Genomic DNA, 576,716 nt, shown 5'->3' on the forward strand with positions numbered 1-576,716 from the left:
CAGTAGGTGCTGTACATTTAAATAGTTCAAGATACTTCAGTGACAGTAGATGCTGTACACTTAAATAGTTCAAGATACTTCAGTGACAGTAGGTGCTGTACATTTAAATAGTTCAAGATACTTTAGTGACAGTAGATGCTGTACACTTAAATAGTTCAAGATACTTAGGGTGATGAAGGGTCTGGATCGCCACCTTCTTCGAATGGACACCAACATTTCATTCCACAGTTCTTAAAATGAAGAAGATGACAGTGAAGTAGGTGAGTAGGCTAATGATCAAGTATTTAACATTGTATGACGTGTATCCGGGTATGCATTTCTTTACTCTCGTGTGCTTAGTAAGAATCTAAATTTGTGAAAAAGTAGTGCCCCTCCGCCAGTTCCCCTCAGCAGCCGCTGCTGATATACAGTATGGATAGATTTTTACCAAAGAGACGGCATGATGACGTCAGAATGGATGAATTTTGACTATGAACTGCGGCATACCATAACGTGCTTCTTATTGAATGTTGAGAAATCTATTGAAAAGGGCAGGCAAAACAATATGACTACGACAGGCATATCAAGACGAGTTATCTGAGCTATTTATAACGAATGCTGCGGAGCAGTATGGGTCTTCTAGTCTTTTATTAAAGATTATTGACGTCCAAGAGGGTATATTCTGCTCTTATTATTGTAAGGATACATTGCATATCACTGTGTATTTCTTTCTGAACGTACCGTAAGCTTTACGATTAATTTATGGTCTTCAATATTATAACCGTCCGTGGGTCGATTCAATTAAAGGTTCGAAGATAGTGTAAGTACGCCTCAGCTGGTGTCAACGGAGTTACATGTCTCCACTCAGGGACATGGGCATTCGACGAACACCGGTTACAGTTCATTTCTACTTGATATTAGGCTCTTATTACTATAGCAAGAATTCATTACACTTAACTATGTAAGGCCATTATAATTCTTAATTTAACGAAATAAAAATATCGAGAATTGTAGTTTCTTGGAAGGATATTCCAATTTAATCAAACGTAAAAGGAAATAGAATAACAATAATATTTACATTACAACATGATTGTAAAATAAGAATAGAATCGACATTACATGCTTTGTTGGTTTATTAATCACATGTTGGTAATAAACTAATTTAATTTCAAATCTTGGCTTGTAACAAATCCAACATGAAACTTTCTGAAGGCTTATTGATCACATCACATTAAATTATTTTACTATCTTTCAATTGTCCGCCACTCATAAAATCAAAATAAGAAATTTTAGTTATTTCACTCGTATTTGTCACTCATTAGTCCAAGATTTTATATTTCTGTATTCCTTCAATATTATGACTCATCGCATGAATTTTTTTGCTAGTGGCTTTACGTCGCAACGACACAGATAGGTCTTATGGCGACGATAGGATAGGAAAGGCCTAGGAGTTGGAAGGAAGTGCCCGTGGCTTAATTAAGGTATATCCACAGCATTTGCTTGGTCTGAAAATGGGAAACCATGGAAAACTATCTTCAGGGCTGCCGACAGTCGGATTCGAACCCACTATCTCCCGGATGCAAGTTCACCGCCTTGCGCCCCTAACTGCATGGCCAACTCGCCCGGTCATCTCATGCATTAACTATTTATCTAACAACTTGAGTATTCCATAATACCCTATATTCAACGCTGTGGCTTGTTAATAACGTAATCACATACTATTCAGAGACATTGCAACTAATTCTAACAAGTAAATTCAATCAAAACAGGAACAGCATCTCCTGGATTCTCATATCCGCCGCACCTAAAATACACAACATCTAGCCGATAACATCATTAATAAATAAGAAGACTTGGAAACGATCCAACAGCATCTGGCTTCACCGAGATTATCCTCCTGAAAATTATGAAGGTCTACTACTGTCTACAAAAATCCATACTACAAAGCATCTACTTAAATAAATGCTAGCCATACACTGTTTCAGGCGACAACAAAATCACTTAAGTATGGGACATCTCATTACCTTCATAAAATGTCGTCTACTATCGAAGATCCTACATCAATGATTATCCGCTCGAATATGTGACATCCGTGCCATAAATTAATATTTTGATGACCATACACATGTTTCAATACTCATAATATTCGGAATATTATGCAAAACACTATCATCAAATCCTATCGCTTGTCTATTTCCGGTGCCACTTCAATTTCGCATGATGAACTCTTATTTAATCATTCTCAACCTTAAATTCATTAAAATACTCGAAGACCACACAATACTTCCGTAATGCTTATTTTCAACAAATTATATATCACCGCAACCTCATCGTATTAACATTCTATCGACGACCCTATCATTTACAATTCATATGATACAACGCAACGAAAAAGTTTATCTACTCGCAAAACACACACAACGAACGTTCCACTCAGCGATATCCCACTTCTTTATACCGATTTTCTTCGTACTATCCGCCAGAAAACGTACGATCGATGATCAAATGACAACGGCCGTTTCCTTCCAACTCCTCTCATGAGAACTATGAAACATAATTCGTTGCCGTAGTTTTGAAATGGTGGACAATTTCTTATGTTCAGCACCCAATGGAAAGAAGTACACGCGAAATAATAGTCCCACTAACTACTTTTTTACGGTTTTCGGAGAAGCCTAAGTGCCGTAATTTAGTCCCACAAGAGTTATTTTACGTGCCAGTAAATCTTTCGGCGTGAGGCTGACGTATTTCAGCACCTTCAAATACCACCGGACTTAGCCAGATTCGAACCTGCCAGCTTGGGTTCAGAAGGCCAGCGCCTTAACCGTCTGAGCCACTCAGGCCAAGTACACCGGAAATGATTATGTTAACCCAATGAACAGCCCTGGTAATGCTAACATAATGTTGAGATGTGGCATAGCAGCACTTCACACAATGATGGTAACCCTAGTAATGAAACGATCAGACACTAAAGATATAATAGGTTTTTACCCATTAAAGAATATGAGTGCAAAAACTTAACTGACTATAAACATTGATATGTAACCACATGGACGAGCTTCAGTTCGGTGCAGTCTGCTTGATAACATAACCACAGCATGAATCGGAAGGTATTGGTAGTGTAAAACACTGCGTTACAAACCCATCTAATCCCTCCAAGTCACTATTTCTTCTGTGTAACAGTATACAGATTGGTCCATCTGTCACACCTATAAGTTTTGTTACATTTCTAGATCCAGCCAAACATTTCCGAAGGCTAGTACAGATTATTGTAAAATGCACTTGCATCCTAATCTCTAGACACTTTGAAGCACATAGACACTGATAGAATATCACAATATCCGTTATATTCTATCTAAATTAATATTTTTCGAGGAACACGAATAGTTTCACCGTTTGGAATTAGAGAAAAGCCTTCCCTAACCTGACGTATTCTCAAAATAATGTATGCACATTACAGTTTTGTCATTGACTTTAAAATAATTACGATGTATATTCCTAATCCATTTCTATCTTAATGATTTATTCCGTAGAAAACTTAAGACTAGTTGTATGAAAGGCATTGATTACCGTAGTTAGACTTAAACCCGGTTCACAACACGATCGAAACAAACACATTCTCACATTACTGGGTATAATTAGAGATTCTATGTATCCACTGACTCATATAAATACACTCGCACACTAACATTTATCGTCAACTTTCATAAAATTACACCGACTACATACGATAACAACAAACCAAAACAAACCCACATTTCCAATAATTCCGGCTACTCGATTCGCCCGATCAAGAGTAGCATTAAGGTCTGTGGATTGGAGTCGGTCTTGGTCTGATATTGATATTGATATTGATACGATCAACTGGGAATCTACAGCCGAGGATAGGCCCAAATGGCGTAGCATTGTATACAATGGAGTTGAACATCTAGAAAAAGATAGGAGAAGATTAGAAGCTGAGAGGAGGAACCGCAGGAAAGAACGAGCGAATGCGAGGGATGGCATTCTTGCACAACCATCTGCTACAACTACTAGTGTGTGCTGTCACTGCAATAAAATCTGTGCATCCAGAATCGGACTGTTCAGCCATCTGAGACGACACAGTTAATATGTCCAAATGACATTGTATTTATATACTACATATTCGTTGACGAATAAATGCCTATGATGATGATGATGATGATGATGATGATGATGATGGTCTGAGGATTGGAGTCGGTCTTGTCTTGACGTGTACAATCGATTGTTTCATCAACGCCTTCTTGTTCTTGATCACTGAACTTGCATCGTTCAAACCATGGCCTCCGCCGTATATGCTATTGATGGACCTGAATGTCACATATAAAACTTGCTTTATTCTCTCGCTGACATGTGACATGTTTTCCGCTTAGGTATGCACTAGATGATGTTTTACCGAAGATGACCACAGGGTTTTGAGCTTATGAATTTACACATTCGTCCTATTTCCATCGACATTTCCTATTCAAATGAGCGAGTTATCTCGGCCGACAAACACAGTTGGACGTATAATGGCTGGACGTATACTTCCATGTAATTTCCATTGGCTTCTTCTTTACCATAACCTTCAATGGCTCTATGACTGATCTGGAGACCATTGGAAGGGTGTAATATATTAAAAGGCCAGATGGACGAATACTTATGCGAGTGGCTGTATAGAATAACAGAAACATGGAGAGGAGCATATAATAGTATACAAGGGCGCCCATACCCGGGGGCAGGGTGGGGCCGCGCACCGCCCCCCCCCCAACTAGCTCTCAGGGAAAGGCAAAAATCTAGTCTAGTCAAGCGTTTTCCTTTCAAGAAAATGATTTAAAAGTCATTATTACGTATAATTGGTAGTACCGTTCCCCACCAACAGGCAGGGAACACTGTGAGTTATTCTACCACAGAATACAAGTCGCCAATTATCTTCCAAAATATTAAAAATACTACTTACTCCCAGGTCTGCCCCCCTCCCCCCTACAAACTGTCATATGGGCGCTGATGATAGGATAAACACTTTGACAGGTCAACATCGGAACTGTAAGCTATAGAAAAGAAGACAAGTACAAACTTGGTAACACAGCAAAAGGACGAGGATAAGAGTTACATGTTCATACACTGCCGTCTTCAAATAGAGAAGGTAGATCCTCATCAGTTCTTTGTCTACATCCCTATCTTCTCAACCTCCAACGAGCTCATCTCTCTTTCCGAACTTCATCAGGAGGGCGAGCCTCAACACTCAATGAGGGGTCATCTCGATCTTGTTTCGATGTGGGAGGGTGCGAGATAAAAACACCACGTGCGCTTATTTGCAGGTACTGTACTTACGCACAAAACACAATTTGCAGGTATTGTTACTATACCTAACTTAACGGTAAGGGGCTGCCTGGCCAAGACGGTAAAGGCGTGCTCGGTTTGCTCGGAAGGACGTGGGTTCGAATCCTCGTCAGGAAGTCGTAAAATTTAAGAAACGCGATTTCCACTTCCGGAGGTGCATATGGTCCTGAGGTTCACTCAGCCTACCAGGTTAATTCCTGCGGGCAAAGGCGGCCGGGCGTAGAGCTAACCACTCTACCACATCACGTGCCGAGGTTAACAATGGTGGAAGCCTTTACTTTGCTTTGCTTTTTTAACTAAACGGTTCAATTAGGTCGATGCAGTAGATTCAGGCTATTATTAGATGGGACTGGAGAAATGTTTTATTTGTTCGAACTTATATGAGCAACGTTGGTACCGTACTTGGCAGTGGCGGCGATTATGAATTAAAAGCGGGCCGGGAGCATACATACAGTATTTATAGATAAGAAAATGTACCAGGAGTCTGAGGGTATAGGAGGGGAGTAGACAACAATTTAAAAAAAAATAGCTACAACATGGAAAGTTTTTATGCTCTCTGAGTAAATTTGACAGATAAGGTGGACGTTTTCCAACTTAATTGCGGTAATAATAGTTTTATGATATTTTGATTAATACCATACAATACAACTTTCACAGAAAGAACAATTGCACATTACAATTGAATACAAATTATTTAAAAATTCACAAATGGCCAGTAATAATTTCATTAAAAAATAAACATGTCCGCCTCTGTGGTGTAGTGGTTAGCGTGATTAGCTGCCACCCCCGGAGGCCCGGGTTCGATTCCCGGCTCTGCCACGAAATTTGAAAAGTGGTATGAGGGGTGGAACGGGGTGCACTCAGCCTCGGGAGGTCAACTGAGTAGAGGTGGGTTCGATTCCCACCTCAGCCATCCTGGAAGTGGTTTTCCGTGGTTTTCCACTTCTCCTCCAGGCGAATGCCGGGATGGTACCTAACATAAGGCCACGGCCGCTTCCTTCCCTCTTCCTTGCCTATCCCTTCCAATCTTCCCATCCCTCCACAAGGCCCCTGTTCAGCATAGCAGGTGAGGCCGCCTGGGCGAGGTACTGGTCATTCTCCCCAGTTGTATCCCCGACCAAGAGTCTGAAGCTCCAGGACACTGCCCTTGAGGTGGTAGAGGTGGGATCCCTCGCTGTGTCCGAGGGAAAAGCCGACCCTGGAGGGTAAACAGATGATGATGATGATGATGATGAAAAAATAAACATAAAAGTGATAATTTGCTGAAGTCCAACCAGTAACAAATTACATTAAGTATGTAGTCTTTTATAATATATCGTTTTGGGTGGGTAAAATGAAAGGAAAATGTATTTTTCCCCTACAAAGTGAGGCCGACACCCTCTCCCCTTAATCGCTGCCTCTGGTGCATAGATTCAGGCTGTTATATAGGACGGGAGAATTGTTTTATTAGTTTAAATCTGTATGATGGGGCGACATTGGAACTTGGTCCATGTAAGGATCACGCAGCATTACCAAGCATACCGAAAAAAAAAAAAATCTCATCATGTGCAGCTACGACAATGAACATTCCTATCTTTTTCCGCCACTTTTCCCATAACCTGGTGAAAACTGTATCGCACATGCAGACTAGTCCCTGATTTACAGCCGGATACCCTTCCTGACGACAACCCCATATGGAGGGATGTATTCATTATTGCGTGTTTCTGCGGTGGTTGGTAGTGTGTGGTGTGTGTGTGTATGTATGAAGAGGAGTGTATTGGGACAAACACAAACAACCAGTCCCAGGCGGAATTAAAATCCTAACCCGGTCGTGAATAGAACTCAAGACCATGTGAAGCGAAGACCTCGACGTTGGCCATTCATCCAAGGAGTATTAAGAAACTGCAGTTCAGCTAGGTACATCAAGCCAGAATGCTGTAAAAGAAACAAGTGTCTCTAAAGATGCAAGGCAAGACTGGCAAAGATTTGTCATTGGTTTGAAAACCTCAAGTTGAGAAAGAAACAAGATGTTAGGCGTAGATCTAAGCGCATACTTAAGCAAACATCATCCGTCTACAGAACTAATGTCCACAGAGTTAAACGCAGATATACAGAATCGGTTTGAGGAAAAATAATAACAACAACAACAATGCAAACGCCCGCAAAAGTGACAAACCGCTGTAACCCTTCATCAGCTGTTCGAAAGATCCAAGAAACAGGAAAGAGTGAAAGCAGTCCTAGAGAAGACAGTGGAGATTGTCAAAATAACTGCCCTGTCTGCTACACATCAGAACGGACTATGACAAAATACATTGCAATTTTAAGAATGAGGAGCAGGAGTTGAAGGGGAGGAGCTGGTTAAAAGACCGAGCGAATTGGCCGCGCGGTTAGGGTCGCACAACTGTGAGCTTGTATTCGGGAGATAGAGGGTTCGAACCGCACTGTCGGTGGCCCTGAAGATGGTTTTCCGTGTTTTCGCATTTTCACATCAGGCAAATGCTGAGGCTATATCTACCTTAATTAGGCCTAAGGCCACGGTCGCTTACTTTCCATTCCTAGTCCTCTCCTATTCCATTTTCGCCACACGACCTATCTATGTCAGTGCGACGTAAGGCCAACTGAAAAAGAAAACACACTTTTCTCTGAATGATGTCACTTCTATATTACATTCATCACTATTTGTATTGTTAGTATTAACATCCTTTAGTAATATTTCTGTTTATAATATCTTAATACGACGTCGGTTCCGTTATTTGTTTCCCATTGTTTGTTTATTTTGACCAAAATGTTTTATAACAAACATGTTTACATTTCAAGTTCTGACAAACTTTCAGTGTTATATTGTATAGGACATAGGTAAGTTTAAAGTATTTTCAATAAAGTATCAATATCGTATTATATATACATACTAACTTAAAAAAACACAATAAGGTACAGCATATAATAATACGTGCCGCCTCTGTGGTGTAGTGGTTAGCGTGATTAGCTGCCACCCCCGGAGGTCCGGGTTCGATTCCCGGCTCTGCCACGAAATTTGAAAAGTGGTACGAGGGCTGGAACGGGGTCCACTCAGCCTCGGGAGGTCAACTGAGTAGAGGTGGGTTCGATTCCCACCTCAGCCATCCTGGAAGTGGTTTTCCGTGGTTTCCCACTTCTCCTCCAGGCGAATGCCGGGATGGTACCTAACTTAAGGCCACGGCCGCTTCCTTCCCTCTTCCTTGCCTATCCCATCCAGTCTTCCCATCCCTCCCCAAGGCCCCTGTTCAGCATAGCAGGTGAGGCCGCCTGGGCGAGGTACTGGTCATACTCCCCAGTTGTATCCCCCGACCAAGAGTCTGAAGCTCCAGGACACTGCCCTTGAGGCGGTAGAGGTGGGATCCCTCGCTAAGTCCGAGGGAAAAACCGAACCTGGAGGGTAAACAGATTATGATGATATAATAATACGTTCAATAAAACATCCAAAAAATGCAGAATATCCAAGAGAGAGCGCGGTGCTCACCCTCGACCAACGGTGTTACAAAAAATGGCCCAACCAGCGGAAAACAAAGAAGATAAAACCCTTCATAGTGACGTGGAATAACAACAACGTTTTCACAGCTTTTGGTTGATTTTCACTGCAGGCAACAACACCAGTCATGCCATAATAATTCTCAATGATCGACTCCTCTCAAAAATAAGAGAGAGGTTTCGTGGCAAAGAGTTCATTACGGATTACTGTCTCATGTTAACAGGCACGGGCATAGAGCAACATTTTTAAGCGAAATACGTTGCTATCCTCTCTTGATCTTTGAATAACACGTAATTAAAATCTATCTTAGCGTAAATCGAAAATAAGGAAAAAAATGAGTTCATTACGGATTACTGTCTCATGTTAAAAAACACGGGCATAGAGCAGCATTTTTAAGCGACATACGTTGCTATCCTCTCTTGATCTTGAAATAACACCGATTTAAAATCTATCTTAGCGTAAATCGAAAATAAGGGGGAAAAAATAGTGCATTACGGAGTACTGTGTCATGTTAAAAGGCACGGGTATAGAGTAACATTTTAAAGTTAAATATGTTGCTATCCTCCCATAATCTTTGAATAGATCACCTAATTAATAATCTATATTAGCGTACAACAGAAAAAAAGCTATACGAGAGTCAATTCCAACCCAAACATGACAAACCCAGGGGCGGCTCTAGAAGGGAGTAGCAAGTTAGCACTAGCTCTCAAAATGTGTATAATCAATGTTGTGAGCAAGAACCGTAGACATTTACATAACCAATGTTGTGAACAAGGACTATTAGCAGCTATCGAACTTTTGTTTACTATTTCCTCCAAACTTATTCATAAAACCCCGCATTATATGCAGAGATTTATAATACCTTCTGTACTAACCTTAAAGACCTTAGCGACCATACAGACAGCATTTATAATATACAGTACAATATTAACATGCATGGCACTGATTAATCTTTGTATACGGCACTGTAACTACACAGAGCGAAGACACTCTGTCTATATAGCTTTGTGTTGTATTGGATCTGATCGCTGGGAACTCACATTTTAATGTCCGAATCTTATAGAAACTGTGCGATGATTGAGTAAATCCTGTGGTTGAAAGGCGTTAGTAGTACCAACAACCTTGTTGGTAATGGAGTTTCTAACTGAGTGAGTTATACACATAATCTGTCCTGTGCTGTATCGTATTTTTTACATTCTAAAATGATGTGGCCATAAACACAGAGAGGTGAGTCCAACACTTCTACTCTATAGGAATGGGATAGCAGCCGTGTCCTAGTCTCATATGGATGACAATTAACAGATGTCGTCCGCTGAGCTTGAGATTAGTGAACCAGGGTTTATGGGATAGCAGAGCAGCGCAGTGTCTTTTTCTAGTTGCTTTACGTCGCACCGACACAGATAGGTCTTATGGTGACGACGGGACAGGAAAGGCCTAGGAATGGGGAGGAAGCGGCTGTGGCCTTAATCAAGGGACAACCCCAGCATTTGCCTGGTGTGAAAATGGGAAACCACGGAAAACCATCTTCAGGGCTGCCGACAGTGGGATTCGAACCCACTATCTCCCGGATGTGAGCTCATAGCTGCGCGCCCCTAGCCGCACGGTCACCTCGCCATGTGTGTCATCCTAGTGGTCCAGTCGGTTGTCGTTTGATCATCGATCGTTCGTTTTCTGGTGGATAGTACGAAAAAATCGGTACCGTATAAAGAAGTGGTTTTTTTTTCTAGTTGCTTTACGTTGCACTGACACAGATAGGTCTTACGGCGACGATGGGCCTAGTGTGAAAATAGGAAACCACAGAAAACCATTTTCAGGGCTGCCGACAGTGGGGTTCGAACCTACTATCTCCCGAATACTGGATACTGGCCGCACTTAAGTGACTGCAGCTATCGAGGTCGGTATAAAGAAGTGGGATAGCGCTGAGTGGAGTGTTCGTTGTGTGTGTTTTGCGAGTAGATATAAACTTTTTCGTTCGGTTGTATTCCTGCCGTTATGCGTGTCTCACAAATTGTAGTATATCATAGATTTAACGGTGGGTTCGATCATTCCATTCTGGGCGGTCTACATGCTGTAGTACGCAAGAATTTTCTTGAACTGATAATACCAGACTGAATGGCTGCGTAGATTACCAGAGTTTCTGCAGTATAAACTGATGTTAGTTCGGGAAGGGATCGTCATCATCATCATCATCATCATCATCTGTTTACCCTCCAGGGTCGGCTTTTCCCTCGGACACAGCGAGGGATCCCACCTGGAGCTTCAGACTCTTGGTCGGGGATACAACTGGGGAGAATGACCAGTACCTCGCCCAGGCGGCCGCACCTGCTATGCTGAACAGGGGCCTTGTGGAGGGATGGGAAGATTGGAAGGGATAGGCAAGGAAGAGGGAAGGAAGCGGCCGTGGCCTTATGTTAGGTACCATCCCGGCATTCGCCTGGAGGAGAAGTGGGAAACCACGGAAAACCACTTCCAGGATGGCTGAGGTGCGAATCGAACCCACCCCCGAGGCTGAGTGGACCCCGTTCCAGCCCTCATACCACTTTTCAAATTTTCGTGGCAGAGCCGGGAATCGAACCCGGGCCTCCGGGGGTGGCAGCTAATCACGCTAACCACTACACCATAGAGGCGGACGAAGGGATCGTCGCTTGATTGTATTTGTAGCTGGGCAGTACTACGCACTGCCTACTCCAGCGTGTAAATATACATGAAATCCAGCCAAGTAGTCTGTAAGATTGTCTGAACGTTCATATTTACATCAGCATTGGAAAGCGTAGAACTGGAAAGGCAGTATATATTGGGTGGCGATGACTATAGCTCGTAATCGTATTGGAATACGGGTAGAGATAGGTCGTTGAATGCAACAGTACGGTATGTAGTAACACAGTTCATAGTAACTCTTCACAAGTCAAGGAGTCGGGTTGTTTCTTGAAGGTGGATGTACTGTATGTTAAGCAGTGTACTCGGATTACGTATCGCATTTAGCAGCGGAGAGTTTAACTGTGTGACTAGGCGCAAAAGAGGTATGCTGGAATGCATTTGTCGACGTATGGATAGTGGCAGTTCTACCACTTCAACAGTCCGACTCGTTGGCTGAATGGTCAGCGTACTGGCCTTCGGTTCAGAGGGTCCCGGGTTCGATTACCGGTCGGCTCGGGGAATTTTAACCTTCATTGGTTAATTCCAGTTCAAATGGCTCGGGAGCTGGATGTTTGTGCTGCTCCCAACATCCCTACAACTCACACACCACATATAACACTATCCTCCACCACAATAACACGCAGTTACCTGCACATGGCAGATGCTGCCCACCATCATCGGGTGTACCTGGCTAGCAATAGCCACACGAAATTATTATTACCACTTCAACAAGTAGAGCAGTAGAGCTCATGGCTCCTAGACAGTGGTGGAAGTGTTTGTTTTATGATGAAGTACAACGCGGTACTGTTAGTACATATTGGGTTGCATTATCAAAGAGGATATTTCGTAGCAGAGCTCAATAGAGCAGGAACAACGTAGTTACATCTTTTTCTTATCACTTGCGAGTAACAGCTCGCAAAAAGTTTAGTACTTTTCCTAATTTTGTTAAGATGTGGTTTGCATGAGAGCTCCAAGCGAGAGGTTGTTCAGGTACATTCCCATGAATTTGGCAGATGTCCGTACGGGGAAAGAATATGCCCCTAACCGGATTAAGAACGCCTTGAGAGTTTGCTGTTTTCATGTAAATATTACCATTGACCCCTTGGTTGCAGAGAGTTTTAGACCATTTTCCAATGTCCATTGCGATACAGCTCTAGCTGCAGTTGCCAACCATAAGTGAGTAACCCAGAAACTTGCCGAGGCTAAGTATATGCAGACATCGTCTGCATACTGAAACCCCTTTTCGTTTGGTTGGCACTATACAGAGCGTACAAGAGTGTACTTAAGACGGCTCCTTGAGGGATACCTTTCATAACTGTTCGCAACAATTCGTCGTCGGAACAAAGCACAAATCCCATAGAGATATGTTTCAGGTAGATGAATGAATGAATGAATACTGATCTGCATTTAGGGCAGTCGCCCAGGTGCCAGATTCCCTATCTGTTGCTTTCCTAGCCTTTTCCTAAATGATTTCAAAGAAATTGGAAATTTATTGAACGTCTCCCTTGGTAAGTTATTCCAATCACTAACTCCCCTTCCTATAAATGAATATTTGCCCCAGTTTGTCCTCTTGAATTCCAACTTTATCTTCATATTGTGATCTTTCCTACTTTTAAAACTTATACGTCTACTAATGTCATTCCACGCCATCTCTCCACTGACAGCTCGGAAGCTCTTAGTCGAGCAGCTCTTCTTCTTTCTCTCAATTCTTCCCAACCCAAACTTTGCAACATTTTTGTAACGCTACTCTTTTGTCGGAAATCACCCAGAACAAATCGAGCTGCTTTTCTTTGGATTTTTTCCAGTTCTTGAATCAGGTAATCCTGGTGAGGATCCCATACACTGGAACCATACTCTAGTTGGGGTCTTACCAGAGACTTATATGCACTCTCCTTTACATCCTTACTACAACCCCTAAACACCCTCATAACCATGTGCAGAGATCTGTATCCTTTATTTACAATCCTATTTATGTGATTACCCCAATGAAGATCTTTCCGTATATTAATACTCAGATACCTACAATGATCCCCAAAAGGAACTTTCCACCCCATCAACGCAGTAATTAAAACTGTGAGTACTTTTCCTATTTGTGAAAGTCACAACCTGACTTTTAACCCCGTTTATCAACATACCATTGCCTGCTGTCCATCTGACAACATTTTCGAGGTCACGTTGCAGTTGCTCACAATCTTGTAACTTATTTATCACTCTATAGAGAATAACATCATCCGCAAAAAGCCTTACCTCCGATTCCACTCCTTTACATATATCATTTATATATATATAAGAAAACATAAAGGTCCGATAATACTGCCTTGAGGAATTCCCCTCTTAATTATTACAGGGTCAAATATAGCTTCACCTACTTTAATTCTCTGAGATCTATTTTCTAGAAATGTAGCAACCCATTCGGTCACTCTTTTGTCTAGTCCAATTGCACTCATTTTTGCCAGTAGCCTCCCATGATCCACCCTATCAAATGCTTTAGACAGGTCAATCGCGATACAGTCCATTTGACCTCCAGAATCCAAGATATCTGCTATATCTTGCTGGAATCCTACAAGTTGAGCTTTACTAAAACCGAACTGCCTTCTGTCGAACCAGTTATTAATTTCACAAACATGTCTAATATAATCAGAAAGAATGCCTTCCCAAAGCTTACATACAATGAATGTCAAACTTACTGGCCTGTAATTTTCAGCTTTATGTCTATCACCCTTTCCTTTATACACAGGGGCTACAATAGCAACTCTCCATTCATCTGGTATAGCTCCTCCGACCAAACAATAATCAAATAAGTACTTCAGGTATGGTACTATATCCCAACCCATTGTCTTTAGTATATCCCCAGAAATCTTAACAATTCCAGCCGCTTTTCTAGTTTTCAACTTTTGTATCTTACTGTAAATGTCATTGTTATCATTTGTAAATTTTAATACTTCTTTGGCCTTAGTCTCCTCCTCTATCTCGACATTATCCTTGTAACCAACAATCTTTACATACTGCTGACTGAATACTTCTGCCTTTTGAAGATCCTCACATACACACTCCCCCTGTTCATTAATTATTCCTGGAATGTCCTTCTTGGAACCTGTTTCTGCCTTAAAATACCTATAGATACCCTTCCATTTTTCACTAAAATTTGTACGACTGCCAATTATGTTTGCCATCATGTTATCCTTAGCTGCCTTCTTTGCTACATTCAATTTTCTAGTAAGTTCCTTCAATTTCTCCTTACTTCCACAGCTATTTCTAACTCTATTTCTTTCCAGTCTGCACCTCCTTCTTAGTCTCTTTATTTCTCTATTATAATAAGGTGGGTCTTTACCATTCCTTACCACCCTTAAAGGTACGAACCTGCTTTCGCATTCCTCAACAATTTCTTTAAACCCATCCCAGAGTCTGTTTACATTTTTATTTACCGTTTTCCACCGATCATAGTTACTTTTTAGAAACTGCCTCATGCCTGCTTTCAGCCATATGGTACTGCCCAATAGTCCTACTTTTTTTTTTTTTGCTATTTGCTTTACGTCGCACCGACACAGATAGATCTTATGGCGACGATGGGACAGGAAAGGCCTAGGAATGGGAAGGAAGCGTCCGTGGCCTTAATTAAGGTACAGCCCCAGCATTTGCCTGGTGTGAAAATGGGAAACCACGGAAAACCATCTTCAGGGCTGCCGACAGTGGGGTTCGAACCCACTATCTCCCGAATACTGGATACTGGCTGCACTTAAGCGACTGCAGCTATCGAGCTCGGTGTGTCCTACTTTTAAGACCTTCCTTTCTATCGCATTTATTTTCAACTACCACAAAAACAGCTTCATGATCACTAATACCATCTATTACTTCAGTTTCCCTATAGAGCTCATCTGGTTTTATCAGTACCACATCCAGGATATTTTCCCCTCTGGTTGGTTCCATCACTTTCGGAATCAGCTGTCCTTCCCATATTAACTTATTTGTCATTTTTTGGTCATGCTTCCTGTCGTTCGCATTTCCTTCCCAATTTACATCTGGAAAATTCAATCTCCCGCTACAATCACATTTCTTTCCATGTCGTTTCCCACATAGCTGACTATCGTATCAAATAATTCCGAATCCGCGTCAGTGGTACCCTTTCCCGATCTGTAAACTCCAAATATATCAAGTTGCCTATTATCTTTAGAAATTAATCTTACACCTAGAATTTCATGTGTCTCATCTTTAACTTTTTCGTAGCTTACAAATTCTTCTTTCACCAGAATGAACACTCCCCCTCCCACCATTCCTATCCTATCTGTACGATACACACTCCAGTACGGTGAGAAAATTTCTGCATCCATTATATCATTTCTCAGCCATGATTCAACTCCTATTACAATATCTGGTAAATATATATCTATTAAATTACTTAATTCTATTCCTTTCTTTACAATACTTCTACAGTTCAACACTAACAATTTTATGTCATCCCTACTTGATTTCCAGTTCCCGCTCCCTAGGCCATCCCGTTTCCCTGAATGTACCTCCCTATTACCCTTCCAAACAAATTTCCTAACTTATACGTACCACTGCGGTTTAAATGAAGGCCATCTGAGCGCAGATCCCTATCTCCTGTAATTTATGTGCGAGGATAGGAACGATAACACTAGCGTAGGCTCCTGATATGCCTAGAAATATGGCTGTCAGGTATTCCTGGACAGAATAGGCAAAAGCCTATTCAATATCCTTAGTTATGATGCTTAAGTTATCCAGGGCGCTCTTAGATCTGAATCTATTTTGGGAAGCCGGGAGGATATTATAGTATTCTAATAACTACTTTAGGCGAAATTTCAAGATTCTTTCAAAGGTCCTACAGATGCATGTGCCGATAAGAAGCAGGATCATCTGGGTTCATTTCAAAGTTTAGGATGGGTACAATTATATGCGTGGTCCAGTGATACGGAAAGTTTCCTTGTGACCAAAAATCATTAAAGAATTATTGTAAAAGGAACATTTTTGCAATTTGTAATAAGTTGGACAACCATGAGTACTGGATTTGATCATATCCCGGAGCGCTATTAGGTGAACATTTCAGAACTGCAGATAATTAGTGAAGTGTGAATAGTTTCATTAGTGGTCTACTGGCCATGGTATGTCTCGCGGCTGGAATCGTGGAGTATCATCGGGTGGCGAAAGTGAGGCGATACGATCGGTAAATTCTTCTATCGAGCATTGAAGTGTTTTCTGCAGTGGCGGCTGGTGGCTTAAAAGTTCAGTGGTGCACATATTTTTGTGGCTTGGTTCTAAAATGGCCAATGTGAAAAAATCTGTTTTTGAGCTATGAGCATTTGAAGTTTTGCTTATAGCTTCTCAATTATTTTTTTCAACAACTAACTTTATACTTTCTTTGTGGAAGTCACCTTATTAAACGCTAATCGTTTCTATCGTATTCTTTAAAAATTGTCAGGTCTCTAATCTTTATTGGTAATTAACATTATTCGCAAGGGCTTATTTAATTAAACGTTAACTGTTCGTTTAGTACTTAGTAGAGATATCGGCCCTTTTAACATGTTGCAAACCAGAATAAAACGCGTTTGTATCAGTTAATATCTCAATTTCGATAAAAAGTGACATTGGCCCTTTTAGAACCAAGCCACTGGCTTATACATGAAATCTGTCTTCCTCTCCTTACACCTGGCAAACTTGTCAGTAACTTTTACATTGAAAGAATTACCAGAGCTGACAACCTGTCTTGCGACATTGTGTTCCTCATAAATGTTGTTACTCTATTTAGAGTGCAGAAACATCGTTCTGCTTCTGCAGTAGATATCGGAATGGTTAACAGCACTTTCAACAATTAACACTTTCACTAAACGTAGCAAACAAATTATTGTCTGTAATCAAGTCCATTAGACACACAGCACTAGACATATTTCGGAACTCCTCTCTAGTGTAAATTACGAACAATTCCGTGCGAAGTTTGTTCTCATTAATGAATGTATAGAATTTTACCGCATCTTTCAGAGACTCTTCTGGGAACTTGCTGTCATATTCAGAACATTTTTTAGAGTGAAACAAAGTCTCAGCTACAAGGTGTCCCATGAAGCTAAACCAGTCATTGACTTCCCTTTACACACACTGCTCTTCAGTTCTTCTCATCTTTTCTGACTGTTCCTGTGGCTTCTCATCTTCCTCGCTGTTTCTAACTTTTTGTATTTCTCTATCAAATGCCTTTAGCTGAGCCAGAACAAGAGGTGGATTACAATCACGCTTCTGCAGTTGAGTGCACAAAATGTCTACACAAGGCATTATCTTGTGAAAGAAAGAGAGCCAGTATATAAAATCGTCATCTTTCAAAGTTTCTATATATCCAGAAGCTTGAACAAGTGTGTTTTTGTTACTGACATCTCCTTTGAATAACTTTCATGCATTCAATCAGGTCTTCATTGTGTTCAAAAACAGTATTAACAGTCCTGGAATGAAAATTCCACCGTGTCGGAACCGAACGTGGCAAGCGTTTTCTGCACAACTTCATCAAGAATGGAAGTAGTTCTTTGAGGAGAATTTGAGAAAAAGGTGCATAGTCCTTGAAGGTTTGCAAAAAATAGCCGCACATTTCTGTTTATTGATGCTGCATTCAACTTAAGCAAATTAAGTTGATGAGCATGGAAATGCATGTAAGAAGCAGCAGGATACTTTTCTTTGACAATCGCCTGGACATCATGTTTTGTGCCTCCAATGACAGATGCACCATCATAATTCTGTGCTATAAGTTTATTTGGGCATCCTTGGAGATGAGAATCAAGTTCAGACATTATGGCTGCAGACAGTGATTCTGAATCATGACCAATAGGTCGAATGAAACTCCAAAATCTTTCTACAGGTTTATTATTTACTAGATACCTATAATTAATAACCATCTGAAATATTGACGCAACGTCACTAGTTTCATCAGTAAACAGCGGAAGTTTAGGCTCAAAAAGGTAATGTTTTAGGCGCCGCAGGATGTGACAGTGTTGCCAGCTTCTCGTTTTCGACTTGTTTTCCAACAGCACCAGATCCGATTTGGCTATAGAAACTTTTGTCTTGTAATGGGATGAGGAATCGCATGCCGACCTCCAAGTGCGGCAATTTTTGTTCACCCTGTATAAATAACTGAGCGGATATCAATTCAAGGGGCCACTATCGAATTAATGACACTTTAGATGATTTAAATTTCGGCATTACGTTTTTTTTTCAAGTGAACACGTCGAGCTCTAAAGACCAACAGTACACACTTACCAGATGTGCAGCTGTAGATCTAGTGAAAGATGAAATTCCAAGATTTGAGAAGGTTATATTTATATAGGTAAAGAGATTGGGACGTTCGCATTGTGTAACTAATTGCTGGACTTTCCAAATCTGGGAATGAGGAAGGGTTTACTTACTCTCCTTGCAGTGTTTTATAAAGTCCCGTAAGAATTCCAGTTGACCTTTAAGTTACATGCTCTTTAAAAATAATGGCACATTAGACGATTATTATGAATAGACTAAAATATCAAAATTAAAATGGAAATTCAAATCTAACAAAGGAAAAACTAGTCAAACTGGAAAATTGGCACTAAAATTGATTTAGAACGGAAAATAGGCGCTTACGTCAAAATAAGGCATTTTTAGGCACTATAAAACTGCTTCAAATAGACCTAAACGTTCATGAAACATGTAAGTTTAAAAGGTCTCGCATATACAGTATATGCCTAAAATCCACTGTATGTTCATCAGCTATGACGGCCATGAACTCCGCACGTTTAATTTCTTTGGTTATTTTCTCTTGGCACACCTCTAACATACACTGAAGAATTTCATTCTGAATAGTTTTAGAGGTGCCCTTAAAAACCGCCGCCTTTCCTAAGTGCCCTCTCAAAACGCTATCAAGCTCAGCACTGAAATTAATCAAACCACAAAAAACATCAAGATTCTGTTATGTGCCTCATTCATCATGGCCCCTCAACGCTACCTCATATGAACCATAAAATCTTACATAGTTTATTACAATATTCAGGACAAACCTGTTCTGCGTAACCCTGTCATTACGTATAGTAATTGCCACGTAAGGAAATACCCCAGAAAGTAAATATCGCCGCCCGATGCTCTTCTTTTCTCTTTTTTGTAATGGCTGATCACTGCTGCCAACCTGCCTGGTTACATATTAAAATCATCAGACATAACCATAACAAACTAACCTCAATGTAAACACCGATAATGAATGTTTCCCTACCCTAGTAAATGATATAAGATAAGATGAAATAAATCAAGATAATTATGAATATCTCCTCAATGAGGAATTAAGGAAATAAACACACTTTCTCACTTAAATTATCTGTCTTTATTTTGATATACAGTAGGCGTACTATAACCATATTCTTGAAAAGAGGGGCGTGTTAAACGATGCAATTTATTTAATAAGTCTTTGCAGTGTGATTTTCGAAAGTTTCAGACATCCAATGACTTCCCTTTCTTTTGCGCGAATATTTCCTTCTCTCTTCAATACCGGTAACCAGTAAGGAGAGAGATTATTGGGCATATTTTCAGCCTGCAGGCTGGTTATATCTTCAAGCTTATCAGGAAACATATAGGAATACTAATGTGCCAAGCTCCGTGAACGGAATTTAGGTCAGCTTTCAAGTTCACTGCGGATTTGAAAATAATAATGTTATAAGTTCTACTGCCAAAATTTCGTCCCGCAAGAGTTATTTCATGTACCGGTAGATCTAGACATGAGACTGACGTATTTGAGCACTTTCATCATTTCACACAAACTATGTTATTAAATGCATTATCCGAACATGCCACAATCCTACTTACCTGGTATTAGCCAAATAGATTTACAATCCCACAGAAAAAGAAAATATGCTTTAAATATTCTCGCAAATGTATCACTAGTGACTTTAACGGCGATGCGGTGGCAACACGCACTTCACGCTAGAGCAGTGATTGAACGTTGCCAACGTGCCAGATTAACGGTAAATGTAAGACGTCGTATCGGCAAGTAGGGTCCCTAAACTGTATGGTTACCGACACTGAAAAAGACCCAACAGCAAGAAAAGTAACCATAAATCAATATCTTAATATTACAGGGGAGAAAGGGTAAGGTTGCACCCTTAGGGTACGTCGTTACACGGAGAGGACTAGTAATTGCCACGTAAGGAAATACCCCAGAAAGTAAATATCGCCGCCCGATGCTCTTCTTTTCTCTTTTTTGTAATGGCTGATCACTGCTGCCAACCTGCCTGGTTACATATTAAAATCATCAGACATAACCATAACAAACTAACCTCAATGTAAACACCGATAATGAATGTTTCCCTACCCTAGTAAATGATATAAGATAAGATGAAATAAATCAAGATAATTATGAATATCTCCTCAATGAGGAATTAAGGAAATAAACACACTTTCTCACTTAAATTATCTGTCTTTATTTTGATATACAGTAGGCGTACTATAACCATATTCTTGAAAAGAGGGGCGTGTTAAACGATGCAATTTATTTAATAAGTCTTTGCAGTGTGATTTTCGAAAGTTTCAGACATCCAATGACTTCCCTTTCTTTTGCGCGAATATTTCCTTCTCTCTTCAATACCGGTAACCAGTAAGGAGAGAGATTATTGGGCATATTTTCAGCCTGCAGGCTGGTTATATCTTCAAGCTTATCAGGAAACATATAGGAATACTAATGTGCCAAGCTCCGTGAACGGAATTTAGGTCAGCTTTCAAGTTCACTGCGGATTTGAAAATAATAATGTTATAAGTTCTACTGCCAAAATTTCGTCCCGCAAGAGTTATTTCATGTACCGGTAGATCTAGACATGAGACTGACGTATTTGAGCACTTTCATCATTTCACACAAACTATGTTATTAAATGCATTATCCGAACATGCCACAATCCTACTTACCTGGTATTAGCCAAATAGATTTACAATCCCACAGAAAAAGAAAATATGCTTTAAATATTCTCGCAAATGTATCACTAGTGACTTTAACGGCGATGCGGTGGCAACACGCACTTCACGCTAGAGCAGTGATTGAACGTTGCCAACGTGCCAGATTAACGGTAAATGTAAGACGTCGTATCGGCAAGTAGGGTCCCTAAACTGTATGGTTACCGACACTGAAAAAGACCCAACAGCAAGAAAAGTAACCATAAATCAATATCTTAATATTACAGGGGAGAAAGGGTAAGGTTGCACCCTTAGGGTACGTCGTTACACGGAGAGGACTATACACAATGAAATCTATAAGCTACTTAGCTTGTACACACATAACAAAGTTCAAGACTATACTGAAAGAAATGGCGGTTTCCATTTTCAAATTTAAAGCCTTTAGTTAATATCCAGCAGATGAACTTCCATCCAATGTCACTAGATGACATCCCCATTCTATAACAGACTCTCACATTGAGCAGCAATGGTCTCTAGCGACTTTGGTCGTAGTTGGTTACGTAGGAGGAGTCAGGTTGATAAACCTCCATTTAAGCAATGTATAAGAAGCCATGCCTATCTTTTCCTCTCCCCGCACACCCCTGTAGAAGCCTAAAAGCACCCTTCTAGCAGCCTCGTGTACCCCTCTAGTAGCCGTGGTTCAATCCTACGTCAGGTTGACACTCCGCTGCAAAGTTTTCGGCTCCTGCAGTGAACATCTAAGAGTATCGGCTTGTAAAGTCTCCTGTAGCCAATATTTACTCTCTCAAGCCCTTGAAAGGTTTGCCTTGTTGAATGAAAATACAGTAGTTGAGTAATCTAAATTATAAGACTTTACCTAAAATAAACATAAAAAAGTCAATGGGGGTAGTGCAAACCTGCAACCTTATGGAGAAACCGCCCCTGCTTTTCTATAGTATTGGCTTCCTACTAAGTTTATTCACCAGTGACCAAATATCTCTTAAGGATGTGTCCTTATTTAAAAACATAGAAAAGAAACAGCTTGAAAATATATTGCCAGAAATTAAATAACGTTTCACTTCTGCATCCATTCTTCGATGTGATATAATATATAGTTCTCCCAGGTAGGAAAGTGTTTGTGTACGCTTAGTTTTCACCTTCGTTTTGCTGTCATTCATGAACATTCTCGGATCCACCATGGTACCGTTGTGCCTTTAGAGGTGCTAATTGGTCATTGCTGTGGTATGGCTTTTTAAGCAGCCTGATAGGCCTATATTCAATTTATTAAAGTTTCATACTTTTTTTAGTGTATTTGTATAATTATTCAGTGTGTATACATTAGCCTCAATTATATTTTGGTATTTAACCCATAACGCCCATGGTACATTCCATGTGGAAGTTGGTTTGTTCGATGTGGTTACCTATGGTTCGATAGATGCTATTTATGTGGGATAGTGGTTAGAGCCCAGTGTACTATATGGGGACACTTTCCATCGAAACTCTGCAGAAAGTAAGTAAGATCTATCGCAGAAGCTCTGTTTGGGTACCAGTGTTACGGTTGGAGATCCATAATTCAGAATATATATACGGCTATTTGGAAGTTCTTTGTCAAGTTTGTCTGCCAATTCCTTCTGTCTTTCTTCTAACATCTGCGACCATCTGTGGGTTGTGCACAAAACAAAATATTCTTCGATATTGGTTTGTGCTGTGGTTCATGATCAGATTTCATATTTATATTTTGTCTTAAGAATAAATGAAAAGCTAACGTTTAAATAATCAACGCAAAATATGACAAGCTTGCTCTTGACAGTGCTCAGTTTTAAAAGACAAGCACTCCTTGTGTCCAGAGGAAAGAAACCAACAGACAACCCTCATTATCACTTAAAGCGACAATACAGACTGTTGATGATATAGATGTTGATTCCCATAGGGAATCTGAAATATTTGTCCTCTTAGTGCATTGGCACTGCCGGTGGCTCCAGTTAGCCTACACAGTGGCCTCCACGGTATGCACTAGCCAGCGTATTGGTAGGTGTGCTAGGTACCAACTGATGAGCCCACCCTAGCACACGAGGGCGAAATGCTGGCAACCAAGAATGAGTTAGCTGGAAAATTTATAATGTCCAATCACGGACCATTTATATTGGTAATACAGACTGTTTTATTCGTAGCAGCACATTATTTATATTAGGGAAATCTATAGACTCTATATATAAAATTGCAATTTGTCTGTATACAGTACTTCAAATTTTTGCCCTGTTCTTTAAAAAGAATATCTGATTAGATATACAAAAGTCAAAAGTAGGTTTAGTTCAATTTCCATCTGTCTAAGCGATCAGAGGAAACAGCTGAACCTTAATGTATCGAAATTCGGTATTGAAGCTCAAAGATACCCGGACCACCAGGGTGTACTCTAGGTTATACTGTATATGCTTTGATAAGTATACAGTGGTGTAGCAATATTACGGGGACCAAAACAGAAAATGTCAAATTTCTCCGTAAATCAACACCGAGCATCGCTGCTGATATGGACATATTGTTCAATCGTCATAGGTACCGTAGCAAATTAACTGGCAATGATTGTATTCGTTGTCATGATTGTTTTCATAATGCAAAAAAAGGCCTAATTATCACTTCACGTTGATCAGTTAGATACTTAGAACTAACCTGACTGCCTTGTTATCGCTGAGCCGAAAAAAATAAACCAATCAAAAACAAAAGTGATGGCATACAATGTTCGAATGTTCACTCGAAAAATGAGGGGAAAAGATGTCATAAAATGAGGTGTTCAAAGCCTTGGCCTCAAATGCCCTAATACCGCCGTGCTGAATGAAAATAAGTGATTGCCAAGAATATCGTTAGGTCCTAAAACTTATCAACGATAACATTACACTAACTATAGTTGGTAGTTCAGGAGTACTTCGTCTCTTTATAGTGTCACTCATTTCCGCTATATGCCATTGGTATAGGGTAGCCAGATTTCCAGTGGCGGCTTGTGACAAAATTTTCGGTACTGATAAATATGGTACACATTATTTTTATGCTTCTTGTCATACCTCGGTGAACTTCCTGCTATGAAGAAACCAAGAATAGTTCTCGCATCTTAGCAAAGTTGTTATGAATTTGAGTTTTACTGACCAGAGTAGTTTCGGCTAATGGTGACCACGGCTTTACCGCGGTTATTCAACCCTGCATTTGGGAGGCAGTAGATAACGACGAACGTCACACAGCTAAGGAATTCTAATAAGCCATATTATTTACATACCTTCAAACATTTTTGAGCATTATAGTGAGTTTAAGCAATAAAATAATAATGTACATTAATTTTAAAGAATATGTTTCATCTTAACCGATAAACATATTTCATAGGAACTTAATAAAAATGCACCATTACCATATTTCCAATATTCATTAAAAAACTATACTTGAAAAGCAGAGAGACCTCCTCCATTTCTTTTTCTTCCAGGCTTTTTCCTAATTACCTGGGGTTAGCAATTTGTGAGGATTAGTCTAACTGTATGCCTGGGCCTTTCCTGGCACCAACCCTACATGGAGGGATGTATTCACTATAAAATGCTTTTGTGATGGTTTGTAGTGTAATGTGCTGTATGTAAATTAAAACTTGTACTGACATAAACATAAACACCTAGTCCCCAAGCTAAAAGTATTAACCAGATGAAGTTAAAATCCCGTCCTTACATTGAAGACCATTATTCTGACCATTCGGCTAAAAAGCCGAAAGCTTAAAACCAAGTGTGATTTAAAAAAAAAAAAAGAGCTACTGGTGTACAGGATTTCTGTGCACATATATTGTTATTCATATGTAAATAAACTGCAATTTTCATGTGCTTATTATTTTCAAATTACTTTGATATTCAAATCTACAGCACTAATGGATTCTTTTGAAACCTAACCTGTGAATAATGGGGAAGGAAAAAACGAAACAGCAGTAACAAAGAAAATTTTACTGAACTTTTTAATGCAAATTTTATGTGTACATACAAATGTCGTCCAATGTGGACTATGTCACAACTTCACAAATTGACATCCATTGTACATGGTGCATTGTTTTATGCACAGTGATGAATGCGTAGTTAATAGGAGAAAGAAGAGGAAATACTCCAGCTAAACCAAGTCTTAGGTTTAGAGAGCATTACCAGGATTCAAAGATGGGACTTAAAGCTAGGAGGAAGATTTGTGAAATGACTTAACAATAAAATTCCATCCTCACCGATTTCCTAGTTGGGTCTCGCAAGTACACACTATACTGTTACAGTTTAAAGGGTAAAATGTCAACACTGTAGTCCATTGATTGATTCAGAAAAACACTAGACTTAGTTTTCATTCAAAGTAACAATGAATTTCAGCACTGGAAGGAGAATTATATTTCAGTTCAATTAGAATCACCGATTCTATTGTAGATTACTACAATACTTCAAACAAGATAATCTGCAATGAAAATTATCTGCTCAGTTAGAAAAACAGATTGGGATACAAATATCTTTCACAGCTAAAGAATACTCAGCAGGTTATCATAACACAAATTTAATATCAAAAGAAATTAGTTGAAAGGGAAACACAACTTTTGCAGGAATACACTGAAAATACCCTTTAAATCATACATAAGACCACTGGAATCTGAGTGAACATATGAAATTATGTTAAAGAAAGCATGCTCCAGTTTTAATAGTCATTTCCTTTCTTCTTACTCCATAATAGTAATACAAAGGGCACTAGGAAAGTTTTGCAATACGCAAAAACGGTTGGCTGGACACCTCTGTTATGGTGAGGGATGAAATGAGGGGTGAAAACCGGTCTAGAAGACAGCAAGGCGTGACTTTCACACCAGTTGTTACCAAGCAGTGGGATTGAAAACAAGTTAAGATGTCAATGTGGTCTAAAGGTGAATATCGCACATCCGCTACAATTTTGCTCGTGGATTAACTGTTGACTAGTGCCTGGAGGAAACGACTTCTGTGCGGAGTAAAGACTGTCCACATCGGACAACAATTTTCCGCTAGTACAAAGAGTTTCAGAGGAGAAATTTTGAGGTTGAAGATGATCCTCGTTCTGGGCGACCGTCTGAATCAGTGACTGAGGAAAACATTGAAGCTGTGAGGAAAATGTTGCAGCAAAAGAGGCGCTTGATATATCAGCAGGTAAAAGAGATCCTCCACATCCCTGCACCAGCTATTCATTCAGTTCTACACGACCATCACCATGTCGGAAAGGTTTGTTCCCTTTTGGTGCCCTATTCACTTTCAGATGAACAAACGGCACGAGTGAAATGGTGCTGAAAAATGCTAAAACAGTTTGAAAATCGGACTTTGCGTAATGTCAATTGCATCATTACAGGCGACGAAACTTGGCGTTATTATTACAATCTCCCAACAAAATCTCAGAACAAGGTGTGGCTGTTTGAAGATGAGGGTACAACTGTGACTGAGCAAAAGTCAAGGTCAGTGAAGAAAAGGATGATTGCAGTATTCTTCACTAAACAAGGCATCCTGACTCGGGTTGTGCTAGAAACACAAAGGACAGTTACTGTGAAGTGGTACAGTGAGACTTGTCTGCCTCAGATCATCCAGGCTCTCAAGCAGCTCCATCCAAGGTCACAGCTCAATACTTGGCTCTTGCACCACGACACTGCTCCAGCACATCGTGCTAATGTATCAATGGATTTTCTTGCCAGATCAGGGTTGACTGTGCTTGATCACCCTCCACACAGTCCTGATCTTGCCCCATGTGATTTTGCACTCTTCCCAGAAGTGAAGATGAAGCTGAAAGGGCGGGGTTTTGCATCTGACGAGGAGCTTCTGGCAGCATGGAATCAAGAGTGTGAAAATGTAACCAAGGAAAAGTGGCAGAGTTGGTTCAGTGACTGGTTCTGACGTATGGAGAAGTGTATTGAGTGTGGTGGAAATTATTTTGAAAAAGTCTAAAGTGTTCACTCACATTGCAAAACTTTCCCAGTGCCCTTTGTAATAACATAATAATAATAATAATAATAATAATAATAATAATAATAATAATAATAATAATTATTATTATTATTATTCATTAGTACCAGAAGTAGTATGAACAGGACTTATTGGTTTGGAAGTTACCAGCCTTACTGGCAATATTTAGTAGAATTTATTTACATCTCCCTTTAAGACCTCTTGCCTGGCCTGGCACTTAGAATGACAGACTACTTCATCCAAGAGGTAACAAATTTGATTCCTCCAGCTAACAAGAATTTAAAAGTCTTAACAAGGTCTGGTTAGCCAGCTGCCCAGTCTGCCTGAAGCTAAGGCAGGTAGAAGAACAGAGCAAAACTGTTCACTACTGTAAATGTAATTTTTGATGCATTTTCAGTAATCCTGTGGCTTAAGCCGAGGTATACCAACCTCCTAAGCTTATGCCTAGTGGAAAACTGTTTTCATTATTATTATTATTATTTATTATTGTAAAAATATGACTAGTAGAACATGTTAAACTTAGTACACTGATAGAAGTTCCTTGCTCTATGAGGTCCGCCATTATCATGAGGAATCATAACACTGGAAGACAAACTGTCTCTTGGCAGTGAGTGCACCCCATAGTCGCTATGATACTTTACTGTACCACGGAGTGTTGACCAAAGCATTCTTGGGCATCCAGCAAGTCATCGTTCATCACCACTACACTAAACAATAGTATCGCAAACAACTACTTACTTCCCAAGTTTTACTCTCAGTAGAAGACTCTACTTAGTCGAGAAGCCCCTTGGTTTCAGCTGTGCCTGCTATCCAAATATAAGACTATCATAACAAGTTTTAGAAATACTTAGAAATAAAACAAGCCTTTTTTCCTACCTAGAAACAATTTTAATATTTTACTCTTTGTAACAGTCTTATAACAGTCATAATGTACAGCATAAAAAGTGTGAGCACTGGATAATGTGCCATGGTCTGCTGCCCAGATAGCACTACAAACAACTCAGACCTAGTGGGACGAAGAGTGGCATACATAACTACTGCTAACAATCTAAAAAGTAGATATGTAGAACTCACACTTCACCAGCTGGATAGTTTGGAGTATTTGCGAAATAATGTTGCTTTCATTGGGGTTATATTAAACCCCTTCTTATCTCCTTCGTGCTAAAGTGGAATTGGCATTTCAAGTAGCAGAATACAAGTCTGGGGAGTAAAACACAACATATGATCTTCACAGCATCGCAACTGTGAGGATGTCACTGTCATTACATTTAAATCATCCAAACACTCAAGGAAGATAATCCCTCCATAAACTATAAGCATATGTTAGTTTTGTAGTGACAATTACTATTTCCATATGCAACAATACATATATACACTTTCCAATGCTTAAGTAAGATATGTATCACTCTTAGTAGAACCATGGTCTTTAATTAATGTTGGTAAGCAGGTACCGTACATTATCAGGTAAAATTTACAGACACATCTAAAGGATTCCAGCAATTTTTTGAGAAGAAAATGTATTTTAATCATCTCAGAGAAGGTTCAGCCATGTAAATGAAGTTTCATATGTTTCTGATCCTCTATACAATGCTCGAGTTGGAATTGATGAATTTAATGCATCAATCAGAGAGATGAGATCTTATTGGAAATTTTCAGTTGTTCTGCTATCTTTCCAAACCCTCTGAAATAACACTCTGATAACATTTTATCCCATTACCAACAGATCTACTGAATAGCTGAAATGTCAATCAAATGATTATTCAATGGAATAAATTAGGATCCAAATAAGCAGATGTGAGCAACATGGTAATTTATACCGTAAGGGCTCTCACCAGTTCTCGTAAGTGAGCCTCAGAAGGCAAAGGCAGCAAATAGAAAATTTGCAACTGTAAACTTACTTTTTTTTTTCAGTTGGCATTTCTTTAACATTGTATCGACTACAATTTTCTGCTTTTTGCTGAGAGAGGTATGTGTTTTGTGTTAAGCTAGTGTTTAATTTTACATCCAAAGTGGATGTCTTCCAAGTAAATGTACTCCAACTTTAGTGACATTCAGTTTATTCTGTGTTCTGATTGAATTATGTTTCTGATTCTTCAATCTCTTCTTTAACAAAGTAATTGTTTACTAGGATTTCCAACATAAGAGCTATCTTCAACTGCTAAGCCAAAGAGTTCTTCACCGACACATTCTGATTATGGCTTTTATTATCAAAAGAAACATCTGTTTGCAAGGATTGCCTTTTCACAGGATAGTTAAGTTTCGTATGTCTTTGAAAAATATTCACGTATATATATGGGAGATTGCTTCTAGCTTTAATTCCCATCTCTGTCTTGGAATCTATTCTTTTACCATTTATCAAGAACAAGTCTACTTTTATTAGGAAATTATCAGGAAAATCACATGCAAAAATAATAGGTCAGTTTGCTATCCTTTCTAGGGATAGCTTTCTTCCATTCTGAAAAAGCACTGCTGTCTTTAGGTGGTCTAAAGAAATGTCTACCTGAAGAGGATCTACATCCAAATACGATTCACGTGGGCATGTTGCAGTACCTAGCTTTTCCATGTTGCTCTCCTCAAACGCAGTATACTTTACACATAAAGCCCACTGACTAATTAAGCAATAAGGTGACTACTGTAATTGCCTAGACACTTCCACACTGAAGATGAATAGCATCAAAGCAATCAGCAATTATTATGAAATCTTGAAATGACCATGGCCATGCGCTTGTGGCAATACTAGCATACTGCCTTCTCAGGTGACTGTGCTGCCATTGTGTGGCAGGGCTATGAGTCTCTTCAGCTGGCTAATGGGTAGAAGTAGAAGAGTTCACACTTCTTCTTCTTCTTCTTCTTCTTCTTCTTCTTTACATTATGTAACAGTGTCAAAAAAAAAAAAGAGAGCAAGCTTGTAGTTTTATGCGACTGTTGATATCCTGATTATAGCCATGGGACCTCTAGTTTCACATGGAATTCAAACCACAGGGATGTTACTTTTCAATTAAAAATTCCACATGGACTGACTGGGATTTAAGCCATGGCCACAGAAACAAAATTCATTCGGCTATCATGACTTTTACAAGAGGGAATCAAAACAACAGTTCTATGAAGTATTGTGATATATTTTTCAGAACTAGAGCTTCAAGGAGCCCAAATAATCATTATTATTTTACCAAGGGTTACAACAGACACAATTACAGCACAACAAATTACTTAAGAGGGGAGGTACATCATTTGCTAGTGTAAATTTAATTAAATTCAATATTTTTTATTTCTGCAGCCCTATGATTTAAAAAATGAAATTTTGCAGGTTTCATGTTTACTACTAATATATCGTTACGACATTCTTAAAATGTTAAAAATATTATCCATTGGTCATCGATACACTGTAAAACATTCTGGTGTAATTACCCCAATTATTTAATTATTTATATTTTTCTTGTTTTGTGTTGCTTGTAAGACCCAAGTCTACGATGTACACTAGAATCTCAGACATAGCACTGGAAACAATATTTTTGATATTTAAATAAAACGAGGAAATATTTGACCTTTTTTTTGAATTTTTTTTTAGATAATGGCACATGTTAATCCAAAGATCCTAGTGTATGTTATTCATATGATTAAAGTTCACAGTCATGCAAAATTGTATTGGATTATCTTAAAAACTGAGAGTGTTATGATGAAAACGCTGTGTAAAAAATGAAGCTTGAGAAAAGGAGTGATAAACATACCAAAGAGTTGGATGTCACTAGAACTCCCCTGCTGCATACACAGGGCCCTCTTTCTGGTTCATTTTGGCCTCCTCTTCCAACCTCAGTCTCTGTTTGCATTTCCTTGCTTCTTTTGTAGTTTCCTGAACCCTTTTATTTGCAGAAAGTATGCATTTCTTATCTTTACCTTGAAGAAACTAGGAGCAATATGTTCCAACCACAAGCCCTAACTGCTGAAACACTAATTCTAGCCCTCATTCCATCATTAAAAGTCATAGTAGCATCATTAACACTAATCTGAACAGTTTTTCTTCCAGCAACCATTGTTTTGGGGCATATCTTCCAGATTTTAGAGTGGAATGACTCATTATTATTTTGTGTGTTACAACCAACACATCTTATTAACAGTTCTGTTTTCACAAGATTCTTGAAAACTGGTTTAATTGTCTCCATAATGGCAGGGGCAAGATTATTTTTATGCTTATACTTGTCTGCAGTGCCTTCACAGCCTGCTGGTAAAGACACCAAGAGTCAAGACCTTTTGGACAAAAGTAATGCTGTGGCTGATCATCTGTGGAAGCCTTGTGGTACCAAATGGCCCAGATGGCTGTTCTCATATTATCTACAGATAAACTATTAGCTCTAATGGCATTCCCATAATAGACAGTGAGGGTATTTATCACAGCATCAGTCAGCCGGTTCTTGCCACTGAGTAGCTTCCCATCGCTCAGCTTTTTTCCTCTCATATTCTCCTTCACTTTCCTCAACTGAGACCCCATCCTTTTCTGGACATGGCCAACACATTCCTTTTTCACTATATGAATATCTGGCCCATATGGCTGGTCATCAGAAACAGCCTTGTAGCTCTTGGTATCTCCATCCCCAATATAATTGACACACCATAAATTGTGATTGGCTACACTTCAACTGAAAATCCTTTTCATTCCCTCCATCTCCATGCTCCCTGCACTTCCTTTGTGGTTGATGTTACAGACCTTTTCATGTGTCTCCCACTACTCTTGATAAGCTAGGGTGCCAGACTTGCCTTTCCACTGATCACATCCTTTGTAAGACAATGACAGAACCTGAATATCTATCACTTTTCCAGTTTTTGCTCCTATAACAGTGCACACATCACGTAATGAACTGTCACCCATCCGTTAACCATGTGCCATCACAGCTTACAGATATATCCCTACTGCCTGTAAGACTTGCTTCCTCTTCAGCTGCCTTACTTAGAGATACTTTAGCTACTTGGTGGGTGGCAGCAAGAATTCTCTGGTACACCAGTGTGTAAGTAGACTTCTTTACAGGTGATGGTAAGTAAATTCATTAACCACAAAACATACCTAATCCTGCTAAACTTTGCCCTAAACACCTCACAGCATATATTATACGCCTGTTCATGGAATAAACCTGGTTGTTTTTTCCTAATTTATGGCAATTGTCAAAGGAACCAATTACACCACATTTCTTGCACACTATGGTCACATTACAACCTAAACCTATTACTTTATGTATACCGAGTTTCACATTTTCCCCACATACACACCGAAGACACTTTTCTAACTGTTCGAACATAGGGTATTTACATTGAAAATAATATATACATAATCTAAACCACTACTGCTATTGCCACAGTCTTTCAGAAGCTTCTTAGCTGAGGCACTATTTAGGTTAGGTGAATCACGAATGTTATTTTTTGCAGTTGTATGCCTATTTCCATGGAAATTTGCTTTAGTGCTTCACATCAGCTGACACCTATATATATTTTTTTTGTTGTATCTCAGAAACTATTATAGATATATTAAAAATTCTTTCACCACTAGAAAGAGAAAAGTCTATTAACCATTTTAGAACCAAAAAAAGTTCAATTTTTTTAACCTTCAAAGGTAATATTAAAAAGATGAGTAGCTGCTAGCTTTGTATTTTGGTTGGTTTTTGTTATTCTGCACGAGATATGTAGAAAATTGAGGAGTAGGTATATACTCTTGTGAAGAGAAAAACTTAAGAAAAACATTAGCAACAATTTCTATCATGAATGATGACATTTTGGCCACTGGTGCTTATAACCATCTTTATAACTTACTTTACAATTAAAAAGGCCATTATAAAAATTACAATAAAAAGGGTATTTCTTATGGAAGAATCATATCTACACAAATATTTTAGCCATCATTTTAACCTATAACATTGAGCTGTGTCTTCATGTTTTGAAATTACATTTATGGGCATTAATTATTAAAATAATTCAAGGCATGTAATTATTTGCATGACCAGCAGTTTGGTCATTTGTACTACTCATACAAGGCAAAACCTGGAATGTAATATTTCAAGTCCAAGTTAACTTCCTTGTTTTTATTTTCAGAAATACATAGATGTCCATACACACCTTCACTTAATACATTCTTCAGATAGATGTAGCTCACTATTTTGTGTAGAGCTAAAGAGAAAATTCAATCTATACACTGCAAGGTTAGGAAGAAATGGAGGGGGGGCAGGGGGGGGGGGGGGAGGAAGGGAGAGCAAGATGTTTGTTCTCAAAGAGTACTCGCATTCTAAAAACATTTGTATCTTGGTTTGACCTGGATGTTGTAGTTGATCATCTTCAAATTTTAGTTTTGACCAATATTTTCAATTTCAACGACAATAAAGGTGTTTTAATTTAATCCACCTATTCAATACTTTTATTTCCACTTATAGTGGTTACATAAATACTCTCACAGTTAAATGGGACATGTTTCGCCCTCAATTTAGGACATCTTCAGCCTAAAAACAATCAAGAGTACAATATTAAAAGTGGAAGCTAAAAGTTTAGCCAGTTATTAAAATTCAGGACATAAAAATGTGAAAAATAATACAATATATAAAGATGCTAATGGAAACACCGTCAATGATTAAACTATAATCTTGTCGGAGACTACAACTTCTTCCATTAAAATTCCAATTAAAACAGTTCATTTAAAATGTTAGTGGAAAATCAAAGTGGTAATAGTATAAAGCCAACGACATGAGGGCGTGAACATAAGCATAAACATGATTGTCATAAATATAATATGTCCAAGGCCGCTGATGAAATTCGTCAGCATGAAGTGAGACAGAAGCATCAGTTGAAAAATTGAAAGTGGCCCATAGCACCGTAGGTAATACTATTGGCTGAAACCTTGCCAGGAAATGTCAGTAGATACTGAAATAATGTTTTATGTTAGTTGAAAGTTGTTATTTGTTATCTACTGTTGTGTTCGTTGCTGCCCTTCTGTTGGCTCTGAGTCTGGTGTTGTCTGAGATTTATAACATGTAACCAATATTTTCAACCCATGATGTAGAATAGTAGCACATCTACAGTGTGCCTTCTTCAGTCTGCTGTCCCAAACAGTAAGATGTTCATCTTTTTATTTCAATCATAATTATGCTAAAATTATCAAATACAGTAAGCAGAATTATTAGTTTTTAACTTCCATATCTAATGCTCCTAGATCAAGCCAGCTGACCTTAGCTTCTGGTTACTGATGATTGGTAATTCCATATACCATATAATTTTCTACCAGTTCAGTCTTTTTCCCTCCTTTTTTTTTTTAAGAATTCCCTTTATGTTGCACCGAGAAAGATTAGAGCGATGATGGGATAGGAAAGACCTACGAGTGGGAAGAAAGCGACCATGGCCTTAATTAAGGTACAGCCCCATCATTTACCTGGTGTAAAAATGGGAAACCACGGAAAACCATATTTAGGTCTGCCGACAGTGGAGTTTGAATCCACTATCTCCTGAATGCAAGCTTATATCTACGTGACCCAAACCGCGCAGCCACTTGCTCGGTCTTACTAGTTCAGTAAAATGAAGTAAACTTCTACTATACTTCTTTCATAACCTTTGTACATTTGGAAGGTCTACTGCACAGGGGCTAGTGACCTTGCAGAATTCATATGTGGATAGCTCCTTACAAAGATTTTACAATGTTATAAGCAATATATTAGGAAAGAATGTAACATGAATGGATCTAAGATATGGATTCTTGACATTCAAACAAAAATGTTCAAATCTTCAACTAAATATTATCCCATTTTGTTATGAAAGTAGTATCAGTGAAAGATGCATTAAGCAAGGAAAATAAAATTAAAAAATTAAAATGATTTGCCTTTATTACAGTTTTATGGATTGAATAACTTGAGAACAGAAAACAGAATCACACTGTGTTACATAAATATTACGTTTATTCAGCAGAAAGATTTACTTTCATGGTTCTACCCCTTAGTACCTGTACAGCATTTCATATGATAATGAAACAGAACTGAGAGGCAGTATAAAGTTCACAGTAACTTAGTAACAACCTTTTTTTCTTGTTAACATGAACTAGGAAATAGATGAGCTATCTTCCTCTAGTTGATTTAACACAAGGACATTTCATTTTGTAAAATATATTATATGTTTATCACTGAAAAAATAAGGATATTTTTCTTGATCACCAGACAAAATATTACTCGCAACAGACATGGAAGAAAGATTCAGATGCACCAGAAAACAATGCAGTAACTAGCCCCCAAGAAATTAGTCAGTTTCTAAATCATATTTTAATAGATATTTCATATAACAGGGAATAGGATCCAACTTGAAGTAGCCAAAGTTCTGGGTAGGGTGTTTAATGCAGACTGGTTGGACTGCCAGTACAATCTAGACTACTCCAGTGTAGCAAATAATCCATTTCATAATTCAATTAAACAGCCTTGCTCTCTAATTTTTTTATGCATCTTGTTATTAATATATGGCTGTCATATCCTAGAATAGTTCCAAATTTAACAGTCTTATTTTTTCTTACAATCTACTACATCACAAAGTCTTTTAATATGCATTTTGTTATTAACATAGGATTGCCATGAGTTATAGGATAGCCCCTGATGTTGATCTATTTAAAAAGGTTCAATCTGAAAGGTGAAAAAAAAAAAAAAAACAATTATGAATGTAGAGTACAAGTTAATGGTAAATGCAAAGCAGCTGTTGATCAATAGCTTAGTATATAAAATAACTTGATTTCTGAATGCTCTGTTCAGTGGTTGAGCCTCTGTTTCTCCTGTCATAACTGACGATTGTCATATTCGATAGAGACTTTATATGAGCCAATATTTCCACTATAGAAGACTGCAAATTTGTAAAGATACATTTTAATTTGCTAAACATAGGGGAAATATTCTCGCTGTTGAGTTTCAAAAAAAAAAAAAAAAGAAGACAATTGTTTCTAGAGTCACAGCTATTTATTGTTGTTCTCTAATGTTTCACCTCAGGTCACAACTCCTGAAGTGGACTTGCCAACTTCTGCATTCAGTAACATTATGCCATCTTTGAGGACTTGATGAAAGTTGATGTTGATTCTTTTGATCCAGAACATCAATTTTTCACAGAAGCTTTCAAAATTAAAGTTAACGAATTTTATAATTTATGAAGCATTTGCTCGATTAGGCAACACTAAATTTAAGAAATAGTGTTTGAATGTGAAAGATTCATGCAATGTTCCATTTTGTTTGTAAAACAACAGAACTTAACTGCAGATAATGATATCCTCATAACCTTTCAGTTCAGTTCTTTTATTCTGGATTTGGCAATCCTACATCAATACAACCAATAATCATTAAGCATACAGTAAACCACAACTCTCCTAAAACAAGTAAGAGGAGTTGCAGATCACAGACTGGTAATATATTCACTGTGTCCATGCTATATCCATTTCAATACATAATACTGTACATATCACTTTATAGCAAAATCAAATAATAACAAATAACTCATTCCATGAGCAATCATATGAGGAATACCACATTCCAATCAGTTTACCTTCAAGAGGAAAGTGGTCTCCACAGACTAGGAACAAAAACAGAATATCATGTTGTAATTAACTGCATACAAATATGTACTAGTTTCATGTAGACAAAATGTGTATAATATATTACCAACATTACTATTTATTATTTTCAGGTAATCTCCTGTTACAATAAACATTTTATAAAGGTGGCACATACAATAACCAATAACCTGCACAAAAATTAGAAGCACCAGCAACAATGGTACGAATAGCCTTTTAGCTGACAATCAGTTTAACGATGCAAATTATCTCCTAAGGATAGCAGCCAGAAAATGTATTTTACAGTAGTATGGCCTTTCTGCTAGCTGGTTTTGCTTTGTGTACAAGATAATGGCAAGGGATAACATGAGGAGCCAACAATGGCGCAATGAGAATTTACAGAAAAATGCAAACTCCCCCATTTTTGCAAATAATATAATTCGCTCTACAAAGTGATCATCTCATCCCAGTAATTAGTATTTACAATATTTTGGTAGTTTAGGGTTACAGCGTAATAGAATGACAGTCCAACTGACCCAATTTACGATATATTCTATATCTCTCATAATCATTCAAACTGCATGAGCAGAAACCCAAATGTCTGTTGTACTAGTCTGTAATTCCTTGCTTACCTTTCCTGTTGATTAGTAGATTCCCTGAATGTGTTTCATATACACAAGTACAAAGCATACACTGTGATAGATGTGCATTGCTGCTGCATGTTGAGGAAGATTTAAGACATGTCTCCAACAGTAATACCTTGTTAGAGATAAAATATGCTATGCAGTTTGAATGTGCAACAGTTCATTTTAAAAATATTTAGATGGAGATCTAATACATATCTACAAGAAATAATAAAAAAAACTGTAAAACTTTCAATACAGAGACCAAACAAACACATTATATAAAAAATGCTTAACCTGTTTACGCGGTTCTGCTACCAGGGGCGGCCTTGGGGAGGCTGCTGCTGTTGTTGGGGGTATGGATATCCAGGAGCAGGCCAGGGAGCCTGAGGAAATGGGTAGTAACCTCCTAAAAACAAAGAAACATACAAAGGTTTGTAATGGAGCAGAAAAATATACATCATAATTTGTACAGCACATTCTGCCAGCTTTGTGTTAATGAAATAAGATGTTCTATTTACTAGTTGAAAACTACCAGCAGTAACTGCATTTTTCCAGAAAATTTGTTAGTGGAGAAGTAGTATTCAAAAATTATTAAATTATATATAAAAATGTGAGCCTGCAGTTAAATATTATTTATTTAAAAAACTGAGCCATCATCTGTGTATAGACTTCAGCTGAAAAATGTGTATTTTCAAATATTTTAGAAATAACACCTCCAATAGTCAAGTTTTTTTGAAGAGAGGGGGGTTATATGTGTTTCTATTCAATGATTAATTATTTAGAAAAGAGCCACTTCCTTTAACTTTATGAAGATAATCATTACATGCAGGGCAACAGGTAGAGTGATGACCACCCGTAAATATCTTGCAAGATAGGCAGCATGTATCTGTTCACCAACAGGAAGACTGCTCAGAAAGTATCTTTGTATAAGTTGGCTTTGTGGCACATGTGTTGCGGTAAGCTTGCATTTGAGAGATGGTGATTTTGAGTAACACCCCCTCACCAGCATTAGCTCTGTGGGTTCCCAATAGGAAAATGCTGGAGCTGTACTGTAATTAGTTTTACATTCCTCTAAATACTTGATTCAAGAACTGGAAAGAATCCAAAGAAAGGCAGCTCAATTTGTTCTGGGTGATTTCCGACAAAAGAGTAGCGTTACAAAAATGTTGCAAAGTTTGGGCTGGGAAGACTGGGGAGAAAGGAGACGAGCTGCTCGATTAAGTGGTATGTGATTGAAATAATGTAATTACATGTAATAAGTGGTATGTTACGAGCTGTCAGTGGAGAAATGGCGTGGGAGGACATCAGTAGAAGAATAAGTTTGAGTGGTGTCTTTAAAAGTAGGAAAGATCACAATATGAAGATAAAGTTGGAATTCAAGAGGACAAATTGGGGCAAATATTCGTTTATAGGAAGGGGAGTTAAGGACTGGAATAACTTACCAAGGGAGATGTTCAATCAATTACCAATTTCTTTGCGATCATTTAAGAAAAGGCTAGGAAAACAACAGATAGGGAATCTGCCACCTGGGCGACTTCCCTAAATGCAGGTCAGTAGTGATTGATTGATTGACAGTTTTTACAGATGCTGGAATTTTATCCTAAGGAGTTCTTTAATGTCCTGGTAAATCTAACATGAGGCTGATATATTTGAGCACTTTCAAATACCACTGGACTGAGCCAGGAGTAAATCTGCCAACTTGAGACTTTCCCATCCTGGAGTAGTTGAAAACCTGTATGTGTATTAGTGCAACATGAAACTACTAGTAACTAGTAGTGAATAAGTGCTATATAAATTTAGGCAAGAAAATAAGCCTATTTAATGTGATCAACAATCCAATTCACTAAAAACTGCTAGACAAATAATGAAGTAGAAGCTAAGGTTGTTAAATTCTTATACAAAACATCTCAAGGATCTATATACTGGGAATGATACAATTTTTTTTAACTAGATAATAGAATAGGCTGGAGTCTGATAGATGGACCAATGTTTCTCGTTAATGAGGTTCTGAGAAGAACTGTTGAGAATAGGCTGGGGAATGGAGGAAGTGAAGGAAACAGAGAGATAACCAGAACTACTAGTAACTCAAAACAGCTGATGATCATTTACAAAAGATAAAATTACTACTATTCAATTTCCTAGAAGGTCATCTAATTATTTTATTTTTTTAGCTTGTGATATATCAACAAAGATTTTTTGGTGAAAATGTGTCTAGTTACTACAAATTTTGAGATAAAAGGTGTGTTAAAAATATGGAGCAGAGATGTTGAAAGTTCTCATTAAACAAAAAAAAGAAAAAAAAAGGCAGGATATCGTTAGTCATTGCTTATAAAATACACTTAAAGTTCATTGTGGCATTTTCTGCAGCAAATAATGTCTTAAGGTTCTGTAAGTACAACCAGGTTATTCTGTAACTTTCTGGCAGTTTTGTGTGAGGGAATTCTAACATGTTACTTAAGAAACTGGCCCTGATCTGTTTCTTTTTTTTTAATATTTAAAAATTACAATTTGCTTTACGCCACATGACACATACACATTATGACAACGATGGGATAGGAAAGGGCTAGGACTGGTAAGGAAATGGCCATAACCTTAATTTAAGTAGCCTACAGCCCTAGCATTTGCCTGGTGTGAAAATGGGAATCACAGAAAACCATCTTCAGGGCTGTTGACAGTAGGGTTCTTCAAACCCATAATCTCCCAAATGCAGGCTCACAACTGCATTACCCTAAGGCTACAGCCACATGAGCAGATAATACAGCTTGAAGTGAGCAACAGGTAAATAAGAAAAAATGTGTGCCCTCGTTGCAATGTGATGGGCCAGATGAGGTAGTAAATGCAGCTGGCAGGAAGCAGTTCAAGAACATGCTGCTGAAGCAATAGGCCAGAGCCCATTTCTTTCGCTGCATGCGCTGTGGGAGCGTGACCATGATAGGGTCGTTGGGCAAGTCCGAGTTCGATAAGTGAGCAATAATAATAATAATAATAATAATAATAATAATAATAATAATAATAATAATAATAATAATAAAACAGTTATTATAGCAAGCATATGCAATGGAAAATGCTAAGGCCAGAGGGTAATGGAAATCTAGAGAGTGGCAACAATAAATGTAGTTAAAGTGATAGTTTCAATAATAACAGTCACTTTTCCTTCAATAAATATACTGTGTACATTTCTGAGCAGCAGGGGATAACTAACAAATGCAGGAATAATTTCCAATGCGAGTTTAAGATAAGTTACACAAAAATGTTAGCCCAGGATGCTTAGGTGATTACAAAAAAAGGGGGGGGGGGGGGGATGAAAACAACTTTAGTAAAAGCAGTTGAGCTAGGCCCATACATGTACAGTAAATACATCTGTGCCAAAAATTTTTTACAAACACTAATATGCCAGGGGAATATATTTGGACAATAAATAAGTGCTATATAAATATAGGCAAGAAAATAAGCCTATTTAATATGATCAGTAATCAAATTCACTAAAAATTGCTAGATAACTAATGAAGTAGAAGCTAAGGTTGTTAAATTCTTATGCAAAATATCTTAAGGATCTATTTTCTGTAAATGATACAATTTTTTTAAACTAGATATACAGGGAGAATAATTTAAGAGTTCAGACTTCTGCTTGCATGCCGTGGAAATTCCCGAGCGAGCGCCATATGGCTTGTGTCAACACTGGCGAGATATGAAGTGTTCACTGCCATTGCGCAGGTGTTTAGCACTCTGTCTCTCAGTTCGCTTGAAACTATTGGATTTTTAAGGTGTGTTGTGAGGTTATTATCACGATGGTTAAATACACTATAGAGCAAAGAATATTTCTGGTCGAGTGTTATTTGCACAAGAAGAAGAAACCAGTTAAAAGGTGCCTTCGAAAATTCTGCAGACAATTTCCTAGTGCGACAGAACCATCAAAACGTTACGTGCATCAGCTCGTTTACAAGTAGCATAGTACTGGCTCTGTAATCAATAAGAAAAAGAAGCGAAGGAGAACAGCTCTCACACGGGAGAGGTTAGAAGATATACAGGCAAGACTCCAGGTCAGTCCACATAAGTCGCTTCGGAGAGTAGCTCAGGAAAGTAGTATTTCATCTTCCTCACCACGCAATGCAACAAAATTGTTACATTTATGATCTTATCGGACTCATTCAGTCCATGATATACGATTTTGCAATTGGCTAATGAATAGTGCCCACGACGGTATTGTGGATCTGAACTTTACTTTTATGAGTGACGAAGCCTGGTTTGATTTGAGTGGATATGTCAATTCACAGAACAATAGAATCTGGGATAGGGACAACCTGCACATTTTACAGCCAAGACCTCTGCATGATGTGAAGGTGGGTGTGTGGTGTGCTATCAGTGCCTGACGAATTATCGGTTCGATATTTTTTCAGGACATGATTATTTCTGACCGTTATATTCACAACATTCTAGAACCATTTTTTGCTGAACTGACTGAAGAAGAGAAAAGGTACAGCTATTTCCAACGGCCCATACGGTGCGTAGCTCTATGTGACGGTTTCGGGAAGTGTTCGATGATCGGATCATCAGTCAAGGCTTATGGCTCCCTCATTTGCCTGATTTAAGCACATGTGATTTTTATCTATGGGGAAATCTTAAAGGAAAAGTTTACAGGAATAATCTTCGAGCTGCAGAAGAATTAAAAATTGAAATTAGGAACATTGTGCGTTCTATCGGTGTCTATGAACTACAAAGTGTGTTTCGAAATCTCATTACAAGATGTGAAGTTTGCATTGCAGCTGAAAGAGATCACTTTCAGCATCATCTGTAAATACTGGTGAGTTCAGTTTAATTTCCTAGTTGATTTATTTATTTATTTATTACCGGTTAGTTCAGTTTAATTTCCTAATTGATTTATTTATTAATTCATTTGCTTATTTGTCCAGAGTATCTACGTAGCCAACTATGCCTGCTTGTCATTGCAGGCACTGCGCTCAGTCTCCGCTTCCCAGCGCGCCTAATCCTCGGCACTCCGCTCTGAACTTTTAAATTAATCACCCTGTAGACTAGGCTGGGGAATGGAGGAAGTGAAGGAAACCGAGACATAACCAGTAACTTTTGTTGTTAGATGCATGAAGCAATGAGCCCAAAACACACGAGGATTTGTATAATATATTAAAGGTTAGAAGAGTTTGGATGCACTGAATGACAATGCGAGCCCTAGAGTAGTTCAAAAAGTCTGTAGCCCGTTGACACAGAATGAAAAATAGTGGCCTGTAAGTCAATGACTCCTCAACTCTGTCAGCAACGACAAATAGAATAATAAGAAAAGATATGTCACATTATTTACTCTCTATGTCTCATCAGGAAAATAGTTGCAAGTAGATGGAGCAGAGAACCAGCTCTGTCCAAGATAATATGCTCTCACATCCAGCAGGGAACGGGCTCTTGTTTAACTTGTGACGTTAGGCCAGAGGCACATATTTATATGAATGTGAATTCATTCTGATTACGAGAAACAGAACTGAGGGGAGCGGGAGAGTCAGTAGTTTTAGAATGAAGTACTGTACCAGGGATATGCCAAGTCCGGAATATTTGTATCACAGTACAACCACGAGGCAATATTTACTGCATACTTCATTTAACTTTATTACATGCTTAGTCTGTCTGTCAGGTCATCACCCCAGAGGTGGGTTGAATCCTCAAATAGCATCACCAAATGTTATACGGTTATAAGGAAACTGCAAAAACCAATGGTAGTGCCAAAATGAGACATACTAGACAAGATGAGGAGTGAAGTAGTTTACATGCTTAGTAGATTATATGACATATAGAATAAAGGGACAGTGAATGTGTCATTCCAGAAGTGGAGAAATATCCATGTTTGTATAATGCACAACGCGACACAACAGTCCCAATATAAAACTAGAAGCATGAAGTACTGTATTTTGCGATGAGGAAACAAATGCATTAAGTACATAATACATAGTACATAATAAATACTATAATTTTGTTTATTACTTTTTCTTAGAAACATAGTGAACATATTTTTACAAAGTACTGAAAATAGTAATCCGAAGTTCAAAGAAATAAAGCCAGGAATTTATACTGTCATTAAGTTTTATACAAAATGAAAGTACCTTTTATATACATTTTTTTGTATAGATTCAGGGATATACTGTATGTTGTAAATTTCTATTTTGTTATACTGCATCATTTAATTATATGCACAGAAGATACTGCAGCACTCAATCATTGTGCAGTTATCACCTTAGCTTGTATGAATTCTTTGTAAAGACAAGATTCAGAGTCATGATTTATTTGTATTCAGCCCATAGTCTTTTTGCTAAGGGACGGACCCATTACTACTACAGAAGTGATGCCACCATCATATAACACAAATAAAGCAACGTTCGCAGCAGGATTCATAACTAAATTAGATCTTCGGGAACAACAGTCGATCGCTTAGTGCGAAATGTACTCCGCAACTCTTTATTTGCTGTAGCCATGTGGCATACAGCAGGAGCAACTGCAGTGGAACGCTTTCTGCTGCAGCTGTATTTACTGCCTAGTGTGAACTTAGCCTAACCACATGGCCAACTCGCTCAATGCCTTGATATTGTTTTGCTTATGATAATTCTCAGAATATTCGATAATGTAGTGTAGAAAAATCTTATCTCCATAAATACCTCTACATCATCCGTGAGTGTAATTTAACATTAGTGCCGAGTCCAGTAGCTCAGATAGTGAAGCGCTAGTTTTCCAAGTCCAAATTAGTCAGTTTGATCCTGTCCAAGTCCATACATATTACAAGGTGCTAAAATATGCCAGCCTCTGTCAAAGATTTACTGGTACTGGGACACCAGCAGGACAAACTTATTGGCACCTTGATATCTCCAGAAACCATGAATGTAGTTGTGGTATGTAAAATCAATAAGATTATCTGTAGTCTTTCTTTTCTTTATTTTTCTTTATTCATATCAGAAGATGGAAGCATAAAACAGGAATATATTCTATACAACAGTAAACAATATAAAGTATAATATAAAACTAACAGTAAAACTCTACATTACATTATGTTGGCCCAGTACTGTGCTACTTGCAGAGCCATATCCATACCATACGTTAAATCTTCCTGGGTGCAGGTTACAGAGCCAGAGGGCACTGATGATTAATAGTCTCGGTTTTGCCTCATGAACATAGTGCAGTATCATCACCCAATTCCGCAAATTTTCTCTGCATATTCTCACTCCACTTCCAAGCCTGTTTAGGGTTTTCCAGGTTTCCAATCATACTCACGACTTGGAGGACGTTGTTCTTTCCAATAGTAACCATGTAGGTAGATCTGTAGATTGGGTGCTCCAAAGTTCTACTTCATTTTATTTTTTCTGAACTTTTGTTAAGAACAGGAGTATTTGGTAAGAAACTCCTTCAAGATTCTAGTCTCACATTTGAGGGAATATATCCATACAGAGGGTGCTTTATGTTTGTTATGGTCTTAAGTTTTCCCCTCGAGCACTGCAACTTCCCTTCTAATCAAAGATGGAGCTACATCCAGCTAGTTGTCATACTTTGTCCATTGGTGTTAGTCTGAGACAGCCTTTGATGATCCTGCACTCATTTAGAGTGGTATCTACCAACTTGGCATGTGTGGAACAGCACCAAATAGGGCAGGCATATTCACTAGCTGAGAAATATAATGACAAAGCAGTTGTCTGCAAAGTTTGTGGATGTGCACCCAACCTTGAGCTGATCAGCTTGCATACTATATTGCTACATGCAGCTATCTTCTGTTCTTGCAGTGTTTCTTGTACACGAGGCAATGATCAAGTGTTACTCCAAGATATTTCGGGTGAAAGCTATGTTCCACTAAGGCACCCTCCCATGAAATTTCAAACTGTCATCTTACCTCTCTGTTTTTGCAGTGGAATGCACATACTTGAGTTTTGTTGGGGTTAGGCTTCTGATGGTTCAGACAATTGGAGAATTCTCTCTGCCAGAAGACTTTTATCCACCTCCTTGAAAATGTCTCCTAGAGCTGCCAGTGTAAGATCAGCAGCAGGCAGAATCCTTTCTGTATTAGCAGCAGATGACTGATCATTTGTATATATGCTGAAGGGGCAGGGTGCTAACATGCTTCCCTGTGGGAGGCCATTTCTCTGATTTCTCCATCTACTGAGTCTTCCTAGAAATTCTAAAAAAATTCTTCTACTCTGTAGCAAAATTTTGATGGCCTGAGTCAGCAGGTAATACTTTGTAAGATGGTACAGCTTCACAAGTAGTTTTTGATGGTTCACTGTATCGTACGCAACTGATAAATCTAAAAAAACGGCTCCAGTTATTTTTTGTTTTTCAAGTCCACGCTTGATAAATTGCATCAGACGTAATACCTGAGAAGTCCAGCTCCTTTCCAGTCTGAAACTTGCTTGATCAGGCGTTAAGAACAGTTCTTTTACAAGTTGTTTTACGTTGCACCGACGATGGGAAAAGAAAGGGCTAAGAGCGGGAAGGAAGCGGCTGTGGCTTTAATTAAGGAACAGGCCCAGCATTTACCTGGTGTGAAAATGGGAAATCACAGAAAACCATCTTTAGGGCTGCTGACAGTGGGGTTCAAACCCACTATCTCCCAAATGCAAGCTCACAGCTGCGCGACCCTAACCACATGACCAACTTGCTTGGTAAAGAATGGTTCAATAAATGATTACAATCTGTTTATTTATACAGATGGCACAGTAAAAATGCTGGTTTGTAACTCTTTGCATCTGAAGGATTTTTGCCAGGTTTTAAGATGGCAATAACCTTACATTTCTCCCAATTTTTTAGATGGAGAAAGAAGACAAACTGCTCGACTAAGTGGTATGTAAATACAAGTGTTACAAGTTACATGTTACAATTGTTATTTTTAATATCCACCTATTCAATATAAAGATATCTAATAAATTAAGAATTAAATATTATAAAATGTTACAAGGGACATGTTTCGCCCATATTAAGGGCATTATCAGCCTCAAACTCAAACCTGTATGGTGAATAATCAGGATCCTGATTGTTCATACAAATCATAAAAAGAGGATATGAATTTAGGTGTTTGTTTAACATAAAATTATTAGAATTTCCTTGGTTAAAATCGTAGTATCAAGCTGCATGTCACAAGTTCACAAGATTACACTTTCCGGAGCGCTGAGTCAATGCGCCCAAAACCTGTTAAGGGTAGAGCAATAAACAGCTCAATCTTTATAATGAAATAGAAATGTGTTTCCTTGAATACTCCTATTGGAAGATAAGAAAAAATAAAGCTGATAGACTGTTAAAGATGTTAATTTCGTAATTTAAGGTAAGACAACAGTCTTCTTAAGTAGGTAGTTGTTCAGCTGTCTATAGTCTTATTTAACTGGCTTGAAAGAGTGAAAGTCGAATGTGTTACGATAAGATAACAGTCTTCTTTAAGTAGTTGTGGGAGCAAGGAAAGGTATTCGACTGTCTATAGACGTATTTATCTTGCTTGAAGGAGCGAAAATGGAAGGTATATTGACGTTGATAGAGCTTTTTGGTGTGAAGTCTGTAACAAGAGGAGAGTGAATGCTTAGGAAACGTATTTTAGAAGAGAATGTGGGTGTTAAAAACGAAAACATGGAGAATGTATAAACACTTACCCTTTCGTCTGTAAAGATGTAAATAAGTTATGGAAAGGTTAGTTGAAGAAAATCAACATTATAACATTGTTATATCGGACTGTTATCTTATCGTAACACATTCAACTTTCACTCCTTCAAGCCAGTTAAATAAGACTATAGACAGCTGAACAACTACCTACTTAAGAAGACTGTTGTCTTACCTTAAATTACAAAATTAACATCTTTAACAGTCTATCAGCTTTATTTTTTCTTATCCTCCAATAGGAGTATTCAAGGAAACACATTTCTATTTCATTATAAAGATTGAGCTGTTTATTGCTCTACCCTCAACAGGTTTTGGGCGCATTGACTCAGCGCTCCGGAAAGTGTAATCTTGTGAACTTTTGACATGCAGCTTGATACTACGATTTTAACCAAGGACATTCTAATAATTTTATGTTAGACAAACACCTAAATTGATATCCTCTTTTTATGATTTGTAAGAACAATCAGGATCCTGATTATTCACCATACAGGTTTGAGTTTGAGGCTGATGATGCCCTTAATATGGGCGAAACGTGTCCCTTGTAACATTTTGTAATAAGATTTAATTCTTAATTTACCAGATTTCTTTGTATTGAATAGGCGGATATTAAAAATAACACTTGTAACATACTTTGTATTTACGTACATTTCAATACGGACCTAACATGAGAATTATAACGAGTAAGTGGTATGTTATGAACATTAAAATAAGAATAATAGTTAACACCACCTTTCCAATACTTATCTTTCCTTATATTTAGGACTAGCTGATGTACCCGTGCTTCGCTACGGGATTCTCAGAAAGACTGACTTGGTGGTTTTCCTAAGTGAATTCAACATAGGTCATTACAAAAACGTCAGTAGGAATGTAGCTATTGAAAGCAATGTACAGTACTACGGTGCCGATCTAAGAGTCCAAAGTTCCAGAGCTGGAATAACCAGGTCGCAGACTGCCGTGAACACTCCTCTGTCATATTCCGTTAAATATGCACACTACTCATTCCAATCAGTGGCTCAGAGTAGGGATTGTATAACTCGAATACTATGATGAACAGTGTGTTACGTACCAGATATATCAGAAAATGTATGAACCAGAGGAATAGCATCCTAAAGAAGAAAGTTATCTTATACCCCAGCTACTGCCCACCAATATACAGGCAGGCTGTTACATTCGGTACGACCAAGCGAGTTGGCCGTGTGGTTAGGGGCGCGCAGCTGTGAGATTGCATCCGGGAGATAGTGGATTCGAACCCCACTGCCGGCAACCCTGAAGATGGTATTCGGGAGATAGTGGGTTTGAGCCCCACTGTCGGCAGCACTGACGATGGTTCTCCGTGGTTTCCCATTTTCACACCAGGCAAATGCCGGGACTGTACCTTAATTAAAGCCACGGCCGCTTCCTTCCACTTCCTAGACCTTTCCTATCCCATCGTCGCATAAGACATATCTGTGTCGGTGCGACGTTAAGCAAAAAAATGGTATTCCCTAGTTTCCCATTTTCACACCAGTCACACCAGGCTGTACCTTAAAGCCATGGCCGCTTCCTTCACACCACTATTCATTTCCTATCCCATCGTCGCCATAAGACCTACCTGTGTCGGTGCGACGTCAAGCAAATTTTAAAAAAACCTCGGTACGCTGCAGTAATCCTATCTATCGGGGATGAGAGGAAAGAAGATAAAAAGCACATCACAACAAACAATGGTCAATGTAGTGTTATTGTTGATAAAGTTTACGAGCTTTCTATATTGCAGGCCTTCACATTAGTTTTCTTTCGACTCTGTGATATTAGGGTGTCTTACAAAATTATTTATATCGTAGACTGTAGTTCCTTATTCTCAGACTTTACATACCGATTTTCACTAAATTCTGTTTACCCACTTTTTTGTGACTCGGTGCTGATATGGACTTAGTAACAAAAATCCAAATTCATGAATATCTCCGATTATATGCGGTACAGTAACAATGTATAAGGCATGAGGTTCATCACCCGACATTACATACCGATTTTCATTAAATTCTCTTCAGCCATTTTCTATTGATGCGTGTACAATCATACATACATACATACATACATACATACATACATACATACAGACAGACAGACAGACAGACAGACAGACAGACAGACAGACAGAAATTACGGAAAAGTAAAAAATGCATTTCTTTGTTACTGTGGACATGACAGATAGAGGAATACCATTAATTTCAAATTCTGAGCAATGTACAGGCAAAACACTTATTTCATATATATATTACATTTCAGGCCTTCCCCTAAACTACCATTTCACTCAGTGCGAATAACATTATTGATATCCTAGATTATAGCGACCTATTCTCTGACTTTGCATACCAATTTTCGTGAAGATACGACCACTAATAAAATAAACATCTGACAATTAAATTTTAGGCCCTCCCCTAAACTACCATTTTTCTCAGCATGTATAGCCTATATTGTAGCGACTTATTTTCCATCTTTGTCTAGCGATTTTCATTAAGACATGACCACTAATAACATAAATATTTGAGAATTAAATTTCAGGCCTTCCCCTAAACTACCATTTCACTCAGCGTGATTAAAATTATTTATAGCCTAGATTGTAGCAGATCATCACCCGACTTTACATTCCGATTTTCATTAAATTCTCTTCAGCCGTTTTCTCGTGATGCGTGTACATACATACATACATACATACATACAGACAGACAGACAGACAGACAGAAATTACGGAAAAGTTACTGAGGACATGACCGATACAGAAATACCATTCTTTTCAAATTCTGAGCAATGTACAGACAAAACTCTTATTTTATATTTATAGATAACTTATAAACATTACAACAGGTGTTGTAATATGGGGCATGTTTCCCTTAACTGTCATAACTATCATCAGCCGAAATAAATCTTAGCCTAAAGTTAGGTCAGGGCCCCGAACCTAGTGTCCTTAAAATATATGGCATCCTAAGAATCAACATTTACATTTAGAAAATCAAACAGGCTTAAAACTAGTGTGAAAAAAACATAGAATGTTACAACATGGCTAAGAGAAAAAACAACACAATCGTGTTGAAACAGAGGTTAAAAACAGGAAGTACAATACAGAGCTGGTAGTGAAATAATTAAAACCATTAGGATATCAATCTTGTTTGAAGTGTTACTACTCCATGTCTGCTACAATATATGATTTCACTTGCCCGACTCACGTATCCATTCAAGATTAGGATTTAATTATTTTTTCATTCAAAAGAATATAATCATCACTTTTTGTTATGTATGAACATTCTTATTAACTGACTGGTAGCAATGAGTTTGATTATTACACTGCCAGCTCTGTGTTGTACCTTATGATTTTAACCTCTGGCAATACGACTACGTGTTTTCTTTTCACTTAGCCATGATGAACACACATATATTTTTCACTCTTTTATGTTTGAACATTCTGATTGACTGACTTGTAGCAATGATATTCTAATGATTTTAATTATTTCACTACCAGCTCTGTATTGTACTTCCCGTTTTTAACCTCTGTTTCAACACGATTGTGTTGTTTTTTCTCTTAGCCATGTAGTAACATTTTATGTTTTTTTTTTACACTAGTTTTAAGCCTATTTTATTTTCTAAATGTAAATGTTGATTCTTAGGGTGCCACATATTTTAAGGCCACTAGGTTCGGGGCCCTGACCTAACTTTAGGCTAAGATTTATTTCGGCTGATGATGCTTACGACAGTTAAGCGAAACATGTCCCATCTTACAACGCCTGTTGTAATGTTTATATCCTAAATATAAGGAAATAAAAGTATTCTTATTTTAATGTTCATAATCTGATGTCCAATACGGTCTACAATGAGTTTTATTACTTGTAAGTGGTAGGTTCCGAGCTGTCAGCGGAGAGATGGCGTGGAATGACATTAGTAGACGAATAAGTGTGTCGTCTTTAAAAGTAGGAAAGATCACAATACGGAGATAAAGATGGAATTCAAGAGGACAAATTGGGGCAAATACTCATTTATAGGAAACGGACTCAGGGATTGGAATAACTTACCAAGGGAAATGTTCAATAAATTTCGAATTTCTTTGAAATCATTTAAGAAAAGGCTAGGCAAAAAACAGGCAGGGAATCTGCCACCTGGGCGACTACCCTAAATGCAGATCAGTATTGATTGATTGATTAGATGTTACGAGCTATGCAGGAATTAAATAGTTTCAACGACCATTCCTTGGTTTTGATCGTGAAGTGCTTGATTTGCTCTACTTTTATATCATCCAGTCCAACCATTTTTTTCCTGCCTTGCATTTTGGATGGCTTGTTTCAATTCATTTACTTTTAAGACTGTTAAGAGCTCAGTTGATTCCTCCTCAATATTCCTTTGGATGCTGTACTTACTGCTTTGTTTCTCAGTTTTGCCATTTAGTAGCTGATGGGCTGTTTGACTGGGAGACACATTTGAATGGAATTCTACTTTAGATGGATCAATGTTCAGGTATTTCAGACGTCTCCAAGCTCTCTTGCTGTCTCGTGACATATTGAGTTCAGAGATCGCTTCAATGCACAGTTTTCACTTCACTTCGGCCACAGTCTTAAAAAGTTACGCTCCTGCTTTAATGGTTTCTCTGCTGAAAGGATTTTCAGCAAATCTAGCCATGTAACTGGTATGCAACATTTGACCTTCACGGGTAATGCTTGGTATGTACACTATCCTACATCCCTGCGAGATGGTGAGCATTGTTGAACTACGACAAAGATATAATTGGTTCAATTTTGGCCAGTTTTTCATCCAGCATACAGGTAAACTTGCTCTGGTTAAGCTTTTTTGAAGCTATATCACTGCAGAGATGTACATGCTGAGAATGAATTACTGATACAATCTGGATTAAAATTGAATGAAATTGTGAGGAGGGTAATGGATTCTCAAAGTACTTTACTACATTCAAGAATAATTGAATCACTGAGAAAAATGATGTCAGGATTGTAGCCTTGTTGCCATCTGCCACTGTTAAAGGATGCCAGTTGTTTGGAGATATGGAGGGGAGAGAATGTATCGGAGTCCGTCCAGTTAAACGAGACTTCCCCATTCTCATCATATTATAGCTCCATATATGACCAACAGTTGAAGTCTCCAACTATGAATTTTACATCTTGCGTGCTAATATTTGATGGTCATTTGAAGATGAAATGGCTATTCGGAGGTTTATAGAAATATGTTACTGAGCTTAATAGCTGCAGTCGCTTCAGTGCGGCCAGTATCCAGTATTCGAAAGATTGTGGGTTCAAACCCCACTGTCGGCAGCCCTGAAGATGGTTTTCCGTGGTTTCCCCATCTTCACACCAGGCAAATGCTGGGGCTGTACCTTAATTAAGGCCACGGCTGCTTCCTTCCCACTCCTAGTCCTTTCCCGTCCCATTGTCGCCATAAGACCTATCTGTGTCGGTGCAACGTAAAAGTAACTTGTAAAAAAAAAGTTGCTGTACATGTTGGAGTTCCACTGTCAATATCTCAACATCATTTTCATCAATAAGTTCTGCAGGCAGGACCACCTTACTAAGCTTTACGAAAACAGCACTTCCATATTTTTTATGGGGTCTCTCAATGACCAGCCGCATTCCAGGAATTTTTGGTTGACGTTGATCTTGACTCCTATGAGTTTCCTGAAGAGAGAATATTAAGTCCATCTTGTGACATAGTAGATGGATCAATATTCATGGACATAATCGGAACATGGAAGGAGCTACCCTGAAGAGTATGCGTTCGAACACTTGGCATACCCTGGGCAACAGCTTAGCCGGCTGATCTTTCCGACCCACACCTGATGATTAATCTGTAGTAATATAACGAAAGCTTCAGAATTTATTTAGAGAGAATCTGGAGCTTGTATGGTATTTTGTAAGTTCCTTCCAGGTGTTCTTTTCTCAGAAAATATTGAACCTGTAAATATAATATTTGTTGAAGGTTTTTTATCTGAGTAGGAGGCACATTTTATTTTGATAATTAAAATTAAGCTTGATAAAATATTAAATGTGATGAATGTGCGCTCACTTTCATGGAGAGAACGTAATTTAACTGAATTTAAAAAGATTACAAAGCTAGTTTACTTGCATGCACTTCTCTGTTCTATCATTTATTTTTTCCACTCCAACTTCTTCCTGGATTTTCTCATTCCTTATTTTGTCTCTTCTACTCTTCTGTATCATACTCCTCAAGAACCATATTTTATGAGAAGAGGGCTTTTTTCCAGGGGGAAACATCTGAAGACTGTTTAAGAAAAATTATTGGTACATTTCTATCTAGTCCACCAAATATAACTTCCGCCTTGAAAGTTCATCGATCAGCTGGTGTCAACGCACTGTTCACAACTGCTGGAGAAGATTTCGAATAATGTGATTCACCTATCTGTGTCGGTGCGACATAAAGCAAATAGAAAAAAAAAATTCTCTCTTAATGGGGGTTTTTCAATCTTTCCCACTTTCAATTTTCCTATCACAACTCTATGATCTCCACCAAAGGCTTCTTCAGGCATGGCTGTAACATCTAAAAGGTTCTTCTGGTGTTGTGTTCCGGTGTTCCGGTGGTCTTTGTTCGTCTGTCTCCCCAACCATACCTTGTAATCTTCTGACTGTTCTTCTTTCTAAACCAGGTGTTTCCAACAATCATTTGGTTCCTCATACAAAAATCCACCAACAACTTGCCTTCTGGATTTACATTTCCATATCCAAAGGGCCCTAAAACATCTTCCTTTCCTTGTCTTTCCATTCCAACTTGTACATTTAGATCTCCCATCAATAGCACTTCCTTATCTTCTATCTGTCTCTCTGCTTCCTAAGTCCTGTTCATCTATGCAACCTGTTTGTGGGGCATACAACTGAAATAGATCTTTCATGCCATTTTCAAACTGGAGTCTCATCACCATCATCCTATCACTGATGCATTTTGTATATTCCACATATTCTTGGATTTCTTTTCTAAGTATGATGGCCACTCCATTTTTTGCCTCAGGTCCTCTGCTTTAATACAGCCTGTATCCTTCTTTCAGAGGAATCTCTCCCGTACCCCTCTTCTTGGTCTCACACAGTCCAAGTATGGCTATATCTTTTTCTGAAGTCAACCAGTTCTTCCGTCTTTCCCGTGAGTGTTAAGACATTTACTGTCGCTATCTTGATGTAATTTAGTGCTGGTTTCCCATTTCTCACAGTTCCCCCAGCACCCGAAGAGCTGCGAGTCGCTTTTAGCAGGGGACGCCCTAACCTTTTCCGAGGCAAAATATCTGTTTTATCCATATAAGCTATTGTTACGATGGGCTCGCCACACCCAAAGGCATTTTATACCTACTGCCAGGTTCAAAATCAGGCCGCTCCTAATATGGAGACAGACACCTTTCATAGCCGCTCCTCTGGAGTACCGACACTAAAGGTTTGACCCGTCCGCCATCTCCACCGTACTGAAATCCACCTTCTCTGCCGTAGATGCCATTGAGGTCTTCACTTGTTACCCCGGTTGACTAAAGCTTTGTAATTGCTGCCTTATTGGAAGAAATTTTACTCGTTTAGGCAAAAATAAGTATGTTAGTGCCACATGTTGCCTGTACGGTTAATGTAAGTTCAAGTACTTACGATCGCTGGCTTTTGTCTGATGTGATACTGGTGCCTTTCAATTTTCTTGATTGTGATTTGTTGTGTGTTTTGCATTGAAAAGTGGAGTCTCTTTCATAATTTGATTTTAAATTTTTTAACAGCATGTGTAACTTTAAAGAAGGCAAAGAAAGTATTAGACTGTGTTGGTAATCTGAACACCTGAACAGGAACGATTTGACAGCACATACTTTAACAATCGTGAAAAAGGAAGTTTCATTCTTATAAGCACATAAGCTGGTGTTTGGTGGCGAGTTAGGTTGTTATTTTGTGTGCATGGTTGGTTTTGAAGGATGAAGAAAATAACAAACTACTTTACATCCAACCAGGCATGGAAGAAGCTGAAATTTAATAAATCGAACATAAACAACGACCGGGAAACGCCAACAGTGTTGTGTGGTGATGCAAAAGAAGATCACAACAAAGAGCTTCTAGCCGCATGTAACAGTGGGACAGAAGACATTCCCAAATGCTGCGATTCGGAGAAAACACTGGAATTTTGCAGTGGCTGGTGGTAAAAGTTAAGAAACTTGGCTGCAAATTTTGTAAAGAAGTTGGCGACTTGGGAACTGAAAGCACATCACGAGGGATGAACATTTCACAGCAATGGGTTTCAGTTTCTATTTGTGCAACTGGTGGAACTGAAAATGTCAGCAAGTACTTTCTCTCGGCAAGAAAATATTTATACATAGGCTGCAGTTAAAATACTAAAAACAGCAAAACTGAAAACTTAGGAAACTACATGCACTAAGGATTTTGAAAAAAAGGAAATAACTGCCAATGTATTTTGAACAGCATATAAGGTAATTAAGAAAAATGAAGCCTTCCACAATTTCGAAACTGAAATTGACGTGCAGGAGTTGAATTATTACATGTAACAAATCTCATTATTAGACCCGTATTGAACTATGCTATGATATATTAACAATTTGTTGGTTGTTTTGATCCACCTTTTCAATACAAATTACAGTTTGTGTTGCTAAGTTGTAATGTTACAACACTAATTTACTGGGACATGTTTCGCTTTTATTCACAAGCATCATCAGCCTATACAATAGTTGAATCAATTTTATTTTAACATTGCAAACAATTTTTAGCCAAATTTTCAAATTGTAAAAACTGTGTTTTGGACGTCAATGTGTTTTAGAATGAAGAGTTATTCCATTTTAACATTGCAAATCATATTGTCATAATTTTTAATGTGTATATTATTCTTATGTTTTAAATAATGTTATCACTGAAATTAGATTTACATTCAATGTACTGAAATTTGTAACAACAATCCAAATATGACAAACCTTGAGGCAATTGTATAGGCTGATAATGCTTGTGAATAAAAGCGAAACATGTCCCAGTAAATTAGTGTTGTAACATTACAACTTAGCAACACAAACTGTAATTTGTATTGAAAAGGTGGATCAAAACAACCAACAAATTGTTAATATATCACAGGAGTTGAATGCCGTTAATATGAGCCGCATTCTTCATTCAACTAACGTGTGCATAAATATTGCGCACCCCCCGAAGAAGACTGCTACAAGTCAAAAAAGTTTGATTTTGAGTTATTGGGTCAAACGAATGGTTTATGTTTAGTTTATGTTCTGAAAAAGTGCTATAAGTCAAATCATACTTTTTCGTTGTTATGCGCTATGTTTCAGCTTTCTACTCACAGAAAAGTTACAACTCAAATACTAGAAGACTGTCACATCCCAAATAATTTACCACAAAGGTGAGTGACGAAAAAGTTATCTGGAATGATATTAAAATGCTACAAGCAAGAAAGGATACACCTTTCATTTTGGAGTACAAGACAAACTTTGGGAAAGATTTCAAGCAGATAGATGCAAGGTAACGACAAAGCGGACGTCCTCAGATAGGATTGTTATGGCTGAAGAACGATTACAACAAACCACTTGGCATATCTGAAGCCAAGAAGAAAGACTTTGCATCTTTATGTGATGCCAGGCTCATGCACCAACAGTATTACAGAGACTTTTTATTAAGAGATGCCTAAAGCAATATTGATGATGATGTTTGTTGTTTAAAGGGGCCTAACATCCAGGTCATCGCCCCCTAATGGTATGAAATATAATGGCAATTTAAAAGTTCAAAATCATCCACTGACCAGAATAAAAAATGTGAGGAAGAAATGAATGGATGGATACGGATTTTAAGACAATCAGTAGATCTGACCTAGAAACCATCATAAACAATAGTATTACTCTCCAAGGGACTGCTTCTGAAGCATGATCCTGAATTGAGGATGCTTGTTGTCTAAAGGGGTATAACATCTGGGTCAATGGCACCTCATAATGGTACTTATCGCTAGTAAATTAGAACCATGGTATTTGTAACGTTGCGGTACTAATCAAAAGTAGCGTAGACTCACGGTGTTCCACACATTATGGTACTACTCACAAGTATTGTACGTTGCACAGGTAATGCAGACCTATGGTGTTCCTCACACAATGGCACCACTCATAGGCTACGCAAACCCATGGTGTTACCTAGGTGTACTAATCACAGGCAATGCAGACCTACGGTGTCGCTCATATAGTGGTACAAAACACAGGCAACGCTCAGACCCGTGGTGTTTCTCACAATGGTACTAATCACAGGTACTGGAAACCCACAGTGAACCAATCTCTGCTGCTACTAATCACAAACTTATTGTGTACCTAACATAATGGTACTACTCGCAAGTAAAGGCGACCCATGGTGTTCCCTGTGTGAAGATACTAATCACAAGTAGTTTCATGGTTCTTGGTCCCCCCTTTTAGTTGCCTCTTATGACAGGTAGGGGATACCATGGGGGTTAAAGCAATATTAAGCATGTCAAACCTGAAGAGTAAGGTTCTTGTAAATCTCTACATTTTGCTTATGTATCATTCAGTGCTATTACTTTCTAGTTGGAAGAAAGTGCCATGTGTTTTCCTGGATGTACAATTACTTGTACTTCGGTATAAAGTAACACATAGTACATTTATACATTTTATATTATAATGACTGTCAATGTTATGGTCTGTCGTATTTATAAATCTATGTAATAATGTTGTTCTTTACTGTGTTATGTTGCTTAACGTAAAATTTGGTTCATAGATGAAAATGAACTATCATCGATTCTTTACACCTCTGATGTCAATAACTAACTAAGCGTTATTCTGTAATACATAGTTTAGTTTTATGCTACAATGACAACAATGCACGTACAGTATACTGTCTTAATGCCTAAATCAATGTTTTCATTTTGTTACTTACCACTATGGACCATTTCCTTTTTCCCATGCACCGTAGGCGGAAATATACCAATCTTAGTAGTGTAGGCCTTTTGTGTCGTAACTATCTCTTATAATTATATTGAACACCCAAAGGTCTCTTTATTGTCCAGCTGCTTGGCTGAATGGTCAGTATACTGGTCTTAGGTTCAAAGGACCCCAGGTTCGAATCCTGGCCAGTCCGATAATTTTACCTAAATATTGTTAATTCCTCTAGTTCTGGAATTTGAGTGTTTGTGATCGTCCTATACATACAATACACCACACTATCAATTATCACAGAAACACATTGTGCAGTAGAGAATACATATAAGGTTAGTTTCAGGAAGAGCATCCAGCTACAAAACTGGGCCAGATCTACATTAAGTGCTAACTCTAATAAATTGGGACTTAGCCAAGGAAGAATAATTCAAAGGTAACTTTACCGTAAGGCCTACTACATCTATTAGTCGGTTCTATACTTTCAAATAAAGAAAGTAGAATTAATGTTATTAAAATAATAATAGCATTGCAGCTGTGACTAATCCAGTAACAGGTATTTGTAATCATTATTCCGTGTACAAGAATATGCTATAGAGCTGCAGAAAAGTTAGTTAAAGTACAAATTCAGTAAAATTATTTGGCTGTTAAGTGTTGGCATTAGTATGACCACTTAATAGAAAACTACTGTAAGTCAAATTTTCCATGTATGATTTAAAATTAATGAAAGTCTACTATAATATGTTCATAATGCATTGAGCCATTGTAATGTTGAATATCAGAGGACCATCGTATAAAAGTATCATTGTCCTAAAATGCTATTTACTATTTTTCCCATTGATTCAAACCTTTGACAGTTTCTTCTGAAGAACAATTGTTTTTGATTTGTGGCAGTCTTCTTCCAGGGGTGAGATTGTTTCTCATATCGCAAAAGAAATGAGAAATAAGGTAGCAAATACGATAGTGCATGGGAATAGTAAAATTGCCTTCCTCATAGATGAAAGTACCACACTCAGTCAGCTGACATCACTGATAATGTACCTGAAGACAACACTTCCAGATATGATTCAGCCAACCAACATTTTTTTGGAATTATCAAATTGCAAGATGTCAATGCTGAAGGTATATTTAGTGCATTGATGACTTATTTGGGAGCACTGGTGTTCAATGATGAGTTTCTGAAACAAAATCTTGTTGGGGCTGTAGTAATGGTGGAAAAGAAGAAGGGTGCATTTACTTTAATAAAGCAGCAGTTTACTAATGTTTTGTTCTGTCATTGTGCTAGAGCTTTCTGCAGGTGATGTTTTCAAGTCAAGATTTCCTTTCACATGTACACCACTTCAAATCTTTTCTTGATAAACTGTATAGAGTTTACCACCCGTCACCTAAAAATGCCAGGGAATTGAAAGCTCATGCAGAGGAACTTGAAATCCTACTCCTAAAATTTGGAAGGATTCTAGATACAAGATGGATTGCTTATAGCTTTAGTGCAGTCTCAGCCATGTGGAAAAATGTTGAAGTTTTAGTGGCACATTTCAAAAGTACCAAAGATGATCCTTATAGAGACAATATGAGCAAGCTTTCTTCTTCTTATTCTTCTTTTCTTCATAGGGCCTCTAAATATTAGTTTTCGTCGCCATAAGACCTATCTGTGTCGGTGCGACGTAAAGCCCCTAGCAAAAAAAAAAAAAAAAAAAAAAAAGTTCCTAATTAGCGTCAACCTCTAAGATCTTTTACTATCATGTTTTTCCTTCATTCCCACCTAGATATACCTGCTCCCTTCACAAAGCTGCAGGTTGCTCTTATTGGGTCTTCTTTGATTTTTTCTCTCTCTTCACCTGGTAGTCCTCGAGTGGAAAGTCTGATTCTAACCAGCGCCTCACATTCGAAAAGTATATGTTCAGCTGATTCCTCTGCTTCATTGCGTTTCCTACATATGTTGTCTCTTATTACTCCAATTCTATATGGGTGTTTTTTCAGATGGCAGTGTTCTGTCAACAGTCTTACTACCCATCTTTCTCTGCTGAGTTTCAACAGTTCTTTAGTATGCTTCTTGTTTGGTCCTTTTATCAGTTCCTTTGCAAGTCTGCATCCTGGAGTATTTTTCCAGTTTTCCATTTGTTTCTTTTGTACCCATTTTCCTATGCAGTGTCGGGCTTGTCCATAGGAAATCCCGCATACAGGTTCTGGGCCTACAAAATGTGTTTCTGCCCCTTTCGTGGCCAGTTTATCTGCCTTTTCATTTCCTTCTATACCTGCATGCCCCGGAACCCATATTATTTTGACAATGTTGTACTTTGAGAGTTTCAGGAGAAGTGAGTGGCAATACCAGACAATTCTGGATATTATCTGGACTAATGGCCGCCTGGCTGTCCGTAAAAATGAAAATGTTCTTATTCCTACAGTTCATTTTCATATTTTCTTCAAGACATGTTGTGATAGCTATCATTTCAGCTTGCAAGACTGTAGTGTGTCTGCCCAGGGTTATCATTGATCCCTCAGGTCTTCCCCCGTTGATCCTCCCTCCTGTGCTACCCACAGTCTTTGAGCCATCAGTCCACTACACTATATCTTCCTTTTCAGTATTCCATTTGTTGATATCCCAGTCTTCTTTTTTTATTATCTGGGTCTCAAATGGTTTTTCAAAGTTGTACTTTGATATATGATCAGAAGGCATGTGTAGAACTTCCTTTGTTATTACCAGGGAACAGATTTATGTGTAAATATATCTCTCTTTAGGAAGCAAAAATTAATTATATTTTAAATTATCTTTACGAATCATGACGTGTGGAGTCGAAAAATGCAGTATTCACTTTCCATATTTTTGAGTTTAGCACATATGTTCCATATTCTTTGTCATTAAAATCAATATAGTCCACATTTTGGCTAAAAAGTATTAAATTATATTAAATTAGCAGCCCTCTCAATAATGGAGAAATAAATTAAAAATCTATATTCGAAAAATTAATATTTTAACTGGTGTGCAGGTCATTATCACGGCTGTCCACGTCTGGGCTGATAAAATAAGCTGATAAGCGGTGCGAAGAGAGAGAGAGGTTGAGCCCGGAAGTGGTGGAGATCAGCCGGTCAGTACTGTGACTATCTGAATCACACTTACAGCACTAATAAGCTGCCTTACATAAAATCGACTGTGTATGTGCTATAATTTTGTAACTAGGGGAATCTCATTCATCGACGATGTGCTAGTGGTTTCCGGATTGGTTCGTAATTCGGGCATTCCCTTTGATTGCTTCATAACTCCATCTAGTTCACTACTAGTCATTCACAGTTTGAATTAGCAGTGAGACGGATCATAGTGTTCTTGTACGTTCAGTGTGTGCAGTTGTATGTTGATATTCACTGAAGACATTAACGTTGTTACAATATGCCTAAAGTAGCTTAGTCAACCAGTTTAAAATTGAAAAGTTACGTATCAGAATTTAAAGAAGATGGTTTATCAAGTGACAGTAAGATATTATTTTGTAATTTGTGTCATTGTACAGTGACATCTACTCAAAGGTTCCTTGTGCAACAGCACGTTTCAACCAGTAAACACCAGGCTAACAAACAACAAGGTTCCAAGCAGAGACAGTTGTTTCTGACAAAACCAGCAACTTCCAGTGTAACATCCGAGTTCAACACCGATCTCTGCCATGCTCTCATCTCTGCTGACATACCTCTCTTCAAACTGAATAATCAGTGCTTCAGGGAATTCCTCGAGAAATATACTAAACGACGATCCATCCCGGATTAGTCAACGCTCAGAAAAACTTACTGTTCAGCCATATATTATGAAACTGTTCGGAAGATAAGGCAAGAGATTAAAGACGGTCCAATTTGGGTTTCCATTGATGAAACAACAGACAAAGAAGGCAGGCTAATTGACAAAGTAAACATTGGTTTGTTAAGTGAAGATTATTGTAAACGGATTCTTTTACACTTTGATGTTCTAGAAAAGTGCGATAACAAAACTATAGCAAAACTGTTCAATGAGACTATAGGTGTCCTCTGGCCACAGGGCGTTAAGTATAATAAAGTGTTACTTTTTATTAGCGATACTGCACCTTATATGATAAAAGCCAAAGAAGCATTGTGTGTTGTATACCCTAAGATGACTCATTTAACATGTGTAGCACATACCTTTCATTGTGTGAAAGAAGTGGTAAGAGGCAGTTACCCCAAAGTAGATTTATTGATTTCTTCAGTGAAAAAAGTTTTTTTCAAAGCCCACAGAAGAGTTCATCTTTTGAAAGAAATTTACCCAGAGATTCCATTGCCGCCTAAGCCGATTCTAACTAGGTGGGGTAAGTGGCTGCAAGCGGTTGAAGATTAGGTTGAATATATAGACTGTATTAAGAATGTTTTGCATGCCATGGACTCTGAAGATGCAGCCTCAACTGAAGCCACAAAAACAGTTGTCTGCGATACAAGTGTGAGAAATGACTTATGTTACATTCAGCATAATTTTTCATGCATCACAAAAACACTGAAAAGGCCCCAAAACTTGCATCTCTCACTTTCTGAAAGTTGTGAAATTGTGAATAAAACTGTGGAACAACTAAATCGTAGTACAGGTAAAGTTGCAGATGTAGCAAACATGAAGATGACCACTGTACTTTCAAAGAACCTTGGATATGAAGAAATGACAACGGTTGCTACAATGCTGTGTGGAGATTTAAGTGTAAAATTAACAATGGATTTAACCCCAGCAGATATTGTGAAGTTGAATTATGCACCCCCCCCCCCAATTACCTCTTCCAAAGTTGAACGCAGTTTCAGTCAATATAAATCTGTCCTTAGAGATAATAGGAGAAGATTCACTTTCCAGCACTTAAAAGAACATTTTGTAATCCATTGTTCTGGTAACAGAAAATAAAAGATTGTGTGTTCTTCAAATATATTAAAATGAGAAGTACAACATTATGTTGCATGTAGATCTACTTTGTTTAGCTTCTTTGAACTTTGATGATATTAAAGAGAAATTAATGTTATATGTGTAATTTTAAGTCCATTATATAATTCCATATTTCAATAAAAATAACTAAATATATATGTACATATTTCAATAATTATTAGTACATATAAATCCGTTCCCTGGTTATTACTCTGTTAATTGTATATGAACTCATTTTAGCCTGTCCTTTTATGAAATTGCACAGTGATGGGAGGTCTAGTAAAATATTCAAGTTCTCATAGCCCCAGTTATGGCTATGCATGCCATTCTCTGTAGGCTATCCTATCTACTGCTGACTTTTCCTTGACTTACTTTCTGCCATCAGATGATTGCAGCATAGGCCATCAACGGTCTAATGATCATTGTGTATATCCACATTACCATTGATAGTCTTAGGCCCCCGAGCAAGCCATACTTGGAGGACTCCTTAAATGCATTAGCAATGTTAACTTTATATTAGACTTTGCATTGATGTGTAATGCTTTTCAGGAGTTGGCAGAATTTGCTTGCAAGCTCATGACATTACAATTTATTTGGCCCATACTACACTGAAGCCTTGTAAACGAAAGCATTGTTAATGTTTAAAGGCGTGAATCTCGAAAAAGGAGCAAGAAATAAAAGGGAATCTTATTGATGCTGTCAAGTTTTATAGTGTGCCTGGGCAGGCGTATGGAGAACCACCTGTTAACATCAGAAGACATTGAAATCCCAGAATCGGCCACAGTTTTGGACATTATACCACTTCACCGGAAAATCCTGATGTAATTTGTGGAGAAACAAAAAAACGAAACTTGTGTAAACGTTTTAAGGTCCACGAAAGACAAATCTTAAGAGGCGGCCAGAGCTGGAACGGCCGGCCACCAGCTCAGTAGTTGTTGTAACATGGGTCAAAAGTTTGTAAGAGTTTTTATAAGGAAACGGAACAAGGTAAAATGATTTTGTTTTATACAGAGTACGGTAGTCTGTGATACACTTTTCATTAGTGTAAAAGCATTTCAAACAGAAAAGTAAATATAGTTATTAAAAATGGTAGTTAAAATAACAAATCTCCATATAAAATTGAGCTCTGAACTGCAGTTTTCCTAAACTTGTTTTAAGTCCAGATGGTGTTCAAATTAGAAGCAAACTATACCATAAGAAAGTTTATATTTTTCTCTAATCGGCTGTTTTAACATACTTTAAAATTAGGGATTCTTTATATATTTAATCATGATTTTAATAAAGCTCTGCTTATTGACTTGCGAGTGTCGGCCGAATTCTAGTGCTGGTAATTCAGCCAGTTTCTGTCAGATGCCCCAGCGTCATGAAGTCTTGTCCTTGAAGAGGGATGATGACAGATTAGCTCTTACCCATGCAGGGATGTGGTGAGATCTTTTAGCTGCTGTCAGTTGCTTCCACACCCTTGCTTCATAACAAGCGGCAGGGGACACGCTGACAATACTTTGTTACTTGCTAGTTATGGTATGACCTTTCAATAGCACGTCATAATTTTGTCATATTTTTTTATACCGTGGTACTATGATTAGTGGATTTTTTAATCTGTGTGGTTGAGGCTGTGTAGTGTGTTTTTTATTGTGATGGGTTTAACATGGACTGTCCGTCTCCATGGCTAAAGGGTTTGCGTGCTGGCCTTTGGCCACAGGAGTCCCGAGTTCCCGGCGGGGTCAGTAATTTTAACCAATTATGGTTAATTTTGCTGAGATGGGGGCTGGGTGTATGTGTCACTCATACAGAGTGGAAACATGAAAAAAACTTCAAAAATTTTGGGTTTTTTTGGCTCCCCTTAATTTAGCACAAGGTCCTCGAGGTCGAAAACTCCGATTCTACTACACAGAGTACCCACCAACAACATATTAAAATATCATTAACTCTGGAATATTTTTCAGATACCCCCCTCCCCCTTCTTTTAGTACCTGACTGCTGGACTATTAGGTCTAGGACCTAGGTTGTTGCCAAATTCTACAACACCATGTAGAAGTAGATATATTTCTTAAAATCATATACGGTAATAGAATTATTAATACATTTTTAAACTCTTATAGTAGAGGTATAATCAATGACTGTTTGCCTAACCCTAAAATATCAAGAAAATAATATAATTGATTATTATGAAGTGTAGGCTGTTGAATTTTGTTGTTGTTTGGAGTTTGGCTGTATTTGTTTTAAATTCAGTGTACGTTTGGGGGGTTTGCACTCATTGAATTAACAACGGTCGAGTTAACTATTCGTTACAATACCGATAATTTCTCTCTTTTCAGGGCACGAAACATCTCTCCTAAAATTAATAATAATGATAAAGCTAATAACCAGAACCAAGAAGTAATCAAGCCTACTCTAATTGGACGAAGAATTGTTAACATAGGAGATGTGTTCGACCAGGTAAAAGACTTTGATAATCACAGTCCATGTGGGTGTTCTTTTCAAGACATGTCATTTATGATCGAAAAGAGAACTGGACTTAGATGTGGTTTTATTTTTAAGTGTGATATGTGCAATCATACAGAAACTATCTGGTCAGAAAAAAACAGAAGTGATGAAATCGACGTTAATACTTGTGCAGTCAGTGGCTCCATTACAATGGGCAGTGGACACACCCACCTCGAAGAACTTTTGGCATCAATGACTGATAAAACCTTTAGACAGTATGAAGAAGTTCTATCCGAGAAAAGGCACACGACAGCCGAATGTGAAATGAAGAAAGCTGCTGAGGAAGAATCAAAACTGGCATCAGAATGTGGAGATGTTGACAAGGATGGGACACCATTGATCACGGTCATCGCCGATGGTAGCTGGCGCAAGAGGTCGTACCGTACCAACTACTCATCACCCTCCGGAGTAGTAAATTAAGATATAAATGTATTTATTGATTGATAGTCAGCCTCCTTATGAGGAAGCTCCTGTATGTTGACGTCAAGAACAAATATTGCATGACTTGCGCCCGAGCCAAAACAGCTGGGGTGGAACCAAAACCTCACACATGCTACACGAACTGGAGTCAATTATGGAACTTGCTATTATTACAGAGGGTTTCCTGAGAAGCGAAGAGATTTACTGTTTATGGTATGTTCGTCTTATTGTTGATGGTGATAGTAGCGTATATAAGAAAATTTTAGAAAGCAGGCCTTACAACTCACTTACAGTAGAGAAAATTGAATGCAAAAATCACTTATTGAGAAATTTTTCAAATAAGTTAAGGTCTATTGCAACAACTAGCACAAAAGAAAAAAATGCGGTGTTGTTGAGGAAAAAGATTTGTGATAGTATTTTGCGCTGTCAAACAGCTGTCACAATGGCAGTAGGATTTAGGAAGAAACAAAATGGAGATCCAAACAAACAAACAAACAAACAAACAAACAAACAAACAAACAAACAAACAAACAAACAAACTGCAACTTGATAATTTAAATATCCCAAGTCACATCTTTGGAGAACACAAAGAATGTGCCATACTTTTGTGAGTTGCAACCAGTCCCTTCCTCTGCTGAAAAAAATGTGGTACCTAATTTGCTTACGACCGGCCTCTACCATCAGATACTGGATTGCTGTGAGGAACTTGAGCAGGCACAGCAGGAGCCTGCTTGAAGATGTCACCAGAAATACAGTCGAACACTACAACTCAATAGTTGCAAAGTTTATTGGTAGCAAAATAATACACTTTGCTCTCAAGGGTTCATATGAAAAGAGGTGCTCTGCAGCTGTCGTACAGCACAACTCAGGCAAAGCACATTACTATCTTCACAAGGAGATGTACGGGTGTAGTCCTTGATTGTTTGAAAAAAAAAAAAAAGCAGAGGAGTATGGTGTAATGGCGCAACACCCAGATTTGGATGAAGACCTACTGGAAAAAGAATCTGAAGAATTATTGAACAAAAACAAGTCCAAAGAAGAGTTAAAACACATCGAAAATGACACACTTCAACAAAGTGGGAGCAGTAAATGGCTAGAAATAAGACGAAATTTGTTAACTTCGTCACATTTCGGAAATGTTTGTAAAATGAAGGCGACAACTGGATGCCAGTCATTAGTCAAACAGATGTTGTATTCAACGTTTGACTGTCCTGTGATGGAATATGGGAGAAGACACAAAGACACTGCCCGTCAACAAGTTTCGGAGCTAATAGGGAAAGAAGTTAAAAAGTGTGGCCTGTTCACTGACCACGAATATCCATTTCTTAGAGCGAGTCCGGATGGACTTATTGACGAGGACGGTGTCATTGAAATACAATGCCCATCATCCGCAAAACATCTTACACCGGAAGAGGCTATCAAACTGAAAAAGATAACTTGTTGGAAAGTGGGAAAGAATGGAGAAATGGGGAACTTTGACACCAAACACAATTTCTTTTACCAGATTCAAATGCAGCTTCATATTAAAAGAAGGCAATATTGTCTATTTGCAGTATGGACCCCCAAAGGAATTAAAACCAAACTCATACAGAGAGATGATGACTTTTGGCGCGAGTATTATCCCGTTACTTGATCAGTTTTACAAATGTTGCATCCTTCCTGAAATTATAGACCCAAGACAAAGTAGATCTATGCCAATAAGAAACCCAGATTACATATTAGAAGCCCAACAACGAGCAGAAGAAAGAAAAAAGAAAATCAGCAAGCAAACCCCTCAGTGAACACAGAGTTGAACTTCAAGCATTATAAGGATCCCATCTATGTATTATGATAGTGCATTTTCTTTGTAGTCTTCTGTAAATATTATGTTTCTCTTTTATTGAATAATTTAGGAATTTTCTTTTTGCTACTTTTTGAAGAGAAAAAAAGAAGTCTTAAATATCACATGGTATACTTGCTCGAACAATGCGCTTGAACTACAAAATACCATTATAACCTGTTGTAAATAGAATGTTGCTTTCCTGATGGTATGGAGCCTATGGGTCTTATGCAGTTTTAGGGATTACTGAGTGTTTTTTAAGTTGTTTTATAACATGTCTGTAACACAGTAGGCCTATAGACTACTTTTGTGATTATGCCATTGTAACCTGTTGTAAATAGAGTTGTTGCTGCTGATTCATTTAAGGGTTTGAACACCGTAAAAGTGCCCTTTCTTCTCTTGTACGAAAATTACTGATTTTAATATTTCGTTTCATAATATTTTTCCGCGACCGATGCACCGCCCATATACAGACTGACGACTCTAGACTAAATTCAGCTGACCAGCTTAGGAAAATGAATGTATGTATGTATGTATGTATGTATGAATGATATGTACAGTAGAGTATGTCGGCTAGTTTTGAATACTAATTTACATTAATTACTTAAACTGTATGTTTAAAAATATAAACATCTATTATTATGCTATCCTTAATTCTTCTCCAATGGTCATTTAAAACTGCTATGAACAACCCCTACACAATATCGTCCTTTGAAGAAAATACATAATATGCATAATAATGGGGTTGAAAATAGACAACCACAGAAAACCTTTTGAAGGACGGCCGACGGCCAGTTTTAAACCCACTCTTCTTTCGAATCAGGGGATTGGCCTCGTGGGGTAGATACTGCGGTCAGTCATTGTGTACTTTATATCTGCCTGTAAAACAAGTTTCTCCGTGCAAGGTCTTGTTACCTTTATATTTTGAAGCTCCTTATTATAATTCAGGGTCAGCCACCGAGAGCAAGTTTGCCAAGCGAGTATCTTACCGTGTAGCGAGCACCAGCGGGAGCAGATAAGAGAGGAAGGCAATTCAAGGCCAGCGATCCACATTAGTTCTATGTTTCATAAGCATGCCGGGCATTGCAGAGGAAGGAAGCAACTGTCAGTGATCGCGACGACTTCCAACTCCCACCATGTTCAATGCAGCATGGGGACACCAGTATCTTTTTACCGAATGCAATGGAATGGCAAAATGCTTGATTTGTAATAAGGCATTAAACTTTATTAAAAATTTTAACATTCATCGACATTATTCTGTAAAACATGCCAAAGAAAATGACAAATATGTTGGTGAAGAACACCATGAAATTGCGAATGAACTTAAAACAGCTGCTTTATCTGAGGTAGGTGTTAACAACTTTATTGAATTTTCTTTGCTATATTAGTAACACAATGATGCTTACTATTCAAACTAAGACAACTTATTTTTATTGGTAATTGTAGGGTGGAGGTGTATCATCAGTTCAAATAAGCTACAACATATCCCACGAAAAGAATGGCTAAATGTCTTTTTTTTTTTTTTTTTTTTTTTTTTTGCTAGTTGCTTTACGTCGCAGTGACACATATAGGTCTTATGGCGACGATGGGACAAGAAAGGGCTAGGAGTGGGAAGGAAGTGGCTGTGGCCTTAATTAAGGTACAGCCCCAGCATTTGCCTGGTGTGAAAATGGGAAACCACGGAAAACCATTCTCAGGGCTGCCGACAGAGGGGTTCGAACCGTTAAATGTCTTAACGTTACAGAAAGAGATGATGTAAGGGTTGAGAATCAGCATACTGAACAGTAGTTGCTACTAATGTTTCTGTATTATCTCTGTGTGTGTACATTTATAAAACTATTTTAAGGTTTAGTAGAATAAGAATAAAAATGGAAACTATTGCTATAAAAATATGTTGTTCCTCTTTAGTTGCAGCCTATTACAATATGGGCAGTGGCAGTTCTAGATGCTTAAAACTGGGGGTGAGGGGGCTGTTTGGAATTGAAAGTCTTCATAACAGAATTCAAAAGAACAGTACTTGGTGAGTCAGAAGTAGAATGGTGACATTTGCACAGAGCCTTGATTTTCATATACTCCAGTATTAATAAGCCACATACAATACAGTATGGTAGTGAATTTGGATGCATTTTGTACGTATCCATTTATGTTATAAGTTGTAAGAGATATTTAGCAGACTTTGCACCGTTCTCAGGCATCACGAGGGGGAGGTAGTCTATCTGTGTTCCCCATAGATATATTTGTTAACTTTATGTAAGTCCGCCAAGTTTTGTTCTTTCTTAAATGCTTATTCTAAATATGTATATATTTACATGATTATCCGGTGATATTCCATTTTCAGGTTTATTCCTTTCAATTCTGATTAAGGATATTTACATGATTTACTATTGTAGTCCAGTAATATTCCAGTTATAGTTTCACTGCAGTTTCTGGCTCCCCCTTTGTGGTCTTGGTGAACTCCATAGCTGCAGAACAATTATCACCATTTCAACATGGAACACTGGAGATGTCACGAAGTATCAACTGTGGCAATGAAATCTAAAGGTTATCTATCTACTAGGTGGACCTTCCCCTCCTCTGTTTCTGCATTACAACCCTCATTGAGGCTCTGTGCAAGTGTCACTGTTTGAAATACCCATTACAGTTGGGGCAGACAGAACGCAACCGTTTCGGGAACACAACCGTTGTTGAATGAAACAGCAGTGTTGCCAACTCAGCGGATTTTCCGCCAAATTTGGCAGATTTTTAAATGGAACAGCGGATAAATTTTCCATTTAGCGGACAGCGGATTTTCAAACTTCTTTTAGCGATTTTCAGCGGTAACAATAACACCTTTCATCACCAGGAGACGAAAAAAATAGAACTTAGTATGGCATAATAGTCTACTTATTCCTGTTGTATTTAGCTTATGCTGCATACTACCACTCGTTTTCTAGACCAGCTCTGGTCCACTACCTCAGTCAGTACAGTATTTGTTACAATCGTTACTGTACTCTTGATGAGCCGGGTAGTGTTGTGTTTGGTAACATGTTTCTTTTGACATCAGGTTCATTTTGGTTCGTCGAAAGAAAAGGTTAAAAACTTGTCAGATATTTCGTAATGAGTAGTTAAAAATTAGACTTTAAAAGACTAGTTGGTTGAGCTTCCCAGTGATATCAAATACGGACGGTGCGTCTATTGGGAGTGCAATATAAATACAAAATTTTGACATTAATTCTTTTTTCGCACTTATCAAAAATAATTAAAATCAGTAATGAAAGTGAAAATACTTTCGAAATAGATCTAAAAATTTTCGTATGGTCTTTGCTGCTGTGAGCTGCCAGCATAGTCTTTGAAAAAGAATAGTACCATGTGGCTTCATATGAAACCACAGGACCTCAACTCAGCACATCTGCTTCAGAGCATATAGTACGCGGAGGAGAAGATGATGAACTCCTGTTCTGCAACTGGTGAGTGTTGAGTTAATCTCTTTTACGGTATTAAAATGGCTGGTATATGCTATTTTGCTTCAGTTCGAAATTTAGCAGATTTTAAGCTAAAATTTAGCTGAGAAAAGATTTATGGGTTGGCAACACTGTGAAACAGTTACAAGAATATAACTGTTTTTCAGTGGTGGTGGTGGTGATAATTGTTGTAAGGGGAAGTACAACTAGGCAACCAACCTCTATATAACACTAATCAGAGAGAAAAACTGGAAGGGATCTGACACTTCAAAACATGAAGGTATCGGCCAAAGAAAGACAAGGGCCACGAAGGGCGTGAAAATGAAAGACTACATAGGCCTCCTTACGTAATAACGTCGGGGTCGCAAAAGAACAAGAGTTGACCAAATGTGGTCGGATAGGATAGATGAGAGGAGAGAATATCGTCTACTGCAGCTGGTTATTCAAGGGAAGATACAAGGCAAAAGACGACCAGAAAGAAGACGCATTCCTTGGATTGATAATTTGAAAACTTGGTTCAACTGTTCCACTACTGAGCAACATCCAAAGCAAGAATCTCTATGATGGTAGCCAACCTTCTGAAAGGAGATGACAATTGAAGAAGGATAGATGAAAGTGAGGAGCCTGGCACACGTAAGTGGAAATAATGCTAGGACTCAGCTAAGGGCTCCATGGTCGCCAACCCAGACTCCCAAGTTCAGAGCCCATGGGCCCCCCTTTAGTTGCCTCTTACGACAGGCAGGGGATACAGTGGGTGTTATTCCACCAATCCCACCTACAGAGGGAAGTTACAGTGCCCCTCAACTGTTGCATTCTTCACCAGCACCGTTTCAGATTTGCGTAACAGGTAGGTATACAAAACCGTCGTTCACAATCCATGTATTTCTTGGAAATGGGGTTTTCCAACGTAACTAGAATAACTCGCAGGTCAGATAGGTCATTCCGGAGAGCAGCGCTGCTATTGGCTAATGCGCCTGACATCACCAAGAGCGAGAATAAAGTGGTATTTTTTTTGAGCTTAGTAGTTACTCTAATTACACTCCACTCAAGTCATGAAATACAGAACTAATGGATCTTTAGATGCTGCAAAATTTATTTAAAACTTATACAGAAACATACGACTTCAAATACGTCTTTGTAAAGACAAAGAGACTCTCACAACGGCTCGAAGGATGGAATGCAGGCCTTCTGACCCCTTGGCAGGGTCGGTCCTGGCTCAGTGCGGTGGTATTGAAAGGTGCTCTAATATGTCAGCCTCATGTCGACATGTTAAAGAACTCTTGCGGGACAACATTCTGGCACCTCTGCGTCTCCGAAAACACCTTATTTGATCAAATCCAAATTTTAACATAATATACAATGGGATGTTTTATACATTGTTTATATATTTCAGAACTCTTTCCAAGGAAAAAAGTTATAAATTTTGTAAGGCTTTTTTTTTTCGACTCAGGGTTGTTGGAAAATTCCGTTCTTGGCTGTGTTACAATCTTTATCGTATATCCAAAGTATCACTGTATGGCTATGAAATGCGTAAATGAATTCACTTCTTTTATATCAGTTTGTATTTTCATTGGATAGAATTATATTATGTATTACTGACTGGCCGGTACAGGGAAAGACGCGAGGCGGGAACAGGGTTGATGCACTACTTCATTTCAACATCGGAAACAGTAAGCTATTTTGCAACTGTTTTATAAAACGGTTGAATGACTGTTTTGCTCAGCACTAACCCATGCTCAATAATTTCCTGGAATGTTATGCATTCCGTACAAATGTCAACACCATCAGCTCCATGCAAGTACTGTATCACAACTTCCTGGTGACACGGTGTGATGCTGGAGGGTGAGAGAGGAATCGCTCACTCGGCCTTGGCCTTTCTCACTGACATCTATGAACCTTTGATGTAACTATCAGTGGAGTTAGCTGTCAACAGCAATGAGACTAGTGGCGATATTTTGAAATAAAAGGTGGATCTTGACTTGATTTCGGCCGCCTCTTAAGAGGTTTCCGTGAATATCTTGCTGAGAAGAAATGCCCAATGTCTCTCCCGCCCTTTATTAACGCTATGAGCAGCATCCCAATTTTGACAAGTGAACACGAAAGAGTCTTCTCACAAATAAACTTGATCATGACTCCAACAAGAGCATCATTGCATCTGAATACAGTAGCAAGTTGGTTGGCCCTCCACTAAGAATTTTTAATCATATCTTCATGGTTCCTGAAAGGAAGACACGAAAAGCAAGGAGAGGAAGCGTGAAGATGGCAGTGATCAGCCTCTTTTACCAGTGTGAAATTTACTTTAAGCAGGTCAGCAAAACGAGACACTACGACAGTGCTTACGTGTTCACTTAATTTTAAAATGTAAACTGATTAGAAATACTGAGTTCAATTACCACCTTCACATGTTGACCACAAATAAAATAGCGTAATCAATTTTTCTATAAACACGTCAGCCTGAAAAGTGATAACCAGACTATGCATAATTGCCGGAAATTGTAAGATTGTGATGTTTTGTCAACTACAACTGAGAGTACCCCCTTAACATAAAAGAGCACTGGTTGAGAGAATTATAAACAATAATAAGAGGCCCTCTCCGTGTATTTAATACCATCTACATTTCTCCACAGACAATAGTCATCAGATGAAAAGTATGGATTAAATTTGTGCAGTTTGAAAGAAATTTAAAAAATCTTTGAATGGAACTGCAATGATAAATTTAAATTAAGGAGCCAAAAAAGTTTGGATAATGGAGACAAATACTAACAGCATCATCTTGCTTTGTTATGAGAAAATTACTTTTTGAATGTTTACAATTGATAAGTGTATTGCATAAAATTATTTGTACTTATTTGCATTATTCAATCCTGAATGGTTATTCTGCTGGTCAACAGAAGCATGATGGCTCACATTGCTGTCTTTACCATCAATTCCATGCACGAGAAGAAGGAAAAATGAAAATAAGATGTCCTTTCTGCCATTTATGCCTTCTATTTATTTATCTCTTTCTGGTTATTATCCCAACAGTAAGAAGAATGAAGAAGGAAACCGTAAAGATGAACATACAATTCAAAAGACCAACGTTATCTACAATAAAAGGGTCTTTCAGAGGAAATGAGTGATTTATGTGCAATCATCAACAATGAATTCTCAGGTTTATTTATTCTCAGTTATAAGCCTATTTCATTTTGTAATTTTATTTCTATTTTATGTGCTTTTAAAAAATTCTTCTCAAACTCAGGAGTAGTAATTTAATAAATTTGATTTTCATTATTTGCTAACATTTATCTTTACTTGTACTTTATATTGTATTTAATGTTACTCAAACTTTTTTCTGACTTTTTCCTTAACTTATAACAGGATGCGCAATTTAAGGAAGGAAATATTTACAACAAAATGTATTATACAAATATAATAAAGCTATCTATAAACATAACAAAACAATACATACCATTTACTGTAGACCAATTGGCATTTCATTCAAAGCACAAACGACAACTGAAAGGTCTTCCAGTAGTGTCTGTCCTGACTTCTTCAAATGAATTAATACCACCCTCCATCATACATTTTCCATATCATCCTCACTTAGTTGTCCTTCTACACATCATCCCCATTGTCTTCCAAGGCATTGGAAATCCACACTTTTAAGACATCTACTGAAACCATGTCCCATCCTCTCACTATCCAGACTCATCATTACCACTGATGGTTGTCATATCTCTCCTGCAGGTGTCATCACATGATCAGCACCTGCTATCCACTGCGCCCATAGCTTCTTAATGTTGTCTCTGAAAGGCTTGTTCAATACATTTTCCAGGGCTACAACACCGAAGATTCACCATGAATTAGTGCCACATGTCTTCATCTTGGAAATGATCCTCCTTGTTTTATCCATCAAATGACCAGGAAAACTGTCCCACACAAGCAGGATTGACAAATGAAGTAGTGCACAATGTTACTGACCCCAGACCGTGAACATCCAATCTCGCACCATTTCAGATCCATCCACCCTTTCTTCTGAATGTAAATAACTTTAGGAAACTTTCCTTCTGTTAGTGAATTTCTTCTAAAAATAACGTATGATGGTAACTTTCTTCTGTCTGCATTCTGGCTAGCATTACTGATCATCACAATTTCTCTTTACTCATTATGTGTATCAACACTTATCTCCTTTCCCTGTGACTGTGGTGATTGACAGCATATTGAAGAAAGAAAGGTGTTTCAATCACGTTACCAATTTGCAATAACACAAGTCATCACAATACAATGATATGCACTGGTGTAATAATGTAACTCTCCTTAGTGATAATCCTCTCTTCTTCATGTAGCGACTGGTCTGCCCTCTGTTTGCTTAAAAATGTGTGTAGTGCTTATTCCCCCTTCTTTTTTTCACTACCTATATTACATATTTTGAATTGTAACATTTCATGCGACATGCCAACACCACTGTTAAGCAATTCAGTAACATACTCAAATATCTTGCTCTCTATTTCTGGAAACTTCCCACTTTTTGGACTTCAAAATGCTTCTCAAGTATTTGACACCTGTAAAAGAGCTTCCTCTTGTTTCTGTCAGCACCATGCATTGAATTCAATTACTGAACACGCATGACTGTTGCTCTATTCCTGAATTTTTCAGCATATTCTATCATCCTTAGATGCTTGCTGTATGACGTAAATATCTCCTCCTGTCCTTTGACCACTGTAAGTTTCATACAAAATATGGATTAACAAACAATAACAATTTAGACAGTAAGCTATGTTGACTGTTTAGCTATGGGTGATAAGCTATACTAGCCGTGGCCTTGTTCCCTTGGGCACTTTGCTGATTAGATCTAGGAATGCTGTCCAGAGTCAGTTTTAGAATGGAGAAATTCTGAAGTTGCTGAAATAGATTATTTCTGTGATCACTAAAGTAATTCTTGTTTCACAATATGCCATAAGAATTGGCCTGAGCTCATTACTAGTGTTATCAAATGTGTGCAAATGTGTGAAATGTGAGAAAAATTCAAGGATTTATGTTTTTCCAAACTTCATGGTAAAAAATGCAAATGTATGCATTTTTTGATGCCAAGAATTATGTGTAAGTAAACACTGTAGTAATCCACAGAAATGTGAGAAACAGAGGATTTGCAGTAAACGAAAGAAATTTCCAAAAGCAAATTGCTCTGAAGCTGTGCCGAAGTGAAATAATCTTACTTAGACACAATTGTATAAATGTTCTTTTAAACTTTTACCATATATAATTATGCATGTTATTACAGCCCACTGCCCAACAGAGTATCAGTATGCCCTGTGCACTCATCTGGATGGAATTTCTGTCCCTATTGACATTTAATAATCTGCATCTTTTTACTAAAATCTCCATACAAGTTACAGATTTTGAATTAACAACCTCTAATAAAGACTGGGTTGTTCCATATGGAATGGGGAATCCAATAAGAGCAGCCGATTTAAATAACAATGGTTAGAAACAGATTATATATATATATATATATATATATATATATAAATGCTGTTACAATTAGCAATTCATTTACACTGGAATTTTAGTTATGAACAGTAAATAATACTGCATATAAGGCAATACAAATGATAGGGAAGCATCCTTGTGTAAGGCGTTAGATGTAGAGCAATATAATACGTAATATGGCAATCTACCTACGTTCCAAGGTCAACATATGCCAGTGGCAGGAAACAAATAATTAATCGCAATGACACAAAGATCATGCTAAGCCACTTCCATTGCAGAGGCAAAGAAAGTACACAGAAGTAATGAGCTATCTTGTTATTATCATCATCATCATCATCATAAGACATCTCATGCGACACAAAAACATAATTCAAATAAATGTAACGTTTCACAATCTAGAATGTGAGAATGTTGTTCTCAAAACTTGCTTTTCGTATAATAGATCTTAAAATGTACACGCATATGTACATCACATTCTTCACAACGGAAAATCAATCTTGCTGCCTTCCCTTCACCGAGCACACTTTGCATTTGCGAGATGTACCCTTCGTAGGCCAACATTTGGAACACATCACGTCAAGGCCAGAGAAACGTACAGCGCTTGTACTTGGTCTCCCAACATGAGTGGAGGGTAGGTCTGGGTTCACGTCTTGAACAGTATGTATTAAGGCCGCTTTACACTAGGCGACTGGAATCGACGACCGGAATCAGCTAACAGCCACCTGTGCTTGTGAAACATTGTTTTAAATGGAGCTCTTCACAATGGGCTACTCAGCCGAGCTACAGAAAGAAGTCCGGTGACCCACCTAACAGTAGCTGACTCCCGCTACCAGTCACCGAGGCAGATTCTGCAACCCCGGCTGGCAACAGCTGGTGAACCATAGTTTTGTACAGGAGTCTTCACACTAGGCTACTCTGCAGCCCAGCTACTCGTCCTCTCTGTTTTCCATTCAGAACACCCTTCAGTGTCATTGTGCATTTGAAGTTCCTTCCTGTTACGTATTCCATTTCACAATATTATAAACTGTACTAAATAAATACATTACATTCAGTATGAATGATCTAATTATACAAACTGAGCAGCATCCATCTGGAACTTAAACTGTGACGAATATAGTAATAAAGTTGAGAAGAGAAATGCATAGTATGAAGTAATAACACAGTTCTTCAGCAATGTTAAAGAAAGAATATCCCAGGAAAGAAACAAGCTTTGTAATTAAAGCATTACAAATATAAGCGACCTCACTTTTATTAAATGTTCAATATAATTTAGATTTTGATGTCCGACTCGTTTGGCTGTATGCTTAGCACAGCGTACCTCAGTCCAGAGGGTCCTGGGTTTGATTCTTGAACGAGTCAGGAGATTTTAATTATTTTGACAATTTGCAATAGGTAGCACGACATAGGATACGACTTATGGCGATAAGGGTAGGAAAGGGATAAGAGTGGAAAGGAAGCAACCATGTCCTTAATTAAAGTACAGCCCCAGTATTTGCCTGATGTGAAAATGGGCTGCCGTCAGTGGAGTTTGAATTCACTATCTCCCGAGCACAAGAGGATAACTATGTGACCCAAACCACGCAGCCATTTGCTCAGTCGGCAATTTTAATAATGTACGGGTCGGCAATTTTAATAATGTATGGTTAGTGCCACTGACTCTGGGACTGGGTGCTTTTGTTCGTCTGGTAACACAACATACCACACTACCAACTTTCACAGATAAACGCAATAGTGAATACATGGCTCTGTAAAATTGGGTCAGATCCACATAAGGTGCCGATCTCAACTGATTGGGAAAAGACCAGGCAGAATAAGAAGATAATGGAGATTTTACCAATACAAGGGCAGGTAGGTAATCTCTTATTATTAAGTCATGCAGAACAACATTTAAGGCATATTCTTGCAAATATCATTGGATTATTTATAGAAAAGTCCTTTTTCTCAATGATCTTTTAACGTAGGATGTGAATGAAGCCTATGAAGCTTTCCTTCTTTCTTTTCAACAATAATAAGAGTAACAAGAGATACTCTGTCTGAGAAATTGTGAGGATACTAGTCTGGGGAAGGCGGCTAAGTAGCGCGGCTGGCGACTGTACGGCGACACGGAATTCACCTGAGCTACTCTGTAGCTGATTCTGGTCGCTGGTTCCTGTCGCCTAGTGTGAAGTGGCCCTTAGATTTCTAACAAGTAGCTCACAAAATTCTTTGTGAGACGGCTTGTCCCTTTAGGATGACTGAATGATGAAGGCATTCAAAATATTCAGCAAATAGAAAAATAGTTTCTTGGTCTACTTCCATATTTCTCAGGAAATACTAACTATTGGCCACATGGCCATACAACCACTTTTGTCAACACAATGAAAGGGATTGGTGCATTGTCGTTGCCATCCATGAAATGACTGGTTGGTGTGGGATTGAGCATTTTAGTCAGTACACACACCAACCTCTTAATGCTCCAACTTACCGCACACAGGTTTCTCTTCACCTTGCTTACATCATCCCTATTTTCAAAACCTTCAGTCCAAAGTTTTTTGTACTGTTTTTCCTATTATGTTGCATGATGCCACAATTGTTCTTTTTCCAACGTATTGATGGATTCATTGGTAAAAGAACAAGTAGACACTCTTTATAAGCCAGAATTCACAATGAATCACGCTACGGTTGATAAATCAACCACAAGTTCTGGCTGACCCCCTAACCTATTGACCGGTAGTCTGAAAAAGGTTAAAGAAGGGTTTAGAGTTTTCAGCTCTAAACCTACATGTATTATTTTAAACTTCTAATATTACCTAAAAATTAAACTTCAGGTTGCATTTTAGTCACTTTCCTGAAAAAATATTTTCAGTCTGATAGCTTTCTCTTCTTCTACCGCTTTTCCCCACACATATGGGTACGCGTGTGCGAACTGTGTCGCACATGTGGATTCGGCCCTGTTTTACGGCCGGATGCCCTTCCTGACGCCAACCTTATATGGAAGGATGTAATCACTTTTGCGTGTTTCTGTGGTGGCTGGTAGTGTAGTGTGGTGTCTGAATATGAAGACGAAAGTGTTGGAACAAACACAAACACCCAGTCCCCGAGCCAGAAGTATTAATCAAACACGATTAAAATCCCCGACCCAGCCGGGAATCGAACCCGGGACCCTCTGAACCGAAGGCTGTGCAAATGTATAACTTTTGGCTCCGGAAAATATCGAATTATGGATGTAATTTTAACAGACCTTTGTTTCAGGATAATTGGTGGCTAACTGGTAAGTCGTATCACAAATCAGAAATCACAATCGCCTTTCATTTTGGAGAGATCTACAACTTTGGTCCTATGACTTTTTGTTGTATTTCTATCCCTTATACGTTATATAGAGCTGTATTTCTCGATTTCAAATTAATTTTGTACTTTTACATGTATATGTTATCATTTGGCACACTTGTAGGAAAGATAGAATGATGACATTTGGCATGCACGTCGACATGACCAGTGGCCCTGTGATAGCCAAAGTTTATAAGTATTAAGTGAAAACTGTACAAAATTTCACCCCATTCAATGACTAACTCAATCTAACCCATAAATATAGGAGATACGAGAAGGTGTCATGGGACCAGCCATGTAGAACACTGAACGAGGTGTATGATGAAGTCCGTTTGTAGATATATTGTACAGTTCCAAAGCAGTAACTCTCGAAATAAAGGTCTGCACTTCTAGAATGTGTCTGTACATTGACTATTTTGGCGAAATTTCCGTACAGTTATCCGTTTCAGGGGTAATAATGACCATCTGCATATTTTTAGCTTTGGTGTCTGTGTGTGTGTCTGTCTGTCCACCAAACTTCATATTTAGAATCCACCTGTCCTTGGGTAGGTTTTAGGGCAAATATTGTCCGGCTCCATGGCTAAATGCTTAGCGTGCTGGCCTTCGGTCGCACGGGTCCCGGGTTCAATTTCTGGCAGGGTTGGGAATTTTAACCATCATCGGTTAATTTCTCTGGCATGGGGGCTGGGTGTATGTTTCGTCTTCATCATCATTTCATCCTCATCATGATGCGCACGTCGCCTAAGGGTGTCAAATCGAAAGACCTGCACCTGGCGAGCCGAACATGTCCTCGGACACTCCCGGCACTAAAAGCCATACGCCATTTCATTTCATGGCAAATATTGTTTCTAAATCCCTGAACTGACTGGGGGTTTATACGAAACCAAAACCGTGATTTTGCACTCCCACAAAATATACACAACCAAACTTAATGGAAATCTACCTGCCTTAATGGAAATTAATTTCTAAACCTTTCTTCTCATTTGCATCATTTTGATACGAGGATTAATAAGGGAGATATCATTAACGGACCATTTTTCGGTACAAGTTCCACCGGACTTAACCCAAGAGCGGAAGCGTGTTAAGTGTATTTCTTACAACTTGAAAACTACTGAAGATATTTGAATCAAACTTTATATTTAGCAGCCACCTGTCCAAAGGTAGGTTTTAAAGGTCAATAACATTTCATGTTTCCAGAATGGACTAACAGTTTATAGGGAACCAAAATGGTGATTTTACTCTTCCACAATATATACAATACAAGAGCAGGCTGATTGGAAATCGACCCAACTTGATGGAAATCCATTTCTAAAACTTTTTATTTTCATGTGCATTTTTTCGACAGGAGGATTAATAAGGGAGATATCATGAATGGTCGGTTTTGCAGGTTAAATGCATCAGACATAGCCCAAAATGTGTTGTACGTGGAGAAAATTCCTTATCTATATAAACAAAATCGTAAAGACTGTGTGCTTGTACATTGACTATTTTGGCAAAACTTTTGTACAGCTACCCATTTAAGGGGTAATAATGACCATCTGCATATTTTTTTGATTTAGTTTCCTGAAAGTCCTAATTTTTACCCTCCTCGCACAAAATCCAGATTGCAGCATAATCTGCCAGACGAACAAAAAAAATTGAAATTTGGCAAAATTATACATTTCAGCCTGTAATGGTCGGAAAACTTCCAAGATCTTTAAATTTTTCACATTTTATCCCTGAAGAATATTGAAATATGGAGGCAATTTTAATGATGGTGCGGACCTTCGGGAAGTCCTATCACATAACGGATGGCACAATCTCTGTTCAATTTTTAGTGATCTACAACCTTGGTCTTATGACTTTTTGTTGTATCTGTATCCCCTTTACATTTGATTTTTCTCTATTTCTCGACGTTAAGTAAATTTGGACTTTTCACATGCATAATTCATACTTTCAATCACTTATAGGAAATATAGAATCATCAAACTCTACACAAAAATTGACCCACCCAGCCATATGTGAGCCAAATGCTATGTATGTAGCTGTCACATAATTATCCGAAATGTAATGCAATGTGAGATAATCTTACAAAATTTTACCCTATTCAACGTTTCTAACTCAATCTGGCCCATGAATAGATGATGTATCATAGGACCAGCAATTTAGGCCGCTAAATCTGGCGTCTTATGGTACAATCTTTTTGTCGATATTGCATACCGTTTAGCAGCAGTTAATCTGTAAATGAAGGTCTGCAATAATGTAAACATGCATACACTTTCGTATGTTGATCTATAGATATATATTCACTTATGTCGATTTGTAGCAATCGAGGAAGGGTGTGTCTGCTGTTGTAATCAGTATTCCCCACGCAGACTTTGACTGGCAGTAGGATTGGGGTCCTTCTCCAACTCCTGTGTAACTGACATTAGTAAGGAAGGCCTACCTTTGTAATGAATAATTCACTTCTCGATTTGACTTGCAGAAGGCAAGGGAGCATGCAGTTTTGTTTAAAACTCCCCTACCCGATTGTGTTTAGCTGTAGGCAAGGGTGCCCGCCATTATAAACAAATGTACTCACATAAAATATGACTGGCATTAGGCATAGTGGCCTGCTATTTTGATGGAAACTCACCAACTTGGTGTGACTGGCATAAGCCGGCTGGCAGTAGGAAAGGGGTCCTGTCATTATAATGATAGCTGCACAGCTCAATTTAGACTGGTTGTAGGGAAGTTGCCTGCCATTATAATAAAAAATCCTTAACTGTAATCTGTCTGGAAGTCGATTGTGACCACGCAGTAGGCATTGATCCTGCAATTATAAAGTAAACTTCCCAACTAGATTGTGAATGGTAGTAGGCAAGTGAGCCTGCCGTTATAATCACAAATCGGTAAAAAACACTTCACATTGGAAACAACGTATGGGGGCCCCCCTCATGCTGTTTCTCGGATAACGCTAAGAGACATGCAATTTTAAAACAATCTTATTTACTGCATGTACAGTATTTACCTCCGTATTTGAATACAATGTAGAATACCGTAGCGAAGCACACGTACATCTGCTAGTAAAGACAAATAAGACTATAGCCATGTAACGCTTCTCCCTCCACTGAACAGAGTTGTACCCTCCACTCCACCTTCCCCTACCTCCCCGACAAACAATCGATGGACCTTCGCCTGTGATATACCAAAGATGCAGTCTTCTACCTTTATAATCTAACTTACTGTATTCAAATATTCTGAATAATTACACAATTATTGCCATGTTCTTCGTCACTCTGTCACTGATTTTAACATTCATACAATTTGTTACACTTGTTCATAATATCACCAGTTCATAATCATTGACAAGTTTACACAACATAAACAATATTGTACATATCTGTGGCTATTTCTTGAAGAATGCAGTATATTTTAATATATCTCTTGGCACAGGCCAGAGCAAAATATGACTTTCACTGAAGTCTTATTTATGGCTGTGACAGTATGAGATGTACTGAGTACTAACATTCAGAGCATGACTAGTGCATCAGGATGTTGTGAAAAGTGCTACTTGTGAAGCTAGGTTTTCATGAGGTCTCTCCATCTGGGACGGTCTTGAGCAATGTTCTGCCAACTGATCCCAGTAATCTTCCAGATGTCTTTATCCCATCCGTCCGGTGGTCTTCCCTTAGGTCTCAGATGATCTTTTGGACTCCACTCTAGCACAAGCTTTGTTCACCTACCATCAGTTCTCTGAGCAACATGGCCTGCCCACTGCCATTTTAGGGTAAATATCCTTTCTAAAATGTCACTGACCTTTGTGACTGACCTGATGTATTCTGCTCTCTTCCTGTCTTTCTTCGTGAAGCCTAGCATAAACCGTTCCATAGCTCTTTGGGTTGTTCTGAGTTTTTGCTTAACAAACTTGCTCAATGTCCAGGTTTCACAACCGTAAGTCAGTACAGGGAGAACACTTTGGTCAAAGACTATCTTCTTTAGGTGGGTTGGCATGTTGGATTTGAAGATTGAAGAATTTCTTCCATAGGCTTGCCATCCTAGTTTGATATGTCAGAAGATTTCCGTCTTAAGTCCCCTTTCATGTTTACGAGCTGCCCAAGATAGACATACTCTTTGACGTGTTGTAATGTGGAGTTTCTCCACATGCAGCTTTCCTGCTGAGGCTCATTTGTTGAACATTACTTTGGTTTTAGAAAAGTTACATTAACTGAATTAACTTACAACTGGAATCTTACATAATTGTATTAACTAGACAACACAATAGCACATTGCTCGTACTAATAGTTGAATGGTTAGCAGGGTGATGACTTCTTGGACATAAGATTGTGAGTTCAATCTCTACCAAGATTGAAGATAGGAAATTCCATAACATGTCATGTCATTCAAATCAGCATATATATATATATTTAAAAAATCCCTGGTGAACATTTGTCTAAAATCTTTCAAAAGTGTTTCAGTTTTGCTAATAGGAATGTTAACTATACAGTACTGCAACCTGTTCGTGAGAAATGCTGAAACTCTCATGCGACTAACCCTGGTGTGCACTAGCCATGCGTCTTGGTAGGTGTGCTATTTACCAACTGATGAGCCCAACTTAGCATACTGAGGAAAAATGCTGGCAACCAGGAATGAGTTAGCTGGAAAATTTATAATGTCCAATAACAGACCAACTATATTGGTATTATAAATTTACTCATTCGGGATAAATATTTCAGGTTTCCTATGGGAATCTACTGTACACCTATATCATGTTTACTTATAATTCAATTTTCTACAAAACAGTTCATATTCACTTTCTTCCTAATTAGAGAAATGTTCTAAAAAAATATAAAAGTTAATATGCTTTTGTGTGTTTTGGTGGAGGTTTTATATAATAAAAACCAAAATAATTGGGTTAACTATTAGTCATATTATAAAGGATTTAAAATTAAACTTCCTATAAAAATTATACCATGCACCTTCTTTGCAACTCCAACAGTTTACCAGGAAATTGTACTTTTACATGTTAACACTCGCAACCAAGCCCCGTATTTTCTATTTGTCCCACAGAAACCAGGCAAATTTGAGCAATTTTCAAAATATTCCTCCTGTGCATCTACTCAATGGACCTTAATCTGTGATACAAAGATGCAGTCTTCTACCTTTATATCCAACTTACTGTATTCAAATATTCCGAATAATTACACAATTATTACTATTTTCTTCGTCACTCTGTAAACCGAAAAAATAAAGTCATTTCAACCTATTTGTTGCTCTGTTAAATACAGATTATGAAAGTGATACATGCTACATATGAACTTATTTTCCTTACCTACTAACTAATTTGCTGGCCCTGCGATCTAGGGGTAGCAAGCGTGTCTCCTACCCTGAGGCTCGGGGATCGTTTCCCAGCCAAAGCCAGGAATTTTTGCCTAGATCTGAGGGCTAGTTCGACGTCCACTCAACCTATGAGAACAATTGAGGAGCCATCTGACAGTGAAATAGGGCCCTCTTCTATGAAGTCAAGAATAGCGGCCCAGAGGATTTGTCGTGCTGATCACGTATCACCTTGTAATCTGCCAGCCTTTGGGATGAGCAGTGGTAACTTGGTAGGCCAAGGTCCGTGGAGGAGAGGGGGAAGGGGATGTCTGGGGATGCTGATTAATTCACAACCTATCATACAGTTCCTCAGTGTGATAAACTGTGTCCCTCAAGAACATTTTTATTACAAAGCCTAGGCCTAAATTTTGAAAGGTTATACTTAAAACATTACGATTCTGATCTACTCAAAGTCTGTTTGGGGTAGAAGACAAGGGCAATGAAAAGAAATGTATAGATCTTAAATAGTGTAATATTTTAAATTTAATGTATTGCTATCTTGATATATTTAACAGCTGAAGATGATCCCAATAGAGGATCAAAACTAGTCCTGCACTCATAGTGTACTTCTAACCGTAAATACATATAATTAATGCTATACAAGTATTGATTAGGTGGAGAACTCCAAACCTACAATTGTGAACTGTTGAACTATCAATATGGAAATGAAATTGAAAACATATGACAATGAAAAAGAAATGTGGACCAAACCAAAGAAAATTAACATCTGGCAAAAAAAACACCACAAAAAGCCACTGCTTAATTTGTTAGCAGTAGAGGTTTTAGAACAAGTAATGTTTCCTAGCAATGGCCTTCGACATGGAGATGGGTGTAATTTAACGGAGAAGGCATTTAGGGGTAAGGTGTTAATGGACTGTCCGCAATTTTAACCAACAGTATTCAAATCTAACTGTCCCACTTCAGCACAGGCAGTGCTATGGGAATGTTCATTGTGATGTTTTATTTTCATTTGTATTATATATGCAAAAATTAGACCTTGTCCAATGCAGCATTCCATAACTGTAAGAAATAAATAAATAAATAAATAAATAAATAAATAAATAAATAAATGTTTCTATTCATGTTGCTATCTTCCTACATATGACTTGATTTGTCACTTGTTAGGCAATACCATAGGGTTGATGAGAGGTAGGGGGAGGGGGGAGGAGGAGGAATAAAACACAATGATCAGTGGAAACTAGTAAATAAAAATTTAAAAAAGGTCTGTAACTTTTAAAGGTGGGAAGGAATGGTAAAGATCCGTTATATTATACCAGAAATAAAGATATTAAGGAGATTCACATTAGAAATTAGCAATGATGGTGGAAGGATGAATTAAAAAAGAAAAAAAAACATGCAGCTAAGGATAACATGTTGGTAAAGCAGAAATACAGTATTCTCTAAGAAGGACGTTCCAGGAAATCATTAATGAACAAGGGGAGTATATATGTGAGCATTTACAGAAGGCAGAAGTACTGAGTGAGTAACATGTAAAGATAGAGATAAGGATAATGTCCAGGTAGATGTAGTTTCTAATACTGGCAAAATAATGAAATTTACCTATGATAATAAAGACATTTATAAAAGTTGAATGCTAGAAAAGCAGCGGGAATTGACGAGATTTTTGGGTATATACTAAAGGCAATTGATTGGGATGTAATGCTGTATCTGAAACATTTGTTTGATTGCTCTTTTCATGAATGGAGAGTTGCTATAGTTGGCCCACTGTACAAAGGAAAGGGTGATAAACAAAAGCAGATAATTACAGGGCAATCGGCTTGACATGTGTTACATGTAAGCTCAGGGAAAACATTCTTTTCGATAATATTAGACACGTCTGTGGTTTGATAGAAGGCAGTTTGCATTTAGGAAAGGTATTCCTGTGAGGCTCAACTTCCAGGATTTCAGCAAGATGTAGCAGATAATTTAGATTCAGGAGGTCAAATGGAGTGTATCGCTATCAGCCTATCAAAGGCTTTTGATTCTGTACATCATGGGAGAATGCTCACGAAAATGAGGGCTATTGGACTAGACAAAAGAATGGTTAAATTGGTGACAAAATTTCCACAAAATACCACCCAGAAAATTTGAATAGGTGAAGCATTATCTGATCCTGTAATGATCAAAATAGGGTCCCACAAGGCAGTATTATTGGACCTTTGTGTTTTATAATAATAATAATAATAATAATAATAATAATAATAATAATAATAATAATAATAATAATAATAATAATAATGTCCCGGGCATGACGTTAAACTGCGTCCACAAACCGAGTCACCACCGGTATAAGGGGTCCTCCTCTACCAAGTGCCAACGGCCTCTTCGGAGGGCGGATGAGCGGGTAGAGGTTCAGGGCACTCTCTTGCCCTTGGGGTGGGAAACTGCCCCTAAAAGTGGAAGAGCCACTAGATGGCCAACGGCATAGGATAATAATAAATCCAGTAGCGTCTGTTCACCTATTTGGTGCGGCACCTGGTCAGCGTCTGTACTCCGAGTCGGAGCGGCTGCCTCAGAAAACCTTCAGGAACTCACCCACCTGACTGTACTCCGATCCCTCGGGATCAACCCAATCGCTTGAGAACAAGCACACCATGATTCGTGCAAGTAAGAACAACATTACTCCAGGTGGTAACCAATCCACCTGCCAACTGAAAACGAAGGTGGCAACCAGCCACTCGGATTATGGAGGAGCCGGGCTGATACGAAAGAGAGAGTTGGAGCTCTCTAGCAAACTTCCCACTAAAACGCCCTTCTACATCGGCACGCTAAACATAAACACACTCCTACAAGTAGGCAAACTTCTCAGATTAACATCAGAATTAGATCAGCAAAAAATCCAGCTACTCGCCGTACAAGAGAACAGACTCCCTGAGTCGGAGACATCAGTATATGGTAACTACCGCATTTTCAAGAGCAAAACTACACGAACCATAGGAAAAGCCACACCAATGTTAGGCATGACCTTTTTCGTACACAAAAAGATTGTGAACTCCATCGAAGAGATCATACCCATAAACAACAGACTAATGACCTTGCGACTTCGCTGTGCAAATCGCCACTACACCTTTGTAAATGCCCACACACCCACCAACGACTGCAAAGATCAGAAACAAACAGAAAACTTCTGGAACAAACTTGAAACCACACTCATCAAAATACCTGAAAAAGGCACAATCATTCTCGGCGATTTCAACGGTAAAATTGGTAAAGAAAAGTGCTACAGAAAAACCGCAGGAAGATTCTCAGCACACGAAAAGACCAACAAAAATGGCAAATGCCTCATCGAGCTCTGTCAACAACATGACCTGAAAATCGTGTCAACATCCCTACGGAAAAACCCCAATAAGCTCTTCACATGGGAATCACCCAACACCTGCTGCGGCAAACACCAGATCGATCAGGTCACCATCTCCTTCCCAGCACAAAAAGAAGTACACAACGTTCAAGTCCGCAGAGGAGCCAACATTGACTCGGACCATCATCTAACAAGAATCAAAGTGAAATTTACCCCAAAACGCTTCTACCAGAAATCCAAGGCAAACAAAAAATTGGACGCAGCACAAATAAAAACATCAAATCTCAAGGAAACTTGGGAAAAAATCCCAGCCAAAACTTGGAACGAATTCCACGACAAAATCATGAAGAGTGCATCAGAGCAAATCCCACTATATAAAAAGAGCAAAAAGAGCAGACACCCGTTTTGGAACACTGAATGTGACCAAGCTATATTGAATAGAAAAAACGCATACCAGAAGTTCATCAGCAACCGTACACCTGAAAACGAAGAAAAATTCCGCGAAGTACACAGACAGACCTCTAAACTCATCAGACAAACCAAGAGGAAATACCTGGAGGACCAACTGAAGTCGGCTGAACAGGACTTCCACAACTACAACACCAGAGATTTTTACAGCGTCTTCCGCAACAGATTAAATGGGTATACGCCCAAGAACCTCTGCTTCAGAAAATAAAACGGAAAATTGGCACTCACAGATGACAAAAACACCAAGGAACTCGCGAGATACTTCAAGTCACTACTCAACTGCCCAGAACCAACGGAAAGGTTTCCACTTAAACCCCACCCGAACGCAAACCCAGACTCATCCCCACCTACACAAGAGGAAATACACCGACACATACGACGACTGAAAAACAACAAGTCATCCGGAGACGACGGCATCGTAGCAGAGCTTCTTAAACATCTAGGAAAGAATTCTCTCCAAGAACTCACACAAATCATACAAAAAATTTGGACAACGGAAAAACTACCAGAAAATCGGACAAATGCCTTCCTCGTTCCACTTCACAAGAAAGGTGACCGAACAGATGTGAACAATTACAGGGGAATTTCCCTTGTGTAAGTCTCATACAAAATCCTCTCCGCAGTCCTCCTCCAAAGAACACAGGAACAACTAGAACCACTCATAGGCGAATACCAAGCGGGCTTCAGGCCCCACAAATCCTGTGCAGAACAGATACTCAACCTGAAAACCATCTTGAAACTAAGGCACACAAGAAAACAACCCACAATCTGCACCTTCGTGGACTTCCAGAAAGCATACGACTCCATTGACTGGCAATCCCTCTTCCAAACACTGAGTGAATACGGAATGGACAACAAAACTCAAAAAAATCATCAGACTAACTCTCACCAACACAACCTCCCAAGTAAAATTCATGCGAAATATATCTGAAAAATTTCAGATAAAAACCGGTGTCCGACAAGGAGATGGACTTTCCCCACTACTCTTTAACACAGCCCTGGACAAAATCGTGAGAGAATGGGAACAAGCTCTAAAAGTTCAAGGAAATTGGCAACCATTAAGTATGACAAGAAAATATGTAAAAATCTCCTGTCTCGCTTTCACAGATGATCTTGCGATCCTTGCAACAAACGAACAACAGGCAATCAGCCAAATTGAAACCTTCAAGAAATGCTCAGAATAATTCGGCCTGCAAATCTCCTCAAAAACCAAAGTCATGTGCAACCACTGCAGCCTCCAGAATTTGAACACGAAATTTGGCACAATCGAAAAAGTAACCGAGTTCCGATATCTCTGAGAAATTATAGTACCAACAGGAAAAGAACAGAAGGCCCTCGAGGTCCGCATCCAGAAAATGAAGAGAGCCCTCGGCCGAACGCAAAACATTTCCAACAAAAAATGCCTTTCAATCTTCACCAAAATTCGACATTACAACACTGTGATCAAACCTGAAATACTATACGCGAGTGAAACACTGGATCTCCACAGGAAAACAGTATTCGAAGACATCCTGAAAGAGGAACGTAAAATCATCAGAAAAATTCTCGGCCCAAAACTGACTGATGAAGGATATAGACTGCAATTTCGTACAGAAACCAAGGAGCTCTCAAACCTTGCGGTCGACATCGGAAAAAGACGCCTGAAATTTTATGGACACATCAAACGCCTTCCAGAAAACAGACTGACAAGAATTTTACTCGAGGCAACAGAAAACATCAAAACAAATAGGTGGACAACGGAAATCCACCAAGACCTGGAAAAATCAGGAATCAAAGTGGCAGACATCGCTGACCGAACCTGCTACAGAACGAAAATCAACAAGTGGGTAGTAGAGTCAGAGAGAAACCACAAGAAGAAGACAGGAGCTAAGTGGACAGAAGAACGAAGAACCACGATGAGAGAAAAATTGAAGGCTGCCTGGCAAAGAAGGAAATGCACAACTTCTAAGCGAGGTTTGCGCGATCAGTTTTCTGGTCTTTTTCACATCTAATAATAATAATAATAATAATAATAATAATAATAATAATAATAATAATAATAATAATAATAATAATAATAGTTACTGTTTTACATCCCACTAACTACTTTTGATGGTTTTCAGAGATGCTGGAATTTTGTCCTTTACGTGCCAGTAAATCTACCAACACGATGCTGACGTAATTGAGCATCTTCAAATACCACTGGACTGAGCCAGGATTGAACCTGCAAGTTGGGGTCAGAAGACTAGCACCTCAACTGTCTGAGCCACTCACCCCACCCCTTTATGTTTTCTTATGTATATAAATATGATATAAAAAAACTGGAATATTAGACTAGGCTTTTTGCAGATGATGTTATACTGCATAGAGTAATAAATAAGATGTGCACGCTTTATGTGCGCACGCGCGCACATTTCCCCACTCCCAGGATTACTCGATACACAAACTGGATAAAATCGAAAGGAAAGAAGCACGATTTGTTTAGAGTGATTTCTGACAAGAGAGCAACGTTAACAAATATATTGCAAACTTTGGGTTAGGAAGACTTGAGAGTAAGAAAATGATCTGCTTGACTAAGCAGTATATTCCAAGTTGTCAGTGGAGTGCTGAAACTGGGAGCTATAAAATTTTTCTTGAGCAGAAACAAGCTTGTTGAGGCTCAGAAAAATTGGATATAGAACTGGAATTGACAAGGAGAATGCAGAGTGAACTGACAAGGAGATGAGGGTAATCAAAGTGGAGACAACAGTGTAATGGAGATGTAGAGATTGTTGTCCTTTTGGCTTTTCACGTTTGTCCGTGTCTCCTCTTTCTGATGGTTATTCTTCCAACTCTGAACTGCCATTGTGTTTATCTCGTATGTTCCGATCTTTTTACCAAGCACAATGAATAAATTAACTACCAGGGTTATTGTCAATTCCTGCAGATAGGTAAGTGAAAGAAGATTGTTAGTTTATTAATAATTTATTGCCAAAACAGCAATGAAGATAAAACAATACAAAATATATATAAACCATAAAATTAAAAAGGCACACTGAACAGTACAAAAACTGGTAATAAGCTCATCAGCTACATAACTAAGATAACTAACAACAGAGCTCATACACAGGACAACAAGATCACATAAACAGAGCATAAAGGAACATGGACAAGGGAAACAGCTATAAGCACACTTCCTAGGCAACTGAACGAAAAATTACGCTACTTTCTATAAGCAGTTTAAACTTCTTCCTAGTAAGTTACACGTAATATTACTTATTTAAGAAAGGCACTTGCACATGCGTAATGGAAAACAAAGGCACAAACAAGTATATACTACAAACCAATGTAAATACAACAAAGTCCATGATAAACATTGTTGATTTTTATTATATGGAGCACAATGTGATAGGATCATAATGAGAAGCAGCATTAGGAAACACTGAGAATGAAACAAAGAACAAGAGGAATGAATTCCTGGATTTGCCAAACCATATTGTTTCCAGTCCAATTCTATAACATCCTCTTCATTTCAGTTCTTATTTTCTTCAATAACATGCCTGGTTCCAATGCACAGACTTTCAGAACAGATGAAAGAAGCTTAGTTTATAAAAAATAAAAACACTGATGATATTGCTAATTTCACTACTGTAAACACTTAATATTTAACAAACAATAACAAGCAGAAATAATATATTACAAAGAAATTCATCTTAGGTTCAAACTCAGAAATATAGTAATACATATAAAAAATGAAGACAGTCAATATATTATAAGCACAACCCAACAAGTATATAATAACTACTAGACTTCAGAGCTCACAATTTGTTTTATACATATAAGGCACTAAAGCATAAACAATTCCTAACCAGTCTTGAGGCACTTGCAAAGTTGGTCATACATTTATACAAATTCTGAAAATATCTGTACTTTAGGTCGAGACTAACGAAAATAATAGAAGGGTTTTTAATATGCTCATTCAAGTTAGCCAAGCTGCTCTGAGGTTTAGAATTTGAATCAAGAATGAATTAATTAAATAAAAAATCTGCCTGAAGATTTAGCAGGAGACTGGTCATTTATGAGCAAAAACAATTTTAATAGCTACAAAATAGCTAAAATTGCATTTGGAAGTATGATAGCTCAGTAGCTTCATTGTTGTCATTCTCATAAATTGTCAAAGATCAAATTGCAGCCTACAGGATGGAATTGCTCCCAGCAGAATAATGTGGTGTCAAGAATGGACTTAAATTACAAACCTGGAAAGCATTGGTGTGGTTCCAACAGCCTTGGAAATGACAGACAAATTCACAGAATTATGCTAAAACAACTTTTGGGAAAGAATGTAAAAGCTGAATACAAAATTTAAAACAAAGATGAAACAGTAACTTCATTAATTCCACAGATAGTGGTTTAAACCCCACTGTTGGCAGCCCTGAAAATGGTTTTCCGTGGTTTCCATTTTCACACCAGGCAAATGCTGGGGCTATACCTTAACTAAGATCACGACCGCTCCCTTCCCACTACTAACCCTTTCCTGTCCCATCATCGCCATAAGACCTATCTGTGTCGGTGAGACGTAAAGCAACTTGTAAAAAAAAAAAAAGATCATGTCAGCAGTAACTTCAATCCCAGCTGACTTACTACTTTTCATCTTTTTTTAAAGAGCAATTCACATCAGACCAAGTAACTGCAACATCATCTGTCCTCGTCCTTTCTTCCATCTGTTCAGTAGTTTCTCCCTCATTCAGGAGTATATTGAAATAGTTCATTTCTAATTTCTTGTTTGCTCCTGACTACATTCCCATTTACTGTTTCTAGTGCGGTAACGTTTTCTTTGTCACATCTCTTGCTTTTAACCAGACTTGGTGTAGCTTTTGTACTTCCTCATCTCTCAGTTGACTGTTGTCACTATTTCTGGCTCTTTCAACATCCCTCACTTTCTTGGACTTAAGTTTTTCTATAGCCTCTTTCACTATGATGTCCTTTTCTTCATTACTTTCCTGTCTGTTCTTCAACACACTACTTCTGCACTATTGATAAACTGGTTTTAAAATTATTCTATTCTACATCACTACAGCTGGACTGACATTGGTAACTTGCTTTTGATTATTTCTTGGAACTTCTGTTTACAGTCCTCTTCCTTTAGCTTCCAGTCTTTAATCCTTGGTATCCTGATCCTGGTCTTTGTCTTCTGTACTTGGATTCCTGTCAGTCAACCACCAGAAGTTTTTTGGTCACTATCAAGACATTCATTACAAATAGCTTTCACATCTTGCACTCGTTTTCCACATCTCAGGTCAGTTATCATGTAGTCTATTACTGACTTATTATTCTTCAACAAATTTATGATTGCATTCTGAGTCTTACTGGTTACCTTTGTTGAAAGACAGTTATTTCTAAATTTAAAAACGAAACAAGAAATGGGGAACACATGACTTTTAGGCCACCATATACTGTAAATACGTGATCATCATCATCATCATCATCATCATCATCATCATCATCATCATCATTTTCCAGCTCTAGTTTCCTGGGTGTGGTGTACAAGCACTCGCCACTTCTTCCTGTCAAAGTATAGTTTCTGTTCCTCCATACCCTTCCACTTGGCATTCCTCTTGCTGCCGAATCCATCCATTCCTTGGCCTTCCAACTGGCCTCTCCCCTTTCACTTCTCTGTCCAAGTAATTCCCTGCTGTTCTCGTTCTGTACATCCTCATACCATGTCCAAATGTAAATATGATCAATCAGTTCTGTTTACTCTTATATCACATCCTTCATTCCATCGCATTCACTCCTCTGAAGAGCCTGATGTCGGGAAGGGCGTTAGGTCATAAAAACTTGCTACGAAGTTTCATCTCGCTTCATATCCGTCCCCGCAGAGAAATGGGATAAGGGTTGCATATACAGTTTTATTTATAGTATTATGCAATATTAATACAAAAAAACGATAAAGAACTTTTTTATTTATAGTATTATGCAATAATAATACAAAAAAAGATAAAGAACTTGGCGCCAGTCATTTGTTTGTCAGTTTAACAGTAGGCCTATCACACAAATCTAATTACTGCCATCAGGATCCCAGTCTTTTTGAAACTATTTACAATAGTTTTGTTCTTGATTAGAGTTCAAACAGTGATAATCTATTCACAGATTGTTTCTAGAGAGGGGTCTCTGTATTCTCCCAATCCCCCAATTGGTGGATGTGTAGCAGAAGCCACCTCTGGAATAAAGCCGTACTGTAGAAAGCGTAGCAACCCACCAGCTGATTGTTAGGGACGGTCTGAGCAAATGTTGGAGTTGTACTTCCGAATATAACACACAGTGACTGGAGCATTCTTTGGATAATTATGGCTGTTGAAACCCATATTTGTATTTTAAAATATATTTCATGCCTGTTCTCTACATTTATTACATTTGGATTTACCTAAACAGCTGTAAATGGGATAGGTATGCTACCTCCAAGTGCCCAGATAATGACAGAAGTTCCATGATGAAAAAATAAATAACAGGGAAGCTTGCTGTATTTACGGATATCTAAAGGCGTGGAGGTAATCCAGTTTATTATCATATTTAATTTCGTCCTTTCATTGTCTCCATGATTTTATTAATGCATAGTACAATTTGTTAGGTACGTTCATGAGTAAATCAATTGTTAGCACTGGATTGCTATTCTTATGTTTCAAACCTACTTTTCCAAAAATGACCTATATTGGCCTCACGAGATATTAACCCTATGCGAGCAAAAGCATTTTATGTCTGTACGTGGACCAAAAATATAGCAAATTAAAACTCATCCAAAATTATTGAATGCTAGCTATAAACATGCATATGTAATATTAATTATTTGCCTTGAATATTGGATGCACATCATCGCAGAAGTGCGTAGGATATTTTTGAACTTTTTTGCGGCAGCATGTTAGCGCATCAAAGGTATACGAGTCATTCCACAAATAAGTTATTATGCCAATCGATTTCCTTATATCAGATAGTGTTGGGGATGACCAGTCTTCGATTGTACATCTCCTAGTTGGAGGGGTTGCCTATTGTTTCCCTGAATTACTGTTTCTTGGTGAATTATGTCAAAATTTTGGTATAAAAAAGTAAAAAATACTCCGTAGGCTCGGTCATCATGTCAAAATATGAATGTAAAATTGGCCCTTTATTAACATTATATATCAGAATGGTATGTACCGAGCTCGATAGCTGCAGTCGCTTAAGTGCGGCCAGTATCCAGTATTCGGGAGATAGTAGGTTCGAACCCCACTGTCGGCAGCCCTGAAAATGGTTTTCTGTGGTTTCCCATTTTCACACGAGGCAAATGCTGGGGCTGTACCTTCATTAAGGCCACGGCCGCTTCCTTCCCACTCCTAGCCCTTCCCTGTCCCATCGTCGCCATAAGACCTATCTGTGTCGGTGCGACGTAAAGCAACTAGCAGAATGGTATGTGAAGGCCCTGGGTCCAAGTTACCCATGTCAGTCCTTTCATCAGCTGTTTCGTTCTCTGGAGCACTAGAGTCATTCTTGCACTGAGAAAACTTACTACTTGAATTTCTGTCTTTGGACTCATCAAATGAAAAATCACTTTCATCTACATCCATGGAGACCAAAATTGAAGCAATCAATTGCCCACCGACTCTCTTCTTAGTAACCATATCGCAAAATAGTTCTACAAATCCCAAAAAGCTGGTCTCAAAACTTGCGACACATGCTTGACTGAACACGATAGCCTCTTATAGCTTGTAAAAACCTAGCAGGGGGATAACGCAACTCTATTCGAGGATTCCCCTTTCAGCCAGACTTAAAAGTGTCTTTTACTGCCATCTGCAGAATTTTTTATTACTACGTGTGCAGGGAAGGCTGGATCCCCAACCATTTAATATATTAAATTCCACTCATGGGCAACATGTTATGGGATTTAATATATTAAATTCCGCCCTCAAAGAGTTAAATGATTAAGAAACACATCTGTGAATATTTCTTAAAGTGAACTCGTGTCCTTATCCTGAAGGTGGTTCAGCTCTTTTCAGGCACATCCCCTAACGGATGTTAGGCTCTGTCTGCAAGCACAGCAGCTTGCTTCAAACACGCACTCCCATGCAGGCGTGAGTGATATCGGAGATAGAACTGACACTCCCATTCTGTTACTTGATGGCTGGATACAGATACTCTTTAGCAGTCTGAAGTGTGTTGTAGGCCGATGACCTAGATGTTGGACATTTGTAAGGAGCTTTGTACTATTCTCAAGGCATCAGAAGAGGTTATGTTAATAATGAGTGGTTGTAAGTATGTTACAAGCAGCCAAGTACTTATGACAAATGGGCTCACAAATGTTTGCCAGAAGCTGTTAACTGAGCCTTTGGTGGAACAGTAATCGGTGTTGTGAATGAAGGGCTCAATTGTAGATAAAAAATGTGAAGTATAATGAAGCGATTGCCTTATGTACACTTCTGGATCCTAGGTTCAAGTTACTAGCATTCAAAGACTGAACTGCAGGGGTAATAGCAAAAAGGCTGCCATAGATTTGCTGTTAAATTAAAGCAAACAAAAACACATTTTAGCTAAAGCAGATGAAATACATAACAAAGAACAAGTTCTGGAAGGAGATGATATCAGGAGAGAAATCTGTTATTTGGATTGAGACCGATTTTGATTATATGGTATCTTCAATAAAATCCATAGGTAGGTAAGTGGTGATGATGATGATGCTGATGATAAGGAGCAATGTATTCGATATGTCTTATCATTCTATTTTTTACTAGGCACACCAATATCAGCTGCCAATATTGAAATTAATTTATATTTGGATGACATTCTGCTGTATAGAAACGAAGACCCACTACTATTGTGGAAGGAGCATTGTTACCTACATTAAACTGTATCGAAACCTGTCTGGCTTAACTTCCACATTCTATCTCTGTGACTTGCGAAAAGCTGTTCTCTAAAGCAGTGGTAGCTTTTTCCCAGCCCCAGTGATTAAATAAATCACACACAGCCCCTATTACAAGCATCCTTCTATTGTTGTGCAGCATGATGGGTGGGTTATGCAGGTTTTCTTCTCAATGCTCCTCGCAGATGATTTTACAGAAACAGACATTAGTATTCCACATTATCGATCTGCCTAGAGGGAACAACATGCTTACAATAACATCACCCCAATCATGGGCAAAAATCACCATAACTTTCACACTGGAGGGAGTCTGCTGAATGTGGTTTTTTTTTGCAGTGACCAGTAATGATGCCACTCAGTCGTTTCGCGTTTCAGCTTTCATTCGTAAGATCTGGTCTACGTCTCCTCAATAGTAATGATCTCCTATAAGAAGGGCTCTCCTTTGTACTCACAGCACTGCAAGTGACTGATGGAGTGGCATCTGGAGCAGGATTATGGGACAACATGTTTGAAAAAATGTTTCTCGATTGAAAATACCTTGAAATGTTAAAGAGGGGGTTATTCAATAAACAGAAAACAGCCTGTGTTTTGCAACAATTTAGTTCATATAGGAACAGGATGGAATACCATCTCATTTGATTTTGGGGTCAGGAACTTTTTAAAAACTTTCGGAGAGAGCGACCTTTGTCTCACCGTACGGAGGGCTATACTGAAAACAATTTTCTACATAAACCTCTACAATTTAATACAAAGGATTAACGGATGCTTGGCTTGACATATGAGCTTGCACATCATTTACAAATGCTCTACTTGAATCTTTCTCAAGTTCATGCATTTAATTTAACAATAAAAAACCAAAATAATTTTTCATTGCAGAACAGGAAGAGGTGGCTACTACACCATTCTTTTCCCAGTATGGCAATATTTATAAGAAAATAAATAACCTAGTTCATAAAGTATAGAAAATCAGGAACTTGCAGGAAGAAATGCTAATTTTAACAACTTCTTCCTCTGATAAATCTGCTAACAGTAGATTAACTGTACATATCTTCAGCAAGTACCACCATAAAGAGAACCACTTTGAGTTTACATATTAGTGGAAAGATACAGAGGATATTTTAAATACAATGAGTAGCAATATGTCAAGAAATGAGTTTTGATGTATTTCCTTGATCTTCCATACCTTCCTCATTAACTATAGTACCTTCATATTAACCTTCGTAAAAATATTAACAAAACAGTGTTAAAACATAACTGATATACAACAGAAAAAGAAATATAAAGGGGATATTACATCAATTTCTTACAAAGCATCTTTTATGAAACTGAACACTGCCCAGTATTGGACTCACCTTGCTGAGGATAAGGAGTAGTTCCCGGTCCTCCATAAGGGTTGTATCCAGCAGGCATGGGAGGTGGTATGTATGTTGGATAAGGTGCTGCAGGAGAGGCCCCATACGGTACAGGCATGGCAGAGGGGTACATGGGATATGGTAACCCCTGTGGTGGAGGAGCAGTGCCAGAGCTGGTAGGGACAGAACTAGGGGGTGTAGTTGTGGGTGGAGGAGGACGTGGAGGTGGTTCCTTCTTGGCACCATCTGAAAAGTCATGAGAAGAGATACATAAACGACATGTGTAAAAAAAATTTTAAAAAGTAAGGCGAGGATGAAAGGGACTACAAATTATATTCTGAATAATGTATGCATTGTAAATAATATGAACGAATCGAGTAGGAGTGCAGAAGGGCTGTTTATGTATCAACCATAAAAAAACACACAAAAAAAAGCCTGCATTTTTTCATCAGTCCCTGTTGCTCTCCTCACTAGAAAGCACAGGAGGTCTTATGGCAGAAATGACTGACAACTATCAGTTAGTTTTGAATGTCTGTTGAAAATAGCAATAGGAACAGATACACTTTTTTTTAAATGAGAATTTTTGCAAGGGTATGTGCTACTCTGCAGTGAAACATATAATGCTCACAGCATGACTTGGGCACCTGATTTGCCAACACTTGCCCACAGAGTCATATTATACTACATTTACTCACATAATTCTTGCCAACGCATAATTTACACGCATTCTCCTTTTCATTGTTTATGTAGAATAGGAAATCAGAGAGGAATTTGGAAAAGGAATCACAATCCAAGGAGAGGAAATCAAAACTCTAAGATTTGTCAGTGGTATTGTTTTTATCTGAGTCTGCAGAAAATCTGGAGGAATTGCTGAATAGTATGGATACAAAAGTAATGGAGTGCAGTCAAACAAAGTCAGGTGATTCAGGAAATATTAGATTAGGAAATTAAGTCTTAAATGAAGTAGATGGATAATTGTTACCTTGGGTTCAGAATAACTACCGATTGCAGAAATAAGCACGACATAAAATGCAGACTAGCACTAAAAAGAAAGACCTTTCTGAAGAAATGAAAGGAATTAAAAGAGGTATAATATTTTCGTCCGGAGTGTGGCATTTTATGGAAGTGAAACATGGGCGAAATTAGCGCAGAGAGAAACAGGAATACTGCATCATATAAAATTGTGGCGATATATTATGCCAAGATTCACAAGAATAGAGCAGTGGGCCTTAACTTTTCAGTAACCAAATGCAATGTGCGGTAGAAAACCTTGAAATGTGGCATTACGGAAGAATGCTGAAGGTGAGAGGAGAACGATTTGGCAAAATCTGACCAGAAGATAGAATTATAGGACACATCTTAAGACACCCAGAACTCGTACAGTTGGGAAGTGTAGGCGGTAAGAACGGTAGGAGTAGACCAAGGTATGAATATGGCAAACAAATTAGAGCAGATGTAGGATGTAGTTACGTAGAAAAGAGGATGACACAGGATAGGGTGGCAAGGAGGGCTGTATCAAACCACGCTATGGATCAAAGACCCAAACAACATTTTTACTTAAGCCTTACAAATTCACTCTTAAAATTATTCCTTTCCTGTTCAACATGACTAATATCTGTTCTTGGTAACAGTTTTTGTAGTTCTTCCCTAACACTTCCTGAACACCCTTATCCCTCAATCTCCAGAGCCTGATCTTTTTTTCTCTTCGTTCTCGTAGTTTTGCGACCTTGCCTACTTTTAACCTTGCTACCACAGTACTACAGTCACCCCCAAGGGCTTCCCCAGGCATAGCTGCAACATTATTAGTTGGTTCCTCTGGCAAACGTCCATTAACATATACCCTACTTGATTCCTGTTGCCATATCCGTATGACCCCAGAATCTATTCTCTTCTCTTCCCAGTCTCTCTCTTCTCATTCAGATCTCCCAATATCATTGACTTTCTTGTTTTCCATAATATATTATTATTATTATTATTATTATTATGCTTTTACAGTCTCATTGGACAACTTCGGTCAATAATTTTCTGGTTATCTTCTTCAATAAGTTTTCTGTCCAAACTGCCCAGCAGCTTTTTATTCGTTCTGATCTTTTCTGTTACTCGTCATCAGTAAATACCCTTTTCATTATGTTACAGTATTTGTCTTTGGTTTAAATCTGACTTTTTGTTTTCAGTTTCCTTAAAATTTCTGTTTTGTTTTGCAAATCACCAGAGTTATTTCTAGTTCTACAACATCCTCTCTAACTTTCTTAATCTATTTCTATATACAGGCCATGAACGCCCCTGGAGGGGTGGAAGGAAAGGGTTTCCACTATCCGTAAACTCGGCACTTGATGGGGTAGAGTGGTTAGCTCCATGTCCAGATGCCTTTGCTCCCAGGAATTAACCTGGTACTCATTTTTGGTGTAGGCTGAGTGAACCTCAGGACCATATGCACCTCGGGAATTGGAAACCTTGTTTCTTAAATTTTATGACTTTCTGATGGGGAATCTAACCCACATCCTTCTGTGTGAACCGAGAAGACCATGCTCATTTTATAATTTTATTAATTCTTTCTTGCCATGCAGATTTCTCATCCAAATTGTATGTTATAATTTCTCCTAAGTATTTAAACTGCTTCACTATTTTTACTTTCCTGTTATGTAGTTTTAGTGGATCTGTTACCATTATCTTAGTCTTTTCGAATGATATCTGGAGTCCTATTTTTTGAGCTATATAATTTAATCTTACAAAAACTGTTTTTTCCACCTATTCAATACTTTATGCTATTTGCAATGCCTATATTTACATTACATTGATTCGTTAGAGACTAGTTTCGACCCTACTTGGGGTCATCATCAGCCATCATTATATAAGTATACAATGTCCTTGTTTGCCATTTTTCAAGAGACTTTTCACTCCCAGCAGCAACAAAACTGCTCAATCTTAACACGGTTCTTTTCCCACTCAATCTTAACACTGTTCTTTTCCCAATCACTAATGGCTGCTTTGCCGACACCAAATTCGATTGATAATTGAGTGGCACTTTCGCCATTGTTCAGTCTTTGTAACACTTCCAAGTTTCTCTTTTAGCGTACATAAGTTGTGTTTATGTTTGCTTGCCGTGATGAGACACAGCAGGGACTAGGAACAGAATGTAGAACAAACTCAGCACTCACAAAACAAAGCATACACTATTACAGCAGGCACACACAGTCTGGGAGATTGCGCTAGATACACTAAACTGAGAATAAAAGAAGGAGTAGGCAGAGTGGGAAGCTCACATGCTTGCTAACTGAAGCTCACTGCCCCTTCCATTCAGACTTTTACCAGGCTGCTCGCGCTAGGTCGATGCCAACAGTGTTTATAAAAACATAACAGTACAGTAATTGGTTTTCGAGCCTCAGAATGTAGTTGTAAAATAAATTTACAGCATACTGTACTAATTTCTTACTTTCAATCATTTTAATATTTAACACATAAATGCTTAGTCAGTATGTTGTGTATTTGACAAAAATCCACCTAATCCGCATTTTCGCCAATCCGAACAAGGTTCGGTCCTAATTAGTTCAGATTAATGGGACTCTACTGTATAATTTTTAAAATTTAAAAATTTTACAGGTGCATCTAGTTCTGATAGTGTTCATGGACTCAAATATCAGATCCTGAAAAGCCATTGCAAGAGCCATCACATGTACCTGTCCCTCTTGAATCTTTGTCATTAACAACAACCTGTGGGGCAGAAAAGAAACAGTTGCTATCATTTTTACAAGTATGACCTTTAAAAAAAAAAAGTGAAATGCAGAAAAAGAAGCTGGGCAAGCTACTTCCACACTTGTTTACCGCAAATTTCTAACCTCCTTCTATTACGGACGATTCACTGAGTGAATTGGCTATGCAGTTTGGGTCACACAGCTATTAGCTTGCATTTGGGAGATGGTGGGTTTGAACCCCACTATAAGCAACCCTGACCTTGGGTTTTATTAATTTCCCTTTTTAACACTAGACAGTTCCCTAATTAAGGCGACAGCTGCAGCCTTCTTTGTCCTGTCCTACCCCATTGTCACCATAAGACCAGTCTATCGGCATGACAGACAAATAGAAAGAAATGTACTAGATTATACCCTGCCTATGTTTCGCCTGATAGGAGGACTATTTCCTCATTTCAGCAGCATATGAACAGTGTATGACACTCTTTTGTCAACATACTTTATAATTTGTCCTGAATGAGTAAATTTTAATGACGTGTCTCAGTGTTTGTTTAATTACACATCCTGGAATATAGAGAGCTACCTAGCTGTTGCTGTACATTTTATAAATGAAGGTCTCACAGAATTAGTTCTGGAAATGTAAAAGTTTCATTAGAAAAATTTCTTGGAATACAGTCAAGAATGTGAGTGATCAGCTGGCAGAAGAGACATTGGGAGAAAAGAAAGCGAGATATAGTAGTACTGCTATTTACGTACTTAGTTACGGGCTGCTACAGGGGACAGGTATTGACAACTGTGCCTCCCAAAAGTTGACCTGCAACTTGTATTATGTTACTTTTATACCCTAATACTACAGTGTAATAGATACACAGGAACATGATACTGGAAAGTAACCATTTGTTCCATCCCTACTGCTTAACAGTCTCCATTTGTGATACCATCAATCCATCCCAGCTTCGACAATCTTCTGTAACATTACATTTCTTTCATTATGCACCATTTTAATACCATTTTCCACAGAAAAATATTCAGAAATCTCTTTCTAATAAGTGCATATCTATATTTGAACTGAGAAAATGTATTTCATTAAGAAACATCTTCCTTGCTTGGGCAAGTCCATATTTTAAGTCCTATTTACTTCTGCCATCATTATTCTAAAAGTAAAACATACATTTGATCTCACTGTTATTTTCTCCATTTCCTTTCAATATTATCAATGTACTTAAGAAAATATTTCTTGAAATTTCCCTTAAAAGTCACAATATTGGCAATGAAGAGTGAATATAGTAATTTGTTCCTAATTATTAATTCCCTAAGAGCTAAGAAAAGATAAAAAAAATAATAAAGCACTTTATGAATCACTTAATTCAAGCTGTCAAACTACTCCTACCTTTAGATTATGGCGGTTATACAAATGTTGTCATATCTGTTTTATTTATGAAATGATTAGGGAATATTTTGTAATAGTCTGGAAAATGAAGCATATCTGGCACCAAATATGTGTCCATTTATTTTTATACTATTACGATAACCATCATGACTTTATCGGCAGTTTATACAAGCCATCAGCAAGCAAAATTAACTTTCAATTTGCATGGATGTCATGTGATACTGAGGTTAAGTTTTAATTTGCTTTTCCGTGTAGGTTTTCTTGAAACATACTTCCCCCTGAGATGACATTTTTGTCTTTAGAAGAGATTCCAGCTAGTGGTTTTACGTCTCACTGACACAGCGATTCCAGTGTAGATGTACTTAATGTAGGCCTAAATTCTGTCTGATTTTTCCTAAAAACACTGAAAACTTTCTGTGGGGGAGTTACTGTGCGGTACACTTAGTACTGCAAATACAACATTACTTAAGGTTTTATACTTCATTTGTCCACTTTCATTTTTAAGCTCTGCAATGTTGCCCCAGTTCACATCAATGTTAGGTCCATATACAATATATTTAAGGAAAGTATCACACTGGTAAACTGCAAATTCCTCTTCAAGTTTACTATGTTCACTTTCCTTGACCAAACTTGGGAATCTTCAAGAAACATATTCAAGAGATGAATAGGAAACCTTCATTCTGAGAGAGATGTCTACAATTTCAGCATGATGAAGAAATTCTTCATCAAGGGGAAATTTCCTGATAATGTAACTGCAATCTGCCATATAAAACTCTCTCACAGAATTATAAAACATATCTTAATCACAGTCATTATCTTTCAAGTATGCCCTGGATTTTGCTCCAATTCCTAAGTTGTCATCGGCTTTCTGGCATTTCCTCCCCTTGAATTCAACACTCAAAAGGGAGGTAGATTCTGACTCAATAGAACATGCCTGAACAAATCTGACCAATAGGTCAGTTAAAAGACCAGTAAATTTCCTCCTAAGAAGATGTATGGCTAGAGCATCTTGCTGCAGAAATAAATTCACTGAGTTAAAGACAGGAGGTGTACTCTGAAGAAAGTAGCAAAACAGTTTTGTGTGTGGGTCTTGTATGAAAGATTTTAGTTTCAAACTGCTTGGTGCTCTCATTTTTATGGTGGGTCTCACTACAAAACATTAGTATCAAAGCTTCCCACTGCTCAAGAACTCTATTAATAGACTGAAGAAGCGAGAGCCAAGGAGTACTAACATATTTCAAAATTTTGTGACCCTCTGTGCCACAAACAGCCTTATATACCTTTCAACGTGCTTTGCCTTTTAGAACTCTTATCAAGATAGTAATATAACAGAACCAAAAAGTTCATACATTGACTGGTAATTGGGCTGCTGCTTTTTGTGCACAGATGTGTATGAGATGACATGAACAACCTGGGACATAAACAGAAGAATGCCTGTCCTTCACAAATTTGGCAACACCATTATTTGCCCCTATCATTGTGTATGCATTGTCAGATGAAAAATAAATGTAATTTTCCCATGGAATGACTAAAGAAGACAATTCACTATTAATAACAGAGAAAATTCCCTCAGCTGTATTGTTGGTACTCTCTAACAATGACAATAGAAGAGTTGATATTTAGACTCTCTGAGCATTAAAGAAAGATACAACTGTAGGATAAAGTTCAACTGCATTTGAATCCTTACTACCATCAGTAGCCAAATAAAAAGGCATTATTTGCAAAAGTTCACTTATTTCCTTTTTTGCCTCAGATACTGTGTACTGAACTAAAGCAGAGGTTGTAGTTCTTGCACAACCATATTTCTGAGATATTTTAGAGTCAGGGAACATGGATCTAAAATTTCCAGTGTGGTCTGAAAGTGATAACAGAATATGCTCCAAAAGAAATGATGTGAACAGCAATTCGGCATTTGTCACTGCAGTTTCATTATATTTTACGAAGAACGATGAAACAGACGGGTTTCATAATTTTGATTCACCGTATGTGTGATGTTTCCTTGATTCTATGTGTCTTCTGCAATCATCTCGTTCACCGTGAGCCACTGAGAAATCACACGAACACACACTGCAGAACACGTGGTTTGTGGTTTTCACTAACACATGAAGCAAGTAGGCATGACCATTCCTTTGTGTAACCATCTTGATATTTCTGTAACACTGCTGTCTTCTTAGAAGAAGATGCAATCTGACAATCGCTCTGCTTCATTTTACAAAACCAATCACTTCTTTTCGAATAAACGACTAGGATAATTAGAATTCAAATGTGCTAAATATGCCACTCGTTCTATGCACACAACAGAGAGAGAGCCGAATGCGCACACTGGAGAACAGCAGAGCAAGGAGTAGAGCCTACTTCACGGCTGACTTGATGCGTCATTCTAGCTAAGAGAGCAGCGTATACCAATGTAGCTAGCCGTGATTTCACAACGCTCGTGGGAAACAAAAGGAAGTGATGACCAAATAACTGCCAAATATGTTTAGTTGCCAAATACAAACAATGAAATGAGGAGGGTTAACCAGTAATGAATGCTCTAAGGGATTGAACACTTTTTACTTCTTTCCCTTTTCTCGTAGAAATTAATTTTTATTGTGACAATGCTGCTTTTCTGTGATAATTTCCCCTTCGACCATAATGCTGTAATCGTGAAGTGAAATCCGTAATCATTAAGGACAATCCATAATAGTTGGCACCTTTGCATCAGCAGAATAAATATACGCTGACTGACAGAGCAAATGCAACACCAAGAAGGAGTGGTTCGAAAGGGATGAAAGTTGGGGAAAAAGCAGAGACGGCACGGACGAATAATTGATGTTTATTTCAAACCTATATGCAGGTTACACAATGCGCACGGCATCGACTCAGTAGGATGTAGGACCACCGTGAGCGGCGATGCACGCAGAAACACGTCGAGGTACAGAGTCAATAAGAGTGCGGATGGTGTCCTGAGGATTGGTTCTCCATTCTCTGTCAACCATTTGCCACAGTTGGTCGTCCGTACGAGGCTGGGGCAGAGTTTGCAAACGGCGTCCAATGAGATCCCACACGTGTTCGATTGGTGAGAGATCCGGAGAGTACGCTGGCCACGGAAGCATCTGTACACCTCGTAGAGCCTGTTGGGAGATGCGAGCAGTGTGTGGGCAGGCATTATCCTGCTGAAACAGAGCATTGGGCAGCCCCTGAAGGTACGGGAGTGCCACCGGTCGCAGCACATGCTGCACGTAGCGGTGGGCATTTAACGTGCCTTGAATACGCACTAGAGGTGACGTGGAATCATACGCAATAGCGCCCCAAACCATGATGCCGCGTTGTCTAGCGGTAGGGCGCTCCACAGTTACTGCCGGATTTGACCTTTCTCCATGCCGACGCCACACTCGTCTGCGGTGACTATCACTGACAGAACAGAAGCGTGACTCATCGGAGAACACGACGTTCCGCCATTCCCTCATCCAAGTCGCTCTAGCCCGGCACCATGCCAGGCGTGCACGTCTATGCTGTGGAGTCAATGGTAGTCTTCTGAGCGGACACTGGGAGTGCAGGCCTCCTTCAACCAATCGAGGGGAAATTGTTCTGGTCGATATTGGAACAGCCAGGGTGTCTTGCACATGCTGAAGAATGGCGGTTGACGTGGCGTGCGGGGCTGCCACCGCTTGGCGGCGGATGCGCCGATCCTCGCGTGCTGACGTCACTCGGGCTGCGCCTGGACCCCTTGCACGTGCCACATGTCCCTGCGCCAACCATCTTCACCACAGGCGCTGCACCGTAGACACATCCCTATGGGTATCGGCTGCGATTTGACGAAGCGACCAACCTGCCCTTCTCAGCCCGATCACCATACCCCTCGTAAAGTCGTCTGTCTGCTGGAAATGCCTCCGTTGACGGCGGCCTGGCATTCTTAGCTATACACGTGTCCTGTGGCACACGACAACACGTTCTACAATGACTGTCGGCTGAGAAATCACGGTACGAAGTGGGCCATTCGCCAACGCCGTGTCCCATTTATCGTTCGCTACCTGCGCAGCACAGCGGCGCATTTCACATCATGAGCATACCTCAGTGACGTCAGTCTACCCTGCAATTGGCATAAAGTTCTGACCACTCCTTCTTGGTGTTGCATTTGCTATGTCAGTCAGTGTATATAAACCATTTACAATTCTACTGTATTTGTAGAACGAGCAATTGGCATAAATGTGCAGCCAGTTGCTGTTTTTAGCTTATACTGTAAAATTAACAACATGGACATAAGCTCTTTTGCTACTCAGGTACGAAAATAAAGGTTGGTTACGAATCTAAGGTTAACTAATATGTATAGCTAGGTCAACGCAGAGGTCAATTTTCTTTAGTTTTTATATTCTAATTTTTCCAAGCACCTTTCATTTTTAATACAGTTCTATTACAGTAGAAGTCTGATATAGCGAGCACGGCATATAACGAGAACCCCGTTATAATAACAAATTTTGTCTGCCCCTTCAAAATTCCTATATTAAACTGTGTATTATTCTTCGGTTACAGCGAGAGCCCTATCACCGATGCATCTGTTATTACGAGCGATTAGGTGCGCGCTACTTTTTCTGTTACTGATATTTATGCACCCCAATGATTATGTTTCGTGCGATCAATCACGCTTGGTATAGTTTTCTCGCTATGTCCACTAGTGAGGTCTCTCGTCGACATTCGAAGGCGATGTCGGATTCGATTAGTAATACCCGTCGACTGCTGTTCTGTAAAGAAAATTCGAAATGAAAGAGAACATGTATTCGTAATAAATGCGTAAATAATGTGTCCAATAACAGTTGTTAACTTGCTAAAATAAAGGCTGAATAAACGATATCTTAATTTTAATGCTAAATACTGCATTTAAGTAAGAATGGGATAAACCTCGAGATATGGTGGAGTGCATCTTTGATTTCAGAGGTTAGTTTATATCTTCTCGCGTCTGGTTAAAATACGGAAAGGTTATTATCCTGTACATTTATAGCGAGAAGGTTATTATTTCTCTACTGGTACTTGAAGTATGTTTTCATCACACATATAGTACGGATAAGTTAGGACAGGTGACGCTGTTTGAATAAGAAAACTGAAATGTTTGCCACAAAATGCCATTGATCATCTTCGGTACGGTATAGTTTTCTCATTATGTGCATTTGCGAGCTCTCTCAATGACATTCGAAAACTACGTTGGAGTCGATTAGTAATAACCGTCGACTGCTGTTCTGTTAAGGAAATTCTAAATGAAAGAGAATAACAAATTTTCGTAATAAATTCAGAAATAATGTGGCCGAGAGCAGTTATTCACTCGTTAAAAATAAAGGCTGTAGTAAACTATATCTTAATCTTAATGTTATACACTGAAATTAAGTAAGAATGTAATACACCTTAAGATATGGCAGAGTACATCACTGATTTCAGAGGACAATTTATATTTTCCTGCGTCTAGTTAAATTTCAGAAAGGCCATTCCCATGTAAATTTTTATCGAGGAGGTTATCATTTCTCTACATGCGTTTGAAATGTTTTCATGATTCATAGACGGCTGATGCCATTTGAAGAAGAAAACGGAAATTTTTGCCACAGAAGCCTCTGGAGTGATACTGTATTTCTCTACAACCAAACCATTATTTTCTTAGAATCTCATGTGAAAAATCAAGGGTCGTCTTGCATTCATGGCCTAACAGTAATGAATACCACTGGCAACTACCGTGGTAACCACTGTGCATGCGGAAATGCAGAATAATTGTGCAGCCGCAAGAAAATACGGCATAGACCTAACTAAAGCCAATATTCAGCGTCAGCATGAAGACAAAGATAGCTAAAAATGCATACTATAAAAAAAAAAAAAATGCATTCAGTGGCCCACAACAAGGATGCTTTAAAGAAGTTGAAGATAAAATTGTGAGGTATGTGCACAAAAAACCGCAAGGGCCATACCACGGCACAGTAAACTCGTTCGTTGACATTCGACGTCCACGAATAGGCCTATACATCGCTAACCACTGAAGTTGGCTGAACGCAGCAAGCGAGACATGCGTGTAGCAGCCGGTTGTAGCTGACGCTGAGTAAAAGTAACAGTTTTACAGACAGCAAGAACATTTTCCTGATGGATCGTTGTATTGTAGAGACAAATTATTAAACAAAATTTAAAACACCACCTAATCGATACTTTATTTCTTGCCTTTTGGCAGAATTATAAAAGATTGTCATATACAGGACATGTTTCGACCACTTAGTGGACATCTTCAGCTGTCTTTAAAATAGCTTAGATGAAACAATTTGATTAGTAAGTACATCTTAAATTACTTTCCCATGGGAACTTATAACTATTGCTTAAAGCCCTTGAAATTTGGGAGGGGGAAGGGGGAATAAGTGTGTGGGGGTATTTTAGTGATGTGGTGTGTAAAAAGGTACTTAAATTACAATTTGCGTCTACGATAATATTAAAAAACTTATTTTCTAATTGAACATATTTAAAAAATATTAAAACGTCTGTAATTGGGTATTTTTTCTAAAAACACTAGGTGGCTTGATCTTGCTTATGTAAAAATCGATGTGTAAAACAGTCTTCACGTTTTGCAGTATTGTAGAGATGAGTGGAATAGATATTGCCAGCAAATTTTCAACAAGTTCTCTTTGATATTATGATTCCAATTTTAAGTTAATGGTTATTAAACCCGCAGAAATAAAGGATAACTGTACAGCAAAAAAAAAAACCACGGCATAACTAAACTAAATGTTTAGTGTTTGTGTGAAGACTAAGATAATCTAAAAATGCGTACTGTACAAGAAAGGCATTTATATGATTTTACAAAGTGCTTTTTAAGCCTAATTAAATTTTTTTGAAGGAAAAAGTAGGGGTCGTATTGCATTCAGGGTTGTCTTGGATGAAATTAAACACACACTTTCAAGTAGTATCGGATTTCGAAAAATAACAAACAAGTAGCCGTAGTATGGATATCATCTGCGAAAACACAAGTTTTGAACAAACTGACTGCAGTTTCATACCAATTTTAATGTATGCCAGGGTTTTCCCCGACTTTTACAAAAATGGGACAAAACGACAATCCGCTATAGCGAGTAAATTTTTTGCTGTTGTGAATTCTCGCTATAGCGGACTTCTACTGTATATAGTATTGATAAATTAAGGGTACTACATTGAGATAAAATTGTACGGAGAGGTACACCTGCCCCATTCATTTACATGAAGCGCCGTGGAAAATGTCATGTTAAATCTAAAACTCACAACAACTAGCGCAAGAAGTCTGGACTTTTCTCTACAGATGTTTCTACCAAAAGAACTTATGTTATGCCCTCTAGTGTGAAGAGGAACTATTAAAATCCTAAAGTAATTTTTTATTTTCTTACTACACTGAGTTGATTATTCTTTGTTTTTGGTATGTTAAAGTTGTCAATACTTCGATCTCTTCCCGCCAACTTAAGATGCTGGTCAATAGAAAATTTTGTGTACTTATTTTTCAGCCAATTACATTTATCTTGTAACTATTTAATTATCCAATAGAAACTGGGGGCGTGTCGGGCCTTAGCCCAGAGCTCTCTAGAACCTTCCTCTCGGGTATAAAAGCTGGCACATTTTCGACCTGGCTGTCTTATTCATCGCTCCAGTTTAGTGTGTGTGTGGTTATTAAGGAGGTGGGGGGCCTCGTCCATCAGTGAGCAGACCAGCAGCTCAACCGTTTTCTGCCTGCAACATTTGTAACTTAAATTTTCTCCATCTAGTCACTTCAGTAGTATAGGCTTAGTCTCTGTAACTGCAGGCCAGAAGCCCAAATAGGGTTTTAATCTTGTAATTGCAAATTTCAAGGAGTGAAAGTGTCCGGCTCCACATCATCTTTATTTTTGGTCCAGTACATTTAACCTGTTGTTTTTACCACAAAGGCCCGGTAGATTGGTTATTTGATAGCCCCGTGAAATTCCATTTCATTCTGTGTAAATATGTTAGACTGTTGAGCATCTAAGACAGTAAATACTGTTGGAATTGTAAAATGTAGGTAGTGACTGATACACCTGAACATTTTGTTGAAAATGTAAATTTTATAGGGTGAAGACGCTCTGGGTGTTAATGTAAATATTGAAGGATGCCTTTGGAAGGCTGTAATGGTGTAATGTTCGGAGAATAGTGTCCTAGACTCCTAGATAATTTTATGGAGCAAAAGGTCTTCTTGAAACATTGTATATTTTGAATACTCTGCAAACGAAATTGGGAGGGTCATCTCCTTGACGGTTTTTTGAAAGGAGCTGCAGCGCTCACTGGAGAATGTATAATTAATTAGTCAGCCTCAAGCTCAAGGTGGTTGTTATGCGATATTCCAAAACTGTTTACACTATATTATGATCTTTTGTACCTGAATTTTGTAGTCTTATTTCCGGAGGAAAAAAGAGAGAGAGAGAGCTGAGAAAGAAATATAACCATAAAGTTTTCATCAATCTTCTCATTGTTCTATCTTAACCCATTCTTGCCCGCACCTTCTTTCACCTCTGTCCACCACGGGATCCCCGGAACAAAAATAATGAAGAAAAAAAAAATGGTATAGCTTTTACCTGACATTTGCAAATGATTTATCTCTGTTCTGACAAAATGCTGGATAGCCCATTTTTGTGAGCACAAATTCAATTATGCCTGGCAAGTGTCATTTTAGAATTTTGTAATTCTTATATAAAAATTTATTTTGAAATAAGATTTCTGTACTCGCTGTTAACAATACTTTACTTAGTGTAGGAAGAAAATGAGGAAAAAATCCAAAGCAACACCACTGATGATCAAGTAGAAAAATTAAATATTTTTAGGGTTTAATGAGTGCACAATCTACCTGTACCAGCAGTGTGGTGGGCAGGAAGGGAAGGAGTCGTACCAAATTGAGGTCGGCTGAGGTCCTGAGTCAAATCCTTCATCAGCTCCTCCTTTTCAGTCTTACGGGCAAAACAGTAGTCAGAAATTTTGTTCTGGAATGTTACCAGCAGCTGCAAATAAGATTTTTTTTTTTATTAGTACAGCTAAAAGATACAAATGTCTGATTATAATTATGATATACTAAATCAACAATAACAAAAAGAAAAATTTAAACATAACACTTTAAAATACACTGGAATATTTTAAGCAGACTCTTTCTAGTGAACAGCCAGAAGACTGGTCAGTTGCCATGAATGCTCTCCCAAGTTTTATGATCGGCATCAGGTGTGAGTGGCGCAATGCATGTCCCCATCAGGAAAGACATTTCTGGATTGTTAGCACCAGTGATCTCTTTTGCATAACTTTATCAAGGACTTTAACATTTGACACTTTTTTCAGTCCAAGATATTCTCGACATTTTATGATAGCACGATTCAAATGCTTTCAGGCATCTGATTTCTACCTACCTGGTTTAATGTCCAAGTTTCTGAGCCATGTAGTGTCAATGTCCAGATGAATGTGACTAGCATCCTAATTTGAAGATTTAGACTGTTTGTGCACAGTATTATGATTTCTTCATAAAAGCTGTTCTCGCCTGTGCTATTCTACACTTGACTTGTGTGGTACGCTTGGCATCTTCAGTTATTTTCTGCCCAAGGTACATGAATGTTTTTACTGTTCAGTTTTCTCATTACATACACTTAATAGAAGATTTACAGGTGTGTGTGTTTTTTTTTTTGTTTTCGCACACAATTGGGAACATGCATCATTTTCAAAAATATTTTTTTTGAAAAGTACACCAATGAAATAGTACGTAAACGTATTACATTGTGGTATGTTGCCTTGTTTTCTACCATTAAAAAAATATTTAATAGTGCCTTTCCGCAAGGCGAGTGAAACGGCCTCTGACGTAAGCGGCGCGCTGTGACGTCACGATCCAGTACGCATGGAGCTCTACCAGCCGTTGTGCATCAGCCGTTGCTAAAAGCCGATTGTTTATTATTCATGATCGCGAATAACTTCAAAATGACAGAAGAAAGGTTCAAAACAGCACAATCAGACAATCTATCATGTGTAGATGTCATCATTCTTGAAAAATAGTGACTTTTGTGGCCGCAGAATTTCGCGGATAAAAAACAAGTTTTTAAGTGGCATCTTTTATATACGTGCAATGTACTGTAACCCATAGTATTAGGATAACAACGAACCTGGATAGATATCACATCACTTTCAACATTTCCTTCTAGACTGATTCCCCTATTAAAGAACAACATTACATTTTCGGGCTTTCAGCATTAGTAAAGTAAGAAATCGGATTTCAGCACTAACATAAACATATAGGTAGCATTATAGTACTAGTCCGCTTCTGTGGTGTAGTGGTTAATGTGTGCCACTCCCGGAGGCCCGGTTTCGATTCCCGGCTCTGCCATGAAAGTTGAAAACAAATAGTACGAGGGATGGAACGGGGTCTACTCAGCCTCGGGAGGTCAACTGAGTAGAAGGGTTTCGAATCCCACCTCAGCCATCCTTGAAGTGGTTTTTCGTATTTTCCTACTTCTCCTCCAGGCACCTAAGGCCACGGCCGTTTCCTTCCCTCTTCCTTGTCTATCCCTTCCGATCCTCCCATCCTCCAAAGGCCCCTGTTGAGCATAACAGGTGAGGCCTCCTGGGAGAGGTAATGGCCCTCCTCACCAGTTTCATCACCATACTCAAAGTCTCACGTTCCAGGACACTGCCCTGGAAGTGGTAGAGGTGAAATCCCTCGCTGAGTCCGAGAGAAATTCAACCCTGAAGGATAAACTGATTAAGAAAGAAAGAAAGAAGGAAAGAAAGAAAGAAAGATCATAGTACTATAGGGCTATAATCTATCATTCCCAAAAAAATATATATATATATATTTATGGTTGGGACAACTGGCCTACCCACTTCCGGGGCCCATGAAAGAGAATTAAATATCTTTGTGGAGGGAAAAAGTTAAACATGATAAAGGTAAATATGACTTCATCTAGTTTTCACAAGTCGGCTGAGTGGTTCAGACTGTTGAGGTGCTGGCCTTCTGACCCCAACTTGGCAAGTTCGATCCTGGTTCAGTCCGGTGGTAGTTGAAGGTGCTCAAATACGTCAGCCTCGTGTCGGTAGATTTACTGGCACGTAAAATAACTCCTGCAGGACTAAATTCCTGCACATCGGCGTCTCCGAAAATCGTAGAAGTAGTTAGCGGGGCGTGAAGCCAGTAACATTAATTACATTTGGCTTTTAACAAGCTGAGCATATCAGGAAAGAAAAGTGTCCTGGTGACATTTTAGTCGCTCATTACAGGAATGTCCTTGGGTGCTGTGACTTTAATTTTTTTGTTGTTGTTGTTGTTTGTTTTACGTCACACCGTCACATATAGGTCTTATGGCGACGATGGGACAGGAAAGGCCTAGGAATGGGAACAAAGCGGCCGTGGCCTTAGGTACAGCCTCAGCATTTGCCTGGTGTGAAAATGGGAAACCACGGAAAACCATCTTCAGGGCTGCTGGCAGTGGGGTTCAAAACCCACTATCTCCCGGATGCGAGCTCACAGCTGCGCGCTCCTAACCGCACGGCCAACTCGCGCGGTATTTTTACCCTTCGGTTTATTGACTTGGCTTGTATAACCTAAAACTTAGGCTAAGTTGGATTATATTTTAAACACCTACATCACTATTTTTACCTGTATGCAATTATGTTATTTATTTCATTAATATTATGATAATTATTATAATTGAGCATTGTTAACTTATAAGACTCCAACAGACAAGCATTGGTTTTGTGTAGAGTTACCGGTATACATTTGTTAAATTCACGTCGTTTCCTTTCATGATGTACACGCCTATTCTTTGTTACATTATAGGGTATTTAGATATAGCCTTAAATTTCTTTACCAATTAAGCTCTTCAATAATAGAAGAATAAGCCCATGCCAAGATATATTGGTAGAATTAGAGCTGTCAAAATGGTTCATAACCCCTTTGATTTATTATCTTGACATGGATCACCCAAAACATAGGTTAGGTTTGGAGAATACTTTAATAATCAGCATTATTTAATGCACCGTTTATTACTTTGATATTCCAAGATGTAATTGAAGCATTTAAATAAAGCATCATACATTAAAATTTAAAGTTTTACCACTAGAACAGCTGACATGGAAAAGTGATTTGAAAATTCAAACAAATTCATCTTACGTTAAAATCTTCAAAAAAATAAACTGTAGACTTTTCCGATATATCACCAGCATTTCTCCAGCTCGCCAAAATCTATTTCTCCCTAGTTTTAGCGTCTTTGGAACGTTTATAAACAATTTGTTTGGGATGGTATGCGATGTGCTATTGCACATCGGAACTCTACACCATTTATAAGTTTTCTGCCTCACTGTCTGCGCAGGATTCATTTTAAGTCTAAAATATACCACTCAGATTATTATCCAATGTATAGACCTCGAATTTAACCATACTAGACACTAACTAAAGTAGAAATACGCGAAGTGTATCCTGCTTCTCACAGCACACTATGTGTTATTTCGTCTGCTAATTCGGTCAACCTGTACGATGACGTCAGGCCAATGAGATCGCGTACTTGCGTGACGTGACATTTTCGTAGATTTTTTATCATGTTTGGAGTTATTATTTGTACATTCTGATCACATTTTTGAATTCTGCACGCAATTTTGTATCAGATTATCATATTTTTAATTAAAACCCCGGATCATGCATGTTCCCTATTGTTATGCATTTAATTTTTGAACTGTTTACTTTCATTCCATATCTTCTTACTGTACTTGAAATTCTCAGCATCATTGATTGTAATGTCACTGGGCTACCTGAATGAACTGCTTGGTTGTCAGCAAAAACTTTATTACATTTATCAACTCTGCATTCACTTTGATTCCCATGTTTGTATTTGCTAAGGCTTCAGTCATCATCAATTTTCCAAAAGTGTTGAAGAGAACTGGTGTTAGAAGGCAGCCTGTCTCACACCTTTCTTGATAGGTACCATTTGACCTTTCTGAAGGTCTGAAATAAGTGGGATGATCTGGTCTTTTATCCCTATATTTCTAAATAAAGGAAATAATTTGGGTCAAGGCACGAGTATAACTTTCATTTTCTACTCGGCATTCGTTCAGCAAGAATTCTAAGAAAACTAAACTATTATTCACTTAAGTAATCACATATATTGCTATCCAACCTTTTCTTGATGCATGGGGGCTAGACGTTTTTTGTTATTCCATCTATTATAATCTCAGTCTTCATCTATCTTTATTATTTCATTTGAAATTCCAGTTCGTTTAGCCATGCTTTCATTGTTCGTTCATTAAGTATGCTCAAACTCAGTGCATTTTTAACCATTTTAACTTCCCCAACTTAATTTGTTTCTGTATGCTTCCATTTTATCACCACCACCACCACCAATTTTCTGTGGCTCAGACAGATGTCAATCTTACACAACCGCATCCCCGCTCCAAATCTTCGTGACTCAATGCAAAATCTATACTGGATAAAGTTGATGTAAGTCAGTTTTTCTATAGAAACATTGGTTTTCCCCTCTCATTTTCATTCCAGTAACACTCCAAGATCCTAGAGGTGCATGAAAGGCCTTGTCAGTTAGCATGTACTTATATACCAGTACTCAGAGTAGTTGGGACTTCCATCACCTGACATGGCAGTTGGTACTTACATTAAAAGTAATACATTCTTATTCAGAGCTGATCAATGCAAAATGTATTTAGAAATGTTGACACATTTAACAAACAATACATTTCTCTTGTTTATAGCATTTATTTTATGAGGGGCAGGCAAATGAAAACCACGCCTGCTACATGGTTTTATTCAAAAGTAAATACCCAAAGTGCTAATAAATTTATCCCACTGGGAGATGATCAATTCCAGTTTTGTAGAAAGCGGTAGGTCGCTGACTGATCCACAACCACACCCAATCCGAATGAAACCGATGTCAATGAATGATTTTCTTCAGGTCACAAAAAATGTGAAAATCACAAGGTGAAAGATCCGCCTTACATGGAGGATGTTGAAGTGTTTCCCTGTCGTATGCATGGCATCCTACACATAACCCAACTCTTGTAAAACCTTCAATTATTATTAATATATTTCAATTATCTTTTATGAAATATGTAAATATGTACTGTACATTTGTATAACCTACAATATGTATTGTGAATACATCTAACCTCAAAATCTGTGTAGTCGAAAACTGTAGAAAGTTCTGTAACATTTGTATACTGGATATAATCCACTAACATTCTGAAACATATGGAGGTTTCTGGAAACTTACTGTAATGATTTATTATCCAGATACATGTGGAAACATTAGGAATGTTATAAATTCCTTCATGTGTGTTTATAAACTGTAATCGGACATCTGAGTTTGATTTACTCCAATCGAGAGGCCGGTCGATCGATCGCTCCTTTCATGATTGGATATGTTCCACTTAGAGAGTGTTGCAAGAACATTTCCAGAAGTCGACATTTCTGAACTGTTTGTCGAACTGTATATATATCGAGCTGACAGGCCGAGAAGTCAGTCAGTCAGTCAGTCAGTGTTGGAGTCGAAGTGAATGTTGGGCTCTATGGTGGAACTGTGTTGGTGACTCCGTGATGAAGTCAGTCAGTCAGTGAGACAGTGACAGAGAGAGACAGTGCAGTAAGTTAATGTAGAGTGTGGATTAGAGCAATTGGTATCTGTATCAGAATCGACTTAAGTGAGAGGGTAATCAGTCTTGCCTTATGCCGGTCAAGCAAATAATCAGTGTGTTGACTGTTGACATCTGAGTCGTCTATTTGCAAAACCGGCCATCTGCCAAAAAAATTGAAATCTACTTTTTGTGCTGAATGTGTTCTCTGCCCACTTTTATACAAGGTAGCAAACTATTAGCTGCAAGCTCGGCCTCCAAGCAGCTTATTTACTTCATTAAAAATTGGAGTTAGTTGCAAACACGGCCGTCCGCGTATGGTTATGAGTTGCAATACCGGCCATCTCCTCTAACACTAGAGGGCAGAAGAATCGCAGCAATTGTGTGGGAAAGAACAGCTTATTCATGGTGACAATTGTAGGTGTTATAGTTCTGCTGCAAGGAAAGTTGTGGTTTTTATCATAGAACTGTGTAGCTATAATAATTATATTGGGAAAAATGGACACTAAGGTTGATGAAGTGACACCTGAAAGGGCCAGAAAAAGGTAATGAAATAGCATCAGCACTTTATCATAAGCTAAATACTACTGATATGTCCAATGTTTCATTTTATAAGGTGTTTTGCTGATGGATGTGGGGGGAAGAATAAAAATGCTGTTATGATATCAGTGCTCTCCTTTTGGTTTGTCACAAAGGTACCTAAAAGCATTAAGGAAATTGAGTTAATTTTCCCTGTGACAGGCCATTCATTTTTACCATCCAATAGAGTTTTCGGGCTCATTGAAAAACAAGAAAATAGAAACTGTAATACAACCTGAGGAATTTCATAATGTTCTTTCTCAGTATGGCAAATTATTTCATCTAGGAAAAGAGGACAATGTTCCCTACTTTGACTGGAAAACAGAATGTACTTCTATTTTCAAGCCTACAGGGAAATGGCACTTCAAATTTTCTGCTGCAAAAAGGGTTATTTTGAGCAAATCAAAAGGAGGCAATTCAGTGTTAAATCAAGGTGAACCCAACTACAGAATAGACGTTGGAACAAAATTAGGCATTTGTAAGAAAGGCAAAAATGTTTTGATGATGAATCAAAAAGTTATACATACTGGTAAAATAGTAAAGAATTTAAAGGCAAAAGATGTTGAATCTCTATTGACTAAACATTTTGACCTCAGTGGAAAAATGTTAAAGTGCTTAAGTTTTACAAAGAACTCATTGATAACAATAACCTTCCACAAAACAATCCAGAAGATGAGGAAGATGCATGTGAGCACAGTGTAGACAATGGCATTAATATTTAATTTAATGTTCAATGTTTTTAACGTTCAATTTTTGAAAATTTAATTCTGGTTCATTTTGTGTAAATGAATTTGCTTTTTATACTGGATTGATTTTCTAAGGTAACTTTTAAAGAAAGCATTTTTTGTACATTTTCATTCCTTCAGTTTCTTTAGTTTGGTGCAAACCCGGCGATCTCTAAATTTGAAATTTAAATCTTTCAAATAATTATACGAATAAAACATTGGCATTCTGTAACATTCCTTACAATGCTATTTATAAGTGATATAGCAAATACAAATAATTCTAAATCTCTTTATTTAGATTTTATACATTTTTTTGGTCTCCTGAAAAATGTAACCATTTGGAGATGGCAGGTTTTGCAAATAGACGACTGATCTGTACTTTTCAGAATTGACTCTGTGATGGTGAGAATTTTTTGGTATCTGTACTGACAGAATCGATAGTAAATTGCTTCAGCGTGTTTCCCTTAGTAGTGTATTGTTGTGCATAACTGTGTATAACTGTGTTGTTAAGGAATAGATGTAATGACACTAAAGTGGTTTTATGTAAGGAAGTGAACGTATCTCGTGTGATATTTATTTACACCAAAATAAAATCGTATTGAGAAAGATATCCCAACCACATTCTTGAAGCGTAGTATTTGCCCGATTGGAAGTATGGGGGCAAGCATTATCATGCAACAGGATGACTTTCGGCCCGTGATGATATCGGACAGAAATGTATACTCTTCCTCGTGGTACTGCAGCTGATGACTAAGAGATGCCATTCTATCAATCTTTTGTCCCTCTGTCAGTTGACGCAGAACCCACTCCGTGCAAATTTTGTGGAAATGCAAGTTATCTTTGATAATGGCATGCATGGAGGTATGGCTAATGCTGACCTAAATACAAATTCCTTCCTCCATGATTTGTTAGTTTTCCCGGATAAGGCCATCAATCCACTATCACATCAGGAGTAATGGCTCGATTGGCCTGTCCTGGGCACGCATCGTCTTGCAGTGATGTGCGCCCTTCTCGGAATCTCCCATGCCACTCGTGCACACTCGTCATGGACATGCAGTGTTCGCCATACATGTCAGACATGCAACTAGTTTTGCATACTCCAGTACCCTCAGCCACCAGAAAATGAACCACATTTTTCTGCTCGTCTTTGCTTGCCTCCATTTCTACAGCTGGATGAACACGTGCACCAGCAAAGACATAAACCAACAACTGCACGCACCTGCGAGTTGTCACTATGCAGTTGTACCACAGTGATGGCAGTATCGATATATAACAACAGTGTTGCCACCTTTCATGTAGAATGTGTGTTATTACATGAAATAAACTTCACGTGTTATGGTGGATGTTCGGTTTTCATTTGATTGTCCCTTATATATAACTCATTACTAGAGTAGACTGGCAGTACCATTTCAAAAAAAATTGTTTAAAATAAGTCATATCTTTGGATTAATGCAATATGAATATTGAATCGAAAACTTTGATTCATTTTATGAAGCACTAATTAATTTTATGGTTTTTGGATATGCTGTAGTGCCGGAATTTTTTCCTGCAAGATTTCTTTTTACATGCCAATAAATCTATTGGCATAAAGTTGGCGCAACTGAGGAACTTCAAAATACTACTGCAGTAAGGCGGGATCTAATGCGCCAACTTGAGCTCAGAAGGCCAGCACTCAACTATCCGAGCTATTCAGCTTGGCGAACGATGTCTTATCTCTCAGTTTAGTTTTAAATGGATGTACTAATTTGAGTTATTTCACCTTACCAATTACATATTTACTAACAATTCTGTCACATTTTTCTAAAGTTATTATGAACAAAAACTCTGATTAGAGGCTTATGTCAGTTGCTGGTAACAATGGACAATCAAGGATTTTTACTAAACAAGCAAAGATTTAATTAGGTCTGTCCAGTCCAATTCGCTATGGTAATAGAGTAGATCGTACAGCCAGCGACTATGCGCTGAGTGTCAGGCAGCAAGAAATAACTCAACCCCCTAAGAGGACCAACGGCTTCAGGTGGATGAGTTTTCTTAGGTGGGGTGATGGTCCCCCTCAGTGTACAAAATGACACTGGAACCCATCAAGCAACATTTGTCCGCAGGTTAGGGGCGGCTGCTGAAGGCGCCTGTACTTTATGTTAGGAACGGCCTCATCACTTCCTTGTAGCAGCTCTAAAATGCCTTTGAGAGTGGCAAATCAATCTTAACAACAGCCTTAAAATGAGTGCAAATATGGTGCAGCCTCGAAAAATGCTAGGGTGTCTATGTCTGGAACACACACATCATTACTACACAAGACGGAAGGCAGCTTCAGCCATAGCTCCTCCAAGGTCACAGTAGGAGTGGATTTTGACAACAACAAGGTATGAAACCATTCTTTTATATACCAAGTTTCCTTGTGCAGACACGTTTAAAAAAAAAAAAAGCAAATCCCCCATTTTATTTCATTTGAGATTATGGGGAGGCTCCTTTATTAATAGCAAAACAGCAATCAGCTTCAAGGTTCCTGAACTAACCAAATTCAAGACATTTTGTAAATTTAAAACAAATAGCAGCCACCTTGGAGGGAGTAAATGAAGTGAATACCTAGCAATATTCATAACAGTGACAAAGGAAAGTTATATTTTTTCAAAACTTTTTAATAGAAGACAACCAGAATATTTTAGTGATAAAAGTGCTGGAAACATTTTTTACAACATCTGTTCAAAAGAATAGAAATTATTTTTTTTATATAGGCTAACTACAAGTAGATCCATTTCCCTCTCATTTCACTATCCCATTCAACCATCCGCATTGTTTTTAATTTATTTTAAATTTACGTAGCATTTAAGAAAAGCAAGGTACCTGTCCAGAAGTTCTTAAAAATATAAAATACTTAGTGAATCACCTAAGCAATGTAAAACAGCTGAAGATGTTCTAAAAAGGAACGAAACATGTACTGTGTATGATTAATTGATTTGCTAAAATGCAAATATAAGTATCAAAAAGGTGGAAGATTTCTTATTGTTGTTAAGTCTTTGTAAAATAGGATTTGATATGGGAAATGAAGCTGATTTCTTGCAATCTTGGCTCCATAGCCGTTGCGTGTTATGCCGGGCTAAGGAAGAAAATCAATACTAATAAAGTAAAGAAGAATTATGACCTGCACCTGTTAATGAGAATTATAAGAAAATTACACAAACAATAAAACTGACGAGTTGGCCGTGCGCGTAGAGGCGCGCGGCTGTGAGCTTGCATCCGGGAGATAGTAGGTTCGAATCCCACTATCGGCAGCCCTGAAAATGGTTTTCCATGGTTTCCCATTTTCACACCAGGCAAATGCTGGGGGCTGTACCTTAATTAAGGCCACGGCTGCTTCCTTCCAACTCCTAGGCCTTTCCTATCCCACCATCGCCATAAGACCTATCTGTGTCGGTGCGACGTAAAGCCCCTAAAAAAAACTGGCAGATGATTTGGAAGAATTAGTACCAATTAAAAAAAAAAAAAAAAAGTGAAAATTTAGTTCTATTAATGGTTCATGTTTGTGGGTTACTGCAGTCACGTCCTAGTTCGTGAACCATGGGCAACGGCTGAGTGGCCTAGTAAGTGGTCCTGAGAGTCGGGATACCAGTTGCTATGGAATGGGAGTGGGCATCTCGGACATATTCTGAGTCGTTGCCCTCCTTGTGCTCAGGCGGCTAGGACTATACAATTCACCGGTGGTCCATAACCCGTTAGAGGAGAGATCCTCACTTGGACTACGTGCAAGTAGGGCAGCATCCTGCTTCAGGAATTAACCGACCTCAGAACACTTTACGCAAGCCTCGGACCTATGGGAGTAATGGAGGCCCACTCCCATTTGACAGGCGAGGGACTCCTTGGAAACAACTTGGCGAACGAAATGGAATTCGATGGGGAGCTATCAATATTAATGGGGCTTATGGAAGAAAGAAGGTAGAACTGGCTGAGTCAGCAAAGATGATTCATCTGGATGTGCTAGGAGTAAGTGATATTCGGGTAAGGGGAGATAATGAGGAAGAGATAGGAGATTATAAAGTGTACTTGACGGGTGTTAGAAAGGGAAGGGCAGAGTCTGGGGTAGGGCTCTTTATCAGGAATACCATTGCACGCAACAAAGTTTCTGTTAGGCATGTAAATGAGCGAATGATGTGGGTAGATTTGTCAGTTGCAGGAATTAGGACTAGAACTGTGTCCGTGTATACACCATGTGAGGGTGCAGATGAGGATGAAGTTGACAAGTTTTATGAAGCATTGAGTGACATCGTGGTCAGGGTGAACAGCAAGGATAGAATAGTGCTAATGGGCGATTTCAATGCGAGAGTTGGGAATAGAACTGAAGGATACGAAAGGGTGATTGGTAAATGTGGAGAAGATATGGAAGCTGATGGGAATGGGAAGCGTTTGCTGGACTTCTATGTTAGTATGGGTTTAGCTGTTACGAATACATTCTTCAAGCATAAGGCTATTCACCGCTACACATGGGAGGCTAGGGGTACCAGATCCATAATAGACTATATCTTAACAGACTTTGAATTCAGGAAATCTTTTAGGAATGTAAGAGTTTTTCGGGAATTTTTCGATGATACAGACCACTATCTGATCTGTAGTGAACTAAGTATCTCTAGGCCTAGGGTAGAGAAAGTGAAATCTGTCTGCAAACGAATGAGGGTAGAAAATATCCAGGATGAGGAAATTAGACAGAAGTACATGGATATGATTAGTAAGAAGTTTCGAACAGTAGACAGTAAGCAGGTTCAGGATATAGAAAGTGAATGGGTGGCATACAGGCATGCTGTAGTAGAAACAGCAAGGGAATGCCTAGGAACAACTGTGTGTAAAGATGGGAAAAGCGAACATCTTGGTGGAATGATGAAGTGAGAGCAGCCTGTAAACGTAAAAATCAGGCTTATCAGAAATGGCTCCAAACAAGGGCCGAGGCAGACAGGGATTGGTACATAGATGAAAGAAACAGAGCGAAACAAATAGTTGTTGAATCCAAAAAGAAGTCATGGGAAGATTTTGGTAATAACTTGGAGGCTAGGTCAAGCAGCAGGGAAACCTTTCTGGACAGTAATAAAGAATCTTAGGAAGGGAGGGAAAAAGGAAATGAACAGTGTTTTGAGTAATTCAGGTGAACTCATAATAGATCCCAGGGAATCACTGGAGAGGTGGAGGGAATATTTTGAACATCTTCTCAATGTAAAAGGAAATCATCATGGTGGTGTTGCAAACAGCCAAGCTCATGGGGAGGAGGAAAATGATGTTGGTGAAATTATGCTTGAGGAAGTGGAAAGGATAGTAAATAAACTCCATTGTCATAAGGCAGCAGGAATAGATGAAATTAGACCTGAAATGGTGAAGTATAGTGGGAAGGCAGGAATGAAATGGCTTCATAGAGTAGTAAAATTGGCGTGGAGTGTTGGTAAGGTACCTTCAGATTGGACAAAAGCAGTAATTGCACCTATCTATAAGCAAGGGAACAGGAAGGATTGCAATAACTTTCGAGGTATCTCATTGATTAGTATACCAGGCAAAGTATTCACTGGCATCTTGGAAGGGAGGGTGCGATCAGTCGTTGAGAGGAAGTTGGATGAAAGCCAGTGTGGTTTCAGACCACAGAGAGGCTGTCAGGATCAGATTTTCAGTATACGCCAGGTAATTGAAAAATGCTACGAGAGGAATAGGCAGTTGTGTTTATGTTTCGTAGATCTAGAGAAAGCATATGACAGGGTACCGAGGGAAAAGATTTTCGCTATACTGGGGGACTATGGAATTAAAGGTAGATTATTAAAATCAATCAAAGGCATTTATGTTGACAATTGGGCTTCAGTGAGAATTGATGGTAGAATGAGTTCTTGGTTCAGGGTACCTACAGGAGTTAGACAAGGCTGTAATCTTTCACCTTTGCTGTTTGTAGTTTACATGGATCATATGCTGAAAGGTATAAAATGGCAGGGGGGGATTCAGTTAGGTGGAAATGTAGTAAGCGGTTTGGCCTATGCTGTTGACTTGGTCTTAATGGCTGACTGTGCCGAAAGCCTGCAGTCTAACATCTTGGAACTTGAAAATAGGTGCAATGAGTATGGTATGAAAATTAGCCTCTCGAAGACTAAATTGATGTCAGTAGGTAAGAAATTCAACAGAACTGAATGTCAGATTGGTGATACAAAGCTAGAACAGGTCGATAATTTCAAGTATTTAGGTTGTGTGTTTTCCCAGGATGGTAATATAGTAAGTGAGATTGAATCAAGGTGTAGTAAAGCTAATGCAGTGAGCTCGCAGTTGCGATCAGCAGTATTCTGTAAGAAGGAAGTCAGCTCCCAGACGAAACTATCTTTACATCGGTCTGTTTTCAGACCAACTTTGCTTTACGGGAGCAAAAAATGGGTGGACTCAGGATATCTTATTCATAAGTTAGAAGTAACAGACATGAAAGTAGCAAGAATGATTGCTGGTACAAACAGGTGGGAACAATGGCAGGAGGGAACTCGGAATGAAGAGATAAAGGCTAATTTATGAATGAACTCGATGGATGAAGCTGTACGCATAAACCGGCTTCGGTGGTGGGGTGATGTGAGGCGAATGGAGGAGGATAGGTTACCTAGGAGAATAATGGACTCTGTTATGGAGGGTAAGAGAAGTAGAGGGAGACCAAGACGACGATGGTTAGACTCTGTTTCTAACGATTTAAAGATTAGAGGTATAGAACTAAATGAGGCCACAACACTAGTTGCAAATAGAGGATTGTGGCGACGTTTAGTAAATTCTCAGAGGCTTGCAGACTGAACGCTGAAAGGCATAACAGTCTATAATGATAATGTATGTATGTATGTATGTTAGTTCCATTAATTCAAAACAATGAAACATTCATGGTGGACATCAGAATGTGATGAACTTCATGAAGAGACACACCAGGCATGGTTAAAATTTCAAACAAAATAACTGTAAAATGTTTGGAAGAAATTCACACAAAATATTAGAAGAATTAAGAGAAAATTTCATAAAGACACAAGGACAATTATCATACAACAAATTCCAGAGATTATGATAAAATTTTCAGAAGACAATTACAAAAATAAGATTCTCCTACTTTAATGATAAAAGATGAAAATGGTAAATTAGCACATAATAGTAAAAATGCTGAAATCATCACAAAAACATCCAGTAAACTTTTGAATTGTGCAGAACCAAAGGCATTCCTACAAATTCCTACAAACACTCCAATAAAAACCCAAATTAATAATACAGATTCTGCAACATTCCAGGAAGTATAAAAAGCACTCAAGAAATTGAAAAATATAAGGCATGTGGAGAAGATCAGACTTTTGTAGAAATGTGGAAATATGCAAATAATATGATTCAGATTTCCTTAAACATGGCTTTAAAAAAGATTTGGATTACAGAAAAGTTTCCTAACCATCGGCTGACAGCTATAATACACCCTCTTCACTAAAAAGTGAAAAGAGTGATTCTAATAATTATAGAGGTTTATCTTTTTTTTTTTTTTGCTAGTTGTTTTACGTCGTACCGACACAGATAGGTCTTACGGCGACGTTGGGACAGGAAAGGGCTAGGAGTGGAAAGGAAGCGGCCGTGGCCTTTTTTAAGGTACAGCCTGGTGTGAAAATGGGAAACCACAGAAAACCATTTTCAGGGCTGCCGACAGTGGGGTTTGAACCTATTATCTCTCGAATACTGGATACTGGCTGCACTTAAGCGACTGCAGCTATCGAGCTCGGTAGAGGCTTATCTCTCCTAGACTGTACATATAAGATTTTTCCCAGCATCCTATATGAAGGAATTAAACAACAATGAGGGGAAGAGGTAAGGGAATACCAGGGAGGTTTTAGGCAATGGAGAAGTTGTGCTGAAACAGATCATTACTCTCACATTAGTTACGGTATAGCATTTGTAGATTTTAAGAAGGCATATGACTGCATACATAAAACATTTTAAGGAATTTTGGATTCCCTCCAAAACTAAACTTATAGAACTTGCTTTAACTGATACTAAATCACAAGTTAAGTTCCGAGGGGAAATTTCTGATCCATTCATGATTAACACTGGTTTAAGACAGGGTGACTAAGTCACCTTTGCTATTCAACTGTGCATTAGAATATGTAATGAGAGAATAGTTCAAAGAGAATTCGGAAGGGGTGGCTTCTGTTACACATACACGAACTGGAAAATTACAGAGACCATCCTTAGAAACCATTTGCGAATAGATTTTCGCTGTTTGGATTCTGTAATCTGGTACAAAAACTAATTAAATGTTTCAAAGAGACTGGGATCTCGAATGCCCTCGATGGCAGTGAACGTTACAATATTTGGGATGATGACAACGCCAGTAGCAGGGAAGTTGGCGGCAGAAGATGACAATAATTCAAATGAAAGCAGTTATTAGGTTTGCTGTGTGTTGGGCCTACTGCTCAACTGACGGAGTCAAATGACTGGCCCATTAAGTTTTTTTTGTTCTTTCGTATTAATATTTCATAATACGATAAATACCGTATTTACGCGAATAATCCCCCCACCCTAACTTTAGGTAGGCTTATTTTGAAAAAAAGAAATACCAACTTTGATGCAAAAAAACTACATCCCAATTTCGTGCCTCAAATTTTTTAAATAATACCCGCCACCGAATATTCCCGCATCCTAAATTTAGGAAGGCTGATTTTGAAAAAAATGCCAACATTGACGCAAATAAAACCCGCACTCCAATTTCGTGCCCCATATTAAAAAAAAATGTGCGGGTATTATTCACGTAAATACGGTAAAATTGTATGTCCAAACCTTAACCCTTTTATTTACGGGGTCGAGTATGAAGTGAGATGTATCTCCATAGTGAGTTTTTACGACCAGATGCCCTTCCTGACATCAAGAGAAATAAAACTTATTATATTTATTACATGTTTATTTTATTCGTAGATTTCAAAAAGGCTTACGATAGTATACACAGACCCACTCTTTTAAAAATCCTCAGATCATATGGCCTTCATCCTAAATTAACAAAAATTATTGAACTAACTTTAACCAACACAATTTCAAAGGTAAAGTTCAGGGAAGAAATGTCAAATGCTTTTACAATAAATACAGGCCTCAGACAAGGTGACAGATTATCCCCATTGTTCTTCACTGTGGCTCCAGATTACATCATGAAAAATTGGCAAAAAGAAAACCCACATAAAATCAAAATTGGAGCAAACCACTCAATAAGGACAAACTGCCTAGGGTTTGCAGATGATTTATTCCCTTTTTAGCCCTTGATATGGAAGAAGTCCATGCTCAGATCACCAAACTTCAGAAAATTGCATTAAAAATAGGATTACAAATATCCATTGAGAAAAATGAGATCATGCCAATGAAACCCCTTTACATAAACGAAGTTCATCATAAATGGTCAGAAAATTAACCTAGTCCTACAATATAAATACCATGGGGAAATCATTATGCACAACTTAAGCGAGAAAGCAACATGAATAAATAGAACCAACAAAATGAAAAAAGCACAATTTCTAACCTGGTCAACTTATAAATGCTTGTCAATAGACACTAAGATCCAACACTACAAAACTAACTTTGTCCGAAGCCACTTACACTTGCGAAATCTTGTTCGAAATTAAAAATGAAAGAAGAACTGATCAGCTTCTCGAAACTGAAAGAAGAGTTATTAGAACTTGCATTAATGAACAGTACCAAGTTGAAGGAGTCTTGAGAATCCTCCCCAATGAAACTGTCTATCAAGAGATTGACCCAGTTACCAGTACGATGAAGAAAAGAATCTCTTATTTCTTTCACCTCTTACAATTGCCAGAAAACAGGATTTTACGACAACTAGTGATGAGAAATCTGGGAAAGAAGACACGAGGGCATTGGATCAAAAAAATTCAAGAGGATCTCAAAACAGTTGGACTCTAAATTACAGATGCAGAGAACAAGAATAAAATTACCACCCTTCTTACGAATCACAGATGTTCAACTGAAATGATGCACAGAAGGCCTGTAGATATTTCTGACGAATTAAGAACAATGCAATCAGAATGAATGAAGACGTACTGGGCAGATAAGAAGAATCAAACAGTACAACCTTCAAAGAAAAGTGTACAGGAAAGACTCAAGTGGTCCAAGGTGACTTAATAAAGTTAATAATAAAAACAATATATGTAGGCCTAAAAGTCATGTGTTCACAATTTATTGTTTTAAATTTAGAAAGACAGTAGAAGTCCGTTATAGTGAGAATTCAAGACAGAAAAATTCACTCGCTATAGCGGATTGTCGTTATATCAGATTTTTCGTAAAAGTTGGGAAAATTCCCTTAAACATTAAAAATCGGTATGAAATGGCAATCAGTTTGTTCAAAACTTACGTTTTCGTGGATAATATCCACATTACGACTTACTCATTTGTTATTATTTGAAATCCGATACTACGTGAAGGTTTGTGTTTAATTTCATTCTGAAAAAAAAAAAAAAAAAAAAAAAAAGGTACCATTCTAGAGGCTTCTGTTGCAAACATTTCAGTTTCCTTCTTCAAACAGCATCACCTAACGTAACCAAATAGGTGTCAAAGAAACATATTTCAAGCGTCAGTAGAGAAATGATAACTTGCTTCCTCGCTACAAATTTACATGGGAATAGCCTTTCGAAATTTAACTAGATGCGAGAAAATATAAACTACCCTCTGATATCAGTTATGTACTCTGCCATATCTTGAGGTGCATTACGTTCATTTCAGTATGTAAAATTAAATGATCGTTTACTTTTAGGCCGGTCTCCACTGATTAACATTTAACACCAACATGTTAAATTTAACATGTTAAAATTGACATGCAAACATGCCAACTTTCAAAAGTGAAAAATCAGGAGAAATTTCGCAGCGAATCACGACGTATTACAACACATCACTGATGGCAGAACATGTACAAATTCATTATAATTCAATACATTAACAATTCTATTTGCCCATATATATATTTTTCATCATTTACATGTGAATACTAAATACCGGACATACCTGAACTGTAGGAACATGTGACTTCTCATCCTTCAACAGGGTGATCACATTACGACTAATTGTTGTTCAACACACCAGTAACTGACTTAGCCCTCTTCAGAAAATCTGAACTAAATTTTTGCTCAAAGCACTTGCCTTACTGAACTGATTTCAAGGTTAAAAGTTTCTCCAAAGTTTGTTCAGACAGCAAGGATCTGAACTGTGTTTTTGTCTTTGTGACTCTGCTAAAAATCCCTTCACATTCTGCATTGCTATGTGGAATTGATAAAATTGCAAGCATCACCTTAGAGAGCCTGTCATATTTAAGTACACCATCAGCTGATTTCATCTGACCTACCAATGCCCATAGAACATCAATTCTTCCTTTTGCCAGGTCTGTTTCTTTGAGCTGAAAGTTACAGAACTGGGAGTGCAGAATATCAGTTTCTTAATCCATATGTTCTGTTTCACTAGTCAAAATGTTCGGACACTTATTAATGAAAAAAATCTAAGGCTATAAAATGATGCCTTACTTATAGCAGAAATATTAATTGCAACTTGTGCATTAATTAAAACATCTCTGAATGGAAATTTGTGTACTATGTAGTCACACGATGAAGAGAAACACTTTCTAACAGACTTAAAGAATATGCACTTTTCCTCAGACTTCAAGGTGTTCACTAAAACAAACGCAGAGTTCCCTATCATCAGATCACAATCATCCTTTGGATTTGCTGGAGTATGATGATCTACATCAAGGAGAGAGGAGGATCTTTTAATAACGTCTGGTTTCACAAACCTTGCCATCACATTCTTCAACAGTTCCTCCAAAACTGACCTCAATAAGTGGATGTGCGGCATACTGACTGAAGAGCTACGTTTGGATTCTCAAAGATATCCATAAAACTTGAGAGAAAAAGGCAAAAAGATTTATGTAAATTTGATGAAAGGAACATGAAAAGTTGTTCTTCACGTGACAATGCATGGCTCTTAGTGTCATAAGTAGTTCAATTTTTTTTTAGTGAAACTGATGACTGGGTTTTCCTTTTAACTGAAGAGTGAGGTGAAATGTTATGACAATCCTTAACATTTTCAGACAAACAAGACACATCTGCACTTAAACTGTGCTTAGGAATTTTGTAAGTCTTCAAAGTTCCCATCTGAGAATCCTTACTCACAATTTCGCTCCTGAATAAAGTAACCAAAGGGTCCCACTGAAGCAAAATCCTATCTAAACACCTTCTTAGTGATAACCATCGAGTAGGCACATGCTTCTGAATTTTCCTGATCTCTGTGTTGTGTCAAGTCTGAAATCTGCGGGAGTTTAAAATAATACGAAAATTACGGATATTGCTCTGAAAATCGGAAGATCGGACCCGGCGATCGGGAGATCGGGAGGAACGTTGAAAAATTGGGAGACTTGGCATGTCTGTGACATGTATATTGTGATTGTGTCTTCCAACTGACTTTGCATGTTAACTCCGAATGTTGAGGTTAACACTTTTAACATGCTGGCGTGTTTTCTGCTCCAAGTGGAAAACATATCAAGTCAATTCATTGTTCATGAGATGTCCGCACAGCATCGGCAACTTCCATGCTGTTTCCATGCCAACAGATAGCCTAAACGATATGCTTCTCGTGAAGTAGGATTATAGTTACAACACTCCGCAACACTCATTCTCTTTGTTATAAGCTACAAATAGAGTACGCGCACATGTGTCGTTCTCTCTGCACTATACTAAAATTTACAGTCAGAAATGGAGTGGAGGAAGGAGATTACTCTAGACTTAATTACTGATATAATAGAAAGGCCTTGTTTGTGGGATGTTATCGAAGGAATACAGAGATCAAGTGAAGAAAGCCGACAGTTTCCAGGAACCCTAAATTATCTATAATTGTTCCTGCGAGTGCATTGGAAAAAACTAGCATCCCTCTGCTCCCAGTACAGTTGAGAATTGCAAAAAGTTCAGAAAAGTAGGAACCGGGGGGGGGCAGCAGACAAAGTTTATACTTCAAAGTGGTTTCCTTTGAAGCATTGAGCAGGATGAGAGGAGGAAATGTGCCTAATAAAACTGCATTTCTAAATCATAACAAGAAGCAACAGTATAGCAATAAGAAAGACCAAATACTCTTTATTCGAGTCCATTGTCCTTGTTTGAAAATACAAGGCACCACCTAAATGTATTACCACAAACTGATATAATGAACTGACAATACAAGACACCACCTGAATGTATTACCACAAACTGATATGAATTACCTGTATATAAACATAGGGAATCAAGTTTAACATGTTTATTAAGTGTGGACACAATGTTAAATGAAACAGTATTTAACATTAAACACGTTGATGGTGTCACCAGTTAACATTTAACATGTTGTTAAATGTTAATCAGTGGAGACCGGCCTTTTGCCTTTATTTCTAATGAGTTAACGATTGCTATCGGCCACGTCATCTACGCATTTATTACGAAAACATGTTATCCTCTTTCATTTTGAATTTTCTTTTAAAGAACAGCAGTCGAAGGGTATTACTAATCGACTCAGACATCGCCTTTGAATGTCGATGAGAGAGTCCGCAAATGTACTTAGTGAGAAAATGATACGGTTTGATGATGGATCGCATGTTGTGGCAACTGTTTCAGTTTTCTTATTCAAACAGCATCCCCTAACTTAACCGTACTATATGTTTCATGAAAACATTACAAGTGCCAGCCGAGAAATATCTCGCTATAAATTTACAAGGCCTCTGAAATTTAACCGACGTGAGAAAATATAAACTAACCACTGGAATTAGTGATGCGCTCTGCCATATCCTGAGACGTGTATCACATTTTTACTTAATTTCAGTGTCCAGTATTAAAATTAAGCGATCTTTAACTTGGCCTTTATTTCTAACGAGTTAACGACTGCTATCGACCATGTTATGTAAGTATTTGTTACGAAGATATGCTCTCCTCTTTCATTTCAAATTTTCTTTATTGAACAGCAGTCGACGAGTATTACTAATCGACTCCTCTGACATCGCATTCGAATGTCTACGGGAAAGCTCGCAAGTGCACATAGCGAGAAAACAATAATGAAGGTCGCATTTTTTGGCAAATGCTTCAGTTTTCTTATTCAAACAGCGTCATTTCACCGCGTATGTACCATGAATACATATATTGTATTGGTTATAGCGTCCGCCATGCCAACTTGCTATGGGCCCGGCTCGTCACCGTATTCGGCCCACCCCCTTACTTCGACCGCGCCAATCACGAGCAGCACTTAAGTGCTAGGCCAGCCCGACTCGCTTCCGCCTGCAGTCCCGTAGCAGAGTATGGAAATGACTCCTCAATTAATCTGGAGTCTATCATCTCGCGAGGTTCCTGGATCCATCGAGCATCCGGACTATTCTAGAAGGCCCAGCGCAGGTATAAAAGAGAGGAATGACCTGCCTGCAGTTAGTGAGAGTTAGACTGAGTCAGTGAGTTAGTGAGTGAGAGCGAGATTGAGTTCGCTGGTAGCCTGGGCTGAGGTGTCAGCCTGATGGAGTATCTGCCTGTTGGAGCTGAGGACTCGTTCCTGTTTCCCTGACGTTGTGCGTGCGAGTCCCTTGGGGTCGGCTGCTGGAGAAGAACCTTGGGTGTTCTGGAGCAGCACGAAGGGAGCACTGGGTGACGACGTGTGCAGACTGCGAACGGAGTTGGATGGATTGAGTGAACAGCGGATACTATCCCGACCTGCGAGACTGACGTGTAGGCTGTGGACCATGACAGCGCTAACGAGTGTGACTGAGTGGCTGAGAGAGTGTAGTGTAAATAATCGATGACTGTGTGTGTGTGTCATTGTAGATGGAACATGAGAAATTAAGAGAGAGAGAGCGCGAACCGTGTAAATGTGTAACTGTGTACTTATGTAAGTTGTAAGCTTGGCTATCGTGCGCGTGTAAATCTGTAATTGTAGTGCTTAGTTAATAAATCTTAGAAATAGGACGCTACCAGTTTCTGTACTCATTTACTTATTTGCCCCGCCAACACGCGACAATATGAAGCGCCAGTAGAAAAGTGATAACCTTCTCACTATAAATTTACATAAGAACCCTTACTGAAATTTAACCAGACACGAGGAAATGTAAACCAAACTCCAAAATAAATGAAACTTGGCCATATCTTGAGTTGTATACCATTCTTACTTAATTGCAGTATTTAGCATTAAAATTAAGCGATCGTTTACTTCAGCCTGTAACGAGTTAACAACTGCTATCAGATATGTCATTTATGTATTTATTTATGATGAAAACATATTCACTTTTCATTTTTCTTTACAGAACAGCAGTTGACGAGTTTTACTAATCGACTCCGACATCGCCTTTGAATGTCGACGAGAACGCTCGCTAATAGATATAGCAAGGAAATGATACCAAAGATGATCGATTGCATGCAATATAATGGCTTGCTGAATAAATATCTGTAACGGGGGGGGGGGGGGAAATCGTGCATGCTTAATCGCTCGTAATAACAGATGCGACAGTGACAAGGGCTCTTGCTGGAATCGAAGGATAATACACAATTTAATACAGGAATTTTGAATGGACAGAAAAATGCTGCCGTTATTACGGTGTTCTTGTTATATCCCGTACTCGCTATAGCTAACTTCTACTGTACTGCCTTCCAATGAAGATAGCCAGTAAGACTCAAAAAACTACAATAAATTTGTTAAAGAATAGTGTAGAATACATACATGTGCAATTTATAGTTCTTTATACCCAGAAGTCGCTGTACAAAACGGGAGGCTATCGCATATAGTACCCCTCCCCCACCTACCTTCTGCGGCTGTAAAAGTGGGGAAAAAGAGGGGGGTCTAATACGCAAGGAAATACGGTAATATGGAATAAAGATGTACCAAGGAATGCTAAAGAAGTAATGTAAAAGGGATATTACTGACCTATGACATATTCAGCAGAAATCTGAACAATGACTCAGATGGGAGTAGAATACAAGCAGCTGAAATGAACTTCCTGAGGAGTATGGTATAGAAGACTGAGGGATAGAGTGAGAAATCAAGTCATATGAAAAGAGCTAAATGTGCAAAAACTATAGTTCTTCTGCAGACAAACAACACTGTATAGGTGCAATCAGTTCAACCTGATTAAAGCTGTACTGGAAACTGAAGTAACTATTGAAATAACTGAATTAAATATTCTAAATATGTTTTATCATTCTTATTTGACTTGAATGGCTTCTAAGTAGTATTGGTCTCTTAGTGCTCAGATACAAGAAGTCCAACATCACAAGGAGCAGTATTCTTCCCAGAAATTTTAGTCAGCCGGCTGGCAGGGATGAGTAGCCAGATGGAGAATACTATGTAAAAAATGAATGATAAAATTTATATTTATTCCAGTCAGAGCATTAACAATACCTAGCTTATATTAGCCGGACAGTTTGTTAAAATGGCAGGGTGGACTGCCCACTAGAAATGTCCTAGGGAGAACACTGATGGAGTGCTCAGATTAATTTGGCGTGAGGCTAGTCCCAGCCAGTAACCCGTTACTGCTTACAAAACCCACATATCCTATAAACTCACATGTTTAACAATTACTAGGTGTCACCTGATTGATCTCAATGAGATATTTCTTATTACCAGTTGTGCTTTTAATATGTCAACTTTTGCAGGTAAATATTAAGTCCCGTCGTCGCCATAAGACCTATCTGTGTCTGTGCGACGTAAAGCCTCTAGCAAAAAAAAAAAAAAGTCCGCCTCTGTGGTTTAGTGTGATTAGCTGCCACCCCCAGAGGCCCGGGTTTGATTCCTGGCACTGCCACGAAATTTGGAAAGTGGTAGGAGGGCTGGAATGGGGTCCACTCAGCCTTGGGAGGACAACTGAGTAAAGGGGGCAGGTTCGATTCCCTCCTCAGCCATCCTCAAAGTGGTTTTCCACTTCTCCAGGCAAATTCCGGGATGGTACCCAACTTAAGGCCATGGCCACTTCCTTCCCTCCCATCCCCCCACAAGGCCCCTGTTCAGCATAGCAGGTGAGTACAAAGTACATTGAATATCCACATATTCAACACTTATAACATATTTTGTATTTATGTACATTTCAATATGGACCTAAAATGAGAATTATAACGTGTAATAGCAGGTGAGGCCGCCTGGGCGAGGTACTGGTCCTCCTCCCCGGTTGTATCCCCGACCCAATGTATCACGCTCCAGGACACTGCCCTTGAGGCGGTCGAGGTGGGATATCTCGCTGAGTCCGTGGGAAAAGACAACCCTGGAGGGTACATAGATTAAAAATAAAGAAGGTAAATATTAACTGCAAAATTGAACTATTTTAGTGTTATTATCACAAACAAGACATACTCTCTTACACCCCCCTTCACACATCAGCCAACACAAAGCAAGCCACCGCCCCCCCCCCCCCCCTCCTAGCCAACAATAAGCAAAAAACACACACACACAGAGTCGAGCAGAGCGCATCCTACTCTTCTAACAGTAGGTCAACGTGAGCGGGAACAAGGGAGTAAATACTATTCAAATCACTTTATAATTAAACCTGAACTCACACATTAGTTTCTCATTTCTTTTCTTTTTCCTCAGACATCCACCTTTAACAATACAGTGCCATAAACCAAGGCCATACCAACATAATTCTTACATCAACAACAATAGTAGACGACAGTTTCAACTTCAAAAGCAGATGTTCCATAACGAAGGATGTTCCCCTCAACCCCTCAGCTAATTTTAACTACCAATTATTCTTAACATCGGCTCTCCACAAGACCGACAAGTCCGTTCCACGTTCTACAAACACACAGCAGTATTTTTAATCCAGATCCAAAAACTTTCTGAAAGTGCCAAGCGTTTCATGTCATTATGTATATAATTTTGTCATTATGTTTTATGTCAACCTATTGATATGTATTTAGGCAATTCTTATGTTGACTGTTATCAGATTCCCTTTAATTATTCTGCATGAACTGATGATGATTCCAAGGGAGTCTAAACCAGTCTTCGCTTAATAAATTTCAAATATTTTACATTGCGTTGAATAGTGGAACATCCCTCAAATCCCAATTATATTAGTTATACAACAACACGGAAATTTAAACCATAAACTATGATAAAATTTTTAAAAATAAAACGTGCAACTTTTACTATGCACTTTTCTGGTCTGTTCAATGTCATATGAGGTGGGGAATCATATGCTCCAGGCAGCATGTTCATTTTCCTTGTACTCTACTTATGCGAGAATATTCTCTGGATTACAAAACTTAGAAACAAGAAAATGTGATACTTCTGAAATCAATTGATCAAGGTCATTTTTGCAGTAATATCTGGTAGCAAAGTTGAAGAAGACATATCAAAAGCTATCAATGTGATCTTCAATGTAAGCAACAATTCAAATTAGAGCTTTTAGAAAAAAAGAGATTCAACATATAGTCTTGTAAAATACCAACCTGTGTGAGGTCATTGTAGAATTTTGATCCTTCTTTAAGATTGTTCTGTATCTCAATAAATGCATCATGGGCAGCAGCCAGTTCTTTTAGGACCTCCTCTCTTCGTGCAGCTGCTCCAGCTCCAGACTTCTCTTTGCAAAATTCTGTATTTTGTGTCTGTTCAGAAGAAATCATAAGCATACATGAATAAAACATGCTGGTGTCATTTCATCTTCTACCTAGTTAATAGAATCCACAATCACAAACTCAAATTTGCATGCTTTGAGAAATGCTTTACAGAGATCTCACAAGAATAGATTTTTTGAAACACTATTAGCAAAGGCTACAAAATATAAACCTCAGAAAATGCTACAGTACCCTAGCAAGAGACTGTGATAGTACATATATCACACCCCCGAATTATATGTAGAAGGTAGAGATATTATTGTCAGTATTCGATTTATTATTATTATTATCATTATTATTATTATTTCATTTATACATTTTGCCATTTATATTGGTAAGCTGGAAGATATCCACATATGTAGGTATGAGTAATATGTTTTGCACGAGTGGGGAAAACATTGCTTTAATAACTCTGGTAATTTGAATGAGTCATCTGGCTGCCCCAGTGCTTGTTGTTGTACCAGGGAAATTCATGAGTCATGTATATATCCCAGCCTGATGAGACGAGCTTGTTGTTGTAGTAGGAAAGTTTGGTGATTCATGTAAAACTCCCGAGTGTTTGTTTATAACTTGGGAGAAAGAAGAGGTTCACTCATGATTGGCTGGCAAGCACCAATCAAGACGTCTCATCTGAGAGGAGGGGGATGTTGATGTCTATAAAGGTTGATCATACGGCGGCAACCAAGAGATTGGAAGGAACAGTGTAAGGGTGATTGTAGAGGTGATGGTAAAGGAACGAGAAGGAAGATAACTACAACTACAACTGACGCACTGTACGGGAAGGAAGTGGTGCTGATACACGGTACTGGAGTGACACGGCTGCAATGGACTGGACTTCAAACGTTCGTGGAGCGTAGTCTTGTTATGTTTGTGGAAAGTGGCTGATTGTGGAGAGTGCTTGCGCATTAAGTATGGTAGCACTTGTGGCTGCCTAGCATTATATGTTGGTGAAAGCTATCTTAGACTTTCCATAATTTATGTTGAGGATCGACAGACGTGTGTATATATCTTTACAACAAGTGTTAAAATATGTGAACACAGTAGTACAAGGTACAGTATCTGTGTGATGTGATAACTGCCGATTATGAGAATCGGTAAGTCGAATTGATATAGAGACAGTGAAGGGTATTTATCTTCATACATGTACATTGTTCATCGGACTATCTACAGATGGTAGCTTAGTTCTTGCTTTCTTTTTCCCACGATTTTCATTATTGTTGTTGTTGTAAATATGGAGTCTTCCAGCAATATTTTATGTGTGTATTATATGTATAATGTTGTATGTTGATGAGGTGCTCATGCACGGAATTTGTTCAGAATATAGTTAGCTATTTTAGAATCAGTGTTATTGATGAACCTAGGTGCAGTTCCTACCTAATTAGTCATTTTCAGGAGGTTAGGTAAGGCCTGCAGCAGATGTACCAGTACGCAGCATTATGTACACACCCTGGGATATAAAGTTTATCATGCTCTTATCTAAATTCGAGGGATTCATTATGGTGAACTCTGGCGCCCATACTACGGACATTTCGGTTAATTATGCTTATTAATTTTATTAAGTTTTTGAGTAATTTTATTTATATATTTTTATTCATGATTTTATTTATTATTATCATCAAAAAAGTTACAAGACATACATTTCTTTGGATACTGAGAGAGAGGTGAAAAGTCAGTGACCAGTATCAAACCTCACCCAGATAAGAAATTATTAAACTGGGAACAGTCAACTGAACCAAAGAACTGATCACAAAAATAGGCAATATGAGATCAAGTGACAGGGAAGAGGAGGAAGGACACTGAAGGATGCATACAGGCTGTTTAATGGCAGAAGATAAACTGAAAAATTTCAAATTGGAGAAAGGAACGAGGAAATGATTTACATCAATGCCCAAAAAACAGGAACTAAGGAAGAGCTAAAGTAGTTCCTGGGATATGTGGAGAAATGTGCACGAGGTAAAAAAGATGTAATAATAGAAATACGCAAAGGTATATGGGGAAAGAAACAAATAGAAGAGTAGAGCTATTTGGATTCACTGATAACACTGGCCTGCGAAAAAAACCCATTTCTCTCCGGCAAAATTTGAAGAGGTGATTTACCCTAATGTAAGTGTGCTAATTTCAAATATGTAAAATGTTTTTGCCTATCACGTACAGTTTTTTTTTTTTTTGCTATTTGAAAACCAAATTTGACATGTTGTAATTTCGATAGAAAACACTATAATAGAGTTCAATGGGACATGATCAAATTGCAACGAATATACAAAAAAAGTAACATGTTCATTGCTAGAATGTATGAATCTCACTACAAGAACACTATTGTTTGCTGCAATTTGATGTGAATGAACGCTGTGTTGATTTATGTTTGTGTTCCTCAGTAGTTCCCTATGGGAATGAACATCGATATCAGTGTTATCTCGCAATAGACACCAACAGTAATCCGACATCATGGAGACGTCCCATCGCCCCTGATACCTTCGTTCCATTTCTTTTAGATCCTAATAGAACCGCTCGCCATGTTCCTCGCTGAATAATCCTAAATTTCCAGGAAAATAATACAGGTGACTGTGCAGGAAATGTAATTTTAAGCTCATGCGGCAACCCAATTTCTGGAAGTTGTACAAGCATGGTTTCCACAATCTATTGGTAGCTGACATCTTTAACATTACCCAGGAATTTGCTATAAACATCCTTGAATGATTCCCATGCCTGAAGCTGTGTTTCGTTCACTGTCATACTGAATGTCGGATCCTTCATAAGCTTCCGAATTTGGGGGCTGTCAAAAACACCTGCCTTCATTTTGGCATCTGACAGTTCTGGAAATTTCTGACAGAGGCACCGAAAGCAGGGACTGCCTCTATCCAAACTCTTCATGTACTGCTCCATAATTCCCAATTTAATATGTAAAGGGGGCAATAACACATTTTGAGGATCAATTAATGGATGATTTACAATGTCTTCTTCTCCAGACACGAACTGTTTCCTCTTGGGCCACTAAGACACTAACCAGTGACACTCCCTGTTCCGTGAGTCCAACTCACACAGAAAACAGCGGAACTTTGTGTATCCTCCTTGCTGCCCTAATATGATACCGCACACTTAAATCACAGCACAGTAACCATCTGTGTTCATTGTAGTTCAGTTTTTGCACACCATGGATAAATTGTGATATTTTTCACGACTGGCACTGAAGCAAGTTCATTTCCATTGTGTAGAAGAACAACTTTCACACCTTTTACTGGTATCAATAAAAAGATGCCAGTCCTTTGTTTGGTAAATAGTTCCAAGACGACGAATCAAGCCAGGGATATCACAGCAAAACACAAGTTCGTCTTCGTGAACAAAAAACTGCCGGAACTCTCCCTCCCGATTTCTGTAACATCAATTTGTACCAGGAAGTAAAAAAATTATCTCTTTTAATCTTGATCCCAAATGTTCACTCTCTTCTTTAGTGAGGCCTAGGTCACTCACCAAATCATTTAAGTCACTGATGTGGAGTTTTATCCTCAACATCCGGTACAAAGGAATCATCACCATCCTCTGCACTTGAACATGAAGAAAAGACACTCTCTGGTAACTGTATTGGTGGTTTTGGGACAGGAATATTGGGTCCATGTGGTACAGGGGTTATGGCAGATGGAAGGCAGGGATACACAATGTGCTTTTTGTTTTTTGCATTGAACCCAGACACTTTACACACACAAAAATAACATTTGTCAAAATATTTCTTTGTTCCCGGCAAGCTATTGGGATTCCGAATGGCAATGACGGCAACAATCCATTGTACCATTGCTGCAGATTTTCTACAAGTTTTACACACAATATGGGGTGTGAAATTCTTGTCATCACCTAACTTCATGTTAAAATATGCCAAGTATAGGCTTTTTATAAATGGTATAATATTTTGCTTCTGGCCTTTAATTGTATACTGGCCACATATATAACAGAAAGAGTTGGGATTGTTCACACATTTTTGCCTCTGAACATCACTGCCACTTGCCATTTTAACACAAACTAACTCACTTATTCACTCAATCGACTTCAAGTGCATGTTGTAACTTGTAGACAAAGGCGTGACACATGTTCTCAGACTCTACTCTCAGACTCTAATCTCAGACTACAGAGTAACGCGATCTTGGCGAACTGCAACGGTTCTATCTGCTCTGATGTAGATGTTGATTCACATAGGGAATCAGAAATAATTGTTCCGAATGAGGCATCAATTTTTGATAATGAGACAATGTCTCTCATAGTGCACTGGCACTGCCGGTGGCTGCAATTAGCCTACGCAGTGGCCTCCAGCGTCTTGGTGGGTGTGCTAGGTACCAACTGATGAGCCCAGCCTAGCACACGGGGGCGAAACGCTGGCAACCAGGAATGAGTTAGCTGGAATATTTTATAATGTCTAATACCGGACCATTTATATTGGTATTATTCTATCTGCTTTTCCGATGTTCCCGTATGATTACCTACTTCCCTCCAAAACAGAGCACATACAATACTTTCTCTCAGACATGTCCATACCCACATTCCATACAACCAATCCAAATCTCATTTACAATGAAGCTCCATTAGCATAAACATGAGATGGACTTGTGACAAATCAGTAAGTGATATGAAACAACTCTTATTATTTTTTACATAAGGACACTAAATGTAACATGTATCACACACAATTTTGCCGGAAAATCTTCGCAGGCCGGTGAAATTGCGGTAAGAATTAAAAGGGGGAAGTACTAATTGGTTTTTACCACAGAAACCAAATTATTATACTGAATAAGTAGTTCAGGAAGGAAGAGATTTGGAAGATTACTAGACATGGACGATGAGAACGAACTAAAATGTTGATTAAGTACATACTGAATGCTAACGATAGGAAGCATGACCAACAAATGGCAAATAAGTTAATATGGAAAGGACAGCTGATTCAGAAAGTGATGGAACCAGCTAGAGGGAAGAACATACTAGACGTGCTGCTGGTAAAACCAGATGAGCTCTATAGAGAAACTGAAGTAATATATGGTATTAGTGATCACAAAGCTGTTTTTGTCATAGTTAAAAATAAATGTGATAGAAAGGAAGGTCTTAAAAGTAGGACTATTAGGCAGTACCATATGGCTTATAAAGCAGGCATGAGAGAGTTTTGAAAAAGTAACTATGATCGGTGGAAAACAATAAATAAAAATGTAAACAGACTCTGGGATGGGTTTAAAGCAATTGTTGAGGAAAGTGAAAACATGTTCGTACCTTTACACATGGTAAGAAATGGTAAAGATCCTCTTTATTATAACAGAGAAATAAAGAGACTAAGAAGGAGGTGCAGATTAGAAAGAAATAGTTAGAAATGGCTGTGGGAGTAAGGACAAATTGAAGGAACTTACTAGGAAATTGAATCTAGCAAAGAAGTCAGCTAAAGGTAACATGATGGCAAGCATAACTGGCAGTCATACAAATTTCAGTGAAAAATGGAAGGGTATGTATAGGTACTTCAAGGCAGGAACAGGTTCCAAGAAAGACATTCCAGGAATCATTAATGAAAAAGGGGAGTGAGAATGTAAGGATCTATTAATGATATGGTAATAATTGGGGGAGATCTAAACTTGCCTGAAGTTGAATGGAATGGAGCTGCAAGTGAAGCCCATGAAGAGAAACTGGCAAATAGGTTAATTTGGGAGGGTGTATTTACGCAAGTAGTACAGGCACTAACTCGTATCAATAACTTACTAGATGTATTCTTGGTTAAACCATGGGAAATTATTAATAATACTGAGGTAAATGAAGGGACAGGTGACCATAAGGCTGTAATAATCTATGTAGGCCTGGTGCCAAAAAGGCTTAATAAGAGGATCACACAAGATAAGAAATTGTAGAGAAAAACTAAAGTTGAAGAATTCGGGACTTGAAGAAGAGAAGAGATTTGTACCTGTTAGAAAGGTAAAAATGATCCCAGACCCTGTTTATTATACAAAGGAAATAAGGAAATTAAAAAGAAAATGCAGAATTGTAAACAGGAAAATCAACGCAGGTAGGGAGAATAGAGGAACTAGAGAACAGCTAATAAGGGAACTTAATCGAGTGAAGAAAGAAGCAAAAGAGAATTACATGAATGGCATACTTCATGAGGGTAATGACCATAAACGGAAATGGAAAAAGCTGTATTAATATATTAGGAATCAAAAGGGAAAGAGAATCCAAATTCCCACAATAGTGGGAGAAGGGAGTGAACACTTTATAAGAGATGAGAAAGGAAATCTATTTAGTAGGGAATTCATAAGATTCAGTGGAAAATTGTCAGACGTTTTGAAACCAAAATAGAAAACAGAGGAGAGAGACATAAGGAAACAAGAAGCTTCTCATTCACAAATGAGGATATTTTCAGAGAAATCCAACTGCTTCAGCAAGGAAAAGCAGCAGGGAGAGATCAAATTACTGGGGAAGTATTAAAGACAATGGGGTGGTATCTAGTGCCTTATTTAAAATTTTCTTTGACTATATCATAAATAATAGTGTAATACCGAAGGAATGGAAGGAATCTATAATAATACCAATTGATAAAGGAAAGGAAACCTGAGAATTACAGACCAGTCAGCCTGACCAGTATAATTTGTAAAATACTGGAGAGTTTAATAGCAAAGTATATTAGAGGGGTATGTGAAGATAAAATTGGTTCGTGAGGAGCCAGTATGGATTTAGAAAGAAATTTTCTTATGAGGCACAACTGGTGAGATTTCAGCAGGACATATCAGATCAGTTGGATTTGAGAGGCCAGCTGGATTGCGTAGCCATAGACCTCACAAATATAAGGATAGGGAGCTTCGACCTAATCAATACTTTAAAGTATTTAAATATACTTTGGATGAGGTAATTGTCCCAAAAGATACAAAATACTGATTAGGTGGAAGCTTCCTATCCTTACATTTGTATCCAATATCAATATGGACATGAAACTAACAGATTATGATAGCCATATACCTTTCCAAGGCATTTGACAGAGTGGATTATGGAATACCGTATTTACCCGAATAATCCCCGCCGTCGAATAATGTCCGCACCCTCATTTTAGAAAGGCTCATTTTGAATAAAATGAAATGAACTAAAATTCCTTTCATCAGAAGAGCAACTTAGACATAAACAAGTATTTTGTATCACTCCGCGAGGTCCACGTGGTCTTTATGCAAATATCACTGCTATGAAATATATTTTTCATGAAAATGAGCAAGTAGGTCTAATTACGTGACAGGTATTTCATTAATCTGAACTTGTAATAGGCTCGATTCCCTGTAGATGGGAAGATTCATTGTCTCTTCCATCACTAGAATCCTCTCCTAAATTACTTACAAGTTCATCACACTCCACATCTTTTAAACCTAAGAATTTCATTTTTGTCCGTATTGAACTGAGAATGGATGATAGGAAAACTTAAAACGGTCCACCTTTTCAATACAAAAATGTTATAGTTTATTTATAACATGTATTTGCACTTGGAACTAGTTTCAACGCTGTTTTGCGTCATCAGCCAAAATGTGGGAAATAGGCCAGCATGTAGGCATTTATATTACACAAGACGTTACATTAAATAATACACATCTTACGAGGAGATAAAAACAGGGACGAATGTAGAAACACATGCATGTGTAGAAACACAATCCAACAATGGCCGCTCCCCAGACTTAAACTATCCAACACGCTCTGTTCCTCTCCATCTCGTGCCCTAGCTTTACCGCCTCATGTCCCGCAATAAACATCATAGAAACCTGCCCCCACCCTACACGTAACGCTGCAACAATACACCACAAATCTGGCACAGTCAACCTCCAAACTCTCAACAACGTATTCCTTAATACCTATTTTACATTCTTGTCGAGCTGAATACCAGACCTGTGAAGATTACAAGATTATTTTGTGCATCTACAGAATGGTGTGTTAATGAAGCTATGTAATATAGAGAGAGACTTTCAAAGGTGGTTAAATGAAGAAGTCATATCATGTTCAAGATCATGCTTCCACATCTCTGCACAGTATTTAAAATACAATTTACCGTTGGTCGTTTATAGCTATTGTTGAGAGTTTAGGAGAATTTCCTGTTGTGTATGTTTATCAGGAACTCAAGGGAGACTTCATTAGTTAGTCGGAACATAGAAAGAATGATGAACTCTTCTCAGAAGAGCTCTTAAGGTTTCCCTTTACTTTTTCCTGCCTGCTGGCTCTTCAGAAATGGTGCGTGTGTGTTTTGTATTCAGGAATCATTCAAGACGAATATTTTCGCACTACAAAATGTGTGGTTAAGGTTATTTTTAATATGTATAACTTTTCCCTGTTTTTATCTCCTTGTAAGATGTGTATTGTTTAATTTCCTGTTGTGTATGTTTATCAGGAACTCAAGGGAGACTTCATTAGTTATTCGGAACATAGAAAGAATGATGAACTCTTCTCAGAAGAACTCTTAAGGTTTCACTTTACTTTGTCCTGCCTGCTGGCTCTTCAGAAATGTGTGCACGTGTGTTTTATATTCAGGAATCATTCAAGAAGAACACTTTCGCACTGCAAGATGTGTGGTTAAGGTTATTTTTAATATGTATAACTTTTGCTTTCTCAACGATTCATTCTATATTCGTCCCTGTTTTTATCTCCTTGTAAGATGTGTATTGTTTAATGTAACGCCTTGTGTAATATAAATGCCTACATGCTGGCCTATTTCCCACATTTTGGCTGATGATGACGCAAAACAGCGTTGAAACTAGTTCCAAGTGCAAATACATGTTATAAATAAACTATAACATTTTTGTATTGAAAAGGTGGACCGTTTTAAGTTTTCCTATCATCCACACTCCACATCTAACGCCCGTAGGTGGCTGGAATATCTAATTGAAAGATAAAATCACAGCGACGAGTAATATGATCAAGATTATGCAATTAATAAACATCCTAGATGGATAAAAAAAGTGCGACATATTTCCAGGACTACGACGAAGCTAATCTTCAGACATATTTTAGGTTATCTAAAGCTTCCGAACATAACCTGGAATTCCCAACACATAGGTAGGCCTAAAATGAATTCTCGATTATAGCTAATATCTTGTACGGTACACGACTGGGGTGACTTTTAATGAAGAATGAAGGAATACTGACTTATTTTTTGAATGATGTACAATGTGTAGGCTATAATTGGTTTTTCTTATTCCCTTTGTTAATGCTTTCTGCCACCAAGTTCAATAACAATTCACTCTCTTGGAAAGTGATATTAGGCTTCTTTCTCCGTTTCTGCTCAATAGCAGACATAATTTATGCAAATTATTTGCTAACCCCGAATGGAATCAAAAACTTGTTTACAATTCGATAGTGGCGGCAGCACGTAGTCATTTGTTTTCTGTACGTCTGTATGAAAAAATGCGGTTCAAACCGAGATTGAAACGAAAACTTAGTTTTGGTAAACCGAGATAATAAATTCTGTGGTGAATACGGAAGTGAGCGTTATCCGAAATAATGACATATTCGAGTTTTGAAAATCTAAGATAACAGCAAAAGTTACAGACATTGGTGAATACGGCCCTAAAACACTTCTCACACACGGTCTCTTTTTACTGGACAGTAACACGACCCATGGTGGATAATTCTTTTCGTGCAATGTATACAGTTGAAATAGACACACCGGCAAAATCTGATGTTTGTTTTGCGATATAGTACGACCTCGTTAATTCAAAGTCTTTGTAATACAGAAATCGGACTTCCAATTATATGATTTCGAATTAACAGCCATCTTGTAATTCAGAAATGCCAACCCTGACCAGTTTTTGCGGATTCTGCTTTTCCGCGTACTGCCTGATATTGTGGCTTTCCTTAAAACGCTGAATACAAAAGAATGACGATTTCACTCTATTTTCAACTGTAAAACACACCGAAGTGAGTGAAAGTGTGGAAAGCTACCCCTGTACATTCCGGAAGACGCATTCTATCGTGACGTGGAGAAATTTTGAATTTAAATTACTCTGTAAAATACGGTACTATTTAAAAAAATGTAAAGTCAGTTTAAAATTAAAAGTCTGAATTGTTTTCTGTTTAAATACAGTAAAACCTCGTTAATTCGAAGTCGTTTGGACTCAAAAATCAGACTTCGAATTACGCGATTTCGAATTAACCGCCAATTCGCAATTCAGAAGTACCAACCCTTGCCGCGTTACAAAATATTCTATGGCCCGTTACTGCATGCAGTTAACCTTGATTCACAGTTTATAACCTTCAAATGTCATGAAAAAAGAACTATTTCCAAAATGTATCAAAGAAGGTGCATTTACAGTATTCAAGTAATGCACTCCGATATCTCACTGGCAAACATAACTTCATGCAACGAAAGAAAGAAAGAAAGAAAGAAAAAAAACCACGATTCACTGTATGCATTTTAGACGCCTTGTATTTACAAAGGAAGTACCTGATGCCCTTAAAATTGAACTTTTCTATGACTTTACCCTTGTACAATTTCCCGCCATCGCACTTCTCTCGTACTTCAGAAATGTAAACACTTGCCGCGTCACAAAGTATTCTAAGACCCATTAATAGATGCAATCACCTCGATTCACAGTTTAAACCTTTCAAATGCCATGGAAAAAAAATTATTTCCGAAATGTATCCAACAAGGTGCATTTACAATGTTCAAATAATGCACTTGGATAAATCACTGACAAACATAACATAATGTCCAATAACGGACCATTTATTATCCGCGCACTTTTTAGTGATAGATTTACACCCTAGTGCTGAAGTGGTCGACTTCGGTTATTTTCGAGATTCGTATTGGCAACCTTTGAAACACAAACTAAGAATCGCTTATCATCGCTGTGCGACATCTGGCGTACACTTTAAGTACTCGTACTGTTGTTGTTTACACAGCAAAGCCAAACTATAAAATTCATGCTAGGAGCACGTTTCGCAACGGGAAATGTTATACAGTATTATATATTGTGTGTGTGACAGAGTTGTTTGCTTAAAATAATAAAGGTTTATAAAATTCATATCGATCGATCATATTATCGATTCAATTCAGATTTCATTTCCATTCAGTTGGCAGTATTAACGGAACTCTTCTTACTTCTCCAATGAGTACAAAAATCTATCACTAAAAAGTGCGCAGATAATATATTGGTATTATAAACATAACCTCACGCAACGAAAGAAAAAAAATCACACAATTCAAAGACGAGGATAAATTATGCCGGTCCCCCTGTGTAAATGCATTATTTTTTGGATTTCTGTACTGTTTGCATTTTTAGATGCTTTGTACTGGCATGGAAAGTGCCCAACGCCCTTAAAACGTTGTGGTTTATCGAACTTCCCTATGACGAGGGGATAAAGTTTCTCGCTTCCATCTCATGTGCATTGCAACGCACTACTATGACCCATTTAAAACCATAAGACCGTTTGGGCTTGCATTAAAATAAAGCAATGCAGTTTCACCGGCAATGACAATATTGTTCGGTGTCTACGAATTTATTATATGACTATGTTTTTACGTCAACTGTCGGCATCGCCAGTGTTCGCGGATTCTGTTTTTCCGCACACTGCCTGTTGCGTGATATTTGTAACCGTACGTATGTACGATCTCCGAGTTTTTAGGTTAGGAAATTTTCGTATATAGTTTGTAAGGTTAAAATCATGTAATTTTGTTTATTTACCATGTAAAAACGTAATATTATAAGAAGAATGTATAGTTAGGGAATATTGCATATGTTCATCATTATATTTTGTATAAATTTCCGTTTGGGTAAGAGTCTGTAAATATGGCCTAGCCGTAAGGATTGTGCAACCGGGAAAAACAGCGACTATATCGGGAAGGACGGTTGAGGTCGGTTGTGTGTGTTGCAACTAAGTGGCTTTGAAACACGGGGTATGGCAGGTTGTATCGGTTGAAGAATTGGAGTGAATCAATGTGGACGTACATGAGTGGACGGTCTATGTCACATCATACTCGATAGCCAATGCGAGGGCTTTGTTTTGAGCGAGGTTTGGGTTGACAGAGTGACGCGGGAAGAAGTGCTGGTGTGAGCGTTGCTACCACTAAACTTTTCAGGACGCTACAACCACGTGTAGCAAGGATATATAAGTGGGTACGCGTGTGCGGCGAGTCATTCTGATTCTGATACTTATTCTGATTCTGATTCTGATTCTCATTCTGTTTCTGACTCTGATGCTGATACTGTGTGTTTCTCATTTGTACTGGTCTGCGGGAGCGACGTATTTGCGCAGTTTGCTATATGATCTGCTATTGTTCGGAGTATCTGTTGCGGAGTGAACATGGTATAATCTCAACGACTTACCGGCTTTGCAGTGGACGTTCTGTAAAAGAAAGTGTTTGTTTGGAACTTGTCACCCGAGTATGCAGCTTCAGTTGATGGAGAATTTTGCTGTTGGCTTGCCTCCTGACATGTAACGCTTTCTGTCCAGCCAGCAATTGGAAAGAATTCAAGACGTCGACGAAGAAGTGTAAATAAGGTTAGGGATGCTCGTCTTAAAGAAGGTTGCATCCATATGTAGAGAAATAGTCGTCGTACTTTTCTCTACCAGATTAGGATTCACGGTAACAGTGGAGTGCGAAGGGGCTCTTACCTGGAGGTATGTTAAAAGTATAATGATGTTCTAATTTTTTAGTGATGATTTTAATGATGTGTAATTTGCCTTTGTAGACGGCAAACGAGTAAATCTCGTGAAGAGATGATTTTGTTGGGTAGTATTGTGTATATTAGCTCTATGTAAACGGCCAGCACTAAGTGGGTTGCATTAGTGTTGATTTTGTTGGTGTTTGTCACATATTAGTTCTTATTCGATGTTCTATTTTTATTGGTGATTTTAATGATATGTAATTTGCCTTTGTAGACGGCAAACGAATAAATCTCGTGAAGAGATGATTTTGTTGGGTAGTATTGTGTATATTAGCTCTATGTAAACAGCAAGCACTAAGTGGGTTGCATAAGTGTTTATTTTGTTGGTGTTTGTCACATATTAGTTCTTATTCTGGGAGTAAAGTCATAGAATCAAACTTAAAGTGAGTCTTTAGTCAGTGGAGTAAGGCTGAACCTGGCATGTTACCCAAATTTAATTTCAGGGGTTATATAGCAACAGGTAAGGTTACAAAGCAAGTCTGGAGCCTCGTCAGCCTGATGACCGTCGCCTTGGGAGAGGGAGTGGCTCGTTGCTCTACATAATTAAATATTCCTGCAATTGTTTTTGCAGGTGGCGCCCATTATCATCATTATTTACACTTATTTGAGTCAACGTTTATCTGTTCAGTATTCCAATAGCTTGCGGTAGTTACATATTACGGCGTTCCTTAAAAGGTTGAATACAAAAGAATTCCGATTTCATTCAACTTAGCAATTATGAAGCGCACTGTAGACCCACCGAAGTGAGTGTTAAGTGCGGAAAGCTACCCTTCCACGTTCCGGAACGCATGTTCTATTATGACGCAGAGCGGATAAATTTCGAGTTGAAATTACTCTGTAACATACTATTGTTTTAAAATGTAAAGGCAGTTTCGAATTAAAAGTCTGAATTTTGGTAATGGGGCCGACATTGTACTTCGAATTACGAATTATCCGTATTTCGAATTAAACCATTTAAATAACATGCAAAACTGTATCTCATGTTTCCGGGAACGGAGCTTCTTCGAATTAGGCGGGATTTTGAATTAACCGATTTCGAATTATCGAGGTTCAACTGTATGACATATGGGGACAGTTTTCTTCCATCTACGGTTGCACAAAGCATAACTGTACACTCAGCATCGAAAACTAGGTGAGCCAGGAGCATGTGGGCAACCTTGACACAAATAAAACCTGCACCCCAATTTCGTGCCTCGAATTTGTTTTTAAAAATATGCGGGGATTATTCGCGTAAATAAAGAAACTGGAGGGAATAGGATTGGACATATGGGTTATATGTTGGATAAGAACATCTCTAAATTTAAGGGTTCAAAAACTCAAAGTAGGAAATCATGTATCACAGGAAGAGAAAGTTTGGAAGGGAATTCCACAGGGTAGTATAATCGGCCCATTACTGTTCTTAATAGTACATGCAAATGATTTAGGGAACAATATAACATCAAAAATAAGATTTTATGCAGATGATGATATTGTTTGTAGAGAAATAAATAACAGAGGATTGTACAGAATTACAAAGGGACCTTGACAGTATCCAACAATGGGTTGAAGAGAATAATATGAAGATTAATGGAGGCCAATCAATTGTCAAAACATTTACAAACAGGAACTTAAAAACTGAATTTAAGTATACTTTGGATGAGGTAATGGTCCCAAAAGATGGCAAGTACAAATACTTAGGTGAGAGATTTGACTGTAATTTGCACTGGAAGGATCATGTTGATCACATTGTTGGGAAAGCATACAGGTCCTTACATGTCATAATGAGGCTACTTAAAGGATGCAACAAAGAATTAAAAGAGAAAAGTTACTTAAGTATGGTTCGTCCATTACTGGAAAATGCAAACAGTGTTTGTGATCCTCATCAGGAATACCTAATAAAAGAAATACTGTACATGATGTGTAGAGGAAAGCAGCAAGATTTGTAACAGGGGATATCAGAAGAAAAAGTAGTGTATCAGAAATGTTCGAGAAACTTGGATGGGAAGGTTTAAGTAAGAGAAGGGAGAAAACTAGACTTATAGGATTATATAGAGCCTACACAGGAGAGGAAGCATGGGGGGAAATCCACGAGAGGCTTCAGTTGGAAAATAATTATATCGGCAGGGCTGACCACAAGTATAAAATTAGACAGGATTTTAGCAGAAATGATTGGGGTAAATTTTCATTCATTGGGAAGGGCGTGAAGGAGTGGAACAGTTTACCTGGGGAAGTGTTTGATCCTTTTCCAAAATCTGTACAGATATTCAAGAAAAAAATAAACAGCAACAGAGAAAAGAAATGTTAGAGGGCATTCGACCTGTGTAGGTTATTGTTATAAAGAATTTTTGTGAATAAATTAATTCCATCCCCTTGCATATGGAGATTGGGCAGGTGAAGTAGGGGACTGCCTGGAGGGGTGAGGTACAGTGGGGACTTCAAGGGCCCTGGGACCACTATGGTAGCTGTGAAGGCCCTTCAAGAACTCTGAAAAGCAGAGGCAAAAGGGGTTCTGGTTAAGACGCAGCAGGTCGTTATGTACATTAGGTACCAAATGGCTTATATATATATTTAAATCTTATAGCAATTGTATACTGTAGTATTTTTTGAAGTGATTCCTCATACTGTATACGAGTTGATTATGTGTGTAAGTACACAAGATATTATGAGTACAATTTTGTAAACAATACAAATTTATTAAGGATGTGGTGTGTGTTTAATAGAAAAATTGTTAATGTAAATTGTATAGTACTGTATTTTAGGAAAAATGTCTTTTTTTATTATTTAAAATTTAGTTGTTGAGAACAATGTATTTTTGTGTATCATTTGAAATCATTCAAGAAAAGGGTAGAAAAATAAGAGACAGGGAATTTGCCATCTGGGCGACTGCCCTAAATGCAGATCAGTAGCGACTGATTGATTGAGAAAGCAAATTATAAAAAAACTGATGAATGTCTGAAGCAGCAGCTTTCAGTAGCGACACAGGTCTGTGACAGCAAAGCTCAATGGAGATAGGAAGGATTGTACAATTATCAGGAAAGAAGAGAAAGGATAAAGAGAGTGTGCAAATAAAAAGAGCAAAGAGAAACTTTTGAAGAAAGTAAAACAATCCCAGAGACAGACTGGAAAAATTAAAGAAAAATGGAAGAATGTTAGCAATGGAGAGAATGTCAGGATTCCCTTCCAATACTTGTATTATCCTGTTGGAATCCTTCACTCCTTCTGCGTTTGTCCTGAGTTCCTAATTTTTATCACCTGTATTGATCTTTATCTTATGTTCCTTCCCTTTTCCTGTATTTATCTGGCTCTCTTCTTATCCTACCTTCTCATATCAAGATCAAGGATCTGTCAATTTGGTCCCTGAATGAGTGTTTATGTCCACCCTGCTAATGAAGCTGGGAAACAGAAACAAGCTCTTCAGGGGATGAAAACAGATGAAGAACTGGGACTGATTAAGAGAAAGCCTATCTAATCTAAGACGGCAGTAATGATATTGGTTTTAATGTCCCACTAACTACTTTTTGATTGTTTTTGGAGACACTGAGGTACCAGAATTTGTCCTGCAGGGGTTCTTTTACGTGTCAGTAAATCTACTGACATTAGGCTAACATATTTGAGCACCATAATATACCACAGGAATGAGCCAGGATTGAACCTGCCAAGTTCGGGTCGGAAGGCCAGCACCTCAATCATATGAGCCACTAGCCCGGCTGTTGCATCCTCTTCTCACATTGACCAACCATTGTGTAAATCCTATTTGTGTTCCCTTTATTGTTCTTCTCTCTCTATATGACTTGATTTGACATGTGTTTGTTCCTTTCCAATACTTATACAATTAATATATTTTATACAGTAGAAGCAGCATGGGGAAAAATCTACGAGAGGGTTCAGTTGGAAAATAATTATATCGGCGGGGCTGATCACAAGAATAAAATTAGACAGGATTTTAGCAGAAATGATTGGGGTAAATTTTCATTCATTGGGAAGGGTGTGAAGGAGTGAAACAGTTTACCTGGGGAAGGCAACTTTTATATTCTGATAGAAGTTGGTAGGTGGTGGAGAGGGGCTCTTACCTGAATTTTGCCAACGAGTACTTCCTGCTTCTCAATGCTCTCCTTAACCTGGCGTTGGAGAGGTCCAAACACTCTACCAAGGCTTTCGACGGACAACACCTGTTCATTGATAGCACCATCTTGAGCTAAGGCTGAAAGGAAGGTAGATTGCATATCTACTGTGGCCGACTTAAGTTCGCACTCAATAGCATCACGCTCTGCTTTGATGGTTTCCACCTAAAATACAGTAGAAATATATCAAAACTTTTGTAAAATTGGAAAATATTTATATAATATACAAACATAACTATTTGAGCTCAAATTCTAATCTAAATTTTGTACAGAGCAGTTTGCTCGGCTTTGAAGCCAGAACAGCGCATACATGTGAAACGGTAGCTGCTGGAGTTGCCTGCGGCAAGAAAGCACGCTGAAACTCGCCCATGAAACTCACAGTCCTGCACGTCTCCCTTTCAGTTATTCACTTCATCGTGCAGCATGAAGTTCTTCAAATTCAGTCTCTTTCAGCGATACGCTTCATCGGGCAGAGTATTTTTTTTTTTTTTTTTTTACAGGTGTCTTAGAATTCAGCGTATTTGTGAATTATCAGTTAATTAGAGTGGTGAATAATCAAATGAATTTATTGCAATATCAACTGAAAAACTCATGCTTGAACAAAGTTTTTATGTATGACACACATGTAAAAACTCACTTATGCAGAGAGGAGAGTAGAAATGAGGTGAAATTCTTTGGTACTCCCATTCAAGGGAGAGAAACAGTTAGGATTCTTGTTAGTAACCAAGAACAACAAGAATGGTAACTGCTAAAATTTATAACCTGAAAGGAAGGGTTCCGCTCCGCAACTATTCCCACTAGACGCTAGACTCTGCAACTGAGTGCCCGCTCCCCCTCCCCCTTGATGGGATGCACACAATGGTACTAATCACATGCAACGCCCAGATGTGTGGTGTTCCTCACATAATTATACTGCTCTTAGGTAACAGACCCATGGTGTTCCTCACATGGTGGTACTAATCGCAAGTAACATTGGCCCATAATGTTCCTCACGTTATCATAATAATCACAATTAGTCTCATGGTTCTAATTCCATCATCTTTAGTCGCCCCTTTTAGACACCTGTTACGACAGGCAGGGGATACCGTGGGTGTATTCATGTATGCATCCCACCCACAGCGATCATTTTTTTTTTTTTGCTAGGGGCTTTACGTCGCACCGACACAGATAGGTCTTATGGCGACGATGGGATAGGAAAGGCCTAGGAGTTGGAAGGAAGCGGCCGTGGCCTTAATTAAGGTGCAGCCCAACAGCGATCATTCTAAAGGACTTTGTGCAGTCAATTTTTAGAATTATTGGTGTTGTACTAGAGTAGAGCTGGGGAAAAGTTTATGAATCAAGCATGTATGAATCACTCCTGCAAACAATAACTTTAGTTCATTCAATGTTACCAGTTTCCACTGCGCATACACTGATTTAGGTTTCAAAGGACCCTCCTGCTTCTTGAGATTTATTTTTGCTGCAGGCCAGGGGTCTTCAAATGAACCCTGATGCCTCCCCCCCCCCCCCCCCGTACCTGCATGGTTTTGTCAAAAGTAAGAAAGAAATAAATTATTATGATGTCAAGAGTAAGAAAGAAAGAGAACAAATTATTAACAGTAAAAATATTTTAGAGAATAATGTATGACATATGTCCCCTGACCTAGAACAATATTTGCTGCATAGACGGCAGCAACATATTTTGAAGATAACGGTGACTACAGTGTATCATTATAGTAACTGTATTGAAGATATGAGAGTGAACATGTGTTCAATTTGCTCCAAAGATGGGGATGAGTGTTTACTTGGTTTTCTCTAGTTTTCACCCTGTTCCCTGTTTCAGTTAGTAGTCAGCATTATTTTTGAATTTGTTTGTGAAGCAAGCAACAGCTAACATAAATCTCTATTAAAGACTTGAAGGAGAAAATAATTTTTCCGAACTTCCTTTAGTATCTTCTAAGGAAGGTTTGTTTAAAAAATTTTCAAATTTTTTGTACCAACTGAAGAGAGAATTTGATGAATGATTCATCCAGTTCAACAAATTGGAAGACTTGTTCAGACTGTGGAAAAACCATTTTCCGTCAATACTCTAAGAGAATGATGTACCAAAGCAAATTAATTGTGGAACTTCAATAAGGCAGAATTATAGATGGAAATACTACAGCTGAAGATGACAGAATAAAGGGCAGGGAAAACTGATGTGTTGTTCTGGATCTCTCTTGATAGAGGAGATTCTTAGAAATTCTTACCCTAATTGCACAAATGTTTGAAATATAAGCTGACAATATTTGGGCCAACAAGGAATGGCTTAACTTTGTGCATTCCAAACTTTGGAAGATTTCACAAAACAAAACATGCCACTTCTCTCACTAATGCGATTGGGTAGGTGAATTATATAATTCAAATGTATGTGTGAACGATGAATTTAAAATATCATTAAATTAAAATTTTTATTGTACTGTATATTTGTATGTAAACATACTGCTGGATGAAATTTTAAAAATGTATGGAAAACAATGCTAAATGATACTAATATACACCATATTTACTGTTTTCTGTAATTACTATAAGGAGTACCAATCACTGTAAGCAAGACCATCACCTGTTTTGAAAATCCTACAACCTGTTTTTCAGTCAGTGACTGGGTTAGGGATGGAATGAATGAAGCCCCCATCTTGCGGCGAAGACAGGAGTTGTGCCAGCTGCCGAGGCCTGTCGCACTCCTCTGGGGCAATGATTAATGACTGACAGATGAAATGATATTAGAGAGTGTTGCTGGAATGAAAGATGACAGGGAAAACCGGAGTACCCGGAGAAAAACCTGTCCCACCTCCACTTTGTCCAGCACAAATCTCACATGGAGTGACCGGGATTTGAACCATGGAACCCAGCAGTGAGAGGCAGGCGTGCTGCCACCTGAGCCATGGAGGCACCTTGCTCCTGTCTTATTCAACCAAATATTTGGACCCCACAACCTTGTTTATTGCAATATCACCATCAGGACCCCATAAGAAATAATGGCTGAAGGGCATATCTATTACTTTTTAGCTGGATAACATTCAATACATGTTTGAGTCATGAGTCTATAGACTAGTTTGATGCAGCCCTTCATAACACCCTATCCTGTGCTAACCTTTTCATTTCGACATAATTACTACATCCTACATCCGCTCTAATCTGCTTGTCATATTCGTACTTTGGTCTATTCCTACCGTTCTTACCACTTAAAACCAAACCCCATGGCGCAAGAGCCCAGGACCATGGCCTACCAAGCAACTGCTGCCCTGCCCGAAGGCTTGCAGATTACAAGGTGTCGTGTGATCAGCACGACAGATCCTCTCGGCCGTTATTCTTGGCTTTCTAGACCAGGGCCGCTATCTCACCGTCAGATAGCTCCTTAATTGTAATCACGTAAGCTGAGTGGACCTTTAACCAGCTCTCAGATGCAGGTAAAAATCCGACCTGGCCAGGAATCGAACCCGGAGTCTCCGGGTAAGAGGCAGGCACGCTACCCCTAGACCGCGGGGCTGGCGGGGCTGGCACTCTTACCACCTACGCTTCCCTCAAAAACCAGCTGTACAGGTCCTGGGTGTCTTAAGATGTGCCTTATCATTCTATCTCTTCTTCTGGTCAAATTTAGCCAAATCAATCTCCTCTCACCAATTCGATTCAGTATCTCTCCATTTGTGATTCGATCTACCCATCTCACCTTCAGCATTCTTCTGTAACACCACATTTCAAAAGCTTCTGTTCTCTTTCTCTCTGAGCTAGTTATCGTCCATGTTTCACTTCCATACAATGCCACTTCAGACGAAAGTCTTCAAAAACATCTTTCCTATATCAACGTTCGAGGTGAACAAATGTCTTTTCTTAAGAAAGGCCTTCCTCGCTTGTAGCTAGTCTGCATTTTATGTCCTCCTTACTTCAACCGTCATTAGTTATTTTAGCACCGAGGTAAAAATACTCATCTACTTCCTTTAAGACTTCATTTCCTAATCTAATATCTCCTGCATCACTCGACTTTGTTCGACCGCTCTCCATTACTTTTCTTTTCCACGTATTTATTTTCATCTGTGTTCTTTTCCCAAGACTGTCCGTATCAGTTAGCGATTTCTCCAGATCTTTTGCAGAGTTGGATAAAATAACAATATCAAAAGTAAATCTCAGGGTTTTGAACTAATTCAATAACATGAATAGCATTTGAGCAACTAAATGTCAAAGTTCGTAGCAGTAGCATTATTAAAAGCGGCACTTGGACACATGATATGTGGTGGTAGTACCGTCAGGCGCAGTGTTAAAAGAATATCGCACAATGCACATACATACAAGTTAATGTTATGATCACAGTTCAAACAAAAATACTGTTGCACTTCTTCCCACACAGATCACTACAACTTCTGCCTGGTTCATGGAAAGTCTTTCAGTGGCACAGCTTGTAGTGAAATCCATGGACTGCAAAACATGTTATGGTGTGTCACAGTTCATAGCCTGGATTCATCCATTATAGATTCATCATGCCATCTGTTTGATAGAAATCAGTCCAGATATTTGATTTTTCCCATGTAGTGTCTCAAGCAAAGCTTGGTATTGTGGTACATACCCAATTTTCAAAGCTGTTTTTCCACTGCAGATTTTATTAATTCATTGGATGCTTTACGTGCAATCTCCGAGTCCTGAGTGTTACAACCATCAGAAATCTACTAAGCAGGGACTTGAGCACATCTGGTCCTGCTGATAAGAGAGAGGGTGTATATATATGCAAATTCATCCTCTACTAAGGTTCTACTACCAGAGACACATATTTCCAAATCACTCTTATGCAAGGAAGTCTTAAGCTATAATATTAAAAAAATTAAAAAAAAATAAAAAATTAATGTAATTACTAGAAGACCTTGTGAACATAGTTCATTCTGGTGACCAACAAGCAATGTTGCAACCGAATTTCACTTCTGGAATAAAAAGACAGCAAAACTACAGTGAACAAACCATCACAGGAAGCTCTTGTTACTACTATCTTCACAAAAACTATCACGTCAATGTACTGTGCAAAGAGAATTTAATCATATCACCCTTTCTTTCCATGAGCTCACAACAAGCTAGATGTGAATTAAAAATCACACACAGTGAAACCTCATTATTGCATTCCTTATTAAGAAATTTTCTCTCTTAGCATGTGGTAAATTCTAAGTCCCAATTCCCATTGTATCAAATCTATGTAAAAGTAGCTCACTTACTGCATCACAAATTTTTGCTATTACTGCCCAGCCCTGAAAATGTTCTTTGTCATCCCCTGTGAATAGAATGTGATTTCCATCAGGAGGCAAGTCTGGGAAAGTTGTGCAATAACAGGAAAAGGCCTTGAATTCCTAAACAGCACGGGGTAAATTGCACCCTCGCAGAGCAAGCCACAGGCTTTGGAGAATTTCAATTTTGCTTGCTGGATAGCAGGTATACTGAATAACTCAGCAAAAACCTGTTTATTCTTGTATTTCGCATTCAAGACAGAAACTCGTGACAGAAAGTTGTGACATTGCTTACTAATGAAGATAGAAATAAAATCCTTCAGGAAGTGGTTAAGCATCCCTATCTTGAGCATGCAGAGTTGGCATGATAGTTAAATCTTGCTTCAAGTTGGGTCTGAATCAATGTTGGGTATTGCCGAAGTGTTGTGTTCAAGATAGCGACCAGTCATTCTCTCTCTCACTCCCCGTCTCTCTTACATGAGCAAGTAATTCATGGATGAAGAGTGTAACCAGAGAACAATGTGTAATAACTTACTGGTCCAAAATGAAGGCTTCAACTAATATTTCAATAATAATTTGTTTTAGAAAGTATGACCAGCAACTATATGCTGATAATTTTATGGGCCCTAGTCCAAATGTTTTCATATTTATCAACTCATGTTTTTCACACCATTAGTGTTTTAACATGGATAACTTTTTGGGTTGAGGGTCTATCTGGATTTAGCATAAGCAATTCAGCATTGACAAAAAAAACAGACACCAAAACCAGCAACCAGTGTATTGTCATATGGATGGAAGAACTATGCCATTTTGGTGGTTGAACAGGCATGTTTTTGGAAGATATTGATGCTGGACGTATTAGACCAATAAAGAGAGGTTGTAACCAAAACAATTGCGAACAATGGGAAATCATCATAAAAATTCTGAATACTGCACTAGGAAGAGAAATTCATTTCTTTTGATTTATCGGAAGGCTTTGATATAGTGGGTTCGAACCCCACTATTGGCAGCCCTGAAGATGGTTTTCTATGATTTCCCATTATCACACCAGGCAAATGCTGGGGTTGTACCTTAATTAAGACCATGGTCACTTCCTTCCCACTCCTACACCATTCCTATCCCATCATTGCCATCAGATCTATCTAGGTTGGTGCGACAAAGCAAATAGGAAAAATAAAAAAGATTCTATGTTTTTCCATGTAGCGGAGAAATATTTTTCCCACTTTAATAATACCCTCCTCTAATCTTCAGAAATGACAGATACAGTTTTTAATGTACCTGTATATACACATCAAGCGTTGCATCCAATTACCACTTTGCAGTCCAAACTTATTAAGCCAACTATTGTTGTTTTTCTTCTCCACAGACTTTTGTCTCTCCTACTTACAATCTCTTATTTCTCAATGGGTTAGGAAGTTCTTTCTCTCTCTATGGAACACAGTCTTGTTGTAAAGTCCCTTAAACCTAACCATAAATAAGAAATCTATCCAAAAGTATTTGCCATCTTAACTAAAGATTTTTCAAACGTCCTCGTAATGACAATACAACCAAAAACTGGAGTGTTACATGCTCTCTTACCTCTTCCATCAAACGCCGCAGTTCATGCACTGAAGAACTCTCATTTAAATTCACTCCTCCAGGCCCTGCACTAGGAACAGCAGCTTGCAACTCTTCAACAGATTTGCTTAACAACTCCATTCCTCGACGATGGGTTTCAAACTTATCCCGCACCACTTTATCTGCCCTCATAGCATTGTTTATAATCTCGCGATATTTTGTAGCATTAACACGGAATGTTTCAGTGAGCTTGTCAGATGGAGTTCGGGTCCATCGCTCCTTGAATTGTGCACGCAACTGATCATCAGATTCCTTCTCTTCACGTAGCAACCTCTCAGCCTGAAAAAAAAAAAAAAAGAGATAATTTCTTTATGAGCAAACATATCATGATCAACTAGTATCTAACATTTTACTAAGCCAAAATCTAATTTCAACTAAACCTCATCCAGAATATCAGTATTCCTCCGTAGCAGTTCAGGTAGGTCCTGTAACATTCTCTCTAGCTGCTGTAGTCCTCCTAAGCTCTTCATAGCTTCAGATTTATCAATCAAAGACTGAGGTAATGAGTTTCCAGATGTATCTTCAAGTGCAGCAGGAAGATTCAAAGATGCAAGCACACTGAAAAAATAAACCAACAACATACATACAAAGAACATTATGATCAAATTGCAAATTCAAGAAAACCTTTACTTGAAATCATTCCAACAAGTTTTCTGCATTTATTAATTATTTACAGTTACTTCTGATCTGTGGTACATGTTCCAAAATAATGCCCTAAACTACACCAGTGAGTGGTTTACAGTACTAGTTTTGCAATTCTTTACTTACCGGTGTACATTACTTACAGTAATATCGTATTCCTCCGACAATAAAAAAAGGTTACTCTATTATATGCTGCTAGCCATTGTAATTTTGAAAGGCAAGAGCAGCCAAAGCCATACTGAATTATATATAGAAATTGTGCAACAAGGATGAAATTATTAATACATTCACCGTGTATTAGCAAAGCAAGACACATCCACCAAACTGAGTAAAATATTTGCTTAGAACTCTTTAAAAGTTTTAAGTATTAGAGTTTTGAATGTTGGTAGGACGAGTTCTATCAAACTTGTGGACTTACCCCACTCACGAGAGTGGTGCGTGACCCACATGATGGTTGAAATAGAGGGATAATACGGGTCATCAAGCAGATCACGCACCAGGCGCATGGGTAGATTACTATGCATTATTTACTGGGGATAACAAAAAAAAAAGCATAAAGTATGGTTACAAACATACATGTATTCATATTTACACTTCTATTATAGAATTTTACGTCACAATGTCTTTATCACGACATGAGGCAGTATTTCTTCTATCGAAGCACGCCTTTTATCGGGTGGGCCTCATGATGTTGAAGGAACAGGATTGTTGCCTATCTGAAGAAAATGTAAATAAAATGACAACATAAGCAACATATCGCAGTCAAAAATGATTGCTACAAATTCCTCATGTTACTCATAAATATGATGCAAGAATAAATTACACGTTCAGTCTTTTCAATGAACTTATTGCAGTAGTGGAATGTATTTCAAAAGCAGAATCCCTTGCAATTCTCTTAAGTAATAATACACAGAAAATTCAATGTCTTACCTCGCATTGAAGCTGTCTTGCTGCGCAAAGATTCCAAAAAGAATGACGACGTATGACAAAAAGTGTGGAGAGGAAATATGAGGGAAACGGATTACTTGTATCTGGGTACGGATGAACCGGTCCATGCTGTCACAACATTTTAATTAAGCAAAACTGCTATCTGTGCCTGGTCTGTGATGAACCAGTCATCATGGATCAGATCTGTTTAATTGGCGACAGATCCAAAGAACATGGCAGTCATCTAGAAATTGTCTGGCTTGTTTATCATATGAAGTTGCACACTGCCTTGTTGGTAAATGGGGCTGAGCAGGCAGACACAGAAGGCAAGGGTCAACAATAGGCTCAACACCTCAGATGTAGTTCGTCAATGCATTTGGAATGTAAACTACACATATTCACCTCATCTCACAATGCTATGACTCGTTCCATGTTAAGAAAACAGTATTGCTCTTATGGACCTACAAAGAGTGCTCACACCCCCTCTGAGACATCCATAATTCCTCGTGATTAAGGGGTATTATACTGCACTTTGTAATGTATTATAAAAGACAGATAAAAATTATGAGGCATTTTTGCCCGTGAGTTATTAAAATAATTACATAAGGTTTCCTTTTTCATAAATATATTTGTAGGGAGGAAGTACAATGGCAGGAACAGCCATCGCTTCATTGCCTTTCTTCGTTTTCTTTCTAAGTTGCTCTGGTATAAGCATCGTGTAGCCTCTCAATCTGTGAACTGCCAGCAGCTCAGTTTTATAGTGAAGTCTTCTACAGTAGTTATTTGTTGCGTGTGTGTTTTAGGCTTTAAATCAGTGAGTACTTGTGTTGAGTGAGAGTTGGTTGTATACTGCATAGTATTTGTGTGTGTTCTATTATTTTCGTACTGTACAGAAGTTGTTTCTGAAGATTTTGATGTTGTGGTGTGAAGCATTACGTCATGGCATAACTTGTAATGATTAAAAAAATGTTGTGTGTTTTATTTGTGCTTGGTTTTGTTATTTAGTTCTTTCTTAAGCGCATATTAATTTCAGCACTTTCTTTTTACGACCGTATTTAATTTTTTTTACTGTTTTTGTGAGCGATATGACAGCACAATAGAACCCTGCGATGCCTGGGGAATTTATTAAATGCTTCCCTCACCCATTGAGCTCATAAAAAATATTATTTGTCTCTTTTTCCCCCAGTTTTCCTCACACTTCAATGCTGAGGTTTTTTATGTGCCACAGTTTACCTCCGATTCCGTACAAATAAAAAATAGCCCCCCGTTCCCGTTCCCTTCAGTTCATAAAAATAACTTGGAGCAAAGCATATTCCCCTTTTTGTCCAGAACTTGCAATACTGAATTTCACAAATTTGTGTGCCATCGTGTTTTTCGTGATGGTGTTGAGCAGAGTCATTCGATATGGCAACGCTGTTGTCATAAAAGCAATACTGTTTTATTAACGTGGAATGAACTATAGGTACTAGATCAGTATGGTGATGTATCAGTCAGGAGTCCCTCTATGCATCAGGTAGGATTCTTCAAAAGATGACATCACTCCATCTGTTCCTTGATGCAATAAGTTATAATCAATGCTGGAGCTTGAGTAATGTGGTTTATAGACAAAGGTAAACAAAGCAATGAGAGTTCTGAAAAACTATCCCTCAATAGCAAGATGTCGGAAAGTGCATGCAGGGAAACACTTGAATTCTCAAGTAGGCATCTGTGATATGGACGTACACTTTTTGACGACTACAACAACAACAACAGTAACAATTGCGAGGTCCACTTTTCTAGCAAACAAGGACAGACACTGCAGTTAACCGCAGACTATTCATACCAATGGATAGTGACTTCCACTTGGGAAGCTGCAAGCTTTTAAGTTTTAAGTAGTTTTTCAACTGTTTACTAAGTACAGTAGAGTTTCGTTAATCTGAACTAATTGGGACCGGAGTCTGTTCGGATTACGAAATTTTTGGATTAACCGGAAAATATTTTCTAATAATAATCTTATTGTTTGTACATCCAGCTAACTACTTTTACGGTTTTCGAAGACTCCTAGGTGCTGGGATTTTCTCCCGCAGTTCTTTTACGTGCCAGTAAATCTACTTACACGAGGCTGACGTATTTGAGCACCTTCAAATACCACCGGACTGAGCAAGGATCGAACATGCCAAGTTGGGGTCAGAAGGTCACGCCTCAACCGTCTAGTTTCTAAAATACAGTACAGTACATACGGTAATTTGAAATGTCCATTCTTTAGCATTTACTGATGTGATGTTTATGAGACGCTGGTTTAACACTGCATCTTCGAGTAAGTTCCAATCACTACGGCAAAAGAAACTAACACACTTTGTAAAGATAAACTACCAGTGATTGATAGTTTATGATGAGTAATTATGTTTCCATTAAGTTATTCTTGTAAAATATGACTAATAAAATGCAAGTAAAACTTCATTCTATAATATGTTCTTTCATTTCAATAAGGATATTTAAAAAAAATGAATATTTCAGTTCGGATTAACCAGACTTTCGGATTAACGGGGTTTGAATAAACGGGTCTCTAGTGTATATCTTAAATGTAGAGCTCTAAACAACTAGCATAACCACATTTACTCTTGTATATCTCACATTTTTTCCCTAAAATTTTTAAACTTAAAAGTCGGGGTGCGAGGTATAAGCCGAAAGTTAGCAAATTGAACCTGATTGTAATTAAAATATTTAAAAAAAGTATTAAATAACAGATTACATTTTATTATGCTCTGTAACATGTTACTGAATATTAATTCTATGTCTGGCGCAAAGGGTATTCAAATGCCTTCTGCATCCTGGCAGCTCTTTAAAGCTTTTATCTGTATACAAAAACTTTTTTTTTTAATACCTCCAGTACTAACCTATCTTTTAAAACAAAATTTTGAAACAATAATAAATACTTCAAGCACCGAACATAATTTTATACCTGATTAGTAGTTCTTCCTTGTGTGGTAGTTGTTGAAACAAAATTTTGTGGAGTGCCACATCACAACTTGCACACCCAACAGTAGTTTCTTTCCTAAATCCATGTTTTGCACAAATTCTGCACTCTCTCATTGCACCACTCTTTCCTCTCGTTACTGGAAGGAAAAGTATTTTGTGGACTTTTAGGCCACCCTGTAGGTGGTTTGATGGGTCTTTCACAGAAAATCTTCTCAATAACAGGTGACGGTGTAGCAGCAGTTGAAATGGAGGCAATAGAGTGATCATCTGTCCCACTGTCCTGAGCTTCCCTCTTATTGTTTTGTTTCCTTTGCTATGTCATTTTCTCAACACAGTCCACTATGAAGTCTTGAACCAGTATTTCTTGTGCATGTTATTCACTGTGCTTTTCTTGACTAGAATGAAACTATTGAGTACTGCCATTTTCAACAAGAAAAACACTAATTTTTTTGTTCACTTGGCAGTTTTCATGCTTATGGATAAAAGTGGAAAATTTGGCCAGTTTGATCCACACTCTCTGTGCACTGATAATATCCAATAATCTTTGGTCTGTTTACCTTTTCTCCTTTCCAATTCTCATCAATCTAAACAATTTTTGCTGCGTGAAGAGTGAAAACCAGCTTTGCATTGTCTTTCCTCACTTGTATGAATATTTGGCCTTTCTTGCAGAAATAGGATCCTCACTTCTCCAGTTTTTTTAATGGCGCCCTTAGTTCTGTCCATTCTGAAAGTAACACTAACATACGTATTTTCATGGAGTAGCATTTCGAACAATTTACAATATTATAAAAATTGTCCTGGTAGAGATGGCATCCTATCTAAAAGCTCCCCCAATTTTAATCTTCTCCAATAAATTTCAAAATTCTAACTGTACCCACTTTTAGAGTCATATACTTCTAAGGTTTACCAGCGGCATGTACCCTCTGAGAATAAGGCACCCTTTCCATGCAATCACCCCCCTCATATATTGAAATTTCTTTCTCTGGCATGCAAACATTTTAAAACTTTCCATCGGTCTGGCTTTGTACAATCGATCCTGGCAGTCAGCCGGTTGAGCTCGATTATTTGCAAAATCAAAATAATCTAATAATAGGTACCTAAAGGCCTACTTCTATGAGAACAGGACGCTGTTGACTATGTGGGAAATTTGTGAGCAGTTTGCGGATCGCAGGTAAACTGACGACCTGATGGTCGCTTGAAACAAAACACAAGTCAGGATTGGTATCTGAGTTCCATCTCACTGACCTGAAAGTGCCTTGCTCTTTTGGGTTGAAAATTAGGTAAACATTATTAATGTCTGACCAATCTGCAAGCTTTTCTCTACACATATCATTAGTTGAATATCCCCACTGAGTATAATGACTATTAAAGTTACCCACATAAACTACAGGATGTGAAAAGGTTGGAAGAACGGTATCGGGCCATAGTACATCTGGGGGTTTGTATGTGTTCTCAACAGTCAAATTAGCAATTTCTATCACAATGTTAAAAATGCAGTCTTCATAATTTGTTGAGATTAGGTGAGCATTGGTGATGGAGTCACAAATACAGGTTGCAGTACCATAGGATTGGTGAAAAGTAGCTTCCAGTAATCTATAGCCAGGGATGCGTCCTCATGAATGTAACTGTGATTCATCAGATGTGTGAATTTCTTAAACACAAGTTAGATCAATGCCATTATCCAGTGACAGCTTGCTTATGCCTTCTATGTAGATTTGAAGGATTCTTAAGGCAGGGCTGAGAGTCTTTGTTGACTGGCTCTGAAAAGAGCTGATATTAGATATTTCTTTGTGTATCATTAACCAGGAGATCTTTAGATATGTCTGGTCACCAAGTGCTGATGTTCAGTTCAGTAATGGAAATTTAATTCAAACTACCTTAGCAGGGGCACCACGGGCAGGAATCAGCTTCGGCACGGATCAGCCATGGGAGATGTGGTTTGCTGCTGTATAAGTGGGGCACGAGAACCTCACCTAACTGTGACTGTGGTGCGGAAAAAAAGAGTATCCGGCATATTGTTACTGAATGGGTTTACTGGAAGACTTTGATCAAGCCTCTAGAATGACTATAGAGTGGCTGGACAATTTAGATATAAAACTGAATATTTCAGGTGCCCAGTTGATTGTTTTCCTTTTTAGAATGTTACAACCCAAACTGTAATTTTATTTCATTTTTTGTATATTGTGTAATGTGCCATAAGCTAAATAAATAATAATCTGCAAAATGTACCTGTAAATGGAACTACAGTTGGCAAAATATCACTATCTGCCCATGTAGCTGATGTATAAGGAACTGTGGATATAGTTACAATATTTTCCCTTTCACTATTGCTGTCACAGGCACCACTTTCTGTTACTGCACTACCAGTGTCAAACTCGTCTAATTCTGAAATCACTTCAACGTCACTTTTGTCATCTGCACAAATTTCATTTACCACACTTTCAAGCTGGTGCCAGAATGGGTAGACACATGTTATGTGAAACTATCTTGACAGTGAAATGAAGGTGGAATATTTGACTGGTATTTCCCTTGTTCGAGGGTTAACAGCAGATGCACAGACAAGGACAGACCAATGAAATCTCACAAAAATAAAATTCGTGAAGATGTTTCATTAATGACTTTCGAAATTGCGAGTAAAGGGAGAGGGCGCCAAAGTGTTGAAACATGCCAACACCAGGGAATGGCTGGGCTAGTGTGAGGCGTGCAATGCGCCAGGCAAAGAGTAAGTATATAGGATTCCACCTGCAGCCCAATACATTTCTCTGACATTTCCACACTTCCCTTTTACTGCAAAGAAAAAGAATAAAATATTAGGCCTACTACCAGCACTTGTCATATCATATGCATATTTTTTAACTTACGGGTAAACCTGAAACTATTTACTAAAAATATTAACGTAGTTACATTAAACTCGTCACACAAAATTCTCGGTCTGTGGCACAATTACTGTGTTTCACTGAAAACTGAATCACTAATTTTAAAACTTGCAATAAAATATGAATGCTTCTCCATAACGCACCTGTAAGCGAAGTCACGCTGGAAAATGAATTATGGTGCCATAATACACTGGATTTATGAGGGCTTTAAATGAAGTAGTGGTAATATTGAAAGAACGCAATAATTAATGAAAGAAGTACAATTACATTACATTCCTTCAACATAGTCACCCATTAAGTTTTACCCAGGTTTACCACAGGCAGGAATTGGCTTTACCCGTAACAGGGTACAGACCAGCCATGGGAGATGTGGTTCACTGCTGTATAAGTGGGGCATGAGAACACCTAACTATCGCCAAATGTCGGGAAGCTGTTGGGGACCATTGGCAAGGGGTTCTCTGTTGATGACAGCAACAGCGCACCCTACTGCGAGGAGTACAGATACCACATCAGCCTCGGAGGGGTTCCTTCAACTTCCGAAACAGGTACAAGTCACAAGGACTCGTGTGGACAAATATGTCCATTTCATTCCTCCTACAAGTGATAACTATGAAAGGGATGCTGGCGCAGTTACAGCAGTTGCCAAAAAGCACATTCCAAGAAGATACCTGGATGGACTGAAACTGGTGAGTTTCTCGACAGTGGAGATCAAGAAATACCAGATGAACTACTGCACACCGAGAGAGTTGGCTGTGCGGTTAGGGGCACGCAGCTGTAAGTTTGCATTTGGGAGATAGTGGGTTCGAACTCCACTGTTGGCAGCCCTGAAGATGGTTTTCTGTGGTTTCCACACCTGGCAAATGTTAGGGCTGTACCTTAATTAAGGCCACAGCCGCTTCCTTCCCAATCCTAGCCCTTTCCTATCCCATTGTCGCCATAAGAACTGTGTCAGTGTGATGTAAAACCAATTTAAAAAGAACTACTGCACAACCTACATGATGCCTGAAAACAAAAATGGACAGAAACTGTTGAATCAATGGATTTCAAACACTCGAGTAGGAAGGCATGGTCTCTCTTATGAAAAATTGGTGGAAATACAGCAGGCTTTGAACACCCTATCACAACTCCAAACACAGTAACTGCACATATTGCCTTAATGTCTCAAGCGCTGAAGGATGAAGAAACTGTTAAACATGTTAAGAATGCACTTAAGAAACTATAGGCAAGATGTTTACCGAATTCAGAATACTCCCAGCCTTTCACTACTGACGACATCAAAAGAGGTCTCAAGGAAATGAAAGCTGGTTAACCTCCTGGGTTTGATGGAATTCTCCCTGTATCCCTTATCAATTGTGGAAGGAACACTTGCATTTGGCTAAGTAGGTTTTATAACAATACCCTTCACAGTAGTAAGTTCCTTCATCTCTTCAAACAAACAAAAATTGTCATTCTGAAACCCAGGAAACCTGCTGATAAAGCTGATAATTATAGACCAATTGCATTACTGAGTGTTTGCTACAAGCTGTTAGATGGACTTCGTAACAGAAATACCCCCCCTGTACCTCAGCACATCCCTACTGAATATACTGGCTTTAGACCCCAATGCAGCTGAACTGACTACTGCCCCTAGCTACATATGCAGAGGCAGGATTCCAGTTACACCTTAAGAGATCTGTGGTATTTAGTGATCTAAAAGCTACATACGATAGTGTCTGGAGAGGAGGACTTATATATAATTTTGTGTGATTCCCTGAACAACCATAGCCTGCGAAACCAACAGCATGTTGAACAACAGAATGTTCAGAGTCATAATGAATAGAATTAAGAAGTCTATCTCAAGGATCCATGCTTGCTCCAGCCCTCTACAATCTGTACATTGCCAATGTGCCAGCAGCTACACCAAGAAAATTTGGTTATGCTGATGACTGGGTAATAGCTACAAGAAACACCAGTTTTGAAAAGATGAAGACTTCAGCCAAGCATGACCAAAACATGTGTCTACCTTCCATCTTAACAACCACAAAGCAATGTCCATTTTGGAAATTCATTATTAAAGCAGAACAGGTTTCCAAAGTAACTGGGAGTTACTGTAGATAGAACTCCATCTTTCAAGCAACACCGTATGTGTAGTGCTGCAAAACTGAACACTTGGAACAATATTCTCCACAAGCTCTGTGGTACAACATGGGATTTGAGTGCCACTATCCTTCGCTGCTCACCAATTGGTTTTGTATTTTCTGTTGCTCAGTACTGTGCTCCGGTTTGGTTAAACAGTCCATATGTAAAGGAAATTGATGTGCAACTCAATACCTTGAAAATAATTTCAGGCACTAGAAAGTCAACACCAACTCAGTGGTTTCCTTTTCTCAGTCATATGGCTCCTCCACACCTTTGCAGACTTAATGCTCTGGTCAGAGAATACCAAAGGATACAACGAAATCAACAGCTACCAATCCATACTGATGTCGCTAACCTACAGACTAGCAGGCTCAAATCCAGGAATCCACCCTTACGCACAGCTGAGAGATTAACAGACGAGAACTTCGATCTTATGAACCAGTGCACCCTGAACTAGAACTTGTGCTTAGTTGCTCTAGCTAGTTCTTAATTATTTAATGAAGGCATGTCTTTTAACTGTGATGCGAAGAATTATTTACATTGAATTTACTTATTCGTAAGTTTTAATATTTTTGTCCTCGTGATTTATTTGAGATTTTATGCAAACCTGGTACTCTTAAATTATTGTATCTGTCAAGTTATGATGTCTCAAAGCCATGTTCCAAATTGGGTGATATGGAGACATGGTCAAGTTGTACCTGAACTAAGGGGAACATTTTGTTCAATTATTAATTTTAACTTAACACATAAAACGTAGTGTATTAATTTTAATTTAGGTCAACCTAGTAATGTGATTTGATACAAGATGGATTTTATTTTAAAGCTCTGGTTTTTCTCATAACAATTTTATTTATTTCGAATTTAATTTCATTGAAGTAATTTAATTATTATTGAGTGTTCTCATTTCAATCTACCGTACAATCCCAAGTACCCTGAATTAGACCCACACCTTATATTTTAAAGGACAAAATTTTAAAAAATGTTTCACTCAAAATTATTTACAATATTTGCTACAGAACAAGAATGTTATTTCACTATGTATGTTTCATGAATTTAAAATAGTTTCATATAGTTTTTAAGTGTGCTTGAAATAATACCCAATAAATTTTAAAACAAACACACATATGAGAGAGAGAGAGAGAGAGAGAGATACACGCGATCAATATATCGCATCACATATCAATATATCAATCACAGAACGAGAGTCAACACTTCATTCATCATCAGAAGTACCAACTTCGGAACTTTCACCATCACTTTGACCATCATTTTCCCACACAATGTCATCTTTGCTGCCAACCATAGCATTAGAAATACTGCTCTTCTGGAAACTTTTCCGGATGAGGACACTGGAGACGATCCCACACGATCTTTACCCACGAACAAAGCAGTTGAACTTCCGGGCACTTAATATGACAAGTTGGCATCGGTGCATGATTGTCATAATACCAGCATGATTGTCAGCCGCCACCCACTAAGTATACAGCTGTTTCAAGGCTGCTTTGAATGAACTCTTTACATAGACATCCAACGGCTGCAACATACATGTCAATCCGTCTGGAATGATCGTTGATCGGTTTTTGTGTCCTTAGTTTGCTTCTGCACAGCTTTTGTTGTGTGACCGTGGTAGCTGTCCATAACAAGCAAGCTTTTCTGCCCAAGCAATGCACCAGGGCAACGTTGCCTAACACATTTCAGCCAGTCTTCCACTAGTACACTGTCGATCTAACCCGAGTTCTGAGTTCTGATGATAACACCAGCTGGTAGATTCTCTTTCAGAAGAGTCTCTCTCTTCAAGACAATGTACGGTGGAAGTTTAGTTCTATCAGCAAGTATACATACCATTACAGTACATTTCTGTTTTTCATTACCATCAGTTCTGATGGTAACACTTTTTGACCCCTTAAGACTCAGAGTACTGTCCAATGGCATTTCAAAATAGACGGGTGTCTAATCTGCATTTCCAATTACCGAGCTCGACAGCTGCAGTCGCTTAAGTGCGGCCAGTATCCAGTAATCGGGAGATAGTGGGTTCGAGCCCCACTGTCGGCAGCCCTGAAGATGGTTTTCCGTGGTTTCCCATTTTCACACCAGGCAAATGCCGGCGCTGTACCTTAATTAAGGCCATAGCCGCTTCCTTCCAATTCCTAGGTCTTTCCTATCCCATCATCGCCATGAGACCTCTCTGTGTCGGTGCGACGTAAAGCAAATAGCATTTCCAATTTGGCAAAGCAGATACAAATTTTTCTTTTGCAACCAAATTATATGGCGCTGGAAGGAAAACTTTTTCTTCATAGGCAGTAGGAACACTGCTGTGAAACTGTGGTACGCTTTCTAATGCTCAGTCCATTCCTCTTATAGAAATTTCTGATCCACCATCAGCTTGCTTTAAACTCTGGCGTAGCAAGTTCTTTTGCGATTTCTAATGCTTTTAATTGGCACATTTAAGTAGACATCGTATCCCAATTCCTGCCATTCTGTTACGTATTTGTAAACAATCCTTTCAATTTCAGAAAACTGTACACAGTGGGCGCGAAAGCTCTACAATCAACACTATTGTTGAAAAGAAAATCTTTCTCTTTTCTCCAATCTTGAATACAAGATTCATCTAAATATTATTTCCTACCAGCAGCACGATTTTTAATAATTTCAGCTTCCTTTATAACTTTCAGTTTTTCACTTACAGTAAAAGACTGCAAAGGCTTTGTTGAATTCATGTTTACACGTGGCATTCTAAGAATGTGAGACTGTAGACCGACTGCCGCTGAGCGCTTACGGTAAAAGGAAAGTGAAAGTGTGATTAGGGTTGGAGAGTGAGTGCAGAGAAGCTCGATTGCCAAGTGACGGCAACCACAAGAGTGCTGATGTCTGGTTTCAAGGTTGTTCTGTACTTGGAAAATTTTTTCTGAGCTTATAAACTACAACCGACTTTTAGGAAAGTTTTACACACACATTTACAGTATATTATAGAACAAATCTGCATTATCACATGAATTACATAAGAGAGAACAATATGGTACACACATGCAGACTTGTTATTTTCAAACAAACGCTGTTGGATGACGTGTTTTAATCCAGTGCAAACCCTTAAAACTAAAATACACTAAAAAACTTAACAATCCCTAAGACGTGTGAAGTATTGCACTGCGAAATGAAAGGCTTGAATGAGAGACACACCCAATTTTTAGAAGCTATCTTTTCGAAAAACGTGTGGGTGGTATTTGGGATTATACAGTATTCAGAAAGCTATCTCCTTGCGTTGTTTGTTATCCTGTGCCTCTAAGCGGCTTTTCCAGCAGTGGGCAGTGCTTGCAATACCTTCCACCTATCCTACCGTTGTGTTAGCTGTGTACTTTGGGGAGAAAGTCGGTAGACAGAATTGTCTAAGCTAACTTATCCGTGCATGTATCACAAAAACATATATCAAGACCCTGTAGAGTATTAACATTATTGCTATAAAATTACTTGGGGAACAGCCTTTTTCGAAATTCAATTGGATGAAAGAATATATAACCTACCTTCTGGAATGAGGAATGCACAGTGTCTTATCTTGGGAAGTATCACATTTGTATTTCATTTCAGTACCTAGTATCAAAATTAAGGGATAGTTTACTTCAGCCTTTATTTCCAACGAGTTAACAACAGCTATTGGCCAAGTTATTTACGCACTTATTATGAAAATGTGTTCACCCCTCGTGTTTCAAATTTCAACTGAAAGTCTCAAAGAGAGTATATGTTCTTTCCTAAACTATCGGAGTCGTGAGTCATAGTTGGCATAAGGACATTACTTAATTCTGACAATGTCTTCGAGAACACTCGCAGGACACATGGATAAACATGAAGACAATGTCTGTCAAAATGGCCACTTAATGAGTTATGATTACTGTACCTTCCTGATGAAGTTGGGAAGCAGGAATGAGCTCACAAGAGGCTGAGAAGGGATGGAGATTATCTTGGTCTATTAGTACTTTATTTTTTTTATTTTTACAATTTGCTTTACATCACGCTGACACAGATAGGTCTTATGGCAACTATGGGATAGGAAAGGGTTAACAGTGGGGAAGAAGAGACCATGGCCTTGACTAAGGTAAAGCCGACAGTGGGGTTCGAGCCTACTATCTCCTGAACGCAAGCTGGCAGTTACACGACGACCACGCAGCCACTCGCTCGGATTTATTTTCGTGTTTATCCTTGTCCCCTCTTTCTGTAGTTCCCTCTTCCCACACTGATCTGTCATTCTGTTCATCCTATTGCATATTATTATCTATCTTTCTATATTTTCAATATGTACACAGAAAAGATAATAAAGGAAATAAAGAATAGGAATCACAGTCTAAGGAGAAAAAAAATAAAATGCTAAGAGCTGTAGATGATATTGCAATTCTACACGAGTCTACAGAGAAAATGGAATTGTTGCTGAGCGGCATGGATAATCTTGGAAGAAGGGTTGATTATTATGTTGTTCCGTCCCTTACAAAAACTCTCTACAGTAGAACCTCGATTATACGTTCCCGGAAACTACGTTTTTCCGTATTATTAATTCAAATTACGTGGTCCCGCGAGCATCCTAATTAAATCATGTTGTAAAAATCCTGCATTGCCTGTTCTTCGAAGAAACGATTTCCCGGATCAACCGCCCAGAAATTTCAGTCCCATCAACGATACATCGTCGATCACGCGTTTTTCAAGAAACTGTATCTCACGACAGGACGGCTACGGCATACTTACGGATCTTGGTGTTGACGTCCTGTCATTGCGGTAATTTAAAGAAGTACTGTACTGAAAAAGCAATCGGCGGTGAACTTGCATAAGGGATCATCTTAGCATCGCATTCAGGTAGTATTGTTTAGAGAATCCTCGGAAATCATAAAGCAGAGAGTGTCCACGACAATTGGAAGAAGACAGAGCGCATTTCGACAGCTCCATTTGAAGACAGAAAGAGTTTTGTCAAATGTTCGGATTTGCAAAACGTCTACATTATGTCCAGGGTTAGATGTTTATTTTTGTACTTTTTCGAGTGTATCGAAGAACAGGTTTTTGGCATTTCCCTCAGGGCATTGTATAGTCACTGGGCTTTCAGGCAGGAATCAAAACTACTCCTTCTTAAGTAACACAAATTTGGTATTTTAATATTATCGTATACGATTATGTTATCGAGACCAGAACAGATGTTGCACCTTACATACCGTACATAAAGCCACGGGAGGTTTTGGGATTGCCTATTACTGTTTTTGTCCTAGTATTAAGACTGGGAATTTCATGTTTTTGTGTTAAAATTTTATAAAAGCCGCAGTCGTTTTATTTGCGCACATTACATTTAAAAACTTTGTATCATTTCGCACTCATACCGACTTGTACAGCGAGCGCGCTTTCCAGCTGAGCTGGAGGTCGCGAATAATCATAATTTTGGAATGTTAATGATATTTTTTCTTTCCAATTTGATTGTGATTAGTGACGGGCAGAACCGTTGCCTACGAGATATACAAGGCCGGGACATAGCTACTAATTTGCCGCTGAAAAGGCGGCCCGACCGTGTTCACCGTTTGGCCGCTAGATGTCAGGTTTCCGTTCTGCTCTTGGCGGACTTTAACATTGTCATGTACGGAGTAATTGTGATGTTGTGCTGATTTTATGCAATTTATTGTGTGTAAGTTCCCTGTCGGTGATTGTCCTTGAGGTTGAAAGGCATGGTCCACTGTTGTGTGCCTCTATATATTTCGGATACGGCTAAAAAGCAAGAAAATGTGACGTTCCATAATTTTCCTCCGGAGTGCAGTTTAAGAGAGAAATGCAGGCAAACTATTTTGAGGCACGAGTATGTAGCTTGCATTTTAATACATCAGATTTCATTGTAAGCATATCAAGCAAGCGAATTCTCCAACAAAGTTCCTTCTGTTCACAACAGAAAAGTGTCAAACGCAGGAAGGCTCCAGCTCCAAGAAATGACGTTTTGCCATACAAATTTATTAAAATTTCTGATTCAGATAATGATAAACATACCACATCTTCAGCATATAATCGATCTACGTCACCCACAAACAAAAAAAAGAGTACCTACAAATCTCGTTTCTATGTCAAGGAAAGGCTACGAGTATCTATGTTAAATCTAAATATATATTGACGAGATTCTAAATGCCAGAACACGGAAAACAGTCTTTATAATGAGAAGTAGGATACGGTAATGAAATCAGAAAAATGATATAAGGTATCTGAACTTGACCAAAAAGTAAACCAAATTGAAATAATGGTACAAATGATCATTTAGGAGCGTTATTGCTGTAAGAACAAACTGAATCTTATGGGAAGAAAGTGAAATACGGAGAAACAACGCTAAAAAATTGCGTCCTCTGGCACAGGAAAGCACCTACCGGCTACAGATTTGAGATCCTTGCACTGCCTAACTGTTCCACACCAGAAGATGCTGAAAATTATGTAGGATTTTCTAATGGCGAAACGGGCATAAAATTGTTCTTCAAACAGCGGCTTCAACACGAATGTCGCAACATCAGATGTGTGGAGGAAAAGGTAGGATAGCTGATAATTTATAAGATGGTGATTAAACCAAAATTATTTATTACCGCAATCTCGATCAGTTTATCGGATACACTGAGGCAGAATTAGAGAAAACTGGAAGAAATCACAAACTCACTAATGGACTTCCCTGCTTCTTTCGTGAATTACTTATTTCGTTTAAGCAGTGTTAGAAATATGTTGTAGAAAGTAAGTCATACAACTGCTCTTGGTCTATTTATTTATCTCACATCTGTTTGGTGTCTTCTGAAATTGCTAGTTTTAATGAATTTTTATAGGTTTTCGCACTGGAACGTGTTGCAATGAGTGGGCGAGACAGCTCAGTAAAGAGAACTCTGGCAGCACTTGTTGGAAGTATCTCGAAGCCGAGTCTAGTGTGCTGTATTTCCCGGCCTTATGTATCTCGTAGGCAATGGCAGAACTAAATATAATGCATTCGAGAACTTCAGGATTGATACTTTCAAAACCATATTCTCGAGTTCAACATAACCTTTAATTTCTGCCTGGGAGACTGATTACCTCGGATCGAGTAGGGGTATTTCAGTCGCCTTGACAAAGAATACTGCAATGTATTCGAAACGTCGGCAAACTGTACGTGATATGCGTACAACACGGTTCAGCCTGGAAATTAAATTAAATAACCTTTAAAAGTCGATGTAGGCCTAATTTACGCAGTATAAAATTTCCATAAACTGACTACGAACAGTATACCGGCGACCAAATTACAATGGAAGATTTAAAAAAAAGAAGAAAAAAAAGAATTTTGCCATTGTATCTAATGTGCTTTATTTTATTAGATTAGAGAATGAAAATCTACTTGAGGTCGATTGTTGCTTGGCATTACAGGTATTCGATTTTTCGAAGAGTTTGGCTGATCAAAGTTGCTGAACTAAAAGAAGTGTTCAAAGGAATATGACGTTTTCAGTTTCCCCGGTAAAACTGAATGTAAAGTTTCGAGATTTTTTAGGTCGTGTACTGATAATTAACGTTTGAAGCCAGCCCGGCGGTCTAATTTGCCTGCCTCTCACCCAGAGGGCTCGGGTTTGATTACTGGCCAGGTCAGGCATTTTTACCTGGATATGAGGGCTGGTTCCAGGTTCATATATTATAAGATTACCTTTAATTGAGGAGCTATTTAATGGTGATATGGCGACCCCGGTCTAGAGAGCGAGGAATAACGGCCGAGAGGATTCGTCACACTGACCATGCGTCACCTCGTAATCTGTAGGCCTTCGGACCGAGGGCGGTCGCTTGGTGGGGGGAAGGCCCATTGGGGCTGTAGTCTGGTTTGGTTTAGGGGCGTTTGTAAGATTACAAGTGTACATATTTCATTTTTGTGATGGTTAGCCAAATTGTTGACTGTTCATTCATTCCCGGATTTTCCGTTTTCCCGTGTTACACGTTTTTTTTCGTGGTCCCTCCAAAAACAGAGAATCAAGGTTCCACTGTACATCCGTCCATCCCACTGTCTGAGGGTTTATGCTCTTGATTATGATGTTATGAAATATCTATTATTGAATTCCGCAAAAATAAATATTTTTCACCGATTTAGAGAAGAAAAAATATGTGCCATACATTACCTGTTCAAGAACTGGGTAGATTCACGTAACTTCATTATTTCAGTATTAACTATTTCATTCTTCCTCACGTCGTATGCTGCTAATGCTTGATGAATCACAACAGGCACAAGTTCTTCAAAAAGATCTGTAATAATATTTCATGAGATATTAATGCTGATTTTATAAATCCAAATGATAGAATTGAAGCTCAACACTGCAAGTTACCTTTAAAGTTCTGACTTAACCGATCAGGAACAGGCAACATTTTAGCTAACTGTGCTTTGGGAACAGGCGGAAGACTTTTCACATCGGGAATTCGCTCATGATATATAAAATCATTGTCCTTTTTAGCTTCTGTAAGACTTCTCTGAGCTTTGTTAGCATATTCCTGGAAAAATGTAGGCCTCCCTGATCGTTGCTGAGCTGCCTTGAAGAGTTCCATTGCATGCTGAAAGCAAGATGATTCAAAACAATGAAGTCTCAGATTTCAAACATTTATAAAGTGAATGAAAATGTGATATCTATAAAAGAAACTAAAATATTTTATTAATATGATTATAATATCTATGACCATACCTAGCAGAAAATTTTTGAAAACAGATAATGTTCTTACATAAAGAATAATGTTCTTACAGCCAATCAATACTATGAAATATGAAATAATATTTAAGCAGATAAGTTGATTAAGGGCTTATTCAGTGCATAATGCTTTTGATCACCAACTTATACGTTTCATCCCAGAGCACAGTTCATGTTTATTTTAAAAGCTGCTTTACGTCGCACCGGTACAGATAGGTAGTATGGCGACAATGCGATAGGAGAGTGTCAAGAGCGGAAAGGAAGTGGCATTGGCCTTAAGGTACAGCCCTAGCATTTGCCTGGTGTGAAAATGGAAAACCACGGGAAACCATATTCAGAACTACTGACAGTGGGGCTTGAACCCACTATCTCCTGAATGCAAGCTCACAGCTGCGCGCCCCTAACCGCACGGCCAACTTGCTCGGAAGAACACAGGTAAAGGTGGGAAAAAGATGCGAAGCGATCCTGAAACAACACCTCAAAATGTTATAATACAGCACAGACTGGGACACAGAAATCACAGCGAAAAGGAAAATAGAGGTCTGTAAAAGACAGTTTCCAGTTCTTACCTCGGGGATTGTGAATCAAATGTTGTGACAACCTGTTTATGTTGACCTCATGCACCATGTTTTACAGCTGTATTCAAACAAAACTGCATTGGAGTGTATTCAAAAACCACTTAGTACTGCCACTGCCTTCTAGATTTGCACTATTCGTAATTCACACGAGAGCCAACAAAGTGTTAGCTAACATTTCTCAGGAAAAATTTAAATAAACGCAAGAATCTTAATTTTTAACACTGTCTTAACCAACAACTTGTTGGTATTCATTTAATTTATTCACCAAGCAAATGCTAAGGCTACACCTTAATTAAGGCCATAGCTGCTACCTTCCCAATCCTAGCCATTTCTCATCCTTGTGTCACCGAAAACCTCTGATATGTTAATGCGATATTAAACCACTAGCAGGAAAAAAAAAAAAATTAAAAACCGTTTATGAAATCAGGCCTAATGATAAAAAATTGCTTGCGACAGCTTCTGGTGTTATCGTATTTACTTGCATATTCCCCTCACTTTTACTACCAAAAAAGTAAGGGAGTGGGGGCGGGGATCCAATATGTGATAACTTCAAATTTTGCAGAGTGAACACATGACTTGTAAGCTATGAAGAGCAATAAATTGTACATGTAAACATTCTGTACTATTCTTTAACAAACTTTTGAATGTATATGAGTTATACTGGGTATTTTTGCTGGAAGGCAGCATTTCTAAACATAAAAAGACAATAAATAGTAAACACGACTTTTAGGCCTACATATACAGTAAATATAGTCAGTTTTAGTTACTCATATCATGTCAATCGTTTTATCTCACTAATTCCTCTGATGAGGTTGATGTCAGGAAGAGCATACGGTCATAAAAACTCAGTACGATTAGTCTCATTTCATACTTGACCCCGTAGAGAAAAGGGTTAAGGGTATTGTAGTATCATATTATGCAATACTGACAGAAAAAACTTAATGGCCAGTCATTTGTCTCTGTCAGTTGAGCAGTTTTTATTCAATAGTATAGTGATTATAACTAAGTTGAGCAGTAGGCCTACCACACAGTAAACATGATCAGTGATCACTGCTTTAATTTGAATTCCCTGCTACCGGCGTGTCGTCATTTCAAATGACGTCGTCTTCACTGCCATCTTATCAGCCACGTAATGCCATTGAGAGCATGCAATGTCCCCGTCTTTTTGAAACTTTTAAAAATTGTTGTGTTCCCGAGTATAGAGTCCAAACAGTGAGAATCTATTCCTAAATGGTATCTCGAGATAGTCTCTGGTATTCCCAGATGGTGTACGTATAGCAGAAGCCGCCCCTTCGAAATAAAGCCATGCCGTAGAAAGCGTGTCAAACCAACAGCTGATAACTAGCGTGTTATGAGTTGTACTTCCGAATGTATAACATAGTGACAGGAAGCATTCTCTGGATAACTGTGGCTGTTGGAAGCCAGACCCTTATTTTTTAAAAGTATTGTTATGAATAAAACTCCATCAGTGTCATTACTGTAATTTATTTCACACACTCTCTCTCTCCCCCCCTCCCACTCACACTTCTAACCACTTACGAATGACCACATTTACCCATTACTGTATATCTAAAAATTGCTCTTCCTTATGGCACAGCAGGAGGTCCAGCCTGTTGCTATACCTGCTGGCGCTAATCCCTTACTTTCACTTTCCCCAAGTCCAGCCACCTCATACAGCAGTTGTGTGTAGACAACTGGACCTGAACACAGGGCCACTGGCTACACAACACGCTGACTGTTCGTTGGTTTGACTCTACTGACAGTCCAGTAATTCACAGTCACATGCAGTGAACAACCAAACAGCTCAGCAGTATTCAACAGCAGGACAATACTCACAACAGCGAACATTAACACAGGTCCATTTACCTTCACACTCGCGATAGCGGCTTCCCTCGCTGAACCTCAGTTCACAGAAATACATGAACACACAGTACAGTCTTCTGTTCTTTCGTCTCCACTTACTCACTGGTCTCTCCGACACCACAGCCACAGCTCATTCGCAGGGGTCGTGTATTTAAACCTCGATGATGGGCCACTAGAACATTCAGGGTTCAGCTGGAGATCGAACTTTCCTGTCATATCTATAAGAAATCGCATGGAGAAACTAGATGAAGGGAACAATAGAGGAAGGGGCGTGGCATATCCTCGGGCAGGCTGGGAAGTTTTCCGAGCAGGCTTAGTCATCCCCTTTCAGGTAATATCGAAGGGGCCGCGGCAAGGCTGACGATCGCTTGAGCACATAACAGTATATTTTATGCTTGTTCTCTACATTTATCACATCAAGATTTACCCAAACAGCTGAAACTGAGATAAGAGAGACCGCATTGTTTAGGTTAGGTATGCTATCAAGTGCCTGGATAATGCCAGAAGTTCTACGACAGAAAGTAAAAAAATAAATAACAGGAATGTCTGTCGCATTAATGGATATCTACAGGTGTGGCAGTAATGCATTTTATCATAATGTTTAATTTTGTATGTTCGTTGTCTCCATTTTTTAAATTAACACATTGTATGTTTTGTTTGAAGTCTCTGAAAATCGTTAAAAGTGGAAACGTAAAATCAATATTATTATTTGTTAGGTACGTTGTTGAGTAAAACAATTGTTATGATTGTTTTATCTTTTTTTTAAATACCAACTTCTCTCCAAAAATACCCTTAATGGCCGGAGTTACAACATATTAAAGGATCACTCTGCTAATGATTTCACCTGCTATATTAATAGCAACCACCGCGAATATTTCTTAACTACAAACACGCCCGCAGTGGAGGGGAGTTGCATGTACCAATTTTTACCACATATCAACCTTCCTGCCATTCTTAAATCTCTGGCAGTACGGTACCGGGAATTGAACTCAGGCTCCCGAGAACGGCAGCTAATTGTGCTAAACATTACGCTGGCAGACATTCTTAACTACAAAACACAGACTTATAGCATGACTGATGCATGCTTGCAACGCGCGGGTCAGACACTAAACTATTTCACCTATCTGTGCGACATCATCAGAGCTGCAGTAGGTCTATGCTACGGAGGCAGACATTTCTTAAATACGAAACATAGATGTATTACAGGACTTCGACGCGTGTTTTCATTGCGGGGTTACATGGACAAAACTACTCACAAATTTGTGTGATGTCATCAGAACTGCAGTAAGGCTTGTACCCGCTTCAAAGTGGAATTATCGTTCTTCTCTGACGAAAGACATTGGGGGGGAGGAGGGAGAGGTCTTGTATGCAAGATATTTATTTTCTTAGTCTGGAAAAGCTGGGGGGTCGAATACATGAGTAAATACGGTATCTTATTTAACTTCCTCCTATTGCACTGCATTGAAAACGGGCGACTTTTCCTTTACCAACCATGTAAACAATACAGAGGAAGAAGGAGATAAGAAAATGGAAATAATAGATGGAGAAAAGAACCCAATAACGTGGTTGGAATGTGAAAGGACAGTGAAAGCAATGACGAAAGGTAAAGCAAGTAGAAAAGATGAATTCAATGCTGATCTGATTAAGGCAGCAGGAAGCAGTGGACTACAGTGGCTGTACCGAGCCTTTTAAATCATAAAATCCAGTAGAAGTCGTAAGATCAGTCACTTATATGTATAACCCTTATTGTCTTATATTGCTTCTTGAACTGCTTTTGTGAAAGACTTATCCTTTAATTCTTTGATTACCTATCCATTGTTTTTGTATTTTTAATCGGCTGATGATGACCCAGATTGGTGGTCGAAACCTGTACTGCTTTTAACCAAATAAGAATGTATCACTACATTTCTTATTTACTTGTATTGAATAAGTTGAACAACTTAATTTCTTATTTCAATTTAATTGTGATACAGTTCAATATGGAACATTATGACATTTTTATCTTTAAATGCAGATCAACAATAGACTATATTTACAGTGCGAACGATAATTGAAAAATACCTGGAAAGGAACAAGGAAATCATCTTTGTATTTTTGGATTCGGAAAAAGCTTATGATACATTAAGAGAAAACATGTATGGAAATGTACCAAAATAATTAACAAGATAAATATGTTGTATCATGAGAGTAAAAGCAGTGTACAAGTGGGGAGTGGTGACTCAAACATTTTATACAAAGAAAGGTCTTAAGCAAGGAAGTGCACCGTCGCCATTATTGTGTATTATATTGATGGATGAGATCATAAAACGTGTAAAACAGAGTATCAGTAGTGATGAAGTGAGTGCTTTGGTATTTTCAGATGATGTGGTGATTTGGGGAACGGGAGAAAAATACAAAGGAGATTGAAAATTTGGAATGAAAAGCTGAAGGAGTTTGGAATGGTAATTCGTAAAAAGAAAACTGTAGTCATGCACTATGGAAAAGAGAAAAAGAGAAGCCAAGTGAACATAGACGGAAAACAGGTAGAGAATGTAGAATAGTTTACATATCTGGGTAGCATTATTAATGGAAGTAATGAAATGAAATGGCGTACGGCTTTTAGTGGCGGGAGAACCCAGGACGGGTTCGGCTTGCCAGGTGCAGGTCTTTTGATTCGACTCCCGCAGGCGACCTGCGCGTCGTGATGAGGATGAAATGATGATGAAGACGACAACACATACACCCAGCCCCCGTGCCAGGGAAATTAACCAAGGATGGTTAAAATCCCCGACCCTGCTGGGAATCGAACCCGGGACCGCTGTGACCAAAAGCCAGCACGCTAACCATTTAGCCATGGAGCCGGACAGTAATGAAATCAACCCTTAAATTAATAACAGACTAAGTAGAGATACAACATTTTATCATGAAGTGAGAGAGCTTTTATGGGATGACAAAGTACCCAAGAGAATGAAATTAACATTATATAAACAGTATTTCATACCAATTGTTACATACAGACTAGAAACGCTGGTAGCTAATAAGAGACAAGATAGTAAGATCCAAGCAGTAGAAATGAAATATTTAAGAACATCAGTTAAAAAGACAAGAAGAGTTAGAATCCAAAACATTAAAATCAGAGAAGAGCTAAATATAGAACCATTAGTGCAGAACATACAGAAAGCAAGACTGAAATGGTTCGGACATGTAAAAAGAATGGGAAAGGAATGGGTAGCAAGAAGGGAATTAGAAGGAGAAGTTATGGGAGAGAGACCAGTTGGAAGACTGAGAAGAAAGTGGATGGATCAGATTTGGAAGGACATAAGAGAAGCTGGATTGGATATGGTGGAAGTAATGGAGCAGGAAAAGTGGAAGGACAGAAAGGAGTGGAGGAGGCTTGTTAACCACACCCGGGCGACTGGAGTAGGACATTGATGATGATGATTAGGTGGATCAATTTCTCTGCTTGATTTTAGTACCAATGTAACACACAGATGGCAGGCACAGTTGACCATCAAGAGCACGTTGCCTGAAACACTACTGTACCACCATATGGTGTCGCACCAAATCAGACTTCAAGAAATGTGAGCTGCCATAAGGTATCACACCGTCTTGGACTTGAAGACCAGCATGATGCCATATAATGGTACATGGCACCCATTGCTGTGTTAATTAATCATTGAATGACATGCTTTGTTCCTGAAAAAGAAAAAAAGGTAGATTTTGCAAGTTGAAAATCATAACTCTACCAGCACACCTACTAGAAAAAAGAAAATCCACCGAGTTATTTTTCTATATTTCCACAAAGCTGTTGTGTTCTAATTACTTATGTCCTTTATATCCAATGATAATAGCCTTCTTTCAACAAAATTTCCCCATGTCTAAAATAAATTTCAGAGCATTTCTATCCAGTTTCTGTAAAGCATACGAGTTGTAGACGAGGCATATAATTATGAGCAGAAGAATGAGTGAGCTCAGATGGCTGAGGACTGGCCTTCTCACCCCAACTTGGCAGGTTCAATCCTGCCTCAGTACGGTGGTATTTGAAGGTGCTCAAATATGTCAGTCTCATGTCAATAGATTTCCTAGCATGTTAAAGAACTCCTGTGCGACAAAATTATGGCATCTCAGTGTCTCCAAAACCATAAAAGTAGTTAGTGGGACATAAAACGTTTTTTTCTTCTAGTGGCTTTATGTCACACCGACACAGGTCTTATGGCGACGATGGGATAGGAAAGGTTTAGGAGTTGGAAGAAAGTGGCTGTAGCTTTAATTAAGGTACAGCCCCAGTATTTGCCTGGTGTGAAAATGGGAAACCACGGAAAACCATCTTCAGGGCTGCTGACAGTGGGATTCGAACCCACTATCTCCGGATGCAAGCACACAGCCGCACGTCCCTAACCGCAGGGCCAACTCCTCCGGTGGGCATAAAACCATGATGATGATGATGCTTGTTGTTTAAAGGGGCCTAAAATCTAGGTCATCGGTCCCTAATGGTACGAAAGGAGACAAAATGTGATGACAAATTAAAAGTCCAAAATCCTACAATGACCGAAAATCAAAACGTCAGGACGAAGAATGAATGGATATGAATTTAAAACAATCAGTGGGTCTGACCCGCAATGCCTCACATTCAAAGAAACTGACGGAAAATAATAATATTACTGACCAAGGGACTGCTTCAATAGCACAATACTAAATCGATGATGCTTGTCTAAAGCGGTCCAAAATCCAAGTCATCCGCCCCTCATAATGGCACTTATCGCTAGGAAAGTAGAACCATGGTATTTGTCATGTTGCGGTACCAATCAAAAGTAGTGTAGAATCACGGTATTTCACACATTATGGTACTACTCACAGGTAATGAAATTCGCACATGTAATACAAACCTATGGTGGTTTGCACCTTGCGGCGCCATTTACAGACAACGCAACCCTATGGTGTTCATCACATTACTAACCACTAATGTACCTTGTGGTGTTCCTCATATAGTGGGTACTAATCACAGGCAAGCCAGAACCATGGTGTTGCTCATATAGTGGTACTAATCACAGGCATTGTAAATGCTGGCAACGCACTCTATTGCTACTAACCACAAAGCTACTTTGTACCTAACATAGTGGTACTACGTGCAAGTAAAAGTGACCCATGGTGTTTCCCGCGTGGTGGTACTAATTACCAGTAGTCTCATAGTTCTAATTCAATCATTCCTTGGTCGCCCCTTTTAGTTGCTTGTTGCGGCAGGCAGGAGATACCATGGATGTATTCTTCATCTGCAGCCCCCACCCACAGGTGGTTGTGTGTTTGGTCTGCAAGAGGGAATTTATTTCCCTCAAGTCCGCCGACAAGCCGGTTAGCACCCCGCCACCTGGGACGCGCCATGTGGGAGTATCACCTCTCCCTCTGCTACGCCAGCGTAGTAGGTTCGTGGACATAAAACCAATAACATTATTATTAATTAAGAATGAATGCTTTCAAGTGATGTTAGCTACATAAGACTGGCTCCTGACTTATTAAATTAATATAAGAAATATTACCTCTAATCTGGCTATTTCTTCTCCCACACTTTTATCAGCTTTACACACTAGGCTTTGGTAGTAGTGAGAGAGAGCACGATATCCAGCTTGTTTCCCAGCAACCTGTAAGTAAATAATCAACATTCATATAGAAATCACACAATAAGTTATTTAATCTCAGGTAAGAAGATCAATTTTCTTGTACTGATATAAACAATATGATTCAAATAGCCAATCAGTTATACTGATAAAGGAAACACATGTATTAAAGTGACATATTTCTAACAATCACAATCACTGATTAAGAGAGAGCCCATTTATAAAGAAGGCAGTGTGTCAAAAATAATTTTGTTCACGTTAGTCTCTTTTCTTTATATCACAACCAAATGGGTTCCTCTCAGCTCTGAATAGTCTATTTTCCTTGTCCTCTATAACTGTACTATTCTTCTTCTACTTCTTCCCCCCCCCCCCCCCCCCCGTGTTTATTTGGCATTCTCCTCAAACAGTATTTCCTGTATCCAGAATGAAAATCTCTCTCAAGCAAGTCACACTTTGATAAGCCTGGATGCCTACCCATCTATGATACCAAGCAGAAATTTTTTTTTAGATAAAGGATAATGTTCTTACAGCCAATCAATACCATAAAATATTATTTATTTAAGCAGACATGTTTCATTTTGCTTAAAGGCTTGTTCGGTGCATAATGCTTGTACATTAGCATAGTTCAAGCATATATATTACTTACATACAGTGAACATTCTTAAATAAAATCATAATCAAACAAAGCTGAATTTAAAGTAAAGGAAAAGCTCTGTTCGTTGCGCGCGTGATTACTACTGAACGCAGCAACATTGCGCCCTATTTCACCACCCTGCCCCCTGTTAACCGCACGGTCCGGCGTACACAAAACCTCCTTTCAATATTACTCTTCGTAAATTCGGTACCACCGAGCTCGATAGCTGCAGTCGCTTAAGTGCGGCCAGTATCCAGTATTCGGGAGATAGTAGGTTCGAACCCCACTGTCGGCAGCCCTGAAGACGGAAAACCGTGGTTTCCCATTTTCACACCAGGCAAATGCTGGGGCTGTACCTTAATTAAGGCCACGGCCGCTTCCTTCCCACTCCTAGCCCTTCCCTGTCCCATCGTCGCCATAAGACCTATCTGTGTCGGTGCGACGTTAAAAAAAAAAAAAAAAAAAAAAAAAAAAAAAAATCGGTACCACACTGTACGGTTGCAGTTGCAGTAGTTTCTGATAACCATGAATGAGTGCTTCAAAACAAGCCCAAGTTTGCTGCTGTACGTTTATCCTGGGCTGAGAAAGAGTTGCTTTAGAAAAATGATAAGAACTTTTTTCGGGGTGGTTGAAAAAAAATTGTAACTTGAGTATTGCACTACAAATACATGTGGTTATAACATATAAAAATGTATTTACCAATCAGACAAGTAGTTTTCCTTGTTTATATTCCTAAGTGGCTTCCTTCAGGCTAGCAACCTGCCGGAAGGACATTTGATTGCTTTCAAGTCTTGCAAAAAGAAAAATGCAAGACCGTAACGGGACACATGGCCCAATACTTGGAAGGAAGATGATATTCCTAAGTGGGCGCTTCCTAGAAAAGAAGCTAAAAACACTGGCAATATTTATTACAACCAAAAGTAAAAAATATTTAATGAATGTCGAAAACAATGTGTCATATAGGCTAATGTAGAATTAAACAAGGAAAATGTTGGTGTAACTCGCATTGCAATAGGCCTATTGGTTCGTTTGTAATTAAAGCCTAAACTCGAGTGTCCATAATAAAAAATCCGTCAGCAGATACTTGATTTCTTCTTTCATACGAGCCCAACATTCAATTCTGCGTCAAAGCAAAGTCATCTCCATACAGGCTGAGGAGGCCTATCCGTAAACTCAGTACAGTATTAAGTGGGATAGGATGGTTACCTCTGTGTACGGCTGCCTTTGCCCCCGAAGAATTAACTTTGTACTCATTTTTGGCGCAGGCTGAGTGAACCTCAAGGGCCATGTGCATCTCCAAAGTGGATTTCCTGACAGGGGAATCAAAACCACATCCTTCTGGGTGAACTGAGCACAAAATACCCCCACATTCCGAGTTATAGTGCTAAGTATTTATGACAAGATTCAAATGTAGTTTTTACCACAAATATTCCAATTTACGACTTAAGCTTCAACTTTATTCAAAGTCATCTCAGCCTATGAATCTCTTTCCTTGATATTTAACCTTTTAAAACTTATTTTAACTCATTTTGGCGACACATTCATGTGGACTTCAATGTTGTAAATAATTTTAACACTGATGATGGTCCTTAAGAGTCCAAAAACTGGTTTTGGATTAAAATAGTGTGCCGATACGACTATTTGTGATTAATAATAATAAATACTATCATCAGCACTGTTTACTAAAATGGTTTTGGTATTTATAATGATTATAATTCGTCTTTCATTTGTCGAGAAACATCCAAAGCCTTTAAATTTAGGAACATAAAATATTAACTATCAACAAGGACATTAAGTTCAACCATGAATGCTTAGCATAACTTAACTCCCAATTTTAATAATCTGAAAAGCAACAACATTTCAGTATCCTGTCAACACACCGTCAAAATAGTATGGACAACATGATTAAAAAGTGAAATCAAGAGCCTGCATGCAAAGAAGGATGAATTAAATGAAGCTTTTCTCCTTCATCTCCAACTTATGGACACATACAATAAACCAGAATGGACCTGTCTTGGAACACACATTCACTAATACATAAGAATTAGACTTGAGAAGAAACAAACAAAAAATCAAAACAAATTAAGTAAACTTAAGGATGAGTACACATGTAATAGGTTTGATAATTTAGTTGAACATAAATTTTGTGAACCTGCTGTCAACATTTTGAAGACACCTTTAACCCAAGATGAAACCAACCTATTAAAACTAGGTCCTAAACACAATCTTAAACAAAACCTTAATAATGCCACACTAAAACAGCTAATAAAGGAGACTGAAACAGCAATCCAAAAAGTCCCCAACAACAAAAAAGGAACTGTAAGACACAGTAGCAAATGAAACTGATAAAATAAAAAACAAACCATTCAAAGGAAACAAAGTAGTACACACCAAAAACTAAATCTAAAATCTAAAATTAAAAAACTTGGTTGTAACTAAAGCACACAAGGCCAACGTCACAGTTATCCTAAATAAAGACTACTACATGCAAAAAACAATTGAATTCATAAGCAAAAAAGAAAAACAAAAATTCATCCCGATGAATCCAAGATGCCCAACTTTAAAGTCTCTCCGAAAAATTCACAAAGAAAATTACCCTATTGGACCCATAGTAAATTGTCGAAACAGCCCCACATTTCAACTACCAAAATTTTTACTTAAACATCTACAAAAATGCATCAAAATAGAAACAGTAAATCGATATCAAACTCTTCGGAAGCCATTTCCAAGATACAGTCAAGGTAAATAAGCGAGGAAACTATAATGGTGGCATACGATACGACTAATATGTATTCCAACATTCCTATTAAAAAGACCATAGACTTAATAAAAGAAACCTTGAAGAACCACAACAAACTAAGTCACATACAAATTAATGATACGATAAATTTATTGTGTAATATTACATAATAATTACTTCACTTTCAATGGGAAATACTACCAGCAAAACACAAGTTTACCAATGGCGGTCCTTATCAGGTTTTTTAGCCAACATATATTTAAATAACCTTAAAAATCCATCTTGGACATACATCAGAAGGAAATAAAATTGTGGGTCCGTTACGTCAACAATAAGGTATTATTTTTAAAGGGAGACTTCCTTAGTCCCAAAACGCTTCTGGGTCGTTTAAATTTGCTTGACAGCAATATCAAATTCACCATTTAGAAAGAAAACAATAAAAAGTTAAATTTCTTGGACCTCACATTAACAAAAAACAATAGAATAGACTTCAATATTTTTAGGAAACCCACTGTGGCATTATTAATGTAAAATATATAAATATATAATTTGGGATATGAACATTATACAAGACATATATTTAATGGCATGTCTAGAGGGCACGGTTCATCTTCAATAATATATACTTTGTGTATTTGGCCTCTGTGTTACTAACACGTGTGTATTGAGCTGTACAACGTACTCTTACGCCATCTGTGTGCGAAATTTAGAGCTTGGATTGTGTACTGACTGCTCTCCAGAGCGCGTATGCAGCGCTAGACGGTGCCGCTACTAGTGGCCTACCTCGGAATTGCGTCTCAACTGTCAGACTTGCTTGCAAGTGGACGCTTACTGTAGTGACGGGTAGCTTCCCAGCTTCTAACATAATGACTGATCCAGCGGGAATAGGGTGAAATGGAAAGTATGCCCCACCAAGGGACGATGGGGGATCTCCTTTAGTGTTTTATATTTTGTATCTTATGTAAATACATAAAATTTTTAATTCTTACTTGTGAGTGTACTAGTATCAGGTCAAACTGATACCTGGCATATATGGCAACTATGTAAGTATGTCTTTTATAGTTTACTTCTGTTAATGTAATTTTACCTGAATGTGTCGTTTGAACTTGAGTGATGTACTTCTTGTGATCTGAATTATGTCCTGGTATTTGTGTTGTATGACGTTCTTGTTTCAAGTGAGTGCCGTGTGGAAAAGTGATGCCATCGTTGTTCGGTAACGTTTGAAATTTTCCTTTGCCTTGCTAAATTTTATTTTTACCTTGGATATATTTGTTTTCCTGCATATTTACGAGTGTTTTACAGTTTTATTTCCTGAAAGCATGTGTGGTTTCTGTTTTAAAATATATTGCAGGAAGTTGATGTGATTTTCTTGCCCGTTGCTGTGTTTATTTTTTTCTGTTGTCATTTTTCATGCATCTTTATGTATGTTTTGGCTTACTCATGCCCGTGTTTTGACCTAGGTACTACGTAAGCACTAATTATCACAGTTAAAAAAAATTATTATTATCATCATCATCATCATCATCATCATCATCATCATCATCATCACTATTAAATTTCTTAAATTTTAATATTACTTTGGTTCATATATTTAGGGTAAGCATTGTATGTTTTGATCATTACTGCGTGTGATTTATTAAATTATAGTTCTCATTAAATGAGTTTATCCCTTCATTAAATTTTAAAATGTAATATTCTAAAGTAGTAATTTATTTATTTATTTATTTATTTATTTATTTATTTTATGCAAATATGCAGGCGTTAGCCCAATTACAATATTTGCTCATAACTTCTAATCTTATAAAGTATAATTAGAAAAATACAAGAAATAAGATAATCACAAAATAGAGTATGAAATAAAGAGTTACCCAACTACAGTATAACAGCAGTGATAAAGATAAAGAATACAATAAAAAGAAGAATATAAACAAAACAAAAACAGGCAATATGGCATCATACATCTAGCTAATTGTGTAATAAATCTTACAAGATTTCAAAAATTCAGATTTCTTATTTTGAATTAAATCTATATTCAGAGGATGTAATTTATTATACACAGACATCATTCTGTATAGGGGTGAATTTACATGTTTGTGTTAACTCTTGGCAAGAAAAACAAATTCCTAAATTTACCTGTTGGTTTTCTAGGTACATACAGTAGGAGTTGACAAGTTAAATCAATACTGTCTATTTCATTATTAACCAGCTTATAGAGAAACATCATGGATAGACATTTTCTTCTGATATCAAGCCTATCAAAATCAAACATTTCAATCATCTTAAGATATGATAAATATTTAGGATATTCTCCGCTTTGCCTGAAGTAGATTTATTTCAAGAACTTTTTCTGGATCCTTTCTATCAATCTGTGTGTAATTTTGTTGATTGATTCCAAATACTAGAGGCATATTCCAGATTTGATTGAACTAATGAAAAATACAAACAAAATAAAGATTTATTACTTAGGCTATACAAATGTCTCATTATAAACCCAAGGCTCCTGTATGCCTTATTCACAACATATTCAATATGAGTAGTGGAACTTAAATCACTAGTTAATATTACTCCTAAGTCATTAATTTCATTTACTTGTTGCAACTGGGCATCATTAATTGAGTATGTAATATTTATCTTATCTTTTTTCATTGAAAAAGTTATCTCCCTGCATTTATTAATATTGAAGTGTAATTTGTTAAATTTGCTCCATTCAAACAAGATAATTAAATCAGCTTGTAGTTCTAAATCATGCACACTTTATATTGATTTATATAATATCGTCAGCAAATAATAATACCTTTGAGAACCAAATTTTGCTAGGAATATTGTTTACGAACAATAGAACCAGCAAAGGACCCAAATTAGAGGCAAGGAAAATCTGCGAGGCTATCGAAATCAAGAAACATCCGAACAACATAAATTTAGAAGAAGGATATAAAATCAGTAATTCTCGGATGCCTATCATTCATAGTTTAAGAAATACAGACCACAATATAAACACACGGGCCGCAACCCCATTACATAACAGCGCGGGCAAGCCCCCACTACCTGGCTGTGACACATACTTTCCAGAATATTCACGAGATAGCTAGGGCTTACGTCAGCCAGAAAGGCTAGGATATAAAAGGCCAAGATCAGGGCCACTCTAGTAGTGTAATTTCTACTGGGAGACTGATTACCTCGGATCGAGTAGGGGTATTTCAGTCGCCTTGACAAAGAATACTGCAATGTATTAGAAACGGCGGCAAACTGTACGCGATGTGCAGACAAGTACAACACGGTTCAACCCGGAAATTAAGTTAAATAAAATTAGAGCCTTGTTGTACTCCAGATTTTGCAATGTTTCTGTAACTTACAAACTGACTTCTATGCCTCAAATATGAAACCAGAAGAGACATAAGAGACTGATCTAAATTATAATCCATTAATTTACTGACTAAACAATCATGATCTACTTTGTCAGAGACCTTTTGGAAATCAGTATAAATAGCATCTACTTGGGAGAGATTATCAATCTCATTAGATACATACTGTACAAAGTTAAATAAATTGGTTACTATGGATTTCTTTGGCATAAAACCATGCTGATTGCATGGGATAATTAATATGACATGATTAAAAATGTTGAACATATAGAATACTTTCAAATATTTTAGCTGGGAACGATAGAACTGTAACTGGTCTGTAGTTTCTGTAACTGTAACTGGTTTGTTTTTCCCAGATTTATAAATTGGCATAACTTTGGCATATTTCCATTGTTTGGGAAAGGTAGAACTAGTTAAGATAATACTGAATAATATCTGGAGAGGTTCAATTAATATTTCCCTACAAGCCTTAAATACTGTATATTAGGAGGGTCCCGCAGACCTTTTAGGTTTCAGATGCCTTACAGCTCTATTTATTTCTTCGGCTGTTATACATTTGATCTGTAAATTATTTTGTATATTTGATTCTATACCTCTATTTTTATCCACTGAGTAACGGGCTTGATCTTTTGTATTGTACCATTTCATTACCCTGATTATGTCGAAACGAGGTGTTAAAATCGTGACTTTTGCCATGAATTGCGATAAAACGTCAGAAGTCCTGCAGTAGAAAAATATGTTACAAGAAAATACAGACATATGGAATTAAATAGGCTGTGAATATGTTACAAGAAAATACAGACATGTCGAATCGAATAGCCCATGAACAGGAAGTAAGAATGTTCAGACCAACAAAATCCAAATGGCCGTGATTAAGAAAAATGCAGAATTGTTAATTGTTAAAAGTAGCAAGGTGAACAATCAAGTATTACGTTGAGTATCAAGACGAAATTATATGAAGAAATTAACACGCAAAGAAAAGGAGCTTGTTTTGGAAAGAAGAAAAATTAACCTTCTATACTAAAATTAGCAACAACAATACATAATTTAAATTCTGAAATACTAGCTTTATTTATAACCATCTAGTAACTCAGGATGAATTAATAAATTATTTAAACATTGATTTGCGTACAGCATAATTCTCATTCAAAAAATAAAGAAAATTCTTGTTTGAAGTTAAATTTACATATTAAAAGAAAGATTAGAGAATGATCATCAGTAGAATCATTATCTCCTGTGTATTCTTCCTCTTCATCAATATCCTCACCGTGATGAGAATCATCGGAATCATTGCCTACGTGTGAAGATGTAGGTTCAGGTACCCACTCATCATCATCATCACCATCTTCACTGAGTAAGTCCTCACTATCAGATGCATAGGTTAACCTCGCTATTTCTTCATCTGATATCCCTAAAATTCATATAAATACTTGTATTTTGTATTCACATAACTATACTTATGCTTAAAATTAGAGAAATCCTCCCAGAATACTAATGATCACTTTCGAGGTTAGAAACACACCATTACCTCAAATTAAACCCTAACCCACAACATCGTGCTAGTTACAGATTTACAGTCTCTTATAACCACTAGGTTCAAAATGTAGCATTGTTAAGGATATGTATACCTTTTATGATGATTCTAGGATGTTTTAAAAAGATTCACAATGAAATCAATATGTAAAAGATAATAAAAGGGACAATTTAACTTGAGGCTGCATGGTATGTTTTGTTTACAAAAGTTTAAACACATATGCTTGCCTCCTTGTGCCCAACTATCAAAATAAAAACAACTGCAATACAAATTACGGAACCCGCACAATCATTGTAGCCCAGTGTGACGCAGGGAAACGGGTTAGTTTTCTTTTAATAAAATAAAAAAGCCAACCCGCACGATCGTGTGGCTCAGGGTGGAAACGGATACCAAAGCGCAATCCACGTCCGCGCCTAGGTCGCCCGTCACAACAGGCAGGGGATACCGTGGGTGTATCCTTCGTCTGTGTCCCCCATCCACACCGGGTAGATGATAACTTCAGTTTTGTTCTCTGACATAGGTTTAATCACCTCCACAGTAATTCTAGAATAGTATTTAACCCTTTGCCCTAAAATATTTTCCTAGCCATACTTTCTCTCGACTCTTCATAATTTCATTCAGATTTGTCATACCAGAAGATGTAATATTTTTGTTAGTGCTTCCGGAAGGAGTGATACTATTCAAAGCACAGTCAAGTACTGGTTACTTCTCGCAAGTTTGGAAGAAATGAATGGTCTCTAGCCTCCCACCAGTAACTTTCTTGCAGCCCTCTGCTTTTCTTTGAGGATGGGGAGAAAACATTTGTAGCTCACCATTCAGTCACACTTCAATGAATATTTAGCTTTGTATATTAATTGATCTCGCTTATAACCGAGGTTAGTAGCAAGTGCATAAAAAATAGTTGACAGAACTGAAATTCTGCTACAGGTCTATTCCTCCTCCTCCTCCTCCTCATCATCATCATGAATTCCTTCCAGCAAGCCGGGTAGGATGTTTAAGAACGATGTGCCCCCATTTATTACGGTCCTGGTATGCTTCTTTTCTCTCTACGGCATCCCATGTTTTTCCCCCTTTCTCTAGGTCTTCTCTTAGCTGATCTAACCACCTTTTTCTAGGGTGTCCAATTGGTTTTCGCCCTGGAACATTTTCAAAATTCTTGGTGTTAGAGTCATTTGCATCCGCTTAACATGTCCTAGCCACTTCAGCCTTGCAACACTCAGCCTTTCTTCCATGGTCAGGTCTATTACTACGCCTCACAAATTAACTTACTGACCAAAAAGGAAGTTTAGATACGTCTATTTTACTGGTTGATCACAACCGTAAAGCAGTACTTGAATGGTGTAACCATTACACATATTGCTGTCATTGTTATCATCTATACCACTTCCTGAACCATCAATCATCATTTTCAGTCACTGTCAGAAAGTACAGCTGAAAATGATGTCAATTTTTCATCCTTCAACAAACCAACCTCCACCATTTTCCTATGACCGCTTACCCATATGCACTGCCAAGCAAAGTAATATTGTCAACGCATTTAATAGGCAGATGTCTGTTCTCACAGTGCCCAAAATATAGGAGCAATCGCTGAATAAGAAATCAATGTCAAGTTAAAGAACGCAAAACTGCACGCTGACCTGAGACTGACATGCGAGTGAAAAGAGTTAAGCTTGAGATGTGTGTTTGCTGTGTTAATCTCACTATAAGGAATGGGGAGAGAGTCTGAATGAAGTACTATGTAAAATTGGGAAATTTATTCTATCTTCTCTATTTGCATGTTTAACCTTGTCATTTGTTTCTGCCCACACTGAATTGATAGTGTAATCCATTTCTCCTTAGTCCCTTCCCTTCATACATATAAAAGAACTACTTCAAACTGATTGGGTAGAAGTCAAGCTTTTCAAAGTCAACTGACTAAACCGAGTAAAAATTAGAAAAAGTTTCCAGTCAGACAATTACAAACAAAATAAGACAAGACATACGAGATGGAAGAAGACATTAACACATTGCTGACTGAGTGTTCCTCAGACTACACATCCCCTGTGCCCGGCCATTTTGAGTAACTTAATGCTCAAGCACATGCATAGAGCCCAGCTTCACTAACCTTTTACTTATTGTGATGAAATTTACTGAATCATTTGTGGCCCCACTGTTGCTATACTGTCAGTCACTAAATCAGGAAAGTCAGAGAAACTACACTGTTGCCAAGGTTATCTAATAACTGGCACAGAAATGTCTAATTGGATACATTATTTCGGAGTGCGAGGCAGTTTGTTCTATCCCAAGCTCCCGATGTTGTCTACAAAGTTGTTCTTGAACCATATCCTCAGCGGTTGTCAGCTGTCATTGTATGTTTAGTCCTCAGCCCGAAGGCTGGTTGGATCCTCAACAGTTCCGCCATCAGCTGTCATAGATGGCCTAGGCATCACTGAAGAGGCGTACTAGGGAAATGAGGAGTGAGGTACTTTCCCGTTGCTTTCCTCACCGAGCCACAAGTTGCTATTACACATCAGTCTGCCAAGCCCACTGAAATGCATGCACCAACTGACCCTATGAGCAATATTTTCACACCATTTATAGCAGGGACTGGCTGCAGAAGGAATGGCATTACTAGCATTACTCATACCTCAGTCACTTTCATTTTGTCAAAGCTAAGGATAAAGCTGAGACAGGTCAATGAAAGTAACAAAATTGCTCTAGCCCATACCAGAAGACATAGTGCACTGTAAACACTAGGTCCTGCCAGCAAAGGCACCAGCTGTCATTAGGGTGATCTTATTCTTGTTCTCAGCAAGTCGAAAAATAGTGGAGGGTACTGAGTCTATACCATTCTCATAGAATACCTGCCAAGTTTCAAAAAGAGGAATCCAGAAGATCCTAAAGCGGAATTTTTTTAACAACACGCGCATGCCTTGCAAAGTCTTCGGACATAGTGAAAAAGGACGGCAAGGGGGAGATTACAAACAATACTAACACAAGTTAAATACATGTTATGATCACCGCTGAAATTACATACTTACACAAAGTTACATCTTGAGTGCCCATCAGTTTTCACTTAACACTGGGAACAGTTCACATAGTACACAAACAGTGTTTTTCTGCGCTTTAAACTTGCAGATCACAATATAAATGCCACTGTTAAAAATTAAACATGTACACTTATTTACAAAATTCCATCTAGTTCACAGTATGCAGGCTATTATCCATCACAGGTTGGAGAGGACAGATGGAGATGAGTTGCTTTCTTTGCTTTCTACAGAAATTCTGGAGGAAAACAATTTGAGTAACATGGACCAGTACTTCTAAGTTTTCAAAACAGGAATAGAATCCAGAATTTCATTTGACATTGAGGACCTAAACTGATTTTGGTTCTTTTTCACAAAGCTAAACACATGTTCATACTTTGCATTGCTGTGCGGTAGTGTCAGAACAGAAAACATTAGCCTGGATCATACTTAGGAACACCACCAGCTCCATGAAACAAACAAGATGGTTTGGCAATGGGTTCACCAGCCTCAGGAATTTTAGCAGAGATCTACCTTGATTTCCTAGAGCACACCGCCATCGACAATAACATCAAATTTGCCAATATCCAATTCTGGGCTAGGTATGTGGATGACACATTTATAAACCTAGATGAACGCTCCATAGACGCGCCATCCACCCTCAAAAACCTTAATAACATTGATCATGACATTAAATTTACCTTAGAATCAGAGATAAACAACTCCATCAACTCTTCATTTACATATAGTATTTATAGAAAGCCCACTCAAACAGCCACTACTATAAGAAATGATTCACTACATCCTCAAACACATAAAGTGGCTACATATAATAGCTTAGTAGATTGAGCATTCAAGATTCCGATGTACAGAAAAAACTTAAAGAACTGAACACCATTAGCTCTATAGCAAAATTTAATGGATATAGTGAAACCTTTATTGAAAGAATAATCAATAAATTCAGACACCGCCCAAAAACCACCCTAATAAAAGACAATACTAGCACTGCCACGTTTTCTACATTTACCTTTAATAAAGAAATTTACGTCACTAACCTTTTTAAAAAACACAACGTTAAAATAGCCTTTCGTACTAACAATAGAAGCACAGAGATCCTGCATAACTCTTCATCAATAAATAAAAGTACTCCTTTTTCAAAATCAGGTGTATATAGGTTTTCTTGCCAAGACTGCAATAGCTCTTACCTAGGTCAAACAGGACGCAGTTTTAAAATCAGATATGCAGAACATGTCAATCCCATAAAGCACAATCGTTTTTCTGCGGTCGGCCTACATATAAAAGAATTTAAGCACAACTTTACTGAAATAGATCAAGATCTTGAGGTATTAGAAATACTAAATAAAGGTTCTTTACTAGACGTCACTGAAAACTGCTATATTCATTTAGATCAATATTTCAATCCAAACCTAAATTTAAATGATATCTCAGAGAAACCAAAGATCCTGTTAATATTAATATTCCAAAAAACAGATCTGTCTTTCACATTATGTATAATACTTTGTCACGCCACACACTTTCACCGCATCACCCTCCATAGTCCCCCTCCTTCCACTCCTCCACCCCTACCGCTCCTCCTCCTTCCCTCTCCCCTCCTAATCCAACAATGGCCGTTCCCCCGACCTAAACTATCCATCGTGCTCTTCATCTCGCGCCATAGCTTTACCGGCTTAGGTCCCGCAATGAACTGTGAACATCATAGAAACTGCCCCCACCCTACACGTAACGTTGCAACAATAGACCACAAATATTAGCACAGTCAACTTCTAAGCTCTCAGAGGAACGACTTACATAATTTGAATTTTGTATTCTTGTCGAGCTGTATATGTTTACTACACCCTCAACAAATGTGATTCTTTCACTACCATGTTCATCTCACACTTGGATTTAGATATGTTATATGCATTTGTACAAGTTTGGATATGTTGAGCCCTGTTCTCATACTTACGCTGCGCTTGACCTATATGGCATCTGACGAAGAAGTGTCTACAAATTTTAATTCTTTAACTGCCAATTTCACCTTGTACTTCGAAAATTTGAGTATGTTATATGTATTTGAAATTAGTATTTAGTGAGTCCTAACTCGTGTGAGTTATAGCTTTTGTTTCACCCTTCATGGACTGTTTTGAAGTGGCATTACTGAATATCTACAAATTCGAACCTTTGCTGCCAAGTTCATCTCACACCATGGGTTCAGATGTCATGTGCAATTTTTTTTTTTTGCTAGGTGTTTTACGTCGCACCGACACAGATAGGTCTTACGGCGACGATGGGACAGGAAAGGGCTAGGAGTGGGAAGGAAGCGGCCGTGGCCTTAATTAAGGTACAGCCCCAGCATTTGCCTGGTGTGAAAATGGGAAACCACGGAAAACCATTTTCAGGGCTGCCGACAGCGGGGTTCGAACCTACTATCTCCCGAATACTGGATACTGGCCGCACTTAAGCGACTGCAGCTATCGAGCTCGGTCATGTGCAATTTTAAGAGGCTTGATTCTGTTAAATCCTAACTCATATTTGAACTACACTCGCACCAGTGACATTCAATGAATGAGTGAACGCAGACCTTTATGTGCCAAATTCATCGCGAACCTACAGTTTCGAGTGTTGCATTTATCGAGTCCAAACTCACGCTTGTGCAATTTTGCCTCACCCTTCACAGCTGGTTTTGAATTGACACTTAGTGAATAAGTGATTTCAATCCCTAACTGCCAAATTACGTCTCAACCCAAAAATATTTTTAAAATGTTATGTGCATTTTTGAGATGATTGTGTTTGTTAAAATCTAACCTATGTTTTGTACTACACTCGCAGCAGGCAACATTCAATGGAAGAGTGTCTGAAATAATTTGAATCTCCATTGCCAATATCATCTCGAACTTCCGCGTGGTTTTGTTGCGGTTTATATGTTTTTTTTAAGTGATTATGATTTTAAGCCCTAACTCATGTTTATACAATTTTGACTTACCCTTCATGACCATTTTGTAAACTGAAATTGTAATTCACTATTTCATGTCTCTTATTTAATCATACTGATTTAACATCTTGTATAATGTAAATGTCTGCATGCTTACGCCTATGCCTATTTCCCACATTTTGGCTGAAGATGACGCCAAACAGCGTTGAAACTAGTTCCAAGTGTAAATATATGTTGTAAATAAACTTATAACATTTATTTGTATTGAAAAGGTGGACCCTTTTAAGTTTCCTATCTTATGATGTTAATCGCATGATCCAGTGCGCACAAAACCTCCCTTCAATATTATTCTTCATACATTTGGTACCACACTGTATGGTTACAGTGTTTGTAGTTTCTGATAACCATGACGAGTGCTTCAAAACAAGCCCCAGTTTCCTGCTGTACGTTTATCCTGGGCTGAGAAAGAGTTGCTTTACAAAAACGATAAGAACTTTTCTTAGGGTGGTTGAAAAACACTGTAACTTGAGTATTACACTAAAAATACATGTGGTTATAACATAAAAATTTCATGACCATCAGACAAGTAGTTTTCCCTGTATATATTTCTAAGTGAGCGCTTCCCAGAGAAGAGGCCAAAAACCTGGACAGTATTTACTACAGCCGCAAATAAAAAATATTTAATGAACATCAAAAATAATGGGTCTGATATACCCTAATGTAGAATTAAAGAAGGAAAATATTGATGTAACTCACATTGCAATATGCATATAGGTTTGTTTGTAATTAAAGCCTAAACTTGAGTGTCCATGATAAAAAAATCCAACAGTAAGTGGTATGTTCTGCGTTGTCAGTAGAGAGATGGCGTGTAATGGCATTAGAAGATGAATAAGCTCGAGAAGAGCTTTCAAAAATAGGAAAGATCGTGATTAAAAGAAGGAATTCACGGGGACAAATTGGTACAAATATTCATTTTTAGGATGAGGAGTAAGAAATTGGAATAATTTATCAAGGGAAATGTTCGATAAACTTCCCAAGACAAGAAATATTTTATTAAAGAATACAACAGCACAAAATAAGGTGCCGGTATCCAATATTTGAAACTGATTCTTCTTCATACAAGTTTGTTCTGAGTCAGGAAGTGTACAATCATAGATCACTTTAATTAATAATATCCATTAGCTGACCCATAATTTAATTAAAAAACAATGTGAGTAGTAACTTACAACTGGAATCCAATCCTTGTCCCATAGTGGTCGAAGGAACTCCTTTTGGAACACTTTAAGAACTTCTGCATACAGCTCCTCACACTGGGAGCATAACTTGGAAACAATAGGGTCTTTCATACGATCTGAAAATAACACAAAAGTCAATTGAAACAATATTGTGCCATTTATAAATGTTACAGCAAATTTCTTTTTCTTCTTTCAATTAATATGAAAAGCTTTCATGGTTCACTTACTGTAATTTCTGACAGGGAAAAAAAAAAAAAAAAAAAAAAAAAAACCAACCAAACAAACAAACAAACAAAAAAAAACACCCCACCCCCCTAATTATGAATAACTAATGACTGGAAAATTAAGCATTTGTGACAACTGCAAATCTTTGTTCAATGAATTGAAAGTCCATTTTTATAGTTTTAAAGTGTTATACTTGTAGAATGTGTTGAAACACTGTTACCAAAATTTAAAATGCAACAAAATGCGTATTTAACCCAAAATGCAAATTAGCAAATGCATGCAATTTTGTAGCTAATTCGTTGCTATTTTGTTCGTGAGAACGTTCTTCGATAGAAAAATGTCGAACCATTACTATAGATTGGTATTAAGCCTTGTATTACTGGAATTCTTTTGTTACGCTGAATACCATGGGGTCAATGTTGACCTGAAAATGATAAATTTTAGTAGAACTTTTTGTATGAATATCAGGTTTGAATTTAGATCACAAATTAATCTTCAACACTGCATATGTAATGCAATTTATTGAAATTGTTCACGAGATGAATATAATCAATCATTAAATTAGCCATTATAGCAATCAATCAAGAAATTATTTACTGGATGATTCATTAGGTTAATAAAGTTTATAAAAAGTATGTTCATCCAAAGGTGCTTTTTCATCACCTGTGCCATATGTCTGGAAGCAACAAAACCGGAACTGTGGTATGTTGTCAATCGTGCAAAGCTTGAATATGCCATGTGGAAAGATGCGAGGTTGGATGATATCATTTTTTAAGGAATTTAGTATAATAATGGGTTAAACGTCATGTGTGTTAAAATTATGTTGACAAATATCCTTCATAGGCAGCTGCTCATCTAACAAAATGCTTCCTGGATTTTTTATGCCACTCTAGTTAGACTACTGTTCTCGTTGATTCGTTGTTCTACCTTGGAAATGGTTTATGAATATTCTCTGTAATTGAAAACAAGAAAAAGAAAGATGAATGTTAGAGCCCATGTTGATAATTATAAAGATAAGAGTATGCAGTAATACCCCATAATTGTGGTCAAACTTACTCATCCAGTCTGATGTTAGTTGGATCCACCTGTTCCGGCTGCATCTGATCGACTAACCTTTCTACTTCTAGTGAAGTACTGATGCAGTAACGGAGGGGGTAGAGAGTAGAGGGTGAAGGGGAGTGGGTTGTACTGTGTGTGCCTGCGTTATTGCTAGAGAGGTGTTACCCGAATTGGTGGACTTGACCTTAAGATTGTCAATAGACTGAAGATGCCCAAAGAGGGTGAAAAATTTGCCTAAAAAGTGTATGCAATTCATGTAGAATTTAATCACGATAAACTGTGAATTGAACTGAATAGGAGGATACAGTAAATTTTATTCATGAATTAATTTTACTTATTGTTATCTTCAATACAGAACAGACATGAGATATGTAACTTCCAGATCCTCCAGAAATTCTAGAACGTCAACAACTTTGCATCAAGGAAGGGCGAGGTCCCTGTCCAGACCGAGCCCAATAACCATCCTGGAGTCCGGAGGTTCCAGCCTGCTACAAAACATCACCTCAACTTGTGTAAAAGGTGATATGAATTTGTTTCAAATGAACAATAAATCCAGATTTTCAAAAGAATATAAATTCAATGAACTAATACCCTCCTCTGTACCAACTCCAATGCTTACATACCACCCACTTAGAAATATTCCATGCTCTTCAAGCTAGTCTCTGCGGCTAAGGACATTTTTTTCCTAGTACAATATATTATAAAAGATGACTAGAATGGAGTGAGATATCATGTTTATTTCACAGCAAAGAGTTAATGTGAATACAAGTGATCAGAAGCGATTTGATAACATTAATGGCCGGATTCTGGTACACCACAGTTACCTTGAGTTACCTGAATGCACTTGTAACTTTAACTGACAGTCAACTTTAATGTGTTTCTGGACACACAAATTCAGATTTATAAGCAATGGCAATAAACAGTACAGATATCACCATGGTTAGTATCCCTCGTCCTTCAATAGATGTCTCTATGCAAATGTTTTTAGGGTTATTTTGGTAATATCTAATTCGTAATACTAGCAGAAGTTTTCTATAATGAAAACTGGTTGGCAAACATGTGTACAGTCATCTCAATCAATCTGATTAAGCATGTAATGATCTCCCATACTATCTTGTACGATCTAAAAATGCAAAAAATAGATATATTTTCCCTTCTTATTCACAGTAAGCAGACATTGTCTTAAATTTCACCTTGATCGCTGTCAGTAAAATTATACAAGTACACCACAATTACCAAACAGATCACTTTTCACTGATCCAGAACACAACAAGCATAAACAAAAAATATCATATAAATGAAAATATGTAGCCCACTTTGGAACCTATCATTCCGGCACTGAAGTTCTGCATTGATGATGCGATTATTTTCAGTAGACTGTAAACAAACCGAAAACTTCTACTTAAAACACGCATATTCGATAAGTTGCATTTTGCTCAATTGATTTGTTGGCTGATGATGACGCGCAATGAGCGTCGAAACTAGTACCAACATTCTCTAGACGTTATGCGATTTATATTCACATCAATAAACATTCATGGTATTGAAAAGGTGGACCTTTAACATTTTCATTTTAATGTAATCCCAGTTCAATATGGAACAAAATGAAGTTTCTAACTTTCAATGCTGTTTTTCTCTTCAAGGATGCTGGATAGGTACAGCAAGATTGCAAGTTTCTTCAGTTTTTCTTCGGTATCTCGGCGTCAAGTACTGAATGCAAAATGTTGCTTATTCCTGTTCATATCTCTCTGGGAACTTGCTCATTATCATTCTTTTTGACAAGTAATTTCACCTTCAAAAATTCCATTTCCTTCCCGAACTTTCATGGCACAACTTGAGCAGCAAAAAATCATTGCAAACTGCAATCTCCAATAGCCAAAAGAAAATAGCTATATCATTACATTTTTCACTAGTAGTTCCCTAATGTACCCTTTGAACTGAGGATTCGTAGTTCTTAATAACTTTTACTTACACTGACCATGCAACATGCAATGACAGAAATATTCTCATAACTGATGACGTGAAGTCCACTTGAGAATTTCAATCAAACTTACCAAGCTAAATAAATAAATAAATAAATAAATAAATAAATAAATTTTAAAAACCCTGACCCAGGGTGTGAAGTGTGTTTACACAGATAAGAACGTAACCAACTACAAAGTATAGCTCCTTGCAAGATTTTTAATTAAAGAAGTCAAGATGCTTCCTGTTTATTGGCAGTCTATGAGACCTCACGTCACCAGTTAAAGGATATAATACATAGATACATACATACATACATACATACATACATACATACATACATACATCATTATAGACTGTTATGCCTTTCAGCGTTCAGTCTGCAAGCCTCTGTGAATTTACTAAACGTTGCCACAATCCTCTATTTGCAACTAATGCTGTGGCCTCATTTAGTTCTATACCTCTTACCTTTAAATCGTTGGAAACTGAATCTAACCATCATCGTCTTGTTCTCCCTCTACTACTCTTACCCTCCATAACAGAGTCCATTATTCTCCTAGGTAACCTATCCTCCTCCATTCGCCTCACATGACCCACCATCGAAGCCGGTTTATGCATACAGCTTCATCCACTTAGTTCATTCCTAACTTAGCCCTTATCTCCTCATTCCAAGTACCCTTCTGCCATTGTTCCCACCTGTTTGTACCAGTAATCATTCTCGCTACTTTCATGCATGTTGATTCAATCTCTCTATATTACCATCCTGGGAGAAGACACATCCTAAACACTTGAAATTATCTACATGTTCCAGCTTTGTATCACCAATCTGACGATCAATTCTGTTGAATTTCTCACACTATACTCATTGCACTTATTGATTGATTTTAATAATCTACTCTTAATCCCATAGTCTTCCATTGGTGAACATCTTTTCCTTCAGTACCCTGCCATATGCTTTCCCCAGATCTATGAAACAAACACAACTGTCTATTCCATGCGTAACACTTTTTAATTACCTGGTCCATACTGAAAATCTGATACTGACAGCCCCTCTGTGGTATGAAACCACACTGGTTTTCATCCAACTTCCTCTCAACCACTGACTGCACCCTTCCTTCCAAGATGCGAGTGAATAATTTGCCTGGTATACTAATCAATGACATATCTTGATAATTGTTGTAATCCTTCCCGTTCCCTTGTTTATAGATAGGTGCAATTACTGCTTTTGTCCAATCTGAAGATACCTTACCAACACTCCATGCTAATCTTACTACTCTACGAAGCCATTTCATCCCTGCCTTCCCAGTATATACTTCACCATTTCAGTTCTTAATTTCATCTATTTCTGCTGCTTTATGACAACGGAGTTTATTTACCATCCTTTCCACTTCCTCAAGCGGAATTTCACCAACATAATTTTCCTCCTCCCCATGAGCTCGGTTGTTCGCACCCGGAAGATTTCTTTTTACAATGAGAAGATTTTCAAAATATTCCCTCCAACTGTCCAGTGATTCCCTGTTCATTTCCTATTCCCCTCCCTAAGATTATTACTGTCCACAAAGGTTTCAATGCTGCTTGACCTAGCCTTTCCGCTTTATTACCAAAATCTTCTCACGACTTCTTTTTGGATTCAACAACTATTTGTTTTGATCTGTTTCCTTCATCTATGTACTATTCCCTGTCTGCATCAGCGCTTGTTTGGACCCATTTCTGATAAGCCTTCTTTTTACATTTACAAGCTGCTCTCACTTCATCATTACACCAAGATGATTGCTTTTCCCCATCATTCCACACAGCTGTTCCCAGGCATTCCCTTGCAGTTTCTACTACAACATCCCTATATGTCACCTATTCTCTTTCTATAACCTGAACCTGCTTACTCTCCACTGTTTGGAACTTCACTTATTCATTTGCAGACAGATTTCACTTTTTCTATCCAAGGCCTAGAGATACTTAGTTCACTATAGATCAGATAGGGGTCTGTATTATAGGAAAAAAAAAAAACCCCAACCAAAACATACATTTCTAACAGATTTCCTGAATTTGAAGTCAGTTAAGATATAGTCTATTATGGATCTGGTACCCCTACCCTCCTATGTGTAGCAGAGAATAGCCTTATGCTTGAAGAATGTATTCGTAACTGCTACACCCAAATTAGTACAGAAGTCCAGCAAACGCTTCCCATCCCTACTACCTTCCATATCTTCCCCATATTTACCAATCACCCTTTCATATCTTTCAGTTCTATCTCCAACTCTCACAGTGAAATCACCCATTAGCACTATCCTATCCTTGTTGACCCTGACTAGGATGTCACTCAATGCTTCATAAAACCTGTCAACTTCACCCTCATCTGCACACTCACATAGTGAACACAGTGAGGCAATTCTCATCCTAATACCTCCAACTGCCAAATCTACCCAAATCATTCACTCATTTAATGCCTAACAGAAACTATGTTGCGTGCAATAGTATTCCTGATGAACAGCCCTACCACACACTCTGCCCTTCCCTTTTTAACACCCGTCAAGTACACTTTATAATCTCCTATCTCTTCCTCGTTATATCCCCTTACTCGAATATCACTCTTTGCTGACTTAGCCAGTGCTACTTTCTTCCATAAGCCTTATTAATATTGATAGCTCCCGATCAAACTCCATTTCGTTCGCAACGTTGTTTCCAAGGAGTCCCTCAGATGTGAAATGGGAGTGGGGCTCCGTTAGTCCCATAGGTCTGAGGCTTGATTAAAATGTTCTGAGCTCAGTAAATTCGCGAAGCAGGATGCTACCCTACTTACACATACTCCATGTAAGGATTCCTTCTGTAACGGGTTAGGGACCACGGGTGGATTGTATAGTCCTAGCCGTCTGAGCACAAGGAGGGCCATGACTCAAATATGTCCGAGAGACCCACTCCCATTCCGTAGCAACTGGTATCCCAACTCCTGGGACCACTTACTAGACCGCTCAGCCGTTGCCCATGGTTCACGAACTAGGATGTGACTACAGTAACCCACACCATGAACCATAAGATTAGGATATAAGAACATTTAAAAAAAAGCAATGAAAAATTGGTATTTATTATTCAGCAGGGTTATATTAAATGCATACTGGTACCTAAGATATTTATTATAAAATGTTTATGTGATTTGTGGATTAGTTAAAATCTTATATAGACTTGATCAAGCATCCTCTACTAGCTCTACTTGCCATCTAACCAGCATCTTCACTTCGAATATTATTAATAGACTCTTGTTTCAATAAAGATTTTAATCTATAGAAGATGTTAACTAATGCACAAATCATTTTAAGCTAAACGTACTGATTTCTTGCATATACTGAAAAATTCTGTATAAATATTTTGATTCCCATTACACTTCAATTTTCAACCCAAGATCAACATTATGAGTGTTAATATTACTTTATATTATGTCCGTGAGATGTGAACATATATATGATATCTCAATAGAGCTTTACAAACAGGATTAACCAATTCAATCCAAATATGACTATAATGTTCTTATACATTAATGTAAATTATTGTAAACAATTAGTTCCAAAAAATAGTTTTAATATAACATCCACTTCTGGGCGGTGACTTAAGAGTATAGAATTTAGGGCTGATGATGCCTGCGACGACAGGTGAAATGTACCATTACAACCTTAGAATGCTTATATAAGTCTTAAAGACTGAAAAGTATTGAATAGGTGGTTTTAAATAAATTAATTACAAAAAGTTTTAATATTTTGAACTTCAATACAGTCTAATAATGAGATTAATCGCTTGTAAACTGGAATGTGTATAGTAGAGATAGGCTAGGAATGGAAGGAGGGGGAGTATTCATTCTGGTGAAGAAAGAATTTGTAAGCTATGAAAAAGATAATGATAAACATGAAATTCTAGGTGTAAGGCTCATCTCTAAAGATAATAGGCAACTTGATGTCTTTGGAGTGTATGCAGACCGGGAAATGGTAGCGCTGATTATGATTCAGAATTATTTGTTAATCAGCTATGTGGGAAAATGATATGGAAAGGAACGGAAGAGTAGTGGATGATCTCAATTTACAAAATGTCAACTGGGAACATAATGCGAGCGACAGGAAGCATGACCAACAAATGGCAAATAAGTTTATATGGGAAGGGCAGATGATTCAGAAAGTGATGGAACCAACTATAGGGAAGAATATTCTGGATGTGGTGCTGGTAAAACCAGATGAGCTCTATAGAGAAACCGAAGTAATAGGTGGTATTAGTGATCACGAAGCTGTTTTTGTAGTAGTTAAAAATAAATGTAAAAGAAAGGAAGGTATTAAAATTAGGAATATTAGGCAGTACCATATGACCGATAAAACATGCATGAGGCAGTTTTTTTTTTTTAAAAAAAAAGTAACTATAATCGGTGGAAAACAATAAATAAAAATGTCAACCGACTATGCAATGGGTTTAAAGCAATTGTTGAGGAAAGTGAAAACAGGTTTGTACCTTTAAAGATGGTAAGGAATGGTAAAGACCCACTTTATTATAACAGAGAAATAAAGAGACTAAGGAGGAGGTGCAGAGTGGAAAGATATAGAGTTAGAAATGGCTGTGGAAGTAAGGAGAAATTGAACTTACTAAGAAACAATCTAGCAAAGAAGTCAGCTAAGGATCACATGACAGCAAACATACCGTATTTACCCAAATAATCCCCGCACCCTCATTTTGTAAAAAAAATGAAATAAACTAAAATTCCTTCCATCGAAAGAGTAACCTAGGCATAAACAAACATTTCATATCATATCACTCCGCGAGGGCCACGTGGTCATTACACAAATATGAACATGTAAATTTACGGATATAGCTGCTTTGCCCGAGATGATAAAAATACATTATCACTGCTATGAAATATATTTTCCATGAAAATGAGCAAGTAGGCCTACTTACGTGACAGGTATTTCATTAATCTGAACTTGTAATAGGCTCGATTCCCTGTAGATGGGAATATTCGTTGTCTCTTGCATCACTAGAATCCTCTCCTAAAACACTTCTCACACATGGTCTCTTTTTACTGGACAGTAACACAACCGGTGGTGGATAATTCTTTTCGTGCAATGTAAACATCTGAAATAGACACACTGGCGAAATCTGATGTTAGTTTTACGATACAGTAAAACCTCGTTAATTCAAAGTTTTGTAATACAGAAATCGGACTTCCAATTATGTAATTTCGAATTAACAGCCATCTTGTAATTCAGAAATGCCAACCATCACCAGTTTTTGCGGATAATAACTTCGAAAAATCTAATACCCGTAACGCCAAGCCAAAAAATGTCCAACCACAAGTAGTTTTTAATTCTCTAAACTAATCAAATAAAAGCACATTAGATACCGAAGTGCCCAACATGATGACGATATCCTTTTTTTTTAATCTTCCATTGTAATTTGGTCACCGGTATACTGTTCGCAGTCAGTTCATGGAAATCTTGTACCGCGTTAATTAGGCCTGCATCGACTTTTAAAAGTTATGTTGAACTTGAGAATATGGTTTCAAATGTAAGTATTGATCCTTAAGTTCTCGAATGCATTATATTCAATTCTGCTTGTCACTAATCACAATCAAATTGGAAAGAGAAAAAAATATCATTAACAGTTCCAAAATTACGGTTATTCGCGACCTTGACTCAGCTGGAAAAGGTGCAAAACGATACAAAGTTTTTAAATGTAATGTGCGCAAAAAAAAAAAACTGCAGTTTTTAAAACATTTTAACATTTGTTATTATTTAGCGGATTCTGTTTTTCCGTGTACTGCCTGCTACGTGATATTGTGACGTTCCTTAAAACGCTGAATACAAAAGAATTAAGATTTCACTATTTTTAACTATGAAACTCACTGTAGACACACTAAAATGTGTGAAAGTGCGGAAAGCTACCCCTGCACGTTCCGGAAGATGCATTCTATCGTGATGCGGAGAAATTTTGAATTTAAATTACTCTGTACAATACGGTACTATTTTTTTTTTTAAATGTGAAGTCAGTTTAGAATTATAAGTCTGAATTGTTTTGACATATGGGGACAGTTTCCTTCCATCTGTGGTTGCATAAAGTGTAACTGTACACTCAGCATCAAAAACTAGGTGAACTAGGAGCATGTTGGCAACCTTGATGTAAATAAAACCTGCACCCCAATTTCGTGCCTCAAATTTTTTTTAAAAATATGCGGGGATTATTCATGAAAATACGGTAATTGGCATTTATACAAATGTTAGTGAAAATGGGAGGGTATGTACAGGTACTTTAAGGCAGAAACAGGTTCCAAGAAGGACATTCCAGGAATCAATGAACAGGGAGGTGTGTATGTGAGGATCTTCAAAAGGCAGCAGTATTCAGTCAGCAGTATGTAAAGATTGTTGGTTACAAGGATAATGTCCAGATAGAGGAGGTGACTGATGCTACAGAATTATTAACATTTACCTATGATAATGATATCTACAATAAGATACAAGAGTTGAAAACTAGAAAAGTCCCTGGAATTAAGATTTCTGGAGATATACTAGACAATGGGTCGAGATATAGTACCATATCTGAAGTATTTATTTGATTACTGTTTGCATAATGGAGCTATACCAAATGAATGGAGAGTTGCTATAGTAGATCCTGTGTATAAAGGAAAGGGTGATAGACATAAAGCTGAAAATTACAGGCCAGTCAGTTTGACATGCATTGCATGTAAGCTTTGGGAAAGCATTCTTTCTGATTATATTAGACATGTTTGCAAAATTGATAACTGGTTTGATAGAAGGCAGTTTGGGTTTAGGAAAGGTTACTCCACTGAAGCTCAACTTGTAGGATTGCAGCAAGATCTAGAAGATATCCTGGATTCAGAGATCAAATGGACAGTACCGCGATTGATCTATCATCTCAGGCATTTGATAGGGTAGATCATGAGAGACTACTGGCAAAAATAAGTGCAATTAGACTAGGAAAAAAGAGTGACTGAATGGGTGGCTATATTTCTAGAAAACAGAACTCTGACACATTTTTTTTTTCTAGTGGCTTTACATCGCACCAACACAGATAGGTCTTATGGCGACGATGGGATAGGAAAGGGCTAGGAGTTGGAAGGAAACAACCGTGGCCTTAATTAAGGTACAACCCCAGCATTTTTGCCTGGTGTGAAAATGGGAAACCATGGAAAACCTTCAGGCCTGCGGTAGTGGGATTCAAATCCACTATCTCCTGCATGCAAGCTCACAGCTGCGCGCCGCTAACCGCACAGCAAACTCGCCTGGTATTCAGAAATTAATTTGTGTAGATCTCAAAGAACTCAATTTTACTTCAGGAAAATTTGATGTGCAATGTCAGTTTGAGAATTATATTGTGGTAGATGAAGCTATACATGACAGATATAGTCATAATATAGAACATGACACAAATGACACAAGAGAGAACTTGGAAGTATTAAGGGTGGACCCTACTGAGCGTTTTGTTTAGTCTTGTAGTTTTCATCTGATATTCACCATATTTTTCTTGTCTGGGCGGTTACCCCACTACAGTAAGAAGTAGTCCGTACAGCCAGCATCTCAACGCTGATTGTCGAGCAGCGATACCTCTAAGGTAACCAACAGCTTCAGGCAGATGAGTTTCTTTAGGTTGGGTGATGGTCCCCTCAGTGTAGGAAATGAGACTGGAACCCAAAGAGTTGCACCCGTCCCCGGGTTAGGGGCAGCTGCAAAAGGTACCTGCACTCAATGTTAGGAGCAGGCTGATCACCTGCTGGTAGTAGCTCATAAATGACTTTGATAGTGGCGACCCCATTGTAGTAACAGCTTAAAATGAAAATGGCACTTTTAAATCAACCTCGGAAAAGCTAGGGAGTTCCCCGGAAGTGCAACCGATTTCTTATGCTGCGAGAAATGTGAAAAATGGGCGAGAAGTAGAGAACATTATGAAGCTGGCATTAATTAAACCTCATGTCACTGACTGGAGAGTAGGAAGAGGTGACTGATTTTATGGAAAAGGAGCATATAGCTATGAAGTGGTTGAATGAGTTTTGCCTTTTCACTGATAATATGTTCAGCGACTATCAGAACCCTTCGTGCTGAATTACTTTATATAATGTCTAAAAATATATGAAATATATGAAAAGTGAGCAAAAATAAGAAATGTCATCTAAACTGGCAAAAAATTCCAGAATACCTTTATTTTATTTATTATTTTTTGCACAAATATTAAGGACAGAGAAAATCAGGGTTAACCAATAAAGCCAAAAATACACTACCCAAAAAAATGTTCGATATTCAATCACTGATAACCGAGTACTCATCTTGATGTATCCACAAAGATGCACACAAGATGCTGTCAGTTGGTACACTTATTGAGCTCGATAGCTGCAGTCGCTTGAGTGCGGTCAGTATCCAGTAATCGGGAGATAGTGGGTTCAAGCCCCACTGTCGACAGCCCTGAAGATGGTTTTCCGTGGTTTCCCATTTTCACACCAGGCAAATGCCGGGGCTGTACCTTAATTAAGGTCACGGCCGCTTCCTTCCACTTCCTAGGCTTTCCTATCCCACCATAAGACATATCTGTGTCGGCGGTGCAACGTAAAGCAAATAGCAAAAAAGAAAAAAAGGTACACTTATTTATTTTACCTTAACTTCACATAAACACACACATAACCTTAATCACTGCCGTCACAAACAAAATATACACATCGACAACCCACCTTCTTTAACAAATGCCTATTACTAAGCACACGCCACATTGAGATTGCAACCTTAACCCTTTCACTCTGGTCAACTGCTGTAAAAGTCTGGTGGTAGCTGTGCAGCATACCCAGTGTACTGCTGTATAAGTCGCGTGTCTTTTGGCTGTTTTCCGTTTCACTACGATAGACTGCTGGAGAAGTTTGGCGTTGGAGGTCTCTCGTTACTGTCTTTGGAGTCTATAGTCTATAGTCACCAGATGACAGAAGTAACTAGTTCAAAGACGAAAGGAATGTGTCTGGTATGCTACTCACTTCGTGCCTAGTTGCTTCCCAGTACTGACTGCTTGTGCTTCTTGACTTAGCTTTCAATCGCTTTGAAATTGTGAGTCTGATGACGGAGGAATGATATACTGTGGAGGAAGCTCTTGCCCTCATATTGGGTAGTGTCTTTGAAGAAGATGACGATGAGTTATTTGTCACCTGATTGTGCTGATGGAATGACTTCAACCACACCTATTTCAGGCACGTTTTCTACTCAAGTTACAGTAGAAGTCCGATAGTCCGGCATGTTCGGGACCGGCCCGGTGCCGGATTACTGAAAATGCCGGACTATCAGGCGGTACTTCTTACTACGATATAGGTTAAGGCGTACAGCGAGAACAGCAGTAACACGGTGTGATGTTTGGGACATCACTGAAGGTTTTTAATTATTGAACTATATATTTAATTGATAAGATGTATATATTTAATCACTGATAGGTCATGTTTAAATTAATATGTGTATATATATATATATATATATATATATATATATATAGGGTCTTTATCAACCATTTCAATCATCATTTCATTTCTTTGTATCGCGGCTATAACGTATTCTGAACGAACAAATTATTGGGTAAAGTATTTCAACATCACGCATATTTATAACTTGCAGTAAATTTTCCAATAGCCGTTGTGAGGTGACCAGAGTCAGCAGGCTAATTTCAGCCCAATTCCAGGAAAAGTACGTCATCGAGATTACGAGAGACCTTACCCTCTCCACCTCATGAAGATACAGTTGATACATTATTAACACCCACTTTTCAAACTCGGCTTGGGGATGCTTTATTTCAGCGGGAAAGTTCAGCCTATGTGAATGAACGTAAGGAAGCAACGTGATGGATTGACAGCTATACATCGGAGAAGGGACGAGACCTCGAATCTTACTGGACCATGGGATATGGATGATGGAAGGAGACTTGTGAACCGATAAATACCACCGACAAGGGCTGGAGAGGACATTCATTCGGACAGCCGGACTTTCTCATTTATATACTTATTCATTCTACGTCTACACATTGGAGAAGATTTTAACTTTCACTTCGCATCTGAGTATATTCTACTCAAAAGTTACTCTCATTGGGACTTGTTATCTCAATGACGAGAGGTAGTCAACGGGAGACCGGTTCTGACTGGTATAGGGGAGCAGAGCTTTTATTATGAGTTTAGCTACGCTACTTTTCCGTAATAAGGAAGAATACAAGTGTATTCTCTCCATGAACATAACCCATGGTGGTTTTGCACTTAAAATTAGGACTCATTACGACTTTATGTAAGGAGTACAGGAGGAAGTGCTAAGGACAGGAAATGTGGATGTAGGACTGGAATTCAACAACAGATGAGGCAGCCTGTACGAGAGATCCACCCATCTTCAGCTTCAAGACAACAGAGTCTACATTTGGTGAGCTTATGGCATAAGTTACTGCAAGTCTTCGCGCAACAGTTCATTTTCTTAGAGTTAATTTCATTCACTTTTTCTTTTGCTTCCGCAAGTTCAGATTTCGTTAATACGCCGTTACGTCACGTTTTTCATCTTAATAAATAGCTGTTTTAATTTATATTTTATGAAATGATTATTAATGATCCTTAAATTCCAAGTTAGTGTACTTAATGATTTGTGTTCCGTTCACCCCACCCCTGGGAGTTTTTTGAGTCTCATTACGTAATTTTATTAATTATTATTATTATTAATTATCTACTTTTGTTTTCAAGCCATAAGCTTGAAGACTGGCGCCCTTGGGATACTGTTTCTGGAGAAACAATGACATATCATTTATTTATTTAATATTAAAGTGACCCGCCACGCTATAAATTTGTCATACATCTGTGGGCAAAGTGGGTACATCACATACTGTCGCCACAACTGAGGGGCTCGTAAATCATTAAGTACTGGTATAGAAGGATAAAATCAGTAGTTTGGGGGTAACTGTTGTGTATCCACAGTATATTTTCTTGTGTGTTTGATTTTGGGGGTAACATGGCTGAGCTAGATGAGAAAGACATGACGCTGCGTAGTGGACACGTGCTGAAGGGTAGTACTTTAAGTAATTCTAAGGAAGAGTTAGATAAATGTGTAGAGGAGGAAACTGATATTAGGAGCGAAGATAGCGAAGGGAATAAGAGTAGGAATGACGAAGTTACGTTAGATTCAGACGATAGTACAATGGGGGGCGAGGCGGAGGTTAGCCCTAACGGTGAGGATAATAATAATCTGTTACTTGAAATGATGCAGTTAATGTTAAGTAAGATAGAGGATAGTAAATCTGAAATAAAGTATGAAATGGAACAAAGTAAATCTGAAATAAAAAATGAATTGGAACAAATTAAAACAGATGTAGAACAAACTAAATCAGAAATTAAAAATGAAGTAGAACAAACTAAACGAGAATTAAGTAAGGCACTGAATGAAAACAAGGTCGAAGCTAATAAAAGGATGGACGAACACAGCAAACAGTTACAAGAATTATTTAAACAAAATGAAAGATTTAACAAGTAGATAGAGGAACAGAAAGAGACAACTGAGCAAAACAAACAAGAGGTAGAAAAGAAATTTGTAGAGCAGAGGAGTGAGTTGTTGGGATTAATGGAAAAAGAAAGCAACAACACTAGAAAGGAGTTAGAGACACAGGTGACAAGTATTAATAATAAAGTTGAGATCCAACAGGAAGAAATAAAAGAATTTAAGGATCAGGTACAAAACAAGATCGATACGGTTAAGTGCATAATAGAAGACAACACTAGGGAACAAAGAGAAAAGTTTGCGAAAGTAGAAGGCAATGCAGTGGAAATTAAGACGTTGAAAGAAAAACAGAACACTGTAGTGAATGAAATTGAAAGAAGAGATAAAGAGGTAGATAACCGCATAGCGATGGCAGAAGCACGCATTCGACGAGAAGTAAGAGAAAGGCAAGTTAACACTGAGAGGCAAAGTCATGGAGGGATTTACAGTAAGGAAATCGAATTACCGAAGTTCAATGGGAAACAAACTAACCCACTAGAATTTCTGAAAATAGTAGAAAAACGGTTTGGGAAACGGATTGAGGAAGGGTTTATGGACTGGGAAGAGGCGATCGACATTATTGATCATGCTTTTGTGGGAGAGACGCGTTCCTGGTTTTCAGTCTATAAAAGTAACATGAAAAGTCTGGAGGAATTTAAGACGAAGTTCACAGACAAATACTGGAACGAAAACGTTCAAAGCCGTGAAAGAGAAAGGGTAGTATTTGGGAAATTCAAACATAATGAATGTGTCTCTATGACTGAGTATTTTTTGTCACATGTTATGATTTGCCAGAATTTAGACGGAATCACGGCTGATTCAGATGTAGTCAGATTACTGTTACGACATTTTCCAGACAGGGTACGCGAAGCAGCGTGTATGCAAAGTATTAAAACTATTCAGGAAATGGAGCAGTTATTAGGGAGTTTTGATGCGCTAGGAAACATTGGGCATAGAACAGGAAACTCACATAATTTTGTTCCTCATAGTGAACCAAGGGACATTAGGAGAGAGCCAAACTATGAGAATCGTAATCAGTTTCAGCCAAGGCATAACGGTAGGGGTGGCGCACCTGAAACTAGAACGGGAAATGCCCAACAAGTCAGAGGACAAGTTACTAACGAGCCAAGTGTAGGTACACGATCGCAACCTTTAAACTAAATGCAGGCTGTAATGATGGGTCAGAATTCCAGCCTTACCAGGAAGTAGTTAGGAATTGTGTTATGAAACTATTGCCATATGACCTAGATGTTAAGGAAGACCTTTTGTGTGAACCAGATAATAATTATTTAGATTTGGGTGATGAAGTGATTAATCCTGTGGTTCAATTAGAAGTTTGGGGGGCGTATGTTAACGCGTTAATTGATACTGGAAGTCAGAAATCATGTATTAGTTCAGAATGGTATGACTCTTTAGTTAAACAGGGTATTATGATAGAAGAGATGCCTGTTAAGTCTACATTCATTATTACAGCTGTTGGTAAAAAAGTCGAAACAAATATGCAAGCAGGTTGCGGTGCCGATTTGTATAGAGGGTTTTATTTCAGTACAGGTATGTTTGGTTATTCCTCACCTTGTATTTGATCTCATCTTGGGATGTGACTGGCTGACTTTAAAATCGGCTCAGCTAGATTACGATGATGCAACGGTAGATCTGAAGTGGGATAATAAGTATGTCAAACTCGAACTGAAAAATGAAATTCAGAGGAAAACGAATGTTTGTGCTATGTGGAGTGTTATTGAGGTTTCTGGATATGAGGAGAAACCCAGTGAGGGGTTTAATTTATGCCAGTTGTGGTTGAATGAGGATCAGAAGGATGCCTTATTTGAAGCTGCGAGTAACAGTAAATTAGAGGAAGTCCAGAGGGACGAATTGTTGGCAGTGTTATGTGAACACGCTGAGATTTTTTCTAAGAAACCCGGTAAAACACATGTTTATGAACATTCTTTTTCAGTGCTGGATGACAGTCCTTTCAGCGGGCCACGGTATGCTATCCCACACAAATATGCCAAGGCAGTTGACGATCAGATACAAGCTATGTTAGCTGATGGGATAATTGAAGTGTCTAATAGCCAGTATGTAAATTCTTTAATCGTTGTGCCTAAGAGTGATGGGAGTGTTAGACTTTGTATTGATGGGAGGGATATGAATAGACGTATTTGTACTGACCAGTTAAAATCGCAGACTATTGAAGAGTTAATTCAGGGCTTTGAGGGTAAAAAATGGTTTTCATCTGTTGATTTAAGAAGTAGTTTTTGGCAGATTCCTTTGAGAGTAGAGGACAGGCCTCTGACAGCATTTAGTCATAAGTACAGCTTGTATCAGTTTCAGCGCGTTCCCTACGGGACGAAGACTAGTTCTGCAGCCTTAATTAGAGCATTAAATATTGCATTAGGTGATGTGGCAGGGGATTTCGCCACAGTTTTTATTGATGATATGGCTGGAGTTTTATATCAAGGACCTTATCGTATACATAAGAAACTAGGACCTTGTGCTTATAAATTATCTGACGGCGATTGCATTTTAATGGGTACGTACAACATTAGAAGTTTACGTAAATATATTCCGAGTCTGGGGATTTTCCATAGTGCTGGAATATAGGTCAGTGAGCCAGGCCATGCTTATCTCTTATATAATATACACCTGTTGCAGCGTGGAGTGACTGCTCTCTGGTAGGTGGAGTTTCCCAAGTTTTGTCTTGCTTGCTACACGATGTGTGTATACGATTGACATGAGTTCATTGCCAAGGTTACGTCTGTTCTCTTTACGTGACGCCATGTATGGGTAATCTAGTATTTGATTTTATATAACGAGGATCATTAATATTGCAGTTTAAAATTTGTAAATTCACCGTAGACTATATTATGTCTTCATAAAGACTTGCAATAATTTTACCCTAGGCTAAAACCACGTGAATGTGTTAGCGTGTGTGAAGTGATAGTCATACAGCAAGAACGTATAAACACTTGAGAGAGTAATACGATGCATTTTGTTTGTGTAAATTTTGTACAGATCTAAATTGAATTGTCAAGTGTTGCATACACTGGATTCATAAAATCAGCAAGAGATGACGAACATTTGAGAAAGTGAGACATCAGAAACTCACTAAGTTGTAATATTGTGTTTTAATGGAAATTTTGAAGTGTTATATATTATTCGTTATTAAGTTGTAGGTGGAATCATCAAGTTGTAATTTTGTAAAATAGTGTTATGTTGTATACAGTAATGAATGAATGTACAGTTGTTTTGAAAACAAGTGAAACGTAAGTGGCAAAGTGTAAGTGTGAGCCCTCAACGAAGTACTACTTGTTTCAGGCTCAGAGGGGCGAATGTGATGTTTGGGACATCACTGAAGGTTTTTAATTATTGAACTATATATTTAATTGATAAGATGTATATGTTTAATCACTGATAGGTCATGTTTAAATTAATATGTATATATATAGGGTCTTTATCATCCATTTCAATCATCATTTCATTTCTTTGTATCGCGGCTATAACGTATTCTGAACGAACAAATTATTGGGTAAAGTATTTCAACATCACGCATATTTATAACTTGCAGTAAATTTTCCAATAGCCGTTGTGAGGTGACCAGAGTCAGCCGGCTAATTTCAGCCCAATTCCAGGAAAAGTACGTCATCGAGATTACGAGAGACCTTACCCTCTCCACCTCATGAAGATACAGTTGATACATTATTAACACCCACTTTTCAAACTCGGCTTGGGGACGCTTTATTTCAGCGGGAAAGTTCAGCCTATGTGAATGAACGTAAGGAAGCAACGTGATGGATTGACAGCTATACATCGGAGAAGGGATGAGACCTCGAATCTTACTGGACCATGTGATATGGCTGATGGAAGGAGACTTGTGAACCGATAAATACCACCGACAAGGGCTGGAGAGGACATTCATTCGGACAGCCGGACTTTCTCATTTATATGCTTATTCATTCTACGTCTACACATTGGAGAAGATTTTAACTTAGTTCACTTCGCATCTGAGTATATTCTACTCAAAAGTTACTCTCATTGGGACTTGTTATCTCAATGACGAGAGGTAGTCAATGGGAGACCGGTTCTGACTGGTATAGGGGAGCAGAGCTTTTATTATGAGTTTAGCTACGCTACTTTTCCGTAATAAGGAAGAATACAAGTGTATTCTCTCCATGAACATAACCCATGGTGGTTTTGCACTTAAAATTAGGACTCGTTACGACTTTATGTAAGGAGTACAGTAGGAAGTGCTAAGGACAGGAAATGTGGATGTAGGACTGGAATTCAACAACAGATGAGGCAGCCTGTACGAGAGATCCACCCATCTTCAGCTTCAAGACAACAGAGTCTACATTTGGTGAGCTTATGGCATAAGTTACTGCAAGTCTTCGCGCAACAGTTCATTTTCTTAGAGTTAATTTCATTCACTTTTTCTTTTGCTTCCGCAAGTTCAGATTTCGTTAATACGCCGTTACGTCACGTTTTTCATCTTAATAAATAGCTGTTTTAATTTATATTTTATGAAATGATTATTAATGATCCTTAAATTCCAAGTTAGTGTACTTAATGATTTGTGTTCCGTTCACCCAACCCCTGGGAGTTTTTTGAGTCTCATTACGTAATTTTATTAATTATTATTATTATTATTAATTATCTACTTTTGTTTTCAAGCCATAAGCTTGAAGACTGGCGCCCTTGGGATACTGTTTCTGGAGAAACAATGACATATCATTTATTTATTTAATATTAAAGTGACCCGCCACGCTATAAATTTGTCATACATTGTGGGCAAAGTGGGTACGTCACAACGGCATTTTGCAGTAGAATGTTGATCAACAGAATCTTTAGTTTAATAACACACTCCTCTTTTCAAACGTGTTGTTTCTTATTGCCGTTCCATAATAATGTCGGAGTTCATCGATGTTTTTATCTGTAAGTCTTCCTTTAACATTTAGAGCCATTTCCATCTACAACTTCCCTTCACCCTCTGTCCGCTTCAATTTTTGAAGGCATGTTCCCATCCGTTTTTGAATCTGGCCCATACATTCAATTTTTGAAATCTGTTTTTTTTACCATATGGTTGGCTTCCCAGTACTCAGTATAGCACACAGCCTTCTAGGCTGAATATTTGCAGAGATACTGTAGAGATATTTAAGTAAGTCAATGCATAACAAATGGATTGTATCAGATACATTTCCACTGTTAACTTTGAAATAATAAAAAATACACTTCAATTAGTTTCGACAAATAATGCATCAAATTGTTCACGAGAGATTATTATTAAGAGATAATAACATTTAAAAAATCTTGGAATGGTGCCGGACCATCAGGCATTCCGGACTGTTGGATGCCAGACTATTGGAATTTTACTGTACCTCTTCGTCATCTAAAAGGTCGGCCTACTTTGACAAATCGACTGAAGATGAAGATAGTGAGGATGAAGATGAGGTGCCTGAACCATCAAGTAGAAAAGTAAATTGGAAAAAAGGAGAACTTGAATCCGAAGAAACATAAGTTCGACGCATGTCAGTACTGGGAAGCAACTACGCGCGAAGTGAGTAGCATAATGGACACATTCCTTTCGTCTTCGAACTAGTTACTCTTGTCATCTGTTGATGATAGCCTTAACTACAGACTCCAAAGACAATCACGAGAGACCTCCCAGGCTGAACTACTCCAGCAGTCTATCGTAGTGAAACAGAAAATTTACAGAGTGGAAAGTTCTAAAAATATAATCATAAAAATTTCACCAAATGTGCATTTCAAATAAAATAAAATACTTTTGAACTTCGACTGCGGAAGGGAGAGTGGAGTAAGACGAGTATTCCACACAGCAGGCTCGGTGAGCCACTCGCTGCTCGCGTCCAGAGGGTCATACCACCATACTCGCTATGCCGGAGTGAAAGGGTTAAAACTCAGTTGAAACCGTTGTCTGCTGACAACATGTCGGTTCAACACAACACGAGGTCACAAGTATACTCCTGTTAAACCATAACTCCAATTAAGTAATAACTCATCTCTACAATCAAGACCACCTCTTTATATATATGCCTGGCAAAGCTTCTAGAAAGATACATTTTCTCGTAAATTCGCGAGTGCTTAATGCCCATATATAATGTGCAGAATATTCTACAGAGTTCTTGTCTACCCAGTACCATTCTGGATGTTACAGTGTGTTTCACAATTCTGTAGTGGATTACAATTCATTAATACAGGTAATAATGAATTATATAATACTAATTACAATGAGTTACAAAATGAAATTTTTTCAAGGCTTTTAGTTTTGATGGGTGTTTTACCTCCTGTTTATGAATCTGAAATAAAATTTTATGAATCACGTAAGGATTTTACAGAAATTCAAATTAAGTATTTACTTAATCTATAATATCACTTGCAGCGAAGTTTGGGAACTAAACACCAGTAAAGTAACTATAACTAACTTAAAAAGAATCCAAAACATTTATTATTTACCTTGTTTGTGAACATATAAAATTAAATTCTACAAATGGCAAGTCCAGGATACAATTTTAATGACTTACACTCTCTTCCTTTTGCTGCGGAAGTGTGATCGTCTGATGTGTTGCAACTCTGGATTGTCCCTCTTCATAGACCAGCAACAGTCAGCTAACATCACAGCATTCCACCTGCCCTGATAACATGTTTCATCTCTTTCATGTCCTGGTGGAACCGCTCCCCAGGTTCTTCAGTAAAATCTCCTAAGTTTTCAGGGGAAAAGTCGAGGTGACTATGAAGGAAATGTAGCTTGATACTCATATTACAACCTAAATTTTTCATAGCCATCAACATATCTTCTACGATTTTCTTGTAATCCGGGTGCTTCCTGTTCCGCCAAAAAACCATTTATCACATTCTTGAAACCTATCCAAGCCAATCTTTTCTCAAAGGTCATCAATGCCTCAAATTGTTCATCTGTCGTAAGGCTCCGTATCTGTGGTCCCACAAAGATTCCTTCTTTTAATTTCACATCAGACAGGAAGGATAATTTCTGGCAGATGTACTTAAAACAGTCACCATCTTTATTCAATCTCTTTACTAACTGTTTCATGATCCCTGGTTTAATATGGAGAGGTGGCAGAATGATTTTTCCTCGTTTCACCAAACATGATCTTATTATATTCTTGTCTCCTGGATCCATTGTTATTCTAGGTGGCCATTCCTTTCTAACCTAGTGTGCACCACGTCTACGGCTGTCCCACAGGCAGAGGAAACGTGGACACTTTGTGTAACCTGACTGTTTTTCAAGACGCATTCCTATAACTTTTAGATCACCACATACAATCCATTCGTGCTCTGAATACTTATTTGCCATTAATAACATTGCAAGGGTTTCATAGTTTTCCTTCAAGATGTAAGAATACGCTACAGGTATCGAACCATACTTACTGGTGATGTGTAAGTGTACAGCTTTGATATTGTTTATGGTTTCATCAATAAATAACCTCCATTCATTCTTGTTGTATGTAATTCCGTATTTTGATACTACTCCCTCAATGTTCTTACAGTAAACAAGAGGACCCTCTTCAGTGAAGTTCTCACGAAATTCATCTTCTCTTGTTCTATACCAGGAAAATGTTGTACCCGGAGCTAGCAGTCTTTTCTCCTTTAAACGAGAACCCAGCATTTCTGACAACTTCTTTAAGAGACCCAGATCTCTTACCAAGTCGTTTAGTTCACATTGAGTAAACAACTCTGGTTGTAGCTCTTCTGTGGTTATCAAGATTTCATCGCTGTCACTAGAAACAGACGACGATGACGACGACGACGATGATGATGATGATGATTGCAGGGTTGCTGGTAGGTTACGTACAGGAATGTCAGGTCTGTGTGGTACAGGTCTGATTGCTGATTTCAGGTTTGGATATGCAATGCTTTTAATACTTTTCTTGTTATGACCTTCAACTTTTACCATACAAAAATAACAATCATCGGTGTGATTTGTTTGCTCTCTCCACACCATCAGAATTCCAAAAGGTAGCGACTTCTGCTTCCCGAGTCCATTTTCTTAATCCTGTAACACACGTATGACACACACTGTGCGACGCAAACCTTTCATCTTGGTCGCCTAACTTGACACCGAAATATGCCAGGTAAGCTTTCTTTACGAATGAGGTAATGTTCCCTCTTCTCGATTTCAAAGTCAATGAGCTGCAAATGAAAGAAAAGGAGTTGGGATTGTTTTCACACTGTCGTCTTGAGGAACTCGCCATTTATAGACAGATTTGCACTTGTAATATGTATTAAATAGCTATTTAGAGCACGTTTCCAAACGAAACTAAACCAGTTGCAGTGTTCCTCTGTAAACATAGACATCAGACTATCGATTTTACCGCAATTGATCGTTTTCGATTACTCTATTGTACATATTTTATCGATCAGTGCACATTGTTACGTGCAAATTTAAAACAAAGGAAAATTACATAATTACATAAAAACTGTGGGTGTTACAGGAAATCTGATACCATATTTGTAAACAGCTCTAAAAAGCGATCTAAATACACCAATTTTCATGTAAAGCGCATAAATGATGTTACCCAGTGTTACAGGTTCTTACATTAACTAAACTCACAAATATCTATATACAGCAAATGTTTCACGACATAACCTCACAAATAATGCAATCATAAACTAATAATGGTACTAATAAGTGGTCGTACATCACAACAACAATAATAATTGTAAAATAATAATAATAATAATAATAATAATAATAATAATAATAATAATAATAATAATAATAATAATAATAATTCGAGCTTGATACTTGCATTATTTACCCATGGGTGAGAGAATATAGTTTTCAAATTACAGTATATCCGTTTATCACACTTGCGTCAATCTTCCAATTCAAGAGTATTCACAGCTTATTTAAAGTTTGAATTCCAAAAGCACACACTGCCTGCTACTTGAAGCCATCTGTGGTTTGATTGATTGATGCTTGTTTAAAGGGGCCTAACATCTAGGTCATTGGCATCTAATGGTACAAAATGAGGCTAAATGAAATGACAAATTAAAAACCCAAAATCCTCCATTGACCACAATTCAAAACGTGAGGACGAAGAATGAATGGATGGATATGAATTTAAAACGATTAGTGGAACTGACCCACAGTGCCTCACATGCACAGAAGCTGGCGTAAAACGATAATATTACTGACCAAGAGTCTGCTTCTATAGCACGATACTGAATCGATGATGCTTGTAGTCGAAAGGAGTCCAAAATTCAAGTCATCGGCCCCTCATAATAGTACTTATCGCTAGAAAAGTAGAACCATAGTATTTGTCATGCTGCGGTACTAATCAAGAGTAGCGTAGACTCGCGGTATTCCACACAGTATGGTACTACCCACAGGTAATGAAATTCGCACGTGTTACAGACCTACAGCGTTTCGCACATTGCGGCGCCATTGACAGGCAACGCAAGCATATGGTGTTCATCACCTAGGTGTACTAACCACAGGGACTCTTACTATCCCGTGGTGTTCCTCATATAGTGGGTACCAATCATAGGCAAGCCAGAACCATGGGTTCTGCCAACCCATGGTGTCGCTCAGATAGTGCTACTAATCGCAGGTACTGTAAAAGTCATCGCGCTCTCGTTTGCTACTGATCACAAACCTATTTGGTATCTAAAACAGTGGTAATATGCGTAAGGAAAAGCAACACATGGTGTTAGCCGCGTTGGAATTTCATAGTTCAAATATAATCATCCCTTGGTCGCCCCTTTTAGTCACATCTTACGACAGGCAGGGGTTACCGTGGGTGTATTCTTCGTCTGCGTCCCCCACCCACAGGGGGTCATATGTGGTTTTTGGGACGGCCAACCTCAGTTGTATACTGAGCTGAATGCATTATCAATTTCCTTTTCAGAAATTTACTTGAAGTTGCCAATGAGATATCTCAGGCGCAGCAAGGACATGACGTACTACCATGCACAAGATATCTCTGATGTAGCAGTGTAAGGGTTAAGTGGAGAGGTAAAGGAAAGAAGTTGAAGTAATACACTCTCCACTGAAGTGGAGGAGATAAGGCAAAGAATAGATAAAGTGGACTACATATGTGATAGAATAATTAAAATACAGTTAAGGGCAGAGAACAGAGTAAAGGATTATGTGAAGAAAAAAATAGTAAATAAAAAATCAATCTGGATTACTGAGGACTGGATAAAAGAGGTTCTTGAGTAACAGAAAGATCACGAGGTATGGATGAGGAAACAGAAGGATGAAGACAGCAACTGATTACTGTAATTACTGGTACAAAGAGCAAACTGTAGACAGCTGTTACATGTAACAGCCTTGCCAGAAGCAGCCTTTGATGGAGACCATAGAGGAATGGTAGCAAAAATGGAATTAGGAAAAATAGTGAAACTGAAAGTATTAAGAGAGAAGAAAATAAAAGTATGGAAATTAAAAGATATGGAAGTAAAAGAAAAATTTCAAAATGAATTAAAACACATACCCAGAACCGAGGTGGAGAGTATGGAAGCGGAATGGGACATGTTCAAGAGGCATTTGTAACCTGTGCTGAGTGTGCTTGTGGCAGAAAAGCTGAAAGAGTGAAAGAAAAAGAGACCACATAGTGGAATAAGAGGGTAAAGGAAGCAGGTGAAAAATAAAGTATGGCATGTGTGGAATAGGGATAGAATGGAAGAAAGCACCAGGAAATGTAAAGAAGGTGCAAGAAAGTATTCAGGGAACAAACAAAGAAAACCTGGGAAATATTTACATGTGAGTTGGAAGAGAATGTGTATAGAGATAGAAGGATGGACTTGTAAGAAGGCAGACAAAAGAAAGAGCCTATATAAAGCAGGTAAAAGGGAAAGGAGAGATAATAACACAACCAGAGAAGACAATGAAAAGATTGAAGGATTACTTTGGTGAACTCCTGAATGTGAGAATGGGTGTATATGCGATGACGGAGGTAGAGTGTGAGGGGACAGAATTAGAGAGTGAACTTACAATGGAAGTGGAAACTGCTGTCAAACAAATGAAAGTGAGGAAAGCAGCAGAATTTAATGAATTGTGTTGAAATGTTAAAAAGCAGGAAGACCTGCTGGTCTACAATGACTGTGTAGAAAAATTGGTACCAAATGACTGAAGAAAAGGAGTAATAATACCTATATTTACGAAGAGATACAATGATTTGTGATAATTATCGAGGGATCACACTTGTATCTCGGGTAGCAAAAATATTTGAAAGGATAGTAGAAAAGAGATTCAGAAAAAAGGTGGTGGAAGGACTATAAAAGAAGACCAATATGGCTTTCATAATGGGAGAACAAAACTAGGCCACATCTTCAGTACGAGACCCTTTGGTCTACCATTACTTGTGAAAGGAAATATTCTCTTACATACCCTTTATTTTTCAGTCACTTTAACATAAATTTGACCAATCACATCAGGAAAATTTAAGATATACACTATAACTTTTTTCGAGTTTTATGTTTTTATGGTTTGGAGAAGTCAGTTTTTGTATGGTAGACCACGAAACAGGTATCAGGAGGGCAACCAAGAATTTGACGCATTGAAAAGAGGTTTCCTTCCATAGACTCTGCGCGTAACACATCTTGCATCGCATGGATGGCACTAATTTCTCCTCTTTAGGAGCAATTTTGGATGGAAAGTGCCCAGAATGTTGACTCTGAAGACTCAATGGGGTGGTACCAGTGTGCGGACAGCCTCTGCTGGGGTACTGCGGTATTTGAGCACCTTCTAAGTACTGTTCTGCAACACTGATGTGAAATGCTGTGAAGTGTTTATTCTTCATTGTTGGGTTGAGAATTTGCCAAATGAGAAAGGAATTCAATAAAACCATATCAAGGAGATACAAGTACATCTTTTATAGCCTTTCACATACTTCCTCATAAGTGGGAAAGACACCAGTCTCTTTTTTTATTTAATCAGCACCACCAAACTTTAACTGTAAATGTACCATGAAAACATATTTCAAATGCCAGTAGAGAAATAAATTTACATGGAAGTAGCCTTTCAAAATATAACCAGACGCAAAAAAAATATAAACTAACCTCTAAAATCAGTGCTGTGCTCTGCCATATCTCAAGATCTATCACATTTTTACTTAATTTCAGTATACTGTATAGTCCCGTTTGAACTGGACATCTTTGGGCAGACGGCTGACCATTATGCTCCCAGTAGCCAACCTGAATCTGTGGATAAGGAGGCTCTCAAGAAGCACCAGAGAGGTATATAGCATCAACATGAAGCGATCACTTAATTTAGCCTTTATTTCTAATGAGTTCAATACTATTATTGAACAAGTTATTTACACATTTATTACAAAAACATGTTTTCCTCTTTCATTCCAAATTTTCTTTGTGGAACAGCAGTCGATGGGTGTTACTAATCGACTCCGACATCGTCCTTGGATGTCCATAAGAGCGCTTGCTAGGGAACACTGCTAGAAAACGAAGCAATTGACTCAGGCATTGCCTCTGAATGTAAACGAAGGAGCTTGCAAGTGAACATGGCGAGAATATGATATCGAAGATATTCTGTGACAACTGTATGAGCTTTCTTATTCAAACACAGTCACCTAACCTAACATGTATCTTGAACACATCTTTCAAGAGCCAGTACAGAAATAACCTTCTTGCTGTAAATTTACATGAAAATAGCCTTTCTGAAGTTTAACCAGTAATGAGAAAATATAAACTAATCTCCGAAATCAGTGATGTACTCCGCCATCTCTTGAGGTGCAACATATTCTTACTTCATTTCAGTATATAGCATTAAAATTAAGCAATCGTTTACTTCAGCCTTTATTTCTAACAAGTTAACTGATATGAGCTACATTATGTAAGCATTTATTACGAAAATGTGTTCCCTTTCATTTCATATTTTATTTAGGAAATAGTAGTCAACGGGTCATAACATAACATAATAAATAACATGAAAATAATATATTTGCATTTCCCCCCAAAACCCACTTACGACAGTTTTTTGTTATCTGCCGTTTTTGTGAGAACCGTTGGGTCTATAGGTACCAATCTGGTCTCGAATGAAAGCTAATTCAATTTACTACAACTTCATTTCATATAATATTTGACGTGGGATGCATATTTTAGAAGATATTTCACAAAATATATAATACATTTATTGCAGCCAAACAGCCATACAGAAAGAGAAAAATAATACATTTATATACACTGTACTCACGCGCTTGCGCCTTGCATTGCATATTCTTTAATTGTTTTTGTTCTTTTGATGCAGAGTTCTACGTGGTACGTTCACACATGTATCCACATAGTTTGGACTTACATGTCTCTGTCCGTTCATGGTATGAGGTGCTGGTACAAGTTAGATGGTGGAAACCATGTACTGCCAGTCTTGTGAACACGTGCCTCATCTCGAAGTTGGATGTTGACCATGTCCGGTCTATCATGGCCCCAGTTCCAAAGAATTCTGAAGAAATGTCTGGGTTTTTTTTTGAGTGTTGCTAGGAGATTTTCTGAAGCTCTGGTGTTGGGTAGGGTCAGGTGTGTTCTGAAATCTTCAATGAGGAAGGATTCTCACGCTAGGAGGTAGACTAGTCTTGATCTTGCTGTCTTGGACGAGCGCTCTTTTTATGTATAGAGGTTTTACTCTTTCTAGAGAGGATAGGTTCATTTCTGTGAAGTACGGCCATATGATTTCTATCCCCTATGTTAGTATAGGCATGATTTTTGATTTAAATAGTGCCATCGCCGTCTCAAGGCTGAGTGTTCTGATATAGCTGATTTCGTGCATCGCCCATACCGCCTGTATTGCTTTCTCTGTTACATGCTTTGTGAAGCATTTGGCACTTGTTTGCAGAGTAATGCCAAGGTACTTGAAGTCGTTTACTATGGCTACTTTCTGCCTCTTTATGGAGATTTCTGCCATTGCTGGGATCTTTCCTCCTTGCCTAAATACCATCATTTTTGTTTTTGATGTATTAATTTCAAACTTATGTTTGTAGCACCATTCCTCCATATCTTTTATCGCGTTTTGTAGTTTCGTGATGTCTCTTGATCCAATTACTATATCATCGGTGTAGGGGTACTATACTATGTCTTCCTTATGGGTTATTCTCATTATTTCTTCTGCTGCCAGGATGAAAAGTAACGGGCTAATTGGGTCACCCTGTAATACCCCATTCATTTGAAGTATCGGTTCTGAGAGCGATATATTGTCAGATATTCTTATTTTGTTCCATTGTAGTATAGTTTTTATGGTTTTAGTCCACACATTGTTTCTGTTGAGGGCTTCTTGCAGCTTCTGGGTCACAAGTTCCCGATTTATGAGGTCGAATGCTTTTGTGAAGTCTATAAACACAATGTAAAAATTCTCTCTTTTTTCAAGGATTCCCCAAATGTTTTTGAGTAGTAATTGTATGGTGCTAATAGCTGATCTTCCTTTCCTGAATCCGAATTGATTTTCTGGTAGATACTCATCTATTTCTTCTCTGACTCTCGCCACGATTGTTTTTGTGAATACTCTCGCCACGATTGTTTTTGTGAATATCTTGAACGGTATGTTCTCCAGAGCGATGCCTCTGTATGTGTTTGTGTCACATGGGTCACCATTTCCTTTACAGAGTACTTTAATAGTTGAATGTCTCCATCTCTCCGGTATTGAGGCCGTCTCAATGCATTTATTGTATAAGTTTGTCCACGTGGGCGGTAGGAGATGAGCAGTGTCTTTTATGTACTCACTGTATATGTTGTCTGGTCCTGCGGCTTTGTTTTTCTTTGTGCTTGAGATGATGTTTTGGACTTCATTTGTTGTCAGCGGAGTCCATTCTGTTGACGCTAGTGTATTGCTACTCTGATAACTTTCTGGGATGTTTGTTATTCCTTGCTTGTTGAGTGTATTGCTAAAGTGTGTCATCCATTCTTCCATGCTTATATAGTGTGTCTGTGTTTGCTTCCTGGAACGTAGAGCGAGAGATGGGTCCTTCCTTGTCTCTTCTACTATTCTTTTACCTTCTTCCTCCAAGTATATCCTTCTCTTCTCCCGCATGAGCGTTTTATACAGACTTTTTCTGTTGTATACCTGATAAGAGTGTAAGGTTCTTCTTGTTCATTTTTAGTTCATGCAGGGCCTTCAGTACCTCTTTTCTTAGCAGGTAGCATTCATGGTTGTACCATTGTTTCGCCTTTCGGTCCTTTCATGGGATTGCGGCTTGTATTAGCAAAACCTCTAGTGTTTGTGTTGCTTCTTCTAGTCTTGATTCTTCAGTGAGCACTTCTATTTTTCTTATCTGGTCGACTTGTCCTCCTATTTTTTCGACGTCAATTTTTCTTGATAACAAGCATTTTTATTTTCATGGGGATATGCTTTCTTATTGGTGTGTGATTTGCTGACAAGATAGGGGCTATTTCTCCTTTTATTTGTCCTTTTATGAGTGCAACATCTATTACACTTGTTCCGTTGTGAGATATGTAGGTTGGAATGTTTCTGTTATTTAATAGGAGAAGGCCATCATCTTGTAATTTTTCCATTACAGTAGAATCTCGATAATTCGAAATCGGTTAATTCAAAATCCCACCTAATTCGAAGAAACTCTCGTTCCCGGAAACATAAGATATAGTTTTGCATGTTATTTCAATTGTTTAATTCGAAATACGGATAATTCGTAATTCGAAGTACAATGTCTGCCCTATTACTGAAATTCAGACTTTTAATTCGAAACTGCCTTTACATTTAAAAACAATAGTATGTTACAGAGTAATTTCAACTCGAAATTTATCCGTTCCGCGTCATAATAGAACGCGCGTTCCGGAACGTGGAGGGGTAGCTTTCCGCACTTACACTCACTTCGGTGGGTCTACAGTGCGCTTCACGATTGCTAAGTTGAATGAAACCTGAATTCTTTTGTATTCAACCTTTTAAGGAACGCTGTAATATCACACAACAGGCAGTGTGCGGGAAAACAGAATCCGCGAACACTGGCGATGCCACCAGCTGACGAAAAAACGTGGCTCATATAATAAATCCGTAGGCACCGAACAATATTGTCATTGCCGGTGAAACTGCATTGCTTTATTTTTATGCGAGCCCAAACGGTCTTATGGTTTTAAAGGAGAAATTGCCAGCCAGAAAATGTACAAGGGTGAGGGATGGGGGTCATAGTAGTGCGTTGCAATTCACATAGAAGCGAAATACTTTATCCCCTCGTCATAGAAAAGTTCGATAAGCTACAATGTCGGGCACTTTCCATGCCAGTAAAAAGCATCTAAAAATGAAAACAGTACAGAAATCTAAATAATGCATTTGCACAGGGGAACTGGCATAATTTATCCTTGTCTTTGAATTGTGCGATTTTTTTCCTTTCGTTGCGTGAGGTTTTGTCAGTGATTTATCCAAGTGCATTATTTGAACATTGTAAATGCACCTTGTTGGATACATTTCGGAAATAGTTTTTTCCATGGCATTTGAAAGGTTTAAACTGTGAATCGAGGTGATTGCATGTATTAATGGGTCTTAGGAATACTTTGTGACGCGGCAAGCATTTACATTTCTGAAGTATGAGAGAAGTGCTATGGCGGGAAATCGTACAAGGATCGAGTCATAGGAAAGTTCGATTTTAAGGGCATCGGGTACTTTCTGTGTAAATACAAGGCATCTAAAATGCATACAGTATAGCAATCCAATTAATAAAGCACTTGCACATGTGAGCCAGCATAGATTTCTCCTTGTCTTTGAATCGTGCTTTTTTTCTTTCTTTCGTTGTGTGAGTTTATGTTTACTAGTGAGATATCCGAGTGCATTATTTAAATACTGTAAATGAACCTCTTTGATACATTTTGGAAATAGTTCTTTTTCCTTGCCATTTGAAAGATATAAACTGTGAATCAAGGTTAACTGTATGCAGTAACGGGCCTTAGAATATTTTGTAACGCGGCAAGGGTTGGTACTTCTGAATTGCGAATTGGCGGTTAATTCGAAATCACGTAATTCGAAGTCCGATTTCTGAGTCCCGACGACTTCGAATTAACGAGGTTTTACTCTACTAGTTTTATTTTGTAATTGTGTACATCCAACCTACAGTTTAAGTTTAAGTCTCCTGCTATGATTAGGGGGTTGTCTTATTTGCTCTGAGTTATTAGTTGTCCTAATTTGTCTATTATTTCCAAGGCCGTTGTATGGGGTTGAAAGTAAGTGGCTATAATTGTGATGTGTTTTGTTCCTATTAGTAGAGAGTGATCCAGTTGCATTATCATTTTTATTGGGGTCAGCCAAGGCTTTAAGAGAATGGATATTCCTCCTATGGGTCTTCCTTGTATGTTTCCTTTATTCTCATTTCCTCTGTATTTTGTATTACTCCAAAGTCCATAGAGTATTTTATTCGAGTTGCATCCCTGTGTTCCTCCGTAAAAACTTAAAACGACTGACGGTGATGTTTGTTGACCATAAGTCGGATTTATTTATTCTTTCGAGGTATTTAAATGGGATTCCCACTTTGAAGCATTTCGTGTTATACTTCGTTGATAATTCTTCGCAGATTACATTTCCTAGAATTTGCTTCTTGGTAAGGAATTTCTTTATGTCCTCTGCTGTTGTTTCCTGTTGTTTTCCTATGAAGATCCAGGCCATCTTTTCTGCTGGTTGTACGTTTTCATCTTCTGATCCTGTTCCAGTTATGGACGCTTGTGTTCGTGTTGGTTGTCTCTTCCTTTTGTCAATTATATCTGTCCACTTCTCCCCGGCTGTTTCGCCTGTTGATGTTTCCTGTTTTAGGCCTTGTGGTGAGTCATATTTATTGCTGAGAAGTTATCTTCCTCTAAGTTGTAATCCTCATTTCTTTCTATAGGAGTGTGTTTCTCTTCGCATGTTGGACTTCTGCGCATTCCATCTGAAGCGGTATGGTATTTCAAGGTTTGTTTTAGAATTATCTAGCTGAGGTGTCAGATTCTGTTGATTTGAACATCTGATCTCCTCTTATCATATTTTTGATATTTTGCGTAGTGTTTTCCATTATTGATTGTATTTGCTGGGTCATTATTTTTGTGATTTTGTCTTCAAGTGTTCTGTATGTTTCTTCGCTTGGATTGTTATGCGGTAGTTGGCTACTGTTTGTCTTCTGCTCGGTGCCGGTAGGTGACACTACTTGGTGGCACCTGTTTGGTGTTGGTAGAAGTCTCTTCTTGCTGATTCTGGCCGTTACCGGTAGACAGACTCTGGGTTTGATCTGTTCGTCATGTGTCGATGGCGCTACTTGGACCGTAGTGACGTCGTTTGCTTTCTGGGTGGTGTCGGTAGATGGGACTCTTTGCTGGTTCTGTTCGTAGTTGCTAGATGGCACTAGTCATCCCACAGGTGTGCTGTCTGCTCCCTCAGTTGTGGCATTTCCTTGGTTACCCGAAAACTCTTTTTGGTTCTGTTCGTTATTGCTAGATGACACTAGTTGTCCTGTAGCGGAGCTGCCTGCTCCCTCAATTGTAACATTTCTTTGGTTACCCATAACCTCTTTTTGGTGTATCGTTTCTTCCTCTTTCGCTACAGTTAGTTCAATTTTTAATGCATTAAAACAGGTCTTCAGAACACTCACCATTGCTAGAATGTTCTCCTTCAGTTCTTTTTTCAGGTATCCTACCGTTTCCGCGATTTTTTTCCAAACTTTGTAGAGCTTCTTCTACATGTTCTTCCACTTCACCTGCCATGATTTTTGTTCACAAAATATGACTAAGGGCCTTATTTTTTGGTAAAATAAATCAGTTGATTTTGCTGTTAAAACTGACACCGTTTCGGTAGGTATTTCATAAAATAAATTGTCATACTGATCGATGTTTCTTGTGAAATCTTCCTTATTGTATCGGTTAAATCTAACTAATTTTGTGATAAGGGGTTTTAAAGTGAACTCTTATAATGTATCTGTTCCGACCTCATACGGACAGGTCCCTGAGAACACGTGGTGCTAGGAACCACATGCTGGTTCATACACATAGAAAGATGAAATGTACTTAATTATACATATACAGTAGAACCTCGATAATTCGAAATCGGTTAATTCAAAATCCTGCCTAATTCGAAGCAGCTCTCGTTCCCGCAAACATGAGATACAGTTTTGCATGTTATTTCAATTGTTTACTTCGAAATACGGATAATTCGTAATTCGAAGAACAATGTCGGCCCCATTACCGAAATTCAGACATTTAATTTGAAACTGCCTTTACATTTTAAAACAACAGTATGTTAGAGTAATTTCAACTCAAAAGTTATCCGCTCCGCGTCATGATAGAACACGCGTTCCGGAACGTGGAGGGGTAGCTTTCCACTCTTACACTCACTTCGGTGGGTCTACAGTGCGCTTCATGATTGCTAAGTTGAATGAAATCTGAATTCTTTTGTATTCAACCTTTTAAGGAACGCCGTAATATCACGCAACAGGCAGTGTGCGGGAAAACAGAATCCGCGAACACTGGCGATGGCGACAGTAGGCGAAAAAACGTGGCTCGTATAATGAATTCGTAGGCACGCAACAATATTGTCATTGCCGGTGAAACTGCATTGCTTTATTTTTATGCGAGCCAAAACGGTCTTATGGTTTTAAAGGAAAAATTATCACCTGGGAAATCGCACAAGGGTGAGGGATGGGGGTCATAGTAGTGCATTGCAATGCACATGGAAGAGAGATACTTTATCCCCTCGTCATAGGAAAGTTCGATAAGCTACAATGTCGGGCACTTTCCATGCCAGTAAAAGCATCTAAAAATGAAAACAGTACAGAAATCTAAAAAATAATGCATTTGCACAGGGGAACCGGCATAATTTATCCTTGTCTTTGAATTGTGCGATTTTTTTCCTTTTGTTGCGTGAGGTTATGTCAGTAATTTATCCAAGTGCATTATTTGAACATTGTAAATGCACCTTGTTGGATACATTTCGGAAATAGTTTTTTCCATGGCATTTGAAAGGTTTAAACTGTGAATCGAGGTGATTGCATGTATTAATGGGTCTTAGGAATACTTTGTGACGCGGCAAGCGTTTACATTTCTGAAGTATGAGAGAAGTGCTATGACGGGAAATCGTACAAGGATAGAGTCATAGGAAAGTTCGATTTTAAGGGCATCGGGTACTTTCTGTGTAAATACAAGGCATCTAAAATGCATACAGTATAGTAATCCAATTAATAAAGCACTTGCACATGCGAGCCAGCATAGATTTCTCCTTGTCTTTGAATCGTGCTTTTTTTTCTTTCTTTCGTTGTGTGAGGTTATGTTTACTAGTGAGATATCCGAGTGCATTATTTGAATACTGTAAATGAACCTCTTTGATACATTTTGGAAATAGTTCTTTTTCCTTGCCATTTGAAAGATATAAACTGTGAATCAAGGTTAACTGTATGCAGTAACGGGCCTTAGAATATTTTGTAACACGGCAAGGGTTGGTACTTCTGAATTGCGAATTGGCGGTTAATTCGAAATCACGAAATTCGAAGGCCGATTTTTGAGTCCCGACGACTTCGAATTAACGAGGTTTTACTGTACTAGGTTTATTACACTATATACACATCGTGACACATTTGTTTAACCTGTCGCTCACGCGATGGTTTAGATATTTACAGAACTTGTCCGCATAGCACATTTTAACATAGTCCGGCAGCCAAGTCACTTTCTGTCGTCACTCACTCACCCGATTGCACACGAAGGTGCCCGACCACTTCCGACATAAAAACAACCCCAGGAAGTGGTGCAGCGCTAATATATTGGCGCTCTGGTCAATCACAAACATACCGCACATCTAAATGTATCACATTTAACAATTACAAGAAATGTTGCATTTAAATTGAACACATAGTCATATTATGAAGTTCTTTCACCATCAATACATATGCCGATACGAGACACGCAAAACTTTAAACAAAATAACTGAGCAAAAATGTACACAGATGTTTAAATAATGAAACCTAATGAACAAATTCAAATCCTACGATAAAAAGTACAGCACTAAACACAAGCAATAAAGGACACTGATCATAATTAAAATCTTAAAATACAAAAGCAAAGAATTTAACACCAACACGAAATGAGACACTGAATGTATTTGCAAGTATCAGTCTTGAGCTGGCAATGGCATAACTTATGTACATAACGCCTCGAAATTCCATTGCTGGTGCGAATTGTAACTGTACGCACTCGTCCGTACTTCCCAGGATGAGCTTCCTCGACCGTTGCAAGTCGCCAAGAGAGAGGAAGAATGTTGTCATTCTTTAAGTAAGACGATAGTTCCAGGCTGAAGGTTAGGCCGACTCGTCAACCATTTCTGCCGCTGTTGTAAGCTATTAAGATAGTCATTAGACCACTGTCTCAAAAGTTCTGCTGCAGCGCCTGAATGTAGCGCCATCTGGAAGTATAACAGTGTACACCATCACTAAGGTCAGGTTCAGGGAAGGATAGCAGGGGAGCTCCGATCAGAAAATGGCCAGGAGTCAGGTATGAGGGTTCACCAGGGTCGTCTGAGAGTCTAACAAGTGGTCTTGAGTTTAGGCATGCCTCTATTTGGCAAAGTAGGGTATACATCTCGTCATATGTCAGCAGGCATTGCCACCAGTTCTTCGCTAATGATGTTTCATGGATTTCACTCCAGCTTCCCAGAGTCCCCCGAAGTCAGGCGAATCGGGAGGAATGAAATACCAAGTGAATCCCTCTTGCGCTGCGTTGTTCAATATTTCTGCCTTCCACTGTTCTGACTGGTGCACCTTCAACAATTCATTTCTAGCTCCTACAAAGTTAGTAGCATTGTCACTGTATAGCTTTGTACATCTCCCCCTCCTGGCTGCATTTCTCTGTACGGCAGCAATAAAGGCATGTGTGGTCAAGTCACGAACTAATTCCAAGTGTATTACCTTGGTGCAAAGGCAAATAAACAATGCTACATAGCATTTTACCTTGACCTTGCTCCTGGTTGCACCCTGTTAAATGTACAACGGGCCAGCATAGTCAACTCCCGTATTCAAGAATGGCCGCGATGAGTCACTCGAGGAGAAGGTTGCTGTTGAGGCTCGTAGTCTGAAATACTTCACACATTGGTGAATGACAGTCCGTACCACTTTCTTTATGCTCACTACCCGATATCTGGACCTAAGAGAAGCTGCTACATGATTTGCACCAGCATGTAGCAGCCAAATATGCTCGTCAGCCACAATCAATGTGGTTACATTATGATGCTGAGGTAATATGATTTGATGCCTCTCTGCAAATAGTTTCAAAGAGTTTTGTAAGCGTCCACCTACTCGTAATACATCGTTCATATCTAGGAATGGGTTCACATTTCTTATTGAACTTTGCGGTGAAACTGATGAGTTCGACTTCAACTCGCCTACTTCCCTTGCGAATGTCACACTTTGAGGAAGTTTTATACATATCTGAAGTCCCATTGCTAGCTCTTCTGCAGATAATGATCCCATTCTTCTTACGTTGTGTCTTCTGGAATTGAAAACAAATCTGTTGCAATAAGCCATCACCCTCTGTAGACGACAGAGAGATGAGAACCATGTCGTGACTTCGTCAGATAGAGTGGCACTAACTAAACATTGTACCGTATCCCTTCTTTCTAGAAGTTCGTCTTCAGAATCGTTTGAATCCTTAGTGGGCCAGGTACTTGCATCTTGCACTAACCATGCCGGTCCACGCCACCATTGTTCATTATGTTGTAGGCTGAGTGGTCCTTCTCCCCTTGAAAGAACATCGGATGGGTTGTCTTCTGACATAACATGACCCCACTCAGCTCTTCCAGTCAACTGCTGTATCTCAGAGACACGATTTGCGACGAACGTTTTCCATCTTGCCGGTTCAGCAGCAAGCCACGAGAGTACTATTGTTGAGTCAGTCCACAAGAAAGTGTTGTCGATTTTCAGATTCAAGGTGTTGGTAGTCTTATCCACCAAACGTGCCAACAAAAGAGCCCCACACAGTTCTAATCTAGGTAGATTCTGTTGTTTTAGAGGAGCAAGTCTGGATTTCGAACATACCAAATGTACCGAAACTTCACCGTGTTGATTGGTACAGCGAAGGCCTGTTCAGAAGCATCTGAGAAGCCATGAACCTGTATTTGGACGACTCTCCCCGTGCAAAGAATCAACCTGTCGACATGAATGATGTTCAGTGCTGGACGATCAGTAAAGATTTTATTCCAGCCCTCAAGTAAAGGAGATGGTAGTGGTTCATCCCATCTTAGTTTTTCTTGCCACAACTACTGCATGAAAATTTTACACATTACGATTACTGGTCCTACGAGCCCTAGTGGATCAAATATTGAGGCTATAATTGAAAGCACCTTCCGTTTCGTATGGCCTCCATTGTTCTCCTCAAATTGGAACTTGTCAAGAAAGGGATACCACAGCAATCCTAGAGTTTTGATATTGTCTTCCTTATCAAATCGTAGAGGTAACTGTGATTCTCTCAGTTCTTCTGGTATCGTCTCAAGTACAGCGGAGTGATTCGAAGTCCACTTGTGGAGCGGGAAGCCTCCGCTTTGCAGCAACTCTTGTAGTTCTCCACGCACCCGTATAGCATTTTCCACTGTATCGCTACCACACAATACATCGTCCATGTAGAAGTCCCGCTTCAACACGCGAGATGCAGTAGGAAACACGCAAGCTTCTTCAGCCAGTTGAGTTAGACACCTTGTGGCTAGGAAGGACGCTGAGGATGTACCGTACGTTAGTCTTCAGTTGGTAGGTGCATAGAGGCTCGGATGGATGTTTTTGCCAGATTATGTGCTGTAAGTTAACATCCTTGTCGTCTACTCTGATCTGACGGTACATTTTTGTAATGTCTGCCGTCATCGCAATCTGATGTGTGCGAAACCTTGTCACAATTGATAGTAGATCTTGTTGAACAGTAGGTCCCACCGCGAGAGTGTCATTGAGGGAAACGCCATTGTCAGTTTTGCAGGACGCGTCGAATACAACTCGTGTCTTAGTAGTGGTACTCTCTGCCTTCAAAACTGCATGGTGTGGGAGATAGCAGAATGCTTCTTCATCCTTTCATATATCTGGGGCCAGCTTCATATGACCCAGGGTCTCATACTCCTCCATGAAGTTCACATATTCAGCTCGCAGATCAAGTCTTTTCTCAAGTTTCTGTTCCAGTAGTCTGAATCGTTTCTCCGCTATTTTGTAAGAGTTTCCAAGTTGCAGACCTTCTGCCTTCGTAGGCAACCTCACAATGAAACGTCCACTGTTGTCCCGTTCGGTGTGAGTTATGAAATGCTCCTCGCAGTACTGCTCCTCCTTGGTTAGGGGCACTTTTCTAATTGTCACTTCTTCTATTGACCAGAATTTTTCCATCTTCATGTTGAGGTCATCGTCCTGTCTAGGGAAAAATGATGAAGAGGGTGGAGTTTCTGCTTTCTCACTAGTCCGAGCCCAGGATTTTTTGGGGCCTGATAGTATCCATCCTAACACAGTATTCTTCAAGACGGGTAACTCATCACAGTTTTTCCGCCACCCTTCTTGCAACAGCTGCATAAAAATCTCAGCACCGATGAGCATATCCACTGGTCCTGGCTCGAAGTGAGGATCCGTTAATGTGACATCCTCAGGCAGGTTCCACGATTTACAATCAATATGGTTTGCTGGAATATCGCCTGTTATGTGAGGAAGTATAGAACATGTTATAACAGTTTCAAATCTGGACACATTAGAAATGATACGTCAACACTTTGAGATGCGGTGACAGCAGTGTTATTTATACCACTAATTGGAATACAGTTTCTATGTCGCTGCAGCCTGAGCTTACTTGCAAGCGACTCTGTTATGAAATGTGATTCCGATCCATTGTCAAGTAAAGCTCGGCACTGGTGAATTCGACCATTGTTGTCTGCAACTCCTACTATTGCAGTGGACAGCATTACTCGAGACTGTGGCTTGAATTTTAGTGTGCAGTAACTAGTATTACTCCGACCTTGTTCGTCATCTCTAATACCGGTACCTCCACTAGCTTGGGTATCCTTGTTTGTAGTCGTTTGATTGTGTGTGGCACTGTCAAAGTGAATCAAAGTGCGATGTCTACATTGGCAAGTCTTACAGCTATCAGATTTGCACATGTTGACACTATGATACCTAAAACAGTTAAAGCATAAACCCTTTCTTTTGACAAAATCATACTGTTGTCTTGTGTTAGCTTGCAGAAATCCTTCACGCCGATGTAATGGGTGATCTAAGTCACAAAAGACACATTTCCCCCTTGTAGATACGTACGAGTTGAATTGGGCTTTCATTGTTTCTCATATACTGGTGCTTAGGTGGATTTGCCGCGCACCCCCTTTGTTCCCGTGTTGCCATCACCAATTCTAACATTTTAGTGTACATTTAGGTGGATACGTCAGCTGGGAGCTTTCATTTCGAACTCTTTACGCGTAGCGGGATCTAACTTGTCTAACATCAGCTGCTGGAGTAAGGCTTCGTGTAAAGGCACTGAAAGGTTGAGGTTCTGAATAGCGTTTAAACTGCTTACTAAGTGGTTGTTCAACTTCCTTAAGGTCTGATGCTGTATCTTTGCGACATGTAGATAATGACAATAGAGCCTTGATATGTTGTGTAGCTATTAGTTTTCTGTTGTTGTACCTCTTGCATACTAGTTCCCAAGCTACTAAAAAGTTACGGTTAGACACAAGAATGTTCTGAATTAATTGATGAGGCTCGCCCTAGAGTACTGAAAGTAGATAATGAAAACGCTGAACGTTTGATAGTTTTAAATTATTAAAACCTGAAAAGTGTCTTGAAAATGAGTCCAAGTCTCATACTGCCCATGAAATGTAGGGAGGTTAATGACGGGCAATCGTATCTCCATGGAATTCTGTTGGGAATTACAGCAATCATGCTGAGATAACTGATCGATATTCTGCTCGAAGGTTGTGCTCTTTTCTATCAGTGTAGTCATTCTTGCCTCTAAATCGTAATAGTTTTCTTCGAACTGTTCCCTATCCGGTTCATGGTTTTCGTAGTTCTCGTCGTCATTAATCTTGAGTTTACACTGAACATGCTTATATTCTTCCCAGAGTGAAGGTAAATGTTTAAACCTGCTACGTAATGCATTAATATCGGAGCCTGCCACAAACTTGTCTACATATTTACGGATACGTGTCAGTGACCCTTTAATGACCGCTCGTTGTTTCACTAACAGGTTTTTCTCATTAGACTCCATGATAAGAGTTAGGAAATACAGGAAAAATTAAAGGAATGACTGACCTCTGGTATACTGCTCTGATGTGCACTTATCCTTTGTCCACCTCGTCTAGTTCAGCATGCTACAGGGATGATGATACACGTGCTCCAATATTCTCTCCACAGGTTGTCAGCACTCGAAACATATACTCACAAACACCGGAGGACCACGTAATATTATAGCATTACGACACTTTCACAAATCCAGCCAGGTATGACCATGTTCCGACTTCATACGGACAGGTCCCTGAGAACACGTGGTGCTAGGAACCACATGCTGGTTCATACACAAAGAAAGATGAAACGTACTTAATTACACATATACTAGGTTTATTACACTATATACACATTGTGATACATTTGTTTAACCTGTCACTCACGCGATGGTTTAGATATTTACAGAACTTGTCCACATAGCACATTTTAACAAAGTCCGGCAGCCATGTTGCTTTCTCTTGTCACTCACCCGATTGCACGCGAAGGTGCCCGACCACTTTGGACACAAAAACAATCCCAGGAAGTGGTGCAGCGCTAATGCAGTGGCGCTCTGGTCAATCACAAACAGTATCCTTGTTATTAGATCTTAGCAAAACCAAATATACAAATTGTTATAGAAATAAATGTATAAATCACTGATCCCTCGAAATGAAGCTAGGTGATCTGGCCTGCAATATGAATTTATACATTGCCTACATTGTTTTTTACACGTTGAATCCCTTGTCTCCAAAGTATAAACTAAACATGGTTTCAACATTATCAGGATGCAGAGTTGTGCGACAGTCAGAAACCATAATGCTTGCAAACACTTGGATGCAAATTCACTGTGGTCTTCTATAAAACCTCCTGAAACATCGCTAACGATTTCGTCTTTCTTCTCCTCAACCAGACGTACTTTCACTACGTTTTTCAAGGCCATATAGCCTTGGAAGATGTTCATGGATATGCTGGTACTCCCCGGTCCAGAATGAGTAGCTCAGATGATTAAGGTGCTGGCTTTCTGAGCCCAAGTTGGCAGATTCGATCCTGGCTCAGTCCGGTGGTATTTAAAGGTGCTCAAGTACGTCAGTCCTATGTCAATTGTTTTACTGGCACGTAAAAGAACTACTGCGGGACAACATTCCAGCATCTCAGCGTCTCCGAAAACAGTAAAAGTAGAAAGAGAGACTTAAAAATAGTAACATTATTACTACTCAACCAGGCGATTTATTTTCATTAGGCCTACTAATACCATCATATTTCACAATAAAGACAGTATTATTTATCTTTCCTTTTATAGACCTATAGATCCGCTTCCTCATGCCAAGCCTGTCCAATTTCTCAAGAGGAATGTTAGCTTGCATGAATGAATGAATGAGTCTATTACAAATTGCTGTCTATCACTCTTCAACTACTTTGCGATTTGTTGAGTACCACCGATTGTTATTTGCTGCTTAGGATTATGTTCATTGTGTTTCTGATTCCCTACAGTGTTTATTGCATGTGTTGCATTCCTCATCCCTCGAAAAAACTGATGTGACTTTAAATTTCGGCATTTTTATACTTAAATGCGAAATTTGCCCATAAAGGTTTATAAGCAGCGAACTCTCACTGCAACAGAGTATAATGCTCATTGTATATCTACGACCGGTCTTCTTATGACCAAGACCACGACACCATTTTCTGTAATCGATAACACATATTGATTTTTATCGATTGCCTTAGAGATCGTCTAACTGAATACACATTTCGTATACATAGTGAGCATTTCTTTGTGTGCATTTGTGTAGAGAATACATAGCGTTATCAAGCAAATGAGAAGGAAACTGCAATAGTCACGTCCTCAGAAGCATTTAAACGTTTATTGGAGAGCTTTTCCCATACTATTTCCCATTTTTCATATCAAGTGGGGTATATGTCGTGATTATTTGCCCAATTCATGCAATAAATCAGATTCTGCGATATTTCGCAAGTTCATTTTGCTAAAATATGGTACTTTTAAGTACCCAGAAGGTCATATATCGGCAAGAAAGAGGATATGAAAAAAATGTGTGCGCGTCGCTATTACAAAAAAATACGGCCCTATATATGATCACATCGAAAAAATTTCCCTTTTTGGAAAAAATGGCCTATTTTCGAAGAACTGTATCTTGGGAACTAATGGCTGTATAGAGCACACCGTGGTCTCAAATTGTAGTAAATTTAGTCTGCGTTGAAACTGTATAGATTTAGACAAATCAACACAGGATTAAATAATATACAGTAGAAGTCCGTTATAGCGAGAATTCACAACAGCGAAAAATTTACTCGCTAATAACGGATTGTCATTATATCCGATTTTTGTATAAAATTGCAAGTAATGAAAATCATTTTATTTTCCGTATTGAAAGAATCTCAATAATAATAATAATATAAAAGAATTTATTGGACTCCAACCTATTCAATACATTACTGGATGTTAACATTTTTAGTTAAACATCGTTAAAATGGAGACATGTTTCGCCCTCCATGTGGGGCATCATCAGTCATATCAAAGCACCTCAAAATTAAACCAGACGTCTGGTTGGAAATTATGAACAAAATATGTAAGATAGAATACATTAAAAACACGTACAAAGTCCTATCCTAAACGAAATAACAACAGACTAGTTACACCTAGTAAAATACGCTAGTGGTTTCTTAATATTAAAATGAGGTTATCATATGCACAGTATAAAAATGGAAGTAATCAAAGTCCGTATGATATTGAGTTCGATGGTAGTTCTGCGTAGTATATACAAATGTTGGCAAGATAAAACACAATTTATAATTACTGTACACTTATTTATAATTGTTAAAATTGATGAGGTAAAACATTCCAATTTGTCTATTTGTAATTTGGCTCCAACCAAAATAATTCGCCCTAGGATTCATGAGGTAGTCAACGTTGGTCACTCTCTATTTAAATGGAGTGCACAGTGCAAGTGAACAGCTTTTGTTGATTATAAACTGAGGCTGTGCTAAGACAGAGTTAAAACAACACCAGCTTCAAATGAAGAATACGCAAATTTTTAGTCAACTAGGAAGAACCTAATGATGTTTTTAACTATCTTCATTTGAAGCTGGTGTTGTTTTAACTCTGTCTTAGCACAGCCTCAGTTTATAATCAACAAAAGCTGTTCACTTACACTGTGCACTCCATTTAAATAGAGAGTGACCAACGTTGACTACCTCATGAATCCTAGGGCGAATTATTTTGGTTGGAGCCAAATTACAAATAGACAAATTGGAATGTTTTACCTCATCAATTTTAACAATTATAAATAAGTGTACAGTAATTATAAATTGTGTTTTATCTTGCCAACATTTGTATATACTACGCAGAACTACCATCGAACTCAATATCATACGGACTTTGATTACTTCCATTTTTATACTGTGCATATGATAACCTCATTTTAATATTAAGAAACCACTAGCGTATTTTACTAGGTGTAACTAGTCTGTTGTTATTTCGTTTAGGATAGGACTTTGTACGTGTTTTTAATGTATTCTTTCTTACATATTTTGTTCATAATTTCCAACCAGACGTCTGGTTTAATTTTGAGGTGCTTTGATATGACTGATGATGCCCCACATGGAGGGCGAAACATGTCTCCATTTTAACGATGTTTAACTAAAAATGTTAACATCCAGTAATGTATTGAATAGGTTGGAGTCCAATAAATTCTTTTATATTATTATTATTATTATTATTTTGTATAAAAGTCGGAAAATCCTTCACGCTTGTTTCAGCCTGCACTCGTAACTATATTCCAGGTTTCTTGACAGTCGAACAGCTGATCACATTTCGAGGCCGCTGTCCATTTCGTATGTATATGCCGAAAAAGACCAATAAATATGGGAAAAAAATAATTTTGTTATGTGATGTTAAAACGAAGTACATGTTCAATGTGATCCCATACCTTGGTAAAGGTACTAATCCAACACAACTCCCTTTGGCCATGTATTTCGTGAATGAAATTACCCGGCCAATACATGGATCAAACAAAAATATTACGACCGACAATTGGTTCATCTCAATTCATCTGAGCTGATTCTCTGCATTGCGACCATAACCTGACAATCATTTGAACAATGAGAAAAGACAAGCCACAGATACCACCAGAGATGAAAACAGTCAAAGGAAGAAAGCTTGGGTCCTCCATGTTTTGTTATGATGGTATAAAAACAATGGTATCCTATAAAGGAAAAACCAAACAAGAATGTAATCCTCCTTTCTACATGCCATGAAGTAGGAACAATAGCAGCCAGTGGGAAACCAGATATGGCGGAAGACTACAATGGGACTAAATGTGCCGTGGACACTTTTGATGAAATGTCAACATTGATGTCCTCTTCAAGAAAAACAAGAAGATGGCCAATGTGTATCTTTTATAGTATGATTATTAGATAACTTGTCAATGGATACATTATTTATGTGCATAAGATGGTTCAAAAAGGCCAAGAGCCATTTTCAAGGTGAGAGTTTGCAAAGGATACAGTAAAACCTCGTTAATTCAAAGTCGTGGGGACTCAAAAATCGGACTTCGAATTACATGATTTCGAATTAACCGCCAATTCACAATTCAGAACTACCAACCCTCGCCGTGTTACAAAATATTCTAAGGCCAGTTACTGCATGCAGTTAAGCCTGATTCACAGTTTATACCTTTCCAATGCTATGAAAAAAATAACTATTTCCAAAATGTATCCAAGAAGGTGCATTTACAGCATTCAAATTATGCACTTGGATATCTCACTGGAAAACATAACCTCACGCAACGAAAGAAAGAAAGAAAGAAAGAATTAGCATAATTCAAAGACGAGCAGAAATCTATGTTGGTTCCCATATGCAAGTGCTTTATTTATTGGATTACTATCCTGTACGCATTTTAGATGCCTTGTATTTACACAGAAAGTACCCGATGCCCTTAAAATTGAACTTTCCTATGACTCTATCCTTGCAAGATTTCCCGCCATGGCACTTCTCTCGTTCTTCATAAATGTAAACACTTGCCGCATAAGTATTCTAAGACCCATTAATACATGCAATCACCTCGATTCACAGTTTAAACCTTTCAAATGCCATGGAAAAAACTATTTCCGAAATGTGTCCAACAAGGTGCATTTACAATGTTCAAATAATGCAGTTGGATAAATCACTGAAAACATAACCTCGCGCAACAAAAGAAAAAAAATCACACAATTCGAAGACGAGGATAAATGATGCTGGTTCCCCTGTGCAAATGCATTATTTTTTGGATTTCTGTCCTGTTTGCATTTTTAGATGGTGCTTGGGCAGACGATGGTGTGGATATCACACGTGCAGAAGTAGAATATGCTATAAGAACAACGAAGAATGGGAAGGCTCCAGGCCCTGATGAGATGTATGCTGAGATACTGAAACTCCTTGAGAAAGAAAAATCCCTTTCATTATTAGTTGACCTATTCAACAGTATTCACTGCAGTGGAACTGGGAGTTTTAGTCTGATTGAGATTCAGAAGCTACAAGATCAAGCACTGAAGGATGAAGTTCAGTCAGCTCTACGTGTAAAACTTGCGGAAGTTCAAAACAGCGTTAATATAAATGATGTTGAAGGCAGTTGGAATCGCATCAAATGTGTAAATTAACGACGTAAGTCAAGTAAAATTAATGAATGCTGGAAGAAGGAAAAACAAGCCGTGGTTGACAGAAGAATTCCTGAAGCTGACGGACCAGAGAAGGTCTTTTAAAAACAAAGATCCTGTAAAGTACAAAAGTTTGCAGAATTTAATACGACAAAGAATAAGGAATGCAAAAGAACAACAACTCTCTGAGGAATGCAACGAAATAGAATTAATGAATTCCAAACATGATTTTTTTAAAACATGTACAAGAAAGTGAAACAAGTAACTGGTGCATATAACAGGAAGGGTAGTGGAGTCCTCCTTAACAAGAATGGTGACATCTTAGCGAGCACAGAAGAGAAACTGAAGGAATGGATGGAATATGTACAAAATCTCTTCTTGGATCGCAGAAATGTGGATCATGGTGCTTGGGTAGACGATGGTGTGGATATCACACGTGCAGAAGTAGAATATGCTATAAGAACAGCGAAGAATTGGAAGGCTCCAGGCCCTGATGAGATGTATGCTGAGATACTGAAACTCCTTGAGAAAGAAAAATCCCTTTCATTATTAGTTGACCTATTCAACAGTATTCACCGCAGTGGAACCATTCCTCGAGACTGGCTCAAATTGACTTTTGTAATATTGCCTAAGAGAGCCAATGCAAAATTCTGCAATGAATATAGAACAATTAGTTTGATAAGCCACGTTCTGAAAGTATTCCTAAAAGTCTTGCATGCGAGAATTTATCATAAATGTGAGGAGAATATCGGAACCTTGCAGTTTGGCTTCAGACATGGTTTTGGTACTAGAGAGGCATTATTCAGTCTGCAGGTATTAGTCCAACGGTGCCGAGATGTCAATGTCGATGTTTTTGCTTGTTTCATCGATTACAAAAAGGCTTTCGATACAGTCCGCCACGATGAACTTATGAACATTCTTCGGGAATTAGGACTTGATGGACGGGACATTCGTATTATTGGTAATCTACTGGAACCAGTGTGCTGGCATAAGAGGTGATGGTCGTGTCTCGGAAGAAGTCTCAATTATGAAAGGAGTTCGCCAAGGCTGTATTCTTTCCCCCATGCTGTTCAACATCTATTCAGAAAAGATTTTTCGAGATGCTCTTTAAGGAAAGACTCAAGGAATTGTGGTTAATGGTTTCATCATAAATAACATCAGGTACGCCGATGACACTGTGCTACTTGCAACCAATCTCCAGGATGTACAGGAACTACTTAATGCTGTCACTGAAGCCAGCAGCACAATGGGCTTGAAGCTTAATGTAAAGAAGACCAAGTGGATGGTTATAAGCAGGAAAGAATATGGCATTCGAGGTAATCTCACAACAGCGAAGGAACAGATCGCGAGAGTAGCAACATTTAAATACCTGGGATGTCACATCCATGATGACTGGGACCTTACTCACGAGATCCAATGCAGAATTGAGCAGGCCAGAACTTCGTTTCAGAGACTTAGGAAACTTTTGACAAGCCGTGACCTTTCCATTTCACTACGGACATGACTATTCCGGTGCTACATTTTCAGCATTCTGTTATACGGCGTTGAGGCATGGACACTAACTGAGACCATGTGCAAGAGATTGCAAGCATTTGAAATGTGGACGTACCGAAGGATGCTGAAGATACCTTGGACAGCTAAAATGACCAATATAGATGTTTTGCACCGTATGAACAAAGAACCAGAAATTCTCACTACCATCAAGAGAAGGAAACTAGAATACTTTGGTCATATGATGCGGAACTCTAAATACCACCTTCTGCAAGTAATACTCCAAGGGAAAATTAATGGAAAACGTGATCCGGGGAGAAGTAGGACATCATGGCTCGGCAACTTGAGCCAGTGGTTTGGGGTGACAAAGCTTACTTTATTCACAACAGCTATGAACAAACAACAGATCATGCTACTGATCGCCAACGTTCTGCGAGGACATGGCACATGAAGAAGAAGAAGAAGTACTGGCATGGAAAGTGCCCGACACCCTTAAAACATTGTGGATTATCGAACTTTCCTATGACGAGGGAATAAAGTTTCTCGCTTCCACGTGCATTGCAACGCTCTACAAGGACCCCCATCCACCACCCTTGTACGATATTCCGGCTGGCACTTTCTCCTTCAAAACCATAAGAACGTTTGGGCTCGCATTAAAAGAAAGCAATGCAGTTTCATCGGCAATGACAATGTTCGGTGCCTACGAATTTATTATATGAGCCATGCTTTTTTCGTCAAATGTCGGCATCGCCAGTGTTCGCAGATTCTGTTTTTCCGCAAACTGCCTGTTGCGTGATATTACGGAGTTCCTTAAAAGGTTGAATACAAAATAATTCAGATTTCATTCAACTTAGCAATCATGAAGCGCAATGTAGACGCACCGAAGTGAGTGTAAGTGCGTAAAGCTACCCCTCCACGTTCCAGAACACACGTTTTATTATGACGCGGATAAATTTTGAGTTGAAATTACTCTGTAACATACTATTGTTTCGAATTAAAAGTCTGAATTTCGGTAATGGGGCCGACATGGTAGTTCGAATTACGGATTATCCGTATTTCAAATTAAAGAATTTAAATAACATGCAAAACTGTATCTCATGTTTCCGGGAACGAGAGCTTCTTCGAATTAGGTGGGATTTTGAATTAACTGATTTCGAATTATCGGGGTTCTACTGTATATCCAAAATGCTAATGGCTCCAAAGCTGCAAGAGAGACTTCAGACACCAGCCTGAAGAGGACCATCGCTGAAATTCTTGGAAAAGATGGCATTCCTGAAGAGCCTCAATCCGGTACTGCTGAAGGAAGAAAAATTTGTGCATTTTGTCCATCAAAGAAAAGAAGAATGACCCAATTCTTTTGTAAGACATGCCAAAGGCACATTTGTCTTGATCACCAGGCAAAACAGTGCATTCATTGAATGTGCCTATTGAGGAAATACTGACCAAAATGTACTGTCATCACTAAGTGTGGTAGTTTTAATATAATACTTTGTATTTTGTGTAAAATGTTGGGTTTATGCTTATTAAAGTGCTTTTCTTTTTGGTAGTCTGACAGACGAAAGTTTATGATTCGTGTTACACTGGAGGGACTTTATGATTCTGGGGTTAAGGAATTTTACAACATTTTCCATATCCATAACCAGGAAATCACAAGACAACTATGCACCACGTTAGACAATTTCACACGACTATGTTCCTAATCCACATATAGGCTACCGTATCATGCCTCAAATATTAGCTACAATTCACTGTACCACTCTTCACAAAATACATTTCTTCCTCATGAATGGAATGCAAAATACAAGCATAAACCGGCTCACCTCACTCTGCTATTCAGCAATCTTGCCACTAATTGGCAAGCGAAACTGAACATTCCTGAGGCTAACGGCTTGCTCCCTGAAAGTGCAATTTATCCTTTGAAGTTCAGGAAGGCCTTTTCCTGTAATCACGCATCTGTGGCGACGACTATTACCCGAGCTGGAAATCATGTTTCTTTCAGAGAGGATGACAAATAACAGTAACAATTTCAGGTCTAGGAAAAATGTGATCGGACTAAGCAGTAATAGTGAAAATTCATGACACGATAAGCGAGGTATTTTTATATAGATTTAGTATGATGAGAGTCGTGATTTCTAATTTCAGACGTGCTAAGCGGGAAAATGTGTTAATGAGGAACGCACTAACGAAGTTTCACTGTATTTTGAAAGAAGTCAAGGGAACAAAAGCTGAGAGTCAGATATGAACCTGACTGTTAGCATGCACACATAGAAAAGTATTACAGTGGTTCAAAAATTGGTGTAAATATTCTATCAACTACATTCATATATGATAATTTGCTGTTTCATTCACATATATAAATCTGCTCTTATGTGCTGCAGGGTATTCATTAAGACTGGCAATCACAGTATTTCTTTTACAGAAGTGAGTGTGTGCATGATCCAGCGCCATACAGGGAACTAAATATTTAAATCTTCCTCCCCAATAAAGTTTCCCAATAACAGCTGTCAGCCAAGCTGTGGCAGCCATTAAATGGAGGTGTGCACATTAGTCGCCTCTAAAACATCCAACATGGTTGTATTTCATGAGCAACATTACACAATAAAGTTGTAAATTGCTTCAGCAACCTACAGAGAGTTTATGGGGACTATTGTCTCATCAAGCTTGTTTCCAATGGCATAAGACATTCAAAGATGGCCAAGAAAGTGCTGAACTGCAGGGAGGAGGAGGAGCGGCTGTCCCAGCCCTAATAGGAGACAACATTCAATACTGAGGCTGTCATTATTTGTACCGACTCACGTCTCACTATTAGGCAGCTTGCACACATCCTCGGAATATCAGCTGTGAGCACTCAAAACTTCTAACTCAGCATTTGCACATGTCCTGTTTTTATGCACGATGGATGTGTGACTGCTTACTCCTGTTCAGAAGCAGGCTCATGTTGATGTGTACCTCTACTAGAAGCAATGTGTTAAATGATCAAGGTGATGCTTGGTGGCAGAATATCATCACTGCAGATAAAATGTGGGTGTACTGTTACGAACCTGCGACCAAGCGGGGCAGCAGTGAGTGGGTGGAACATGGCCTACCAACACCCCCAAAAAGTCTTGTACAGAAGTCAGCGAATAAGGCGAAGGATATCAATTTCTTGGATTACCAGAGATAGTGTACACTAGCAGTTCCAAGTCACATTACAGACACTGTAGAGTACTACAAGAAAGTCCTCCACCAACTGATGAAGGATCACATTCCCCAAAAACAGAGGAACCTTGTTGTGCAGTAGAATGCCACACCTCATGTTGCTACACCAGTAACCGAGTACCTGACAGAAATGTATCTCAACAGTACCTCTTCACACTTACAGCCCTGACCTGGCCCCATGAGACTTTTTTCTCTTTTTGATGGTCAAAAAGAGCTTTAAGGGATGTCTGTTCAACAGTGAAAACTTATGAGGCAGTTCTGAAGCATAGTGCCAATCTTAAATGAATGCCCTTTGTAGCTTTCCTATTCTTACATTTAACATGAAAAGAACATGAGCTGATGATCAATAAGGGAAAATATTTACCATGGATTGATTTCAACACGAAGATCTCCTGTGCTTGGGCAAGCATTAACTGTGAGAGAGCACCCAAGGTTTCTGGATTGAGATCTGGAGTAGGTTCCTGTTGTATTGCAAGCATCACTGTACCTTTGAGATGATTGAATATCCCAGAAGCTTGCTAAACAAAAAGTTAAACAAGAAAACATTAAAGATCAATATTCCCTTTTCTACACTTAACTGCCTTTATCACAACAAACTGAATGCTTACAGAGCAGAAAATTCATGATCATAATATGTTGAAAAAACTCAGAGCTGAGACTAGGTACAGAACTAACAATGAGGAAATCTTCCTCTTTGTAATATCCTAATTACCTTGTGAGCTTAGTAGTACCGTATTCACTCGCATATTAGACCCCCCCCCCTTCTTTCCCCCACGATCACAGAAAAAAAAAAAAGAGGGGGACCAATATGCGATAACCTCAAATTTTGTACAGCGAACACCTGAGTTCTAGGCTAGAAACAGCTATGAATTGTACATGTAAACATTCTACACTATTTTTTAAACCAACTTATGAAAGTATTCTGAGTTTTGTTGGCTATTTTCATTGGAAGGCAGTATTTCTAAATTTAAAAAGATAATAAATGATAACCACATGACTTTTAGACCTACATATAAAGTAAATATAGCCAGTTTAAGTTACTCTTTTATCATGTCATTCATTTCATCTCATTAACTCCTCTGATGAAGCTGACGACAGGAAGGGTATCCGGTCGTAAAAACTCGCTACAAAGATTCATCTCATTTCATACTCTACCCAAAGAGAAGAGGGAAATGCTTTCTGGAGAGGGTGTCTGTTATTCCCAGTTGGTGTATGTGTATCAGAAGGCACCCCTTCCAAATAAAGCTGTGTTGCAGAAACCGTGCCAACACACCAGCTGATAACTAGCATATGTTACGAGTTAAACTTCCGAATGTAATACATAGTAACTGGAAGAATTCTTCGGATAACTGCAGCTGTTAATAGCCAGACCTTTATTTTTATGTATTTTTTCATACATGTTCTCTACATTTATCACATCAGAATTTACCTGAACAGCTGTAATTGAAATAAGAGGGACCACATTGTTTAGGTAAAGTATGCTATTGTGAAGTGCCCGGATAGTGCTCAAAGTTCCAAGACGGAAAGAAAAACGAAAATAACAGGAGAACCTGCCACATGTATGAATATCTACAAGTGTGGCGGTATTGCGTATTGTTATCAATGTATAATTTCATACGTTGGTTGTCTCCTATTTTTTAAAATTAACACATAGTATGTTTTGTTTGGTGTCTCCGAAAACTGTGAAAGTAGTTAGTGGGGACGTAAAACCAATAAGATTTGTTAAGTACGTTGACAAGTAATAAAATCGTTATGATTGGATTGTTTTTATCACGTTTTAAACTTACTTCTCTCCAAAAATTACGCATGTTGGCCCGAGTTACAAGATATTAAACTATCATTTGGTTAATGATCTCATCTGGTGTATTAATAGCAACAACTGTGAATATTTTTCAACAAAAGTAAACCTGTTCCCTCATCCCAAGGTGGTGCAGCTCTTTTTAGATACACCCTCCCAATGGAAGGAAGCTGCATGTACCATTTTTACCGATATCAACCTCCTGCCATTCTTAAATCTCTGGCAGTACGGTACAGGGAATCAAATTCACGCCCCCGAGAACAACAGCTAATAGCGCTAACATCTACATCATCTGATGACCAGGCAGGCATCAATTTTTGGTAACGAGACTAAGTCTGTCATAGTGCATTAGCACTGCCGGTGGCTCCAAGTAGACTACACAGTGGCCCCCACGGTATGCACCAGCCATGCGTCTTGGTGGGTGTGCTATTTAGCAACTGATGAGCCCAACTTAGCACACTGGGGCAAAACGCTAGCAACCAGGAATGAGTTAGCTGGAAAATTTATAATGTCAATAACAGACCATTAATGCTGGCAGATATTCTTAACTATAAAACACAGACAAACAGAATGACTGATGCGTGTTAGCATTGCGTGGGTTGGACACAAAACTATTCACCTATTTGTGCGACATCATCACAGATGCAGTAGGCCTACGCTACGAAGGTGGACATTTCATAACTATGAAATACAGACACACCACATGACTTCGACGTGCATATTGTGCGGGTCATACTGACAAAACTATTCATAAATTTGTGTGATGTCATCGGAGCTGCAGTAAGGCTTGTACCCGCTTCGAAGCGGAATCGTTCTTCTATGACGAATTATGTTCGGGGGGGGGGTCTTGTATGCAAGATTTATTTTTTCATTTTCTTTGTCTCAAAAAGCCAGGGGGTCCAAAATGCGAGGGGGGCTAACACACGAGTAAATACGGTACTTACCCTATGAACAAATTGTTTATTCAACATTTCGCTAGTTTCTTTCGTACGATGAATATACTGTAGATCAACCAGCTATGTAGTGAAACAGTTAACGCTATTAGCAGCTGTCCTCAAACGCCCGAGTTTTATTCCGATGCTGTCGGAAATTTAAAATTGGCAGAAAGGGTGCTATTATTGTTAAAAAGGTACACGCAACTCACCTCTATTGGGCAAGAAGAATGGGGATGATGACAGTATAAAGAGAGATACATTTTAGAAGGAGTATAGAAGTATCAACGACATTCACATATTCTTCTTTAAGTGAAATAAAATCAAGTTATTAATCAGTTTACTGGTAACTCTCATGTTCCAGAAAGTAGCACAGTTCCTCTATTCCACTTCCATTTAGTTGCTCACGAATATAGTAGATTTTAACATATGTTGTGATAAACCTATACTTATCTAATAAAACTGTGTGTGAAAATATTTGGGATTTATCACCGTTTTCTCTGTTCTCATAGCCAAATAAGGAAGCATGGATTGTTTGGAGGGCATGGATTATTTGAATACACAGTATACAGTATGCCCCCGTATCTCACCAGAATACTTTTAAAAATAACATTTCTTGAGGTTTCATCATCATCATCATTTTCCCTTTTCCAGCTGACACTGGGTGGGGAAAAATATGGTTCCTTTCCATTTCATCCTGCCTCCACCATTCCACATCCAACACCGTGTTCAAGTCCAGGTTCCGTTGTCCTATGATGTTCTTGACAGAATGTTCTTGACAGAGCCCATCCATCGTAATCTTGGTTTCCTTCATCCTATCTTCCCTGTCATCTGTCTTTCCAGTCTTCCTTCTTTCATTCCCTTGACATGTCCAAACCACCTCAATCTGTTCTGTTCCAGTTTGTCATTTAGTTTTTGCACATTGAGCTCCTTTGTATGTCTTCATTTCTCACTCTATTCCCCTTGTCTTTTGTACCATACTCCTCAGAAATTTCATTTCAGCTGCCTGTTTTTCACTCTCATCTCTCTGAGTCTTTGTCCAGATTTCTCCTGTATATGTAATTATAGTTAAGTAATATCCCTTGTACATTACTTTTTTTGGGGCCGATGACCTAGATGTTAGGCCCCTTTAAACAACAAGTATCATCATCATCATTACTTTATTAGCCGTCACTGGTACATCTTAATTCCATATTAATCTCTATACCAGGTGGTAAAAAGGCCCAGCTGTACCCTTCTACTAATTTCCATTCAGTCTTCCATTTTCTGTCAGTTCACTTCCTAAGTATTTTACTATTTCTAGTTTTAGTTCAAGTGTTCTATTTCCAGTTCCTTGTTTCCAATTTTGATAGCTCCTTTTCTTCTTTACTTCTACTCATCACCACTGTCCTGCTCTTCTCTACGTTCATCCTCAATTTCCATTCCTCAATCCTTCCATTCAGTACATTCACCTGTTGTCGCACCTACTCCTTATCTTCTCTCCAGTTCACATCATCCGCAAACATTACATTCTTTCTCCTCTATAATCTACCTTTGCTGCCTTTATGATGTCATCCATCACCATAATGAACAGTAAAGGAGACCACAGTCCCTAGCCCATTGTCAATATTCCAAACCATTGTGCTCTACCCACTGTTGTCACAGAGTCTCAAACCTCTTGGGTCAAATTAAACAGGTGATAGTGGGTCCACAACCGATTATATTGAGATAGGGAACCAATGGTCGAAAATGCATATTGTAACGTGCTAACGGGGTAAATAAATAAGACAGAACCTGGACGCATCCTATTTCTAAAATTTATTAGCTAAGCACTAAAACTACACATGTATACACACGTGATTGCCGAGCTTACAACTTACACAAGTACACAGGATACACACACGGTTGGGCTCTTTTTCTTAGTTTCTCATGTTTCATTTACAATGTGTGTGTGTGTGTGTGTGTGTGTGTGTGTGTGTGTGTGTGTGTGTGTGTGTGTGAGAGAGAGTGAGTGTGTCTTCAATCACATACACTACACTCAGCCACTCATACTCGTTAGCGCTGTCACGGTCCACAGTCTACACGTCAGTCTCGCAGCTCGGGATAGTAGCTGCTGTTCACTCAGTCCGTCGAACTCCACTCACAGCTGCATGTCGGTACCTAGTTGTCCTTCCCACTGCACTGGACAGGCCACGTCCTCTTCCAGCAGCTGGTCCAAGACACAAAAACACACGACGACAGGTACACAGGAACGAGTCTTCGGCTCCAACAGACTGACACCTCAGCCCAGGCTGTCACTAACACACTGACTGCACTCTTCGCTAACTCACACCAGCTGAACAACAGCAACTCGCTCACTCCACAGGTCGCACCATCTGGATGCTTCCAGAAGGGACCCGCCTCCCAGAGTCTTTCCGAAGGCGAATACACTCCGCATGCCGTCCAGATTATTCCATAATGACAGAGGCCTCCAATGAGAGAGCAGGACGATCCAGGTAGCAACAGCAGCGGTGCTGACCAATCCGCAAGTGGCTCTCCTCTGCCTGGTAACGGGAGTAGAGAGAGGGTGGGCCTTCACTGGTGATGAGAGTGCGGTTGGACTTGGCTAGCTCGCGCTACTTCCCGGGGTTTTACATTGGCAAGGCGGACGCAGCGGCTCACCATGCCACAATATTTATTGTGATATAGACATTCACAGCATACATCGTATAACAACGTAGCTCATAGTAATTATTCAAATTGACAACTGCCAGTCTCAATGCATGTATTGCAATGGTGCAAACAGTTCTGCCGCACTCTCGCAAAGATCCGGGGTGTCTATTATACACTGGAATGGGCAGCGGGTGATATGAACAGCATACACCCCGACCACCAAACAGATGTACTGTATTCACAACATAGCTCATGCACCTGTCATGTGACGACCACATGCAACACACCGGTGACTTATCTTGTGCCGCACGCACATCACTATCCCTGGTGTCAGTTGTCCATTGCAACAGACTGCTTGTCATGTGACCATAGCGAGGTGTGATACTGTGTACAGTGCATGACACGTTAAAGATGGAACGTTACTCGTCACGAGAGTTGGCAGACGTGCATTTAATGTACAATGCGACAGGATGTACAGAGAACGTTTTCCCAACAGGCAACATCCTAAATGGAAGAAGTTTATCTCCATGGATTCCAACTTACGAGAGATGGGATCGTTCACGCTACAGAGAACCGGCCAAGGTTCCCGCCAAAGACATGTCTGAACACCAGACTTTGAGGAGATGTTAGATCATGTGGCCGACCACCCAGCAATAAACTCGCGTCAACTTGCCCATGAAAAGTACACTTTGAAGGATACAGTGTGAAGAGTACTGGTGGTGGAACAGTTATTAACCCCTATCATAAAGAACATGTCCAACGCTGGGACCAACGGATTTTGAGCCCCGCATTCACTTCTGTCAATGGATGATTCACCACAGTGCCGAACCTTGTACAGTTTGTATTGTTCACGGATGAGGCCTCATTCACCCGTGATGGTGTTTTCAACAGCTACAACAGCCATGTCTGGAGTGAGGACAATCTCTCCACAAACCACATCAGTGGACACCAGCAAAGATTCTCTGTCAACGTATGGGCGGGCAATGCCCAAGATCACCTAACAGGACGTTATTTGCCACCTCCCTGTTTGACTATTCCACGTTACCCGGTGTTCCTGCGAGATGTGCAGCCACAGCTTCTGGAGACTGTACCCCTAGTTGTCCACGAAAGGATGTGGTTTCAACAAGACTGTGCACCAGCCCACTTCGATATTAATGTCTGCGAGCACCTGACTAACACATACACTCGTTGTATTGAAAGGGGAGGTTGTGTCCCAAGGCCAGCGGAATCGCCAGATTTCACACCTCTGGACTTTTTCCCCTGGGGTTACGTCAAGTTGTTGGTGTTTGAAACCCTTGTCGAAACGGATGCAAACTTTTGATTTCGGGATACTGCGATATGCCTTTTCTAAGTCTATAATAGTGATTACTATATCCTTCCCATGTTCCCAGGTCTTTTTCATGGTCAGTCTCAGAATGAAAGTAGGTTCTACTGATGACCTATTGTTTCTGAATCCAAATTGTTCCTCTCGTAACTGACTTTCCACCTTTTCTCTAATTCTTCTTTCCAATATCAAATTCAATATCTTGGCAATTGGCAGTGGGAGAGGATGATGGTTCCTCGGTAGTTACTGCAAATCTTATCTCCTTTCTTGAAGTTAAGGTAATGTAATAGAGACTATGTAGAAGACTTCCTAATTTGAGCAGTAAAACAGACATTCTTTCAATTTCTGTTCATAAATATGGTTCTTATCATACATTAATACATTAATAGAGAAAAAGAACATATTGTTCCAATTATTAAACAACTTGTTCAGAACTAGATTCAGTGTAATAAAAGAATTATGTATATTCATCGCAAATGAAAGTTACAGAATAGTCTCTTTAACCATACTACTACCTACTAAGTTTGAATCAAGCATATTGGCACACACCAACAAAAGGAGGGAATTAGAAATGTTTATTTTCACTCACCTGCAGGAGTTTAGCGGCTAACTTCAAACCCTCGTCACTTTCAACACTCTGCGATGCAGCTACAGAGCTCTGAAGGGCACCAATATTAAACAGCACACATACCTTCTCATACGCTAGAGAGGATACAGCTGCAATAAAATGGACAACAGAATTTAAGCTATCCATAAAAGGCAAATTTATCCATGTATAAATTACATTTTCATATTACGCTGCTCTTTCAGCACTGTCTGCCTGTCTGTGGTAAAATATCAATGTAGTCCCAGGGCTTAAAATACACAAGTTAGAAAATAGAATACTCTTGTGGTGGTAGCCCCAGACATACACTGAAGTTCAACCATCTCAGTGAATTGAAATTTTAGAAATCATACTTTGTATTCCATTTGCAAACAACCAACCTCATTGTCTGTATCGATGTATAACATAAATGGATTAATCAACAACAAATGTTCCACCTAATTGTTACAATTTATTCTGCCTTAAGCAAATTCATAAATTAGTGGTACATGTTTTGTTTAGTCTTTAAACATCATCAGCTACAAATATGTTTAGGTGAAAACCTTAAAAAAGGGGTATAAAGATATGCTCTTCATGTATGGTCTTAAAACATTCTCTAGTACTTAAAACATTGAATATAATGATGAACAGGGGAGAGGGAAGGGGTGGGGAGGTGAAAGGAGGGGTGATTACATCTATCCACTGATTTAAAAAAGTTTTGATCTTTAAAAACTAAATATAACATGTCCGAATGTCCATTAAGAGGTTTTTTTACAATTTGTTTTACGTTGCATCGACACAGATAGGTCTTGTGGTGACGATGGGATAGGAAAGGCCTAGGAGTAGGAAGGAAGCTGATGTGGCCTTAATTAAGATACAACCCCAGCAGTTGCCTAGTGTGAAAATGGGAAATCATGGAAAACCATCTTCAGGGCTGCCGACAGCATTAAAAGAGAATGATCATTGTAATGAGTTCGATGAGTTCAATCCTAACTTAAGGCTGCTTCACACAAGATGACTGATAACAGTGACTGGAATCTCATGCACAGCAGTCCATGTGAATTCAATGGTACTCAGCCAGGCTACTCAGTAGGAAGCTTCACTATTTGGTTGTCAACCCAGCCACATGTCACTGTTCATGGCAGGTTCCCATGCAGAAGAACAGGAAATAAACTTCATAAGCACGTACCATTTCATCTTAACAAGGGCTACAAAATACTGTGGCAGTTGAAAAGTTAACATATTTACAATGCCAACACAGCCTAATACTCCAGAGGAAGAGAAAAGGTGGCCATATTACATTCAGAGGAAGCAGTTTGAGTGCGACCACGATGAGGCTGATTCTGGATACTCGCATTTCCATCTTTGAAATGTTTCACCTATCTCCTAATAATGCTAGAACACATCTCCATAGGCATGCGTAAGACTGAGGCAAATTACAGCACAAAACCAATCTTAGTCATCAGCCATCAGGTAACAACAGCCTGTGCTATTGCAGCTAAAGCTAGTGCATCACAATACCGCAGCATGTTGTGTATGTTGTGACTGTGATAATGCACCATACAGATGGATCCCAGTTCTTTTCAATTGTAGCTCATTAATTTCAATAGGATCTTTGTATTTCTGCTTTGTAAGGCTTTCAACAGCTGCAGGTGGCTTACTTAGCACAGGCATTATATGCTGTGCAATTGGCTGCAAACCACAAATGTTTAATCATGTCCTTAACTTCGGCACATGGGAAGGATTCTTTAAACCAATACTATAATTCCTTTTTTTTTCTCACTTTCCCTGATTTTGTGGCTGTTACAATTATATTTTCAGCATGAAACACTTGTTTAGAAACTTTTGACTCAAAGTTTCAGTAGCCTCCTGTAGTGCAATGAGTAATTTCAGGAAAAAGTGTATCGCCGTGCTAACTACAGACATCATTGTGGACGGAAGGATGAGTGCACTAACTGATTGAACAACTGTTTCTGTATGTTTTCCACCAACCAACGAGAGTCCTGCCCCCTTTCATTTCACGCACAAAACTGATCTGTATTGTATATTGAAAAAGAGGTGTAGTTGATCTGTAGCTGATCCCACAAATTTTTTTGTGATTATCTTTTTCCTCTTATTATTATTGCTAGGGGCTTTACGTCGCACCGACACAGATAGGTCTTATGGCGACGATGGGATAGGAAAGGCCTAGGAGTTGGAAGGAAGCGGCCGTGGCCTTAATTAAGGTACAGCCCCAGCATTTGCCTGGTGTGAAAATGGGAAACCACGGAAAACCATTTTCAGGGCTGCCGATAGTGGGATTCGAACCTACTATCTCCCGGATGCAAGCTCACAGCCGCGCGCCTCTACACGCACGGCCAACTTGCCCGGTATCTTTTTCCTGTTCTTGCAGATTTAGGATAAAAATTTCATGAATTTGCTACCTTTGATTCTGTACTACTTCTTGAAAAGTCTATCAGCAGATGCACTTAAGGTACTTTGTCCCATGGAAAAGGCCCAAAGTCAGAGGTCTTCATCCCAAATATTCTGCTTCAACCTACTTGCTTCTGCAAAGGGAGAAAATATTTTTTTATACATCAGTTTCCTGTGTTCATCGGGACTTACTGATGTAGGTTCTAAAGTGCAGTTGTCATAGTGATGTCACCATATGGCAATTTTTATGAAAGCACCTTCTTACCCCACCAATTAACCATAAATGTACAGCTTTCCTTCTGTATGCAAGATTTACAGCATCTTTCACTTTCTTCTGTGGACTGGAAACATAGCGTGAAATGGTAGATTTGTCAGGCGAGTGCGGTGTCGCTTCACTGGACTGACAGGAATCAGACTCGGGATTCAAATCCGGATCTGTAACTTCTCTTGTACCTGGCTATGGTGTGCTGCCTTCTCATTCAGATGCCAGGTTGAGTGGCTCAAACAGTTGAGGCATTAGCCTTCTGACCACAACTTGGCAGGTTCGTTCCTGGCTCAGTCCAGTGGTATTTGAAGGAGCTCAATACGTCAGCCTCATATCGGTAGATTTACTGGCACAGGAAAGAACTCCAGTGGGACAAAATTCAGGCATCTCGGCTTCTTCGAAAATCATCAAAAAGAAAGATAGTGGGACGTAGGGATGTCCACGTCTAGCTGTATGCTATCGCGTGCAATCTTATTATACATTTTTATATCGATTTCAGGACCTAACTGCTTGAAATGGCAGCTAAATTTTTGTACACTGCTTTCTTATGGCCCCTTAATCCTCAGTACAATTTACAACACACACAGTAGCATGGCGAGAAGCAAGTCAGAGCGAGGCTCATTCTAAACCAGCTAGAGGGAGTGTCATTTACGACCATGTCTTTTTCTAAAAGAATTATTCATAGAATTTAAGCCACGAATATGGTGGTCATGCAGTGCTGGTCTTTGCCATACGACAGGCGGTCTCATAAGACTCAGATTTCTTCTACCAAAGTAGCTAAATTTTGAAAGAATGTTCTACAAGTCTATGCTTTTAATTGTTCTGACATGGATTTAGTATCAATCCATTTCCGAGGCCAGAATTTCGATCTCTCCAGTCAACACACTGAAATTACCAGATTCTCACAATGCTTGCAATGTGGATTGAGATCAGGAGACTGGGAAGGACAGTGCTCTGTACCTCAGCCTGATCCGCTGATGTGGTAAGGTGGTGTCTGAAAACCGGTGTACATGTAAACGGAAGTGCAATGAAGCCCAATCATGCATGCGCAACATTGCACGGTTACTGCTAGGAGTACATGTTCCGGTAGTATAGGCAGCGTGACCCTAATGTTCAGATCTGCTAGTACATTCGTTTATCAGGGTAGCCTGTATGGGCCAATCAGTTCATCATGGATAATACTGTGCCATTTCACTGTGTACAATGAAGTTTATCCGGAGCAAAAATGGCGGCTATGTCGTACGATCGCCAGACATGGAACGTCAACTTGTGTTTGAATGATAAGAAAATGATACTCCTGTCAGGTAAAAGAAGGGAAGGCATTACGGAAGGCGGTGAGAAAAGATGACATCGATATATTGTTAAAATATGTTTATTGAAAAAAATTTGGTTTACGCTGGACATACTAGCCGAGGAAATACACATAGCTTTTGGAGGAAGACTGATTGAGAAGAGGAAAATAGATAAGAGTTGGAGATAAATAATAACAAACATCTTCACAAGCAATAGAAGTCATTGGCGAAATAGAATTTGTAACATTTCTTAATATAAAGCTACACAATTTAATTGGCAGAGTACCGTAGTACTACGGCACGGAAGACCAGCAAGAAATTTTATACAACGAAAGGAATTCAATATTAAGAAGTCGCAGAAGAATAATAACTGTTGCGCAAGAAATAGAAAGGATTATGTTGCGGTTTAATTGAAGCTTAACAGACATAGAGAAAGACTCTAAAATATCATAAGCCACATAATAAGAAGCAGCAATCAGACTACAAAGTAGCTCATAGTAGCCTTTTTCCCAGCAAATGACGAAATTGACCATGTTGATCTGTTTTTCCATGTTCACCACGCAAGAAATCGGCTACATCATGTGCTAGACGTACAGACGCAGAGGCTATCTAGATGATGGTATCATGATCGACAAGTCCAGCCCATGAGAGTCGGAGACGAGCGAAGACCACCCCAAACGTTCCCGACAGGCTTAATGTGATGCCGTGAACCCGGACACCACATGTCGTAATCAATTGGACATGTGACAGCAGCAACGAGAGCGGGAGGAAAAGATAAGTCTTGACATTCTTCTAATAAGAAGTTTAGATATGTGTTATTTGGAAAGTGCCATTTAAATTTGCATTCTTTACTTGAAAGTGCTATTTTTAAGTGTCCTATAAGAGTGATGTTACGTGAATGGTTATCTGAATTCACAGTATCAGAGGTTAGTAGGTAATCTTTTAACATACAAGGCAAATCCATTGATACAGGAAGTGATTATCCAGTGATAACTTATTTTCTTTTTGTGTTCGTAATGTTGCATTTGGTGAGGGAAAGGACGTTAGTTCATGTAAATGCGATATTAAGCCATATTGTGTTTGACATTAGGTCTATGATAATGCATGTACAATCAAGCTGAGGTAAGATATGATCATGGAAAAGTTGTTATAACATCGTTGCAAGACATAACGAGATAATGTATGGAATTCGAAGAAAGTTTGAGAATAAAATATGATATTTGATGGATGAATAACGGCGAGGATGTAATGTGCGTCAAGTTAAGGTGAACTGTGATGTTGTTACAGTATTAAGATGAGACATGAGGCATGTTATATGAAATAAATGAATTGTATAGGAAGAATAGTAATATGGTAGGAGTAATGATGATGATGATTATTATTACATCGCAAATGAAGAGAGAGATAGTTTCCAGAAATGAAATGAGGTCAATTGATGCTATTCAAGATAAATAATAATAATAATAATAATAATAATAATAATAATAATAATAATAATAATAATAATAATAATTGGTACTCAAACATATGTTAATCCTTCAGGAAGCTTTATACAATGTCAATTACAATCCAAATATTGTATCTAACTTAGCAACTACTTATATGATCATCGAAAATGATTCCACACATAGATGATATAAGGAATGCAACTTATGTCTGTGAGTTTCCTAACCACAGATATTTTTACTCTGGTAAACTAAGATCAGAAGTTTATTTACATCATATGATATCACTGGTGACATTCATAATTAAAGGTTGATGATAACAGAGTCTTCTCACAAACCCGATTGCCTAATATTTAATCGAATTAGTTTAGATGCTTGTTAGATGTGAGTGATAGTTTGAATATTAGGACACAACTTCTGAACTGGCACTTAAGGATATATATATATTTTCTTTTGAAATTAGTATTTCTTTAATGAGCAACTTAATGATTATAATAATATTTTGGTTATTTATGTTAAATAGAAGAATGACTTAGAGTTATCTTTTCCTCAATGCCTACGAGATACTGTTTTGAAAACTCAGGAAAGTTAGACAGGTGAAATGCTTGGGACACTTGGAAAGAATGTTTTCTCTGATAATTGATATCCCTGATAACTGAATATGATAATTACTAGCAAAATGAGTTTATCATACTGCAAATTAAGTTGGGAAATAATTAATTAAATCGTGTGAAATTTTGTAGGAACAGATTATGTAATGTTGGAAGAAGGTTGTAAACGTGATCCTGATTTTATGTTAAAAAAAAAAAAAAAAAAAAAAAAAAAAAAAAAAAAAATCTTGCGTCAGACATTTTCAAACTACTCCCAATCAAAGGTGTAATGTTTGATTTTTCTTTCTTGTTAATTACTTGGAGGCCTCCAATTTTAAAATAATTTGAAAGCATTTAATGAGATGTGACATTGATGAATTATTATTCATTTCTTTAATGGTATTTCAACGCACTTAAAGTTCTTTTTCAAGATTTCATTCATTCTTTTTTTTAATAAATAGTATTGTTTAAAGCTCCTAATTCTTTCAATGACTTACTAGATTATGGACTTAGTTTGTAAGTAAACATAGATTAAGAATTGTGCTACTTTATTTGGATACGAACCGGTTTTGCGATTTGGAGACGTCCGTTTGCGTAGGTGTGTTCATCCAATGGTTTACCACGATGGTGTTTTCTCTAGCTTCGGGACTCATAGCCCAGAATTTTTTGTTATATTTTGGATATTGACATTGTCTTCGAGCTAGCCTGGATCTCACGCGACCCTACCTAGACGCGGGACGGCGCAATACCACACCTCACATTGCATCCAAGTGCTATTGATGATTAGTGACAACCATATCCTTCTTGCAAACAATCTTTCAGCCAAGGTAAATATGAACAATCTTACTTGAAAAACGCTGCAATGGACTTTTATCCATTGGGGCACATTAAAAGTGAGGTGTACACTACTTTGCATAACAAGATCAATAACCTGGAAAAGCACATCAATAATGCCTGTGCAGCAGTTCGACAGCACCTAGATATCTTTGAGTGACTTCGCGAGTACATGTTAGGGATGCCAGTTTGAGCATCTCCTGTGAGGTGGCGAATGTACATCCTGTAACTCCATCGCATATAACTTGGTAAGAATGCAATGTAAAATATATGTTCCTATGGATATTTTAGTATTATTCTGATCCCAGAAACCACCTTGATGCAAGTGTGTAATGGACTAGTATAACTTGGAATCAATTCTCTAAACTCATGGGTAGTGAAAATATCAAGCTTGATTTGTAGGTGGTATTATTATTATTATTATTATTATTATTATTATTATTATGATTTGTGAGGTGTGGCGGTATTTCGATTTATAAAGTTGTTTACGTCTACTAGTATTATCATCATCTACGTAGTTATGTACGACAGGTTGTCAGTAGGACTTTATTTGGTATAAATCGTGGTTGTATCATTTATTATTTGTGTGTAGTATTATCTTTCATGTGTAACAGAACATGCGAGTTTATGTCACGATACATCTGCTGTATGTTTATTAATACGGCTTTATTTAATGTAAGAATAGGTTACAAACAGTATATAATTTATTTTTACCTGTAAATATGATGTATAAATCCAATGTAATGTTGTGCAACACACAGTACGAGTCTACAACAATGCACCTTTGTGACTCAAGTTTTACAGAATGTTCTATTCATTAGGAGACTCTAGAAGATGCGAGAAAGCATGGTGTCTCATACTTTTCTTAGTAGAGTTTGTAGGGATATCAACTGAGAATGTACCTCATCCAAAGTTACCTTGATGTGAAAAATGTTACTGTAATTATTATTAACCAACAACATGTAACTCATGTTGTGGTTTTGTCGTTGAAGTGGTTATGTTGTGTTGATACCACATGTGATCTTGTCAAGTGTTCTGTAGTTGGTTTCCGTTGTTGGTTGACATGCTAATGTGGCAGCTGATTGAGTTCAAGATGGTGGTTCATTTGATGTGCAACTATTAATGTGTATATAAGTTGTTAATAAAACAGTGTACACTATTGACAGCATCTCATGTGTGCGTCTTTGTGAATACGATAACCTCTCCGACACTTGCTACAAACGTTAAGATATATCCTGTAGAAGGTTACTGCTCGTGGTACAAGAAGGAAATCAGGCAGTTCATTGTGGGATGTTTGTAGGGATATCAACTGAGAATGTACCTCATCCAAAGTTACCTTGATATGAAAAATGTTACTGTAATTATTATTAACCAACAACAAACCACAAACCTACTACGGTGTCGTAGCAGGCAGAGAGGTGATACTCCGAAGTAGCGCATCCCAGGTGGAGGACAGGGGGGTCCCCACCGGCTTGCCGGCTGACTTGAGTGAAATAAAATAGCTCTTGCAGACTAACACACAACAACCATAGTTGTAAATCGGACCTTGCTCCACTTAAGGTCCATTACCTGCGATAGTCAAGATGGCAAAGTCTTTTAGGAAAAATGATTCTACCATCCTGTCCAATTAGGCTTTAGGAGAAGGCTACTTCGGATTCGGTGGGTAGCATAATGTTTCACCTATCCCCTAACATTGCTAGCACCCATCTCTATATGTATGCTGAAGTCCGAGGCAAATTACAGCATGAAACCAATCTTCGTTGTCAGCCGTCTGGTAACAACAGCCTGTGCTAATGCGGCCAACGCTAGTGGTATCACAACACCGCAGCATGTTGTGTATGTTTTGACTGTAATAATGCACCATACGGATGGATGCCAGTTTCTTTTCAATTGTTGCTCATTAATTTCAATATGATCTTTGTATTTTTGCTCTGTAAGTCTTTGAACAGCTCCAGGTGGCTCACTTAGCACAGGCATTATACGTGAGCAAGGAGGGAAAGTATCAGTTTTTGTTCACAAGAACAAATATATGCAATAAAACATTTTTGGAATACATTGGACTGGTGCACAAGTTCGTAATGCTTTTTAAATCAATGTATCTTTATTCATGTACATTTACAGTACTACAATGATAAGCTTCTCAATAAGATTCTCAATTTAAATAAAAGGTCTTGTCACAAATGATGTATAAAGGATGAACCATGTATTAAGTCCCTTTATAAACATTAAAATTATTCTTGAAAAACAAACTCTGAACAGTCGCATGTTTTAAATGTTTTCTTTCTACTCTAAGTGGAACTAAGGACTTTCAAGACTCCATCTTGAGTAAAATAATTGTTCTAATTGTGACTGTCATATTTACAGAGAAAATCTATATGTGGTTCGACCTTTGTATAACATTTCATTTATGACAAGACTTTTTTATTTATTTGAGAATTTTACAGTTTTAAGTCAAACTCAATACTTTCAAAGTTTTAACTTGAGTGAAAAGAATTATGTTGTGTTAAGTGTAGTTCTAATCGTGACTTCAAGATTTTGAAATTGTGGTTATTTGAAGTTTTATTCTCCAGATACTTTTAGGGGCATAAGTCCCATATTAAGAGTGTTTATATGTGCACTGATGTAATGATATGCATATTTACAACTGCTTGTTCTCTTATTTGGCTGAAGATGACTCTCACCAGCGTCGAAAATAGTTCCAAGTAAATGTTATAACTTATTTAGTTTAATGTTAGTATTGAAAAGGTGGATTTTTAATTTTACTTATCTGTTCTTCTCAGTGAGCCATTTGCATTGGCTATTATCATGTCGACATATTAATTGTATTACTGCAACGGCGCCTTGCCACTTCACTTCGTAAGAGTTAAAATAATACCATGTGTGTACGAGAGATGGCAGACATCTCGGTGTTGGTCACTGAAGGTCAAACTTCCTGCAACCTGGGAATCTTTTATCTCCTTGACTGTGTTGGTTTTGTTATTTTTGGGGACAGTAAGAAAAATGGCTTCCCTGCACATTGGAGCAGTGTTTCTGATTTATCAGAATGTTTTTAAACGTTTTAAGTGTTTCTGCAACTACCTTACATTTTACTGTTTGAGTCCTTGATAACTCCAGGTATTTGTTGAGTCTTTGAGAGCTCCTATATTAGTAAGTTATCCTATATTTAAATTATGCTTTTTCTTATGTTTGATATGCAATGTCTACTCCGTTGTATGAATGGACTGTGTGCATGTGATCTTGATACTTGATTGATATGCTTTTTCTTAGATATGAAATGATCCAACATATACAGTATTATTGCATCTGCTTTGTCGCTTGCCATGAACCATCAGATTGTGATTGCCTTTCGTGTCATCCCGAGAACACTCTTGCCTTGTATGATTCGCGGTCATGATGGGAATACTCTGGTACGCTGGATTACACGGTCTCACTGCCATATTCCTTTGCGCACGTTCCTGTGCCCGCCTGAGTGACCATTGGATGACCTAGGGGTCGCAATATTAGTGATGCTATATTAATATTGGATCTGTGTGGCTTGTCTTATTTTTGCATATCAGTGCCGAAATGTATGGTGGTGTATGAGTGAATGAGTGTGTTGGAGTACATGTACCATATCGATAACCCATTTCGATTATTCATTTTATCTTTTTATGCCGATCTAGGCTTGTTGTTTTGTACCCATGGCTTCTCTCTATATTATCTCTTTTTATTGCCAGCTCGTTTAATTTATATGGTCCCATCATTTTTCGCTCTGTTTTGACCTCAGTCATTTGTTTTGTCATTGACGAGTGAGCTCATTTACTTTTCTTTTACTTCCTGGAGCTCTCGGAACATATTTCACCTTTTGCCTATTCCTTGATGCCGGGAGCGGATAATAAAAGGTGGGGGATTGTTGAAAAAAGATGTATGCGGGTGGTTGAAATTACTTTTTCGAGGAATAACATATCCCCAGGAAAGTGTGGCCTTCATGGCTCTGTTTTACAATTACTAAAAATTACCCCTTAGTGCGATGTGCGAAGAATTTCAAATTACCATAGGGATTGCTCTCATGTTGATGTTTAATCGCACTACGTTGTGAATGACCAGGATATTGTTAAATGCTGGCGACTGCAATACGGGTATGTGTATACGGTATGTGTTTCTATTACTATGCTTCTTTTAATTCAATTCACCTTATTTTAATTTTGTTTCTCCTCAATTGAATAAACCTAGTTTTTTTTAAAAATTCTTATGTCATTCTAGTAGCATTTGGATTAGAGCCCGATTTCCAGCTCGGGGCCTTAGTTTATCGCCTTTCCCGATCACGGTCCATGGATTGGTATCCGCATATTATTATTCCGCCGATGTTTTGGTTTCTGTCGTTTATCGGGGAGTTTTCTTGCGGGTGGGGTCCGGTTCATCAGTTCAATAGACTTCAAAATGAAATTCTTAATTAAAAAAAAAAAAAAAAAAAAAAAAAAAAAAAGACCAGCAGTAGTCACATTATCTGCTAATATGAGTTTGAGTGTCTCCTGCAGGATGAGGTTCCATCTTAGACCAGAGAGATCAGCGCAATATGTGAGGATGTGGGCCACAGTGAAGTCGGCACCATAAGAACAAATGGGGCGGAAGGGTCTTCCTTCTTTAGGAGGAAAGAATGTGACGATCTTCTTTGACCTATCCTCAGCCTACACAAAACTATAGCCTGTCTCCATGCAGGCCGGAAAGAGGACCACCACAAAGTTGTTGACTTCTTAATCGCTCTCACATTGTTGGGAGTTTGGATAGCTAGCCACTCTGATTGCCTACTACGAATTCTGCCACCAAAAGGGAGAGCAATCATCAAAAGCACCCTTCCATTTAAAAGGTGTCTGGACATCACAGGCAGGAATTTTTTCCTTCCAAAGCACACAGATGATCATAATAATTGGAAAAAGAGAAAATAAAATAGGCCATCATCTTCCACTCAGAAGACTAGCACACAGTGAGCCATCTATTGACAAACGAGAGTACCGCTTACTGAAGTTATCTGCAAAACAAAGCATTTCACCTTTTCTGTAATGGCAAAAGCCCATGAGCTTATCATGTCTATAAAAATGTTCTTGTCAATGAACAAAAAATATATGAAGGAAGGTAAACTTTAATAGCAATAAAATGACGTCAAAACATTTTTGTTGTCTGTGTGAACTTTTAGACAAGTCGATAACACTGAAATCACTACAGTTGGTTGTCTGTTTAAAATATCTTGAAGAAGGCCAACATAGAATGTATACAAATAAATTCCACTTAAATTACAGTAAAATGACATAAAAAAACATTGTATTGACAGTGAAACTCTTAAAACAAGTTGATTATATGAATCATGGATTAAATTGGAATCCAGTGAAAACGTGCCCAAAGAAGGTAGATTAAAATGTATATTCACTCCTTGTTGTATGGTACTTAGGCTGATCAACAAAGACTGAGACTGGTTTTTTTTCCTGTAGTTTCCTTGATAGTTTCCTATCTATAACAAATATTTTAAAAGAGCGGGTTTTTATGTATGTCTGTAGGTGGCAGCACTCTCGTATCGGTAAGCTGGTAGTAATGCTCTATTGTGTAGACGCTACGTGCATGTCGCATACCAGACAATGGAGGTGATGCGAGAAGAGCAGAACAGCTCAATCAAATTCTGTTTTCGTTTAAACCATACAACCACTGAAACTTATGAAAAGCTGAAGCAAGCATATGGTGAAGATGCACTACCTCGTGCAACAGCGTTTAGGTGGTTCAAGGACTTCAAATAAGGCCAACTTGACTGTGTTAAGCAAGGTGGGCCTGGTGTTTCGGCTTCTGCTGTGACTTAAGTCAACATCAACACAGTTGCTGTGATTGTCCATGAGGATCAGCGGATAACATTACGTAACCTCAGTGAAATATTGAGGGTTTCATATGGCAGTGCCTTTACGATTATGCTGATTCCCGAACAAAAGGCTGTGCAAATGGAGACAAGCCGTGAGGTGCTGCGTCTCGCTGATGGAGGGGATGCATTTTTTAAAATCGATTATCATTCTATTTGAGAACTCTGAAGCAGTGCTCAAGAAAAGTGAGGCAATTTTCAAGGACCTGACAAAGAATAGTCTGCAGCATGTGTTCGAGGACTGGCAGAGATGCTATAAAAAGTGCATTGAAGTAGGAGGGGACTACTTTGAAAAAGATCATGAAAACATTGAAATGGAGTAATAAACATCAGTGAAAAAAAAAAAACACACTCAGCCTTTGTTGATCAGCCCTCGTATTAACCTAGTTTGATGTTTTGTAGTGTGTATCAACTTTGGAGAAAGCTGACTGAATGCTAAGTAGATCTGTTGAGAAGCGGTGGAAGAGGAGGAAAAGGGCAGGTTAGAAGGAGAAATAGTCTCCAATGTGTTGTGCGTTCCAGGAAAAAGGTGTTTTTTGGTTTCTTAAGCAAGTACATTGATTCTCCTGGTATTCTAAACTGTATTTAGTAAAACACATTTTAATTTATATAAAAGAGGTTCAGGTGCAAGAAGAGCTTTGCCTAAATCTGCATAATAATTAGAATTTTGTAAAAATGGTGAATGTGAAGCGGAAGTTCCTTCGCCTTTTCTAGAGGCTGCATGCAAAGTGCCATTCTAGTTAAGACTTGAGTGCTGTAAGACTTGAGATTGCTGATCCACAATGACAGATTTCCCACATTTTTGACAGAACAGAATTTTTCCATCAAAAGTAAACATTCCACTAAATTCAGGTATATATTGCTGCAAACAGCAATGAACACTTGTCCACACTTTCAACACTATTTCACCAATCATTTCACTTACGTACTGGTACTGTATTAGCTGCCCAAGTTAATGCCAATGACTGAACAAAATTCGAGTCAAATACATTGCTTCATTTCATAGGTTAAGGGATGCCCCCTCCTCTGTGAACCATGTGACCTTGCCGCGGTGGGGAGGCTTGCGTGTCCCAATGATGCAGATAGCCGAGCCGTAGGTGCAACCATATCGGATGGGTATCTGTTGAGAGACCAGACTAACGAATGGTTCATCGAAAGGGGGTAGCAGCCTTTCGGTAGTTGCAAGGGCGGCAGTCTAGATGATTGACTGATACGGCCTTGTAATAATACTCAACATGGCTTAGCTGTGTTGATACTGCTACACGGCTGAAAGCAACGGGAAACTACAGCCGTAACTACCTCCCGAGGACATGCAGCTCTCTCTGTATGAAGGATGTACTGATGATGGCTTCCTCCCGGGTAAAATATTCCGGAGGTAAACTAGTCCCCCATTCGGATCTCCGGGTGGGGACTACACGAGAGGGGGCGATCATCAGGAAGATGGATACTGACATTCTGCGAGTCGGAGCATGGAATGTTAGATGTTTGAATCGTTGTGGTAGGTTAGAGAATCTGAAAAGGGAGATGGATAGGCTAAAGTTAGATGTAGTTGGTATAAGTGAAGTACGTTGGCAGGAAGAACAGGATTTTTGGTCAGGCGACTACCGAATTATCAACACGAAATCAAACAGGGGAAATGCAGGAGTTGGTTTAATAATGAATAAGAAAATAGGGCAGCGGATAAGCTACTACGACCAGCATAGTGAAAGAATTATTGTCGCCAAGATAGACACCAAACCAATGCCCACCACAATAGTGCAGATCTATATGCCTACTAGTTCAGCGGATGATGAAGAAATTGAAAGAATATATGAGGAGATAGAAGATTTAATACAATATGTAAAAGGTGACGAGAATCTAATTGTGATGGGAGACTGGAATGCAGTGGTAGGCCAAGGAAGAGAAGGTAGCACAGTAGGAGAATTTGGATTGGGACAAAGGAACGAAAGAGGAAGTCGGCTGGTTGAATTCTGCACTGATCATAATTTAGTCCTCGCCAATACTTGGTTCAAACACCACAAACGACGGCTGTATACGCGGACGAGACCTGGAGACACTCGAAGGTATCAAATAGACTTCATTATGATTAGGCAGAGATTCAGAAACCAGGTGTTGGATTGCAAAACGTTCCCAGGAGCAGACGTGGACTCTGACCACAACTTGTTGGTCATGAAATGCCATCTGAAGTTGAAGAAATTGAAGAAAGGAAAGAATGCAAAAAGACAGGATCTAGACAAGTTGAAAGAAAAGAGTGTGAGGGACTGTTTCAAGGAACATGTTGCACAAGGACTAAATGAAAAGGCCGAAGGAAACACAGTAGAGGAAGAGTGGAGAGTCATGAAAAATGAAGTCAGTAGGGCTGCTGAAGAAATGTTAGGAAGGAAGAAAAGATCAACTAAGAATCAGTGGATAACTCAGGAGATACTAGACCTGATTGATGAACGACGAAAATACAAGAATGCTAGAAATGAAGAGGGCAGAAAAGAATACAGGCGATTAAAGAATCAAGTGGATAGAAAGTGCAAGGTAGCTAAAGAAGAATGGCTGAAGGAGAAGTGCAAGGATGTTGAAGGCTGTATGGTCCTGGGAAAGGTAGATGCTGCATACAGGAAAATCAAGGAAACCTTTGGAGAAAGGAAATCTAGGTGCATGAATATTAAGAGCTCAGATGGAAAGCCACTTCTAGGGAAAGAAGACAAAGCAGAAAGATGGCAGGAGCATATCCAACAGTTGTATCAAGGTAAAGATGTAGATAATTTGGTTCTGGAACATGAAGAGGCTGTTGATGCTGATGAAATGGGAGACCCAATTTTGAGGTCAGAGTTTGACAGAGCTGTGAGTGACCTAAATAGGAACAAGGCACCTGGAATTGATGATATTCCCTCTGAATTACTGACTGCCTCAGGAGAAACCAGCATGGCAAGGTTATTTCGTTTAGTGTGCAAGATGTATGAGACAGGAGAAGTCCCATCCGATTTTCGGCAGAATGTTGTTATACCTATTCCCAAGAAAGCCGGTGCTGACAGGTGTGAAAACTACCGCACCATCAGTTTAGTATCTCATGCCTGCAAAATTTTAACACGTATTATTTACAGAAGAATGGAAAAACAAGTTGAAGCTGAGTTGGGGGAAGATCAATTTGGCTTCAGAAGAAATGTAGGAACACGTGAAGCAATCCTGACTTTACGTCTGATCTTAGAGGATCGAATCAAGAAGGACAAGCCCACGTACATGGCATTCGTAGATCTAGAAAAGGCATTCGATAATGCTGATTGGACCAGGCTATTTATGATTCTGAAGATGATACGGATCAGATACCGAGAACAAAGATTTATCTACGACCTATATAAAAATCAGTCTGCAGTGATAAGAATCGAGGGCTTTGAAAAAGAAGCAGCAATCCAGAAAGGAGTGAGGCAAGGCTCCCTCTCCTTTTCAATGTTTACATAGAACAGGCAGTAAACGAAATCAAAGAGAAATTTGGAAAGGGAATCACAGTCCAAGGAGAGGACATCAAAACATTGAGATTTGCCGATGATATTGTTATTTTATCTGAGAGTGCAGAAGATCTCGAGAAGTTGCTGAATGGTATGGATGAAGTCTTAGGTAAGGAGTACAAGATGAAAATAAATAAGTCCAAAACAAAAGTAATGGAGTGCAGTCGAACGAAGGCAGGTGATGTAGGAAATATTAGATTAGGAAACGAAGTCTTAAAGGAAGTAGATGAATATTGTTACTTGGGTAGTAAAATAACTAACGATGGCAGAAGTAAGGAGGACATAAAATGCAGACTAGCACAAGCAAGGAAGAGCTTTCTTAAGAAAAGAAATTTGCTCACTTCAAACATTGATATCGGAATTAGAAAGATGTTTTTGAAGACTTTTGTGTGGAGCATGGCATTGTATGGAAGTGAAACATAGACGATAACTAGCTCGGAAAGAAAGAGAATAGAAGCTTTTGAAATGTGGTGTTACAGAAGAATGCTGAAGGTTAGATGGATAGATCGAATCACGAATGAAGAGATACTGAACCGAATTGGTGCGAGGAGATCGATTTGGCTAAATTTGACGAGAAGAAGAGATAGAATGATAGGACACATCTTAAGACATCCAGGACTTTTTCAGTTGGTTTTTGAAGGAAGTGTAGGTAGGGGTAGACCAAGGTATGAATATGACAAGCAGATTAGAGCAGACGTAGGATGCAATAGTTAAGTAGAAATGAAAAGGTTAGCACAGGATAGGGTGGCATGGAGGGCTGCATCAAACCAGTCTATGGACTGATGACTCAAACAACAACAACAACAACAACAACAAGGGATGCCCCCTACAAAGCGAGAGCAAGCGAGCCAGCATTTGCAGCTGAGGTCACAATGCAGTACATTTAAGAAAGAAATATGTTCACATTATGTTTTCATTAATATTTACAGTGTTTAAATGAGTTTTTGAACCAAATTGCAATAGAATAAAGAGAAAATAATGTATTTATAGAAATTAAACCAAAAGTATTTATAGTGGAGTTACCGAAATTATGTACCCTACATTTAAAAAAATGTTTATTTACATAAAAATCCATTCCCTACTGATCACTATGCAAGTCTGGCAAACAACTGTATTCACTTTTATGAAAGTACTAGCAAGATACCTGTGCTTCGCTACGGTATTATACTGAAATTTACAATTGAATGCTTAATGTTTTATATATAATCCGCTGAAGTTCGCGATCTGACTCGTTTTCTGAGAGAATTCACCAAAATTTGTGATCTGACTCGTTTTCTAATAGATTATGGCAAGTTTCCTCCCATTTTTCAATCTTTCTTTCCAGCAATCGATTTCGTACTTCCCGTGCTAAGTCCAGGTATTCCACCCGGTCAGTTGGGTCCATAATCCTTGCCATCTTTTCCTATAAGCATTTTTAATATGAGTCAAATCCTTCAGGAGATCCAGCGTGGTGTCGTCCTGGGTGCCTTGGCGATACTGAACAAGCGGCCGGACTGCATTCTTAGTCATTACCCGTCCAGGAACTGTTTTCAGATTATTATTATTATTATTATCATTATTATTATTGACAGAAGTAAACTCTGCTTTAAGTGCGGGGAAGCTGGTCACAAAGCAGTAGGATGCAAAACAAGTCCACGATGCATAATTTGCACAGATATGGGCGTTGAAGAGTCAAAAAGACATCATGCTCTTGGCTCAGGAAAGTGTATTGTGTTTCGTGAAGCACTAGAAAAGGCCAAAGAGCAGTGGTGAATGGTACAGATCCTTCAAGCCAATATACACAGGAGTCTAACTGCCAATGATCTATTGATGCAGATGACCTATGTGATTGAAGCAGACATCTTGATTCTTAGCAAACAATATCAAGACAGAGATCAACCAGGCTGGTTTTCAGACAATCTAGGGACAGCTGCGATATGGGTGCCAGACCTTGGAAAATATTCAGTTATAAATCAAGGATGCGGGGATGGGTTTGTCTGGGTCCAAGCTGAGAAAGTAATTTTTGTCAGCTGTTATTTTACCCCGAATGAGGCTATTTCTGACTTCCAGACAAAACTAGATGGGCTTGAAGATACTCTGCAAGGGATGAACACTACTAACCTCGTTGTTGCTGGTGATTTTAATGCTCAAGCAGTTGAATGGAACATGCCTCAAACAGATTCTAGAGGGAGGCGTACAATGGAGATGGCCGCCAGATTGGGATTAATGGTTATCAACGTTCCCGACCAGGATGTCAGGAAACTATACCAGACGTAATCTTCGCTTCTGAAAACATTGCATCTAGGATAACTGAATGGCGAGTAATTGAAGAATATACTGGAAGCGATCACCAGTATATCACTTTTTGTGTACTTCAAGAGACTTTGCATCTAAGGATTACCACGCGCAAGCCAGAAAGATGGAACATAGCTACTATGGATAGAGAAAAATTTCATGAAGTGATACTAAATGGAATGGACTCTATGCCAGATACATGTCACGGAGGCAATAGAAGCATAATTGCTAATAAATGCGTGGAACACACCATGAGACTCCTTCAGCAAGCATGTGACGCATCAATGACCAGAATCAAACAACGGAGAGGCAAGCGTCCAGCATATTGGTGGAATGAAGAAATTGCCGAGTTGAGGAAACAATGCCTGCGACTCAGACGAAGGACACAAAGAGCACAACATAACAATGAAGCTCTCTCAGTAGAGTATAAGACTATGAAGAAAAGACTGGGAAATACAATTTAAAAGAGTAAAACCGACAAGTGGTGGGAAATGTCTAAGGAAGTGGATGAAAATCCATGGGGATTAGGGTATAAAATCGTTATGAAGAAATTTGGGATGCTGTCAAGCCCTATCATGGATCTGCGCACAATGGAAGAAATAGTACACTATTCCCTGATCATGCAGAGAGGATTGATGATGAGGCCAAGAAAGAACTAGTTGATGTACCACCTTTTACAACTGAAGAAATGATAACTGCAATTAATTTCCTTAGAAATAAGAAAGCCCCTGGACCAGATGGTATTCCAGCAGATGGTATTCCAGCAGAAGTACTAAAGGTAGCAGTCGAATTATGTCCTCAACTGCTGTTGAGAATGTATAACCATTGTTTGAAAGCGGGAATTTTTAGCTTTCGTTGGAAGATAGCTAGACTGGTTCTGATCAGTAAAGGGAAAACTGGGGGTTACAGACCTCTATGTATGCTGAACACTGCTGGGAAAGGTTTAGGGAAGCTATTACAACCGAGAATACTAGCAGCAGTCCGATTAGCTGGCGACCTATCTGACCAACAACATGGATTTCGCAGAGGTCACTCAACTCTAGATGCCGTGAAAGAAGTGGTGAAGACAGCAGAACGAGCTAAAATGGGTAATCATTACTCTAGAAAGCTGACGCTTCTTGTGACTCTAGATGTTAAAAATGCTTTCAACTCGGCAAGATGGAGTGATATTTTGGAAGCTCTAAAAGAAACTTTCAAGCTACCAGAATATCTCATGTACATACTGTGAGACTATTTGAAAGACCGTACATTGTTATACGACACGGAAGATGGTCAGAGAAGAAAACGGTTCACAGCTGGTGCAGCGCAAGGCTCAATTCTCGGACCACACCTTTGGAATATCATGTACGATGGTTTGTTACGGCTGGAGATGCCAGAAGATGTAAAACTTGTGGGTTATGCTGATGATGTGGCTGCTGTGATAGTAACTCGTAACCTAGAGCTGGCTCAATTTAAATTGAATCAGGTGATGCGACGTGTCAAAGAATGGATGATAAATCACAAGTTAGAACTCGCAGATCATAAAACGGAAATTATCCTCCTGACGAGGAAAAGGATTAATACTGTTGTACCGATGCAGATCGGACAGATAGCCATCGAAACAACTACGAGCACAAAATATCTTGTTGTAACGCTTGATACTAAGTTTACATATTGGGACCACATCCAACAGGTAACAGATAAGGCAGCAAAAACCATGACTGCACTTAGTAGACTCATGGGAAATATCAAGGGGCCGAAATCTAGTAAAAGGCGGCTTCTCATGTCGACTGTTCAATCGATACTGCTATACGGTTCGGAAATTTGGGCTGATCGTTAAAAATTGCGAAATATCGGAAAAGAATTGCGGCTGTACAACGGAGAGCAGCTTTACGAATTGTTTGTGCATATCGTACAGTATCAGAACCTGCGATTCTAGTAGTAGCAGCAGTAGCTTCTATTGACTTGTTGGCCTTCGAAAGACAAGAAATTTGGCTCACACAAGAGCTAGGAAGGAAAAGGGCAAAGGCTTTGGCTCTTAGTTGCAGAATGCAACGATGGCAAACAAGATGGGAAGATGATTCTAGAGGGAAATGGACTAAAAGACTGATACCTTCTCTGGGCATATGGGTTGACCGAAATCATGGTGAGGTGAACTACTATCTCACACAGTTCTTGACAGGTCATGGATACTTCCGAAAATTTCTTCATAGGCTAGGGCTAGAAACTAGTCCGGCGTGCAAATACTGCGGTGATATCGATGACGTATTACATACTTTCTTTGTGTGTGTTCATTGGCTGCCACAAAGAAGATGCTTAGAAGTTATGCAGGGAGAAATGACGCCAGAAGGGATCGTGTCAGTAATGCTACGAAGTCAAGAATCCTGGGACCAGGTGGCAGTTTACGTAGAAAATATTCTGCGTCAGAAGAAGAAGGACCTGGATGATTATGACAGACAGTAAAGCAGAAGAAGGAAGATGAAGCACAAGATGCATTAAGCACGACATCCGTCCTGAAGTAATGTGAGAGCGCTTTCCGGGGCGGAGATAAACGTCGTGGGAAAAGGGAGTGTGGTTTTCAGTGGGTAAGAATCTCCACACACTTGTTGAGTGCGGACCCTCACAAGCGTCTTATGAAAGATTTTCCGCACTCCCTAGCAAAAAAAATAAAAAATAAAAAAAAATTATTATTATTATTATTATAGATGTTCTGGACCCCACAGCAAGATGCAAGACCGCTACTTGGCGGTAAATTACATCTGCTGTCATTGTCGAAAATGTGACCAACACCATAGTCGCGCGTAGGCAAGTGTGCTGGATTTCTGGCCATACGAATGACATACTTCCGTGCATTATTGACCTTATTATGGAGGTGAAAAACTGGGCGGTCAATCTCATTCCTATCGTTTATTTCAAATGTGTTCAAATTTTTATTTATATGCCAGGAGAATCTACTGTAATCTAAGAACGTTCTCCGACGGAAAAGATGGCTCTTGAAAACGAACCCAGGAAAGATTAAAAATGATCGGTTTATGATCAGAATAAGTACATCGAAAATCTACAGCCTATTTCCAATCATTCGACAGGGTCAGGAATGGAATGAATAAAGCCCCCATATAGCGGTGAAAATAGGAATTGTGCCGGCAGCCGAAACCTGTCGCACTCCTCTGGGGCAATGATTAATGGATGACAAATGAAATTATATTGGACAGTGTTGTTGGAGTGATTGATGACAGGGAAAACCGGAGTATCCGGAGAAAAACCTGTCCCGCCTTTGTTTTGTACAGCACGAATGTCACATGGAGAGACTGGGGTTTGAACCATGGAACCCAGCTGTGAGAGGCCGGCGCGCTGCCGCCTGAGCAACGGAGGCTCTTTATAAATACATTATGAACAGTAAAATCAATTGGTCTCACCTCCTTTTACACCCCAGCGCCGTTAAGTTTATTTAGCCAACCCCCCCCCCCCCAAAAAAACTAAAATATGGCGTGTTTCTTTATGTTAAAGGAGATTCCAAGCACTAATGTTCACGTCTATTACCTTCAGTTTTGAGATTAAAATAATTCCCTTTTTTCCCCACTTTCACACCACTCCCCCCCTCCCTAAGTAAATTTCCGGCAAAAAGTACTTGTTTCTTTAATAGTAAAGGATCTTCTAAATACCAATTATCACGACTGTAACTCTGTAACTGCTTCAGTTTTTAATTTATGTGTCCTCATGAAAGGAATTCATCTCTTTTTCACTCCCGTCCCCAAAACGCATTTTTCTTTGTTTTTAAAGGAGATCCAAATACCAATTTTCATGTCTGTAGGCCCTAACAACTTTAGTTTTTAATAGATGTAAGTATTCTCATACAATTAAGTCAATGTTTCAATTCTTTCTCCTCCCCCCCCCCCCCCCCATTGGATTTTCCGAGAATACGCGTTTCTTTACTTTTAAAGCAGATTCCAAATATCAAATTTCACATCTGTAACATCTTCATTTTTGAGATAATAGTAGCCTAATTAAAAGAATTCAACACCCTTTTCAGTCGCTTTACCCCCCCCCCTCCACCAAAGGGGTATTTCTGAAAACTAAAAATACACGTTCCTTTATTTTTAATAGAGATAAAAAAATACATTTTTCACTTCTGTAACATGTTCAGTTTTTTTTTTTTTTTGAGATATACTGTATAAATTCTTATTTTAAAATTTCACCCCCTTTTTAGTTCCCCTTAAGAGGAGTTTCCAAAAACAAATCACCTATGTTTCTTTACATTTACAGGAGATTCCAAATACCACTTTTTACGTCTGTATCATTCTATGTTTCTCAGATATTCTGTAGATATAGTCTTTCAAAAAATTCACCCCAATATGTCACTCCTGTTTAACAGCCATTAATTGGAATTACAAAAAAAAAAAAAAAAGTGTTTATTTTGAAAGGAGATCCCACATACAAATTTTCAGTTCTATAATATCTTCAGTTTCTGAGAGATATGTATCATTAAAGGCATTCAACACATTATTCACCCTTTTACACCCCTCCTATTCGGATTTACAGAAAACAAAAAATACGTGTTCTTTATTTTTAAAGGAGATTCTAAATATCAATTTTTACATGTGCAAACTTTTTAAAGTTTTGAAATATAGATACACTCATTTTAAAAATTCATGCCCCTTTTCCCCCTCCCATTAATTGGATTTTCCAAAACAAAAAAAATACGTGTTTCTTTATTTTTAAAAGAGATCAAAAGTACCAATTTTCAGGTGTGTAATATCTACAGTTTCTGAGATGTAAGTACCGGTATCCTGATTAAAGGCATTCAACCCCTTTTTCACCCTTTTAAACCCGTCCTATTGGGATTTTCTGAAAGAAAAAAAAAAAAAAAAAAAAAAAAGTATTTCTTTATTTTTAATGATGATTCTAAATACTAATTTTTACATCTGTAAACTTTCAAAGTTTTGAGATATAGATGCACTCATTTGAAAAATTCACCCCCTTTTCACCCCCCGATTAATTGAATTTTCCAAAAACAAAAAAAAAAATACGTGTTTCCTTATTTTTAAAGGAGATCCAAAACACCAATTTTCAGGTTTATAATATCTTGAGTTTCTGAGATATAAGTATCCTCATTAAATGCATTCAACCCCTTTTTCACCCCATTCCACCCCTCCGATTGGGATTTTCCGAAAACAAAAAAATACGTGTTTGCTTATTCTTAATGAAGATTCTAAATACCAATTTACATCTGTAAACTTTCAAAGTTTTGAGATATAGAAACACTCATTTTAAAAATTCACCCCCCTTTTCCCCCCTCCAATTAATAGGATTTTCCAAAAACAAAAAAATACGTGTTTCTTTATTTTTAAAAGAGATCAAAAGTACCAATTTTCAGGTCTGTAATATCTACAGTTTCTGAGATATAAGTACCGGTATCCTGATTAAAGGCATTCAACCCCTTTTTCACCCGTCCTATTGGGATTTTCTGAAAACCAAAAAATACATGTTTCCTTATTTCAAGGAAGACTCTAAATACCAATTTTTACATTTGTAAACTTTTAAAGTTTTGAGATATAGATACACTCATTTTAAAATTTCACCCCCCCCCCCCCTTTTTTACCCCCTTAGCATCGGAATATCCAAATATCCTCTCGTAACGAGCACCTACATCTTAATATGAATGTATCCCCAAAATTTCATTTCTTTATGTCCAGTAGTTTTGGCTCGGCGATGATGAATCAGTCAGTCAGTCAGGACAAGCTATTTTATATATATAGATTATGTGGGTACTGCTAACTTTCTACAGAACAATATACAGTACTTACTTAAACTAATTCTGCCACCAAAGAGAGAGCCCTTGTCAAATGCATCCTTCCATTTAAAAGGTATCTGGACTTCATGGGCAGGAATTTTTCCTTCCAAAGCACACAGCTGATCATAATAACTGGAAAAAAGATAAAAAATAGGAGGTATGATTCAATAACAAGATCCAAAAGAATTTATTTTCTTAAGCACTTTCAAATTTTTGTAACATAAAGGTACATATCATGTTGCTTGCTTGGCTTTCTGTATGTCTTAAAAAATAATTTTGGTGGTTATAAGTGAGCCTGGAAATGTGGTGGTTGCTCTACATTATCTTAACCATTTCAAGAAATAAATAAGATGTCCTCTTCAACAGAAAATCTTCCAGTGAATACGAGATGTAAAATCTTAATCATGCCATCAAGTTAGGTTGGAGAAATCTGCTAAGCTAGTGCCATATACTCGAACGGATAATGTAATCACATCTCCCGAAAAGTAGTACATCCATTGGTATTACGTGACCATGATCAAATCAATCCCTACCCCAGTCCAAAATTTTACCACAAGTGTTGTGTGCAATGTATGTAAAGCAAGTGGTCGATACAATCAGATTAACACTTCCTGAGTAGTATCTGCTGGATAGAAACTTTAAAAATTCATGCATAAAACACGCATGGCAGATATCAGATGTATTTTGGAGTGTAGTTCCTCTGCTGTGTCCCATATTTCATTATTTCAACAGTTTGTGAATTGTTACGCATCACCAGTGTTGCTTTATGGTGTAAAAGAATGGGCACTAAAGGTTTTGTAAATGAACCAAACACAGGCATTTGAAAGGCAGATGTATTGCAGAATTTTCAAGATTCCATTACTATTCAACACAAACAGTGAGGTACACTGCCGTGCCAAAAACCAATGTGAAGACCTAACCTTTGCAAAACAGGAAAGCAGCCTATTTTGGTCACATCATCTGAAATAACAAATACAGCCTGATGCGACTAATCGTAGATAGTGAAATAAAAGTGAAATGTGGACATCAGAGAAGATTATCCTGACTATTGAACTTCTAACAGTGGTTCGACTTCCATAATGCAGCAACTCTGATAAAGGAAAAATAAAACAGGGAAAATTACTCTATGATGGCTGCCAACCTTCAGTAAGCAGCGGAAAAAGAGGAGGAAGTAGATCAAAGAATGGTTATATCCTGGTCTTAATATTAACTTGGGGTTGAACACAGATGCAAGGACACCTGTAGATGGCAGCAATTGCTACTACTGAGATTCTTATTAATCTTTACTCTTTTAATTACTGTAGTTTATTTTTTACATGTTCAATATTTTATTTCAAACTCTCAGTAAAAATTCAACAAAAGATAGTGCTGGAATTCAATTAATTGAAGTAGTAGTATAGACAACTTACTGTGAAGACATTAGCTTCCTTGGTGTTCATCAATGTAAATGCACACAGCATTGGCTTACATCCAATATTTGTCGGCATAACATCAGTTAATTTGGGTATACTACATTCGTGAAAAAACGTGCAGTGCAGTGTACTGACATACTACAGATGTGACTTTTCTTCTTCACCAGTAATTTATTGTGTTACCTACACTGCTCACAAAACGTAGTAAAATAAATTTGTTCTGTTATACATACTCTTTAACCCTCAGTTTTATAATTATCCTTGCTAATGCTAATATTTATCAAAGTTTAAGAGTTCTTTCATCTCCTAATATGTACGTAAAATGTTGCTTGAGTTTAGATATGAAAATACTCTTTTTTTGAGGCAAGAAAGGACAAAAACTGACATCAATGGCAACATATCGAATGAGTGCTGTACCATTGCCCTCTAGTATACCTCTCAGCCTCCCCACTTCAATCTGCTTGCGTGCTTCTTTGCGAACATCACGTAGAGACTATTCTGGCCTCTGTGGCAGTAGCAGCGTGCAGTAGACTTGCGCTGGAGGCACATTAGGAACAACGAGAAAGAGATAATAAACACTGTGTTGAGTGTCGTTTCTTTATGTAGTTTATTGAGATTGTGTTCAGTTGTGATATTGGCAGAAGTACGGAAGATTTATTTCATCATAAGAAGGTATGTAATGACAGTAATTAATTAATTAAAAGGAATTACAAGATATGATGGAATCTCTCGCACCATTCGAGTTTCACGCACCCTTTTCGTCTAATTTTCTACTTCACAGAAGACTATCATGCCATATTAGTTTTAATTAGTTAGTGCTCATGATCATGCCATAGGCTTCATTAACTAGGCATATGAATGTCTTATTGCAGGTTTCAACCTATTAATAGCAATGGTATATCACTACGTGTCTTGCCGCATAAGCCAGTGTAGTAAAGTGAGAGGAGTATCATTTAAAAAATTTCCCAACCTAACTGATCTTGGAGAACAATGGCTTAAAGCAATATCAATATCAGACTTCAGACTCAATTTAAATTTTATATCTTCTGTGGGATGCAGCCTTCATTTTCGTGAACGACTATCGACCTGGATTGAAAATTAAGAAACTAACGATGACGCCTGTTGTTTAAAGGGGCCAAACATCTAAGGTCATCGGCCCATTGAGAAACTGCAGGATGCAGCTGTTCCCGCTGTTCTCCATTCTCATCCATCTTACTAGGTTCCTCACCTAGGTGTACTAACCACAGGGACTCGCACTATCCCGTGGTGTTCCTCATATAGTGGGTACTAATCACAGGCAACGCAAACCCACGGTGCCACTCATATAGCGGTACAACTCACAGGCTATGCCCAGACCCGCAGTGTTGCTCACATGGGTACGACGCACAGGTACTGGAAACCCCCAGGCCAACCTCTTTACTGCTACTAATCACAAACCTATTTCCTACCTAATTTAGTGGTACTACTCACAAGTACAGGCAACCCATGGTGTTCCCCGCATGATGGTATGAATCAAAAGTAGTTTCATGGTTCTAATTCATCCCTTGGTTGCCCCTTTTAGTCGCCTCTCATGACAGGCAGGGGAAACCGTGGGTGTATTATTCATCTGCGTCCCCCACCCACAGGGGGTAAAGAGAGAGAAAAAAGAAGAAAGGAGGGATCCGTCACTTCGAAAAATGAAGTAACGGACAAAGAAAGGCAAGGGCCATGAACGGCATGAAAATGAAAGACTCCCTAGGCCTCGAATGCTCTAATACCGTTGGGTTCGGAAAAGAACAAGAGTTGGCCAAGGGAGATCGGATAGGATAGACGAAAGTGAGGAGTCTGGCACAAGTGGAAGCAATGCGAAGACTCAGCTAAGGGCCCAGTGGTTGCCAATCCACACTTCCAAGTTGAGATCCCCATGGGCCCCTTTTAGTCACCTCTTACGACAGGCAGGGGATACCACGGGTGTATTCTACACGTGCATTCCCCACCCGCAGGGGGTAGTGTGTTTAGTCCGCGAGAGGTATTTTATTTACCTCAAGTCCGTCGGCAAGCCGGTTAGGACCCCCCTATCCGCCACATGGGAGTATCACCTCTCCCCCTGCTACGCCAGCGTAGTAGGTTCGTGGCCTTGTGAAAGAGAGATTAACCCTAGAATCTCAATGTTTGAATGAGACTGAAAGAATATCTTCTTTGACAGTGGATGAAATGGCAATAAAACAATAGTAATATGGCAAAAAGCTACAAACTTCCTTTGGTCACAAGACCACATCTGTTCCAGATAATACTATATCGAAAATTAAGAATGTCAAGAATATGAGCGAATCTGAAATTCTCACCAATAATTTGCTATGTTTTATAATAGCAGGGTTATGCACAAAGTACAGACTGCCAGCCGAGTACTTCTTTACCAAACAGAGCTCAGGCAAGGAACTGTATAATTTGACACATTTTTAGAGAAGACACTACACTATAAGTGGCTCTACTGTGAAGAATTTATATGAATCGCAAGTAAATCAAGTGGTAAAACCTGTTCGATTTCCGACTCGAAAACATGTAATCCCGAACAACATAGAAAAAATGAATATGAAACGAGTGAAGGACATATTTTCTACAACAATAATAACAGCTCTGGAATATCTCCAAAACATACCGGACATCCCAAGGCCCACTAGTTCCAAGACTGCATAGCGACCACATACTTCATAACGTATAGCGTCCTGAGCTACATTTGACGGGAAAAAAGATCAAATTTCACTTTTTTTGGTCTCTATGGATGTTCAATAGGAATATCAATTTGACAAAAAAATCATTTCATCCCTTAACAGTCAGGAGGGTATGTATCACCAGTGATACATCTGCACGGTATGGAGATAAAATATCCTAACATGGATGATATATCAACTTTCATTAGAATATTTTAATTTTGTATTTTACGATAAGACATTTCCTTTCTCATGTCTAGGTCCCGTTTGAACTGGACACTTTTGGGCAGGCGGCTGACCATTATGGTCCCAGTAGCCAATATGAATTTGTGGGTAAGGAGGCTCTCAAGAAGCACCGGAGAGGTAAAATACCTGTCCATGAAAACTGATGAACCAGGGGGGAGTAAATCAGAGTTTTAACACTATCCTTCCATCTAAATCAATTTTGTCAGGGAGGGGTGATTTTTCAGAGATTATTTCCCCTCCTTTATCCTGGTACATCAGAAAATCAAGAGGCAGAGCAGTTGGTGTTTTGATTCTGTCCAGGAGTGGCCGAACTTTCCAAAAGCTGTCCTGCTGTTTAGTCTCATTAGATACTGCATTGCCATCAACTATTTTTAGCGCATTCCTAATTAAATAAAATCTGTCACTTGAGATATTATCTGCAATTAAGGGGTAACGAGTCTTTCACTCCCAACACATCCTTATTCGTGGAAAACCCAACAAGGATACTACAACTGCAGAATCCAAGTACTTGAAGATTTAACAATGTTATTTGCTTTTACGTCCCATTAACTACTCTTTTACAGTTTTCGAGGACGCCGAGGTGCCGGAATTTAGTCCCGCATGAGTTCTTTTACGTGCCAGTAAATCTACCGACACGAGGCTGACGTATTTGAGCACCTTCAAATACCACCGGACTGAGCCAGGATCGAACCTGCCAACTTGATTTTCCCCCCAGTACAGTCCAATGATTTTCCAGTTACTGCCACCTCCCTGATATTCATGTACTCTGACATATCTTCAAACAGTGATGGCTAAACATATTTGGTGAAGTACTCAAACTTTTTTTTTAAAGTTTTTTTTTTTTTAGGATGTTGTCCAATTGGGTAGTCTGGTGGTGCCTGAGGATTTCCAATAGGGGGGTGGTTGGAAACTAATAAAAAAAGAAAGAAAAGTGATTTCATCACCCAGATAAGTAGATTTGTGAATAAATTTAATAACTGAACGTAAATTTATCTTGTGCAATTTTATGCAACCAGCCTGAACCTCTGACATGAGTACTTCACATAGGAATTTCAGGATCATCCTCCGAGTCCGAGGGAGAACTAGCATTGTCATCGTGCACTGTACTCAATAAACAACTTAAGAGTTCATCATCAATGCCATCGTCATCTGGACCTTGCTCTGCGACTGAAGAATTTGGGTTAATTTGGTCTAAAAGCTCCAATATCTCACTATCTTTCAATCCTGCAGCAAAAATGTGTAAAATAATATCAAAGGAAAATCTATTTATGATGAAAATTACCGTACCAAATCATACTTTTAAAAGAGAAACCTTCTACATAACATGGGAAATCATTTTCATAACGCTTTGACACTAAATATGCCCTCAGTATTGATCATTACTGTTCATTTCTGCATTGCTGGGGAGCCTCCGTGGCTCAGGCGGCAGAGCGTCGGCTTCTCACTGCTGGATACCATGGTTCAAATCCTGGTTACTCCAAGTGGGATTTGTGTTGGACAAAGTGGAAGCAGGCCAGGTTTTCCTCCAGGTACTCCGGTTTTCCCTGTCATCTTTCATTCCAGCAACACTCTCTATTATAATTTCATAGCATCTATCACCTTGGGAGTGGCAACCCCATTGTACTAATAGCCTATACAGTATATGATTCATTACATCCCTGACCTGGTCAAAGACTGGAAAACCAGTTGTAGGTTTTCATTTTCTGCATTGCTGATTTGTAATGGTAGCTACCAGATGTATCATACATGATACACTGAAAATAGTCACAAATTTCAAATTCCCCAGATCAGATATGACTATGCAAATAATTTCACATGAAAATATATCCATCTGCTGTAGTACACATAATAAAAATGGAAATGAAATCCAATATGATTATAAATACCTCTTGTTGTGCCAGCCATGACTAACACCTCTTCCACGACTGTAGTTAGAGACTTCCCACCACCTCTGTGTTCAACAAAGCAACTACAAACAATGGATATCTCACAGCGCATGCCTTGCTCCACACGTTATACCCGGCATTTCATCAATAGCACGCACCGTTACAGAGACAAATTTAACAACCAAGTATATCATATATGATACATCAGGATGCCAGAGGATAAAAATAATTCAGAAATGGTTCAATATCTATGATGTTAGCAGTTACAGCCCTAACAAGGTCAAATTTTTAATAATAATAGTATTGCAACCAAATGGTCATGATATATACACTTAAATACACTTAGATAATGATAATATGCATTCAATGCTTGCAAAACATGGTCAGTTATTTACACAATTGTGTCAAGCTTCCTTTTCTACGGACACGTTCTATAGCATGGTATATGCCGCATCGTTGGTCACAGAAGACACACACGCAACCCGGACCTGGCTTGTGAAATTCCATGGTTCTGCACACCTTATGGTGGAACCCATGTACGGCAAACCTGGTCACTGTATGCCTCAGGTCATATCCACCACGCGTCCAGTCCCTGTTTAACATCGCATCAGTTAAATAAAACTCGTCCCATATCATGGCCCTCTTTGCTTGCAGTTCATGTAGCAGCTCTCTGTAACTCCTTGTCACTGATAGTAGTAATCTAATTCTTATGTCTTCAATGAAGTACGTCTCCTTTGCCAGAACGTATACTAGCCTTGATAATGTATATTTAGAAATGCACAGAACTCTCTTTAAGAATCTAGCCTTCAAACTTTCCAGCTCTTGCAGTTGTTTTTTTGAGAGGTGTTCCCATATTAGTTCTAGACCATATATGGCTGTTGGAACAACTTTCGTATTAAACAGAGCCATGGCTGTCTCCAAAGATAGCTGTGAAAGGTGTTTAATATCACTAATGCTTCGTATAGCTGTGATGATTCTCTCCTGTAGGTGTATTGTGAATGTCGTTCCTGTTACCTGTATTGTAATCCCTAGATATTTGTAATGGTTACTAATTCGTAATTTTTGAACTTTACACAGGATATAATAGTCTTTAGATAATTTTCCTCCCCTCCTAAAAACAACCAATTCTGTTTTGTTCGCATTAAGGTCCATTTTATTATCTTCTGCCCATTCCACGATTAAGTCCATGGCAACTTGTAGTTCCTCTTTACTCTCAGACGCAATAGCCATGTCGTCCGCATACACGTACGCGTTAACCTTCCGTGTTTGCTTCTTAATCTCTTTTATTGCATCCTGTGTGAAGATGTTAAACAGCAGAGGACTTGGTGGATCCCCCTGTAATACCCCGCTTGTCTGCCGAATCCATCTTGATGTGCAGAGATTGTCGCTTATTTGAATATAGTTCTCCGCAAGTATATTAGAAATTAGTCTAGTGAGCCAGGTAAGACCAATGATTTCCTCTAGTTTTCTAACAAGTTTCTGTCTATCTACTGTATCAAAAGCCTTGGAGTAGTCAATAAATATTACAAACATTTTGTCGTGCTTTTCTCTGGTTGTTTCGTGAATCTCTTGGAGAAGGCATTCCACTGCCATCAGAGTCGATCTCCCGGCTCTAAATCCGAACTGCTTGTCAGGAAGAAGCGGGTCTGCTATTCTATTGATTCTCTGGGTTATCAGTTTGGTAAGAATCTTAAAAGCTGCTGATTCAAGAGCCACTCCGCGATATGATTCTGGTTTGTTTACTTCTCCTTTCCCTTTGTATAGCATCTTGACTGATTTGCTCCATACATTTGGGATGTTTCCTGTTTCCAGACACTTGTTCATCAGTTCTAGCCATACTGTTTCTAGGTAAGGAAGAGATGTCTTCAGAAATTCGTTGTAGAGGCCATCTGAGTCTGCCGCCTTGTTAGATTTTGCGCTTGAGATCGCTTTCCTTACTTCTTCCTGAGTGAATGGACTGCATGGTTTAACTTCTACTTCTATTGTAAGTGTTAAGCCCCGTTTACATAGTATATTTTTCATGTACCCCTCCCAGATCTCCATTGGTATGTCTGCTGGGAATCTTGGTTGGCGCGGGCGTACTGCTTTGTACGGGTTTTCCTTGATTTCCTTCATTAGTGTCTGATAATGAGCTTCTATGTAACTGGCTTTCTTATCCTTCAAAAGAGTTTTGTATGTCTTTCTAGCGGCTTGATATTCTGCTAGGTGGACGACGTCCATACTTTGTCTGGCTACTCGCATTTTCTTCAAAGTTGTCTGTCTTACTTTGAAGCACTCACTGTCGAACCATTCTTTGGCTTTGCGATTACCATTCCACGATTCGGTCGCTTCTTTTATGTAGTCCTCTAGCAGAGGTGCCGCTTCATCGATCTTTCCTGCTCTGATTTCTTGGAGCATATGCTCAGTTTCATATGAATTTTCCTGTAGTAGAGATAAATTTAGACATCTCTTTAGTTTCGTTTCATTACTATGTCTTGTCTCTATAGCTGGATTACAGTACGCATTTGTGATCACTGGAATGTGCTTTCTTATTAATGCACCATCAGTACTTGTGAGAAGATTTTGGGACTGCACTTCAACACAGATGATGACAGGCATCTCTGGCTGGAGTATGAGATGTTGGTATATCTTGAGGATGTAAAGGAAGCATGCTGTAAGCAAGGAGCAAGTTTTATCAGCAATGAAACGAGGTTCTTCGGCTGACTACACGTTCTAAAGTTCTCTGTATCCAATATTACTGTCATCAGGCTTTCATTTTGTACTAACTAGAGTATTTAACAGCGATTCCCTAGAAATACCCTACTGCATTTCGAAGAGAATTTCAGACAACAATGGCATGCTGGATTCAAGGGCTGTAGTACTTGCCCTAAACAGAATTCTGAATAATACCAATATAATGGTCCGTTATTGACAGGAATTCCCTTGAAACGGTGAAATCAACATAAAACTAAGAACGTTCGGTTTTGGTCCACCCATTCAATAAACATCACTTTACAAGTGAAAAACTATTTAATTAAAAAACACGTTAAATATTAGGGACATGTTTCGTCTCTGTCTGAGACTTCATCAGCCATAAAATCACGTGGTAGATTACAAAACTCACTGTTCAGAAATTGAAACAAATGGAAGAACCCAATGCCTTCTCAAGGACTCTTTGAGAAACGCAAAAGATATATATATATATATATATTTAGATTTACACAAAATGACCTCACTTCTTGCAAAAACTTTTGTTGTCTTCATTATTAAAATTGAAATAAAACTTGAAATATGACATGCCTGCCCTAACGTCTCGTACGGAATACAATGTTCATTGTTGCTGTGCATATTTAAAACGGAAGTTCCTTTATGAACCGTTGAGAAAACACTCGAGAAAAATTTACACATATTTAATGAGGTAGTTTAACACTTCTTGCAAACAATCTTTCTGCAATGTTAAATACGAACGACCTTACTTGAAAATGTTGCAAGCATTGTTGGAATCTGGTGGTTTCAGTGTGTTGACTGGGGAGATCGAAATTCTGGCCTCGGAAATAGGATTGGTACAAATGCACATCAGAACATTTTAAAAAACTTTCAACTTGTATGGAATTCTTTTAAACTCAGCTATTCTGGTAGAAGAAATCTGAAGCCTTATGAGATCGCCTGTCGTATGGCAAAGATCAGCACTGCATGACCACGCGAAAAAGCGTGGCGAGAAGCAAGTCAGAGCGAGGCTCAGTCATAAACCAGCTATAGGGAGTTTCATCCAATTTGATGACCTTGTCTTAAAAAAAAAATTTAAAAAAAAATCCTAAGATTTAAGCCATGAATATGGTAGTCATGCAGCGCTGATCTTTGCCATACGACAGGGGATCTCATAAGGCTTCAGATTTCTTCTACTAGAATAGCTCAATTTGAAAGAATTCCTTACAACTTAATTTTTTTTTAAATGTTCTGATGTGGATTTGTACCAATCCTATTTCCGAGGTCAGAATTTCGATCTCCCCAGTCAACACACTGAAACTACCAGATTCCAACAATGCTTGCAACATTTTCAAGTAAGGTCGTTCATGTTTAACATTGCAGAAAGATTGTTTACAAGAAGTGTTAAACTACCTCATTAAATATGTGTAAATTTTTCTCCAGTGTTTTCATAACAGTTCATAAAGGAACTTCCGTTTTAAATATGGACAGCAACAATGGACATTGTATTCCACACGAGACGTTATGGCAGGCATGTCATATTTCAAGTTTTATTCCAATGTTAATAATGAAGACAACAAAAGTTTTTGCAAGAAGTGAGGTCATTTTGTGTAAATAATCTACATATACATATCTATCTTTTGCATTTCTCAAATAGTCCTTAACCCCTTCAGTCCTGATTTTTTCTGTTTAGAAAGAAAAATTATTTCTGAATGGATTTTGATTTTAGGTCATACTGGGGGTGTACTTACAAAATTTGGTTGATGAGAGACCTCCCGTTACAAAAATATATCATGTACAGCATACTGTACATTTGGTATCAAGTGTTGCTGAATCCTAAACTTTTACCTTGGGATGGCAACCTTCTTAGGACAGGATTTGGAGGTATACAATGTTTCTACTGTACTAAATGGCAAGCCATACATTCCTATAGAACTGAAATTATCTATTTCTGAGATATTTTCATTGTTTACAGGTAATTATTTACAAATATTTATATTTTGTTCACATGTTACCGACAAAGAAATGCTTCATAACAATTCACATTCATTTCATTGCTTATGAAATGCTGCAAAGCAGTTCCTGTTCGTATTTATACAAAGATGTACTCCATAATGTGTGATCACTGGGTGCAATTAATCTTCTTGCATCGAGTAGGTTCTTTATTGCCATCATGCTCTGGTAAGTGATCAACACTATCCGTCCGCACTTCCCTCTGTGGTCTCGTCTCAGTTGTTTGTTTTTTATTAGTTGAAGGTGATCTTACAGGGCTTGTAGATAGCCTTCCTCTTTTGATACCCTTGAATTGGTTATCAACCTTCACAAAAGCTTCAGCTACCCTAAGCCTGAAATCTAACAAATCCATTATCTCCTTCTGTGCCAACCGAGCATTTCTAGCATTTGGCTGTACTCCATCACTCAGAGAAAACAAATACTTATGCACTTCAGAAAGACGTGACATACAAGCCAATCAAACCTGAGGAAAGTAATTAAAGTGTTATTTGGTTTGCACATTGTTATGGGAGCAGAATATCAGGCCTCTGTGTCAGGAAAATATCTTCAACAGAAAGTTCAGCATCTCCAGAAGTACCAATAGTATATCCATTGCCACTTGCCTCGGTTGGGCTGCTTACAGATATTATCTCAACATCAGCTCCTGAAACATGAAAATAAAGCTATATTTTAATAATTATTAGCTAAAAATTTGGGCAACTTAGTTTGCCATAAGAGTACTGGAGTTTCATAATGTGTAATAATATTGAATGTGATAACGTACCAATGCGCTGTATTTGTGGCTGGTTTGTGGTTCATCCTCATCATCACTGGCTAGTTCCTCCACATCAGACACATCTCCATTCTCCAACAACTTCAAAATCATATCAACGTCGCTTGTGTTAATTTTCATCCTTGATGTGCCTGAATTTCAACAAAAATATATTTTAGGGAACTCAGAGAACAAAAACAAAGTTCCTTTTTACATTTCTAAGAGACAATCTAGAGTATACAACACTTAATCTTCTTCTATATTACTAGAAACTACCAGGTATATAAATAAAACTTTGTGAAATATAATGAACTCAGTCACACTATTTGCAACACTTGAGACCCCATGTACAGTATACTGTACATGCTAATATACATGGATGTTATGAGTCAAGGGATATGAAAGACTAACTATAATTAGTATGCATATTCTATTCAAACCTTTATCTTTAACCCCCAAACAGAACTTTACCCTAAACAGAATAAAATGTTAAAAATAAAGAATAAAATTTTCCCACTTACCTCCACTAACAGCATGCTTGTCTGCCATGTTTGTTTTTTACCTTCATAATTCACCAATGTGTTAGTAGATGTCACTTCAACCAATTGAGAAACAAAGACAAAGCATAGAAGTCTCTAGCAAGATAGAGAGCTCCTCTATTCACTAATAATTCTTGGTGCTATAAGCTAATGAATTTGATGTACAGTATACTGTACACCTGGACTGAAAGGGTTAAAAAGGCATTGGGTTCTTCCATTTGTTTCAATTTATGAATAATGAGTTTTGTAATCTACCACTTGATTTTATGGCTGATGAAGTCTCAGAGAAGATACGTGTCTTTAATATTTAATATGTTTTTTAATTAAATAGTTTCTCACTTGTAAAGTGATGTGTATTGATTGGGTGAACCAAAACCTAACATTGTTTTTAAGTTTTAACTGTATCAATATAGATCTATACGATGAAGTTCAGAAATCAACATACTCATGAGATGAATGTTATTAGCTGTGTCAAGTCATCTAAGTCATTCCCATTGGAAGTGATCCCTAAGATTCCAGAAACAGTGACAGAAATCCTGCAAAATTTTCAGAAGCCCCAGTGTACGTATAGTCACTTCACAAAATGTATTTACTGTTGGTTATTAGATAATAGTATTACAAATAATAACCATACTGTTGTTATGGAGTAAACCTAATACCCTTATTTCTTTTACAGCTCTGGAGGTTGTGTGTATTAAACGTGCATTGCTTGCTTTCCTCAGTGGTTTTGTTGTGAAGTAAATAAGAAAAGAAGTAACTTGTGAATTATGCCGTAGCCTAATTCAACAAGAAACATGCAATTCTCCACTAATGGACATTATTTTTAAGCAAGATCGGTGTAATTTGTTCTATGCATCAGAACGTTTGGTGTGCGTTATAAATATTGTAAATAATTTTGCGTGCGAAGCTGCAAAATTTATTAATACAGGAGCTTGTACGACTAATTACTGCAGTGCTCCCTGTTTTAAAGAGTTCGGAGGTTTTAAAGTGCAGCTCAAATGACAGTTAAAGTCATGCTGAGAAAGTAGGTCAGGTAATCTGCAAAACATTGGAGATGAAGTGACTGAACGTTTCGAGAGGGTGAAATATTTAAACAGCAAGCCGATCAACGGGAAAATCATCAGAATGTAACAGCTGTGGTAACTGCATACCGCTCATTCTGAATACCGCATGCTAGCAGCGCAACGGTGGAGAAAATTAGTACGTCTTGATGTTCGCAGTTATTCATAAAGTGGGGAGGCAGTATGTATACTAGAGGGTGATGGCTGTACAATAGGATGCTCTAACTTGGTGGTTATGAAAACAGATGACGCTGTAGAATCTAAAGTTGAGCTTGAACGTGAAAGTGATAAGAGATGATGGTGATATTCTGAAGGGATTGTGTGATGAACATGAAGTGCAAGAAAGAGCAATGGCAGATGACAATCATGCAGCTGGCAATGTGAGAATGCAAGAGAAAGTGATTTAGATATACCACTCATATTCAAAATCTCTTAAAACTCCAGCAAGGGCAAACTAATGATGAAACTAATCTGAAAGTTCTGTGTACACTTTGTAAATAAGGTATGCATCTTTTTCAAATTCCAACTGAACCACTGGGAGTGAGGTGGTTACGTAAAACGTGGTTACGTAAAACAACTCCTCTCATATTCAAAGCATGTTTGCTTTAATAAATCAGGTAATTCATACATGGTGTCAGAATGGCATAAGGAAGCTGTAGAGAAGCAAGAATTTCTTGATGACGAGAGATAAAAAGAGACTTAATGTATGGACAAATGGATACTTGTGAAAGTCAACTGAAAACAATAGAAATTTGTCAGCAATCACAAGTACGTCATTGTTCCGTGCAGAAAATCATCTTCCACTGAGAGGACATAGAAGAAAAGTCTGTATTTAACAGGCTTTGAAATTTAGGGAGAAGTTCAGGAACAATCTGGATAATGATCTTGATAAGAGACCTAAAAGTATCTCATCTCATAGAATGATCTAAGACACATTTTTATCAGATGTTCTGTGCACAGAGCTAATAAAAGACATTCATTTAGATCAAAATGCAGTGCTCTCTATGTTAGCTAATTAAGGAATGGACATTTCAGAAAGTGAACAAATGTCATTAGCAACATGATTCCTCCATAAACAAATAAAAAAGATAAACAAGGAATTCCTAGGATTTGTGCCACTGTAAAATCTTGATGCAGCATATCTTGCAGGTAGTCATCACTAATCTTGTAGCCTGGGGTCTCAACATAACTATTCTTATCAAGGAATTGTATGAGTTCAGTCTTTGTAAAGTATTTTTTCCCTTATGTCAGTCACAGATTAAATTTAGTAATAAATAATTTAAAGAGAGTTGCAGATGTGAGAACAATATAGGCACAGTAAAGGAAGTAGGCTAAATTTTTCAGAAAATATTCTGAGGTGAAATTATTATTGGGCTTCAAAAAGCTGTATGATACCAGGTGGACAGAAAAATACAAAAGTACTGAGAAAATTTAGAGCTAATTGTTAGACCTAGGGGACTTTATAGCCATTCTTTGGAAGGTAGTATTAGAATAAGGACATAAGGCTTACCTACTTCAATTCTGCAGTATGCATACCAAGCTTTGTCATAAAATAAAAAGTAGCAAAACACTCAACGAAGCTGGAGCCTGTATCTCAGAAACTACAGTCTAATGATAATTATCTGGAACGATATTTACTATTCAGACAAACTGACAGGAATAGAGCAGGGGAAATAATTAGAGAGATAGTATGTGAAGCCTACACAACTGCAGAATCTCTTGATGTGGAAAATACTATACTTAAATACTGCCAAGGCAATACGAAACCAGAAGATAAAATTAATTAGTAGAAAGATTTTTTTTTTAAAGAATTTAGCTTAAATATGCCTAATAAAACAAGAGTCCAAATCAACAGAGCAAACTACACATCAGAGACCATCACTGAATACTATAGAAGGGCTATATTTATCCCCAAAAGACAAGGAGGCAGCATTCAAAATGATTCCTTACAGTCTAAAAAGGTACAACACACAACCCTAGAAGATTTCAAGAAAATGTCAGATTATAAAAGTGGTTATAGTAACATTCTGCACAATACTGATGAAAGATCCCAAACTTTGTATAATACATGTATAATAATACATTTGGAATACTGAAAAAATGCCCGAAGAGTGGAATATGGCGATAATACTCCCTTTACATAAAAAATGTGATAGATCAGATCCCAACAATTATCGGGAGATATCATTGCTGGATATCACTTACAAAATCTTTTCAAAGTTATTATACATGAGAATTCAAGAACAACTTGACTGTGAACTTGGAGAATACCAAGGAGGCTTTCGTCCAGGGAGAAGATGTCCAGATCAAATTATCAGTTTAAAGTGGATTATGAAGCATCATAGGGTTAGAAACAAAAAGTTATCACTTTTGTTGATTTTAAAAAGGCGTATGATAGTATCCATCGTGAGTCATTATTGAATATCCTAACAGAATTTGGTTTACATCCAAAACTTATTCGCCTTATTGGAATTACCCTTAAGAACACTAAATCTAAAGTCAGATTTAGAAATGAACTCGCAAAGCCATTTGACATTAATACTGGACTTCGGCAGGGAGATGGACTCTCACCATTATTGTTTAATTGTGTGTTGGAAAAAATCATGCGGGAATGGAATAAGATGTGTCAACCTAACATCAAGATTGGCAGAAAAATAAGACTCAATTGTTTAGCATTCGCTGATGATCTTGCACTACTTGCTAATGATATAAAAGAAGCTAAATTGCAAATAGAAGAACTTGATAACATAGCAAGAAAAGTTGGATTGCAAATTTCATATGAAAAAACAGAAATAATGCCAACCTTCCCTGTTACAGCACCAACCATTACCTTAGCCAATACCAAACAAATTAAAATTGAGAATAAGTTTAAATATCTTGGTGAAATTATAACTTGGAACACCAATGAAAAATCATCAATAGAAAGCAGAACATTTAAGTTAAAAAAAAGCACAACGAATCATATGGCCAACGTACAAGAAAAAATATCTTTCAATGCTCAGCTTAAACATTACTGTTCCGTCATTAAACCTGAAGCGACTTATGCTTGTGAAACACTATTTAAATTGAACACCAAAGCAACAACTGATACACTGCAAAAGGTTGACAGAAGGATACTCAGAACAATCGTCAATAAAAAAACGTCAGGTGGATGGACAATGGACATTATTGCCTAATGCAGTGGTTTATAGGGAAAGTGAATCTATAATAGATACAATGACAAAAAGAAGAATTGCCTTTTTCCGTCATCTTTCTAGATTAAATGATAATAGGATAATAAAACAACTATTTAATTACTTTTGGAAAAGTAAAACAAAAAAATAATTGGTTTAAAGAAGTTCAGAATGATTTAGAAGAGCTGAATATTACAATGAAGCAAATTGAAAATAGAAAAAAAAAAAAAGATTCTCAAGAACAAACAAATAAGATTGTCATTAAAAACTGTACAACACAAACAATATGTCATACCTAATGAAGAAAGGCCAGCCAGATCAGCCAGAATGAAGAGGTTTTGGGAAAGGAAGAAGATGATGCAAGCTAAATCTTCAGTTAATTCTTTGTTAACGTAAATGTATTGGGGTTTGATTTAAGTGCTCCAATGTGGGCGTAAACTATGTAAATAAATAACATGCAAATCTATGTTAAATGAAGAGATTGGTAATACGGACTTACTTGCTATTCTTGGAGGATAATTTTTCTTCCATCCACTGAAAGCTTTGACACTAGCCATCACTTTATCCTGCACTACCATATGTTTACAGTAGAATGAACATTCAGATAAATTATGTGTAATGATGGCGATTATTATATTAATTTTCTTTAAATATTTATCTATCGTAACTAATCATATACATCCTTTTATTTATACATTTTAGCACCCTTCAGAGAGTAAAAACATGGCAAGGAGCACCATGGGAGATGACCATCTTTCCTCTCTATGCAAGCTGTTCAATCACTAAATGTATAGGACAGGGAAACATTCTGGCATAAAGAGACTGATATCTACGATCAAGAGCAAAGGCGACTGTAATTTTTGTTTCATGTTCATAATAAACTACCCGAAAAAAAAATTAGTCACCCCAGTGCGCACGCACAGATGGATCGATAAGCCTGTACACATGGCGCAAAGAATGAGTCCTGTGCTCGAACGCACACGCACTGCCTCTGCGCGAGCGTATGACAGTAGCGATGAGTGAGACATTGATGTTTTAAGCAGACAGTGTATGTCAACATGGGTAGATGGAAGGATGTGACAGAGTGGCAAAAAGGAGCAATCATGATTGGTCGTGCCCACAATCGTACAGTGCGTGAAGTTTGCTGGATTTGTTGATATTTCACAACAGACTGTTCAACGTGTCTACAAGCAGTGGAGTAGGCCTACTACACGTGACCACAAAACAAGTCAGAATTGTGGTTGGAAAAAGATCCTGACAGAGAGAGAGACCGGAGACGCGTTTCACGGTTCGTGAATCAAATACTCTTCCAAACCCAACAGAAATTGTTGCAGTCAGTGAATGAACGTCCATTCCAACCTGTTAGTGCAACAGGAACGGCATTTGAAACCGGTCACCTCGCAAGAGGCCATTGCTCACACAGGCAAATATGCAGCACGTCATCAATGGGCTAGAAATCACTGAACGTGGACAGTAGCTGACTGGCGGAACAATGTGCTCTGACGAATCAAGATTTTGCCTGTATGCCAATGACGCATGTCGTCGAGTGCACCGAAGGCCAAATGAAGCATTTCATCCTGGATGTGAGCAAGGTCGAGTTCAAGCCTGAGGCAGATCTGTAATGTTTTGGGGGTGTTTATCATCTAATGGATTGGGCCCGTTCACTGAGGTGACCACTAACATACACCAGCATGTTTGTTTGAACATTTTCAGTGATGAGGTGTTGGCATTCAGTCAACATCTGCATGATGAGTATGCCATTGATATCCGATTTTTTCAAGATGACAACAACAAAGTTCATCAGGCTGGACGCATATGTGACTGATTTTATAAACACTCCCCCACCCTATTATATCTCTATTGGCCTGCAAAATCACCTGACTTGAACCCCCATTGAAAATCTGTGGCATCACAAGTAAACTTAGATTAAATCCAAATAACACAGTGCACTCGTTCGATGTTGCGATTGTGTACACTGACATTCCCACACCTGAAACCATTGACCTAGTTAAGGACAGCCTAAACAAACAGTCTTTTGAGTGGACTTGAGGTGGAGGAGTTTTTACATATTCTGGGGTTCGTTCTCAATAGTAGTAGTTTTACATTTGGCAGCATGGTTTGTCCGCAGAAGGGACTCCCTGTGGGATCCCCTATTTCTGGAATTTTGGCGGAGGTTTGTATGGACAATCTAGAACAAGCCAGGATGCTCAGTGGTTCACCGGGTGTATTCCATTGGTTGAGATACATGGATGGCATTTCGCCATTGAAATGGCTTATGGCTTTTAGTGCCGGGAGTGTCCGAGGACAAGTTCGGCTTGCCAGATGCAGGTCTTTCTATTTGACTCCCATAGGCGACCTGCACGTCGTGATGAGGATGAAATGAATGATGAAGACGACACATACACCCAGTCCCCGTGCCAGCAAAATTAACCAACGATGGTTCAAATTCCCGAACCTGCCGGGAATCGAACCCGGGACCCCTGTGGCCAAAGGCCAGCAAGCTAACCATTTAGCCAAGGAGCCGGACATTTCGCCATTGCTGATCGGCATATCACTGACAATGCAGCCCTCCTTGGTGGGTTGAATGCTCGTGAATCCTACATGGGGTTCACAGTTGGATATGAACGGATGGATCTTTAAATTTTCTGGATCTTGAAATTGGGAGAGGCGACAACCATCTGGGGTATGATATCTTCGGAAGGCCCACCCGGACATCCAGTATGATCGGACGGGATTAGCTGCGCCCTGGCTTTCGCAGGGGGGCCACTTTCTATAGTGTAATGTATGGAGCCTTGAATATTCCTATATCCGGGAAGGCTTGTAGGAGAGATTGGCACCACCCGCAGTTTGGCACGTCTTGGTGGGTTTGATAGCAGGTTCGTTGGCGGAGTTCTCAATGGGATGGAGAATAAACCCACCACCACGCTTGAAGGACGGAAGAGGGAGAATACCGATTTTATCACCTTCGCTTTTGACAACAATAGCCTGTACCAGGTCTCAAGCATTTTTGAAGAGCGAAGCCTCAATGTCGCCTTTGGAACTAGCAGCACTGCTTCTAAACTTTTCTATAGCATGGGCACACTTGACAAGTCTGACAAGCATTTGCAGTCGGGGGTCTGAAGGTTGGCATGTGGCCGGTGCAATGCCGGCTGTATTGGGCGTACTGGGAGAGGCTTTCGGGTCCGCTGCAGGGAGCATTTTAGTGCAACTAGGTACACACAGGGGATTTTCTGCTGTGAGTGGGCACAAGAGGAATCACAAGTCACTCATTCTCCACTGTAGATGGAGATCTGGATATCCTACATATGGCCAGGAGGGGAGCTTTGTTAAACATTTTACAAAATGTTTATGTGGGCCTCGAATAGGGATTCAATCCCATCCATGGTCTTAGTGAGGTCTAGGAGGGGACAATCATCCTGGCTGACACAATCGGGAGAGATCTTGAGCGGGACTCAATTGAGTCTGGTTCCGTCCTTCTATGCTTCCACTCACTCTCCCTCCCCTCACCTGCCGCTTCCCCCCCACCCAACACATCAGAATGGTTGCAGGTCAGTGTGAAAGTCAACACAAACCCAACCTGATCTATACAAGCACAAGGCTGGAGGAAAGAGGACGCGAGTAATATTTTGCGACTCTTTATAATATCTTATTTCTACTTCATTTTTGTTCTCATACTCTGCTTTTTGTTTCCACTTTTAGATCCTAGTTATACTTGTATTCTATGTGAAGAAATGTAACGGATGTTTCAAAACTTCACTTAGTTTCCAGAAGTATGACAACATAACATCTAACAGTCTTCACAATTTTAAAGTATTTCCTCCAGCCAACCAATAATTGTATTAAATATGGTTGGACCCACAATTACAACTAAATTCATCCAAATTTTTGAAGCTATGTACATTGCATTTGTTGAGTGTATTTTGTATGTATCACTGTTTTTTTGTATGTCTTCATTGTTATTTTAGCTGTTGATGACCTCTAGGGTAGAGCGAAACATGTCCTTTTTAGACAGACCATTTATCTAATGGCAAACGTGTATTGAATAGGTGGACTTTATACAATAATTAAATTCTTTTAGAATTTTATCTTAGACAATGTTTCTCATGCATGATAGGGCTTCATTGCACTTCAGTTTGCATGCACACCAGTTTTCGGACACCACCTTACCACGACAGCGGATTGGGCCGAGGTACAGAGCATTGACCTTCCCAGTCTCCTGATCTTTTTCACTGGACTTTTAACCATTGGGACACATTAAAAGTGAGGTGTATGCTACTTTGGATAACTAAATCAATTGTTTGGTTTCCATTCTATCAGAATTTTTATGACAAAAATGCTTCTACAAAAAAAGGGCACAATTTTTTTAAATTACATTTATTTCCTACTATTCTTTGCATACCAGATTCAATGCTCGCTTTTTAAAAATACAAAATATTATGTCAGAGAGTATTATAAAAATTTAAAGACTTAAACACCAGTGTACACAGAGGATTAAATTCTTTATGATTACTTTATCTCAAAACACCATAACGGTCAATGTGCCCTTTTTTAGTATACCGCCTCAATACATCAAAGAAAATTGATAAAAGAAAATACACTTGGGTCTCTGTGACCCGACACAAGTAATTACGGGTTACCAGGAGAAAAACCTGTCCCGCCTCTGCTTTGTCCAGCAGAAATCTCACATGGAGTGACTGGGATCTAAATAATAATTTAATTAAACTTAACACTAAACCACAACTGAGGATCTTCTGGGAATTAAGTATCTAGGCATGCGACTTAGTTGTGTTGTAACTTTATAAAACTGCTAACAGTAGGTTTTAAATCCTGCAAAATAATCACTGCATATAAACAAGCTGAACGCATCAACAGGGGCAAGCCTAACAAGCCTGCTCGAGAAAGCAGTCTTAGAGAGCCCATCCTGGTGGGGGAAGCAAGCCTTACAGGCTTCACTCCTTATTTCTGGTTGTAGAGAACTAACCAGCCGAGTTCTATTCTGTACTTTCTCACATGACGCAAGCCTAGCGTAGTTAGTAAGTAACCAGACAAGCCCAGCTGATCCTCAAACCAGTTCCTGCTCATCTCTAGATAGATCACGAAGTACTGCAGACAAGAGCATCTGGACAATGTGAAGGGTATGCATGCATGTATAACATTTACTTTAATGCCTGTACTCATGAAGTAGTGTACTTTGGAGTGAAATACAGTAGGCTACATGATATTTTAGTATAGTATAGGATCAATAGCCTGTCCTCATGGCCATGTTCACTAAGGCGTGTTGCGTTGATGTTTCATGTGCGAGCAGTTGAATCACATGTGTCATAATAGCAGAGCAGCTGGATAAGCTTAAATAAAAAAAGTACCATCCCGATTCCTTTTTCATCCCATCTCAAGCACTGGCTACAAAATGACAAAATAAGTTTAGTACCAATTGTCACATATAGTTTGGAACAGACCTGGAACACCTCACAATAACAGATCTAGAGACTGTAAAGAAGGTACAAGCATGCTTCCCGAAAAAGAGCTCTAGGAGTAAGAAAAATTGCACCTTCAAGGCTTGTCTACATGCTTGTAAACAGAAAACTTCTTTACTGAAGACTTTAGATATCATTGCCAAGTGCTATCATCTGCCAAACAGCTGGTTAAATTAATGGCATTTAGATAAGATGAAGAAATCGGATGTCTTCTATTCTGTGGACGCTATGACAGAGGACAGACAAAGAAAATTCATGACATAATAATCTTCAATGGCAGGACTAGCGATACATGGCTTCCACCATAAAATCGGCAATAACACAAGTACCATGACCTGAACAGAGACTGTAGGCCTATATGTATGTTATGCGATCAGTATCATGATAAACACTTCTCTGGGTGCAAGAATGATGTCAGGTCTCTACTGGACTGTAGTACAGACTGGAACATATGCTTATACTCAACAACTTTACAATTCAATTTATAAATACATCTTACTTGAACAGTAAGTCTGTACACAATTTAAAATTGTTTAGATCCAATTGTATGAAATATGTCATTCTATGGTCAATAACATTATTAATTCCCATTGTATTTTTTTAAACCTGTGCTCAATGAAGTTTTCACATCTCATTAAGTCTCATGACTGATTATTTTCATTGAGTAAGCTATGTATTTCTTTTCTTTGTAGACTTTCATTTGAGGCAAGGTGGGGTCAATGACGACACATATAGTCCTGTCATCTTGATCCTTAAAAGAGCTAATTACCAATACACACTGAATGAGTTCAAGATACAGCTTCTATGTAGGCCTATATATAAAATGATGAGAATTTAAGAACATAAAGAAAAACTGTGATAACCTCATAATATTCTCTACTTGTTGGAAAGTTTATATGAAATTAGAAACAACTGTATGAATGTTCAAGTATAGAAGAACGTCAAACAACCACCAGAAGATGAAAATAATTGACAGCTAATTTGTGAAGTTCATTAAAAGAAAAGGGTATCCGTTTTCTCTCCTCTAAGGGGTTCTCTGATACAAACGAAGCAGAAGAAAAGAAGAAACTGCTGCCACAAAATATAGGTTAACAAGTAACAGTATTCGCAGCAATGACTTGAAAGATTAGCGAGACACAAAGAAAATTCGACAAGGACAAATTATCATTCGAAATTCTGTTTGAAAATTGAAGCTTCCGTACTCTTAAGTAAAAATCAAAATCTTCGCAATGTACATAAAAGTTATACTTGCCTGTATATAACCTCCAAAGAACTTTCATACTTCTCAAAAACACGCCAGACCGCATTGTTCCGTAGTTTACTCAACTCGTTAATTTCTTCACTATAATCTTGAGGCTTATCCGCAGTGCTATATGATGAAGCGATAATATTTTTTAGAGGCTTTACTATATCTACATCTGACGGTTTTTTCAAGGGAACAGCTAGTAATTCAGCCATTTCAGAACCTGATCACTTGGAATTTAGTCACTGACTTTTGTTGATTACTGTCACACGTAATTTCCCTTTTAAACATATGACACATTCATACACTCGCTTCCTACTGGAATTGACTGGAATGTCTTTGCTGCAGAGCGGTCTTTTCCGCAGCGGCAAAAGCAAAGCCGGTCAGAGAGTCTTACGGTAAGCACGGCCCGTAAGATTCCAGTGTCACAAGACCAAAATTGTGTATTGCCATGAAACTTTTAAGGCGACAAGAGTGAAACAATCTAAACAATACATAATTATTTCGTTGTGGTTAATTTGGTGGAGTATTCCTTAATATAGTCACTGGTAAGCTTGCTATTTCGTATTTTTGTGAAAAATGTCCTAAGGAGAAATCTCCTTGAACGAAGGAGGTCAGTCATGGCTGACTGGATGCTTCTAACCTAGTTAAGTTGTAGCTTTTCGTCTGTGTTGTTGTTGTGTGTCAGTCAACATTGAGGACGTCGGATATTTTCTGATGTAACTTTACATTTCGAATGTATTTATGGATGGAAATTATTGTTGAATCTATTTATTTTTCTTGGGTTTTGTTTACAGCCTAAGACGTCTCTAATTTCACACAAAATGCCGTTGATCGAAGGTGTGGGTGATGAAGTTGTTCAGTTCTTTGCTGTGGTACTTATTTTGCTGGTTGGTATCGTAGCATGGCTATCAACAGGACTCTCAGATCGGCAAATTATTCGTACCGTATTAATTTTGGAAAGAAGGAGTAGACACAGAGTTCTCTCTGATGCACCAGTATCTCAACCATCTACTGCTACTACTTCCCTTGAGGGGAGCATTGATACTGGTCAGGCAGAACTGCAGACACCTGATGAAAACCATGAATCTGAAGTAGTAGCGACTTGTCACCCATGTGACAAGGAAAATTCTTCTGCATCTTCAAGTAGTTCAGAAATTACAAATATTTCCTCTAGTGAATTTCCAGAAACAAATTTGTGCGATTTAGGTGCAAATCATAGCATTGTGGAACCAACTACATCTAGTGCCCCATCAAGCGATGTGTGCATCGAAGAAGTGACTTCATCGTTGCAGGACAGTTCATCCGAATCTGCTGTCCTAAGAAGAAGAAGGCTGGCATTCTTCCAGAGCAGACAGGCTACTTTATTAGACCAACCTGATACTGAACAGTTAAACAGTAGTTCCTCTTCTTCAAGTGAGGCTCATGTAGATGCAACAAATAGTAGTAAAACTCCAGTAGAAAAAGATAAGACTCCTGAACCCTCCAGTTCTAGTGCTAATCCATCATCTCAAGGAAATATTCGAATTCGACTAAAATATCTTAATGATGATCAAAAGCTGGTCGAAGGTAGATTAGAGGAACAACTCGGAGATTTTAAAAGGTATGTATTTACCATAGCTTTCTCTTTTTTACAATTTTTGGATTCCAATTCATGTAGGCTAGGTCATTGTGACTATTACTTTCGTTAGGAAAAACTTTCTTGCATTTACAACTTTTTCTGCTATATCATTATCAAATATGTTCTTGTATTTGACTCCTCCATCCAGTAAATGATATTGTAACCTACGTTAGCGATGTAGGTACTACAGTATATATTTTTAATCATTTTGTATGGCTATTACTAGCCTGGTGCAGCCCTTGTAAGGCAGATCCTCCATTAAGAGTGGGCAGCATTTGCCGTATGTGGGAACTGTGGTTTTTTTTGTAGTAGAGGATAGTGTATTACTCGCACAGGGAGCTCTCCCAGTTCCTTTTTTTTTTTTTTTTTTTTTTTTTTTTTTTTTTTTTTTTTTCAATGAGGCCATGTTTTCCAGTGTTGACTTAGTTAAATGTAACAAAGGCTTTTCAGTCTGTCAAACACACAGCAAATACAATGTAAATTAAAACACTATAAACATATCTGTAAAACACACACTAACATACAAAGAATGCAAAGAATGACATGTTTCGTTCTACAAGAACATCGTCAGTTTCTATCAAATCACTTAAAAACAAGCTTATATATGTACAGTATTGTTTACATAGCGTAAACTTGTCAATGATAGAGAGATTAGTGATAACATGAAAACATAATGACAAAAATAAAATATATAGGCCTACACAATTATTAATATAATGAAAAACTTACGTACTTATCTAGACTGCCGATGTTAAGTCCCTTGTCACCAAACACTATTTCAGGACTGTGGTCATGGAAATTTTGTGGTGAGCCACGCTGAGCGTGGAGAGGGGAGGGCAAGAAAGGGATGGGCCTTGTAGAGCGATGTGGATCTCTCCTATTGGATGATTAAATCGAGTAGACTATAGAGTTTACGCTACGTAAACAATACTGTACATATATAAGCTTGTTTTTACGTGATTTGATAGAATCTGAGGATGTTCTTGTAGAACGAAACATGTCATTCTTTGTATGTTAGTGTGTGTTTGACAGATATGTTTATAGTGTTTTAATTTACATTGTATTTGCTGTGTGTTTGACAGACTGAAAAGCCTTTGTTACATTCTCCCAGTTCCGGTAATACTGCCAACTGAATGGAAATGAAATCTGAATCGAATCGATATGAATTTTCTAAACCTTTATTATCTTAAGCCAACAACTGTGTGACACACACATTATATAACATTTCACAATGCAAATCTTGTTCCCAGCATGAATTCTATTGTTTGGCTTTGCTGTGTAAACAACAGTACTAGTACGCCAGATGTCGCACAGCGATGCATAAGCGATTCATAGTTTGTGTTTCAAAGGTTGCCAATACGAATCTCGAAGATAACAGGGGTCGACCGATTCAACACTAGGGTGTCCATCTATCACTAAAAGGTGTGCGAGTAATAGCGAGTGAGTTGCAGGGATCAGGGATGTTGGGGACAGTACAAACACCAGTCCCTAAACTAGGGGAAATAATTGTTTAAGGTTAAAATCTCTAACCAAACTGGGAATTGAACCTAGTACCCTCTGAACCAAAGGTAACTGCTGAGCATTCAGCCAAGGAGCTAGATGTGTACCACATTGAAGCCTCTCTAATAGGGACACTGATTGAATGTGAAAATTTGTCCACATCTGGGAGGTGTCCGTTAATCAGATGGTATGCTTACATAAGGAAAATTTATCCTTCGCAATTTATATGTACAGTACAAGTCCAATAATCCGGCACGCTCGGAACCGGCCCGGTGCCGGATTACCGAAAATGCACACTTTACTCTTGCACCTCTTACTACGACATAGGTTAAGATGTACAGCGAAAACAGCTGTAACACGGCGTTTGGCAGTAAAATGTTGATCACAGAATCATTATTAACTGCGATTATTTCTTCAAACTCGTCTTTGTATGTTTCTGCTGAATCTTGGTTTGCTGAAAGTGTCTTTCCAGTTACATCAAGTCATCGAATTCCATGCCGAAACTTAAAGTTTCTGAGCCAACCATAAAAAAAATTGCATTTACTTTCTGCAACATCTAAGTCTTGTCCAAATTTCTTTGCGTTTTCAATAACCATTGCCGGCTTTCCTTCGTAGCGTACTGCACTGAACCATTTGTACAATAAGATATCAAATTGTTCCAGTTTTGGTTTTTTAAATGTTTGTCTGGAAGCCAATATATCAGTTGTTACCGATTGAGAAGCAAATTTCTTTAGTTCATCTTTTTTGTTTTCTTTATGTCGTAAATTGTTGTCGAGCCAATATTAAATTCATTCAACAAAATATTCCTATTCTCACCTATCTCCAGGCGTCTGATGATTTCCTGTTTCTGGTTGATGGTCAGAGTTAACATGCCTACGTCTCTCCTGATTTGCAACTTGAAGAAGGTTTCAGTTTCGAGAACATTGTCACTGCCTAAATACCAAAAAACCTTCCACTGGGCACTTTGATATGTATGTTCACCACACTACTGCACAACTGTAATACGGATCCTAGATCGCAAGAAAAAATACTGTAGCAAAAAGTGCTCGCACTCAAAACAATGAACTGAACCTGTGTGTGGTGACTGCCGCCGATTATTTCTAACAATAGCAGACATGTAGTGGACACTTCCGGGTGGTTTTGAACCGTGCCGTGCCCTTTAACTGTCACAAACGTAAAACAAAAAATAACATAAGAATCCTGGAATGGTGCCGGACCATCGGGCGTTCCGGACTGTTGCATGCCGGACTAATGGAATTCTATTGTAGTACTAACGAAAAGACATTTTAAGGGATGGCGTGGTTGTAGTTTCATTGTATAGTAGCCTATGTTTAAAAGTTGCAAAACCTGGAATTGGAGTCAACTCAAAATACTACCGTAGCCTATATTGTACTTCACCTTGTCAAATTTTGCTGTTTTATGGCGTATTTCCCGTAAAAATCTCATTTAGGCTGATTTGTTGTCAACTTTTCACATTGACGGTTTTCTTCAGAGTGGTCTGCAGTTGTATTGGTTGAAGCTTTTTGGCATCTCTGCAGTATAGAGATCTTTCAAATGTTCCACCATTTGATAAGCTGAAGCATAGTTTTTATCTTTACCATCTTCTTCCTCACTGTCACTACACTCACCAGCTTTAATAATAAATAGGAAAAGTGCACAATGTGCAGGAATACAATAGTTAATAATAGTTATTAGTATAGTCACTTGCCTTCACTGTTCACCAGCTTTCAGTTCTAGGCTATTGCTAGCACATCCTTCACCATTCTACTAAAATCCAATGAATTTTCCTCAAACTGTACACTCCTGTCAGTCAAACTGTATTCACTGCCATCAATGTTTTTGTACCATCTGGTTCAAAAGACGTTGGATTTAATCGTGTAGTAGTTCTTTTGCCTCTTGATTTTCCCAGTTCTGTTCGGTCCTGCTAACACGAAATCCTGCCTTGAAGAAACAGTTCAGAATTGTGTCCTGTGCTACACCTTACTAAGCCAAGTCAGTCCATCCCATTGCAACCAGTATGGTGACATTTGGTGAGATCAAAGGCAGAAAATGCATTGTCAAAATTTGCTATACACCGTCTCAGTATTAGCAGTCTGTATAGGCACCTCCCTCGCTCAGTGAAGCGGGGATAACACGAGGGGACCTGTCGCGGCTTCGGCCCGGCAGGCAGGTTTTAAATGAGCGCAACGCCCATGCTCAAAACACTCCTCCTCTGCGAACCATGTGACCTTGCCGCGGTGGGGAGGCTTGCGTGTCCCAATGATGCAAATAGCCGAGCCACAGGTGCAACCATATCGGATGGGTATCTTTTGAGAGACCAGACTAATGAATGGTTCGTCGAAAGGGGGGTAGCAGCCTTTCGGTAGTTGCAAGGGCGGCAGTCTAGATGATTGACTGATACGGCCTTGTAATAATACTCAACATGACTTAGCTGTGTTGATACTGCTACACGGCTGAAAGGAACGGGAAACTACAGCCGTAACTACCTCCCGAGGACATGCAGCTCTCTCTGTATGAATGACGTACTGATGATGGCTTCCTCCCGGGTAAAATATTCCGGAGGTAAACTAGTCCCCCATTCGGATCTCCGGGTGGGGACTACACGAGAGGGGGCGATCATCAGGAAGATGGATACTGACATTCTGCGAGTCGGAGCGTGGAATGTTAGATGTTTGAATCGTTGTGGTAGGTTAGAGAATCTGAAAAGGGAGATGGATAGGCTAAAGTTAGATGTAGTTGGTATAAGTGAAGTACGTTGACAGGAAGAACAAGATTTTTGGTCAGGCGACTACCAAATTATCAACATGAAATCAAACAGGGGAAATGCAGGAGTTGGTTTAATAATGAATAAGAAAATAGGGCAGCGGGTAAGCTACTACGAGCATAGTGAAAGAATTATTTTCGTCAAGATAGACACCAAACCAATGCCCACCACAATAGTGCAGGTCTATATGCCTACTAGTTCAGCGGATGATGAAGAAATCGAAAGAATATATGAGAAGATAGAAGATTTAATACAATATGTAAAAGGTGATGAGAATCTAATTGTGATGGGAGACTGGAATGCAGTGGTAGACCAAGGAAGAGAAGGCAGTACAGTAGGAGAATTTGGATTGGGACAAAGGAACGAAAGAAGAAGTCAGCTGGTTGAATTCTGCACTAATCATAATTTAGTCCTTGCCAATACTTGGTTCAAACACCACAAACGACGGCTGTATACGTGGACGAGACCTAGAGACACTGGAAGGTATCAAATAGACTTCATTATGATTAGGCAGAGATTCAGAAACCAGGTGTTGGATTGCAAAACTTTCCCAGGAGCAGACGTGGACTCTGACGTTGAAAGAAAAGAGTGTGAGGGATTGTTTCAAGGAACATGTTGCACAAGGACTAAATGTAAAGGCTGAAGGAAACATATAGAAGAAGAGTGGAGAGTCATGAAAAATGAAGTCAGTAGGGCTGCTGAAGAAATGTTAGGAAGGGAGAAAAGATCAACTAAGAATCAGTGGATAACTCAGGATAACTGATTGATGAACGATGAAAATACAAGAATGCTAGAAATGAAGAGGGCAGAAAAGAATACAGGCGATTAAAGAATCAAGTGGATAGAAAGTGCAAGGTAGCTAAGGAAGAATGGCTGAAGGAGAAGTGCAAGGATGTCGAAGGCTGTATGGTCCTGGGAAAGGTAGATGCTGCATACAGGAAAATCAAGGAAACCTTTGGAGAAAGGAAATCTAGGTGTATGAATATTAAGAGCTCAGATGGAAAGCCACTTCTAGGGAAAGAAGACAAAGCAGAAAGATGGCAGGAGCATATCCAACAGTTGTATCAAGGTAAAGATGTAGATAATTTGGTTCTGGAACATGAAGAGGCTGTTGATGCTGATGAAATGGGAGACCCAATTTTGAGGTCAGAGTTTGACAGAGCTGTGAGTGACCTAAATAGGAACAAGGCACCTGGAATTGATGACATTCCCTCTGAATTACTGACTGCCTTAGGAGAAACCAGCATGGCAAGGTTATTTCATTTAGTGTGCAAGATGTATGAGACAGGAGAAGTCCCATCCGATTTTCGGCAGAATGTTGTTATACCTATTCCCAAGAAAGCCGGTGCTGACAGGTGTGAAAACTACCGCACCATTAGTTTAGTATCTCATGCCTGCAAAATTTTAACACGTATTATTTGCAGAAGAATGGAAAAACAAGTTGAAGCTGAGTTGGGAGAAGATCAGTTTGGTTTCAGAAGAAATGTAGGAACACGTGAAGCAATCCTGACTTTACGTCTGATCTTAGAGGATCGAATCAAGAAGGACAAGCCCACCGAGAACGAAGAATTATCTACATTCTGTATAAAAAACAGTCTGCAAGGATAAGGATCAAGGGCTTTGAAAAAGAAGCAGCAATCCAGAAAGGAGTGAGGCAAGGCTGCAGTTTGTCCCCCTCTCCTTTTCAATGTTTACATAGAACAGGCAGTAAACGAAATCAAAGAGAAATTTGGAAAGGGAATCACAGTCCAAGGAGAGGGAATCAAAACCTTGAGATTTGCCGATGATATTGTTATTTTATCTGAGACTGCAGAAGATCTCGAAGTTGCTGAATGGTATGGATGAAGTCTTGGGTAAGGAGTACAAGATGAAAATAAATGTCGAAAACAAAAGTAATGGAGTGCAGTCGAATGAAGGCAGGTGATGTAGGAAACATTAGATTAGGAAATGAAGTCTTAAAGGAAGTAGATGAATATTGTTACTTGGGTAGTAAAATAACTAACGATGGCAGAAGTAAGGAGGACATAAAATGCAGACTAGCACAAGCAAGGAAGAGCTTTCTTAAGAAAAGGAATTTGCTCACTTCAAACATTGATATCGGAATTAGAAAGATGTTTTTGAAGACTTTTGTGTGGAGCGTGGCATTGTATGGAAGTGAAACATGGACGATAACTAGCTCAGAAAGAAAGAGAATAGAAGCTTTTGAAATGTGGTGTTACAGAAGAATGCTGAAGGTGAGATGGATAGATCGAATCACGAATGAAGAGATACTGAATCTAATTGATGAGAGGAGATCTATTTGGCTAAATTTGACGAGAAGGAGAGATAGAATGATAGGACACATCTTAAGACACCCAGGACTTGTGCAGTTGGTTTTTGAAGGAAATGTAGGTGGTAAGAACAGTAAGGGTAGACCAAGGTATGAATATGACAAGCAGATTAGAGCAGATGTAGGATGCAATAGTTACGTAGAAATGAAAAGGTTAGCACAGGATAGTTTGGCATGGAGAGCTGCATCAAACCAGTCTATGGACTGATGACTCAAACAACAACATAGGCCTTTGAAAATGTGAATAATGTCTTGTTCAAGAGTTTGACAGTCAGGAGTTGTGTTCACAGGAAAGCACTTGCTGGACATTTTTCAAGTTTAATTCTATCAATCACTACTGCTCTGCATTTAGGGCAGTCTCTCAGGTGGCAGATTCCCTATCTGTTGTTTTCATTGCCTTTTCTTAAGTGGTTGCGAAGAAATTGGAAATTGATTAAACATCTCCCTTGGTAAGTTATTCCAATCCCTAACTCCCCTTCCTGTAGGCCTAAATGAATATTTGCCCCAATTTGTCCTCTTGAATTCCAACTTTATCTTCATATGGTGATCTTTCCTGCTTTTAAAGACACCACTCAAACTTATTCGTCTATTAATGTCATTCCATGCCATCTGTACACTGACAGCTCAGAACATACCACTTATTACAAGTGATTGAAATCATTTTTGGTCCGTATTGAATCTCAGTATAGGCCTACTTCTTAAAATATACAAACATACCACTTAGTCGAGCAGCTCATCTACTTTCTCACAAGTTTTCCCAGCCCAAACTTTGCAACATTCTTGTAACACTACTCTTTTGTCAGAAATTGCCCAGAACAAATTGAGCTGCTTTTCTTAGGATTTTTTCCGCTTTTCTTATCGAGTAATCCTGGTGAGGGTTCCATACACTGGAAGCATACTCTAGTTGGGCTCTTACCAGATACTGACATGGCCCTCTTCTTTACATCCTTACTACAACCCCTAAATACCCTCATAACCATTTACAGAGATCTGTACCCTTTATTTACAATCCCATTTATGTGATTACCCCAGTGATCTTTCCTTATATTAACACCTAGGTATAGTACTGTGATCTTCCTACAAACGCTGACTAATTTTACAAATATTATCAAACTGCATTTAACTTGAAAAATATGCAATATCTGCATTTAAAATGGAAAATCTGAAAATTAATATTCATTAAATAAAATACACACTCGTCGGACCTTGTATTCACACTTACTTGTTACCTGCTTACCTACACATACGTTATTTGAAGGGCGCCAGCTGCCACTCAGTGCAGCAATAATGAGACTCTTGACCATCTCTAGGGTGTGGGGTAATAAGCTTACTTTTGGCAACATACCATATAAGTTCTGGGAAAAGGAGATTGGCGTTCGGTTTCCCCATTAATTTTGAGGTTAAGAGATTTTACTGTCATTGAAATAAAACTATGAATTTGTTTGGTAGAACAAAATATATTCTTTAAATAATATATTAAAAAATAGTGAGTCTTGTTGTGATAAAACAGATGAGAATATGAAATTATGACATTGCAACTGAAAGAAACTAGGCATGAATTTGAATTCTTCTTGACCGGACATTTAACAATATATACGAAATATTTCCCTCACTGTTTCACTTGACTGTACCTTCAACACTTTGAGTGTAATTACGACGTAATCCTTTGATATGGTGTTTACTGTAGATGTCACGCCTAACTTGGTGATACATCCTTGTGACTGCTTCTTCTCCATATCATCTGACTTCTTTGTAAGTCAATATGGTATTACCTCATGGCAGGTCCAGGGTTGCCCTCTCTGACTCCATGGTAAGCCCTTGCGTCCGTGTTTTCAACTAAGTGACCAACTAACTTTGGCCTCACTCTCTCAATGACCAATGATTAATGGCTCACTGAGTCTTCTCCATCTCTCGTTCACACTCGTTGACTGACCGACTGAGGCCTCTTCATCTCGTAGACTTCTTCACTGTTCAGCTTCCGTTTAACTAATGACTGACGCTACAATATGCATCCACCTTTTATAGACGTTGGTTGACACAGCTACGCAACCTCCAGAAATAACAATGACATACTCCCACAACGCCTCAAACTGTTGCATGTAATGGTGAAATCCCCTGGGGCGGCCGACTCTCTGAGCGAAATGCTAAAAGCTCTCGATGACGTAGCCATGACGTGGCGATGACTTGGCAGAATCACCAGTATAGCACAATATAACAACGTCACATCCAACATCTGCTACATCGAAACTCTCACTGTACAGGTATTTAATGTTAATCTACACATACGTATATATGCATACAATCAATTATAAATAATACTTATAACAAAATAATAGCAATCTAATAGATAAAATAGAATAATAATAATAATAATAATAATATACAAATATTGTCTTGTAACGGGATTTGAACCGTTACAGTACGCACACCTTTTAGTGATAGATGGACACCCTAGTGCTGAATGGGTCGACCTCGGTTATCATAGAGATTCGTATTGGCAACCTTTGAAACTCAAACTATGAATCGCTTACGCATTGCTGTGCGACATCTGGTGTACACTTTACGTACTAGTACTGTTGTTGTTTACACAGCAAAGCCAAACTATAGAATTCATGCTAGGAACAAGATTCCCATCGAGAAATGTTATGTAATGTGTGTGTGACACAGTTCTTGGCTTAAGATAATAAAGGTTTAAAAAATTCATATCAATCAATAATATTATTGATTCAGTTCAGATTTCATTTCCATTGAGTTGGCAGTATTACTGGAACTGGGAGAGCTCCCTGCTTACTCCTCTACTCCGCACAAAAATCTATCGCTAAAAGGTACGCGTACTATACTTACAATAATCCCCATAAGGAACTTTTATCCCATCAACACAATAATTAAAACAGAGGACTTTTCCTATTTGTGAAACTCACAGCTTGCCTTTTAAGCCCGTACCATTGCCTACTGTCCATCTCATAACATTATCGAGGTCATTTTGCAGTCTCTCACAATCTTGTAACTTATTCATTACTCTATACAGAATAACATCATCCACTACATTTTTCTCGCAGCAATTTAGTTTTTTTGGAAAGAGCATGAAAAAACAGACCAGTTTAGCTCGCATTATAGATGTGTTCTTTCTTGTAAATTTAAATAATGGAAGACACTTTCTCTTTCCACTGTTCAGTTTGCAGGCCAGTGACATCAGCAGATTCCCCACACACAGTTGTGTAGCTGATATTGTGTCTAACTTGAAATTTTTCCGTCCAACCATTCTAGGCGTTAGAATCTTCATAGCCGAGTTCTGTTTGTAGTTCTTTAGCCTTTCCTTGACTAGTAGGATTAGAGATGGGAATAGTTTTGCTCCTTGCAGCTGAAAACAATTCAAACAGAACTTTATCAATAGCAAGACCTTGAGTTTTAGGAAATTTATTTTTTCTATTGTCATCACCGTTCTCACAAGCATACAAGCTTCGAGGTTTGGCCATAAAATGAACTATCCAACCTGACCATCTCAGATTTTCATGAAAATTTTTAGGACTGTTGAACTCTTAAAGAGTAACTTATACACTGATGAAGAGTTGGATTAGAGATACCTGGCTAGTAGCATGTCATAGGTTTTTGCCCTGATGACAGCATCAATGCTGCACGGCATGGAATCCATTCAGGGGCGTAACTTGGGGGAGTCGATTACTGGGGGTTAGAAACCCCCAATGGCATTTTTATAAAAATAAATTAAACAGAAACTGACAATAAACAATAAATTAAACATTCAGAGACACGATTGTAAAACCAATAGACCTGTTGAATCTATTTTTTCTAAGAAACCTTGTAAATTGTATTTTAGATTGTAAACTGAGCATACAATTTGTTGTAAAACTGTTGACCTTGATCTATTTTTCTTGTTCTGTATTTTAATGTAAGATTTTGCAGTTTACTGCAATGTGAATATCAACATAATTCATTTGTATCAGTATCCTTAAGACAAGTCATTCATGCGTGCACTACACCTGCACCTTCATTATGTTCTATCATAATTTTGTAACTATAAACCCCCCTCCCTCCATCGGCTGATCCTGGTCGCACTACACTGAATCAACTGACATTGGAAGCATTGAGAAGCTATGTTGATCCATAACCATTGTTCTGCCTTCCATAATGCACATAGATTGGTCAGAGCAAGATCCAGGGCATACATATCGCTCCCGACATATTCTCAGATGTGCTCAGTAGGATAGAGGTCAGTTGACCTTGGAGTCCAGACAGCTACCCTCATGCCTGTGGAATGTTAATCGAACCATTTGGCTACAGTTCGGGAACAATGAGGTGGTGCATTATCTTGCTGTAAGCACAGGTTTCTTGCTGAATGTGAATAAATGGGTGGAGTTGATGTGACAGCAGGTTCCTATATCATTTGCTTGTCAGGGACATTGGCAGATGTACCATGGGTCCCATTCATTCCACCTGAATAGTCCCCATATGTGGAGAACACGGCCACTGGCCTGAACTGTACCCTATTAGCAAGAGGTATCCATTACCTCTTGTGCTTACTGACGCACTTGAACCCTGACATCAGCTTGTACACCTCAGCAGTGGACCCTGGCAGTGGTGGTTTTTCCCAAAACCAGATGCTCACTGGTACACTCTTGACATGGTGGCATGTGTGAAAAGCACAGTGCTTGCACAACTTCGGTGATGAAATGGCCCGTATGTCTGGCACTGACAGTCCAGTCGCTATCAAATATGCTGAGATCTCATCTTTCCCATCCTGTGCTCGGCTGTTACTCTCGCGGCCCGCATGAGGTCCGTTGACATCATATTCAGATGCCATATCCTGCTGTTACTGTACATTCGTCGGGGTGACAACAGTGCCATTTTGATGGCAGCTGTCTTTAATTCAGTTGCTCATCAGTGAACATTTACAATATTCTTCTGCTAATTTTACCACATCATGGTGGTCGTGGGTGTGAACTGTGTTGCACGTATGAACTTGGTCCTGTTTTGCAGCTGGATTTTACACATATAGCAGATATAATTTTTAAAATATAAAATAACATGGTTACTATCCAGAAATTGGCAAGACTTTTGTATGGGGTTTGCAAACTCTTTAGGGTAAATTGCTTGTAGTATTGGAAAATCGTGTCTGATTTTAGCTCTGGGATAGTTGAAAAAAGGGAACTGTCATTTCAATACTGGGATCCAAACTTTCCCTTTTTTAAAATACACTTTGAAAGAAATATAGGACTACCATTATCTGTGGATTATATAGTCTTGATTTTCATGGAGAGCTTCCAAAACTGTTGAATTGCTAGAAGCACTCTGGGCTCGAACCCACTGTCTCCCGGATGCAAGCTCACAGCTGCGCGCCCTTAACCGCACGGCCAACACCCCGGTTTTTATCTTTTTAATGTTCTTGTTAATGTTTAATGTTCTTCTGCTGAAGATAATCTCTTGGAGATTGAAACCAGTACTGTATTAATGTATTTTAATGGGAATACATACATTTAAAGATATTAATTATTGATTAGGCGGGAAATATCAATGTATAATTGTGACTGTTATAGGCCTACCATCAATACAAACCTGTAATGAAATTAATAACTCATGACACTGCCTTTAAATCCTGAATGAGCACGGCAGTTATCTACGAAAATGAGAATTTTCCTCCCTTCACGTTGAATCTTCTTGTCAATACCATGCAGCCAAGATTTATAAATGGAGCTTGTCATCCACGATTTTCGGTTGCTTTCGTACATGACCGGTAATGACTTCACACCTGAGCAATGGTGAGGCTTCACTGATTTTCCGATCACATGAAGTTTTAGTTTTTCAGTTCTCGTCATATTAGCTCCCAGCATCACTGTAACCCTTTCTTTACTTCTTTGTCCCTCAGAACACTTTTCATCTTTAAATGCCAGTGTCTTTCCAGGCAAGCATTTGTAAAAGAAAGCAGTCTCATCAGCATTAAACATGTCATTAGGACTGTACTCTTGTAATAGGGCTGGTAAAACATTTGCTTTGTAATGTTGGCTGTCCACTTCACTGACTGTTACACTTTCACCTGACATTACCATTTGCACTATTCCATTTTAAAGTTTAAATTTTTCCAGCCACTCACTTCTGGTCTAAAAAGCGTCATAACCTACGTTTTTAGCGAACTTTTCTGCTTGTTCACAAACTAAGCTACCGGTGATTGGAATGTTTTTGTCTCTCACACGGGTGACTAACTGAAGCATAGCTTCTTCAAGCTCTGGGAAACTCGATGTTATAAGTCTCTTCCGCTGTGGTATAAATCGTGATTCATCTACCACTAAACGAATCTTGTCTTTGAGTTTGGTAGATAGTATACTTGGAGGAATTCTATGCTCAACTGCAATATCCTTCTTCTTTTTCTGACCTTTCTCTACTTATTATTTGAACTTTCTCTCACTGCGGCTTAGGCATTTCACTTTGTGTTTCTCCATGCTTTACACTTGCCAGACAGTAAGCAGACACGTTATGACTGTTCAAAAACACCCTCCATGTTTTCCTCATATTGACATAATGCTGGGTGGTGGCACGTTGAACCTTATCGTGTCCCAGCTGTTTATGGTGAATGCAGCGGAGGTGGACAGATAATTACAATGTTAGAAAGATAAAGATGTTCCGCCTATTCAATACAATAATAAATTGTTGCACCAAATTAATGTTGCAACATGTTTAATATGTTATAGGACCGGTTTCGACATATCTCCATGTCGTCATCAGCCGATACAAAAATGGCAAGAAGTCAACACACAAAAAACATAAAAGGGTAATTGTAACACTTATGACACTTTTATTGAAGAATTAATCATTGAAGTTCATGTAGCGCTTTTCAGTGAAGATAATTTTTTGTAGATATCTTAGGTTCTTGTGCACTCTTGTTGTAGATCTTGAGGTTAAAAAAGGATGCAGCATAATTCACAATTGTCAAGAACATAAGATATCTACAAAAAATTATCTACACTGAAAAGTGCTACATGAACTTCAATTATTAATTCTTCAAGAAAAGTGTCATAAGTGTTACAATTACCCTTTACTGTTTTTTGTGTGTTGACTTCTTGCCATTTTTGTATCGGCTGAATATGACTTGGAGATATGTCGGAGCCGGTCCCATAACATATTAAACATGTTGCAACATTAATTTGGTGCAACAATTTATTATTGTATTGAATAGGTGAAACATCTTTCTAACATTGTAATTATTAGTTCAATACGGATCAGTGATGAACTTTTTAACTTCAAATAAGTGGACAGATAAGCCACTATGTAAACATACCGAGGTCAGCCAGGATTACCATGCTGCTGGACATTTAGGAAGAATGATGCACAAACCACAAATGCTGTATTGCACAGTTAATGTTGTACAAGATTCGAGTTAGAGTATTTTTTGCTTCTAGGGAGGAAACTTTTTCTTTGAGAAATTTGTGTGGCAGAGTTTTGAGTATTAGAGAAATAAATGCATGAATAATAGGGCAAACAGCTGGGAAATTGAAGTTACTTGAGATACTGAAAATTCGAGCAATGAGGTTTGAGATATCGAGGTTGAACTGTACTGGTATTCATTTTCGCACCAGTGAGATGCTAGGGCTGTACCTTAATTAATGCCATGGCCACTTCCTTCCCAGTGATAGTCCTTTCCTGTCTCATTGTCGCCATAAAACCTGTCTGTATCAATGCATCGTAAAACAAATAGTAAAAATGATCCATATCTCATATTGCCCTCTGCCTCTTTCCTGCATCATCTTATATGGCTGAGTTAAGATTTTAAATGAAATTTCTGAGTATTGGCTTTTAAAATTGTCAGTAAAATAACAATGTGAAGATTTAAATATAATTTTATTTCACAGGCGACACTTCGCCTTGGAAATGGCTGCTGATAAACTGGTCCGTCTTATCTTCAATGGACAGGTTTTACAAAGTGACAGTGAAACCCTTCAAGATTATGGACTCTTTGATAATTGTGTTGTCCATTGTCTTGTTCATAAACAACGATCATCACCAAATCAGGGAACAGAAGGAGCAAGGAACACATCATCCTCTGGTGGAAATGCACAAGCGGGAGATGGACTTCCTCAACGAGAATGGGATCTTGGTAACATCCTGTTTGCCTCGCTGAGCATTATCCTGGGCTTGGCGTGGTACTGTCGGTACCAATATGCTCAATTATTTAATGCAACCACCACTGTGGCACTTGTGGGCCTTACAGGAATACTGACCGTCTCACTTGTAGGTATTTATCTGCCAGATCCAGATGGAATCAGACAATGATAATAATTTGTGTATTTTCAGTAAATATAGGTTAATTCTTAATATGAAGAGAAGTTGTATAGTAAATAAGCATAATGATTATGTGCTAATTAAGAGTTTCCCAAAATATGACATTCATATTTTAAGCGAAACCTTAGTCAATACAACCACTTTCTGTAACATCATGAAAGCAATATCTAGCCTCGCATGTGCCATTTCTCCATTGTCAAACTTTACTTTATGGCAGTGCTGTAGAATAAATATTATAAATATTTACCTGTGATTCTGTTCATATACCATAGTTGTTTGCTTTTTGAGGTATTACAAATCGTTGTGAAGTTTTTTGCAGTGGAAGTGTTTGTACTTAGAATTGAATTTTAGTGGATTTTGCCAGTTTCTCTTTTGCATTGTACATTGCGTGATGCTTTAAATTCAACTGGCTTGATCCACATTCAATATTTTACTGATACTGTAAGTTATTTGTGATTTTGGCTTGTACTGGCTTATGTGATCTTGAACCAAGTAGGTAAAGTAGTACTGAACTTTTTTTTTTTTGAGATTTAATATTTAAATTATATTTACATTGGTGGACATGTGTAGTCTATATATGGTGTATTTTTTTAAGGAGAAGTGAAACTAATTTCTATTTATATTGCCTACTCTGTTATGATACTGTTCTGTTATTTAATGATACCATCAAGTTTCAAAAAAATAATTCAATTAAAAATACATTTCAAGTTGAACTCCGTTATTCTTGTATCTCTATTACAACATTAAACTTTTTTCAGAATACAGTAGTTTTCCCATTTTATTTCATTCATCACCCTAGTCAGTATTGTAAATATGGTCACTGTAGCCTATGTCGAAAGGGAAGCGTTTTGGTTCAAGTGTCTACTCCAACCAAGTGGCTGCTATATTGCAGTGTTATAGAGCCCTGCGCGGATAAACGAAATAATATCTGCATCCGCACTTTCTTCATCCGCATCTGCAAAATAGTTACCCACGGATAATTTAAGTATTTAACTACAGTATATTGCACCCAAGGTATTGAAACGGAGAGATCTGTTAACATAATCCAATAGGCCTGACACCAGAACCCCTACAGTCGCAGGTTTATGAGGGATTTTCTCCTGCGATAACTATCGACGTACTGACCTTTGTTCCTTCCTTCCATTAATTGCGGGCAGGAGCCAGTTAGCTTAGATCAGATTTACGACTTTATGGTTTCAAGGCTCTTTATATATCACTGTTCTCCCATACCATTGTCAAGGTTCGCCTAACCACACGCAAAAACAAGAGTATACATGAGTGAAAATCAATAAACGTCATTATTTAGAAATTATTCGCACTGCCATACAGTTTGTATCCGCCTAGACACTAACTTTGTGGATATCCGCATCCCTGCAGGGCTCTAGTTATCATAACAGTTCAATGTATTGCACTCCATGGGAAATTTTACTGCATTAAATAAACATGTGTCAGGTTAAAAATATTTTTACATTGTAAAAACTGACTGCAATGAAACTTCTCATTTGGGATGAACTTTAGGCTGATTCTCCACTAGCAGGTAAAACGCCGCTGTTCGCCCGCCTGATCACTCAAACTTTTTGCCTATTCTATACGAGCGGTTGAATTGACGCCTGTAAACAGCGCCAAAAACGCCGGCGACACGCGCAGCCATTCTCCACCAGCGATAAACCCGCCATACTGTAATGATGGATGTCGTACAAATAGGTTGTGTTGTCGGAGCTGTTAAACTACAGTTATTAGCAATATTAAAAAGTAAACCTGGTAAGAAAAGACGTTGGTGGACTCACCCTGCGTTATCGAATCGACTCACCACTGGACAATTTCATTTAAAGTTGTGCGAACACAGGAACTATCCGGAAATGTTTTTCCAATATTATAGAATGCCATTTGCTTCATTTGATGAGCTTTTTGAACTTAAGTTGCTTATTACTAAACTAGTGAAGTGGTAGTTTAGGGGAAGTCCTGAAATTTAATTCTCAAATATTCATATTTTTAGTGGTCTTATCAACAAATATTACATAAATCAAGTTATATAGAATTAAATTTCCGATCATTTATGTCTCTTATATGTTTACTGTACCGGCTATGATAACAGAGACATTCATGAATTTATATTTTTGTTGCTAAGTCCATATCAACGCCGAACCAGGAGAAAATGGGTTAACAGAATATGATGAAAATCGGTACATAGAGTCGAGGAATAAGAAACTACAGTCTAAGCTATAAACAATTTTATTCACCCTGGATGAAACTGCAGTTTAGGAAAAGGCACCTAAAATGTATGTTTTAATACCTACAATAAGTTATTAGTCCTATCGAAAAGAACTCCATAACAAAAGTTAGAGATAATGCAATTTCCGATCATTTATGTTTTATTGCCAAAGATCGTAGCCGTGTTGAAACACCGGATCCCGTGAGATCTCCGAAGTTAAGCAACATTGGACGTGGTCAAGATTGGGATGGGTTGCCACACCGGATCCCGTGAGATATCCGAAGTTAAGCAACATTGGGCGTGGTCAAGCTTGGGATGGGTTGCCACACGCTGTTGCTGGGGTTTAGGAAATGGAGGAGCGGAAAAGAACTGGCCGCTCCACCGCACGTAAACTCCGGCTCAGGCACACCTCTGCGGAGGTTCGGACCTACCTTCGAGCAGAATACACCCTTACCTTTATGTTTTATTCAGTTTCACCACACCGACTATGATAAGAGTGGTATTTCCGAGTCGGAAGAAAACTAAATGTGAAGGCCTACTATATCGAAAGAGCATAACATTCATCAACAGTAAAATTATATTGACCACTGTTTGTTGTGATGTTCTTTGTCTCTTCTGCTGCCGCTTAACTCTGATATATGGGATTACTGCTGCGTACAGAGTATAACACCCTGACTGAATATTGGCGGGAAATAGCTGGGGAGTTAGAAAACGTTCATCTTTAGCATTCCATTCCTCTGGTTCATACATTTCCTGATACTGCTGGTACGTAACACACTGGTTCATCATAGTATTCCAGCTATTCGATCCCTATTCTGACGCGCTGTTTTGAATGAGCAGTGTGGATATTTAAGGCAGAGGCTCACTTAGTAGTAGTAATAGTATGACCTGGTCTAGAATTACAATTTAGGTCTACTCCAAATTATAGCACCACAATTCACTAAATAATTCAAAATTCAACCCTGAAAAGAGCCGTTTCTTAAGAAAAGCTTCTTCCGCTTCACTTTTATTAAATCTGTATTTATTTTATTCCAAATTAGCCGTGAAGAGGGGCTTTCTCCTCTGGCTTTGAGGAAGAATTTGCCTCAGTCTTCCCCCGCCAGTGTTCGACCCCCCCCCCTCCCCCCGAAAAAAAGACGAGTGTTCACGGATCATGATTGTCAGCGGCTTGGTCACTCCAGCTCTGAAAATTTGGATTGTTAGATCGCCAGCGTAGTACTGTTCATTAAAAGTGACAAAATGTGTGGTTTTTCATTTGATAGAGTATTTCATATCAAAAGATTGCTTTTAATCATGTCATTCCTACTGACATCATTGTAATGACCTATGTTCATTTCAGTTGGGAAAATGACTAAAACAGTCTTTCTGAGGATGTAAAAAAGGCAGGTGAAGATTGAGTGTCTGCCATTATAATGCTCCCCAACTTGATTTTGACTGACGGTAGGCAAGTGGGCCTATTGTTACAATGGATATTCCCTAATACAGTTTTCATATTAGAAAAGACGTTCGGCGACTTTCCCGTCGCGTTTCTAGGGTAACGTTAAGAGCTATGGAACTTAATACAGTCTTGCTCACAACATATACACTACCCAACCTAGAATTCTGTATACAATGTAGAATTCCGTAGCGAAGCACAGGTACATCAGCTAGTAAAGAATATACTACACTTCAGGCAATTCCTATCGTGCGACAGAGGCGGGTGAACTGCTCACTGCCGCCACGTGGAGAATGATGCGCTGTTCTACCGCTAGCGGGAATAACGCCTCTGCTGGCGTTAGACCCGCCTGCCCGCTCATGGACGTGTCCACCCGCGGCGTGCAAACCTCCCGTGTAGACAGCTCTACAAATACCCCATAGTTCTGTTCCGCACGCAGGTTTGTAGCGGGCGAATAGCGGCGTTTTACCTGCTCGTGGAGAATGAGCCTTAGTTGGGTGTTTAATTCTGTGCTGTACAAGTTAACCCATACCCCTACAGTGGTGGTTATAATCTATGTTCATTAATAACAATTATTTATTTAAATCACAAATGCAGTGCTCTGACTATTTATTTAATTAAATTGTAACTTTGCAAATTAATTTTATGTTTGCAGGTACTCTATATTTTGTGCAGAAATACTAGGTGCCAGGTCGCCGCTAAAACTGTGTTTTTGCTGCTGGTGCCTAAGTTTTGGTCCCCAGAAAAAGTAATTCTCCCATTTTTTCATACTTTCTTTCTTCTGCTGACCATCAATCTGCAACAAAAGCCCCATAACATGGTGTGAAGTCAATGAACAAGCTTAAAACCATGTCACGATTTTCTCAAAAATAAATAACTGCAAGACCAAAGAAAATGTACGAGAGCTGGTTTTGCCTAACCTCCGAACATTTATGTAACAAGAGATAGTTGGGAGCAAGGTCTGTGCGATAGCGTAACTTCCCCTCCACCACCTCTGCCACTGTCGGCTCCAATGCACCAGATCAAAAATTAGATGGATGGCTTGTCCGGCGTTTGCTCTATTAACCAGCGTTTCGTCTTAGGTCTGACACTCGACTCGTCAGAGTGGGATGTGTCAGACCCTACCCACTGACGCTGGGGTGTATGCAGGTGAACTTATCAGAAGCTTATTTATGAAGCACACTCTGATAACTGAATACGGGAGATAAAACTCCACAATGGAATTAATGCCCGCCTAGCAATTCCAAATGGAAATTCTAAGTTCCCATGGAGCAAACGCCGGACAAGCCATCCATCTAATTTTTGATCTGATTTTTGATATGCTCTATTGGTGGAAAAGAATCTAATTCCCTCCATGGGAACTTAGAATTTCCATTTCCAATGCACCAGTCGTAGCCAAGCTACGGGCAATTGGACGTGGCCGCTAAGATCGATACTCCCACTAAGAGTGAATTGCGAAATGTGGTAGGATTTCTGCAAGCAGGAGGATGTAGCGCTGCTGAAATCCATCGTGGAATGAGTGTAGTGTATGGTGAAAACTGTATGAGTGATGGTACTGTACGGGAATGGTGTCTGAAATTTAAAGAACGGTGAACAGACATCCATGATGAAGGTAGGCAAGGACGCACGTCTGTCTCTACCGTACCCATGGTTGAGCATGTTGATGAGTTTGTCCACAAATGTGTTTGAACATAATACATTCCCTTTATCAGTGAAGTCCAATCAAAGAACATGTTTGAATAAATCATTTTCAATTATAAAAGTGAGTTGACAAGGTAGTATACTACCGTATTTACGCAAATAATCCCCGCCGCCAAATAATCCCTCCACCCTGATTTTAGGAAGGTTTATTTTGAAAAAATGTAATGATCTAAAATTCCTTCCATCGAAAAAGTAATGTAGGCGTAAACAAATATTTCATATCACTCTGCGAGGTCCACATGGTCATTACCCAGCATGAACATGTAAATTTATGGATATAGCTGCTTTGCCTGAGATGATAAATATACATTATCACTGCTATAAAATGCCTTGGAAATTAGCAAGTAGGCTTGCTTACGTGACAGGTATTTCATTAATCTGAACTTGCAGTAAGCTCGGTTCCCTTTAGGTCCGAAGATTTGTTGTCTCTTGCATCACTAGAATCCTCTCCTAAATTGCTTACAAATTCGTCACACACCACGTCAGAAACACTTCTCCACGCGATCTCTTTTTACTGGGATAGTAACACAACCAGTGGTGGATAATTCTTTTCGTGCAGTGTAAGCACTTGAAACAGACATACTGGCGAACTTGGATATTAAGTTTCGCAATACAGTAAAATCACGTTATTATGTGATTTCAAATGAACCGCCAACTCTTCTTCACATAAATTTCAGTTTAAGAACATTAACACACCCTCCAAAACTATTGAACAATTCCATCCTCCCATTGTAAATCTATCTAACTCTGAGTGATGTTGAAAACTCAATTCTTTCGAAGGGCCTCAAACACAATTGGCCCAATCTCAAAACTTTCAATGTAGCCACCAATTTAATTATTGAATCTGAAATAGCCATTAACAAAATGCCAACAGATGAACAAGATGAAATCAGATATGAAGTAAAAAAGAAAACTCGAAAAAATCTTCATTAACAATAACAAAAACATTTCCCTTAATAATTATAATAATAACAATATTAATAATTTAATTAATGATAATAAACTCATTTCAGATCTTAAAAAGAAAATCAATGACAATAATCTCATCATCACCTAATCTACTGTCATAATGGAAAAAACCGACTACTTAGATAAAACCAAAATTTGTTTCAGTGACCCTTCTTTTTCTATAGTAAAAAAAGACCCAACCACAAAAATCCAACGCCTACTAAAACATACTTTAAAAAACGCTTCCTTTCTCCTCACAGATCAAGAAAAAACTAAATTAATAAACATGAACTCCGGACTACCCACTGCCAAAGCCCTCCCAAAAATTCACAAAACTAACATTCCCATCCGTCCAATAATCAATTACAGACCCAGTCCCCTATACAACTTCTAAATTCATCCAAACATTTTTACTAAAAAACTATAGATTTTTATCCAACAAATCTATCAAAAACACTTCTGATCTAATCAACAAATTAAAGAATTTTGAAATCCAACCAAATTTTTCTCTCCATTCTTTTGACATTGTAAACATGTACCCTAGTATTCCAATTTCCAAATTATTCCCCATAATAAACAACAACCTAAACAAATTCAGTAACCTAAGTAAACTTGAAATTCAAGACTATATGTCTATTTTAAAATTAGTTCTCAACAATAATTATTTTACCTTTGACAACACCATTTATCAACAAGATGGCTTGGCTATGGGCTCACCAGCTTCTGGCATTCTTGCTGAAATTTACCTTGACTTCTTAGAAAACACAAAAATTAATAATAATAATTTCTCCAACATCCTCTTTTGGGCCAGATATGTCGATGACACATTAGTAATTTTAAATGAAGAATCAACCAACGCAGCCTCTACACTTCATCATCTCAACAACTTAGACTCTAACATTAAATTCACCCTCAAATCAGAACACAACCAAACTCTTAATTTTCTAGACCTAACTATCACTAGACATCCTTCTTCTTTATCTTACAAAATTTTCAGAAAGCCAACCCAAACGGCGACCACAATACGACAGGATTCTTCACATCCTCAAGCTCATAAACGTGCTACTTATAACAACTTAATTTTTCGTGCCTTCAACACCCCTATGTCTAAAAAAGATCTAAATAACGAATTAAACACCATCCGTAACATCGCTAAATTCAATGGCTTTAACAACTCCTTCATAAACCGCATCATCAACAAATTCAAACACCGTCCAAAAACCACTTTATCTAAAGACACAATAAAACCAACTGCTTTTTCCACCTTCACTTTCACTCAGGATGCTTATAAAATAACTAATATTTTAAAAAAATATAACATGAAAATTTCTTTTAGAACTAACAATAGAAATCTTGATATTTTACACAACTCTAAATAAGTCTAATGCTTTTTCTAAATCTGGTGTATACAGATTCAAATGCAACAACTGCAATTCCTCCTACATCGGACAAACTGGCCACAACTTCAATATCAGATACTCCGAACATATCAACGCCATTAAATACAACAGATTCTCCGCCATAGGACAACACATACAAGACTCCAAGCATAGTTTCACCAGTATTGACAATGACATGAAAATACTTAAAATCATTAACAAAGGCCCCCTCTTAAACATTACTGAAAATTGCTTTATCCACCTTAACCAGTACTTCAACCCTAATTTCAATCTAAACGACATTTCTGAAAAACCCAACATCCTTTTCGACTTCCTAATTCTTCTTCTCAAAAATTCCAAAACCCCAATTCTATTTTCCATGCCTTACAAAGTTCCTACCCACATTTTCTACCTCCAATAACCCACCCTCCTAACCCACCCTAAACTACCCCTCCTTCATTTCCCTATCTTATCCTTCCTCAACACCATTTAACTTCAATTTCTTTTATTCTTCTCTTATTTCACTATCCCTCTTCCTCTATTAATTTATTCTACCTTTTCAAAAAAAAAAAACACCACCACCTTCATTTCGGTTCTCCTCATTCAAATTTTAACTCTTGTCTTGCGCCGACTTCGACTACTTCAATCATGACCTGAATTTTTTCATTTTAAAAATAGCGCACTGTGCATATATGTTTTCATTTGCTTTTCCGATATTGCGCTCTTTACTATATTTTTTCTCTTTACAATTGTTTTTTCAAGTCAACTGTTTTCCAAGAATTCAGCAGTAACACAATTACTCATTCAATTATACTGAATTGCGTTGTATGTATCTATATATATGTAGCCTACTTAATTTCCCACAACCGAGGCAAATTCTGGATCTTCAGGATATTCTCCATTCTACTTTGGCGTTCGAGACTACAGCGCATGACCTTGAGTGTACCGCGCTGATCACCGGGAACTGGCAGTATGCTTCTATAAATCTATTTCTCTTCGACTTCAACATATTGATAGATCTTCATATGTTGTTCGATAGTGTTGTGACTTTGTGCCTGACGGTGTGTAAAAACTGACCCATTTGACCGTTCTCCGCTGTTCATAAACATTGTGAGACTTTACCTATCATTGCGTGTGTCGTACCACCATTCATAAAATTACGCGCTGTTTTCTTTTAAGTGACTCACAGTTTCTACCCCCATCATCATTTTATATTGCCTCTTATACCGATCCAGAGTTCACTTAATCTTTTTCTTCTTCATATGCATTGTTTTTCATGTTTTTTATGTTTTGATCGGCTGACGATGATCTGGACTATGGTCGAAACCGGTCCCAAATCTAATTACTATTAAATAAGAATGTAATCACTACATTTCTTTCTCTTATGTATTGAATAGGCTGAACCTCTTTTTCAATTATTCAATTTTAACGCCAACTTATAATTCAGAAATTCCTTCTATATACCGTACCCAAGTCACAAAATATTCTGATACCCTCTACTGCATGTAATTAACATTGTTTCACAGTTTAACCTTTCAAATGTAATAGAAAAAACTATTTCCAAAATGTATCCAACAAGGTGCATTTACAGTATTCAAATAATGAACTGGATATCTCACTGGGAGACATAACCTCACGCAACGAAAGAAAAGAATTATTCAAAGACGAGGAGAAATCTATGCTAGCTCCCCTGTGCAAGTGATTTATACATTGGAATGTATTACTGTTCTGTATGCATTTTTGATGCCTTGTACTTGCATGGAAATCATATTGGCTTATCGAAATTTCCTATGACGCGAGGAGGAAGTAGGAAGCAGACTCCTGCAGCCAGACCCACCGCGCAGCACTTCGAACCCACGGGCTCCGGCAGCCCAGTCCATGCAGTGCCTTTCTCTTTCTGATGCGTCAGCGTACTGGCCCACAGCACTGGTCTCATATGGCCCACCGCAGTCCACCGCACTGGGCGGGCTCCGTGGAATAACCTGGAGTAGTTCTCCACAATAACATGTGCGCTGTGCACAACGTAATGTTCACGTCACACTACTATTTGGATCATTCCCTCAACGAATTCCGTACGCTACTAACATATTGCAAAGTAGGCTAATCGCATTTTGAAATTAAACGGTAGATATTTCGCCTGCACTATAATAATAATAATAATAATAATAATAATAATAATAATAATAGTAATCATTGAAAACAAGCAGAAACTTTATTATAAACTAATATTCGTTTGCAATTGACATCAAGTTAACTGAAAATGAATCTAAATAACACGAAGCATATTCATAGGACTTCATTCACGTTTACCTCAAAATAAAATATAAACAGAAATGACGTGCAATTTGCCAACAACAAAAACAATCCTGAACATAGCTTTACTTAGTGTGAGTAGTTTATTGGTCATTGTTAATGTGGTGGAATGGAATTACTGTGAATGAGAAGAAGAGCATCAACATTGTCGTGCATTGATAATGAAGCTCGCTGAACTGCAATTTATCTCTGAAGCTGAACATGATGCTTGCATACATATTACTTTCTTAGCGATCTGATGAAATTTTGGATAGTTTTGTCCATTTGTTCTCCAGTAGGATGCTATATCTATCTTCTTGCATTCCACAATTTTGCTTTAAATATCTTTCCAGCTCATCTGTTGGAATAGGAGCATCATGAACGTCAGTCCACAAAGAAAATTTCATTACTTTGGCAGGTTGTGGCATAGTCGTGGAGTCTGAGAAATGGCGTATGGCTTTTAGTGCCGGGAGTATCCAAGGACATGTTCGGCTCGCCAGATGCAGGTCTTTTGATTTGACTCCTGTAGGCAACCTGTGCGTCGTGATGAGGATGAAATGATGCTGAAGACGACACATAAACCCAGCCCCCGTGCCAGCGAGATTAACCAATTAAGGTTAAAATTCCCGACCCTGCCGGGAATTGAACCTGGGACCCCTGTGACCAAATGCTAGCACGCTAACCATTTAGCCATGGATCCGGACACGGAAACATTACAATGCTCGTCATTCAAGCACACCTCGTTCATCGTAAGTTTTTTATCTAATCATAAAAAGACAAAATCAGTCTGACTCCTTTAATCTACACTAATATTATAAAGAGAGAGCGCGAATTTTGTTAGTTTGTGTATATCTAGAGGGTAATCTCAGAAACTACTGGACCGATTCTAAAAATCCTTTTACTAATGTAAATATACATTATCCCTGAGGGACATGGGCTGTATTTTATTTTTAAAACAATTCGAGGTAAAGGGCGACAGGGAAGGCATAAAAATAATAGGTGAAATATCGAATTTGTCGTGCAAGGACAACACTAAGCTCATTTTAAGCCCCTTGACCCAAAGAACAAATCTCGGTAAGCCCTATGGGCCCGAAAACTATGTTTTACGGCCCTGAAACCGACCGTTATGGAGATATTGGCACCACACTACCCCTGCTCTCGGAATCGGATAAGGAAATGAACTGCCGTAACCATGGCAACGCCAGCTCCAGGGTTGTACAGCAGTGCGATTATGTGTGTACGTTTGGACATAGCTGCTAAACCAAAATTTGTATACATAATCCCTGAGCATATCTACAACATATCTCCAAAAATTAACATGTTACAGATGTGAAGTGGTATTTATAATCTCTTTTAAAAATAAAGAGACGTCTCTCTTTTTTGTTTTTGGAAAATCCACGTAGGAGGGGGTGGAGGAAGGGCTGATAAAGGGGTTGAATTCTTTTTATGCGGATACTTATATCTCAAAACTTGAAGATGTTACAGGTGTGGAAAAACGTATTTGTAATCTCCTTTAAAAATAAAGAAACTTTTTTTTTTTTTTTTTTACTTGAGAGAAGACGTTCTCACATGTACAGTTCTATGTCGCATGGTCATCTCAGCCCAAAAGGCAATTCGACAAACTTTGTTTACAAAGAGTTTCTGGGGTAAATGAAACTCTTATTTTTCAGTGAGGTTTTATACTTCGTGGATTTTCAGATAATGTCTTAGTACAGTACCGAGGAACGATTACTTTTATCAAATTGCGAAATCCACGCGAGTAACTGCTAGTGTGTACATAAAGTTCACCGCAGATCGTATAGCACATAAAATTAACGTCTTTCCCAACACCGTCAACTGCAGGCTTGAATACCAACCAAATACGACTTTTAAGTTTAGGATCCGGTTCAGAAGTCTTGTATTGTGCGGTTTTTAGTTCGTTTGTTGCTTCTTCTTTTACTTCACGATTTTTTGCCACGGTTTCTTTTCTTTTGGAATTACAGTCCACATTCGTTTCTGATAACAGGATAGACGGAGAAGTCAAACTGAAAACCACAGCAAATTTGATCGGCTCCACTCGACCGTATTGCAACACACTCCGGTGACACACAGTACACTGTACACATTGAAGCAGTCAGCCCATAGAACTACCACAGCGCTGCCCTTGGCTCACCGCGTACGAATGACAGAGCGCTGGCCCAGACCGGCACGTGCGATGACGTCACAGGCTTCGTTTGTTTGAGCCTTTCAAAGCCCATTGCAGTATACTGCTGAAGCAGCTCATGGGCTGGGCCTCGCTGCAGGACTCTGGTAGGAAGTCTCTCTCTCTCCCGTCTGCATTGCAACACAGGACAGTAACTCTATCCTTGTACGATTTCCCGCCATGGCACCTCTCTCATAATTTAGAAATACCAACCCTTGCTGCATCAAAAAGTGTTCTTAAGACCCATTAATGCATGCAATCACCTTGATTCACAGTTCAAAACCTTTCATATGCCACGGAAAGTACTATTTCCAAAATGTAACCAACAAGATGCATTTACATTATTCAAATAAATCACTGGCAAACATAACCTCACGCAACGAAAGGAAAAAAAGCACTATTCAAACATGAGGACAAATTATGCTGACTCCTGTGTGCAATTTTTGTTTGTTTTGGTTTACTGTATTGTTTGCATTTTTAGATGCCTTGTACTTGCTCAAAAAGTGCCTGACGCCCTTAAAACATAGTGCCTTGTTGAACTTTTATATGAAAAAGGGACTCTTTCGCTTCTGTCTCCATTGTAAGACAGGACAGTGATCCCATCTCCTTTAAAACCATAAGTCCGCCTGGGCTCGGCAATAAAAAATTCAGTTTCATCGGCATTGATAATATTGTTCGGTGCATACAAATTGATTAGAATTAGCCACGCTTTTTCGCCAACTGTCGGCATCGCCAGTGTTTCACTAAGTTTACAAAAGGAGTATTTTTATTACCCCACCTATTCAATACAATTAATTCCACGGTTATGTGGTTAAATAAACATAGAAATTACTAAATTTAATGGGACATGTTTCACCCTTCTTTTGTTGGGCATCATCAGCCTTATCTAATCTTAAAACAAGCATTGGTCAGAGGACATTATCACTTATAAAAATTGAAATGTGATTTCTTAAAAGTAATGACACTGTGAAATAATGTTATAAAATAAGGATGTTGAGACATAACATATACAACACATGCTAAAATCACTTTATACAATTTAAAATGTTTGTCTAAAAAGAAGAGAGTTTTGTGTCACATTAATTCTAAAAACAACACATGACCAACACTGAAGTGGATTCTCTTTGTAGGAAGTTTGAACATATGCATTGCTTGGGGGTCAGATATTGAACCCAAGACCTCAATAAACAAGAGTGGTATGACAATACACGAAAGCTAAAGTTGAATTCTGAGTTTTATGTAAAACACAGGAGCTAAAAAATATTGGCCTGGAGAAAAGGCAAAAAGGAAAAAAGGCTGCTGATGCATTAAGACTGACATAGTTTACGGCGAACGAGTAAGTACCCGTTTTACATAACATATTTCTTAGGGATTCACATACGATTTAAACGCACACCGTCAAGCTCGTTTTTTGTTTCATTACAGTGTAACCACATTCTTTACCATGGTGTTCTAATCTTCTGGAGGGACCACACTTTCATGAGACTGTCAAACAGATCTGTTAAATACTCTGCTATACTCGTCCCAGCAGCGACTTTAACCAGCATATCCACATCTTCTTGCATTAGTTATCTTACAGTAATTTTTGATTAATCAACTTAATCTTAAATCGTTCGCCTTTCTTCTGGCCAATATTTTTTAGCTCCCGTGTTTTACATAGAAAACAGAATACTAAGAAATACTAGGCTAAGTTTCACAAATGATAAGTGTACATGAGTTAAGAGCCCTGGGAGTTACGGAATATTCACGAGGTGGACGTTACGAGCATCTGCAACAAAGACGACCAGTCATGCCACCTGCTGAAGGACGCCATTGGATTTTCTCATCACTACCATATGGTCCGCTAAGTCGCACAAAATCATTAAGGAATGTAATATCATTAGAGTTTGTGGTTTTTATCATTTGGGATAAATGCGAAATGTGTTGAAACTTTGTCAGTGTATGTCCCTTCATATGACCCCTACGAGTGGTTTTTAGTGATTTTGAAATAGCAATAAAATGCTAAATTGGTTCAAAATGCAAAGTTATACTATTTGTGTGAAATAGTCGGTTTTATGCAAAATAAACACATATCTTTTTAAAAACGATGCATTTTCTTAAAAAGAAGATATATGTTGTTGTTTATTTTTGGGGAGGGGGGGAAGAATTATTACGACGCCTTAAATCTTTCAGTGTGTGGAATCAACGAGCTATAATAACAGAGAGGCGGAAGCACTGCCTGGGTGAAGCTAATAGTACGAACGTCCGCCATGTTTCCTGTGGTCACACAAGCAAGGGGGCGTTGCTCTTGAATGATGAAAAGTGTAGAAAATACACATTTTAGAATCACTGGGGCAGAATTAAAGACCGTTAGCCGAAAGCTAAAAGCATTAACAATCATACACTGCGAATACTGCCACTTCATCATGTTGCGGCGCGAGGCCAACATCACGACCAGCTGATTGTAGGGTACCGGGCGAGCTGGCCGTGTGGTTAGAGGCGCGCGGCTCTGAGCTTTCATCCGGGAGATAGTGGGTTCAAAGCCCACTGTCGGTAGCCCTGAAGATGGTTTTCCGTGGTTTCTCATTTTCACACCAGGCAAATGCTGGGGCTGTACCTTAAGGCCACGGCCGCTTCCTTCCAACTCCTAGGCCTTTCCTATCCCATCGTCGCCATAAGACCTATCTGCGTCGGTGCGACGTAAAGCCACTATCAAAAAATTGTAGGTTAGTTCGAAATCGTCGCACTGTGACATACGAATAGGCCTCGAACCCGGAACAAGAGCCTGCTTTGCTGTTGTGGTTAAACGTAAATTACAATAAAATCCGAGGACATAAATATTTATGAGAGAAGTCCTTAAAATGGTACTGACCTACACCCTCATTCTGATCATATTTTAAAAGGTATGCACGCCCATGAGTACTGTATCTCTAGAGTATAATTGTTCAATGTAATTATTTATTATAATATAGGGGACATATAGTTTTCCCATTACCATATATCATACTGGGATTTTAAATACCATGCAACTGACATCGCAAACAGCAGTAAAATACTGTATTTACCATTTGGTGTAGGTTTGACCGAAATAGGCCTACTTCAAACCAATGCGCAAGCACAAGAAGAGAGTAACCGATAACCTTCAGGACCACAGTGAAAAGGGGGGGAGAAAGGACATGAATATCAAACTTCAGTGATCTATACACTGCCAATGGCATGTTTTCCAACCCTTGTGTGTTTCCCTACGGGGTCGGGTATGACGTGAGATGAATCTGTCGTGGTGGGTTGTTATGACCGGATGCCCTTCCTGACGTCAACCTCATCAGAGGAATTAATGAGATGAAATGAATGGCGTGATATACAGTATGATAGTAGGGAGAGGGTGAAACCCGGTGCCGGCACATAGCCTACTCCTGTCGAATAGCACCAGGGGGCTCAAGGCTTAACGTCTCCATCCGACGGATGAATCACCAACAGCGTCATATGCCCTCACTCCATATGAGCACTGCAGAGAGGTTTGGAATGTAATCCAGGCTTATGGCACGCAATCTAGTGATTATAAATTGTATACCACCACCTCCCATACCCTGCCGGCCAACATTCTGATGGTGAAAATGTTTTCGACCAACGGGACTCGAACCGGCTAACCACGGTGTCAGACCGTTTAGACTTCAGCGCCTTAACGATCATAGCCACCAGGCGGGCTACACCACCAATGGCATATGGCAACAAAAATGAACTTTCAAGGTCAAAAGATAAACAGGTAGGTACCAAGAAATCATCACTTATCATAAGTCCGTAAAAAGGCAACATTATCAAGCATCATACATACGCAACAACTTAGTGACAACATAATAATAATAAATGCCGAGCTGAGTGGCTCAGACGGTTGAGGTGCTGGCCTTCTAACCCCAACTTGGCAGGTTCGATCCTGGCTCAGTCCAGTGGTATTTGAAGGTGCTCAGATACGTCAGCCTCGTGTCTGTAGATTTACTGGCACGTAAAAGATCTCCTGCGGGATTAAATTCCGGCACCTCGGGGTCTCCGAAAACCGTAAAAGAGTAGTTAGGGGATATAAAGCCAATAACATTAACAATAATAAAATAAAGATTTGCATAAAAATCAACAAAGGTAATATTTCACTACACTGCCATCCACTAAATTAGTCTGAAGCACATCGTAAAATGCACATATAACATTTGAAGTATAAATAACAGGAGGTTCCACATCAATCACCTCAGGTGAATTTTCACGGTTACGTTTCCTTGGAGGTGGGCGCTCCATTTTATTTGTTTGTAAATGTGAAGGAAAATAAAATAGGGTTGGAACGGCATTTGTCAGCAGGTAATCGCCGTTGGTCCTTTGTTTCATACATGCACTTATCTTCGAAATGTACAGAGCACAAGCGACTGTATTGAGTAAGATACCGTACCATTTATCTCTAGACATGATACAGGCTTTTGGGAATAAGCCGTGTCAATAAAATTAAGTGAAATTCTTTACGTTTCGCAGAGAACTGTGCCATTCTCGAGGACAGTCGAAAATTTCTTCTGCGAAAAGTAAAAAATTTCACCTTATTTCCTTGACACTGCATAAGCCTGAAAGCCTATATCATGTCTATAAGTACGGGCCGTGAAAGCATCAATGGCACCATTTATCTCTTTTCGTCCTCACAACGCATTGTTGCGCTAATTCCTTGTTCTTAAAAGGAAATCTGAAATATAGTCCAAAAATAATTACCGTGGCTATGAGTACTTTCGCTGTATAAACATTAAAATGGATTTAATTACAAACAGAAAGTACAAAAAGTGATCTCGGCCATCATTCAGTAATACTTGGGTACTTAAAATGCGACATATCCTTGGTTTGATTACTCCGATTAGTACAGCCGTACGTGAGCATACGGCTGGCATTCTTGAAAGCGAGAAGTTATCTTTTCACGTCTTAAAACTTCTTATTATTATTAATCGGTTTACACTCCAGGGTCGGTTTTTCCCTCGGACTCAGCGAGGGGTCCCACCTCTACCGACTCAAGGGCAGTGTACTGGAGCTTCAGGCTCTGGGTCGAGGGATACAATTGGGGAGGATGACCAGTATGTCGCCCAGGCGGCCTCACCTGCTATGCTGAACAGGGGCCTTGGTGGGGGTGGGAATATTGGAAGGGATAGACAAGGAAACGGGCGTGGCCTTAAGTTAGGTACCATCCCGGCATTTGCCTGGAGAAGTGGAAAACCACGGAAAACCATTTCCAGGATGGCTGAGGTGGGAATTGAACCCACCTCTACTCAGTTGACCTCCCGAGGCTGAATGGACTCCGTTCCAGCCCTCGTACCACTTTTCAACTTTCGTGGCAGAGCCGGGAATCGAACCCGGGCCTCCGGGGATGGCAGTTAATCACACTAACCACTACAGCACAGAGGCGGACGTCTTAAAACTTAAAAAATTAAATTTCCATGCACAATCTCCCTGTGACCTCAACATACTATGTTATCGCGCCAACTTGCTTTGTTTTGACAACCGTTAACATGGCTACCCTTTATCAACTTGCTTCCGCAGGGAGCGCTGATGTTAAGCATACAGCCCCTCTATGTTATTCTAGCTCGTTGTGTGGAATATATTTCAATGCGCAAAGGGAAGTGCAAGGAACAACCAATCAAACAGGTTAATACACTTTCAAGCACACGCATTCATTCACTTTGTGTTGACCCTTGATCGTAGTCGGTTATTCTTGATATAGGTGTTGGGTACTAGTTCTGTTTTAAAGTACGGTAGCGATTTATTGTCTGGTAGCCATGGGCAGAAGCGAAGTGACTATCAAACAGCGTGCCGAGAGTTACAAATCGGAACATTTTTATGTACCGGTAAGCGATACAGATCTTAGCCTACAATGAATACAAAGCCTGCCCAATAGCCACCGGGAGACCTAAGATTCACCGCCATCTAGCACCACGTGTGACGTCACCCAAAGCCGAACATAGCCGACTCCGCTCCGACCCGAAACAGTTCACTGTAGCACCCGACAGGAGCCAGCGGCTGCGCGCGCTATGGGACTCGCATTAGTGTAATCATTTAAGAAAATACTGAAATATACACTTTCACTGTAGTACGCATGATGACATGAGATCATCCCCAGTAGTCATTATCAAAAGCACCTTGAAGTATATTTTAAAATTCGAAGTTCTTTTTTCTTTTCAGAAATATAAATACAAAGTACACAATAAATTTTATATTAAATATCAATTTGTCAGAAACGTAATGCTTAACTTCAGCGGGATAGGAATATATCATAAAATAATTTTATTCAGAACTGTGCTGTTAGTTTTGTGCCTTCAGTCACAATCCTTGGAAAACTCTCTGTAAATAAAGAATATTTATTCACTGTTACAAAAAGAATATTTTCATGACAGCAAACAATATGTTTAAAATTCAGTGTAACTTTATTATTGATGTAAAACGAAGATTCGTTTAGATACCACCCTTCAATAAAAAATAAAATTGTACAATAAAACACAGTTATTATTCGTGAAGAGCTAGTTATCTCCCTAGAAATAATGTCTTTAGTTAATCTCCGTTTCAACCCAAACCTCGTAATTATCTCTGTTTCTGTTTATATCTCCATAACAGTGAGAAGGTGGTGGTGATTATTAAAAACCAAACCCCAAACCCCATGGCACTACAGCCCTTGAAGGGCCTTGGCCTACCAAGCGACCGCTGCTCAGCCCGAAGGCCTGCAGATTACGAGGTGTCGTGTGGTCAGCACGACGAATCCTCTCGATCAGTATTCTTGGCTTTCTAGACCGGGGCCGCTATCTCACCGTCAGATAGCTCCTCAACTCTAATCACGTAGGCTGATTGGACCTCGAACCAGTCCCCAGGTCCAGGTAAAAATCCCTGACCTGACCGGGAATCGACCCCGGGGCCTCCGGGTAAGAGGCAAGGACGCTACATCTACACCACGGGGCCGGGGTTGTGATTATTGCTTTAAGAAAATATACAACTAGGCAACCATCAACGCTTAACAAACTGATCACAGAAAGAAGTCCGACACTTCAACAAATGAAGGAATCGGCCAAAGAAAGACATGGGTCACAAAGGGCGTGAAAATGAAAGACTCCGTAGCATTCGCAGATGTAATACCGCCGAGGTCGGAAATCAAGAGAGGTTGGACAGGATTGATGAAAGTGTGGAGTCTGGCACAACTAAGTGGGAGCAATGACAGGACTCAGTTAAGGGCCTCGTGGTCGCCAACCCACGCTCCCAAGCTGAAAGCCCCAGGGGCCCCCTTTTAGCCGCCTCTTACGACAAGCAGGGGATACCGTGGATATTATATTCTACAGACCCTGCAACCTCAGAGGGTACCGGGCGAGTTGGCCGTGCGGTAACGGGCGCGCAGCTGTGAGCTTGCATCCGGGAGATAGTGGGTTCGAACCCCACTGTCGGCAGCCCTGAAGATTGTTTTCCATGGTTTCCCATTTTCATATCAGGCAAATGTGGGGCTGTACGTTAATTAAGGCCACGGCCACTTCCTTCCCATTCCTAGGCCTTTCCTATCCCATCGTCGCCATAAGACCTATCTGTGTCGGTGCGACGTAAAGCAAGTTGTAAAAAAAAAAAAAAAAAAAAAAAAAACTCGAAGGGCTCCATGAAAACGTTATAATGATATTACCAACAATAAGCCTATACAGTATTTCAGTGTAAATTTAGTAATAAAGATTTATATATTGGATATATAATTCTGAATTTTTGAAAATAATGTGCATAGCTATAACACATGCAAATGTTTATTTAACACACTATTCTACGCTGCTATTAGCTCCGTAGCTTAATGGTCAGCGTCAAGACCTGCATTTCAGAACGTCATAGGTTCTATTCCCGGCCGGATCAGTTTTTAACTGCGTCTAGTTAATTTAATTCGGGGGCTGAGTGGATTGTTTTGCTAGTGGTTTAACGTCGCATTAACGCATTTTTAGGGCTGCCGACGGTGGGATTCAAACCCACCATCTGCCGCATGCAAGCTAACAGCTGCGCGACCCTAACTACATAGCCAACAAACTCGGTACTTGTAATATTGAATTCATCCCTCCACATATATTTGGCGTTAGGAAGGGCATCCGGTCGTAAATCAGGCTTCAGTCCACATGTGCTGCACAGTTGGTACCCGACTTCACAAGGATGTGGGAAAAACAGAAGAAGAATAGGAAAATTCCATGGAACTGTTGCTTTCCTATTGCATCTGTTATAGCTATGAACATTTTTTAAATTCAGAAATGTTTGTTTGTTTGTTTGTTTAAAGGGGCCTAACAGCTGTAATAGGAAAATTCAGAACTAGTATCCAATCTAGAAATCTTTTAATATTAAAGTTTCACTGAAGTATTGTATAGGCTCAGGGTTGCCACCTTTAGTACTTTAGTACTAGATCTAGTACTTCATGATCATTTTTAGTACGTTGTTCTTTTTATGGAAATCTAGTATCTTTTACGGGGGTAGAGTATAAACTCTTCTACTGCAGCAAAAGAACAAGAAAGAAATTGGTAAGGTGTTTCAGAGCCATGTTGAAGTTTGCGAACAGATTTTTAAGACGGTGGATTTCCGTGATGTTATTTTAAGAAATCTCTCCATGGCGAACCTGGAAAATTACTAATGAGATGGCAGTTTTATCAGTATAATCCCATTAGCAAATATATTTCCCTATTGTAATTACAGAAAGTGTTAATGAAATTAGATAGGAAATAGTGGTTAGCTAAGTTCACAGAAACTTAAAAGCTTTTCAGTCTAGTGTGAAAATGGGAAACCACGGAAAACCATCTAGAGGGCTGCCGACAATGGGGTTCGAACCCACTATCTCCCGGATGCAAGCTCACAGCTGCGCGCCTCTACAGGGCCAACTCGCCCGGTGTTTTTGAAATTAAAAATTCTGTAGGCGACTACATCCTTCCATATTTGACGAATTTTGCGAAGGCAGTGTTCTGTTTACTACATTCTTCTGCTGTTACTACCAATAAGACCAAATTGAGAAACAAACTCCAATCCTGTATGTTGAATGGGCTCCTCCTGACAAAGGAGAAACTGAAACATTCGTCTGCCCATAATGTTTACATTTCGAAACAGTTTATTGTTTTGGCAATGTTTTCCAAGGATTAAGAGAAGAGCAAAATATGATCAAAACCGGTAAGTTCTGTTCTAATTTAATAAATGTGTATTTTTATAAGTATACTTCGCTTTCTATAACTTACTTCCTTTATGAATAACCCTATTCCATTGTAAATAAATGATTTAGTACTTTTTTCCATAATCTAGTACCTTTTTACGGGAAAATTCAGTACGAAAATATTTTTCCCGGTGGCAACCCTGTATAGGCTTATTATTGGTAATATATAACGCCTTTCATGGTGCCCTCTGAGTTTGCGGGGTCTGTAGAATATAATATCCGAGGTATCCCCTGCTTGTCGTTAGAGGCGGCTAAAAGTGGTTCCTGGGGCTTTCAGCTTGGGAGCGTGGGTTGGCGACCACGAGGCCCTTAGCTGAGTCCTGTCATTGTTTCCACTTAGTTGTGCCAGACTCCACACTTTCATCAGTCCTGTCCAACCTCTCTTGAGCAACTCTTGTTCATTTCCGACCCCGGCGGTATTACATCTGCGAATGCTACGGAGTCTTTCATTTTCACGCCCTATGTGACCCTTGTCTTTGTAAAATTTTATTATTTACTGAGAACTGATATCTAACCAAATATTCGTTTTACTTTAGCAATAAAGTTACACTGAATTTTAAACATATCGTTTGCTGTCATGACATGAATAAACATTCTTTATTTACAGAGTTCTTTTCCAAGGATTCTGGCTGAAGACACAAAACTAACAGAACAGTTCTGAATAAAATTATTTTATGATATATTTCTATCCCGCTGAAGTTCAGCATTATGTTTCTGACAAAGTGATATTTACAGCAGTATCAAATTTATTGTGTAGGCGTACTTTGTATTTATATTTCTGAAGAAAAAACTTAGAACTTCCAGTTATTTTCAAGAATTTTTAATAATTATTACTACTGGGGATGATCTCATTTCATCATTTATGCGTTTCTTAAATTATGACAATGCGAGTCCCATTGCGCGCGCAACCGCTGGCCTCTATCGGGTGGTGCAGTAAGATACTGTTCCGGGTCGGAGCGGAGTCGGCTATGTTCGGCTTTGCGTGACGTCACACGTGGTGCTAGATGGCGGTGAATCTTAGGCCTCCCAATAGCCACCCATAGCTGTCCGCCCTGTGGATGCTATATTTGCCGCTAGAGGCGCTGCAATTCAACCTCGGTTGGCGGTATTTCTACACGTTGTATGCTTACTGGTGACGTTTACTACGAAAGTTGAATGTTAATACTGATAGAAGTAATGAAACTCAATAATGATTTTGTTTAGTTCGAATACTTGGCTGAATGGTCAGCATTGAGGCCTTCGGTTCAGAAGGTCCCGGATTCGATTGCCGGCCAAATGGGTGATTATAATCACGTCTAATTAATTCTTCTGGCTCGGGGACTGGTGTTTGTGCTTGTTCCAACACTTCTCCTTTCATATTCAGACAACACACTACACTTCCAACCAGCACAGGAACTTGATATAGTAATTACTAGACATCGGACATTTAATATGCATTATTTAAAATACCATGCTGATTTTGCTAAATTGATTATAATTCGTTACGGGGAAATATAAAACAAGTTTCCCTCTCCTCTTTGCTGCAAACGTCACAGAATGTAATTTTACCATCCAATGTGAAATGGGGAAACTCTTGTAAATTGAGGACGACTTGGAACCTGACACTTTCGGCTTAATTCACACACTGACCAAACGGGAAAAATGTATTGTTAAAATACGCCAATTATATTACAATGGTGTACTGCTGTGTACCGTTTTTTAAACAAGGCTCTAGAAATAAAGTTTTCCATGAATTCCCTTGCCAAGAGCCAACTAGGGAATTGTGGATTAAAGCAATAAACAGACAGTGTATGGTACAGAAAATACGCAGACCCTGCGACGGCAAAAATTAGGTTACTTATTATTATTATTATTATTGCTCCTGTTCTGATAATAATAATAATGTCCTTATTCTGTTGTGTAGGTGGTACCAAGTACCAAGGATAAGTTATGGAACACTAGTGACCGCTCCGTCGAGTGCTGCAATGGCATATATTGGAGGGTACTTGGTAAGAGTTGTCGAAGACCACATGCCATGTCAAGAGTGTGTTGATAAAATTAGTAGTATCCAGAGTCCATCTCCACTAACGTCATTAATAAAAATCAAAGACAGAGGTGGTCTCAGGTATCCAAAGCCAGGTTTTGTTTCACTGCTGATGAAACTGAGGCAAATAAGGGACGAAATGTTATCGGTAACGCTGGACAGTCCAAAAATAGCACAAACATTAACCGAAATACTGTTACCACGTGTTGCTAAAAATCCTATTCTGCGGTGTGGGAAAAGTGATCATCCTGAGGAACTAAGCAGAATAATACTGCAGAAGTATCTACGCCCCTCTGTCACTAACTATGCTAATGGCATCACAGATGAGTATCGCCGAGAACACTTCTTGAGGAGAAAATATCAAGGAAAATGGTTAAAGTCGTTCATTTTCACTGAAAATCTACGGCGCGGTAGTAAAAATATCTAGAGTAGACCTTATGTCCTTTTAAATGCCAGACACAAATTTCGACAGTTATGTGTGTTATCTGAAAAGAAAATCCACAGCTAGGGGTAAAAGGTGAACATTTTTTATTTTCTACTTCATTCTGCTCAGTAACGTATATAATATACAGGAAGTGTAGTGTAGAGGTAAATTTGTGCTAGTTTCAACTCCCGTTATCAATGCTAGTGAGTGCTGATGTGAGGTGGTATACTAGCGCTGCAGTGGTCAAGACGCGCACTGCCAGCCGGACACTGTTTCTGAAGAGTGCACTGCGAATGAGCAGGCTTTGTATTCCTTGTAGGCTAAGTACAGATAGAGTGATGTCAACTTTGCAGTCAAATTATGCCTATTTTTAACCACTTTACTACAAAACGCTAAATTTCTGAATGCTAAATTTGAAAATCAAAACGCTTTGATTTTTAAACTATAAACTACGAATAAATTACATCTACTGTAGAATATTGAGTTTTATGGATTTTCCTTGGATCCTTGTGATACATATGCATGTTTCCACACCACATGTACAATAATACTATTCATTAGCAGATGCATATTCTCTTTATGAGCACGAAGACGAGCGATATATGAATATCTACGGAAACCACTCAATTTATCTCACAGCGAATAACGCTACACTGGCGCACTAACCTGTATGGACAAAAGTTGGTTACACTATCTCCACGACGTTCGCAACACCGTAAATAGAAGTTAACGAGATAATCAGATGCAACATAACCTTGTTCATCAAGCAACATTATTTACGTACGATTCTACTGTTATTAGTTCTCAACTCTAACGAATTACAGTTACCAGTATATAGCCACACGTATCATTCATTATGGCAGAGGATAATCCAAAAAGAAAATTTGCAAATCCCCAAAGGAAACATAAGATCGAACATAACAAGATTCATTTCCGCAATGAATGACGGAGAATCGGATCCATCTATGAACTATGAGTACAACAAACTTAGGCTGGAAGGTGTTTTAAACCAACTCGTCTCTCTTGACGAATAAATTCACAAACCCCTGTCGGACACTGAGTATGAAGATGGCGTCAGTAAGTGCGAAGAGTACAAGAGCATAGCTAAGCAGGCAATCTTGAAGGCATCATGCATTATTGGTAATAAAATATCCACGTCGCTCACCGGTTCGAATCTCGCTGCGTCAAACGCGACTGTAACATCTGCGCCATCAGCTTTGATACACACGGTGAAGCTTCCTGCCCTTAAGTTTAGAACCGTTTGCGGGTGATCTTGAAAAACGATTGAGATTTTGGGAGTAATTCTTCGGGGTTATTTGGAAGTTGAACCAAAGCATTTCGTTGAGGGCATCCCTGTAACTGTTGATGCATACGATGAGATGAAACGAAACTTAATATCAGGTTACAGTGACAAGAACTGCATCATCCAAGCACATCTTGACTACCTTGAAGCCTTAAAGCCGATTGTTGACCCCTCTTCGGAAGGTTTAAATGTTTTGTTTATAGAGTGTAACCCCCGTATCCAGGCCTTACGAGCTTTAGTGAAGAATGTCGACTATGGACACATGTTATCTGCAAAACTGTCATGAGCGTTTCCTGATGAAATCGTCCGCCATTAGATTATGCGTGCCAGAAGGGAAAACATAGCAGAAAGTCACATTACAAGGCTCGTGGAATTCCTGAGTGATGAGGTAGAGAGCGCCATGATCACACACAAACTAAAGGGCTCCAGTGTGACGAATACCCATACATCTACTGCTGCTAGCTTCCAAGCTAACATGAAATCAAACGGGTTAGATAAACGAAAGTGGAAGTCACCATCAGAATTCTGTGTGTTGTGCGAGTACCATGGTCGCTGGGCTCAGAATTACGCAAAGATATTCAGTACGAAGGAATGCATTGGAAGTCTTAAGACCTCCAATCAATGCTTCTTGTGTCTTAACAGAGGGCACATTACCAGAGATTGACCCAAGAAGAACTGGGTGTTCTGCATTAAATGCAAGCAGTCTCACCATTTTTCCATCTGCGGTAGACAAAGGAACCTGTATCAGTGGACAAGATCGACGTAGGAACACGAGGCTTCACCCATCTTCAGATCGCCCACGCTTCAATCCTTGGACCCTATGAGCAACGAGAAACTACCACACTCCTCATTTCCCTAGTACACCTCTTCAGTGATGCCTAGGCCATCTATGACAGTTGATGGTGGAACTGTTGAGGATCCAACCAGCCTTCGGGCTGAAGACTAAACATACACAATATCAGTACTGGCAAACCCTACCGTTATATTTGTTTGTAAATTGGAAGACGGTTGAAAACGGTCAGCTGATACGCCTCTCAGACACACAGGTGCTCATACCTTCAAAGTTGGGCTGGGTATATACTGGAAACAAGTCTGGGTCATTGCTCAATCAAGTTTCTGTGAATCACATCCACGACATCGATAAACTGGTCCCCATAGACGAAGATATGCAGCAGTTTTGGGACTCGGAAACTCTTGGGATTCGAGACCATCTGGAACGAGCACTAATATCCAAGCACTCAGCAAAAATGAAGGAATTTCATTACACTTTTCGGATGGAAGATAGTAGAAAATTAGTGCGTCTTCCCAGAAAGGAAGGTGTAGTCTTACACTCGAATCGCACCATTGCTGAAAATCGCTTCAGTTCCTTAAAGAGAAAGTTTGAGGGCAATCTCGAGAAATGTATCATTCCGAAATGATGAACTGTATTAAGAAGGGACATGTTAAAACATTATTTCTAGACGAATCAACTGTTGATGTATATTACCTACCTCATCATGCAGTCAAGAAGGAAAGACATGACGTACTCAAATGGAAATAGTCGTCCACGCTTCCTCCCATCAGAAGAATTCACCATCCCTTTAAGATGCCCCGGGAACCAGGATCTAACTTATTACCGGAAATAATATAAATGCTATTTCACTTTTGGATGTACCAGCAGACATTAATCGCTGATGGGACTCGAGCATTCTTGCAACTTCTTCTAGATGTGAGGGACAGGGACCTAACAAGATTTTTCTGGCTCCGTGTAGAAGAGGATTACGGGTGCCACTTAACGAACCACAAAGGACATCGTAACCTACAGATTCACACGCTTGCTGTTTGGCCTCACCTGCAGCCCTTTTCTTCTATCGGCTATCCCTCCGTGAGCTGGCTACAAGATTGACTGACAGGTATCCAACAGCTTCAAAAACCTTCGAGAAGAACTGCTTCATGGATGACTTCGCTCACATCTGTGAAGGAGAAAATGGAGCCGTAACTACATACTATGAACTGACGAGTTTCATTAAACAGATAAGTCTACCGCTGGCAAATTGGGCATCTAACTGTGAACCACTGAAGAATATCTGGAGCGCTGAAGGTCGTATGATCAAGCAGAGTACCGGTGCCCTTGGCATGTTGTCACCCGTGTCGACTGTAGGAAAAATTATCTTTCAAGATGTGGCGGGGGAGGTTATTATGGCGATTATTATTATAATTTAGAAAGATGTCCGACTCGTTGGCTGAACGGTCAACGTACTGGCCTTCGGTTCAGAGGGTCTCCGGTTCGATTCCCGGCCGGGTCGGGGATTTTAACCTTAATTGGTTAATTCCAATGGCACGGGGGCTGGGTGTATGTGTTGTCTTCATCAACATTTCATCCTCATCACGACGCGCAGGTCACCTACGGGAACCCGTCCTGGGATATCCCGGCACTAAAAGCCATACGCCATTTCATTTCATTTCATTGGTTAAGGCGCGGAGCATCACAGTAAGAAAACCCCGAAGAAGATAGCAGCACACACTAGGGATGTTTCAAGCATTAGGAATAAGGCATGATATCGAGCGCTAGGCTCGGGGAATATATGAATTAAATAATACATGAAATGACTAGGAAAAGTGGGGTAAGATGGTTTGAAGAAAAATGAGAATAATAGGACACAAGATTTCAATGGCGATTAGCCCACAACTAAAATGTAAGAGGAGAAGGTAAATGAACACGACACCACGGTGTCAAAGTGCACATCCTATCTACTGTACCCGACATAGTCAGTCTGCGAACACGAGACACCCCAGGGGTGCTCAGTTCGATGGCTGTAGGCTTATAAAATAAATGAATGTGGCAGGATTTTCATAGGGTTCATCGAATAAGCACGTTCAAGTTTAGAACAAATATGACACTTTTATTTAATTAAATGAAATATTGGCCATCCTGAAGTCTGTGATTATGATTATGATCGCTACGTTATGGAATTTAATATGGCTCTTGATGTAACAAACCTAGGTGCAAACAAATGGGATGGTACACGGCAGTTGCTTCCCTAACATTCTAACAGAGTATTTTTACATGGTGACAATTTTTTTATCGTCTTTAAAGTTATTAAATTATTTATTTAAAGTTGAATCAAAAATTTTCATTCAGAAAAATGAGGTCTGGGCCAAGCCTTTATCGACAATCTGGAAAAAATGCAGTAATTGTAAGAACGAGTATAATAAAGAAATATCCAAGATTCAAAAAGTTAACAATTATAGCAAAAATAAAATTTACAGTCGTTATCTTAACAATTTTGTAATTATAAAATGAAAAGTTGAATTTGCCTTGGTTTTCTCTAAGTTAATCCGAGACGTCGGATATACCTGTTCACGTCATCTTACATCTCTTTTCGTGAGAATTAATACTGAACTGTAAGCATCTAATCAATAATTAAACAAAATAAAACGGCTTCTGGGCTTGCGAACGTAAGTAAATGGGGAGAATATCATCCATGTGGAAATCCCGTCCACTATCCATCGATAATATCAAAGTGTCACATATTTTCAGAACAGAACATATAGAAAATAATTCTCTAACTACTAACAAATTACTATTTCTACAGCTAACTACGGAAATTGTCAAGAAGACTGTGATTACCAAGAAGAAAATATCTACACTATGTACATGTCGACGAGCGTCGATCAATCATATTACTCTCCTGTTACCAGATTTATTGAGTTACAGCAAGATTGAGTTACCTCATGAGAGCGAAAAATTGCACCAACGAATGCATAGTCACGAATCAAATACTATTTAGATATTTCGTCGAGGACCTGTTCTTCAGAACTAAGGCCTTCTCGAACGTTCACCTGTACCTTCAACTTGAAATTATTGAATTACTTGAGAAAAGTTGGGATATTCCCACGAATTAAGAAGTACATCGATTAACATGGACTTTCATTTTCTTCATCTGAAGACACTAATATTAGACTACACTGCATTCACCTCGAATAATCCATTAACATGTGAAAAGCTCAGTTTCACGAAGATTCATGTCATGCACAATTATTCCATATACTCTACACGTACAGTGTACTACCATGACGACTCTAACTTGTCGCATCCTAATCTCAAATATGTGTAACCACGAAATATCAGGACCTACCATCGTCCTACAAATACATAATATCCACTTAAATGTGTCTCGATGATTAATTACTCCAACTAATTATCACATGCCCCCAATGCACATATTCACATTAAATTCGTACATAGAATTCAGACTCAATATCCCGATGACACGTTATCTCAAACACGAGGTACAAGTAGAAGTTCCATTACAAGAAAAATATTGAAAATATGGACGAAATATCCTACCATTAAATCCATCGGACATAAATTAATTCATATTCGTGACGAAATTCACTCAATAAGCAAAGATGGTGTCGATAACACATGGATAACTCTATCGGAACCCTCACTGTCAAATTCATGGCCACATGGTCATTAAGCAATCGCATGTGTCAGTTTTACGACATATCCGAGTAAATATACAACCATAAAATGTGTCAAAATAGCTTACTAAGAAGAAAGAAAGAATAGAAATAAACTACATAGAACAGATATAAATGAGACGTAATCGACTTAACTTAAGGAGAAATCTTCACGTCTGGACGTCTGGGTTCTCAATCAGCCATGCTAGGATGAAAGAGTCTGCATCCCGACGCCGCCAACGGTGGTCGAAGGTTTAGAACTTCATGGTGAAGCACTGGTAATCCATAATGCGAAGTTCCGTCCTCTTCTGGAAATGATCACGTCCACGTCTTCCGCGTCCACTCGTGAGAAAGCTGAAACTTACACAAAGTGCTTTAGAATAAACTCCAAACACACACGTAACCGTATTTTGGAAATGACACGTACTTAAGGGATTAATATCTGCACATTCGACGTCTGATCACAGCACTGTTCTAAGTTGTATACAATTATCGGAGGTGTAGAGCACAGGAGTGAGGCCACTATTCTTGACGACAGTATTCACGACGTTCCACGCTGAGCGACTGAAGATGATAGTCCAGGAACACGTCAGTGTGTGTGAGAGTGAGTACTTGTATCACATGACTTAAATATCGTGCCTGGTGCACATGCACGGAAGTAAAGTCAATTTAGATACTAAATTCTTCTACTGTACGAATATACAACTTCATTACTATTTTAGCCACAAGGTCGTGTAAATTATTTCAAAATTTCAGTTTTTAATTTATATCCTCTAAATGTGCTATTTTTTTATCCAGTTTATTTTAATTTAATCCTTGAGCCTTCCGTAATTATGCATGTCACGCCACCAAAGATATTATAAATATTTCATTCATATCGTTCCTCGCAATTACAGGTGACACGCGCTGGTATCTCTCTTTCTCTCGCCAACCTTCATTTTTTTATTTTTATCCTGTTAGCCAGTCGGCCGCCCTCTTCACGTAAAAAAAACTTGTTTTCGTCCTCGTCCAAGGTCGCGCACACCCCATCTCGCCGACAAGCGAACACAAGCCACACCAACACCTGTCTACTCAGCTGTGGCCTCACGGTCACATCCACCTCTTACTAGGACAAAATTTTTTAAACAAGGTTAAAAATTTTTTAATCACGTTCATTCCTTAAAATGTGGTCCGTATGTTGTCTACCTCACTGTTTAATTTTCCATGGTATTAATAATTTCCAAGCATCTGTCAGTTGTCTGAACGGTAATCATTCTGCACGACACAAACTGGTATTTCTTTGACGGCCGACCTGGGTCTTTTCTTTTTTCTTTCTTCACTCTTCTGCTTTACGGTAGAGTCTTAGGTTCGAGGCATTGAATATGAATTCCTGTCGTCCATCGAGACTTTGGACTCGGTAGGCGTTGTTGTTATACGACCTTATAACCTTAAATGGTCCTGTATACAAGTCAGCAAACTTGCCGTAAAACCGTTCTGTAGGGCTGGAGACCATCGGTTTTCTCACTAAGACCAGTTCATTCACTTGTAAAGGTCTGTGGAATCTTTTCTTCGCAACTCTGCGTAACCTGCGGTCAGCCTGTTTACGCAGGTGCTCTGCTGTTATTTCAATGCGCCTTGCTGGAGTCACTTGTACGTCAGGCGGACATTGTACGATGTTTTCCCAAGGTCGAGAGGGAAACTGCCCGTGTTGAATAAGAACGGGTATCTGGCCTGTAGATTCATGAATGGTATTGTTATGACAATCCATAAGAATAGGCAGTACTTTTATCCAGTTCCAGTGACATTGTCCAGAGTAAATTCTGCAAAACTTAGCGATTTCGGGCATGACCCGCTCGGCTGGGTTACCGGCTGGATATCTGATTGAATTTAAGACGTGTTTGATATCAAGCTGTCTCATGGCTTGTTGGAATTCCTGAGATGTAAACTGAGAACCATGGTCCGATAATAAGAACTCTGGTTTGCCCATCGTAGGTATCACGTTACGTGTAATGCGTCTCAAAATTGACTTGGTATTACTCTTCTGTATGGCGAAAAGTGACAAGAATTTAGAAAAGACATCTATGGTCACTACTACATGTTTGTTTCCATGGGTAGACCTGGGAAGTGGGCCGAATAGGTCGATTGCGAATACCTTCCTGGGCTGTTCAGGCAATAACGGAATAGGATATTGTTTTAGCAGGCGATTGTTCGGTTTTACACGTTGGCACGTGTCGCAGGTTCCGATTGTTACTCGTACCATCTCTCTCATCTTTGCCCATGTGAATGTTTCTTGTACAGCAGCCACCACCTTATCTGTCCCAGCATGACCTGTAGTTCGGTGTGTTAACCAAATAATTCCCTTCTGCAATTTTGCAGGAACCACAATCCTTAATTTTGTGTGGTCCGCGTCCACATATTTATGTAGCAGTTTATTGAGCATCAGGTAGTGAGATGCTAACTTGTGGATAGCTTCATAGTCTAGATCACCAGCTACCAGCTTCCCTTCAAAGTAATCAATTAGTTTACGAGTAAAGGTGTCTCGTCTCTGCGCCTGTCGAAGATATCCGAGTCTCCTTAGTATTTCTTGATCTTCGTTTATTAGGTCTACATATTGTACAGAAGCGTTATTTTCTTCCGGATTCCGGCTCAGGGCGTCAGCTATGACATTATTTCGTCCATGACAGTGTTCGAATTCAATGTCGAATTGTTGGACAAAGAGAGACCACCGTGAAACACGTTCGTTCGCTATAGTGGTTTTTAACATGAACGTTAAAGCCTTGTGGTCGGTTCTTAATATCACAGGGTATCCGAAAACAATTTTCTGCGAGTGTCGCAGAGCACAAACTATGGAAAGCATCTCTAGCTCAGTAGTGTTATAGTGCAGTTCATGGCTCCGTAGTTTTCTACTATAAAAAGCTAAGTACACTTTATTCGTAGGATTGGTAACATCTTCTTGAAAAAGAACAGCTCCTATTCCAATTGTGGATGCATCCGTCTGGATTATGAATTTAGAATCAAAATCCGGGTAACCCAACTTTATGCTTTCATTGAGTAAAGATTTTACTTTTCTAAAGGCCTCTTCAGATTCGTGGTTCCAGCACCACCTGTTGTTTTTATGTAGCAGTTTTTGTAGTGGCGCTACTGTATCAGTATAGTTAGGACAATGTTCCGAAAAAAATCCACATAAGCCCAGGAATTGCCTTACATGTTTGACCCGTCGCGGCCGCGGAAAATTACTAATGGCCTGAATCTTCGCAGGATTAGGTCTTATCCCCGTACCGTCCACAACGTGACCTAAAAATAAGATCTCAGGTTGGCAAAAGTTAGACTTTTCCAAGTTGATTTTGAAACCAGCGTCTTGCAAGTTGACCAACAGTTTCTCTAACTGTTCCAGATGTTCTTCAATACTTTTACTTGGAAGAATGATATCATCCATGTATCTCACGGTCTGTTCTTTCACCTCATCTGTGAGATTTCTATCTAAGGCCCTCAGCAAAACACATCCTGATGTCTTGATTCCGAACGGAAGTCTGACGAAGACGTAGGTTTGCTGGTCAAAGAGGAAACCTGTTAATAGTTGTGATTTATCATCCAACACTATGTGATGGTATGAAGAAACTATATCAACTCCGGTCAGGTACGAACTACCCTTAAATCGTCGGATCAGGTCTTTCAGGGGCGTAACTTGATTGTATTCCGGTATGATGCGGCCATTTAATAGACGCGCGTCGAGGCACAATCTCAAAGACCCGTTCGGTTTACGAACCACGGCCAGTGGATTAACGAATGGAGTGGTAGCCTTTCGAATAATTCCATTTGCTTCCATTTCTTGAATAATTTTCTTCACTTCCGTGAAGTACTTCTCAGCGATAGGATAAGGTTTACGTTTGTACGGTGTCCAGTCATTGACTAGGAGTGAGTACTTGAATTTAGGGATCTTTCCCGGCTTGTCACCGAAAACACTCTCATATTTTGTCAATAATTCGAGTAATTTTCCCTGATTTTCCTTGGAACATTTGGCTTCGCTGACCTTTCTCCTTACTAGGCTAACGAAATCCTCCTTCGTTTCATCCTCGGCCATTTTCTCCGGTGAGGTAAAAATCCCTTGTTCTATTTCAGTGTTTTCCTCCTGAATTACCTCAGCAACTGAGCTAGCTGGGCTATCTTCGTCTTGATCCGCCTCTATCTCCCTGGCTTTCAGTACATCGTGATGATCAGACAGAAGTGACGTTCGTTCCACTGTATTTGCATTATATAGATAAATTTCATTTTTTTGCATGTTGATAACGGCATTGTACTCTTTCATAAAGTCAGCTCCCAATATAAGATTAAAATTGATCTTGTTCATGACAACAAATATGTGTGGAAATACAGTGTTACCTAACTGGAGATCAATGTACACCTGTTCTTTGCATGTAGTGGTTTTGTTCGGAATTATTCCCTTCACTTTAACATTTGAGACCGGTATAGTGGGTATGGCATGTTTGTTTTTCAGTTCCTCACACAAAGCTTTAGAAATGATACTAATGGACGCGCCTGTGTCTACGAGAGAGTACACCCTAAGACCGTATAATCGGGTGATTATAATTGGCAGCCCCTCAGACTTATCAAGTTGACATGGTTGTTTTTCCTCGATTAGGTCTTCCGGTTTCACGAACCATGAATCTATTTGAGCAACTGTCCATTCCTTCATATAAGATAAATCGTTAAAGGAGAGTGAAAAAGTCGGTCTTAAATTGGCGTTTTTTTTTCCTTGACACTCCGGCGCGTATTGTGGCGCGGAAGGATTTAGCTCCCTAGCTCCCAGCTGTTGGTTCCTGTGTCGTTGAAACTCTAGGCTCTCAGCTCCCGTCACATCTGGATCGGTGTCTTGATTATGAATGGCGTCCTTCCATTTTGAGCCTCTTTCAGTTTCCTTCCTTAATTCTTCAATGTACCGCATACTTTCTCGATGACGGTTCTCCATGTCATCTCTGAAATTCTGGTAGTTACGATCTGAATAATATCTAGGTCTATCATAGGGCCTATTTCGCCTGTAGTCCTGTGGTCGGTCCCGTGTCCTGTAATTTCCCCTTCTTCGGACGTTCTTCGGATCTTCCATCCTGTCCTCTCTGGGTCTCGTTCTTCTCTCTTCCCATCGACGGTCGTACGCTCTGGGATAGTTTTTGTACTCATTGGGTCCGCTCTGACTTCCGTTTTCAGGCATTGGAGTCGAATTTCGGTTTTTCGGAGTGTCTATTACGTTGACCTGGTAAGTATTGCTCCTTTGAGTTTTCGGTACTGTAGAGACATTCATGGTATGGTCGAGTTGTCTGAGGATAGGCTCAGCCTGCACTGCGGTCTGAACATTGGCAGCAATGAGTAAACGCTGTACTTCCACAGGAAACTGCTTTGTTATCGCTTGGACCAACACATTTTCAGATGGTGGAGTGTCGAGGTCTTTCATTCGTCGTACTTGATTACAGAAGTAATTAGCGTACTGCGTCTGCCCATCTATGGAATATTTTCGTGAATACAAATCCAACCGTGGTGCCTGTTGCAAATCCGCTCCCCAGTATCTCTGTAGGAACAAGCGCTTGAAACCTTCATAGTCTTCAAACGTATAACGGAAAGCGTGGTACCAGTTGAGCACGTCTCCCTCTAAAAATTTCTCCGCCGTTCGAAGATGTTTTTCGCTAGGGATCTTCTGTTCGCGGATATATTCATCAAGGTCCCTAATGAAATTTTTAGGTGTGATCCCATTTAAGTTGTTGAATTTTCTAGGCCTGTCCTCGCTCATTCGGATAAAATTAATGATCTGAGGTACACTTTGTGCCGGCGTAGTACTTAGATTTACTGTGGGTTGTTCGATATGGGTAATATTCTGAGACGATTCAGCTACTGGCGATATTCCTTCTGTTACAGTAGATTTAGCCTGTACGACCTCTTCGACATTACTCTGTCGGTCCATTAATGATGTCACTAAGACCCTAGTGCTCCTATCCTGCAACTTCAAGAATCCTACTTCTTTTTCTAATTTTTGGAGGGCGTCCATATTTTCCTCCATCTTCTGTTTCCCGGACTTGACATCTCCGGCAAGATTAATAATTTGTTCAAATATTTCCGACTTGTCCTTGTCAATCATGCTCTTGATATCATCGAACTGAAGTGAAATATCTTGTATCTCCATTTGGTTGACTGAGATACTGTCCTTTACGGATCGGAGATCATCGTCGACCTTCTCTTTTATTTTCTTTAAGTCTTCTGTGACCTCTCCTCTAAGATGTTTCACTTGTTCTGACATCTCTTCTTGTGCCGTAGAAATCTCTACTTTTATAACATCTATCTCCTTCCTCACGGATTCAATGTTATTTCTTACTAGGACTACATCACTCTGAAGAGCGGTGACCTTCCCGGTGATAACCTTATTATCCTCTTCAATCTGGCTTGTCAAAGTAACAACTTGTTCCAGGGTTTTTTTCTGATTTTCCCTGCACTCTAACACGATATTGTCAATCCGACAACTAGTTTCCTCTAGTTTTGCATATAGTTCGTCACGACCCTTTTTCGCCTCTTCCTGTGCCAGTAAGTTTGACATGCATTGTATGTAAGCTTTGGGAAGGCATTCTTTCTGATTATATTAGACATGTTTGTGAAATTAATAACTGGTTCGATAGAAGGCAATTCGGTTTTAGGAAAGGTTATTCCACTGAAGCTCAACTTGTAGGATTCCAGCAAGATATAGCAGATATCTTGGATTCTGGAGGTCAAATGGACTGTATCGCGATTGCCCTGTCTAAAGCATTTGATAGGGTGGATCATGGGAGACTACTGGCAAAACTGAGTGCAATTGGACTAGACAAAAGAGTGACTGAATGGGTTGCTATATTTCTAGAAAATAGATCTCAGAGAGTTAGAGTAGGTGAAGCTTTATCTGACCCTGTAATAGTTGAGAGGGGAGTTCCTCAGGGCAGTGTTATCGGACCTTTATGTTTTCTTATATATATAAATGATATGAGTAAAGGAGTGGAATCGGATGTAAGGCTTTTTGCGGATGATGTTATTCTCTATAGAGTGATAAATAAGTTACAAGATTGTGAGCAACTGCAACGTGACCTCGAAAATATTGTGAGATGGACAGCAGACAATGGTATGTTGATAAACGGGGCTAAAAGTCAGGTTGTGAGTTTCACAAATAGGAAAAGTCCTCTCAGTTTTAATGACTGCGTTGATGGGGTGAAAGTTCCTTTCGGGGATCATTGTAAGTATCTAGGTGTTAATATAAGGAAAGATCTTCACTGGGGTAATCACATAAATGGGATTGTAAATAAAGGGTACCGATCTCTGCACATGGTTATGAGGGTGTTTAGGGGTTGTAGTAAGGATGTAAAGGAGAGTGCATATAAGTCTCTGGTAAGACCCCAACTAGAGTATGGTTCCAGTGTATGGGACCCTCACCAGGATTACCTGATTCAAGAACTGGAAAAAATCCAAAGAAAAGCAGCTCGATTTGTTCTGGGTGATTTCCGACAAAAGAGTAGCGTTACAAAAATGTTGCAATGTTTGGGTTGGGAAGAATTGAGAGAAAGAAGACGAGCTGCTCGACTAAGTGGTATGTTCCGAGCTGTCAGCGGAGAGATGGCGTGGAATGACATTAGTAGACGAATAGGTTTGAATGGCGTCTATAAAAGTAGGAAAGATCACAATATGAAGATAAAGTTGGAATTCAAGAGGACAAACTGGGGCAAATATTCATTTATAGGAAGGGGAGTTAGGGATTGGAATAACTTACCAAGGGAGATTTTCAATAAATTTCCAATTTCTTTGAAATCATTTCGGAAAAGGCTAGGAAAGCAACAGATAGGGAATCTGCCACCTGGGCGACTGCCCTAAATGCAGATCAGTATTGATTGATTGATTGAATGTTCCTATTCTCTTCCTGTATCGCAGCACCCATAATGTTCATTTTTTGACTAAATTTTTTCCTAAATTCCTCTCTATTCTCGTCCTGTATTTTCCTAAATTCCTCTTTATTCTCGTCCTTTATTTTCCTAAATTCCTCTTTATTCTCGTCCTGTATTTTCCTACTCTCTTCCTGCATCTTCCTAAATTCTTCCTGCGCTCTCCTACTCTCTTCCTGTGCTCTCCTGTTATCCTCTGTCATAGTTTCTAATAACTTCCTAATCTCCTCGAGATCCATTCTATTATTCATAAAGTGACCTGTGTCAGCAAATGCCGAAATGCAGAGACTTTCCCCCCAGACATGTTGATTATGATAGGGCAAATTCAAGTTTCATGAAGAAAATTCCTAACCCTCATTTTTCCATGTGAAACACATCATCATAAGTAAAATATTCTGAAAATTCCGCGTACTCTGTTAGAATTCTACCTAACTGGGATGGCATTAAATCTACAATGAACCTGCCGAACCGTGAATAATTAATAATTTGATCAAGTCAATTTAAACCACGTGGAGAAGCAATTAATCAAGTTCCACGATGGATTTAGCCACTTTTTAAGCCACAAATCGAGCCCCACGGAAGGGACTAGCCACTTAAGATGTACCCGACATAGTCAGTCTGCGAACACGAGACACCCCAGGGGTGCTCAGTTCGATGGCTGTAGGCTTATAAAATAAATGAATGTGGCAGGATTTTCATAAGGTTCATCGAATAAGCACGTTCAAGTTTAGAACAAATATGACACTTTTATTTAATTAAATGAAATATTGGCCATCCTGAAGTCTGTGATTATGATTATGATCGCTACGTTATGGAATTTAATATGGCTCTTGATGTAACAAACCTAGGTGCAAACAAATGGGATGGTACACGGCAGTTGCTTCTCTAACATTCTAACAGAGTATTTTTACATGGTGACAATTTTTTTTATCGTCTTTAAAGTTATTAAATTATTTATTTAAAGTTGAATCAAAAATTTTCATTCAGAAAAATGAGGTCTGGGCCAAGCCTTCATCAACAATCTGGAAAAAATGCAGTAATTGTAAGAACGAGTATAATAAAGAAATATCCAAGATTCAAAAAGTTAACAATTATAGCAAAAATAAAATTTACAGTCGTTATCTTAACAATTTTGTAATTATAAAATGAAAAGTTGAATTTGCCTTGGTTTTCTCTAAGTTAATCCGAGACGTCGGATATACCTGTTCACGTCATCTCACATCTCTTTTCGTGAGAATTAATACTGAACTGTAAGCATCTAATCAATAATTAAACAAAATAAAACGCCTTCTGGGCTTGCGAACGTAAGTAAATGGGGAGAATATCATCCATGTGGAAATCCCGTCCACTATCCATCGATAATATCAAAGTGTCACATATTTTCAGAACAGAACATATAGAAAATAATTCTCTAACTACTAACAAATTACTATTTCTACAGCTAACTACGGAAATTGTCAAGAAGACTGTGATTATCAAGAAGAAAATATCTACACTATGTACATGTCGACGAGCGTCGATCAATCATATTACTCTCCTGTTAACAGATTTATTGAGTTACAGCAAGATTGAGTTACCTCATGAGTGCGAAAAATTGCACCAACGAATGCATAGTCACGAATCAAATACTATTTAGATATTTCGTCGAGGACCTGTTCTTCAGACCTAAGGCCTTCTCGAACGTTCACCTGTACCTTCAACTTGAAATTATTGAATTACTTGAGAAAAGTTGGGATATTCCCACGAATTAAGAAGTACATCGATTAACATGGACTTTCATTTTCTTCATCTGAAGACACTAATATTAGACTACACTGCATTCACCTCGAATAATCCATTAACATGTGAAAAGCTCAGTTTCACGAAGATTCATGTCATGCACAATTATTCCATATACTCTACACGTACAGTGTACTACCATGACGACTCTAACTTGTCGCATCCTAATCTCAAATATGTGTAACCACGAAATATCAGGACCTACCATCGTCCTACAAATACATAATATCCACTTAAATGTGTCTCGATGATTAATTACTCCAACTAATTATCACATGCCCCCAATGCACATATTCACATTAAATTCGTACATAGAATTCAGACTCAATATCCCGATGACACGTTATCTCAAACACGAGGTACAAGTAGAAGTTCCATTACAAGAAAAATATTGAAAATATGGACGAAATATCCTACCATTAAATCCATCGGACATAAATTAATTCATATTCGTGACGAAATTCACTCAATAAGCAAAGATGGTGTCGATAACACATGGATAACTCTATCGGAACCCTCACTGTCAAATTCATGGCCACATGGTCATTAAGCAATCGCATGTGTCAGTTTTACGACATATCCGAGCAAATATACAACCATAAAATGTGTCAAAATAGCTTACTAAGAAGAAAGAAAGAATAGAAATAAACTACATAGAACAGATATAAATGAGACGTAATCGACTTAACTTAAGGAGAAATCTTCACGTCTGGACGTCTGGGTTCTCAATCAGCCATGCTAGGATGAAAGAGTCTGCATCCCGACGCCGCTAACGGTGGTCGAAGGTTTAGAACTTCATGGTGAAGCACTGGTAATCCATAATGCGAAGTTCCGTCCTCTTCTGGAAATGATCACGTCCACGTCTTCCGCGTCCACTCGTGAGAAAGCTGAAACTTACACAAAGTGCTTTAGAATAAACTCCAAACACACACGTAACCGTATTTTGGAAATGACACGTACTTAAGGGATTAATATCTGCACATTCGACGTCTGATCACAGCACTGTTCTAAGTTGTATACAATTATCGGAGGTGTAGAGCACAGGAGTGAGGCCACTATTCTTGACGACAGTATTCACGACGTTCCACGCTGAGCGACTGAAGATGATAGTCCAGGAACACGTCAGTGTGTGTGAGAGTGAGTACTTGTATCACATGACTTAAATATCGTGCCTGGTGCACATGCACGGAAGTAAAGTCAATTTAGATACTAAATTCTTCTACTGTACGAATATACAACTTCATTACCATTTTAGCCACAAGGTCGTGTAAATTATTTCAAAATTTCAGTTTTTAATTTATATCCTCTAAATGTGCTATTTTTTATCCAGTTTATTTTAATTTAATCCTTGAGCCTTCCGTAATTATGCATGTCACGCCACCAAAGATATTATAAATATTTCATTCATATCGTTCCTCGCAATTACAGGTGACACACGCTGGTATCTCTCTTTCTCTCGCCAACGTTCATTTTTTTATTTTTATCCTGTTAGCCAGTCGGCCGCCCTCTTCACGTAAAAAAAAAACTTGTTTTCGTCCTCGTCCAAGGTCGCGCACACCCCATCTCGCCGACAAGCGAACACAAGCCACACCAACACCTGTCTACTCAGCTGTGGCCTCACGGTCACACTACAGTTATCCACAAACTATGCAGGTTATTCGGTTACGATTTCTACTTCAAATAACTTGAGAACTGTTTAAGATGCCAACATTCGTTTTCACTTTCGTTGATGGTATTAAGGGGCTCGTAATTGAACATAGAATACTTTTTCAAGCTTTTGACAAAATTTATCGGCACACGTTTCCATATGAGAGAACGTTATTTCACGCAATAATGCTGATGATATTCTATCAAGTTTACGCGCGTAGTTACTTGGACGTTGCATAGATCGCAGCACAGGAGAATCGGTCTCGAGATTCTCGCGAGTCTAAATATCTATGACGTCATTCTCGAGAATCTCGAGCGAGAGCATTGCCCATCACTACGGGTTGAAATGTAAGGATGAAAGTTTCACGAAAGCTAAAGTCCTTTCAGTTTTTGTTCCTGTGTTTGTGAAGTGGATGTCACTGTAAGTGTATAGGTACGAGGAAAGATCTCCATTGGGATAATCACTTTAATAGGATTGTAAATAAGGGTTACATCTGTGTTTATATGGTTTTTAGTATTTTTAGTTAGGATGCGAAGGAGAGGTTACATAAGTCTTTGATAAGCCCGAGTTAGGGTATGGTTTCAATGTATGGAACCCTCACCAAGATACTTGACTCGAGAGCTGGAAAAGATCCAAAGAAAAGCAGCACGGTTAGTTCTGGGTGAATTCCGACTAAAGAGTAGTGTTATGAAAAAGTTGCCAACTTTGGTCTGGGAAGACTTGGGAGCAAGTAGACGAGCTACTCGGTTAAGTGGTGTGTTCCGAGATGTCAGTGGAGAGATAACGTGGAATAACATTAGTAGATGAAAAGCTTGAATGGAGATTTTAAAAGAGGGGAAAGATCAAAATATTAAGAAGAAGGTGGAATTTAAGAGGACAAATTGGGGCAAATATTTGTTTATAACAAGAGGAGTTAGAGATTAGATTCATTAACTAAGAGAGTTCTTTGATACATTTCCAACTTCTTTGAAATCATTAAAATATACTATTTAACCTACTGGTAGGAATTTGCTACCTTGGCAACAGCCCCAAATGCAAAGCAGTAGTGACTGATTGATTGATTGATTGATTGATTGATTGATTCCGTCACATGGTTTTCAGGATGGTGAAGTAAATTATGGAAAATCACAATCACCACAATTTAAGGTTTCGACAATAACCTTCACATTTGAAAATTTGGGCATTCTTATTTAAATGCAAAAGCTATAGCTTTAGTTTCTTTTGGAAAAATATTTACTACACTTATCATGCTCGAGATATTATCATCTTTCCCTTGTAACTGGAGATTTATGTGGTATCCAGAAAAAAGTTAAATCTAGTAGCCACGCTCTTTAAGTTTCTTTTAATACTGTCCAGGAGATGATTTCATGAAGTTTCTGATCTCATCCAGAAAATGACAGAATCGTTAAATGTTTTCCGCTTATTAAGCCATCTTTTTACCTACATTGAGAATTATTACGTCACCATGATAATGTTTTAAATGAGTAATCCATGAGGAGATTTTTTTACAATTTGCTTTATGTCACACTGACACAGTGTAGGTAATAATAATGTTATTTATTTTGCATCCTACTAATTACTAACTAGGGTTTTCGGAGACGCCGAGGTGCTGGAATTTAGTCCCGCAGGAGTTATTTTTCGTGCCAGTAAATCTACCGACACGAGGCTGTCGTATTTGAGCACCTTCAAACACCACCCGACTGAGCCAGGATCGAACCTGCCAAGTTGGGGTCAGAAGGCCAGAGCCTCAACCGCCTGAGCTACTCAGCCCGGCGCACAGATAGGTCTTATGGCGACGGTGGAGTAGGAAATGCCTAGGAGGGGAAAGGAAGCAGCCGTGGCCTTAATTAAGGTATAGCCTTGTGTGAAAATGGAAAACCACGGGAAAACCATGTTCAGGGCTGCCGACAGTGGGGCTCGAACCGGATGAAAGCTTACAGCTGCGCGCCTAACCGCACAGCCAACTAGCCCGATCAATGAGAAGTAGAAGGCAATATTATTTAATTTCTCACACAATTTACAACTTTCATGCTAAGCTCAAACTTCAACAGCTTTTGCCCATAAGATTTCCTGGTGGGCAATATGGTGGTAAGAAATAAATTTGAGAACAATTCATCCATAGCACAAGATCAAGAAACCTATTATCCCTGGCAGTCATTCCTATAAGTTTTGAAAGTGGTATGTTTAGGGTTGCTTACTTCAAAATTTAACCCAGCAGTGGTCGCGTGGTTGTCGATACATAAACAGTTGCATCTGAGGACATCTGGACATTTTTCTTTTTGTACGAAGTAGTTTATTTAAATACGACTGTTAGTGATATGGACATGTTCCGTATCACGCAATATGAATTCTAATAGTACACCAACATTATCCCCAAATAATTCAAATTTAAAAATTATGATGTTGTATTCTTCATTTGGTAAAGGCCAACCGGTTGTGGTACATCATACACTTCCATGTTATAAGTGTAGAATATCTGATTATCGGCTAGAAAAAACACTTTGAGGCTATATTTGGCTGGTTTCTTGGGCATGAACTGTCGAAACCCATTCTTTTGCCAGACTGATTCTAGCGTCTCATCAACCACTAGGTATTTATGAGGCCTATAGTGTTCCTAGTATTAAGCTACAAATTCATCAAACACTTGACGTATCGATGTCAATTTGTCCTGTCCCATTCTCTTTTCTTTTGTATGGACATCATCAAAATTAAGGTCATGAATGAGAAGACGGAAATGCCTCAAGGGCGTAGTTTCATGAAAAACTTCAGGTGCTGTATCATCTGTCACCCTAAAACTTCCTGCATTTTCATACGAGCCCTTCAAAATACAGTCAATAAATGTGACCAAAGAAAGAGCCAAGAGATTTTCCTTATCAGTGTTCTTGGCATCTCTTTCTTGTTCATATTTGCCCCCTATCTTTGCCCTTTTAAATTTGTCATTGAAACAATCCCCTGTAAAGTTTCAGAAGAATAGAATAAATTCCAGGACTCAACTGGTTATCTGACAAGCTTTGTATTTCCTTTCATGCAGGGTCAGTTTAGGGGCCCTCTAACACCTCGATCTGCGAGGAGCCCTTAACTTAAGGGGGCGCCACCGTCATACTTCTATAAACGCATTATTAGTAAAACAGGTAGAATTTCACGCTGAAGAAGTTTTCCTCTAAATTTCCTTAACCTTTCAGTTGAATTATCTATATTTTCCGATTACTAAAATATCGAAACGGAGTCGCACACCACTTCAGTTCTAGTTCAATTGTCAGTATTTACTGATCATGAATTTTCGGTCAGTGTAGTTCCTGAACCTGTCTGCTTTGCACGTATATGGACTGCGTATTAGTAAGGCAATTTCATACTTTGTCTCCGTGGTTTATCATAATGCAACATGAAATGGATAGAAAATAATTGTTATCAGCTTGGAAAGGATTTACTTGTATTAATAATTAATGAAACATGTGCATATATATTTAGTTATTTTTATTGAAATATGGAACTATATATGGACTTAAAATTACAAAAGACGATCATTTCTATTTTTAGTTCAATGAAGCTATACAAGGTAGGCCTACGTGGAGTATAACGTTGCACTTTTAATTTTAATACGAACTTCGAAGAACACACGAACTTTTATTCTCTTTTAGGGACAATAGCTTTATGAACTAAATTAGGAAGAATGGACTGGGAAAAATGTCCGATAATCAGAGATATCCTGTCGTTGTTAAAATAGTCGTGCGAGAACTAAGATAACTTCCCCCACCAGCGCATCATCCATTTTATCACTCAAGTAGGACGTTGAATTGCAGAAGATAGTGGTTTTTGAAACCTAAGGAATTTTGAGGAAAGTGATGAATAGTGATCTGAAGGATCCATAACGGGAGAAAATCAGAAGATGCATAATATTTCGCTCGGCTTGGATATTAAACTTCCTAATGCAGCTGAACACCGAGAAAACATGAGTATACGAGGATGATGTTACTACTACTACTACTACTACTACTACTACTACTACTACTACTACTAATAATAATAATAATTGTACCGGGAGGTACACCTCAACCCCGCGCATTTAAAAGAAGCGCCTTGAAGAACGTTATCTATCATACAAAACTTGAAACAGCTAGTGCAGGAAGTTGGGACATTGATCAAAGATGTCACTACTAAAGGGATAGATTAATGTGACATTTTAATTTTGCCTAAACTGACTGGATTTCTTTTGTTTTCGGGCGCTTGCCACAACTATTTTAAGAAGTTTTGGACTTTTCTCCATAGGTCTCTATTAAAAACTGATGTCATGCACTCTGGTGCAAAGTGGACCAACTAGTAATTGAAATAAATTTTGTGTTTATGGGTTTTCTGATCTGAATGGACTTTCTTAGTTTTGGATATTTCAAGGTTTGCAACACTTCTTATTCATCCCGCCAACGTGGGATTCTATGCTATCATAAATTTCATGTATTTGTTTTTCAGCCAATCATACGCTTCTTGTACCTATTTTATCCGCCAATAGAAATGAGAGGGTGTGTCCGGTTTTAGTCCAGAGCCTTCTCGAACCCTCCTCTCGGGTATGAAAGCTGACGCCTTTTCGAGTTAACTTGTCTTTCTGATCGTCGTCTTACTGTGTGTGTGTGTTAAGACAGGAGGCCGGGTCCTCATTCTTAGGCAGGCAGAACATCAGTTAAGGTAATGTGGAACAGTTTTTCCATCTAAGTAGTTACCTCCGCAAGCTGACCCGAGGGGAAAATTCCAATCTTCAGCTATGTAACTGTCAATTTCCTAAAATGTAAACTTTCTTCCTTCTAATGTAAAAGTTCAAGTAAGTCGAGTACTTAAACTGTAATCCGGGGATAGAGAGTGCAATACCTTCTCGATTTCCCCTTTCAATTAATTTTGAGGTGACTATGATTTTGTAATAGTTTCCGCTCGTAACTTGCAAATTAACTTGTCCATCTAGTCACCTCAGTAGTGTGGGATTAGCCTCTGCACCGTCGGGCCACAAGCCCAAGTAGGGTTTTAACCTCTTAATTTCAAGGAGAGTAAGTGTCCGCCTCCATACATTTTGTTTTTGGGGCCAGTAATTAAAACTGTTCATTTCCATAAAGGCCCAGTAGATGGGTACGAGATACCCCAGTGTAAACTAATCGGTATGGTGTTGTAAATTGTAGGATGTGCCTTAAGAGACCTGAAAGTGTAAGTTTATTGAGCAAAGACGCTCTAGTGAAAGCTTGGTTGCCTTGAGTAGGTTGTAAGGGTTTGGGAGCGCGGTCTCCTTGGCAGAAATTGTAGAGCATTGAGGCTCTTTCCTTCAAATGTAAATGTATTTGTGTGATATTGAATGATGTCTTTGGAAGGCCATATCTTGTAACTTCTGGAACAATAGTGCTATTGATAATTATGATCTAAAATTTCCTGTAAAACAATTGGGGGATTCGTCTCCTTGTCTATCTGCCTAACGCAACAGTTGCGATGTTGGGGCCTTGGTACATTATGGGCTTGAAGCTCAAATGATAACTAGTCTTTTCTAGGTTTTTCCTCTTTTTTCTATTTTGTACTTAACTACCTGTACCTGAAATCTTGTTGTTTGTTAAAATTTAATATCTGAAAAGAAATATAACCTTTATTTTAAAGTTTTAAATAATTATTAATCTTTGACTCTCGTAGTCGTAGACAGACCCATTCCAGCTCGCACCTTCTTTCACCTCTGTGATCCACGAAAACTCGGTAATAATAATAATAATAATAATAATAATAATAATAATAATAATAATAATAATAATAATAATAATAATAATAATAATAATAATAATAATAATAATAATAATTGTTACGGAGTTTTTCGTGGTAGTTAGAGGTGAAAGAAGGTGCTGGGATGAACAGGTCTCAATATATGAAATTACCGTTAATTTAAAAATTTAACAAGGTTATATTTCTTTTCAAGATCAAGAAATAACAACTATAACAGGTACTTAGTAGCCTAGCAACAAAGCGATAATGTACAATTACAGTGGTTACAGGATTTGGGCTCCGAGAGCCAGACACACAATTCTTGAGCTATAAGCCCAACTTTACCGATATACAAGATTCAACAAAGGGGCAGAAGACCCCAATCATGCCCAGGAGCTCTTGCCCCCAATTACACAGTAAAGCCTCCTCGAGGCACGCAGAAACACATTTTTTGGAAGAGCAACCCGCTCTCAAAGTTCCAGCCTATCAAATGCCACACCAAATTCCACCTTCAAGCTGTCCTCTAAGGACATAAACACAGGGGTAAAAATACCCAACCTACTGAGGCCGATTTAGTAAATAAACAGGAAAATTACAAGGCCCCAAAATACAAACTTGAGCGGAGGCGTAACTAGCACTCCTAATACACTTCTTTAAAACCTACTTGGCACTAGGCCACTAATGCAAGGGCTAATCCCATACTAAAGAGGTGACTTATATAAGAAAACGATTTACATTACATTAGAAGGGAAGAAACGGTTGTGAAAATAAGTTCACCTCAAAGCAATATCAGTGGGAGCTCGAGAGGGTTAAGCACTCTCTATCCCAATATGTAGTTACAGAGGCAGAATTTAAACCAAAAGTCTTTTGCATTTTAGGGGAAAGTTACATGGTAAAAGATTTCGAACCCGCCCCGAGGGTTAAACTGCTGAGCTGGCAAGAAAATAAGTTATAAAACGGCCATTACCTGGTGGTTGAACTGCTGCCCGAAGAAAGAGGCGCTTCCCGCCCCTGCTACATAATTTACACAATGATAGATGTTACTGAAGTGGCGCGGAGACCCGAAAATCAGCAGTTTATATATCCTCGCGGAACATTCGAGACCTTTCATGAATGAGAACACCCGCCCACAAGCCTTTTATTGGACGACCAAAAGAGTACATGTCAAAGCTGAAGAAGAAACCCAGGATTGGTGGAAAATTAATTATAGAAAATTATGATTGGCCAGTTTCAAAACTGGCAGAAAGAAAGGGTTAACATTGCCAACTTAAACAAAAGCTGAAAGAAATTTAATAAGGAACAAACTTATAAATACTAAATTTCTCCAAAAAAGGGTTCTCTCACTTCGCACTAGGGTGCACAATTGTAGTTCGTAAGTAGTGTCATCTAGAAGAGAATGTTCACACTTCTTGCTACAGAGAAAACAACATTGAATCGAAATTGACATAGTTCAGAACACTTCAAAATTGAGAATGAACCTGGTAGTTAAAGTTCAGGCTTCCTCCAGTAGAGGAGTTTCAACTGGCGCAAAGTTTGAATTAGCGGCGTGGAGGTGTACCACCCGGTACAATAATAATAATAATAATAATAATAATAATAATAATAATAATAATAATAATAATAATAATAATAATAATAATAATAATAATTGTACTACCGAGCGAGTTGGCCGTGCGGTTAGGGGCACGCGGCTGTGAGCTTGCATCCGGGAGATAGTGGGTTCGAATCCCACTGTCGGCAGCGCTGAAGATGGTTTTCCGTTGTCTCCAATTTTCACACCAGGCAAATGCTGGGGCTGTACCTTAATTAAGGCCACGGATGCTTCCTTTCAACTCCTAGGCCTTTCCTGTCCCATCGTCGCCATAGGACCTATCTGTGTCGGTGCGACGTAAAGCAACTAGCAAAAAACATGTACTCCCGAATACTGGCCAGTGTCCAGTATTCGGGAGATAGTAGGTTCGAACCCCACTGTCGGCAGCGCTGAAAATGGTTTTCCGTGGTTTCCCATTTTCACACCAGGCAAATGCTGGGGCTGTACCTTAATTAAGGCCACGGCCGCTTCCTTAACACTCCTAGCCCTTTCCTGTCCCATCGTCGCCGTAAGACCTATCTGTGTCGGTGCGACGTAAAAATAACTAGCAAAAAAAAAAAAAAGAAAAAAAGTACCGGGGTACACCTTCTCCGTCCAGTTAAACTGCGCTCCTTCTCTAAGGCCATCTATGTAATTGAACTTGAACTACTGTTATGCAAGGTACTTTGGTTTGCAATTGTTAGATGTCTCTACCATCTACAGTGAGACTCTATATGTACAGTGTGGCAATGTCCCGTCCAGCCGCCATGTTTATCCAAGTACTCAATGAGCTGATAGATGAAGGACAGTGATATTATTACTATTTCAATAAAGAATAGACTACCGGTAGGTCAATGTTTTAAGATGCTATTTATTTTGCTTATGCTGTGTGTGTATAGGCCTGTCACTATTTGTTATACACTGACTGACAGAGCAAATGCAACACCTAGAAGGAGTGGTCAGAACTTTATGCCAATTGCAGGGTAGACTGACGTCACTGAGGTATGCTCATGATGTGAAATGCGCCGCTGTGCTGCGCACGTAGCGAACGATAAATGGGACACGGCGTTGGCGAATGGCCCACTTCGTACCGTGATTTCTCAGCCGACAGTCATTGTAGAACGTGTTGTCGTGTGCCACAGGACACGTGTATAGCTAAGAATGCCAGGCCGCCGTCAACGGAGGCATTTCCAGCAGACAGACGACTTTACGAGGGGTATGGTGATCGGGCTGAAAAGGGCAGGTTGGTCGCTTCATCAAATCGCAGCCGATACCCATAGGGATGTGTCCACGGTGCAGCGCCTGTGGCGAAGATGGTTGGCGCAGGGACATGTGGCACGTGGCACGTGCGAGGGGTCCAGGCGCAGCCCGAGTGACGTCAGCACGCGAGGATCGGCGCATCCGCCGCCAAGCGGTGGCAGCCCCGCACGCCACGTCAACCGCCATTCTTCAGCATGTGCAAGACACCCTGGCTGTTCCAATATCGACCAGAACAATTTCCCGTCGATTGAATGAAGGAGGCCTGCACTCCCGGCGTCCGCTCAGAAGACTACCATTGACTCCACAGCATAGACGTGCACGCCTGGCATGGTGCCGGGCTAGAGCGACTTGGATGAGGGAATGGCGGAACGTCGTGTTCTCCGATGAGTCACGCTTCTGTTCTGTCAGTGGTAGTCGCCGCAGACGAGTGTGTCGTCGGCGTGGAGAAAGGTCAAATTCGGCAGTAACTGTGGAGCGCCCTACCGCTAGACAACGCGGCATCATGGTTTGGGGCGCTATTGCGTATGATTCCACGTCACCTCTAGTGCGTATTCAAGGCACGTTAAATGCCCACCGCTACGTGCAGCATGTGCTGCGGCCGGTGGCACTCCCGTACCTTCAGGGGCTGCCCAATGCTCTGTTTCAGCAGGATAATGCCCGCCCACACACTGCTCGCATCTCCCAACAGGCTCTACGAGTTGTACAGATGCTTCCGTGGCCAGCGTACTCTCCGGATCTCTCACCAATCGAACACGTGTAGGATCTCATTGGACGCCGTTTGCAAACTCTGCCCCAGCCTCGTACGGACGACCAACTGTGGCAAATGGTTGACAGAGAATGGGGAACCATCCCTCAGGACACCATCCGCACTCTTATTGACTCTGTACCTCGACGTGTTTCTGCGTGCATCGCCGCTTGCGGTGGTCCTACATCCTACTGAGTCGATGCCGTGCGCATTGTGTAACCTGCATATCGGTTTGAAATAAACATCAATTATTCATCCGTGCCGTCTCTGTTTTTTCCCCAACTTTCATCCCTTTCGAACCACTCCTCCTTGGTGTTGCATTGTCACTGTCAGTCAGTGTATTTAGAGTCTGACTACCTGACGTAAGACTTCAAAATTTAGATTGATACGTTGTATAGGTCTACATGTTACAATTTTTGAAGATGTTAGAAATTCTGTGTTGGTAATTAGGCCTATAATAAAATTTATGTTATACTACATGTGGCATAAAATAGTATAGTCACTGTCTTGAATAATGTATGTGATGACTATAAAGTTAGCCTACATTTAAATTTAAGAAATTAACATTACCATGTTCCAGGTTACATGGTTTTACATATCAGAATATACAACGTAATAGTATCATCAAACTATACATAGAAATGTACTTTTTTATATATGACTTATCGGTATGTATGTAATCGTAACACACGCAGAAGATAGAAAATAATATGATTAGTTAACCGATGGGCAGACAAAATTGTGTTACCTAGTTCCATATTTATGTTAACATAATATACTGCATCATTTTACTCGTGGTACTAATAGAAATAATTACGAAAACCTGCTGCTCTTTAGTGGTGAAAACAAGCAACTGTCATGGTCGGTGGGTTGTGTATAGTGCTCCTTTGATAATGGCTACGGTTTGAACCCCGCAATGAGGAATTAAATATTAGTATCACTATACAGCAGGCCTATAGTTTGAGAAAATACTGCTTGTCGCTCGGTGAAAACAAGCAGTTATCCAGGTCCCGGAGTACTTGTATTCAGGACTCATTTATCGACCACCCGCCGTTCGGCCCCCGTGATGTGCGACTAATTCTCTGCCCCGGTTCGGTTAGTACCGGTAGATATCCACTGTATTTAAACTTTCTATTTGCTACTATCGGATTTGCTAATACATTGTTATTACTGTTATCATTACCTTCTTCTTTTTTTTCGCTCTTCCCACAGCTGTGGGGTTGTGGGTGGGAACTCCCTCACATATGTGGATTTGGTCCTGTTTAACGGCCAGATACCCTTCCCGACGAAATCCTATATGGAGGAATGTAATCACTATTGCGTGTTTCTGTGGCGATTTTGTAGTGCGGTATGCTGTCTGGATATGCAGAGGAGAGTGTTGGTACAAACACAAGCACCCAGTCCCCAAGCCCAAGCTATTAAAATATCCCACCCGGCTGGGAATCGAACGCGGGACACTCTGAAGCGAAGGGCAGTACGATGACCATTTTTTTTGCTAGTGGCTTTACGTCGCACCGGCACAGATAGGTCTTATGGCGACGATGGGATAGGAAAGGTCTGGGAGTGGGAAGGAAGCGGTCGTGTCCTTAATTAAGGTACATCCCCAGCATTTTCCTGGTATGAAAATGGGAAACCACGGAAAACCATCTTCAGGGCTGTCGACAGTGGGATTGAAACCCACTATCTCCCGGATGCAAGCTCACAGCCGCGCGCCCCTAACCGCACGGTCAACTCGCCCGCTGACCATTCAATCACGGAGTCGGTCTATTACTGTTATCATTATAATGTATGGAAAAACTCAACTTAATGCTGGGCGGCTCTTATAACCACGTCCGTTAAGGGACGAATAGCCATAAAGTTTGAATTCGAGAATATATCAATCATAATATCTCATACGGTGAAAATGAATGAGACTTACAGTAAGTGATCGGGAATGACCTTTCCTGTAACTTTTGTTACATACAGGTTTTAGATAAAATAGGCTATATATTTTCGGGGAAATTTGGAAATTTGCGAAAAATAATATAATAGTGAAAATCTCTGTTATTTTTCCTTACACGGTCAAATAGCACAAAATGTAAAAGGTCGGAAATTATATTCTAAACAACTTTCGTTATGTACTCGTACACGTTTTCGATACGGCGAATATTAACGGAGAAATCTGACATTTACTGTCTTGGTCTCCATAAAATTACTAAACCATTTTGTTACTATTGTTCTCATTATAATGCATAAGACAACTCTACTCGTTGCTGGGAGCGTCTTATAACCTGCTACTTTCAGAGCTGAAAACAAGCAATTGTCCAATTTCATTTTGAGACCCTTTCCGGATTTGTTTGTGCATTCATAAGAATAACAGCCTGGCGTAGTTTTCTTTAAAACTCAGACCTCAGAAATACGTAAATTCACACATATAATCTTCCTTGTTTAATACAAACATATTTTCGGTTGTATTAAGGTTAAAATAGGTAGCCTGTACTTCTCTAAAATTGCATAAAGAGTGACCTTAACCTGTGCGGAATACGTAAGTTTTAATCAGATGACGGGGCATTTGGCTAAAACATGGCGGAACCAATCAGAATGAAGCACTCGTTGGCCACACTGTACATATACCTAGGTAGAGTCACTGTACTACAATCGGCCTAAGTGGCCCCTCTGGTGGGCTTAAGGACAATTCATTCTTAAGGGAAAGTTGATTTTTACTATTGGCTAACCTTAGTTTTGAAATTGTTTTGTTCTTGTGTCAAGGTTGTGAACACTACCGCTGCTTCCTTTTCAATAGCTATCAACCAATCAGAAATTTTATGGATATTTTCTCTAGCCAATTAAAATTGGGTGTGTGTAAAGACATCCAGCCTATCTAGAAAGAGTTCTGGAAATTTCCCCTCGAAATATTATAAAAGCTGGGCACTCTGGGGCTGTATCGTCATCTTCATCGCTCCAGTTTAGTGAGTGCGGCGTGTTCTTCAGGGGCAGGGGCCGCGAGCGGCGTTCGAAAGGCCCAGCAAGCAAGGTAATGACAGAAATTTATAATATGTGATAGCCCCAGGCAGATAGCATGAGGGGAAGGTTTCAAACATCTTTTATTCATGTTAAGTTCTAATTTCGTAGTTTAGATGTAGATTTTCGGCAAGTCTGAGGATTCTGTTCAAATCCCTGCTGGGAAACATGTAAACTAAGGGAACAAAGAGTGATTACCTTCAGTTGATTCCCATTTAGCCTGGTATGGGGTGGCTTAAATTTTCTGAATCTCTAAATTATTAAAACTTTTGGCAGTTAACATTTCTCGTACTCATCTCTCTGTGGAATAGGCTTAGCCTCTGTAACTTCGGGCCATTAACCCACTTAGGGTTTTGAGAGTTTTCTAGAAGGAGTGCAGGTTTTTCGCCTCCTTGCATTTTGTTTTTTGCCGATCATAATCAACATTTTCTTTTTCATATTAAGGCCAGTAGTATGGGCAATCACGCTCCTGTTTTATCAAACATTAGACTGTGGTATAAAGTTCCTTTTGGAACACGTGAATTATAAAACTGTTGAGCAGACGATGAGCCCAAACCAGGGTTAATTGATTTTATGAGAATTGTCAGGTTAACCTTGTGATGTAAGAATATATGCCTCTGAGAGGCTGGACTGAATTTACTTTTGGAGCTCAGACTCCTAGGCTGTGTAAGTGAGTGGAGCAAACATGCTCTTGTAAGATAGTGTACCTATTCAGAGCTATAATGCTCTTTTCTTGTATGTTATCGTGTTGATAATTCTCTGATTTTCGGACTTGGAATCTACTCTACTGTTGTTGTGGTATCTAACGAGCTCACTTAGATTTTAATGATTGTTATTTGTTCCAAATTTTCTTTGTATTAACTTTTAAGAGAGAAAAAAGGAAGGAAAGAAGCAAAATTTCAAAATTATTGCATTAACATATGCTCTGGTCAGTTCCTTGTTCGCCCATTCACCCCAGAATCTTCTTACACCTCTGTGATCCACGATATTCTAGTAATAATAATAATAATAATAATAATAATAATAATAATAATAATAATAATAATAATAATAATAATAATACTCGCTGGTTATCTATCTGTGTTCCTAAAAATGAAAAACTACTAGATATATTTAAACCAAACTACGTATTTGGAATCTACTCATTCAGTATTGTGTTATCAGATGCATATGACGTCAAGGTCATCACAGGCAGTTAGGATTCATAGGAAGATTGTTCTCAAATATCTTCGTTAACTTTAGATCTATCAAGATTATATAATTAACGTTTAAAAATGAGATATATCCGTTCGATTATGCCATATACGTATTTATTGTACGACAGATAACAAAGGAGTTGCTTACGAAAATTTGGATTTTTAATCCAAGTCCCGTGGGACATTTGGTGCGTGTCACTTCAACGTAGGTTAACGGGAAGAACTCAAGAACCATTTTACTCTTTTCGATAGGGCAGATACAACAATATGGCAGGTATAATCAACGATAGGTGTCCGGCTCCATGGCTAAATGGTTAACATGCTGGCCTTTCGCCTGGGGAGTCCCGGGTTCGATTCCCGCCCATAATGCCTCTAATCGAAAGAACTGCACCAGGCCTCTCCGGAGACCATACGCCACTATCATTTCAACGATAGGTTTCGTGAATCATAGCGCCACGCCAGTGGATAATATCTTGAACTAATATTACGGTTTTCGGAGACACCAAGGTACCGGAATTTGGTCCCGCAGGAGTTCTTTTACGTGCCAGTAAATCTACCGACACGAGACTGAGGTATTTTAGCACCTTCAAGTACCACCGGACTGAGCCAGTATCGAACCTGCCAAGTTGGGATCAGAAAGCGAGCGTCTCAGCCGTTCTGAGCCACTTAACCCGGCAGTGGTAAGACAAACAACAATATGCAGGCTGAGAAGCAGGGAGGATTTCGCACATATTCGAACCAGCAACTGAACCGTACAATAAATTCGGAAATCGTCTTCATTCTGTCTCGACTTTGTTCAGCTTTATCGTACTCCAGGTTATTACCCGGTGCTTTCTGATAAAACTATCAGTTCAACATGTCGTATTAAACGCGTGAATAAACATGTTACTTCGCATAAATTCATGAGAGAAACATGTAATCCATTACAAATAGCCGTGCGAAGAACGGGTACAAATGCTAGTAATAGCTAAATTTCTAGATACATTTTTCTCCTACTACAAAATTATTACGCAATAATATAATAAGCACGCTAATTTTTAATAAAATAACAACATAACTACACTTCAATAATTCTACACTGCGTTTAGACGTGTAGACGTATTCTATTCTCCTCTGGCAGCAATCAAGATCACAACCGCCCGTATGCAAAATATGAATATAATTATTTAGAAAGGAGTTCCTGTTCCTAGTACGTTTCACTCGGCGGCACAATTGGACAAAATCGCGGGAGTTGAAGACTAGGTCAAACATCGTCCAAACCATTCCCAAAAATTCTGCGAACCACAATGTCTCATGCCAGTCACATCAGCAGTTTTGTAGCAAGACTCAAAATAGAAACAGTATTTCATAATATTGCATTATTTGTATTTAAAATTCAACACATTAAAAATGCTGTGTTTTAAAGTTGCTGGTGATGAGAAATTTAAGTCCAAACGACGTTATATTCTATACTTCTGTACGTTCTATGTATCCGTTTTGATAAAAATTTATTCCATTTGTTAAGATTTTCATGTACATTTTTTAAATGTTGAAAGCAATTTCTGTTTGTATATTACCACCTAAACTCTAAAATCTCATAATTTTCCATATTGTTAATAATTTAATTGGTTATTCATAAAATCGGGGGATGAGAAAGTTTGTAGTGGAATCCACTGGAAGAAAACGAAGATTGACAGAAAAAAATGAAGTGTCAAGAATATTCTAAATTGAAAATGGTTCGTTCTCCAAGCATTATTAAATCGCTAATTGCAGAAACCACCTAAGTGCACTTTTTCAAACTGTTGGGAAAATGAAAAAAAACTGTGTGGGAGTATAAGTTGAAGCCTGATCTCCTTCTAAATTTTTTAAATTAAACTGTAGTCTGCTAGAAAAGTGTACTAAACATGAAATAACATTTAAAATTTTTAAAATGTCATAAACAATTTTTAAAAAACATTTCACTTAGGTTGTTTCTGAAATAAACAACTTTTCCTGTTAATGTTTGTAGCAATTATTTTAAAAAACAGCTAATTGATTAATCTATGCATGTTTTAAGATGAAAGGTTACGTAAATAACACCGTTCTATTAATCAAAACTTAATAGACATTAGTTAATGAACTACAAAATACACATTAGAACAATAAAACCCTTTCTGGCTTTATTCAGCCTCTGGCATATCCTCAGCAGGTTCTCTCTCGGTTGTTGGCCATTGAATGATACTGTCATAAAAGTCTTCATAACCAACGGTGTAATCCATTAATCTTTTCATGTCTTCTACTTTCTTTATGTTGATTGCAACCTAAAATAAAAACTGCATTGTGCAGAACCCAGTAAAAGTTTATAAAGTTATTATAGTCTACAGAATATTTTTACTTGCTCAATAATTTTATATCCCTTTATTAATATTATTGTAATCAACTTACCTTTCCCAAAGGATAAGGAAGGTAGCTCAGGTGGGCTGTCAGTTTTCAGCAGTAGATGAAAATCCTCCAATGAACGCCTTTGCCACAACTTGCCTGGAGTATCTTTAGAGTACAGAAACTGTAACTAGAAACCTTGAATGGCTCCTTACGTTCTCTTGGTACTTCCCTGCCTGATGTTTCATTGGAGTTTGTTATTTTCTTGTACGATGTAGGCCACCAATTGTTAAAACTGAAGACATTGCTCGAGGTAAGATGATAAACGGTAAAACGTCCAGACACACTTGCCTTTAATATGCGCTCAGCATACTCATCTGCAGTATAAATTCTGTCCACCTTCCTCAAGAGCCGTTTAATACTTCCAAAATCCCTGTCACAAGGCGATAAAGTGTGCCAACGTACAGGGAAGTTATGCGTAATCATCTCAAACCGACATCTGTCACAGAGATTCAATAAGAACTGCACAACTGTGTGATTCTGTGCGAGTCACAAAACAGGTTTTCCTAACAGGACCACCAACCGTCATGACTGGAGGAATAAATTTACTGCAGAAAGAACCTAAGCGACGGCGCTTAGGTTCTTTCTGAAATAAAAACAATATTTACACAGCTACCTGAGAGCATTGTTTATATGGAAACTGAGTTGTTTCTGTTAAAAACAATGCATTTATCTCCGAATAGTACTATCCCGTCAAAACTCAATTTTGATAAAAGTGCCATTTAGATGGTTTCTGAAATAAACGATTCAGTTTGTGTATCTATCGTTAGTTTGCTTTAATATGGGTGGTACCGGTAATATTATTCTCAATGCCCATGTTGCATTTTGCCAATAACCGAATGCTCACTACTGTACGCTGATATTCATTCCTCAACAACGATGGAATAGGGTTGTTAATGTATTCTGGATTACATAACGCTGCAACTAATTCCAATATTGTAAGCGACATTTTGTGAAACAAAGAAAACATTGTCTGATCAATGGAGTTGCATACAGACGTTAAAATGCTTTAGCAGTCGACGACTGTTATAAGTATTCAGTCGTCCGACTCGTTGGCTGAATGGTTAGCGTACTGGCCTTCGGTTGAGATGGTCCCGGGTTCGATTCCCGGCCGGGTCGGGGATTTAACCTTCGTTGGTTAATTCCAATGATTTGGGGATTGGGTGTTTGTGCTGTCCCCAACATCCCTGCAACTCGCACACCACACATAACACTATCCTCCACCACAATAACACGCAGTTACCTACCCATGGCAGATGCCGCCCACCCTCATCGGAGGGTCTGCCTTAGAAGGGCTGCAGCCGGCTAGAAATAGCCACGCGAAATTATTATTATAAGTATTCAGTGATTTTACTCTACCGTCTTATTAGAACACACAATTTGGTTGTAGATAAGATACCAAGGGCACGGAGGGCCTTAAAACTCGCAGAAAATCGGGGCAACTTGAGAAGACAACTACAGGGCAAGACAGCTCTTTTAGAAGCCAGACATGAAAATCCTTTCCTATTAACAAAGTAAAGAAGGATCATTCATTTTCCATTTTCCCTGATTAATTTCCTCCAATCATTTGATGGCTCAAAAATGATTATTTTAATGGAAAACTGGTGCACTGTTTAAGATTATACTATATTTTTTTATTTTATACAAACAAAATTGTTTTCGTATGCCGGAAGCGTTCATTTTATTTATTTATTTATTTATTTATTTTTTCTTACAAAATGCACTCCTTTGTTTCCTTAAGACATTTTACTATGAATATGAGAATATCTTAATTTTATTTATTACAACTCACCTATCATTATCATTTTCTTTTTGTATTGTGAATAATATTTTTCATTTACATGTTTTTAAAATGTAAGCATTGTCTCTATTTTTTATACATCAATTTATCCCATTCAGTATCTCTCCGCTTTCCCATAATATTATTGGTACCGGGAGGTATCCACCCGTTCATTTAAATTAAGCGCCTTGGGGAACGCCATCTTAAAACTAAAACTCTAATAGAAACCAAGTCTGAACTGTAAATATTTTCTTAGTTGCTGGAAATTTTGAAAATCATTATATTTTCCATCATTATATCTGGTCATCATGAAGTCATTGCATCCGGGTACGTGCGCAAGGAGGATTTGATTTATGAACTTTTAATTAGGAAGATCCAATCTGGCGGCACGGTTGTAGGAGATATTGCCAAACTTAAGGAATATTTGGAACTTCCTATTTGTATCCCGGTGTTTGGGGAGAAGAACATTGATGAGGCTCTGTCCACTATCACGGATAATACCACCGAACTAGCTTCTGTACTTAGTTTTTTGAAGTAAGTGATCCTTCGGATAATCAACATAAAAGAGTTCAAGCTACACTTCTGCATTTCTACAATAGGGCTAGGGACCTATTGTCTCTAAAGTTGAAGGATGATCATGCTAAGGAAGCGTGTAATCTATTGGAACACCTGTCTGATATGCCGAATGGAGTTAGTCAATTGTTGTCGGGGGCCGCTAGTGCTAAAATTAACCCTGACCAAAATATAAACTTAGCTGTGGAAGAGGACTCTAGTAGGGCTATTGAGAGTAGGACATTAGTGGCTACTCAGCAAATATCCGCCCCATCGGAACAAGTGTCTGATCATCTAAGACAACTAACACCTTTCTCTATGAGTAATGCAGTGCATGAACCTTCTCATCTTCCAATACCGTCCCCTATTATGTCACCAGCTTTTAGCACTTTGTCCCACCCCTTAGCCATGTTGCTTAAAGGCATTTCCAAGATTTTCATTAACTCCACTAATGAGGTCATTTCATTTCTAAGGTCGAATTTCAAGACCATGCTTTAGTATTTGCTCTGTCTCATTTCCAAATTCTACAAATAATTTACTCCTATTCTGTAGGCGTCCTCTCGGACATAACAGTAAAAGCAGTAGCTGATAGATCTTCGATAGAAGATTTCCGTGCCCATCTTCTGGCTAACTTTATTCCTGGTAGAGCAATATCATCCCTAATACAGAAGTACTACTTTAGAGTACACAGGTTAGATGAAAATATGACTGACTTTATTCAAGAAATAAAGTTTTATACCAGGGTATTCGCTATCCATTTCCCAGAAGATCAAATTGTGCAAACCACTGTAGAAGGAAACTCTCTGCCCTATAAGTCATACCAATATTTCGCCTCTCAGCCCCAAACATTTTCGGAACTCAAGGCAATGTCAGTGTCAGCCGAAGGAGTGAGGTACGTTGGCACTTTACGAGTCGCCAGGGAGCCCCCTCCGTCATCTAACAGTTCTCGGTCGCCACCTCGCCGAACCTTCCCCACACGCAAGTGTTATGCGTGCGGATCGCCCAAACACCTTAGAAATAAATGCCTCTTGGTAGAATCTAGTGGAACTAGGAACGTAGCAGGTCCGTCCCAAGGTTGTTTCAAGTGCGGGTCGCTTTCCCATCTTGCCAAGTATTGCACTTCACTTAACAGCACACCATCTTGTTCAACTTCTGTTACTGCCTCTACAAACCCAGGCGATAGGAAGTGACTAGCCTCATCGGCTGAGTCACAATGTTCATCTTTCCGAGGCTCAGCCCCCGTTAAATCAAGTAACCAATCGTTCAAGGAAGAGAATTCCTCTAATTTATCATTTGAAGACCCTAGGGAATGACTTAGAATTGCTTCCGAGATCCGTGAATCCGTGCTATTTCTGAAAATTGAAGTGAATAATGAACCAGTCACGGCGTTATTAGATTCAGGGAGCGAAGAATGGTACCTTAAACTGAAAGCTTGTTGTAAATTTCCGGACTATTGTTTGTCTTACATTAAATGTGTTTCGGCAAACTCGTCAACATTAAAAATTTTAGGCTTCATTGTCGCTAAAATTCGAATCTCAAAATTTACTTGGAAAATTATTTATGGCTAAACAGTTATCTTGCCCTGTAGTATTAGGGACCGATTTCATGTCTCATTCCGGTCTGGTGCTCGATCTTCAGAGCAAGTCGTGCACATTAAAGTTTGCTAGTAACATTAATATTTCTATTTTTAAATTTAATTCTATGTCATTTTCATCGATTTCGCCTACCCAGAGTGAGATGTCGTTAGATCTTAGGCATCTACCTGAGGACCAGTCTGAAAGTATTAGAAGGTTGTGCCAGTCTTTTCCTGACGTATTTTCAGAAAACCTTGGTGTCACTGACCTTATTGAATATAAGATTGAGGTAACAGATTCTATTCCAGTAATGTTTCCCCCTTATAGGCTATCTCCACCTAAAATGAATGCCCTTAAGGAGATTATCGACCAAATGTTGAAGGACGATATTATTCAACCTTCCAAGTCAGCGAATTCATCGCCCATTTTTCTTGTACCCAGGCCCCAAAGTGGTTTCAGGCCTGTTATTGACCATAGAGCTTTGAACCGTAAGGTCGTAATACATTCTGTGCCCCTTCCGGATCTTCATTCTTGTTTTCCGTGGTTTCGCAAGGCTAAGATCTTTACCATCCTAGATCTTAACCAGGCATATAATCAAATACCTCTGGCAGTAGAATCGAAATATCTAACGTCTTTCGCCACGGATTGGAATTTGTATGAACACAACCGCATGGCTTTCGGTCTCCCCAAGGGCGCAGATGTCCTTACTAGACTGCTGGATAGGGTCTTCTCCGACATCAAATTTGAACATCTTTATCATTACCTTGACGATGTTGTTGTGTTTTCGGAGACCTTCGAAAAACATTTAGATTATCTGAAGGGAGTCCTCAATCACCTTAGTAAGGATGGGTTGACTGTTAAATTATCCAAGGTAGCTTTTGCAAAGCCTTATATGTCATTCGTCGGGCATATTGTGTCGCCTGATGGTGTTTCTATAGACCACTCCAGAACGCAGGCTATTCGTGACTTCAAGCCTCCTAAGGACATCAAAGGAATTGCTAGATTCATAGGCATGATGAATTTCTTCAGGAAATTCGTAACTTCGCTAATAGGGCTGCGCCCCTGAACCTGCTGGTAGGAAAGGTGTCAAATTCGAATGGGGTCCGTCGCAGTAAGCCGCATTTGAAGACCTTAAATTAGCTCTTTGTAACGCGCCTGTATTAGCCATGCCCGATTTCTCTAAGAAATTCATGGTCCAAACAGATACCTCTTCAGCTGTTGATGCTTTCCTTCTCCAGGAAACGGAACTCGGAAGGCGGCCTGTCGCCTATGTGTCTAGGACTTCATCGGCTTAAAAAGCCAAGTACTCCGTCTATGAATTAGAAGGTTTGGCAGTCCTGTTTGCCTTGAAGAAATTCGCCTCTATCTGGAGCATGTCAAATTAGAATTAGAAAGAGATAATCAAGCTTTAAGTTGGGCTATTAGAATTTCAGCCTTTCAATTTGATGTGCGACATATTAGAGGATCAGAAAATGTAGTCGCAGATGGACTAAGTCGCATGTTTTCTAATGATGTTGAGACAGTGAACAGGGAGATAGTTCTTCTCTTCCCTTGCCTATACCTTCTAGTATTAGTGCTATTTTGACTGATGCCCCGATGTTATTTCGTGATATCGAGAAATATCAACGAGAAGATCCGGTGCTGGCTCCTATTATGGAAACCCTTTCTTCTGGGGAACATGTCCCTTATGTGTTGAGGAACGGGTTTCTGTGTAGCCCTTCGAGGCACGATCAGAAGATGAACATTGCGGTTCCAACTGTTCTTGTGCCCACGACAGTGGCGTATACTGAGGGCTATCAAGGCTATCAGTGAAGCCCAAACCTCAAATGCGAGCGATGGAACTCTAAAGCACATTATATTGTAAGCATCTGACACATTGTTCCATTTGCAAAACTTGAAAGCAATGAGAAACACCTCGCACGTATTTCTGAGAACAAGGCTTCGGAGCCTGATATTGCAGCCCAGACTCCCGTCCCTTCCCATCGACTCGCCTCACGCGGCTTGCTGCTGTCTGCCTACAGGTGCGGGGACCGGCGGAGGATAGCTGTGCTAGGCTTCGTTCCGTCAGATCACCACTGCTAACTATCACCATGCGTTACTCATCGTATGTACTTCCTCACCTCATACTTCTGACTTATATAGATACCAGAGTGCTGGTATTTCACTCCTTGTAGGAAGACACTGCAGGGCTACTGTTATAGGAGTAATATAGTTTTCTTTTTATTGGCAGATCTGCTAAAATGAAACGCAATCTTTCAGGTTTAGTGTTCTCTTTTGTTGGTTGTAATCGAACCCGTGTTCATGGGTCTGACACCACCACTGATCTTCCGAGGAAGATAATTAACCATTGAACGATGGGTACGACTGCTGTAAAATTCAACATTGTTATTTAACGATTATGATGATGATGTTAATAATAATAATAATAATAATAATAATAATAATAATAATAATAATAATAATAATAATGATGGTGCATGGCATCTACATAGGCTTGGTGGTGACCTAATAAGGATAAAATGAATGGCGAAGACGTCATAAACACCCAGTTCCCAAGTCAGGGGAATTAACACTATGAGAGGGTTGATTCTGAAAATTGAACCGGGGCCGTCGGACCAAAGACAAGGATTCTATCCATTTAGCCTCAAAGCTGGACTTCAATTTGCTAAACCTTAGGCTACCAACTCGATTGATCAGGTGTTGAGTATTGACGGTGGCAGAGGCCAGAGCAGTAGCTTGTGAAGCAACCTTGACAACACTGCGGGCAACTCCGTTGGCTGCAGCTCAAAATGCTTAAGGCTTGATGTTCCCTAAACCAACTATCGAAAAGGGGTAGCCTAAGTCTAGTGGTAGCCCACGTCTTGATACCAGCATACGCCACTGGCCCACGATCTTCAAATACTATCATGAGACCCCATTAGGGAGGCATTTAGGCATCTTCAAAACAAGGAAAAATTCAGAGAGATGTTAATTTGGAAGAGTATAGACGGCTAAATCAGAGAAATGGTTAAAGCATGTAAATCTGGCTTGCTTAGTAAGCCCACGTTGTCGACTAAACTACGGCTATTGTCATCGCATCAGGCATCTAGCCCCATGGAGAGTTTGTACATAGACTACGTCGGACCCTTCCCTCAATCAAAGGGGAACGGAAATACATTTATTCGTGTATGTGTAGGTGGCTTTACTATATTTTCATAATTATTTCCGACTAAGCTGGCTACCGCCCAGTCTACCATTTCTTGTCTTAACTCTATCTTTGCTTTTGATGCCTGTCAATATATATAGTTTCTGATAATGCAAAGACTTTCGCCTCTAACTTATTCCGAAAATTTTGTTTCTATCTGCACATATCCCATGTAACTACTTTTGCTTATTGCCCTCAACCATCTCTGGCTGATCGGGTCAATCGTAATCTTCGATCTGCTTTGATAGCTTTCCATCATGAAGCTCATTCCAGCTGGGATACTTCTCTGCATTTGTTATCTTTTGCTCTAAACTCGGCTGTTCATGAGTCCAACAAATTCACTCCTGCCTCTCTCATGTTCAAGTTTGTTCCCAACACGCCGTGTCTAATCTTTGGTCACTCAATGACATATTGCCAGAGACAATAGATTCTGATAATATCAGAGACCTGTGGAAGAATGCTAAAAGTACTGTAACCTTAAGTCTGCTCATGAAAAGGTTAGAAAGAGATATGATCGTGGACGGAGGACCACCAATTTAAAGGTCGGAGATAAGGTCATGGTTAAGAATTTCGTACCTGCATGCAAGCTTGCCCCCAGATTCCATGGGCAATGCATTATTTTGGATTTCTTAACACCTGTCACCATTTTGATGTGCAACCCAGCCACTAAGAGAAAGAGTGCGTATCTCCCAGATTAAACCGGTATACATTTCTTGATTTTGCAACATAGCCCAATAATTCATGGTGCTAAGAAAAAGTTATATTTCTTTCATGAACAGTCTAGAAATTTAAAAATTAATTAGGTAAATGGTAAATTAAAATATGGAGGCCTTCTGTCCCACTGATATTGCTAGTGTATTACCTTGTTTTGTTCCACTTGTGTACAAACCTTCCCCTCTAATAAGGCTTACTTTTTCGTTGCCCGGCTGCCATTACCTTGCCCCCGCCTCCGAAACCTAGACTGCTATTCACGCACTCACCCACAATGCCGCCCGCCTCATCTGAACCTGAAGCTTAAAGAATAAACAAACTCTAGCTCTCCATCAAACAATATCTGTCGCCAAGTAAATTACTGTTTCGGTGCCCTCTCTCTCGTCTGCGGTCGAGTTACAACATCTGGCGAGTGATGCTGGCGTGGGGGTAAGGGCCCACTCTGCACAGGCCCAGTCTCCTTCATAACGGCGTGCTGGAGCATCATCCTTTCCGGCGAGGGCTGAGGTGCGGTAACTTAACCGCCTATCCATCTTGGGGCAATGCCTCTATATCTGGTCTGTGGCGACTATCACCATGGTTGTCCCTCTCATGGTAGCGGAAGAAGTGTACCTGAGGTTACCTAGGGGGTCCGAGGGACCACACCAGGGTATCGGCTGCGGCGGCCGCTCTTGCCGTCGAAACCTGAACTGTACACCCTGCACTTGTAAGGCTGCAAGAATATTTCAAGCCTTGTTTGGACCTAATTTATTACAAATGAACTTTCATCAATACATTTTCTATCTGCAAAATCCAAATTAAAATTTTTTGTTTGCAACAAGCTAAAATTCAAACTGTCACTGCGAGGAAGGTCTTTTGGAGGGGGAGGACTGTACCTGGAGGTACACCCGCCCCGTTCATTTAAATGAAGCGCCTTGGGGAATGCCATCTTAAAACTAAAACTCGCAACTACTAGGGCAAGAGGATTGAACTCTTCTCTACAGATGTCTCTACACAAAACTTATGTTATGCCCTCTGGTGTGAAGAGGGACTATTAAGATTGCAAAGTAATTTTTTATTTTAAGGTTTACTAAACTGAATTCTTTATTTTCCCGCTAACTTTGGATGCTGGCCAATAGAATATTTTGTATATTTATTTTTCAGCCAATTACATGTATCTTGTATACACAGTATTTAATTATCCAATGGAAACTGGGGATGTGTCGGGCCTTAGCCCAGAGTTTCCTGGATCTTTCCTCTCGGGTATAAAAGCTGGCACATTTCTTGACCAGGTTGTCTTATTCATTGCTCCAGTCTAGTGTGTGTGTTTATAAAGGAGGGGGGAGCCTCGTCCATCGCAGAGTAATCCATCAGCTCAAGGTAATGGCAGTCCTATTTATAAATGATAGTCTTTGAAAGCTAGCCCGATTGGAAGGTTTCCAATCTTTACTAATGTAACTTTAATTTTCTAAAATGTAACTTTTAAACAAGTCAATATAACTTAGCCGAAATCAGGGAATATAGAGTATGATACCCTCTCGCGTTCGCCATCAACATGATTTTGAGGTGACTATGATTTTGTAACCTTTTTCAGTTTGAAATCTTTGTAATTTAAATATTCTCTCCATCTAGTCACCTCGGTAGTATAGACTTAGCCTCTGTAACTATTGGGCCAGAAGCCCAAATAGGGTTTTAATATTTTAAATGCAAATTACAAGGAGTGCAAGTGTCCGCCTCCATATCATTTTGAATTTTGGGCCAGTAACTTTAACCTATCGTTTTCCGCAAAGGCCGGCCCCGTGGTGTAGGGGTAGCATGCTTGCCTCTTACCCGGAGGCCCCGGGTTCGATTCCCGGCGAGGTCAGGGATTTTTTACCTGGACCTGAGGGCTGGTTCGAGGTCCACTCAGCCTACGTGATTAGAATTGAGGAGCTATCTGACGGTGAGCGGCCCCGGTCTAGAAAGCCAAGAATAACGGCCGAGAGGATTCGTTGTGCTGACCACACAACACCTCGTAATCTGCAGGCCTTCGGGCTGAGCAGCGGTCGCTTGGTATGCCAAGGCCCTTCAAGGGCTGTAGTGCCATGGGGTTTGTTTTTTTTCCACAAAGGCCCGGTAGAATGGGTATTCGACACCGCTGTAAAATTCAATTTCAGTTTTTTATGTGATGACGTTAGACTGTTGAGTGTCTAAGACAGTGAATACTGTTCGAATTGTAAAATGTAGGTTGTGCCTTTCATAGGCCTGGACCTTTCTGGTTCTAGGTTTCCAAGTGTAAAATTTTAATAGAGCAAAGACGCTGTTCTTTCTCCGTAATGGTTAAATGGTTGCCTTTGGAAGGCTGGCGTGATATAATGTTGGGAGAGTACTATCCTAAATGATTTTGTGGAGCAAAAGATGCTCTTGAAACATTGTATATTTTGAATACTCTGTAAAAGAAATTGGGAGGTTCGTCTCCTTGACTATTTTTCTTTTAAAGGAGCCGCAGCGCTTATGGAAAATGTATAATTAGGGAGCGTCAAGCTCAAGGTTCTTGTTATTCGATATTCTAAAATTGTTACACTATCTTATGAACTCTTGTACCTGAATTATAAAGTGTGTCTTTGAAAAACCAGAATATAACCGAGAAAAGAAATGTAACACTAACTTTAAAATTTTTAATTTATCTTTTGATTGTCTTAGATAGACCCATTGGCCTTCTAACGCCAACTTGCCAGGTTCGATCCTGACTCAGTCCGGTGGTATGTGAAGGTGCTCAAATACGACAGCCTCGTGTGGTAGATTTAATGGCACGTAAAAGATCTCCTGCAGGACTAAATTCCGGCACCTCGGCGTCTCCGATGACCGTAAAAGTAGTTAGTGTGACGTAAAGCAAATAACATTATTATTATTATTATTATTATTATTATTATTATTATTATTATTATTATTATTATTATTATTATTATTATTATTATTATTATTATTATATTTCAGTAAGATAGTCTTTAAACGAAACACGAATCACCTTGTTCTTAGCGAAGGTTACCTTCATTTGTCTTAATTTTTTGCATCCAAATATAATATTCGTGCATATTTTACTGCAAAATATATCAATTCTTCATTTGACAGTGCTTGGAAAGTTATTAATATATAGTAATTTAATAGGTGTCCGCCTCTGTGGTGTAGTGGTTAGCGTGATTAGCTGCCACCCCCGGAGGCCCGGGTTCGATTCCCGGCTCTGCCACGAAATTTGAAAAGTGGTACGAGGGCTGGAACGGGGTCCACTCAGCCTCGGGAGGTCAACTGAGTAGAGGAGGGTTCGATTCCCAACTCAGCCATCCTGGAAGTGGTTTTCCGTGGTTTCCCACTTCTCCTCCAGGCGAATGCCGGGATGGTACCTAACTTAAGGCCACGGCCGCTTCCTTCCCTCTTCCTTGTCTATCCCTTCCAATCTTCCCATCCCTCCACAAGGCCCCTGTTCAGCATAGCAGGTGAGGCCGCCTGGGCGAGGTACTGGTCATTCTCCCCAGTTGTATCCCCCGACCAAGAGTCTGAAGCTCCAGGACACTGTCCTCGAGGCGGTAGAGGTGGGATCCCTCGCTGAGTCCGAGGGAAAAGCCGAACCTGGAGGGTAAACAGATGATGATGATGATGATTAATTTAATAGGTCCTATATTGACGAAAATAAGGGTCATTCTTTCTTTGACACTAAGGAGACTGCTAACTTTGCAGCCAGGTTTCGCACAAAAGAATTACAAAGAAATAGGATAATTTTTTTTGCTAGCGGCTTTACACCGCACCGACACAGATAGGTCTTATGGCGACGATGGGATAGGAAAGGCCTAGGAGTTGGAAGGAAGCGGCCGTGGCCTTAATTAAGGTGCAGCCCCAACATTTGCCTGGTGTGAAAATGGGAAACCACGGAAAACCATTTTCAGAGCTGCCGATAGTGGGATTCGAACCTACTATCTGCCGGATGCAAGCTCACAGCCGCGCGCCTCTACGCGCACGGCCAACTCGCCCGGTAATAGGATAATTTGACGCTCAGTGAATTGACATTCGAACCTGTGTGGTTCCTCTTTTCATTCCCCTCCCTACTGCATATTCAAGGTCGAGACAAGGGGCATGCGGACAGACGGGGAAGCAAGTACCTTCCCCCCTGTGGGTGTGTGGTTCATGTTAGATCTCCCGTCATTCGCTGTCCCTGTCACCCCTCACTCTTCAGATTTATGCATGTGTTATGCTTCCGCATGAATGTGACGAATGAAAGAATTAGTGTAAGCTGGTACTGGGCGGTTCTGAGGACTGTGCTGATTTCCTTGCCTGAAATGAATATTTCTGGCCCGAGTTAATGACAATTAGTGTACACTCGAAATCTTTAGTATCTCGTGGCAAAAAATATTCATTTCAGGCAAGAAATCAATACTGCCCTCAGAACCACCCAGTACCTGCTTCCACACTCTCCCTCATTGGTCACAACCATTAGACGCATTAACACATGCATACATCTGAAGAGTGAGGGGACGAGGAGAAAACGGAAGTACAAGGATATCTAGCATGAACGAAACACTCGCGGAGCGGAAGGTACTCGCTTCCCCGCCTGCCCACACGTCCTACTGGCTCGACAATGAAAGGAGAGGAGAATGAAGGGATGAACCACGCGGCCCCTTCAAGTCAACAGACGTAATGTGCATATCAACTCATTGAGGGCCAAATTCTCCAGTTTCTTTGTAATTCTTGTGTGTGAAATCTGGGTGAAATGTTAGCGGTCTCGACTATGACTTCATTATCAAATGGCATCGCGTTCAATCACTGTAAGAAAGAATGCCTCTTATTTTCTTCAATATAGACCCTGTTAAATACTACTACTACTACTACTACTACTACTACTAATACTACTACTACTAATAATAATAATAATAATTTATATCCCCCAAAACTAAAGTAGAACTAACCTGGCATTAAATAATTATAAAATGAAATGGCGTATGACTTTTAGTGCCGGGAGTGTCGGAGAACATATTCGGCTCGCCAGGTGCAGGTCTTTTGATTTGACCCCCGTAGGTGACCTGCGCGCCGTGATGAGGATGAAATGATGATGAAGATGACACATACACCCAGCCCCAGTGCTAGCGAAATTAACCAATGATGGTTAAAATACCCGACCCTGCCGGGAATCGAACCCGGGACCCCTGTGACCAAAGGCCAGCACGCTAACCATTTAGCCATGGAGCCGGACATTAAATAATTATGATTATCAGAGACGCAATGGCGTTTGGAAAACCATTCCTATGAAGTTATTGTTATCGCTGATCAAACAATTAAATGCCATATAGTGGGGTTGGATTACATCGTGCAAACTTCATCGCAATTAAATTATACACTGACTGACAGAGCAAATGCAACACCAAGAAGGAGTGGTCAGAACTTTATGCCAATTGCAGGGTAGACTGACGTCACTGAGGTATGCTCATGATGTGAAATGCGCCGCTGTGCTGCGCACGTAGCGAACGATAAATGGGACACGGCGTTGGCGAATGGCCCACTTCGTACCGTGATTTCCCAGCCGACAGTCATTGTAGAACGTGTTGTCGTGTGCCACAGGACACGTGTATAGCTAAGAATGCCAGGCCGCCGTCAACGGAGGCATTTCCAGCAGACAGACGACGTTACGAGGGGTATGGTGATCGGGCTGAGAAGGGCAGGTTGGTCGCTTCGTCAAATCGCAGCCGATACCCATAGGGATGTGTCCACGGTGCAGCGCCTGTGGCGAAGATGGTTGGCGCAGGGACATGTGGCACGTGCGAGGGGTCCAGGCGCAGCCCGAGTGACGTCAGCACGCGAGGATCGGCGCATCCGCCGCCAAGCGGTGGCAGCCCCGCACGCCACGTCAATCGCCATTCTTCAGCATGTGCAAGACACCCTGGCTGTTCCAATATCGACCAGAACAATTTCCCGTCGATTGGTTGAAGGAGGCCTGCACTCCCGGCGTCCGCTCAGAAGACTACCATTGACTCCACAGCATAGACGTGCACGCCTGGCATGGTGCCGGGCTAGAGCGACTTGGATGAGGGAATGGCGGAACGTCGTGCTCTCCGATGAGTCACGCTTCTGTTCTGTCAGTGATAGTCACCGCAGACGAGTGTGGCGTCGGCGTGGAGAAAGGTCAAATCCGGCAGTAACTGTGGAGCGCCCTACCGCTAGACAACGCGGCATCATAGTTTGGGGCGCTATTGCGTATGATTCCACGTCACCTCTAGTGCGTATTCAAGGCACGTTAAATGCCCACCGCTACGTGCAGCATGTGCTGCGGCCGGTGGCACTCCCGTACCTTCAGGGGCTGCCCAATGCTCTGTTTCAGCAGGATAAAGCCCGCCCACACACTGCTCGCATCTCCCAACAGGCTCTACGAGGTGTACAGATGCTTCCGTGGCCAGCGTACTCTCCGGATCTCTCACCAATCGAACACGTGTGGGATCTCATTAGACGCCGTTTGCAAACTCTGCCCCAGCCTCGTACGGACGACCAACTGTGGCAAATGGTTGACAGAGAATGGAGAACCATCCCTCAGGACACCATCCGCACTCTTATTGACTCTGTACCTCGACGTGTTTCTGCGTGCATCGCCGCTCGCGGTGGTCCTACATCCTACTGAGTCGATGCCGTGCGCATTGTGTAACCTGCATATCGGTTTGAAATAAACATCAATTATTCGTCCGTGCCGTCTCTGTTTTTTCCCCAACTTTCATCCCTTTCGAACCACTCCTGCTTGGTGTTGCATTTGCTCTGTCAGTCAGTGTATTTAATTAATTGTTTTCCTTGATTAGGAAACGCTAGTATAGCCAGAATGTTTAACCATAGAAACATCTTAATCAATTCCCGAAAAAAATGGAGTTGGGAGTGACCCCTGAGTGCGCAACGTCGCAAGCCACCCCTCCTGGAAGGCGAACAGATGTGACGTTGCCTTGGTTACTTCTCCTTCATCCTCAGGGTTGGCCAAAATCTTCGCCCATACGTTACCTGTTTCCTTTTCTACCCGGAATTCTTGTAATCGCCTTTGTACAATGTCATCCAAGAGTCAAATTTCCACAACAGCACCGATATCTGGTCTTAACTACACGATGAGAAAGGACAATCAGCCACCATTGATCTACATTTAGAGCTATCGTTCAGGTGGCGGATTTCCTATCAGCTCTTTACCTAGCCTCTTCTTAAATTATTTCAAAGAAGTTGGAAATTTATCAAACATCGCTCTTACAATTATTCCAATCCCTAATTCCGCTTTCTACAAACGAATATTTGTGCCAATTTGTCCTCTTGAATTCCAACTTTATCTTCATTTTAGTAATGTCATCCCAAGCCATCTCTCCACTGAGAGCTCGAATTTATTCCGCTAATGTTAGATTAGATCGTCTCCTTACTCCCAAGTCTTCCAAGTCCAAAGTTTGTAACACTTTCGTAACACTACTCTTTTGACGGAAATCAAACAGAACAAATCATGCTGCTTTCCTTTTAGTCTTTTCTAGTTCTCAAATCAAGTAATCCTGCTGTGGGTCCCATATACTATCGGGGTCATATCGGCGACTTATACGCCTTCCCCTTTACCTCCATACTAAAACTCCTAAATACCCTCAAAATATATCAAGAGATCTGTAACCCATTACAATCCAGTTTATTTGATTACCCCAATAAAGGTCTTCCCGTATATTAACACAAAGAAACTTACTGTTGATCCCCTTGAGTTACAGTCATCCCATCAACACAGTAATTAAAATTGAGAGAACTTCTCCTCTTTGTAAAACTTACAACATGAATTCTCACCTCATTAACCAACATATCATTGTCTCCTGTCCATATCACGATGTCTGCAAAACAACTCCTCTCAGAGCTTGCGGCTTGCTCATGAGTCAGAGTTCCTGAAATCAATGCCAGACGTTCAGGAGTGTGCAGTGGACCATGGAAGAGTGGCGGCGTGCGGTATGGTCCGATTAATCCCGGTTACAGATGTATCGAGCTGATGGGCGCGTGAGAGTGTGGCGTTTGCCCCATGAAGCTATGGATCCTGCGTGTCAACGAGGTTGTGTCAGGCTTTTTTATTTTTTGCTAGTGGCTTTACGTCGCACCGACACAGATAGGTCTTATGGCGACGATGGGATAGGAATGGCCTAGGAGTTGGAAGGAAGCGGCCGTGGCCTTAACTAAGGTAAAACCCCAGCATTTGCCTGGTGTGAAAATGGGAAACCACGGAAAACCATCTTCAGGGCTGCCGACAGTGGGATTCGAACCCCCTATCTCCCGGATGCAAGCTCACAGCCGCGCGCCTCTACGCGCACGGCCAACTCGCCCGGCTTGAGGTGGCTCAGTTCTGATTTGGGCAACGTTCTCATGACCGTAATTAGGCACCATTGCCAGAATGCAGGGAGCGCTGACATTATGTTATGACATTATGTGGACATTCGTTCAGACCACCTGCATCCCTTTCTGGCCCTAGAATACCCTGATGGAGATGCCATGTTTCAGCAGGACAATGAGTTATGTCAGCGTTCTGTGGTGGTACGTAAGTGGTTTGTGGAGCACTCCAATGCAGTTACGGCCATGTATTGGCCCTCCAGATCCCCTGATCTTAATCCAATCGAGCATTTATGTGATGCTGTCGATGCTGGTGTACGCTCCATGAACCCCGCACCAAATACACAATGCCAGCTGTGGGTAGCGATGGGTCCAGATCGCTCCATATCGATTCCAACACCTTGCACAGTCGATGTCTCGCCGTATTGCTGCCGTTTTGAGGGCTCGCGGAGGAGCATCTCGATATTAACATCACATTCAGTGTCTTCCCATGACTTTTTGAAAACTCAGTGTAAGCATGTCAATATGTGTAGTCAATGTTGATATTTTTCGTGTATTTTCTATATGTTTGAGATCGAGTCCATTACATTTAAGTTGTATTTGAGTCGGAATTCCAAGGATTATGATGAGCTGATCTCTTTAGATAATGGACTGATGATATTATACGAGGAAGCAGTTGCTGTTATTACACTACGCAGGAATTTCTGGTATATGCTATGTGAACTTCGCTGTTAGACTGGGAATTTAAATCACATCCTATCTAGTTTGGCATGTCTTGGGAGAATTTGTTTAGTACTATACTTTGATAGTGAGTTTTCTTTTAATGAGCGTCTTAAGAGATAATGCAAATGACGTGTGTTGATGAATAAAATACATAGGGACTGTGTGGAATAGAGCAGTTTCTTTTCCTTTAATAACATATAAGACGTCGATCGATAGGAATGTATTCTTTTCTGCATAAATATGTTATATTTGTGATAACTCACGTTAGCATTTCTCAGAAAAATGAATACTCCTGGGTAAGGCAAGCCATTGACATGACTACGATTAGGTAGTCATCATTGATATTATTTATTGTTGTGAACTTTAAGATATTCTTGTTTGTGGGCTGATGTTAATTAAATAATTATCTCTTCTATTCTCTTGTCATAAGAGAATTGCGATGTGTGTTATCCAGGTGCAATGTGTGTCTTTATTGAGTGAACTTCGATGAGGTGGACCCACACGTTAATTTCATCCGGTATTATTATTATTATTATTATTATTATTATTATTATTATTATTATTATTATTATTATTAATCCTCATCATAGTTCATTTATGCTTTTCATTTCAGAAGTGATATGCTTATGGTTAGTGAGTTGAGTTGATTAAAGATTAGATCTTTATATATATATATTTCTCTTTAAAATGAACAATGTGGATTAAATTGAATTAAACTTAGATACTCATATATGGTTACGGTTCTAGATTGGATATTCGAATGCTTAAATGTGTGTAAAGTTCAGAGATTAGAAGTCTTTGAATTCAATGTAAATGACAACAGATTATTATAGTTGAAAATGGGTATTTTAATCCTTAAATATGTGTAAAGTTTTGAGACCAACATAGAAATGATTATATGGTCTAAACTTATCTTCAACTGAAGTGACTGTATTTAAATTTATGTAGTAATTCGAGTAATGAGAAACATATCGAGTAAACTTTGATAGTTTTGAGTTTCAGTGGTAAATTTAATATTTAACAATGCTCATTTCCACTATCATTCCATTATTTTGTCTGGACAGGGTTGTCTATGATGAATAAATAGTCATTTTTAAATTTTATTTTATTTTTCTCAATTTCATTTTACCTTCTATGCACCTGCACCCCGTTTTATTAATATTATCCCGATCCTTTGAGATTAAAGGTCTCATTACGGGTACAATATATTGTACATCATTAGTGTAGGAATTGATTTGAGGTGGGGTTTAAATATGGTACAACAAATAGTGACAAGTAATAACATTTTATATATTTATATATACATTTATTTCACACTCAATGGTTTGAAGTTAATATACACAACTATGAAGTTACATTAACAAATAGACAAATGTACAATGTTTCTGTCAGTTCTTACTCCTTGGAATACACACGACTGGCTGCTAATGAACACATTTGGAATTGAGGGCCAACAACCTGTCCAAGCCATGGAGACTGATGGCCATGGTATAATGTCCAACAGACTCCAAGAGCCATTACACAATTGGCAGTTACTTTAAACTGTTGAGGCAGAGAAAAGTATACAATTCTCTCTTCATCACTCAGTGTATAGGTCAGTGGTTCTCAAACTATTTTTTATCACGAAACATTGATCAATAAGAACAGTGAATGGAGGTACCCAGTTACACACGTTTGCACATTCGAGTTCCGTTGGAAATTAGTTGTAGTTTTTATTTATTCTAGTAAAACAATTAACTGTTAAGTAATTAATAGATTCATTTAGATAATAAGTAATATTTAATGTTTGAAATTTCAAACACCTATGCATGGGAATAAGTATAATCAATAAAAATTAATGAGCTCTAACACATTAATTAAAGAAGTGGAGTCAGAGACAAGGCTTTTTGCAGATGATGTTATTCTGTACAGAGTAATAAATAAATTACAAGATTGTGAGTAACTGCAAAATGACCTCGATAATGTTGTGAGATGGACAGTAGGCAATTGTATGATGATGAACGGGGTTAAAAGTCAGGTCGTGAGTTTCACAAATAGGAATAGTCCTCTCAGTTTTAATTACTGCGTTGATGGGGTGAAAGTTCCTTTTGAGGATCATTGTAAGTTTCTTGGTGTTAATATAAGGAAAGATCTTCATAAATATGATTGTAAATAAAGGGTACAGATCTCTGCACATGGTTACGAGGGTATTCAGGGGTTGTAGTAAGGATGTAAAGGAGAGGGCATATAATTATCTGGTAAAACCCCAACTAGAGTCCTATGGTTCCAGTGTATGGGACCCTTACCAGGATTACTTGAATCAAGAACTGGAAAAATCCAAAGAAAAGCAGCTCGATTTGTTCTGGGTGATTTTCGACAGAAGAGTAGCGTTACAAAAATGTTGCAAAGTTTGGGCTCGACTAAGTGGTATGTTCCGAGCTGCCAGTGGAGAGATGGCGTGGAATGACATTCGTAGACGAATAAGTTTGAGTGGTGTCTTTAAAAGTAGGAATGCTCACAATATGAAGATAAAGTTGGAATTCAAGAGGACAAATTGAAGCAAATATTATTTTATAGGAAGGGAAGTTAGGGATTGGATAACTTACTAAGGGAGATGTTCAATAAATTTCCAATTACTTTTCAATCATTTAAGAAAAGGCTAGGAAAACAACAGATAGGGAATCTGCCACCTGAGCGACTGGCCTAAATGCAGATTAGTAGTGACTGATTTATTTATTTGTTGATTGATTGATTGATTGATTGATTGATTGATTGATTGATTGATTGATTGATTGATTGATTGATTGATTGATTGATCCGTAAGTACCCAGGACCGGTCTACGAGACCGCATAGTGATTGTTTCTCTCGTTTACACCGACCGGAAGAAAGCGTCATCTTCTATAATCTATTACGGGCGCATTCGTTGTTTCAGGAGAATATAAGTTTACCGTTAGCTTTCACATCGCGTGGTTTGCAACACTATAGTTTTCGCGTGGTCTGGCTGACCTACTTGGGTATTAGCGTTACGTTATTGCTTCCACAGTCGGAAGATCAAATAAGCGAACATCGCTAGTGAAAAGTTATAAATTGTAATTGGGAGAGATTCAAGGATGCACTGATACGCTATAAGCATTAGTGATTAAAATAATGTGAACTTAGTTTGTTTAAAGTAATATTAAATTTTGTGTCAGATTCTTGGATTACAACAGTGCCATGTGTTCAACAAATTACCTGTATTTTCTGACTTATTTATTTTTCCTTATATTTTCAAGTTATGCCCTTATATTTCCATACCATTAAATAATAAGAAATCATCCCCAATAGAATTTACGCATCACTTACATTTTCTTTCTGAATTTCATAAAGTATGCATTTTTTCCGTTAACTAAATACTACAGATGAAAAATGTGTATGATGTTTCTTGTTTATGGTGTATTACTTTAATACATATACGTCGCGGGGTGTATGGTTTAATTTTGTGCCCGTTTTAATAATTCAATTGCTCGCATTGCACAAGAATATAGAGGTCTGTCACACCGGACTTGGGTACGTATGTACTTGAAATATGGCCTGGATAACTAAGGGTTAATTTCCACGCTGCGAGGATGAACTGTAAGTACACTGTGTGCGTTTCCTAGTACTAAAATAGGGATAGTCCAATCCAAACGACATCACAGAAAATGTTTCGCGGAAACCCAGCTCTGCGGAATACAGTTCGAGAACCACTAGTATCGGTCACACCACAAGAGCTGGAGACTGACAGAAGTGATGGGCCCTACCATTATTATGAGTAGCAGCTGTTGTCAGTTAACAGATGCTGTGTTACTAGAACGTTTGTCTGTCTTTCATCATCATCATCATCATCATCTGTTTACCCTCCAGGTTCGGCTTTTCCCTCGGACTCAGCGAGGGATCCCACCTTGGTCGGGGGATACAACTGGGGAGTATGACCAGTACCTCGCCCAGGCGGCCTGACCTGCTATGGTGAACAGGGGCCTTGTAGGGGGATGGGAAGATTGGAAGGGATAGGCAGGGATGAGGGAAGGAAGCGGCCGTGGCCTTAAGGTAGGTACCATCCCGCCATTCGCCTGGAGGTGAAGTGGGAAACCACAGAAAACCACTTCGAGGATGGCTGAGGTGGGAATCGAACCCACCTCTACTCAGTTGACCTCCCGAGGCTGAGTAGACCCCGTTCGAGCCCTCGTACCACTTTTCAAAATTCGTGGCAGAGCCGGGAATCGAACCCGGACCTCCGGGGGTGGCAGCTAATCACGCTAACCACTACACCACAGAGGCGGTCTGTCTGTCTTTAATATGGTTAATGCTATCGTTCTCAGTGCCCATATTGTATTCTCAAATGCTATTTTGGTAGGGCCCATCTATTCAATGCAAGTTCAATATAAATATATATATTTTAAGTACTAGTTTCGGCATACTAAGATGTCATCCTCAGCCATTGACAAATAAAAAATAAACAAATCGGCAATGTTCAGATTCAGTACGGCACACGCAATGTAAGCTGCAGGGCGACATCTAAACTGGATATCAGCAACCCACTTCGATCCGTTATTGATATTAGTTACAAATTACACCACACTGAATTTGGCCACTCACTACAAGTTTTCTCTTTTCAACAAGGTGTCCCCCTCAGCCCAACATTACGTCGAATAACGTCAAGGATAAGTCAAAATCACCACAACTACGTCAACCGACTCAGTGTTTTACAATAAGTGAACTACTTAGATTGTTGTTTTTATAATCTGTAATTGTGCTTTCCAGGTGTTAGTGTTATATTTTAAGCTGCCTCTGTGGAACCGTGGTAGAGTGTCGGCCTTCGGATCTCAAGATAGCGGGTTCAAACCCGGCAGAGGTAGTCGGATTTTTTAAGGGCGGAAAAAAGTCCATTCGACACTCCATGTCGTACGATTTCGGCATGTAAAAGATCTCTGGTGATACATTTGGTATTTACCCGACAAAATTAATTAAATCTCAGCCATAGACGCCCAAGAGAGATCCGGTTTACTCTAGGTCCGCTAGATGGCAGACAGAGTAAACCGGAACGTCGAAATTGACGAGCAGACAGCCAGATGGCGTCAATTCGAAATGTCTGCAAACGGTAGCTGAGGCCATACGATTATTATTATTATTATTATTATTATTATTATTATTATTATTATTATTATTATTATTATTATTATATCTTCACATACCATTGCTTGATATGGACATTATCAAGACTCAAAATGGACAATGGAATCTATAGCTTATGTCTAATAGTTTCATAATTTAATTGACGTAAAATCTCTGCCAGATGATTTTATTGAATCTCAGGAAAATGTAATATTTTGCTTGGATTCTTCCAGGGACGTCGACAAGAATTTTTGAAGTTGTACATGACAAAGCAATGGCGACGGTGAGAAGGAATGGGAGGGAATAAGTGACACAGTACCGATGTGTGTTAGTCTTCAGCTCTTGTGGTTCGACGAATAATTTCATTTATTCTCTAAATCTAAGCAATGCACATATTCTGTCCTCTTTTTGTTCAAGTGCTCCTCTGAAAATGTCCTTTATCATGAATGACATGAAATAATCCCTTTTATTTTAGTACATTATTGCATCGGTGCTAGTATCTACGGCAGGCCCCCTCAGGGTGCACGGTGCAAAAGACGACTTCGCTTGGTTGACCAGAGTGCAGAACCCCACTCCTCGATTTGGAGCAATAGCGCTGTCTCTCTCTTTCCCCACGCCTGTCTCGCTCTCTCCCCCAGTCTCCCTCTTCTTCACTCGCTCGGTAGCGCTCCAAATCCGAGCCGAGTTGAGCCGAGTACCCAGAGACGAAGCGTTGGTCCGAGCCGAGCCGAGTGGGACCGATGCACTGTGCAAAGGAACTCTGCGCCGCAGATTGCACGCGTGAGATTTTGGGCGTTTGAGAGGCCCTGATCTACGGTATAGCCTACTAATCTAGACATGATGTCTTACAGGTTAATGCGGTGTGAAACGAGTGAAATCTCAGGAAAATATAATATTTTTCTTAAATTATTCCAGGAATTTTATTAAGGTAAATCAATATAATTCCAAACACAAAAATTCTTATTTATTAGGTTAAACTACACAGTAGTCTATAATGTTACGAATTAATTAAGTGTATTTATATTTTTATGATTTTTAATCTTCTCGCATCTGCAGATTGACAGAGACAACGCCAAAAAAATAATGAGGCCGTAAGGCATTCCAGAGTGGGGCATCTGCGTCTCCTCGCCCTTGTTCCCCTGCTGACACCCATGGACTCTTCCCTCTCTTTCTCAGATTAATGGAAGGACACAGCAGTCTGACTGGTTTCAAATAGCTTAAACCCGAAAAGAATATTATGTTGAGTATTCTGGCCCGTACAGGCATAAATTGAAACAATATAACAATGTACACTAACAGAAAAATAAATACCATTTACACATAGTGCAAACGTAATCTTTCCTGTAATCCTCTGGAACGTTGGATATCTCGTTTCACTCGCAGGAAATTTGTACTCATCGATTTTTAGAAACATATACTTTCCTTCGTCAGTACATTTCTTATTAATATAAAAAAATATATGTTACTGTAACGTTGCTCTGGAGCTTGTACTGGGAATCGAATGAGTTGAAAATCCTCCCTCAGATGTAAAAAATAGAAAAATAGATAATATTTTGGTAATTGTGGTTTAAATAAAAATTTTAAACATGGGATATTTGTATACAAATATTTCGTTTTATCTTCTAGGTTATTGAAAAAGTCATTCTAAATTAATTCCCATACAGTTAAAAGAAAATTACTTGTTACGTACAAAAAATAGTGATGAAATATTTTTTATTTAACCAAGATTATCGTAACAAATTTGTATGAATAAATATATTACGTTACGTAAATTTTAAGTTGTGACAATTTTAACATTTTACCCTAATTTAAATGAACAATCTATATTTGTAAAAAAAAAAAAATATTGCTCTTGGAAATGTCCTTATTACAGTAAAATTATTTTCCTTTTTATTCGAATCATGTTACATTAAAATTAATACTCTGGTCGTGGAACGATTACCTTTTAATCTTCAATTATAAGATGAGTGACACCCCATATTTTGATACTATTCAGTTCATAAATCGTTACATATTTTTCTATTTGTTTTTGCAAGACGTGTAATAAACCGGCAATTTATATGATTGTTACTTAAAGAGGTTCAGACAAAAAGGTCCGCACATATTTGGAGTTACAAGTTTAAACTACTTCCTATTCTTATTCTTCTACCGCTTATCCCACACCTGCGGTGTTGCAAATGTGGATTTGGTCCTGTTTTGTGGCCCAGTGCCCTTCCTGACGCAACCCTACATGGATGGATGTAATCAATATTGCGTGTTTCTGTGGTAGTTGGTCGAGCGAGTTGACCGTGCGGTTAGGGGCGCGCAGCTGTGAGATTGCATTCGGGAGATAGTGGGTTCGAACTCCACTGCGGACAGCCCTGAAGATAGTTTTCCGTGGTTTCCTATTTTCGCACCAGGAAAATGCAGGGGCTGGACACTTGAGGACACGGCTGCTTCCTTCCGACACCTAGCCCTTTCCTATTCCATCGACACTGTAAGACATATTCGTGTCGGTGGAACTTAAAGACATTGCAGTAGAGTGGTGGTTGGTAGTGTGGTGTGTTGTCTGAATATGAAGAGAAATGTGTAGGGACAAACACGAACATCCAGTTCCCAAGTCAGAAGAATTAATCAGAATTGATTAAAATCCCCGACCCGGCCGGGAATTGAACTCGGGACCCTCTGAACCGAAGGGCAGTAGACTGACCATTCAGGAGTCGGACTTCCAAGTTAAAGCTACAATTAATAAATATACTTAATATTATAACAGTACTCTTTAGAGTTAGGAAAATAATTATTTCCGTTTAAAAATAATGTTGACGAACTTTTTTAATATCCCTAAATTATTTTTAAAACAGTAATTATACTTATTACAATGATATTTGTACGATAATAGTTATTCTTTCTATTGCTCAAAACGCGAGATATCCTTTTGACGTGATACTATTTTTCATCGATACTTACCCCATAGCTAAAGTTAGATTCATTTTTCTTGACGTTTCCTGTAATAATACTTTTTATAATGAAATAGTAAATGAATAAGTATCAAAATATCAAAATGAATAAATATAAAAAATATGAAGGTGTAAATGAAAAAATATATTTATAAAACTTTCATGGTGAAAAATGTTTGGAAGATAATATCCCTAGAAGATACAAAAACAAATATAATTTTTTAAATAACGAAATGTTTCCAAAATATTTCACGCTGGAACTTTTATAAATATGTTAGCAAATAGTTTTATCAACTTACAGTCCCAATTTTTTGTAATATAAAAATATTCTAATAAGTAATGTACGAGAAATGATCTTAAGTTGAGCTATATCGACGAGAAATAATTTTACAGCTTCAAAGGAAATTTACGTAACGTAATATATTTATTCATACACATTTGTTGATAACTTTTGTTACATAAAAATGTTTTCTTCACTATTTTCTTGGAAGTATTTTTCATTTAACTGTATGGGACTTACCTTAAAATGTGTTCTGAATACTAGGTAGAATAATAATTGCATTTTAAAATTGGAACTCCAAATACAGTATGTAATCCCATCTACCGGGGTTCAGTGGCAGCAGAAGAGGCAAAACACATCACAACAATGGTCAATGTAATGTTATTGTTGATCAGTTTTATGAGCTTTCGATGTTGTAGGCCTTCACATTTAGTTTTCTTCCGACTGTGATATTTAGGCATCTAATGTAAAGGGAGCCATTTCTTCTTTCATGACTCCCTTTTGTCTTATTCTTCAATCGATCGTTCCTTTACAATTTTTTTTCTCATTTTATATAATCATCTTCACAATTTTCCTTGTCGATATGGACCGATGAGCACGCGGTTTTACATCTTCAGACAATCATGACAAAAACCATCGCCTGTTAACATGATTGATTGGACCTTTTCATGTTAGCAATGTTCGGCGTTGATATGGTCTAAGCAATGAAAGTCTAAAGTCATTAATTCTCTTATTATAGTCGGTACGGTGAAACTGTGTATGACATAAGCGATCGGAAGTTGTATTCTCTATAACTTTTGCTATGTAGTATTTTTCGATAGGACCTATAATATACGTAATAATTATATTTTAGACGCCTTCCCTTGAACTACCATTTCAACCAGTGCGAATACAATTATTTACAGCCTGGACCATAATGTATTATTCCCTGAGTTTACATTCCGATTTTGATTAAATTATGTTCACTCATTTTCTCCTGGTTCGGCGTTTATGTGGACTTAGCTACGAAAATCGAAATTCATGAATATCTCTGTTATCATAGCCGGTTCAGTAAAAATGTATAAGACAAAAATGATTGGAAACGTAAATCTATATAAGTTATGTAGTATTTATCTATAGGACCACTAATGACATAGATATTTGAGAATTCAGTAGAGCCTCATTCCCCGACTTTACATACCGATATTCATTAAATTCTCTTCAGCCATTTTCTTGTGACGCACGCACACTCACGCACACACACACACACAGACACACACACACACGCGCGCGCGCGCGCGCTGAGAGAGAAAGAGAGAGGACATAAAATTGAAAAGTGCGTTTCCTTGTTACTATGGAGACGGCCGGTACAGAAATACCATTCTCTTTTAAATTCTGAGCAATGTATAGACAATACTCTTATTTTATATACTATATATATTTGTGAACTGAAAATTATCAAGATATGCAGGCCATTATCTTATATTTTATGCTTAAAAGGAACGTGTTTCACAACCAGAAGATTCATGTGAATGTAAAATGATTTGAGAACAATGGAAAATAATTTTACTCTAATAAGAAATTTTTTAAGACTGCAGTTTTTTTTTTCAAATACAGATTGTTCATCTAAAAATGTTCAACTTACATAACTTAAAATTTGCGTAATACACAAAGTGTGTCAAAAAGTATGGTGAATGGACCAATATCTCAAAGGCCATGTGTGGTACCACCGCGTGCATGCGCATGTGAATAGAGACACATCTCGAGAAGCGCCACGCAGCGTTGAACACTCCGAGCTGAAACAGGTTAGCCTGCAGATGTCAGTCGAACGTAGTGCATGTGAAGACCTTTGTCACAGCGCAACGGAGCAACGCATAAACATCAAGTTTTGCTACAAAGTGGGGAAAATGGCGATGAAGACGCACTCGATGTTTGTGCAAGTACGGAACTAAAGCCTTAAGCAGAGGATATGTTTACGACTAGTTCAAATCCTTTCGGTAAAGACTGGAAATTCTTAATGAGGCGCCACGTCCGTTCTGCTTACGGCTTCTGTTTTATACACTTGCACCAACGTCGCATGCGTCTCCGTACCCGTTATTCCCAGTTTATAACAAAACTTGATGTACGTTGCTCAATTACTTTATGACACGAGTCTTCACACGCACTGCGTTCTACTGGCCGCAGCACACTAACCTGCTTCAACTCCGTGTGTTCAACGCTACGCACACTTCCCGAAATGTCTCTCTATTCACAGGCGCAAGCAGGCAGTGTCACCACATGTTGCCATTAAAACATAGGTCCATTTGTCGTACTTTTTAGACACACGTTGAATTTATTCATGCAAATGTGTTATGATATTTGTTACATATTTCATCACTATTTTTTTCGTATCAAATTAATCCTAAAATGACTTTTTCAACTATCTAGAATAATATAAAGTGAAATAATTTTATGAAAAATGCCGTGTTTACAATTTTACTATAAACAATATAAACCTGAATTATTATTATTATTATTATTATTATTATTATTATTATTATTATTATTATTATTATTATTATTATTAACTATTAATAGGCATTGCCCCACGCTGGGAGCCAATTGAAATATTATTAAAAAATATATATGAATATGGATAACTGAAATAAATTAATCAAATCATTGAAATAAAATAACTTGATAAGAATAATTATTCGAAATGTCCGTAGTATGGGCTCCAGAGTTCACCAAAATGGATCTCTCAAATTTTAATAGAGCATGATAATTCTCGCTCTCAGGGCGTGTATAAAAAGCTGCGTACTGGTACATCTGCTTTCGGCCTTACCTAACCTTCTGAAAACGACTAATTAGGTAGGAACTGCACCTAGGTTCATCAATAACTCCACTTATTCAAAATAACTAACTATATTCTGAATAATATCCGTGCATGAGCACCTCATCAACACACCGATCAGATGGGTGCAATATGTACATAAATACCCTTCACTGTCTCTGTGTATCAACAGAACTTGCATATTTTCATTATTGGCACTTGTTATATCACAATGATACTGTACATTTATAATTCTGTGTTCACTGATTCTAACGCTTGGTTTAAAGATACTTTCACTCGAGCAACACACGCTTGTTGTTCCAGACCATAAATTATGGAAAGTCTGAGATACCGTACCCCATAGCTTTCACCGACATAAAAGACACCAAGCCGCCACAAGTGATAAAATACCAAGTGCCTAGGCACTCCATAGTTTGTAGGTCAGTACCACACATCACATTTCACAAAATTTCACGTCAGCCACGTTCCACCAAAGATTTTAAGACAAGCATGTTTCACAAAAGTTACATCTCCTCTCACTTTCCACCAAAGATTCAAGACAAATTTGTTTCACAAGAGTTACATCTCCTCTCACGTTCCACCAAAGATTCAAGACAAGTATGTTTCACAAAAGTTACATCTCGTCTCACGTTCCACTAAAGATTTTAAGTCAACTTCTATTCCTCCAAAGTTACATCTCCTCTCCCTACCAAAGTTTTCAGTCAACCCTCCGCTGTTTTCAATCAAGTCCCCTCCGTCGTTTTCTCACATGCCTAAAAAGACCTCAACTTCCCCCTACTCTCACATGGTACGTCTAGATTGGTCCTGGCCATCCAATCACGAGTGGAAGATCCTTTTGCCATACGAAGACCACGACGCGACCTTCTTCCGGGTCCCAAGACAATAACAACCAGGCCGTATCATAGGCTTCTGGGCTGTCCGCATGACTCATAGAAACTTTCCGAGTTGTAAATAGCACTGTTTTCCATCCACTTGTACAAAATAAATTACTCATATCACATGTGGAGACCTTCCAGCTTAAATAACGAAGAATAAATATATAAAAGTAAAATAATAATAATGATAATAATTAATAATAATACGAATAATGACAATAATATCTTTTCTGAATACAGTGCGAAGATGTGATATATGATGTACTATCACAATCCAAATTTACCAAACTATTATCTAGAATTTTCAACTCATTTGATACCCAGTCCAACTTCCAGTGAACAGATACAGAAATACGTAGGTTTTTACGTTAATAAGAAATGTACTGACGAAGAAAAGTATAGATTTCTGAAAATTGGAGTTCGTATTTCCTGTGAGTAAAACGAGAAATCTAACATTCCAGAGGAAATGGCGTCCTGAATTTTGGCTTACATATTCTGAAAATGGAGATGGCTAATTTATTATTTCTGTTTGTTGCTTTTTTCGTTTCTGAATAATCGGTAGAAAGATGCAAAAAGTGTAGTTTTGTCAACATCAACATTTGGAATATCACAAGACTGGTTGTATTTTGACCGGGCGAGTTGGCCGTGCGTTTAGAGGCGCGCGGCTGTGAGCTTGCATCCGGCAGATAGTAGGTTCGAATCCCACTATCGGCAGCCCTGAAGATGGTTTTCCGTGGTTTCCCATTTTCACACCAGGCAAATGCTGGGGCTGTACCTTAATTAAGGCCACGGCCGCTTCCTTCCAACTCCTAGGTCTTTCCTATCCCATCGTCGCCATAAGACCTATCTGTGTCGGTGCGACGTAAAGCCCCTAGCAAAAAAAAAGTTGTATTTTGGCTCAGCATTTTATCAGCGTATACGAAAGTAGAACTGCTAGATTATTCAACTCGATTGGTTACGAAAAAAGAAGGTAATGGAAAAATATTGCCATCAATCACTAAAACAATAATGTTTGTTTGAAGATAAAATTTCGCTCTTCGAGGAGATCAGGATTCTGGACCAATTTCAACTTTCAATGATGGTAATTTTCGATCATTGTTACGTTCTCGTGTCTCTGCTGGGGACGATGCCTTGAAACAACACGTACTTAATACTCAAACGATAAAGAAAAGTCTACACACAAGCCCTCAACTTCAAAATAAATAAATTCATAGAGATTTGTGTTTCAAGAATCAATAAAACTGAGTGTTTTAGCATCCTAGTTGATGAAACGACAGTTATTACCGATGTCCAACAATTTTTAATGTATACTCGTGGCACGAAAAGAATGGACGAAGGAATCTTCTTGAGGGAAGACTTTCCGACATTTGTGCCTGTGACAGATGTTAGTGGAAAAGGGCTGTCATAAAAATTAATAAAATATTGTGAAAATTAGGAATAGAATTAATGGTTTCACGAGATCAAGGATATGATGGAACAGCTGCAATGAGTGATAAATTTCTGGGATGTGCGGTTAAACTTATGGAAAAGAATCAAAAGTATCCTGAAGATTTGTACGGTCAACACACTAGCCATTCGCTAAATTTTGATGAATGCAATGTAAGGGACACTTTCGACACGACTAAAGAAATCATTCATTCTGTTTTACATTTTCCAATAAATGGAAACAAATTTTGCACAATGCAGCCCACGACCTTGATTCTGAAATGAAAAAGTCAACGTTTAACAAAATTGTGCGAATGAAGATGGACCAAAAATTCGGTGTTGTAATTACGTTTCAGGAATATTTTTACCCAAGTTTTCAGCTTTAGAAAATATTCAAGAATGTAGAGACAATGAGCCTTAGAAACAACCTTTTACATTCCATCAGGTCTTGAAGAGTGGAAATTTCATTATTTGGTTGGTCATCATCCATGAAACGTTTTCATTTACTCATCCGTTGTTTATCTGCTTATAAGGAGCGAAGATCGACTTGATGAGCCCAATGCAGAAAGGCAAAACGCCATCATTTTATAGAAAACGAGTTGGAGATTTATAAATCAATTGGGGTAGGATACTGAACATTATAATCCATCGCACAAAGAATGATTATGTCGTACCTACAGTGTTCTTCAGAAATAGTGTACAGCACAAAAAGGGGTGATGTCATAGCGAAAACATTACGAGAAGAATTTACAGTGGCACCTCTCCTTCACGCAACGATACACTTTTGTTTTTAATTATCAGTACATTTATTGGTACTATGATTTACCGCGGCATATGTTTTCATTGTCACATTTTCCATGAAAGAGGCAACAAATCTGAAAGGAATTTCTCCACCACATCAATGTTTTTCATTGCAACGTTGGTTCTTTGCACTTGAATTCAATTACTTCACATCAAAGCGCCAAACTTCTGAAGATATCTCTGTAAGTACTGGTCAGTTACCATTTAAACAAAACTAATCCACATTGTGACATTTGCGATAGATGGGACAGTTTAGTGTTCCAGATACAAGAGAGTACTACAAAGATGTTCCTCACAATAAGAGTTTTGAAGGGTGGACTTGATATAACTATAAGGGTAGCGATAGTCCTCCTCCTTATAATTTTATTTTCTACATTTAGCGAAAAATATATATTCTGATATCACGAGGCTCAGGTTGCTGTCCATCAGATGTGTAATGTGTGCTAAGTAATATGGAAGATAAATAAACCATTTTCACTTGCTGAATGCACAGTAATACGTTTCTACACTTTAACATTTCCGTAAAATATCAAGACAATCTGATATTTCCCGTTTCTGCAGTAGCCCCTTCACTTACTATCTAGGAGCAAAATGACTTACGACTTGAATACTTTGTTGGAAGAAGTTCGTTGCTATACTAAATCAAAATTTCAAACGTTGATAATGAAATAAATTAAGAAATCAATGTACTAAGAGTGACAAAGATTCACCCACATCGAGAAATTTACGAGTCAGAATCATCAGAAGATTACAATCATCAATCGGTGCTCATCCCTCTTCTCGATCACTTTATATAACAGCTGAAACACAGGTACCTAAGACATAATGACACTCTTTCAATGATTCAAAATGTTTTACTCGCCACCATTACAGGCTTGTCTGAGAATGGAATAAAGGAAAGTATAAAAGGACTTCTAAAAACTAGGCGATATCGTTATACAGAAAGTATGTACTTTAGTTATGGAGATAAAAATGGTTCAAATTTGATGTGGATCGTTCATCTTCATTCAACGACACTATGAATTATTGTGACGAGTCAATATTTCCAATTGTTTCACAATTTAAAAAATTTGAACTACTGTACGTTACCTGTCACTGTTGTCAATGTCGAAAGCATTTTTTCGACTTGCCAAACTAAATGCAACACAGTTTGGCAGCTCAGCGCTCATAGACACCAAAGAATTAATTCCCACGAAAGAGAAAACAATTTACATTGTAATTCTTGTTTACTGGAAAACAGAAGTTTAGATATAAGCCATCTTATTTTGTTGTTAGAAACGATCTTAGTTACAATATTGTAACTAACTTCAAGTGTAATATCTTAATCCTATCATGTCTTCATTCAACGATACTATGAATTATAAAATGAATATAAAAATAAAAATAATCAATTTATAGGTATTAGCTGAGGAATTAAGAAATATTATTTTAAATTATTTCAGCATGACATACTAATGTTATAAATTAACTAATTTCTTCATCAGAAGTAGGTGTTAATTACTATAAAATGGTTTAAGTGACCAGTACTTACTTTCAGTCATCTGATGATGAGTTTATCATATTATTAATTCATTTAATAAATGAGTCGATATTAATTCTTTCGATTGCAATAGGTATAAATCTATGGTTGGTCCCGCAGATTTCTGAACAATGACCATAAAGTAGACCGGGTCGGGGCTCTTTGAACTCAAATGTGTTTTTATTCAGAATATTTTGTCAGTCTAAAATTCCATTGTTTTGCTTAACCCTGGTACGCTCACAATTATTTTATTCATTAAAATCATTCATAATTAAACATTTAGAGTCCACTTCAGTGGTGTAGTGGTTAGTGTGATTAGCTGCCATCCCCGGAGACCCGGGTTCGATTCCTGGCTCTGTCACGAAATTTAAAATGTAGTGCGAGGACTGGAACTGGGTCCACTCAGCCTCGGGAGATCAAATTAGTAGAGGGGGTTCGATTTCCACCTCAGCCATCCTTGAAGTGGTTTACCGTGGTTCCCCCCCACTTCTTCTTCAGGCGAATGCTGGGATGGTACCTAAGTTAAGGCTACGGCCGCTTCCTTTCCTCTCCCTTCCATTCTTCCTATCCCCCACTAAACCCATTTTCAGCATAGCAGGTGAGGCTGTCTGGGCTAGGTACTGATCCTCCTCTCCAGTTGTATTCAAATTAGTAGAGGGGGTTCGATTTCCACCTCAGCCATCCTTGAAGTGGTTTACCGTGGTTCCCCCCCACTTCTTCTTCAGGCGAATGCTGGGATGGTACCTAAGTTAAGGCTACGGCCGCTTCCTTTCCTCTCCCTTCCATTCTTCCTATCCCCCACTAAACCCATTTTCAGCATAGCAGGTGAGGCTGTCTGGGCTAGGTACTGATCCTCCTCTCCAGTTGTATTCTAGACCAAATGTCTCGCGCTCCAGGGCACTGCCCTTGAGGCGGTAGAAGTGCGATCCCCCGCTGAGTTCGGCGAGAAAACCAACCCTGGAGGGTAGACAGATTACATAAATAAAATAATAAATAAGAATTTAATGAAAGTATAGTAGGTTTTCGTGGGTAATTGTATTACAATAAATAAATAAATAAATAAATAAATAAATAAATAAATAAATAAATAAATAAATAAATAAATAAATAAATAAATAAATAAATAAATAAATAAATAAATAAATAAATAAATAAATAAATAAATAAAATAAATAAATAAATAAATAAAAAAAATATGATTGATTATTGATTATGCACAGACTGTTTACAGTCATTCGACCGGGTTAGGAATGGAATGAATGAAGCCCCATCTAACGGCGAGGATTGGAACTGTGCCGGCTGCCGAAGCCTGTCGTACTCTTCAGGGGCAATGGTTAATGACTGACAGATGAAATGGAGTGATATTGGAGAGTGTTGCTGGAATGAAAGATGACACGCAAAACAGTAATACCTGGCGAAAAACCTGTCCCACCTCCGCTTTGTCCAGCACAAATCTCACATAGAGTGACCGGGATTTGAAGCACGGAACCCAGCGGTGAGAGGCCAGCACGCTGCTGCCTAAGCCATGGAAGCTACATTAACTGGATTAAAGCTACTTCTTTATAACTACAATAATACCGAGCTGTTATATTGGCCTTCATCAGGGCATGTGAAGGTCTGTTTCTGAGAGTTATTATAGAAATTTGTCAAAGAACATTTTTTGACTGACGTGATGTTAGGCCTTTTTGTCGTTCCAACAATTCCACTTTTTACCATAGACCAGAAGCTCAAATACCTGTTTCGGACAGTCAAAGAAAAATCACCTCTTAAAACACCGGGCGTCTGTGAAGTTCTATGTGGATGCGGCCGCTCATATATTGACATGACGAAAAGGCTTGTTAGCACCAGGGTGAAAGAACACATCTCTTATCCAGTGGGGATTGTCAACGCTCCAATAATGCATCTTGTGGTACCCACTAGACCACTACGACTAGATATTTCCACTTACCCCGTTGAGGTATCAAAGGTACTGCTCAAAAATGCTTAAAATTTTTTATTCGACAAAGGCAATTATATAACTAAAAATGACTTTTTAATTGACTCTTATAGTATTTGTTTTTGAAAGCTAACCCCAGAAAAATCCTAGCTCTTCCGAAATAAAATAATGTGTACGGCGTTGATACGTAGCCTACCTCGAAGCCCATACGTGAATTATAAAGAATGACGTTTGGTTGTGCTACGTTCAGGAAACTGTCGGTAATTTGTTCATCCGATATGGATAATGCTCTGAAAATTTTCCGGTTTACAGACAACTAACATGACCGGTTTACTTATGTAGATGGAACAGGATTAAAATTACCAGAATAATGCATACTCATAGTTATTGTAACCTACGTAAATAATATTCTTGTCTATTCATCATCAGAATGATGAATACCTCCGGCTTTTATGCTGTGTTGCCGAAATTACCTATTAAATATTTCCTAACCAGCTTGTGTAAATGACAGTATGAATGAAAGAATGAATGTGATTAGGATGTTCTATTATTTACTTTTTCCTAACGTTTGTATCATGATTATGTGGTTAAGATTAAGAGAGGGCCGTGGTCCCTAATTTGCCACTAATGAAAACATGAAATAAGTCATAATAGTAATACTACTTCTAATAATAATGGCTTGCAAGGAGGTCTAGTGCAGATCTTTCGAGGTGACGCCGTATAGGCGACCTGCGCATCTGTGAGGGTGGGGTTCTACCTATGTTGAATTCTAATGCTGAAGATCGGAATTAACCTATGGTGGTTAAACTCCCCGACCCGGCCGGGAATCGAACCCGGGACCCATGGACCAAATGCACAGCACGCTAACCATTTAGCCATGGAGTCACAAATAAATAAATAAATAAATAAATAAATAAATAAATAAATAAATAAATAAATAAATAAATAAATAAATAAATAAATAAATAAATAAATAAATAAATAAATAAATAAATAAATAAATAAATAAATAAATACATCAGACGTCACCAGTTCATTTTATGTCTTTATATGCGTAGGTACAGGGAGAATAATTTAAGAGTTCAGACTACTGCTCGCATGCTGTGGGAATTCCCGAGTGAGCGCCATAGGGCTTGTGTCAACACTGGCGAGATAAGAAGTGTTCACTGCCAGCGCGCAGCTGTTTAGCACTTTGTCCCTCAGTTCGCTAGGAACTATTGGACTTTTAAGGTGCGTTGTGAGGTTATTATCACGATGGTGAAATACACTATAGAGCAAAGAATATTTTTGGTCGAGTGTTATTTGCACAAGAAGAAGAAACCAGTTAAAGTGTGCCTTCGAAAATTCCGTAGACAATTTCCCGGTTTCCACAGTACCATCAAAACGTTACGTGCATCAGCTCGTTTACAAGTGGCGTAGTACTGGTTCCGTACGCAATAAGAAAAAGAAGCGAAGGAGAACAGCTCTCACACGGGAGAGGTTAGAAGATATACAGGCAGGACTCCAGGTCAGTCCACATAATTCGCTTCGGAGAGTAGCTCAGGAAAGTGGTATTTCACCTTATTCAGCACGTAATGCAAGAAAATTGTTACATTTACGATCTTATCGGACTCATTCAGCCCATAACATACTGCCTACAGATTTCAATGCAAGAATACGATTTTGCAATTGGCTAATGAATAGTGTCCACCACGGTATTGTGGGTCCGAACTTTCTTTTTATGAGCGAAGAAGCCAGGTTTCGTTTGAGTGGATATGTCAATTCACAGAACAATAGAATCTGGGATAGAGACAACCCGCACATTTTACAGCCAAGACCTCTGCACGAAATGAAGGCGGGTGTGTGGTGCGCTATCAGTGCTCGACGAATTATCGGTCCCATATTTTTTCAGGGCACGATTACTTCTGACCGTTATATTCACAACATTCTGGAAACATTTTTTTTTTTCTGAACTGACTGAAGAAGAGAAAAGGTACGGCTATTTCCAGCAGGATAGTGCAACGGTCCATACGGCGCGTAGCCCTATGCGACGGTTACGGGAAGTGTTCGATGATGATCAGATCATCAGTAAAGGCTTATGGCCCCCTCGTTCGCCTGTTTTAAGTACATGTGATTTTTATCTATGGGGAAATCTTAAAGGAAAAGTTTACAGGAATAGTCCTCCAACTGCAGAAGAACTAAAAATTGAAATTAGGAACATTGTGCGTTCTATCGGTGTCCATGAACTACAAAGTGTATTTCGAAATCTCATTACAAGATGTGTTCGACTCATTGGCTGAACGGTCGGCGTCCTGGCCTTCGGTTCAGAGGGTCCCGGGTTCGATTCCCGGCCGGGTCAGGGATTTTAACCTTAGTTGGTTAATTCTAACGGCACGGGGAATGGGTGTATGTGTTGTCTTCATCATCATTTCATCTTCATCACGACGCCCAGGTCGCCTACAGGAGTCAAATAGAAAGACCTGCATCTGGAGAGCCGAACCCGTCCTGGGATATCCCGGCACTAATAGCCATACGACATTTCATTTCATTACAAGGTGTGAAGCTTGCATTGTAGCTGAAGGAGATCACTTTCAGCATCGTCTGTAAATACTGGTGAGTTCGGTTTAATTTCCTAGTTGATTTATTTATTTTTATTTATTTATTACTGGTGAGTTCAGTTTAATTTCCTAGTTGATTTATTTATTTGTTTATTCATTTACTTATTTTTCCAGAGCATCTATGTAGCCTTTGACTTCAGTTTTGTTTAGTTTCTATAGGCGTGATCATGCCGCTTCTTTGAGCCGACTATGCCTGCTTGTCATTGCGGGCACTGCGTTCGCTGTCTCCGCTTCCCAGCGCGCCTGATCCCCGGCACTCCGCTCTGAACTTTTAAATTAATCACCCTGTATGTTCAGTATGTAAGTATCTATATAAATATATAAATAAAGTCGTAGGAGGACCGCTGTCTGTAATTTCGTTTTGCCAATATTTCAGATATTTATCAGTTTTAGGTCAACTCAAGACCGTATCGTGTCTGTTTGTTTCACCATCATGGCGAAACGGCGAGACAGATCTCAATTAAACGTCATATTTAGAGCATACTCATCCCTGGGAAGGTTTTGATATGCATATCATTTTAAAATCATTGAACAGACGGGTGTTTTATAGGAAAACCAGAACATTTTTCTCCATTTTCTTTTATACTATTGATTTTCTTTAAAATCCGTGGACTATATGTGAAACATCTCATCATTATGAACAACTTTTGTTATCTTTATAATTTGGCTTACTCTTCAAATGACGGAGAAAATTAATATTTTCTGAGGGTATCATGCTCTGCATTGAGTGATCGACAGACAACGAACCTACAGGTTACCATGGCAACGTCTCTGACTGCTTGCCAGCAGGGAAATAACGTATTGCCATTTTCGTCATCGTTCCTGTAAACTCGTGATTGTTCCTTGGGTAGAAAGCAAGAGAGACGTCAATCGGCCACTCTGTGGGATAGTGGAAGAATATCGTTAGAGGTTATAACCGTCCTCGAATAGCTTAAGTAATAACACTATAAGTCATCTTCTTATCTGTTTACCTAAGAATAGCTGCGCCTAAATTTTTCCTTTGTTACCGCTGTCTTATATCCGTAACTCATACCATCACAATAATATTTATTGAGGGGCATTTCATTTTCCAATACCTTCACTTGGTATTTACGTATTTGTCCTATCTGGTTGTCCTCAGGTATAATCCTATTTTCTATTAATTTCAACTTTCTTAACTGTATCACTTTCTTCCTAATTTCTCCGCATGGGTGCGAATGTTAATCCCGATACCTGGCCACTGTTTTCTTTGAAGAAATATTCCAAGCTGTTCAAACGTATAACTTTTGGCCCCGGAAAATATCGACATATAGATGGATTTTACTGACGGTGCAGACCTTCATTTCGGGATAATTGGTGGCTAAACGGTAAGTCGTATTGCAAAACAGATAGCACGATCGCCGTTCTATTTGAAGAGATCAACAACTTTGGTCCAATGACTTATTGTCGTGTCTCGATTGTTGATACGTTAGATAGCGCTGCATTTCTCAATTATAATCAAATCTTTCGACCTCGATTGTGAATTGCATTAAGAAAAAGGGCCTGTTTTTATAATGAAAGCTCTCCATCTCTATTGTGAATGACAGTTGCCAAGGGAGCCTGCCGTTATAATAGAAACTCCCGAACTCGATTTTGATTGGCAGTAGGAAATGTGGCCTGCCATTATCCTGAAAACTTCCCCAATGCCTACCTTACATCGGAAACAACGTATGGCGTCCTCCCTGTTTTGTTTCTAGAGTAGCGCTAAGAGGCATGCAATTTATTATTATCTTACTCACTGCCTTTACAGTAATTTACGGAGAAATCCATATACAATGTAGAATGCCGTAGCGAAGCACGGGTACATTTGCTAATTGTTAAAATATAATTACCGGGATGAGTGGCTCAGACGGTTAAGGCGCTGGCCTTCTAACCCCAACTTGGCAGGTTCGATCCTGGCTCAGTCCGGTGGTATTTGAAGGTGCTCAAATACGACAGCCTCGTGTCGGTAGATTTACTGGCACGTAAAATAACTCCTGCGGGACTAAATTCCGGCACCTCGGCGTCCCCGAAGACCGTAAAAGTAGTTAGTGGGACGTAAAGCAAATATCATTATTGTTATATTAAAATATAACTAGAGAACGCCAGGTTATTTGTCAAACGTCACACAGTGACACATCGAAGGTTTTCGGTGATGAATGGATGAGAAAGGGCTAGGATTGAGAATCTAGTGGCCGTGGCCTTATTTATGGTACAATTCCGGCATTTACCCGGCGTGGAAACGGGAAACCACGGAAAACCATCTTCAGGGCTGTCGGCAGTGGGATTCGAACCAACTATCTCCCGAATGCAAGCTCTCAGCTGCGCGACCCTAATCGCACGGCCAACTTGCTCCGTGTACTTTACAATTGTGGTAACTTTGATACTGGGTTAATTGAATCAGCCATTTAAGAAAGGGCACGTGTTCAGGAGCAGCAAGAAACTTATTTAAAAGCCATTCTTGCTATATATAAATAAAATTATAGTAGGTCCGCTGTCTGTAATTTCGTTTCTTTTGGCAATTTTTCAGATATTTATCCGATTTAAGTCAACTCTAGACCGTATCAGTGGTTTTTAGCTTTCGTGTCTGTTTGTGCGTCTGTTCCACCATCATGGCGAAACGGTTAGATAGATCTCGACCAATATTCATATTTTAGAGTATACTCATTTAGGGGAAGGTTTACATATGCATATGATTTAAAAATGATTGAATTGACTGGGGTTTATAGGAAAACCACAACAGTTTTCTTCCATGTTCTCTCATACTATGGATTTTCTGTAAACTCTGTGTATTATAGCCTATGTGAAACGTCCTTTCATTTTAAACAACTTTTGTTATGAACATAATTTCGCTTACTTTTCAAATTTCGGAGAAAATTGCTCATTTATGCGGGTTTCGTGCTCTGAATTGAGTGACCGACAGATTGACTACGAACCTACCAGTTAGCATGGCAACGTCTCTGGCGCTTGCCACCAGGGAAGGTAACGTAATGCCATTTTCGTCAACATTCCTGTAAACTCGTGATTGTTCCTTGCGTAGATGGCAAGAGAGACGTCAAGCTGCCATTCTGCGGGATATTTGCAGAATACCGTTGGAGGTTACAATTGTCTTCGAATAGAATGTTTGAACAGTAGCGCAGAGTGTAGCTCTTTTCCTTTACACCATAAGGTGTTTTCTGGTATTTACAATAATTTTTACTGTATTTCTCTTCTACTTCTGTTTCCCTCTTTAATTTCTTGCCTCTGCCTTGCCTATTTAGGCTTAAGTAAACACCATAAGTCATCTTCTTATCTGTTTACCTAAGAATCTCCTCTGTTACCGCCTTCGTATATCCGTAACTCATATCATCACAATTTAGTGAACAACATTTCATTTTCCAATACATCAACTTGTTATTTACATATTTATCCTATCCGGCTGACCTCAGTTATAATCCTATTTTCTATTAATTTCAACTTTCTTAATTGTATTACTTTCTTCCTTAATTACTCCGTATGTATGCGAGTGTTAATCCCGATACCTATGATTTATTGCCTTATCTCGATTATACGTTAGATAGCGCTGCACCTCTCGATTATAATCAAATCTCCCCGACTCGATTGTGACTGACATTAAGAAAATAGGCCTGTCATTATAATGAAAACTCTCCATCTCTATTGTGAATGACAGTTGGCAAGTGAGCCTGCCGTTACAGCAGAAAATCCCGAACTCGATTGTGAAGGGCAGTAGAAAATGTGGCCTGCCATTATCATCAAAACTTTCCCAACGCGCACCTTACATCGGAAACAACGTATGGGGTCCTCCCCGTTTTGTTTCCCGGATGCAATTTAATATAACCTTACTCACTGCGTGTACAGTAACTTACGTAGAAATCCGTATAAGGTAGAATACCGTAGCGAAGCACAGGTAGATTTGCTAGTTTATGTTAAATGTATGTGTTTTGACAATTAGTGGTGATAGGTGTAGCTAGGCAACTTGTTACAATTACTTTATGTAAATTGCAGATAAATATATTGGATATGTGCCCTTTCAATCAATCAATCAATCAATCAATCAATCAATCAATCAATCAATCAATCAATCAATCAATCAATCAATCAATCAATCAATCAATCAATCAATCAATCAATCAATCAATCAATCAATCAATCAATAGCCTACTGATCTGCATTTAGGGCAGTCGCCCAGGTGGCAGATTCCCTATCTGTTGTTTTCCTAGTTTTTCTTAAATGATTGAAAATAAATTGGACATTTATTGAACATCTCCCTTGGAAAGTTATTCCAATCCCTAACTCCCTTTCCTATAAACAAATATTTGCCCCAATTTTTCCTCTTGAATTTCAGATTTAATATTGTGATATTCCTTTTAAAAACACCACTCAAACTTATTCGTCTACTGATGTCATCCCACGCCATCTCTCCACTGACAGCTCGGAACATACCACTTAGTCGAGCAGCTCATCTCCTTTCTCCCTAGTCTTCCCACCCCAAACTTTCTATAATGATGGCTGCATGAAAAATGTGTAGTACGAGTGAAAAACCGTTTTGCATCCAAAAATGCATTGTTTATACCCTGATAAGTTCAACAAACTGTGTCATTATTCAAAAATAATGATAACTTGAAAGAGGACAGTCCTTCAAAATCATCGTCAGTCACACGAACAGTTGGGAATGCAAGTATTTCGTTAAAAAAGTCTTTTGTACACACCCCTCCGCCGAATGTACACTTCTAGACGCTTTAGGTCAATAGGAATTGGTTCTATGTAGGCTTGCTCTTTATGAAGCTGGACATTGCTGTTGCTGTCAATTTCCAAACGGAAGGTGTGTTCAATAAGTCCATTAATGAAATGCTTTGTCCGTATGGTCCCTGGATCCTTGGCAGAGCAAACTAACTGCCTGAATGATGATAACTCGAAACAAATTTCCAAGCTGCTAGGCACTTCCCTTCCTCAAGATTCACCTGACAGTCCTCCCCTATCATAAAACTTCCGCCACCATGCAATGAAATTCAGAATATCACTAGTCTCTACCAGAATGATAATGAACTCATGACGTTCAGTTGCCCGAAAAATGATTTCGCAATATTGCTTTACGTCATAAATTCGATCAAATTGTTTACAATTTAAATGTTAGAAATTGTTTTATCACAGGCACTGAATGAGTGCCCTTGTATGGGAAAGTAATGCTGAATGCTTTAAAACCTCTTCATCTCAACAAGTGCTGCACATGATCGAATCGCTGTATGATTTTTGTTCTGTCCTAAAGCTCCATCAGAGAGCAGTCGAAGTTCCTTTACACTCTTTCGGTAAAAAAAAAAAAAAGCAAAGTCATCTCCGTACAGGCCATGAAGGCCCTTAGAGGGGTGGAAGGTTCCACTGTCCGTAATCTCGGCACTTGGTGGGGTAGAGTAATTAGCTCTACACCCGGCCGCCTTTTCCCCCAAGAAATAACCTGGTACTCATTTTTAATGTAGGCTGAGTGAACTTCAGGGCCATGTGCACCTCCGGAAGTGGAAATCTAGTCTCTTAAATTTTTCGACTTCCTAACGGGGAATCGAACCCACGTCCTTCCGGGTGAACCGAGCACGCCTTTACCGCCCGACAGTCTTTTGGCACTGTACATATTTCTGAATTTAGTCTAACAAAAAGAACTGTACACTTCATTGGCACCTTTACGAGCTTTACTTTCGTGAAAAACATAATGACAAAGCTGTTTCCACTTTATGAATGCCAAATATGTTCACCCATAGCTGTCTCAAATAGGATATGTCCTCCAATGGTATTTTTGGCAGGGGAATGTTCTGAAAATAATCAAAACACAATCCCAGTATTTCAGGATTACTTTTATATTCTAAGACAACACTGGTAAATATAAGTAACAGAGAATATACTGAACACTTCAAACGACTGCTAAGTGGTGGGGATAGCTGGATACCTGATATATAAAAGACTGGGGTTTCGAGGGGATTGGAATGCACCCTGCCTACTTTAGATGACCGGTCGAGTTGGCCGTGCGGTTAGGGGCATGCAGCTGTGAGCTTGCATCCGGGGGATAATGGGTTCATTTCCCACTGTCGGCAGCCCTGAATATGATTTTCCGTGGTTTTCCATTTTCACACCAGGCAAATTCCGGGGCTGTACCTTAATTAAAGCCACGATCGGTTCTTTCCCACTCCTAGCTCTTTCCTATCCCTTCGTCGCCATAAGACCTATCTGTGTCGGTGCGATGTAAAGCTAATTGTAAAAAAAGGCTACTTTTGATGAGGGAATGCCAGTGAAGTAAGAGCATTATTATAAATAGGGCGTACAGGAAAACCAGGATCAATTTGAGATCAACTATTAATTTTAGAAGGAAATATACAAGAATAAATTTATCCTGCAATTCATAGTGAAAATATTCAATACGATTTTCGTTGGAGTGAGATTTCCAAACGCATAGCAGGAGGAAAGCATATGTGCTATATGCCTATATATAAGAAATGGGATGAAAGAGCAAATCCAAGTAGCTATAGAAGGATAACGTTGTTACATACACTAATATATATATATACAGTATTACAAGATGTGAAGCTTGCATTGTAGCTGAAGGAGATCACTTTCAGCATCGTCTGTAAATACTGGTGGGTTCAGTTTAATTTCCTAGCTGATTGATTTTTTATTTATTTATTTACCGTCTCATTGGCGCAGGCGGGACCTGCACCGTGAGTTATAGCCCGTCAGCCTCGTTTTGGGGTCTGAGTGCTATTTCTGGATGATGCTTCTTTCCACGGCTGGATGGTGTGGTTTGGTGGTCGGGGTTGTAGAAGATTCGTAACTGGTCAGAATATGACCTGTGCCCTTGGGGGCGGCTTCTCGAAGAAGGCCTTTGAACGCGCGTGGCTGAGTCCAAGGTTGTCTTGAAGTATGTCAGGGAGGCAAGTCTGAGACGTGTGGTCACCCATCCAAGTGGTGACCATGCCCGATGTTGCTTCATTCCAGATTGCTGACGCGTTTATTCTAGTGCTTCGGACGAGAGTTAGGGAGTACTATAGGGAGTAGGTCTTGATAACTCTGGGTGTGGGTGGGGGTTGTGCTAGAATAAGGGGGGGGGGGCTGACTAGGACTTGTGACATGAGATGAGGAGTTGAATTTTCGTGGCGGGTAGTTGCTTGATGGGACTGTTAGAGCAGGATACGTTGTCTGCTTGGCATAGGAGGCGGGGGGGGGGGGATCTGATTTTCGGTCAGTAGCTTGAGAAGTAATATTGTGAGGAGGGAGGAGGTGTCTTGGCTGGGCTGGGAGGTGTGCTCGTTGGTAGAGGGGCCGGGGATCAGGAGTGGTGAGACCTGAAGATTTAATAAGGGGGGAGGTGCTCACTGCTGTCGAGACTACAATCAGGATTCAGAAAGGGAATGAGGACACGTGATAATATAATGACAGTAAAATCAACAATGAATAAGAGAGAAAGCAAATTATGCTTTACCGCAATCGATTTAGAGAAAGCTTTAGATTCGGTGAGTGGATTGTCTCATGTCTATAAGTTGGGGCAGATCTGAATATCAAAGAATATGATAGGAGAAATTTGAAATTACATAATCGGAATTTAAATGATCAATGTGAAAGATGGGGGTAATAATGGGGGAAATATTTTCAAAACTGGGTCTCAAAAATGGTTGTTAACTGTCACCAATATTACTTTTATTGACTTTTTAATCTTCCAGTCAAAAGGAGCTTCTCCATGTATCGAGAACCAAAATATTCCAAGCCTGATATTCACCGACGATATCCTTCTGCTCGAATTAACACCTCTAAGGACGCAATAGAGTTTTAATGAGATATAACATTATCGTAAAGAATGGAATCTGAAAATTAACCCACAGAAAACCATGGTGCGTAAAAGGGGTGACATGCTTTCAAAGGGTGAACTGTGGTGGGAAAAGGTTTTTTTTTTTTTGCTAGTTGCTTTACGTCGCACCGACACAGATAGGTCTTATGGTGACGATGGGACAGGAAAGGGCTAGGAGTGGGAAGGAAACGGACGTGGCCTTAATTAAGGTACAGCCCCAGCATTTGTCTGGTGTGAAAATGGGAAACCACGGAAAACCATTTTCAGGGCTGCCGACAGTGGGGTTCAAACCTAGTATCTCCCGAATACTGGAAAAAGTTAAGCCAAAGATATAAGTTGTCGAAAGCCTGAATACCTAGGGATGATAAAAAGCAGAAATGGAACATGGACAGAATAAAGAAAGAACAACGATGAAAAAAGTAAGTGCTTTGGCTAGAAGAAAAATATTAGGTAGAAAGATACCAAACATATTACAAAGTTCAGAAAAAACGTATTTAACTTAGTAGTTACAGCAGAGTTAATGTATAGAGCATAAATTTGAGGAGTAGATGATGAAAGTTTAGCATTGGATGTAGTCGCAAGTATTGTTGCCGAAATAATGATGGGATTGTCAAGATATACTGCAAACATTAGGGCGAGAACGACGTGCGAACGAAAGAGTATACGGGCAGATATTGTTAAACGAATACTGGTAGTTAGTTAAGTACTGGTGGAGACTAAAACCGGGGGCATGAGGGGACATTCTAGGGATAGTGTATGAGTACCAAATGAAACCTCAAAATGAGGGTTATTGAGTGGACGAACTGACGAAGCTACTAGATGATATGGGAGTAGGAATGGTATACCTTCTAAAATACTGCAAAGGAAAGAAAAAAGAAAATCGGAGAAAATATACAATGAAGAAAATGGAAATGGCAACACCCAGAAGGAGTGGTGCTACATTGCTGCAATTGAACATGCAGGACGAGTGTTCGGTTGTGATTCGATGATTACACTTTCAGATCCCTCTGACCGCAAGTTTGGACAACAATCAATACAGGATGTGCCCACCACGAGCTGCAATACATTGATGAATTCGTCGAGGCATGGAGTCAATAAGGCCCTGGATCGCTTCCTGAGGAATTGTGGCCCGTGCTTGCTGCACTGCACGGGTCAGTTGTTCCAGAGTTTTGAGTGGCTGAGGACGGTTGGCCAGTTGTCGACCCATCATGTCCCACACATGCTCAATAGGACTGAGGTCCGGGGATCTGGCGGGCCATTCTAAGGTTGTGATGTCGTGGAGAGCTTCTCTGGAGATGCGTGCAGTGTGAACCCGGGCATTGTCCTGCTGAAACATCCCATTAGCAATGTTCGTCATCATAGGGACAACAACTGGATTGAGTACCCTATCAACGTACTGTCTAGCAGTCACAGTGCCCTCAACAAGCACTAATTATGATTTCACATTAAAACCAATAGCTCTCCAGACCATAATGCTTGGTGTTGGCCCTGTGTGCCTCTCGACAATAAGATCTGGGCGGCCCCTCTCCCCGGTACGTCAGCGCACACGATTCCGGCGATCACTGCGGGCAAGACAAAAGCGCGATTCATCACTAAAGACGACCCTATGCCATTCGTCGACCCACGTCGTTCTCGACAACAGGCCAGCCTTACACGTCACTGTTGTGGGGTCAATGGAACACCTTCTGCAGGGACACGGGATCCTAAACCAGCTGTACGCAGGTGATTACCAACTGTTTGTTGTGTAACGTGGTGTGCCACAGCTGCTCGAATTTGCGCTGCTGTTGCATGGGGTTTCATCCGGGCCATCCGAGTGATGCGGCGATCCTCTCTCATAGTTGTCTGTTGCGCTGGGCGTGGGTACCTTCATTTGACCACTGCTGCCATACACGTTGTACCGTAGATGTCTGTCGGCCAACACGTCAGCGACAGTCCTTAGCGATAATCCAGCCTCACACAGCCCAATTATCCGAGCCCTCTCAAACGGCGAAAGTTGTTGATAGCGTGCTGTTCTCTGTCGTCTAGGCATGTCTGACGGGGAACACTTCACTGCACAGACTGCAAGTCAACTACGCTACACCAGAGTCCGTATACTGGAGTTGATTCCTCCGCGACCAATCACGTGGGGAGACCTGTAGCAACAATCTAATGGGTCTGAAACTTTGATCGTTTACATACCTACATGGCATCGTTCCATATCTTGAAAATCAACAAAAACGACCAATGCCTTCATGGTGTTGCAATTTCCATTTTCTTAAGTGTATATGGGAAAGAATAGGTAAAACTGAAATTGCACGTGAACTTTACACTCTTGCTACATCGTTAACCACGAAATGGTGGAAGCCCATATTATCAAAGGAATAATAGGAAAAGAGACGAAAACAGAGGAGACGCATGTGCTGTAGTTATTAATAAGGTGATATATGAGAAGGAATCCTGGACTTCATAGCAGTTACAATATAGAAAAATGCCTCAAACATTTGTCTCACTATTGAAGATACGTCCAAGTATTATTTATGGGATATGCATTAGTAAATTATATGTTAATTATTTCTTGTTATTTCAAGTAAGTATAGTATTTAGCTTGATATACAAAATCTAACTGCATTTATTACGAGATGTGGTTGCAATAAACGAACACTCTCTTCCCAGATGGTGGTCATGTAGTCTATGATTGAAAAAAATCATTCTATTCATAAATAAGTAAATTAATTAATTAATTAATTAATTCATTCATTCATTTCGGCCTTAGTAATGCCTGGAGAGAAGAATGATCGAAGCTCCCCTGTATCTTCAATCAAATTCCTGATCCTTACATAAAACCATCTGTTTCTGTCTGCTTGGGTCTATCTGGTACAGGTTGAACACCGGTACGACTGGGTCAACTCTGCATCAGTGGGGTTGGGTAGACAAATGCAGACCAACAAACATGTTGTTTGAGTCATCAGTTTATAGATTGGTTTAATTCAGCTCTCTCTCTCTCTCTCTCTCTCTCTCTCTCTCTCTCTCTCTATGCCACCCTATCCTGTGCTAAACTTTTCATTTCTACGTAATTGCTGCATCCCACATCTGCTCTAATCTGCTTGTCATATTCATACCTTGGTCTACTCCTACCGTTCTTACACCCTACACTTCCTTCAAAAACCAACTGCACAAGTCCTGGATATCTTAAGATGTGACCTATCATTATATCTCTTCTTCTGGTCAAATGTAGCTAAATCGATCTCCTCTCACCAATTCTATTCAGTATCTTTTCATTCGTGATTCGGTCTATCCATCTCACCTTCAGCATTTTTCTTTAACACTACATTTTAAAAGCTTCTATTCTCTTTCTTTCTGAGCTAGTTATCGTCCATGTTTCACTTCCATACAATGCCACGCTCCAGACGAAATTCTTCAATCTTTCTAATTTCTATATCAATGTTGGAACTGTCCGGCTCCATGGATAAATGGTTAGCGTGCTGGCCTTTGGTCACAGGATTCCCGGGTTCGATTCCCGGCAGGGTCGGGAATGTTAACCATCATTTCTCTGGCACGGGGACTGGGTACATATGTCGTTTTCATCATCATTTCATCCTCATCACGACGCGCAGGTCACCTACGGGTGTCAAATCGAAAGACTTGCACCTGGCGAGCTGAACATGTCCTCGGACGCTCCCAGCACTAAAAGCCATTCGCCATTTCATTTTTTTTCCGAACTGAGCATATTTCTTTTCTTAAGGAAGGCCTTCTTTGCTTGTGCTAGTCTGCATTTTATGTCTTCCTTACTTCTGCCATCATTATATTACTACCCATGTACGGTAACAATATTCATCTACTTTCTTTAAGACTTCATTTCCTACATTTCCAACAAGAATATCGAGCAGGAACGCCTACTGTATGTACTTCTGGCTCTCTGGATGACGTACAGCCAGTAAATCTCGACAGTAGATTTCAAGATGTATATTTAAGTCAGTGCCAACGGCCGTAGCCGTGTTGAAACACCGGATCCCGTGAGATCTCCGAAGTTAAGCAACATTGGGCGTGGTCAGGAGTTGGATGGGTTGCCACGCGCTGTTGGTGGGGGTAAGGGAATGGAGGAGTGGAAAGGAACTGACCACCCTACCGTACGTAAACTCAGGCTCAGGAACACCTCTGCGGAGGTCCGGACCTGCCTTCGGGCAGAATAACCCTTACCTTACCTTTAAGTTAGTAGTCCTAATGCTGAAAACGTGTTTATATTAGATTGTTAATTTCCCTTTGTTAATATTTGTTTTTTAACTACTGTCAAATATGTATCATACGCTTATAAAAATAATTCAGTCTATTACTACTAAATGTTTTTATTCCTCCCATGGAGGGGGAGGCGGGCCTCCTAGACGATGACGCTGACCCTCGGGCCAGGAGATTTGTATCGAGAAGGAGATGTGCGGAGAAGGTGAGAGGGTTGGCGGCCATGGGCTCTACTAGGAACTGTCCCGGCATTCGCCTTAATGCAGGAGAATAGGAAACCACGGAAAACCACTCTCAGGACAGCCAGCACCTCTGTGTTTCCCGAATACAGAGACGTAAAGCCACGGTAGAGCCATTCTGCATCCCTAATTCAGAAAGAAAATGATATCTGCTGGAATTTACTCAACCTACAACAGAAATTGAGACTTGGGGACAATGGCGTCCAGCCTCAGAGTTGACCACATCGTACAAGCTTAAGGTCAGTGAAAGTCTTTGCCCTCCGTTTCGGAATGGGTCCTCAAGAACTGTATGGAGGTGACTTTGCTCTTACCTGCATCAAGTTACATTGTCGAGTGGTTCTTCTCAGGATTGTGAATGTTAATCCTTATCTGCGATTATTTCTGTGGCGGAACTCGATAAATACAAACAGCCTACCTTATTCACCTTAATCTTGATCTTGAACTGGTACTTGACGAGTTCATCAGCAGATACATCCCCGAATGGAACATATTTGCTAGCAAGCGAGGGGGAGTTCTGTAATTTGTTGCAATTAATTCTAAAATACCGTAAGCATTACGGATGGGAGTGGGGATGAAAGTTATTTCAAGGTACATTATACCGATAGTTAGTAGGTACAGTGGGTAGTCTTTTCCTATTCTTAAGAAAGGTCAGTCACTAAGTACGTATTATGCATGTCAGCTTACAACTGCATTACCGGTACTTCCGTTGTTCAAAAGTACGCTAGATATCATCTGGTTTCCACTGCAGCACTTGAAATTAAAGTGACAGAATTGTACTCTACTACACAATATTCATCTTTTCCCTTTCTTCTTGCCTACAAGGCAGGTCCTGGTCAAGAAAGTTTCTGGAAATATGTTAATGAAATATCTCGATTTTAGAGTCATCTTGAGAGGAAATGAGCCTTAGGACGACACTGGAAGTAGAACAGGCGCCAGGTTAGGGACTGAATCGTGTAGAGGAGGAAGACTCTCCACATGGGTCGTGTCTCCGAGCTGAAGTTCCTCGGGAGCCGCTCTACTACAGCCACTACTCCGTCGTCGCCGTCGTCCATGGAACCAGTCTCTTCGACGCATATCATCCGCCACCGTCTGGCAACACAGCTGGCGAAAGATGCAGGCGTAGCACAGTAGCAACGCGAGAATGAGTAAGAAGGAGACTGCCAGTGGCACGGCGAGAGTCAGCTCCTGACCCATGGACGACCCTGAAACAAAAACATGTCCTTAGATTGGTGATAAGTGGGACATTTCAAAATTCCCACATCAGGTTGTACTATATTTTCTCTCATAAAAGCACGCATATGAAGCCAAAATGTAATTTGATATTCTAAGAAGACTATGAATAAATGCTATACAAAGAATTGAATTCATAGGTCGTGCACGATTAAATGAACATTTTACTCGTATCGGGAATCTACTAATAGAATGGACATATATAGGGGATAAAGAAATGGAGTGCATAGACGAAATTCAACGATCAGATAGTTTTTATCTAGAAACGTGCCTCACCCCTGTGTGGTGTAGTGGTTAGCGTGATTAGCTGCCACCCCCGGAGGCCCGGGTTCGATTCCCGGCTCTGCCACGAAATTTGAAAAGTGGTACGAGGGCTGGAACGGCGTCCACTCAGCCTCGGGAAGTCAACTAAGTAGAGGCGGGTTCGATTCCCACCTCAGAAATCCTCGAAGTGGTTTTCCGTGGTTTCCCACTTCTCCTCCAGGCGAATGCCGGGATGGTACCTAACTTAAGGCCACGGCCGCTTCCTTCCCTCTTCCTTGCCTATCCCTTCCAATCTTCCCATCCCTCCACAAGGCCCCTGTTCAGCATAGCAGGTGAGGCCGCCTGGGCGAGGTACTGGTCATACTCCCCAGTTGTATCCCCCGACCAAGAGTCTGAAGCTCCGGGATACTGCCCTTGAGGCGGTAGAGGTGGGATCCCTCGCTGAGTCGGAGGGAAAAGACGACCCTGGAGGGAAAACAGATGATGATGATGAACGTGCCTCACCAAGGACGTTGTTACTGCCAAAAATCAAATCCTGTTCATGACTGAATGATGGACACAGAAGGCATTGGCACAATATTTCTCTTCACCACAAATGAACTTGGTGTCTTCTGATGTGAAGCCCAAATATTTAAGAGTAAATATGCATGAAGCTACTCCAGTTCTTTGACGGTTATTTACCTCCATGCAACTCAGTCCTCGGATACAGCCGGGAGGTGTTCGCGTTGTTCTGTCCAGTCTGGATGATTTGTTTTGCACAAGACAAATCTGGCTTTACCTGCCAATTTTGAAGTAGGGATAGCCTAGAGTGAGACTTGATTGATAACTATACAATGGGTTGACTTCGTTGTTAAGGTGTTCATAGTCAGCAACAACTTCCCGACGAATGCTTGGAGGTGTAATTCCAGCAAGATAGTACCGTAAATCTTCTCCTCAGGAGTTGGTTTCAAACAGCTTTTGATCCTCTCACTCAGAACAGTGTCACGTTTCTAGCATGATATGATTGTTTCTGTACGGGTCAAGCACATTCTGCAGCAGAATAGCAGAGAACGCTGTGGTCCTAAGAACTTGTGGCTTTGTGCCCCAGTTTGTGCTCCTTAACTTCCCTAGGAAATTATTTCTGAAGTATGGTTGATGTTATAGCAGTGTGTTTTGCAGATAAGAGAGAGAGAGAGAGAGAGAGAGAGAGAGAGAGATAAGAGAGTAGTTCGTCGTGAATCCTAGGTATTTTGTAGTGAAACAATGTTCAAAAGAGAGATGCCGTTCGAAGAAACTCTTCATTTTCTTGTAGCCTCCATGTTTTTAAGGCGAAAAGCACAGAAATAACTGTTGACAAGGTATTCTTAAATGCTGGAACGAAATGATTTATGAAGGAATCAATTAGCGCTAGTAAAAACAAACAAAAGAATAGGCCACAGGATGCGCTAAAGGGCGAACAACAAATAAGTACACAAACCTGTGACTGAAGGAATAAAATTAAACGAATTAGTGGAGGAACTAACAGATGAACGCATGACTGACAAAGAAATACACGAAGAGACCAATGTCACATTTCAAAGTCCGAACAGTACTAATTTTACAACGGGTGCTACAAAGGATTAATAAAGCAAACTTCATCCATCGAATGATTTAGTTAAGCCGTTGAAAGTGATCCTGATAATGCTGTAATTAATGGGCTGATGAACGTTATCAGAGGCAGTCTTCACTTGAGCTGACTTGCGATAACATTGTTGAAGTAGAGAAGCTCGATCGATACAGTCGCGTACAGTGGGAGAGAGGAGTGTATTAACGTTCTGGAAGTAACCTCAACGGACCTTTTAGACGCCATTAAAATCTGGTTTGAGGGCCGGGAACGGGGTTGAAACAGAGGCTGAACTGAACCGGAGCGAAACGGATGCAGGAGAAATGTAGGTGGCATCGTTCCATTTCGTGAACATATCTACTATATCTACTACTTTAAGTGAAAATATAATTTTGTCCGTGCGCTTTACTATATTTGCCCTATACTTCGTTTACTTCTCGGATTAGGTATGCAGAACTCGAAAGTAGGTTGAGATCAATTGTTGTCTGTCTGCCTGTTTGTTACATCACGGGCCAACGGCTTGAGAGAATTTCATGAAACTTTATCATTCATTTCACGGACAGCCGGGTTATGGACTAGGCTATTTATTTTTTGATTGGCATATAGCAATATTATTATTTAGGTGCAGTGTGCACATACATGAACAAATATATACAAGTCATTATAACTTTGGTCAAGTTTCAGTTTAGTCTTTACCGAGTTCGATAGCTGCGGTCGCTTAAGAGCGTCCAGTATCCAGTATTCGGGAGATAGTGGGTTCCAACTCCACTGTCGGCAGCCCTGAAGATGGTTTTCCGTGGTTTCCCACTTTCACACCAAGAAAATGCTGGGGCTGTACCTCAATTAAGGCCACGGACGCTCCCTTCCTATTCCTAGGCCTTTCCTATCCCATCGTCGCCATAAGACCTATCTGTGTCGGTGCGACGTAAAAGAAAATAGCATAGTATAGTTTAGTCTTTAACGTAGGGATAAAGCTGTCAAGTTTCGTTTATGCAGTCCTTTAAATAGTATTGAGTGCACATTCCCCCATACATTTAGCATTTGCAGCCTTCGTTGTGTTTATGATAGGCAGCTGTTGTGCAGAACTTTCAATCAATCAATCAATCAATCAATCAATCAATCAATCAATCAATCAATCAATCAATCAATCAATCAATCAATCAATCAATCAATCAATCAATCAATCAATCAATCAATCCTGATCTGCATTTAGGGCAGTCGCCCAGGTGGCAGATTCCCTATCTGTTGCTTTCCTAGCCTTTTCCTAAATGATTTCAAAGAAATTGGAAATTTATTGAACATCTCCCTTGGTAAGTTATTCCAATCCCTAACTCCCCTTCCTATAAATGAATATTTGCCCCAGTTTGTCCTCTTGAATTCCAACTTTATCTTCATATTGTGATTTTTCCTACTTTTAAAGATACCACCCAAATGTATTCGTCTACATGTCCTCCCACGCCACCTCTCCACTGACAGCTCGGAACATACCACTTAGTCGAGCAGCTCTTCTTCTTTCTCTCAATTCTTCCCAACTCAAACATTGCAACATTTTTGTAACGCTACTCTTTTGTCGGAAATCACCCAGAACAAACCGAGCTGCTTTTCTTTGGATTTTTTCCAGTTCTTGAATCAGGTAATCCTGGTGAGGGTCCCATACACTGGAACCATACTCTAGTTGGGGTCTTACCAGAGACTTATATGCCCTCTCCTTTACATCCTTACTACAACCCCTAAACACCCTCATAACCATGTGCAGAGATCTGTACCCTTTATTTACAATCTCATTTATGTGATTACCCCAATGAAGATCTTTCCTTATATTAACACCTAGATACTTACAATGATCCCCAAAAGGAACTTTCACCCCATCAACGCAGTAATTAAAACTGAGAGGACTTCACCTATTTGTGAAACTCACAACCTGACTTTTAACCCCGTTTATCAACATACCATTGCCTGCTGTCCATCTCACAACATTTTCGAGGTCACGTTGCAGTTGCTCACAATCTTGTAACTTATTTATCACTCTATAGAGAATAACATCATCCGCAAAAAGCCTTACCTCCGATTCCACTCCTTCACTCACATCATTTACATATATAAGAAAACATAAAGGTCCAATAATACTGCCTTGAGGAATTCCCCTCTTAATTATTACAGGGTCAGATAAAGCTTTGCCTACTCTAATTCTCTGAGATCTATTTTCTAGAAATATAGCAACCCATTCAGTCACTCTTTTGTCTAGTCCAATTGCACTCATTTTTGCCAGTAGTCTCCCATGATCCACCCTATCAAATGCTTTAGACAGGTCAATCGCGATACAGTCCATTTGACCTCCAGAATCCAAGATATCTGCTATATCTTGCTGGAATCCTACAAGTTGAGCTTCAGTGGAATAACCCTTCCTAAAACCGAATTGCCTTCTATCGAACCAGTTATTAATTTCACAAACATGTCTAATATAATCAGAAAGAATGCCTTCCCAAAGCTTACATACAATGCATGTCAAACTTACTGGCCTGTAATTTTCCTTTATACACAGGCTACTATAGCAACTCTTTATGTCATCCCTACTTGACTTCCAGTTCCCTGTCCCCTTATCACCGCTCCCTAGGCCATCCCGTTTCCCTGAATGTACCTTCCTATTACCCTTCCAAACAAATTTCCTAACTTATACGTACCACTGCGGTTTAAATGAAGGCCATCTGAGCGCAGATCCCTATCTCATTTAAATCCCCAATCACCCTCCAGTCAGTATCCCTTCTACACAGTATTCCACTAATAACAATCTCCGCTTTCTTAAACTTCACCCGTGCTGCATTTACCAGATCCCACACATCTCCAACTATGTTGGTACTTATATCAGCTTGCCTTACGTTGTTGGTACCAACGTGAAACACTACCACCTTCTCCTTCCCCTCCTCCCTCTCTTCTACTTTCCTCAACATCTGCCTCAACCTAATTCCTGGATAACACTCTACCCTGGTACCCTTTCCTCCACACACTTTCCCCACGTGTCTAACGATGGAATCCCCCATGACCAGAGCCTCAATCCTACCCACCTCATTTGATCCCGTCCCCTCCTGGTCAGCCCTATCTTTCCTGATAGCTGCAGAAGCTACTTCCTCCTCCCTTTTCTCCTTCCCATGACCCTGTTCCACCTGTCTTTTCCTATCCTCTACTCTACATTTCCCTTTCCTACCTTTTCCCTTCCTCCTACTTCCACACATCTCAGCAACAGTTCCCTGTCCCTCATCTTCCCTCTGTTGTTCTACCTGGAGTGACTCGTACCGATTTCGCACAGACACCTGTCCTGAATTCTGATCCTGAATAGAGCCCTTAGTCTGCAATCTCCTTCCCCTTAGAACATTAGACCACCTGTCTTCTATAACTCCTCCCTTTCCTTCCCCTCCCTCTTGTACACCTACTGTAACCTGTACATTGTTTGAGGGAGTCCTATCTTCCTTCCTGTCTTCTGTGAGAATCCTAATTATCTCCCTCAAACTTTCCAACTCCTCCCTCATACCCCTCAATGCTTCGCCACATCCACAGTAAGTACACTCGCGCTCCTTAGCCATTCTTTACGGGGGAAAAATGAAATGAAAAAGTAAATTAACTTATTTGAAAAAAATAAATTAACGGAGGGATATATTGTCTGGGATAGTACACAACAATAAGGTAATTAATATACGACTACACTACAATACTACTTAGTCGTGCTCTATTTTTTTTATCCTACAACCCCTGACAGGATAAAAACTGCTGTTAATTACTGAATATCGAAAGTAATAGCCTACACAAGAACTACACAATTCCAAACTGCAATTAAGCCTATTCTAATTACAACAGTATTTTAGTAAGAGTTTCTACGGATACCTCTACTACACCAGTACTACAGAAATATTTTACAATAATAAAATAATCACACTAAATTATAATAGGATATTACTCGTATACTACTGTACAGTACTGTAACATGTTCCTGAATAGAATGAGACTCTTGACTATCTCTAGGGTGTGGGGTAATAAGCTTACTTTTGACAACATACCATATAAGTTCTGGGAAAAGGAGATTGGCGTTCGGTTTCCCCATTAATTTTGAGGTTAAGATATTTTACTGTCAATGAAATGAAACTATGAATTCGTTTGATAGAACAATATATATTCTTTAAATAATATATCAAAAAATAGTGAGTCTTGTTGCGATAAAACAGATGAGAATATGAAATTATGACATTGCAACTGAAAGAAACTAGGCATGAATTTGAATTCTTCTTGACCGGACATTTAGCAATTTATACGAAATATTTCCCTCACTGATTCACTTGACTGTACCTTCAACACTTTTAGTGTAATTACGACGTATTCCTTTGATCTGGTGTTTACTGTAGATGTGTCACGCCTAACTTGGTGATACATCCTTGTGACTGCTTCTTCTCCATCTCATCTGACTTCTTTGTAAGTCAATATGGTATTACCTCTTGGTAGGTCCAGGGTTGCCCTCTCTGACTCCATGGTAAGCCCTTGCGTTCCGTGTCTTCAACTGAGTGAGCGACCAACCTTGTCCTCACTCTCTCAATGACCAATAATTAATGGCTCACTGAGTCTTCTCCATCTCTCGTTCACACTTGTTGACTGACCAACTAAGGCTTCTTGATCTAGTAGACTTCTTCACTGTACTGCATCCGTATAAGTAATGACTGACGCTACAATGTGCATCCACCTTATATAGACGTTGGTTGACACAACTACGTAATCTCCAGAAATAACAATGACATACTCCCACCTACGCGACAAATATTACATACAGTGGTGAAATAGCCCCGCGGCGACTGAGTCCGTGCGCGCATTGCTAAATAAATACGATGACGTAGCCATGGAGCGGCGATGACTTGGCAGAATCTCCACTGGTATAGCAATATAACAACGTCACTTCCAATCTCTGATATATACAACAATTCTCACTGTACAGGTGTTTAATGATAATCTACACATACGTATATATGCATACATCTAAGTGCAATCTTGCAAGCAACAGGCAATTGCAAAATTGAATAAAACGGATAATTACAATAATAGTAACAATATCACAGATAAAATAATAATAATAATAATAATAATAATAATACAGATAAAATCATACAATAATAAAAATACAGATATCATCTTGTAACGGGATTTGAACCGTTACAATTCGCCTCCCTCATAAATAAATCGAAGAACAAAGAATCGATTGATTTATGAACAACATAATATAAATATAACACTGACACATATAAACACTTTAAATGAGTATACAACAATAATTTTCTTTTTCAGTATCCATACATTTTATAAAATATCACAAATATGAGAATTTTTCTCGCACATTGCCATCGTAGATAACTGTTCAGTGTCCCATTCTCTTTTTCTCTCATACAAATCACAAGAGTACAGCACTCAATTTAACACATACAAATAATTTTAAATGATTACACTACATTCTTCTCCTTCTTTTTAACATATCAAAATATTTTGTGAAAATTCACTTATATGAGAACTGTTCTCGCATATTGTTATCGCATATAACTGTCCAATGTCCTGTTCTCCGTTTTTTTTGTCACACAGTACATGACAATGTAGCACTTATTCTTCCAATGCACCAATACGACACTTGGTTCACACGCATATCGCAGATGTTAGTTTTATTTTGCCAGTTTCTCACAAAATTAATCATATTATTCTTATCTCAACAAATCTCACGTGAAGTACTTCCTTACATATACGTATAATACTATAAATATCGACAATATCCCCTTCCTGAATTTTTTTAAGGAATATGCACACTTCCCGATACGGTTCACAATAGTGAAATACCCCTGATACAAAAGAATAACTTCAAGATATTTCCCGCCTCTGCAGATGATGAAAATGGAACTCAAAGTAGCACTCTGTCACTCAAACTGAATCAATTTTGCCCTTGTAAACTTACATATCTCAAAAAGTCACATCCTACTTGGCAACAATAATTAAAGAATCAACACTATGGCTACAAGATGGTTCAATTATTCCGTAATCCAGCATAATGTTTATTTGTTCTTAGACTTCACTAGCATTTTTAAGTTGAATGGGGTACTTACCTCCCACAAACGATCAATGGTCATTTACTACAAATTCATATTCATATACGTGTTCTTCCTCACTTACCACTAAATACCTCTCGATGCTTACCTAACATCGAACACAATTACTCCTCCTGTAATTCACTCAAATTACCTCACGTCACTGCCTCATACCGACTATCCCTCGGATACTGGTCGTACAGGCACGTAACACACCCAACAAAACATTTCCTCTCACTAGGAACAACTTCACTTACCTCTCATATATTTCAAAGAACACACGTCACCAACACACTTACCTCAGACCATCATTATTAACACGTACTTCTTTGCTAGTTTCCTCATAGAACAAACACACACTACCTAAATCAAAGTCTACTCTACTTCCATGATTTGCAACCAAGTCAGCTCCTAAAACAACTGAATACACAAGCTTTGGTACAACAAGGCGTGGCTGAAACTTACAATTATCTTCAATTATGATTGGTACCGCTATCATCTTATTTACTCACTTTGACTTACCCAACGTCTGTTATAATATCTAATAGTACCTTCATTTACCTTCACAATTTCCATCACCGGAGTTACCATCTCACTACTTATATCCTCAGTATTATAACTACTTACATCACTTAACAAATCACTCCTTATATCTAAACTAATACTACTATTTCTTACTTTATTATCTATGACTACGTCATCACTTAAATATCTCACTTAACATTACTTAGGTCACAATCACACTACTCTTAGATCTACTTTCACTACATAACTACTTATACTACATACCTGTTCAACTACTGCCTTCGGACTGTTCACTTTATTTACCCGATTCCCTGTGAATCTGAAATACTCTGGCTGGATAACGACACCTTGATAACCTTCATATTCGGCTTATCATAATCCCTCTAATAACTCAAATCCGTACGCCTCCCATCCTCCGATTCTCTCTGGTTACTCCTCTGACCTTCTCTCTCATAACTCAAATACATACGCCTCCCATCTTCCAATTCTCTCTGATTACTCTTCTGAACCTCTCTCTCATAACTCAAATCCATACGCCTCCCATCTTCTGATTCTCTCTGGTTACTCCTCTGACCCCCCTCACCATTGACACAACTATTAATCCTCTGCTCATCATGATCACCCCCTCTCCTCTGATACACTGCTAACATTTTCCCCCTTCTCTCTACAATATTACTTTCCCTAGACATCATACGCTCTCTCTCTCGCGCGCGCCCTTGCACACATTCTTTCCAAAGCCTATCAGTGAACACTTTAAACTCTCCTAAATTAGACATATTATTCCAGTATACTCGAAAACATATTTTACTTTCACCGATAAAAACATTAGACAAAATCTCCAACACATATTCCCATTCAATAACATTATTCCTCAACTTCCTTGCAAATCTTTTCTCAACTACTTTTACCAATTCTATAGTACTGAACTTTTCTCCAGAAAACTTGGTTAAATCACGATCCCTACTGAACAAACCACTCGCTATTACCACTTCTCTCCCCGTCTCACCTGTACCTTTCTGCCGTATCATTCCCTGGCAATTCACAACTTCTTCTTCTTCTTCCGCTGCTCTCTCAGCATTCTCTTCCACGATTCTCACTTCTTCCTTCAATTCTTCCTCTCTTTCTCTTACCTGCTGTGATAACGTTTCCTGTTCGTTCCGTAGTTCAGTGACCTCCACAAGTTTGCTTTCAATTTGTTCAATTCTACTAATCTGTTCCCTCGTATCTTCCCTAACTGCATTGTAAATTTTGTCCAATCTTTTCTCGACTACCTCACGAATTTCTTCCCGATTACTCGAAATTTTATTTCTTAATTCTTTGATATTCTCTGTACAAGTTCCTTTGACATGCTCAATTTGAGTATGAAGATCGCTCCGACTCGACTCCATTTCTCCTCTAAGGTCAACACACTCTTTATTTAACTTATTTTCTAACGTAGATATTTTACTAGTTACCTCTACTATCTTAGTATCTATTTTATAATTTAGTGATTCACTTAAAGCATCTATTTTCTCATTGGTCACATTAAAATTTTCTTTATTACTGCCAATTAATTCTTCCATTTTACTCTTTATGGAGTCAATCTGTTTATTACAATTTTCATTATTAGTACTAATTAACTCTTTCATCTCTTCCTTACTATTTTCGTTACTACTAATTACTTGTTCCATTTTACTACTTAGAGAGTTAATCTGTTTATTACAATTTTCATTATTGATACTAAAAATTCTTTCATCTCTTTCATCTCTTTCTTATTGTTTTCATTATTAGTACTAATTAATTCTTTCATCTCTTTATTATTTTCACTACTACTACTAAAAAATTCTTTCATTTCTTTCATCTCTACCTTACAATTTTCACTCAGTTTTTTACAGTTTTCATTACTGATCTCGGTAAATTTGGCCATCATCAAATTTATAAAATCTTGGTTCATTCCCCCCGCGATTTACTTTTGGGTTTCAGTGTGCTTCTCAATTTCTGCACTTTCCTGAATTTCCTCAGAAGGTTCCATCGTATTCACCTGCTCCCTACTCTGAATTTCACCTTGGATGTCCGCAGAAGCAATGACCTCGTCGTCACATGACTTGTTATTGTCTTCCTTGTCCATCTTTGGTTCACTAGTGATAGTACGCGATCTCAAATTAATTTCCCTCTTCAAATCCCTTGACATATCCCCAAAATACAAATATATATCACAAAATTACACTCCTGACATTTACCGGTAATAATTTCCGTTGGCTTAAATGCGCAAATTCTTCCCAAAATGAACCTATGATATGCTGTCATTCAGAACAAATTCTGAATTTCTTCGTGCACCACGTTGGGGGGCCAAATTGTAACATGTTCCTGACTGACTGACTAACTTTTGAAACATATATAAATCTGGATTTAACTTGAAAATCTGAATATCTTCATTTAAAATGGAAATTATGAAAATTAACATTCATTAAACAAAATACACACTCGTCTGACCTTGTACTCACACTTACTTGTTACCTGCTTACTTACACATACGTTATTTGAAGGGCGCCAGCTGTCACTCAGTACAGCAATAATAGAATGAGACTCTTGACTATCTCTAGGGTGTGGGGTAATAAGCTTACTTTTGACAACATACCATGTAAGTTCTGGGAAAAGGAGATTGGCGTTCGGTTTCCCCATTAATTTTGAGGTTAAGATATTTTACTGTCAATGAAATGAAACTATGAATTCGTTTGATAGAACAATATATATTCTTTAAATAATATATCAAAAAATAGTGAGTCTTGTTGCGATAAAACAGATGAGAATATGAAATTATGACATTGCAACTGAAAGAAACTAGGCATGAATTTGAATTCTTCTTGACCGGACATTTAGCAATTTATACGAAATATTTCCCTCACTGATTCACTTGACTGTACCTTCAACACTTTTAGTGTAATTACGACGTATTCCTTTGATCTGGTGTTTACTGTAGATGTGTCACGCCTAACTTGGTGATACATCCTTGTGACTGCTTCTTCTCCATCTCATCTGACTTCTTTGTAAGTCAATATGGTATTACCTCTTGGTAGGTCCAGGGTTGCCCTCTCTGACTCCATGGTAAGCCCTTGCGTTCCGTGTCTTCAACTGAGTGAGCGACCAACCTTGTCCTCACTCTCTCAATGACCAATAATTAATGGCTCACTGAGTCTTCTCCATCTCTCGTTCACACTTGTTGACTGACCAACTAAGGCTTCTTGATCTAGTAGACTTCTTCACTGTACTGCATCCGTATAAGTAATGACTGACGCTACAATGTGCATCCACCTTATATAGACGTTGGTTGACACAACTACGTAATCTCCAGAAATAACAATGACATACTCCCACCTACGCGACAAATATTACATACAGTGGTGAAATAGCCCCGCGGCGACTGAGTCCGTGCGCGCATTGCTAAATAAATACGATGACGTAGCCATGGAGCGGCGATGACTTGGCAGAATCTCCACTGGTATAGCAATATAACAACGTCACTTCCAAACTCTGATATATACAACAATTCTCACTGTACAGGTGTTTAATGATAATCTACACATACGTATATATGCATACATCTATGTGCAATCTTGCAAGCAACAGGCAATTGCAAAATTGAATAAAAAGGATAATTACAATAATAGTAACAATATCACAGATAAAATAATAATAATAATAATAATAATAATAATAATAATAATAATAATAATAATAATAATACAGATAAAATCATACAACAATAAAAATACAGATATCATCTTGTAACGGGATTTGAACCGTTACAATTCGCCTCCCTCATAAATAAATCGAAGAACAAAGAATCGATTGATTTATGAACAACATAATATAAATATAACACTGACACATATAAACACTTTAAATGAGTATACAACAATAATTTTCTTTTTCAGTATCCATACATTTTATAAAATATCACAAATATGAGAATTTTTCTCGCACATTGCCATCGTAGATAACTGTTCAGTGTCCCATTCTCTTTTTCTCTCATACAAATCACAAGAGTACAGCACTCAATTTAACACATACAAATAATTTTAAATGATTACACTACATTCTTCTCCTTTTTTTTAACATATCAAAATATTTTGTGAAAATTCACTTATATGAGAACTGTTCTCGCATATTGTTATCGCATATAACTGTCCAATGTCCTGTTCTCCGTTTTTTTTGTCACACAGTACATGACAATGTAGCACTTATTCTTCCAATGCACCAATACGACACTTGGTTCACACGCATATCGCAGATGTTAGTTTTATTTTGCCAGTTTCTCACAAAATTAATCATATTATTCTTATCTCAACAAATCTCACGTGAAGTACTTCCTTACATATACGTATAATACTATAAATATCGACAATATCCCCTTCCTGAATTTTTTTAAGGAATATGCACACTTCCCGATACGGTTCACAATAGTGAAATACCCCTGATACAAAAGAATAACTTCAAGATATTTCCCGCCTATGCAGATGATGAAAATGGAACTCAAAGTAGCACTCTGTCACTCAAACTGAATCAATTTTGCCCTTGTAAACTTACATATCTCAAAAAGTCACATCCTACTTGGCAACAATAATTAAAGAATCAACACTATGGCTACAAGATGGTTCAATTATTCCGTAATCCAGCATAATGTTTATTTGTTCTTAGACTTCACTAGCATTTTTAAGTTGAATGGGGTACTTACCTCCCACAAACGATCAATGGTCATTTACTACAAATTCATATTCATATACGTGTTCTTCCTCACTTACCACTAAATACCTCTCGATGCTTACCTAACATCGAACACAATTACTCCTCCTGTAATTCACTCAAATTACCTCACGTCACTGCCTCATACCGACTATCCCTCGGATACTGGTCGTACAGGCACGTAACACACCCAACAAAACATTTCCTCTCACTAGGAACAACTTCACTTACCTCTCATATATTTCAAAGAACACACGTCACCAACACACTTACCTCAGACCATCATTATTAACACGTACTTCTTTGCTAGTTTCCTCATAGAACAAACACACACTACCTAAATCAAAGTCTACTCTACTTCCATGATTTGCAACCAAGTCAGCTCCTAAAACAACTGAATACACAAGCTTTGGTACAACAAGGCGTGGCTGAAACTTACAATTATCTTCAATTATGATTGGTACCGCTATCATCTTATTTACTCACTTTGACTTACCCAACGTCTGTTATAATATCTAATAGTACCTTCATTTACCTTCACAATTTCCATCACCGGAGTTACCATCTCACTACTTATATCCTCAGTATTATAACTACTTACATCACTTAACAAATCACTCCTTATATCTAAACTAATACTACTATTTCTTACTTTATTATCTATGACTACGTCATCACTTAAATATCTCACTTAACATTACTTAGGTCACAATCACACTACTCTTAGATCTACTTTCACTACATAACTACTTATACTACATACCTGTTCAACTACTGCCTTCGGACTGTTCACTTTATTTACCCGATTCCCTGTGAATCTGAAATACTCTGGCTGGATAACGACACCTTGATAACCTTCATATTCGGCTTATCATAATCCCTCTAATAACTCAAATCCGTACGCCTCCCATCCTCCGATTCTCTCTGGTTACTCCTCTGACCTTCTCTCTCATAACTCAAATACATACGCCTCCCATCTTCCAATTCTCTCTGATTACTCTTCTGAACCTCTCTCTCATAACTCAAATCCATACGCCTCCCATCTTCTGATTCTCTCTGGTTACTCCTCTGACCCCCCTCACCATTGACACAACTATTAATCCTCTGCTCATCATGATCACCCCCTCTCCTCTGATACACTGCTAACATTTTCCCCCTTCTCTCTACAATATTACTTTCCCTAGACATCATACGCTCTCTCTCTCGCGCGCGCCCTTGCACACATTCTTTCCAAAGCCTATCAGTGAACACTTTAAACTCTCCTAAATTAGACATATTATTCCAGTATACTCGAAAACATATTTTACTTTCACCGATAAAAACATTAGACAAAATCTCCAACACATATTCCCATTCAATAACATTATTCCTCAACTTCCTTGCAAATCTTTTCTCAACTACTTTTACCAATTCTATAGTACTGAACTTTTCTCCAGAAAACTTGGTTAAATCACGATCCCTACTGAACAAACCACTCGCTATTACCACTTCTCTCCCCGTCTCACCTGTACCTTTCTGCCGTATCATTCCCTGGCAATTCACAACTTCTTCTTCTTCTTCCGCTGCTCTCTCAGCATTCTCTTCCACGATTCTCACTTCTTCCTTCAATTCTTCCTCTCTTTCTCTTACCTGCTGTGATAACGTTTCCTGTTCGTTCCGTAGTTCAGTGACCTCCACAAGTTTGCTTTCAATTTGTTCAATTCTACTAATCTGTTCCCTCGTATCTTCCCTAACTGCATTGTAAATTTTGTCCAATCTTTTCTCGACTACCTCACGAATTTCTTCCCGATTACTCGAAATTTTATTTCTTAATTCTTTGATATTCTCTGTACAAGTTCCTTTGACATGCTCAATTTGAGTATGAAGATCGCTCCGACTCGACTCCATTTCTCCTCTAAGGTCAACACACTCTTTATTTAACTTATTTTCTAACGTAGATATTTTACTAGTTACCTCTACTATCTTAGTATCTATTTTATAATTTAGTGATTCACTTAAAGCATCTATTTTCTCATTGGTCACATTAAAATTTTCTTTATTACTGCCAATTAATTCTTCCATTTTACTCTTTATGGAGTCAATCTGTTTATTACAATTTTCATTATTAGTACTAATTAACTCTTTCATCTCTTCCTTACTATTTTCGTTACTACTAATTACTTGTTCCATTTTACTACTTAGAGAGTTAATCTGTTTATTACAATTTTCATTATTGATACTAAAAATTCTTTCATCTCTTTCATCTCTTTCTTATTGTTTTCATTATTAGTACTAATTAATTCTTTCATCTCTTTATTATTTTCACTACTACTACTAAAAAATTCTTTCATTTCTTTCATCTCTACCTTACAATTTTCACTCAGTTTTTTACAGTTTTCATTACTGATCTCGGTAAATTTGGCCATCATCAAATTTATAAAATCTTGGTTCATTCCCCCCGCGATTTACTTTTGGGTTTCAGTGTGCTTCTCAATTTCTGCACTTTCCTGAATTTCCTCAGAAGGTTCCATCGTATTCACCTGCTCCCTACTCTGAATTTCACCTTGGATGTCCGCAGAAGCAATGACCTCGTCGTCACATGACTTGTTATTGTCTTCCTTGTCCATCTTTGGTTCACTAGTGATAGTACGCGATCTCAAATTAATTTCCCTCTTCAAATCCCTTGACATATCCCCAAAATACAAATATATATCACAAAATTACACTCCTGACATTTACCGGTAATAATTTCCGTTGGCTTAAATGCGCAAATTCTTCCCAAAATGAACCTATGATATGCTGTCATTCAGAACAAATTCTGAATTTCTTCGTGCACCACGTTGGGGGGCCAAATTGTAACATGTTCCTGACTGACTGACTAACTTTTGAAACATATATAAATCTGGATTTAACTTGAAAATCTGAATATCTTCATTTAAAATGGAAATTATGAAAATTAACATTCATTAAACAAAATACACACTCGTCTGACCTTGTACTCACACTTACTTGTTACCTGCTTACTTACACATACGTTATTTGAAGGGCGCCAGCTGTCACTCAGTACAGCAATAATAGAATGAGACTCTTGACTATCTCTAGGGTGTGGGGTAATAAGCTTACTTTTGACAACATACCATGTAAGTTCTGGGAAAAGGAGATTGGCGTTCGGTTTCCCCATTAATTTTGAGGTTAAGATATTTTACTGTCAATGAAATGAAACTATGAATTCGTTTGATAGAACAATATATATTCTTTAAATAATATATCAAAAAATAGTGAGTCTTGTTGCGATAAAACAGATGAGAATATGAAATTATGACATTGCAACTGAAAGAAACTAGGCATGAATTTGAATTCTTCTTGACCGGACATTTAGCAATTTATACGAAATATTTCCCTCACTGATTCACTTGACTGTACCTTCAACACTTTTAGTGTAATTACGACGTATTCCTTTGATCTGGTGTTTACTGTAGATGTGTCACGCCTAACTTGGTGATACATCCTTGTGACTGCTTCTTCTCCATCTCATCTGACTTCTTTGTAAGTCAATATGGTATTACCTCTTGGTAGGTCCAGGGTTGCCCTCTCTGACTCCATGGTAAGCCCTTGCGTTCCGTGTCTTCAACTGAGTGAGCGACCAACCTTGTCCTCACTCTCTCAATGACCAATAATTAATGGCTCACTGAGTCTTCTCCATCTCTCGTTCACACTTGTTGACTGACCAACTAAGGCTTCTTGATCTAGTAGACTTCTTCACTGTACTGCATCCGTATAAGTAATGACTGACGCTACAATGTGCATCCACCTTATATAGACGTTGGTTGACACAACTACGTAATCTCCAGAAATAACAATGACATACTCCCACCTACGCGACAAATATTACATACAGTGGTGAAATAGCCCCGCGGCGACTGAGTCCGTGCGCGCATTGCTAAATAAATACGATGACGTAGCCATGGAGCGGCGATGACTTGGCAGAATCTCCACTGGTATAGCAATATAACAACGTCACTTCCAATCTCTGATATATACAACAATTCTCACTGTACAGGTGTTTGATGATAATCTACACATACGTATATATGCATACATCTAAGTGCAATCTTGCAAGCAACAGGCAATTGCAAAATTGAATAAAACGGATAATTACAATAATAGTAACAATATCACAGATAAAATAATAATAATAATAATAATAATAATAATAATAATAATAATAATACAGATAAAATCATACAATAATAAAAATACAGATATCATCTTGTAACGGGATTTGAACCGTTACAGTACACTACAGTAATTTTAAACTACTTTCAGACGTATCCTAATTACGATACCGGTACCGTACCGTATGTCACTAAACTAAGCACAACAGAAATGAAATTTGCAAGAACTACTGTACTCAAAGATTACCAACGAAGCTAAATGCTTAGACAAGTTATTATTAGTATTACGGTCTAATAGATACACACGAAAAATAACACACGAATATAGCAGGCAAGACACGGCACTATCTAAATGTACTGTATCTATACTACAATGTATCTACACTACACTACACTGCGTTTGGTTAAATGCTTAAGTATCGAAAAGATTGCTGTACACGAAGAAAAACACGAATATAACTGGCAAGATACTATCTAATATATTATACCTTATCTTCAATACAATTCTACTGAAATGTGGTTACCGGTATGTGATTATTACAGCTGGTGGATTACTATTATTTTCTCTACTCCACGGGACGGAGAATGAAAGTGTCCTTAATTAGGCCTACTGAAAAATACGAGGTTGTCTACAGTAATTTCTCAAATATTTCTATCAAAACTACTACTACTACTACTCCAGGGACTTGAACTGCAATTTCTGGGATATATGAACTTTATTATTATTTGCTAACCGCTCATAAATACTGAAAGATCGAGGGAGCGAAATATAGATTACGGATACTATAACTACCTACTCAGAAGTACAAATGAATGGAATACAAGATCAGCTGATTTTTATTTACTTCACTACACTACACCCTTTGTTCACGACTGTAGCCAACAATGCAATATTTGAATATGAGGAGCGACAATAATCAATAACAATACGACTGTTAACTATTACCGTGTAATCTCTTTAACTTCTTTTTAAATGGAAGTTTACAGGTCTATCGTGTTTTTTTTAAATGTAGTAAATTATTACCTTCGCGGTAGTTCGAACGGATATCTATACGAAATACCGGAGAAGTTGCTGCAGAAGTTACGGTACTATTCCTTATGATAATCTGCCTTTGTAAGTATAACCAACGAACCTACGGATATTTACAAATATTTTTAAAGTTAGTATTATTACCTAAAGTATTTCCTAAACCTAAATTCGAAACAAGGTACACCTAGCTAGCCTACTTAACCTAGAAAACGTAATTTACTGAAGACCAACTGAATTACTTGTTAAATATCACTACTCCCAATTTCTACCAACAAGCACTAAACACCACTATATAAACAGCACTGAATGAATCAGATATACACAAAATTTAGCTATTTCCATGGAAGTCGTGCGCGGCGGATCTTGTGAAGAGGTGTCACATGCTGAAATTGGGTCCTTTCCATTCCTCAGTCATCATCGTGTCAGTATCATATATTTCTGGGGTGACATGTATTACTTTCTACTTCCTCTCTTTCAGTAGGATTGTGGTTGCTGGCATGTCTTATAATCCAAATACAGCTTTGATATTATCTATGAAGAAGGTTTTAGGGGTTATAATGTTGTCTTCTGTATATTTCGACAACTGTAGTGCGCGTTTGACGTACCTGGCGTTAACTTTTCCTACTTTCCTTCGATTTGTGAGGGTGAGATTATCAAATATTAATTTAATTCCAGTGGGAATATGAAGAGGCCGAAACGGAAATTATCAAATGTATCCGTTAATATTAGCTATATTTAAAAAATGTACATACTGTAATAAGAGTTAAGCAAAATATACATGCCGATCTTTTAATAAAGATGTTATTGGCTTTACGTCCTACTAAACTACTTTTACGGTTTTCGGAGATGCCGAGGGGCTGGAATTTCGTCCCGCGGGAGTTCTTTTACGTGCCAGTAAATATACCGATACGAGGCTGACGTATTTGAGCACCCTTAAATACCACAGAACTGAGCCAGGATCGAACCTGCCTAGCTGGGGCCAGAAAGCCAGCGCCTCAACCACAGGTTGTTGTCTCGCGCTACTGTAATTTATTTGGCAGGAAGGGGATGCGGTTTTTCAGCAGGACAATGCACGTCCACATACAGCTGCTGGACGCAACGTGCTCTACATGGTATACAACAACTGCCTTGCCAGCAAGATCACCGGATCTCTCGCCAATTGAACACTTACGGGACATGATGTAGCGGGAACTTACGCGTTCTCCAGAGCCTGCAGGAACCATTGCCGAATTACATCAGAAGGTGCAAGATGCTTGGGGAAATCAATCGTAGGATGCCATCCGGCACCTTTATGATAAACGAATACACGTGAATATAGGCGAATACACACCTGCATTGCCACCAGAAGAGATACACAATGTATTGATGCGACTGTTAGGGGAACCCTTTGCTGTGACATGAGTGCTTCATTTGGTCTGAATGTGTAATCATAAAATCCTTCTGTGATGAACTACCTGTCACATCGCTTGTGAATAAAATGACCTTGTTCTTGAGGATGATGCATGTTTTTTTGCGGAAGTGTACACCCCTAAATACCGTATCAGTGAGAAGTGGAGTCGAACTCGTAGTTTCCTTTTTACACTCACAACAACAACAACAACAACAACAACAACAACACAAAGCACGCGAGCGCGTGAGAGAGAGAGAGGGAGAGATCTAAATTGAGCTGTATTGAGTTTAATGTTAGGCCTAATTATTGTACGTACTTGCTACAGCGGCTAGCAGTCCCTTTATACATTTATGTTCATAAAGAACAGAACACACTGAAAGGCTAGAGATAGGAAGTTCATATTCACAGGACTTATTCATTAGTATGTTCTGTAGAAACGATTAGTATTTCAGTCACCTAGGTTCATCACATGTCCTGTTGCCTAGCAAGGCACTGGATCCTCCATGGGCACTGATAACTTGTTCCATGCGTGATGGCATCGACGCGTATAAGGTACGAATGGCGTCCTGGATTATAACCATCCACGCTGCATTCACCTGGTTCCACAGTTCATCTTTGATGGTTGGCATTGGGTCACAGCGCCGCCCCGTCGTTTCACCGTATACTACACATTTTCGATTGGCGACAAGTCCGGTGGTCGGGCGGGCCAGGGCAACAGTCTGACATCCTGTGACAACAAGAAGGCTCGTGTTCGTGCAGCAACATGTGGTCGCGCATTGTCCTGCTGACATATGGCGTCTGGGGTGTCGTGCAGAAAGAGTATGGCTACGGGTCGCAGGATGTCATTCACAAAGGTCAAACTGGTCACAGTGCCCTGGACACGCACCAACTGTGATTTGTGGTTGTATCCAATAGCACCCCACACCATAAGGCCTTGAGTTGGATCTGTATGTCTTGTGCGAATGCAGTTAGTGTGATGCCTCTCCCCCTGTCTGCGGCGAATCAAAAAGCGGCCATCATTTTCAAACAAACAGAACCTGAATTCGTCCGAAAACACTATCTGCTGCCATTCTTGCCCCCAGTGACATTGTTCCATACACCATTGCAGTCTAGCATATTTATGCACATTAGTCAAAGGTAGGCGGAGAAGTGAACGATACGCCGGTAACCCAGACCGTAATAAACGGCGACGGACTGTCACTCCTGATAGTGTACGAAATGTTACACTGTTCCACTGTTGTGTCAGAGCCGACGAGGACGCAGATCTGTCCTGCAATGCCATTCGGATAAGGTATCGATCTTCTCGGAGGGTGGTCTGGATAGTGCGACTAGGTCCATCTCGTCGTGTTCTGCGGCCTTCTGTGAACCATTCTGTATACACCCGTTGCACTGCCGATACACTTCATGGCACACGAGCAGCAATTTCTCGGATGGATGCATCACGTTCTCCCATGCCAATAATGCGCCCTCTTTCAAACTCACTCATTTGACTGTACGGTTTTCGCATACGTCTGCGAGGCATCCTGCACGTGTGCTCAAGTCACATGTATCCATTACCTTCGGTTTATAGTGATAACGAGTGCTGCAGGCACATTTTATCAGTCGGTGGTGGTGCGCCGAAATTTCGATGTGTACCTTGAACCTGAGGGCCGACGTGATTCAAATGCTAATCATTTCTTCAGAACATACTAATGCACATGTCCTGTAAATGTGAACTTACTATCTCTAGTCTTTCAAGGTATTCTGGTTTTTATGAACATGAGTGTACATCTACGTAAGACTGGATATAAACCTAAACATATACTAAATATACCACCTAAATTACATTTTAAATATAAAATAGGTGCCTACCTCTGTGGTGTAGTGGTTAGTGTGATTATCTGCCACCCCTGGAGGTCCGGGTTTGTTAAGTGGTATGAGGACTTGAACGGGGTCCACTTAGCCTCTGGCGGCCAACTGAGGAGAGGGTATTCGGTTCCCACCTCAGCCATCCTTGAAGTGGTTTTACGTGATTTTCCACTTCTTTTCCAGGCATATGACTGCACCTACCCATTGTATCCCCGACCCAACGTCTTACGCTCCAGGACACTGCCCATGAGGCGGTAGCGGTGGGATCCCTCTCTGAGTCCGGGACAAAAAATGGCCCTGGCGGGTAAAACTAACTAACTAACTAACTAACTAACTGACTGACTGACTGACTGACTGACTGACTGACTGACTGACTGACTAATATGAAATGGGTTTACATTAAGTGTTTACTTGTACGGATATCAACTTAGGTTATAATATCGGAAATTCAGTGGGTTGAAAAAAATAATTACAATTGGTTTTAAAGTAGAACACCGGGTAGAAACCGTTCACGAGTAAATGAAAATAGAAAACATCTGGGTTGGTTGGCTGTGATCGAGTTGTGTTCCTGGATTACTGACCTTTGGAAAACGTGTACCGTTACAAAAGCTGGGTTCAGTTTCCGGTGAAACGCTGGGAGTTAGGAGCCAATCCGAAATATATATTCTATATTCTCCGAGTCGTCGGTCATCAAGGCGTAAGTAGTGTGTACACGAGTCAGTTCATAAATCCATGACACATTGAAGAAAGTGAATCTTAGGTAGCGAACGTTCTGGTATCTTGAAGGATTATGTTTCTTGTCCTCAGAATGTATATCGTTTTCGTTTTTCCTTATTCATGAACTATTCCTTGAAGATAAATCCTATCAAACCATTCCTAAGTGTAATATTTACGAGTCTCATTTGTCCACGTTCTGCATTCTTGTATGATGAGTCTGTAATTTCCTGTGCTTACATTTATAACTTGTAAAAATCGGTTATTTCGTTATAATGGAACGTACGTCAGGAAATGTCTTAATTATAACCTAAGCTATAAAGCTTGTTGATATCTGAGTGCTGCGTGAATTTCTCGAGATTGTGGAGACATATCTTTCTATTCTTTATGATTACCTCCGTAAAACACTGCAATGTGTTTTATCACCCAGGAAGGCGCCATAAACAGAGTGCTGACATTTCAGCGAGGTCGTAAAGTGGGCAGTGGCTTTAGCGTTTTGAATTTTATGCTGTGGAAAGAGGAAAGATAGAGAATCTTGACAAAGTATAGAAATGATTCCTCAGAGTATATGGAGAATTTTTTAAATACAGAGTTCGGTATGCCTGTGTGTGTACATAACCGTTCACCCAAGTCTGAACACCTAAAATAATGCATTTTATTAGTTTTATGTCGCTCTAACTACTCTTGCGATTTTTGAAAATGCAAAGGAGCCGCAATTTTCTCCTACAAGTGTTATTTTACGTGGCCAGTAAGTCGACCGACACGATAATGACGTCTTTGATCACCTTCAAATACCACTGGACTGAGCAATTTGCGCTCTATTGACTAAGTCATTCAGTCCGATACGCCTGAAATAAGTTGTACTATGGCGTTTATTTCCATAGAGCAAGCACATTACAGTGGACAATACTAAACTGAACAGAATTCACGTGTCTTACGCCATTAGTGTTTCATAACAATCAATAAATAGTATGGTCACATTTCACCGGTCATACGCACTATGGTGATGGAGTACTGTAGGTGCTTGTGATATAGCCTACCAGGCTCTATTCCCACGAACCTGCTACCCTGGCGTAGCAGGGGGAGAGGTGATACTCCCACGTGGCGCGTCCCAGGTGGCGGATAGGGGTTCCTAACCGGCTTGCCGGAGGACTTGAGGGAAATAAAATATCTCTCGCGGACCAAACACACTATCCCTTGCGGATGGGGGACGCACATGTAGAATACACCCGCGGTATCCCCTGCCTGTCGTAAGAGGCGACTAAAAGGGGCGACCAAGGGATGCTGGTATTAGAACCATGAAACTACTATTGATTAGTACCATCACGCGGGGAACACCATGGGTCGCCTTTACTTACGAGTACTACCACTATATTTGGTACACAATAGGTTTGTGATTAGTAGCAGCAGAGAGTGGTTCCCCTGTGGGTTTCCAGTACCCGTGATTAGTACCATTGTGAGAAACACCACGGGTCTGGGCGTTGCCTGTGAGTTGTACCACTATATGAGCGACACCGTGGGTCTGCGTTGCCTGTGATTAGTACCCACTATGTGAGGAACACCACGGGGCCCGTGGGACCGGCACTCGTGCCTAGTACACCTAGGTGAGGAAACTCATCGGTTTGCGTTGGCTATGAGTGGCGCCATTGTGTGAGAAACACCATAGGTCTGCATTACCTGTACGAAATACAATACTTGTGATTAGTACCATCTTGTGTGGAACACTGTGAGTCTTCGCTACTTTTGATTTAGTACCCCAACATGACAAATAGCAAGGTTCTACTTTACTCGCGACATGTACCATTCTGTGGGCCTTAGACGTAGATTTTGCACCCCTTTAGACATCAAGCATCCTCGATTCAGGATTCTGCTTTATGAGTGGTCCCTTGGTCAGTAATAAATTATATATGATCCTTTTTTAGTTGAATCCACTAATTTTTTGTTTGCTTGTTTTTTGTTGTTTTTTTGCTTCATGTCCACCCAATCCTTCTTCATGACGATTGTTTTTCGTTTGGTCAGTGGATGATTTTGATTTTTTTGTAGTCATTTCATTTCGTACCATTATGGGCCGATGACCTCGATGTTAGGCCCCTTTAAACAACAAGCATCATCATCATCATCAGGCTCTATTCAACACCTTTCAAAGTTCATCAAAATTTTCTGGTGGAAGATCCTGTAGTTTTGAATAATTCACAGGCATTTTCAATGGGTAAAAGATTGGAAGATCTTACAGACAAATGATTGGTATGTTGCTCACATGGAAGTAGGCACGGTTTGATGATGTAATATGCAGTCTGTTGTTGTTCTGATGAAATGCAGGGTGATCAAATATGCTTTACTCCGGTGGGCGGTATTTTGACTGCGGGTCCCGGATGGTAAATTCTGGCACGGTCAAGTAACAGCCGCATTCAAGTAACGTAAACTCCCTCACAGAGACTATGCAAACTCCCTCTCAGAGATTGTGTAGACTTCCTCACGGAGACAACTCAAATATTTTCATTCCCACTGTACCAGACTGACGACTGTCTATGCGAAATGCATAGGGGTGGTTTAATATGTTTGGACACTTCCACTCTCCATTATTTTAACTGAGAAGCCAAAATTTAAAATTTTTCTTTGTTAAAAATATTTGGCCACTTCTCCTCTCCATTAGTTGAGAAGTCTAAATTTAAAATTTCGCTTTGTTATTTTATTCAAATATGCTGATCTTTTAACGAATTTAAACCTAGATATTTCCTTAAGGACGTATTGCTGACACAAGTGTGAAGTATGATGATGTTTAGCTGCTGTCCTTGCATTATTTATGATTGGAATTTGTTATTGATTGCTTCGGATCTCTATGCACGTTAGCACTTGAAACTGTAATATGGTACTTATGAACTTGAAAATGTTCAAATGAGTGTTATAGAAGGAGGAATTGAATCTGGAGTGAATTTTTCAACTGCATTCGTGGTTTCTTGTAATTTGTCAACTTTCTGGTATCCCCATAATGCAGAGGGGAAATGGAGCTTCGTCAGAGATGTAATTATCACAGATGTAGTCACGAAATTCATCCAACTTGTCACAATTAGACTTCGAAGCCATTAATTCATATGTGAAAGAGTCGTTTATGTCTTCGATCTTCAGAAAAACAAGGTCAAAGAAATATATAAGAATTTCCCCCGCTTCTGAACACTGTGCAGAGAACACTTTACATAGTCCAAGTTCCTGTATTTGTCGCTACCAGTTTTGGCATAAGTGGAAAATACAACAACAACTGGTACAAAGGGGGAAGACCTTACGTACAGCGCTATGCATACAGAAGATTGTTCAAAATGAGAGACGATGTCTTTCGGTAAAAAAATGTAAGCCCTTTAGTTTACAAATGTCTTCAATGTTAGTAAATACATATCTCTAGGTTTATTAGGCGATAAAGAATACGTAAGTGGCATGTAATGTCCGTTTCGGTAGCCATGGAAGGAGAACATATGAAGAAAGAAAGCAGGGCATATTGAAAAGTTCCATCGACATACATTTTGTCACACGAACAGAGAAATTGTAAATTTTTGTCACAAAGCAAAGCAAAGCAAAGCAAAGCAAAGTCACCTCCATATAGGCCATGAAGGCCCTTGGAGGAGTGGAAGGTAAAGGCTTCCACCATTGTTAACCGCGGCACGTGATGGGGTAGAGTGGTTAGCTCTACGCCCGGCCGCCGTTGCCCCCACGAATTAACCTGGTACTCATTTTTGGTATAGGCTGAGTGAACCTCAGGGCCATATGCACATTCAGAAGTGGAAATCTCGTTTCTTAAATTTTACGACTTCCTGACGGGGATTCGAACCCACGTCCTTCCGGGCGAACCGAGCACGCCTTTACCGCCTCGGCCAGGCAGCCCCTATTTTTGTCACAAGAAAACATAATAGTGTTACTTATGTCAAAGTTGTGAAGTAGAAAATCCTCGTTTCGTTTAGTTTTAAGGTTATAGGTATTGCCAGCTTCATGCACATCAGATAACATCTTCGGTAATGATGGACATGCAGCTTGCTTCACGTTCTGTAGGCCTACGTTGAGTCGAATGCGGGAAACATTTTGTTGTTGTTAACGATAGTTCGTTCGTCGAATGCGAGTTAACATCTATTGTTATTGTTAACGATGGTTCAATTTCATCTTGAAAGATTTAATGTATTATCACTTTAGAAGGTGTGTCATGTTCAGTAGTATAGAATCGTCTCTCTCATTTTTTCATTTTAGCCCTTTAGAAACACTTTGGTGGTTCAACGTACCATCTGAATCATGGTTGTGTTCGAAATTAGATTTAGAACATTCTATATCCAGACTTGAAATTCCATAAGTATACACTTTGCAAGCGCGTCGGCCTCTCACCACTGGGTTCCGTGGTTCAAATCTCGGTCACTCCATGTGAGATTTGTGCTGGACAAAGCGGAGGTAGGACAGGTTTTTTCCTGTCATCTTTCATTCCAGCAACACTCTCCATTATCATTTCATTTCATCTGTCATTCATTAATCATTGCCCCAGAGGAGTGCGACAGGCCTCGTCAGCCGGCACAATTCCTATCCTCACGGCAAGATGGGGGCTTCATTCATCTATCCCTGACCTGGTCAATGACTGGAAAACAGGTTGTAGGTTTTCATTTTCACACTTTGCTAGAGCACAACTTTTTAATACAGTGCCAATGGCACTAACCATCCCTTGCTTCATATTTAAAATAACATTTATACCCGTTGACAACCATGAGATTTTTCCCATTTTGACTAATCATAACAGAGCAGATCACGTTCATGGCGTAAGTAACTCATTGCCAACTAGTAAACCAATGCAAATGACTCAGCGTGTTTCCTGCTTACGCGGTATGAACACGAAGGCAGCGCTAACTTGTAAACAAATAGTACGTGCGGGAGATTATTTCTCTGCTGTGCCGGACTTTAAATTTCCACAGTATTCATACTTTTCGAGAAAAGTGGTGATCGGAAAGAAAAAGAATTAGAAATGGCTGTGGAAGTAAGGAGAAATTGATTGAACTTAGTAGGAAATGAATCTAGCAAAGAAGTCAGCTAAGGATAACTTGATGGCAAGCATAATTGGCAGTCATACAAATTTTAGTGAAAAATGGAAGTGTATGCATAGGTATCTTAAGGCAGAAACAGGTTCCAAGAAGGACATTCCAGGAATCATTAATGAACAAGGGTGGGGGTGGGGGGAATATGTGAGGATCTTCTAAAGGCAGAAGTATTCAGTCAGCAGTATGTATTGTTGGTTACAAGGATAATATCCAGATAGAGGAGGTGAATGAAGTATGCTAATGAAGTATTAAAATTTACAAATGATAAAAATGACATTTGCAATAAGGTATAAAAGTTGAAAGCTAGAAAAGCAGCTGGAATTGATAAGATTTATGGGGATATACTAAAGACAATGGGTTGGGATATAGTAGCATATCTGAAGTACTTATTTGAATATTGTTTACATGAAGAACCTATACCAAACGAATGGAGAGTTGCCATAGTAGCCTCTGTGTATAAAGGTAAAGATGATAAACGTAAAGCCGAACATTACAGGCCAGTCAATTTGACATGTACAGCCGCTCGCATAAGTAGGCCTATTCTTCCGTCTGCCCTTTTCATGTATTGAACACCAAAAATACATTACAAACGATCACAGCATTGAGGAAGTCAGTCACATCACCAAGCTCAGCCAGTCAGTCATACGGACAGTGTCAGTAAGTGAACATCTGGTATATGACCCGAGTACAATGAGTAAGATCAGGAAACGAACTGTTGTTGAACACGAACGAATTATCCAACCCCACCAAATTGATGATTCTTAGAGAGTAATTGCTGAGAAAATAGGAATACCGCGAACTACAGTCACAAGTTTCATTCAGCGATATAAGAGCAGTGTAACTCTACTCAACAGAACAAGAACTGGGCGGCCAAGAAAGCTGACAGCACGAGAAGAGCTGTGCTAAGAACAGATGTACAAACTTTCACTGGGAAGAACATCAGCACAAACACCGTACGACGTGTGTTACAGAGCTGTTTTGCAGGGCTGTACAAGACAGAAGAAGCCCCTGGATGAGTGAGGTGAACCGTAAGAAGAGGCTGACATTCGCCAAAGGGTACGCTAGGAAGCCACCGGCGTTTTGGAAACCAGTGTTGTTTACTGAGGAGAGCAAATTCTGTATGACTGCTCTGAAAAGAGAAAGAAGAACTCCGAGCTTCAAAATCAAAATCTGCGGCCAACCGTAAAATATGGAGAAGGTTCCATTATGCTTGCTGGTAGATTTACGTCACACCGACACAGATAGGTCTTATGGCGACGGTAGGATAGGAAAGGCCTAGGAGTTGGAAGGAAGCGGCCGTGGCCTTAATTATGGTACAACCCCAGCATTTTCCTGGTGTGAAAATGGGAAACCACGTTCCATTATGGTACGGGGGTGGATGTGGCGGCTGGGGTAGGTAACTGCCGTATAATACCTGAACGGATTGATAAGATGCTGTATTTTATTATTTTAAAGCAACACATATCACCCAACGTAGCAAAATTAGATCTTGATAGTGGGTACATCTTCCAGCATAATATGACCCTAAGCACACTGCTTGGATTGTTAGGGAATGGCTTCTCGACAATACACCTCATGTGCTGCAGACACCTCTCCAGTCCCCAGACATTTATGGGCGGAATTAAAATGTAAACTGAGCAAGCAGCGTATTACAATTAAAGAAGCTCTGAAGCTTCATGGACGAATGGAACAAAATAGGCCCGGAAGTGACAGAAAAACTGGTGAAATCCATGATGAAAATCCTTCAAGCCGTCATTGCTTCCAAAGGACGTTCGATGCACTACTGATACTTATGAAATGACTGTACATTCCTCGAGTTATTACTATGGACGAATACTTTTGCAACGTGACTTTTCTGCAAGCAGTGCGATTGTTTTATATTTTTTTCCAAGTGTCGTGCTTACAGTCCTATACATTATGTCCTCAGCTATTCAGATGACAAATAAAACATACTATTATTTATTTATAATTAACTTCTTTATGATATTGGTGTTATTGGCTGTTGTCCTCACATGACGTACGTAGACGAATACTTATGCGAGCAGCTGTAATCTTTGGGAAAGCATTCTTTCTGATTATATTAGACATGTTTGCGAAATTAATAACTGGTTCGATAGAAGGCAGTTCGGGTTTAGGAAATATTATTCCACTGAAGCTCAACTTGTAGGATTCCAGTACGCTACCCTAGCAGGTATCTTGGATTCAGGAAGTCAAATGTGCTGTATCGCGATTGACCTATCTAAGGCATTTGATAAGGTAGATTGTGAGAGATTACTAACATAAATGAGGGCAATGAGACTAGATAAAAGAGTGACTGAATGGGTTCTATATTTCTAGAAAATAGACCTCAGAGAATTAGAGTGGGCGAAGTTTTATCTGACCCTGTAATAATTAAAAGGGGAATTCCTCAAGGCAGTATTATTGGACATTTATGTTCTCATATATATACATGATATGAGTAAAGAAGTGGAATCAGAGAAATGGCTTTTTGCAGATGCTATTCTGTAGGGAGTAATAAATAAGTTACAAGATTGTGAGCAACTGCAAAATGACCTCGATAATGTTGTGAGATGGATAGCAGGCGATGGCATGATGATAAATGGGTTTAAATGTCAGGTTGCAAGTTTCACTAATAGGAAAAGTTCTGTCATTTTTAATTACTACGTTGATGGGGTGAAAATTCCTTATGGGGATCACTGTAAGTACCTGGGTGTTAATATAAGGAAAGATCTTCATTGGGGTAATCACATAAATGGGATTGTAAATAAAGGGTACAGGTCTCTGCGCATGGTTATGAGAGTATTTAAGATTTGTAATAAGGATGTAAAGGAGAGGTCATTTAAGTCTCTGGTAAGACCTGAAGTAGAGTATACCGGGCGAGTTGGCCGTGCGGTTATGGCCGCGCAGCTGTGAGCTTGCATCCGGGAGATAGTGGGTTCTAACCCCACTGTCCACAGCCCTGAAGATGGTTTTCTGTGGTTTCCTATTTTCACACCAGGCAAATGCTGGGGCTGTACCTTAATTAAGGCCACGGCCGCTTCCTTCCCAACCCTAGACCTTTCCTATCCCATCGTCGCCATAAGACCTATCTGTGTTGGTGCAACGTAAAACCAATTGTAAAACAAAACACCTAGAGTCTGGTTCCAGTGTATGAGACCTTCATAGGCTTACTTGATTAGATAACTGGAAAAAGTCAACTCGATTTGTTGTGGGTTATTTCTGACAAAAGAGTAGCGTTACAAACATGTTGCAAAATTTGGGCTGGAAGGACTTGGGAGAAAGGAGACGAGCTGCTCGAGTAAGTGATATGTTCCGAGATGTCGGGGGGGAGATGGAGTGGAAATACATTAGTAGACGAATACGTTTGAGTGGTGTTTTTAAAAGTAGGAAAGACCACACTATGAAAATAAATTTGGAATTCAAGAGGACAAACTGGGGCAAATATTCGTTTATAGGAAGGAGAGTTAGGGATTGGAATAATTTGCCAAGGAAGATGTTCAATTAATTTCGAAATTCTTTGCAATCATTTAAGAAAAGGGTAGGAAATCATCAGATAGGGAATATGCCACAAGGGCGACTGCCCTAAATGCAGATCAGTAGTGATTGCTTGCTTGATTGATTGAAAGAAACTACAGTGCCGGACCTTGCTACCGGCGCTACGGGCGAGCACACGCTCGTTTGCCGAGCCGGAGTTTGCTACAAGCGCTACGGACGAGCACACGCTCGTTTGCCGTGCCGGAGCTTGCTACCAGCGCTACGGGCGAGCACACGCTCGTTTGCCGCCTGCGGGTCGATATCAGAAGCGGGACGTTAAATATACAGCAGAATCGCAAACAATTTTAAGATGTTAATAACTTACCAAATTACGATAAGAGGTGTTGAAACTGCCCACCTTAATTTTCCACACGTATATTTGCACCTTGTTAGGAAATCTTTCATCAATCCCCATAGTTCATGTTGGGGAATCCCAAAAACTTCCTGACGAGTAATATATGTTTCATTTCTTATATGATGTGCTGGTTCGTCTTGTACACAACACTTTTCAATTTACCCTAGAGATACAGTAACAATCGCATGCGGATAAATGGGGGCATCTCTACTAAGAACTCTGTTCTTCGCTCATGGAATTATTCGCAGTATGGGCAATGACCGAGTCCTGTTGGAAAAACTTGAAAATCACTCTTCCTGTGAGTTAATTTTCAGAAAGAGTGACAGAATCAACCGTATTTTAAAAATAAAAATGGTCCTATATTTTTCATCACGCCATGCACCGATGTTTGTGTGATGGAGGGGCATTTAATGTACGAAGTCTGGTTTAACAGCACTCCAGTAACAACTGTTTTATGTACACACATAGGCAGAATCAGACTCTCCACTCTAGGACTACCAGGTGAACGGAGAGAAAAAATCCAAGAAGACCCAATAAGAACAAACTGCAGCTTTGTGAAGGGAGCAAGTGTATCTACGAGGGAATGAAGGAAACATATGGTAGCAAAAGATCTTAGAGGTCGATGCTAATTGGGAACTAATATTTAGAGGCCCCATGAAGAAAAGAAAAGGAAGAAGAAGAAGAAGAAGAAGAAGAAGAAGAAGGGGATATACGCACATAACCATGGAGGTGGAACCAGGCCTTGTCCTAGAATGATATTAACAATGGGCCTATTTGTCTACTGCATACATTTTCCAGACTCCACTCACAAAATTGCGTGTACGTACGGGGTCACGTGGTTGAAGAGCACATGCCACCGTTATTTCGTATGGCTTTAAGTGTAATCATTTAGACCCATATGAAATTAGCACTTGTTGTCAAAAACGAGAAATAATTTTTTTGAGAATTTTCCAAACGATGTCCAATGTCATCGAATTTTTCTTCGGTGAGAACCCTACGATGCTTTTTGGTTCCTTGAGCAGGATACATCCAGTTTCCTGAAATGTATTGTACAGATTATGGACTGTTGTACTACTTGGAACGTCTTGACTCGGGAGTCTTTCTTGAACCACGTTTGAATTTCACGATCTGATTGCTGGGGCTACACCTTAATTAAGGCCACGGCCTCTTCCTTCCCATGCCTAGGCCTTTCCTGTCCAATCGTCGCCATAAGACCTATCTGTGTCGGTGTGACGTAAAGCAACTAGCGATCTGATTGAGTTAACACATATGAATCGTACTTAAAGACGCGCTGTGCCATTGAAAACGAACGAGCCTTTATACCCTCTGAGACAAATTACAGAATTAACAAAAGAACAAATTCACAGCTCATACTTGAGAAGAGCTGAAATACGACCGTGACATCGAACGCATGTACAAAATCAGCTAACACGGATGCGCGAGCACACAAAACAAAGTCCGGATTCAGGGAACATACCATGGCACACCACACCATCTCTTTACCAGGCAGGAGCTCGCCCTGAGGAAAAACACAACGTGTGCGAAAGTAAAGCATATCTGATCACTCTGCATGATTGCGGATGCCTTGAAAATGTGGAAAAGGACCGGCTGCAAGAAGTGTTACCGTAAATTGCATTATTTACGATAATACTGATTCGTACAAGAGCTGATCTACTGTTATACCCGATGGTTCCCTGGACCAGCATGCCTGATGTGGGTACGCTCTACCAGACTTCTTCTTCTTCTTCTTCTTCTACTACCACTACTACTACTACTACTACTATAGCTTTTCCCACACCCTGTTGGGATCGCGGGTGCAAACTGAATAACATATGTAGACTTGTTCCTGCTTTACAGTCTTATGGGATGATCTTTCAAAGAAGAACGCTATATGAAGGGAAGTATTCAGAATATAATTCTCCCTTTCCCTAGTCCCGGTAAACTTGAAATTGGGAAGATATTCTTTCTTTCTTTCTTTCTTAATCTGTTTACACTCCAGGGTAGGTTTTCCTTCGGACTCAGCGAGGGATCCCACCTCTACCGTCTCTAGAGCAGTGTGTTGGAGCGTGAGACTTTGGGTCGGGGATACAAATGGGGAGTAGGACCAGTACTTCGCCCAGGCGGCCTCACCTCCTGTGCTGAACAGAGGCCTTGTGGAGGGATGGGAAGATTGTAAGAAACAGACAAAGAAGAGGGAAGGAAGCGACCGTGGCCTTAAGTTAGGTACCATCCCGGCATTTGCATTTGCCTGGAGGAGAAGTGGGAAACCACGGAAAACCACTTCCAGGATGACTGAGGTGGGAATTGAACTTACCTCTACTCAGCTGACTTCGCGAGGCTGAGTGGACCCCGTTCCAGGCCTCGTACCACTATTCAAATTTCGTGGCAGAGCCGGGAATCGAACCCGGGCATCCGGGGATGGCAGCTAATCACAGCACTACACCACAGAGGCAGACCTTATTCATTTATTGCAATGCATTTTTATACATGCATTTGATTTTCCTTACTACAAATATTTTATCTATTATTACCATGTATCCGCAGCTTCGCCCGCGTTTATTACTTCAACCGTGAGATATTTTTAGCAAAATAAGTGTACCGGGAGGTACACCTCAACACCGCGCATTCAAAATCAGCGCCTTAAGAATCTCCTCTATTGATCAAAGGGTGGAACTGATACTACACGAACTTGGAACTTTAATCAGAAGATGTCACCACTGAAATATTAAGTAATTTTGTTACTGTGCAGTTTCCTAAACTGATTGAAATTCTCTTTGTTTTGTTCTGCTATACATCAAGAATTTTGGACATTTTTCTACAGATGACACTACCGAAAAAACTCTGATCCTGCACTCTGGAGCAAAGTGAAAGAACTTATAACTTAAAGAAGTTTTGTATTCCTAGGTTTTCCATAACTGATCTATGTTCATTTATTTTTGGGTTGGCAATACTTCCTTTCCTTTCCACAGTTTTGAATCTAGCTAATCACGAATTTTTGTAATTAATTATCAACCAATCCCGCATTTGTTGTTCACTTTGTGTTAACCAATAAAAGTTAAGAGGGTGTGTCCTGATTAATCTTGAACGCTCTCGAACCTTCCCTGAGGGTATATAAACTGCGGATTTTCATGCTTCCTTGTCAATTGATCACCGTCTTGATAAGTGTGTGCGTATTAAGGCAGGAGGCGGGGCCGCCTCTTTCTTCGGTCAGCAGAACATCTATAAGGTAATAGCCACGTAAACTTTATATTTTTTGCTACCTCCGCAGCTTTATTCGAGAGGAAGGTCCGAATCTTTAATTATGTAACCGTACTTTGCTAAAATGTAACTTTTCTTTCGGCTAATGTAAAAACTTCATAAAATCTTTAATTGTAAATCGGGGATAGAGAGTGAGTTACCCTCTCGAGCTCCCCTTCATCTGGATTTGAGGTGTCTGCGATTTAGCTGCCCTTTTTTTCTGTAATGTTTTACCGTTATTTCCATGCGCGCCACCTCAAGTAGCTTGGGATTAGCCCCTGTTTCATCGGCCGAGAGCCCTGTAGGTTTTAATTTTTCATTATCTGGGAGCTCAGTGTACGCCTCCATTCAGGTTGTGTTCGGGCCGTTTATTTAACCTGTTCTTTTTTGCAATGGCCCTGTAGGTTGGGTAACTAGATACCACTGTATAAAATTATTTTCAATTTGTAAGTTGATGTTGGCTTGAGTACGCTGGAAGAAACTGAGAGCCTGTAAGCTCTTTTCGAAGTTTTGTAATAGTAACGAGTGCCTCTGGAAGGCTAGATATTGTATTTTGGGAGCAAGTGCTCTTGAATTAGGGGATTTCTGCCCTTGACTAAAGGATTCCTCATTTTTAATTAAAGTTTTGTAAACTGGATCCGGTATCTCTGGAATTGTAAAACTAGGGGCTTGAAGCTCAGAATCTGTAAAAATCACTAATTTTGGACTTTCCTAGTCTTGTTTCCAGATTGTCATTGTACCAGATGTTTCATTGTTATGAAAAATTGTTAAGTTTGAAGTTCTAAAAGAAATATAACTTTCAGTTCAAGTTTTAAATTAATTTTGATATTGTAGATAGACCCATTCAAGCCCGCACCTTCTTTCACCATCTCTGCGTTCCACACAAACCCCGGAACAATAAGAATTATATTTATTAACACACATATTTTTTACATAAATTGCATGAAATACGTTATCTGATTTTAATTATATTGTTGCTTTCATGTTTAAGACACCAGGTTGGTGGTTGCTACGAATAATATTAAAACAATATAAAATACCATATTATATATAAAAACCTAATTTTTCCTTATAAAGCTTCCAAATAAACTATATTAGTGACCTTCCATTTGGAGCCAAGATGTATAGTGTGTTTGACTTTTCAACTCTTGACAACCCACGTACAGTTGACGATGGAAGAAGTACCGTTTCCGAAGATCGAGTCCTACAACTTTAAGCGATTGTCCTTGTGCCTTGTCGATACACACAGCGAAACTCCAAGGGGGAAATGCAGACGTCTAAACTGAAACAGTAAATCCGACGGAATTGGTACAGCCCCAGCATTTGCCTGGTGTGAAAATGGGAAACCACGGAAAACTATCTTCAGGGCTGCCAACAGTGGGATTCGAACCCACGATCTCCCGGATGCAAGCTCACAGCCGCATGCCTCTACGCGTACGGCCAACTCGCCCGGTACGGAATGATTTGAATCCGAGGAATGAATACTACTTCGCCCGCGGCATGTCGAATCATGGCCGGGTTGAGTGGTTCAGACGGTTGAGGTGCTCGCCTTCCGACCCCAACTTGACAGGTTCGATCCCAGCTCAGTCCGGTGGTATTTGAAGGTGCTCAAATACTTCAGCCTCGTGTCGCTAGATTTACTGGCACGTAAACGAACTCCCGTGGGACTAAATTCCGGCAGCTCGGTGTCTCCGAAAACCGTGAAAGTAGTTAGTGGGACGTAAAGCCAGTAACATTATTATTACGTCCAATCATGATGGTGGCCATGTCGTGTCGATAGACTTGTACATTTTTAGATCACCGGGTAGCTATTATACTGATCTGAATGAAACTGATTTTTTAAACAATTTGTTTTCCGTCGCACCGACACAAACAGGTCACATGGGGACGACGGGATAGGAAAGGCCTAGAGTGGGAAGGAAGCGGTCGTGGCCTTATTAAGGTACAGCCCCAGCATATGCGGTAAAAGCTGCTTGTGGATGACATTGATAGCTTCATTTGTTGGAACAAGAATTGCTCTTTGACACTGCCATACGTGATCGGTAAAATGCTGTTGTGCCCCGTATGTTAAATAATATAATATCTCTGCGTACCGGTGAATTGGCTAGGTATCGCAGGCATACACACAAGACAAATACTTCCGGTCATATCGGACTGAACGAAAATAGCTTCCTAAGCCTTGACTGGTATTTGTATTACTATTCTTTGTTTATTATTATCTTATGAACAAATTTTAAGCGAATGAAATGAATGTCGGGTAAATAAGAAATATAACTAAATGAGTAATTCAAACGATTACAAGTTATATAAGTAATTAATGTATAAGGATTCATCTAAGAATACGCCTATGTGATACATTTCAGATCTCTGCGTGCCGTAGACTTATCTGGTCATCGCTGGACACACACACACACTCTCTCTCTCTCTCTCTCTCTCTCTCTCTCGTCCTTTTATTATTATAGACTACTTAAACCTGATAGTGTTTCGTTACCCATTCTACAAAGGAACACACTCTTGTCCTAGATGTTATCCCTCTGTGGGTGGGGGCGGTAGAATAACACCCACGGTATCCCCTGCCTGTCGTAAGAGTCCCCTAAAAGGGGCCCCAGGGGCTCTGAACTTTAGAGCATGGGTTGGCGAGAACGGGGCACTTACTTGAGTGCTGGCGTTGCTTCCAATTACTTGTGCCAGGCTCCTCACTTTCATCTATCCTATCTGACCTTCCTTGGTCAACTCTTGTCCTTTTCCAACCCCGACGGCATTAGGTTTGCCCTTCGTGGCCCTTGTCTTTCTTTGGCCGATATCTTCATTTATCGACGTGTCGGACCCTTCCATTTTTTATCGCCGATTATTATTATTATATAGAGGATGGTTGCTTAGTTGTACTACCTCTTAAAACAATGATCACCACTGCCACATCCTACTAGTTGTTATACAAGAGATGTATTCACTACTACGTGTTTATTTGGTGGTTACTATTGAGATTTGTGTTGTGTGTATGGAGAGGAGAGTGTTGGGACAAACATAAATACAAACATCTTGTCCCCGAGTCAGAGGAATCGACCAGACGCCATTAAAAACCCGACCCTGCCGGGGACCATTTAGCCAAGTGGTCGGTCTATTCACCGGACCTTTCTACTATGAATTTTGGAAATACAGATCCTGGCATCATTTCCACCTAAACAAAAAGAAAATATTTGTGAGAAAAGACAATTCTGTGTAATTTGTCATGCCATGACGCTTTTCATGGCACCAGTATCCACGTGCTGAAGTGTTAGGAGTAGCCTAATGAGGGAGCGATGTGCACTCAATCCAAGCGTAAATCATCCATTTGTCACCCATTTAAGATGTCTGGGAGATAACCAGACGGTAACAACTGACACGAGGAAATGTGTGACAGTGTGCTAATACCTCAGATGGTGCTACCCGATCGGCCAAATCAACCTTTCCACTTGTTCTGGTGGTCAGAACCTTCTCTTTGTACGTTGTGCCCTTCTTCGTGCCACTCGATACGGATTCTGGCTGTGACGGACGCGCTACGCCCTACAAATTTAAACTGATATGGATCTGTTTATTCATAAAGTACATACAGTACGTTTATAAATCAGTATTCAAGGTTCACAGATTACTGTACCTCGAATAGGGATGGGAAAGTAAAATTAAAATAATTTGTGTTAAACGTTTAATAAGCAGGTTCAAACGACAATATATATATATATATATATATATATATATTGCTATTTGCTTTACGTCGCACCGTCTTATGGCGACGATGGCATAGGAAAGGCCTAGGAAGTGGAAGGAAGCGGCCGTGGCCTTAATTGAGGTGCAGCCCCGGCATTTGTCTGGTGTGAAAATAGGAAACCACGGAAAACCATCTTCAGGACTGCCGACAGTGGGGCTCGAACCCACTATCTCCCGATTACTGGATACTGGCCGCACTTAAGCCACTGCAGCTATCGAGCTCGGTAACGACAAAATAAACATTATTTATATTCGGTTGTCAAACCGCCTGAACTAGCAGACTGTGCAGACTATTAGCTATATGCATACAAAATAATATGAACATCAGGAGAGAAATCCGCATTAGAATCTGTTACCAATAACTTCCCAACACTTACATGCAAACATGTCAGTTTGACTGGCCTGAAATTACCCGTTTTATGTTTATCGCCCCTCTCTTTTGTGCATTGGGGCTGCTATAGCAATTCTCCATTCATTCGATATAGCTCCTTCATCCAAACAGTAATAAGTACTTCAAATATGATGCTATGTAGGTAGTAACCCATTGTCTTTAGTATTTGTATATCACCAGTAATAACAATTACAATTGCTTTTCTTGCTATCAACTTTCGTATACTTTTGTAAATATCTTTGTTATCTTTGGTAAATTTCACTAGTTAGTCAGATGGTGCTACCCTTCTTCTTCTTCTTCTTCTTCTTCTTCTTCTTCTTCTTCTTCTTAATCTGTTTACCCTCCAGGGTCGGTTTTTCCCTCGGACTCAGTGAGGGATCCCACCTCTACCGCCTCAAGGGCAGTGTCCTAGAGATTCAGACTCTGGGTCGGTGGATACAACTGAGGAGGGTGACCAGTACCTCGCCCAGGCGGCCTCACCTGCTATGCTGAACAAGGGCCTTGCGGGGGGATGGGAAGATTGGAAGGGATAGACAAGGAAGTGGGAAGGAAGCGGCCGTGGCCTTAAGTTAGGTACCATCCAGGCATTTGCCTGGAGGAGAAGTGGGAAACCACGGAAAACCACTTCCAGGATGGCTGAGGTGGGAATCGGACCCACCTCTACTCAGTTGACCTCCCGAGGCTGAGTGGACCCCGTTCCAGCCTTCGTATCACTTTTCAAATTTCGTGGCAAAGCCGGGAATCGAACCCGGGCCTTCGGGTGGTGGCAGCTAATCACACTAACCACTACACCACAGAGGCGGCTTTGGTGCTACCCGATCAGCCAAATCAACCTTTCCACTTGTTCTGGTGACCGGAGCCTTCCGTTTGTATGTTGTGCCTACACATAATACTGACTAAATTCTACTGCCTTCTGACAGTCCTCTTAAACCGTGTGATTCAGCCGCCCCTTCCAATGTAGTTTTCTGCAACCCAGCCAACGTGCGGTATGGTTATGATGTGGCTATTCCCCTGCAGGCGTACTGCATGGTACTAATGTTCAGTGAGCACATTTTGCACACGATTCTGAACCCCACCGGCAGGTTATATCGTCCGTTCGCTGCTTGCTTGTTGTTTAAAGGGGCCTAACATCGAAGGTCATCGGCCCCTCGTCCGCTCGCAAAACATGCTTTGACGATGTAACTATGTTAATGTGTCGTGCCTCTTGACCGGGTGTAATGAAGAGGGGAATCTTTATTTCTTTCTTAATCTGCTTACCCTCCAGGGTCGGCCTTTCCCTCGGACTCTGCGAGGGATCCCACCTCTACTGCCTCAAGGGCAGTGTCCTGGAGCTTCAGACCCTGGGTCGGGGGATACAACTGGGGAGGATGACCAGTACCTCGCCCAGGCGGCCTCATCTGCTATGCTGAACAGCGACCTTGTGGGGGTATGGGAAGATTGGAAGGGATAGACAAGGAAAAGGGAAGGAAGCGGCCTTGGCCTTATGTTAGGTACCATCCCGGCATTTGCCTGGAGGAGAAGTGGGAAACCACGAAAAACCACTTCCGGGATGGCTGAGGTGGGAATCGAACCAACCTTTACTCAGTTGACCTCCCGAGGCTGAGTGGACCTCGTTCCAGCCCTCGTACCACTTTTCAAATTTCGTGGCATTGCTGGGAATCGAACCCGGGCCTCCGGGGGTCGCAGCTAATCACACAAACCACTACATCGGACACTTTTGAAATCATTTAAGAAAATATTAGGTAAACAATTGACAGGGAATCTATAAACTGGGCGACAGCCTTAAATCCAGATCAATGGTGACTGAATAACAAATGTCAACTATAATGGACAAATAGATATTATTCTGTATGAAACGAACTAAAGATGAGAGGAAAGATAAGCGCACAGAAGATGTAGAAAAGAACGGGATTTCAGGCAAATGCTGGACTGTATCTTAATTGAGGCCACGACCGCTTCCTTCCCACTCCTAGCCTTTCCTATCGCATCGTCCCCATAAGACCTATATGTGTCGGTGCGACGTAAAGCCAATTGTAAGAAAAAAGCAACCTCTCTACCTTGAGAGCCCAAGTCTGCCACGGACCAAACACAGGGGATACCCACTTGGAATGGTCTGTCTGCTCGTCTACTATGCTAGTGACATTCTCAGCAGATGTCCCATTGATGCAAGTCAATCCCCAGATCATATCTCGCCAAAAATAGGAGGGCACATACAACGGAGAACACACGAAACTTCTTTAGGGATAGCAACTTTCCATTTTCGTCATTGCCTACTTTATTTATCACAATGAAAATGAAATGCGGTATGACTTTTAGTGCCGGGAGTGTCCGAGGACAAGTTCGGCTCACTAGATGCAGGTCTTTTTATTTGACTCCCGTAGGCGACCTGCGCGTCGTGATGAGGATGAAATGATGAAGACGACACAAACACCCAGCTCCCGTGCCAGCGAAATTAACCAATTATGGTTAAAATTCCCGACCCTGCCGGGAATCGAACCCGGGACCCCTGTGATCAAAGGCCAGCACGCTAACCATTTAGCCATGGAGCCAGACATTTATCACAATAGCAGAAGTTGATGGAATTAGGACAGGTGTGAATGATGCATGAATGGCTCCTTGTGTCGATCAGTGGTAGAGTGTCGGCCTCCGAACCCAAGAGGTGGTGATTATTATTTTAAGAGGAAGTAGCCTACAACTCTATATAACACTAATAAGAGAGGAAAAAAATGGAAGGGATCCGATACTTTCAGAAATGAAGACATCGGCCAAAGAAAGACAAGGGCCAGGAAGAGCGTGAAATTGAAAACCTCCCTAGGCCTCCAGTGCTCTAATACCGTCAGGGTCGGAAGAGAACAAGAGTTGACCAAGGAAGGTCAGATAGGATAGATGAAAGTGAGGAACCTGGCACAGGTAAGTGGAAGCAATTTCAGGACTCGGGCAAGGACCTTGTTGTCGCCAATCCACGCTCCTGAGTTGAGAGCCCCTGGGGCCCCTTTCAGTCGCCTCTTACGACAGGCAGGGGATACCATGGATGTTATTCTACAGCCTACAGCCACAGGGAGTTCCGAACCCCAAGATCGCAGTTCAAACCCTGCGGAGGTAGTCGGACTTTATTATCTATTCGACACTCCACTCCACGTCGTGCGATGCCGGTATGTAAAAGATCTCTGGTGACACACTTGGAGTTCACCTGACAAAATGAATTCATATTCAACCGTAGATCAGTTGGCCGTGCAGTTAGAGGCGCACGGCTGCGTGCTTGCATCCGGGAGATAATGGGTTCGAATCCCACTGTCGGCAGCCCTGAAGATGGTTTTCCGTGGTTCCCCATTTTCACACCAGGCAAATGCTGGGGCTGTACCTTAATTAAGGCCACGGCCGCTTCCTTCCAACTCCTAGGACTTTCCTCTCCCATCGTCGCCAGAAGACCTATCTGTGTCGGTGCGACGTAAAGCCACTAGCAAAAAATCAACCGTAGATCGCCCGAGAGTGATGTGATTGGGCCTATACCTAGATGTTAAGCCCCTTCAAACAACAAGCAATAACAAGCAAGGGATCTGATTTACTCTGCCGTCTGGTAGAGTGAAAATGGAACGTCGAAATTGACGCGCAAGTAGGCTATGTGGCATCAGATAATAATAATAATAATAATAATAATAATAATAATAATAATAATAATAATACTTATTTAACATTCATTCAGTAAGAATTTAAGAAGACGCAGAAGTCTTGGAATTTTGCTCACATGACTTCACGATTAGGAGTTTAATCCTTTTTAATTTCAAATGCTGTTGACCTCATCTGGTATCGAACTCTATTCCTTGGCAACAAAGGATTACGACTCCACTACTAAGGTCGGTTTTATTATTTATTTTGCGGAGGCTGCCACAAGGACAAAGTATATCAGGTACAAATTAATTATGACTTCAAGTCATTGGTGAATTTGCTAGAATGTGCCAGATAGTAATAACAACAATCACAAGGCTCGGAAATAGATATAGCATGGTGTACGGTTCGTCAGATGCTATATAGATAGGCCTAATTGCGGCGTATGGTTATTGAACCTCGTATTGCGGGGATAGCGATGTCGTGAAGTAGCGTCCGTTTGAGACCAAGAGATTCCCACTGCTGTACAAGAAATCTACGGATTGTGCCTCGAGTACCGATCATGAGTTCATGGAAGGAAATGTTGTTTAGGTGATATTTGCTTTTACAATAGTTTACGTTTGGCTGGTAAATCGACTTATTCTCGGCGTCTACCTTTTCAGGCTTTACTCGATGCGTACTGAGGGATATAAGACCAGTCCTTGCTTGCTAGTTGGTTGAAAGGCTATCATGCCAATACGCTTGTTACTCCCATCAGAAGCTATGCTAGAAACCTCTTCGTGCACTGTGAACCCGTGATCTCTCAGCGAGTTCGCGATCATGTGCCATATCGAATGATGGCGGGAATTTCTCAATACCTCCCCGTGAATACAGGCACCCAGGACATGGGCGAGAGTTTCGTGCTCTCTGTGGCAATGCTGACAGAGGGTGCTGTCCTGGGACCTTCCCAGCACGCAGCGAGTACAGTTAAAACTTCTAGAGCATATTTCAGTCTGCCGCAATATAACATGATTTCGCGTGGGCTTACATATAAAACCTGGTGTGCGGAGAAGTAGGAAGATATTGGACAATAACTAACTTTCCTCCTTGGTTTGTAACTCCTAACTTGCTCCGAAGTTTACTCGTCTAGTTAACTTCTTTATTCACTTCTACTCTTTTATCAAATCAATTTATCTTCTGGGCTGTCTGTTATGGCAGGAACTTAACACTCAATAGGGCTACTGTTCAAACTTATTTCTATTGGAAAAACGTCTTGTCTTTACACCAATATCTACTCCAAATTTTCCGACTCGTAAAAACCATTCCTTTCAGAGGATAATATAGTATTAAATATAACTTCACCAGTAAAATAATATATTTTACAGCAATTGAGAGGCAGCATGTTTTCCTATAGGAGACTGCTTTTGGTAAAGAAGTCGTAGAAATTTTGAAAGAGAAAATAATGGCATATGTGTAGGCAGTATTCGTACATACATACATACATACGTGCATACATACATATCAATGGCTCCAAGTATTAACATCGTATGTCCAAAAACAGCCAAAATGAGTTACGATCATCGCCAAAACAGTTACTTCAGTATATTTCCCCTGTATAAAAATCATATCTCCAAGCCCCCAAACTTAGCATCAATACGTATATTATGAATATTGTAAGTCGTATAAGGAACACATTCACAGATCAAAAGAATCGTAACTTATGTTGCGATGTTTCTCCTGGGAGAGTAATAGCACAATTAAAATCGTAACTGCAGTTACGATGCTTGTACAGGAAAAGGTTCACAAGTCGCCCACCCAACAAAACACTGTCGTAACAAAACCGAGTCCAATCCTCAGACCGTAGTATTAAAAAAAAACTTGGCGGCCGAAGTAGCTGGATTGCTGGGATTGGCTAACACGAAGATATCACGTACTTCTTCTTCTTAGCGTGCTTGTCCGTCTCGGACGTTGGCGATCATCATGGATATTCTGGCTTTATCCATTGCAATTCGGAACAGTTCTGCAGATGTTTTGTTGAGCCAGGTTTTAAGGTTGTCAAGCCAGGAAATTCTTCTTCGCCCAGGAGATCATTTTCCTTCTATTTTTCCTTGCAGAATAAGTTGTAGCAGCTCATATATTTTCAGATTCCTCATGATGTGTCCAAAATATTGTAGTTTATGACACTTGATGGTGTTGATCAGCTCTGGTTTCTTGTTAGCTCGGCTTAGAATCTCAACGTTTTTAGCTTTCTGAGTCCATGATATTCTCAAAATTCTTCTGTATAGCCAGAGTTGAAATGCTTCCAGTCTAGCAGTGATGGATTTTGTAAGGGTCCATGTTTCCACACCATAAAAGAGAACTGAAAACACGTAGCACCTAAGGAACCGCATTTTGGTATCCATGGTAAGGTTGTGATTCTTGAATGTTGAGCTCATTGAGTTGAAAACACTCCTCGCTTTTCCAATGTGACACTTTATCTCTTGCGAATTGTCCCATGTTTTGTGAATTATGGTACCCAGGTACGGATATTGTGAAACTCTCTCTATACTTGCTCCATTGAGGAACAGATTCACGCCTCGGATGTTCTTCTTAGTGATGATCATAATTTTTATTGGTGTTGATGTCCAGACCATATCTCTTGCTTGTTTCAGAAATGTTGTTCATAAACTCATGTAGTCCTTCCATCTTATCTGCAAAGACAATTGTGTCATCTGCGTAGCTCAAATTGTTGAGTTTGACACCATTCACGTACAATGGCGGTAATTTAACAACTACCCATCACATATGATATAACCAACTAGATTTAATTATATTCTACTACAATAAATGGATAACCCCGAAGTAAAAAGGAACAGCAAACTGATTATTTAGAAATTTCACTTAGTCAAATAACATTGTCTCTTCAATTTCTCTTCACAGGATAATCGGAAAAGATTATAAAAGTTTTTAAATATGTTTTATAACATCATTTTGAACATTTAAAAATCAATTGTGGTGCAACATTTCTCAATTTATTCATATGCATGAGAGCTATGAAAGCCTAGCTTGTTACCTTTTGCTCTGAGGGAGTCAAACTTTATAACAAGAATATTGCAGAGCAGAGTGAATTGGTGAGAAGATCAGGATGGAATATTCCTGGAATGAGTCAAGCTAGGGTCTGAAGGTGAATGGGGTAATCAGGCCAGCCAAGGGAAATGGGTGCAAATTCTACAGAACAATAAATGAATGTAAAATATGATTTAGGCCTATCTTACTTACTGCTGAGTTTTAACTCCTTGTGTTTGTTCACTTTAACTTCAAGTTCCTCACTACAGTAAATTTCCTTTTTAGTGCTTGGTTCTCAAGTTTCTTTGGCAATTCCCTGGACACTTTTTTATCATGCAGTACTTTGGAATAGTTATTAACAAATATGTTTGCAGACACTTTCACACATTTCTTATCAATTTTTATCAAAGGCCACCACAACTGCATTCATCACTTACATTGCGTAAATTGCTCTCTACAAACTGAATCACTAATGTAATCTCAGCATCCCTCTGATTTTCAAAATTTAAAAATTCAGGTTCAAATCTGCTGCTAATGAGTACCTGAACAAGTCTATAAATGTCACAGCATAAACACACCAAAAAAGATGAAGGACACTTCAATCCACCCCTGTTAAGTTCACTGAAGTAAGACAGAAGTTTCTCCTTGTCAGAATTGATGATTAAGTCGTCTTCAGATTGTAATACTTGCTTATACTATGTGCACTTTCCACAAAACCTTCATGCTCGTGCAACGTGAAATACATACAATTATTTTTAGTGCCTCTAGCAAACGAAATCGACACTAAAGGTGTTTCATCCAAGGCAGACTGAAATTTCTCCAAGTTATCAACTACTTTACCTTGACTAAAAGTAACCGTCAGGTCCTCGAGAGTAAATTCCTCCAACTTTGCAGAATGAAGTTTTAACAAACTTAACACATTGAGTCTTCGTTCATATTCTAGCACTTGTTCTACTGAAACATTATACGTGCAGTCGCTTAACCTTCTGTACGCTCCGAATATGCCCTCTAGACTGTCCGTCTGTAGCCTACCTGTCAGAATGTAGGACCACTTATATATATTGTCATTTTGGGTGTATTTTCCTTTCATTGGGTGCTGAAAATGAGAAATTGTCCATCACTTACAAACTAATTTCAAAAACTGGACAGTCCCATCAGAAATACCAACACCTCACTTTTAAGCATATCCAGTACCACTGTGTTTTTGGTATCAAATATACTCATAGCAAGGGCAACATTCTCTCTCTCTATAGCGGTTGGATACAGTGCCTTTCTTGATAAGTTTATTGCCATTTTTATATCATATTTATTTTTCAGAATGGAATAGGTCTCTAATATCAGATTACTTTTCCTCAACATCTGTGCGCTGAAAAGTAGATTGGTTTGCAGTAGAATGTAGCATGCTTTCTATTTTAGGGATTGTTAGCTCAGTGTTAGGAATGATGAAAGTTTGACTGGGTTGATTTAACCAATTGTTTCTTACACATTTCAGCAGATGTACACTGTCGAACAGAAGAAATAGTGACCTGGGAAGATTAGCCGGATTTGAAATGCAGGATTTTAAAATATCACCACCCAAGAGCTCAAACATCTTGCCGTTCATGCTGTGGTTATCTGATATCAACCAGACTACATCGCACAGAAGCTCGTCCATGAAGATTAAGACGTCAATAGTTAGAGTCCATAGAGTTTTTGCATTCATGCTTCTCACAGGGAAAAGACCTATTATATCTTTAGTGTCTGAATGTAAAGAGGAAAATGTGAAACCAGGAATGGTAGTGGCAGAGTCTTCTCCTGTGCCATTTTTTGCCATCCCAATTATTTTCCCTGCTTTATAAGTGAGTTTGGTATTGATATACATCTCATCGAGCAAAACAGTGACAACTTTCTCATCATCATTCAGGAGCTTACTTTTTTCATCTTAAAATTATTTTTGCAAAGGGCCGATACCAGAACGGTTTGGCCCTAGTTTGGACAAGAATTGTGTCAGATATACATGGCGAGGTAGTGCCATTATGTTGTTTTTCTGAAAGATTGATAAGCCCCTGAATGCGAGTGTGAAATACTTGCAGCCCATATTAAAAGATATGGTGAATATTCAATTTGACAACCAAAGCAAGTTCCAACTATTCTAATGCAAACTTTATCTTTCCTGTCTACATTCATGTCAGCATGGAGTAGCAACCCCTCCTTTGTAGCATTTATCAATGAAATTACTCCTTCAGAGAGAGATACATTTTCCTCGTTATAATTAGCAATACAACTCACCACATTCTCCAGCTTGCTCCATCGATCACACTTGTAGGTTCTGTCTCCATTACATTCCAAGAGATAGGCAAACTTTTCCACAGGCAAGCAAAGATTATTTTAAAATAAACTTACATCTAAGCCGCTGGACACTTTGAAGCACATAGACATTGATGGAATATCTCGATATCCATTATAATCTATTTTAAAGAAACTAACGTTCACTTCCTTCACAATCGATGTGAATGGATTTACTTACCTATTCTTAATTTGCAATAGAATCCTGTTCTTGCAATTCATTAACATTCTCCTCATCTCTCTGTAATATCTGCTGCACACGTTGTTCAGGATCTTCTCTTCCTTTACTAAGCCTCACTGTTAGATATAATGGTTGATTAGGGCATCATTACTTAGTTTTGGATATTTTCGTGGAACACGAATAGGTAAATGAAATGGCGTATGGCTTTTAGTGCCGGGAGAGTCCGAGGACATGTTCGGCTCGCCAGGTGCAGCAGGTCTTTCAATTTGACTCCCGTAGGAGACCTACGCGTCGTGATGAGGATAAAATGATGATGAAGACGACACATACACCCAGCCCCCGTGCCAGAGAAATTAACCAATGATGGTTAATATTCTTGACCCTGCTGGGAATCGAACCCTGGACCCCTGTGACCATAGGCCAGCACGCTAACCACTTAGCCATGGAGCCGGACAACACGAATAGGTTATCCATTTATAATTGGAGAAACATCTTCCTTAACCACAAACTTATCTTCAGAATGGTGTATGCATACAACTGTTTTATCATTGGCTTCAAAATCCTCTATCGTACTTGCATCTACGACGGGTGTCCCAAAAGGAAGGTAATAATGCACGTTTTTCAGTAGTTTGAACATAACACGCTATGTACAATCTTATTCACCGAGTACTTCATTTTTCCACATAGTTCTGATGGTGACTGAGGCATTTGTCTAACCGTGGAACTTCAATGCCACTCTCGTAAACTTTGTTGTCGTGACCGTAAAGATGGGTTTTCACAGTCGTTCTGACACATTATAAGTTTAAAACTATGCCCCCGCCCCAATATGTTCTCTCAAAACTAGAAATAGGCGAAAATCACTTCTCTGCCTTGCCACCCTCATTTCAAAATTCACCAGACTCTGACGGTTGGAAGTTCACGCGGATGTTCCTTGCCAGGCGAGACTGATATCACCTAGGCTGATATTCACTGTCCTCCGGTTGTTCTGAAAATACTCAAATGTCAATGTTACATACCATTCATGTGAAAATGACAAAGTGAGTAACTTACAGCCGCCCTGCTGCAAATAGCCATTCACTATGCTGTAGAGAAGCTGACGAGTGCATTATTTGGGCCGGTTTTTAAACTAGTCTGCCGATATTTTCAGTTGATTTTATTCTCTGTATTTGCGTTCTTTTATTTTCGCAGTATTGATTGACTGGAGTTCCAGCTCTTCTGGCCAACACACTCTGGAGCCTCTACGTTTTATTGTCACAGCTCTCAAAGGGATTGCTTCCGTTGTTTGTAATGCCTTTTGTATTGTTTTCGCCATTGATAGAGCATCGCAGGGGACAGACCGGAGAACCCGGTAGATCTATGAGAACATTTCACTGAACCAGTCTACCGACATGGTTTAGGCGTTAGCATAGTTGCTTCTCTTCCGATTAGCCCGCCTTCGACTCCTAGTATAGCCTATGAAAGTCTGAGTGACTTGAAAGGGTTGCTGTTAGCCTCAGGTCATACAGGTGAATCGAGAACTTACCTGATGTGGTTCCCAAACTCGACTTCAGGTCGGAATATCAGAACATTGTAAATTTAGACTGACATTCACCTGCGATTTTAAAAGTGGTGTAGAGGGAGCAGTTTTCCCTGTTTTTACTGTACAGCTAACGACACGTGGATAAGAACAACATAAGTTCTTTCATTGGTTTAAATAAGAAACAAAACGTTCTCTACTGGTTGAACCATGTTTCTCAGGTTGTAAACAGGCCAACCGGACGCATATTAATACTGATCGTGCATCAGTCGCTCGCGGTTCAAACAATACATTTTCTTCCCCTACAATTAAACTCGACCGAGATAGGTCTTATGGTGACGGTGGGTTAGGAAAAAAATGAAATGGCATATGGCTTTTAGTGCCGGGAGTGTCCGAGGATAGGTTCAGCTCGCCAGGTGCAGGTCTTTCTATTTGACACCCGTAGGTGACCTGCGCGTCGTGATGAGGATGAAATGATGATAAAGACGGCACATATACCCAGCCTCCGTGCCAGCGAAATTAACCAATGATGGTTAAAATTCCTGACCCTGCCGGGAATCGAACCCGGGATCCCTGTGACCAAAGGCCAGCACGCTAACCATTTATCCATGGAGCCGGACGGTGGGTTAGGAAAGAGCTAGGAGTTGAAAGGAAGGAACCATGGTCTTAATGAAGGTACAGCCTAGTGTGAAAATGAGAAACAGCGGAAAACCATCTTCAAGGCTGTCGGCAGTGGGGTTCTAACCCACTATCTCCCGAATGCAAGCTCACAGCTGCGAGACCCTAACAGCAACAGGTCAACGGTATTCAGCAGCAGGACGATATTCACAACAGCGAATCGTCGATCTCCTCATGAACTCTTTCTTATTTGACGCTTTTGTAACTGATAGATGTGTTAAGAGACGGCATGGTGTCGGTATTTTGCGTTGAAAAGGGTTATTTAACATAAGAGTAAATTATGCTGCAGACATCAGGCAGAGCAAGGAGAGGGTGCCAACGGCTGTTACAGCGATGAACGACGTGTCACTGCCAACAAGGGGCAATCGCGGAGTTGTCAAGGGGAAAAAAAAGTGGAAACGCAGCTTAGAATTGCACGGATCCAAAGCAACACTTGCAAGATATTGCGTTTCGCTAGTGCGTAACCCTTGAACACAGGTGAATCATTTGGAAAGCACATGCCTACAAATTGCGTGGTTCACGGCAGATCCACCCTTTAGAAACGCTGTAATAATAGCTGTTGTATTAGATAGTCAGACGCTTTATGTACGTCTAAAAGAGTACTGTCGAGGGTGTGTGCGTTACGCAGTTAATTGGAAAGCCTTTAAAGAAGCGACTGCATGTTTGTCTTGAAAGTTTATTGTTTTAATTTCCATTTTGTCTGTTCTGTTTCGTGTTTTAGTCTGAAACTCCATTATGAACTGAACTGTCTTCGATTTATGCTAGTTGTATATATAAGAAGGAAAGAAGAAAGAATGGGTGGAAAGCTCGATGGTTTACAATCAAAGTGATTCATGTTACCACTTTATGTGTTCTTTTCCACATGAGCCTGAAACAATTTCCGAGTGTCACAAACCAATAGCCATATACTCTGTACGTTTCTTGTGTACGCATGTCACTTTCGAATTCCGAAACATTATTGGTATCGTAAATAGTCAGTTCGATAATTGGTTATATACATTACAGGCGCTCCCACTCCCATCCCAGTTTCTCATCACTGCATCAACTGCTACGGGCAGTTGTGAAACTTGATAACTTACACACACTGCTCTGGGACCTTTGTCATTCTAAGCAGAAAGTTTCCTCTAGATTCTTGTAGATAACTTCTCAACTATCCCTCGTTAAGTGGCTATACAATGAAATTAATTTAAATTTGATAAAGAATTCTTCTAAGTTTGAGTTTAGATCGATTAACAATTCTTCTTCTTCTTCTCCTTAATCCGTTTATCCTCCAGGCTGTTTTGTTCCTCGAACTCAGCGAGGGATCCCACCTCTATCACCTCAAGGGCAGTGAGACTTTGGGTCGGGGATAAAACTGGGGAGGAGGACCAGTGCCTCACCCAGGCGACCTCACCTGCTATGCTGAACAGGGGCTTTGTCGGGGGAGAGGGGTGATGGTAAGATTGGAAGGGATAGACAAGGAAAAGGGAAGAAAGCAGCCGTGACGTTAAGTTAGGTACCATCCCGGCGTTTCCTTGGAGGAGAAGTGGGAAACCACGGAAAACCACTTCGAGGATGGCTGAAGTGTGAAACGAACCCCCCTCTATTCAGTTGACCTCTACAGACTGAGTGGATGCTGTTCTTCCCTCATACCACTTTTCAAATTTAGTGGCAGAGCCGGGAATCGAACCCGGGCCTCACACTAACCACTACACCACAGAGGCGGAACTAACAACCTTTCATTTTTAAGCTTAGGTTCTTTGGTCTGCGAAACTAATTTTGAATATTACATTTATAAACTACCTGAAAAAATATGGTAAAAGTATTATATTTGAAAAAAGGAACAACCTAATGAAAATAGAATGTCATGTTTAATTAATTTTTATTACTGTAAGTTATTTCTTTCTCAAGTACACTGGCGGAAAGATATCTCCAAACACCAAGAAGGGATTTTGCTAGATTAACGAAAGTTGGTGGGCGTGTTTGTACATCTGAAAGATGACGTTGATTTAAATTTCCCGCAAATCGCATTAGCGTGGCGTCAGTAGCGGCCCCATGACGTTGAACATCAGGTTTGATTTAAGTGGGGGCTGTACTGTGCCAGAGCGTTAATTACCTGTGAGATTGGGCGGAGTGACTATGAGTGGGTCAAGAATGCCTTTACAACGATAAAGAGACCAATATCAACAGTTCACTGCGGTTAAACGAGGCCGCATAACAAGGCTACGTGGAGGTGGATTTTCCCTCCGCGACATTGCAGAACGACTTCCACTATGCATGCGTGCTGGTAGAAGTGGTCACGAGAAGGTACGCTCGCAAGAAGACCGGACTCCGGACGTCCCCGTGGCACCACGAAAGTCGTATGTCGCCGTATTCGGCGTATGTCTGTGGCGCAGCGGACTGCGTCTGCAGCAGCAATTCGAGCGGCAGTTGGCACCGCAGTGACACAACGAACTGTTCGAAATCGGTCACTTGAATGGACAACTCCGAGCCAAGCGCCCTGCGGCGTGCATTCAGCTTACCCTAAACCACCGCCGTCTGCGACTTCAAGTGGTTTCAAGCGAGAGCTCATTGAAGGTGTGTTATTTACCAATTTATGAGCCCAACTTAGCATATTGGGGTAAAACGCTGGCAACCAGGAATGAGTTAGCTTTTATTTCTTTCTTTTTTTTTTTTTTTTGCTATTTGTTATACGTCGCACCGACACAGATAGGTCTTATGGCGACGAAGGGATAGGAAAGGCTTAGAAAGTGGAAGGAAGCAGCCGTGGCCTTAATTAAGTTACGGCATTTGCCTGGTGTGAAAATGGGAAACCACGGAAAACCATCTTCAGGGCTGCCGACAGTGGGGTCCGAACCCACTATCTCCCGATTATTGGATACTGGCTGCACTTAAGCGACTGCAGCTATCGAGCTCGGTATGAGTTAGCTGGAAAATTTATAATGTCCAATAACGGGCCAACTATATTGGTATTATAAATTTCCTCATTCGGAACAAATATTTCAGATTTCCTAAGGAAATCGACATGTTTGTCATCTGATGGCCAGTCAGGCATCAATTTCTGAAAATGAGACTAAGTGTCTCATAGTGCATTGGCACTGCCGGTGGCTCCAAGTAGCCTATACAGTGGCCTCCTGTACATGAGATCGATTCGGCCGGAAATTCTACGTCCCGGAAGTTACGACTGCAGACCTTCGCTTTCTTCTAGATCTTTTGAGATGTCTCAGGAAGGTTCTACACGCTGTTCACCGCCTACATCACCAGCAGATTATTATGAATTCGACTCCACCAAGCAACCCAGGCGCCGTGAAGAGGTGGCGTTTCCTAGTCCACAAGGGGGACTAAGAAGCGCCGTGTCATCCCATCTGTCAGCTCAAGATCAGTTTACACGGACTCTAGCGAAATTTCACAGGCCCCAGCCCGTGATTCCGGTGCTACACCCCACGTCCTGGGCTTTTCATCACTGGGAAACGTCACTTCTGACTTCCAGGTTGCTGGCCCATCTTCAGCGCCTGACTGCTACATGCTCAGGTGGCTTGCAATCTGGCACTTCCACTAAATATCCGCAATCGCAGCGTCGTGACGCCAACTCATCCATCACAACTCCACCACCGTTCTACATCACGAAACTCACCAACATCGATCCAGCGAAAGCCAACACTCGCCATATTTATCGGCTAATAGCCCGATATACTCCCAACCTCCAGGATTATAAACTAGAACTGCAACGCACCAGAGATGGAGGCTACAACATTAATACCTGCAGACCTTTTATCTTTTTCAAACATCGGGGCTCACCAACTGGGACCGCACTCCAAGGCGTCCAACTTGACCCAGTAGCGCCCAGCCCGGCGATCAGAACCACCATCTCGCTCGGTGACGATTCTTTCTGTCATCGCGTATGGAGTGGACAGAGACTTCACTGAGGACGAGGTGGCCACCCAGCTTCAAATGGACGGATACCAGATCTACAGGGTCGTCAGGATCCGGAATGCCGAAGGACCGACCAGCCTCGTCCGCATCAGATCATTTTCATGAATATTTAATCGTAGAAGTTCTTACTCCTCATAATTCACTTACACTTGCTACCTTATATCTTACTGACAACACTCACATTCCCCTAGACTTTATTAAATTCATTAATACTAATTTTGAAGAATATGTTATTATCGCCGATATTAATGTTACGTCTTACATCCTGCCTCAACTCACCGCACTTACTCATCTTTGCGATCATCTCCGGGGCATGCGCTACCACTTTCCCTTCTCTACCCTCCCCTTACACAATTCCACACCTGATGACCTTATCCTCTCTTCAACACTAGCAACTTCCCCTACAATTCAAAAATCCGTTTCGATCGGCAGTGATCATGCCCCTGCTATTCTTAACTTCCCCAGCTTCCTCCCTCATAGACGACAACCCCCTCACCGACCTCCGCCTACCCGACCTTTTACACACGATGACTGGGACGAAAATTGTACTACTATAACAGACTTACTCAAGGACACACCCCCTCCTTCCTCAATCCCCAACCTCCTTACCCTAATTACTAAAATCAAAGAAACTATTATAACAGCCGATAACCTGAACATACTACGTCACTCATACCACTCAACTAAACCTCCCATCCCTCCCAAGGCCCTTCGACTTCTTAAACTAGCCCATGACTATTATTACTCTTACGCTCGAAATAAAGACCCTACCACCTTACAACAACATAGAGGTACACTAAGACACGCTCGCTCTTACATTAAAGCGATTAAAAGAAAACACTTGAATGACAAATGTACCGAAATCAATGACTATCATGACGCTAAATAATTCTGGACTACTTTTTGCCGACTCACAAAGACCTCCAAACCTCTTCCTACCTACCCCATTCTCAACCATCCTAATCCTCCCGCAGCTCCCAAAGCCAAAGCTGACCTCTTCGCAGATTGTTATAAAAAAGAACTCTTTTCTCCCTCCACTGGATCTCACCACCTCGTCCATCCTGACTAAACGACCATCACCGATTACACAAATCCAGCCCTTCTTGAACTGCAACCCTCCTTTCTTCACCTTCCCCAAGTAGATTATATTCACCTCCTAAACTCTCCTATTGCTTCTGACGAAATATCTCAATATCTGAAATAAAAATACCTCACCTGATTCTGATCATATCTCATATCGCCATATCTAAGAAGCTCCGCCTATCCTCTTCCATCTCCTAAGTCTGGTCTATACTTTCATCCTATACACTGGTTTTTACCCGCCTTAAATTCCCATCACCCTATTAGTCTCCTTATCCAAAATCCTCGAGGGAATTTTGAGTAGGAGGATGCCCACCTACCTCAATTCCCTCGACCTCCTACCTCCTTCTCAAATTGGCTTCTACTCCCGTCACTCCACACAAGATCATCTATTTCATATTTCCGCCCCCTTCCATTCCTACCTCCGTCCACGTAAAACAGCCGCGTTGGTGTGCCTGGGTGTGGACCGAGCCTTCGACTCGGTCTGGCATTCAGGCCTTATTTTTGAGATCCGCCACCTCCCGCTTCCCATCACCATCATCCATCTTATAACTAGCAAGATACCCGTGCTTCGCTACGGTATTATACTGACATTTATAATTGAATGCTTAACTTTTTATATATAATCCACAAAAATTCGCGATCTGACTCGTTTTCTGAGAGATTACGGCGAAATTCCTCCCATTTTTCAATCTTTCTTTACAGCAATCGATTTCGTACTTAACGGGCTAGGTCCAGGTATTCCACCCGGTCAGATAGGCCCCTAAATCTTTGCCATCTTTTGCTGTAAGCATTTTTAATATGGATCAAATCCTTGAGGAGATCCGGCGTGGTGACGTCTTGGGTGCCTTGGCGGTACTGAACCCGCGGCCGGATTGCATTCGTAGTCATTACCCGGCCAGGACCAGTTTCCAGCGCGGTCGGCACATTTTGACGACGGTCCAGAACATTATTATTATTATTATTATTATTATTATTATTATTATTATTACTATTATTATTATTGATGGCCTGGACCCCACAGCAAGACCGCTACTTGGCGGTAAATTACATCTACTGCCATTGTCATTGCTGACAATGGGACCAGCACCATCGTCGCGCGTAGGCAAGTGCGCGAGATTTCTGGCAACACGAATGATATACATGCGTGCATTATTGATCTTATTATAGAGGTGAACAATTGCACGGTCAATGTCATTCCTATCGTTTATCTCAAATGTGTTAAAATTTTTATTTAATCTAACTTTGTGTTCTCCAAAGGAAAAGATGACTCTTGAAAACGAACCCAGGAAAGATTAAAAATGATCAGTTTATGATCAGAATGAGTATATTATGAACAGTAAAATCAATTAGTCTCAACTCCTTTTTCACCCCACCGCCGTTAAGTTGATTTACCTCCCACCCCCCAAACAAAAGAAGGCGTGTTTCTTTATGTTTAAGTCCGACTCCATGGCTAAATGGTTAGCGTGCAGGTCTTTGGTCACAAGGGTCCCGGGTTCGATTCCTGGCAGGGTCGGAAGTTTTAACCACCATTGGTTATTCTCTGGCATGGGGGTTGTATGTGTGTGTCGTCTTCATCATCATCTCCTCCTCCTCCTCCTCCTCATCATCATCATCATCACAATGCGCAGGTCGCCTACGGGAGTCAAATCGAAAGACCTGCACCTGGCGAGCCGAACATGTTCTCGGACACTCCCGGCACTAAAAGCCATACTCCATCATTATTATTATTTATGTTTAAAAGAGATTCCAAATACCAATGTTCACGTCTGTTACCTTCAGTTCTGAGATATAAGTATCGTCATAGAAAGAATTCACTCTTTTCACTTCCTTTCACACTCCCCTCGCCCAGGTGAATTTTCCAGCAAAAAATACTTCTAAAACCAATTATCACGACTCTAACATCTTTAGTTATTGAGAAATGTGTCCTCATAAAAGGAATTTAACTCCTTTTCACCCCCGCCCCCAAGATGAATTTCCCCCAAAAAACGCCTTTTTCTTTGTTTTTAAAGGAGATCCAAATACCAGTTTTCACGTCTGTAACAACTTAAGCTTTTATTAGGTGTAAGTATTCTCATACAATTAAATTAATTTTTCAATTCTTTCACACCCCCCCCCTTCATTGGATTTTCGAAGAATACGTGTTTCTTTAATTTTAAAGCAGGTTCCAAATACTAATTTTCACGTCTGCAAAACCTTTCGTTTTTGAGATAATAGTATCATGATACAAATAATTCAACTAATATTTCAATTCCCCAACCCCCAATTCCGAAAACAAAAAATACGTATTCCTTTATTTTTTAGAGAGATTCCAAATACCAAATTTCACGTCTGTAACATCTTCAGCTTTTGAGATATCAGTATCCTTATTAAAATAATTCAACCCCATTTTCAGTCACTTTTACCCCTCCACCCAAGCGGTTTTTCAGAAAACAAAAAATACATGTTTTTTATTTTAATAGAGATAAAAATGCAATTTTTTATTTCGGTAGCATGTTAAGTTTTTTTAGATATATTGTAGAAATGCTCATTTTAAAATTTTTAGTTTCCCTTAAGTGGAGTTTCCAAAAACAAATCACCTATGTTTCTTTACTTTTACAGAAGATTCCAAATACTAATTTTTACGTCTGTAACATTTTATGTTTCTGAGATATACTGTAGATATAGTCTTTCTAAAAATTCACCCCAATTTGTCACTTCTGTTTAACCCCCATTAATTGGATTTTCCAAAAAAAAAACGTGTTTCTTTATAAGGAGTTTCTAAATATTAATTTTTAGGTTTGCAATAACTTCTGTTTATGAGATATAAATATTCTCATTTAAGGCATTCAACCCTTTTTCACCCCTCCTATTGGGATTTTTCGAAAACAGAAAAATACATTTCTTTACTTTTAAAGGGGATCCTAAATATCAGTTTTTACATCTGTAAACTTTAAATGTTTTGAGATATAGATACACTCATTTTAAAAATTCACCCCCTTTTCACCCCCCATTAATTCGATTTTCCAAACACAAAAAATGCATGTTTCTTTATTTTTAAAGGAGATCCCAAATACCAATTTTCACGTCTGTAATATCTTCAGCTTCTGAGATATGTGTCCTCATGAAAGGCATTCAACCCCTTTCTTCACCCCTTTTCACCCCTCCTATTGGGATTTTCCAAAAACAAAGAATACGTGTTTCTTAATTCTCAAAGGAGATCTCAAAATACCAAATTTCAGGTCAGTAATATCTTTTGTTTCTGAGATAAAAGTATCCTCATTTAAGGCATTCAACCCCCTTTTTCACCCCTCCTATCGGGGTTTTCCGAAAAAATATGTTTCTTTACTTGTAAAGGGGATTGTAGAAACCGATTTTTACATTTGTAAACTTTAAAAGTTTTGATTATAGACACACTCATTTTTAAAATTCACCCCCCCTTTTCATCCCCCATTAATTGGATTTTCCAAAAAAAAAATACGTGTTCCTTAATTTTTAAAGGAGATCCCGAATACGAATTTTCAGGTCTGTAATATCTTCAGTTTCTGAGATATAAGTATCCTCATGAAAGGCATTGAACCCATTTTTCACCCTTTTTCACCTAGCCTATTGGGAGTTTCCGAAAACAAAAAATACGTGTTTCCTTATTTCTTTAAAGGAGATTCTAAATACCAATTCTTAAATCCGTAAACTTTAAAAGTTTTGAGATATAGATGCAAAATTTATCCCCCTTTTCAACCCCCATTAACTGGATTTTCCAAAAACAAAAAAAGTACATGTTTCTATATTTCTAAAGAAGATCCGAAATACCAATTTTCAGGTCTGTAACGTCTTCAGTTACTGAGAAATAAGTGTCCTTATTAAAGGCATTCGTCATCATTCTCCCCTTTTCACCCCTCCTATTGGGATTTTCCCAAGACAAAAAACACGTGTTTCTTTATTTTTAAAGGAGATTCTAAATACCAATTTGTGCATCTATAAACTTTTAAAGTTTTGTGCTATAGATACACTCATTTTAAAAATTAACCCCCCTTTTACCCTCCCATTACTTGTATTTTCAAAAACCAAAAAGTACATTTTTCTTTATCTTCAAAGGAGATCCCAAATACCAAATTTCAGGTCTGTAATATCTTCATTTTCTGAGATATTAGTATCCTCATTAAAGGCATTAAACGCCTTTTTCACACTTTTCACCCTTTTTCACCCCTCCTGTTGGGATTTTCCGCAAACAAAAAATACGTGTTTCTTTATTTTTAAAGGAGATTCTAAATACCAATTTTTACATCTGTAAACTTTTAAGTTTTGAGATATAGATAGTCTACATTCATTTTAAAATTTCACCCCTCTTTTCACCCCCTTAGCGACGGAATATCTAGAAATCCTCCCTTAGCGAGCACCTATATTGTACTATAAATGTATCCACAAAATTTCATTTCATTATGTCCAGTAGTTTTGGCTCGGCGGTGATGAATCAGTCAGTCAGTCAGTCAGTCAGTCAGTCAGTCAGTCAGTCAGTCAGTCAGTCAGTCAGTCAGTCAGTCAGTCAGTCAGTCAGTCAGTCAGTCAGTCAGTCAGCCAGGACAAGTTATTTTACATATATAGGTTTTCTCCAACATCGAACTGTGCTAATCATCATACATGGTATAGCTTCCTATATTACCGAGCTCGATAGCTGCGGTCGCGTAAGTGCGGCCAGTATCCAGTATTCGGGAGATAGTGGGTTCGAACCCCACTGTCGACAGCCCTGAAGATGGTTTTCCGTGGTTTCCCATTTTCACACCAGGCAAATGCTGGGGCTGTACCTTAATTAAGGCCATGGACGCTTCCTTCCCACTCCTAGCCCTCTCCTGTCCCATCGTCGCCATAAGACCTATCTGTGTCAGTGCGACGTAAAGCAACTAGCAAAAAAAAAAAAGCCTCCTATACCTTCCCTTTAACCGCCGGTCTTCCACAAGGCTCCCCTCTTTCCCCTCTTTTATACATTCTTTATACCTACGTCATTCTCCATCCAGATCCATCATTACGCCTCTACCAATATACCGACCATTTAGCCATCCTAGCCCTTACTCCCACTGTTGTCGCCCTTAAAAAGAAAATCCAAACCTCCCTCAACACTATAGAAACCTGGCTTAACTCCTGGCATATTTCCGTTAATCCCTCTAAAACCCAATTCATAGTATTCCGGAAACGATCCCGCCTCTGCCGTCCGCGCTGTTGCGTCTCACTAACAATGTATAACTCCCCACTCACCGAAACTAACCTACTAACCTACCTAGGCATTCAGTTCCAAAATAATCTAAAGTGGAATCATCATCTTACCTCTGTTTATGAAAAAGCCCTTCAACGGTTTCGAGTCCTCACCGGAAAAACGTGGGGACTCAAACCCTCCCAAATCCCCAATGTTCACAAAACCTTCATAAGACCAGTTATTACTTACGCTTCCTTGACCTGGTTAACTGCCGAGACACGCCGTACGTATTGCCCACCCCGTTCCTTTCGACACCCCCTCTGCTAATTTTACCCCTCTCTACTCATTTCCTACCATTCTCACTCATGTCCACAACTTAACTACCTCACGAAAGGAACCACCCATAATAACTCTAGTGTCACAGAAACTCTCTCCCTCTCTCCCTCGCTTCTAATATTCTCAATGACACCCGTACCCCTACCAGAGCCTATATCTTCCCTCCTCCAATCACGTAACGTCTACTTTTCATTTCACCACTGCACCCCCTCCCCTCTCTCCTTTATCTTGCTTTTACTTTTACTTGTAATTGGAATGCTCCTGGCTGCAGTGGTGCGCTTCAGGTCCAATGTCATGTACTGTGTTTACAGCACCGCAAGTGCTATCACAATGTATTTCATGTCACCTTCACTTGTCATTTTCTCATTCCCTCATGATCATCATTCTTATTCATCATCTTTTTTTTTGGCTTTTACGTCGCACCGACACAGATAGGTCTTATGGCGACGATGGGACAGGGAAGGGCTAGGAGTGGGAAGGAAGGGGCCGTGGCTTTAATTAATGTACAGCTCCAGCATTTGCTTGGTGTGAAAATGGGAAACCACGGAAAACCATCTTCAGGGCTGCCGACAGTAGGCTTCGAACCTACTATCTCCCGAATACTGGATACTGGTCGCACTTAAGCGACTGCAGCTATCGAGCTCGGCCATCATCGTTCATCAACATATATTGTATGTAGCATTTCTCGCTCAACACTGCTATTTTCTCATTCATCTATTATATATCGTATTATTACTATTATTATTATCATCATTGTTTCTCTTATTATTATTACTATCCATATCACTATCTTATTATTATTATTATTATTATTATTACTCTTCTTCATTATTACTATATTTCTCTGGTATTCTTATTGTTATTAATATTATTATCCTTATTCTTATTCGTATTTTATTGTTATTATTATTGTTAATATTATTATCTTAGTTTTGTGTTATTATTGTTATTAATTGTAGTATTAATTCCTTTACGTTGTGCTATTACATTTTCTCAACACAGATCGAGCACTCGTTTGTTAGTTATATCACGGAGATGTGAACCCCAAGCACTGAGTGTGGTGCGATACTCGTTTTGTTTTTAATGTTTGTGGTGTTATATAACGGTCACCTAGTTGAACATTTCGTCATTGCACCCATGTGCTTTCTATTTTGTGTTAAGGTGTCCATCTCTCTTTAGAATTCCATGTTCAGTGCTGTTTAATTTCCTGTATCAGTGCTCCAAACAACTTGTTGTTATTACCCACGCCTCAAGAAAAGTGATCAGTGCATTAACACCATACCAGAACAACGAACTCCAAAATCTTTCTTGAAATCATTTTTAATTGTTTTTATTTATGTATAGTCTATTATGTATCGCTTGCTACGTATGTCTTTGTCTCTGTATTTGTTTTGAAGACCAATAAACGGGGTACTAACAGGGGCCAACTATGGCGGGTGTAGGGCGGGTCTGCTCTGGAGGTGACCCTTGCGGGCTGCGGTGACTTCTGCGCCACTCCCTTTCCTCTTTATCCGTATGTACAATAAATACTTCCTATGACGATCAATTCAATTAAAATCAAAATTCAATTCACCGGCCGAAGCGCTACGTGTTTAGGGGGTGACCCACCCGCCTCCATAGTACTGGAGGTGGGAATGACATAACTATTTGTTTGTTTGTTTGTTTGTTTGGCTTCCACGGCATGCACTAGCTATGCGTCTTGGTAGGTGTGCTATTTACCAACTTATCAGCCCAACTTAGCACACTGGGGCGAAACGCTGGCATCCAGGAATGAGCTAGGTGGAAAATATATATTGCTATTATAAATTCGAAACAAATATTTCAGGTTTCCTATGGGAATCGACATCTTTGTCAAAAGCTGGATTGTTTGGCACTGTCACTACTGGACCTTCCCGATAACTGAAGTATATACTTCTCTGAAGGAAAATGCCAGTCTCCTATTCAGCTTATGGCTACATAGAGAGGTTTATAAAGGGAAGTGGCGTATCATTTCACAGGCATTTTCCCTTGAAATTCATTTCCGTGCGTATAAAATAATACTTTGCGTGACACTTATTGTCATGTGAATTGGCCTACTTGGGCTGATCAAATATTACATGACTCAGATCATTCACTCATCTCAATAGCATTCATCATGAGAATCAAAAATAAAATACATATTTACAAGCGTATGCCGACACGCATACTTAACATTGCAAAGGAAAATACTGGAATTTTATTACTTTAACACTTTGGCTAGCGTGCTCGCACCACGCTCCTGGCTTCGTTTTTGTTAATTCTTTCAATTCTAGATGAGTATATTTCCCCTTTCCTGCACATTTGACATTGAGTGGCGGTCCCTTAACCTTAAGAAAAGACGAGTTATAATGCGCGTATGGGGGGGGGGGGGAGGGGTTGCATAACTAATGTAACTGTACAATCTAAAAACTACGCTGAGGGGTAGAATATCCTACTAATATATACACCTCAATCATGAGTAACCTCATGAGCACAACGAACCACTGTGAATCGAAACCACACATAATAAAAACCGAGCTCGATAGCTGCAGTCGCTTAAGTGCGGCCAGTATCCAGTAATCGGGAGATAGTGGGTTCGAGCCCCACTGTCGGCAGCCCTGAAGATGGTTTTCCGTGGTTTCCCATTTTAACACATTTTAATACCTTAATTAAGGTCACAGCCGCTTCCTTCCACTTCCTAGGCCTTTCCTCTCCCATCGTCGCTATAAGACATATCTGTGTCGGTGCGACGTAAAACAAAATAGCAAAAAAAAACCCACACATAATAAAATCACATAAACAGCAAATATACACAATCAGAGAAGTAAAAACATGATGTTATATTTTCCAGGCCTCTTCAAGAAAAAGCATGCTGCATTTACGCAACCCTCACTCACTCACAGTCTTGATGGAAAATATAAGGAAATAAATTTACACTTTAAGCAAACGCTTCCTATTCAACGTAGGTTTCTGAAATAAATTACATGACACAAAATCAGTCAATTGGTGGACTTTACAACGTCACACATAAATCAACGTGGATTCCTGAAATAAATTAACATGACGCAAATTCCTGAAAATAACATAGTAGGCTTTAACTTTCAACACATAATTCAACGTTGGGCTCTGAAAAATATTACATAACAAAAATATTCCTTACCGCGGTTATTTCATAAAAGAAAATCAAAACTAAACGTCGCGATATAAAAATCTCGTCCACTGGAACAACCGTAGTGACATGGACAAAAACCAATAAAATCAACAAGCAAATATAAGCCACTAAAATAAAACTCTCCTCGGTAGACGTACATGTCATCCTCGCAAACCACACGGCAGAATGACTCACAGCGGACATGCAGTCTTCCAAAACAGTGCGGCAAATATCAAAACCATACAAATCCTTAACACACTCTGCTCACAAGTCTACCCGAGGCAAGTTACACAAACATAAAAATGCAGGTCTTTCAAATGAGGAACGCGTCCTCTTACTTATTATCACACAAAATATGACATGTCCTAAAGTTGCCAAAAACTGATACAAATATGAAAGACGTCGTCTAACATTCGCCCTCAAGAAAATAAACAACACCGCACTGGTCATAAATCAAAGCACTCGCTCTCGTAAAGTTAAACTTGAATAATAAAGTGACCAACTCTGTACTAACACCATAACTTGAAACTTAGAAATTACCACATAGACAATAGATCAAGTCTGAAAATATGAAAGTTACGGAAATATCTTCTCCTAACAACTCGAGAAAATCACATTAATAATAATAATAATAATAATAATAATAATAATAATAATAATAATATTTAAATGGAACTGATTCTAATATTCGCAACCTGGAATACGAAACTACGTTCGAGGACCTCGTGAATCACTCACTAATTCACACTCATCTTTATATTCAAATAATCATGAAGATGACGTTACCAAAATTCGTGGATCCAAACTCCACCACCTCACTCTTTCTCATTCACACTTCACGCAATAAATCCAAGAAAACGTGACAGCATATTTTAGTACACATTGAACTCCCATTAACAAATGAATCTAGTCCTTTCTGATTTTAATTTAAATTCTTTTACATTTAATTTTAAGCCCCGAGACGTTCACTGCGTCTCAAACATCAAAGGAAAACAAATCAAAAATATACGAGGCTAAAGCAAGAAAACTGACTCGTAAATAGAAATTACGTTAACCACTCAGCTATAAAATCTGAATAAAATGAAAAGGCAGCTGGTACCTCATGCAATCGTTCTGCATGTACTTTACAAGTCTTTACATTTACAAGCTTCCTAACATTTACTGTAATAGGACGTAATTCAAGAGGGAAAGTTCAGACGATTCTTCATTTTCATTACATTTGGAATTCGGTTTTAATGTTCATTGCTGAAGATTACATATATTTGAACTATTTGTTAGCAAAATGTAGAGACTTTGATTTTATCCACCCATCCTGCTTCAGTATACTGCTTTAGTAAATTTATGAGACTGTTTCGAACATATTATTGTTAAAATTAGGAGGTAACGTAATGATCATTCTCCACAATCACCAGGTAGCAAGGTTATTATTGTGAATACATTTCGATTTTGTCTCACATTTCTACTCCACGAATTATTTGAATTATATCTTCTCCATTTATTATCAACATCACTTGATTAAATGAATACATCTGATTTATTGCATACTCATTGTTCGAGGGTCGAGTGGGTACAACACAGCCTGAGTACTTGGAAATGACCCAACTGTTTCAGGTTCATATTCCCTATTTGATATTCAGTCGTATTAAGTTTCTCCCTACTGACATCACTTTAATATTTAAAATCCTAATATTCATATCATAATTGCTGCATGTCTTTTCATGTTCTAAGGTGTTGGATTACAGGATTTCAGCACAGTCTGCCATTTAAACCAATTAGTCGGTGCTTGCTACATTTCCTATTTCCACCCAAAGGAATTCCTCCCTGTCATTTTACGCTTCAGTAAACGAGCCACGTAAAGTATGAACAATAAGGGTAAAAGATTACAGTCTTGTTTTTCCCCGTTCATTGGATAATTAGCACTGACAGGCATAACATCTATCGTGAAAATGTGTTCTTGGATCGGTTTCTTGTCATACTTCAGAATAACTTCCTAATGAGCAATATCATTATTGAAAACAGGAACATTGTCATCGGCTTTGATATGATCCATGTTAATATTATTCGAACCTATAGAGACTTGATGAATGAGCGTTACTTTCGAAGAATAATGAAGCTCTGTGACATACAGTCCGTGTCAGCTTATCCTCCGACTCTGTCTGCTCCAATTAGACAGTACATTGATCACACGTTCGCTGTACTGCGCTCCAGACAGTGAAGCAATTTAACTCCTCCACGTGGAGTGAATGAAGCTCTCATCCTATTATGTATAGTTTCAGCAATATAACATGTATTAAAGCTGCCCCCACTATTTGTATTACGTAGCCCTTGGATATAAAGTACGTCTAGCCGTCATCACTCGAATAAGTTAGGCTGTCTACATAACTCTACTCGTAATTATTTTTTCCTGGAAACAGTAGGTTTATTTCTATCTATTCTTAAGGCTAAAACCTTGAGCTGTGTCGGGACCAGTTTTGACGTAAAAAAACGTACCGCGTAATATGCAGTGTTGAAATAATGTAACTAGTCAGTATGAGTTTGAAATTTTCTTAATCCGTTTATCCTCCGGGGTTGGCTTTTCCCTCGGACTCGGCGAGGTATCCCACCTCCAGGGGAGTGTCCTGGAGCACCGACACAGATAGGTCTTATGGCGACGATAGGATAGGAAAGGGCTAGGGGTGGGAAAGAAGCAGCCGTGGCCTTCACTAAGGTACAGCCCTAGCATTTGCTTGGTGTGGGAATGGGAAACCACGGAAAACCATACTCATGGCTGTCGACAGTGGGGAGAAATTTTGGGTCAGCAGGATACAAATGGGAAGGAGGACCAGTACCTCGTCCAGGCGGCCTCATCTGCTTTGCTAACAGGGGTCTTGTGGGGAATGGTAAGAATGGAAGGGATAGACAAGGAAACGGAAAGGAAGCGGCCGTGGCTTTAACTTGGGTACCATCCCGGTATTTGCCTGGAGGAGAAGTGAAAAACCACAGAAAATACCTCGAGGATGGCTGAGGAGGGAATCGAACGCTCCTCTACTCAGTTGACCTCCCAATGCTAAGTGAACCCGGTTTCAGCCCTCGTACCACTTTCCAAATTTCGTGGCATAGCCGGGAAGCGAACCCGGGCCTCCGGGAGTGGAAGCTAATCACAGTAACCACTACACTTAGAGGTGGACTTGAAATTATACTGTTGACATTTTATTTTTGATTCTAAACAATTTACACATCTTCAAGACCGTGAGCTGATAACTACACAGTTCAAAAAACTAGGCGAACATGTTTTTCAACGTATGCCATGCTCCACAAAACAATACCTCACACCCAGACATATTACCAACTAAACCTTTATTCTTTACTGCTGAAGTATACAAAAGAACATCGATGGATTCAGGTTCATTTTCAGAACACAAACGGAAATATCCAAATAGGGGCGAAAACAAAGTGATAACAGTCCTCCAGGGTGGATTTTTATCACAGTTGGTGTATGTCTTCCACGAGCTTTTATCGCAGCTTGGCACCTACGTGGCGATGTTGTTGCGTTAAACGGGGCACTCGAACGTCTGGGTCGTAAGAACACTTATCTTAACCTGTTCCTTACTGTCTGGTCTGGAGGATAAAACTGGAAAGGAGGACCAGTACCGTGACTCCAGTGACCCTCCTGAGGTCTTGTTGCAGTTCTCTGGTAGTTGCTGAACGACGCCGCAACGCACAGATGGTCAGATATCGGTCATCCTGTGAGGTTGTCACGCGTCCACGATCTTGTCCAATCCTCCTTGTGAACTGGCCTGTCTAACTGTAGCGATTCCACAAGCGGTGAATAACTGAAGGAGAGACATTGAGATCCACAGCAACACGACGAAACGTCCATCCTTCCTGGATCAAAGTGACGGCCTTTGCGACTTGAACCTCGTTAAGATGTTTCATGGGATGTGCTGGTTGACCTACAACGTGCTCAAATGACCGCAGTAGTCTGTGTACCTCACAACGACACACGGACGCACCGCTAATTCACTTTGTTTTGAGGGGTCACCTGACAGTTAAATGCATGGCTACGACAGATGTAGTATGACTTCGATTTGACATATCCTGAGTAGCTAAGGTGTCAAGGTATGCTGTACGACTGTTGGAATTCCATCTACCAAATTAACGTTCACATACCTGACGTTACAAAACATGTTACCCTAATCTTTTGAACTGTATATTTACGTCACTGATCCAGAAGGTATGTTCGGCTGGGGCTCATGACGCTCCGCCATCTTAACTTTGAGATGCTCCAGGTAAGTGCTGACGCTCGACATGGCGATTTTAGACTACTGGAATTATGAAAAACCCTTTAAATTCTCTCGAATGCTTTTTAGATCATTTTGAAGCCATTCGTTGCCCATATATCACTACATTTTGCGAAATAAGGAAGGAAAGAAAGTAGAAAGAAAGAAAGAAAGAAAGATTTCACACTTCTTCGCACCATAGTTTTCTCATATTTACAATTTAATTTTTTTTGTTTGCTGTGTATTTGTAAAAACTACTGAGATGAATGTAACGTCATCTCACACGACATGCTACCATACCTGAGTCTAGAGATACACTAACTGTTAGCCACTCGGTTCGGCGATTTTAGTAGGTCTACTTCAAGATGGCAGAACAGTTACATCTCCCGATGACTTCATACCGTGGTCAGACTCTGGTTGCTGGATACAATGATCCTTTCTGCTTAAAATGAGATATATACCGGGCGAGTTGGTCGTACTGTTAGGTGCGTGCAGCTGTGAGCTTGCATCCGGGAGGTAGTCGGTTCGAACCCCAATGTCGGCAGCCCTGAAGATGGTTTTCCGTAGTTTCCAATTTTAACACCAGGCAAATGCTGGGGCTGTACCTTAATTAAGGCCATGGCTGCTTCCTTCCCATTCATAGCCCTTTCCTATCCCATCATCGCCTAACTGTGTCAGTGCGGCGTAAGCAAATTGTAAAAAACACACACACATAGAGATATTATACACTGTCGTCACCGTCTTGTGTATAAGTTATTTCGATGTTAAAACTTTGATGTTGACATGGATGTGTTTTTTGGATTGAGGTCTATCTGCAATTAGCGTCAACAATTTCACGACACCATTGTAACCTCATGGCAACCGAACCTGCGGCCGCAGAATTAGGCGGGTGAGGCAAACTGCGCTGTTGTCAGATATGGGAATAGCAAAGCGACAGATGGTCAAGAGTCGCTTACCTCTGAGCTCGGTTTGGCATCGCTGATCGTGCAGTGTTGTCTAGTGGAAGCCAGTCTGCTCCAATCAATCAATCAATCAATCAATCAATCAATCAATCAATCAATCAATCAATCAATCAATCAATCAATCAATCAATCAATCAATCAATCAATACTGATCTGCATTTAGGGCAGTCGCTCAGGTAGCAGATTTCCTATATTTTGTTTTCCTAGCCTTTTCTTTAAATGATTGCAAAGAAATTGGAAATTTATTGAACATCGCCCTTGGTAAGTTATTCCAATCCCTACCTCCCCTTCCTATAAACGAATATATTCCCCAATTTGTCCTCTTGAATTCCAACTTTATCTTCATTGGTCCACTCTGAAGGATTCCTACCTTCCTTACCTATCAGCAAAACTTCATGAGATCTGTCTCTTGGGTCGTATCGTGTTCTTCGTCACTTGCTGAGGTAAAGGTAGGGTTCAGTAATCCTAATCTATCTACTCAAATGAAAGATCTATTCATAAAATATTTGTATTTTATTTTGGAAAAAAATACTGAAAAAAAGCCTAATAATTTGAAATCCATGTATAATTCGGACTCTCTCTTGTCCACTTAACACCACAATCATTTTTACACAGAGGGGCCGAACGCTGGTTTGAGCCTTTGACTTAACTGCCTGATGGGCACACTTACTAGAAACCATTGTCTCAATTATTAAAGAAAGAAAGGAAAGTGTGGAAATCCTTAAATTCGGCTTCCATGTGAGACTACGTGTACCATCATAATGATTCTTGATGGTCCAGCCCTCGTAACACGACCTCTGGACTCTGGGTCTGCCACACAGTGGTTATACGGCATGGACCCTTAATTGAATCGATGTGACCTGCGACTATGTCATGGACCGACCTCTAAACTTGTAAGTTACTTTAAAATCATTGTGGATGATGACCGCAAGGGAAATGATGCTACAGTGGCATGTGGCCCTGATCTAAGTCCCTGAGGTTGATGACCCCATGACCATCCAAGTTTCTAAGCTGAAGGCTGAACTCAATTAAGTTACATTGGTTGATGACCAAAGTTTCCACTTTACTAACCCCAGCAAATTTACTGCTCAATCAATCAAAGTCAAATAATCCAACAACAACAACAACGGTCACAATACTTTGTGGCAGTAAAATCCATTACCTTCGGATATGTCCCCTTAATCATTACGTTAACACTTAAATATTCCCAGAACAATAAACTACGATTTCCAGAATGTATCTCCAAGTTATTCTCTTGCTTTAAAGTTATTTCACAAATACGATTCCACTGAATTTAATAATTTAAAAAAAATGATTTAATGAAATCTTAATGGAAAACAAATTCTATCTCCACGGACGAATGTTTTTTTCACAATTCTCTACTGAACGTTTGACGCAGTTATATTCAATTCATGTTTAATGTTTATCATCTGGCATTATTTTGTAGCTGGAAATTTTTACATCATTGATTTCCAGTATTATATCTTGTTTCATGACATCACACTTTAAATATAACCTGACCATAGCCATTATTAATACTTGGATAACCCTAATAATCTAGTACAAACCAAAAGTAACTCGGCGTATAATGTAAGCCGAATACGATGTCATATCTTGTCATAACATTTCATAAATTTTGTGCTCCCTCACAAACAAAACAATCACCACCACCACCACCACCACCACTCTATATTTTGGACAACCCTGAAATTGGCTAACCTCGCTCATTATACTCTAACTTTAGGGTTTCAGATATACATTACAATCTCAATTAAACAAATTCACAGTATCTAATAACCTACACGTTATTCCCGAATGAAAATTTCAACTAGACCCCGTAGTTAATGCTCCCCACTGCCAAGAATGCAATCTCGTTTCAATACGTAACTCTCTACAAACCTTCCGTTGTACAAAAACTGTCCCCTCTCGGACAGCTGGCGGCTTGAAACAGACGACCCTCTTCTGTCTGTCAGTTTCAACATGAAACACAGGTCATCGTCATACATGACTGGCTTCAAAAAATGAACCCCTTTGACTTCGCAAAATAGAACAAAATACGATATTCTGACCAAACAAATATGCACATAGATTTACTTTTAAATACATACATACATACATACATACATACATACATACATACATACATTATCATTATAGACTGTTATGCCTTTCAGCGTTCAGTCTGCAAGCCTCTGAGAATTTACTAAACGTCGCCAAAATCCTCGATTTGCAACTAGTGTTGTGGCCTCATTTAGTTCTATACCTCTTATCTTTAAATCGTTAGAAACCGAGTCTAACCATCGTCGTCTTGGTCTACCTCTACTTCTCTTACCCTCCATAGCAGAGTCCATTATTCTCCTAGGTAATCTATCCTCCTCCATTCGCCTCACATGACCCCACCACCGAAGCCGGTTTATGCGTACAGCTTCATCCATCGAGTTCATTCCTAAATTAGCCTTTATTTCTTCATTCCGAGTGCCCTCCTGCCATTGTTCCCACCTGTTTGTACCAGCAATCATTCTTGCTACTTTCATGTCTGTTACTTCTAACTTATGAATAAGATATCCTGAGTCCACCCAGCTTTCGCTCCCGTAAAGCAAAGTTCGTCTGAAAACAGACCGATGTAAAGATAGTTTCGTCTGGGAGCTGACTTCCTTCTTACAGAATACAGTCGATCGCAGCTGCGAGCTCACTGCATTAGCTTTACGGCAACTTGATTCAATCTCACTTACTATATTACCATCCTGGGAGAACACACAACCTAAATACTTGAAATTATCGACCTGTTCTAGCTTTGTATCACCAATCTGACATTCAATTCTGTTGAATTTCTTACCTACTGACATCAATTTAGTCTTCGAGAGGCTAATTTTCATACCATACTCATTGCACCTATTTTCAAGTTCCACGATATTAGACTGTAGGCTTTCGGCACAATCTGCCATTAAGACCAAGTCGTCAGCATAGGCCAGACTGCTTACTACATTTCCACCTAATTGAATCCCTCCCTGCCATTTTATACCTTTCAGCAGATGATCCATGTAAACTACAAACAGCAAAGGTGAAAGATTACAGCCTTGTCTAACCCCTGTAAGTACCGTGAACCAAGAACTCATTCTGCCATCAATTCTCACTGAAGCCCAATTGTCAACATAAATGCCTTTGATTGCTTTTAATAATCTGCCTTTAATTCCATAGTCCCCCAGTATGGCGAACATCTTTTCCCTCGGTACCCTGTCATATGCTTTCTCTAGATCTACGAAACATAAACACAACTGCCTATTCCTCTCGTAGCATTTTTCAATTACCTGGCGCATACTGAAAATCTGATCCTGACAGCCTCTCTGTGGTCTGAAACCACACTGGTTTTCATCCAACTTCCTTTCAACGACTGATCGCACCTTCCCTTCCAAGATGCCAGTGAATACTTTGCCTGGTATACTAATCAGTGAGATACCTCGATAGTTGTTGCAATCCTTCCTGTTCCCTTGCTTATAGATAGGGGCAATTACTGCTTTTGCCAAATCTGAACGTACCTTACCAACACTCCACGCTAATTTTACTACTCTATGAAGCCATTTCATCCCTGCCTTTCCACTATACTTCACCATTTCTGGTCTAATTTCATCTATTCCTGCTGCTTTATGACAATGGAGTTTATTCACCATCCTTTCCACTTCCTCAAGCATAATTTCACCAATATCATTTTCCTCCTCCCCTTGAGCTTCGCTGTTCACAACACCACCAGGATGATTTCCGTTTACATTGAGAAGATGTTCAAAATATTCCCTCCACCTCTCCAGTGATTCCCTGGGATCTATTGTGAGTTCACCTGAATTGCTCAAAACACTGTTCATTTCCTTTTTCCCTCCCTTCCTAAGATTCTTTATTACTGTCCAGAAAGCTTTCCCTGCTGCTTGACCTAGCCTTTCCAGGTTATTACCAAAATCTTCCCATGACTTCTTTTTGGATTCAACAATTATTTGTTTCGCTCTGTTTCTTTCATCTACATACAACTCCCTATCTGCCTCGGCCCTTGTCTGGAGCCATTTCTTATAAGCGTTCTTTTTACGTTTACAAGCTGCTATCACTTCATCATTCCACCAAGATGTTCGCCTTTTCCCGTCTTTACACACAGTTGTTCCAAGGCATTCCCTGGCTGTTTCTACTACAGCATCCCTATATGCCACCCATTCACTTTCTATATCCTGAACCTGCTTAATGTCTACTGTTCGAATCTTCTCACTAATCATATCCATGTACTTCCGTCTAATTTCCTCGTCCTGGAGATTTTCTACCCTTATTCGTTTGCAGACAGATTTTACTTTCTCTACCTTAGGCCTAGAGATACTTAGTTCACTACAGATCAGATAGTGGTCTGTATCATCGAAAAATCCCCGGAAAACTCGTACATTCCTAAAAGATTTCCTGAATTCAAAGTCTGTTAAGATATAGTCTATTATGGATCTGGTACCCGTAGCCTCCCACGTGTAGCGGTGAATAGCCTTATGCTTGAAGAATGTATTTGTAACAGCTAAACCCATACTAGCACAGAAGTCCAGCAAATGCTTCCCATTCCCATTAGCTTCCATATCTTCCCCTCATTTACCAATCACCCTTTCGTATCCTTCAGTTCTATTCCCAACTCTCGCATTGAAATCGCCCATTAGCACTATTCTATCCTTGCTGTTTACCCTGACTACGATGTCACTCAATGCTTCATAAAACTTGTCAACTTCATCCTCATCTGCACCCTCACATGGTGAATACACGGACACAATTCTAGTCCTAGTACCTCCAACTGACAAATCTACCCACATCATTCGCTCATTTACGTGCCTAACAGAAACTATGTTCCGTGCAATGGTATTCCTGATAAAGAGCCCTACCCCAGACTCTGCCCTTCCCTTTCTAACACCCGTCAAGTACACTTTATAATCTCCTATCTCTTCCTCGTTATCTCCCCTTACCCGAATATCACTTACTCCTAGTACATCCAGATGCATCCTCTTTGCTGACTCAGCCAGTTCTACTTTCTTTCTTCCATAAGCCCCATTAATATTGATAGCTCCTCATCGAATTCCATTTCGTTCGCCAAGTTGTTTCCAAGGAGTCCCTCGCCTGTCAAATGGGAGTGGGACTCCATTACTCCCATAGGTCCGAGGCTTGCTTAAAGTGTTCTGAGCTCGGTTAATTCATGAAGCAGGATGCTGCCCTACTTGCACATAGTCCAAGTGAGGATCTCTCCTCTAACGGGTTATGGACCATCGGTGGATTGTATAGTCCTAGCCGCCTGTGCACAAGGAGGACCACGACTCAGAATATGTCCGAGATGCCCACTCCCATTCCATAGCAACTGGTATCCCGACTCGCAGGACCACTTACTAGGCCACTCAGCCGTTGCCCATGGTTCACGAACTAGGACGTGACTACAGTAACCCACAAACATGAACTTTTAAATGTCCTACCATAATTGTACACGTCGCAAATTGATACCTTCGTGGATTCTCGCATTCTATCTTCCATCCCAAACATTATAAAATCTTCCTCGGGCTCCCACAAAGTCCCGGCTTCATCTACAGGCTTCCAGTCACCTGATTCGCAAATCCTATTTCAACTCGTACGACAAATCTGATCTCTGTTCTCAAACTCAACGACTCTCACTGACAAAAGAACTGGAATTAAAATCCTTACTAGAAGCCACGACGCCTAATAACGCACAATACTTTAATAATGAACAACTTCGCATAAAATGATCTCGTATTTTAAAACTGCATTTTCACGAAAATGACTGACAAATTTACTGTTATTATTGTCACTCAGACACGGTTTAAACGGACATAGAATACGTTACACTTCGTGACAAAATTCACCGATCTGCATTACTCAACACTACACACAACGCTCCCACCCGATTGAAAATGGGTAACCGCGGATTCCTTTCGCACCAATTCCATAAAATTTCAACTGAAAATTTTACGTCGAATAAACATCTTAATTTGACTTCACAAGATATAAGCAATAAAATACACGGAAATGACAATCTACTTTGGACGTGATATCACGTCGAAACCCTCATTAGTAAATTTTACAACATTACACGGCACTTGCAATACTTTAAAAATTTATCCAAGCAGAAAATAAAACAGATTACCTTTTTCGTCATATTCTGACATTCACAAAGAAACAATATGGGTGACCAACTGCGTCATAAATACCCACTTCAAATACATATAGGATTAACAAGATATAGTAGGCGTTAAGATGGCATGTCACCTACCTTAAGTCACGCCAGCGTTCATCTTTGGGCTCACCCGCGGCCCTTTTTCGTTTATTTAGCCATTTTTACATTTTTGGCTCTACATTGCATTTTTTTCCTTTTTCCTGGAAATAAAGCATAAAAGAAGAAATGCCCTTCACGTGTCGTTTCGTTTAATCGCACTCGACTGATAGTATTTGTTAACCGCACACGAATTTCTTTCCTTACCACACACAGATTTATAAAATCTTCTTCGGTATCTTGACCGTCCTTTTTATACAATTACTTCTGCTCAAAGAAAAACTATCTCCACATGGAGTCAAGACCCCAGCCACATCGGCTAAAATCTGTTGGTTGAACTTAGTCTACTTGTCGATCGATTTACAGAGCAACCCTCTACCTTCAGCCTTACGATACAAAATGCAGGGGTTTCAACACGGCGTCCCTTATATATTTATAGACAGTACCCCCTCTCTCCAGGCATTTTCCCTTTGTCGCCAAGAAAATTTGCGTAACTTTTGCGACTTAAATGAACTGTATTTAAAAGAGTTTTTGATGTAACCACATACTTGCTACATTGCTAACAGTAGTGTTCCTGGACATTTTAAATTTATTCCTATTAAATTAACTGGTTAAATGACCTCATTAGATAGGCACTACTTTTTTGTCGACTTAGCGTTGGTAAGCTAGACACGCGCGTCCATCTGAAATAATCCCCAGAAATGGCTTAGCAGTCTCAAATCCGTCTTACTAAAGACCAATCGTCTTATAGATAAATACTGGACCCCCATTATATTGCATTCACCACTAATTCTTTCATCTAATTTTATTTATTCAACATAAACTTTCTTCTGTATCCTTCCACATTCGATACGTGCGGATGACGTCACATCTCAGAGCGTGGGACGGAAAGTAGCTACCTCCTTGCCACGTGTCACTCCCTTGATATATATAAAATTTCGAGCTTCCTATTACAATTGACATGGGGACTCCCGTAATAATTTTCATACTTAAAATTCTTATGGCACAAAGGTCATGGGTTCAATATCGTGATCTTTCCTACTTTTAAAGGCACCACTCAAACTTATTCGTCTACTGATGTCCTCCCATGCCATCTCTCCACTGACAGCTTGGAACATACCACTTAGTCGAGCAGCTCGTCTCCTTTCTCCCAGGTCTTCCCAGCGCAAACTTTGCAACATTTATGTAACGCTAATCTTTTGTCGGAAATCGCCCAGAACAAATCGAGCTGCTTTTCTTTGGATTTTTTTCCAGTTCTTGAATTAAGTAATCCTGGTGAGGGTCCCATACACTGGAACCATACTCTAGTTGGCGTCTTGCCAGAGACTTATATGTCCTCTCCTTTACATCCTTACTGCAACCCCTAAATATCCTCATAACCATGTGCAGAGATCTGTACCCTTTATTTACAATCATATTTATGTGATTACACCAATGACGAACTTTCCTTATATTAATACCTAGGTATTTACAATGATCCCCGAAGGGAACTTTCACCCCATCAATGCAGTAATTAAAACTGAGAGGACTTTTCCTATTTGTGAAACTCACAACCTGACTTTTAACCCCGTTTATCATCATACCGTTGCCTACTGTCCATCTCACAACATTATCGAGGTCATTTTTCAGTTGCTCACAATCTTGTAACTTATTTACTACTCTGTACAGAATAACATCATCTGCAAAAAGCCTTATCTCTGATTCCACTTTTTTACACATATCATTGATATATATATATAAAAACATAAAGGTAGAACAATACTGCCTTGAGGAATTCCCCTCTTAATTATTACAGGGACAGATAAAGCTTCGCCTACTCTAATTCTTTGAGTTCTATTTTCTAGAAACACAGCCACCCATTCAGTCACTTTTTTGTCAAGTCCAATTGCACTCATTTTTGCCAGTAGTCTCCCATGATCCCCCCTATCAAATGCTTTTAACAGGCCAATCGCGATACAGTCCATTTGACCTCCAGAATCCAGGATATCTGCTATATCTTGCTGGAATCCTGCAAGTTGAGCCAAACTGCCTTCTATCAAACCAGTTATTAATTTTGCAAACATGTCTAATATAATCAGAAATAATGCTTTCCCAAAGCTTACATGCAATGAATGTCAAACTGACTGGCCTGTAATTTTCAGCTTTATATCTATCACCCTTTCCTTTATACGCAAGGGCTACTATAGCAACTCTCCATTCATTTGGTATAGCTCCTTCGACCAAACAATAATCAAACAAGTACTTCAGATATAGTAATATATCTATATCCCAACCCTTTGCCTTTAGTATATCCCCCTAAACCTTATCAATTCCAGCCGTTTTTCGAGTTTTCAAATGTTGTATCTTACTGTGAATGTCATTGTTGTCATAGGTAAATTTTAATACTTCTTTAGTATCCAGGTTGACGTATTCTGTTCAGTAGTCCTCTTTTCTATATTACGCAGTTCAGTATAGTATTCAGGTATTTAAAGTTATATTGCAAACCATTAACAAATAAAAATATATTAATAAAACCGATACAGATTAATACGAAATAAGTACTTACCGTGTCCTGTGTCCTACGCTGGCGCGCGCGATCCGAACAACCTCAGCTAGCGACATTTATATGGCCACTTTCCGGGCCATTAAAAACTAACAAACATGGGAACAGGTTTCAGATACGAAATTTAACTAGACGATTTTCTACATTGTTCTTGCAGAAAGCATTTTATTGGCTGAAGAAACAAAAAAGTGACAGCTCACTGAAAATTTCAATACATAATTTTAGGGATTTAAATTGACTTGCTCAGGTTTTTATTCTTAATAATTATTTTAACTGGGTTATATGAAAAATAGTATACATACCACTGAAATCAGCTGTCTTTCCTGAAGCAGGTAGTATAATTTGTTTTGCAACATTGTAGGAGGTAACATCAGGAGCTTCGGAGAGAACAAACGGCCTCTCACTCCGGAATGACGTATTCAGTTACAACCTTGGCAACAGCGTAATTCCTTTGACCCACCTAATTCGGACATCTATGTATGGCAGGTCAGTCGTGTCATCTACACGTTGCTCTAGGAATGCAACCTTTTTGAGAACGAGTTCCATTTACTATCTATCGTACTTGGTGGTGATTTGAACATCGACCCGAAGTCAGCACCTGGTCAAAAGTCTCTCTCCTTTATGCGTGATACCTTCACTCTCGAATTAAACCCAACGTCTTCCACTACGGGGAGTAATATACGTACGTGCAACAATGCTATATTCAGTCGCCACGTAAACCACTTAAGAACCCAATAGTACGTTTCGTACTTTTCCTGTCACTGTCCATTACTGAGTGTAACTAATGACACACTTCGTCATCAGTCCATAGAGTGGTTTGATACAGCTCTCCATGCCACCCTATCCGATGCTAACTTTTTCATTTCTACGTAACTATTGCATCCTACATCTGCTCCAATCTGCTTGTCATATTCATACCTTGGTCTACCCCTACCGTTCTCACCGGCTACACTTCCTTTAAGAACCAACTGAACAAGTCCTGGGTGTCTTAAGATGTGTCCTATCATTCTATCTCTTCTCGTCAAATTTAGCCAAATCGATCTCCTCTCGCCAATTCGATTCAGTATGTCTTCATTTGTGATTCGATCTATCCATCTCACCTTCAGCATTCTTCTGTAACACCACATTTCAAAAGCTTCTATCTCTTTTTGAGCTAGTTATCGTCCATGTTTCACTTTCATACAATGCCACGCTCCGGATGAAAGTCCTCAGGTTCTACAGTAATTCCTATATCAATATTCGAAGTGAGCAAATTTATTTTCTTAAAGAAATCTCTTCCTTGCTTGTGCTTGTCTGCATTTTATGATCTGCTTACTTCTGACATCGTTAGTTATTTTACTACCCAAGTAACAACATTCATCTACTTCAAGACTTTTAATCTTATATTACCTGCATCACCGGTCTTCGTTTGACTGCACTCCATTACTTTTGTTTTGTTATTTTCATCTTGTACTCCTTACCCAAGACTTCATCCATACCATTCAGCAACTTCTCGACATTTTATATACCCAGACCTATGTCTGTACATTAACGTGTAAAACAACAATTTTGTTTCATACCATCAGTATTGTATACTTAATTGAACCTCTACACTCTACGTCAACCAGCACATCCCACGAGACATCTTAACGAGGTTCAAGTGCAAGAGCCGTCACTTTGATCCAGGAAGGATGGACTTTTCGACGTGTTGCTGTGGATCTCAGTGTCTCTCCGTCAGTTATTCACCGCTTGTGGAATCGCTACAATGAGATAGGCCAGTTCACACGGAGGGTTGGACAAGATCGTGGACGCATGGCAACCCCACAGGATGACCGATATCTCACTATCTGTGCGTTGCGGCGTCGTTCAGCAACTGCTAGAGAACTGCAACAAGACCTCATAAGGGTCACTGGAGTCACGGTGTCTGACCAGACAGTAAGGAACAGTAAGGAACGACCCAGACGTCCTGTTCGAGTGCCCCGTTTAACGCAGCAACATCGCGCAGCTCGCCTTCTGTTTGCCCGTACCCACGTCAACTGGCAACTTCACCAACGGAGACCTCTGTTGTTCACAGACGAGGCCATATTTCTCCTGACACACCGTGATGGACGACAACGTGTATGGAGACGACAATGTGAGCAGTACATGCCAAATGTTGCCCAGGAAGGCGACCGATTCAGATAAGGTATGACTTCGATTTGACGTCCGACTCGTCGGCTGAATGGTCAGCGTACTGGCCTTCAGTTCAGAGGGTCCCGGGTTTGATTCCCGGCCCTGTCGGTGATTTTAACCTTCATTGGTTAATTCCAGTGGCCCGGGGGCTGGGTGTTTCTGCTGTCCCCAACATCCCTGCAACTCACACACCACACATAACACTATCTTCCACTACAATAACACGCAGTTACCTACACATGGCAGATGCCGCCCACTCTATTAGAGACACTCGCACATTTTCTCCGTTACACAGAGCAGCACAGATATGTGGATACGAACTCTCTCTCTCGTCATCTAAGCCCAAAAACGTATCCATGAAGCCTTACTTTTCTGTGAAGCGGAGAAATTTTATCTTCTCTTTGTAATACACACCGGCCCAGGTACTGCTCCGAGGCTATAGAGGTATTCGACAAATTTAAACTATAGATGTATTCTTCTTCTTCGTTACCGTTTGTTCCCCCTGGTGGCACGGGCCTCTGTGTGGATTCGTTGTCTCCATTCAATTCGGTCTCAGGCCATGTCTGGATGTAGTCTTACAGCTTTCAGGTTGTTGTGCACTGTATCGGTCCATCGCTGTCTCGGTCGTCCCTTGGACCCCTTTCCAGCGACTTGTAATGTATACGCTGACTTTTGCCAATGCATTGTCTTCTGCACGCAACACATTCTCAAACGAGCGCAGACGTTTTTTCTGCATTTTCTTCTGGATGGGTGCAATGGCAAAACATTTCCTAATATCCTCGTTTGAAATATGATCCAGTCTAGTGATGCCAGCTGTCTACCTAAGCATCTTCGTCTCCATGACGCTTACTGGACGTTCTACCTCCTTTGTAGCTGGCTAACACTCGGTGCAGTAGATCTTAGATTTCACATGGCCCTTCATCCGACGGTCGCAGGTGACACCAGTTGTCATTCGCCTCTTCAGCCAGGTTGCGTGTATCCTTGTGTTGACCTCGTCAGTAAGCCGGCCATCGTTAGAGATTGTGGAGCCAAGATATTTAAATTTCTCTACTCGTGGCAGATCTCCACCGTCAACGCGGATGGTTCCAACGTCTCGAGGATCTAATGTCATGTATTCTGTCTTCTTTTTGTTAACGCGCAGGCCGTATTGCGCTAGTCGGTTGTTCCACTCTTCTGTTTGGCGCTGGAGATCAAGCTTATTCTCAGCAGCCAACATGACATTACCAGCATAGAGAAGAGTCCATGGTATTGGCTTGTGCAGGTCTGATGTAAAAGTGTCCATCTCAAGAATGAACAGCAGTGGTGATAAGGCAGAGCCTTGATGGACTCTTATAATGACGCGGAAATCATCGGCCGCTCCTGCGGCAGCTTGAACATAACTCCTTGGTTCTACGTAGAGCATCTGTACCCACTTAAGAAGGTGTTATGTTCTCATAGCACTAACCAGATTTGGTCATGTGGTACCCGATCAAAGGCCTTCTCAAGATCCAGAAAAGCGAGGTGAAGCGGCTTATTATTTTCACTATAGACGTTTTCTTTGTCAAATTTTTTATGTAAATCACAAATTGATATAATGATCTCCACATGGTTACATAAATGCTGGAAATGTAAAAGTTGTTGTTATACGTCTCTTATTCACATTCACACTCACTTTAGCACGACTCAATATAAATACGTCAAAGACATTACAGAGTTCACTGAAAAGATTTTGGAAACGAAATATGTTTCTCTTCACGATTCTTGGTTCTGTCTGTTAAACTACACTCAGTACGTCTGTTGTAATCTTCTGAGTGTGCGGTTACGTAAAATATGGCTTTCCATTCAATGATAACTGCAATATTGTAGGCAAGTATACCGAGTGCTTAGGGATGCTTCTGTTGAGAGGCAGTGTTAACACGAAATCTAAATAATAATAATAATAATAATAATAATAATAATAATAATAATAATAATAATAATAATAATAATAATAATAATAGTTTATAATTCCTTCAATTGCTATACATTTCAAGAGATTCTTGGATGCGGGAGTTTTGTCCTGAGGGCATTCTTTATCGTGTTATCCGACAATCACAAGTTGTCGCATTTAAACACCCCGAAATGCCACCGATATTAGCCGAAACCAGGAAGACAACAACTGACCAACTGCTCCAATAAGTTCAACAAGGAAACAATAGCAGTTGGATGTAGATTTGTAAAGTTCTTTGTGGAACTATTTGTTAGATTGCGATATAGGTACATAATCGGATTATTTTAATTCTTCTACCTCTACTAATGATCCAATGATAGTATCAAAATCAATCAATCAATCAATCAATCAATCAATCAATCAATCAATCAATCAATCAATCAATCAATGATCTGCATTTAGGGTTGTCGCCCAGGTGTCAGTTTCCCTAGCTTTTTCTTGAACTTTTTCAAAGAACTTGGAAATGTATCTTTGATAATTTTTCCATCTCGGTACTCCTCGTCCTATAAATTAATATTTGCTCCGCGACACTTCAAAATACATATGAGTGGCCTCAACAGATCTCTCACATTCGTTAAGCACTGAATGAATCAAGTTGTTTTCATCAGGAACAATCTGCTACGAAAACTAGTCGGATCGCTGTGAGGTAGTCAACCACAAACTATGCGAACTTCGGCATTGGCACCATGCTATTCTAGTGTAGAGTACGCTTGTCCTGTCTAGTACAATTTATATTACACCGACATTTTCAGGTTGATAACAGACTGTCTTAAGTCTACGCCAGTCGAATGGCTTTATCCCCTCGTAGGAGAAGTACCACTTTCTGATCGATGAGAAGTAACAGTGAACGATGCAAGGATAAAAGTGGAACATGAGAGTACCCACCTCTTACACGGATATAAATTCCCTCTGCAAATGCTTAAGTCCAGGAAGAGCTTCTTAAAAACATCATAGGAACAAACTTAAATCCCAGCTGAAAAGTCCAGGCTGCAGCTCTGGACAACAAAGAACCCCTCCCATCTCGTTGGAAACTAGTGCTGAGGGCAACGACGCACTGGTCGCATGCCGCGACGGTTGGCGGTCGAGCGGATATCAATTTGTGTAGACAAGTATGAAAGACAACGCACTGGCTGCCGCCAAACGGCGCCGGTGCGCGGCCAACGCTATTCGCCGCGGTAAACTCTGGTATTGTTCGCCATGACATTCTGAACACTACGCAGAACCGCGGCCCCGTGTATTGTTGGTTTATTACCTGGCCACGACGAGGGATAGTCAGTATGAAAGTGTTTGAACAAGACTGAGTTCAAATCCAGGGGAAACTGATAAGATGATAATGTCAAATATCAGTGCCGACTGTGTCCAACTTTATGCATGCATGTAAGACAACTTACATTAGGCCTCAGAAAATACACTGGATGTGGCCAGGCTCTGGTAAACAATGATTTTTTAAGAATTCTTGTAACTGTCGTTGCACTTACGTTTTTAACACTATAATAAATAAAGTAAATCATAAGATAATTGTATGTAATTTTTTTCCGAGATCTTCGATTTTCGGTTTTGGTTTAGAAATTACTCCCGACTTAGAAAACGTTACCGTGGCAGTTTTTTCAGATGATTTAGAATTAACTGTCAAGTCCATAGAGGCAGCGCGGGAATTAGTAGCAATGAACAGAAGTCAACTTGAGAAAAACCTTTAATTAAACATCACAAACACAGTTACAATTAATATAATTAACTAACGCCTTATAGCAAAAGACCTATTCTTTGATCAAAAATCCTGTATAAAGTCAATTGCTCAAGAGGAAAATATAAAATATCTAGCAGCTGCATTCAATGACAGCCTCAGATTCGACTTTTAAGGCATTATGATCTTCTTACGGAAAGACTTACTCCAGTGTTACGCCTAGACCAGAAACTCAATATGGCAAATCAGTATACTCGCATCTGGCCCAAACTTATTTATCCGTTGCGAGTAGCTCCTTTGCATCAGCTACCGGCAAATTATCTGCAAGATATCGATAAAATCAACCGTAGTTCTGTCAAAGAAATTATCTTCCTGCCAAGAAAGTGTTCAGAGGTTTTGAGCAGTTCAAACCTCATGGAAAGCAATTCTGTAACCACTTCAATATTTGCATACCGTTGATGAGATCTGACAATGCTTACATAAATGCAGTAAAACCGCTAGACTGTGAATATAAATCTTCATGCATCTGTCCGACTCCATGGATAAATGGTTAGCGTGCTGGCCTTTGGTCACAGGGTCCCGGGTTCGATTACCGGCAGTGTCGGGAATTTTAACAATAATTGGTTAATTTCGCTGGCACGGAGGCTGGGTGTATGTGTCGTCTTCATCATCATTATTTCATCCTCATCATGGCACGCAGGTCGCCTACAGGCGTCAAGTCAAAAGACCTGCATCTGGCGAGCCGAATATGTCCTCGGACACTCCCGGCACTAAAAGCCATACGCCATTTCATTTCATTTCATTTCATTTCATTTCATTTCATTTCATTTCATGCAACTGCCATACCCTATCTTCGACTGAATTAACGAAATCTACAGTGAAGAACTTCCGAAAGGAACTGTGGAGACGTGAGTCTGAAACCTGGAAGTCTTTACCTGGAAGAGGAAAGGGAGTGGAATTGCTCACGGAAGTCACGAGAGGCAACACGAATAAGAGTGGATTATCTATATCTGAATGAATTACAAGTGTGAACATAAATGCGAATCTTGCCGCAGTTGGAGCTATGTCCGGAAGGTCTGAAGACGGTACCCGGTGCAGATATGGCTGCCCGGAGAGAGAAACACTTGGGGCCGAATTCATAGACAGCACTTATACATAAGTGCCCCTTATAAACCAGGTTCCATTTCATAGCACCTACTTAAGTGTCCCACTTTTTTGCTATAAGTGGACCTCCCACACACACACTTAAGTGTCTCACTTATGTTGGAGCAAGATGGAGGATAATGATTTTGCTGAATATGTTGCATTTCATTCACAGAATGCTTTCCGTGCACACAGTAGAGATGGAAAATTCTGTCGAAATGTACTGTGACCAACAATTTAATGAAGGTTTCGTTTTAGTAAAGTGAGAGTTATGAATATTCTTGTTCCTTGATTGAGAGAGTGAACATAACCTCTAGAGAACTCACTATCTCACCATTAATGAAGATATTGTTTTGAGATTTTATGCCACCTCTTAATTTCAGGTTATTGTTATTATTATTATTATTATTATTATTATTATTATTATTTTGCTAGGGGCTTTACGTCGCACCGACACAGATAGGTCTTATGGCGACGATGGGATAGGAAAGGCCTAGGAGTTGGAAGGAAGCGGCCGTGGCCTTAATTAAGGTACAGGCCCAGCATTTGCCTGGTGTGAAAATGGGAAACCACGGAAAACCATCTTCAGGGCTGCCGATAGTGGGATTCGAACCTACTATCTCCCGGATGCAAGCTCACAGCCGCGCGCCTCTACGCGCACGGCTAACTCGCCCGGTATTGTTATTATTATCATCATCACCATCATCATTACCGGTATTCCGCTTAATTAATTGGAAACGTGTTACAAGTTGATAAGTTATGAAGACTGTAGGCCTACGGAATAGTAAAGAGCTGTACTGAGTTATAAGAAAAATGAACGTGTTGCACTATACCACCATTTATTTTAAGGTTGATCTGTGCTAATTACATCAGGTTAGTCAACGAATTGTTTGCCAGATTATATCAGAAGTTTCTGAAATTATGGCATCAAAACATACTATTTGCAATTTATTAGGGAAGCAATTAGGCCTATTACAACGTTACGGCTACGGATATACTTGTCAAATCATTAAAAGCGATGTAAGGCTAGATATTCTACATTTCGATGGATATTTGTGTAGGTTCGAGTACCTGGATAACTATAAACATATTAAGAAGAAAATTAGACTCTGGGCATTTTCGTAGTTTGCATTGTCGATAACAAGTTGTTTCCACGTCATTCATATTCTGATGAGAAACTGCGTCGGTCTGCTTGTTCTATACTATGCGCAAGTTCTTGCAGGTGTCGTCTCACCTCGCTCACCTCCATTCTGATAACCAAATACAATATAGACGATCTTTTAACCTCAAATATTACGCGCGCGGTCGTGCGATGTCCTTCGATAAACAAAGCACAATAGACCATCCCACTATTCAGTAGCCAGAACTGCACGATCCAGGAAGCATGGGCATAATATACAGCATTGCCACATCTCCAGTGATACTTACTGTATCAATTAGTGTGCTCTTTAAATGCTGTCTATGAAATTTAAACTCATATAAGTGAATACTTATTTTTTTTTGGTAGGGGCTTTACGTCGCACCGACACAGATAGGTCTTATGGCGACGATGGGATAGGAAAGGACAAGGAGTTGGAAGGAAGCGGCCGTGGCCTTAATTAAGGTACAGCCCCAGCATTTGCCTGGTGTGAAAATGGGAAACCACGGAAAACCATTTTCAGGGCTGCCGATAGTGGGATTCGAACCTACTATCTCCCGGATGCAAGCTCACAGCCGCGCGCCTCTACGCGCACGGCCAACTCGCCCGGTGAATACTTATTATAAGTGATCCTTTATTACTTAAGGGTTCCACTTATGAATAAGTGCTGACTATGAATTTGGCCCTTGGACACGTCTTGGGACAATGTGGCCGTGGAATACTCCTGCGAAATGCCCAGCATTTTATTGTACGATCTAAGCCTGTTGCAGCTCGAAAAACTAAAGCTTGGGAAGTTGTTAAAGGAATGCTCCTGTGTTGCTGAGAATGGATAAGTTCGTGTTGATATTCTAGCCTACATTAACAAAACTAGGCAGGGGTTTTATTTTCGATCCAACAATTCATTGCGAACTAGGTTGCGATAAACCTGATCTGGACAATGAAAAGATCGTTTATAACCCCACCATTCCATACTTCAAGGAGAAGTAAAATCTGGCCGCGTTGGGTATGAGTAACTATTTCAAAATTCTCTGATGAATTTAGGAAGCGTTTCGGCTCACCCATTAATGTAAGAAATGAAATTGTACTTCTTTACTGAAAAAGTTACGCCAAATCTTGGACCATAATTTTAGCTAGCTATGGCATAGCTATCCATTTTTCATTTATGTATTTTAAACTATTTTTAACATACTTATGAGTGAATACTGAGTATTACTGACTACCTTCGTTATAAGGCAGTATTTAAAGAAACAGAGAAAAAATAGACGTTTAGATTTCTTTCAACCTACAAGACAATGGTAATCCGTTGGTTACCGCTGAAGGTGCCTCATCTGGCTTACCATACAGAACTGTACTAAGTACAAAAGAGCTATTTAAAGACTTGTACGGAATTGCAGAATTGGAACTTTCTCTGAGAAGTACACGGCTTAGGCTTAGTGCACGCAATAGGATTTGTTTTACTTACTCTACAAGCGATTTCAAATCTTAAGATTTATTGTACTCTGTAGCCGACGCAACAAAAAGGAAGGGATGTGCAGTAGATAAAAAGCTTATACATTATGCATGAAGGATAATTTGTATAGTGAATACGAAATACGAAGAGTAGATTTGACAACGAACTTGAGTAATGAACAATATAAAACAGCCCAAGAAGAACGGCTAAATGATATTTCTAAGAGGTTTTATCTCTCTAAACAAAGCCGGGATAATGGCTGCTTTTAAACTCTCTCCGATTAAGTGAGTCTGCTTTGATTGACTTAGATCAATTTACACAGCTCCAATTTGAGTCGTAAAACATGTCAATTCGTATTATGTGTAAAATGAGCTCAATAAAACTGCCGATATCAACAGTAAGTCAATAGTTAAAATAATATTATGCATACATCATCATGAAAGACTGGTGTTCATTGTGCAAGCCTCTGTGAATTACCTAAGCGTCTCCACGATCCCCTGTTTTCAACTAGCTCTATGACCTAGGTTAGTTCTATACTTCTTAACATTCATTAAAAACCGAGTCGAAACTTCGTCACCATTGTCTCCTACCTCTCTCAGAGCTGCGATATTTTGACCGTGCAGAGGTAGCATAACCATTAGTCTTTAATTAAAGGATGGGATGAGTCGTGGTGGTGGTAATTATTATTTTAAGAGGAAGTACAAGTGGGAAACTCTCTTCTATTAACAGTAAAAGAGGCATTGAATGGAAGGGGTCCGATACTTCGAAAAATGAAGGTATTGGTCAAAGAAAGAGAAGGGCAACGAGGGGCATGAAAATGAAAGACTCCGTAGAATTCGCAAACCTAATACCGTCGGGGTCAGAAAAGAACAAGAGTTGATCAAATAAGGTCAGATAGGATATATGAAAGAGGGTAGACTGGCACAGGGAAGGGGAAGCAATACCAGGACTCAGCTAAGGGCGCCATAGTCACCAACCCACGCTCCCAAGTTAGGAGCCCGTGGGGCACCTGTTAGTCGCCTCTTACGACAGGCAGAGGATACCTCTGCGTTATTCTACCGCCCCCACCCACAGATACACTTTCATCAGAAAATATTGCATATAATGTTTGTTGTGGTTATCAACATGATTTGTATCTACATGGAAGATTTTGATAATCATTAATATTAAGTCTGATAAAATATTAAATACTAAGAAAACAGAATAACACGCGCCCATTATTTTCTCGAGCGACTATACGTTTAGTAGGCGTGACTAGTTCACGCAACTAGATCTTAGTTCTAATTCTTCCAACACTTTGTGTGATCGTGATGTATTCGTTCGATTTCGCAAGCTGTTAGTGTAATGATTTCTAACATAATGTTTTTTTCCTTTCTTGGGCTAAATAAATAAATAAATAAATAAATAAATAAATAAATAAATAAATAAATAAATAAATAAATAAATAAATAAATAGCCTTGTGAATCCCCTAAGGGCTATGGCCTCCTGTAATGCAGGGACAGTGCTCGGTTTAACTCTTTAGGTGAGCAGGTCCTGAAGAGCATTATTAAGGTTATTTCCTAGTTTGTTTCTGCATGTTGTACACTTGTGTAGTCTAACCCCCGAGTGGATGTAATTGTGTTTTTCGAGATCAACAATTCGCGAAAACGTTTATTACATTATTGACACTTGTACAGTTTTTCCCCAAGGAGGGTTGGGATTCCTTCTTGCTGAAAGCGTACCCCTGCACATTTCATTTTTCCATAGCTTCTCTTCAGAATGTTGTAGACGTGTCTCTTAAGTTCTTGAGCTTATCCTCCCTTGGCAATAATTCTCTATTACGTGCTTTACATGTGCATGTACTCCTTTCACTATGTGTTCCGTGATGACATATCAGATTACTACTTTATGCGAACGTCTTAATGTCTATTTGGCAACAGTCTTGCTACTTTCCCGAGTGATCACAAGATGACCATCACGGTTTCCTCTTCGTGGAGATGTACTGTTGTATGTTGTATATTTCGCCCCTGTCCTGAGAACGTGCTTCAACATACTTTACACCTTGGGCTAATGTCACTAAATTCAGTACGATCCTTGTCCAAGTCATTTCTTTGAAGAATTGTCCTCTTTTGTTTGAATTAAGTTTCTTAACAGAGGTAATCGTCCGCCTCTGTGGTGTAGTGGTTAGCGTGATTAGCTGCCACCCCCGGAGGTCCTGGTTCGATTCACGGGTCTGCCACGAAATTTGAAAAGTGGTGCGAGGGCTGGAACGGGGTCCACTCAGCCTCGGGAGGTCAACTGAGTAGAGGTGGGTTCGATTCCCACCTCAGCCATCCTGGAAGTGGTTTTCCGTGGTTTCCCACTTCTCCTCCAGGCAAATGCCGGGATGGTACCTAACTTAAGGCCACAGCCGCTTCCTTCCCTCTTCCTTGCCTGTCCCATCCAATCTTCCCATCCCTTCACAAGGCCCCTGTTCAGCATAGCAGGTGAGGCCGCTTGGGCGAGGTACTGGTCATTCTCCCCGGTTGTATCCCCCGACCCAAAGTCTGAATCTCCAGGACACTGCCCTTGAGGCGGTAGAGGTGGGATCCCTCGCTGAGTCCGAGGGAAAAACCGACCCTGGAGGGTAAGCAGATTACGAACGAACGAACAGAGGTAATCAAATGAGCTGAGATCCTTAGTAGCCGTAAATATTTACTGTTGAATCGCCGTAAATCGAATGTCACAATTGTCGACTGACAGAACAACAACTGTCCACATGTACCATAGGTAGCAGGTGGGACATTAATGAAAAGTATACTATCTCACATGAGCGAGGGACTTTTATGGAAAGTAATGACGAAGAATTGGGGCTATAAAGACAGCTATGAAAGGCCAGACTGTACTCTAGAAAGTCAATGGCATCATAAATACAACAATGACAATATTTCGTGCTTGTATTAGTATGCTCTGCATTTATGCATGCCACTGAAACATGGACAATTCCTGCAACTGACCACAAGAAAAGTGGTTCTTTTGAAATGTGGTATTCCTATCCCGTAGACCACAACCGTAAAGAAGTCTCATATAAGTCTTAAGAGAACTCGATGGTGGACTAGAAGTACCTCATAGTCGAGGATCAGATTGCCGGCAAAAATTCAAGAGGTCGACTATCTAGTAGATAGGTTAAATTCAAATTATAACTGGAGTCTCAATACACACAGGTAATTTAGGTCAACATGGAATGGCAGCGGTGAACTCATCAGACGGGAGATTTTCGCAACCCCGATAAATGGGCAATGTGTCCGAATGCTGTAAAAGTAAATATATACATTTACAAGGAAATTAAGGGTATCATAGTGTTTTTTGATCCGCCATAAAATGTGAAATTGCTAAATGTTTGCGTTTCCGCGAAATAAGGGAAATACAATATATGAGACACTAGTACGTAAGATTCTCTTCGACAGTCGAAATTAGGGCCTACTATGTAAGTATTATATGCATATTTTAATGTATCATATGAATAAAATAAACACAAGATCGACAGTCGTATTTATTAAGAAATAATTGGAAAATGTAAATAAGCTGTTAATAGGCATTATGAATAAAAGTTACAATTTCCATTTTATATATGCGGTATTTGAACTGAATCAGAATAGGGAGTGTAGTATTTCATTATAAACCATATCGTGCGTGATAAGTATACGGATCGTACTTTGACATCTACGGATCTGTGTACTCTTGAGAAAGCAACATACACCTGTCCATTCTAAACACCAGAGTTGAGAGATTTATCCCAAATTTATATAAAGCGTGTCCTTCTGAATTATTCATTCTGACAGAGAATGCTAAACCCGTTTAAGAACGAATGACATATTGGTATTAACAGTCGCAAAATCTATCCTTGGAATAAATCACTTTCTTCGTGAAGTTGAGCCCGTATGAGTTTCTGCATTAACGATATTTTTGTCAAGTTTCAGCACAGTCAATCAGTTCCGATGCAAAACCAGGCTTATTAACTTGATATGACATCATCGCACTCTACGGAGACAATACCAATGTACGTTATTTGTTCATCTGTCAGACTATTCAGAAACTGTTGATTGATGACATTAACTTGTTCGTTTGTGTGTAAAGGAAAATGAACCTTACCGTACTGTAAGAATGTATATTTGCGTGACGTATCTACGCTCTCCTAAAGTGTACAGTATTTGCAGTTTATCTTCATTTACACCTTCTCATAGGAAAATGAAAACAACGAACTTTGTTGTGTTGGACTGCATATCAATATGTTGCTGGGAGGTGTGACCAGTCTTAAGGAAAATAGTGGATAGGAAGAGCATTGCGACATACAAGATTTGATTTCTTCAATGACAAGTTAACGAAATTGGCGTTTACTTTTACCCTAACTAAGGGTTACTCTTAACCGTTAATCAATAGAAGCACTCCACGATGTCGGTCAATAAATGCTTCATGAATGGCTGAACCAATTTGCTCAGCTTCTCCGAAAAGTAATTATAAATCTGAAATGTATAGCTCTGCTGCAGAAATACAGCAAATTTATCTCTGCATAGGCCATGAAAACTCTTGGAGAAGTGGAAGGTAAAGACTTCACTGTTTGTAATCTCAGTACTAAGTGGAACAGGTGGTTGAACCTATACCTAACCACCTTTGTCCTCAAGAATTACTGTAGTCTGATACTTTGGTGTAGGTTGAGTAAACCTAGGGCCATGTGCCTCTCCGGAAGCAAAAACCTCGTTTCTAAACTTTTTGACTTACTGTCGTGGGATCGAGGTGAACCGAGCGCATCTTTGCCACCTCGACTAGGGTAATATTAAATATGAAGCTGTTTTCTTGACTAACAATGGTATAAATGCATTGCCCTCTAGGCTCTAATACTTACAACATTTAAATCATTCATGATTTCTATGACACTCTCAGATAAGTGTTGCGGAGCTGTGTACTATCTAGGTCACTGGGTAAGTTACAACTCAGATGTTTAATAAACCATAAAACTGGCAGCAGAGCTCTTGAAATTACCTTTAGAGCTTGAGGTGAACATGCCTGTGGGTGACTGCAGACAAGGTTACGTCGGTCAGCACTTGATGTGCTCTGGTACATGGATCCTTCCGTCTTTTTAGAAACAGATAAATTCTAACTTTACCAAACATTTAAAACAAACAAAGAAACAAACGAACAGATAAATAAATAAATAAATTAAATAAATAAATAAATAAATAAATAAATAAATAAATAAATATAACGGAAAGAAAGTATTAAATAATAGAGAAGATATCGTACAAATTTGTTTATCTGCTTCTGATGAATCTAATGTGGTACAATTGTCAAGATGTTCGCATGGTGTACTCAAAATTGCAGAGTCGAATTTTTGCAGTCAGTCAATATTCAAGAGGCAACCTTAGCACTGGTGATCTTATTCTGCATTATTCTCCATTCGGTTAATCGGTTTCTTGAAAATCTTACTAATATGGCTGTTTATCTATTTGTTTTTGTTTCACTTAAGAACTACTCGACCGATCGAGCTCAAATTTGGCAAACTTATAGCTGATAACTTCGGATAATATATTTGTAATGGTGATGATTTTTCGTAAGTACAATATTACGCAAAACAGTTATGAAGGCTTGCACTTTTGTATGTTATCTATTTTGCGACCTAAAATCAATTTTAATGTGCTTTGAAACGCGATAAAATGCGAAATTGACCGAAAATGCGAAGTTTGTACTAAAATGCGAAGTAATGTAACACCGATGACCTTTTCAAATAAAGTCTTAATTTTCTCTATTCTATCTCTGGAAACTTAAACCAAGGAGTCGTGGACCTTTGAACTGTATGCAAATGCTCTTAGCTGTTAATCTCAGATAGAATATGTCCAAGCCGCTCTGCAATATATTTGGGGGCCTATCAAGATTGTAGATACCGAGCTCGATAGCTGCAGTCGCTTAAGTGCGGCCAGTATCCAGTATTCGGGAGATAGTAGGTTCGAACCCCACTCTCGGCAGCCCTGAAAATGGTTTTCCGTGGTTTTCCCATTTTCACACCAGGCAAATGCTGGGGCTGTACCTTAATTAAGGCCACGGCCACTTCCTTTCCACTCCTAGGCCTTTCCTGTCCCATCGTCGCCGTAAGACCTATCTGTGTCGGTGTGACGTTAAACAACTAGCAAAAAAAAAAAAGATTGTAGATGCTGAAAGATATTTAACTTTAAGTGATAGGAGAACGCGATTGAAAGAACTAAATGTTCAGGTGCAGTATGTTCTATGATTTCCTTCAACAGTGTCACTGATTCATGAACATGGCAGAATTAATTTTGCTTATTTTATTTTTATTATAATTTTTCATCAATATATTTTTTCTGTTATGCTTTACCCTATATCAGTTTAAGATGAATACACAATTTTATTATATTTTATGCATTTTCATTTTACTATCAGCATTACGCAAATGTATTTTCCATTTCATATTACTGATACTTATATATCATACTTAACTGAAGTTCAACTCGTTGGCCGAATGGTCAGCGTACTGGCCTTCGGTTCAGAGAGTACCGGATTCGATTCCGGCTGGGTCGGGGATTTTAACCTTCATTGGTTAATTCCAATGGTCCCGGGGCTGGGTGTTTGTGCTGTCCCCAATATCCCTGCAACTCACACACGACACATAATACTGTCCTCCATCACAATAACACGCAGTTACCTACACATGGCAGATGCCGCCCACCCTCATCGGAGGGTCTGCCTTACAAGGGCTGCACTCGGCTAGAAATAGCCACACGAAATTATTATTATTATTATTATTATTATTATTATTATTATTATTATTATCATCATATACTTAACTGAAATTCTATGTTTCCTTCAAAACGCTATAAAGCGCCAAATTAAAAAATGCATAAACGTCAGGAATTATTAAATATACAAATCAAAATACTAAAAATTGCCCCACCCCCCTACACATATAACACTGTCTCATAAGAGGGCCATACAATGAAAGAAATAAGAACAAAGTCGGAGGAAAATAAACACGCCTGGGTCCCTTAAAATTGAATGCGATACCCAAAGGTTCAGTCCTTTTAAAGATAGAGCCTACTAAGTTTAGTTTCCTAGAAGATATATTATATGCATTTTCTTCCTAACTCGAACAGTTTTCGAGAAAAATGCCTTTGTATGTATTGGAGCATGCTTAATCCAATGAAAACCTAAATAACGGGTAAACCGTTAGTATTAAAATCAAGTGGAGCATGCGTACAAAATTTAGAATTAAAATTCCTTAATACATGTTCATGTGCGCTTTCTTCGCAACTCTAATGGTTCACCAAGAAATTGCGCCTGTATACGTGTTATAGAAGCATTTCGGTCGTGTGGCCGAGGGTACTTACACGTCCAGTGAAGAGTGCGACGTAAAGCAACTAGGAAAAAAAAAGATTACTTGGACTGATAAGATTTTTGATAGGTATTGGAATATATTAGAAATGTAGCCTTAACGATATTAAATTCCGATTAAGGCTGAGCACTTTGCTGCACTATATTAGTTCACTTTATCCAAGACGCACTCGTCATTGAGCTATAAAAGATGTGTTTATCATAAAATACGATGATGACTTCCGTTGTCTGGTCACTGTCGTGGCCTGAACGGATATGACGGGCGCTCTCTGCGCTAGACAGCTGGTAATGACTGATAAAACAGCCTGCCTCAAACAAGGTCGATGGTGGATATAAAATTGCTCTGTTTGTTGTTAGGGATGAATTCTAGGCTTCGCAGTAGTAATTTGTAGCAATTACTACTTAGACGAAACAGAACATGAGACACACCGGGTGAGTTGGCCGTGCGGTTCTGCACTTACTTTACTTACCGGGCCTCTTGCATTTAAGTACTATTTAATTCTGTATCTTTATATATCTACTTCAAGAAACTGTCTAAATACATTCTTCTTGTCTTCCTCTTAACAGATAAATCGTACAGCCAATATCTCATGGGAGGAGAAAATGTAGATACACAGTGCCATCGTTATACTTTTATTGTACAGGAATGAAATACTTCCTACGACGTTCTTACTTATCTGGAGGGAGGAAGTTCTGAAAACTTGAATATTGCCAATGTATCAGTTCAGAGTGAAGACGTAGGTCGTTTCTCGTAGAATAATATGTTCGTAATATGTTCGTCATTACACTAGATAATTTGGTCAGGTAACAGTGAAAGATTTTCAGATTATACAATGATGTTTTCCTTGTTCAATGTATTGAACGATTACTTCTTCAAAAATTTGGACCGGGCGAGTTGGCCGTGCGGTTAGAGGCGCGTGGCTGTGAGCTTGGGCCACGGCCGCTTCCTTCCAACTCCTAGGCCTTTCCTAACTCATCGTCGCCATAAGACCTATCTGTGTCGGTGCGATGTAAATCCACTAGCAAAACTTTGGTGGGTTACACAGGATAAATAAAAACTTTATTTAAGACAGGTAAAATTGTAACAGTTAGCATTTATCAGCATCTGGTGATACAATCTGTATTTCATCATCATCATCATCATCATCATCATCATCATCATCATCATCTGTTTACCCTCCAGGTTCGGTTTTTCCCTCGGACTCAGCGAGGGATCCCACCTCTACCGCCTCAAGGGCAGTGTCCTGGAGCTTCAGACTATTGGTCGTGGGATACAACTGGGGATAATGACCAGTACCTCGCCCAGGTGGCCTCACCTGCTATGCTGAACAGGGGCCTTGTGGAGGGATGGGAAGATCGGATGGGATAGGCAAGGAAGAGGGAAGGAAGCGGCCGTGGCCTTAAGTTAGGTACCATCCCGACATTCGCCTGGAGGAGAAGTGGGAAACCACGGAAAACCACTTCCAGGATGGCTGAGGTGGGAATCGAACCCACCTCTACTCAGTTGACCTCCCGAGGCTGAGTGGACCCCGTTCCAGCCTTCGTACCACTTTTTCAAATTTCGTGGCCGAGCCGGGAATCGAACCCGGACCTCCGGGGGTGGCAGCTAATCACGCTAACCACTACACCACAGAGGCGGACACAATCTGTATTTACCCGACAAAATTAATTGGCGATTATTCTTTAAAGGATAAGTTGAACTAGGAAAGCAAAGCAAATTCACCTCCGTACAGGAGAAGTGGAGGAGTGGAAGGTAAAGGCTTCCACCATTGTTAACCTCGGCACGTGATGGGGTAGAGTGGTTAGCTCTACACCCGGCCGCCTTTGCCCCCAGGAATTAACCTGGTACTAATTTTTGGTGTAGGCTGAGCGAACCTCAGGGCCATATGCACCTCCGAAAGTGGAAATCACGTTTCTTAAATTTTACGACTTCCTGACGGGGATTCGAACCCACGCCATTCCGGGCGAACCGAGAACGCCTTTACCGCCTCGGCCAGGCAGCCCCTTGAACTAGGAAACCATCCATTTTTAACGACAATTTCAAGATGTCCGATATTTTAATAATGGAAGTATCGGCGAAATAGCATGAACCAAGCAGGGCCTGAAATAATAAATAAATAAATTAAATAAAGAAATAAAATGAAATAAATAAAATTGAAATAAAATGAAGAAAGATGGGGGTGGGGGTGGGGGAGTAAAAGGGATACAAGGACGTTCTTAAGTATAATGTGCAGACGTGCTGGGGGGATGTAACATCTGCTCGGCTGATGTGGTGATGCATTGTACATGAGAATTCACACCATTTGCAACAACAGCGAGCAAGACAATAATAACCACATGTCAGATAAGAAATGACCGTAAGGATCTACAACAAAAGGAGATTTGGCTGGTTTTATGTGTCAGCATTGCGGTAGAGCTTGTGGTTCTAGAATTCGTTCATTCACCGTTCTAAGAACCCACAAACGGTAAAATTGTTGCAATAGGCTATTTTTTTCTTTTTTGGCTAGTTGCTTTACGTCGCACCGACAGAGATAGGTCTTATGGAGACGATGGGATAGGGAAGGGCTAGGAGTGGGAAGAAAGTGGCCGTGGCCTTAATTAAGGTACAGTTCCAGCATTTGCCTGGTGTGAAAATGGGAAACCACGGAAAACCATTTCAGGGCTGCCGACAGTGGGGTTCGAACCTTCTATATCCCGAATACTGAATACTGGCCGCACTTAAGCGACTGCAGCTATCGAGCTCGGTTGTTGCAATAGGAAGTCATCTTAACACTCGCCAGCAAATGAATACCTCTGATGATGATGATGATGATGATGATGTACCTACAGAGTGATGGGAAACAACGTGAACCGGGTATATGAGTGTTAGTGTTGGTCATACTGATACATAATTTGAATAAAGAATAATTCGATATCTCGCGCCGCTGTGCTTTTATCTTCTGCTGAAATTAGCCAATCAGATCGCTTCGCGGGCGAATTCAAATGGGTTTCGCGAGGCGGTGTTGCTAAATCTGATATAAGACCGGCTTCAGAGCTTTGCCGAGAAATCAACATAAAACACAAACCCACCATGGGTTTCAGCCGGTATCCACGTAGCGTACTTGCTATAGCAAGATCCTGTCAACTCGGAGGTGCGTGTCCAAATCTCTCCCCAGGCAAAGCTGTTTTCCTCTGGTTAGTGCTCCCAAGCCGGTCTTGAGTCACGTGAAAATTTATCAACACCACCTCCGAAAGCCCTCCCAAAGCGAAGCGATCTGATTGGGTGACTTCAGCCGCCGATAAAATGACAATGGTACGGGATATCGAATTATTGATTTCGAATTATTTATCAGTTTAACCAACCCGCTAAAAATCATATACCCGGATCACGTTGTTTACGACCACCATTTGCACTGGCTTAATTCAGCAAGCAGAAAATAAACAACGCTGTTGTCACCCCGAACAGAAACACCATTGATTAGGTATTACATTTCAAGTAGCACCCTTAGAGGATCAGTCGTAGTGTCGGCGTCCAGATCCCAATTTTCTTAGGTTGAAACCCGGCAGAGCTAGTCGGACTGTCGAATGGTGGGAAAAGAATCCATTCGACGCTCCCTGTCATAAGATACGGATGTCTAAAAGATCTCTGGTGACACATTTGATGTTTACCCGAGAAAATCACTAACAAAATCACTAGCAGAGATCTGGTTTACTCTGTCATTAAACAAAGTAAAACAGATAGTCACAATTGACACACAGGCTGCCTAAATAGTGTCAAATTAAAAAAAATCTATAAATATCAAAAGAGTTTACTAAATACAGCTTTCCAAATCCGTATGTCCGTTCCACTGGACCGATTTGCTTAATTTTTGTTTTATTCCATCCGGAATTACCTGCCGGTGAATCATGAGATATTGATAGGTCTCTCAGTTCAGCCAACTTTCAGTGATCGTAAAATCAAGTCATTAAATAATCACTCCAATAATTGCAGGCGAAGGCTTGCCCTAACCCGCAATACATTCTGTACTTAGCAGGTTGCTAAGCGACTAACACTTTCATTAATATTCTGATACACGTGATTTCCATCCTTAGCAATGTCATTACATGCAGCCATGTACAGTTACTACCTGTCAAGCCAGAGGGTATACACTCCTTCTGATCACGGAAGAATACAAAAGTTGAAAACTAGAAAAGCGGCTGGAATTGATCAGATTTCTGGGGATATACTAAAGACAATGGGTTGGGATATAGTACCATATCTGAAGTACTTATTTGATTATTGTTTGGCCGAAGGAGCTATACCAGATGAATGGAGAGTTGCTATAGTAGCCCCTGTGTATAAAGGAAAGGGTGATAGACATAAAGCTGAAAATTACAGGCCAGTAAGTTTGACATGCATTGTATGTAAGCTTTGGGAAGGCATTCTTTCTGATTATATTAGACATGTTTGTGAAATTAATAACTGGTTCGATAGAAGGCAATTCGGTTTTAGGAAAGGTTATTCCACTGAAGCTCAACTTGTAGGATTCCAGCAAGATATAGCAGATATCTTGGATTCTGGAGGTCAAATGGACTGTATCGCGATTGACATGTCTAAAGCATTTGATAGGGTGGATCATGGCAGACTACTGGCAAAAATGAGTGCAATTGGACTAGACAAAAGAGTGACTGAATGGGTTGCTATATTTCTAGAAAATAGATCTCAGAGAGTTAGAGTAGGTGAAGCTTTGTCTGACCCTGTAATAGTTGAGAGGGGAGTTCCTCAAGGCAGTGTTATCGGACCTTTATGTTTTCTTATATATATAAATGATATGAGTAAAGGAGTGGAATCGGAGGTAAGGCTTTTTGCGGATGATGTTATTCTCTATAGAGTGATAAATAAGTTACAAGATTGTGAGCAACTGCAACGTGACCTCGAAAATATTGTGAGATGGACAGCAGGCAATGGTATGTTGATAAACGGGGCTAAAAGTCAGGTTGTGAGTTTTACAAATAGGAAAAGTCCTCTCAGTTTTACTTACTGCGTTGATGGGGGTGAAAGTTCCTTTTGGGGATCATTGTAAGTATCTAGGTGTTAATATAAGGAAAGATCTTCACTGGGGTAATCACATAAATGGGATTGTAAATAAAGGGTACCGATCTCTGCACATGGTTATGAGGGTGTTTAGGGGTTGTAGTAAGGATGTAAAGGAGAATGCATATAAGTCTCTGGTAAGACCCCAACTAGAGTATGGTTCCAGTGTATGGGACCCTCACCAGGATTACCTGATTCAAGAACTGGAAAAAATCCAAAGAAAAGCAGCTCGATTTGTTCTGGGTGATTTCCGACAAAAGAGTAGCGTTACAAAAATGTTGCAATGTTTGGGTTGGGAAGAATTGAGAGAAAGAAGAAGAGCTGCTCGACTAAGTGGTATGTTCCGAGCTGTCAGCGGAGAGATGGCGTGGAATGACATTAGTAGACGAATAGGTTTGAATGGCGTCTATAAAAGTAGGAAAGATCACAATATGAAGATAAAGTTGGAATTCAAGAGGACAAACTGGGGCAAATATTCATTTATAGGAAGGGGAGTTAGGGATTGGAATAACTTACCAAGGGAGATGTTCAATAAATTTCCAATTTCTTTGAAATCATTTCGGAAAAGGCTAGGAAAGTAACAGATAGGGAATCTGCCACCTGGGCGACTGCCCTAAATGCAGATCAGTATTGATTGATACTATTCTCTGCTAGGTACTTTTTGATTCTCTCACCTTTCCTAGCTTCCAAATATATTTAACAGATGGCAGAACGTTCCAAATAACTTACATTCTACAAAGAGAAAACATCTACGTACAAACAGACCCCATCATGACATACGCCTTAGACATTATCTGGGAACACCTATCGAAGGATAAGCTAGCTACACTAGAAGGAGTGAAGGCCAAAACGTTCTTTGCCTGGCAAAACACGCTTCTTCGAGACTAATCTATGAATTCACGCAGACGACCGTTCTGTATAGCAGAACTACGATTAAAAATATCGTATCCTTCTACGACATAATACCAAGCTTTACATCAAGAACTGCAGAATAAAAAAGCGAAATGGATAGATTTTTACCACACAGATGGCATGGTGACGTTAGAATGGATGAATTATGAGTACGAACTGTGGCATACCATAACGCACTTCTTATGAAATAATCATAAAACCATTGAAAAGGGCAGGGAAAAGCATATCAAGACGAGTTATCTCACCTATTTATAACGAATGCTGCGGAGTAAGACGGGTCCTCTAGTGATAATACAAATGTTTTTTGCTTTACGTCCCACTAACTATTTTTTACAGTTTTTGGAGACGCCGAGGTGCCGGAATTTAGTCCCTCAGGAGTTCTTTTATGTGCCAGTAAATATACGGATACGAAGCTGACGTATTTGAGTATCTTCAAATGCCACTGGACTGAGCCAGGATAGAACCTGCCAAGTTGGGATCAGAAGGCCAGCGCCTCAACCGTCTGAGTCACTCAGTCTGGCTGTCAGATTAAAGAAAACGTCTGTACACGGTAGGTGAGGCCGTGCAACTATCGCACATTTTAGGTAGTCCTGCCTAGGATGCTAGCTAACGTAAGAATGGGATCCGTTTTGAAATGAAGTCCAGAATCGGCCTTGCAGGGCACCGTTGTGCAACTGTAACTTCAGATTCATAACTAGTTGGAGTGTCGTGAACTGTTATGTATTATCGGGGCTGCTTTAAGATGTCGAAGGCCAGACGCTGAAGATATCGCCAATGAACCGACTGCAGGCTTTTGAGATGTGGGTGTATCACAAGGTGTTCCAGCATCCCAACAACGTCACAAACGACGAGGTACAGTGTTGCCAGATCTACAAATCAGAAATCGGTAGATTGTATGTAAACATTTCGGGAGTTTTAATAAAAGTCTCGGTAGTTTAATGAGTACTGAAATGTTATGATATAACTAAATTAAATAATTCAATAGTCATCCGAAGTTATTATGAGAAAAATATACCGTTTCACTCACCCGTACAGTGACCACTCTACTCTTATCCTTCTTATTCTTTTTCTCTTCCTCCCCACTCTTCCTGTAGATGTAGTTATTCATCCGGCGTAGAAATTGTCTGCCAGTTTTGAAGTCGTAGCAGGATACAGATCTATATGCGAGTCGGGGAATTCCGTCCGAATGATGCAGTCAAGAGTGAGTTTTGAGTTCAATAAGAGGGGAGAATGAATGCGGGGAAGTACCTAACGTGTGATGTTATCGATAAAACGAGACGAGGAAAGAGATTTTTGGCACAAATATATTATGTAACATTAATCATTATTATTTATTTTCCTTAAAATTTGGATTAGGAAAAATGTCGGGAGATCTCCTGAAATTCGGGAGACCTGGCAACACTGACGAGGTACTCTGTCGTGTCGCTAAATCATGTAAATTATTGGACGTCATGAAACAGGAAGAATGACAAATACAGCCTGATACAGCAGATTATGGAAGGCAAGATAAGGGAAACGTGGTCGTGGGTGAAGAAGATTACGTGGGCGAGGGGAGGCATGCAGATACGGGAAGCACAGAATGTGGATAACTACTCCAGGTGAGTCGCAAACCTGCGAGGAGCAGTGGCTGAAATAAGAGCGACAAGCGTTAAAGTAAAAGAGAAAAAGAATTAGGCTGGTGCGTTCACTTCCAATGTAGTTAAAAACATTCATGTTAGAAAAGGGTAGTGTTTTGAGTGCGATAATATTTCCTTGAAGTCAAATTCTGATGACAGGTGGATGTTTTACAAACAAGTGACGGACTTATCTTGTGTAAATCGTATCGTATAGCTAAGGGTGGTTGGCTTTTGAGACCATTTTAATAGAATTAGTCTTAGAAATGCTGATTTTCGAATTATACTGGCTACAGAGTTATAATAATAATAATAATAATAATAATAATAATAATAATAATAATAATAATAATAATAATGTCCGACTCCTTGGCTGAATGGTCAGCGTTCAGGCCTTCAGTTCAGAGGTCCCGGGTTCGATTCCCGGCCGAGTCGGGGATTTTAATCGCGTCTGATTAATTCTTCTGTTTCGGGGACTGCTCTTCATATTCAGACAATACACCACACTACAAACTACCATAGAAATACGTAATAGTGATTACATCCCTCCATATAGAGTTGGCCTGAGGTAGGGCATCCGGCCGTAAAACAGGGCCAAATCTACATGTGCGACAGAGTTCGTATCCACGATTTCATAAATGTGGGAAAAGCGGTATAATGGTGATGAAGATACTACTACTACTGCTACTACTGCTGCTACTACTAATACTACTACTAATAATAATAATTCCTCACACCAGGCAAATGCTGGGACTGTACCTTAATTAAGGCCACGGCTTTTTCCTTACCACTCCTAGCCCTTTCCTATACCATCGTCGCCATAAGACCTATCTGTGTCGGTGCGACGTAAAGCAAATAGCAATAATAATAATAATAATAATAATAATAATAATAATAATAATAATAATAATAATAATAATAATAATAATAATAATAATAATAATAATAATAATAATAATAATAATAATAATAATAATTCCCCCATTTTGTTTTCCTGTGTCATTACTTCTATAGAAACCACGAATAAGATATGCACTATTCTTTACATTCTCGGCGTTACCTAGGTCACACAGCCGGCCATTACTGTCAGCCATCTTTAAGACCGGAAATTCGACACTTCTGTACTGGATAGCATACTACGTTATTACCTGGTTAGTTCACGTGGGGGTTTAATTCCGAACTAAGTACGAGCTAAGCATAACCCTGCGTGAGACACTGGGATGGGGTTTTCAACCCCGACACGGCGCGTCCCATTGGCTAATAGGGGAAGTTTCCTGTAGATTTACAGAATAGGGGCGAATAAGTCCTAGTTAAATAAGCACTCGCAGATCAACTGATGTGAATAGAACTGTGGTCAACGGCTTCGATGGCAGAAGAGGACTTATGTCTCAATGGCAGAGAGGGCTGAAGAACCAAAAATGAAATCCACTTCGCGTCTGACTTGGATCGAGCGGCAAAGTGGTCAGCGCCTGTTTGACTTGTAGGTACGGCTGCACAAATTACGTTTCAGTAACTAGCAATCTCTAGTCCTAAACTATCAATGGAAACACTGGACTAATCCTTAATTACAAGCAAATAGGATTCGTGAGAGTAATTACAGAATTACCCCAGGTGGTAACCATTCCACCCATCCATGGACGGCAACCAGGTTTTCGGATTCTGGGGGACCTGGGCTACCATACTCACAGGGAAAGTCGGAGTTCTCTGGCAAACTACCATCAAAGAAACCCACATACATCGGGACTTTCAACATTAACACATTACTACAACCAGGCAAACTACACACCTTAACATCAGAACTAGATCGACAAAGGATACAGGAAACATGCCCTACAGATGAAACCACACTAGACTATGGTAATTACCGTTTTTTCAAAAGTAAAACAGACAAACGAATAGGAAGAGATGACTCCCCGCTCTTGGGTTATTCGATTCGATAAAATAAGTCACTCCCATAAGTAATAGGGTAATGACGATGCGTGTACAATGTGCTAACAAAAAATACACACTAATTAGGCCTAATGTACATGCTCACACGAACATTGAAAATAAGGACGACTTGTAGAAGGTAGAACAATTAGGGTCTAAACTCGAAAAAATGTTGGCAACAGTCCTCAGAGAAGACAAAATAATATTACTAGGTGATTTCAATGCACAGATTGGTGGGGAAAAGGAATACCAAAATACTGTAGGCAAATACCCAGCTCATAAATTTACCAACAAGAATGGCATGAGAGTTAATGAACTGTGTCAACAGAACAACCTGAAGATAATTTACACCTCTCTAAGGAAGCATCCTCGAAAACGGAAGACCTGGAGATCACCTTTACAATCCCTTCAGATCGACCATGTGGCCATCACACATCCTTTACAGAAAGTAATTCATGGTGTGCGAGTTCGAAGAGGAGCTAATATTGATTCTGACCACTATTTAGTATGTGCAAGAGTGAAATTTACCCCGAAAATAATCCACTACAAGAAATCTCATCTTCAGAAGTTCGACACGAAAAAGATAAAAGAAGAATGGGAAAAGGAAAAGGCGAACACCTGGCAACAGTTCCATGACAAGACTTTTTTTTTTGCTAGTTGCTTTACTTTGCACCGACATAGATAGGCCTTATAGCGACGATGGGACAGGGAAGGGCTGGGAGTGGGAAGGAAGCGGCCGTGGCCTTAATTAACGTACAGCCCCAGCATTTGCCTGGTGTGAAAATGGGAAACCACGGAAAACCATCTTCAGGGCTGCCGACAGTGGGGTTCGAACCTACTAACTCCCGAATACTGGATACTGGCCGCACTTAAGCAACTGCAGCTATCGAGCTTGGTCATGAAAAGATCATTTTGAGAGCTAAAGAGACGATTCCTTTGAAGAAGAATATGAAACACCCTTGGTGGGACTCTGCATGTGAAGATGCACTGGAAAAGCAAAAGAAAGATTTTCAGAAATATAATTGTAAGAAGTCACTCGAGACTCAACAACACTATCTTCAGACAAGGAAGAAAGTGTCAAAAATAATCAGACAAGCGAAGTGGAGATACATGAAGGACCAATCGGAATCTATAGAAAATTATTTCCGAGATCACAATATGCGAGACTTCTACAGGACTTTCGCAGGAAGAATACGAGGATAAAACCCATAAAACGTATGGTTCCGAAAACAAAAGGAAAACTCTCGCTGTCTAACCAGGTAATTGTAAGGAGTTCGCTTGATATTTCTCTGAATTACTCAATTGCCAGGAGCCAGCATTACGATGGTCCAAAGAAACTCTTGTACACGTAAACCCTGAATCTCCACCACCTACCAAAGAAGAAATCCAGAGAAACATGTTCAGACTCAAAAATAACAGGGCGTCTGAAGAAAATGGCATAGTTGCAGAACGATTAAAGAATGTAGGTCCAAATACGATTGTGGAGTTCACACTAATAATCATGGACATCTGGAAAAAAGAAAAACTACCTGAAGAATGGAAATGTACACTTATCTATCCGTTACGCAAAAATGGTGACAGAACGGATGTAAAGAACTACAGGGGAATTTCTCTCGTCCAAGTCACCTACAAGATTCTCTCTACGTGTCTTCTTCAAAGAGCACAAGAACAGCTTGAACATAAAATTGGAGTATACCAAGCCGGTTTCCTACCTGACCGTTCCTGTGTTGAACAAATTTTTAACTTGAAGACGATACTGAAATATACAGCAATCCGAAGCTCTCCGATTATTTGTAGTTTCGTAGACTTCAAGAAAGCGTATGATTCGGTCGATCGACAGTCTCTCTTTAACATCTTAGAAGAACAAGGACATGATAAAAAACATTAAGACTCATCAAGGAAACACTCATGGACACGAAGTCAAAAGTGAAATTCAAGGTTGAAGTATCGGAGCCCTTTGCGATTAAGACCGGCGTGTGACAGGGTGACGGATTGTCACCACTGCTTTTCACCCTTGTTCTAGATAAAGTCATTCGAGAATAGGAGAAGGAATTGAAAGCTCAGACGCACTGGAAACCCATTCAATTTGGACGAAAGAATGGTGTCATAAAGGTCAGTTGTTTAACTTTCGCAGACGACCTAGCGATACTAACAGACAATTATATTTCAGCTATCAAACAGATTGAAGTCCTCAAGGAATGTGCTGAGAAAACTGGACTACAAATCTCATTCGAGAAGACCAAGTTTATTTGCACTAAATTCGACATTCAGGAATTACAAAGAAAATTTGGGCAGATCACACGAGTTCCATACTTTAAATTTCTTGGCGTTGATCCTAGAACCAAAAGGGTTGGAAAAGGAAGCACAGAAAGTCCGATTACAAAAACTCAGAAGAGTATATTGGAGAACCCGTGACATCTACAACAAGAAATGCATGTCCATACATACAAGAATCAAACGTTATAATACGTTGATTAAACCTGAAGTGAAATCTTGGTACTTAATAATAAAGGGGACCTGGACGATCCTGAAGGAGGAAATGAAGATCTTGAGGAAAATTCTGGGCCCAGAGAAAGGATATAGGCTCAACTCACGCAAAACTACGGAAATACTGCCCAACCTTGCCGCAGAAATCAGGAAACGAAGACACGTTCATGACTATCGTCTTCAAGACTAACCCACAAGAATTTGACATATACTGAAAAACTTAAGTACGTAACACGAATAAAAGATGTTAAAATGTATCTGGAAAATGACCGGATAGAAACATCAGAAATACTGGACAGAAACATTTACCGTCAGAAGATAAATAGGTGGGTAGTAAAGCCAGAGAATGAAGTCCCTAAAAGATCGAGGACTAAGTGGTCAGATAAAAGAAAACAGGCACACAGTGAAAGAATGAAAGCAATATGGTCTGTTAGAAATGTAATGCGTGATCCAACAGGGTCCATACACCAATAATAATAATAATAATAATAATAATAATAATAATAATAATAATAATAATAATAATACGACCTCTTACTGCATAACGTTGCAGATTGTTAAGATGGAGCCATTTTGACGTCCCAATCACACTGCCATCTAGCAGTGAAGTATAATAATAATAATAATAATAATAATAATAATAATAATAATAATAATAATAATAATAATAATAATAATCGTATGTACTCAGCTACGCTGTGCGTACACTTTGTTCGTAAGTCATTTAGTCAAACTTGACGTTCAAGTTTATTCTACCTTTTGGCAGAGAAACGGTTCTCTGTTCTGTGATCTATGAGTGCATAACCAGATATGTCTTTCACATGCCAACAATATTATAATATGGAGTGCCAAGAATATTTTGCATGCCCATCAAAAATGGACCAACTTGGGTGGAATCGAACCGATGATCTTGAGATCATCAGTTGGTTAGTCTACTTCTAATTCACCAAGGAAGCTACTTGTCTACATATTCTACTTTTACTAATAACCGGTCCCAAAAATGGAGAGCCACCGTACAACATTACTAGCACAGTGTCATATCTGTCGTGAAATGTAAACGTTGTCAACCGGAAAGTATTCTCCTTACTCTCTGCTCCACAGATCGATCTGGTGTCTCCACAGCGAAATGCTGGTGGGAAAAATTCTCCGAGCTGAAGCTTAAAAATAAACTATCTGGGGTTGTATTCATTCCTTTCCCGACCTCCTGCCGTTTCAAGTGTTATCATAAGGAAATAAGAATATCATCTTTCTTCTTTCCTAGTCCGTTTACATCCAGGGTTGGTTTTTCCCTGGGACTCAGTGAGGGATCCCACCTCTACCACCTCAAGGGCAGTGTCCTGGAGCGTGAGACATTGGGTCGGGGGATACAACTGGGCATAGTGACCAGTACCTCGCCCAGGCAGCCTCACCTGCTATGCTGTACAGGGGCCTTGTGGGGGGGATGGGAAGATTGGAAGGGATAGACAGAGAAGAGGGAAGGAAGCGGCCTTGGCCTTAAGTTAAGTACCATCGCGGCATTTGACTGGAGGAGAAGTGGGAAACCGCAGAAAACCACTTCGAGGATGGCTGAGGTGAGAATCAAACCCACCTCTACTCAATTGACCCCCCGAGGCCGAGTGGATCCCGTTCCAGCCCTCGTACCACTTTTAAAATTTCGTGTCCGGCTCCATGGCTAAATGCTTAGCGTGCTGGCCTTTGGTCACAGGGGGCCCGGGTTCGATTCCGGCAGAATCGGGAATTTGAATCATAACTGGTTAATTTTGCTGGCACGGGGGCTGGGTGCATGTGTCGTCTTCATCATCATTTCATCCTCATCACGACGCGCAGGTCGCCTACGGGAGTCAAATCAAAAGACCTGCATCTGGCCAGCCGAACTTGTCCTCAGACACTCCAGGCACTAAAAGCCATACTCCATGTCATTTCATTTCATTTCATTTCAAATTTCGTGGCAGAGCCGGGAATCGAACCCGGGCCTCCGGGGCTGGCAGCTAATCACACTAACCACTACACCATAGAGGCAGACTAAGAATATCATTCTAAGCAATAGTCGTAGTAGAATTAAAATTGTGACGTAAGCAATTTATAAAAGAAGAAAAAAGTTTACAAGAATTAGCCTGATGATGTGGGACTTTTTGGCAATACTAAAAACAGTAATGAAGTACATCTGACGAATGTTATTGTAATAGAAGAAATTCTTTCTCCGGATTGAAATAATAATAATAATAATAATAATAATAATAATAATAATAATAATAATAATAATAATGTCCGCCTCTGTGGTGTAGTGGTTAGCGTGATTAGCTGCCACCCCCGGAGGCCCGGGTTCGATTCCCGGCTCTGCCACGAAATTTGAAAAGTGGTACGAGGGCTGGAACGGGGTCCACTTAGCCTCGGGAGGTCACTGAGTAGAGGAGGGTTTGATTCCCACCTCAGCCATCCTGGAAGTGGTTTTCCGTGGTTTCCCACTTCTCCTCCAGGCGAATGCCGGGATGCTACCTAACTTAAGGCCACGGTCGCTTCCTTCCTTCTTCCTTGCCTACCCCTTCCAATCTTCCCATCCCTCCACAAGGCCCCTGTTCAGCATAGCAGGTGAGGCCGCCTGGGCGAGGTACTGGTCATACTCCCCAGTTGTATCCCCCAACCAAGAGTCTGAAGCTCCAGGACACTGCCCTTGAGGCGGTAGAGGTGGGATCCCTCGCTAAGTCCGAGGGAAAAACCGAACCTGGAGGGTAAACAGATGATGATGATGATGATGATGATGATGATAATAATAATAATAATAATAATAATAATAATAATAATAATAATAATAATAATAATAATAATGTTGCCATTGATGCTTTCACGGCCCGTACTTATAGCCATGATATAGGCTTTTTCATGTCTATAGTGTTATTGTTGTTAACGTCCCTCTAACGTTTTCGGTTTTCGGAGACGCCTAGGTGCTGGAATTTTATCAAGTATCTGAGCCACTCAGCTCGGCCCGGGTTGAACCGTTCTGCTCTATATACAGTTGTTCGAAATAGAACGAGTGTGTTATATACTTTTCTTAGAAACAATTGAACTGATAGATATAATATTTATTGGTTTGGGGTATCGACAGGTTTTCTATCTATATGGGACGTGAGTTTTGATAGTTAGAATTGCCTGATAAAATATTGAATGCGATGAACGTAGTACATCATGGCCTCATTAATTTTTGAGCGACTAGTCATTACGTACAAGTCGCCCCCGTTTCCAGTAAATTACAATATTCTTAATCAAGATGGCTGATGTATCCCTACTCGCGCTAGCAACCTGGTAATGCAGATTGGGCGAAATGAAACACACCCGGAAAACATCAATGAATGAATGAATGAATGAATGAATCAATCAATCAATGAATCAATCAATCAATCAATCAATCAATGAATCAATCAATCAATCAATCAAACAGTACTGATCTGCATTTAGGGCAGTCGCCCAGGTGGCAGCTTCCCTATCTGTTGTTTTCCTAGCCTTTTCTTAAATGATTGCAAAGAAATTGGAAATTTATTGAACATCTCCCTTGGTAAGTTATTGCAATCCCTAACTCTCCTTCCTATAAACGAATATTTGCCCCAATTTGTCCTCTTGAATTCCAACTTTATCTTCATATTGTGATCTTTCCTACTTTTAAAGACATCACTCAGACTTATTCGTCTACTGATGTCCTCCCACGCCATTTCTCCATTAACAGCTCGGAACATACCACTTAGTCGAGCAGCTCGTCTCCTTTCTCCCAAGTCTTCCCAGCCCAAACTTTGCAACATTTTTGTAACGCTACTCTTTTGTCGGAAATCACCCGGAACAAATCGAGCTGCTTTTCTTTCGACTTTTTCCAGTTCCTGAATCAAGCAATCCTGATGAGGGTCCCATTCACTGGAACCCTACTCTAGTTGGCGTCTTACCAGAGACGTATATGACCTCTCCTTTACATCCTTACTACAACCCCTAAGCACCCTCATAACCATGAGCAGAGATCTGTAACCTTTATTTACATTTATACGAGTTACGCGGAACTGACACTTGTTAATGAACAGGAGAAGTGCCCATTACAGGAAATGCTCGAAACCACGATTTCGAAGCACATATCGGTTGCTGTCACATGTCTGCGCGTGCGCATCTCCCGCTTCTTCCCAGTACGTCACTGTGTCATAATGTGTGATTGGGTAAAGGAGCAGACGTGTTTAGTGACCAGTTGAATTCAACACAAAGTGATGTTCACGAGAAAACAGCGCGTGTTCATTGTCAAGTGTTCGGCGAAGAACTATTCGTGGAAAACTTGTGCGGAACTGTTTGCTCAAGAGTTTAAGGCAAAACCTCCAGCAAAGTTTTGCAATGCAAACCTTAGTGGAGAAATGGCGTGAAACGGGCTCTGTAGCGAATAAAAATATTAACTACTGTATCTGAAAAGAGTTCGAACACCAGAAAACATGGCTCGAGTGAAGGAAAGCCCGGAACGAAGTCCGATGAAATCTCAATGCCGTTTATCTCTGCAAGTGAGAATTAAGAGATCATAGTGTCTAAATATTATCAAAAAAGAACTTGCAGCTGTATCGTTATATATATTATAATTTTTTTTTTGAAAGTTGCTTTACGTCGCACCGACACAGTTAGGGTGCATGGCGACGATGGGACAGGAAAGGGCTAGAAGTTGGAAGGAAGATGCCGTGGCCTTATTTAAGGTACAGACCCAGCATTTGCCTGGTGTGAAAATGGGAAAGCACGAAAAACCAATCTTCAGGACTGCCGAGAGTGGGGCTCGAACTCACTATCCCCCGAATACTAGATACTGGCCGCACTTACGTTACAAATTTACTTTGATGCATGCGATAGAGCGTCCAGACGAACCTTCGCGTGTTGAGTTCTGCCGGTGGTTTCCCATTTCCAGCATCTTCTGTGATGTGCATCAATGAGGGTCGATTCCGGTCAGTTCTATTGTAAATATTTTCGGGGCCAACTTTATTTTGCCCGCCCGGTACCAGTAAACATAACAGCCATATTTTAATGTAGCGCTTGTCCGTGACTGTGAATTAATTCCTTATGAAATAATTAATGCTGTTACCAGTCACAAATTTTAAAATAATTTATATTCCACAACACGTTTCAGAGCTTAACACTATCGTCAGGTGATGGAATGGTGATTAAACCTTGTCAACCGGGAAACTTTCTCCTTGCTCTCTGCTCTGATCACCTGACGATAGGGTTAAACTCTGATACGCGTTGTAGAATACAACTTATTAAAACGATTGTGACTGGTAACAGTATTAATTATTTCATTACGAGCGTAATACTAATTTAACAGACCACGGAATTTTTAACTCGAAGAGTCTGGTGGTCATGATAGTTAAGGTGTCTGACACCGTGATTTTCCGGTTCGAGTCCCGTTAGTGGAAAAATATTCACCATCAGAATGTTGTTCGTCAGGGTAGGGGAGGTGGGGATGTACAATTTCTAATCACTAGATTGCGTGCCAAAACCCTGGATTCAATTCCAAACCTCTCCTTAGTGTTCATATGGAGTAAGGGCATGTGATGCTGTGGATGGAAATTCGTATGTCGTGTGGGGACGTTAAGCCTTGAGCAGACCCCTTTGTATTACTCGACAGGAGTAGGCTATGTGCCGACACCGGTTTTACCCTCTTTCTGCCACATTATAATCCCACGTTCAGACGCACAGGTCACCCACGAGCGTCAAACAGACAGACCTGCGCCAGGCGATCCCAACATGTCCTCGGACACTCTCGGCATTAAAAGCCGCCCGATAAATAAAATAAACATATAAGTATAGGGAAATGATGGGGTTATACAGGAAGTAAGAGTATGCATATGTTCATAGTCATTTCTCAAAGAAAACATATTGAAGTCATTGATCCGTACTGTAAAATTAATTCAGAAAATTCAAACCATTTTTAAACCGTTTCTGGTTAAAATATCTATCATGAAATAGGAGGTCATGGAATCGCGTATTTCCCTCACACATAAAGATGGGTCACTCAAAGGGGTATACGGTAAGTCTTTACACAGGTACACATGCATGTGTTTGTTGTTTTTTTACTAGTGGTTTAATGACGCACCACCTCATACGATGATTTACCTTTCTTACGACTATAGGATAGGAAAGGGCATGGGATATTTTGTATGTGCACTGTACGTAAAGGTTTACCTCTAGGATACACAATAGTGGCAGTCATGTTAAACTTGTAGGTAGCAGATATCCTAGCCTGTCGTGCAGCAAATTTCAGTGTAAAAATGATCTCACAACCTCCTACCGGAAGATAGTTTTCCAGAAATTATTCTAACCCAACTTAAAGTGTATATAGTCTAAAATTTCCAAAACAGAAATGCTATGATCTCTTATATCTGTTGGCTTATACTCAAAATAAAGTTTGGTCAAACTGAAATGGTTAAGTGCAACGAGACTCTAAGATGTTCAAGACTGTCATTAGACCGAGCGATTTAGTAACAAGGTGCGGATCAAATAGGTATAAGATTACTTTCAGGAGATATTGGGTTCAGACTAGACCATCACCTGCCCTATCAGTGGTTTTATATGATTCACCATTTTCACACTAGGCTGGACATTAATTACGGCGCCGAGCTCAGTAGCTCAGATGGCAGAGCACTGGACTTCTGAGTCCAAGTTGTTGTGTTCGATCCCTGCTCTATCATACGGTATTTGAAGATTCTCGATCATGCAAGTCTCGTATCGATAGATTTACTGGTATTTACTGAAAATAATTCCTGTGAGACAAACTAACGGCACCTCAGCGTCCCTCAAAACTGTAAAGTAGTTGGACGTAAAACCAATAACATTATTATAAATGATTAAGGCGATGGGCGCTACCTTCCCAGTCCTAGCCCTTTCCTATTCCAGTGCCATTGCAAATTAACTGTGTCAGTGTGACGTCCAACACTTAGCCAATCTCGTAAGACATAGGCCTACTCTAGATATCTGAAACTCTACAGTGTATGCTACAGACATATTACAATCAAGAACAATTCACATTAACAACAAATTTGTAGGCATTCCTTAATGAATAGGCGTACGAAGTACGATTCAAACGTTCGTCGAATACGTGCATCCGGCGAACCACATGATAAACTCAAAATAACGGTAAGTAAAATGCAACTGTCACATCAGCCCCACTACCACTACCACCACAACCACCTCCATCATTAGAATGGGATTAGTAAATAAACAGCGAAACAGAGAAGCACGAAGACGCGTTCTATTATTGCGATTCGTGTTTGTGCCGCGATGTAAGAAAGCTTTTCGAGTGCAGCCTGAAAATATAAAATTTCGTCCGCATGTTCTTTGAGAAAATTTCGTTCGAGGACTACAATGCTAACGGGCATTGTGCATTGACTCCACGATGGTGAGCTCAAAGGATTTTATGTGGCATGAGCCTTTTAAAGAAAACCTAGAATACCAAACCAAACCAAACCCCATGGCACTACAGCCCTTGAAGGGCCTTGGCCTACCAAGCGACCGCTGCTCAGCCCGAAGGCTTGCAGACTACGAGGTGTCGTGTGGTCAGCACGACGAATCCTCTCGGCCGTTATTCTTGGCTTTCTAGACCGGGGCCGCTATCTCACCGTCAGATAGCTCCTCCATTATAATCACGTAGGCTGAGTGGACCTCGAAAGAAAACCTAGAATACAAGAAATTATCCAGTCGAAATTCATATCTGCGGACAAAACATTGAACAAAGAGCTATATTTGGATGGCGAAACCTAAGAATGACAACTTCGTAAGTCGGATTTTTTTGAAATTGAGATATTTAGATCAAAAATTGACAACCTCATCAAGCTACTCCAAACCAGACCAAACCAAACCCCATGGCACTACAGCCCTTGAAGGGCCTTGGCCTACCAAGCGACCGCTGCTCAGCCATTTCTTAAACTTCTGTCATCTTATTTTAGGAGGTTACGGTCTACGACGGAAAAGGTGCTGGGGGAGAAGATTGATTGTGGGAGGGGGGGGGGCATTTTTTCTTCTTTTGAACCCCCAGTGATGAAAGTCACGCGCCGCCACTGGTTTCATACAATGTTACACTTTATTCTTTGAAAATGTATTGGTATATAATGAAAACCTCGTGACTCTCAACCGTAAAAGTATTAAAGACTCGTACGCCCAGCAGCAGGTATATTAAGTACATATTTTTAGTTGCTAATATATGATATTTCTAAGTTGTTATGGAACATAATTATCAACAAACCTACTGAGAGAGAATTTAAAACCTAAAGGAAATTGTCCCTTGCTTCTCCTGTAAAATTAGTTAAATCGGACAAACGAGGTTTTCATTTTTGGGTGTCGATATTGTACGTCGTTTGCGGACTGAAATGTGATAAAGCGGATAACAGTACCTTCTCTATCAGTGCCTGAACATCGATGGCTACAGATTTTTTCATCAAACATTGAACTTCTGTGCCTCAGCATTCCACCTCTACACCTTTCTTTAGACCTACCTCTGTCCAAGGTTGAAACAGCTTTTGAAATGGACATAATTTTTGTTGTCTTATGCTGTATGCTGAACTTCAGCCTGGCTAAGTGGACCTCGACAGGACCAGTTCCTCAGCATCACCTATACCTCAGCGGCCTATATACTGTCAAAGCCATAAATGAGACTGAGAATAGCTGGAAGCTACAGTTTGGTCCTCCGATATTGTCAAACACTCGTCCACCACATCCTTTCAGCAAAGATGAGAAAGCATGATAACACTTCCCATTCCCACCACATAAGTCATTTTAAGGTGGTAGATCAGTATGCTTAGAAGTTCAAATCAAAGATGGAACGGGAACGTTAATCATTGGAGGACATTTGTCATACGTTTCTGTTCAAAAGGTGTGAGTTCTAGCGCGTGATATGGCACGAATGCTTGTAGTTTTGAACCAATGTTATGGTATTGCACCCATTGACTAGTTCTGTGATGAGGAAGGATTAGTTCGTCCCCTTGTTCCCTCTCTTCGTTGTCAAGAATTGTTTAGTAGCTATCTCTGCTGAAAGAGATTAGTGCTGGTAAATATTATTGTCGCGGTGTTACCCGTGGAGTAGAGGGGAAAAAGGCAGAGCCAGGACGGTGGACAAATCCACACCAATAAAAATTTAAATTTACAATATATTTTCAGAGTTATCTTTCTTTTTGTTTGATTATCTATTCAACAACAACAAATTATAACAAAACAGGAAGAAGTAGGATATTTACAATATATTATGTCTGAACAGTGGGACGAAAGCTCCCATTTAACAACACACGACTTCGTATGTCTCCACCAGACCAGCAGATCTAATTCATTGGCAGTCAGAAAAAAGGGAGGCTTTATCCTTTTTTTATGTTATTTGTTTTACGACGCACCGACACAGATAGGTCTTATGGCGACGGTGGGGTAGAAAAGGCCTAGGAATAGGAAGGAAGCGGCCGTGGCCTTAATTAAGGCACAGCCCCAGCATTTGCCTGGTGTGAAAATGGAAAACAACGGAAAACCATCTTCAGGGCTGCCGACAGTGGGATTCGAACCCACTATCTCCCGGATGCAAGTTCACAGCTGCGCGCCCCTAAACGCACGGCCAACTCACCCGATAGGCTTTATCCTCTACCAACAAATTTACCCTTAAGAGGGGTAATAACCTTAAACTTAATAAAATATAAATTAAGAAGCTGGCGCTTCCAAAACAAAGTTAAAATAATAAAAGAACCAAACCCTCAACTACAAATGATCACATGTCGGAGGGTCTTGAATCGAGAATTACAGTTCCAAATTTTCAATGGCAGAACAAGCCCAAGAATACACTTCACGTACCTCAAATTACCGTTAAGAACTCACAAACTCTTACACCACGTGGCACTTGCTGTACTCACTAAATAGGGGAGCCACACACAAAATACGGATCGAAGGATCCAGAAAAACAGCAGCCGAAGCTCATACTAGACGGTCATGAAAAAGGGAAACAAAAGGTTAATTGAAAGGCCGAGAACAGAATGAAATGGGATGCTGGAAACCTCAAGTCAATCTGTGACATTACTTGTCATAAAAGCAAATGGGGCAGAAGGCCCAGTGACACAGAGGATAATCCGTACTGCGTGCTGAATAAAACCAGGAAGAAGATTGAAGTCCGAAAAGCAGGATAGAAATTTAGAGATTAAGACAGCTTAGTCGCCAGAATGCAAAGGTGAATAAGGGGAACGAGGGTACACACTCGTACGTCCTTAAATTACATAGTACCCATTAGGGATATACACTCCGTCCGAAGACGTAATACAGGCTAAGAACCCTACATAAAAACTAAAGGTAATCGCAGCACGCCCTAACAGTTACATGTTAGAGAGGAACACTGATAACTTCACGCCTCCACACGCAGATAAATTCACATTTAAGTTAAATTGCTGCCTACCTTATTGATTTTTCAGCCTTGACTGTCACCTCCTTGAGAGGAGAACCTCATTTCACGTCGCACACACCCACATCGAGATAGATACATAAGGGGGTCAAGCTTACAGTATTTACAGGGACGAGTTGGGTGCTGATTGGTAGTTCTAGAAGTGAGCAGGCAATGGTGGAAATTTAGAAACAAAATTACTTAAGCCAGTATGTGCTAAACCCACAACAGAAACAATTCTCAACTAACTTCAACAAAATCCACAAGCCCAGGTGGCACTCAGAAACAACAATAGTGACATCTTTAATGGAAATGAAATTTAGGAAAGCATCATTCAATTCCGCCCGTCTCCGCGAGACTTCACTATTTACAGGCATTAGAAGGGATGCCTACAACAAGGGAGAGGTCGTAGTACTGTTGCAATTATCAAAATTTAGCTCTGGTTTTAAACATAAGACAGTTATACGCAGTTGTCACAAATCACATCGTAAAGAACGACCAAGGTTCGAGGACCAGAAACGTCCATGCCATGGTATTAGACTACAACTAAGAACAGCATTACAAAGCACAGTTCGAAATGCACTTACAGGACAGAGACATGCAGCACATCTAGGACCACGTATTTTTAATACTCTATCCCCAGAAATATTAAAGATAAGGAAAGGACTAAAACTAAAATACCTGAACATCTGGCTTCTCAGAAACAGATATTATATATTTTTACCTACGATAACTCCTTCCAAATACCGCAGGCTATTAAAATGATTTTATGATTTTTTGATACAATGTATTTAATACAAGTATGGTACAGTATACAAGCCCACACACAAGCTTGCTTATGTGGAATTCGCTGAAATATAGACAGAAATATTGTAATTGTGAATAATATGAATAAAAATAAAAATAAAAAATAAAATAAATAAAATCAAACTAGAATTCATCTCCCATCTATATAAAACCCCTGTGGATATCCACAAAACATTAAATCTATAGATTAAATTGTTTCTGAGAATAGTGTACCTGGGAGGAAAGATTAACATGACCTCATTCTTTTCTTTTGAGTGACTGTACAAAACCTTTAAAAATAGCAAGTCTTCCCAGTTATTTTCTAGTGCATGGATTCTTCATAGGTACCGGTTGAGGAAAGTAGAAGAGAGGGAAGAGGGGAAGGAGAAGGTGGTAGTGTTTCACGTTGGTACCAACAACGTAAGGCAAGCTGATATAAGTACCAACATAGTTGGAGATGTGTGGGATCTGGTAAATGCAGCACGGGTGAAGTTTAAGAAAGCGGAGATTGTTATTAGTGGAATACTGTGTAGGAGGGATACTGACTGGAGGGTGATTGGGGATTTAAATGAGACTATGGAGTGGGTATGTGGGAAACTGGGAGTGAAATTTCTAGATCCTAATGGGTGGGTAGGAGAAAGGGATCTGCGCTCGGATGGCCTTCATTTAAACCGCAGTGGTACGTATAAGTTAGGAAATTTGTTTGGAAGGGTAATAGGGAGGTACATTCAGGGCAACGGGATGGCCTAGGGAGCGGTGATAAGGGAACAGGGAACTGGAAATCAAGTAGGGATGACATAAAATTGTTAGTGTTGAACTGTAGAAGTATTGTAAAGAAAGGAATAGAATTAAGTAATTTAATAGCTATATATTTACCAGATATTGTAATAGGAGTTGAATCATGGCTGAGAAATGATATAATGGATGCAGAAATTTTCTCACGGCACTGGAGTGTGTATCGTAGAGATAGGATAGGAAAGGTGGGAGGGGGAGTTTTCATTCTGGTGAAAGAAGAATTTGTAAGCTACGAAAAAGTTAAAGATGAGACACATGAAATTCTAGGTGTAAGGCTCATTTCTAAAGATAATAGGCAACTTGATATATTTGGAGTGTACAGATCGGGAAAGGGTAGCACTGATGCGGATTCGGAATTATTTGATAGGATAGTCAGCTATGTGGGAAACGACATGGAAAGAAATGTGATTGTAGCGGGAGATCTGAATTTGCCAGATGTCAATTGGGAAGGAAATGCGAACGACAGGAAGCATGACCAACAAATGGCAAATAAGTTAATATGGGAAGGACAGCTGATTCAGAAAGTGATGGAACCAACCAGAGGGAAAAATATTTTGGATGTGGTGCTGATAAAACCAGATGAGCTGTATAGGGAAACTGAAGTAATAGATGGTATTAGTGATCATGAAGCTGTTTTTGTGGTAGTTAAAAATAAATGTGATAGAAAGGAAGGTCTTAAAAGTAGGACTGTTAGGCAGTACCATATGGCTGATAAAGCAGGTATGAGGCCGTTTCTAAAAAGTAACTATGATCGGTGGAAAAAGGTAAATAAAAATGTAAACAAACTCTGGGATGGGTTTAAAGAAATTGTTGAGGAATGCGAAAACAGGTTTGTACCTTTAAGGGTGGTAAGGAATGGTAAAGACCCACCTTATTATAATAGAGAAATAAAGAGACTAAGAAGGAGGTGCAGACTGGAAAGAAATAGAGTTAGAAATGGCTGTGGAAGTAAGGAGAAATTGAAGGAACTTACTAGAAAATTGAATCTAGCAAAGAAGGCAGCTAAGGATAACATGATGGCAAGCATAATTGGCAGTCATACAAATTTTAGTGAAAAATGGAAGGGTATGTACAGGTATTTTAAGGCAGAAACAGGTTCCAAGAAGGACATTCCAGGAATAATTAATGAACAAGGGGAGTGTGTATGTGAGGATCTTCAAAAGGCAGAAGTATTCAGTCAGCAGTATGTAAAGATTGTTGGTTACAAGGATAATGTCGAGATAGAGGAAGAGACTAAGGCCAAAGAAGTAATAAAATTTACGTATGATAACAATGACATTTACAATAAGATACAAAAGTTGAAAACTAGAAAAGCGGCTGGAATTGATCAGATTTCTGGGGATATACTAAAGACAATGGGTTGGGATATAGTACCATATCTGAAGTACTTATTTGATTATTGTTTGGCCGAAGGAGCTATACCAGATGAATGGAGAGTTGCTATAGTAGCCCCTGTGTATAAAGGAAAGGGTGATAGACATAAAGCTGAAAATTACAGGCCAGTAAGTTTGACATGCATTGTATGTAAGCTTTGGGAAGGCATTCTTTCTGATTATATTAGACATGTTTGTGAAATTAATAACTGGTTCGATAGAAGGCAATTCGGTTTTAGGAAAGGTTATTCCACTGAAGCTCAACTTGTAGGATTCCAGCAAGATATAGCAGATATCTTGGATTCTGGAGGTCAAATGGACTGTATCGCGATTGACATGTCTAAAGCATTTGATAGGGTGGATCATGGGAGACTACTGGCAAAAATGAGTGCAATTGGACTAGACAAAAGAGTGACTGAATGGGTTGCTATATTTCTAGAAAATAGATCTCAGAGAGTTAGAGTAGGTGAAGCTTTGTCTGACCCTGTAATAGTTGAGAGGGGAGTTCCTCAGGGCAGTGTTATCGGACCTTTATGTTTTCTTATATATATAAATGATATGAGTAAAGGAGTGGAATCGGAGGTAAGGCTTTTTGCGGATGATGTTATTCTCTATAGAGTGATAAATAAGTTACAAGATTGTGAGCAACTGCAACGTGACCTCGAAAATATTGTGAGATGGACAGCAGGCAATGGTATGTTGATAAACGGGGCTAAAAGTCAGGTTGTGAGTTTTACAAATAGGAAAAGTCCTCTCAGTTTTAATTACTGTCTTGATGGGGTGAAAGTTCCTTTTGGGGATCATTGTAAGTATCTAGGTGTTAATATAAGGAAAGATCTTCACTGGGGTAATCACATAAATGGGATTGTAAATAAAGGGTACAGATCTCTGCACATGGTTATGAGGGTGTTTAGGGGTTGTAGTAAGGATGTAAAGGAGAGTGCATATAAGTCTCTGGTAAGACCCCAACTAGAGTATGGTTCCAGTGTATGGGACCCTCACCAGGATTACCTGATTCAAGAACTGGAAAAAATCCAAAGAAAAGCAGCTCGATTTGTTCTGGGTGATTTCCGACAAAAGAGTAGCGTTACAAAAATGTTGCAATGTTTGGGTTGGGAAGAATTGAGAGAAAGAAGAAGAGCTGCTCGACTAAGTGGTATGTTCCGAGCTGTCAGCGGAGAGATGGCGTGGAATGACATTAGTAGACGAATAGGTTTGAATGGCGTCTATAAAAGTAGGAAAGATCACAATATGAAGATAAAGTTGGAATTCAAGAGGACAAACTGGGGCAAATATTCATTTATAGGAAGGGGAGTTAGGGATTGGAATAACTTACCAAGGGAGATGTTCAATAAATTTCCAATTTCTTTGAAATCATTTCGGAAAAGGCTAGGAAAGCAACAGATAGGGAATCTGCCACCTGGGCGACTGCCCTAAATGCAGATCAGTATTGATTGATTGATTGATTGATGGTCTATGTTCAAGGCGAGTCAATAAGTTTGCAAACGAAATGAGTAGTGTTTAGAGATTTGGATGATGAAGTGAAACAGACATCAGATGTCAAATAAAATACGCATTTTCATAATCTACGTTGACGATATTTCGTATAAAAAGTAATTAAGAAACCAAAGAATATATTTTGAGTGTAAAATTCAATCATGCACGAAAACGACTGAAGGAGACAATTTCAGATGATGGAGATAATGCTACAATGTAATGGACAGGGCTCAAAATTTTCCTATAGGAGGTCTTGTGATCTGACGAAAAGTTCTTCAGTTTTCCAAACTACTCGGTGATAAACTACATTTTGGAATTCCCTGCCAGTCAGTGTCAGAAATTCCACCTCATTACCTAAATTCAAGTCTGCTTGCCGAGACTACCTGCTAAATGCAGCTGACTAACTTGTATGACTGGAAGATCGAATGAATGTGAGTTAGAAAAGTGTAATGTATTTTTGTGTAGGTTATTATTTACTGTATAATATGATGTACTCAAACTGTATCACTACAGTGGTTAAGTGTAAGAGAGGGCCAAGAACCCTAACTTCGCCACCTACAAAGGCATAATAAATAAATAAATAAATAAATAAATAAATAAATAAATAAATAAATAAATAAATAAATAAATAAATAAATAAATAAATAATCACTACAGTATATAAGTGCATATTTTTGTTCTTCTAATTTTGAGCCTGTTTGTATGTTATCTTGAATTAACCTGTAGGTCAAGCAGTGAACTGGATGAAATTTCCTATTCTCTCAATACAACAGTAGCACTGGTGTGATAATACGATCTTCTTGAGTCCGAAAATATTGCTATACTTGCTATACGTGGGTACGAGTATATGAGCCTCGTATCTTGTTAAGCGGTACGTGCTGGCTCCTTAAACATTATGTAATGTTTGCGAGAGTGGAGTGACCGCCACGGAAGTCCTGTTCATGTTCCGCTTTAAGAGCTCCTGTCTAAACGTGGACTTGCGCTCGTTGGGCAGGAATCCTTACACAACAGTAATATTGTAACAATGGCTCAATTCATTCTAGCAACGCGAACAGCAGGTGTATTGTGAGTTGAGGACAAAGGATACATGTATCTGATCTCGTTCTCGACAAGCATGCAACACTGGAAGGTAATTGAGAACATACAAGTGCAACACATGTAACCAGACGGCTAAGGATCGGTGCATGTATATACTATGAAGGCACTTTTGGCAATTTTGTCCCATGTCACAGCCAATTTGTGGAAACCATTTCAATGACATGTCTAATGACGACTGTGTGATGGGGTAGGACTAGGAACAGACTCAGTCTTTGCCCAGTGTGAAAATAGGAAACCACGGGAAACATGTGCACGACTGTTGACAGGAGGGTTGGAAGCCACCAGTTCCCGAATTCACTACACGACACTAACCACGCACCCAACTCACTCGGCAATACTTTAATTAACGTACAACGAACTCCATATTCATCAGCTTTAACTGTGCACTACTGCATGTATTCTAATACAAATTCGATCAAGTTTGTTCTTTTAACTGATCTGCCTCATAGTGATCTTTGTCTTGGACGATATGACAGAGGTTTAAGCGATACTAGTAACAGCCTTCTAACTCCAAGTGATGAATCGTGTGAAGGTATGACTTGTACATTTACATTTAGTGTATAAGTTTCAGTGATCTTGCCAGTCCGGTCTATGCAATAGCAGTTTCTGACTTTGAGAAGAAAATAACGAGAAATTGCCTCATTTCTCATTTCAGTAGTACATCTCTTCCACGTTTATATCTCTTTACATAGATGATTAATTCATTCCCAAACAGAAGGGTGGGGACGGCCACAAAAAGGAAACACCGACTCTCGGGTATGTCTCTTTAGTGACACCTGGGTTTTTTTACGACGGTTAATGCTCGAAGAGTTGAGTATCTAACCCACCATTTGGTTTGCTTGGTTTAGCTCTCTCTCTCTCTCTCTCTCTCTCTCTCTCACACACACACACACAACGAAATGTTATGGAGCAAGACCACGAATTGTTTTGATGTTGATCAACTTTAGATAACAGCATATTTTCGTAAGGATGCAGTTGGGTGGGTAGGATTAAAATAAAAAAGTTTCCATACAGCATTACTTTTATAAAATGTTTTTAAATAAGGGTGAAATGTAAAAAATTTTAATTATAAATTTAATCTGAAGAAGCTTAAGCTGACAGAGTTTTCAACATTTTCTCCTTACATTCTATATTAAAGGCAGCAAAGGATGATGGAATATTTCCTTTCCTTAACTCAATTGAAAAATAGTGCTAAAATAATTCAGAAATCAATATTGTACAAAATCATTACGATGTTCATTCAAAACCAGATGGTTTATAACGAAAATAGGAATTATTTTTGTCTTTCTTACCCTCTGGTTAAATTACAAGACTGAATGGCTGTAATTTAAAGTTAAGGAAACATGTCTACATATAAAAAGCACGTAATACAAAAATATTTGAAACATTAATCACTGTCTTCTCCATTTTGGCATACTAAGATCTCCTGGAAGACGTCCTTCTAGTCGGCAGCAACATAATGTATGATTTGAGCAACATCTTTGAGCTATTTCTGCTTTTTCGTACCCTATGACAGCAGGAAGGGCAACTGCTTCTTTAAGAAATGCAGACCACTTCGCCTCGAAGTTGGTTACTGCCTGATTTGCCCTAAGGTTTAACTGAATGCATTCCAGGAATGTTTTCTTTCTTAAAATCAGCCTAAGCTTCAAAAGCCTGCAAATACTTCGGCAGTGTAGGAATATTGGCCTTCTTTCCACCATTTGACACGTCCTCACTGGAGAACTGAAATTACTATCTCAGTTAATTTTAACCAACTACGGAACCTTTTCCTCTTAAATCTCACTCATTTATTTATAACAGTAATTTCGTGTGGGTATTACTAGGCCGGTGCAGCCCTCGTAAGACAGAACCACAGAGAAGGGTGGATGACGACGATGTCTGCTGTGTATTGGAAACTGTCTGTTAAAGTGTGTGAAACATGACATGGGGTGAAGAATATGAGGATGTCCACTTGCTTGCACCTGCCATTCTGTGTTCAGTAACGTTTTCTTATGTCTTAACCGTTTTTTAAAACTATAAGTTGTTTTCGACCCACTGAAAACAGTTCTCAGACTTGGCACATTCGCCTGGTGTGAAAATGAGAGAACCACGGAAGCCGTCTTGAAGCTTACAACAGTGGGGTTAAAACTCACGAATTCAGCTACATGACCCGTACTGAATAGACAACTAGTTGGGAACTCTTGGAACTAGTAGGGTATTGGTTCAAATATACCTGAAACAATGTGCTGTACGTTTTATTCACGATCCCTTCCCGGCGTCTATATAATATCATTGCAGCGTTTAAAACTGGCTGATCAGAACAAGTTGTGGTAATGTTTATAGTATACGTCAAGTAATTGATGTTAGGATAGAACTGACAGTAATGTTTATGTTTCGTAGATTTATAGAAGGATTGAGGATTGGCAGTTATATTTACGTTTCGTAGATCTATACCTAGTAGAAAGCATGTAATAGAGTATCAAGGGAAAATATTTGGTCATATTGAAGGATTATAGGATAAGGGTAGGTTATTACAGGCAAACAAATTAATTTATATTGACTCTCAGGCCACAGTGAGAATAGATGGCATAATGAGCTCATTTGAAATTAGTTATCCTATTGCTCAAAGTTTACATAGAACATTTGCTCAAAAGTTATGACGTCATGATGGGAGGAATTCAGTTGGGTGTAAATATAGTAAGTAGTTTGGCCTATACCGACGACTTGGACTTAATGGCAGACTGCTATGAAAACCTACATTCTGTCCGACTCGTTGGCTGAAGGTCAGCGTACTGGCCTTCGGTTCAGAGGGTCCCGGGTTCGATTCCCGGCCGGGTCGGGGATTTTAACCTTAATTGGTTAATTCCAACGGCACGGGGGCCGAGTGTATGTGTTGTCTTCATTATCATTTCATCCTCATCATGACGCGCAGGTCGCCTACGGGAGTCAAATAGAAAGACCTGCACCTGGCGAGTCGAACCCGTTCTGGGATATCCCGGCACTAAAAGCCATACGACATTTCATTACCTACATTCTAATATCTTGAAGCTTGAAAAAGTGATGTAGCGTGTATTGTACGAAAATCAGCATTTGCAAGACTAAAGTGGTGTCAGTAGGAAAGAAACCAATGAGGATTGGCTATCAGATATGGAATACTAAACCTAGATAAGTCATTAGTATGGTTAAGTGAGATCGAATCAAGGTATACCGGTGTTAAGGCAGTGACCTCGTAGTTACGGTCAACAGTATTTTGTAAGAAAGAGGCGATCTCTCAGACGATATTGTCTTTTACTTGGTCAGGCTCCGTGGCTAAATGGTTAGAGTGCTGGCCTTTGATCACAGGGGTCCCGGGTGCGATTCCCGGCAGGATCGCGAATTTTAACCATCATTGGTTAATTCCGCTAACACGGGGCTGGGTGTATGTGTCGTCTTCAACATCATTTCATCCTCATCATGACGCGCAGGTCACCTACGGGAGTCAAATTGAAAGACTTGAACCTGGACAGCCGAAGTCCTCGGACACCTCCCGGCACTAAAAGCCATACGCCATTTCACTTTCATCTTCACTTGGTTCTGTTTACGTGCGGATTTTGCCGTACGAGAAGAAAGAATACATATATCTTACTTATAAACTACAAGTAATAGACATGGAAGGTAGCGAGGAGGATTGCTAGTGCAAAGAGGTGAAAAGAAAGGCAGAAAGTTACTCACGTTGAGGACATAAATGCTAAGATGGGAATGAACTCGATGGATGAAACTGTGCGTATGAATCTGCTTTGGTGGTAGGGTGATGAGAGGTGAATTGTGGAGTATGGGATGCCTAGAAGAATAATGGACTCGGTTATAATAGAAGCAGAAGGAGACGATGATTAGATAGGTTTAATTATTTAAAGGAAAAAATGTATGGAACTAAATGAGGTCATTGAGCTAGTTGTGAATAGAGGATTATGGGTGGACCTAGTTAATTCACAGGGGCGTGCATAATGAACGCTGAAAGGCATAACAGTCTATAATATGTAAACTAGTGTCCAAAAGTTAAGCATAAGTTACGAGTAAGCAGGGCAACAGGAAATAGACCGCAAATCGCACTACATATGCACCTACCAACAATATGTGTTGAGGAGTGTTTCCTGCTTTGACTAGCGGCGTAACCGCAAGTGCCTGCGCCCCATATTCCCTCAGTCGTGTTTGCCCTGTTGTAGTGTGCGGAGTGTAACCTCGTGGTGATCGTGACAACATAATGGCACAACGACGCCATTTGGACCTCCTTTTGCAGAGTAGAATACTCGGCCGCCTGGAAGCAGGCCAAAAACAAACCGAAGCCGCCGTATCCTTGAATGTGCCATAAAGTGTCATTTTCACGCTTTGAAGAAGATTTCGCGACAGAGAAGATATTAGTCTTAGGCCAGTACCAAGTAGAACAAGGGTAACCACCCCACAGCGGACCGATATCTGGCCTTAACCGCCCGACAAAATCGGAGTGCACCTGCAAGACAATTGTCGGCGGATCTTGCAGCCGTCTCAGGGGTTACCGTTTCCCGGCAAACTGTGTACCGGAGGCTCAGAACAGCAGGGCTGTTTGTCCGACGTCCAGCGGAGTGCGTCCCGCTCACTCCAGCACAGAGACGGGCCCGTTTACTGTGGAGCCGTCAACATCGAAACTGGACAATGAATGAATGGAGGCATGTGCTCTTCACAGATGAATCCCGCTTCAGTATGAAGAATGATTCCCGTCGCACATTTATCTGGAGAGAACCGGGTAGCCGATACAGCCACAGGAACATCGTGGAACGGGACCAGTATGATGGTGGTGGCGTCATGGTGTGGGGCGGCATCATGTTGAATGGCCGTACGGACCTGCACATCTTCATGGGTAGTCCGAGGAACACTGTTAACGCTCGGAGATACAGGGATGAGGTATTGAGGCCACATGTTCGACTCTTCAGAGGTGCGTTTGGTCCAGACTTCCTCTTAATGGACGATAATGCCTGACCGCACCGCATTGCTCTGGTGGATGAATTTCTGGCTGGGGAAGACATTCATCGCATGGACTGACCAGCGAGGTCTACGGATCTGAATCCTATAGAACATGCCTGAGATGCATTGGAGAGGCGAATTGCATCCCGTCAGCCTCCACCAAGGACCCTCCATGACCTTCGCATTGCCCTTTCGGAGGAATGGGATCGACTGCCACGAGAGCTCTTGGACCAACTGATAGAGAGCATGCCACGTCGTTTCGAAGCATTTGTGGCCGTTAGGGGTAACCATACACCCTATTAAGAGCATATTTTGTTGTAGAAGACATTGCCAAGTTTTGTTAGTTGTTGTCAAAGGTGTACCTTAGCCATCACAACCTTTCTGAACGGTTTTTTGGACAAGTTGTGTGACATATGGTGTGTGATTCAGCAATCCGTTTGTTCAGCAATCCGTCTGACATTCCTATCAGGCGGTATGGCCTCGTTTAGTGATTATGTTCAAGTTTTGGACACTAGTGTATATACGGGATGTATTGTGTATGTATGTATGTATGTATGTATGTATGTATGTATGTATGTATGTATGTATGTATGTATGTATGTATTGTACCCGCTCAAAGCCTTAGTCCCAACCAGCATTTATCTCAGGGAGTGTTACGGTCCGAATCTATCGCAACTAATACACAATAACAAAATATTTTGAGATGTAAGATCTCAAACTAAATGTAAGGGCGCCATCCAATCAGTACTACAGGGTTGAACGGGGCACTCTTATCTTTAACTTTAAGACTCATCATAAAAGACACAAGTTATATATATATATATATATTCCGTCCTAGGAATGGGGACGGATATTTAAACGGTCACCAAGGGTTTACTATTCTACAAGAACAAGAACCTGGAACTGTTTCCTTGCAAATGCTAAAGGAGCATTTTATTTAAGTAAACAAAATAATTTTTACACACAATCAAAATCTGTTGACCCTTGATTTGCCGGTAATTTGGCAAATTATTCCTGAAAAATGATTTACATAATATTTATCACCTTTGACCACCCTTCCATTTGGGTGGTAGAACCGTTGATATCTGAAGGTATCAGATTTACCTTCGTTAACACCATGACCATATTTGGTCATGGACCAATTACCTGTTGGCTAAGTAGGCGCGATCACATGAACTATGTTATCGCCTCCACTTTGATTGAGATGAGACCAACCCGGGAAACTACAAACTCTCCCCGGGTTCCTAACCAAGATATGCTAATCGTTAGTTGAAGGAAACGACAAAGTGACTCTAACCTAATGGTCCAGATGTAGGGAATTGCCTTCTTTTTACAACTACTAACTTAACTTATTATTCACAACAACTTGACATTATTACGTTAATTCGCCAGCTGACTTCCCTATTATCATTCATCATCAGCATCCGAAATAATAAAATAAAAATAATAATAAATATTATTATTATTATTATTATCAACATTATTATTAATAGTGGAGATCGTGATTATCGTAACCCGTAATCATCCTCGCTATAATACTTCAACTTCTCGCTCTTATTATTCTCATCTAAAAAAAAGTAGCTTCCTTTTTATTCTTCTTCTTCTTCAAATATTCTCATTATTATTATTATTATTTTTATTATTATTATTATTATTATTATTATTATTAGTTAAAAATCTCAAATTTTTCATTTCAACTTCCAACATCAGCATTATGTCCAAAACATTAAAAAGTAAATTCTTCTTCTCTTTCTTCTTCTTCAAATATTTATTATTATTATTATTATTATTATTATTATTATTAATTAAAAAATTAATTTCGCTTGTTACACGGTAGTCCACTCTATATATGTTTAACGCATAGCCCCTTTTACAATTCCGATTTATTTTGGCACTAATCAATCCAGACATGATTTACTTGGAATATTATTATTATTATTATTAATATTCTTATGCTTTCGAGAATCTTTATTTTTATTCCCCATCTTTATACTTTAGTCACATACGTTCTCTCCCAAACAGAAATCACCAAGATCCGAATTCACATCGGTCGGGACATAATAGTGTTCGAACCCGCAACCTTATTTTCGTACTGTCGTTAATTCATGGAGACCATATGCTCCTAAGACAATTCTCAAATCCCATAACACCTCGCAGTTGGGCAAATACCTCCAGTTTCTGCAAGTGTTAAATTATTCCTTCCTTTTCCATTTTTGAAGTCCATTTATCCATCGGAACTCTTCAAAACGTTTTCATTAATTAACCCTCGGTGTGTGGACTCTATTCTGCCACTCAATACACCGGTATAGAAATTCATCCTCTATGTAGGCCTTAAGATCCATCTATTTCTTCATCAACATCAGTACAATTCACTTTCATTTCGGGCCGGATTTCTGTCCCACAAAACTCCAAATCTCAACTTTTGGCTCAAATCACTCTGGGCCTCAAACATAGCGTGACCATACTATCAAAATGCCTATCTCGTTTCTACCAAAATTATTTATGATTATTATGGAGTCCAAAAACGTTAAATCAACAAATAGTGTTAAAATCGGATTCAATGCCCAAATTAAATATTCATGCCACATAATATCTCCACATTTAAATTACTTCAATTTGCAATCATTCTATCCAACTAGGTCCGTGCCTTTATTCTCAAAGATTATTATTAAACACGCCTTTACACATTACCTAATATTAATTTATTACTCCGACACTTCTACCGATTATTATTATTATTATTATTATTATTATTATTATTATTATTATTATTATTATTTTGTCCACTGGCGAACTTCGCGATATTTACAAACAAATCAATGGACTAAATTCCGTCCCACAACAATTTAAATCACTTGGCAACCCTACCTCTGGATTATCTTAACAACATGCCTTAATATCTATAAAACATCCGATAACGGAAAAACACGTTGGAAGCACTTCTAAATGAATATTAACATTATCTTTACGTGAAACGTGTTCCATATCATATCAAACAACTCAAGCACTTGAATGAACAAATAAACACTACTCTACTCTATTTAATAATCAAAATTATGATGAGTGCTTGATCTAATTATGTACATATTAATTTGTCCCTTCGTCTATCTATCTTTGAATTTATACAAGCCGGAAACGGCTCGTTTCACAATTAAGTTACATGATAAATTAATATGATTTCCCCTCCTAACGATAGCAATCTACAAATATCTCAAAAGGTTACTCATCTCTGCCCTTGTAGTCTGCTAAAACCGGACAAGGAGCCTAGCCCTTCCGGTTTTTAGCACTGTATTCTACTGGTATTCATGCCAGCTTGAAGAATTAATCCTTGACCCTTTTCAACTTTACACATTTTGAATAAAAACAAATAAAATAACTGTTGCACTCTGGAATAATTTCCACCCTAAATTCTACTCACAAATTTTACACTCTCGGCCTTGTATCTAGCCCACTTAATGTAGATATACATTCTTCATTCCTTTCCCGGACACTAGGAACATGGGATACCTCGGGATCGCCTTTACAACGGCCCGTGCGCGCACTTGAATTTCCCGTCTCACGTTCGTGTAGCTGACCAGGTATCAGTTTATAATCGACTATTACTGGGTGAAATACACCGAACACTCGTGACCGTTCTCACGTAACGTACTTCCTAATCTGTTGGTAGAATCTCACACTCCGTAAGTTATGCTTTACTGAGTCCTGTCTATTTGAAACACTTCATACTAGTATACTGCTCAAAACTGTAATATAAGCTACATCACGTCATGAATCACTGTACTATGTAACAATATAATACTTCGAACCCTACTCCATGACTAAGTACACACAAGCACCCCTGGCGTAATCACGGCTCGAACAAATTATCAGAAGTTGTCACGCACCCCAGGCGTGGTATCAGCCCGAACGCTTTGTCAAAAGTATTTGTCAGTCCTTGTCCACGACCTCATATTTATACTTGTATCCCTTCTCTTCCGAGTTCACCGGAGGTCATCTTGGGACGCGCAGTCCCGATCTCTTCATACGACACTTTGCGGTTTGGCCCGTGGCTTTAATATATGATCCAATAATGTAATTTTCTTAAATGCTCTATACCAATTCTCACCTATTATCGTTCGCTGGTAATCGTTATATTTGCGAATTTAGCTGCCGTATCCCGGCTCGGGGTTTCGCGCTCTATTGTGGCGTCCCTGGCCGGTAGCCACTCAACGAATAGCGTCCATGAATTCTCAGAATTACACCATGCAATCTCCCGCAATTATTAACTTTTTATAAGTTTTATAATATAGTAAAGCTCCTAAATTCCACCTTATTCTGAATTGATAACTCACTCCCTTCTATCAGTTTAATCCGCGGAGTTAGCCTCGCTAGTGCTTCTTACAATACGAAGTTGGCGTACCTGCGACTGGTCGATGAAATTTTCTATTGGTCCACATAAACCACGGGACCGGGAAGGCTCATATTTTTTTCTTCAAGTGCCAACCTCGCGTTCAACCCCCGTTAGTACATGGAGATACCTTGCCATCATTTCTAAGAAATCTGCACCCAGATTTTTGCGCTGTTGCCACTACCTATTTCGCTCGGGGCTATGAAAACTTTCCGCAAACTTGTCAACAACTCGTGCCTTTCTCTTTCCCCCTTCGTCACAATTTCTGAGAATTCTAATTCTGTCACTCATTGTGTTTCTTAATCTTATTGGAGACAACAGTCTGTGCATGTTTCACCATACCATCTCGGCCTGGCCTACTCTTACCGTATGTACAGTAAGATATTCTTTATTCTGAAAATGAAATATATATTCCTCAATAATTCATCATAATTTCATGACGCTTATCACACCCCCACCAGGGCGCAGTATGTATGTATGTATGTATGTATGTATGTATGTATGTATGTATGTATGTATGTATGTATGTATGTATGTATGTATGTATGTATGTATGTATGTATGTATGTATGTATGTAGCTTTTGTCAAAACTCTCCATATAAAATGTACCCTTGTGTAATGAACACATTACTAGCTTTATTGCTAGTGAATGGAGATTGGACTGTTAAAGGGTACGAGGAGAGAAGCCCACTGAGGAGCAGCACTCATTAGTAATGGACTAATTGGTGGAGTTTTGATGTGGCTTCCAATCCATTTAGATTAGGCTGGGAGAGAATGTCAAGTTTCCAGTCAATTACCAAGCGCAATAACTGGAAATAACTACAACTGCTGGTCAACTCTATCAAATCATAATTTTATAAAACATTATACATAATGAACAAGATACATGCTCGGAACATTCAGAAGGTGACTGCATATATAATTATCTTTAAAACATGAAGCGGTATAATAGTTTTACGTCCTACTAACTACTTTTAGAGTTTCCGGAGACGGGTGGCAGAGGTTTTTACTTTATGAGTTCTAATGTCCGCCTCCGTGGTGTAGTGGTTAGTGTAATTAGCTGCCACCCCAAGACGCCCGGGTTCGATTCCCGGCTGGAACGGGGTCCACTCAGCCTCGGGAGGTCAACTGAGTAGAGGGGTGTTCGATTCCCTCCTCAGCCATCCTGAAAGTGGTTTTCCATGGTTTTCCACTTTTCTTCCAGATAAATGCCGGGATGGTACCTAACTTAGGGCCACGGACACTTCCTTCCCTCTTCCTTGTCTATCCCTTCCCAACTTCCCATCCCCCCACTAGGCCCCTGTTGAGCATAGCAGGTGAGGCCGCCTGGGCGAGGTACTGGTCATTCTCCCCAGTTGTATCCCCAGACCCAGAGTTTGAAGCTCCAGGACACTGCCCTTGAGGTGGTAGAGGTGGGATCCCTCGCTGAGTCCGAGGAAAAACCGACCCTGGAGGGCAAACAGAATACGAACGATCGAACGAACGAACGAACGAACGGTGAGTTGTAATGGGACTGTCCATTAAAAAAGAAATAGCACGCAACATAATTTTCAAACTTCACAAATTTACGGAAGGGAAACTAGACCATTTAAAGAAAAATGTAATAGGCTTATGTATTTCATCAGTGGAAGAATATAATTTATTTACGTTAAGGAAACTAAATAAATATTTTGGACATCCGAATGAGAGTGAAAATAAATGGAAGATAATGTTTGTTCAGTAATATTTATTTTATTCATAATGTTCCATTCAGTATATCATTTAATTATCTTCACTATTATGCATGGGGCATCCTAAAGAACAAAATCATATTTGAGGATATTTAAAGACTGTGACATAAAATACCAGAACAACTGTACGTTGTATATTTCTTGCGCTGTAGTGCATTGCAACAATCTGTCTTGAATTTTTCTGTATCGTAAGTTAAACCTTGCATGCTGATTGGTTTGGTGAGGGACGAGAACAAGTAGCCGTCCACCTGTCGAATTCATTTTTACGAGATTAGAACACATGTGGTGCAGGCATGAGTTTCGGACTTCAACCCACTCCTCTTTTACAAAAAAATATCCGTTTTCAAGTACCGTAATGATTTAATGTATGGTCCGTTTCGTGGCCGTGGTCGGTAAGGCGTTGAAGTCTGACACCGTGGTTAGCCGGTTCAAGTCCCGTTGGTCGAAAATAATCTTACCATCAGAATGTTGGCCGGTAGGGTAGGGGAGGTAGTAGTATACAATTTCTAATCACTACATTGCAAGCCAAAAGTGTGGATTAAATTCCAAACCTCTCCGCAGTGCTCATTAGTGGTGGGAGCGGAGCCTCAGCATTTTCCTGGTGTGAAAATGGGAAACCACGGAAAGCCATGTTCAGGGCTGCCGACAGTGGGGTTCGAACCCACTATCTGCCGGATGCAAGATCGAGGTTGTGCTTTGGTTGTATATTCATGCTTCCACTTTACAGTTATATCACAGACAGTTTAGGTCCATTCGTAAGGTTAGAAAGGTCCCTTACAGATTTCTTGCTTATTTGGCAACCAATGATCATTCGACGCTGAAAGTCACTAAGCTCACCCGACCTACCATTGTTGTTGTTCCGTAGTCGCACTGAGCAATACAAATCTCTTTGCGTTCTTTTACTCTGTTACGATGTATCATTTTGCTGTTGTTTGCTAGTGTATACCGATGCCCGGATACTGTTGGTCAGATAGTGAAATTCACCCATCCAACCTTATTAGTGAGAGAAGTGGCATGTCTTGTTTTATGAAATATTTTCAAGGTTTGAAATGCAAAACGTTCCAGCAATGGTTAACCAATATTTCAGGTGTTCATAAGGAATTGTAGATCTGAAATTATTTCTTCACATAATTCATACTGGAAAAACTTTCAAACACGTATGTCAAACACATTGTCGGCATATATTTCGAAAATTTTTGCAAGTTATGGCATGAATCTCTATCAAGGGGGAGCCAAAACGACAAATCACGATTCTCTGCCCATTCTTCTGTCATCTAAAGCTGTAACATTTCCACCTGCAATTCTGCTCTGGTACATCATTCTCCTCAAAAACGACGGAGAATGGTTTGTCCACAGCCAACTTCCAGTGTGCTGAACAGCATAATTAATTCACCAGACCGCAGTTTGCAGTACGGCGTTTTGTGGGTTGTCTGATGTGCTTAAATTTGACTTTAAAATGTCTAATGGACGGGCGTCACCAAATTAGCGATACAAAACGTGCGACACGATGTTACCTAGCAACCGTGCAGGTTGTGGTGTGAAGTATTGGCGGATGGACACGACTCGTCAGACACATAAAGAGGCGTCATTGATCGTAGTCTAGAGAACTGATTATTTCATTCATTGTAGTTTCATAGGCTCTGAGGTCCAACTCGTTGGCTGAATGGTCAGCGTACTGGCCTTCGGTTCAGAGGGTCCCGGGTTCGATTCCTGGCCGGGTCGGGGATTTTAACCTTCATTGGTTAATTCCAGTGGCCTGGAGGCCGGGTGTTTGTTCTGTCCCCAACATCGCTGCAACTCACACACCACACATAACACTATCCTCCACCACAATAACACGCAGTTACCTACACATGGCAGATCCCGCCCACCCTCATCGGAGGGTCTGCCTTACAAGGGCTGCACTAGGCTAGATATAGCCACAAGAAATTATTATTATTATTATAGGCTCTGAGTCAGTTTCCCCTTTTCGATGCACTGAATCGGCTCCAAATCCCATACAAATGTCTTTCGAAAACGATTCGATAGCTGCAGATAAATTAATCGTTATTGATTTGAGTTTAATAAATTCGATTTTGTATAATAAGATTTTCCCTAAGGAAAATATTAAATTATATTTTTGACATGAGAGATCATTGACACACAGACTTTTCCGAACCTACCTTGAAGAACGTGGTGGTCCAGCTCCATTTTTGTTCCATCATTATGTATCTATGTGAATAACATTGAACATTGAGGTAAACTACTGAAACGATTTTGTCTTTACAATAAAACCTCATGATGCCACAGCCCTGATGAGACATCATCTACCAAGCGACCGCTGCTCATCCCAAAGGCCTGCAAATTATGAGGTGACGCATGGTCAGCTTGGCGAATTTTCTAAGCCGTTATTCTTGGCTTTCTAGAACGAAGTCGCTAACTTAAAGTCAGACAGCTCCTCAATTATTCTCAGATACGCTGGGTGGACTTCGAACCAGCCCTCAGATGCAGGTAAGTATCCCTGACCTGGCCAGGAATCGAACATGGGGCCTCATGGTAAAAGGCAGCCTCTCTGCCCCTAGACCACGGGGCCGACAGAGAATATAAACAACAAGCTCAAAAGAGCGGAGGTAATTACAACGGCAAGAGCTTCAAAACCATTTTGTACCTTACAACGAAGTGTCACGGCTGTTATTCCTGAGAGCAGAACAAAACTAGATCCGTCTGGGTAATGATCGGAAACACGAACTCCTCTAAAAATTTAATTGCTATGATGCAGCGGTGTGGATAGTGCAGGGTGGTGTTTGTTTCCACTATCTACGTGCAATCAGCGCAGTGGTCACACCTCACGAAACAGTGTTGTGTTGTCCACTAGAGTAGATTACATTATCTGTTTGGTGCGGAAGTTTGTACAGTACGGTTGCCCTCGACAATGAGGCAGGCGCTAATTGTGAAACAGTTGGTGGATACTGTAGTATTTCGGAGGATGGACCTACAGGTGAAGAGCGGATTATTTGTAAACAAATAAAGAAGCACTTGTAAGGAGAGGAAGAGGTAGAGGAGGAAGGAGAAGAAGAAGAGAACCAGTACCGTATAAATCACCAATATAAGCATGCAACTATGCTGAAAAATCGTGAAATATGCACTTATGTATGCATTTATTTTCATGCTATTGTACACTTATATAAAATGCAAACGTAACATTCTTTTACTAGACACACACGATTCATCCACAGCAATACATAAAATCGCGATCATGAATAAACAACTGAACGAAAAAAATCCACACTACTTACAGCTACGCCTGTTCCTCTCGTACAAACAATCCCTTGCATAGTTTGTGAGACGTATCGATCTATCAGTGTTCTCTGTTAAAATAATATGCACACTTCTTCTAGATAGGACGCAGTGTGTTAATGAATACACATGATAAAAAATTAGTGAGGTTTTAAGAAAGCCGTCTAAAAAGCACAAACGTGAAGAAATTTCCAACAAAAGAGTAGCGTTACAAAGTGTGGGCTGGGAAGAATTGGAAGAAAGGAGACGAACTGCTCGACTAAGTGGTATGTTCCGAGCTGTCAGCGGAGAGATGGCGTGGAATGACATTTTTTAGTAGAAGAATAAGTTTGAATGGCGTCTTTAAAAGTAGGAAAGATTACAATATGAAGATAAAGTTGGAATTCAAGAGGACAAACTGGGACAAATATCCATTTATAGGAAGGGGAATTAGGGATTGGAATAACTTACCAAGGGAGATGTTCAATAAATTTCCAAATTCTCTGAAATCATTTAAGAAAAGGCTAGGGAAACAACAGATAGGGAATCTGCCACCTGGGCACCTGCCCTAAATGCAGATCAGTATTGATTGATTGAAACACACTTAAATACACTCTCTTACATTTTACACTGCACGCCCTACTTTTCTTGTCCATAATTTGCTTTGCAGTACACTACAACAATCTTTTACAAGTCTACTGGTTTAAATCCGTAGTGTCTGTCTGTTAAAACTAGCTTCAATGCGGAGAATGATCTTTCTACATCTACGGATTTTACAGGACAGTACTTGAATTCGAGAGTGAGTGTAGGTGTTAAACATCCTGGTAAATCCACATTATCAGTACCAGCCAAATATTTGTTTATAGAAATCATGTTGATGTAGCCCAGTTTTATTTAAGGACATCACGATATTTTGTTTGCAGACGGAGTCTGAGGTTTCGTGGCATACCTTCCATTTCACGCTTCACGTTCTCCATAATGTTCAGCGAATCACCAAGATGCAATCCACGTGTTTATAGCTTCTTGATTGATTCTGGCATGATTTGGAAGTGTATCTTAAGAAGTGTCAGTTCCCTTAGTCAAAAGAGTTCACAACATTAATTACTTTAAATTGTATTGAAGACTGCTTTCAAAACACGTTAAAATATGCATAGTAAAAGTCGAAAATATTCACAATAAATCTGAAATTTTAAATATATGCACTAATCTCTAATATATTAAATTAAATGGCGCATGGCTTTAGTGCTGGCAGTGTCCGAAGACATATTCGGCTCGCCAGGTGCAGGTATTTTGATTTGACTCCTATAGGCGACCTGCGCGCCGTGGTGATGATGATGATGATGATGATGATGATGATGATGATGATGATGATAAAATGACAATGAAGACGACATATACACCTTTCCCCTGTGCCAGCGGAATTAACCGACGATGGTTAAAATTCCCGACCCTGCCGGGAATCGACCAAAGGCCAGCACGCTAACCATTTAGCCATGCAGCCGGCTATATGCATATATATGTACTATTAAATTTAATAATTTGTCCTATTTCACGTTCAAACATACTTCATTGTCGGTTTTGGAGGTCTTCATATCGGCAAACAAAATGTGCATTTGCATACAAATTCGATGTTTAGTAATAATAACATAGTAATGAGATGGAGGAAGTGATAGTGCCGTGACGGTGAGTGATGAAGGAATTACATCAGTGGCGGATGTCCAGGCAAGCAGCAGTTCATCTTATCAGCCATCAACTCGGAGAAAGTCCGACACGTTGGCTGAATGGTCAGCGTTCTGGCCTTCGGTTCAGAGGGTTCCGGGTTCGATTCCCAGCCGGGTCGGGGATTTTAACCTTCATTGGTTAACTCCAATGGCCCGGGGGCTGGGTGTTCGTGCTGTCCCGAACATCCCTGCAACTCACACACCACACATAACGCTATCCTCCACCACAATAACACGCAGTTACCTACAAATGGCAGATGCCGCCCACCCTCAACGGAGGGTCTGCCTTACAAGGGCTGTACCCGGCTAGATAAAGCCACAGGAAATTATTATAACTCGGAGAAAAATGAAAACGAAGTTTCCAGAAGAATATCCGGCTGTTGCATACAAGAGATGGCAATTTTGATCTCCCCATCTGTGTCATCCTAGATTAGCAATTGATATGATATCTTGCCTGAAACTTACAACTGTCTCGCACAGAAAAAGTGGGGCTGTGTTACAAAATTTCGAAAACACGCACAAACAACAGAGCTGTTCAAACCCAAACAGACTGCAGAGTGTGATAAGCCATGTGCGTGACTATTTTACAACAAAAAGAGAGGAAAATTCCATAAAATATGACCGTACATTGTGAATATGGGCAATGACATTTAAGAGGACAATAGACTCTCGCAATCCCTTGTTGTTCAAAGCTTTCAAATCGGGTGTAAAAGGGTTTAAACGAAATAATTTCGTCTGCCGGATAAAACCCACGAAGTTAGCAAGCGATTGGTTACGGGGCTGCTGATATTGAACAAATAATTCATGAATTCGTGAGAGAAATCAGGTCTCTCACTGAGGAAAATGTCTGTCACCAGATCAAGTAATTAATGCCGACCAATCAGGAGTTGCGGTCTGGACGAACCCTCGCATTGGAGCGAAGGAGACACATATTTGGTGCAGTTGGATCAATAGCAGCAACCACACATTATTATATGATAACGCCAGAGATTATGATGGATGGTGTGCTTCTACCCTATTTGTATGTCCTTGCATCGAAGACCACTGGCCATTTTCCCGCAAATACGTAGGTCGAGTCATAAGTCATGGCAACTATTTTTATTTCTCGCGAACAGGAGACAACACGGAAAATCTAAGATATGCATTTAGAAACGTACGGTAGGGATGTACTTGCGTATGATGCCACTAGATGGTGTATGTAAACAACGGTGTGGGTCTAAGCATGCCCCCAAGTTCAGTGTGTGAGTGAGAGCGTCACAAAATGGAAGTCAACAAGCAGGAGCAACGATCGTATATTAAAATAGCAATTTTCCACGCCAACGCCATGCAGAGCTGAGGGAAGCATTAGGTGTGCATGCCATGGCCTATAGAACAGTGGCGAGGTGGGTGGAGACGTTCAAACGGGGTAGAGTATTAACTGCCGATTTGCCTCGCCCAGGCCGTCCAGTGTTCATGGATATAGATGTACGGATAATGGTAATCGATCAGTGTTTACATGAGGACAGGCGCTGGACTCTAGCGGAATTGCAAAAACATACAGCAATACCAGCGACAACAATACGGTGCGTTTTACACAAGGACCTACAGATGCGTAAACTTTGTGCAAAGTGGGTGCCACGTCACTTAACTGAGGTACAGAAGTGGACTCGTTACGAAACATGTCGCATCAATCTGGAGAGGTTTCAGCAGAAGGGCAAGCCATGTTGAATCGCATTATTGCAGTCGATGAAGCATGGGCACGTACTTATGAACCTGAACTGAAGGGACAGTCAAGTGAATGGCGTCGTCAGGAGTCACCACGGAGACACAAGGTTCGACAAAATCAGTCGCCCAATAAGGTTATGGTAATTCTGGCATACGATGTTCTTGTGTGTCATCCAGTGTGTTAGGGGCACACTGTCAATGCAGCTGATTACAATTCCTTTTTGTTGTACCAGTTGCACCTTGCAGTGCGAACCAAACGTCCAGATCTTTTGGACAACGCCATAATCCTACACGATAACGCGACAGCTCACACAGCAGCCATCGTTCAGCGTCGCTTACAATGGTGGGGATGGGAGGTTCTTCCACACCCGCCTTATTCGACTGATCTGAGCCCACATGACTATGATCTAATCCCCAAAGTCAAGAAGCCATTACGTGGACAACGGTTTGCTAACAAACAGGACATCGTAACAGCATTTCGGAGAGAGGTGTCGCACGTTAGCGATGCACATGCAGCGAGTGGTATTCAGCGCCTTCCCCACCACTGGAAACGCACAGTGGAAACCTTGGGTGATTGTTTCAAAGGTCTGTAACCAGTGTAGACCTGTCCTTTGTACGTAGTCTTGTGTATTTGCTGTCTATACCATAATAAAACAATGTTTACCAATGGCCTGTGTTCTGTCACTTTCCTACGAGAATCTCCTGAAGTTAGAACTTGTCTTCAGGCACTATGCATACGTGCATGCCCTATATTTACAAATGCATATCTTAGATTTGCAGTGTTGTTTCCTGATCGCGAGAAAAAAATAGTTGCCATGACTTATGACTCGACTCTCGTATGTTCATCGATTTACCGAACATCAATACGTTTGTAAGCAAATCTTCTAATACGACCAAGAGGGATTTAAAGTCTGTCTAAAACAAGCACATTGGGCAGATATACCGGTACATACTAAAGTAATTTATTCTTTTGGCTGACTTCAGGATAGTCCAGGCTCATGTGTAGCCAATAGAGGTGACGAACTATACAACTCTACAGTTCCTGAAAGCGATGAATTCATCAAAGAGCTAATACCAGCAAAGTGTACAGGTATTGTAAAGCCTGCCGATGTTTCCTTGCTCCGTCCATACAAAAATATTATAAAATTTATCACACATACAATTATGGTATTTCCTGACAATGATATTAACATATGGCACATGGACCACTTTTTACGCCTTCAGTCGTTTGTATATTTCCAGTTCCCGGTAGCAAGCTTCTCTAACTTAATCAAATTTGCTTGTTTTCAATGCGGCTACACCAGAGACTTTCAAACACCCTTGGATACTGCTTCGAAGGAGGATTAACGGGAGAGTGTTTTCGTGGGAAATGTGACCAACCTGCTTTCATCAAACGTGCGCACTGCGAGATATGTGTATGTGCATGGCCCACGCTTTTATTGTTGACTTGCATATTTTTTGTCTCTGATTATCTAGTCGGGTCAGGAAACTCTGTTGTTAACTGTCTGGTGCCATATTATTGACTATTCGCAGGAAATAATCAATTTGTTTCAAAATAATTCATAATATGATGTCTCCATAGTCATAATATTCTTATCGTCACTGCGGGGGACTGGTATTTCTAGTTGTAATAGTCCATAATAGCTAGAATTTATATGGTGTACATATGTTCTGCTTCACTGCACTATATATTAATTGAGACGACAACATATCGTGACTCTCCCTTGTTAGAAATGGGTGGAACGTTCCTTGTATTTAAAAAGTAAAATAATGGACTCCATAAACTCTTCTGAGTTGAAGATACCAAAAGTAACTTGGCCGAGGGTGACAAAAGAAAATCCCCGTATTATTATATTTAAAGATAACTTCAGTGAATTTTCCAAGTGAGGAATGCTTTCAACAGGGGTGCTGCGGTGGAATATATCTCATCAGAATTAGAAAACTTACCTGATATCGTTCAATTTCCAGAGGCTAAAGAATGGGCCTGTGATGTATGATTGACTTTGCTGACGATGAAAACGATTTTCGTTGCAGAATTAGTGCTTGAATAACATCAAGCTGATCCACGTAAATTAAGTTATTTCAATTAATAAAAACGAGAAAGAACATTGCCCTTTTCCACATTTAAGAAAAGTATCGATATAACATAATTACAACATATGAGACATGTAGTAGTGGTGGTGGTGATTATTGTTTTAAGAGGAAGTTCAACTGGACAACCATCCTCTATGAGACTTATGTAAAGACAAACTTCATGCATTACTTTAAAAAAGTTTTTCATGTCAAAAATTAACTTCCCGGAAGGAAACAATTTAATTTCATCGATTGCGATGTTGAAAAATTCCCTTTATTGAAAAATAAATCGTTTTCGTTGAATATCTGTAAACAATGTTCTTGGCACATAGCTCCTTTACGTTTTTTAATCTACAAATTTATATTTTCACTACTGAGTCCATCATCGCTGACGTGGAAATATTGTACAGTCGTCATAGGAACGAACTGGTGATTTTTTATTAACTGCAGCGTTATTAGCTGCCTGGTAGCCGTGATCGTTAAGGCGTCAAGTCTATAATAGTCTGACACCGAGGTTAGCCGGTTCGAGTCCCACTGGTCGGAACGAAATTCACCATCAGAATGTTGGCCAGCAGCGTAGGAGAGGTGGTGTTATATACAATTTCTAATCGCTAGATTGCTTGCCAAAAGCCTGGATTAAATTCCAAACCTCTCCGCACTGTTC

At 39.3% G+C, this 576,716-nt stretch overlaps 2 protein-coding genes across 5 annotated transcripts; one reads left to right on the top strand and one right to left on the bottom strand.

The window, feature by feature from the left end:
* Window positions 1-34,558: 34,558 nt before the first annotated feature.
* ALiX (programmed cell death 6-interacting protein-like protein AliX) lies at window positions 34,559-310,178 on the bottom strand. 3 transcript variants are annotated; one of them, XM_067158494.2, is made up of 15 exons: window positions 309,833-310,178; window positions 286,664-286,782; window positions 262,400-262,527; window positions 255,490-255,643; window positions 203,888-204,012; window positions 188,377-188,478; window positions 180,069-180,291; window positions 179,865-179,988; window positions 162,613-162,790; window positions 162,194-162,511; window positions 155,343-155,558; window positions 138,482-138,637; window positions 113,033-113,141; window positions 99,091-99,336; window positions 34,559-37,858 (listed from the first exon to the last, which is right to left on the bottom strand). In XM_067158494.2, the coding sequence occupies exons 1-15, from the start codon at window positions 310,036-310,038 to the stop codon at window positions 37,764-37,766; spliced, it is 2,499 nt and encodes an 832-aa protein (XP_067014595.1). In that variant the 5' UTR covers window positions 310,039-310,178; the 3' UTR covers window positions 34,559-37,763. The 3 variants fall into 3 exon arrangements, with proteins under 3 accessions (XP_067014595.1, XP_067014587.1, XP_067014580.1); XM_067158486.2 differs by having other exon boundaries at window positions 112,997-113,141; XM_067158479.2 differs by having other exon boundaries at window positions 112,991-113,141.
* Window positions 310,179-310,236: 58 nt separating this feature from the next.
* On the top strand, window positions 310,237-326,946 carry LOC136885763 (transmembrane and ubiquitin-like domain-containing protein 1). 2 transcript variants are annotated; one of them, XM_067158503.2, is made up of 3 exons: window positions 310,237-310,371; window positions 310,621-311,426; window positions 325,897-326,946. In XM_067158503.2, the coding sequence occupies exons 2-3, from the start codon at window positions 310,648-310,650 to the stop codon at window positions 326,315-326,317; spliced, it is 1,200 nt and encodes a 399-aa protein (XP_067014604.2). In that variant the 5' UTR covers window positions 310,237-310,371; window positions 310,621-310,647; the 3' UTR covers window positions 326,318-326,946. The 2 variants fall into 2 exon arrangements, with proteins under 2 accessions (XP_067014604.2, XP_067014612.2); XM_067158511.2 differs by lacking the exon at window positions 310,237-310,371 and adding an exon at window positions 310,448-310,542.
* Window positions 326,947-576,716: the final 249,770 nt, after the last annotated feature.

This window comes from Anabrus simplex, chromosome 1 (genome assembly GCF_040414725.1).
Source record: "Anabrus simplex isolate iqAnaSimp1 chromosome 1, ASM4041472v1, whole genome shotgun sequence".
Taxonomy (NCBI): Eukaryota; Metazoa; Arthropoda; class Insecta; order Orthoptera; family Tettigoniidae; genus Anabrus; species Anabrus simplex.

Bases quoted from the DNA above. Each gene is read 5' to 3' on its own strand.
- LOC136885763 (XM_067158503.2), top strand. From the start codon at position 310,648: ATGCCGTTGATCGAAGGTGTGGGTGATGAAGTTGTTCAGTTCTTTGCT. The intron at 311,427-325,896 runs GTATGTATTTAC...TTTATTTCACAG, and splicing joins CAACTCGGAGATTTTAAAAG to GCGACACTTCGCCTTGGAAA.
- ALiX (XM_067158479.2), bottom strand. From the start codon at position 310,038: ATGGCTGAATTACTAGCTGTTCCCTTGAAAAAACCGTCAGATGTAGAT. The intron at 204,013-255,489 runs GTAAATATTTTC...TGTTATTTTCAG, and splicing joins CGTGTTGAAATCAATCCATG to ATCGTATGAAAGACCCTATT. The intron at 188,479-203,887 runs GTAAGTTACTAC...ATTTACTTACAG, and splicing joins ACAAGGATTGGATTCCAGTT to GTTGCTGGGAAACAAGCTGG.